Below are 535668 nucleotides of genomic sequence, written 5' to 3'. Positions count from 1 at the left end.
AATTTTAAAATAACCTATTTTTAAAATCCACAACAGCCACCTCCCCAATGACTTCAACAGGGGAAAATTTGTTCTGAATAGGCTTCCTCCAAGTTATAAATTGAAAGGACAGCTATTTTCACAAGAATACCTGATATGCTCTAATGAGAGCTAAAATAAGGTCTTCATTTCAGCAGTATATCTAATCAGACTGGTTTCTTTTCTTAGTGGGGGTTGAAGCTCTGCCCCACCCCCATCCCTGTCCTCAATGCCTCCTTCCCAAGGTCTTTCTTGAGCCCTGCAGTTGTTAATACCCTTCCTGTTCTTAAAGTTACTTTGTATTTGCTTATCTGTATATGTCATACATATCTTCCTCCCTCACCCCATAAAATGTAAGGTTCTTGAGGGCAGGACTTGATTCATTTTTGTCTTTGCAACCCCAGAACCTAGTAGAGCCTTGCACGTGAGGATAGGGAATTGGACCTATGGCTTAATGATATAAGGAATCCCCACTGACCGTACTGACCCAGGCCAGCATCTTCTCTGCAGCCTAAAGTTCTGAACAGTCACGGGTGGGACTCGAATCCATTTTCCTAGCTCTGGTCTACTTTCTAACTCCAGGGCAGTCTGCTTTCCAAAATAATAAGTAACAATAATAAAAAGATATTTTTTGCTGAATTTGGTTGTGTTGATTCCTAAAATGAAACAAAAACAAAATAAACCATGGCGATGCAGTGGATAGAGTGCTGGGTCTGGAGTCAGGAAGAACTGAGTTCAAATCCAGCCTCAGATCCTTCCTAACTTAGACTTGCTCTGCAACCTTAGGCAAGTCACTTAACCCCTGTCTGCCTCAAAAGAGTACATGGCGGAAGGGGGTTTGTCAGACATAAAAGACTGGAAAGGGGAGGGGTAGTTTATGAAGGACTTTGAACACCAAGCAGAGGATTTTTTTTATTTGATCCAGAAGGTGATAGGGAGCCTCTGAAGTTTCTTGAGTAGGAGGGGTAACATGCTCAGACCTGCACTTTAGGTAAATTACTCAGGCAGCTTGTCAAGATGCCCATGCCAAGGCCACCTATCTCTTTTCACTCCTCTCTTTTTACTATTAGGAGGCACTCTGTTTTCCAGAGCTAAGGCCCTGCAAGCAAGCTATGCCCTGAGCTTGGCATAACAACAATCCCTTGCACTCACCCTCTGGATGAACTCTGCTGTAGCTAAATCCCAGAACTGTTTCACACCAGCCCCAGGTAGTCCCTGAGCTCAGATAAGCACCTGCAGGAATCATGTTCTGGTCGTGAAGTCCTGCTACGAATCAAACTTGTCTCGTTGCTGCTGTTGCACCTCATTGTCACAGCTACAACTCCCTGGGTAATCACTGCTATATGTATCAAGGCTTGGCCTCAATAAAGCAGGTCTCCTCATAGAGGAGGCCCCCGCATGCATGTCTAATTTCCCTCCTCCAAAGGAATAAAGCTTTTTGCTTATAACCGTTGTTACCTTTTTGGTTTTATTTTATTTTTCAGAGTTAACAGTTGTCATGATTACTTCTGTGAGCTCTTTGGTATTTTTTTCAGAGTTAACAGTGGTTAGTGTATAACTTCTGTGGCTCTTTGGCCATTTATTTTCATGGTTTGACAAGCCGAATGGAGGAGAGACTGGAGTAGGGAAATATTTGGCCAAGCAAATGGGGGTGAGGGTCTGCACAGGATGATGGCATTATCAGAGGAAACAAGGGAGCATATTCAAGAAATACTGCAAAGGTGAAATCCAAAGGTCTTGGTAATGAGTTGGATGTTGGGGGTGGGGGGAGTGAGGATTCAAAGATGACATCTGGGTTGTGAACCTAGGTGACTGGGAGGATGGCTGTGCCCTTGACAGAAAGAGGAAGGTTTGGAAGGGGGGAGGATTTGGGGCTAAATGCAATGAGTTCTGTCTGGTACATGTTGAGTTGAATATTTCTACTGGAAGTCCAGTTGGAGATATCTGATAGGCAGCTGAAGATGGATGTCAGCAGAGAGGTTAGGACTAACTAAGTAGATTTGTGAACCATTCGCTTAGAGATGATAATTAAATTCAGGGGAGCTGATGAGATCACCTAGTGGAGTAGTGCAGAGGGAGAAGAGAAGAGGGCCCAGGACAGAGCTCCCACACTTAATAGGCATGACCTGGAAGGGACTGAAGGAGACTGAGAAGGAGTGGTCGGATAGATAAAAGAACCAGGAGATGTTGTATCCTGAAAACCTAGAGAGTATTAAGGAGAAAAGGCTGATCAACCATGGCTACAAAGGAGATAAGAAGGGTGGGAACTGAGAAAAAGCTGTTGGATTTGGCAATTAAGAGTTTACTGGTAATCTTCAAGGGAGTCGTTATGGTAGAATGATGAGGCTGGAAGCCAGATTGTCCTCTCTGCACCTTTCTCTCACCCAAGTTATATTTGAAACACGCTGCATCCTCCCTAACAAACTAAAGTCTGTGTCTTTAGGGTCCCCTATGGTTAGGATTCTTCCAAGATCGTGGGACTCTATGATTCATAGGCAGAGCATGACTGGGGAACTTTGGATATTAAAAAGTTCAGCTTTTCTGGCTGGGAACAGCCTGAGATCATTCAAAGTGCTGCACAGTAGGAGAAATAAAGAACAATGTTACAGTTTCTCATTGATGCTCTCTGAACTCCTGGACAGCATGCAGTGTAATGGAAATTCCAGGTCACCTTGGCTGATTACATTTGGAGGAGTGGAAATAATTCTGAAATGGAGTCAGAGGTCCTGAATTCAAATCTCTGCTCATATGCTTCCCAGCTGTGTGACCTTGGCAAGTCACTTAATCTAAGTTTTCCCATCCAACAAAATGGTGTAAAATGTTTGCATTAATGGGGCAGCTAGGTGGCAAGGTAGATATAGTGCTGGGCCTGGGGTAAGAAAGATTCATCTTCCTGAGTTCAAATCTGGCCTCAGACACTTACTAGCTGTGTGACCCTGGGTAAGTCACTTCACTCTATTTGCCTCAGTTTCCTCATCTGTAAAATAAATATCTTTAATATTCAACATCTTTGCCAAAAAAAACCCCAAAAGGGATCATGAAGAGTCCAGGACATGACTGAAAATAACTTAACAACAATTTGCATTAATCACTTCATAGAACTCTTAAATTTTGATTAGTAAGTGAATGGGAAGAGAGGCAGGATACATTTGCTTGAGAGGGTGTGAAGTCAAGGGAAGGAAAAGGGCATGCTTGTATAGAGTGAAGAAGAAGCCAGAAGGTATAGAATGATCCAGGATTAGAGAGCAAGGAAATGATCTTTGTGACCAACACCTGAAAGAGGGAGGAAGGGATGGGACCAAGCCCTTGTCCAAGGAGAGATGTTGATGCTGCGACAAGGATAAGGGTGATTTTATCCTCCGAGACTGGAACAAAGAAATAAAAGATGGATTAAGAGAGATTTTGGAGGGAGAAGCCCTGGAAAGTAATGAAACATATACATGAAATGAGCTTCAAAGGAGAAGGTATTGATATGGGATAGTGGTGGGTCTGGGAGTTCAAGAGGGAAGTATGGAGAATGGTGACTCCTCCCTAAACTTACTGGGCCTCATTTTCCTCAACCATAAAATTTGTGTGTCTGTGTATAAGGGCAAGCAAAGTAGGACTTTTTACTGTTTTTTCTTTTGGAGTGCTTCTCAGCACTAAGGTAATCAAGTGTCTTTGATTGAGTCTTGCCTTTGTTTGTAGGAAGGCCCACACCCTTTTGCTAATTAGGTCAAGAGAGGCATGAAGCCTTCAGGCCCTGATAGAGGGTGTATATATACTCTGAGGGCAGCCCTTAAGCTAGAACTCTCAGAACTGTAGGAGGAGAGGTTTTCCTTTGGGGCTCACTCATTGGAAGACTGTTCCTGTGATTTGACCAGATGAAACTCTGGGTAGCCATTAAGAAGCACCCCCCTCCCTTTGAAAACTAGATTTTGGTGCTTCTCTTTCTAATAGCCATATATGTATAGCTTTGGTCAGAGAGCTAGAAGCCTCTCTGTTGATTTGTGTTATTTGCTCTGTTTATATTTTCTCTGTTTGTAATTTCTGTTTGTATTTGCTCTGAAATTCAGAGTGCTGACTTTTCCCCTTGAAATAAGTGAATGATATATGTGTGTTTGATTGAAGTGAGATTATAAACCCCTTTAAGTTGCTTTCCTTAGAAAAGCAGATCAAAGAACCTGTGCTAGCAGCCCTCCTACGTGCTGGTGTTTTTGGCCTTATGCCCCCACAGCCACTGCTACCAACATTGTTGTTACACTATGTGTGTGTATGTGCACTCACACTAGAGAGGTCTATATATATTTTAGTTCAAGAACCACTTTTGGACAGTAACTATCTCTGAGTTATAGGTTTCTCTGAGTTACAGGTCTATCAGCTTCTCTGCTTGGTTCTGACTCCAGGGAATATCATGCTTCCCCCAGGATAAGCTGATCACCTGAAATCTCATCACCACATGCTGACTGACTCTGTTTTTGGATAGTTAGCACCTTCTCCGCTCCCTCAGCTGCCTCTTCCCTCTGACTGCTAGGCTGGAGGATGGAACAATTAATTCCTCCCAAAGCCTTCCTTTATAGAAAGCTCAGAACTTTTCAGATAACTCTCCAATTTCCATCAGTTACTCTGCTTCCACATTGGGTACCTCTTGGCTTCTTGCCCCCCCAACATGGTTTTGTGTGTTGGGTTCATTCATTAAATTGTAAGCTCCTTGAAGTCAAGGACTGTCTTTCTTTTCTTATTTATATCCCCAGCACTTAGCACAGTGTCTGGCACACAGTAGGCACTTAATGTTTATTGAATTGAACTGGGAATAGTTATGCTCCCCCCCCCCCCCCCCCCCCCCCCCCCCGCCCCCAGCCAGAGAATTATATAGCCAGGTGGTGTGTGTCTATGGAAAAGACTTTTTCTTCCCCTTTTAGGAACTAAACCAGGGATGGGGAACCTGCAACCTCAAGGCCACATGTGGCCTTCTGAGTCCTTGGGTGTGGCTTTTTGACTGAGTCCAAGTTTTACAGAACCAATCCTTTTATTAAAGGGATTTGTTCTGTGAAGTCTGGATTCAGTCAAAGGGCCACACTCAAGGACCTAGAGGGCCACATATGGCCTTGAGGCTGCTGGTTCTCTACCCCTGATACTAAACTATTCCCATCTGAAAGAGGCAATATTTAACACTATAATGCTGGGAAGCAACTTTCTTTGGTATTGTTTGCAGTTGTAACCACCCCTATGAACCCATTAGGGGAGACATTGGGCACCCTGCAGCTTCAGCATTCCATAGCTACCTCCTGATTTGTCAGAAAACCAAACCAAAAATATTTACTCAATTCTTACCCCAATGTTGAGCCAAGAACTGAACTTCCAGGTTTTGACTTCCCTTCTGCTTTGGAAGGTCAGGCAGGGCTGAATAGAGACCACTATTAAGGATACATGGTGGGTTGGGATTTGATATCAATATGTTATCTTGTGGTTACTATCTGTGTAACTTTGGACAAGCCACTAAAGCCCCCGGGATATCAGTTTCAACATCTGTAAAATGAAATTAATTAGCTGGCCTCTGAGGAGCCCTCTAGGCTATCAGTATCGTTGTGTTATAATGGGGGTTGCATCCCATGGAGCTTATGCTAAGATACTGCTGTTCTGGCCACTTCTGGGGCAATGTATGCCCACCTCAGAAGCACTTCCTCATGAGAAGTGTGTCAAAGGACAACTATGTGCCACATGGGAGGGAAGGAACATCAAGACAGAGAGACGATGGGGTTACTCCCTTTATTAAGCCCACTGAGATGACCGCTCCTCAAAGCTCAGTGGCCAATACTATCTAATACATCTTTGCCATAGTTTCCCCAGCACACACATGGGAGTACAGGGTAGGAGACCAAGGAACCACTCAGGTTTACCGAGTATTCCAAAAGTGACAAGTCCTTCAGAGGTCATAAACACATATCGTATTTCTCCATGTACGAGACGCACCTTAATTTTGGGGCCCGAAATTTGAAAAAAAAATGTATTACACAAAGTTATTGAATTCAAGTTTTATTTATCATAGAATTCATACAACTCATCATCACTGTCAAAACTCCCATCCATTAGCTTGTCCTTATCCGTGTTTGATGACAAATCACTGTCTTCATATATTGCCTCATCCTCAGTTCTATCTATGGCATTTGAAATGCCACACTTCTTATATGACTTAACAACGATCTCAATCTTGATATTATCCCAGGATCTTTTCACCCAGGTACAAACTTCTCCTACAGTTGGTTTCTTCACTCTTGCTTCTCATGGCCTTCTTCTGTCACGGAGTTTTCAATAGGGTTTCTTCTTCCCGTAGCCAGTCTCAGATTGTTTTCTCCATTGGAGGAGGACCAAACTTACGTTCAGCAGCACCATTTCCATTCACTTTTGCAAACTGGATCACTTTTAACTTGAATTCAGCACTGTACGAAAATCTTTTCTGAGCCATTTCTGGGCAGAACGTGGCAAAATATAACCTAATATACTGGTAACAAATGTGAAACAATGAGCACAAAGACAAGCATGAAAAAGTGGGAAATTCAAGTAAAGAAATCTACAACTGTATAAGACGTACCCAGGTTTTAGACCTCAAATTTTTTGAAAAAAATGGTGCGTCTTGTACATGGGGAAATATGATATTTCCCTGGAAGGGGCCAAGGCAAGTCAGTACCAACTCTATTAGACACTGCTTCAATTACACTATGATTCTGGATCCTATAGGTTCTTTTTATCCCCTTAATTAAATGGGACATAGTATATTAGATAGGGAGGTGCTCTTGCAGTCAGGAAATCCAGCGTTTCCTTTCTATGACACAAACTAGCTGTGTGACCTTGGGCAAGTCACTTAACCTTTATGTGCCTCAGGCAACACTCTAAGTTGGAGAGATGGTACCAACTTGCACTGGAAGAAGGAGTTGCCTTAGCTAGGAGTTCCCTATATGAGTGAAATCACAGGTCCAGCCTCTGTTACTAATTAAATATTTTATAAACTAATAATAAAATCTAGCTTTTATATATTGCTTTAAGGTGTGCAAAGCACTTTACATATGCTGTCTCGTTTGATCTTCACAACAACGCTTCGAGGTAGGTGCTATTGTTATCCCCATTTTACAGATGGAGAGACTGAGTCTGGGAGCAGTTTTTTACCAAAGGTCACACAGTTAGTAAATGTTTGAGGCAGGATTCAAACTCAAGCCTTCTTGACTTCAAATACAGCACTCCATCTACTAGTCCACCTAGCTGCCTTAAGAACCTCTAGAGAACTGAATCAATGAGATACATAGCCAATGACATAAACAAGTGATGATTTGCCGTTGTGTGAGTACAGTGAGCTGAGCAAGCAAATTGGTGGAGACAAAAATTCACATCCTTAGACTGATGAGAGACCTGGGAAACATGGATGTCAGGGCAGAACTAGCAGCTTATTAGTAACTTGGACTTTGACAGCTCGATGAAGAGGAACTGTAGGGAGAAGGGTCTGGCCCCAGTACTGGGAAAATGAAGATGGTGGACCAAATGATCTCTAAGTTCCAGCTCTATATCCGATTCTCAGATGCTCCCATGAATCTGTGAGCCCATTGGTTTGGGAGCCCCTTCCAACGACACTGATGTACAACCCATCCAAGCTTGACCATCACCTAGAACCCTTGTCTGAGTCCTCTCGGGAGTTCTTCCCACAATACGTCTAACATGCTTGGGGCCTCCTTGACAACAGAGGCTCTTGGGTGAGACTGAATTAGCTGCACGTTCACCAAGCAAGACCTTGAAAACAGGTGTAATATTCCAAAGAAAACCTGGTTTTCTTTTCAGGCAGAGAAGTTCCAGAACTCTCCAACTTCTTTGTCCATCATGCCACAGCCATCTTCCCACCCTGGAAGTTCCCTCCACCCCTGAAGTCCCTCCATCTGATCGTTCAGTTCCTCCCAGATCTCCATTTTAAGGAAAATGCCCAGGCTAGCTATGCTCACTCCTTTATCTCTCTCTGTGCTCCACTTCAGACTCTCTGAATTTTTTCCTTTCACCCTCTTTTCAGCTTCCTTTATTAGAATGTATTCATTAGAATTCCCCCATTGGAATGTAAGCACTTGGAGGACAGGGAATGTATTTCTTGTTGTGCCTAGCACATAGTAAGTACTTTAATGCCTGTTGACTTGACTTGATAAGGAAATAACATAAGAAAAAGAAGACAATTATAGACCAGTTTGTACCCAAAGGGGATAGTTGAAGGGAGGCCATTCAGTGGTGTGAAGCACATAATTAAGTACTCGTCACCTTTCTAGGATGGGGAGGTAGATTTATAGGGCTCATAAAACTCTACTTTATTAATTCTAACATTCACTATAGAGTGAAGATGTCAGACATCTTACACCAGGCAAGAAATCTTTCTACAACTTATTAATAGTTTGTGTATCAAGAGTTTATGGGTAAGCCTACTGCTTGGCACTTGAGATACGTTTTTCCAAAGAAATAGTACTCTAAACGTTGGTCAGGTTCCTAGCCAAGCCTGCTAATTCTTGTTTAAATCCATGATGCATTTTGAATATCTACATTCAAAAATCATACAAAGCAGTGTGGTCCATATGATGGACAAAGCACCTGGTTTGGAGCCAGCAAGATCAGGGTTACAGTCCCAGCTCTGCCATTTACTGTCTGTGTGACCTTGGATAAGTCACTTACTTCCCTAGACCTCTTCTAGAAAATGGAGGAGTTGGACCAGATAATCACTAAGCTCATTTCCAGGCCAAAACACATGTCCTTAGACTGAATTTTAAGTCTATGGATCAGAGGCTTCTGTGGCACAGGAACTGGGAGGAGAAACGGACGAAATTGTGAAAAAGATCATTTGTTTCTGTCATCCTTCTGCTTCCCTTTCTGCATTCCTCTCATGTCTTGGTGACCCTTGCACATAGGTGTCATGGTGCACTGGAAGAACCCAGGCTTTGGAATCCAATGACCTGGCTTAGAATGCTTGTTAGCACTCTAGGCCCTGTATGGCCCTGGGCAGATCCTGCCACCTCTCTGGGTCTCAGTTTCAGCATAAGGAGACAGACAGGGAGGTCTTGGGACAGTAGGGACAGGTTGGGCCAGGGGCATATTGTCCAGTGCCCAGGAATACACTGTGTATCAGGTCAAGAGGTGGCATCACACCCATACTTTTGCACTACCAGACCTACACCCAAGAGTCGAAGATCCACGGTACAATGAGCAGGGACCCTGTGCATGGCAGTGGTAAGGATGCTCTGGGTGGTGTACAGAGAATGGAGGAAATTCAGAAGCCAGAAACAGTGGCGTGGCTCAGACCTCAGACATGAAGTAGAGTCTCACTTCCAACATCCAGTCCAGCTTGCAGAGGAATAATCAGGGCAGGAATTCCTGGCTGAAGGGGAGCCTCTAATTCTACCCCTCTGAGAAAACAGAGCTTTCCAACTGGCCAATAGGAGAGGAGTCTAGCAGCATTCTACTCTTGCTCAGACTCAAATCCAGGTCATGAATTTACAGAGTTGGGGTGGGCGTGGGGGATGATGTTTAGCCACCAGACTTTGCCCTGGATCAGACCACTCTGGAAGCATCGAAAGTTTGCAGATCCCAGCCTGTTTCTGAGATCCTGGAATAACAATATTCAGTATCTCAAGAAATCATCAACAGGACCAGCCCAGACCTTCCTTCTGGAAGTGCTGCAGAGCCTAACCCCAACATCAAGTCCAAAGTCAGCAGCTTGGAACAATAGTTGAACAGAAAAATAACCCCCCTATGTTGAACTATTATCACGGGAAGGATGCTCAAGATGGAACCACAAAAGAGAATGATTCCAAAACATCTACAAACATTGTCTCTGAGAAAAACAGATTAGGCACAAACTCAGCTAGAATTCCTGAAAAAAAAGATGCTTGACATAAGAGGTACAAAACCTTGCCCAAGCAACAAACTCCTTGAAAATGTGAATGAATCAAATAGAAAGCAATGACTTCATTACTCAACAAGATACATTAAAATAAAGTTAAAAGGCTGAAAAGTAAAAGAAAATATAAGGTATATCATAGCAAAAATAATTGATTCTAAAATAGATTGAAGAAGAAAAGTTTAAAAATCACTAAACTATCTGGATGGCATGACCAAAAAAGAGCCTACAGCTCCTATCTCAAGAATTCTTAAAAGAAAAACTTCCAACATCTCCTAGAAACAGGAGGAAATGGAAATAGAAAGAATCTGCTAGTCATCTTAAGAAAGAAACCCTAAAATGAAAACTCCCAGGAACATCATAGCTAAAATCCAGTGCTTCCAGGTCAAAGAATACTATAAGGGGCCAGAAAGAAAGAATTCAAGTACTGAGGAGCCACAGCCAGGGTCACACAGGATTTAGTAGCCACCACTATGAAGGATCAGAGAACTTGGAATATGATATTCCATCAGAAAATGGATAGGGGCTTACAGCCAAAAACAACTTACCCAATAAAACTGAGTACAATGCTACAGGGGGCAATGGACTTTTAATGAAATAGAAAACTTCCAAGCATTACTGATGAAAAGACCAGAACAGTGGACAAATTTTGAAGTACAGACAGAAATGAAGAGAAACAAAAAGGCATACATGAATAAAGGACTAAACAAAGGTAAATGACTTACATTTAAATATGGGAGCTGATATATGTGTTCCCTCTGATCTCTGTCATCATCAGGGTTCATAGAAGAAGTTCAATTAGACTAGGCTTGGGAGGGATTCTGTTATATTTTCATGTTCTTAAGAATGGAGGAGAGAAGAGGAATACACTAGAGAGGAAAGAAGGCTAGGGAAAATTATCCCACATAATGAGAGTGCATAAGCAGACATCTATACAAACAAGGAGGAGGGGGTGGGGGCAGCTGACACTTGAACCTCATTATCCTTTGAAATGGTTGGAAGAAGGAATAATACACCCACACCGAGTTGGGTACAGAAATACATTCCACTCAATAGTAAGATAGGAGGGAAAAGGAAGAAGTTGGGAAGGAGAACTAGGTGGAAGATTGATCAAGGGAAGGATTAGTCATAAACAGAACAAATTCTAAGGATGTACAAAAATGCTATAGCTCTTTTTATGTGGCAAAGAATGGGATCTGAGGGGGTGACCATAAATTGAGTAATGGATGAACAGGTTGGATGTGATGGGACACTATTGTGCTGAACCTATCATTGTAATGACCACCCAGCATTCCAGAGAACTAACGATGAAACATGCTACCCACTTCCTCATTGAAACGGGAAGGACTCAATGCAGAATTAAACTATTTTTTAGGATATGGCCAAAGTGCATATTTATTTTGATTGACCATATATGCATGTGCAATGGTTTTTGTTTTTCTCATGTCTTGATTGAGGGTGGGGAGAGTATGAGAAGGTAGATCTTGACTGATACATGTGTGTGTGTGTGTGTGTGTGTGTGTGTGTGTATACATCTCTCTCTGTATATATACATATGTGTGTGTATTAAAACTGTATACCTATATATTGTATTCTGTATATTCATATATTATGTACATTAAAGCTGTGTGTGTGTGTGTGTGTGTGTGTGTAACTTGGGAACTAACTCTGATAACACAATGACTGATCACAATTACTGAGGACTCCTGGAGAAACTTGCTGCTCACTTCCTGACAGAGAGGTGATAGACACAGAGAGTGTAGATGGAGATCTATTTTTTAGACATCAACAATGAGAAATTTTGTTTTGCTTGACTATACATGCTTGTAGGAGGGGTTTTGCTTTTATTTCTTTCTCAAGGGAGGGGAAGGGAAGTGGGAGGTAGAGAAAACTGATCTTTGTTTGAAAATAAAATAAAATTTATTTAAAAAATAAAATGAATGAGCAGACCTAATCTCTAAGGCTCTTCACAATTTTAAAGCCCATGATTCTTACTGCTTAATGTGGTGGAAATGAGCAGATTTTAGTAATAGCTAAACTAATATTGTACTTTCCATATATTATTTCATTACCTCACGACAACCTCCAGGAGGTACTTTCTATATTTATTACCATTTTGTAGATGAGGAAATGGAAGCACAGAGAGTTTAAGTAACTTTCCCAGGGTCACACAGCTAGTAAGTATCAGAAATAGGATTCGAACTCAGTTCTTCCTGATTCCAAGTACAACAATGTATCCACTACCCTCCCTACTCCCAGGCCCCCAGCTGCCTTTTGGAAGGGGCTATTCAAACAGAAAATGTGTAAGGATCTTATATTCCTAAGACCAGGACATTTCTTAAGCTCCCTTGACCTAACCATCCTCTCCCATCTCTAATATTACTCATGTACCACAGGACACAGAGTTCTGAGTCCTGCCTCAAAGTGCTGGCTTCATCAGTGCCCAAACCCCGGTCTGCTCCCTTTAATATGGTCAACCTTAGAAAACTACTCATCCCAAAAGCCCAAATGGATCTCTTCCCATGTCCCCTCAATTCTGGCTCTATTCACACTCTAATAGGAATCTTGGCTCAGGGCAGCAAAAGAGGAAAGAGAAAAGCCTATGTCATTTAAATCCTAGACTTAGAGCTAGGAGAGGCCTCAGAGGTCAGCTAGTACAACCCACTCCAGACAAGGAAACTGTGGCATAGAAAGGTTAATTGACTGGCCCAGAGTCACACAGCTAAGGTGGAAGCATGAGAAATCACACACACGTTCCCAGTGCTTTCCTCTTTTCCTGCACTCTGCTGCTTCTTTTATCCCAGGAACAAGCCTTCCCCCAAAGTCCTTTCCCTTTAATCCTCGGGTGTATTGTCTCCTCTAAAACCATCAGATGCCAAAAGTGAATAGCCTTCCTACTTCCTAAGTGTGAATGGAGGCAGACCTGGGTTCAAATCTCAGCTCTGCCATTGACTATGTAGCTTTGGGCAAGCTATCACTTCTTCAAGCCTCAGTTTCTTCATCTATACAATGACGAAGGGGCTCCTGGAGGAGATGACCTCTAAGGTTCCTTCCAGTTTGAAGTCTATGATCCTCTGGACTGTGTGGAATTTGCTTTACAAGGGAACCTAAATTGTTTGTTCACGGACTTTATGTGAGGCATGACAGAAAAGACAGAAACAGGTTTTAGCACCAGGGTTGTGAAATTTGACATTTGCTTATTACTCTGTGGTCACACTGCCTATGTATATCACTGTTGAAGAAGTGTGGGCTTGTCTTCATTTTTAGTGGTTTCATTAATTCATTCATACATTCCCACAAGCAGCATTTATTAAACACTTACTGTGCCTGCAATGTACTAAGCACTGTAGTTGCATTCATTCATAAACACATTTATTAAGCACCTACTATGTGCAGACACTTTGCTAAGCACTTTATAAATGTGATCTCATTTAACCCTCCAGCATTGGGCTAAGCAGTTGGGACACAGAGACAAAAATTTGCTCTGGAGAGGCTTACATTCCAGAGAGGGGTGGGGTGGGAAAAGACACAGACTGTACATTGATAAATAAAAATAAAATGTACACAAAAATGAAAAATAATTTGGGAGGGGCACTAGCCACCAGGGGAAGCAGGAAAAGTCACTTGTAGGAGGTGACCCTTGAGCTGAGCCTATGGAGTTTTTAACATGTGACTTTCACATTATTTATCTGCATCTGCATCTGCATCAGCATCATTTTCATCCTCCTCACTATTATCAGCAGTAGCCACCTGCCATTAGTGAGCACAGCACTCACATTTAGATAGTGTTTTAAGGTTCCTGAAGCACTGTACACATATTATCTCATTCAATCCTCACAATAACCTGCCCCTCCCTTTCCCCTGGCAGTGACTGATGGACTTGCAGAATTTTAAGAATATCATTGATGTTAAACACACAGGGAAGGGTAAGTGCTTTCCCTGTCTGATGGCCAGTGACACATCCTGCTGTTTTATTAGCAGACTAAGACACCACCATAATTTCCTGAGCTGAATAAATGATGCAGGAAGACAAATGCCGAGTCTTTAGATGGTATCATCCATGGATGATCTAGTGTTTTAATTTTCAATAATCCTTTCCTTCTATGAATGACAGAATGGCATTATCAAGGCAATTTCATTGAGGAAATGTAGGATTTACAGCTTCCTGTACCACCTAAGACAGTCTCCTTTTCTCCAACACAACCTGGAGTGAAAGAAGTCAGTCATTTCCTCTAAAAACTATTATGTAGTCTGCTTTTCTGTTTACTGGCTAGGGCTGCCATTGTATATATAATTCTAGTCCTTGTTGACCATACTGAACTGAAAAAAACAGATCAAAAGGAAATGAAGTATCTTTCTCAGGCACTTTGAGATCAGCAGTGTAATGGGGTAGAAAGAATGATGGGAATCAGAATCTGAATTCTGGCTCCACTACCATCCTTATAGGATCCTTATAGGACCTTGGACAGGTCATTCATAATATGAGTCATAATTTCCTCATCTGGAAAATGAGGCAGTTGTACTAAATAACTTCTAAGGCTCCTTAGAGCTTGAAATCTATGATTCCAAGGTGATTTAATTTAAATTCTGTCTCAATTAAAACTCATTTTTGCCAAATTTTATTTATGCTAAATATCAGGCCATATATGTTGAATGCCTACTATGAGTTATACAAGGCATGGTCCCTGCCCTTCAGGAGCATACTCTAGGTGGTAGAATTCTTTCCATGTCTCTTTCTTTTTCTCTTTTCTTTCTTTCCTTCTTTCTTTCTTCCCCTCTTCCTTTTTTCTTCCCCTCCATTTATAATTTTATCTTTGTGGGAACTCTTGGTATGGAAACTTCCTCTACCAACTCATATCTACAACTTATCTATAACCTGCAGTACTACAGAATTGCCTAAGGCCCTCAGAGGTAAAGTGATGTCCATGGTCACAAAGCCAGTTTGTGTCAAAAGCCTGAAGCTTTTTTTTCTCCTGAATCCTGGGTTTGACCCTTTATCCAATATGGCACACTGCTTTTCGGGGGTGGGTGGATGGTGGTGATGAGGGGTATAAGACCCATAACATATTTAACAACAGTAAAAGTTTTAAGTCATGGTTGAAACCACCAAGGCCTTTGTATGGAGTTGTAGTACTTGAGAGGAGACAGGAGTCCCTCCTGAAATCTATCAGATTACTATCAGATACTGTGATTCTTCTCCATTAATTATTTGCCTTCTCATTTTAAATCTTCACTGATGCCCTAACTGTCAATTAACTCCGTTACATGGTGTTCCTTGATTACAGGCATGGATGGAAATACAGAATCTCAGAGTTGGGAAGGACCTCAGAGGCCATCTCACTAACCTGTCTCTGGGCACGGCCCACCCTCCCTCCCACAGCATCCAACTTTTGTTTGCAGACTTCCAATGAAAAGAAACCCATTATCACCCCAAGACAGCCTATTAAACTTTGGAACAGCTCTAGTTTTTAGGAAGCTTTTCCTTATATCAGGTATAAAGCTACCTTTCTGAAGCTTCCATCCACTCATTGTTTGTGTGATTGAGCATCCCACCCTGGTTGCCTTCCAAACACCAACATTCTTGCTCAGTTGTGAAACCCACAAATGAGCACAGTACTCCAGAGCTATGGTCTGAGCAGGGATGAGCATGTCATGACACCCTAGTCCTGATACCACACTTATCTTAATACTGCCGAAGATTTCATTAGCCTCTCGGCTACCTCTCTGTACTGTGGGCCGAGGACATAACTCTAGCACCTCGCATCTTGGGTCTGCAAATCACATTATGATTTTACAATAAGACACTTAAGAATCCCATGCCCTGCCCTTATCTTAAGTATTCCTGGTGATCATCAGAAATGTTGGGACTTGACTGCACGATTTTTCTTCTTTCCCTTATCCATGATACATCTCAAGAGTCAGGGATGAAGGATCATATTCATGCACACATTCCTGATATCTCCCTGCCTCCTAGTCTCAAAAGCAGGATAGTCAACAAATACATGCAGGGTGCCCACAAAACTGTACAAGCAGCTAATACTTAGGGTGCTTAGTTACTTAGTAAAATGGTCAAGGAGACAAGGTATTCGAGTGAGGACTGCTTAGACAGATTTCAAATAAAGAGAACAGACATTAAAAAAAAAACCCAACCCAGGTTTAGCCCTGGCTGTCAATTAATTCCAGGAGAAAATTTGGCTATTAATTACCTCCAGGTGATGAAGCTAATTCCATGACAAAACAGTACATTTCTTAGCACCCAGAAGCTTATTCTTCATACCTCATAATCTCAGACGTCATCCACTGGTTGGTGTTTTCGTGGCAGCCCCTGATAAGGAAGTTAGCCCAAAGAATCGTAGAAGCAGAAACTTGTCTTGGAGGAGACAGAGGCTCCCAGAATGATCAGATTCTGTCTGTTCAAAGGGTTCTCCAGCTCCTTACAAATGAATGACTTTTAGAATAGCCTGGGACATACAGGACAGAGCATTTTGCAACACACTGAGAGTCTTAGATTCACTTAAGCCTGCTAATACACAATGATTCCAGAAAGAACGTTTTCCCATGGCTCATATGAAATATGCTTAGCCAATGGAAATGCTGATGTCCTTTGCCTCCTTGCCATTGATGTTCCTCTTCCTTTTCCCCCTCCTTCCCCCAACCTTCCAAGCCCCACCTATTTTTTTTCCTTCAAGAAATTGCATCCAAGCCTTAGAAATTAGTTTTCTGCAGCCTCTGGGGGAAGCCCAAAGCAACTCTCAAAGAGATTAGCAAGTATCTTCTTCCCTTGATTTACAAAAATAAAAATGTTTACATTTCCACCTCCCAGTGGAAAGATCAAGCATGATTTTTCACAGGAAGAAACAACAGGCTCCTTGGAATAAACCTCACATCTTCCTCATGACCTTTCAGATCTAATGAAAATGAGTTTTAAGGAGAAAAAAAGAGACTCTGGGGCAGCCAATTTAAGCCACTAACTGAAAAAACATCTTAGTCACATAATAGATCCTGGGAACTTGAGAAGGATTCACACCAATATTCTTCCATAGCATCTTGGGGCTATCCACCTGGAATAGCATTCTTTTAAAAATTATTTTATTTTATTTTAAATTCAATTTTTCTTTCAGTTCCAGATTCCCTCCCTCTCTTTACCCTTCCCTCTTCCATTAAGAAAGGAAGAAATCAAAACCTATTATAATTATGAAGTCATACAAAACAAATGTCCATAGTGGTCATGTTCTGGGGTGGAGGAGGGGAGAAAAAAAAAGACAAGAGGGAAAAATGCATTTCAGTCTGCACTCTGAGTCCATCAGATCTCTATCTGGAGGTGGATAGCATTTATCATCATGAGTCCTTTGGAATTGTGGTGGTTCTTTGTGTTCTCAGTTGATTATCTTTACAATATTACTGTTGCTGCGTAAATTGTTCTCCTGGCTTTGTTCACTTCACTCTGCATCAGTTTATAAAAGTCTTTCCATGTTTCTCCCTTCATCAGTTCTTACTGGACAACAGTTGCCCACCACAATCATATACTAGTTCAGTCATTCTCCACTTGATGGAAGTCCCCTCAGTTTCCAATTCTTTGCCACCACAAAAAAGCTGCCACAAATCTTTTTTGCTGGAGTAGCATTCTTTACCATAGTTAGTATCAGTTCTTGCCTCTGTCCCCACTTTTACATGACTTCCCTATAGGAAGACCAACCAACCACAGAAAGTTATTTACTAATGCCAGAATAAATGCCATTAGGTTATTTTAAGATTCCCTGCCCTGCCACCCCCCACCCCCAGCACCTTAGAAATTCTAGAACATTCTAGAGCAGCAGCTAAATAGTACCTACTTCGCAGGGTTGTTGAGAATATCAAATAAGATAATATTTGCAAAGTGGCACATAGTAGGTACTTAATACATGCTTGTTTCCTTTCTTCCCTATTCATACAGGGATGAACTTGGAGTTAGGACAACCTGAATTTAAATCTCACCTCTGACACATACTAGCAGTGTGACTCTAAGCAAGTCACCATATTACAGTCTATATTATACATATATATGCATACATATATATATACATATATATATATATACATATATATATATATATACTATACTATATCTCAATACTCAAATGGATGTGTGATCTCACTGAGTTTTGGTTTCCCTTCAGCTATACTGATCACATCCCTTCTAAGTCTGCCTGTCTTGTGCCACACTTGACCATGTTCTCCCAAAAGGTCACCACATGGGATCTCCCCAACATTTGAAGGGCTTTCCTCGTTTTCACATAACATCTTGAGGATATCAGTGGATTACTCTGGCTGCCATACCTTATTCTTGCACATAACTAGCCCATCTCTCTTTCTGTCATATGATTCTTTGATAACATCCTTCATTCTTGTTCTTCTTCAAAGATCCTCCTTGGTTATATATTCTAGCTTGCACACACTCACCACACACATTTCTATTGCTGTCCATGTGATGTTTAACTCCTTCAGAGGGAATAGTGTCCCAAGTTTCACTGCCATGTAACATTGGTAAAAATGTTCGTATTGAATAGATGGAATTTTGCTATTATAAGAAGCCTGAAGTGAGTAAAAGTGTTTTGCACTTTACCATAAGCAATTCATTCTCTCTCCTCTTCTTTTTCTATTCTGACCTCCCAGCTCATTGCCTACCTGTACTGTCTGTTCTAGATAGAAATACTGCTGGACAAATCTTATAGAATGTCTATTCCAACACATGTTGAAATATGGGCAATAGAGATTTTTCATCCATTTGACCTTTCCTGTGTGGATGAGCCAGCCATTTTGAGAAGGAGGCTTTGGAATATCTTATGCAGTAAACATAAAGCCATCCAAAAACAGGAGCATCTCACCATCCATGGGGATCCCTCCTTGACCTGGACCTTGCACAGGACCTCTTCCATCACAGTGGTGATTTCTTTGGGTGAGCGTATGCCTGTTAAGCATAAATAGGAAATGTTTATTTTCAGAGAATCATTGAAAAGGATTATTTTTGTTGTTGCATCTTCCCAAGAAATCCTGAGTAATCTTGGACTGAGATACTTTGTTGTAAAAGAACCTGTAATATAATGTTTGCTTTACCAAGTTGATTTTTTTTGGCGGGGGGGTAATCAATGAGCTCCTATAGTCACCATATCTTTCACGTGGTCCATGGTTGAATTTGCAAAAATGGGCTTCTTCTTAACCGATATTCTCATTGAATATATTCTCAATTCATGTATAGATGAAAGGGCAGCTGGGTAGCACAGTGGATAGAGTGCTGGGCTTGGAATCAGGAAGACTAATCTTCCTGAGTCCAAATCTGGCCTTAGACATTTACTAGCTGTGTGACCCTCAGCAAGTCACTTAGCTCTGTTTGCCTCAGTTTACTCATCTATAAAATGGGCTGGAGAAGGAAATGGCGAACCACTCCCGTATCTGCCAAGAAAACCCCAAAAGGGGTCACAAAGAGTCAGGCCCAACTGAAACAAGACAGCACCACAGAGATTCTCAAAAAGACTGTACGTATATGGGAAAATAAGTACAAGGTAACATATGATGTGTTCTTGGTCACCTTTTCTACAATTGATAAAGCCTGAGATTTTCCCCCTACACTTTTATTCCTCAACCCTCCATCTTCCTCTACTCCCTGGACAACAAAGGCACCCCAACTGATGTCCTACCCCCAAAAGAAAGGCAAAAACATGGCCTCTGCCCTCAGGGAGCTCACCTTCTAATGGGGGAGATGACATACAAATAGCTAAGGTGAGGTTTGAGCCATCTTGAAGGAGATGAGGAAGGAGGGCCCTCCAGTGCAAAAGCGGAGTCAGGAAATGGAGTGTCATGCATGAGGAACAGCAAAAAAGCCAGAGTAGCTGGATTGTAAACTGTGGGAAGGGTCTCAAAGTGAAGAGGACTGGAAATGGAGGAAGGAGCCAGGCTACAGAACCCGTAGGACAGGGCCTGGGTCTTTGGCATTTTCCTTTGTTCTTTCCTGTTTTAAGTGCCAGAAGTGGAATCTCTGCCTTTGTTGGGGGAGGGAGCCACAGGAATCCAAAAGTCAGATTCTAGGCCACTTCGTGCAGCCAGCATAGTACAGTTGCCCTGAGGAGCAAGGGACTTTGGGACTCCACACTAATGGAAGGCTTAATGCAGCAGTCATCCAGTATCTGGACGTGGACATGGTGGGCCATATGCTATGTAGGAAGTGAATTACAGTCCAATCCCCCCAAGAGATCATGTCCTCCAGAGCTATTGGGGAAAGTTTTAAGCATGTTTGTTCTTGCTATATATGAAATAAGTACCTTTTAAAAAGCTATTTGGTGTTAAATTAAACTAAATGAAAATGGGGTTCTAGTCCCTGGCCCCTTAACAAATTGGGAAAAATAACTAGTGAGGGCATAAATTAGGAGGCAAGACAACCCACGAACTCCTTGGGGTGCCCTAGAATCCTGAAAGCATGATGTAGCTTGCCTGACTGAATCAGAGCATACATGTTACACACAGTAGGCACTTAATAAATGTTCATTTAAAGAATGAATTCCACAGACATCCCCTCCCCCAAATGTCCACACACATTCTGTAAGCAGTTACTTATTAGGTAAAATAGATAGTCCTACCCAAGGTAGAGACATGGTTATTCAGAACATAATGAAAGCATGAGTGAGACATTTTATTCTGATTTCTCTATTTTGGGGAGAAAGGCAAGGTTACCTGAAGATTCTGGGTTTTCCCAGGGAGAAGTGTCTATGTGATGTCAGCGGTAGTGACACGAGGAATCTATAAATTGCATGTGTTCTTTAGGCTCTGAATGGTTGAGTGGCCAACTGCCGAGCATATAGATGTTAGGATATCCACAGTTGCTTCCCCTGCCCCTCCCCCCATAAGGATTGCGGTGGCGTGAGTCCATGAAGAATTTAATCACTTCATAACTGGATGTATGAAATCTGAGTCACCTGCCACAGGGGGTGGGAAAGAATGGGCAATTATGAAGGAAGGACTATAGTGATAAAAAGAAAAGAGAAATCTTGCTGAAGCAGGTCTGTAAAGTCATCTGCCATGAATTCTGCGGTCCACATTAGTGGATTTTTATGATATCTATCTATCTATATCTATATCTATACATATCTATCTATCTATCTATCTATCTATCTATCTATCTATCTATCTATCTATATTGTTGTTCAAGCTTGCAGCACGCCCACGGCCTATAACCCTCACCCACCCCTACCCCCCAGATATAAACACTTCTGAGCCCTTGGCACTATGATCAGGAGGCAGAAATGAATTTGGCAAACACTATATACCTCAGGGCTTGATTTATTGTCTTATTAATTGTCTAGAGTAGGCTTAAGTGATGGGAAAAATGTCACACAGATTAGACTTCAAAGTGTGTTGTGTGTACATTTTTTTCTTCTGGAGAGATGGTTGTTAAACATTTACCAGTCTACCATTGAAATGACAGCCTATACAATGTTTCATCTCTGCAGTCCCTCACCTCTGCAGTGGGAGGGGGGACATTTTTTCTCATCCCTTTTCTGAGGTCAAGCTTCTTGCAATTACATAACATTTATTTTGGACAAAGTGGTGGGGATTGTTGCTTCCATTTATTTTGCGGTCACTGTGCATATTGTTTTCCTGGTTCTATTTACTTCATTCTGCATCAATTCACATAAGTCTTTCTTTTTAAAATTTTATTTATTTTTAACATTCGTTTTTAAAATTTTGAGTCCCAAATTCTCTCCCTCCCTTCCTCTCTCCCATTGCTCTTCCATTGAAAAGGCAAACAATGTGCCATCTACATCTTTCCATGCTTCTCTGAATTTTTAGTTGTCTTTTCTTTCAGAGTAGTGCTGTCATTTTATTGCATCCTTCCTCACAGAGATAATCAAGAATTGGAGGTCTAGGAGGTGGTCATATCACAGGTGGATTTTGTTGGGAGGTCTTCTGGTCCTCACTGGATTTGGGGTGAGTGACAAAGTTCTCACCTTGCTGAGGAAGAAGGACTTCAAATTTGAAAGAAGTGGGGAATGGTAGCTATGTGAGGACCAATTGGGGGGGCCAGGAAGAGTCCTTAGATCCTTAGGTCAAACTCTTCCATTTTCTGTGACCACAGGAGGAGGAGGAGCCCTAGCCACCAAAGGCATCACCATACATAGAAAGAAGAGTCTGGAGCCTGCTAATGCCCATGGGATAGGAAAGCAGTGGTTGGTTGCTGGTGAAACTGGCTTGTGATTCCTCCCAGACTGGAGTAGATACCCAATCACCTTTGATCTCCCTTCATCTGCCTCCTGATATCACCCATTCCAAAAGAGAATAAAGCAAGAGGGGGAGAAAGCCCCTTCCTGGCTGCAAACAGGGTGTCCATTTTTCAGAACTATCTCTTTTAGGAGTTTTTAATTTTTTACTTTTCCTGTTCCTGGCATTTGAAACTGTATTAAAACCATATTATATTAAAATGTAGTTATATATTATAAAATAAAATATAATTATATATTAAAACCATATAGCAATCCAATCTGTACCAGTTCTATGTACTTAAATACCAGCAGGAAAATAATTTGTAAAAGAAAGGTGGAAGCCTGGGGGGAACAATTCTGGGTTTTTGAGGGTTTGTAGACCCAATTTGGATTCTCCCAGTGAGTGCACAATGGGCTAGGGGCTGCTACTAGTAGCCAGCATTAGTCAGCATTCATCAAGGCTTGTAAAACACTTTACAAATATCATCTCACCTGATACTGACGACAGCCCTGGAAGGTAGCCGCCATTATTATCCCCATCTTGGAGATGTCTTGCCCAGGGTCACATCACTAGTATCTGAGGCAGAATTTAATCTCGGTCTTCCTGACCCCAAGTCTGACACTATCCATTGTACCATCCTGCTGCCTCAGAGTCACATATTTAATAGAGATGAAAGTTTATGAGAGAGAGAGAGACAGAGACACAGACAGAGACAGAGACAGAGAGATAGATACAGAGAACGCCTAGCTGAAGCAGCAAAGCATCTTTTCGAAAAGATAGGAGGTAGTATGTTCTGGGCAAATTAAATCACCTTGACTACCACCTCCCCTCAGAGTCCTATGGAGACAGGGCAAAATGCTGAACCCAAGATTAGCCATGCACCCCAGACTATCAGTCCTGTCTTCATCCTGACAGCCATCATTCAGAGGAGCCTGTGGAACAATCCCTATGGAGAATGAGTCTGCTATCCTCCCAACACCAACCATTGACCCACTGCCTCCACCGGGCAGGTAAAGCCCAAGGGCACCACGAAGGTTCGTCTCCCAGAGCACTAGGTCCTACTCCCAGCCCAGTCCCCACTGCCGGAGGATGGGAAAAGTGAAAAAAAGTCCAGGCATAGGGAACAGCCAGCCATAAGGTGGAGTTAAGAGATGGAGTCTCTTGTACAAGAAGTAGCAAGAAGACCATTGTCACTGGATTATCGACATGGAGGGGAGCAAGTTGTAAGAAGACTGAGAGGATAGGGAGGGGGCAGGTGGTGAAGGGCTTTAAAAGCCAAACAGGTTTTCCATTTGATCCTGGAGATAAGAGGGAGCCACGGGCTTCTGTAGCTTCTTTGGAGACTCAGATCAAATGTCTCCCTCCTCCCCCCAACTCCTAATACCTTCCTCCTGAGTTAACTTCCAGTTCACCCTGTACGTATCTTATATATACAGAGTTGTTTGCACGCGTCTCCCTCGTTAGACTGGGAACTCCTTGAGGGCAGGAACCAGGTTTTTGCATTTCTTCGTATCCCCAAACCTAACACTCAGTAGGCGCTTCATAAACATTTGTTGACTATTTCCCAGGTTTCACTTGGGTAAGTACAGATTATCCGAAGAGAAATTTATGATAGATCCCTGGAGTAAACCTGGAAGTTTACTGGAAGTAGCAAAAGCCTCTCCACAAAGGGTTAGCTAAGGATAAGCATGCTCACAGAAGATCTCAGTTTTTCCTCACTTGATCATGCCTCTAATTCTGGGGACTCTGTTTCGTACAGTCATTAACTTAGCACTGAAGATTCCATTTGCAAAGGCTCAGTGATGCTTAGGACATAATCCCGTGTATTAAAACCTTTTAATGAGAGCACAGCATTAGCCACTCTGTTCAGTGCCAAAAAGAATTAGTTGTGAGTATGTGATTTGTTTGTGGATTAGAATATCATTTGGCTGCTCATTTTAGCAAATGAAACACTGCAGCGCATCAATCTTTTCAAGACAGATGGTGATGAGAGGTCATAAAATCATCTTAGAGGCAAATTAGTCCTGAAAAAAGAGCACCCGGGAGTTGGAGGGCCTTGGTTTCAGCCAGGATGACAAGGGTTCAAATCCTTCCTCACAAGCTTATTAGATGTGTGACCTAGGGCAAGTCAATTAGCTTCTCTAGGAATGTTTCCTCATCTATAAATTGAGAAAGTTGGACTCTGACTTCTAATATACCTTCCAACCTTAAATCTATTATCCCATGAATCATTGTTAACCTATTATTATTAAAATAAAAATATTACTTTAAAATTAAGTTTAAATTATATATATATAAATTATATATTATATTATTAAATTTTATTAGCTGTGTGACCTTGGGCAAGTCACTTTGTCTCTCTGAGCTTGTTTCTCTCTTGGGAAACAAGGCAGTTGACAATAATTGCTAAGGTCCCTTCCGTCTCTAAAGCTGTCTTTTCTTTTTATTCACTGGATCACCAGAGCTTAGCACAGTACCTGGCGTACAGTGAGCATTTAATAAGTGTTTGTGGGATTGGACTAAATCTGTGATGTTAAAAGCTGCTTTTCCTGCTGTAGGGCACCAACCATGCATACGTAATAGGTTGCAGCACAGTGTGAATGAGTGAGTGAATGAATGCAGCATTTATTAAGCATTCACTGTATACAAAACACTGTGCTAAGTCCTGAGGAGACAACAGAAAACAAGACAGACTCTTATCTCAAGGAACTCACAACCCACACAAATGGAAGTGCCCAGGGACAGGTCAGATGGAAAAATTCCATGGGTCTTAGTGAGCAGAAGCAAAGCAGATTAGGATGCCTCTTCTGATAAAAGCATATCAGTCTGCACTGATAAAATCATATCCGATTCTGATGTCAAACCACTTGACAGTGCCAGGCTTAGGTGCCAAGAACCTTACTTTCTGGGTCCCCAGTAGCTGTGGCCGTAGCACCTGCAGGGGCGTGCTTGGCTTGTTTCCCAGGGATGATGTCTGAGGGCACTGGGTTAGAAGTGTTGCCATTCCCAAGTCTCTTGAGTTCTGGACCTAGGCTATCTCCTTTGGGGTCTTCAAGGAGGTGGCAGCCAAGATGCTGGTGGCAGTTTGACTTGCCTGACACATGCTCCATCTAGTCTCTCTCTCATGGTACCTTGCTGTTGCTTCAGCTAGACTGACTTGCCTGCCCTGTGTGTGGTCATTGGTTGGCAGTTAGTGGGGATACCTGGCCCCTCCTTAACAGGAATTATTCCCTTTGATGATGGCTAGAAGGGTGGGGCTAGAAGAGAGATCAATGAAACCTTATTGATAGCTCTCCTTGGGATTGCAACTGGGATCTAGGAAAATCTTAATAGACCCCATAATCTCAAGTTTGGAAGTCCCTATGGCTGAGCGGAGAGTACAGCAGAATGAGAAGGAAGAGGTGCCAAATGGAAAATTTTTAAGTATTTTCTTGACTCTAGTAAAAGTGAGAGAAAGGGAAGGACAGACAGTGAGTGTGTTGTAGAGGGTATTGAGAAAAGCCCTGGAGCAGGTGTTGGGAAAAACCGGGGTTCTAATCCTGACTCTGATAATATGAGATGTTTGACCACGGACTTAACCTTTTAAAGTCACAATTCCCTCATTGGCAAAATGGAGATAATGTTGATAGTACTTAACTCACAGGGTTGAAAGAAAGATAGGCTGTTATTGAGAACAGGGCATTGAAATATTTGGATTGTAAATAGAGCTTCCTACAGTAGAATGCAAGCTCCCTGAGGGAAAGACTTGTCTAGTATTTGTATGTGTGTCCCTACTGCAGCATCTGGCACATAGTAGGTACTTAAACAATGGTTATTTAATGAGCTTGAAGGCCACACTGACAAAGAAGCAAATGAGCTCAAATTCCCTGTCTTCTCCTCTTCATTACTGTTTCAGATGCAGCAAGGAAGAAGTACTGTGGAAAGGGGAGTAGAGGGAGGGAGGGAGCGAGAGAGGGAGGGGAGAGAGAGGGAGGGAGGGAGGGAGAGGGAGAGACAGACAGAGCCAGAGAGAGAGAGAGAGAGGAGAGAGAGAAAATGAGAATTGGAATGAGAAATATAAGTCATCAAGGAGAAAAGAAATTGGACAGAAACCTTTCCTGTGTGTTGTTTCCCCATTACAATGTGAGCTCTTGGAGAGCAGGGACTGTCTGACTCTTCTATTTGTATCCCCAGGGCTTTGCACATAGTGAGTATTTAATCAATGCTTTTTCCCCTTCCTTCCTTCCTTCCCTCCTTCCTCCCTTTCTTCCTTTCCTCTCTTCTTCCTTCCTTCCTCCCTTCCTTTCTTCCATCCTCCCTCTCTCCCTCCCTCCCTTTATTCCACCCTCCCTCTCTCCCTCCTTCCCTTCCCTCCTCCCTCCCTTCCCTTCTCCCTCCCTTCTCTCCCTTCTTCCTCCCTTCTTTCCCTTCCTCCTTCCTTTCCTCCCTTCTCTCTCCATCCCTCCCGCCTGCCTTCCTTCCTTCCTTCCTTCCTTCCTTCCTTCCTTCCTTCCTTCCTTCTGAGTCAGACTGGTTTTCCCCCCTTTCTTTGTATTCCCAGCTCTTAACACAGAACATGGAACATCCAGGTGCTTAATAAATCACTGTTAATGCTTGACTTGACTTCCTTACCCCAAGCCTTCCATTTTACCCACAGCAGCCACCTAAACATGGTGGTAACACTTCCTAATCCCTTTGTGCTTTGTCACCATCTTTCTCTGCTAGAATTAAGGGGAGTAACACGATTGGCTGAGCAAACGAATTAGCGTCTACATGGAGCTTTAAATAGATAAATTCTGGACAGTGGGGGATGATAAAGGCTCTTGTAGAATGAGACCATGGTAAGGAAAGAAGAAGGGATGTCTGTCTCTTCCTCCCAATGCATTAGGTCATGGTGTCTAGCAGCAGCTTGCCCAAAGGGAGATACTCTGGGTGAAAGAAATTGCATGTTGTTTATGGAGGAGCCCTTTATAAGAGGAAAGACAGAATTTTTTCTGCTCTCCTCTTCCCTTAACCATTCAGCTTTGAAGGGAAATTTGCTACTCCACTGGTGGAGAACACAGCATCCAGCAGGGGGCAGAGACGCACACTCCAGACAGACACAGACAGTGAGAGTCACCTAAAGAAGGGAAGCAGCTTCAAGGGGTGTGACCCCTGGCAGTAGAGAAGAGAGTCAGACCCAAGTGCTAGGTTCAGGCCTTTTGTTGGGTTGCCAAGATACATTCTGGATGACTCTGGCATGGGCTTCCAGGGCCTTGGATGCTAGTGGAAGGCCCCAGGCATGAGCACCGGCCAGCCCTGTCTCCTCGTGCACTAAGCTACAGGGACTAGCATTGCCCACTGTACTTCCAACAGGCCAGTCACAAGATCCTGCTGGCATTAGGTCACAGTAATGGTGTGCCAGCTTCCTCCTTCCCTACAGGCTTCTGACAAGGATCTTGTGTCTTCTTGAGTAGGATGAAGGGACTTTCTGCTCTCTCTCTTTGGTTCCCTTGGTCAGTCTTCCTTTTGGTGCCTTTTTAAAACCCTGCTGCCATGTTTGTAGTAGAGTCAGGCCCCTCCTTGATCTTTCATGAGCCATCTTCCACAGTCTTATTCATCAAAAAAGAAGGAAATTCTCTTCAAGAAGATGAAATGCGATGCTGTGAGGAGGAAATGCTGCATGAAGCTAAATCCTCATTCAAAGGAGTGGTCCCCCTCCCCTCCCTGCTATCCCACTGTTTCTCAGGAGGTAGGTGAAAAGAATTTCGGGTTTGGAGTCAGAAGACTAGGGTAAAAATTCTGGATGGGCTTCTGTGCTACCTGAGTGACTTTTGGCAAGTTACTCTATCTCTGTAAAATGGGGAAAGTCTCTTCCAGGCCTCAATCTGTGATCAAAAATTAAAACAAATAAACAAACAAAAGCAAAGCAAATGGCAAAATTGAAAGCAACTAATGGAGGAGGGAGGAGGGAAGAAAGGGAAGGAGAAATCAAATGAAAAGCAAACCCGGCCTACGGAAATGATTTAGACTTGAAAAGGACCTTAGAGGTCATCTAGTCCTTCCCTCTGATTTTACAGAAGATGTAACTGAGGCAGACAGAGGTTAAATAATTTGCCCAAGGTCACAGAGAGAATAAGAGGCAAAACAAGAATTTGAACACAGGTCTTTAGACTTTAAATCAGAGTCAACTAGTTGGAGGCAGCGGATGGAGTTCTGGGCCTGACTCAGGAAGACCTGAGTTCAAACGTGGCCCGAGATCCTAGCTGTGTGGCCCTGGGCAATTCGTTGAACAATTCTGTCTGTCCTAGCTTTAGAGGGAGATGGGTGGTACAATGAATAGAGCGATGGAGCTGGAATCCAAATTCTGTCTCAGTCACTTACTAGCTGTGTGATCCTAGGCAAGTCACTTAAACTCTGTCCACCTCAGTAAACTCAACTGTAAAATGGATAAAAATACCTACATCCCATTGTCGTCCTGAGGATCAAATGACATAATATTTGTAGAGCACTTAACACAGTGCTTGCCACATAGGGCATTCTTCCTTTCCCTCCTTGCTTCTTCCACTCTCCTTCTCTCCTTCTCTTTTCTCCTTCCCACATTCCCTCCTTCCCAACTTCCTTCCTTTACTGCCTTCCTTTCTTCCCTCTCTTCTCCTTCCTTTCCTCCTCCTTCCCTCCTCCCTTCTCTCCTTCCCACCTTCCCTTCCTTTTTTTCTCCTTTCCTTCTTTTCTGTCCTTCCTCCCTCCCTTTCTCCCTTCTTTCCTCTCTCCCTCTCTTCCTTCCTTCCTTCCTTCTTTCTTTCCTTCCTAAATCCTGTGGGTTTTTCCCCTTTGAAGCCCACTGAGCTTTGTTTTATAAATCAAATACTAAAAGAGAAACAAGTAATTGAAAATTCCCTCTGGAGAAGCAAAAGCAAAAAACCCTTAGAAGTACTTCTGGGCAGGGGTTAACTACACCCCAAATTAGTACATGTCTGTTCAAATTGGATAGAAATTGAGCAGAAATGTGTCTCTCCTGCAGTCTCTGAAAGACACAGCTCCTTAAGCTGGGATCCAGAGACCCTCCAAGATTTTAGGGGATTCATGAACTTGGATGGGCAAAATAGCATCTTTTTTTCACTAATCTCTACTTGAAATTGAGCATTGCCTTCAAGTATGAAGGTAAACAACTAAGTATGATTCTGAAAAGGGGCCAGTAGGCTTCATCATGTTGACAAAGAGGGCCATGGCAGCAAATGCGGTTTTTTAAAATAATTTTTTTCCAATTACATGTAAACAATTTTTAACATTCATTTAAAAAATTTTTGAGTTCCAAATTCTCTCCCTCACTCCTTCCCCTCTCCCTTACTGAGAAGGCAAGCAAGTTGTTATAGGTTATACGTGTCTAGTCATGCAAAACACATTTCCATACTTGTCATGTTGTGAAAGAAAACAAAGACAAAGAAAATAAAGTTTTCAGAAACATATACTTCAATCTGCATTCAGACTCCATGAGTTCTTTCTCTGGAGGTGGAAAGCATTTTTTATCATGAGTCCTTTGGAATAGTCTTGGATAACAGTATTGCTGACAATAGCTAAGTCATTCATAGTTGAATATCATACAATATTGCTGCTACTGTGTACACTGTTCTGGTTCTGCTCACTTCACTTTGTATCAGTTCATGTAATCCTTTCCAAGTTTTCCTGAAAGCATCTTGCTTATCATTTCTTATAGCACAATACTATTCTGTCACAATCATAGAATACAACTTGTTCAGTCATTCCCCAATTGATAGGCATTCCCTCAATTTCCAATTTTTGGCCACCACAAAAAGAGCTACTATAAATATTTTTGTACAAATAGGTCCTTTACCTTTTTTTGGGGGGGGGAGAATCTCTTTGGGATACAGACCTAGTAGTGGTATTACTGGATCAAAGGGTATGCAGTTTTGTAACCCTTTGAATATGGTTCCAAATTGCTCTACAGAATGGTTGCACCAAACATGGTTAAGAATCTCTTGTCTAAATAAACATTATGCTGATTAAGAGATCCCTGGAAAAGCAGATGACACCGAGCAAGAGAAAACATGGAATCTGAGCACACCCACATCTTCAAAGGAAATTCCCTGAGTCTTTGCTAATATTTAAGGGAAGTCATGAATGCTGGAGCAGGTTTTGCGCCAGAAGCTGACAGGTCCAAAGGCTGACATCAATTACTCAATAGAAGAAGATTTCTGAATCCAAGCGTCTTTGCTCTCAACTATCAACAGACTGCGAGTTGGAAACATAATAAAATAAAAACCAGGGACACTGAAAATCCCATCTGGCCTCCTACACTTACTACCTGTGTGACTCTAGGTGAGCCACTTCACCTGTGTTTTTATCTCTGCATTCTCTATGACACCCAAGCACAGTGCATTGGAAGGTGGCATAATGGATAGATTCCCAGAGTCAGGAAGATCTGAGTTAAAATACTGCTTGGTGAGCCTGGGTAATCTCTCTCAACCTCAGTTTCTCCATCTGTACAATAGGAATAATAATAATAGCACCTGCTTCACAGAGTTGTTGTGAAGATCAAGTAATATAACACGTACAAACCTTGAAGTGATATAGAAATGTTAGCTATTATTGTCATCATCATCGTCATCATCATTAATTATTTGGACAAACCAAAGCAATAGCAGATTAGAAAAAAAATAAAACAATACTTTGGAGTCGAGCCAGCCATCACAGGCTCCAGCACCTGTAGGTCTGATAAGGTACCCATATGCAATCGCTTCCATCACTCGACGGGCTTATTCCAACAGATGGCCCTGTTTGACAAAGATGGCCGAGCATTGGGAGGAGAATGGGCTACAGTATTCAGGAGTGAGGGAGGAGGCTCAGAAAATTATGAGATGCTAATGTACTTTACCAATCAATCCTCTGGGATTTGCATTTGCAAGAGAGAGAATACTGGATATGGGAAGTGAGTGGCCAGAAGCCCAGAGGTAGCAAGGCACATCTCCATTTCTTAATAGTGAGAATTCATAGAGTCGCTTCTACACATTGTGATATCAAGACCTATGAATTAAAGATTATGTCCTCTCATCAGCACTAGAGGAAAGTCATTCTTTTCTTCCTCAGCAGTTACCAGATACCATGGAATGCAAAAGCAGATGATTTGGGGAGCTGCACAGCTATTTATAGATGATATCAACTATTAGTGGAAGAGGCCGTGTCATTCTGATTACTAAAAGAAAATCAGCCAGCTATGAGCTGGATTATCTGATGAAAAACTCTGTCCTGTCCTGGCTTTCTTGTGGGTTTTGATCACCACAGGCAAATAAATCTATTTTCAATACTAATATATTTCCTGTTCACTAATACTGACTAGTACAGATGTAAGCACAGGAAACAAGCATTAGACTTCTTTCTTAAATGTAACACCTGGGATCACCACCTCCCCATTCCAATTCACAAGGTGGGTCCCCTATGAATAGTGACCCCAGGTTCAAGGTACCGTGTGGGTCTTCATCCCCAAAAACATAGCTCATGAGCCCCAACCCAGGCAGAGGACAGAATTAGTTCATAGTAAATGGCATAGTAAGATGAGTAGCAACAAAAACCTTTCCTCCTAGGGTGAATGCTCCCACAAAAACATGGCATCAGTGGAAAGAGGGGACACATGTAGAGAACATTTGTGACTGGAGTGCACATGTGAAGGAGCACATATATAATGTTCAACCAGGGTGCACACATGAGGAGCATGTATGACCAAAACACATTTGTGGGTGGAAAAGTCATAGCTTTCACACTGCAGTATTGCTGATGTCTTCTATACATATCCTAGTGTTGCTCCCACTGGGCTCAATTCGCACTGGTCTTGTAGTCTCCCCTGGATGGCTCTTGTGGTCTCTTCTGGACACTGATCCACAATGAAGCTCAGCTGGACAGGCAGCATCCACTGAACATGGAGGCTTAAGCTCCTGTCTCAGCTGAAATCCTTGGTTATCTCTTCAAGGGAAGAGTGGATGCTACCATATTCTTTTAGTCCAGAAGCCTTTTCTCAGCACTTTTAGAGACCTTTGTCTGGGAATCAGTAAGAAATAAAAAGTTTCTTCTTTTCTTGTTCCTTCAGAGTCTTGGCTACTGAGGCCCTTTGTCTCCCCAACAGGAGATTTTCAGGCCCAGGCAGTCTAGCCCTTTAGTACAAAGAACAGGGTCCTCCCCAACAGCTAATGTCCTCAGGCTTAGTCTTTTCTTTGGACTCCTTTTCTTGGTTCAGGGCCTTGTTATTCGGTCATCCAGCAAGTCAGCCAGCCAACAAGTATTTATTAAGAACTTACTATGTTCCAGGTACTGTGCTAAGCAGCAAGTGATACAAAAAGAAAAGCAAAAACATGGTCCCAGTCCCCGCTCTCAAGAAGTTTATGTTCCAATTGGAGAGACAGCATGCAAACAGCTGCTTCCATCCAAATAAAGACAGAGTAGACGTGAGATAATCTTAGAGGGAAGGTGCTTAAGTGTGGGGAGACCAAGTGCGGGGAGTCCAGAAGGTGGGACTTAAGCTAAATCTTGAAGGAAGCCAGGGAAGTCAGAAGATTGAGATAAGGAGGGAGTGAATTCCAGAAATGGGGGGCAACAGGTGAAAATGTAGGGAGTGTCATGTGGGAAGAACAGCAAAAAAGGTCATTGTCACTGGATTGTAGAGTACAACGATGGGAGTAAAGCAGAAGACTGGAAAGGGAGAAAGGGCCCAGGTTATGAAGAACTTTAAGATACAGAGGATTCTATATTTGCTACTAGAGATAACAGGTATCTACTGGAGTTTGTTGGGCATGGGGGTAACATGGTTGGTCTGGTGCTTGAGGAAGATCACTTCGGTGGCTGAATGAAGGATGGATTAGAGTAGGGAAAGACTTGAGGCAGAGAGACCGACCAGTGGGCTCTTGTAATAGTCCAGGTGTGAGGTGATGAGGGCCTGCACAGAGTGGTGGCAGGGTCAGAGGAGAGAAAGGAGCATACAGAAGAGATGTTACAAAGATAGGGTGATAAGAGTTTACAACTGATTGGATGTGGGGGTGTGAGGGAGAATGAGAAGTCAAAGATGATATCTAGGTTGTGAGTCTAGGTGACTGGAAGAAGATGGTGCCCTTGATAATAACAGGAAAGTTAGAAAGAAGTGAGGGCTTGGGGACAAAGATAATGATCAGTTTTGGACATGAATTTGGGATGTTCAATAGGCAGTTGGATACGTGAGACTGAAAGTCAGGGGAGTGGTGAGGGCAGAACAAATAGATCTGAGAATCATATGCATAGTGAGAATAATTAAATCCTTGGGAGCTGATGAGATCGCTGAGTGGGATCATTTCAGAGGGGAAGCTAAGAGGGCTCAGAAGAGACTCTTGGGGGTCACCTATGGTGAATGGGTGTGACCTGAAGGAAGATAAAACAAAAGAAACTGAGAAGCAGTTGTCAGGCAAATAGAAGGTGAGGAGTATCATGAAAGCTAAAGAGGTTATCCAGGAGAAGGGGGTGTTCAAAAGTGCCAAGGTCAAGAAGGATGAAGAATGATAAAATGATATAATGCCATACAATTTGGCCATTAACAGGTAGTTGTTATCTTTGGAGAGAGCATCTTCAATCCAATGATGAGGTCAGAAGTCAGGCTAAAGAGGGTTTATAAGAGAGTGAGAGGAAATGATATGGAAACATCTATTGGGGATGAATTTTCAAGGAGTTTAGCCATGAAAGGGAAGAGACAGATGGGATAGCTAGATTAAATAAGGGTTTTTTAAAAATGGGAGACATGGGCATATTTGTGGGCAGTAGGGAAGCTGCCAGTAGATAAGAACAATGAAGATTAATGAGAGTGGGTATGATAGAGGGTACAATCTACTGGAGAAGATAGGAAGGAATGCATTCAAGAACATAGCTTTAACACCATGTATTGCAGCAAGGGAGTGACTGACTATTCCACATTCAGCTATTCCACATTCAGAAGTGAATTTGGGGGAGCAAAGACTTTGCAGCAACTGACTTAAGTTTGAGCCACTTATCTGTAGTGATTGAGGTGGTAGAGGCAGAGTGCCATTCCCAAGCTGAAAAGGATGTGTTTGGACTTCTGTTCTTGATATATCTTCTCAGTAAATACCCCTTTACAAAAGCTGATTGTTGGTAACTGGTTAAATGATACTGGAAGTACTAGTTATTCTGTACTGAGGTAGAGACTTTAATATGCTTCTCTCAATTTTGGATAATAATAGCTAGACTTTATAAAGTGCTTTAATGTTTGTGAAGTGCTTTCCATATGTTCTCATTTGATCTTTGCAACAACTCTAGGATGTAGGTATGATTACTATTCCCATTTTACTGAAGAGGAAAGTGAGGCAGACTGGCCCTCACCCAAGGGTTCATGATACACAAAAAGGTTAAGAACATTTGCTCCAGGCCATCAGCTCTCTGCCAAGAGGTAGGAAGCATGTTCCATTATCAGTCTTCCGAAGTCATGACTGGTTGATCAGAATTCTTAAATATTTCAGTGATTTTCCTTTACAGAGTTGTACAAATTGTTCTCTTGTTCACTTTGCATGAGTTTGTATTGACCCACAGGGGCCAGCCCAGAGAGTGTTCATCCAGAGTTCCCCTGGGCACTTCTGAGGACTCCAAGGACTTGGTGGCTCATCACTTTGGCCTTTTGAGGAATGATCAGCTTCCTAACTACTTATGGCTAACTGGTAGCCCAGTGTTTAAAAGGCTCAGTGATAAGTTGCTATGTCCTTAGAGCCTTTGAAGGTTTACAGGCTACATCTGAGAAAATGTTTCTTGTAGTCTACTAGTCTAGATGAATTTAGGCTCATTACATAAGTCCTCTCAGGTTTCCTGAATCTTTCCTTTTCATCATTAATTATAGCCCAATAATATTCTATTGTGTAATACAACATAATTTGTCTTGCCATTCCCAAATTGACAAACAACCACTGTTTCCATTTTTGCCACAACAAAAAGTGATGCTATGAATATTTTTATAAATATAGGTCCTGTCCTTCTTTCGTTGAGCTCTTTGGGGTATAAGCCATGCAGTGGTATTACTGGGTCAAAGTGTTCACGTAGTTCAGTGACCTTTGGGATACAGTCCCAAATGCTTTCCAGTTCATAGGTTCATAGGTCCTTATAGTACATCCCACAACTCCTCTGACAATTTTTATTATCCTTCTTTCCCAGTCTTATGGCAGAGTTGTTTTGATTTGCATTTGTCTTAGTATTAGGCCTTCAGAACATTTAAATATGGATGTTAATAGTTTGTCTTTCTGCTTAGATAACTTGCCCTTCTTCTTTTGAGAAATGCTTGTTCATATCCTTGGAACATTTAGCTACTGAGGAGTGGCTCTTGTTCTTACATATTTGTATCAAAATATATTTGTATCTTGCATATCAGACTTTCATTGGAGAAATTTGCTGCAAAGACTTTTTCCCCTCAGCTCACTGCCTCCTTTCTAATTCTAACAGCATTGATTTTTGTTTGTTCAAGAATTTTTCAAATTTGTGTAATCTAAATTGTCCATTTTATTTCTTGTGATCCTCTTGGTCCCTAGTTTGGTCAAGAACTCTTCCCCAGGCATAGTTGTTCCCTTCTTGTTCTTCTAATTTCTTTAGGACACAACCATATCTATCTAGGTTACATATCCATTTGGAACTTATTGTGAAATAGGATGTAAGATGTTAACCTAAGCCTATTTTCTGCCAGGTTGATTTCCAGTTCGACTAGCAGTTTTGGTCAAATAATGAGTTCTCAACCCATGCTATTGTGTTTGATTACATCTGGGTTTAGCTCATCCTTGCATTTGCCCTTCTTGGTGGATAACATAGAGCACATACAACAATCCCTACCTAGTTCCAATCTGACATACAAAAGCTTGTTGAATCTACTTGTGATGATGAGGAGCTAGGGGTCTGGTGCTATATGGTGGCAAGGAATTTTCTAGTTGGCTCATGATCCAGAAGTACTGATGTCTCAGGAGTCACAGGGCTGAGATTAAATACAAAAGAATCAACATATAATATTTTAACTTCTGTACTCCTTACTTGATGTTTCTTTTCCATGGCAGATTTCAAGTGAGGAGGACTGCTGTGAGCCCTAGTTTCAGGAGAGAAGCTGCTCAGATTTTTCTACACACACACACACACACACACACACACACACACACAGAGCTAGCCATCATTTTTCCCCTCTCTTTTCTTTCCTCTCTTCAACCCTAAAAACACAGAGCAAAACCACATTCAGGCCTTGTGCTTTGTCTCATTTAATTCCTTCTGTGACATTTGAAGACTTTAGGATTCCCAAGAGACAGTTGTATCTTTTCTTTGTAAGCCCTTCATCACCCTTCAGTCCCTACAAATCCTTTCTTGGTTTCTCCTCTGATACATTTGCATTTCAAAGCTTCTACTCAACTCTGTTCTTTGCATCAGGATTGACAGAAGGTCTCCTAATGTATTCTATTAAAGGTTGTTTATATATGTGTATATATATATATATATATATATATATATATATATATATATATATATATATGCAAGAATATACTCAACTTTGCAAGGGGTTATTTTTTATTATAAGCCTTATCATTTGTCTTTTGGAATATTATGTTTAGTCTATGATCTTGACTGTGGTCCCTGATGTCCTTCTTTTTGGCTGCTGTGGATTTTGGCCATGATGTTCCTCATGATGTTCCTGAGTTTTGTAATTAAGTATGGGGGCCTTTTTTAGGAGATGATCAGCCATTTCTTTCTGTTTTCACTTCTCCCCCTTGTGCTAGAAGATCTGGGAAGTTTTCTTTTATAATTTCATAAGATATGGTGTTCAAGGATTTTTTTGATCATAGTTTTCAGGGAGTCTGATGTCTGATGATTCTTAAATTACGTCTACTCAATTTTTGTCCAGTTCAGTTATTTTCCATGATAGATACATTATACTTTATTCCTATTTTTTAAATCTTTTGATTCTATTCTAATATTTAGTGTCTCATGGAGTCATTGAGTTTTGTTGGCTCCATGTTTTCAAGGGGTCCACTACTTAAGTGAGGTTTTCTGATTACTTTTCTTAGCTATTTCTTCTCCTTTCATTTTCCCCTCCCAAACTGCCTTTTAAATTATAATATTCATTTAAATCAATTATTTTATTCCTTCTACTCACTATTGTAGTCCTTGTTACCAAGCCATTTATTTTCTCTCAGGATCTGTTTGTAGTTATTGTGGGGCTAATCCCTTCTTCTGAGTTTATCCTTTTGGTTCCTCTTGACCCCTAGTGTTTCTTCATTGTTCTATGTTTTCTTCTGTTTACTCATTTTTTAAAAAAATCTTAGTCCTTGGATTAGAATTTTGTGGTCAAGCATTCTTGGTTAGGTTGGCCCCACCTTGTCTGGTACTGTCCCTTCTCTAGTCTGGAAGCTGATTACACTGCTGAGAGATATGGTATAAGACCCCCACCTTATGTCTCAATCCTTGGCTTCTGTCTTAGTCTCCTGGTTCTACACTACAGTTTCTCACCTAAACTGGTCTCTATCTTCTTCTCCTGGCATTATACCCAGTTAAGAATCAGTTTTCTCCTCTTCCGTGACCTTGACAGGGACAAGTAGGATGTTGAAGATCATGTTGGCTTTAGTCCCTTTGCTTGTCCCCACTTAGACATTGGTGCCTGTATTGGCAATCAAGATGGGCTCTTAGCACTTATTTAACCAAGTGCCCTTGAAGAGTTTGGCCTTTGTTTCCTTGATTAAATTAGGAGTCCTTGATGACCTCCTTGCCTCAAGGGAAAGCTTAGTTTACGTGGGCTTGAGTGACATGTTTGTGACATCAGAGTTTTTTAGACCATGTGGGCTCAAGTCAAATTTTTGTGACGATTTTAGGTCACATGGGTGAGTCACATGTATGACTCACCTTCGGCCCTGAACAACATATATAAACCCAGAGGTTGGCTTTCTCTTTTGGAGCTCTGAGCCACAGCAGGAGTGGCGCATGACTCTGGGCCAGCCGTTGTTATGAGCTCCCCGGCTTTGAAGAAAACTCAGATGTTGATGCTTCTCTGGTAACTGTATATTGTGATTTTGTCAGACAGAAATCTGTCTGTTGATTCCTGTTTATTTGTTTGTATTTGCTCTGAAGCTCAGGGTGCTGGCTTTTCCCCCTGAGCTGAGCAAATGATATTTGTATGTTGGATGGAAATGAGACTGTTAACCCCCTTAAAGCTACTTTCCTGAGTAAGGCAGATCAAAAGAACCCGGGCTTGCAGCATTCTTATTGTTGGGCTTGTGTTGGTTTTTCACCCCCACAGCAGCTGCTAGCTGAATTGTTGCAACAGGGCTCAGGTACTGAGTTGGCCCTATCTCATGCTGTGACTCTGAGGAATATACCACCTGTCCCTATCCCCTTTGGTGGGGGTTATTTCTATCTCCCACCTCTATTTTGAAAGGCCAAGGTGAGGATCTGACTTCAAATCCTCAATTACTAGAGCTCATGATGACTTTTAACTCACCTTTTCAAAGCACTGGCTGGATTCAGGTCTATTTGTGGGAGCTTGAACCAGTTTTCTACCCTGGTTCCTCTTCTTCCTTTACTGGCTTTTGTGTATACATGAAGTCATATTGCCTTTTCTGGCGAGTTTCCTCTCTCTGCCTCCACTGGTCTTTTTATGCAATTTAAATAGGATTAAATGCTTTGTTTCTCCAATCAATTAACAATTTATTAATGTAACATAATAATTACATTATTAATAAAATTTATTTGTTAATCAATTAACATTCATTAAGCACCAATTATATGCTAAGCACTGTATCAAGCACTAGGAATAAAAAGAAAGGCAAAACACCTGCTCTCAAGGAACTCCCAGTTTAATGAGGAGTTTTGGCATTCTTTATTATTGGTCTTTCTGGGGTCCTTTTCAGAGTTTTCTGAGATTCATGTGGGAGCACTAGCTTTCTCTACAGTCTTTCACATTGCTATCTTAAACAGAAATTGCATCTCATCATTGGGGATCCTTACCACTTCCTCCTTCTAGATGAAATTAGGTCAAGAATTACAGTTCCTTCCATTTCTTGTTGGTTCCACTCTTCATAGGATGAAATTACCGTTAAGAAAATCCAATAAATTAATAATTTCTCTGCTTTTGGTACAGAGAGTGCTTGAGCTGATGTCTGGATAAATGTTCTCACCTTCAACTTAACAATTGGTGGGCTCTCTTGAGTTTGTTCAAGCTGGTTCCAACACAATCCTGCTCTCCTCTCAGCCCTGGCCTCTGGATTTCTTCACATAAGTAAATATCTTCAATACACAATGCTACGTGCCTCCCCACTTTTCGCCATTCTGTTTCTTTTGAATGCCCTTTCAGAGTCATGTTTCAGTCCTGAGTCCCATCCTACCAAATTTCAGTGATACTAATGAGGTCACATTCCCTTCCATGCATTAGGATTTTTGCTTCTTGCTTGTTAACAATACTTTGTGCATCTGGATTTTGCAAACGACATCAACACAAACAGCCCAATTGTGAGCTTAGCCAAGCACAAATTTTTGTTCCCATAATGGCCATTATCTACCCGCTATGATAAGCTTATAACACTGACTACAAAACAGTGAAGGAAGAAGAGGAGCTACCTTCTGTAAAGAAAGATTGTCTGAGCTATATTAAGTATCAATAATAAACAAACTGAAAGAAAGGACAAATTAACTTAGGCTGGAAATATTACTTCAATTGTTTTCATTTTAGAGCCCCCTGGAGAAAACTTGAAAATCTCCCTTGCTAACTCACTGTAATCATTAAAAACTCGCAGTGAGAGGAAGTTTTCATCACATATTGAATCTAATTCATTGTAATTGATTAAGAGTAGATGGTCAGCATTCCCTTTGAAAGGGCTATTCATCTGCTAACATTACAATCAAAAGCTAAACTAAGTAAAGACTTTTAAAAATAAGAAATTTAATTTCAAAGAGGTATCCTATGTTCAGATAATTTTAGATACAATTAGCATTTTTAGTTAAGTTGTGTAAACTATGGATTGGCCTTCTCTCCTCCTTCCCTGCCCCCACAACTCACTCTGGTGACCTCCTCAATCCATAAGGTCCTAATACCATCACCATGAGTGTACAAAGAAGTGTAGGACTGGAGATAAGCCAGATAGTAGTCCTACCATCTGAAGCTTTACAATGCCCATTATGGGAAAACGAGGGAATTGAGTTGCCAGGTTTTCACAACCTACTGTCCTTCAACCTAATCATTCTAAAGATACAGAAATGGTTCCTTAAAGATCTTTCAAGACTTCCCAAAATCAACACACCTCCTCATGTTTCCACAACCTCCTTGCGAACTTACAAGGTCCTCAATGAGTCCATCATAATATACCAATCAGGGAGTCTTGTGGAATGAATTGCCCAGGCCCAAGTAAATTGTTGGGAGCAAACTTATCTCTCCCAACCCCCAACCTTGTTTCTGAGATTGTCAAGTAGACCAAGATTTCTCTGGCTCATTCTCCCGTAGTCACACAGGCTACATCCCCCCCTTTGGATTTTAGGGTGCCAAAGAGTTAGGAGTTTCTCTTCTCTACTGCCACTGGTTTGAGCTTTCACTAGTTGTATTTACCATGCCCCCCCCCCCATTTTTAGCTAACAATGACTAGTGGCCAGTTCCATTTAACCAATTACATGGATTAGTCTGTACAAAGGCATTTCTTCAAAGATGTAGCAAAAACAAAGATACAAATACTCCCCACAATTCCCCACAACACCTCAGAGGCACACTCTATCCCATTCCTCCTTAGTCTCTGGGGAGAGTGGACTCCCTCTTAACAACGGTTCTACATAACACTGGTCCCACCAAGTTTATATCAACTGCATCATGACTGCTGGATGAGTTTTCATCTTAGCTACCACTGGGGTGGGTCCCAAAGTCATTCCTTGCTCCTTAAGACATCGATGCTGAGCCAAACCCAGGTTTTGGAAAGCATGAACATCAGTACACCACCATGACCTTACAAATTTGAAATCTCTAAACCAGGGCTGCACTACCTGCGGCATGCCAAAGGATTTCAGGCAGCCTATGAAACATGCAGAGGAAAGCATCCTCTGCGTGTTTCACAGGCTGCCCCTAAAATCCTTTGACATGCCCACCAGCTATAAGGAGCCTGAGGGCCATAGGTTATGCAGGCCTGATCTAAACCCTTCATCTGATATGAAAGAACAAATGCTGAGACAGATAAAGAAGCCAGGTCTGTACTCACAGGGACATGTCAGGTAATGTTTCTCACCACATGTCACCTTCGAAGGAGTCAAACCAAGAGTAAAGCAGTCAAAATGAAGATAGGCAAAGCTGACTCAGGCCTTTTTTAATGTGTCTACAACTAATTAAACAGCCTCCCATCCACCCTGGGTTTAGCCAACAAGAACCAGTTACAAAATGTCTATATCCCAATATCTCTCTAGGGTAATTTTGTTGCAAATCATCACTCCTCTCGGGGAATCATGCTACCCAGCTTCTCCCATGTCCAGGATCTGCATCAGCCAAGTATGTTAATGTGCTCTCTATATGTATTAGTCCCCCATTAATCAGGGATTCCTAACATAGTCAGTAGCTTCACCCCATACTGTATGGGTTGGCCATTAATACTAAACTGTAACAGTGAAAAACTAGAGACCAACTGGGTATCCATAAATAGTGAAATGAATGAGTAAAAGGTGGTATGCAAATTGAATGAAAAAACAGTACATCATATTTTTATATGATGAATGAATATAAGCAATGAATACAAGGAATTCAGAGGAGCAAGGGAAGACTTGAATGAAGTGATACTGAGGGAAGAAACCAGAACCAGGAGAGTATTATTTTTAAGTGACTGTAATAATGTAAATGGGGGAAAAGTCAACTTAAATGCAAGTTTTCAGGAAGCTTATATAGCTTAAATATTCATAGATCAGAGGGAAGAGAAAATTAGAGATCACTTTGTTCAATGTGACTTGTTTTGAAGAGGCAACATGGATAAATTGCTGGAGTTGGGTTCTGGAAGATTCTGGTTCAAATTCTGCCTCCAGCACTGGCTATGTGACCCTGAGAAAGTCACTTGACCTCTCTCGGATTCAGGGTGTTTTTTTAGGGTTAGGGTTAGAGTCAGGAAAAAAGTCATTCCTGTAGTACCTAATAATGATAGCAAGGATTTCTATAGTGCTTTATAAAGCGCTTTCCATATATTATCTCATTTGGTCTTTGCAACAAGCCGGAGAGGTAGGTGCCATTTAACAGATGAGGAAACAGATTAAGAGAGAGGCAAAGTGAATCACCCACAGTCACAAGGGTAATGTTTCAGGCAGGATTCAAACTCAGGACTTGCTGACTCCAAGTTCAGTGTTCTATCTACTACCCCACCTAACTGCTTCTAACCACCAAGTACCTCACATTTGGAGGCTCCAATGAGACCTATGTAAAACACTTTGCAAAAAAAAATACAGAAATAGCAGTTGTCATTACTACCAGTAAGGAATAGCAGAAAAATGAAAGGATTGATTTGAGGTCACACAAATGGTAGAGCTGGGCTTCAGGTCAGCGGCCTCTGACTCTATGTCCAACTCTCTTTCCATGGAGCCATGAGGGGAAAATGGAGCCAGGCTGAGGAATATCACTTTAATGATCAAGGCCTTGAAAGGTGAACAGTATCATTGGGAATCCATACAATGAGTCATGGAGTTAGGAAGCATTTCATGCCACTTTATTCTCCTCCAGTATTTAGATAACAACATTTGTAAAAAAACCACTTAATTGGCAAGTGTGAACTTCCAAAGACAGCTGAAATAAAGTACTCCCCAAACCAGCAAGGTATGAACCCCAAGTGCAAAACAAAGCAAGCTCAGATTAGCCGTCCCAAAATACTTTTTTGTGGTAGTTTAGGTCATAAATGCCAAGTTTTCTATGGGGCTTTTCCCCTGCGATATTATCTTTAAGCAGTTAAAAGGGCCTATGAGGCTTTTATGTACTTCTAAATATATTTAGAATTCATAAATAAAACTTTTCTAAAAATAGCTTCAGTCCCCAAAAAAGGTACCGGAGGAAAGAATTCTCAGTATCTTAATAATAGACCTTGAAACTAGCTAGTACCAGGAATTTCTTTCTTAAGGAGTTCATTCCCTGGATCATAGTCTCCCATGACTTCAACCCCTTGGACTCAAAGCTGGGGACCTCAGTATTTACCCTAATATACCCTCAAATTCTGTCCCATCTGTGATCTCGAGCTCATGCTTAGGTCTCTCCTGATCTCCAAAAAAAAATCCTCTAATTTGATGCTGATATTCCTTCGAGTTATCATTCTATATTTTCCTCTCAATTTCACTGTCAAATTCCTAGGGGAAAAAAGAAGTCTTCTACACTCTCTGTTTCCACTCCACCATGACCCACTGGTTTCTTAACCTTTTGCAATTTGTTTTCTGATTGCACTATTTACCCAAAATTCATATGCTTTCTAGGGCAGCTAGGTGGCACCAGGCCCGAAGTCAGGAAAACTCATCTTCTTGAGTTCAAATCTGACCTCAGACACTTACTAGCTATGTAACACTGGACAAGTCACTTAACCCTGTTTGCCTCAGTTTCCTCATCTGTAAAATGAGCTGGAGAAGGAAGTAGCAAACCACTCCAGTATCTTTGCCAATAAAACCCCAAATGGGGTCATGAAGGGTTGGACATGGCTGAACATTGAACAAATTATCTCTCAGCTGATAAATCCAATGGCCTTCTCTCATTCTCATCCTACTTTCCCTCTCTTCAGGTTTTGACAATGTTGACCGCCCCCCCCCATTCCCTCCCCCATCCCATCCTCTCCCCTGGCCCACTCTCTGGATGCTCTCTTCTTACTAGCCATTCACAACACACTATTATTTCCAGGTTGCATTTCAGCTTGTCTGACTATTCCCCAATGTCTTTTGCTGAATCATTATCCATCATCCACCTCTTATATGTATGTGTCCCTCTCAGCTGGGTCCAGGCTTTTCTGTTTGCTATGTATTGGCTCTCTTTTTAAAATCTTATCAGCACCCGTCCATGCAATGATTATCTCTACATAGTTGACTTCCAATCTATGCGTCCAGCCCTAATTCCTATCCTGAATTACATTCCTACATTGCCAGCTGCCTGCTGCATATCTCTAGTCAGAGAGCCCATTGGGACCTCAAACTCATCACACCCCCAAAAGCTAAAACTGCATCGGCACCAGCTGGCCTCCAAGCCTGCCTCTCCCTTCTCACCTCCACTTCATAGAGTCCTTCTCCTCCTTCCAGGGGTAACTCAAGCACTATGTTTTACATGAAGCCTTTTCTGATACCCCCACCACTCACTGCTAATCATCTTGCACTGAACTATTTTGCATTTACATGTTTTTGTTCTCTTTGTATTTATTCTGCATATACTTACACATAAAATTGCTGTTTCCTCCATTAGAATGAAGGTATATCTGGGAGATATTGCAGTTTCTAGTTCCATGTGAAACAATAAAGCAAAGAGCAATAAAACAAGTCACATGAAGTTTTTTTTTCCCCAGGGCACATGAGAGTTGTGTTTATACTATTCCGTAGTCTATTAAGTGTGGGATAGTTTTATGTCTTAAAAAAATGCACTGACCTTAATTAAAATATACCTTATTATTATAGCCCAGGACAACTCCTGTCTCACTGAGATAATAGGGGAATGCAGTTCAACACACACCAGGACAGAAGAGTCATCAGTGAGGCCCTGCTATCAAGCGGCAGCAGCAGGCCTTGGGGGCAGCTGAATCTATGGAGTGACTTCCTGAGCACACAGATGGTAAGGGGGTTGGACAACTGATCAGCAGGAGTTTACAGGGGACCCTTAGCTGGCACTAGTTCCAGGACTCTATTACATTGCCCATATGAATATCTGAGTTGCAGTCCCAGGGCAAGAAGGAGAACCAGTACACTAGAGCTCCCAGCTGCAGGGGACCAGGGATCCTGGTCACAGTTCCAGGGCAAAAAACAGTGCTTATGGTTGTTCATAGACCAGAGCATGGGCCAGAAGAGCTGTGACTATACCTCTTCATACCACCTCAGAAGAACTGAAAACTTATAGGCCCCCAGAACTAGGTCTAAAAACAATAGGACAAAAAACGTGAAACTTGAGAGGGTGCCCCCTCCAGCCTAGGAGCAGAGCCCAACTTTAACATAAAGCTAAAAGTCAAGAAATGGGCTGGAAAAAAGGACCATAAAAAGTTGCTTTGGTGACAGGAAAGATCAAAACAAACTCAGTAGGGGACAACAAGTTCAAAATGGCTATGAGTATTTCTCTCAAAGAGAAATGTGAATTGGTCTCAGGTCCAAAAAGAATTGATGGAAGTGCTCAAAACAGATTTTTAAAATCAGACGAGAGAGAGAGGAAAAATTGGGAAAAGAAATGAAGTGATGCAAGAAAATCATGAAAAAAGTCAACAGTTTGGTAAACGAAGTACAAAAAATACTGAAGAAAATAACACCTTAAAAAACAGAAAAGACCAAACGGTAAAAGAAAAAAGAGGCACAAAAATCCACTAAAGAGAACTCATTAAAAAGCAGAATTGGCCAAATGGAAAAGGAGGTACAAAAGTTCACTTGAGGAAAAAAAAATCCTTAAAACTTAGAATTGGGCAAGTAGAAGCTAATAACTCCATGAGACATCAAGAAACAATCAAACAAAATCAGAAGAGTAAAAAATAGAAGAAAATGTTAAATAGCTCACTAAAAAAACCCAACTGACTTGGAAAACAGATCGAGGAGAGATAATTTAAGCATTATTGAAAACCATGATTTAAAAAAGAACCTAGGGGCAGCTAGGTGGTGCAGTGAGAAGAGCACTGACCTTGGAGTCAGTAGGACCTGAGTTCAAATGCAGTCTCAGACACCTGACACACTTACTACCTGTGTGACCTTGGGCAAGTCACTTAACCCCAACTGCCCTGCCTTCAAAAAAATAAATAAAAAGAACCTAGATATAATATTTCAAAAGATTAAGGAAAACTGCCCTGATATCCTAAAACAAGAGGGTGAAATACAAGTTGAAAGAATCCACCAATCACCTCCTGAAAGAAATCCCAAAATGAAAACTCTCAGGAATGTTATAGCCAAATTCTAGAACTCCCAGGTCAAGGAGAAAACACTGCAAGTACCGGAAAGAAACAATTCAAATATCATGGGGCCACACAAGAAGGGGTCCCATTGATCACAATGATCAGATACTATCCTTCGTTAAATGTGTTTTTGTCCTCAGCAGATCCACCAGAGTGCTTTTGGCACATCATTCCATATTTACAATTCTGGAATGTTCTCTGCTGCTCTGGGGAGGCTCAAATTCTCTTAAGTGCCTTCCAGTTGTACTTTGCACTAATGAATATCAACAGAGTACACACGGTCCAATTCTTTATAGGCCTACTAAATGCCATTTAAAGAGTGCCTAACAGTCCATTAAATAGAGTTCTTAAATTATCTCCAACTTAATAGTCTTTAGGGAGGGTTCGGGTCTACAACAGCCAGGGTGTGGAGAGTATAATCAACCTTAAATGCAAAGTTAAGCAGATTCAACAAGCACCTGAAACTTTATAAAGCTTATTATATAGTACTGCCTGTTTTGTACTTATAAGGGATTTTCCCAAACCAAACAACTAGCAAAAAAGTTAAACTTGAACTAAAAGTCAAGTCAACATTAATTAAGCATCTACTGTGTGCCAGGCACTGGGCTAAACACTGAAGATATAGGGTGTTCCTAAAGTCTGGACACATAGGCAAAAATTCCTATTTTCAAGAAATGAAATGGTTGAAATTTTTAACAACATTTTATTTAACTGGAATATCAACAAATAACATCTTCAGCTTCAAGTAACATCATATGATTTCATATTCATATTCCAAGAGTGACTAGGCAAAAATTGACGGCAATGTGGAATTACTGAGTTATTGCATCGAGTTCACGTGAATCTTGCTAAGCAAATCAACCTTCGCATCACAAATGAGGGAAATCATATTGAAGATGTTATTTGTTCTTGAAAATAGGCATTTTTGCCTAGGTGTCCAGACTTTAGGAATACCCTGTACAAAGAAAGTTAAAAACAAACAAACAATGGAGTTCCTAGTCTAATGAGAAAGACACGTAAACAGCTATGTGAAAATAAGAAATAGAAAGGATTAATTGGACATAATCTCAAGAAACAACTAATAAAAGGGGAATGTGGAGAAAAGGCAAAAGAAAAAACTAAGCTTTCTCTCTCAGTGAGAATCTCTGGTCCTAAACAAACTTCCAGAACATGTGGCGCTCCCCCAACAAGGATAAGGGACCTGGGGTTGCCTGGAAGTCAGCACCTCACCCTAAGGTGAGAAACCAAATGTTCTGCGTTGGAATTCCTCCATAGGTCCCTGTAGCCCCGAAAGCAATGAATACATTTTCACTAACAGATGTCACACCAATACATAGGGTCTCTCAAATAGAGGTCTCTCAACAAAATCTCTCCAGAGATTTTCCTAAGATAGTCCACTTTCCTCCAGTAGAGCCCTACTGATGCAAACAGTATTCCAATTAGGGTGTCCAAAATCACCCGGAGACAGGACAAAAAGTCTTAGTTCAGAAAGAAAGCAAACAAACTCAGATGAGACCTGAATGGGGCTCTCAAAAGAGATTAAGTGCTTGGAATCCATTGGAATCAACCCTTCAGATCTCAGAGGAGTTTCCCAATTGTAACAACACACAGAACTGCTGTGACAGAGAGCTCCAGGGCGCTCAAATGCTTGGCTGGGTGACCATCGATGGACAAACTCAAATGCAGGGAACTTCATTTAGTTAAACCAAAATGATTTCCCTGGTGCAGATTCTGATTGAGTGTGCATCCCCTGTTATGGCTAAGTAAGTCTCCTTTTGTGAATTACTGCATGACTATTAGTGTCTTAATTCTTTCTAATATCAAGCCAGAACTATCAAGGAACTTGCTTGAGTCAGGTTTGCCTTACAACTATCCCCTAAGAGTGGTCATACAGTCCCTCCAGGGATGGGGAAATCCAATACTTCCTCAGAGATTCAAATGAAATAAATCTCCCCACCACTGCCATACATCTCAAGCATGGTCCTAGGTTCCTGCCTTTCTTTAGATCCTAGGAAAGACTCTACATGATCTCCATTGGGGTCCCTATGTACATATATATATATATAAATATATATATATACATATATATATATATATATGTATATGATATATATGGATCAGTAAAGGAAATCATCTTTCCCACTCCTAGAGATCACTTGTTTCAGAAGATGGGGTAGGGAATTTAGGCAGTTGGAGCTATAGTCCCTGGTGACATTCACTGGCTGCCTTTACTTTCTTCCTCCCCATCAATTGACCAGAGAGCTGACTGGGGCTCACCTTTGCTGGACCAGCAATCACTTCCCAAAAGCCATATGGTTTGGTCATTCATATTAATTAAAGAGGTTTTTGTGTTCATTTATTACTGGTCAAGGTGAAGCCCCATTAAGGTTAGAAGTACAGCCATGAATCATTGTAAGCTCCCAGGCACTATGTGTAATTACAGCTTTTATCTACTCAATTTTGTAATCACATTCCAGCAGTATTGTATTCATCTGGCTTTTTTCCTTGGCCACTGTGCATTGACATTACTGTCAAAAAGAAAATAGAAATAGTAAGGATGCAATATTAGTTGGATGGGTGCTGACTGAATTAGTTCACCTGGACATAGCTCTCAGGCAGGTCCTGCTGATGGGCAATGAACTGGGCATGGCACTGAGGAGCAAGAGATAGGACTGGCTCTTATTTGGAAAATAATAAAGTGCTTCCAGGTTCTCCCTGGCCCAACACCCACTGGAAACAACAACATATGCCTAATGATGTTGGAATCATGGAAGACCACAAACTCATTTGGGAATTAGGTTTGTACCAGACTGTGAAGGGACCCAAAGCACAATAGGTATGTATACGATAAGCTGCAGCCTATTATAGAATTATCACACCTGAGAGTTGGGAAGGAGCTTCAGTAGCTATCTAATCCAACCTGTACCTAGAAAGGAATATGCACTACAATATTTTTGACAAATGGATGAATGAATAGATAGATAGGTGGATGAATGAATAAAAAAAATTTATTAAACACTTTGTGCACAACACTGCACTCAGTGATAGGGATTTGAATAAAAAGGTATGACAATATCTACTCTAATGCATCTTATATCCTACTCTACAACACACCTGATGAATGAATGAAAAAGCTTTTATTTAACACTTATTATGTACAAAGCATTGTGCTAAGTTCTGGGGATACAAAAAACCCAAGACAGTCCTTGGTCTCAAGTAGTCCACATTCTTGTAGAGTGACCTTTGATTAAAGAGCTTTGATTAAAACCCCATTCCATTTTGGGACAGCTTTCATTATTAGTATGTGTCTCCTCAAGATTCTCTTGCTTTGGTCTTCTTTGGAAGGTGTTTCCCATTGGTATAAAATTTGCCTTTTTATAGTTTCTACTCATTGCTCCTACCCATTGCTGTCCTTTGGAGTCATAATCACCCTTTTAAATATATGAAATACATCTTTCATCCCCCCAATTATATTCTTCTTCAGACTAAAAGACCTGGTTCCTTCAACTAATCCTCATTCGGTATGAGGTAAAAAATGCTTACCATTCTTGTTATCATCATTAATTCATTCAACAAGAATTCATTAAGTGCCACTGCCGTACTTGTCTCCTCTCTGGACACTTTTTAGCTTATCAGTCCTTCATAAAATATGGTGCCCAGGACTGAACATTATGCACACTCCAGATGGAATCTGATCATGGGAGCAATTAGTGACACTATCACGTCCTTGTCACCAAACACTATGCCTCTCTCAATTGTAGTCAATGGTGCCATTGGCTTTCTAGGTTGCTATTTCAAACTGTTCATTCATATTGAGTTAGTAGATCACTAAAAACCCCATGTATTATTCAGACAAATTTCTGTCTAGCCACAGAATCCCTCATGGTTGAATTTTTAAACCCAAATACAAATGATTACCTATATTGTCATTAACTTTCAGCTTTTAAATATGTCCCTGTGTTCTAGCTCAGGAGTCAGCAAACTAAGGCCCAAGGGCCAAATCCAAGTTAACCACCTTTTTTTGTACTCCCTGGAGCTAAGGATGTTTTGAAATTTTTAGATACAGTCTGTAGGCTGTAATTTGCCAACACCTATTCTAGCAAGTGAAGATCTTGTTAAATCCTGATTGCCATTAGGCTTATTGACAATTCTTCTCAGTTTGGCGTCATTGAGTATATCTGTGAAATGAGAAGGTTTGCCTAGATGGCCTCTGAGGTCCTTTTTGGCTCTAGGTCTATGATCCTATGATCTACAAATTGGCTAAGTATACCACATACGGTATTCCTTTGTCCAAGTGAATGATCAACAATGTTAACCAGCACAGGACCAAGCACAGATCTTTGGAACACTGTACTGGAGACTTCTTTCCATGTTGACATCAAACCATTAATAACTACTCTTTTAGTCTACCATTAAACTGGTTCCAAATCTAACTATTGTCTAGCTCCTTATTTTCCACAATAATAGTGGAAAGACTTTAGCAAATACTTTGCTAAAATTGAGGCAAATTCTATATACAACATTCCCTTGATCTATTATCAGTGATGACTTCTGTACCAAAAGACCTCATCAAGAGTACACATGGCTATAAAAGAAAATAGGCTGGTCATGCAGCAAAACAAGGGCTAACAGGTAGACATCTCAAGGGGTTCGTTAGGATCCAAGAGCTATGAAGAATTCTAGAGAAGGACCTCCAGGACCTCGGAGAGCTCCTCTGAGGTGCTTCATAGAAGGATCTGGGCAAAAATTGCCCAGGATGAGAAGGTATAGCTGGGTTTACCTCTGCCCCACTGGAGAAAGTGCCCACACTGATGAAGTCATGGAACCACTGAAATATTAATAATAAGCATGTAGATAGAGCACAGGTAGAAAGGGGGCACGGTCATGTCACTCATTTTTCATGTTAGAGGGTTGGTCTCCTTTTTATACAATTTACACAAAGGTTTTACACAGTCTTAATGCTTCTATAGCTTACAAAATAGCTGCGGTCTACAGACTAAATACCGTTGTATCAATCAACCACGCTGGGTAATAAAAAGAGCACCAGATTGAGACTTCAGAGACCTGATTCTTCTGCTAACTGTGGTCTTGAGATTTGTATGGTCTCTTTGATTCTTTGTTTACACAACACAAAAAAGTGACCAGATGTGCTCCAAGATTTGCTTCAATACAATGATAAGATTCTGCATATTTATCATCTTCTAATGCTTTGAGCCTGAGAAATGGTTGTAACAAAGTGGCAAAAGCCATCCTATTTAGAGTCAAAGGTCCTCAGTTTGGAGCCTAGCTCCGCCTCTTTCTACCTGCCCAACATTGGAGAAGTCATTGTATTTTTCTGAGCTTCAATTTCTTTGATTGTAAAGTGTGTTTAATAATTGCTCTATCTTCCTCATAGAGTTGTTGGAGGAAAGAACTTTGTAAACTTTAAAGAATAATAGAAATGAAATAATAACTAATAGCTGCCTGACTTTGGGTAGATTGCTTCATGTCCCCATGCCTAAGTTCTCTCATCTATAAAGTGAGAATATCTGCTCCACCTTTTTAACAAGGTTCTTTATTGGACCAAATGAGATAACTAATATTTGTGCTAAAAAAGCACTTGAAAAGCTGTAAAATTATATACAAATGTAAAGGGTGATCCTTCAAAGTAAGAATGGGAATACTGATAATAGTTCAGCTGTATTCCTACGCTTAGTCCACATCTGAAAGACTGGATTAGGTTCTGGGCACCACGCTAGCAAGCTGGAGTGCATCCAGGGGAGGGCAAATGGGATAACGGCTGGTTTGGAAGCTGTTCTAAGACGAAGCTGAAGGAATTCATGGATTTGCACTATTATTTGGTGGTTGTTGTCCTTCATTCTCTAAGAGGACTAAAATGGCATCCCTATGTTGGGGTCAAGCTTGGAAGGCTCTCCACAGGTTGGGCACAAATAGCCCATATGAACAGTTTGAATGGACATGTCTCTAAATTTGTACATTTCATTTTCTTTTGAGCTACTGCAACTCTGCTTTGCTCTTGGAGCACAACGCCTTCTTTGATTTGGGTATACCATGCTGGGTGGTCCCATGACAGTGTCTCCCATATCTCACAATCAATCCCAAAGTTTCTAGGGAAAAGAAGAGATGGGAATATGGAACAGTGTTTGCAGTTACTCAAAGTGCTATTGCGTGGAGGCTTCTTCTGTGGAATTTTGTAAGGCAGAACTAGAGCCAAATAAGAATAAGATTTTGTTCACTATAAGGAAGAATTTCTTAATCTAATTAAAAAGGATTTATTATGTATTTACTTTAGAAACAAATAGGTTTCATTTCACAAAGAACTACTACAGGCTGACAACAGGTATATGTCATTGAATTTGTTGAATATAACTAAAAGTGGTTTATCTTTGTGCAAAGCCCATGAAACAGTGAAGATCCAAGAATTAAAGGTGCTCTATGGATAATACTCCCACGACTTCCATTCACAATATGTTGGCAAAGAAACAGACTAGAAATGACTAGGGTGTATGGATTTGTTTATAGAAAGAGCTGTTTATGATAGCAATTCAGAATTAGGCCATTGCCCCCAGAAATTTCAGAAAGGTTATCTGTAAGAAGCCTGGACTTAGTGGTCAATGCACACTACGCAAATGGAGTGGAGGAAACTGTGCAACAAAATTGCAGCAGGATGCAAAAATCTTTCGGTGACTCACCAGAAGATGAGCTGACATCCCTATGCTCATTCAGCTACAGAAAGCAGTCATTTTATCTGCCTCAGCAAAATTCTCAGGACATGAAAGATAAAGGAATAATAGTGGGATAGTGATAGCTTCCAACCATTTCTATCTGAATCCTATCAAAAAAGAGGAGCAGAATGAGGTAACCGTTTGGACACCACTAACATATCCAAACCAAAAAAGCAAGAAAAAGATTGAGAGAAGTCTTTGGGATAATCTCATCAGGGATCTTCCTGTAATAGCAAACAAAACAAAACAAAACTGGAGACAGCCTCTACGTCCAACAATTGGGAACTAGATTAAATGAACCTTGTCACTCATTACCCGTGGAATGGAATATTATTTTCCCCTAAGAAATGACAAATAGGAATACTACCAGGTACATAGGAGAATGATCTTTCATAGAGATGTGGGTATGGAACAAAGAAAGTAAAGTCACAATAATACCATACACACTAATTGTATTAAAAATATCACTAGCATCAAACTCTGATAATGTACATGAAGGAAAAATAGAGAGGGGACACTGAAGCAATAAGGATATTATTCTGTTAAAGTTTGAATCTATATATACATATGTGTCTTTTTTCTGTCTCTCAGTCTCTCAACAGACTGTCATAACTTGCCCTTAACAGACTGATGCATTTTTGGAATTTATGGCTTGAGAATTAAATACAATTTAAGAACTAGAAGGAATATTAGAGAACATTTATTCAACCCCACCCACCCCCCTTTACTCACATACTCTATAGATGAGGAAACTGAGTCTCAGAACTACAGGTGACGTGTTTATGGTCACACAGGCATCAAGAACCAGATCTAACATGCTTCCAAGTTACTATGCCTTCACTATGTCTTGTTTTCTTTGAGATTTTGAGGGAATATTTGTTTTGGTGATGGCTACTAAGTTCATAACTTTATTTCTTTACTACTTTAAGAACATGAAAGAATAGGAGCTGGTTATTCAGTTGGTATTTATTAATTTACTATGTGTCAGGCAAAGCGGGAAGCCATGTTCAATAGGGTTCTCTTCTCTAAACTTGGAGCTCACCTGAGTGATGTAAGATGCCCTAGATAACAACCGGACCATACAGAAAAAAGAACCCTGGATTTGAAATAAGAATCTAGGTTCAAATTCCAACGTAACTTCGGCAAGTTACTTAACCTTTCTATCTCAGTTTCGTCACATGTAACATGTAAGATTGGGTTGTATTTCCCAATGTGATGTCTGGTGCAATGGCTCACTCAGAATCTGAATATTCAGATAAATAATTCTTTTTTAAGATTTTATCATTTTTATTTAATATTTTGGTTTTCAACATTGATTTCCACAAGATTTTGAGTTACAAATTTTCTCCCCATTTCTACCCTCCCCCCCATTCCAAGATGGCATATATTCTGATTGCCTCATTCCCCAGTCAACCCTCCCTTCTGTCACCCCACTCCCTCCCTTCCAACCCCTTTCCTCTTACTTTCTTGTAGGGCAACAAAGATTTGTATGCCCAATTCCTTATATATCTTGTTTCCCAGCTGCATGCAAAACCAACTTTTTTTTGAGCATCTACTTTTAAAACTTTGAGTTCCAAATTCTATCCCTTCTTCCCTTCCCATCCACCCTCCCTAGGAAGGCAACCAATTAAACATAGGTCACACATGTATCATTATGTAACACACTTCTACAATACTCATGTTATGAAAGGCTAACTATATTTCCTTCCATCCTATCCTGTCTCCCTTTATTTGATTTTCTCCCTTGACCCTGTCGTTTTACAAAAGTGTTTGCTTTTGATTACCTTCTCCCCAGATCTGCCCTCCCTTCTATCATCCTCACTTTTTTTATCCCCTTCCCCTTACTTTCCTGTGGAGTAAGATATCCAGTTGAGTGTGTATGTTATTCCATCCTCAAGTCAAATCTGATGAGAGCAAGATTCACTCATTCCCCCTCACCTGTCCCCTCTTCCTTTCCAACAGAACTGCTTTTTCTTGCCACTTTTATGTGAGATAATTTACCCCATTCTACCTCTCCCTCTCTCAATAAATTCCACTCTCACCCCTTAATCTAATTTTTTTAAAGATATCATCCCTTCATATTCAACTCATCCTGTGCCCTCTGTCTATATATTCTCTTCAACTACCCTAATACTGAGAAAGGTCTCATGAATTACACACATGATCTTTCCATGTAGGAATGTAAACAAAACAGTTCAACTTTAGTAAGTCCCTTATGAATTCTCTTTCTCGTTTACCTTTTCATGCTTTTCTTGGTTCTTGTATTTGAAAGTCAAATTTTCTATTCAGCTCTGGTTTTTTCACTGAGAAAGCTTGAAAGTCCTCTATTTTATTGAAAATCCATATTTTGCCTTGGAGCATTATACTCAGTTTTGCTGAGTAGGTGATTCTTGGTTTTAATCCTAGCTCCTTTGACCTCCAGGATATCATATTCTAAGCCCTTCAATCCCTTAATGTAGTAGGTGCTAGATCTTGTATTATCCTGATTGTGTTTCCACAATATTCAAATTGTTTCTTTCTGGCTGCTTGCAGTATTTTCTCCTTGACCTGGAAACTCTGGAATTTGGTGACAATATTCCTAGGAGTTTTCTTTTTGGGATCTTTTTCAAGAGGCGATTGGTGGATTCTTTCAACTTCTATTTTACCCTCTGGGTCCAGAATATCAGGGTAGTTTTCCTTGATAATTTCTTGAAAGATGATATCTACGTTCTTTTTTTTTATCATGGCTTTCAGGTAGTCCAATAATTTTTAAATTATCTCTCCTGGATCTATTCTCCAGGTCAGAGGTTTTTCCAATGAGATATTTCACATTGTCTTCCATTTTTTCATTCCTTTGGTTCTGTTTTATAATATCTTGATTTCTCATAGAGTCACTAGCTTCCACTTGCTCCAATCTAATTTTTAAGGTAGTATTTTCTTCAGTGGTGTTTTGGACCTCCTTTTCCATTTGGCTAATTCTGCCTTTCAAGGCTTTCTTCTCCTCATTGGCTTTTTGGAGCTCTTTTGCCATTTGGGTTAGTCCATTCCTTAAGGTGTTATTTTCTTTAGTATTTTTTTGGGTCTCCTTTAGCAAGTCATTGACTTGTTTTTCATGGTTTTCTTGCATCACTTTCATTTCCCTTCCCAATTTTTCCTCTACTTCTCTTACTTGCTTTTCCAAATCCTTTTTGAGTTCTTCCATGTCCTGAGACCAATTCATATTTTTCTTGGAGGCTTTTGATGTAAGCTCTTTGACTTTGTTGACTTCTTCTGGCTGTATGTTTTGGTCTTCTTTGTCACCAAAAAAGGAATCTAGAGGTTCACTTTGAGTCTGAGTTTGAGTCTGAGTTCGTTTTTGCTGCCTCTTCATGTTCCCAGCCAACTGCTTGACCCTTGAGCTTTTTGTCAGGATATGACTGCTTGTAGAGTAGAGAGTACTTTGTCCCAAGCTTTAGGGTCCAAGCACTGCTGTTTTCAGAGCTACTTCTACTCCACCATAACCACAGGCTCTGTCACTGCAGTGCTCCTTCTCCCCCAAGAACCACAATCCAGATCCAGGCAGGGCATAGCAAGAGAAACTGCCTCTGTGCCCACAAAGTGCTCCTTGCACTCTTGCTCTGATCTTCTGCTAGATTTCTCCCACCATGTGAGCCATGGACTCAGGAAGCAGCTGATGCTGGAGCTCTAGAAGCAGCCTCAGGAGCTTCCTGCTGCTGCCACTGCCACCACTACACCACCTCTGCCACCCCCAGGGATGGGGTTGGACTGCTCTTACCTTGATCCACAGTTTTCCACCAACCTGTTCTTTGGCGTTTGTGGGTTAAGAAGTCTTGTAACTGCCACAGCTCAATGATTCATGGCCCTAAGGCCTGTTATAGCTGGCTGACTCCAAGTCTAGTCTGTCCTGGCATGGCCCACACTGGGCTGTGCTCTGCTCCCAGCACTGTGTGATAGACCTTTCCCAGAGACCATCCAGTTTCTCCTGGGATGGAGATCTGTTTTCCTCTGCTATTTTGTGGGTTCTGAAGCTCTAGAGTTTGTTCAGAGCCATTTTTTACAGGTGTTTGGAGGGATTTTGGGGAGAGCTTAAGCAAGTCCCTGCTTTCCAGCTGCCATCTTGGCTCTGCTCCCCTAAATAATTCTTTTAATAAAAACATATTCAATAACTCCCACCCCAGGTTAAAGTGATCTAAAAGGCATTAAAAGCAATCCGCTATCATCATATTAGCTAGATGGAACAGTGGATAAAGTGCTAGACTTCAGTCTTCAGACACTTAGTAGGTTTAGGCAAATCACTTAACTTCTCAGCCTTAGTCTCATTATCTGTAAAATGGGGATAATAATAGCACTTATCTCCCAGGGTTGTTGTGAGGATTAAATGAGCTGCAATTTGCTAAGTAGTTTTGCAAATATAAAGTCTATATAATTGCTAGCTTATTTTTTTATATCCCCCTCCCTCAAAGGGGCCACAATTGGGTCCCAGATCAACACATCTGTGAGCAAAATTAAGTCAAACTATCCCAAGTCTGCCCCATAGACCTTGCTTACAGGAGCATTTGTTGGTGTTGTGGAGGTCGGGAGAGGTGGGGAGGCTAACTCGAGTCACCCCGGTTCCACTAATATCCTGCCCCAAAATAGGCACCAAGATCCCTTTCAGCTCTAAATCTACGACCCATGCTTTCTGGACTACTATTTCACCGTTCCATCAACATTTATTCTCCTGCCCCTCAGAAGTGAGTCTCTCATAGTAGAAGTTGTGCAGGAAAGTTCAGGGCTCTTCACCCCACAGCTTCTGACTTTCTATGGCTCCACAACTGATCCTTCTCAGCTGTCATCATAAGCCAGTGGTATGAATTTGTGTTCAAAGCACAGAAGCAGGCAGAAAGATCTGAAATCCAAATTTACATCCTCTAATTAAATAACCTTGATAATGAACCCTATTAATCACATGGAGTGCAAAGACAGACACAGCCCACACACATCCAGCTGTAAATTGACTGGAAGTGGTAATTGGGAGGAGGAAGGTGTGAAGCTCCCAACAAGCCTCAAAGGCTAGGAGTCCTTAGGAAAGATGGAGATGAATCAGAGGAGTCTCATTCTATGAACCATATCAAATATGGCTTTTGAAAAAGAAATACAATATCTTCCACATCAGATGTTTACTTACCAGATAAAGTCTGCAACCTGTCTCCACATTGGGGTGGTGGTCACACCCTACGTTTTAGGAAACCAAAAGAACTTTTTTTTAATTAAAAAGTGAAAAAGGCATTCTTATATTACTCTGATAAATGACAGGTGTCAGAAAGCTTTGCAGTGGAAACATATGTCACTACCCATAACTAGACAAGGGGAGTCAAAATGGAAAGTCTGTTCTTAGGTAAAGGAGATGAATTTATTGATTCTTGTCCTATCTTTCCAACACCAAAATTATAAAGGAGTCCCCCTCTCATCAATCAGTAAGCATTTATTAAACATTTAGGATGTGTCAAGCACAGTACTAGGCAGAGAGGATATAAACAGAAAAGTGAAACAATTTTTGTCTTCAAGAAGCTTACATTTATAGGGGAGTGTTGGGGTGGTGATATATTATGTTTATCTTAGGCAAGTTCTAGTTAATCTTTTTGTTGTACCTCCCCGCTTTAGGTGAGTTCAAATAGCTTTACAGGGTAGAAAACCAGGGGCATGACCTACTACCTCCAGGGTTCAAAGTGTTTCTGTGAGTCTCTATTTCTAAAACTATATAGCTCGTGAGCCCCAACTAGTAAGCTTTCCTTTAATAGTCAGCCAGCAGACGCAATTAGCTCATAGCATAGTAGTTATAAAATAGTCACCCTATAAATCTGGAATGTAGTATCCCACAAATATACTGTGTTGATGAGAAGGACAGATACAAACTCAGAGTACACTAATAGTAAGACACATGTAGGAAATGCCCTGATGTCCGTTCTCTTCTTATAGTGTTCTCACCCTACCCCACCCCCACCCTAGTGGACAGACTCTTTACTAAGAAGGTGGCTGGGCTAGGCTCATTGGTTTTCTTTCCCTCCATAGCTCAATTCTTGACTGTTTGAATTAGCAACCTCTTGAGTCCACATTTGGCTCAGCTGCCAGACATCATGCTCCTTAATATTGCTTCCCACCCTACAATTCTGCCTTTGTGTTTCTCTCTCTGCTTTCTTATGGATATGGTGCATCTTACTGGGCAAACAGCTCCGTTAAAAGGCAAAGCACTCTTTCTCCCCTACTGCCCTGTGATACATCACCACCACCACCACCACCAATAGGTACCAAAAAGAAGCTAAGCTACCAGAAACTCTCAAAGGGAAAATTTTAAATCACACAGAGAAATGATTAAAGTTAATTAAGATGATAGACTTAGGACTGAAAGCATAGTTTCTTTTTTTTTCATTTTGAGGCAATTGGGACTAACTGATGTGCCCCGTGTCACATAGCTAGTAAGTGTCTGAGGCCAGATTTGAATTCAGGTCCTCCTGACTCCAGAGCCAGGGGTCTATCTACTTCACCACCTAGCTGCCTTTGAAAACGCAGTTTCTACATAAAATTCATCTGATAGGGAAAAGCCAGACTAATAAACAAATAAATAAATAGATGAATAGATAAATAAATATTAATTTAAGAATTATAGCATCTTAGTTTGGAAAATCTTCTGCTTCTTCCTCAGAAGCCCTCTGCAAAACCCCATCCACTCCAATCTCCATCTCCACTAAATCCTGAATTTCTTTAAAATCAGCCTAGGCGGTTAATATCATATATCCAAAATGGGATTGAAGGTTTTGAGATGTTTTTTCCCTTCTTGAGAAATCAGAAACAAACAATAATATCTGCTTTTGATAATTGCTACTGCCTTCAGCGATAGTCATTTATATGTGAAGTGTGATTTTCCAAAGTCTACAGAATATTTTTATCTGCCAGAGAAAATTATAAATGCTGCCTAAGGAACAAACTGATCACCTTATCTTACAAAACAATGCCCAAATGGTTTGAATATGAAAAACAAAGGGGAGGTCAGTCATTTGGTGGCTGCTGAGGCACCAAACATGTCCAATTTCAGCCTTGATCAAAAACAAGACCTTTTTTCCCCTACTAAAAATAAAATTTTGTTGTGTTGTTGTTGTGATGACTATTCTCTCCTTATCTCTTTTAATTAGATCTATTTTTGCTTTTGCTTTGTCGGAGATCAGGATCGCAATCCCTACTTTTTTTTTGTTTTTACTTCAGCTGAAGCAGGATATATTCTGCTCCAGCCTTTCACTTTTACCCTGTGTGTATCCCTCTGCTTCAGTAAACAACATATTGTAGGATCATGGTTTTTAATCCATTCTACTATCCACTTCTGTTTTATGGGAGAGTTCATCCCATTCACATTCACAGTTATAATTACTAGCTGTGTCTTTCTCTCCATTCTATTTCCCCCCGTTTATGCTTTTCTCTCTCCTTTTTCTCTTTCCCTCATCACAAGTGTTTTGCTTCTGACCACAACCTCCTTCAGTCTGCCCTCCCTTCTATCAACCCCCTTTCCCTTTTCTTTCCCCATTCCCTTGCTACTTCTTCCCTCCCTTTTATCTATACCCTCCCTTTTCTTTCCCCTTTCCTCTCCTACTACCTATAGGGTAAGATAGATTTCTATACCCTAGTGGGTATGTTATTCCCCCTTTGAGCCAGATCCAATGAGAGTAAAGTTCAAACAATGCTCACTTCCTTCCCTTCTTTCCCTCCACTGTACTAGGTCTTTGCACCTCTTCATGTGATATAATTTACTCTTTTCTATCTCCTCTTTTACTCTTCTCTCAGTACAATCCTTTTTTCATGCCTTAATTTTTTTCATCACATCAAAGTCAACTTATACCCACATCCTCTATGTATACCCCTTCTAAATGTAATAAAGATACAGTTCTCAAGAATTACAAGTATCATCTTCCCATGTAGGGTTGTAAACAGTTTACCCTTATTGAATAACATGTTTTTTTTCTTTCCTATTTGCCTTTTTAACCTCTCTCTAGAGAATTGTATTTGAAGATCAAATTTTCTGTTGAGTTCTGGTCTTTTCATCAGAAATAATTAGAAGTACCCTATTTCATTGAATATCTATCTCCTCCCCTGAAAGATTATGCTCAGTTTTGCTGAGTAGTTGATCCTTTGTTGTAATATAAGCTCCTTTGCCTTCAAAATATCATATTCCAAGCCCTCCAATCCTTTAATGTGGAAGCTGCTAGGTAGCATAATCCTGACTGTGGTTCCATGATATTTAAATTGTTTCTTTCTGATTCCTTGCAGTATTTTCTCCTTAACCTGATAACTCTGGAATTTGGCTACAATATTCCTTGGCATTTTCATTTTGGGATCTCTTTCAGGAGGATGGTGGATTCTTTCAATGACTATTTTACCCTCTGGTTCTAGACCTCAGGGCAGTTTTCCTTGATAATTTCTTGAAAGATGCTGCCTATTCTCTTTTTTTGATCATGACTTTCAGGTAGGCTAATAATTCTTAAATTATTTCTCCTGAATCTATTCTCCAGGTCAAGTTGTTTTTTCCAATGAGGTATTTTACATTTTCTTCTATTGTTTCATTCTTTTGATTTTGTTGGACTGATTCTTGATGTCTCGTAGAGTCATTAGCTTCCACTTGCCCAATTCTAATTTTTAACAAATTTTTTTCTTCAGTTAGCTTTTGTACTTCCTTTTCCATTTAGCCCATTCTACTTTTTAAGGAATTCTTCTCTTCAGTGGATTTTTGTAATCCTCTTCCACTCAGCCAACTGTATTTTTTATGTGTGTGTGTGTTGACTATTCTCCCAAGGGCCTAGCCACCAGTACTTGCAGTAAGGTTAGTAAATGCCAGGGACTGTTTGAGAGGTCCCAATACCATTGTATACACTATGCAAATCCTATAGGCAATGGATAATTATATTCTGGACCCAAATGCACCTTGTTGGCCATCACTCCTCAATGTGTGTTGTCTCCTCCCATTATAATGTGAGCTCTCTGAGGACAGGGGCTGTCTTTCCTTTGATATTTGTATCCTTAGAGGTTAGCCAGGCTGAATTCTTTTGACCAAGTCTAGATCTCACCTAGGTTCATTTAGACTTCATTTAGGGGGCTCTTTACAGATTCAGTCTGTACAAACCCAAATGCCTTCCCCAATGTGCGATCTCACTTACCTAGCTCTACTCCAACAAACTTCCTCTCCCATCCAAGAAACAGAGGGAAAAAACCCTGAGATTTTAAATATACTTACCTAATATCTTCATCCATTTTCTCTGCCTTCAGCCTATCCCCTCTTCAATCCATCCATCCCGTTCCCTGATATTATCTCAATGCACTGTCACGATCATTATTCAAAAGCTTGCTCATGGTTCCCCACTGACCACTGAATGTAATGTAAACTCCTAATGCTAGAATTAAAGGTTCTCTGCAATCAGTTTCTAAGCTCCTTGTCCAGCCTTGTCCCATACTACTCCCCTTGCTTACATGTTCTGTTCTGTAGTCAAACAGGATGGTTCTTTGTTCCTTTTCCTTATTCTGCCCTCTCTTATCTCTATGATTTTTCTTAACATTACCAACAGTTTTGTTGAAGGCCATTCCTTTCTTCAAGAGCCAAATCAGATGCCACCTCCTCCATGATGGTTTTATTGATTCTATCTCCTCTCCCTTTTCACTACTTTCCCTCTCCACAATGAAAAAGAAAAACAAAATCCTTGTAACAAGTATGCATAGAGAGGAAAACAAATTCTCACATCGGCCATGTCCAAAAACTCATATCTCATTCTGTATCCTGAGTCCATCACCTCTCTCTGTCAGGAGTTAGGAAACATTCCTCTTTATCAGTCTTCTGGAATTGAGGTGGGTCGTTGCATTGATTAGAATTCTTAAGACTTTCACAGTTGTTCATTTTTTACAGGGTTATTGTTATTGTTAGGGAAAAAACCTTGAAGCAAGCATAGACATTCCATAACTGCTTCTAGTTGGCTGACCACAGCTTGACTGGCTGTGGAGGGGTTCAGAAATGCCCATCAGCTTCAACTACTGTCTCTTTGCCCCAGTGCTCTTAGGGGAGCTACTAAGGGAGTGGAGCCCACAACCTTATGAGTTTCTAAGGTCCCCAGGGGATCCTCAACATCCTGCCCTTTCAGAGTTCAGATTTGCATCAAAGTCTTGAGGAACAAGGAATGACCTTCAGGAGTGACCTTTAGGGCCACAGGCCAACAGTGGCTAAGACAAGGAATTATTGATGCTGCTTCTGATACCATGTAGGTATGGACCTAAGTTACACCTAACAAGACCAAGATGGTGTAGGAGACAGTGTGCTCACAAGGTACTGGGGGAGGAATTATTTGTATTTTGTGATTGCTGTATCTTTGAAGTAAATATACCCAACGTTTAGGGGTTAAATGGACCTGGAATGCTACTCCCAGGCCCCCAACAAAAGAGGAGAGAAGGGATATAGTCAGTGGAGGCTTGAACTAATGGCAGTAGAAAAGAGACACCCCACAAACTCCTCAGAATACCCTGGACCCCTGAGGAGTGGAGTAGTTTGCCTGACCCTGAGAGAGTAGGGCCAGAACATATATACATCACATTTCTCTGAAATTTTATATGGCATTTTGTCTCTAATTTTGCTCAACAAATATTAATTAAGCACTTATCACACTTATTAAGCACTTATGCTCAGGCAGCTAGGTAGCATGGTGGATAGGGCATTGGGCTTGGAACCAAAAAGATTTATCGTCATGAGTTCAAATCTGGCCTCAGACACTTACTAGCCTTGTGACCCTGGGCAAGCCATTAACACTGTTTGCCTCACTTTCCTCATCAGTAAAATGAGCTGGAGAATGAAATAGCAAAGCATTCTAGTATCTCTGCCAAGAAAACCTCAGATGGGACCATAAAGAGTCAGACACGACTGAACAACAAAAAAACACCATGACATATGCCTGGTACTATGATATGCCCTCAAGCAGCTGACATCCTACCAGGGCTTTCAACATGAACATAGATAACTAAAGGAGAAGTCATTTGAGAAGGAAGCAGAAAAATTAGAGAAAGTTTCAAAGAGGAGGCGGCTAAACCTGGAAGGCAGAGAATCTGAAAGAGAAGAGGAAGGCAATCTTTACGTTGATCTTACTCTTCCCTGTAACACAGTTATTTGTGGAGTTGTCTTTTCTCCCATCAGACTGCAAGCTCCTCAAGAACAGTGTCTGTGTATGTGTCCTTGTGTACCTTGCACCTATCTTGGGGCTTTAGGGGGTAACACTTTAAGGTTAGCATGGCAGAGTGGAAAGAACACGAGCTGGCAATAAAAACCTGGGGTCCAATTTCACCAGAGACATCTTAACCTTCTGGCCCACTTGACACCGTGCCACTGCTACTGGGACCACGGCCTTTACCTCATCCCCAGCAGGAACCGGGAATCTGGTCCTCCTCCCCAGCTCTGAGAGCTCACCTTTTGCCATATCTTGCTGCAGCCCAGGCCTCTGCCTCTCTAGGCCTCATTCCAGTAATAATAACAGCAGTTTTACAATTTATAGAATTATGGCAGATCTTCTTGCCTTTGAGTTCAGCATTCTGTATGTGATGCTATCTAGCTTTTTAAAGGCAGGGCCTATCCTAGAACTTAGCACAGTCTCTGGCACAATGCTTAATAAATGCTTGATTTATCTAGCTAACTAGCTAGCTAAGTAGTTGTGCCATCACAGGTAAGACATTTAACCTCTCCTAGCCAGTTTCCCCATCTGAGAAATCATCATACTACCGATAAAAGTATTTTGAAAACCTTCGATTGCTATATAAATGTGACTTAGTTATTTTAATTCTCTGCTTGGTTAGGTGCATGTGCAGGCCAGCTGGTCTGGCAGCATTTAATCCATGTATCAATGGGTGGCAGGTTTTCAATCATTAGCTTAGCTGTACTCAAAGCCTAAGCCCATAGAACCATGAAAACTCCTACAGATAAATCCTTGCTAGACTTGGCTCTGTACACAGGTGAGAAACCCACAGAGCATCAGGAGCAGAGTGGGAGCACTTTGTGACAGGTCAAAGATGGGTAGAAACAGGTGCCAGGGGAGATAGTTGGTTTTCAGGTCATGACCAGTTACCGCCAAACCCAGGGCTACTTGGGTAACTTCAGAGCCAGATCATTCCTAAATACAACAGGTTTGGTTTATGGAGTGTGCCCCACAGAGTGGAACTCCCCTCAGAGGCCAGCTCCAGAGACTCACCGAGGACAGACAAAGAATGAGTGTCAGGGCTCCTTTTCTCCTGAATTCCGTCAGCTGGGGAGCAAGCCCACATTCTCGAGTTTTTTGCTCTTATTTTGTTCAAGGAAGACGTAAAGTCCTACCAAGAAAATAATCCTATGCATGAATCTGAGTCTCCTCCAGCCATGAGAAAACCAAGAATGTGGAAAAGCTATGCCCAAGGGAAAACATTCCTGCTGGGCTCCCAAAGGCAGCAAAGGCTTTGAGGTTACTCCTTCTCAACCTGTTGCTAATAGAGAAACATGACCTCTTGCCAAAAGTCCTGACCTAGGAGAAAGAGCACCCTCAGGTGTCAGAGGATTGGGGTCCAGTTCCCGCCTGGGGGTGTTATTATCTCTGTGACCCTCATCAAGTAATTTCATCTCCAGGGCCTCATTGTCCTTGCCTGTCGTTAGGACCAGCCTATGCTGGTACCCTGTTAGGTTAGGCTAAATGTTGGGACAAAATGAGGCCCTCACAAGTCTTTGAGCAGTTAACGAAAGGTTTACTTTGTGCTAACAAAGCAGGACACACAAGGTAGATACAGTGAGACCTAACCTCTCTGGATTTAACTCCTCTTGCTCTCCTCTGGAATCCCATCTAGTCATCAGGGCAGGTAGGATGACTTGAGTGATCTTTAGAAATCCACCAAGTCAGAGGGACCCCAACTCTATGTGAGGGAGGGCTTTTATACCCTTTGGTAAGCGACTAGGAGCCTTCGTCAAGGTCCTAACAAGTCCCAGAGATGGCTCTGTTGCCTTTTATGGAAAACCAATCCCCATTTCTGGGGAATGGGGAGCCCTAATCCTGTCATATCTGTACAATGGGGCCATTATGCTGGATGGCCTCTGAAGCCCCCTCCAGCTGTAACCTATGGCCTATGACTTTTAAGTATTCCATCCTCTATAAGAGAGATTTCTTCTGCCTGCAGAGGGGAAGTGACTCACCTAAGTGGCCTTTTCCACATCTAATAATGATGCCTATGGCTGTCACATTCTGCTCCACCCACTTCTGTCCATCCTCTTGGCAATATAGCATAGTAGGAGATTCACTGGATGTAAGGTCAGAGGACCTGGGTTCAAATCCCAGCTCTGCTTCTGTGACCCTAGACAAAGTACTTCACCTATCTGGTCCTCAGTTTCCCCATCTGTAGAATGATGGAGGTCAGAAAGGATGATTTTAGATTTACAGCTAAAAGGAACCTTAGAAAGTATCTCATTTAACAGATGAGAAAACTGAGAGCTAGAGAGGCAAAGTGATTTTAAGGCACCTTCTGATTCAAAATCCTAACTCCTCATCTGATCATAGAATTTGATATATTAAATCTACCATACCAAATGCACTTCAAACCAAGAAAAACACTGGAAACTCAAATGCCTTCCCTTCTCCTACCCCCCGGGTTGCCTCTGTCTATAGCTGTAGTCTCATTTTGAGTAGATTTAATTCCTTGCTTGACCTGCTGGTTGAGTCCTTTCTTTGGACAGGATCCATGCTGAGAAGGGGGAGCTGACTAAGATGGAGGAAAAGCAACAGCTCTGCACCTAGTCTGTCTCCCAAGAAAAGAGAGGGGGGAAGAGCCCTTCTAGGAGGTCAGAGGAAAAGGGAATCTGACAGGAGAAGACAGCTAAGCCAAAGATTCACCGCAGAAGTCAGGCGGGATCATGGAAGGAATGAGATGGGGGAAAGAAATTGGCAGCCACAAAAAGTCTGGAAGTAGGAATGTTCAAAGCACGGGAGGCAGGAAGTCTTAGTTTGAGTTGACAAAAATAGTTACCATGGAAAAAAAATCAGAAACTTTGCTGGAAAACTTTCTGGGAAGTCAGAACCTATAGGGAAAAATGACAACTCAAAAGAGACCTTTTATATTACCAAACTTGATCAAGGATCTGACCCAAGGCAATCAAACAAAGCCATTATGGACAAAGAATTCTACTAGGCACTGGGGATACAAAGGCAAAAGAAACAGTGCCTGCCTTCAAAGAACTTATATTTTGCTAGGGAGAAAACAACATGCACATGGGGGGAAAGAAACACACACACACATACTACACAGATAGATAGATAGATAAATAGATAGACTGATAGGTAGACAAAATTTTTGATAAGAGAGCATTCAAAATTCAGAGGATCAGGAAGGGCTTCTCATAAGTATTCCATGAACTATGGAATACAAATTAATGGGGGAAAATTAAGGTGTGAAGGAGAGGGTCTTCTTGAGAGTGGGAGGACAATCACTTCCTTTTTGTTGTAATTGTTCCTCAGGAAAGCTGTTTTCCTAAGTCACTTTCTACAGCTCCCTTGCTCCAGAGCTATTCTGCCATCACACTTCCAAAGATCTTATCTAGCTAGGGCTTATCTATGTCCTGAAAATTTTATAGTCCACCTCTAATTTGGACTATTTCAAGAGCCACCCCCCAATTAATCTCTCTGCTTCCAGTCTCTCTCTCCAATTTATTCTTTACACAACTGCCAAATTGATATTCTGAACACGCAGAACTTACCATATCATTCCTCTCCTCAGAAATCATAAATGGCTCCTCTAGGATAAAATATCAAATCCTTGGTCTGGCTTTTAAAGCTTTCTACAACATGGATCCCACCCAGGATGTGCTGGAGCAGGAGTGGAAAGCAAATTGTTAAAATTTCGGTATGAGCTTTTACACCTCAGAAATTGACAACCATTACAAATCAAGGCTTAACTGAGTTTTTGTTAGTTGTCTAGACTTTAAAAAGTGTTAATAATGCAGATTAAACTTAAAAGTGTGTTGTGCCTACATTTCCCACCAGCCCTTTGTTAAACATTTACCAGTAGACTTCTGCTCCTACCTATCATCATTCCATCTTATGTCATATTATTCCCCTTAACAGACTCTGCATTCTAGTCAAACTGTCATTCTCTTTTGATGACATTCCATTCCATTCCACCTCTGTGCCTTTGCATAGGTGATCCCTTGCATCCAGAAAGCTTTTCCTCCTCACCTCCAATTCTTCAAATGTCTCATTTCCTTCAAAGCAGGACAATGTATGCTATGTGGGAGTCTGACTGGGTCTGTGCTATTTGCTACCTTAATTACTGACAACATGAACCTTCACTCTCTTCTATTTGTTTATTTCTTTATTCTGTATCTGGCTTCTAGGGCAATAAAAGGATATGTTCTAATATTTCCTCATAAATTAATAGAAATGAATAATTTCTATCATTAATTAATAAGTTAGCTCTGAGCCCCCATCTCGTTTGTAAATAAATTGGAGAAATGTTTTTCCCAGAAACTTCACTTATTTCTCTCTCAATATCAAACTTAAGTCTGAGTCTTAGTCAAATATCAGTGTTCCTAGCCATACAATTTATTAGCAATCTAAACAAAACAATAAAATACTTTTAAAGAAGAGAGTAGATTTCACAAGTTATCCTCTAAGACCAAGAAGCCAATGCTATAATTCCTTCAGTTAGACAAGTTGATCCCCAAAGAAGTTAAGTAATTTACCCAAGAGCACATAGACAGATAATGACAAAGTTAGGACCAGAATTCAAGTCACTGGCCTCTCAGTCCTGGGTACTTTCTACCATGCCATAACATTTCAGGAGTACCATTGTCAGGAGGAATAAGAAGTCATAACTAAAGCAAACTTTCTGGTTGCCTTAATCAATTCACAACTTATAACAATTCATAATCTAGTCAGAGAATCATTGTCCCACATTGTTTCTGTTAGGACTAATGAAACTTCCAACTTTCCTTGGAAGTTACAATGTTTTAAATCAAATATATAAAATCTCATGAAGATTATATTTTATTTAATAATTAATGCTTTCATTAGATTCTACTTTTGTAAAGATCCTTTCCTAAGTGACATAGGCATAGGTTGAACAAAAATTCAACTTGGATGATTCCCAGGTTTAGGGGCAGTCAGGGACACCTGAATTTTTAGCACTCATTTTTTTTGGAGGGGGGAAGGCAGGGAAATTGGGGTTAAGCGACTTGCCCAAGGTCACACAGCTAGTGTATCAAGTATCTGAGGTCACATTTGAACTCAGGTCCTCCTTGTTCCAGGGCTGGTGCTCTACTCACTGGCCACCTAGCTGCCCTAGGGGACACCTTAATTAAACCATTAATGTGCAAGGAAGGGAGAGTGATCTATTGGAAGAGAGAAACTCTTAATTGTACGAGTAAGATTTCAAAATGCATGCTTAAGACATAAATAACTGAGGCCACAGAAGTTCAGCAGTTTATTGAATTATAATCTGGCCAGACCTCGATGGCATGGTATGATCTTTCAGATGACCATCTAGTCAAGAGAGGTCTGGTTTTGCATTGTGGGTTCCATAATTAAATTTGTTGTTGTTCAGTCGTGTTTGACTCTTCGTGATCCCATTTGAGGTTTTCTTGGCAGAGATACTGGAGTGGTTTGCCATTTCCTTCTCCAGCTCATTTTACAGATGAGGAAACTGCGCCAACAGGGTGAAATGACTTGCCCAGGGTCACACAGCTAGTAAGTGTCTAAGGCCAGATTTGAATTCAGGTCTTCCTGACTTTAGGCCCAGCACTCTATCCACTCTTTCTACTAGCTAGTCCCCACTGACTCCCCTGGATTCCTCTAAGTCCCAACTGAAATTCCACATTCTACAGAGAGCCTTTCCCAAACTTCTCTTCATTCCCATGGCATCCCTCTGTTAATTACTTTCTATTTACCCTCTATATAGTTAGTTTGTACATATTTGCTCGTTGTTTTCCCCATTAGATTGTAATCTCCTTGAGGGTAGGGACTGTCTTTTGCATTTTTTTGTATCCCCGGCGGCACAGCACCTTGCATGCGATAAACACTTAATATTCACGAATTCACCGATGCTGTCATAGGCTTCCAGTGACACTTGGGGCATGACCGTATTGTAAGCAGCCCACATCAGCTAGCATACTGGTCTCCTTAAATCCAGAGGAAGGCCATGTGCCAGTACACAACCAACAAGAGAGTGTATCATATAACACATCCACTAGGGGGCGCGCTACTCCAGCCCCCAGCTAGTTTCAACTGAGCCTCTTTGGCACATGCGCATGAAAGTACTTCCTACCCTCCTGATTCCTAACAGGGCTGGTCACCTGTTACAGTGGTAGGATTCAGAAGTTAGCCAGGGGATAAAAATGAAAAAAAATGCTTTTAAAATATTAAAATATAAGAAAACTGATGGTCTACACCCACTCTGCCTCCATGTTTCACACTCTCATAGAGCACAGGCATCCACTCGTTGTACTGTGCCATAGTTTATCAATGCAAAAATGCCAGACAAGTTAAGTGCCTCTCCATGGAGCTCTCCACCCAACTCTCTCTACTTCTCCTCCTGGCTCTCCCTTTCTGGAGGCCAGAGGTAGACATTCCTGAATCATTCAGCTTTCCTGCCATGAATCATAGAAAAGATTAAGGGAAGATTTAGTGTCTTGCAACATAGCACAGGATCAGCTCTGCAAACAAGTGAAACACAGTGAGAGGAGAGGCAGGCAGCTGCCTGTTCTGTATGCAGTTCAGGCCTTGTGGCCTCCCCAGAGTGGATCTCTGATAGTCCTCCATCTGGGACCGGACAAGGGTCAGCTCCCTTACTTGCCCTCCTCTCGGGTCCCTGCCTTCTGCTCCAGAGTCTAGACGTAGAGACAGATCACAGGGCAGTCCCTGCATAGGAAGCCCTCTCAAAGGCCCGCCTTTTCCATCTCTAGCGGCAGCAGCAGCAGCAACTTGCAGTCTGGTTTCATTGCTGACCGTACAGGCATCCGCACGTCATTGTCTCAAGGGGAAAAAAAACAGGCAAACCCAAGAGCTTCACCGGTTCCCTCCGTCCAGGCACAAGGTTTCTTGTCTCAAAACAAGCGGGCAGCCTTTATCACAAGCCTTCTGAAGTTGTCTTTCAAAGTTGTTTTCTTTTGTATGAATATGAGGAGCAGAATGGGGGTTTGGGAGAGCAGAAAAGAGGCGTGGGAAGGACGGGGTTGACATGCAGAGTGCGAGGGAACAAAAGATGGTTCCAAAGGAGTGGACCTTCAACCTTAGATGCCTATAGACTCAAAATCAGAGATTCTCTAGTGGAGCCACAGGGCAGCTGGTCGTCACAGTGGTAGTGGCAATGTTGATTTGATTACATATCCTGAGCAAGGCATGGAAAGGGAGGGGTGGTATGTGCGTGGTGGCAAGGCATGCATGGTGACAGCCTGGTCCTACTTGAAGGTCAAGGCAGAGATTGGTGGGATCCCAGGCCCTGACTAGGGATAGAGGAATGCAGCATGCTTCAGGTAATTGCCCTCCAATTCTGAGCAAAATTAGCTCTATCTTGGGTCTCCCTCCAGTACTGAGTAGATTATCTTCCACAGTCTGTGTGAATTGGTCCAATCATTCTGAAAAGTGTTTGAAATTACACTCATGTAGCACAGTTTCTTGAGGCATTATTCAGACAATGCCACTTGTCTTATCTAGTCATTGGTATTTTCTAGATTCAGCTCTGGGGAAGCCTGATTTCTCAATAGGGGAAGTAGCTGACCCAGTTCTCACACTCAATCCTCACTGCCCCCAACTGAATGTCCTGACAAATGCTGATTATAGTTAGAGCACAAAGTTCTAAGTGGTTTCCCCAGAAAGGGAGGAGGGAGTTAAAAAAATAACCAATTCATAATATGAATTGTGTATAGGACAGGCCACATAGAAAACAATAAGAACCATGTGTTAACAAAACGATTTACACAGAAATCGGTATCTCGATTTATTTCTACTCATATAATCACCTGGGAAGCTAATATTCAAACTTTGTTGGGACAAAAGTTCTTACAGGACTGCTAATTAACAATGTTAACACTGTAAAAAACAAAATTTTAAAATCCTTAAGAACTTGGATCAATGATTAACCATGATTCCAAAGGACCGATGATGAAGCATGCTACTTACCTCCTTATAGAGAGATGATGGACCCCAGGGTATAGAAGAAGACGTATTATTTGGACATTGCCAACATGGAATTTTTTTTGCTTGACTATACGCATTTGTTATCAGGATTTTGTTTCCCACACTCACCTCCCAGTGTTGGGATGGGGAGAAAGAAAAGAAAATTGATTTTTGTTCATTGGAAAAATCAAATTTAATAAAAAAGAAATTTAAAACTAATAAACCACGTTATAAGACATCTTAGTTGGCACTGTCCAAGCAGTCAATCTTGGTCTCTCCTGCAGCTCTCTCTCTCCATGCTAACTCTCCAGTAGGTGCCAGCTGATTGGAGACATCTTAGCTACTCTCTTCCCTTCAGCTCATGTGCCAAAGGAGGGGAAGATGCCAGGACCTCACATTTCAGTGATCATAAGGTCCATGCTAAAGGAAAGAAACACAGAAGAGAGGTAAAGGTAGCCAGAGGCCCTGGGACAGGCCCAACTAGTGTAGTTCACTTGGCAGGTATGGCTCTGAAAGCCATGATGTTGGAAGAGAGAAGAGCTAGACTCTAACCCTAGCTGAAATCACATCTTGTAACCTGGAAGACTTCATCTAGAAGGCCACCAGCCACAAGCTGCCTCTTCTTTTACCAAGTGTGGAACCTGCATCATTGTGCTTCCTGCTCAGCAACCAGGCAGGAGATTCTCACTGATTATTCATTCACACATGGACATAAGTTGCCCCACCCCTCCTTCCTCTAAATCACATGGTCCACTGGAAGCAGGTGGAGGATATTTGTCCAAGCTCACAGTAAAGGCGTAGGATAAGGGAAGGACCTCATAACACTAAAAATGTGACTATTCCAGGCCTTTTGACCCTAAGATCCTAATACTAGGCATATATACCAAGGAGATCAGAGTTAAAAAGAAAGGCCCTGTATACACCAAAATATTTATTACAGCATTTTTTGTGGTCGCAAAAACCTAGAAACAAAGGGTGATATAATACCTTATCAGAGATTATGAACATGGGGCAGCTAGGTGGCATAGTGAGTAGAGCCCTGGCCCCGGAGTCAGGAGGACCTGAGTTCAAATCTAGCTTCAGACACTTGTCACACTTACTAGCTGTGTGACCTTGGGCAAGTCACTTAACCCCAATTGGCCTGCCTTCCCCCCTCCAAAAAAAAAGAAATTATGAATACGAAGGATACAGAAAACATTTGTACAAACTGATGCAAAGTGAAGTCAGCAGAACCAGGAAAACATCATACACAATGACCACAACAATGTAAATGGAAGGAACAAGAACAAAAAGCAATCCAGATTGAATGCTATTAAGTGATAATGACCAACCTTGGCCCCAAAGAAAAGATACGAGGTTCTATCTCCGGTCTTTGAAGAGGCAGGGGCTGATGATTGTCGGATATGCAGATAATGTCAGATTTGGTTACAGGTTGATTAGTTTTCTTGAACTCATTTTCCTTTTCTTTCTTTCTTTTTTTTGGTAATAAGCAACATTCCTCTGACTGCAGAAGAGGGAAAGAGATGTTGGGAAACTTATGTGGTTCAGTGGATGGAGTGTCGGCCCTCCAGTCAGGAGGATCTGACTTCAAATCCCGCCTCAGACATTAGCTGTGTGACCCTGGGCAAGTCACTTAACTCTATTCATTTTCCTCGTCTATAAAAATGAGCTGGAAAAGGCAAACCATTCTAGTATCCCTGCCAAGAAAACCCCAAATAGGGTCACAGAGAGTTGGACACACTAAAATGACTAAGCAACAACAACAGATGACATCTAAAAAATGGTAGCAAGAAAATAAATTTTAAAAAAATTATATCTCCCAGGTTGAGTTGGGGATCCTTTGGTCCTGGACTACTGCATCTAGTAGAGGAGGAATAAAAGAAGGGAAGATGATTTCCTGGTCTGAAGTCAGTAGAGTTCTGTCCTACTATCTCCACCATCTACCTCACAGATTGTGGCAAGGATTGAATAATAATGTATATAAAGGGCTTTGCCAACCTTAAAACCTTATATAAGGCTCAGCTATCATTTATTCTAATAAGCATTTATATTCAGTCCCTACTATACATAATTTAAGGTGCTGTTCTAGGCACTGTAAATACAAAGAAAAAAAGAAGCAATTCTTGCTTTCAAGGAACTTAAATTCTTTTTTTAAATTTTTTAATTTTTATAATTTTTATTTAATATTTTAGCTTTCAACACTGATTTCCACAATTTCCACATTTTGAGTTACAAATTTTCTCCCCATTTCTACCTTCCCTCCCTCTCCAAGATGGCATATATTCTGATTGCCTTCTTCCCCAGTCAGCCCTCCCATCTGTTACCCCGCTCCCCGCTCCGCATCCCTCTTCCTCTTACTTTCTTGTAGGGCAAGAAAGATTTCTATGCCCAATTCCTTATATATCTTGTTTCCCAGCTGCATGCAAAAACAACTTTTTTTTCCTGAGCATCTGCTTTTAAAAATTTGAGTTCCAAATTCTCTCCCTTCTTCCCTTCCCACCCACCCTCCCTAGGAAGGCAACCAATTCAACACAGGTTACACATGTATCATTATGTAAAACACTTCCACAACACTCATGCTGTGAAAGGCTAACTATTTCCTTCCACCCTATCCTGTCCCCCTTTATTCAATTTTCTCCCTTGACCCTGTCCCTTTTCAAAAGTGTTTGCTTTTGATTACCTCCACCCCCTCTGCCCTCCCTTCTATCATCCCCCCTTTTTATCCCCTTCCCTTTGATTTCCTGTGGAGTAAGATACCCAATTGAGCATGTATGTTATTCCCTCCTCAAGTCAAATCCAATGAGAGCAAGATTCACTTATTCGCCCTCACTTGCCCCCTTTTCCCTTCAACAGAACTGCTTTTTCTTGCCACTTTTATGTGAGATAATTTACCCCATTCTATCTCTCCCTTTCTCCATCTCTCAATATAGTCCTCTCTCACCCTTTAATTTTATTTTATTTTTTAGATATCATCCCTTCATATTCACCTCACCCTGTGCCCTCTGTCTATATATGTATATATTCCCTTCAATTACCCTAATATTGAGAAAGGTCTCATGAATTACACACATCATCTTTCCATGTAGGAATGTAAACAAAACAGTTCAACTTTAGTAAGTCCCTTATGAATTCTCTTTCTTGTTTACCTTCATGCGTCTCTTGATTGTTGTGCTTGAAAGTCAAATTTTCTATTTAGCTCTGGTCTTTTCATTGAGAAAGCTTGAAAGTCCTCCATTTTATTGAAAATCCATATTTGACCTTGGAGCATGATACTCAGTTTTGCTGGGTAGGTGATTCTTGGTTTTAATCCTAGCTCCTTTGACCTTCAGAATATCATATTCCAAGCCCTTTGATCCCTTAATGTAGAAGCTGCTAGATCTTGTATTATCATGATTGTGTTTCCACAATATTCAAATTGTTTCCTTCTGGCTGCTTGAAGTACTTTCTCCTTAACTCTGGAATTCGACAACAATATTTCTAGGAGTTTTCTTTTTGGGATCTTTTTCACGAGGTTATTGGTGGATTCTTTTAATTTCTATTTAACCCTCTGGTTCTAGAATATCAGGGCAGTTTTCCTTGATAATTTCTTAAAAGATGATGTCTGGGATCTTTTTTTGATCATGGCTTTCAGGTAGTCCAATAATTTTTAAATTATCTCTCCTGGATCTATTCTCCATGTCAGAGGTTTTTCCAATGAGATATTTCACATTGTCTTCCATTTTTTCATTCCTTTGGTTCTGTTTTATAATATCTTGATTTCTCATAGAGTCACTAGCTTCCACTTGCTCCAATCTAATTTTTAAGGTGGTATTTTCTTCAGTGGTGTTTTGGACCTCATTTTCCATTTGGTTAATTATGCCTTTCAAGGCTTTCTTCTCCTCATTGGCTTTTTGGAGCTCTTTTGCCATTTGAGTTAGTCTATTTTTAAGGTGTTATTTTCTTTAGTATTTTTTTGGGTCTCCTTTAGCAAGCCATTGACTTGTTTTTCATGGTTTTCTTGCATCACTCTCATTTCCCTTACCAATTTTTCCTCTACTTCTCTTACTTGCTTTTCCAAATCCTTGTTGAGCTCTTCCTTGGCCTCAGACCAATTCGTATTTTTCTTGGAGCCTTTTGATGTAGGCTTTTTGACTTTGTTGACTTCTTCTGGCTGTATGTTTTGGTCTTCTTTGTCACCAAAAAAGGAATCTAGAGTTTGAGTCTGAGTCTGAGTTTGAATCTGAGTTCATTTTTCCTGCCTGTCCATGTTCCCAGCCAACTATTTGACTCTTGAGCTTTTTGTCAGGGTATAACTGCTTGTAGGGTCCAAGCGCTGCTGTTGTCAGAGCTACTTCTACTCCAGCATCACTGCAGGCTCCATCACAGCAGTGCTCCTCCTCCCCCAAGAACCACCAACCAGGACCACAATCCAGATCCAAGCAGGGCACAGCAAGAGAAACTGCCTCTGTGCCCTTGCATTCCTGCTCTGATCTGCTGCTAGATTTCTCCCACCATGTGAGCCATGGACTTGGGAAGCAGCTGACACTGGAGCTCTGGAAGCAGCCTCAGGAGCTTCCTGCTGCTGCCACTGTCACCACTGCACTACCTCCACCACCCCCAGGGCTGGGGCCAGACCACTCTAAACTTGATCCTGAAGTTTCCCACTAACCTTCTCTTTGGCGTTTGTTGGTTGAGAAGTTTTGTAACTGCAACAGCTCAATGACTCATGGCCTTAAGGCATGTTCGGGCTGGCTGACTCCAGGTCTGGTCTGTCCTGGCACAGCCCATGCTGGGTTGCAATCTGCTCCCAGCACCATGCGATAGACCCTTTCCAGCGACCATTCAGGCTCTCCTGGGCTGGAGACCTATTTACCTCTCTGCTATTTCGTGGATTCTGCAGTTCTAGAATTTGTTCAGAGCCATTTTTTACAGGTGTTTGGAGGGATTTGGGGGAGAGCTTAAGCAAGTCCCTGCTTTCCAGCCGCCATCTTGGCTCTGCCCCTGAACTTACATTCTTTTTCTAGCATTACCACCACGAGCATCACCACTACTGTCATCAATTTCTCATCCTTTTCAATGGGTTCATATAGAAATGGTCCTGGGACAAGTTGACATACAACTATTATTCTCTTACATTCAATATACAGGTTATTTATTGTGCAAGTGGGTTAAAATGATTGGATTTTTTTAATTGAATAATTAAACTCCTATTACACAGGCTTACAGAAAGTATCATCAGGATAACTGCAATAGTGAGCAAGATGACAGGGATGACATTATGTACCTCATTCTGTTATCACATAGTTTTGATTTCTTCTTCTAAATCTCTGGAAATTTGTTTTGCTTGACCATGCATATTTGTTTTAAGGGGTTTTTGTTTTTCTTCTTTTTCAGTGGAGGAAATGAGATGGGAGGAGACAAAATAAATACCGGACCATTACAACAATCAAATTCAATTTAAAAAATTTATGCCCTAATAAATTATCTTTACTACTCCATATTTTATTATGTTACATCATTTCTACTGATTCCTTCCTTAAGCTGCATCAAATAATAGGTCCGGGTTCCTTAAAGATAATCTTTCTGCATTTTCTGGTGGGAATGTCCTGAATCTCTATCATAAACCTGTTAGTTTTTTAAACACGTTCATGTGGATATTGCCCATATTGAGCCTTTTGATTTCGTATCTGAAGTACGGCCATTTGGAGGAAAACCAATATTAGCTACATTCAACAAATTCAATAGTATGTCTGGCCTCAAGCACTTACCAGCTATGTGGGCAAGTCGCTTAACCCTGTTTGCCTCAGTTTCCTCATCTGTAAAATGAGCTGGAGAAGGAAATGGCAAACCACTCCACTATCTCTGCCAAGAAAACCCCAAATGGGGTCACAAAGAGTCAGACACGACTGAAACAAATTGCTCTGTTACTTTCAGAAGAATTTCTCTAAGCTGTTTGTCATGTGCTCTGACAACATCTATCAATTCTGTTCCTCCTTCTTGATGAGGAACTATTCATCTTTTTGTAGGTTGGTTTTTGGTTTTCTTATTGTTTTTTGGAGTAATGAATCTTATGTTTCAATTCCTATTGAACGAGTGCTTGGATACTTTCTCAATCCATTTCTGTCCATTTTATTGTTCCAAGAATGTTCATTAAAGCTCATCTTTCATAGGTATCAATGAATGTGTTCTTCCTGTTGATCTTTATCTTTAGGAAGCCAGCCAGTAAGCCTCTTAACATACTCAACCATTCTCCTTGTGTCTTGCTCAGAGAATACAAAGGTATTTGTAAGTAATGCTTTCATCTATTGCTTCAATCTGACCTATGGGTTCAAGCTCAAAACTTTCGGTCTCAACTTTTTCCTTAGTATCCATTAAGGATTTCACACTTGTCAAGTCCAGACAGTGTGTGGCAGTGGATCAACACAACTGTTAGTATTAATCGTCCTGGCTTTGAATCCCAGCTCTGATATATTCGTATATCACTTTGGATAACTCAACCTTCTGGGAACTCAGTTCCCTCATCTATAAAATGAGATTTCTCTCTTTTCCAGAAGGATCTCTAAGGTTCCTTTAAGTTCTAGGTCTATGATCCAAATGAAATTTTGATACCATTGGAGAAAATTTCCAATGATGGTGATTCTCTTTCTTCTCATCTTTTTCAATGAACTTTTTCAAAGAGAAATGGTCTGGGATAATTCTGATTTTTTTAGTAGTTAATGTTCTATAGACTATTGCACATGGTGACAAAATAACTGCTTTTTGTAGTGGAATAAAAAGCATTAGGATATAAACTCATCATTTCTGTAAGATTGCCAAAAGTATCCTTGGTACAACTACAATAGCAAATGAGACAATAAGGACGGCATTCACTACATTCAATTTACACGTAATTTTGATTTCTTCTGCTGAGTTTCTATATTTTATTATTCTATTATAATTATAAAGTTATTTTATAGATGTATAAATATTATTCGATATTTTGAAAGATTTCCACTCCATGCAACTTGGAAATCAGTATTTCCAGATCAGCATGGCACATCTATTAAAAATATTGTAATATTTTCTGTAATTTCTGATAGTGATGGTCTGATCCTGAACTGCCATCATAACTCCTTCAGTTTCCATAAACAAATCCTTATGACTTAGCCAGTTGTTGGAATTTTCTATATTGATACTTTACTGAGTGAGTTCATATGGATGTCAATAAGGAGGGGCTTTTGGGTTCCATTCTTGGATCTTGGTTGTTTCATAGGCTCTATCCAAAAGCCAATTACTTTTGTTTACATTTGACAGATCCAAAGACTACTTTCCAGTTTTACCTAGAAGCTAGAGTTTGTCATCTCCCTAGAGATAACTGTTCTGTTATTCATTTGATCGAACTAGCATTATTTTTGTACTCTTCTCCTCCCAACCCAAGCTAGATGTTCTTCATTCTCCTTTTGTGGGGCTTCTCTCCCTTGACTCCTCTGCTTCTCAAGTATTTGTAATGCAATTTTAAATGATGATGAATTGTTTATTTTGTCCTTTGCACAGCTTTCACTCCTCATAATGCCTTAATCTTTTGACTTTTGCTTCCAATCACCAATTAATGAAATCTAGAATTTCTGAGATGCTTTTGTTTTCCACTTTCTGCATTCTATATCCCTTCTTGTCATTTTTAATTAGGCATAGCGTTCACGTTTTCTATTGCATCTATGAACAAGATGTTGATATGCTTTTTGAAGACTTCCAATAGTTTTCTGCAACTATTTCTGTCATGATGCTATTTGATACCTGTCTTTAGTGTTATTAGCTAAAACTAAGTTTAAAATATTATTAAAATTATATTAATAAAGTATGATTATTAGCAAAAATGCCTTTCTTCTTATGGTTCTTACCATGACAACAACTGCAGCATAGACGACTGTGTGCAGGTACTGAAATGTGTTTACATTTCTTGGCAAATATTATGGGGGCTGGGGAATGAATTCATTCATTTAGCAGATAACAGTTTTTTTTTAAATTCTTTGTTTTAGTATAATGGATCTGCTGGTTAGATTCATGCTGCCAAACTCAAAAAAAGCTTTTCTGAATTCCAGCTTAAGTGTGCCCATCTTTTTCAAAATCCTTTGCTACTTCAGGGCTGGTTTGGTTATCTTTAAACATTAGACATAACTTAGGGAGTTTATATCAAGTGAAGAATTTCAATGACTTCAGGGTGTTTCATTTTTCTCTCTTCAGATTGTGGTGGCACCCCAGCTTTCTCATCTGTAAAATAGGGATGATAATACCTGTAGCAGGTACTACTTCAGGTTTGCATTGAGGCAATCTCTCTGTAAATCTTGAAAAAAGCACTGAAATGTGGACTGCTAACATTATTATTTGGTGAATCACAAAGGGAAGACCCAAAAGAAGAAGGGATGACCGTGAGAACTAGAAGCAAAGCCCCACAGGGAGCTCACAGCATAAAATGTTTTCAACTGTGGGGGGCCAAAGCATCAGTTCCTGTTGTGATATACACAGTGTACCCAGCATGGAGGAAAAAAAATGCACTGGTGGGAAAAACACAGAAAAGAACACAACTCTTGAATGATGCTGGATTTAGCCGCCATGTGTGTAAAGGATGTAACTACACTAGGGTGTGTTCTTCTGTTGAAGGGACCCCTAGAGTCAAACTGTGAGTCACAAAGGACAATTTTTGCCAAAGTTTCTTCAGCTTCCTGTCCCCAGAAATGCCCTCTTATAAACAACAGAAAAAGACTGTTCTTTGATAATCAGACTCCCAAGGACTTCAGGATTTCGTTGGCAATGGCTGCCACAGCTCTGTATTAGAGGGAGACTTCGACGTATCTAGCTGTGAAATCAATCAATCAATGCTGTGAAAGTGTATGAAGGCAGATAGCAGTTAGCAAAACCACTAACAGTACTCAGTTTATCATCCTTGTGTAAAGGGCTGATTAATAAATACTGGATGCTGATGAAGCATCAGAATTCTCAATAGATCATTTTTGATAGCAGCAGTTGGGGTCAGGGTTGGATTCATTTTGTGTATGATTTTTAACAAAATAAAGACCAATAAAAATGATTGTAAATGAAACATTTCTATCATCTATTTTTTGAAAGAAAACAGAAAACTGAATCTATATTGTTAAGAATTTAGCAGAAGTAACACAGCGACCAAATTGTCTTGTTCATTTCCATTTCTCCTTCTGAACTTTTTTCTTCTATTTTTTCAGATTTGTTGAAATTATTAATTATGTGTTTATAAAACTGTGTTCAGTGTGCATATGTTCTTCTGATTCTGCTTTCTTCATATGTCTCCCCACATTTCTTTTTATTCTTCACATCTGTCATTACTAGCAGTGCAATGAGAAGCAGCTTAGCATTGCAAATAGGGAGCTAGTCTCAAGGCTAGGAAGATTTCTCTTCAATTCTTACCTCTGACCCCATACTGCTCTGGCAGTATCTGGCAAAGGCAACTCTCTAATATTCTAATTTGCAGAGAAAGTACCAAACTGCATTGGGAAAGGGAGTCCCTCCCTTGGGAATTCCCAATATCAATGAATTCACAGATTCAGTCCCTAGCCCTACAATGCAATAATAATATTCAATTAATTCAAATGAGATTCTGCTTTATACGTAATGGGGAGAGATGATCAGGGTATTCCTGATTAGGGAGCTTCCCCTACCCCTCAGCTGATGAAGTCACAGAAGATAAAGGGCAGATACCAAAGAAAAAGTGTTAATGGACCAAACAGAGGGCAAAGACAAGAGACTTGTTTATATCTGTTACCTTTTCATGAGCTGTGAAAAAGTCTCCATCAAAAGTGATGGAATTAGAGGACAACTAGACAGTGGATGGACAAAGACTGGCCATACCTCTAGTGACTCTTCATACTCTTTCTAAGGAAGGGACATCTTTGGTCCTCTGGTGAAGCTTTTGGACCCCCTTTCTCAGAATAATTTTTCAAAATGCATATAACAAAACACAAAAGATCACAATGGGGGTCACAAAAGAAAACTATATTGAGATAATTATAAAAAGTATTTTTTTAAAACCTCCACAAGTTCATGGACTCCAATTAAGGATCTCAGCTCTAAGAAATTAATTAATCAAGACAAAGGAAAACTCTGTGGAGTGGGACCTCAGGAAGCAGAGAAGAGAGCCAGTTATAAAGTAATCCATCCTTAGAGAAGGAATGGCTCTTCACCTCTTGGGAGTTTGAATTTCTTTGTCTTCCCCCTCCCTCATTGGCCATGGCCTCTTATAGCAGAGCTGCTCATCTAGCTGGGAGCTAGACCAGTAATGAAAATAGGTGACAGTCTTGAGGAGTATGACATCTATGAGTTGAGAAGAGAGCTAGCCTTGATCACTTGACCCACCCAGCTGAGATGCTGTGCCCAAGGGGAACAGCATGAAGACATCATGAGAAGGAAAAGGAAATTAGGACCCTATGGTCCAGGCGTGTTGCCTTAGCCATGTGTTCCCTAAGTGTGTATTTCTCTACTAGTGGACTCTAAATGTCTGCCAGCTTTTTCCAATAATAATTGTGTGTGTATGTGTATGTGTATGTATGTAAACACACACTCATATATTGCATACATAAATATAGCACTCCAAGGTATACAAAGTGCTTTACAGGTATTATCTCATTTTATCTTCTTAATTACTATGGCAATAGGTGCTAGCATTATATATTAAATTTTACAGATGAGGATGCTAAGTGGCTTTCCAAGGGTCCCACAACTAATTAGTGACTGAGGCAAGATTTTAACTCATGTCTCCTTAACTGTATGTCAAGTCATTTATCCACTGACACTAGGTGAAATAGTGAGAGAATAAGCCCCAAGTTCAAGGGGGGAATATCTTGGAACTAGTGTTCTTATGAAGGCATTTTAGTAAATAACTTTACTTGGAGCTAATTGCATCTGCTGCCTGACAATTAAAGGTCAGCAAGCTGGTAGGAGTTCCTAAGGTATAACATTCAAAGTACACATTAACAGAGTACTTAAACCTAGGGGTAGTAGCTTTCCTTGGGACCCAACTTATGAATGCAGGTGAAAAAACATACACACCACAATTTCTTTAACTATTCCCCAACCTGAATACATGAACTAGTTCCAGTTTCTTGTTACCATAAATAATGCTGCTGTGAATATTTTTGTTAAGATAGGTCTTTTTATTGCCAATTATATGCAATTTTGTAATGTATTCTGGTCATTACGTATAGTGTTCTTCTGCCTCTGCTCTCTCCTCTCCATCTGTTTACACAAGCTTTACCATGCCTCTTCCAGTGCCTCCATTTGGAGCTTATTTTGGCATATGGTGTAACAAGTGGGTCTAAACCTATTTTCTGCCTGTTTTCAATTTTCTCAGCAGTTTTTGTCAAATAGGGAGCCATTCATCTAGAAGTTCATGTTTTTGTGTTTGTTAGATCCTAGACTTTTCTGTTCTATTGCTTCTGGGTCGTGCTTTTCTAGTCTATTCTAATGATCTACTTTTCTATATTGGAATTTCTATATTTTTCTGAGTAGTGATATATATATATATATGTATATATATATGCTGATGATTTTGTGCATTTATCAATTTTGATAAACTAATGGGTTTTGTACATAAACCATTACATAATCTTCAAATAAGATAGCATCACCTCTTCTTTGCCTATTATTTAAATTTCTTTGTCTTGAATTAATGATGTAGACAGCTTATCTAAAATTATATTGAATAGTAATGATGAGCATGGACAACCTTGTTCTTAGTGAGAAAGCTTCTATTTCTCAATTAGGAGAAATAGGCTAGCTTCTGGTTTCAAATAAACGTTTTTATCATTTTAAGAAGAATTTCTTCACATGCTTTTTAGGTTATTTTATAGAAATGTCTTATACTTTGTTAAAATATTTTCTGTATCTGATATAATTTTATGGTCTCTGGTTATGTACATTCTGATTTAGTATACTGGTTATTTTTCTAATGTTGGATTATTCATTCATTCTGGGTATAAATCCTAATTGATAGATTTAAAATGTATTCTATATATTTTATTTACTAATATTTTACTTAATACTTAGAATTTTTGCATAAATGCTAATTGATGATGTTGGCACATAGGGATGCCGACCCATAGGTCTATTTTCTGTTGTGTCCTTCCCTGGCTGAGAATCAGGACCATATCTGGTTATTGAAAGAGTAAGTAATGACTTTCTCTGCTTATGAAAACTATTTAAAGAGTATAAGGAATACTTGGTTTTTGAATGTTTAATATTTTTTAAATCTACCTGAACCTAATATCTTTTTGCTTGTTCATTTTTCTTATATATATATATGCATATTCATCTATTTCTTTTATATTCTCAGTGTTGTTGACATATACAGATATATAATAGTTTCTGATAGCTTCCTTTATTAGCTCATTCATTCTTTAATTCCTTTAGATTTTGATAATTTTATTATCTTCTTTCCTCTTTTTTATTAAATTTACTAATAGTTTTTCAATTTTATTATTCTGCAAAAAACCTAGTTATTTGTTTTCCTTATTAATTCAATTCTTTTCTTAGCTTATTTAGTAATGTCTCCTTTGATTCAAGATTGAATGTTTTATGCTTTTATTGTTATTCTTTTGTTCCCTTTTCAATGTTTAATGGAAAATTTAAACCACAGACTCATCAGAGTATCATAACTATAGAGCTTGAAGGAATCTTGGAGATCATTGGATCCAACCCTCATTTTCCACCTGAGGAAACTGAGGCCCAAAGAAGGTAAGGGACTTCAGGTGGCACTGGTAGCAGTAGGAGAGCCAGGATTCTCTGAAGTTCTCTGAAGACATATCCTTCTTCTTTCCACCGCACCTCAACATTCTCTTTTCCTTTCTTGCTAATATAAGAAAGCATCAAGGCATATAAATTTACAGCTGAATTCTGCTTTCTCATTGATTTTTAATATATTATATTTATCTGTCATTCTTTTTCATATAATTTGACATAATTTCTATAACTGATCCTTCAATAATTATTCAACATGTCCCACTCCATGCTTCAGTGTAGCATGGCAATGACCCTGGGCTTCTGAAGGTTCTCCCTGTGGAACCCAAGCTCTGGAAGATTCTACCATTAGTGAAAGGCTCCAAGGATAACAATGACATAAGACTGAATAGGATTTCTGATGACCAGACCTATTAATTACAAAAAAAACTCATTGCCAACAAGCAGACCACTGCATGAGGAATTCTTTGGCTACGGTGAATATAAAACAAATTAAAATACAAGATGGACTTCCATCTTGTACAATGACATTGGCAAAGTGGGAGAAAAGGGGGTACAGAATGTTTTTTTTAAAAGTCACAGTTTTTCTGGAAGACCAAGGAATACTTTACCTGTCAGATTTATGGAGAACGGAAGAATTTATGATCAAACAAGATATAGGGGACATTATGAAATGCAAAATGGATAATTTTGATTACATGAAATTGAAAAGTTTTTGTATAAACAAAGCCAATGAAACCAAGATTAGGAGGGAAACAGAAAACTGGGAAAGAATTTTTACAACCAGTGTCTCTGATAAAGGCCTCATTTCTAAAATATATAGAGAACTGTGTCAAATTTATAAGAATACAAGTCATTCCCTCATTAATAAATGGTCAAAGGTTTTCAGAGGAAGAAATTAAATATATCTATAGTCATACAAAAAAATGCTTTAAATCACTTTTGATTAGAGAAATGCAAATCAAAACAGTTCTTAGGTATCACATCACACCTGTCAGATTGGCTAACATGACAAAACAGGAAAAATATAAATGCTGGAGATGTGGGAAAATTGGAATACTAATGCATTGTTGGTGGAGTTATGAACTGATCCAACCATTTTGGAGAGTAATTTGGAGCTATGCCCAAAGGGCTATAAAAATGTGCATACCCTTTGACCCAGTATTACCACTTCTAGGGCTGTATCTCAAAGAGATCATACAAATGGGAAAAGGACCCACAACTACAAAAATATTTATAGCAGCTCTTTTTGTGGTGGCAAAAAATTGGAAATTAAGGGGATGTCCATCAATTGGGGAATGGCTGAACAAGTTCTAGTATATGAATGTAATGGAATACTATTGTGCTATAAGAAATGATGAACAATTGCACTTCAGAAAAACCCAGAAAGATTTATATGAACTGATGCTGAGTGAGCGGAGCAGAACCAGAAGAACCCTGTACACAGTTATAGCCACATTGTGTAATGACTAAATTTGATAGACTTGGCTCTTCTCAGCAATGCAAGGTTCTAAGACTATTCCAAAAGGCTCATGATGGAAAATGCTTTCCACATCCAGAGAAAGAATTGAGTCTGAATGCAGATCGAGGCAGTCTATTTGCTCTCTATTTTTTGTTGCTTTGTTTTGTTTCTTCTTTCTCGTGGTTCATTCCATTGGTTATAATTCTTTACAACATGACTAATGTGAAAATATGTTTAATATGAATGTTAATGTAGAGCCCTATATCAGATTGCATGCCCTCGGAGGGGGGAGAAAATTTAAAACTCAAAAGCTTGTGGAACTGAATGTTCTAAACTAAAAATAAACAATTAAATGATTTTTAAAAAGTAACAGTTTTTTACATCATCGATAAATCTGTTTGACAAATGCTATTTTAAATAGGCAGATTTATATAGTGTATAGAGACTCGAAGCCAGAAAGTACTGGGTTCAAGTCCCAAATCTGATACATAATGGTTCAAGTTAATCTGCAAGGCATGTTTCTTCTATCTGCCTAACTGAATTCTTAGTTTTTCCATAAGCTCGCAGCAACTTTGCAGGCATTCCCTTAGACATATAATCCCTCCATTTCTACAGATGAGGAAAGGCTCAGAGAGGCTGAGTAACTCACCCATGGTTATATACACAGTAAGCACACACTCAGAGGTGGGACTAAACCAGGTCTCTCCTTTTTGCACATCCAGAGCTGTTTTCCCCACACCTCTTTTTTTAAAAAACATTTTTATTAAGATTTTTTATTTTTAGTTTACAACACTCAGTTCCGCATGATTCTGAGTTCCAGATTTTCTTTCCCCCTCTTCCCCTCCTTCCCCAAGACGGCATGGAATCTGATATATCTTTTACGTATAACCACATTAAACTTATTTACACAATAGTCAGGTTGTAAAGAAGAATTATGACCAATGGAATGAATCACGAGAAAGAAGAAACCAAAACAAAAAACAAAAGAAAAAAAAAAGGAGAGCAAACAGTGTGCCTCAATCTGCATTCAGACTCCATAGTTCTTTCTCTGGATGTAAATAGCTCTCTCCATCGTGAGTCCTTTGGAGTTGTCTTTGCACCTTGTATTGCTGAGAAGAGCGAAGTCTATCAAGGATAGTCATCACAGAATCCATATATCTGTGGTTGTGTATAATGTTCTCCTGGTTCTGCTCTGCTCACTCAGCATTATATCGTGTAGATTTTTCCAGGTTATTATGAAGTCTGTATCTTCCCCATTTCTTATAGCACAATAGTATTCTATTACATTCATATACCAGAACTTGTTCAGCCATTCCCCAGTTAATGGGCATCCCCTTGATTTCCAATTCTTTGCTACTACAAAAAGAGCCGCTATAAATATTTTTGTAGTTGTGGGTCCTTTTCCCACTTGTGTGATGTCTTTGAGATACAGCCCTAGAAGTGGTAATACTGGGTCGAAGGGTATGAACATTTTTATAGCCCTTTGGGCATAGTTCCAAATTGCTCTCCAGAATGGCTGGATCAGTTCACAACTCCACCAGCAATGTAACAGTGTTCCAATTTTCCCACATCCTCTCCAGCATTTATCATTTTCCTGTTTTGTTATTTTAGCCAATCTGACAGGAGAGATGTGGTACCTAAGAGTTGTTTTGATTTGCATTTCTCTAATCAGTAGTGATTTAGAGCATTTTTCATATGCCTATAGATATCTTTAATTTTTTCCTCTGAAAACTGCCTGTTTTATATCATATCCTTTGAGCATTTCTCAACTGGGGAATGACTTCTCTTAAAGCACATTTATAGGATCACCTATTAGATGGATCACATACTATACGAGGAAGATGCCTCAGAGGCCATCAGTTCCAAAACCCTCATTTTACCAAGGAGGACCTTCCAGTCACACTGGCAGTAAGCAGCCGGCATGGTGGGACCGAGCCAGCCAGGGTTTAGTGTTTAGTTTATTAGTAGAAGGAAGTTAAAGAACAGGAGGCTGCATGGATAGAAATGCTTATATGGAGGAAGCCACTTTCCCACTGACAATCAATATACAAATGCAAGATTTAATTACCATCATCACAGATCTGAGCAGGCTTGTCCGTTCATGGTGACTGTGCTTGGTAAATGGATTTAACATTCACTCTTTCCCCCTTGAGGACAGGGACTATCTTCTTTTTTGTTTATACGGTATTTATATTCCTAGCATTTAGCCCAGCACTTGGCACATAGTAAATGCTTAAGGAATACTTGTTGACTTGTGTTGAAATTGTTATAGATGTATGTCCTCTATTGGATTGTAAGCTACAAGGACTGTGATTTTTTCCATAGCTTCTAACATATATTCCAACATGCCTTGGAATTCATTATCAATGAATAAATGTTTGCTGAACTGAAATGAAATGCATGAATAAGTTCATCTATCAGCCGTGGTCACATTTTTAGTGTGGGCACTAGTAAAAATAAAAGCCAACTTCCCATTCATTGTTGTGACAAAAATATTTACACAGCTTTTTTCCATTTGAATTCAGTGTCACTAATAACCACTGTTGCTGCTCTTTCTGTTTTTAAATGATTCATTGTGACCTTAGCTTTAAATAGCAATAAAATCATTTAAACAAATTTTGCCAGGATTTCATTTGAAAAAATTAATTTTAATACATACAGTGCACACAAATTAATGTAGAATAAAGCATTTATTAAGCACTTACTATGTGCTGAAAGCTGGAGATACAAACAGACAAATAAAACAGTCTCTGCTCTCACATTCTAATGAGGAAGAACACATCTGAAGGGTTCAGCTGCAATTCAGATGGTAAAGTCTCATTGTCCTTAGGGGCAATGGCAGAGCAGAGGATAATGCCTTTTTCTTAAGAGGGCAGCTAGAGGTAGCTAGGTGGCACAGTAGATAGAACACTAGCCCTGGAGTCAGAAAGACCCGAGTTTAAATCCTTCCTCAGACACTTACTAGCTGTGGGACCCTGGGCAAGTCACTTAACCACTGCCAGCCTCAGTTTTGTCATCTGTCAAATGTGGACAGTAACAGCCTCTACCTCCCAGAGTTGTTGTGAGGATTAAATGAGATATTTGTAAAGTGCTTTGTAAACCTTAAAGAGCTATGTAAATGCTAACTATTATTAATATATAGAACATCCAGAGAGGACTATCTGCCAGAGTTAGGAAGACCTGGGTTCCAGTCCTCCCTCTAACATCTATTGGCTGAGTCTTTCATCATCCTGGTGAGCTGTGACTAGTTATAGAGAACTGAAAAAGTTTTGTACTTGCCTTTTGTAGAGCCTTCTGAACAGAACCTCCATATTTGCCGTCTGTCTTTTGTCTGAAATGGTCTTCTAGAGTCTTCTCTGTAGATTTGTTCCCACCTCACACTCCCTCAGTCGGCAAGCAGGACTTCCAGGTTGCTCTGGGTTATATCAAATGGATGATGAGGGAGGAGGGGAGGGGGAGCTAAAGCCCCCTTTTATTTTTGACCCTCTGGTAGTAGTAGTATTCTAAGAGGAGATGGTTTTGTCTGCGTACACATGATTAAGCATTTATCAGAGAGGGATTCAAGTATTCTCCTATCTGCAAGGCAAGGCTTGGACAATGCCATGATTCAGCCTTCCCAGTGTAAGAAAATATGAAGGATAACATGCCTTTCTCTAGTCATATCCACTCCATTAAATGGAGTGTGTATTTAAATCTCACGTGCTGATTATTGGGGAAATTTTTAAGTATTCCTTTCCACTTGTTTTTCTCTGCTCCATCTATTAGCAAGAAGAAAAATACTTATATGGGAATATACTCTCCCCTGCTTATCTTGAATCTCTGAAAGTTATAACTGAAGTGCTTGTGAGAATTAGATCTGCTATTGACTAATTCTATTATTTCCTATACTATGGAATATCTCGATAGTAAAAAGGGGTGAAAAAATTCAAACTTGTAACTATGGATTTTTGCTATAAATATTAGGCATTTTTAACCTGGGGCTCGTGAACTTTAAAAATATATTTTGATAATGCATTTTAATTTCATTGGTGGATAGAGTGCTGGAGTTAGGAAGATCAGAGTTCAAATCCAGCCTCAGATACTAATTATTTGATTCTGGGCAAATCGGTTAATCTCTTTCTGCTTCAGTTTCCTCAATCTGTAAATGTGGATAATAATAGTACCTAATTCCCAGGATTGTTGTGAAGATCAAAATGATATAGTGCATATGGCATTTTGCAGACCTTAAAGCATTTATATAAACTCTGTGTATTGCAATTATTATCTTATTTTATGTATTTAAAAATACAATCTGAAAAGAGGTCCTTGGGCTTCACCAAATAGGTGAGGGTGTCCCTTCCACACCAACAGTGTGTGATAGTGGATCTTGACCCCAGAAGGACTGGGGTTCAATCACATCTCTGCCATATTCTGGTATACCCAAATCAAGCTCCTTGACCTCCGACTAGGAACATAAGAGGAAGTGCTGACCTGCACTGGCACAGAGAGTTTCCTTACCTGGGAGTTTCCTATGCCAATAAAATCATGAGTCTGATTCCTACTCTAATCACAACAGAGCCTAGGTAAGTTCTTCATAGTGATGCCCCTTACTGAGAAGGGCATAAATAAATTAGACTCAAAGCTGATTAGATTACTAGTTTATTGCACATGTGACGAGGCAGATGGAAAATGGTTTGGACCTTCCCATTGCTCACCTTTTCAACAGGTGTGGGAGGGGTTAGAGCAAAGGAGAGAATTTAGAACTAAATTTTTTTTAAAATGAATGTTAAAAAAATGACCAGAACATATTTTTGGGAAGAGATAACCATGTACTGGCCAAATCAGTAACTCAATAGCGCCTGCCTGCCAGGGTTGTTGCGAAGGTCAAATGAGATCAGGTATAAGGCACTTTGCAAACCTCAAAGCACTTTATGAACTCTAGTTATTGTGACTATTATCTTGTTTTACGTATTTATTATCCAACTAAAAAAGTGGTCTGGCCTTGAAGTCAGAGGATCGAGATTAAAATTTGGCCGATATGTAACCTTGGACAAATTACTCCAGCTTCCCAGGCCTCAGTCTCCTCACCTAAGAAATGAGCAGGCTCTACTAGGTGCCTTATAAGGTTGCTTCCAGCTCCAAATCTATGATCTTTCCTGTGAGCAGCACCCATTCAGTTGAAATGGGCATAGACAGCCCCTACACATTTAAAATTAATTTATTTATTTTGAGTTTACAACATTCAATTCCATAAGCTTTGGAGTTTAAATTTTCTCCCACTCCCTTCCTTCCCCCTCCCCAAGACATGATGCAATATGATGTAGGCTCTGCATTTACATTCATATTAAACACATTTTCACATTACTCATGTTGTAAAGAAGAATTATAACCAATGGAATGAACCACAAGAAAGAAGAAACAAAATAAATAAAAAAGAGAGAGCAAATTGTCTGCTTCGATCTGCATTTAGACTCCATAATTCTTTCTCTGGATGTGGATAACATTTTCCATCAGGAGTCTTTTAGAATTGTCTCTTAGATCAGTGTATTGCTGAGAAGAGCCAAGTCTATCCAAGTTAGTCATCAGAGATACTGTGTGTCTGTAATTGTGTACAATGTTTTCCTGGTTCTGCTCCCCTCACTTAGCATCAGTTCACATAAGTCTTTCCAGGTTTTTCTGAAGTCTGCCTGTGCAACATTTGTTATAGCACAAGAGTATTCCATTATATTCATATACCACAACTTGTTTAGCCATTCTCCAATGGATGGGCATCCCCTCAATTTCTGATTCTTTGCCACCACAAAAAGAGCTGCTATAAATATTTTTGTACATGTGTGTCTTTTCCCCATTTGACATACACATTTTTTTTAAGAGGAGAATTACCTATAAATAAATGTAAATTAGTTTTGCAGAGCCAGGACAGCATTTCCTGAGCTCCAAGTGGGCACAGAGGGAATGCTGAGTAGACAGATGGCCAGACTGGAGCAGAGCTGGCTAAGCAGGTGGCTTTCCTCTGAGGGTCGTTCTCAGAGGCAGCAGAGTGGGCAAAGGCAGGACCAAAGACTTGAGTTTGTGTCTCATCTCCATCCCATGGCAGCTGAGTGACCCTCAGGAGGTTACCCAATCTCTGTAAAATGGATGTTGGCTTTAGCTCTTCCACAAGGTGTCGTGAATTCAAATAGGAAAATATATGTGAAAGCACTTCATGATCACAAAGCATGCTATAAGTGTAATGAACATGACCCACATTTTGTCCTTTCCTTGGGCTCCACACACTCTTAAGTTCATGAAGCTGATCCAACTTCCACAGGCTATTCATGGAGTGCTCACCTTCCTTTCAATCATTTATCGCCTCATATATTCATTTAACTGCTTCACATATCGTGTTCCCTAAGTCAAAGGCTTCTCATTGACTTCTTTTGTGTGCTCGATCCCCAGTGCTAAAGCAAGAACTCTGTATGTGTGAAAGTGCTATCAAGGAGGCATGTGTGATGTAGTGGGCGGGATGGAGGGAAGAAAGCACTGACTTTGGACCCAGATAATCAGAGTTCAGAGGGCAGATCTGCCTAGCTTGTTAGCTGTGTGGTCACTTCCTCACTTTGGACCTCAGTTCCCTCATCCGTAAAGCAAGAGTTGGGATGTCAAATCCTATGATTCCAAGGAGAATGGAACATTGACTGTTGGATGCCTGGCCTCTAACATCAGCATTGTCTTAAGTCAGGTTTGGTAATAGGACACAGTGAGGCACTTGTATGTCATTGCACATTTAATAAAGGTTTACTTTGCCTTAATACAGCAAGAATATGCAACAAGAATACAGCGGTATTTAGTTTCCCTGGACACAGTTCCCCTTTGTCTCTATCAGGAAAGGTCTCTGGCCAATAGGTCATCAGGGTATAGTGAAAAATGTGTTCATAGGCATCCAGCAATACTGAGAGGTCCATATTCTATGTCACTTGGGCTTTTTATGACCCCTAGAATAGTGGTGCAGTGGATAGAGCGCTGGGCTTGAAATCAGGAAGACATCTTCATGAGTTCAAATCTGGCCTCAGACACCTACTAGCTGTGGGACCCTGGGCAAGTCACTTTACCCTGTTTGTTTTAGTTTCCTCACCTGTAAAATGAGCTGGAGAAGGAAATGACAAACGATTTCAGTATCTTTGCCAAGAAAACCCCCCCAAATGGAGTCACATATAGTCAGACGCAACTGAACGACAATAGAATTTATTGGTGTCAAATTCAAATAGAAACAGAGCCCAGTGGGCCACATATTGACTTAAAAAACACATACATTATTTGTCGTATTTTTATTTATTTTGCTAAATTTTTCCAAATTACATTTTCATTTGGTTTGGGCTACACTTGGGAGTTTTGTGGGCCGGTTGTGATCCACGAGCCATGAGTTTGACACCTCTGCCCTAGGTGACTGCAGAGCTATGTCAGAGAAGCTGGGACCAATCAGGTCCCAGTAGTAGCTTTGTCCTGTGCTTACTCCATAGTTGTTGGGATGTGGGGAAGCTAAGGCCAATGAGGCGTTGGGGGTTGTTCTGTCTTCTTTTAGGTAAAGCCTTCCCATGTTGTGGGTGAGAGGGGAAAAACTCCTTCCATGAAAATACTAGTCCTATCACTTCCCATCCCTTTGTGGCAAGGTAGTAAGGATCTTCTAGAGAACCTTCCACCATTTAACTGCTTATAGGGCTTTTTAACAGATAATCCTCCTGGCACAGGTAGTAGTAAGGGGAAAGGGCAGACAGAAACAAACAAAACAAAAATGTGGAAGAAAACAAAACCCAGAAATTCTGGGTCTTTCTCCTCACCCTCCAATCTGCACCCCCTTAGGAAGGATAAATCTTAAGTGTTTTTACTGGAAAGCCTTTCGAGCAAGGCAATACTTAGGGACAGACCTCTTTGTGGGTCAGGGAGTGGACTTTCAGTCAGGCAGCAAGAAGTCCTGGGCTGCAAATTCTAAGAGGTGGAAATGAAGAAGGAGTATGTTCCCAGCATGGGGGAGAGCCACTGCAAAGGCAAAGGTGATGAGAAATGTAATGCTATGTGTGATAAACAGTAAGAAAGGCAGTCTGGATTATAGAGGATATGGAGGGTAATAGTGTGTGGAAGGGTTGGTGGGAGCCAGGTTATGAGAAGCTTTAAATGCCAAAATGAGAAGACAGAAGGAGATGCAATCTCATTGATGCAGGTGCTTTCTCTTCCTACCAGTCCTCCAGATCTACCACCATGATAAAAGACTCTTCTCAATCCTCTATCCTTCCATAGGTACCAATAAAGCACCTAAGCTACCACCTATTTTGCCTACTCTTACCTCATGACCAGTCCATTGTCTTTTCCAATTATACACTTCCAGGACAACATATTTAAAAGAAATGTTCAGGTCAGTGTTATCTAGACAATTTTACCAATTTGAGTTAAAATTTCAAACAAATCCTCAGAGGTATTTTCCTGTTCATCACTTTCATTATACCTGGGAGATACACAATTTTCTAATATGCTCCAATAGTTCAATAGATGTGTGTCTTCGTCTACACGGGTTTTCAGGATTGGTGGAGACTGCACATCATACACACGTTCTCACCTGGTACAATTCTAGTTCATATTTTTTCCACAGTTGCTCCCCACCAAGGATGTATCCAATGCATTAGAAGCCTTCCTCTGGGATTTTAAACATTCTGTGGTTACCTTGGTGCTATCTGTTATGGCTCCATTGTTTCTGAGTCCTCTACATTTTAATTCTTTAGAGATTGAGCTATTTTATAATTGACAACAATACAGGATCACTAGAAGCATAGTTCAATACACATGGATATTTCAATGTGATGGTCTTGTTTTGAATACTGTTTCCAGTGGTGCACATTCAATTCAATACAACAAATATTTATGAAACACTTAATATCAAAGCAGTGCACTGAGTACTGAGAACACCAAACTAAAAAAATGAAAGTGTCTGCCCTTAAGGAGTTACATTCTACCATAGATGATATTCTATTACACGTCTCAACCCTTCCATGCTTTCTTCCCCTATGAGATTTTTGTTCATGTTCTCCCATAAATTATCCACAGGGTGTCTGTAATGGGAGTGCATTTTCCAGACCTCTGAATTCACCTGTCAACTCATCTTAGAAGCTACAAAATCCTCAGTATTGGAAATCTCTGTAAAAAGTATTTCCAAACCATCACTCACTGTCTTCTGATTCTACTCGTTTGGGACCCTTCTTCCATTGGTGCATTCTTTCCAGAAACTCCATTTTGGGAAAGGTTTCCAGGCCAGGCATCCTTCCTTCTCCAGACTTAGCCACCACACCTAAGCTGCCTCCTCACCTGTTCCTGTATGTCCCTTCTCCCACTGGTTCACTTCCCAGAACCTCTAGCTCGGGAACAGCCCCAGACCAGCCATTCTTTCTTCTCTGAACTTAGCTACCATACCTCTCTACCCATTATTTTCAGCTCCTCATTTATGTGTTATCTCCCCGTTAGACTGTAATGTCCATGAAGGCAGGGGCTATCTTTCTTTTTGCTTTTATTTATGCTGCTAGCACTTAGTACAATGCCTGGCACATAGTAAGGGCTTAATAAATGGCTGTTGACTAGCTAACCAAACTTTTTTCTCCTTACCCTTGTTATCTCTCCCAAGCCAATCATTTGCAGGTGTGGTTTTGGTTGCCTTTTCTTCCCTCTAAGATAATAACTTGAAGGGGAGATTATACCAATGCCACATAAGGGACTACTGTATCATTTGTAAGTCCAAAGATTGCTTAATCTTACTATGAAACAAATAAAGATATTTGTTAGCTAATAAAAAATGCATACCTATAAAATGTAATATAAACCTTCATTAATCCACAATGCTGTCTATATGTATATTAACATATATATACATGCATGCATATTATATACATGCTTATATTCATGTTAATATACACAGGCATGCATATTATAAATACTTGTATAATATATATACTGATATGTATAGGAATACATAAATATAATATATACCTATACCTATACATATATCTATATATCTATATTTTACTTTGGTTAAGAATTGTTTTTTTCCTTCTTTTCCCATGTCTGTTGATGAATGCAAAAGCAAATATCTCACATTGGGTTAAGTGTTCTCTCTACCCCCAGAATAAAGGAACTAAGAATCCCTGTGTTTGCCTGGTATTTTTAGGAGATCTCTTATTCATTTTTATGTTAAACCACCCTAATCCACAGTGAAAGAAAACCAAGTCTGAAAGAGTCCTTGCCTAAAGTGATGTTTTAGAAGCCTTCCCCAGGGATCAGGTGTGAACTAAAAATGCCCACTGTCACCAACATTAAATAGCAATAAGAAAATAAAAAGAAACAGAAGGAATCAGAATGGGCAACAAGGTAATAAAACTATCTTCTTTTGCAGATAATATGATTATATACTTGGAAAATCCTAAAGATTCAACCAAAAAATCAGTTGAAACAATCAATAATTTTATCAAAGTAGCAGGATATAAAGTAAAGCCACAGAAATCATCAACATTCCTATATATTACCAACAAAACCCTGCAAGAGGTACCCCATTTAAAATAACTCCAGGTAGTATAAAATGCCTGGGAGTACACATGCCAAAATAAACCCAGAAACTATATGAACAAAATGATAGAAAAACTTTTTAAAATCAGATTTAAATAATTGGAGAAATACTCATTGTTCATGTGTAGGTAGAGGCAATAATAATAAAAATGACAATTTTACCTAAATTAATCTATATATTCAATATCATCCCAATCAAATCACCAAAAAATATTTTGCTGAGTTAGAAAATGTAACAAAATTCATTTAGAAGAACTGAAGGTCAAGAATATCAAAGGAACTAATGAAAAAAAAGCAAAGGAGGGTGGTTTAGCAGCACCAGATCTTAAACTACACTATAACGCAGTATCAAAACTATCTGGTACTGGCTAAGAAACAGGTAGATTAGTGGAATGAAATAGACATAGAATGTACAGAAGCAAATGACTCTAGTAATCTTGTGTCTCACAAGAATAAAGATTTACGTTTTGGGGATAAGAATTCATTATGTTGTAAAAGTTGTTGGGAAAGCTGGAAAGCTGTCTAGCAGAAATTGGGCATAGACAAGTTTCTTACACCTTTTACCAAGATAAGGTGACAATGGATACATGACCTAGATATAAAGGGAGATATTACAAGAAAACCTGAAGAACATGGAACATATTACTTTTCAGATTTATGAACTGGTGAACAATTTATAAATAAATAAGAGACAGAGAATTGTGAAATGGATAATTTATATTAAATTTAAAAGGTTTTATACAAATAAAACCAATGTAGCCAAGATCAGAAGGAAAGCAGAAAATTGGGAAAACATTTTTATAGACAGTTTCTCAGATAAAGGTCTCATATTTCAAATATATAAAGAGCTTCATCAAATCTGTAAGAATACAAGTCATTCCCCAATTTATAAATGGTCAAAGTATATGGACAGGTAGTTTTCCAACGAAGAAATCAAAACAATTTATAGTCACGTGAAAAAATGCTCTAAATCATTATTGATTAGAGAAATACAACTTTGGGATACCATTTTACATTTATCAGATTGGCTAAAATGATAGAATGGGAAAGTGACAAATGTTGGAGGGGATATGGAAAAATTGGGACACTAATTCACTGCTAGTGGAACTGTGAACTGGTCCAACCATTTTGGAGAGTAATTTGGAATTATGCCCAGAGTTATAAAATTGCCTATACTCTTTGATCCAGGAATACCACTATTAGGTCTATTTCCTAAGATGATAAAGGAAAAAGGAAAAGGATTTATAATATGTATAAATTATAAATAATAATTTATAAAATATTTATAGCAGCTATCTTTGTGGTGGCAAAGAACTAGAAATTGTGGGAATGCCCATCAATAGGGGAATTGCTGAACAAATTGTGATATACGATTGTAATGGAATACTACTGTGCTATGAGAAATGATGAGCTCGATGATTTTAGAAAAATATGGAAAAACTTGCACAAAATAATGAAGAGCAAAACAAGCAGAACCAGGAGAACATAACAGCATTATTGGGTTTTTTGAATTTTTATTTTTTAGCATTACTGTTTTAAGAACAACTTTCAGTGACTAGGTCATTTTGACTACTATAAATATCATAATTAACCACAAAGGACCTATGAAGGAAGATGCCGTCTGCATCCAGAGAAAGAACTGATAAATAGAAGTATGTATAGTTTGGATCTACATACATATACATATTTGTGTCTAGGGCAGGGCAGGAGGAGAAAAAGTTACATGATTATTATATATTTAAAAGGAAATGCAAGTTGTACATAATGGTTTTGCAGTTTTGTGTGCAATCCTCTTTTTTTTCCGATTCCACTTTGTTGTGGAAATGCTTGTTTTATTTCTTATGTTCAGAATAAACATTTTTTAAAAACCAAAAGAAAGAAAAGTGAAAAAAAGCTGTTTTATTAACAAACAGAAAAAGTAGGCAAATAGATTTCCAGCTGGGTATTATACCAATAAGGTTCTTGTATACTCCGTTATATACAGGTATACTTTATTACTTATATGGTTTTAGTCAGAAAACCATTGTATTTGAATTGGAAAAAAATAAACACATATACAGGTATTTTCCTTGATTTTAGAGAACTTGTTCATCACTAAGCTTGACTTCCTACAGATGAGCATTTTCTGCTTGCTAATAAAATCTATTAGCCCAGAGAAGAGGCTAAGAAATACTGCCCTCTCGCCTCCCACGGCCCCTACACTCTACTATCCTTGGCCTATGGGCACTAATGTTTCTTCATAGACTCAGGCTCAAGGACTATAGAAGAAATTAATAAAGCTAAAATAGTTTAAGTTTGGCCTCTGAACCCTCCTGAGCCATACATGTTATACACCCTGAAAAAGGTAAAAATTGGTCAAAACAAATAAACAACATTTTAACCCATATGAGAGAGCAAGACCTCTCTCTGAATATGAAGAAGGACCAAAAGCTCCATCCTTGGGTTGTTGCTTCCTCCCTTACCTCCTTACCAGACATTGATGTTTATACTGGTGGGATCTGAAGCCGGAGACCTACTAATGTTTAGATGGACACGTCCCAGCTGGAGGCACTTTAGGGGTCCTTAGCAGCCATGCTTCTGCCCACTTGAGGCCAAGGACCAACTACACCTATATACCATACTACATTACTAACCAACTATATTATACCTACTTACATCCCAATAAATTTAGTTTCAGGCATGTAAACATTGTGCAAGGGCAATCTTGTTTTTCTGGTGCAGCTGTTGATACCACATCACTATATCATTAGAGAGTATTTGCTATCAATTGGTAGGGAAAACCATTAAACGAAACTTATCCCAATTCAGTCTAACCATTATACTGGGGGCTTTCCTTTAGATCTCTTGACACTGTATGATATAATGATGCATGTGGACTATTGTAGTAGCACCGGGCTTACCAGGCCAAAGTGTGGTACCTTAGGTTCTATGTTAGAATGAAATGAAACACTCACAGATCTGACAGTTACCAAAAGGAGATTTTCTTGGCTGTCGCAATAGGAGAATATTCGGCAAAGACATATAACAAGGATACCATATTGATTCAGCTAAATTCCGTTGCTGTGTCTCTGTGCCTTTCATGGCAGTCCAGAGTTGGTTTTTGTACTCAGGCAACTGTGAAGTCTCATCAACAGTCTGGGTGTTTGTCCCCTGAGCCAATTAAATCTTGATGTGAGTTACTTTTCTAGGAGAAACTAACCCAACCTGCCCGGACTTTGGCCTTAGGATATTGGTCCACTCTAGCTATCCATTGGTTATCCTTCAGTTTCACTACCTGACCAATGTACCTCCTTTCCCATTCCTACATTATTCTAATAATATTCTGGATTCCACATCTCTTTGCAATTCTCTGTTGATAATTTATTACAGTCTCCTTATGCCCACTGCGAACCTACTGGGGCTAATTATTATTGCCAACTAGGTGCTAAGTACAGCTTTTTCTACCTCCTGGAGGAGCACAAATGCCAACACTGATTGATATTTAGCTATTTTTGACTCTTTGTGACCCCATTTGGGGTTTTCTTGGCAGATCCTGGAGTGGTTTGCCATTTCATTCTCCAGCCCATTTTACAGATGAGGAAATTGAGGTAAACACGGGTGAAGCAACTTGCCCATTGTCATACAGCTAGTAAGTGTCTGAAGCCAGATATGAACACAGGAAGATGACTCCAAGCCCAGCAGCACTCTATCCACCGTACCAATGAATGCCATCAGTAGCCATTAAATATTGGTACTCCAGTTATGATTCTGGAAGAGCTTGGGGGCTGATTTTTTTATTATATAAAAATTAAATAGGAAAAAAGGAATCATTTTGAGTTTGATATAAAACAAACAAGGGGGAAGGACTAAAGTTAAAAAGAGCTAAAATTACTTGAATGCCAAATAGTTAACAGAGTACTTGGTTTTTCCTAGTATATCATAAGACAAATGAAACTTCTTTTTTGAAGTGATTTTTTAGCTCTGCTCAGATTTTGCCAGCTTTGAGTCCTCGAGTTATAGCTTTCCTGAAATTGGCTTGGTTGTTTTGTGCTAAAGTAAATTAAGTAACTCACTGCTGTGGTGACATCACATGCCTCAGCAACCTAAAGCAAATGTGGCTGGACCGGATCTTATCCTGGGAAAGACGAGATAGTGACGGGAGAAGCTAGAAACCAAGACGCTTCCTCTTATGGATGGCAGATTTTATTAAAAATTTGAGAATCTTGGGTTCAGTTTAGTGCCTGTGTGTTTGAACTAATCCAGAAGTCTGCAGACCTAACACTCTACATAGAGATTTGACATTTGCAGCATGACAGAGAGTAGAATCTTATGTATTTGGAATTATGAAAGTATAATACAAAATACAGTCAGGGCCGCTTTCTTAAATTTCTAGCAGAGATCTTTTGATTTTAATAGACATTAAGCGTTCATAAATGGTGTCAATGCCCAAATGAAGGACTCAAAGCCCACTTGCAAAAGGCTCTAACATAAACTCTGGCTTAGACAGTTTTAAATTTCACATGTTGCCTCTGAATCTTGGCTTATCTTATAATCACCCCTCCAATGGTCTTGTTTCCATGTCTTGCCAGTGGGAAGCACTGGAATGATCCGGCATTCTACCTCTGTGTACTTCCATATGTTGCTTCTCACTTTCCTCACCTCCTTCTCCCAAACTCAGATGCCTGCCCTCCACATCCTTCAATCTATAGTAGTTCTCTGTGTATTGTTAATGTCATTTCTTTTCTGGAGATATTTTTGTTCAGTCATTTCAGTCGTGTCTGACTCTTTGTGACCCCACTTGAGGTTTTCATTGCAAAGAAACAGGAGTGTTTTTCCATTTCCTTCTCCTGCTCATTTTGCAGATGAGGAACTGAGGCAAACAGGGTTAAGTGACTTGCCCAGGGTCACAAAGCTAGTAAGTTTCTGAGACCCAATTTGAATTCAGGTCCTCCTGACTCTAGGCTGTAGTTACCCCTTTCTGGAGATAGAAACTTAAAGCTTTATAATTTGGGGCAACCATGAGCAATAAAAGTCAATATAAAGTTTGTATCAATACACATAGAGATGTCAGTTCTGTGGGAAGAACGGTATTTTCTTTGTGCAGTAGGAGAAATATCCTAACCAACGTCCATGTGGGTTAGGCTACTTTTTCCTTACAATGTATTGATACCTTCTCCTTGTGACTTAGTTGGCTCAGAGGACCAAATGCTCATTCTGCTGTTGATGCCATTTCCTCACTGCCTGAGTACAAAGCAGCTATAAGGGGCACCAAGGGTCATTTAACACTTGGCTGGTGGTTGGAGATGGAAGTATCAGTCAGCTGAATCAACTCCAGGCCCATCTTTGTTGTTTATCCATCTCCTGCTACATCTAAGTAAATTTCCTTTTGATAATTATTGAATGTTCTATGCGGGTCTCATTTTGTTCCAATATTGACACTAATTACTAAGGGACTGGGGTGAGTTAGGTCCCTGATATGGCATTTGGAATAGGAAACACATTTGATGTGGAAGGATATACCGCAAAGCCCCTTTCAGGCCTTCACTAGGTGGTTCCTGGGCCTGGCATGCCTCTGTGTCTTTTCTCCACCCACTTATCTACATGGGAGACTACAAGAGGCTGGGGATTTAAAAAAAAACAGGGGTACCTTAGCCCCCAGAAATGTTTGGTAACAACTGGACAAATAATCATTACTTGGTATATAATTTAGGCTGCAGATGTTAAAATTGGTTAAGCATATGGAATGTTCACCACAAACCCCTGGTCCACAGTAAAGATGAAGAAGGGGAATCCAAAGACAAGACCAAGTGTAAGGGCATTGGTTAGCGGGGGCATGTGTGCTGTGTATCTCTTACTGGGAATATGAGAAGCTTCAGTAGTCAAGACGGAGGGAAAGAGACAGACTTTCTTTTTGGTCCCAGATAAGGGTTCCTCTTTTCTCTAAAACAGCCTGAGAGAGCATGGCAGTCCCTAGTTTCCTATCGTGGAACAGATAGGACAGGATTTCACTGACTTGGGAGCTGGTGACACAGCAGTATTCAGAAGGGTCTAGTGTCAAGCACCACCCATCAAAGACTCAGTCAAAGGGCTGCACTCGAGGACCTAGAAGGCCACATGTGGCCTCGAGGCTGCAGGTTGCCCAGCCCTGCCCTAGACACTCTCCCTAAAATGCAGCTATGGTTATGGCGAGGAGTGGGCATGCAGGTATAGGAACGTGGAGGGAAGACAGCGCCTGTGTTTCGGGTAACTCACAGCTCCGGATTGCATCCCCAAAGTCATTGGTCCATTCCGGAGCCCTAAGAGGCTGCTTCTCTGCTCGCTGCCCATTTGCCCATCCTCCCCACCTTTAACTGGGCAAGGGGTCCTCTCTCGACTCGGACATGACTTTCAGGAGCCCTTCCACTAAGGGCGCTGCAACTGCAAAGTCCATCCGGCGGGCTCTCTCTGGGTCAACGGCACAGCCCTGCGCTGACCTGGCTACTTCACTGTCTGGTCAGTCTGAAATTTACAGCCACCTCCGTCAGGGTCACCCAAGGGCTCCTCCGCTGGACAGTAGGGGCCGCTCCGCCCCACCCAAACCCGAGGGGACCTCCGAAGCCCCTGCCCCATTTTATTCATGGCAGATACTCCTGAGGGCAGCACGTGGAGGGCGAAGGGATGCCGGGAACCCGACGGCCCTTCCGCATCCTTCAACACGGGTAGGAGAGCATTGCTAACGGGGAGGTCTGGAGGGAGCCGCCAGGAGATGACGGACACGGGTCCGTGCGTCGACCTGCTACAGGTCGGCCTCCCCGGATCTATCGGGCACGCTTTTTCACCAGGTTCTCAAGCCCCGCTGGGTTGGCTCTGCATGATTTTTCGGCTTCACAGATGCGGGCACTGGACTTGGCACACGGTAAGCGCTTAATAAATGCTGATGACTTGCCGACTGAGAGGCTAAGTATCGGGAGGGGGGCTGGAACTGGGACCTTCCCGCCTCTGAGAGGGTTTAGGGAGGGTCCTACAGGCGCTAGGAGCTGGAGAAGCCCTGAAGGCCCACGCCCTCTTTGCAGCAGAGGATGTTTTCCGCCCAAGCCAGCTGTTCTCTTCTCAAACTGGGCAGCGCGGCTCCGCCCCCTCGCCAGCGTAGGCCCCGCCTCCCTCTCGCCTTGCTCCCGCCCCTAACCCCGCCCCATCGCCAGGCGCAGCCTCGCCTCGGCCCCACGCAGGCTCCGCCCTCAGCGAGCGCGCCGGTGGAGGGGCGGGGCTCGCCTCGCGACGTAGTCGTTGACGCGGCCGCGGCGGAGGCAGGCCCCGCCCCTCCGTCCACCTCTACCGGGCTGCCGTGGTCGCCGTCATCCTGGCCTCCTCCGCCCGCCCCCGCGCTGTCAGCGGCGGCCCCGGGCGGGACCAGGAGGGGGCGACGGGGCTGGGTCCGCGCCGTGCCGGGACCGAGGCGGCGGCGGGCAGACGCACAGCCAGGTGAGGGGGCCGGGCTCGGTCAGCGAGTCCACGGACAGCCCATGCGCGCCAGGCCGAGCCGGGCCGGGGGCTCCCGCCGCTCTTCGTGCCCTAGCGTCGGGGCCGGTGTTGGGAGGTGTCCCCGGGGCCTCGTGGGGGTGGGGAGGGGGAGCGTGCGCGCGGCCGTGCCCGGCACTCGTGCGCGCGCGGGGAGGGGGTGCCTCAGCCGGGGGCCTGGCGCGCGTGCGCGCGGAAAGGGGGTGGTACCCGCCGGGGCCCCGGCACCCCGCTGTGCGGAAGCCGGCCACCCCAGGCCTTAAGAATGAATGGGGGCGGGGCACGACGTGGGGTCCAGTGCTAGGAGAGCCTCTGGCCGCTCGCGGCGCACACCTGGTAAGCAGCTGGTGTCTCTTGGCTGCACCTGCGGCCAAGGCCCCGCGCCTCGGCTTCCCCGTCTTTAAAATGGGTATAAAAGCGCCGAGGCAGACGCCCCTTAAAGCGCCAGTTGTGACTGTGATTAGGATTATTATGATCGTGATTAATGTTGAGTCATCTGATTGAGCCAAGAAGGCGGGGACCAGACCCCTCCTTCCGGGGGGTGGGGTAAGACCCTCTTCTTTACTCATTTGAGAAAACAGTCACACCGGAGGGAAGGAGTGTAAGCTTCTATGTAACGCCTACTGTGTGCCCGGCACTGCTCTAAGTGCTTTATGAATACTATCTCCTTTGCTCCTCACAACAGCCCTTTAAGGTTGAGGCTGTTAGTATCGTTATTTTACAGATGAGGAAGCTGAGGCGCACTGAAGTTAGGTAGCATGCTTAGGGTCACACAGCCATTAAATGTTTGAGGCTGGATTTAAACTCAGCTCTTCCCGACTCCAGGCTCAGACGCAGGATTTGAACCCATGCTATCTGCCTCTAAATTCAGTGTTTTTTCACTGTACCGCATGGAGGCTGTAAGTTACTTCCAAGAAGTAGCCAGTGTTACTGACAATCTCTTAGTTGGGATAAACACAGGATGTGTCCCTTGATGTGATGGAATCAATCCAAAGGATCTTTCAAGAGCCTGTTCTTGAAATTGTACTCCCCCCCCCCCCCATTTTTGATGTGCTTTAGAGGCTGATATTTGGTAATACTTCATGTTGGGGGAGGTGATGTGATTGCCCTAAAAGGTCAACGTTTGGTGTTTCAAGGAACTTGAATGTTTATTTCCTTCTGGAGAATAGTGGAAGTTTTTTGGCGTGTTTTGACAGTGTGACCTGGGAGCATGCATGACTTAAATCTTTAAAGCAGACGCTTTGGGTTGACATTGGCTTCCTATTGCTGCTTCAGCATTACACAAAGCAGTCTAGATACAGGAGTTCACAGATTCCTTTGGGGGACTGAAACCTATAGCTCCCTTCCCAGATTCATGCTTTTAAATGCACAAAATAAAATACATAGAACGACAAAAGAAGCAAGTTATATTGAAGTAGTCATTAAATATGTATACACACACATACATACATACGTACATACATACATATGTATCTTTTTTTAAGTTTGTAAAAGCCAGAAAAACCCTCACTTTAACATGTAATGCCAGAATAAAAATAAAGGAAATTAAGTGAGAATAAAAGCAAGTATTCTTGTTTCTCAGCCCCTTGAGTGGCTGCAGGTGAGAAAGTCTATTTCTATTCTAGCTGTAGCATAGAGGAGAATTTCCAGTTTGGAGACCAATTGGAAAAGAAATCTGACAGTAAAAATTGAGCATATATATATGACTTCCCACCATCCCATCAGTTTTGCTTGATTCAAACTCACTTCATTTGAAAATATATGAAAATTTCAAAGTAATAATGCCTTACATGACTGATTAAAATTCAGTTCTCCTTTTCAGGTCAGTAAGGATGAAACTTGTAAAAATGACCTGAGAAGAAAAGGAGAAGGAAGAGAGAGGTTAGAACACTGCTGACTTTGAAACAACTTGGGTAAATATTTTTTTTTCTAAATGCTCTTTCATTTCATTCTCCGTTAAAGTTCTCATAAAGGAAGTGGGCCAACCTTGTGAACTTACAGTTTCCTCAGGCTTTGCAGTCCATCTTGAGACAGCTCTAGTTGTTAGAGATGAAAGGAAGACCTCAGACATCATTCAGCTCAATCCTTGACCCACTGACATTTGACCCCGCCCCCCCTTGAAAGCTAATTTACTTGTTCAGCCTGTGTAGGGATCAGGATGAAACAGTCAAGAGTTGAAGCGGGCTAGTTCAGGGGTGGGGAGCCCCATGTGGCCATCCAAATCCTCGAGTTCCCTACCACTGGACTAGTCTGATATTCTGTCCTCTTACCACCTGGTGTATATACTTTCCTGCTTCCCCTCACTCTGTACTCTCCTAAATCTCTCATCCAGGATTCTTAAAAAGTCAAATGACAGGCTTTGACCTTTGACCTTTATATAATAATAACTATCAATAATGAGGATATTGTAAATTGTAAAGACAATTTTGAAAGACCTAGAACTCTGCTCAATGCAGTGATCAAGTACAATTCCAGAGGACAGACTGAGGAGACAGCAAGAAAGAATATACATAGGATAGTAAAAGGAAAGGGCATTAACATCGAACATCAGACCAGTTTGATTTATCTTCCAACTGTTTCATTCGTAGCCATATACAGGCTGAACAAGGCAATTAGTGTTCAAAGGTGGGTCGGACGCTATTGAATTTGGGTTTGGGCAAGTATTTGGTAGGGACTCCCCCCCCCCCATATATTTTTTATTTATTTTGGCAAATATTTCCCATTTGCATGTAAAAAAAGTTAATTCATTTAAAGAAATTTTTATTTCCAAACTGTTTCCCTCCTGCCCGCCCCTCCCCCATCTTGAAGAAGGCAAGCGATTTTATGTCTATCATACATGCAAAGTCATGCAAAACATTTCTGTATTACCTGTATTACCCATACAGATAAAAGAAAAAGAAAGTAAAAAAGCATGCTTCAGTCCGTATTCAGCGTTCATCAGTTCTCTCTCCGGAAGTGGATAGCATTTTTCATCACGGGTCCTTTGGTTTGGTATATATTCTTCACAAATAAGGGTAACAGTGTAAAGGATGGTTAAGGAGGAGTTAGGTGCCCACAGCATTGGCAGATGTGTGAGGCTGTTGAAAATTTTTCTCAAAAGTAAACTTTTAGTCATTCGTTTTAAATCTTACATGTATGATGGTTGTAATGTTTTATCAAAAGCTATGCACATTTCTCAAATGCCGTTGAAGAAATATTTGAATTTTTAGTTTATAAGAAGTCATGATTGTGAATACTCACTCTTAAAGTATATTTCAAACTGTTTAAGTTAACCAAGGAAGATATTGTAATAAGATTCTTATATGGCAGAAAATGAAATAAAATTAATATAACGGCATTTGTAGACTTTAATATGTGATATTTAAGGGAAGGTGATAAAATATTTTGCAGGGCAAATGAGCTGAAATATCTCAGTCCTCTTGTACACTAAAGTACAAATGAAAGAGGTTGAGAGAGAATAAGGAGTCTCATTTCATTAAGAGAAAGAAAAATCAGAAACTGGAGCATGGTGAGCATTTTTTAATTGTTTAATGTTAGAAGAACAGCAATTAGAAATGGACTAATCTAAATACTAGGCTTCCTCTAAGAATTAATTCGTCTATGAATGACATTAGAATGTCCTGTACATCAGATACTTGAATGAAAGAGAGAGTGTTTCCTGGAGTGTACTATACACCAAGTGCTTTGCAAGGCATGGGACACAAACATAAAGTCAGTCGGTTCTTGTCCTCAAGAAGCTCTTCCCCTCGCTAGCATGTATCCTCATGAGTCCTCTCATTGTGGTTGCTTATGGCATTGAGCAGAGTTCCTAAGACTTTCAAAATTGTTTGTCTTTACAATTTGCAATATTGTTGTTATTGTTAGCTATTATTATTGTAAAAATTGTTCAAGGAACTTAGATTCTAATGGTAGAAAAAGCACTCATAGAGGAGCATGGCCATGGAGGGGGATTTTGGTCCAGAATGTTGCTGGAGTGGGGGGTGGGCTCCTGGGGCAGTGGAGCAGCACCTTCTGGAGCAGTAGGACCAGGGTTCATGGTTCCAGGATCAAAGAGGGAGGGGGCATACCCAGCTGCATTGTGGGAAGGAGGCTCTGGCCTGGGCCCTCTTCTCTTCTCCCCTGCTTTGTTCTGCTTGGTGATCTCATTAGCTCCCATAGATTCAGTTTTCGTCTTAGCTTTTTTTATCTAGCCCCAACCTCTCTCTGGACCTTAGGTCTTACATTTCCACCTGCCTATTGGATGTCTCTAACTGGGTGCCCTCCATAGGCAGCTTACACTCAGTGTGCTCTAAACTGAGCTCATTTTCTTTCCCCCTGACTCCTCCCTTCTTCCCTAGCTTTCCTCTTACTCTTTAGGGTACTGCCTTCTTTCCAGTCACCCAGGTGAATTCTCACTCTGATCCCTTACTTTCTCACTTTCCCTCTCCAATCAGTTATCAAGTGCCATAATTTCTACCTTTGAAAACATCTCTCAGATATACCCCCTTCTCTCCTCTGACACTACCCCTAGCCTGGAGCAGGCCCTTAACCCCTCCTACCTGGACTGTTGTGAGAGCTGCTGTTGGATCTGCCTGCCTTAGGCCTCTCCCTGCTCCTCCCATCCTCTCCTCATCTGGTGTCTGAGTGATCTTCCTGAAGCTAAGGCCTGAGCACATCACCTCTCTGGTTAGTAAGCTCCAGTGTCTCTCTGATACCTCAGATTCTCTGTCCTTTAAGGCTGTTTGTAATTTGGCCCCTTCCTAGTTTCCCAGGCTTCTTATACCTAACTCGCTTTCCCCGTTCTTCCACGTACTCCACATTCTAGTGATACAGGCCTGCTGGGTATTCCTGGCATGTGAAGTTCCTTCTCCCACCTCTGGGCATTTTCCTGGCTGTTCCCCTTGCCCGAAATGCTCTCCCTCCTCATCTCTGCCTCCTGGCTTCCCTGGATTCCTTCAGTCTCAACTAAAGTCCCACCTTCTGCAAGAGGCCTTTCCCATCCTTAATCTTAATGACTTCCCTCAGAAACCATGCCCAATTTATTGTGTGTGTGTGTGTGTCTTTGTCTTTGTGTGTATGTATATCTTATTTGTACATACTTGCTTGCATTTTGTCTCCGCCATTAAAAACTCTGAGCTCCTTGAGAGGAGGACCTTTTTTTGGTGATGATGATGGTGGTCTTTTCTTTGTATCTTCCCAGTGCTTAGCACAGTACCTGGTAGGTAGTAGGTGTTAATTTGCTGGCTTGACTTGACCAGAAAAGAGGAGTTGAAGTGGTCAGGACTTTAAGGCCTGGAGTGGTGTTCCTCGACATCCCTGCCATAGACTGGAGGAGTGTCTTCTCTGGAGCCTGCTCCTCTGATTGCTGTCTGCCTGTGCCAGAACACTATTTCAGGAAAGCACCTTCACTCTTTTTTAAGACCTTCATTGATGTGTGCTTACTACCTTCAGAAGCAATATGGTCCTGTAATTGTTAGGAAAGTTTCCTTATTTTGAATCAACATCACTTCCTCTGTAAACTCCACCTCTTGGTCCTGGGTCTGCTTTCTTGAGCCAAGCAGACTAAGTCAGATTTCTTTTTGAAGGAGGGGATCGAACAGCTATTAGCTTTGCTATTTTTAACGTGAATTTTCTATTTTCCTTTTATTTGCAAAAATTTTCTCTTTTATTATTGCAAACTTAAAAATTGTCAACAAACATGAACGCTTTCCCATGTAATTAAGGGTAGAAAACGAGGACTAGTTATACAAGTTCTTCTTCACTATTAGCTTTTTTAAGTAGATTTCAGATTTAACCTGCAGTGTTGTTAGTTGCAGCATTACTGTATTTGTATCCCCTTCTGAGCTTCCTTCTGGTCTCTATGATGATTCGCTGGCACTCTTTTTTTTTTCTTCCTCTTTAATAGCATTGTCATTATCCACCCTGTGCTTCCCTTCCCCTCCATTTCTCGCTTGCACGCCCCACACATAGCCAATCTATTGTCATCTCTTCTACGTGGCTCCTTTGCTCCTCTGACACAGGTCCGTGGCCCGTTAGTGGCTGTGTCTCCCGTCATGACTCAGCTCACAGTCAGGACAGGACGCCTTCCCTCGGAGACTACCGTCCATGTACTCTCTAGACTTTGTGTGCACCTAGTCACTTAGGTGAGCTTCTGGAGGGCAAAGACAGTATTGTTTTTACTTTCCTTGTGTCCCTAAAATCCAGCACAGCACCTAGCGTATGGTAAGTGCTTAATAAACGCTTGTCGACCAACTTAGGCTCTTTCTGAAGATGTGTGTCTCCTTCTGCCCCTCTGGTCCGTCGCCTCTGCCGGGAGGTGCTTCCTCATCAGCCTATTGTGGTCATAAAATGTTCTGTCAATGAGATCACATGAGATAACTCACGGAAAGCTTTGCAAGCCTTAATTAAAGCTCTCTCTAATTCATGGCTATTATTAGCTACTGTTATTAAGTCTTTCACAGTTGTTTTCCTTTGCTAAGCTGAAGTCATTCAACAAACCAAGTATTTATTAGGCATTGTATGGATTGTTCGGCTTCTGCTCATTTTAGTCTGCACCCATTCATATAAGCCCTCCGAGGTTTCTCTGTGTCTGCCCCTGTTGCCATTTCTTATGGCGCAATAATATTCCATTATGCTCAGATACCATAATTGGTTTAACCATTTCCCAATTCCCCAGCACTTCTTTTGTTTCCCATTCTTTGCTATCACAGAAAGTGCTACTATATTCTTGTAAACATGAATCCCTTCTTTCTGACTTTGATAAACTCTTTGGAGAGCATAGCCCTAGTCGTGGTATTGCTAGATCGGAGGGTATGCACATTTAGTGACTTTTTTGGGTGTAGTTAGAAATTGTTTTTCACAATGGTTGGACCGTTTCACAGCTCCACCAACAGTGTATTAGTGTCCTCTTTCCCCAGCCCCGCCATTCACTATAATTTTCCTTCTTCTGTCATCTTTGCCAACCTGATGAGTGTGAAGTGGAACCAGAAAGTTCTTTTGCTTTTGTCTTATTTTTGATGTGGAACATTTTCGTATGTGATTTGATTACTTAACTTTCTTCTTTTGATACCCACCTGCTCACATCCTCTGACCATTTGTGTACTAGGGAATGAATCTTGATTTTATATATTTGTACTAATACTCTGTGCATCTACTTGTATCACTTCTTTATCAGAGAAATTTGCTGTAAAGGTGTTTTCCTTTGTTTACTGTTTCCTGCCTAATTCTGACTACATTGGTTTATTTGTGCAAAAACTTTCCAATTTTATTGTAATCTAAGTTGTCTGATTTTTCTCCTGTCATCTTCTCTATTGCTTGTTTAATAAAGAACTCTTCCTGTATCTATGGTTGTGAGATGTATCACTTTCCTTCCTCCCAGTTTGTTGGTGATATCTTGGTCCCGTGTCCATTCGGAGTTTATTATGGTTATGGCGTGAGATACTGGTTTAAAGTGGAGCTTCTCAACTTTGAGTCCCTGGAGTCTAAAAGATCTCTGGTTAGATTTCAGGGGACCTGGGAATAGAAGGGAAAAAATTACATCTTTGTTGTCACTAAAAATTTGCCTTTCTTTTAGTTACTTAAAGACATTCTGAGAAGAGGTCCCTAGGGTTTACCAGATTGCTGAAGAGGTTCTATGTATGTCTAGATCCCTAGATATTTTGTACATTCTGTCATTATTTTGAATACAATTGATTTTTTCTATATTTTTCTGCTGGTTTTTGTTGATAATATAGAGAAATGATAATATTGCAAATGAATAAAATAAATTGTAAAGAAAATAATGATTTTGAGAGAGAACAAGCATTTACATAGTGCTTACTATGTGCTGGGCACTGTGCAAAGTACTTTACAAATATTATCTCATTGGGGGGGTCTCATTTTTGATAAGTTATTTTAATTAAATGATTGTTTCATTTTATTCTTAAGTTGCATCTCTTAATAGTTTAGAATTGTTTGAAGTAAGAAGGGATGAGAGAAGGTTGGAAAGACATGTCATGCTTTGGTGAAACAAATCAGCAAAGCATATGATACCATACAGAGACACAGAAATAGCCTTGCTATGCCAAATCCTTCTTTGTCCTGGTATTTTAAAAATGAGATTGGTGTGATTGCCGATGATTTTCTGAACACTTGCCATAATGAAATTTCTAGATGCCTTGAAGAACTAGAACTCGAGATTTGTTAAGGCAGATCTAGGCAGCTGATTTGTCATCCCCACACCTGGTCTGTTGCTCTTAAAATTGGCCTGTTCCACAGTTTTGCCAAGAATTGTGGTAGCATTGCTCCCACTAGACTTTCCATCTGACTGTGAGTTTTACCTGCCTCTCCCCCTTGTTGGCAGTGTTTTCTCTCACCACCTCCACTCCTTACCTCCCTGGCTTCCCTCAGATCTCAGCTGAACTCCTCCCTTCTGCAAGAGGCCTTTCCATTCTCCTTGATGCTAGAGCTTTCCCTCTTAGCTTGCCTCCACTTTTACCCTTTCTTTGTCTTTTATGTACATAGTTGTTTGCATGTTGAATCCTTGAGAATGTGAGCTATTTGAGGGCAGGGTACTGTTTTTGCTGTGTGTGTGTGTGTGTACACACCCAGTAGGTGTTTAATAAATGTTTGTTGACTTGATTTAATTAAGCCATGTAAGATCCAGATTAGGATCCAGAGAGGCATGGTGATTTGTCTAGAATAGTAGACATTTTGTGGCAGAGCAGGGAATATAATGCAGTCTGGGAGATTTTACTCAATTAAGAACTCTCGAGATATCTTTGTTCAGATTAAAAAACCAACAACTACTGTTTTGTGAATTTACATTCTGAAATTGATGTTAATATATTTATTATTAGGAATATAGATGAAGGTGCAAATTATTAGAGGCTATCCATATTATGCTTTGAAAGTTGAAAATTAATGTTAATGCCATATGTGTGTGTGTATATATATATATATATATATATATATATATATATATATATATATATATATATATATATTTTGAGTTAGTCCCAGATAAAAATTTCGGAGAGATTAATCTACTTTATTAGGTCATCTTTCTGACTCTCGTTTGGCTTTTCTCCTGGGCAGTGGTTGACATCTTTTTATCTTTTTTTAGTAGATGGGTTTTAAAAATCCTTGTTCCATGCCCCAGAGATTTCCCTTCTTTCCCAACCAAGGTGTGCAATAAATTAATTTTCAGGGTGACCAGATTTTCTAGAAAACCTCATTTGGTTATGCTGCTTTAGCCTTTTCTTTTTAAATAAGCCGTGTTAAAATGAGTTTATTTCTCCTTCCTTATGATTTCTAGTTATTTTCATGAATAGCAATCAGATCCTGGTGATTTATCAGAAGATAAACTTTATTTTCTGAATGTATCATTCCATTTAACTACCTCAGTGCTTTGTGAGTAAGTACTAGATGTTCCCTAGGATTTTTATATTAATCACTTCGCACCTACTTGAAATGAAATTTTATTGAAGATAGGCTAATTTTTCTGTTATAAGTTATATAACCCTACCACATTTATCACCATTATAGTTACAGGCTCTACATAATGAAAACATTTCTGTCTTGCAAAATAAGGCCGTAATATTCAGACCTATCTTGTATTGACTAGGTAAGCAGTGATCGTAGTAACCTTTTGTTTGATAAATTCATGTTACTAACAGCTGGAATAAAGTGTACCTATTTGACAAAAACTGCTAGGAAAACCAGTTTGGCAGAAATGCAGCTTAGGCCAGCATCTTCTCTTATATCCTATACCATAAAATATAACATCATAAAAATGCAAGAGGAGATGGAGGAAGAAAGTTGTGAAAGGAGATATCTTACACAGTTGTAGCTAGGAGAAGGATGGAGGTGATCCGTCAATCAGTTGGCATTTATTAAGTGCCTGCTGTGTGCCAGTCATTGGTTTAAATACTGGGGATACAGATATAAAGAATGACTTCAGATAACCCCAGTAATGTTTTTTGAGTCTGGTTTTGACAATTAGTGCTCTGTAACAAATCCTATCGCTGTCTGTGTAATGGGCACCACCCCCTGCGTTCTCAGTTGGTTCTTCTCTGCGGAATGAAATTGTTGCTCAGTCATTGAGCTTATAACGGTGTGCTTACATGGTCTTGCTAGCAAAGCTGAATTATGTTCCAACTCTGCTTACTGTTTCTTGTTGTTTTTAAAATTTTTTTTAAACATTTTTACTTAAAGTTTTGCGTTCCAAATTCTTTCCCTCCCTACCCTTCTCTGTCCCTGAGTTGATAAGCAGTCATATATAGGTTATACATGTGCAGTGATGTAAAACATTTCCAGATTAGTAATTTTGTCTCATTTTTAATTTTTTGAAAATTTGTATCCTCAGAGCCTGGCACATAAACGTTACAAGTTGTAAAGTCTTACTCGAATCTGCAAAACAATGCTAATATATGGAAATCTCATTTTATTTTATTTTCAAAGTTTCGATAACAGTAATAACCAGAAATAATCTTTATCTACAGTTCTGGCCTTTTCTAAGATGCAGACTCACATCTGCCAAGAATACATCTTTATTTGTATGTCTGTTGGTACCTCACACTCATGTCCAAAATTTTTCTTCCTTATGATTTCATCAATTTCTGTTGTTGGCACAAACCTTCCATCCAGTTTCTCATGTTAGAAACTTTAGTGTTTGACCATTCTTTCACCTCTTTTCTCCAGTTGAGCTCAGCAGTCATTTCTTATGGCCCCAGTATGGGCAAAGAAATGTACTTGGGATGGGGAGTGACACGTACAAAACTGACAAAGTTCCTGCCCTGAAGGAGCCTCCATTTTTAGGGGGCTATGCAGTCTGTCTACAGATAAGTAAATAAATGCAAGATTGTTTGTGGAGGAAGACTGCTAATTCAATTTGGCAATAAATGCACGTGCCAAACACTTTGCTAGATAGTCCTACTCCAAAGGAGTTTATATTCTCAATGGAAAGACAAGAAATACATATGAAAATAGACATAGAATAAATACAAAATAAATAGGTGGTAGTTTGGGGGGGAAGATACATGCGTTTGGGCAAATCAGGAAAGCCTTTTATGTAGAAGGCAGTATTTGAGCAGTGTCTTGAAGGAAAAGAGAGCTTCTGTGTCTTAGAGGTGAGGAGAGAATGTTCTCTACTAGCACTTCTTAAACTGTGGGTCAAGAACCCACATAGGAATTTGAAGGGGTCTCGAGTAGAAAAAGTTTGAGAAGCCCTGCTCTAGACATGGTGGACAGTCATCACAGAGACACTGGGTGAAGAACTGAGAGGAGGCCAGTCTGACTGCACACAGAGTGAGGAAGGAGAATGTCATATGACGAGGCAAGAACATTAGGTCCGAGCTGGGCTGTGAGGAACTGGAAATGCCAGTCACAGGAGTCTGTGTTCTATCTTAGAGGCAGCAGTGTCAGAGCTTGCTGGACAGCTCCTTAGCTTCCAATTTGGGCCTACCACAAAAAGGAGCTACTACTCTTTTTGTTGATATTGATCTTTTCTTTTCCACTCTTTCCTTTGATTTCTTTGGGGCATAAGCCCAGTAGTGGTAGTACAGCCAAGTCAAAGGGTCCTAGTTCAGTAACTTTGAGGGCACTGTTCCACATTGTTTTTCTAGAATGGCTGGACCATTTCACGGCTCCAGTGGAGCATTCATGTATCTGCTTTCCACAAACCCTCCAGTATTTATCCTCTTTTGCCAGTTTAATGGCAAAGAAACCTATCATTTTTGGTGGGTTTGAACTTTAAAGTTGCTTTAATTTGTATTTTTCTAATTCTTTATAGCATTTTTCATGATTGTTTTCATCTTAAATTTCTTCCTTTGAAAACTGTCTCTTTATATTCTTTGTCCATTTATCTATTGGGGTACCATTCACAGTGTAATTATTTGGTATGTGTCCTGTACTTGCTCTGTTATATCAGCATACCATTGCATATTGTGTATACCAATATACGCAGAAATCATTCAGAATTCTTTGGAAGCTGTAGAAGCAGAAGTTACCCAGGTAATAAGCAACTCAGCTATAAAAGAGGGAGATGTGTGGTCACCGAAGGTATTTGCCACTGTGATGGAGATCCAGTGCAGAGCCTGTATTGAGGAGGGATCGCCTGTGGGTAGTGGGCTCTTCCAGGATGCTCTTGTTTGGGGATGGCATTGTTCTGGTTGCACCAAGGCCCAACGACATTTCAGAGCCTCCTGGAAGACCTGTACTAACTCAAGGGTGTGGCATGTCTGTCCACACAGGAAAGAATCAAGTGAATCAAGAATGTCATTAGCCCAGATTTCAACATGCATTCGAATGGGCATCCTTTAGTGCTTGTCTGTCAGTCTGTAAATCTGTGAGAGCATACAAATGGAAGTGAGCTGAGCTCAGGAGTTGGAAAGGAGACAGCAGACTGGCTTGCTTTCAGGAAATTGCAGAGCTTCCATTGACCCCAAGCTTCCCATGAAAACTGCATCCCATCTTTTCAGTAGTATCATTTTACTGATCCTACTGCATGGCAGCAAGACGTGGACACCACTGCCTCCTAATAGCTAAAGATTCCTATCACAAAGAGGCTCATAGAGAGCTGCCTGGTGGGTGTGAGGAGTGAGGATCTGTGGAAAAGAATAGGAGTGAGGTCACTGTCCAGGGATTGTAAGACAGGACAAGAAGATGGATTGGTCTTGTGGCAAGGGGGAGGCCAGCTGGACAATCAGAGTCCTTAGAGTACTCCACTGTTGCCCTTGCATTGATGGAAGAAATTGAGGAAGGGCCAGCAGGTTTTATCTCCCGGGTAGAATGGCCGGCCACTTGAGTGCAAAAAATGCATTGCTTTTGTGTGAACCTGGGGTGACTTGAAGGACCGTGTTGCTTTCAGTAGAAATTGGGGAATTAGGAAGAGGAGGAGCTTTGGAGGAGAAAGTTGGGTTCTGTTTTGGACACCTTGATGTTTCTGTAGGACATCTTGTTGGACATATTTGGTGATGTGAGACTGGAGCTCAGGAGAGAGGCTGGGGCTGGAGTCATCTGCATGGGGTGATGATTGAATCCCTGGAGGTAGAGGAGATCACTGAGAGAATGTGTAGAGAGAGAAGACAGGAGGATCAGGGACAGAAACCCTATGGGGGCAGGGCGTAATAAAGGTGGTGACTTGGCAGAGGGGACTGAGAAGTAGGGGCTGGATGAGGAGGAGGAGAATCAAAATGGAGCCTTGGGAAGAGAGGGGGTCAGCAGGATCAGATCCTGAAAAGAGGTTGTGAAGGATGAGCACTTGGAAAAGGCCGTCTTACTGAGTAATCAAAAGTTCATTGTCCATCTTGGAGAGAAGAGTTTCAGGTGAGAGAGAAAGTCAAAAACCAGATTGCAGGCTTTGGGAATTGAATGGATATGGAAAGTGGAGGAAAAGAATGTTGACAGTTGGCACTTTGTTGTTCCTCATACTAATCCGGCTGGATCTCTTCCTCCTGCTGAACCTGTCGGCCTCACTTGTACATTGGTGCTCTCTGTCCCAGATTCATTGACATTTTTCATGTGGGATGTTTCCTGTGTTATGGGTCAAGCCAAACTCTTTTCAGTGGTTCTAGATTTCTTTCAGGAGATAGTGCCATATTCCAAGGCAAGATGCAACCAAGAGGAGCATCTGGAGGATATCACCATTCTGTGCTGGAGCTCTTAGATATCTCTTATAGTGTCGAAACACCCTTGGTAAATATACTTCTTCCTGTTTTATGCCTTACCTAAAGTTTATGATGAGAGTGGTTAAAAGGGCTGTTTGTTTTGTTGTGTCTTTCAAGGAATCTTGACTGGTTTTCCTATTATATAGATATGAGACATCTTATTGGAAGAGAGCCTTAATGTAGGTGTTTTGTTCTACTAAATCAAATGCTTTTTCATAATCAACAGACAAGCACAGTGGGATCTTGTATTCTTTACATTTTTAAGTCATTTGTGGAATAGTAAAGATGTGGTCCATTGTTACCAACTGCTTGCAAAGGCTTCCTTGTTCCCTCTTACATTGTAAAAGCTTCCTTGTTTTCTGTTAATACTCTTAATGAAGACAGCCTTCATTTGTGTAATGAGAACACATAAAGATTCTGTATACGTGGGAAGTATTTATTTAAGTTGGTGGTTGGTGATATTCTTGTTTGCCTTTTTTCAGTCTTATTTTCAAAAAACACATGCTGATTATTAGCTGGTAAAATATTTAGAAATTGATTTGGTTTGACATTTTAAGAATTCAGTTTTTAAATTTCTGTGTAATTCCGTATAGTCCTTTAACAATAGAGTACTAGATTTGGAAGAGAATTGCTTGGCTTGATCAAATTCCTTATGGAAAGTGATGTCCAAAGGCAATGATGTGCCTAGTCATGCCACAGTAGAGGCCAGATTTGCTTGGGTGTTCTTATTCACTGCTCTTTTCAAAAAAATAGATTTTTAGTGGTATCTTCTGTTTATACTTTGCCTGCATTTCCCCCTGCATTTCCTCTCTCTCTCCCAGAGAGCCATCTCTTATAACAAAGAATGTTTGTTTGTTTGTTTTATTTTTTTCCATTTCTAAATTTTTTTATTAATTTATTTTCAGTTTTCAACATTCACTTCCATAAGTTTTAAATTTTCTCCTCCTTCCTTCCCCCTCCCTCCCCAAGACAGCACTCTACACATACATTCCTATTAAACACATTTTCATATTAGTCATGTTGCATAGAAGAATTGTAATGAATGGGTGAAACCATGAGAAAGAAAACAAAACAAAAGAGAAAATAATCTGCTTCACTCTGCATTCTGACTCCATAGTTCTTTCTCTGGATGTGGATGGCATTTTCCATCATTAGTCCTTTGAAAAAGTTTTAGATCCTTGCATTGTCAAGAAGGGCTAAGTCTGTCAAAATCAGCCCTCACACATTATGGCTGTTAGTGTGTACAATGTTCTCCTTCTTTTGCTGCCTTCACTCAGCATCGGTTCATATAAGTCTTTCCAGGTTTTTCTGAAGTCCACCTGCTCATCATTTCTTATAGCACAATAATATTCTATTACATTCATAGACCACAACTTGTTCAGCCATCCCCCAATTGACGGGCATCCCGTCAATTTCCAGTTCTTGGCCACCACAAAAAAGAACTGCTATAAATATTTTTGTACATGTGGGTCCTTTTCCCATTTGTATGATCTCTTTTGGATACAGCCCTAGAAGTGGTGTTGCTGGGTCAAGGGGTATGCACGTTTTTATAGCCCTTTGGGCATAGTTCCAAATTGCTCTCCCAAATGGTAGAGTTCACAACTCCACCAACAATGCATTAGTGTTCCACCTTTCTCACATCTTCTCTAACATTTATCATTTTCCTGTTTTGTCATGTGTTGCAACAATTTGGCTAGCAGCTGCTGTGGGGGTGAAAGACCAACACAAGCCCAACAACAAGAATGCTACCAGCACAGGTTATTTTGATCTGCTTTACTAAGGAAAGCAACGTTAATAGGTTAACAATCTTATTTCAATCTAACATACAAATATCATTCACTTAGTTCAGGGGAAAAATCCAGCACCCTGAACTTCAGAACCAATACAAACTATAAAGATACATTATAAATAGACCAAATACAATTCATAATTACCAAGAAGGCATCAACATCTGGGTTCAGAAGCTGGAGGGCTCTTAATTACAGCTTGCCAGAGTCTGCACATCAACACTTCTCCAAGAGTGAGAGCCCCCAAGGGACAACACCAACCTCTGGGGTTTATATATCTTGTTCAGGGTCAAAGGTGAGTCCCACATGGGACTCACATGACCTAAAAGCATCACAAAAATGTGACTTAAACCCACGTGGTCTAAAAGCCTCCGATATCACAAACATGTCACTCAAACCCATGTAAACTAGGCTTTCCCTTGAGACAAGGGACTCCTAATTTAACCAAGGAAACAAAGACCAAACTCTTCAAGGGCACTTGATTGAATAAGTCCTAAAAGCCCTCCTTAATCACCAATACATCATGTTAGCCAGTTTGATAGATGTGATATGGTACCTCACAGTTGTTTTGATTTGCATCTGTCTAATCCATAGTGATTTAGAGCATTTTTTCATATGACTATTGATAGCTTTAATTTCTTCCTCTGAAAACTCTCTGTTCATATCCTTTGACCATTTATCAATTGGGGGATGACTTGTATTCAAATAATTTTTTTAAAGAGGAGTGAGGGGAAAAAGTCAGCAAAACCAATCAGTATAGTCAGTGGCTTTGTCTGGTACCATATTTAATGTTCCACATCCATGGGCCTCCATCTGTACATGGGAGCTAGGGAAAGCATCTTTTTTGGGGCCAGGCTAATTCTTAATTTCATAACATTCAGTTTCAATTATTTTGTGGTTTTCCCGTTTACATTGTTATAATCATTTTTATGTATTGTTTTCCCAACTCTGCTTACTTCATTTTGCATCAATTCATGTGTCTCCTCACACTTCCCTGTATTCATCATGTTCATTTTTTTTTCTTACAGAACCATAATTTGCCATTACATTCTTGTACCACAATTTGTTAACTTATTCCCTAATTGATGGTTATGGAATCTGCTTTGTTTCCAGTTGGGTTCAACCACAAAAAATGCTGTTCTAAGTATTTTGGTGTATGTTGAGCCTTTATTTTTATCACTGACTTTTCCTGGGGTATATAGCAGTGAAATCTCTGGGTCAAAAGAGTATGGACATTTTAGTCACTTTATTCACACAATCCCAGATTGCTTTCCAGACTAGTTGCACCAATTTGTAGCTTTGTCAGAAATGCATTTAATATGCCTCTCTTTCCACAACCCCTCCAGCACTGACTAGTGTCTTCTTTTGCCTTCTTACCAGTTTGCAGAGCTTGAGGTAAAACTTCAGTGTTTTGATTTGCATTTCTCTTGTTATTAGTGATTTGGAGCATTCTCTCAAGTGGTTCTTAATAATCTGTAATTTTTCTGTTGAGAGCTGTTGGTTCAAATCTTTTGACAGCTCCTTTATTAGGAGTGGCACTTGGTCTTAAATATTTTTGTCAGTTGTCTGTACCTGTTTGGTATCAAACCCTTAATCAGAGACATCTGATACATTTTCTTCACAGTTGATTATTTTCTTCCTCATCCTAGATGCATCAATTTGGTTTACAGAAGTTTTTCCATTTAATATAATCAAAATTATCTATTTATTCTTCTGTAATTGCCTTTTTCCCTTATTTGGTTAAGAATTCTTCCTCTTCCTATAGACGTGAAGGGCATGTGATCTTCAGATATCACAACATATAGCAATTTTGAAATACATTATTAGAGGTTAATCTAAACCTAATTTCTTCCAGTCTGCTTTCTGATTTTCTCAGCAGTTTGTACGTAGGGAGTTCTTTTGTAGATAATTTATGTTTTGGGGTTTATTCAACACTGAGTTACTGAGTTCATTTATTTTTTATTTTTCCTTGTCTTCACTGTTTCATTGATCTTCTTTACTAGTTTTTAACCAGTATACATAGTTTTCATGATTGCTGCTTTATAATGTAGTTTGAGGTCTGGAAGTGCTATTTCCCTTTCCTTCCTATCTTATTTTTTAATTATTTCTCTTAATAATCTAGATCTCTTCTTCCTTGAAATGACTCCTGTTAGTATTTGGTCTAGCTTTGTAAAGTATCCTTTGGATTTTTAATTAGTAGAGCATTAAATCTATAAATTAATTTTAGTAGTATTGACATTTTTTTAATTGTCAGGGCCCACTAATGAACACTGAATATTTCTCCAGCTATTTAAATTAGTCAATCAACAGCAAGTATTTATTAAATGCCTACTGTGTGCCAGGCATCGTGCTAAAAACTGGGAATTCAAAGAAAGGTAAAAACCGGTTTCTGTTCTTGGAGCTCACAGTCTAAATGGGAGGGCCAGTATTCAAACAGCTACATAGAAATAAAATACACACAACACAGGATAAATTGAACACAATTGGCTGAGGTAAGGTGCTAGAATTTAGGGAGGGTTGGGAAAGGCTTCTTGTACAATGTCAGATGTTAGGTGAGACCAGATCACAGATACGTAGTGGGGAGGATGGTATAGGAAAACTGGAAAGGTAAGAGGGGGCTGGATTATGAAGTATTTGAATGTCGAACAGAGGATTTTACATTTCATCCTGAAGGTGATCAGAAAACACTGGAGTTCACTGAATAGAGGGGTAGCCCAGTCAGGCTTGTGCTAGCAGGCTGCTGCTGTTTAGGTGTGAGAGGCAGAGTCAGGATATGAGAGCAGCAGGAAGAAGTACAGCCCAGCTCCTTGAACACAGTCCAACAAAGATCTAGAAAATATGCCCAGCTGACTCTTGATTGCGAAATCCAAGAAAAAAAATCCTAGTGAGTTAATTTTCCAGCCTAGGTCAGTCAGCATGGGGAGAAAGAGAGGTCTGCAGATGCTACCAAGGATGGGGTCTGGTTAGGAATACACTGTGCCAGGCACCAAACACTGCAGTGTATGGGGACTGAAAGAGGGCTATATTATACATTAGGGGAAGCCTCAGAGCCATGGGACATGAAGAAGTCTTGGGGGGACCCTGAACTAAGGCAGCAGCTAGGATGCAGCAGAGGGTGCCATCTGGCAGCCCTGTTATTCACTACAGAGGTCTAGATTCCAGGTTCAGAGCACACCAAGGAGGGGATCTATGTCTCAGTGCAGCAGAGAGCAGTGGCCACAGTTGTAGGACCAGGTACTGAGGAGCAGGTTCAAAAGCAAGGAGCACCTGTGTAGTTCTGATACTATGTCAGAGCAGCAACTCAGCTGTAGCCTCCAGTCCAGGCTGATGCCTGTAGTGGAACCAGGACAGGAATCCCATAACAAAGGAGAGCTTGTGTTTGGTTCTCTGAATCTGCAGAGCTTCCCAGTTGGCTAACAGTGGCTAAGTCCTGCAACAGTTGACTGAAACATCTAACCAAGGACAGAATGACAGATCTTTTTTCAGACACAAACCTAGGTTAGGAACTTGTGGAGCACAGACCAGGAGGGCAGGCTGTCCAGATCATACAACTTTGGGAACCCTGAAAGCTTGTAGGTCCTTCAACTTGAGCTGATCCTGAGTTCCTGGGATAACACAAAACTCAGTACCCCAGGAAAGCAGCAGCGGGACAGAAGTAGAAAGAAGCTTAACCCAGGCATTCCCCCAAGAATTTCACAGAGTCCAGCCTTGACTTAAAGTCCAGATTCAAGAAGTCGACTGGAAGAATGAGCAAACAAACAAAAAGAATCCCACTGTAAGGAGCTGTCATGGCAACTGGGGATACAAAGAAGGGTGAAAAAACAAAACAACACAAAAAAACAGCTTCAGACACCCCGAAGAAGAGAATGATTCCAAAATAACTACAAGCAAGGCCATGAAGGAAAATATGGTTTGGGCCCAAGCCCAACCAGAATTCCCAAAAGAAATAAAGCAAGAGTTTAAAAAAGATACCTTAAAAACCAAATAAGAATAGCAGGGGAAAATAAAAACAGGAAAAGAAATGAGAACCGTGAAAGAAAGCTATGGAAAGAGACCTGATAGCTTGAAACAAAAAATAAGGAAGATAACTCTGAAATAAAATTGAGCAAATAGAAGATGACTCCATGAAACATCAGAATTTCGAAAGTCAATTTAAAAAGTCAAGAGATTGAAAATAGAAGAAAATATAAAATATCTCATAGTAAAAACAACTGACCTGGAAACCATAAAGGAAAGATAATTTAAGAATCATTGAATTATCTGACACCTCGTGACTAATAAAAGAGGCTAGACATTATATTTCAAGAAATTATGAGAGAAAACTGCCCAGATATAGTAGAACCAGAGGGCAAAGTAGAAATGGAAAGAATCTACCAGTAACCTCCTGAAAACTCCTAAATGAAAATTCCCAATAATGTTATAGCCCAAATTCAGAGCTCCTTGATAACATAGCCTGAATTCAGAGCTCAGGCCACAGCAAAAATCCTTCAAGCATCCAGAAAGAGTCCAAATATTGAGGAGCCACAGTCAGGATCACACAAGTTTTAATAGGTACTATTTCAAAGCAGTGGAGAACTTGAAATATGCTCCTACAAAAGGCAAAAAGATCTAGGTTCACAATCAAGAGTGATTTATTCAACAAAACAGTATAATCCTGCAGGGGGAAAATGGAAATATGAAATATATGAAAGAGAAGACTTCTAGGCATTCCTGATGAAAAAACTAGAGCGAAGTAGAAAATTTGACATATAAACACAGGAGCCAAGAGAGGTATAAAATGCATAAAAATATATATGAGGAAATGATAGATGTGGGCCCCTCAGAACTTTGTCATGGTCAGATACCATAGAGGTAATCTAATTAATCGTAAGGGAATCATTCCTTATGTTTTGATAATCTTAAAAGAAGAATGGAAGAGGAATACACTAGGAGGCGTAGGAAAGAGAGAAGAATAGAGAAAATTATCTCACGTAAACATGGCACAAGTAGAAGTCTATACAATAAGGAGGAAGGAGTGGACTGGAGAGATTCCCACTTGAACCTCATTCTTATCTGAACTGGTCAAAAGAGAGAGAAATACACAGGTATACATGTGTACAGTTCAGTACAGAAATACATTTGGCCCAACAGGAACACAGGAAGGAAAGAGGGGGATAAGGAGGAAAAGGTGGATTAAGGAAAGGATTAGTCAGAAACAAAAGAAACTCTTTAAGAAGAGTCAGAAAACAGGGAGGAAAAAAGACAAGAATAGGATAGACGGAAATGCACAGTTAGTAGTCATAATGGTGAATGTGAACAGGACAAACTCACCCATAAAACAAGAAGATAGCAAAATGGATTAGGATCCATACTCCAACCATGTTGTTTACAAGAAACAAACTTTAAACAAAAAGAGTCACACAGAGTCAAAATAAGGAACTGGAACAAAACTTAGTATGCTTCTGCTGAAGTAAAACAGGCAGAGGTAGCAATCATGATCTCAGACAAAACAATATTTTTTGCTGAATAGACAGTGAATTAATGTAAATTCTCTGCGTAAGTGGGACAGCATCTAATTCTTAAAGGAAAAACAAAATGAGTAACAGGGACAAAGTAAAACTGTAATAGTGAGGAACCTTAGTTTGCCCCTTCATACTTAGATCAGTCTAACAGCAACAGAAAAGTAAGCAAAAAAGAAATGAAGGACCTGAATAGAATTTTGAAAAGTTAGATGTGATGGACCTTTAGAGAATATTGAATGGGAATCAAAAGGAGTATCCCTATTTCTCAACCTTGCATGTCACTTTTACAAAAATTGACCATGTATTGGGGCTTTAAAAAAATCTCACAAATGCAGAAAAGTGGAAATATAAATGTACCTTTTACTGATCATGATACAATAAAAATTATTATATTCAATAAAGGGCCTTTGAAGGAAAGATGAAAAGTTAATTGAAAAATAATTAAATCATAAAGAATGGATGTGTCAAAGAACAAATCATAGAAACTATAATTTCACTAAAGATAATGACAACTATAAGACAACATACCAAAATTTTGGGATGCAGCCAATGTAGTACTTAGGGCAAAAACTATGTCTCTAAATGCTGCTGTTAAAAAAAGAGAAAGAGCAGATTAATTGGACATGCATTAAAAACAACAACTAGAAAAGGCTAATGAATACTATTGTGCTGTAAAGAAATGATGAAAGGGATCATTTCAGGAAAATGTAAGATGACTTGTGTGAATTGTGGCAAAGTGAAGTGAGCAGATCCAGGAGAACAGCTTATATAGCGATAGCAATATTGAGACAATGATAATATAAAAACAATTTTGAAAGACTTAGGAATTCTGATGAACAAACTAAGTAACCACAATTCCAGAGGACTCATAATGAAACATGGTCCTCAACTCCAGATAGCTGATGGCCTCAGAGTGCAGATTGAAATGGATACTTTTTTTTGGATGTTAATAATGTGGGAATTTATTTTTGCTTGACTGTACATATTTGCAACATAAATCTTGTTTTCTCAATGAATAGAAGAGGTGGGAAAGAACATTTGTACTGCGAAATAACGACATTTAAAATTTTAAAAATAGCCCAGGCTTGAAGTCGTGAGGCCCTGTTCCAGGGTGGTGGCAATGTCAGAGGAGAGAGGAGTGCTATGGATGTGAAAGTTGTTTTTTAAGGGTGGAATTGACGGGACATGACAACTGATTGGATATGGGAGGTGAAAGAGATGGAGAAGATGAGGGAGAGGAGTAGTGCCCTAGAAAGCAATAGGAAAGTTAGAAAGAAGAGTGTTTTTGGGGAAAGATGATGAGTTCAGTTTTGGATATGTTGAGTTTAAGATATCAGTTGGGTATGTGGAGATACCACAAAACTAGAGATTAAGAGAGAGGTTAAGGCTGGATAAGTAGATCTGAGAATCATCTGCATAGAGATGATAATCAATTCCATAGGTTCTAATGAGATCTGTAAGTAAAATATGATGTCACTTGCTTTGTCATTGCCGTGATACATCAGACTGCAACATCAAAGTTCTGTCCTTTATAAGCATTTGAAAGTGCCACTAGCAACCCACTCACCCAGACTTTGAATCACCCATAGGTACAGATCTGAAACAAAATAAGACAACAAATTTGAATTGAGCAAAAGGCTGCAGGCAAAGGTGGTGCTAAGGGACCCCTGTCTTCAGAGCAGATGTTAACAGTCTCTCCCCGGGGGGTAAAAGAAGAAAGCTCAGTTGGTAGTCATTGCATATCACACAGACCCCAGTGAGTTGGTGGTCTTCCTACCTGCCTTGAGCTGAAAAATGAGGGTTCCTTACTCTGTTGTTGAAGGTAAAGCCAGACCGGTTCACTTAGTTCATGGAAAAACCTGCTTAAGCTACTCTTTATGCAGGTTTACACTGAAGACAAGGGAGCCTGGCCTAGCTATTAGAAGCATCAGAACCAATTATAATGACAGATGGGATGAAATGCATCATCATTGGGAGGACAGCATTGTGGGTCCAAAATCAGTGGCTTATATTGCCAAGCTGGAAAAGGCAAAAACTGAGGAACTTGAAACCAGACTGGGCAGAAGAAGAGGCCCGAGAAGAAAATACCTATGATTATTGGTTGTGACCTAAATGAAGAAGGTTCTGTAAAGGAGACTGAGGAATGGGCTGCTAGGTAGGAGGAGAATGGGCAGAGAGTGGTGTCCTTACGACCTAGAGAAGAGAAAGTATCAAAAAACAGTGTCAGGCTACAGAGAGGTCAAGGATGATGAGGATTGAGAAAAGAATAGGATAGTTGAGGAGTCACTTAAGTTCTTCATTTTAAGGAACACTTTGTAACTGAATCTTTACAAGTATTGAGTGTGCTTTGTAGATTGATTCTGGTACTTTATGAATTTTCAGTTATTTTCAATGAAAATTTTCTTTCTAGTATTGCCTCCTGGATTTTGTGATTATTAGGTAGACATGATGTTGTTTTCTGGGTTTATATTGTAGCCCATTTCTTTACTGAAGCTATTCATTGTTTCAATTATTTTATTTTGTAATTCCTAAGAACTTTCTAATTAAATCATTTTGTCATCAACAAATAGGAGTAATTTTGACTCCTCTTTTGCCTTTTACCTTTAATTTATTTTCCTTATCTTACTGCTATCACTAGCCATTTCTAGAACTGTGTAAAAAAATTATCAGAGGAAAAATTACACACCTAAAGTATAATTAACCGAATAGAGAGGATTAACAAACCAAAAATGGCTTTTAAAAATTAGAAAGCCGGGGGCGGAGCCAGGATGGCGGCTGGAAAGCAGGGACTTGCGTGAGCTCCCTGCCAGGTCCCTCCAAAAACCTATAAAAAATGGCTCTGAACAAATTCTAGAACTGCAGAACCCACAAAATAGCAGAGGGAAGCAGGGCTCCAGCCAAGGACAGCCTGGGTGATCACTGGGTAAGGTCTGTTGTGCACGGAGCTGGGAGCAGGAGGGGAACGGATGGGCCGTGTGGACCAACCAGACCAGGAGCCAGGCGGAGCAGGCCCTAGCGCCCTGAATCAGTGAGCTGTGGCAGTTACCAGACTTCTCAACCCACAAACACCAAAGATAGTAGAGAAGGTTAGTGGGAAAAGCTGCCGGGGACAGAATGAAAGAAGGAGTTCATGGTTCGGCCACCGCCCTGGGGGCAGCGGAGGTGGTGTAGCTACAGAACTACAACTGTAGTTGCTTCCAGCCCCAGGCCCACCTGGTGGGAGGAATTAAGTGGCGGATCAGAGCAGGAGTGCAGAGCCTGCTTAAGATCTGAGTCCAGTCTGGGTTGGGGGTTCTTGGGGAAAGAGGAGTGCTGGTGTGGCAGAGCTGGCTGTATAGAAATAGCTCTGAAGACAATGGCGCATCCCCCCAAGCTTGGAACAAAGTACTATTTATTCTACAAGCAGTCATACCCTGATGAAAAACTCAAGGGTCAAGTAAGTTGGCTGGGAACATGACCAGGCAGCAAAAACAGACTCAGATTCGGTCTCAGACTTTGGAATCTTTCTTTGGTGACAGAGAAGACCAAAATGTACAACCAGAAGAAGTCAACAAAGTGCAAGAGCCTACATCAAAAGCCTCCAAGAAAAACATGAACTGATCTTAGGCCATGGAAGAGCTCAAAAAAGATTTGGAAAAGCAAGTTAGAGAAGTAGAGGAAAAATTGGGAAGAGAAATGAGAAGGATGTGAGAAAACCATGAAAAACAAGTCAATGACTTGCTAAAGGAGAACCAAAAAAATACTGAAAAAAAATACTGAAGAAAACAACACCTTAAAAAATAAAGTAACTCAAATGGCAAAAGAGCTGCAAAAAGCCAACGAGGAGAAGAATGTCTTGAAAGGCAGAATTAGCCAAATGGAAAAGGAGGTCCAAAAGACCACTGAAGAAAATACTACCTTAAAAATTAGATCGGAGCAAGTGGAACCTAGTGACTTTATGAGAAATCAAGATATTAAAAACAGAACCAAAGGAATGAAAAAGTGGAAGACAATGTGAAATATCTCATTGGAAGAACCACTGACCTGGAAAATAGATCCAGGAGAGAGAATTTAAAAATTATTGGACTACCTGAAAGCCATAATCAAAAAAAGAGCCTAGATATCATCTTTCAAGAAATTATCAAGGAGAACTGCCCTGATATTCTAGAGCCAGAGGGTAAAATAGAAATTGAAAGAATCCACAGATCGCCTCCTGAAAAAGACCCCAAAAAGAAAACTCCTAGGAATATTGTTGCCAAATTCCAGAGCTCCCAGATCAAGGAGAAAATACTACAAGCAGCCAGAAAGAAAGAATTTGAGTATTGTGGAAACACAATCAGAGTAACACAAGATCTGACAGCTTCTACATTAAAGGATCGAAGGGCTTGAAATACGATATTCCAGAGGTCAGTGGAGCTAGGATTAAAACCAAGAATCACCTACCCAGTAAAACTGAGTATCATGCTCCAAGGCAAAATATGGATTTTCAATAAAATAGAGGACTTTCAAGCTTTGTCAGTGAAAAGACCAGAGAGCTAAATCTAACCTCAATAAAGGTAATAAAAATAACTGTAAAGGAGCTACTGAAGGATGAGGAGGGAAATACGACCAGATGTATTTAGAGGAGAATTTTAGCATCTTTTAAAAAGCAACTAACACCTGTAGTATGCAGATACTCAGAATTTGAGAAAGTGCTCATATGAGATCTAGTCTTAATAATGAAGGTAGTCATGTGACTACTGTTTGCCTCAAATTACCTCAGAATACCCTTTTGCCCAAAGATCTCAAAGCACCCTTCAAGTTTCACCCCAAATAATCTTTTCTATTTGGTGGCTGTTCTTCTGGACCTAATTTAGTTTTATCACTAATTAACAAAACTTGGTGATTTTATTAGCAATTTTGGTTCACCTAGCGTAGTACTTTACTCATAGTAGCCTTAGTAACTTAATGTTTGTTGAATTGCTTTTAGTAGGATTAAAAACACTTAGCTATATTAAGCATTCTATGACAGTTTCTTAATGCTGTTGGTCACGTTGTCATCTAACTTGTTATCCTGCTTTGTGGCTTTGTAAGAGTAGTCTTAATGACTGAGCAGAAAATGTTTTGTGGAAGTTGACACATCATTTGCCTAAGGCTGTGTTTTTGGGTTTAGCAGTAACATTACTGTCTATATAGACAGTCCACTTTCTTTTCTTTAGAATCTTTCTTTTTAATATTCACTTAATATTTGTCATGAAAAACAAAATATGGTCAAATACAGTCAAGCCTGTTTTACCATGACTTCACTAACAGCTTTAGTCATTGTATGTTAGTGAATTGTAAAACTTTGAAATCCTTTAGCCTTATAGATGCTGATTGTCACAATGGATCAAAGGAAGAATGATAGCTTTGTCCCAAGTATCACTCAGTTGGAAGATTTTCTAACAGAACATAACTCCAATGTAGTATGGCTTCTCGTTGGTAAGTGAAACTTATTCCATTTTATCATGTTTTATAGGTGCATTGTTACATGCAGGAAACACATACTAAGATGTCATTTTTTCTTAGCTAAATCATTGCTTGAAGAAATATATTTTAATTCTTCTTTTGATTGTGCCTCTTCTGAGAAGACTGACTGACTCCAGGAGTGCTTAAGGATTGTTCTGAGAGAGGGAGTGGATGAGACTCTACCAGGTCCTATGTTATTCCTCACACTCAGCCGTGAAAGTACATTGATAGTATCAGAAAGTAACACAAGTTTTTGTTTATAATCTACACTTAAATCCACAAGTACAGTTTATGGAAGACCTTTTAGTGGTTCTTCATGATTGTTTACTTAGAGCAAGAAGTAAAGAATATGACAAATACCTGATTTTGTGATTGCTTTAGTTTGGGAAAAATTTAAATCAGATTTTGATTGAAATAAGATTTTCCAGATTAGTGAATATAATTGCTGACATTTAAATAATATTTTTCCTGACTCAGGACCTGGCTAGGACAAAAATTGATACTGGGTATATGTAGATGAGGTTATGTGCCTACCTGTGGTGATATATAATATACATCCCATTGCATGTCCCCATTTAATGTTAATGGGGAGGTTAAGGCAATTACGTTATGTTTATGTACAACATATAGATGCATGTAGTTAGTATGACACTTGAGGTTATCATAGTTACCAGTATATCTGTCCTAATATCCTCTATTGGTTTTGAAAGAATATAATCTCAGGCAATACAGTGTCATACAAGCCATAAGTGTTATTCATGCAATAGCACTTAGTAGACCGATAATCAAATCAACATCACCATTGCTACTGTGAGGGACATGACAGACTGCCACCCGTGGGCTCTCATCATAATCCCTGTGAATCATTTGCTGACTGTCTAAGCCAAAGCGTGATTTCCTGGCCACTTCCTCTCCCTCATGCTTCAGTCAGTCAATCACTCAATCATCATGAAGCACCTACTATGTATTGGGCACTGTGGATATTAATACAAATAAAAACAAAGACATCCCCTTCCCTCAGGGAGCTTACAGTCTAACGGAGTAGAGACAGTGCGAAAAAGGAAGCTTAAAAGGTGGGGGTGGGGGTAATGAAGGGGCATGAAGGAGAGTTCCAAAGATGTCCAAAATCCATGCCCCCTCTTTAAATAGAAGCCCTTCAGGCAGAGGTACAGAGGGGACTGAGGATGTATGAGGATCAGACAGATTCAATCTTGCAGGATAGTGAGATTTTCCTGGGGAAGGAAGGCCTGATGGAGAAATCAAAAGAAGTGTGAAAGCAGCATGGCTAGTTGGAAAAGGGGAGAAAAATCCTCATCACTCAGTCAGTGAATACTTAAGAAGCACCTACCTATCTGTCAGGCACTGTGCTAACTGCTGGAGATACAAAGAAAGGCAAAAAAAAAAAAATGGTCCCTGCTCTCAAGGAGCTCATAATCTAATAATATAAATAATAATGATAATAAGATAATCATTATCATAATGTGAAATTTTACATTACATTTTATATTAAAATGTAAAAACTATTCTTAGCTTGTGAGCCATACAAAAACAAGAGGCAGGAAAGTTTGGCCCACATGTCATCATTTGCTGACCCCGGCCTACACAGCTGCTGAAGTCCCTCTCCAGTTGTAAAATTCTGTGATTTTGGTTTTCAAGACGTCATAGATGTGCATATTTATGAACTGTATTTTCATTGAAGAAGTAGTCACATTAGAACCTCACTTTCACTACCTTATTCAATGACATTTTGTTAAAAGTAGGTTATTGGCTAATTAGTGACAAAACTTCTAGTACAAGGCAACCTATATTTAATAGAGGTAAGTTTTTAATTAGGCTGAAGTTGCTCTCATTTCTGGCTGTGCCTGTTGATTAAATATCATGAGAAGTTTCTTTTTCTTGTTTAATGGTGACAGCCTAGTTGGGAGAAACTGTTTGGAATTGACGCTGGGGTCTAGGTGGTGGCTGCATGGAGGTGGGCAGAAGCAGCTGGGCAAGAAGGAGGAAAGTGAGACTCGGAGAGAAGACGGTGCCCAGGGCTGCTCAGAAGGATCTGCTCTCAGCCTCTTGTTTTTCCTGACTAATCTTTGAAGGAGAGGGAAAGAAAAATAGACAAGCCAGAATCTCTGTGTGGTTCAAAAGTCCCATTTATTAAGTTACATGCAAAAGATAACTACAGCAAAAATAAATTGAATTGCCATTCTTTTAGATGTTTTAAATATCTTCTTTTTATTAATTCCTTTATTGCCGTGTACAATTGAGGGTAATTTAAGCAAAAATGCGTGGAAATCTTGTGCATTTTTTCTTAACAGCTACAATTTTGTCCTGTGGATGGATTATATATCTCACTTATTACAATTCCCGGAATGTTGGACTTATTTTAACGTTAGTTCTTAACAGATGGTACAAGAATGGCTACATCCATATTGGTAAGTTCTTCTTGAATTGTCGTCTACCTCTGTGACTCTGGGCAGGTCAGTCAGTCTCTCCTGGCACCCCTTTTCTCATCTGTAGAATGAAGGGCTGGACCTTGATGACCCTTTTCATTTTAATTCTATGATTCCTTGATCTATTCCTTCTATAGTATATTTTATAAAACCCAACTTCTTTCAGTTTGTTTTGAAATTTTACTTATATTTCATAACAGCAGACTGCTCTACTGGAGTTATTCCTACACAGCATATTTTTTAGTGGTGGTTGTCCATCCCGCAGCTTCTAGATCAGTCACTGGAGTAGAACCACGTATTGTTCAATGACTGGAATAGAAGCTCTTACTGTTCACCCCTCCTCTCATTATTATGGTTTGTTGTACTTGAGAGGATGATAGAAAAGCAGGTGGTGGAACCACTAGATGGAGGCAGGCCAAGGCGGTGAATAAATACCGTCTAGTAGGAAAGATCAGACTGAATGAATCTCTGGATGCTTGTGGAAATGGGGTCCAAGTAGATCTTCAGGATGTAAGGATTGAAAGCCTGCTCTCTGGGTGCTGATTAACAAAGGAAAAGGTGCTCCCTCTGTGGCTAATACAACTAAAAAACTTCCAAATTGTGTTAAAAAAGAGAAGCCAGGACTGAGTCACAGTTTGGTTAGAGAATAAAGAGCACTTGTAGAGAATCAGCAAAAAGGTAACCTGTCAAGGCTATTTTCTCAAAAATTTACATCTTTCATCCCTTGGAAAAACCTTTTTAAAAAATTGCTCTTCTATATCTAGAAATTAAAATGGTCATGATCGAGTCAATTTTTTATTTTTTGAAAATACTTTTAATTCATACAGTTTATTATAAAGATTTCCCATTTTAATGACAATGAGAAAAATTAAATCTTTACTATGTTCATGGTGTAGTAAAAATTATTTTAATTGGGGAGAAGGAGTGGTTCTTAACATATCTCCTTTTTTTCTAGTTAAAACCTTGGCTCACATTTTCTTTTTGGTGTAACTCAAAAGTCCTAATTAGGTGCCTCATTTTGGTGTCGTGATGCCCCCGCTCAAAGTCCATGCCAATGGAGCTCAGCTTCTCAGCAGCTTCTGTCAAGCTGGAAAGGCTTGTATAGGCCTCTCCATGGTCTGTTTATTTGTCCTTCAAGAATTAGCCCACTTAGGAAAGACTGCTCAGCAGGTTGGTTGCCATTGGATGAAAGCCCCTCTCCCAGACCACCATCTAAACTGTAAAGGGGTCGAGATCTTTGGTGGTCTGAATACTCACAGCAAAGAAATTATGGATTGGTGAGGCATGAAATGTGGTGAAGGTCTCTGTCTTAAGGGAAAAAAAATGAGAATCATATCTTAAGTCCTAAACTGTTGACTCAATAAGCCTCAATAAGGTTTTGCTAATTCTGAATTTGAAATGATTCTAGTCTCAACTGTAGTTTCCTATGCATCATTTGTATGGAAAATAAAGATGATGATGACTGAGCAGCAGATGACAGGATTGGAAGTGAGGGACACGTCCTTATCATCATTTTGGAAATAGACATTTAGTGTATAGCATTATACCATAATTGGGAAGGGCAGTGTTACTTACGTGGTACAACTTGAGAACACAAAGGGACTTTAGGAATTGCCTAGTCCGACCCTGCGCCTACATTACAGATGTAGAAACTGAGGTTCCTGGAGTTCATCCCCCCCGAGTCGAACATCAAGTTAATTGGAGAGCAGGTATGGAGCCTGCTGGGGCTAGTGACTCCCCCTTTGGTGTGCCTTCTTCTTACCTTCCACTTAAGCAAGTTTGGTTTCAAAGGATTTTTATGAAAGGATATTCTTACGCAGTTTAAATTTTAATTTCTCCACATGCTTGAGAAAGTAATAGATTTGAATCTTTTTGAAAATATGAAATTTGTTTTTACAGTAATTTCGGACTTGCATTTCCATTTACTCTGAATTAGTGAAATTTTTACTCCTTCAAAACTTTAGTAAAATAGGAAAGAAGATGAACTAATATAGAAATTGAAGAATTTATTTTGAAAATTTTAAATGCCTTTTGGGGGGGCACTCATAATGAAGTTACATCCAAAAGATGATTCTTTTTGCCCTTTTTCTTCCTACAGGTTCGTTTTCTTTCTCTGTCCTTTCTGGAAAAGTGATGGTCCGAGAAATTTATTACATTACGGAGGATATGTCTGTTAGGTGAGGACCTTTCTTATGAGGCAAAAAAACAGTTTTTAGCTTGTGCAAATGAATGATGACTTAAGTTCCTAGCTGATACATTTGTACCTTGTTTTATTGTTGTATTAATAATGATATCTCATCAGACAAACTGATTTGCATCATCATATTCTTGACTAAATCTCTGAGACTTAAGTATCCTGATCTTTCACTTTTTAGTAAGTGGAACTCCAGCTTGGAGGGTTATTAATGCTTTGTCAGCAGAGGCAATTTTAATATAAAAAGTAAAATGTTATTGATACATCTCAGAAATTAACAATTAATACATATTTGGGGAATCTTCCTTCTTTTTAAGCTTAGACTCACAGTATCCCACTTGGAGAAAGTGTTTGGAGGGACCTCAGAGGTTAGTTAGCCCCAGCCATACCCAGACAATAACACTCCATATCATTCCTAAACCATTCCCCTTCACCTCCTGAAGAAACAGCTCTGAGGGTTACAGAGGATCAGGTCTTCTCTTCGCCACCAAGTATCAAAACATGGACATTGAGTGATCACATTGACCTTCTGCGGAATCCCCATTCTGTTTCCAAAAAACAAACCAATCAGAACTCTTCTTTGTTTTAGACTTCTTATCATCCTCCTTCCATTTTCTCGTAATCACAGAAACCTGGCACTTCCTAGGTGACCCTGCACTCCAGGCCATGCTTTAAAGGCTGTCACCTTCCTCCATCCCTGTGGCTCAATGGGCCCAGAGGAGTGAGGGAGCTTCTGGGGCCTCATGGTTACTCCCAGGGCCTCTCTACCACTGTGCTTCATTAGCCTGTGTCCTTTTGAGGGTCATTAGTCTGTCTCAGCTTGCAGAGACAGGCTACTTAAAAAACAAAGACCAAAGGGAGATAGCGAGACCTGCAGATATTATGGGGAGATGGAGAAGAATCAGGCAGCGAGTGTTTATTCAGCACCTTCTTTGTACCAGACGCTAGAGATTAGAAATACGTTGAATGAAGCCGTCTCTCCTGCCAAGAGCTTACGTTCAAGGAATGATGCGTGATCATTTTTGGAGGAGGGCTCTGAGGGCTCATGGAATTAGGAAAGCTTTTGTCTGATAGCACTTGAGCTGAGCTTTGAAGTAAATTAGAAATTCTGGGCTAGAGGTGAGAAGAATGTGCATTCCAGGCATGGGGTACAGCCAGGGCAAAGGCCCAGAGACTGAAAATAAAATGTCATTTGTGGGAAGACCAGCTTGGCTGGAGCAGAGTGAGCTGAAGGGAAGTAGTAACACTGGCAGGTAGGCCACAGCCAGATGGTAAAGATTTTTAAAGGCCAAACCAAAGAGTTTTTATTTTATCAGGCACTGCATCCCTGCCTGCCCATCCTAGTATTAAATGCAGCTTCCTCTCTTCCCCCCGCCCTCCATTCGCTTGGGGAGCTGATGGGGGGTGTCAGGCACGCTTCCTCTAAGTCCTTGCTGCCTCCTCTGGGGCAGTCAGCAGTTTTCAGGGAAGCCCAAAATCCCTTTGGCCGCTCTGTGCAGGGCTGACTGCAGTATGGAGGGGTATTTTGGGAGCTCTTGTAGGAGTCCAGGGGAGGAGTGCCAAGGGCCCCAGGACCAGAGATATGGAACACCAGACAGAAGCCCAGAGATGAAGGAAGGGTCTTTACTTCTGTGGGCTCGGGGACACCCTTCATTGCTGTTCACAACAACCCAGCCCTAAAGGAATAAGGAAAATCTTGGAACATTTCCTGGTGCCCAGGGAGGTGATACAACTTTGTGAGGGTCACATGGCACTCATGACGCCAGGGTGGGGTCCAACCAGAAGCTCGTTTGGGAGTTGTAAGGCATTTTCTTCAACTATATTTTCATTCTGATTAGGTTCTCAATCAGTGGTGCAACACAGCCTATTGAACCTATAATGTGTTTTAATTACAGTATTAATTAGACTCTAAAATATAACCACCATTTATACCAGTGTTTCTTTGGAAAAATTATTTCAGTCTTGCCACTTGGTATCCTAGGAACATATTATGTCTCTCATCACCCCCTTATGCCAGCTTTAAGGATCAGAGATTCCTCCTTCCCTTCCAGGCATTGGACGTGGGGCCACTTGCACGTGGAAGGGCCTCTAGCAGAGATGAGGTGGTTGATGAGGGTGGAGATGAGGCTTTGGAGGATTAGAAGCTGGGGCTTGGCCTTCTAGTATATGAATTAAGGACAGGGGAGGTAGCAAGGTGAGAAAGGGTCTGGGAGGCTGTAGGGAATGAGTTTGTCATCTCTCCTTTCTCTTCTCACCTCTCTTTTCCCTTGTAGAGGAAGCTCAGAATGTCCCCCCACTCCCTTCCACTTCACCCCTAATTGCCTGCTCTAGATGCTAAGGCTACGGGAGCAACAGTGCATTAGTAAGACAGGAATGTCCCATCCTTCTCCCTGCCTTACAGCCTCCTTCTCCTATAAAACCCCTGTTCCCAAGCTCTAGGACAGGCCTGCCACATGGGGCAGCGAGGCTGGGCGTGATTGGAGGAAGAGTTCAGCTAATTGAACAAGGGATGGCAGAGCCTGCAGGTGGGCGGGCATAGTGACAAGGAGGAGGAGGAACCTCCCAGTGGTAGGTTGTATAGAAGAGCCTTATATTGTTTAGATGTATCTTAGGTCAGTGTTGCCTGTTGGCACAGTTAATTGTGGATTATATTTGGGTGGAAAGCTTCCCAAATGTTTATGTGTATATAAACATCTATTTATATATTTGTAATTTATCTTATTCAGAATTCAAGATGGATTTATCATTTTTCGGTGGTGGAAAATGTATAACCCCAAACAGAAGCAGCATGGTGAGTTTTATCATGGATTTTTGACTATTCAGTCCTATTCCATGACATACTTTGAATTATCAGATTTTTAAAATTTAAGGATTGAAGTGTTCCACATCAGGTTATAGATGGAGGTATTAATTCAAAAAACAGGTGCAGGGCAGTTTGAGTAAATTAATGTACATTTTTTTCTGTTTTTAAGAACTCTCTAGTGAAGCAGATACTTTTTCTCATTTATTTAAGGAGAAATTTAATGTACATTGCTTTTTCTTTCCCTTATAAAAACCACATAGAATAATTTTCTTTTTTTTATGAGAATATATACGTGTGTGTGTATGTATATATGTATACATATATATATATATTTTTTCCTATGTTTACTGACCGGTTGAGGGTTGAGAAAATTGAGAAGGGCCAGGAGAAGTAAAGGAGGCTCGCCAGACAGTCCGAGTGCTTGGCCATTAGCCTGGGAGGGCCAGAGAAAATGGAGAGCCACCAGTGCCTGGAGCAGACCCCTTCCAGGGGACTTCTGAGGGGACATAGGCCAGGACCAACAGCACGGGCAGGCTTACATGGTTTGGGATACACCTCCATGAGGGGAACTCCCAGTGACCCATTTGAATACAATTATTGTAAAATTGCAAAGAATAATTAATAAATAAATTAAGTAAATAAAATAATAAATAAATAAAAGAATAATTAATATGTATTTTTAAGATCACATTTATATTGCATGTTTTTTCAAACTAAGTTTATTTTAGTTAAGGGGAATAAGCATTTATATAGTCCCTACTGTGTGCCAGGCACTGTGCTGAAGCTAATTGCTTTACAAATATTATCTCATTTGATCCTCACAACAACCCTGTGTGGTAGATGCTATTATTATATTCATTTCTGTATTTAAGGAAACTGAGGCAGATGGGCCAAGTGGCTTGACCAGGGTCACACAACTAGGAAGTGTCTGAGCCTGGATCTGAGGATTTAATGACTTCAGTTGTTTGCTTTATGGAAACAGAGTTCCTGAAATAGTAGATTGGGATCTCTCCATAGATGACAATGCAAGTTGCTGCCCTTATACTTCCAGATTCCCAGGCAGGAGGAAAACACAGCTACAAGCAACTGTGATTCTCTAAGATTTGATTAACCATGAGCATGACACCCCTCCCCCCACCTCTTCCTAGCATTCAGAGAAATGAACAGTAGCTGCTTCTCACAAAAAAAAGAAAAATGTTGGCACACCAAGCTGTCACAAAAACATTTTCTTTTAAAAATGTTACATGTTTTGTTTGAAAATATTTTCAAGATTGAAAAACCGTTCAACTTGTTTAAGAATACTTTTAACTAAAATTTGGATGAGGGTGATACTAGAGAGAAAAATCCTTATAGTTATGCCTTCCACACTGTGGGGGCTAGGGGCATGGTGCCCCCGAGATCCAGAAAATTTGTGTAAAATGTTTTGGCCCTCCATACCAGAGAAGAAGTCTGGATTTTTTTCTCTTTGTTTTGTGGGATTATTGTAAAATTTGCGTTAAGTATTTAGTCATAGGCTCTGTGTTGTCTGCTGGCCTTCATGTGTTGTCTGCGGCTTTTGCAAAACTCCCTCTAAATTTCCATTTAATTTCTTAGCCAACCCATGATATATTGAAACCATGATGGGGAAAGTCATGATGTGGAAGGGATAACTGTAATGTATATACAGATACTGTGGAGAAAAGACAGCTATGACATAGACCAAAGAACTGAAGGAGAGTCCCGGGAATTCTTAGACAGTAACAGGGAAGAAAGTCAGAGGTGACGTCAGATGTCAGGGTACCAGCACACATGCTAGCAGTAATAAAGGGAAGCCGCCACGTTGGTACGGGCAGTGAGCTGCTGTTGGGGGCGTAATAAGGAGTCATTGGAGGTGACTCAGAATGCTCATTCAGTGGTGAGGGCCCCTTTCAGACCCTCACAGCCTCGTGCTTGCACTAGCCTCCTGCTCTGGCTTCCTGCTTCCAGCCTCTTTCCTCTTCATCCGACTGCCACAGAGGTTTCTGAGGGGCAGGTCTGACCCTGTCATCTCCTGCTTTTGAAGCTGCATGGACTCCTGTTGCCTCTCAGACCAAATAGAAGGTCCTCTGCTGGGCAGGGGTGCCAAACCCCATGCGATCTGGCTGCCTTCACCTCCCTCAGCTTAATACAAGTCACTCCCCTGCCTGTGCTGTTGCTGATCCTCCCACACAATATTCCATGTCTAGTCAGCTTTTGAATGGCTGCCCCTACGCTTGGAGTGCCCTCCCTCTAGACCTCTGCCTCTTAGATCCCTCGCTTCCTTCGGAGCCCAACTTTGTTCTCTGCTTTGGAGCAGTACCGCCTCCTGCATGGTCTTTGCTGATGCCTGGAGTGGCTGGTGCCGCCTCTTGCAAATCACCATGCATCCCAGACATCTCGCCATCAGCCCTGCCACGGTCCTCCCATCTCCTTACCTGGAGTAGCACCCTCTGGAGCGCACCTAGGCATTATGCTCCTCCTTCTCTCCTTCTCTGCCCTTCCTTCCCAACACCCACATCTTATAAAATATGTTGAGTCAGACACAGTGGATGGAGCCCTGGACCTGGAGCCAAGAAACCCGAGTTCAAATCCAAACTCTGACACTTACTAGCTCTGTGATCTCGGGTAAAGCACTGAGTTGCTATCATCTATAAAATGGGGGTGATAATAGCACTTACCTCCTAGGATTATTATGAAGATCAAATGAGATAATAGAAATAAAACTGCAGATGCCATTAACTTTAAAATAGGTATTGAGTCAATTACTTGTAAGTTTTCTTTCCCTACTTGATTTTTATTAGTTGTAAATTGCAGTATATTGACTGAACAAAATAAAGTTTCTGTTTTTATTTTACTACTTGGCATTTCCTGTAAAAGGGACAGCTAGGTGCTACAGTGCATAGATTGCAGGGCCTGGAGTCAGGAAGACTCCTCTTCCTGAGTTTGAATCTGGCCTTAGACACTTACTAGCTGTGTGACTAGCAAGTCATTTATCCTGTTTGCCTCAGTTTCCTCATCTGTAAAATAAACTGGAGAAGGAAATTGCAAACCACTCTGGTATCTTTGCCAAGAAAACCCTCAAAAGGATTCATGAAGAGTCGTACTGAAAAATGACCGAATAACAAAATGTCCTGTTGTTTTCCACAACAACTTGAGAAGATTTTGAATGATTTCGTCAGAAACTGATAGACTCTTAAAGCGGGTATATCATAATAAATACCCCTTCGGTTTTTATTTAAGTCTGCTATGGTGACAAACAGGGCAGGGCATAATATTTTCCAAATGAACATATCTTTAGTTTTCATTGGATGTCAGTGAATTCTGATGGTTGGATAGAAGTTATAGAGATATGGCACAAGTAAAATAAACCTATTAATGTAAAACAAGGTGAACACATTTCAGAGAGCGCTAACAACTAAGAAAAAGCCAACCATGTCTTTTTATGTATATATGATTTTCCTTTTTTAAAACATGTATAGCTCTTCAACTTACAAAACTATTGTACCTTCCATTGAAAAAAAGAGAATGGCACGACCCTTGCTCTAAATATGCTTAGTTAAGCAAAATTCCCACATAGGTCATCCCTCAAATTTATCTCCTTTCTGTGTCCTAAATCCTTTACCTCTCTGTCAGGAGGCAAGTGGCCTGTGTCGTCAGCATCTTTCCCAATTGTGTTGGTCATTGCATAACTCACAGTTCTTGAGTCTTGCAGAGTGGTTTATCTTTGCAGTGTTGTTCTAAACATATCTTATACAATTGTCCACATTGATGTGTGCTTTTGGATAAAAAACATTTTCTCACAAGAAAGGTATTGGTGTATCCAAACTGAATAATTTTCTGTACACACACACACACACACACACACACACACACACACTTCACACACTTCACACACACACACACACACACACACACTTTGGACCCAACCTATAATTTCATTTCTACCAAGACTTTCTGTTACTACTTCAGGTCAGAAATTGATCTGTAATTTAAGAGTCCTACAGAGTTACCTGGGACACTGAAAGGCGAAGAGACTTATGTACACCGTGGGTATCCAAGGCAAGGCTTGAAGCAAGAACTTGACACTCTTCCTTATTAACATTACTTGGTTATTGTTACCATTAACTTGATTAAATGTAATAGTACCTTTCTTTAAAACATGAGATGGTTCTGGAGTTTACAGAATCAAGTGTGAGGTTTCACCTTTTCTATGCAAGTTAGCAAGTTGAAAAACATAGCAAGAGTCCGTGCTGGAGAGTGTTGGAAAGACAAGCATGCCCTGATGCGCTCTTAATAGATCTGTGATATAGTTTAACCTTTTTGGATATCATTTTCAAATAGTGCAAGGAAGGTGATTGAACTGTCCATACTTTTGTGGTAGCAAAGAACTCCATTGATTGGAGAATGGCTGCAGAACTGGTATATGAATATAATCGAATGTTACTGTGTAGTAATAAGAGGATGTTGGAGAGACTTGGAAGATTTGTGTGAATTGATGCAGAATCAGGAGAACAATGCTCAGTGTACACAGCAGGATAAATGAAAAGATCGTCAAAAGGAAGTTGAATGCTGAATAATGGAAAGCTAGTAAAAGTTCTAGAAAGAGATGATAAAACATCTCTTTCCCCATGGCAATGAGGTGGGGGCTTACTGTGTGAGATGTGCTTAATTGTTCTTTGTCACAAAGGAAGGCATGGACAGTGACAAAAGATATCATCTCTGTGTGTGTGTGTGTGTGTGTGTGTGTATGTGTGTATTTTTTTTTATGAAAATAAGTTAATCCTGATATAATGTAACTGCAGGATTGGGAATGTAGACCATATATGAACCTCTTAGTTAATGTGCATTAATAAGAAATGAGAAGGCTGTCTTTGGTTAATTTTGTTATTTTGCAAATTCAGTAAATGCAGCTTAATTGTTTTTGTTTTGATATGAATCCGTAAACCCATTAGGTCATTACATAACTAGACCAGTGAAAATAAATTGAAGACATTTAATAGTTTTGCCTTGCCAATATTTAATGATGATATCTATTTTCTTTCCTGTTGACTTTTTAGAAACTTATTGCAAATGTGAATAATTCTTTTTTGTCTTAAAGTTAGAAGTACTGGGTTTGAATCCTAGCTCTGGCCCCTACAAACTGGTGATCATGGGCAGGTCATTCAGCTCCTTGTGCATCAATTAGTTTTTCACCTTTAAAACAGGAATAATGCTTGCACAGTCCTCCTTATAGGGTTATGAGAGAAATGCTTTGCAAACCCTAAAACACAAGAGAGATGTGGGTTATTATTATGTGTGGGTGTTTAGTTTTTGTTTATTCATTTCTTGGTCTGGACCTATAATTTCATTGAATTCCTGGTGAGGAAGCTCCTTTTACCAATGCGTATTGGCAACTTTTAGAATTCATAGGTAAGTGGTTAAATTCTGGTTGATGTTCTTACAACCCATATGTCAGCGGTAGGATTTGAACTCAGGGCTTCTGAATCTGAGGCTAGTTTTCCAATCATGCTACCTTTAAACCCAAGTGTTAACTATAAAAAAGGCACTTGACTGAAAAGTTTAATTGGAGTACATTTTTGTGTTCTTCCTTATAGATCCAAAGGCAGAGACTAGATTATATATCACAGTGAATGACTTTGAGTTTCATGTCTACAATCGTTCTGATCTTTATGGACAACTTCAAGAATTGTTTGGTTTGGAGCCAACCATCATTCCATCCAAAAAAGATAGTGAAAGAGTGCTGGAGAATGGAAGAGAGAGAACACGGCCCAACATTGAAAGGTTTGAGGCCACACGTTACATTTTATTAATCTCCAGTGCCTTTATCACGAAATGTCACTGAGTTTCTGTTTCTGTTTAATTAAATTTCATACTTTGTGTTTTAAAGTACCTCTAGACAATGTGGGCTAAAACTAAGTTATATTTAGATTGAATATAACGCCACATTGGCGTAAGTAAAACCACCAATGTTAAGTTAGAGAGTTCCTTTTAAATTTGCCCTGAGCATGGGATTTTTCTTTACATTTTGACCTTTAGTTTTTCCCTTTTCCTTTTTTCTCTTTCCGCCCCTACCCCCAATTCTTTGTGATTCTAGATGAAATTTCAGTGAATTGCTAGGGTTTAAAGCTGTCCTCTAATAGCTGAATCATTGTTCAGAGCACAGTTGAGCTGTTGTGGTCAGTGCAGTGCTTGAATGCCTGTGCATTAAGTAGGTACTTTTGACTGATTGATACAAGAAGACATGAAGACATAAGGTGATTTTAAAGAGAAAGAATTACTGATAGTTACTGCTGAGTTTATTTAGAGCCTCTACTCTGAAGCTTTAGGACCTGTCTCCAGAGCAAAGTCTTGTATTTTGCAGTACCTTGGACAATCATCGACATAAAGGATTTAGAATGGACAGAGTCTTAGTAGTCATCTCATTCAAACCTTTCATTTTACAGATGAGGAAACTGAGGCCCAGTTTCCTCAAATTTAATTGTTAGGATATATAAAAGGGATTAAATTACTAATTATTTTAATATTTATGCTACTCACATAGTTGGTCAGTTTAACAAAATCTCTATAATGGATCTAGCACACAGCAAAGTGCAGATAGCTCAATAAACTGCCATTTAGCATTTTTGGTACCATGCAAAGATAAATAGTCTCTTTTCATTCTTAATTTATAATTTTTCTTATTTTACTTCTTATTTTATTCTTATGTATCTTTTAAAAAAGTGTTCTAATTGATATTTTCTGTTTCCTTCATCACCATTGTTATCCTAAGTATCTCTCCCCATACCTTTTTCAGAGTGCCATTCCTATAACAAACAGGGTTTTTTTTGGAGAGGAAAAAAATCCAATACAACTGATCAGTACATTGAAAAAGTCATGAATGTGATGTATAACGCTGCCAACCTCCCATCTCCACAAACGGTGTCCTCTCATATCTCTTCAATCAAGTCTTTATATAATTTTGTTACATTTACTTTAGATTTTTTTGTTGGGAGTTGTTCTTGATGTTTATGTTGCTATAGTCATCATGTATGTTGTTTTCTTGGCTCTGCTCACTTCACTCTGCATCAGTTCATGTAGATCTTTCCATGCTTCTCTGTCTTCATTGCATTCATCATTTTTTACAGCCTAATAATGTTCTATTGTATCCATGAACCACAATTTGTTTAGCCCTTCTTAAATTGATGGTCATCTACTATGCAGTTCTTAGCTCTCACAAAAAGTGCCACTATAAATATTTTGAAGTATATGGAGATCTTCTTGTCAATCATGGCTTCCTTGGGGTATAAGGTCAGTAACAGAGTCTCTGGTTCAGAAGATATAGATATTTTAGTCACTTTATTTGCATAATTCCAAATTGCTTCCCAGAATGGTTGTACCTTTTCACAGCTCCACCAGCAATGTATTAGTGTGCCCATCTTTCCAAAACCCCTCCAACTATTACTGGATTTTTTTGTCCTTCTTGCCAGTTTGCAGGGTGTGCAGTGAAACCTCAGGGTTGTTTTGATTTAAGCTCTTTGTATTATTGGTTATTTGGAACATTCCTTATTGCAATTGTGTATACTTTGCAATCCTTCTTTTGAAAACTGTTCATATCCTTTGACTATCTATTAGGGAATGGCTACTAGTCACATATATTTATTAATTGTTTGTATAGCTTAGAAACCAAACCTTTATCAGAGAAATTTGATAAAAAGATTTTTCACCCCATTGACCACTTCCTTTCTTATCTTAGATGCATTAATAGTGTCTGTGCAGAAGCATTTAAGTTTCAAGAAATCAAAGTTATATGTTTTGTCTTTGGTAATTGCCTCTGTCTCTTGTTTGATTAAGAATATGTCTCTTACTCATAGTTGTGAGAGGAATATGATCTGTTTTCTTTCTCATTTTTCTGTAGTAGGATCTTTAGTATTAAGGTCTCATGTCCATTTAGAATAGATTGTGAATGATAGATGTTATAATGGTGACTTGGAGTCACCCCTAGATTTTAAAGTCATTATAATCACCAGTATTAACTTTAGGGGTACTGTTTTAGGACTTGACACTGCATAAGCCCTGAGAATGCTGTGGGGTCCATGACATTGCCTCTGCTCAGAACCTTAAATGTGGTTGGGGTTGCTGAATGATTGGTACTGACAAGTAAATACTATAAAAGTTCAGTATAGTAAGAGGAGCTCTTGGAATTGGAGAAGACTTCACAGAAGAGTGAGATGGAAATAGAAAGGAAGAGGTAGATACAATAAATGTTAGGAGAGAAAAAGTTAAAGGCCTAGTCGACCAACTGGATGGATATCTGGGAAAAATGGGAACATTAAGGTATAATTTTCAAAAATAGGTGTGAGTCGATTTTGGTGAAAAAGAGTCCAAGTGCTGTTGGTCTAAGAGTCATTTGTGTAAAAGTGATAGTTGAATGAATGATAAATTTTAGGAAAAGTTATAGAGGTCTTGCACCTCATAGGATGCTCACATTTTGGGGTGAGTAAAAGAAATGAGACCAATGGAGGATTCAAGAAGTGGACAGGGTGGTGAAGCTAAGGGAGAAATTTCAAGAAGGTGGGGGTAGGAGAAGATCTGAAAAGGTCGAGGAGAACCAGAGTTAGGAAAGGCCGTTGACTTTGGCAGGTAGGATGGTTTCTTGGTGACCTTAGGGAGAATGATTTTGGTCATGGTAGGTAGAAGCCATATTACAAAGGTGAGTAGGTACTTGAAGTATTATTTTGGCATTGAAAGGAAAAAGAGACATAAAATGTTAACTCACAGTTGTGATAAGTTTTAGGTAATAATTTTAGCAATTGTAGGAAGCATTTTTCTAAGCAGAGGGGAAAAAACCATTGTGAAGGGAAATAAATATGTAGTAGAGGGGAAGCCCTGGAGGAAGGGAATGAGATCAAAGTACTGCTTGAGAAATTCCCCTTGGAAGTTAGCAGAGAAAAGTTTTCCTCTGGAAAAGAAGAGGGAGGATGGAGGATAAATGTAAGAATATTGGTTAATGAAGGGAATTTTGTATGTACAGAGATGAACCGAGGTAGAAAATGATCAGCGACCAGTGTTTGGTTGTATGGTATGCGGAGCAGTTCAGTTAACCAGTATATTTAATTGATAGAAACTGTTTGGCTCTCAGCCATTCTTGTGTGCATATAAGAGTATATGTAAGTATACACATAAATGTTACAAAAAGAATCAAAAGCAATGCCTACATTTAAATTTATGTGCAAGGGCTTGTTGTAATGAAAATAATAGTAATTATTTACTAACTTCTCCAAAGAATCTGTGGATTGAATTGTAGAAATAAAACAAGGTGGAAAAGGAACCAAATGTACAAAAATATTTGTAACAACTCTTTTTGTGGTGGCCAAGAATTGAAAATCAAGGGGATGCCCATCAATTGGGGGATGGCCGAACAAGTTGTGGTATATGAATGTAATAGAATACTATTGTGCTATAAGAAATGATGAACAGACAGACTTCAGAAAAACCTGGAAAGACTTACATGAACTGATGCTGAGTGAAGTGAGTGGAACCAGGAGAGCATTGTACACAGTAACAGCCACAATGTGTGAGGACTGATTTTTGTTAGATGTAGCCCTTCTCAGCAATGCAAGGACCTAAAATTTTTCCAAAGGACTCATGATGGAAAATACCATCCACATCCAGAGAAAGAACTATGGAGTCAGAATGCAGAATGAAGCAGACTGTTTTCTCTTTTGATTTGTTTTGTTTTCTTTCTCATGGTTTCTCCCATTCGTTATAATTCTTTTTTTTTTTGAGGGGGGAAGGCAGGGCAATTGGGGTTAAGTGACTTGCCAAAGGTCACACAGGTAGTAAGTGTGCCAAGTGTCTGAGGCAGGATTTGAACTCAAGTCCTCCTACTCCAGGGCTGGCGCTCTATTCATTGTGCCACCTAGCTGCCCCATCTATACAACATGACTAATGTGAAAATGTGTGTAATAGGAATGTATGTGTAGAGCCCATATCAGATTGCATGCCATCTTAGGGAGAGAGGGGTGAGGGAGGGGGAGAAAATTTAAAACTTAGGGAAGTGAATGTTGAAAACTAAAAATAAATAAATTAACGAAATAAGACAGGGTGGGCTTACGCTGAAGGCCTAATATTTTGAGTTTTAATATTTAAATTTTTCCTATCTGAAGAGTCAGAGCTCGTTAATTTGAACATCAGTAATATTATTGAGATGATTGAGATTTTACATGTAAGTAAAATCTCTGTCCTCACTTTAATTTGACTTTTTTACCTTCATTGAATTTTAGATTTTTGCTTTTAAAAACATCATGTGTATGCCGTGCACTTTTATTTCTCCTCTCCTATTTTATTTTCATTGTATCAGAGAAAAACTATTTCAGCAGGAGGTGTTTCTGTGGCTTAATGAGCAATAGAACTAATGAGTGAGCTGTGCTTTAGGAGACCAGTTTTTCTTGTCGATCATTTCCATTAGGTGATTTGTGTCTTTATCATTCATTACTTAATAATTTTGGCACTCTTATGATAGACTCTTCTGTAGTAATGAACATAATGGTAGGTTTAATGAGCAGTATCTGTTTCCTTTATGCATACATACATTTGCCTGAATTTTTCTTCTGAAAAATTTAAAAGAATAGATTAAATCACTACATTCTTTCCCCCCCACCCTTTTTTTTTTTTGGCTTTTGGTCAGGGGAGAGGAGCCAACAGAGATTCATAGCTCTTTACTTTAGTCTTATTTTGTTTCCTGTTACTTTCTTATAGCTAGGCTTGTTTGTGAAAACATAACTGGTTTTCAAAAGGTACACAGTTTGTCTGAGTACCTTTGTGACTAAAGTATGAAATGCCTTTATGAAATCTCTCTCCTTTTTCCTCAAAAGATACTTTGACTTAGTCTAGCTCTTTTCCTTTTCAGAGTTAAAGTAAGAACAGAATCTCAAGATCCGTCATCTTCATGGAGGTCTCTTATTCCAGTCATAAAGGTCAATGTGAGCACAGTAAGTAAAATATAATATAAAGCATGTGGTTATTAACACAGGATTGTTATTTGTGATATTTGCAGCCACAGTTTTCACTTAGAAAATTACAGTCATTTCATATAAGTGGTAAAGTGTGAAAGTGAGTTTTAAAAATAACTCTCTATTTTCAGCACAGATTTATCAACTCTTAATGACCAGATATTCACAAGTATTTAAGGGACTATAATTTAATACTCCAATATCACTGTATGACAAATAGGATCATTTGAATACAGTAACATTAAGGTTTGTTTTACATTCCAGAATAATTTCTTTAGATAATAAAACTATTTAGTAGTTTGGGTTTGCAAAGCAGATTGTTTTGGACGAGTATGAGGAAGTAAGATGGGTAGTTCATTGCCAGATCAGACTTTGCACGTTAATAATTAAGCCTTTTTTGGTCCATCTCTTTAGGGTCGTTTGGCATTTGGGAATCATTACCAACCACAGACTCTCTGTATTAACTTTGATGATGCTTTCTTAACGTACACTACAAAGCCACCATCCAGTCACCTTGACCAGTTTATGCACATCGTGAAGGGAAAACTGGAAAACGTTAGAGTCATGCTTGTTCCCAGTCCCCGATACGTTGGTCTTCAAAATGATGAGTAAGAGTCTTTTTAATACTTTGTTGGTATTTTTGCCCTAGTCTGGGCTACCCTCTGTCTGAGGCTAAGAGTTCTTCTTTTCTTGGCCAAGTCATCTTGGCAGATTATGTGACCTTTGTGTTGGCTTAAAAGCTAGGACAGCGCTGCTCTGCCTTGCTGGATTGTTCTGAGTGTCCCCACTGTACTCCTGGGCCCTGCGGTGGGCCTCTGAAGCTGTCTTTGGTCTAAGCAGATTGAGAGATTCCCTTTGTACACTTTTCTTCCGTAGTCCCCCTCCTTGCCATGTCCTCCGCAGCTCCACATTATATCTCATCTGAACTGTGGTGGTAGGGTATGGGTGAGTATCCTTGCCAACCCCACCAAGCCAATCCTCACTAGTTGTTGAAGTAGTCTTCCTAATAGTATCTGTGAGTCAAATACCTTCAGCCATTTACCGTTGCTGATAGCCTGGCTTCTGGTGACTTTTGTTGCTTTATTTTACCAAGAAGAAAAAAATAGAAAAAATGGTGACAGAAGGAGAAAGAGTAGAGGCAGATTTCATTTCACTTTTAGGAAAAACTTTCTAGCTGAGCTATCCCCAAACTGGACAAGCTGCATCAGGAGGCCATAAGTGACCTGCCACCGGAGGATTTCCAGCAGAGCAAAGGATTGAAGCTGAGGTCTGACCAGGTCAGGGTGCAGTAGGCAATCAGCCTCTTATCTCTGGAGGTTGTTCCCCTCTTCAGGCAGCCCAAGATTGCACAAGCCCCCTTGGCTGCTCATTCTGTCACAGCATATTGCTGGCTCATTGAGGTTGTGGTCCACTATTACTCCAGATCCCTTTCAGAGAAATGGCAAACTAACCAGGTCTCTGCTGTCTTGTTATTATAAAGTCAGTTTTTAGAATTCAAGTAGAAAGAATTTATTTACTTTTATAATTATTGAATTTCCCCTTTTTCAGTTCATTCCAGTGTTATAGCTTGTCAAGATCTTGTTGGATCCTAACCCTGTCATTTAGAGTGTTAGCTTTTCTTCTGGCTTTTTCTCATCTGCAGATCTGATAAATGTGCTATCTGCGCATTTATCCAAGTTAGCAATAAAAATAGCTTTTGATTCACTTTTAACCAGTGTAGGGTGAAGCATTGATCCCTGGGATGGAAACCTCTTTTCAAGTTCACGCAGAATGACAGTGATTACTCCTTAAGTCCAGCCATTCCACTAGTTCCAGTTTCAGCTAATGGTGCTATCATCTAGGCCACATCTCTTCAACTTTTTAAAAAAATTTAGGGGGGGCAGCTAGGTGGTGAGTGAGTAGAGCACTGGGCCTGGAGTCAGGAGGATCTGAGTTCAAATCAGGCCTCAGACACTTAACACATTTACTAGCTGTGTGACCTTGGGCCAGTCACTTAACCCCAATTGCCCTGCCTTGCCCCCTGCAAAAAAAAAAAAATTAGGAACATTGCATTTTGCATTTTGTTTATCAACACTTTACATGCTATCTGTAGGTTTGCTTTTAGCATTTTCTATCCAATTCCATTCTGAGATCTCTCTAGCTTTTCCACACAAGTAGCCTGAGATACTTTGTCACATCCTTTGCTAAAATCTAGCATATAAATCCAAGGCAGCTGGGTGGCATTGCAGGGGATAGAACACCGGGCGTGGAGTCAGGAAGTCTCACCTTCCTGAGCTCAGATCTGTCCCCAGACACTTAAAGCTGTGTGACCCTGGGCAAGTCACTTTACCCTGACTGCCTTAGTTTTCTCATCTGTAAAATGAGCTGGAGAAGGAAATGACAAACCACTCCAGTATCTTTGCCAAGAAAACCCCAAATGGGGTCATGGAGAGTCAGACAAGACTGAAATGATTGAATAACAACAAAGCATATAAATATATATACCTATAGGCATTCTTCTGATTTACTAATTTAGGAACTTTTATCAAAAAACAAAATAATCTTGGTCTTAGTATACCCTATTCTTTCAGAAGGCTGCTGGTTCTGTGTGATTGCTTCTTCCTTTTTCAGATGTTCACTATTTATCTCTTAAATAATGTATTCCAGAATTTACCTGGAAACCAAAGTCATCAAATTCAGTGGCCTAGAATTTGCTGAATCTCTTTTCTTCATTTCTTAAAAAAAAACTGGGCCATTTGCTGTCTTTTAGTCCTTAGGTACCTCCTTTGTTCCCCAGTATCTTTTCATCTATCACCAGCAGGGGCTCATTTTTTTCATTACGTAGGAATGTAGTTCCTTCTGGACCAGGTTCCTTGAATTTATCAAGGGTCCCTAGAGATGCTGGCTTACCGTCTGTTTACTTAGCTTGGTTAGATGTTTTGTCCTTTACAGGTCAACGTTTATTTTCCTTGTCAGAGAAGTCAAAAGCAGAATTAAATTGGCGCAGCTCTGCCCATTTCTGTCACTACCTTTGTGGCCTTCAGCAAGTCTGTGGGTCTCCACTGTCTCATCTGTAAAAAGGGAGGGACTCAGTGACCTCTGAGGTCCCTTTCAGCCCTAGATCTCTGGTCCTGTGGCCTTTCTGTATTACCAGGTAGCATTGTTCCATCTGCCTCCAGCAGTGGCTCCATCTTAGATCTCCCATGAGAGCTGAAAAGAAAGCAAACCTTTTTTTTCTCGTCCTTAGCGTTCCTTATTCAGCCTGTTCTAAGCATTTAGCTCTTGATGCCATTCTTGTATAGGATCATGTCACACCTTTATATTCATCCTTTTTACCTTTCCTTGCTCCCGTCTACTGTGTATACCTTTTAAAAATATAAGCTGAGTGGTTGGTTGCTCAGGTCTCTGTGATTCCACAGTGGTCTCTTTAGACAATTTCCCATTCCCCACCCCCACATTGGAACTCACTGTATTCTAAGGTGATCTGTTTTTTCTGAGTGGGATTAATATAATATTCCTACTCCTGCTTGTATCATCGTTAGTCTAAAACCTGGGCTGTGGCAGGGGCAAGGACACTTGTGGAAAATCTGATAATTAGTTCATTTCATCCATGTACTAGGAACTGCCATGTTGGTTCATACATTGATTGACCTGACTTCCCATACCCCCAGGTGGCCAAATAGGACACAGTTTAGATGTTGAAGAAGTTGAGTAGAGGGGTGTACTGATTGACCTCTTTAATTCTCTTTAATGACCTCTTTAAAATTTTCAGTATCATTTTATTGCTAGTACCATTGTGGAATTATTTATTGTAGTGATAGAGAAATATTTTTCCTATAAGTCATTTTTCAAGGAGTACTTGTTGCAGCACTTGACGTATCTTCTTTTTGAACTGTTCTCACTTGGAAGTTAACAGAAAATTAATGCTTTCCTTTCACAGAGGTTTACATGTTTTGCATTTTTCCTTCCCTTTTGTTAGGCCACCAAGATTAATGGGAGAAGGTTTTGTTGTGATGCAATCCAATGATGTTGACATTTACTACTATATGGATGAACCAGGTAGAATGTTAAGTGTGAAAAATGAGAAAGATTGGGAAAGGGGGGTGGTGGGGAGGGACGTCTAATACTGTGATTTCATTGGCTTATTGTTCTAGGGAATTCCTGCCAATAAACTCCAATGCAGGCCACTATAGTGGGCAATACTGCCACCATAGTACAACTGAGATTGGAATCCTAGAGAGTCATGCCTAGTCTTAGAGCTTAAGTGATTTGTGCAGTCCTAGAATCCATGTGTATCAGAGGCACAGCTTGAACGCAGTTCGGCCTGCCGCAGGCCCTGGCTGTCTACAACTGTGTTATCCTCTTAAAGAAGAATTTTACATGCAGCTTAGTAGTTTTACATATATCGTTATTTATCTTCTATAGAAATTTTTTTAAAAGTCTGTTTTTCTTTTAGAATGTTAAAATCTATAACCAACTGAGCAAAACTTATTCGATACCTGTAGACTGGTCCCTTGAGGTTTGATTAAATGTCTTCCCATTGAGAGATTAAAAAAGACAGGACAAAAACTTCTTCTAGATATGCCTCTTTCTGACTAGTACCCCAAATGTCTTAATGCTTTAATTTGATGGAAATGAGTGTTCGTTGAAAGTGAAGCTGTTCAACACAGCCCAGGCATCAGTTTTAGAAAAATCTGCTTTTTGCTGGCCTTGAGCCTTGGAAAGGCTTGCAAGCTTAGTGATCAACTTCCATACAAAAGAGTCATTTTTATTTCTCTGTTCTTAATATTTTGATTCAAGATAAAGGCTGTTAGGCCAAGCATTATATGTTTACAATTTCTAAATACTTATCTATAGGGGGAAAAACTTTGATGACTATTCTAAGTAACTTCTTTTTTATTGTGTTCTGCAACATAGGCCTGGTCCCAGAAGAAACTGAGGAAACTATTGAGGGAGAAATGAGCAGTGAGGATAGTAAATTGCAAGATTTGCCTCCATGTTGGGGATTGGATATAGTTTGTGGTAAAGGAACGGATTTCAATTATGGACCCTGGGCTGACCGACAGAGGTACTTGAACCAAATGTGGCTAGTATGCCATTCTGTTTGTTTGAATTCTGTTTTATTTTTTTCATTCAGCAAAAATCGACCCTTTGCAGGTTTCGGTGGCCCCCTCCACCTTTTTGGACCCCCGCTTTTCATCCCCCTTTTCTCTTTTGTCTTCCTTGGTAGGATGTCAGGTCCTTGAAGACAAAGACTGTCTTGTGTCCCCAGTGCCTGGGACAGTATTGGTGCTTGATGTGGGCTTCTTGACTTGAGCCCCTTAGTACATGTAGAAAGTCAGACCCAGGATGATTCAGACCAAACTGTGACCACCAAGAGTTGTAGGCCCGAAACTCCAGTTTCCCAACCCTAGGTTCAGTGTCATTAAAAACTTTTTCACTTTGTTGAAAGGTATTAAGAGTTCCTTCCTTAGATCTTCTCCATTGACCAGAATTTGGTGTAAGTCCTCTTGTGTGCTTTCCAACAAATAAACAGTTGGCAATTCATTCCATAGAAGCTGGGCATAAAACTGAATTCTAGCTTTCTCTGATCTTCCTCAATGGTTTGTTTCTTTATGCTCTGGACAAGTCTTGCACATTTAGAACATTTAATATTTTTTAGAATGCAACTTGGAAATATAGTACAAGGAAGCATGTTAAAGTGTTCTGAATGAAAAAGAGGCCGTCTTTGCATCTTTGGGTCTTTCCATGCTATGCTTTGGAGTTTTTGACAACAGTCTTTTCCATACTGACTTGTGTCATGTTATATAGCACATGCATTCTTCCCTTTGGGTTCAACATTTTTTGTTTTGTGTAAATGTAACATTTAGAGGAAAGAGTGTTTGGTGCTAATGGGAAGGATTCGTGTGGTACAGTGGGTATAACATGAACATTTCTATTGGAGGCCTGATAGGCTAATGGCTTATGAACCTTTTGAGAAATTAAGGAATCTGGCGGATTTTACTCCATGTGCAATTTCTTTTCTCTTGAATAATAATTTATTATTCCTTTTATTTTATAGAGACTGTTTATGGAAGTTTTTTTTCCCACCTGATTACCAAGTGATGAAGATTTCTGAAATTGCTCAGCCAGGGAAACCAAGGCAAATCCTTGCTTTTGAGCTGCGGATGAATATCATTGCAGATGCTACAATTGATTTGTTGTTCACAAAAAATAGGGTAAATAATGGAATGATATCTAGTAATATTCATGTTGTATGAGAAATTATTTTGTAAAGTATTTCATCATATTTACCAATAGTATTTGACAAAGCCATTTTGATCTGTACATTTTCAGTTGTTTCATAATAGGAGAATGCATATTTCTCTTCTCCATACATTTTGTAAAATGGCAGTTGACTGAAAGAGATGAAACAATTTGGAATAATAACTGGAATTCCTTCAGTTAACATCTTTTGCATACTTATGTATCTGGGGTTTCATCTTCATCTGATTTTTTCCAGAATTTCTTATAGGTCTGTTGTGAATTTGCATGGTTCCGGGTTGCATTTTTGGCATCTTGGAACAGGTGTTTATTTTAACTTACCTTTTAATTCAGATATCTACTTTCTTGTATGTTATTGAACTTTGAAAAACTTAAGACTTTGTTATAAGTGATGTTTTATTCCCCCCACCCCCTTTCTTTTGGTAGGAAACAAATGCTGTACATGTAAATGTGGGAGCTGGGTCGTATTTAGAAATCAACATTCCTATGATAGTTGGAGAAAATGGTAAGCCGAGATTTTTATCTTTAAATTAGTGTACAAATAGTAGAGTACTTTTTGCTATAGAGTGTCATCAGAGAAATGTTCGTTTTAGGCTTTTAAAATATTTTAATATTACTATCAGGGTAGTTATACATGTTTTGACTCTGTTGTTTTGACATAACTATTTTGGCCCTGTTCATCACCTCCTCCTTCTGGATACTTGGTTTTTGTGACCTTACCTTGTTATGTCTGAATGTCCTTTTCTCAGTCTTTTTTAGCCGGATTTTTTCATCCTAACTGTGGGTGTTTCCTAAGGTCCTGGGCCCTTTTCTCTTTCTATAAGTTCCTGATAATCTCATCACCTTCCATAGATTCAACTATTCTCTCTATGCAGATGACCCCCAGATCGCTATATCTTTCTGCAGGCCCAAAGTAGAACTTACTATCTTTATCCCTGAGCCTGACCCTCCTCTAAACTTCCTATTTACATTGAGAATAGTATTGACCTAGGAAGTCATTGAAGTTCACTGACTCTATTCTTTATTCATTCTTTACTCTCCCCACATATAATCAGCTGTCACGCCGGTCCTGTTTTTCTATTTCAGCAGCGGCTCTCCCTACTGACTTTTCCTTTCTTTTCTGTACCATGACTTCCCACCTGAATTATGGCATCAACTTCCTCATTGCATTTACCACTTCTGCACTTGCCTTTCTCCAGTCCAGACTCCATCAGCTGCCAAAATAATATTCTTCAAACATGGGGGTTTTGTTGGTTGTTGTTATTTGTTTGTTCCCTGCTCAAGGATCTTTTGCCTTTGGGATTAATTACAGACTCCTTCTCTAGGAACTTGACCTCTTTCCTCAGTATTTAACTGAGGTATTTAACCTCAGTCATGGATGGACTCTAGGCCTATCTTTCTGGGCTTGTGGTCCATGACTTCTTCTCACAAATTGCAGGTTCCACCCAGACTGGCCTTCTAGCTCTTACTTGATCTTCTTGGCAGGCCATCTTGAGCCTGCACCTGTCCCTCCATGCCCTGAACATGTTTCCTCCTTACTACTTTCTCTTGCAAGGAATCCTTTGAATCTCACTGTTAGAGGTGACAGCTAAGTGTCTTAAGGGTTGTCTTATCTGTGCATGAGTTGTTGTACCCGCACAATAGCACGTAAGCTCCTTAAGGTTAGGCAGGCACTGTTTTTCATTGTTGCCTCTCTCCTCAATGCCTAGCTCATGGCCTTGCTCCTACTAAAGGCTTTCTCAGTGGAACTGAAGACTGTGAGTTCCTGGTAGGATTGTATTAGTTTTTAAACCCTTGGTAATCCCAGGGCCTTAAACTTTGTAACAGGAGGATCTTATGAAGTAAGTCACTGAAGAATTGTGAACAGTATTTGTTAATATATGAACATTATTATATTTTACTAATAATTTATGAATTTACTAATAATATATGAACATTATTATATTTTACTAATAATTCATTTTATGTATGTTAAAATACTAAGCCAGATTTACCCTTGTCAGTAAGGTACACACTTGAGGAAATCCAACTTTCAGGCCATCAGAGAACCTTTTTAACATTGCATTCTGTTTTATACTAAGGAATGTCTAAATTGGCTTTAATTCTGTCTGAGCAATATTATCTCCTGGTTTTTAAATATTTGAAGCCTATTAGTTATATATCTGAAGTTCTATATTAAACATTTTCTCTTATTAAGTTTAGCTGATTTTCAGTCTCTTTGCTTTTCTTTGCCTTTGTTTTTACCTCTTACTTTATTTATATTGAGAAAAATATTAATGAAATTCAACTTTGTTATGATGAAAACAGTGTCCCATGCTCTCACTTTTTGTGTTGCAAGCCAGTTTTTTGAATCCAGCACAATATAGTGGCATTTCATATTTTGAAGTTGGGTTTTCTTTGAAGTGGTGCTGACTTCAGGGCCTTCAGCATTGGCTAAGTCATATACATAGGGTACAGTGATTTAGGACAGCTAAATTTCCATGTAAGGTGATGAGTTTTTTTTTGGTCAGGTTGAGTTTAAGATGCCTCCAGGAGAGTTAGTTTGAGTACCCAAGAGGTAGTTGTTGATGTGTGGCTAGAGCCCAGGGGAGAGATTAGAACTTTATACATATCTGGGAATAAATTTGCAGAGAGATAATGGTTGAATTCATAGAAGATGATGAGATAGATTCCCAAGTAAGATGGCCTAGAGGGAAAAAAGAAGAGGGTCAGGAAGAGAGTCTTAGGGGATACCCAGGTTGAGGTGCATGACTTAGATGAAGATACAGCCAAGATGGGCAGCAGATCATTAACCTGCCTCAGAACAGCCCCAGTTACAGACATTAGTTTTTCTCCAGATTTAATATCCCCGGGTTGGTGCTTTATGGTATGGTAAGCTAAAATAGTACTGCCAAGGGACAACTTGAATTCCTGTTAATTATTTTCTTCCATCTAATAGGTTATACCCCTGCAATTAAAGGACAACTTTTACATGTTGATGCCACCAGCAGTATGCAATACCGGACCCTTTTAGAAGCAGAAATGTTAGCAGTAAGTCCTTAGTACATAATAGTGCGCATGCATGTGTGATATACAGAATTTGCTTTAGGATTGGCGTTCTAACCATGTATCATGGACCCCTTTGACAGTCTGGTGAAGCCTATGGACCCCTCTTCCCTTTCACAGAATAATGTTTTCAAATGCATAAAACAAAATACATAGGATTATAGAGGAAACCATTGTATATTGAAATACAGTTAATAAAATATTTTTTAAAGGCAAGGTTCTGGACCCTAGATTAAGAATCTGGTTGAAATTGTCTTGTAGAAGTCAAAGCAAGAAGGCAGTAATCCTCCATTAAGAGATTACTATTTTCCAGGCTCTGTGCAAAGCACTAAACACTCAACATAGAAATACAAGCCAAAAAGAAAGGTAGTTCCTACCCTCCAGGTGCTTACATTCTAATGGGGAAAGATGGTACATAAAAGGGAGGTGAAAAGTTGGGGGAGGTGAGGTGAAAGGAGAAATATACCAAAGTTTGGAGAGTCAGAAGCACTGCTAGGAGGGGAACAAAACTCAGCCAGACTGGGCCTGGTCCCAAAGTGGAGGCCTTAAACACGCCAATGGAAGCTGGCTTTCTAGAGTCATGTCCCAGAGTCCTCATGGAAGAGTCAGCTTGGATGGGGAGAAAGGGCTTTAAGAATTTCTGTTGTTTCTGGATCTAAGGAGTGTTGCTAGGGGGCTGGTATCTGTCCAGGCACCCCCTTGGCCAGGCTGTTACCCTCCTAGGTAGCAGAAATGGAATCCCTGTGTGCTGGTTCAGTCATGAGCATGCAGCTGTTTCTCATTGGGACAGAACGTGGATAGTTACCTGAAGGCATTAATGTTATTATTATTATTATTTTTGCTTATAAGAATTTAAGTGACCATAAATTCTGATGGGATGATGAAATTATCTTTTTTTTTTTTATTAAATTCTTCTTTATTCTGTTCTTTTCATAGTTTAAAAAAATGAGTAATATTGTGAGGTTTTTTTGTTTGCTTTGTAAAAATCCTTGTGAGGGACTTAATTCAAACAGATTCTGGAAAAAATATCACTACCCTGATAAAATACTACTAACACTGAACAAGATATTGTCACGTAAAAATAGTAAGAATTTTGTGGTGCTCAGTTTTGTCTTGTGATCAGATGATAGCAAGTCTGGGAGCTAAATGTTTAGGGTTGGGCCTATTGTAAATATATCTTGTAACTGCCATTGGCAGCCCATGTGGACAGCTTGTGCCGTTAGAGAGCAGACCCTCACCCCCTGGGGAGGCAGGCAGCCTTTTGTCCTTGTGGGGCTACCATTCTTTGGCAGTGAGTTTAGTGTGCTGTGAGGCCACTGTGACAATGTCAAGTGGGATCCCAGGGAGCCTCAGGGCCAGGCGTCACTTGCTCTGCCTCCTTCCATCCTGGAGGGGAGTGAGGTCTGTGGAGGAAGCTGAGAGCCTTATCTCCCACTCCAGATGGCTTCCCTTTGGGCTTGGTAAATATCATAACTTGGTCTCCCAAGTCTTTGGAGGCACTAGGACTCAGTATTAGAAATGAATAATTAGGCAGCAAGTGTTGACCTTCAGCCACAGAAAGCCTAAAGTCCTAGAGGTGCCTTCTGCTCAGCTCAGCAGGAAAATAAGTTTTAATTACTCACCATTATACATGATTGACTCTTCACTTCGGATGCTGTTAACACATTGTCACAGTTTAAGCTCTTATTTGGTTCACAGTTCCATGTCAATGCCAGCTATCCTCGAATATGGAATATGCCCCAGACGTGGCAGTGTGAGCTAGAAGTTTATAAAGCAACTTATCACTTCATCTTTGCTCAGAAAAACTTCTTTACAGGTAATGTGTTTGTCTCAGAATCAAATATGAATAAATAAACATTATCGTGTTTGGCATGTTTTGTTTGGCTTAATAGATCTTTTGGCACTATTCCTTGTTTGTATTTGCTTTTGCTTTCATCTGTTGCTCTTACCCCAAAGAGAAAATCTTTTAAAGATACTTCTCTTCCCTAACCCAAGACAAAGAAAGAAGAAAGTTTAAAATAAAGGAACAGCTTAACTTTGGTTGGCACTTCGTTTCAACAGGAGAGGTAATTTGTGCATCTCCAGTGTGGAGATGGCAGTAAGAGGGGCTCCCAGTTTCCATTGGTATTCTGTATCATTCAGTAAACATTTTTAAGTGCCTACTGTGTACTGGAAATACAGATGCTGAAAAAGAAAAACAGTCCCTGCCTTCAAGGAGCTAAAATCTAATGGGAGAAGACAACACACAAACAGATGCTGCCAACATGGTGGGGAAGGTGAGCAAGTCAGAAAAGTTCCCAAATAGTGCTGCCAGGTGAGAAATGAGGACTTATCTAACCTGGGCTCCCTCCTTAAATGGAGGTTTTGGAGTCTGTGGCTCCTCACTCCAGTCAGAGGGACAGAGGGTGCTGAAGAGGTAGAGTCCCAAAACTGATGGGATTTTGCAAGATGATGGGGATTTTCCTCAATAATGAGCTCCCTGGGGCCTGGTAGAGAAGAGAGGGTGCTATCAGTCTACAGTGGAATAGAAGTGCTGGCAGCCAGGTACGTAAAGCTGGGACATTCCATTTCATTAGTTTAAGTGTTCACTAGGAGTCTTTAATAATTTAATCCAATGAATTATGGAATGTGAGCTCCAAGGTTAAATGTCAGAAAACAAAACACAATCTAAATCTAAGCAAAAGATTTGGATTTAGATCATCTGTTTTTAGACTTGATTGTCTGAGCCCATTTTTCCATTCCTTTAACTTAAATAATTGAGTTGATTCTTTTTGGGAAAAAACATTTTATTTTTCCAGGCATATTATAAAGGTTTCATAATTCATGAACATAGGACCATAGAGTGTTTAAAAAAAACATAAAATGAGAATATTTCCTTAATTTATTCTATACTGTTAGAGAACTTTTAACTAAAGCAAATAAGTCTTTTTCATTTCAGGTAGTACTTTTTAGAACGCAAAATGTACGAGGTTAGAATTTATAGTGAAACCTAAGAACACTTTGAACTTGGGCAGTAATTCACCTCATTTTTTTATGAATAATGATTTTTTTTAGTCCAAAGGAAACCCAAGTTTTACAAGCTGTTTTGCCAGGTTTGTATGGTTTCTTGGGGCTAGTCTAGATTCACTCATCATCCATTTGTGTGTCAGTGTGGCTTTTTTTTTTTCTATTTTATGTTAAACATTTTCTAAACTAAATTTAGGCCAGGAATCTTAGGAAAATTATCAATCCTAATGGTATTATCCTATGTCATTAAACATTGTGGGATTGTATATAGCTTAAATCCAATCTCAGTGTGGTTGGTGAGGGGTGCCAAATGATTAAGATGTGCCCAAGTGGGAAGAGTCAAAAAGAATGAGGCTTAAGAAGGGGGTGTACAGGGAGAGGTGGGAAGTTAATAGAATGTAGCCATTGTAGCATTAGGGTTTTAGTTGTGATAAAATAAATGGACAGTCATCTGAGATAATATAAAATGTACAAAATGCATTTAATTTTAGATTAAGAAGAAGTAAAATATCAAATCTTTGTAATCTCAGATTTGAAATTTACAGTTTTTCATTTGAGGGAAAAGGTGTTTGTCAAGGAAATAGTAACTGTTATGACTTGTTAATGCTCTCCATATGGTAGGTTGAGTTATCAAGAAAATATTAGAGTTCATCTTTATCTTTTAATTTTAAATCATCCCCCTAGTGTAAAAATATAGCAGAGTTCATGCCTAGACACCTCACTGAATAAAGAGGGTGTATTCCCAGGAGGAAGCTATGTTTTAGAGCTTGAACTTGGGAAGTGGGAGTTGGGGTAGAATTAGGAAAGTGAATGACGATTGAATAACCCATTGTTGTAGTTTTTCATCAAGCAAAGATGTTGGTGTAAATAGGCTGAAAAGAAACTCTCCATTTAGGAGAGAGTTAATTCTTTGTCGTCAAGCAGCCTTCCATTAATCAGCTTGGAAACAATGAGGAAACAGCACTATTGTTATACCTCCTGACAATTGAGCTAAATTCATCCCCCATTGATTAAGTGCTTGGTTTGATTTCATTGATTTCCCTAAAGTGTTATGATCCTGCTAGGGCCAGGAGATTGGGAGAGGAGAGTTATTAGGAGTGGCTGAAGGGGAGGAGGTACAGAAACCTTCCCTTGTGCCACTAGGACTCTGCTTAAGGACAGGGGAGGATGGGCAGCCTAGCTCTGCGAGCCCTGTTACCTTTTACAATTACTTAACCTTCATAAACTTGAAGCTGTTTAGTTGATTTTCATGTTTCTGAATCTTCAGCCCCCTGTACTCATTGCAGGATAACCAAGGCTTTTAGTGTTTTTTCCCCCATAGTTTTCTTGTTTACAAGTACTTAAATGATTTCCAAGAGTCTTTTTTTTTTTTGGAAACTCCGTATTCTTACCATATTTGAAGTTGAGGTTTAGACTGAATTCCATCATTCCAGTGGAAAACCAACTGCTTACTGACATTGGGCGATTGCTTTTAGGTGCTGGTTTTTGTCACTTTGAACAGTGGCCATTTTGATGATGGCATTCTATTGTGAATCCATCTTTTATCTTGAAGACTTTTTTATTCAATTATGTGACTTGTGTTTGTGGGAAGTCTTTCCCATCTCTGATTGTTCTTCTGTACTGCAGTGGATTGTTAAGTGGCAGCCTGTGTGGCGGGTATTGGGCTCAGCACAGGGCATTCAGACAGAAACAAAACAGTCCTTGCCCTGCAAGAGCAACAGTCTAGTTTAGGCACACAAAGATGCCTGTGCAGAGGGATATTAAAAAAGGATAGGAGGTGATTTTGGAGAGATGGCACTAACAGCTAGGGTGAAGGAATGTCAGAAAATACTTCATATGGAAGATGGTACGTGACATGAGTCTTGGAGGAAACAAAGCAGGTAAGGAGAGAGCACATTCTAGGAGAGTGGATGGTCAATGGAAAGACAAGGAGATGGGAGGTAGAGTGCTCTGTATGAGGAACAGTAAGAATATGGCTGAAAAGGGAAAAAGGGGCCACCTTATGAAGCATTTTAAGTGATAGTTTGTAGTTTGTCCTAGAGGTAATTAGCATTTATTAAATAGAGGAATGACATGGGAAGGCATATACTTTAACAATATCACTTTGGCAACTGTCTGAAGGATTGTAGTAATGATCATCGTGATGATGATAACTACCATTTATATATAGCAAAGTCCTTTACAAATATTATCTCATTTGGTCCTTACAACAACGCTGGGAAGTAGGTGTTATGATCCTAATTTTACAGATGAGGAAACTGATACAAACAGGCTAAGTGACTTGCCAAAGTTGCCCAGCCCTTCAGTGTCCGGGACAGGATTGAAATTCAAGTCTCCTTGATTCTGTGTGCAGCCCTCTATCTGCTGTGTCACCTCGCTGACAAAAACAAGATGGGTTTGATGGGAGATTCTTGAGGCAGAGAGACTATTTATGAGGGTTTTGCAACAGTCCAGGCAGGAAATGAGGAGGGTCTTACCTAGAATGGTGGCTGTATGAGTAGAGTGAAGGAGGTGGATGAAAAGAGGTATTTTGGAGGTAGAAATGCCAAGATTTGGCAGTTACGAGTGAGAATGAGGGGCAGAGGATGACACTGAAATTGCAAACTTGGGAGCCTGGAAGGATGGTGGTTTCCTTGACAGAAATAAGGAAGTTTCTGAGAGGGGAAAAATAATATTTTGTTTTGGATGTGTTGAGATGAATAAGTCTACAGGACAGGGGGAGGGTAAAACCAACATGGCAGAGCATTTTTGGCTAGTTCTCACAACATACCCCTTTAAACAACATTAAAAAAGCATGTCAAACTAAATTCTGAGCAGATTAACCAACAAAACATTATAGTTAGGGTAACTTAGGAAGACAGAGTTATATAGACAGTGGGATATGGACTGGTGGGGACCATGGTGACCACAGGGGTGGTAAAGGGATTGAACACCAGATTAGGAAGAGATTCTGGAGACACTCCTGTACTAGTACTAGGCCCATGGCTGGGTGCCATTTGGAAGCCCTATTATTGCCCATTTCCCAGTTCTGGGTCACAGTTCCAGAGCAATGAGTAGCAGTTGGGGTTATGAGGGGGCAAGGACTTTTCCTGACCTAGTTGAGAAAGTTTCAGGACATAAAAGTTGGATCAGGCCAAACACCTCACCCCAGAGGTGAGCAGAGCCCAACTCTTAACATAATGTCCAAAGTGAACAGCAGCAAAAAAAAAAGACCCTGACCATAAAAAGCTACTATGATGACAAGGAAGTTCAAGTCAGACTTAGAAAACAACAATGAAAACATCCACAAGCAAAGCTTCAGAGAAAAAAATACAAACTGGACAAAAGCCGAACAAGAATTCCTAGAAAAGCTAAAAAAAAAATTAAAAAAAAAGAGCAAAAATGATTAAAAAGTCAGATGAATAGTAGACTAAAAATTGGGAAAAGACATGAGAGCAGTGCAAGAAAAATATGAAAAGATAATTACCAGCTTAGAAAAAGAGGCACAAAAATACTGATGAAAATAACTCCGTAAAAATTAGAATTTCCACTTCTTCAAGGGATGCTTATGACTTCACAAGACATCAAGAAACAATAAAACAAAGTTGAAAGGGTGAAGAAAATAAGAAATACCTCATAGGAAAAACAACTAACTTGGAAAATAGGTTGAGGGGAGATCATTTAAGAACCATTGGACTACCTGAAAGCCATGATCATAAAAAGAGCTTAGATATTTTATTTCAAGAAATTATAAAAGAAAACTGCCCAGATATCTTAGAACCAAAGGGCAAAATAGAAATTGAAAGAAACTACCTCTTGAAAGAGATGCAAAAATTCAAACTCCCAGGAATATTATTGCCAAATTCCAGAGCTCCCAGGTTAAGGAGAAAATATCAAAAACAGTCAGAAAGAAAGTATTTCAAATACCTTTGAGCCAAACAGGCTCACACAAGTTTTAGCAGCTATACATTAAAAGAGCAAAGGGCTTGGAATATGATATTTCAGAAGGCAAAGGAGCTAATATTACACTCAAGAATATAATCCTTGAGAGGGAAAAATAGACATTTCATGAAAGAGAGGACTTTGAAGCATTCTAAATTAAAAGATCAAAGCTAAATAGAAAATCTGACATTCAAACACCATACTCAAGCATAAAAAGGTAAACATGAGATATTTGAATGGAATGACCTAAGCCATAAAATGGAAGTGAATAGCAAAATGTATTAGAAACAAGAAAATCCAATAATGTGTTGTTTACAAGCAACACACTTGAAGCAGAAAGACATACACAGTTAAAATAAAAGACAGGAGCAGAATCTTTTATTTTTCCGCTAAAAGAAAGGCAGAGGTAGCAGTTATCTCAAATTAAAAGCAAAAATAGGCCTTATTAAAAGAAATAATCAGAGAAACTACATTTGCTAAAAGGTAAGATGGACAGTGAATTAATATTAATACTGAACATGTATACATACACACACTAGATGCATCACATTCAGATTCTTGAAGGAAAAGTTAAATGAGTTACAAGAGGAAATAGGATAAAACTATTTTTATATATATATATATGTATATATAAAAGTAAAATATATATTATATCCTATATAATATATAGGATAAGACTAAGAGGGTGATCTTAATTTACCCCTCTCAGACCTAGATAACCACAAAAGAAATAAGAAAAGTGTTAAGGAGATGAATAGAGTTTTAAAAAAGTTAAAACAGTTCTCTGGAAAGTGTTAAATGGGAATAGAAAGGAATATACTTATTTTTAGCTCTGTGTGGCACCTTCAAAAAAAATTGATCATGTAAGGCATAAAAATCTTGACAGTGTAGAAAAACAAATATTAAATGCACCATTTTGGTACTTTGTAATGCAGTAAAAATTGCATTCAATAAAGGAAGTATAAATTAAAAGTTAATTGTGAACTAAATAATCTAATTGTAAAGAATGAGTGGGTCAAAGAACAAATCATAGAAACAGTAATTTCATTAAAGATATTGCCAGCAGTAATACAGCATAGCAAAATTTGTGGGATGCAGCCAAAGCAGTACTTAGAGGACAATTTATTTCTAAATGCTCACGTCAGTAAAAGAGATCAATGAACAGACCATGCAACTAAAAAAAAAAAAACTGGAAAAAGAAAAAATTAAAAATTCAAATTAATCTCAAAAATGGAAATTCTGAAAACCATAGGAAAGATGAGTAAAATTGAAAACTTAAAAAAAATGAATTTTTTCAGTAAAACTTGCAGATGATTTTATGAAAAACCAGTAACATAGACGTACCGTTGGTTAATTTGATTCTTAACAGGAAAGAAGAAAACTAAATTACCAGGATCAAAAATCAAAAGGATGAAATCCAACCAATGAAGATGATTTTGAAGTAATTATTAGGAGCTATTTTGTCCAGCTGTATGCTAATAAAATCAGCACTCGAAATGAATGAATAATTACAAAAATATAAACTGCCCAGATTAACAGAAAAGGAAATTTAATACTTAAATAACCTTATCTTCAAAAAAGAAATTGTACAAGCCATAAATGAGCTCCCTAAGAAAAAAAGATCCCCAGGACCAGATGGATTTACAAGCAAATTCTATCAGACATTTAAAGAACAATTCTAATATTATATTTGAAAAAAATAGGTAAAGGAGGAGTCCTATCAAATTCCTTCTATGGCACAAATATGATTTTGATATTTAAACCAGGGAGGACAAAAACAGAAAGAAAACTACAGATCAATTTTCCTAATGAATATTGATGCAAGAATTTTAAAAATAAGCCTACAGGACATCCAGTTTGAAATATCCATCAGGCAGTAACTTTGTGTTACTATCAAGGGTAGTGCTATCCTCCCACCCATTCACCCCCAACACTCAAACTTGCAACATAGCTCCTCACTTCAGCCTCCCATATCCAGACTGTTGCACGTGCCTAACCATAATAGGTGCTTAATAAATGCTTCTGGCTTGACTGGGAAGAAACTAGAATGGGATATATGAATCTGGATTCATCTCTATAGAGATGATAATTGAACCTGGAAAGAGCAGAGCCCAGGGCTGAGCATTTGGGTACAGCCTCAGTTGGGGCAGGAATGGGGGAGGGTGATAGGGATAATGATACAGCAAAGGGTCCTAAGATGGAATAGTTCATTAGAGAGGAGAAGAACCAACTGTGAGCAGTGTCAGGAAAACTCAGGAGAGAGTACACAGGAGAAGAGGGTGGTGCTCAGCAAAGTAAAATGTTGCAGAGAGGTCAAGAAGGATGCAGCCAAAGGAGAGGCCAACAGATTTTCCAATTAGTGGTTGGTAACTTTGGGGAAAGCAATTTTAGTTCATTTGGTGAGGTTGGAAGCCAGATTGCAAAGGGTTTAGAGGAGTAAGAGAAGAAATACAGGAAACAAGTATAAGCATCTTTTTAGTCACTTGGCTGAGAAAGGGAGGAGAGAGAGAGAGAGAGCCATTGCTTTAGGGGATTGTTGAATCTAGTAGAGGTTTATTAAGATTCACAGAAAGCTGGATGAGTTTGTAGGCAACAAGGAAGGAACCAGTTATTAGGGAGAGAGTGATGATTGGGGAAATGGGGATGATTGGGCAGTCTGCTGGGGAAGTGATGAGAAAATAGGAGCAGAAGTACATATCAAGGGGTTGGCATGGATGTAAAGAAGGACCATGTCTTTAGCATCTGGAAGAAAGAATTTATAGAACAGGGGATGAAGTCCAGGGGTTCATCAATGTAGAAAATGGGAGAAGAGGATGGTTACAGAAAATAGTCTCTTTTCTCACTGAAGTGTGAGTGTGAGGGTGCATTAAGGGGCTGGCTTGGGAGGCTGAAGGGCAAGGGAAGTTTGCAGGAGCCACTGCAGGGAGTGGTTAGAGAATCAGGGAGGAGTAAAAGGATTGCCTTATTGAAGGGAGGGATCAGTGTGAGTGCTCCCTCCAGGGGTTCAGATGGTATCCCATCTACTTGGCTTCATCGTGTGAGGCCCCTGGCCTCACCTGGTAAATGCTCTGTATGGGCTTTCATGCTCTCAGCATTACATTGTGCCATTGTGCCATTCTCTATTTATGTCTTCTTATTCATAATTTTATATTTGACACTTTTATTTCTGGTTTATTCATAAAGGACATGGTGACAGAAAGTAATTTCTTTTATAAAGCTTTCTAGTGGCTGTACTTGGCCTATATAATTATGGGTGGCTTTTTTTCCCTCCTGTAAAATGGGTGGGAAATTGTAGATTAGACACTTAGATGCTTAGGTGTGAGGGAATGCCTAGTGTTTCTTAACAGCCATTCTTTCACCAATTATTTCATTATTGAATTACATTAAATGAGTCCAAAGGGACTCCAGATTGACCCAAACGTAGATTAATAAATACCGTAAGAAGTCTCAGGAGTAAAAGATTGAGTCTTTAGGCAGAAGCAGTGAGTTGTCCTGGGAATAAGTAGCTAGTTTAGAATTAACATGATGAAGGAACCAAAGGAAAGAATAATATGAGTAACAGAATGGTCTAGCTATAGCTGATTACTATTTTATAGGTCATTGTGATTTAGTTATAAATTAAATTCTGATTGTGTCATTTAAAATTAAATTTAAATATGTCTACAATATCTTTTTAATTACTTTAAAGACAGTAATCAAGGAAAACACTTATTCTCTTATTTAAGATTTTTTTTTGTTGTTTCTGTGTCCAGAAATAAGGGAAATCACATTTTTTTGTTGTTTTGAGGAAAAGTAAATAACAGGAATGTTCAGAGAAATTGGTTTGCAAAGCACTTTCTTCACAGCATGAATTGTTAGAGTTTTGCCTATATCACGTAGGAGGGAATGGAGACTCCAAGTCAGATGCCTTGCTGATAAGCACATAACCTCTTTGACTCACTGTTCCAGCATTCTTTCTACTAGACTACAAAATAAAGACTACAATATTTTTTGTGATAGACTGTTTTGCCTTTCTTGGATTATTGTAGTTTGGTTATATCATCAAGCTTTTTACCTTTCTTAAGCCAAATTAAGTTATACTATGATTTATTTTTAATGTTCTGAGTAAACTTTGTCATGCTATTGATTCTTTTGCATGTACTTGCATATAGATATAACAGTTACATCTTAGAGAAGAACATTTGGAATGTAATGTGAGGTTATGTAACCTCTGTATTAAAGACATTCTGAAGTTAACATTAAAGACATTCTGAAGCTAACTGACATTCTCTCTTTCCTTGACTAATAACAAAACCTCCTATTTTAAAAAAAATAATTATCTTCCTGGAAAATGTGCTCTGGATATGGGGAGGCTTCTTTCAAAGAGGTAAGGATATGGAAACATATAGACAGTATGTTAATTATCTAAGTATCTAAGACATTTTGAAGCCTTGTCATTTTTGCTAGAAATTTCATTTATTTGTGTGAATCTAAATCTTAAATAACATTTCCTTTTTAAAAATCATTCTAGATTTAATTCAAGACTGGTCGAGTGATAGTGCCCCTGATATTTTTTCATTTGTTCCATATACATGGAATTTTAAAGTTATGTTTCATCAGTTTGAAATGATTTGGGCAGCGAATCAACACAATTGGATTGACTGTTCAACAAAACAGCAAGAAAATGGTGAGAATTTTTAAAAGTAAAATTTAAGTACTTTTCTTATTAGAAACAATATTGCAAGGAAAATTCATTTCGATTTTTATTTCATGGGTACTAGAATTAAATTTTTTTTCATTTTCTAGTAGGACTGATAACGCTGTTTAAACTTGTTTCAATTGTTGTTGGATTAAACTATTTTGTACATTTAATTTATTTGGGGATTTGTATTAGGAAAGTTTTAATTGAACAATATTGAACTAAATCTTAAAAGAAATTCTTTTCTTTTGTAGTTTATCTGGCAGCCTGTGGGGAAACATTAAATCTTGATTTTTCTTTGCCTTTTACTGACTTTGTTCCAACTACATGCAATACAAGATTCACCTTAAGGGTATGTATTATTAATTACATAATTTGCTAAAAAAAAAAAGCTCTACTAAATTGTCTGATTGAAAGAAATGTTAGCCTTCTTTTCCAGTACTTGCCGTCCTGTTATTCAACCTCACCTGGCAGGCTTCAGGAGTGGGTGTTCCCCTTACTCAGCTAAACCAGAGTTTTTAAAGGAAACAGGTGCTTCTAAGAGGTTGAGGTGAGGTGGAAATGCATTCTGGGTGTATGGGGCAGCCAGTTCAAAGGCTCTGAGTTGGGATATGGAGGGTCCTGTATGAAGACCAGAAAGAAGATCAGCTTAAGTCGAGTGTAGAGTTGTTTCAACAATCCGGCTAGCAGCTTCTGTGGGGGTGTAAGATCCACCCACAGCCAGCACCCAGAAAGCTGCCAACAGCACAGGTTCTTTTGATCTGCTTAACTAAGGAAAGCAAGGTGAAGGGGTTGGCAAGCTTACTTTAATTCAGCACACAAATATCATTCACTTAGTTCAGGGGAAAAAGCCAGCACGCTGAACTTCAGAGCAAAATACAAACAAAGTACAAACATCAGCAGACAGACCAAATACAGATTCATGGTTACCAACATCTAGGTTCAGCCTGGGAGCTTGGAACAATGGCTGGTGCACCACCACTGCTGTGGGAATGAGCTCCAAGGAAGAGGAGGCCAACCCCTAGTTTTATATCTTTTTCAGCATCAGGGGTGACCACACATGCGACTCACCCAAGTGACTTAGAATCATCACAAAGAAGCGACTTAAACCCACCTGGTCTGAAAGCCTCTGCTGTCCCAGACATGTAAACTAGGCCCTCCCTGGAGTTAGCCCCACCTTGGGCCCCACCTTAGTTGCCAATCCATACCCACTAAGGTTTTACACCTAATAGGGGTTTGGGCCTGGGGCTTAGTGCTTAGTAAGACTCAATGAAATACACTGAATTACTCAAAGCAAACAAAAGCCAAACTCTTCAAGGGCACTTGTTGAACTAAGTGCTAAGGAGCCCATTTTGCTTACACACACTGTGGGAAGGGGCTTACCATGGGGTGAGGTTGAGGCTGGGATGTGAACTTTGAGGACTTTACGAGCTACACAGAAGAGCTTCTGTTTGATCCTGGAGGCAGTAGAGAGGCAGAGGAGTTTACTGACGAAGTCAGTGTCCTAGTCAGATTTGTCCTTTAGGAAAATCACTCTGGTGGCTTGGAGGTGGTACAGAGTTGAGGCCGGGAGACAATTAGAAGGTTCTCACATTAGTCCAGGAAAAAGGTGGGAAGAGCCAAGAGTATCAACTGTATGAGTAGAGAGAGGAAGACAGAGGTAAGAGAACATGGAGGGAGAAATGCCAAGATATAGCAAAGGATTGGATATGATTGGATAAGAAACAGTGAGGAGGCAAGAACGAGGCCAAGTTTGCAGACCGGGGTGCCGCTTTCAGCAGAAATGAGGAAGCCAGGTTTCTAAAGGTTGAGAAAGGAATGAGAGGAGGAGACGGAAGTGGCATGGGTTGCCAGGGCATCTTTTTTAGAATGGCTATGGAAGCTGGTAGATGTTTCAGACGTTCAGGTGGGGGGTGGGGTTTGGGGAGGAGGAAAGTGAGTTCTGTGTTGGACATAGTGAGTTTCGAGGTATAGTTGCAGGTGTGTAACTAGACTTTGGGATAGACACTTGGGCTGGATCTTACAGATATTAGTTTTACTGACCTGAAGCTATGTGGTATTTAGATCCATAGGAACTGATGAGATCAATAAATGAAAGAGTGTGAAGAGGGAATAGACAAGGGCCCAGGCCAGAGCCCTTGGGGTATACCTGTAGTTAAGAGGTATAGTATGAATGAAGAATCAATAGAATAACTGAAAAGAGTCTGGCAGGGAGGAGGAGAGGCAGATCAGAGCGATGTCATTAAAACTTCAGAGGCTTTGAGATGGATGGAAAGGGAGAAAACGAGTTCTCTTCAAATGAACCTCTTTAATGTCAGCCTTTTTTTGTGAGCTTTAAAATTGAAGTCTTTAAAGATCTTGGAGGTTTATTTTTATGGTTTTTCTTACATGTAGGGGAGTTTTTGAACTATGATGTTTTTGTATTAATTTCATATTTCAATATGGCAGATTGAGTATTTCTGGCGACTAATTTTAAAATATTAATTTAGGGAGAAGATGTCGATCTTCATTTATTTCTACCAGATTGCCACCCTAGTAAATACTCATTATTCTTGCTGGTGAAAAATTGTCACCCAAATAAAATGACTCCTGATTCTTGTATTCCTGCTGAGTGTCAGAGTGGCCAGAAAACAGTGAAACCAAAATGGCGAAACATCACCCAAGAAAAGTGAGTCTGTGAGAATGTTTCAGTTGTGCTTCCCTTGGAGGTGAGGTCAGTGCAGTGGGAATGCTGGTGATGGTGAGAAGCACAGGCTAGTGCTCTCCCAGCGTGCACTTTAATGAAGTAGAAAACCATTTCTGTGCTTTCACCAGGGCTGGCTGGGTTGAATGCTGGACTGTCCCAAGTGTGATGCTTACCATCGACTACACCTGGCATCCAATTTATCCTCAGAAGGCAGATGAACAGTTAAAGCAATCATGTAAGTATTTTCACGTGTGCTGTATCTTGAGCCTTTGCATGCTTTTTGGTTCTTTTCCCCAAAAGTCAAAAGAATAATACAAGACAGTAATCAGTCCCTCATCAAGCATTAAGTTCTTACTCCATCCCTATACTTGATGCTAAAAGAAGTAGTACATGCCCTTTATCAGGAGACAACTTGCATATCAAGTGACTACAAGGTAGATTTGGAGGAAGGAGCGCTCTGATAGTGGGGCATCAGGAAAGGCTTCATGTAGAAGACAGCTTGGGAGCTGGGCTTTGAAGGAAACAAGGTATTCTTGGGGGTGAAAGTGAGACAGCAGTGCGATCCACATGGGACACAGCCAATTCAGAGGTTTGGAATTGGGATAGCGTTTTCTACGTGAGGACCAGCAAGAGGGTCGGTGTGGCTAGATGCTAGTGTGCAGGAAAGGAGTGTGATATTTCGTGATGTTGGAAAGGTAAGTTGAGGCCAGGGAGCGAAGGACTTTAAAAGCTACCCAGAAGAGCTTCTGTTTGATCCTGTAGGCAGTAGGGTACCATAGAGGGTTTTGTTAAAAAGAATAGGAGAGTGATGTGGTCGGATCTGGACTTTGGCAGCTTTGTGGAGGATAGGATTGGAGTGGGGCTAGGGTACGTTTGTATTGTAATATTATTGGCAAGAGTTGATTAAGGCCTGTCTGTGAATAGAGAGAAGGAGAGGCTGGTTCGAATAGAGGTGGAAGTACAGGCTCAGGGACAGGAAGGAGTTGAGGATAATTCCAGGGTTGCACCACTGGAAGGGTTGTGGTACCCCCAACAGAAGAAACAACATGGGAAGTGCAGGTGGGTTTTGGGGGAAGTAGAACGAATTCAGTTTTGGACATAATTGAGTTTTGAGCTGCCTGTAGGCTCAGAATGTCCCTTGAACATATGGAGATGTGGGACTGGAGTCTACATTTGGGAATAATCTGGGGAGAGCTGCTAAGATAGATCACCAGTGAGAGAGTGTGGAGAGAGAATAGGAAAGAACCTTTGGGTACAGCTCTACTTCAGGGGCCCAGTATAAACATGGACCAAGAGAAAATGTTTGTGATCTTTGCAAAGGATTTTGATGCGATTATAAATTGTATTGCGGAATCCTTTATTGCATTAGGAGAATTTGTTCATAATCATGTAGAGGTTTGTAACTTTCTTAGAGATGGCTAAGTCTGAAGATTTTAATGAAATACAGATTAGAGAGTGTTGGGTATTTCTCTTCAATACAATATACATTTATTTAGCAACAGTATTTAGTAGGCAAGGTGCTCCTACTTAGATCCTGGACCTCTCATCCCATCAGATTCTGTAGGTGTCCTTTACATGTAAAATACTTGCCTTAGTGACATAAAGCAGTTCTTTCAAGACATCATACCATTTGTGATTAAGTGTGTTCTGAAATTTATTCACAAAATTGTACCTTGAAATAGTCAAGTTAGGGTAAATTTAAGTTATTATTTTGTTTGTTGTGAGCAGGTCAGAAATCCTTGACTTTAACTTGCAGGGTAACATTAATAATGTATTTGAATAGCCTTTTGTGATAAATTTTGCATGCTAAAGGACTCCTCCTAACATTTATTGTCTATGATTTGTGTACAGGTATTTTTTTCCTCACTTTTTAAAACTGACTAATATCTTTGAGTACTGTATGAATAGTCGATTAAAATATTACAGTGAGCTTCCTTAGTTACTACTTTTTTACTATTTTACTGCCTCTAGAAATGTCAGCTGAATTAGTTGCTACCTTAGTTACAAAATGACTTATTTTTAGCCTTTTCAGTGACTGTTTTGATGATGTCAACAGGTATTTTTTGTTGTCCAAATTCATTTTTTATTTGTTCTAAAGTGTCAGAAATGGAAGAAACCATGTTATCTGTACTAAGACCATCTCAGAAAGCATCAGAGAGAGTTGTTTCTTCCCCCACAACCTCTTCACGCCCTCCTATTGATCCATCAGAACTGCCACCTGATAAGCTTCACGTAGAAATGGAACTCTCTCCAGATTCTCAGATAACCCTGTATGGACCTCTGTTGAATGCCTTTCTGTCTATAAAGGTACGATTAAAAGAAGATGCGCTTCCATAGTAGCAGGTGAAGTATTTAAAATGTGATCAGGAGTTGAAAGCAGTTGCTCTCCATTCCCCCAACCACTTATATATTATTTTCTTAGGTTTTTTTTTTCAATAATTTATAGAATGTTTTGACAAGACTTGTAAGTAGACTTAATGAAAATGTTTTATTGCAGAGGTGTTTTTATGCCTTTTGGTGTACAGACTTTCAAACACCAAGTCAGCAGACCCTTACTAATCTTACTCAGAGTAGTGGGAGGAGGTTTTAATAGGGACCAACTGAACTTGTTGTCAAACCATGAACACCTTTGCTTTAAAAAGTCATTTTAGCACAAGCTTTTTTGATTGCAGAAGAACTGATAGCACTTACATAAGAGCCAGACTTTTAGTTTGACATTTTTAGTGTTAAAACTGGGCAGGGAGTTAAGAATTTTTCATTCTCACTTCTCAGGGACACCAGTTATTGCTGGTTTCTTGTTTTACCTTTTGGTGATGATCTCTTTTCTCTGTGTGGGCATAGTGTGTGTAGATTCCCTCAGCCTCACTGAATACTTTAGACAAGTGTATGATCCTGTCTGGAGCAGTGAATAGGGAGCAATAGAGAGGTGAAAACACATGAACATTAACCCATTAGTAGGCAGTTAGTTGTTGATAATGGGGGAATAATGCACATCTCTTCAGGAGAGGGACATAGACCAGACCTCTGATTTCACCAGTATAGGAAATTGTCTTTAGCTATGCAAACTGACTCCTTTTGAGCCACTTAGAGTCTTAGGGCGCAGCTTGGAGCACAGAGTGGTTAGCCACTTTGTCCCATATGTGTGAGAAACAGAACATGAACACAGGTCTCTCTGGCTTGGAGGCCAGCTTTCAGTCTATTACACAGTGCTGCCTCACCAGCATCTTGAGGACCTCAGCAGTTTAAAGGACTCAGATGAACTAAAGCTTATAGATTGTCTAGACACTGTAAGAATGGCAAGGAGTAAATGAAAACATTTTCAGTCTCTGTAAGGGAATGATTCTTAGGACTAGTTTGGAGATTTATTTTGAAGCAAGACTGTCATGCAAATTAGAACTAGTGTAAGTAACAAGTCAATTTTTATCTTCCTGTTGAATTTGGTAGGTGATGTGTGTGTGTGTGAAGTCTAATTCCTTAGAGCAGGCTCCCCACCCCAGCCTTAGAGCTTCGCTCATAACATTTTATATTCTGTGAATTTGCCATGAAAGAAATTATTCTAGGATGTGGAAGATTGGGTCCTTCAGTACCTGACCTTCCTTGATGATGTGTAGAAAAAGCTTGCCTGATTCTTACCATTTCCTAACCAATGGTTATGTTTTATTTGCAAATTTAAGGAGAAAGAAGTGAAAAAATTACCTATAACACTTGTTGATTTTGAAGTTTTATGGTTTTTTTTTGATGGGGGAAGGCAGGGCAACTGAGGTTAAGTGACTTGCCCAAGGTCACAGAGCTAGTAAGCGTGTCAAATATCTGAGGTCAGAGTTGAACTCAGGTCCTCCTGACTCCAGGGCCGGTGCTCTACTCACTGCACCACCTAGCTGCCCCTGAAGTTATTTTTAAAGATAATTAATTAACATAGAAAAAGACTAAAAATGTCCTTTGTGGTATTCGCCTTTCACAGTTCCCATTGGTGCAAGCAATTTTTCTGTTAGATGATTTAGTAGGAAGTGGTTGAGTTGGAAAAGTGAATATTACTAGGGACTTGTGGTACTCTATAGCTGTAATGGAGGATGTCTTAAAAGTATTTTGGAATAGTTTGTATTTAATTCCGCAATTGAAACCATGTAGCATGTCTAAGAAAAATTCATGAAGGCATGAAATTTAAAGAGTACTTTCTGTCAGATAACTTCAAAGTGTGTATTTCTTTCACATGAGTTTCTGTAAAATAGATTAAAATTAGAAATTATGGAGAATTTGGCCAATTACTTTTTAAAAATAAGCACTTCTTTGGGTAGAAGAAAGCACCAATGGAACAGGGGAAAAAATGATATTACCCCAAAAGGATGATTAAGAGAGCATCATTACATCTGTGTGTATGTGTACACACACACACACACACACACACACACACACGCGCACACGCACGCACGCACGTCCTCATTACTTTCTCATCTTTAGAAAACCGTGAGAATGAGCTTATATATACATTAAAATTATCTGCTGCAAATACAAGAAAATAGGTTGGTTTTCTTAGGTTATTTTTTATAGCATACCATTTCTTTATAGTCACCCAACTGAAGGGAGTAAAGAAAAGATCTTCCAGTATCTACTGCTTATTGGTTACAAATTAAAAAATGGACTCAGAACAAAAACCAGCTGTGTTGTGATCATATCAGTTCCATCATTGAAAATTTTATGGCAGCTAGAGTTCTATTTCTCTTCTTCCATTTCCACAGGAGAATTACTTTGGAGAAGATGACATGTATATGGACTTTGAAGAAGTTATTTCCAGCCCTGTCTTATCGCTCTCCACTTCGTCCAGCTCTGGCTGGACTGCTGTGGGAATGGAACATGACAAAAAAGACAACGAGGCATCAGCCAAGCCAGTCCATCCCCTTACTTTGCGTCCTTGGGACATCACGGTGCTTGTGAACTTGTACAAGGTTCATGGACGCCTTCCTGTTGTAAGTCACGTGACAATGCACTATTTCCAGTGTGTACTCTAAATCAAGGCTTCTTAAACTTTTTCCACTCATGAATCCTTCAGAGCTTCTTAAGCTGTGGGTCACGACCCCCCAAATTCTTCATGTATCTGTTAAAAAGTTTCCTTTCTGTAAACTGAGTGAATGACTTTTCTCTGTAGTGGGTGTATGTTTTATTTTGGTGTATATTCATTGCTTTACTGTATGCTAAGGATTGTGTGGGGTGGGGGGGCACAAAGATAAGATAAATTAGACATGATCCCCATCCTTTAGGACCTTCATAGTCTTATGGGAAAAATTACGCAAATAAAGAGCTACTGTGTAAGATACAGATTGATAAAAATCATAAAAGAATTAGAAATAAAATACTGTGTAGGAGTTAAGAGGAGGAAAGCATTACTTCTGAAACATCGATAGTTTTTGAATTTAGTAGGAATTTTTTATGTACATTCCAGTATTTTTACTTTCTTTGGTTCCTGGGAAGTTGTGGAACATTTTATCTTAATAATTAGTATATTTCAGCCTCTACAATTTTCCTGGCCCTTGTTCATCTGTAAAATGAAGGGGTTAGATTAGATGACCTGTAGCTCCAAATCCTATAATCCTAGATTTAATTTTAAACCCCAGAACCAAGTGAAGTCCAGAACAGCTTATTGCTCTCTGTAGATCCTGTAGGGCCTCTAGAGGCTGACTCAGGAATAGGATTTTCTCAGAATTTCTGTTCTATGACAGCCCACTTGATACTAGGAGTCATCTTAGGATTTGCAAGATTGACTAAAGATTGGTTCAGGTGGTTCAGGGTCTAGGGCTAGGCAGTGAGGCCTCAGGCACTCGGAGGACAGATGACTCAATGCCAGGAAGCAGGGTGAGACTATATATGGAAATTAAATTCTGTGGGGTCAGCATTGCTCAATAAATTTAATTCCCCCTTGATTTGTGGAGTAGTTATTGCTGACCTTGGGGAAACACAAATAAACTCTATTTTTATGGTAATTACATAATAGTACAGTTTTTTCTTTATTTGGCTACAGAAATAGTAATACTGTGTTTTTCAGGCGCACGAGTTGCTTTGCATTCCTGATCATGTGTCTGTTCTGATTATGGCACTTTGTTTATCTTTTAGCATGGAAGCGCTGATGGTCCTGAATGTCCAACAGCTTTCTTGGAAAGATTATGTTTTGAAATGAAAAAAGGATTTAGAGAAACCATGCTGCAACTTGTTTTGTCCCCCTTAAATGTATTTGTGAATGACAACTACCAGGTAACATGAAATGGGGGTGGGGACAGCCAAAAAATCTATTGACTTCTCAGCTGATATTCTTAGAATCCTTGTGATGTGATAGACCCAGTGTATGGCTGTACTAATGAGGTGATTTCTCAATCCAGTGCGTTTAACCTATTGAATGGTAACTATTTAGAAGAGATACATTTCTGTAAGAGAGGGTGAATCTGTAAATGATCCCCTTTCCCAGTAATTTCCCATGTATATGATGTGTTAATATTTAAGAAGTGCTTTCCTTGCAACAGTTTTTTGAGGCAAATAGCGTTTTGCCAGTTTATAAATGACAAAACTGAGTTTGGCAGAGAGAGAGTGACTTGGCTGCAGTTACAAAGCTGAATATGTGAAAGGGGCTTAGAACCTGAGTGTCCCAGACAGGTGTCCAGCTCTCCTTCCACTGGACCTTGTTACTTCTTTATCAGGGCTCATTTTCATTGGTGCTCCTGAATCCATGAAAATGATAGGTCCTTTTTTTTTCTTTTTCTGCATTTTAAAGAGTTAGATGAATAACATCTTTTTTATTGTTAAAAGTCATATATGAGTTAACGGTATGAAATAATGCTTTACCAATTCTAATCCTGGATGAAAGGCAGAACATTAGCATATTAACTACTTTTGAATAGTGCCTGGAATTAACCATCTCCATATAAGCAGTTGTACTCACTTTTGGATGATTATATAGTTTACTTAGAAGATATTTTTGTAGCTTTCTTCAAAGATTTATTTACTGCCTTTTGAGCTAGTTTTTAAATAACAGCCAGCCTCATTAGGTAGTCAATATTGTCCATTCGTTCATTTGCTGTTCAGATTCTACTTGAAGAAATGACCTTACCCTAGGCTGCCTTTTTTTGGTTTGAAGCACTATACTGGGACACTCAGCTACCAACATTAGTTGGTGTGTTTTCTGGAAATCAAATTCGTTTTAAGATAAGATGAAGTAAAACATAAGAAAAATTTAAATTCTAGAAAATTATAACCACACATACATACACATAATATACATATACATAATACACGTACACATAGGTTTTGGATAATTTCTTGGAGATTATTTGTAGCCCTACTCCTCAGTTTATTTCTGATCTGTGAAAAATTGAGAGTTAACTATATGTTGGAAAAAACAATTCTTAAAGAGAGATTAAAGTAATCTTTCTTAAATGATGCATAAATCATAACTAAATAATTAGATGAACCATTATAGTTGTTTTTCAAGGGAAGATGGTGGGTGGGGAAGCCTCCTGTTTCCTTTCTTTGGAATTGAAAATAAAAGAATCATGGGGAAAGATGTGGAAGAGAGACAATTCCTCCTGAAGGAGTGGAGTAGGTAGAGAGGTCCTGTGAATCCTGAAAGCCACACTAAACCCATTGCACTATTAGGGGAAGCTTTTCCTTCCTCTGCCATCACTGAACTTGTGCTGTCTGTCTGCACTCACTGTCTCTGCTTTGTCCATTCCCCACTCAGCCCTTTCCAGTCTGGCTCCTGATCTCACCACGTGGCTCAGACTGTTCTCTGCAAGTTCGATAACCTTTTCTCAGTCTCTTCTTTCTTCACCTGTCTGTAGCATTTGAAGCTATTGATCACCCTTTTCTTCTCTATTCTCTCTCCCCTGGACTTTCCTGACAGTGCCCTGTCCTGGTTCTCCTCTACATGCCTAACTGCTCCTCAGTCTGCAGCGCTGAAGAGCACATATTGTGCCTCCATGACAGAGGTCCTTTGGGTATCCCCCAGATACCTGTCTTGGTCTTACTTCTTGTCTCTCGCTCTTTCTCTTGTGGTGTCCTCCTCCATTTCAGTGTCTCTGCTGATAGCAGCCAGCTTTACACCCCCAGCAGTGATCTCTCTCCAGAACTTTATTTCTGCATATCCAGGGATCTGTTAGACATGTCAGATTGAATGTTCTGGAGACATCTTAAACTCAGCATATCCAGAATTGAACTCATTATCTCTCCACCCAGATTTACCTGTCTTCCAGAAGTCCGCATTCTATAAGAGGTCCCACTATTCTTCTAGTCACTTGACTCTATGCCTCCTACCTCTGTGCCTGGAACACACTACTTCTCACCTCTACTTCAGAGCATCCTTTTCTTTGTTCAGGCTTCCATCACCTCCTTGTTGAATCTTTTCCTGAGCTCCTCAGCTGCTAACACTCTCCCTTTCAAACTACCTTGTATTTAACTATATTGTCCTTACTTGTGTTTATTCTCTTTATACTTTATATGTCATGGTTTATTTGTTCATCCAAATGTACATTTCTCATAAGCAGGGATTATTTCATTTATTGTGTTTCTATCTCAAACACCAACCTAGTTCTTGGCACATAGGCATATCTACCTTAATAAATGTTTCACTGATTGGAAAATGCTTTAATAGATCTAGAGGAAGAAAACCCCACAACCAAACCTCATCAGGCCTGTTTGTGGGTATTTGCTTCTGCCTTGGCTTATTCATTTAGTCATAGCTAGTGAAGCTTCAGTACAGAGGACCATAGGATCATTTATTTGTTTAGATCTGGAAGAGACCATAGAGGCCACCTTAATCTAACAGAAAATTACTATGCCATAAAGAAGGGTCAGAGTGAAGAATTCAGGCCTTACATGAACTAACAGAGTTTGAAGTAAGTAGAACCAAGAAAGTAATACACAGAAAAGTACACATCTACAATCAGGTTAACTGGAAGGAACCACAAAAGAACCATCGAGGGTGATTCCCCACCACCTCTAGAGGGTTAAACTGCCATGTCTCTGAGTAACCTAGACAATAGACACTTCTAATTTTTAAGATTTTCCTGATGTCAGTGAGTCAGTATTTGTTAAGCACATACGATATCTCTGGCCCTGTGCTTGGTGTTGGGAATGTGGTCTTTCCTGCGAGTTTACCACCTAATGGGGGAAGCTGATAAACAGGGATGAAGGAGTTAAGTTGGCCTTTTCAGAGCTAGAGAGAACAAGTATAATCTGTCTTCCTCATCCTACTCATTTGAGTACTTTCATGTTAACTCTGATTTCTTTTCTCCCTACTAGATATCCCTATTCCTTTCAACCAGTATTCATGTAGTTTCAAGGTGTTGACCTCCCTTATATACACTCTAGTGCGAGGTCTTGTGCCTCATAAAATGTTAATTCATTTTCCATTGTTTTGCAATATGTATTCAGAGATGTCTGGACTCATTTAGATGATTTAGAGACCATCTTCCCTTCCCTTATTAGTCTCTTACCTGTTCAGTTTAACTGGTTTTACTCAAGGTTCTTAACTTATTTTTCTTCCTCCTGTGATCTTTGATAATTTCTGCACTTTTTCTTTATGTTCCTCTATTGCTCACTCCCTTACTCCTTCCCTTTTATGTCAGATCCCCTGATGGCTCAACCTCAGAGCTCTCTTAGCCTCTTCACTTTTAACTGGCCATGGTCTTCACCTTCAAGTCACTTCTCAGGGTACAGAAGTGGCCTTAGCTGATTTAAGTCCTTCCTTGTGGCCTGGTGAACCCCAGCTGCCTCAGTTCCTTCTATTCTTTAGATCTCTGGCTGAGCATGCTTTCAGTGCAAGGAAACCATGCCTTCCTAGGCAGAGTGAGCTTCTGCTCTCCTGTACCTCCAACTCCTCCAAATAGTGTGGATGTTGGAGGGGAGGGGGAGAGTTGAGCTCTCTCATTTGTTGCAACAAAACAGTGGGATGAGGGCCGGAGTGGGGATACTGCTGGCAGAAACTTCAGCAGCAGCACAAGCCTTTCTGAGTGGATCTCAGAACACAAGTCCATGAGTCCATTTTTGCAGCATTGTCTAGGGGGTGGGAAGAGCTGTTGAATGAGCAAGTCAGGGATTAGAGATTAGGCTTATCTGCTTTTAATTTAACAAATTGTTACCTCTAGAATTATTGGTGTTTTAGCCAGTGGAAACAATTGCAATCAGTTTACTTCTTGGGCATAATTTTTATTTTGGGGAGCTTTGAGAGGTCATGGAGATCTGAGAAAATGTCTAATCGTCCATCTCATTGGTCATATGATCTATAAGTCTGGATGTGTGTTTAGAAATGAAGGTGATAGAAAAACAAAAGATTAAGTTTTCAGTGGTGTTTTTATTGTTTCTTTTGGTTTGTTGATGGGTACTTAGGGGTTACTAACCATCCTGACTACTTCTTTCAGGGTCAGGGACCATTTCAGAAAGTACAATTTTATTGCATATCTCTTTTGATAGTTTTAAAGTGTAATGACATACAGTCTTTTAGTACTCATTGTAATCTCTCTGTTGTTATCAGCAGCGACCTCCTGTGGATGAAGTGCTTAGAGAAGGTCACATCAGCTTGTCAGGTCTGCAGCTCCGAGCACATGCCATGTTTTCAGCAGAAGGTCTCCCTCTGGGAAGTGATTCCTTAGAATATGCATGGTTAATCGACATCCAGGCTGGGTGTCTAACAGCTAAGGTTACAGCACCACAGGTATGCTCAGTATTCAAGGTGGTCTTAATATTTCCTAATCCAGCCTTTTCTTTTATTGAAGTCAGTACTTAGAATGGCTGGAATAATGGGAAAGAGCCTGCTATTGTTCAATTGTTAAAAAATATTGATTCCCTAGGTACTGACTTTCTGTGGCTGTTGATAAGTGGTGAGGTTACTCCCTAAGTCCCTTTTATCCAGTTATAACCAGTTTAGAACTTGATCAGCAGATGGCAGAAAGGACTTCCCTTTTCGGGCCACGAGGGATGTGTTATATTGTTCTACTTGATGCTGTTGGGAATCGGAAATGTCCTTTGTTAGGAAATTCATGGCATCAACCTGATGTGTGAATCTGAGATGATAGAGACATACACAATTGTACTTCTCCACAATTGTAAAGAAATGGAAGCATAAGTGCCATGATAAGATAGACTTTGTGCGCTTCTTGTGCTTTTCCCGTATGGGTACATAGCATGGATCTCTCTGACAGCTGGACTTCCTGGGTGGATGTGTCTGGGGTGCAGAGCCAGAGAGCAGAGGCTGTGAGCTCTTAAAGCTTTAAGTCACCTCTGCTAAGCCATGATCCACAACACTTCATGGACCGCTCCTTCCTAATATAACTCTTCTTTAAAGAATTCAGTGTAGGATGGGCTGGGCAGCTAGCTGCCTGTCTTAGAGGAAAACACCCAAGAAGAGGGCCGCAGAACACAACACCTGTTTGAGGACAGGTCCTGTCCTTGTTTATTTTTCTCTGTGAGCATTTTAAAGGAGTGAAATACTTAAGAAGTAGTTATAATTTTTGGCACTCTAGCATATAATTATAGTATTAAAGATGAGTGGTGGAGAGATGACAGAGGGTCATGTCTCCAATGCCCCCCATCTTAAAGGTGAGGAAACTGAGGCCCACAGACGTTAGGGGACACAGGTATCATGCAGCAGAGCCAAGAGATGTGTGTGGAACCTCGGACTTCCAATCTGGCATTCTCTTCAGTCCACAGTCACTAGATGACCTGTGCATGCCTTTCTAGCTCTGATATGTTTTGTGATCCTGGGCCTCCAGGACCAGTGCACTTCCAGCTAGGCCACATTGCCTTCAAGTACATATGGGTATCAAGCCAACATTATTCACAACTGCTCATAGATGACTAAGCAAAATAAAGGAATTCGTATTAGTTTAATTAGGCTTCTGTTAAATTATAAAAGCATTTTCTCGTCATTGCCTCTTGTCAGGGCATTGTTTTACTTAAATATGGTAATTAGGTATTGTATGAAAGATAGGAAATGGTAACTTGGCCTGTTATGAGGTACAGACTGCTGGGTACTTTTGAGCTCAAAGAATTCAGTTACCAAGCAGGAGATCTTTACCTTGAAAAGAAATTATTGCTTTAGAAATTGCTGAAGTGGTTTCATTTAAAATTAAGATACTTTTCATTTTTTTTTTACATCACTTTGTCATTCATAAATGAAAGGCTGAAGAAGCAAAACAAATGATTTCAAGACACAAGAATAATTATGTTGTAGGTTGTTTGGTGGCAAGGAACTAACACTTTTTTCTTGTTATTTCAAGCTATGCTCACTTTTTTAGTAACCTCTTGAACTCAGTTACCTTGTTTACAATGCTAACTGTGCTATCAATCTGTCACTGTTTGCCCTATAGCTGGCATGTCTATTGGAATGGGGACAGACATTTGTTTTTCATGTGGTGTGTCGAGAATTTGAGCTGGAAAGACCAAAATCTGTAATATTATGTCAGCATGGAATCGATCGCCGCTTCTGTGAATCTAAGGTATTTCATTAGTTATACTGGTCATGCTGTGAATACATAGGCTTCTTAAATGGGGCTAACTTTAAGTTGAATGTCCTTTTCAGAAAAGATAGAATCTAAAATCTAGCTTTTTTCTCTCTTATTTTATAATCTGGAAAACTTTCCGTTAGCTTAATATTATGATTTTTAAATGCTGAGAATATAAAATTTTAAAAAAAATCCAAAAACCTTAGAGCAAATTTATAAAAGTATGAATAGCATGCTGTACATAGGTATGGTATTTTTTGACCTTTCACCTATGTAGCTCATTAGATCCTTACAATGACCTTGTAGGGCAGGAGATTATTCCTATTTGAAGGATGAAACAGAGGCAAAGATAAGTTAAATATAATTAAAAATTTTTCCCTGCAAAATAGCTATTCTCCTATTAATGAAATAAAAGTAATTTATATTACATGTAACACATATGTAGGTATAAATATATAAACATTAACATCTGTATTATATTATAGCAACAATGTTGCTAGTAGCTGTTGTGGGGGTGAAAGACCAACAAGACCAGCACACAGGAGGGCTGCTAGTACAGGTACTTTGATCTGCTCTTCTAAGGAAAGCAACTTCAAGGGGTTGACAGTCTCACTTTAATTAAACATACATATATCATTCACTTAGTTCAGGGGGAAAAGTCAGCACCCCGAACTTCAGAGCAAATACAGACAGAAACTACAAGCAGATCAACAGACGGGCTTTGTCTAATGAAGACATCACATAGTTACCAAAAAGAGAAGCACCAACATCTGGGTTTTCAAAGCTGGGGGGCTCTTAACAGTAGCTACCCAGAGTCTCATCTGGTCAAATCACATGACACTCTTACTGTGAGTGAGAGCCCCAGAACAAAACACTGACCTCAGATCTTATATACCTTGTTCAGGGTCAGAGGGTGTCACAACCACGTGATTCAAAACCATGTGACGCTTCTTCAGGTGTCATAACCATGCATGTAAGCTAGGCTTTCTTGTTTCTTCTTTTTTTTTTTCAGAGGAGTCCACAAAAAAGGGTTAACAACCCCTGCTTTATTTTTTTTAACATTTAGATTTTTTTATTTTTAGTTTACAACACTTAGTTTTACATGTTCTCGAGTTTCAAATTTTCTTCCCTTCCCTCCCCCGCTGAAAGACGGCATTCAGTCCCATATAGATTCTCCATAGACCTTCAATTAAACTTATTTACAAAATAGTCAAGTTGCAAAGGAGAATTATGACCAATGGAATGAATCATGAGAGAGAAGAAACAAAACCAAAAAAAAGAGAGAGAGCAAATAGTTTGCCCCAATCTGCGTTCAGACTCCACAGTTCTCTCTTTGGATGTAGCTTGCTCTCTCCATCATGAGTCCTTTGGAGCTGCCTTTGAGCCTTGCATTGCTGAGGAGAGCCAAGTCCATTAAAGTTGGTCATCACAGAATCAATGTGTCTGTGGATGTGTACAATGTTCTCCTGGTTCTGCTTCTCTTACTCAGCATCAGTTCATGTAGGCCTTTCCAGGTTATTGTGAAGTCCGCATCCTCCCCATTTCTTGTAGCACAATAGTATTCCATTACATTCATATACCATAACTTGTTCAGCTATTCTCCAATTGATGGGCATCCCCTTGATTTCCAGTTTTTTGCCACCACAAAAAGAGCTGCTATAAATGTTTTTGTACATTAATCAGGTCAAAGACTCTTGATTCAATCAAAGAAACAAAAGACAACAAAAAGTCCACTCTGCTTGCCATTACATTTGAAAGGCAAGACTCATCAAAGGTACTCGATTACCTTAGCATTCTAAAAGAGAAAACAAAAAAATCCCACTCTAATTATCATAACACACACACACACACACACACACACACACACACACACACACACGAATGAATGAATGAAAATTGGAATAAATCATCCCTTTCTCAAAGTGATAATATTCTGATACTCCTCTTATTTCCTTTATTTAGTTGTGTGTGTGTATGTGTGTGTGTGTGTGTGCGCATCTCCTTTGTTAACCTTTTCATCACAAAGCATTTTTTTTTCCCTAAACTTCATTAAAACTCTTCAGTTCCAATCATGAGATAAGATAAACTTTTTTGCGTTTACAGTTGCCAGCTCCTGCTTAGTCACACTAATGGAGTGTTTCCCTCAGATAAAGAAAAGTTTTACTTCATCACCCAAATATGCCTTCCCATACCCAAAGACTATTCATATTCTTATTTCTAGAGCAGAAATGTCAAGCTCATGGCCTCGTAATTGTGAAATGTTTGACAAAATAAATACAATACAACATAGATGATGTTGATTTGTGGTTTTCTAAGTCAGTGTTTGGCTGCAGGAATCCATTTCTATTTGAGTCTGATGCCCCTGCTGTAGAGGATCTAAGTGAAATATGAGGAAGGGCTGGAAGTGAGGGCAGAGCAGAAGGAAGAGTGAGGAGATGAGTAGGTAGGAAGAAACCTTTTTATCCACTCCATAGTATTATTCACGCCTAGCCATAGAAACCAATAGAAAAGCTCCAGGGAGCTGTGTGCTTACTTCAGAGACAAGAAGGAAAGAGAGAAATTGTGAAAGCTTCTGTTTCAGGCCTCCAGGCGAGGAGAGAACCCTTGATTAGAAAGAATGGGTACAGACAGCTGAGAGGCAGACAGGAAGAGTGATTCTGGCTCTGCTATGTAGAATTCACATCCCTTCCTTGGGTTTCATTTTCTTTACTTGTAAAATGAAGGAATTAGAATAGTGCTTAACACAGTTCCTGGCACATAGTAGACACTTAATAAATGTTTATTGAATTGACCAGATAGTCTTTGAGGCCCTTTCTGGTTCTAAGTCCTGTGATCCTGTGCACAAATCCTGAATTGTAACAATGAAACTTAATAATCTTCTGAATATGATTTTACACATTCAGCTACTCAGGTTTTTTCTTAAATAAGGAAAATCCTTTCATATATCAAATATTGACTGTTGGTAATCTTTTGTCACTCTAGATGAGTTGTGTTCCTGGACCTTGCTCAACCTCGGATGACTTGAAGTACACTATGACCCGCTTAGCCGTAGATGGTGCAGACCTTTATGTCGTGGAGCACGGCTGTGCTACCAATATAAGGGTAACCAGTTTTGTCTCATGCCTTATGGATTGATGGGCCTTTTCATTTCTGGAAATGGAGAAATGAACCAATTCCTGTTTGTGTTCAAATGAACTTCCATATTGGTAGTAAATTTTATATATGTCTTATGTTTCTTTAAAATGCCCTTGATTTTTACCAGAGAGCTTTTTTAAAATTATTTTTTCAAACATTCCCTTTGTTCTCAATTAGTTTTCAGTGTTTCTTTTATCACACGATATTGTAAATCACTGCCCATTTCCTCACGCCCCATTTCCTTTTCTCTTTCCATGTTTTACGCTCCTTTTCTTATAGCTAGATTATTTTTTGCTGCCATGTGTCTTTGTTTTTATTTTGGTGTTATTGCTTCTCTTGTCCTTGTTTTCCAGTTAATATTCTTTCCTTTTGTGCTTGTTATCCCCTTAATTCTTCTTAGCTGTTTTTTGCATTACTCTCCCTGCTCTGTCTCCAACTTTATTCTGAGCTCCCTTCCTCTTTTACCTTTCTTTCTTTTTTTCCAAACTTCCTCCCCCCCACCCCCAGTCCCTTATTTTCCTTAGGAATTGCGTGAGCAATATTTTGAGTAACTGCACGAATGGTGAATGATGATCAGGTGGACATCTGTCAGAACGTTACCGTTAGGCTTGTAACAAGTGGTGTCTTCCTAATGTGCAATAGATACTATTACGTATCACTGAATAATACTTTAATGCTTTAAAAATATTTATGTAAGAAAGGTGATTTGAAGAAATGAGAGGGAAAAGAGGCAGGAAGCTCAGAATAAAGTTGGGCAGGGGAGAGCAAATTCCAAAAATAGGTGAAAAGGAGAAGGAGGAAACACTAATCACAAAAAGAAGGAAAATGGCACATAAGGACAAAGGAAGCAGCTGAACCAAAGTGAAGATATGTAAGGTAACAAGATACAAGGAAAAAGAGAATGAGAAAAGGAAATGGTTAAAATAGGTGGTGACAGGCCCACACTGGATCGGCTGTGCGCTGGGGGCGGGGGCTGTGCCTTCCTTACCTTCCTCCTCTCCCAGTCTGTCCAACACAGGACTTTTCCCATGGGAGGTGATTCATAAATGGTGGTTGAGGTTACCACTGAGTCAGTGTGACCTAGTGGCCAGAGGACTGGATGTGGAGTCTGAGGACCTCACCTCAGATCTTGGCTCTTCTCCCACTTCTAGCCTGGGTGACCCTTGGGCACGTCCATTTGCTTATTTGTAAAATATAGGGATGGACTGAGAGCACCCACCTCTCACTTTCCTCCCAGGTTGTAAACTGGCCTACCCTGTTGTGGGTCCTTAGTTAAAGGAGGTGCCACTAGAGGAGGATGGAGAAGAACCACAGACATTGTTAGAGCAGTGGAGAAGGGGCCTCTATTTGGGATTGTTGCCCATTCTATTCCATGTTTGATGAGTAGATATGGATGATACCATTCAAATGGACATACCCTAGCTGAGCCCTCTTGCAGTAGCCACACAACACAGTTCCTAGGTTTCATCCCATGATTCATACAGTTTAATAGTCAAGCTTCTGATCTGTCATGTACACAGGTGGATTGACCAAAAATTATTATCGTGCTTCCTATATCTGTGGCTGTGATCTCCAAATACTTGCTTTGGAGAGCGAGCCTTGATAATCTGGCAATGGACAGAGCAGATTGGAGTCGGAGAGAAAAAATTTCTGTGTCTCTAAGCCAAGAGAGACATTGCTTTGACATTTGATGTGGGAAAATGTCAGTGGTGCTACTGGTTGACTCTGCTAGTCAAAAGGCATGCTTTATAATGAATTTCCTAGAGGGTAGGGAGAGTTTTATTCATTCAGGTGAAGTGAGAAATCTAGATCGTTTTTTAAGCAAACCCACTATTCTCTAATCTGTTGTAACTTATCCAATTTTGGTTATAATGATTTAAGATGTTATTTCATTTTCTTTTCCATTGCATTCTTTAGATGGGTGCCATACGCGTTGCCAACTGTAATCTCCATAATCAGTCAGTTGGGGAAGGGATAAGTGCTGCAATCCAAGATTTTCAAGTGAGACAGTACATCGAGCAATTGAGTAATTGTAGAATAGGGCTTCAGCCGGCACTCCTGCGGAGGGCATATTGGCTCGAGGCGGGATCCATCAATGTCGGGCTCGTCACTGTGGACATCGCGCTAGCTGCCGATCACCATTCCAAACATGAGGTGCAAAGACATTTCTTAGAAACTCATGACAGGAGAACCAAGAGGTGAGGAAAAGTTTTGGGAATGAGGACATTCACATAGTAGACAGCTCCCTTATATGTTTGTTGTTTACAGTTCAAATGGGTAGAATGGTTGGGGTTTTTGTTTTGTTGCTTAAATTATTTCTTTTCTAATCAGTATTGTAGCAAGCATTAGCAGTGCGAATGGAGAATCCTCTCGCCAGTTGTTAATGAAGCTGATATTGATAAGTGTGATCACAGGCAGCCCAGTTTGGTTCTCATTGTTTTCCACTATTGGAAAAAGCAACTGAAAGTGTATACTCTACATAGAATGCTATACTATATAATACTACAATACTATACCTCTCTCTCTCTCTCTCCCCCACCTTTTCATACACACACACACACACACACACACACTATAATTTATTTTTTTTAATTTAATAGCATTTTATTTTTCCAATTACATGTAAAGGCAATTTTTAACATTTGTTTTCTGAAAGATTTTGAGATCCAAATTTTTCTCCCTCCCTCTTCCCACACAGAAAGGTTGACAATGAGTGTTTTATGATTGTAGGTGAATGTTCTTGGGATTTGTCTTTGCTCCCCAGGCTGTGGTTTTTGTGGCCAGATGATGGTGTGAAGAATAAAAGGAGCCGGAACAAGTGTGGCTGTTTAGGAGGCTGCAGGTTCTTTGGGGGCACGGCTACCGGCCTGGACTTCTTCAAGCTGGAAGAGCTCACTCCCTCCAGCAGTTCGGCCTTTTCTAGCACAAGTGCGGAGTCTGACAGGTGTTACGGGCAGTCTCTCCTGCAGCCTGGAGAATGGATCATCACCAAAGAAATACCCAAAATTGTTGACAGTAAGAGCATGGATTATTCTTTCATTTATAGTATTGATGTGATGTGCAGGTATATCTCACAGTAGCTGAGAGTGAAATCTCATTGTCCAAACCTCCCTATTGCTCAAGTTCGGTAAATCGCTTCATTCTGCTGGCAAGAGGACAGAGAAATAATAAAGTCAAAATGAAGCACGACACAGAAGGGCAGAAGTAAGCTTTCTGTGCTTGTTTACTTTGCAGTTTGTAGGGACATGCATGCTGTGCTTTTTTGATACAATCTGAATATTTGATCAAACTGTGACGTGATTTGAGGCACAACTTTAGAGTATTTATGATTTAAGGTAAAACAGCTTTCATGCCTTCTATTTGTGTGTGTGTGTGTGTGTGTGTGTGTGTGTGTGTAAATCCGCCATTGTAGTTTTTCACATCATTTCTTCGAGAATGAATTCAGATACACCTTGCTCCACATTATCACAACCTCTGTGGTTCGGTTTTATGTTGCCAAATGATTTTGCAGCATTGATTCCAGAGATGTTAGATTGGAAGTGTCTGCCATAGAAATTTGGGCCTCTTAGAAGAGAATCCCTCGTTGCCTAACTTCCTTGGCACTTTAGGATGGCACAGTATAAGGACCACCTTTCTCCTCCAGTTCCTCTACTGAGGGAAGTATATTGTAAGGCACGAAACTATACGAATCTTGGCCATAGTGCTTATCGATCATGCTAATAATAACAATGGTGACTGTTCAGGTGTCTCTAAATGCCTTTCCTATGAAGGTCTTCAGAAAGAGTGGAGAATTAGGATCTCATTTACTTTTCTTAGATTTGTGCGACTATACAGAAGAATACAATTAATAAATATTGTCCACTATTTTTGGACATGTTCTCCTCTCTTTCTGCAGAGCTTTCTAATGTCAAGCCTGGCTTAAGAGAAGAAATTGAGAATTTCTAATGGGCTTGTGTGAAAACAAGCTTTTAGCTAACCTTTTTGCCTAGTGTTAAAATTGTTCATTATATACCTTAAGGAGCTTACATTCTATTGAAGGGAAACAGTTTGAACAAAGAGAAGTAAATGTACCATATATACAGAGACCTCTCCTAGGAGAGGGGACATGAGCTGCAGGGGGATTAGGATGGGCCTGGCAGAAGGGAGGAAAGAAGGCATCCCACCATGATTGGCACACAGTTGGCCGAGTGCTGCTGCTGTACAGGAAACAAAAAAGGGCCCATGTGGTGGGGTTTGGAGTGTGGGCACAAGAGCCAAGGGCAGTCAAAGCGACTAGTCATTGTAGTTGGTTGGTTGGCTAGAATGAAGGTAAATCCTCATACAAAAGTAGTTATAGAAACAGACACCAAATTGGCCCACCTAAACCTAAAGAAGGGGGCAGAATTGGTCCCCACTTCCAGTGCCTGTAGATACTATATATCTGGTAGTGGTGGGCATTCTGAAGAGTTAGTAACATCTTAACTGGAAGCCATTTCTTATCCGTGTTGTTCCATTGAGGATCAGAAGAGAGTGCTCTTATCAGTCATGATTGATTCTGCCTGGAAGGCGAGTGTAGAAGAGGCTCCATGTCCTGAGTACTTAGTAAATCCAAGTTACTTGATACAGAAGGCAGTTGGGCTCATTTTCCCTATGACTTTTCTAATTTTTATATTCAGTAAATTAAGGTTTTCGTAAGGGGCCTTTGGTTCTTCTGTGGATTCGTGACACTCCATCCAGACTTTGGCATCCTGTGGGATTCTTGTTCATGTCCTTTAAATTCTCCGTAGATAAATCTCCTTGAACATTCTGGAGGCCTTCCTGTAGGTCATGGACCCTTAGTCTGTTTTGTTTCGTGGAGTATCTGGAGCAATCTGGTGAAGCTTTCTCAAAATAGTGGGTTTAAATGCATTTTAAAAATGCACAGGATTACAAAGGAAGCAGGACATTGAAATAAAGATATAATCTTTTTTCCTTATCTAAGTTCATGGCCCTCTGAAGTCTCTCCATGGGGTCTTTGGAGGTCTTTAAACCCCAGGTTAAGTACCCCTCCCCTGAGGTACAAGCATTGCACTTGGCTGTCCATCTGAAACCCCATCTGAAACCAATCCATCTTTTCCAAGTATACATTTCCTGAATGTTACTTTTTATGCCACTTTTGGTACACAAATCAACACTTAGCAAAATCATGCAGCCCATTTATGCCCACCATCTGTTCTTCTATTGCCCTCTGGTCACCTGTAATTTTGATTCTGTAGGGGTTATCATGTTTTAAGGTTTGTAGCCATATAACATTGCTAGAAGTATATTGATGATAAAAAGAGATTTTTGTTTCATGAAGCCCTTTGGGATCATCAAATGTGAGGTATAATTTTCCAAATTTAATCTTCTCTGCTATTCAGTTCTGGCCTTGGCTGGTTGTACATCTGCAGTTAATGCCCAGGATTCATGTACAGGTGAACTCGACTCAGTGGATTTTCCATTTGCCTGTGTGACATTGTTCGGACAATTGGTTTTTCTGTAGATTGTTAGGCTGGCACTGATTTTTTTTTTTGAGTGATTGTGGATGTCCTTCAGGCGGCTCTGTGATATTCGGCGGCGTAAGATAGGCAGCGTGTTTGCATCCACAGCAGGAGCATCTGGGGATCTTCAGTGTCAGTGAGGAATCTCCTGTGACTCACATGATGAGTATTTGGAAGCACCTACCCCAAAAGAAGGTCTTACGATTTCAGTGTATGCGTGAGGGGTTGAAAAATAACCTTTACGGCTGCTTTCCAGAGTTTCAGTTCTCTCTCTTCACATGATCCTGTGACCTGCTTATTGAGCTCTGGTCTCTCTCATGACCCCCAGTCTCACATCTTCAGCAGCCTGTTAGCCATCTCGAACCATATGGCCCATAGACATCTGAAACTCAGAGTTCCGATCTTTCCTTTCAATCCCTTCCTTCTTCTGAAGTTCCCTAGGGTCACAGCCCAGGCGCTGTCCTCATCTCCTCACTCTCAACCCATCAGGGCATGACTCTGTGGCCCAGTCCCATCATGCCCACCTTCACGCCGTCTCTCAGCTCACCTTCTCTCCTGTGCCACCCTTGTAGTGCAGGGCCTTAGCCCTGCACACCTGGACTGTTGCAAGGGCTCTTTAGGCTTCACGTCTCTCCCCACTCTAGTCCATCTTCCACTCAGCTGCCAAAGATCTGACCATGTCGCTCCCCTCCTCAGTAACTTCCAGTGGCTTCCTTCTTCCTCCAGCATCACTTAGAAAACCCTTTGGTCTTTCAAGCCCCTCTCCCCACCTGGCCTCTTCCTGCCTTCCCAGTTGGCTTACATGTTACTCCCCACTCTACACCCTAGGCTCCAGGTGCACTGGCTGTCTCGTTCCCACAGGACTCTTGGTCCTCCATCTCCTAACTGCCTTTTCCGTGCCTGGGATGCCTTCCCTCCTTGTGTCTGCCTCTTAGCTTCCTTCAAGACTCAGCCCAAATCCTGCCTTGTGCCAGAAGACATTTCCATCCTCTCCCTGATCCCCTCTCTTCCTGCCAGGCTAGTGCCTTTCCCTGAAACCGTCTCCAGTTTATCCTGCATATACCTTGTATTTACTTCCTTGTCAGCATGTTGTCTCCCCCAGTAGAGTGGGCGCACCTGGACCCCAGCACATTAGGGTTTGTACCTTTCTTTGTATGGCTGGGACTTAGCACCTGTCACACAGTCAGATAACATTTAATAAAAGCCTATATATCCCAGACACGCAGTAGGTGCTTAATTAATGCTTGTCGAATTGTCTGTGTGCTTTATAATAAAAAGTCAGCACAGCAGGGGCTTATATTCCCACTTAGTTGTGTAACTGTGAAGATGGGCCCAACTGTAGAACATCTCTCATGAACGCCTTGCTGTTTCCTGCTCAGGTGTTTTTTGGGAAGACTCTTGTATTCTCTAGGTGTCTCCTGAAGGGTTTATGCAAGTGAAGACCAGAGACATGAGAAGGTTGTCACCAGTAGGTCCTCTTAATTGGTAGAGGCGGGGGTGTTAGGTGTTGATCATCCTCCCATGGCTTGGGCCTCTCTTCCCCTCGTTGTCGTTCAAATTGATTTTTCCATTTCCTCATGTGAATGCATAGGGGACTGAAGTGGAAAGCATTCAGAGAGCCTCACTCTGTGGGCCCTGATGGGAATTGTTAGAACAGTGCTGTGCTGAGGCATCCTTTGCATCTGTTACTTTTCTTTCAGTTTCATCTGCAAATGCTCTTAGCAGTCTCAGTCAGCAAGCATTAATTAAGCACCAGCTGTATGTGACGCACCACACTAGAGACTGAGAGTACAAGTATAAAAGGAACACAATGCTGACATGTATAGGCTTCAGTCAGTATGGCCTGGCTTAATCGATCTTCACACCAAGGAAATAAATAAAGCCCAGATCAATAACCAGTTCCTTTCTGTGCGGTAAAATGTAGGCATTTTCACCTTTGCTGCATTGTTTACTGCTTGCCGAACAGCACCATCTGACTTATCTTCAAGGAAATCGTCACGATATGAAGTGGTGGAGCATCTGAATGCCATAATGAGCAGGCCTTGGGTGGCTTTCACTTCTTAATCCCAAATAATATTTTTCCAACACTTTTTTTACTGTTACCCCCTATGTTTATCTTTAAATCGAAGTCTCAGAGTATTAATATATATGCATGTATGTGTTGACTGCTTTCCTGTAAATTGTCATTTCCAGGACAGCTAGATGGCAGAATAGAGAGAGCCTTGGAGTCAGGAAAATCAGAGTTCAAATCCAGTCTCAGAGACTTAACTAGCTGTGTGACCCTGGCCGAGTCACTTAACCACTGCCTGCCTGCATTTCCTCATCTGTAAAATGGAGATAAAGAATAGCACCTTCCTCCAATGAAATAATATTTGTAAAGTGCTTAGCACAGTGCTGGGCACATAATAAGCACTACTTAAATGTTAGCCATCGTCATCATCATTCTTACCAAATAATAAAATATGAATTAGGAAAAAATGGGCTCCCACAGCTATCAACTACACCGTGGATAGTTTGGCTTCCTTTTGTGACAGATTCGGCTCTGTACCCTTCTACCTCTGTTAGCCTCCCTCCAGTTCCCACATGTCACAGTGAGGTAGCTTTGTAGTTGGGAGCTCTCCACATTTGTCCAAAAACCTCCTAGATCCTCATCATTCTTCTAACACTGGTGGGGGGCAGTCAGTCAGCAAGTATTTGTGAAGGGCAGGAACCAGCTTGACTTTTAAGATACTAAAATTATTAACATAATCCTCTTAAAATACAAATCTTTTTCTGTTTAGGTAAAATAAATGGGACAAAAAGGAAAGACTGGGAGAGCAAGTCTGTAGGGATCGAAGTAGAGAGGAAAGCTCCCTCCCTGAGCCTTCAAGTGCCTCTGCGTTCCCACAGCTCATCCTCTTCCTCTGAGGAGAACAGCAGTTCCAGCGCAGCCCAGCCCTTGTTAGCCGGGGACAAAGAGAGTCCTTCCTCTGGCGCGGAGGAGCCCATGGTTCAGAAGGACACTTTGCTTACCTCCAAAAGAGAAGATGGCCCAGGAAGGTGAGGGTTTGCCTGATAACAGGTTCCTTTTGAAGCTTGCTAAAGCACTGATGGGTGGAAGCAGGTCTTTTAAAATATAGCTGTCCTCCAAGTTAGGGCAGGTCTCACCTGAGAAATAGCCTTCTCTCTTGTAAAAGCCCTTTCACATGAGGGCATTTACTTTATTTGTCAAAGCCACATCTGGATTGCATCATGTGAGTATGGTACTAATTACAATTTTGTTTTTTGTTTTAGTGTTCCTACAGAAGTTTCAGGAAATAGTCCTGTTTCTCCAAATACTCAGGATAAGTCTGGAGTTCAGTCTCCCCTCAGGTCCCCCTTAAAGCGACAAGCGTCTGTGTGTTCCACCCGGCTTGGAAGTACCAAGAGCCTGACCGCGGCTTTCTATGGTGACAAGCAGCCTGTGACAGTTGGGGTTCAGTTCAGCAGCGACGTCTCCCGGAGTGATGAGAACGTGCTCGATTCCCCCAAACAGAGGAGGAGCTTTGGCTCCTTCCCATACACACCATCAGCAGACTCAAATTCATTTCATCAGTACCGCTCAATGGATTCCAGCATGTCAATGGCTGATAGTGAAGCCTATTTTTCTGCAGCTGAAGAATTTGAACCAATAAGCAGCGACGAAGGCCCAGGAACTTATCCTGGGCGGAAAAAAAAGAAAAAGCAGGCGCAGCAGATTGACTATAGCAGGGGCTCCATCTACCACAGTGTTGAAGGACCCCTCTCGGGCCATGGAGAAAGCATTCAGGATGCACAGACTCTGCCCATCAAAGCTCATCCTTCCCAGGCCTCTTTTGTTTCCGCCCTGGGAGGTGATGATGAGCTTGGAGAACACCTATATATGATGGAAGGAGAGAAAACTGAGAGGGAGCAGATCACAGCTCAGCAGCCTGTCATGAGCTGTTATCAGACTTACCTTACTCAATTCCAGGTGATTAATTGGTTAGTTAAGCACCCCACAAACAAAAGAACCTCGAAGTCCTCATTGCACCGACCCTTAGATCTGGATACGCCAACCAGTGAAGAAAGCTCCTCCTCTTTTGAAAACCTCTCTGTCCCAACTTTCAAGGTATGCCATGGTGTAGACATTTGTGGGGGTAGAGGTGGGGAGGAGGGTGACAGCAACTTGATTTCTTTATTGAATATCTGAATATCAGAATATCTGTAGACAAAAATACTGTTTAAACATACAGTTGTGGAGAAGTAAAAGATGTTAAGACATGTCTGTTTGATACACAACTTACCAGAATGGGGGCAGTGTCAGAGGAGAGAAAGGGGCAAACCACTGCAGTATCTTTGCCAAGAAAACCTCAAATCAGGTCAAAAAGAATTGGACATGATGGCTAAAATGACCCAACAACACAAGCTGGGGGTCGAGGGTAAAGGGAGACTACAAAATTAAGTGACTTGTCCAGGGTGACCAGGCCCCATGAGTCTGGGTCTTCTTGAATCCTTGGCCAGTTCTCTATCCAATATATTTCACTGTTTCCCTGTGTGTAGATTTTCATAGAAGTGACCTTCTTTATCATTTAATTTGGCTAATGGTAGTAAGGAAATTGAGCAGCATTTAGGTTCATTGACTTGCCCAAATGTCACACAAGAAGCAGCAGGGGCATGCTGGAGCCCCCTCACTGGAGCCAGCTGTAACCTTTTCAGTGGGAGCGTTTACACGTCAGACAGCAGCAATGCTACAGGTCAGAGCTTGATGTACGCTTTGGGATTGTTTAGACCTAGCTTCAAATCCTAGCTCTTCTCGGCTCCAAATCCAGGATGTTCTCTACTACAGCATTCTGTTTTAAGATAATGCAGAGCTTTTAATATTGACCTAAGTATAAAATGTGAAAAAAGATGCATTTGCCAGAGAAAGATAATTTAAAGCATTTATGCCAAATATGTATCATCTTTATATTATCTATTACTAAGACTTTTCCTTGGGATCATTCTTCTGTAGCTGCAGGGGACCTCAGATGCAATAGGGTCTGCTCTTCTCCTTTCACAGCATTTACATGACTTATAAAGAACAAAGAAAGTCATAGAGACTTTAAGGAATATCTCATGATAAACTTTTAAGGATTGTTTTGTACTGTTCTAGGTCATCAAACAAGGCCTCACGGCTAATTCGTTACTAGACAGAGGCATGCAGCTCACAGGCACAACTTCAAAGTGAGTAAAAACGGTCTAGCCTCCTTTTAACTTAGACTCGGTTTTATCCAAAAGTATGTCTTTCTGAATTCAGTTAGATTTACTCCATTAAAGAGCACAGGAAGATGCTGGAAAAACGATGTTGGAATCACCAGCCTCTTTTACTTACAGTATTTATTCAACCAAAGCTAAAAGCATTACTAGCAGAATTTTTATGACACACATTGTGAGACAGTAGTGTTAGCTAACAGTTATATAGCTCTTTACGGTTTGCGTACATCATCTTATTTGATGATTTATGATTTCGTACAAAGTTTTATGTAAGACAATTTAGCATGTGAACTTAGTATTTGATGGTAGTAAGATGAGACGTCCCTAGTATCTTGGACGGATTCCTGTCTCATCTAGTTTTGCTTCTTACTCTTCATGGTCAGTCTGCCAACTGTCTGTGATTGACTTTGTAGCCTTTTAATGATGTGGCCTATTCACGAAAAGCTCCTGGTCATTCTGATATCTACTTAATTGCTTGAGATAAGTGAATTTTAGACTCAGGTTCATGCGCTTCCATAGTGTCTTTCTGTAGTGTTTTAGAATCAGTAAAACATTGCTCTTCTGAAAATATATTACTCTGAATGACTCTAGATCATGTTTCAGAATTTGGAAAGAGTTAAGTGCTTACTTGGTTTGACTTCCACAGTACTCCATACACCCCCTTGGAAAAGAAAGTCATGGATAACACGGATGATGAAACATTAACAGAAGAATGGACCTTGGATCAGCCCGTCTCCCAGACCAGGACAACGGCCATCGTGGAAGTGAAGGGAACTGTAGATGTTGTTTTGACTCCCCTGGTAGCTGAAGCTTTAGACAGGTATTTCATTTAAAGTGCATTGCTTCAGTGATCAAACGATGCTCCTGTAAGTGAACGTTTGTAGTAACCTTTTTGAGCAACCTAAATAACAGAATCACAGTGTGCAAAGGAAATTCAGATTCCACAAATATTTACCCAACAGCTGCCATGTGCAGGGAGCTGAGATTATGTATTAGCAAGGCAATGATAACAATATAGATGATGATTGTCAATATGCCTATGTGGTTTTGTATCACAAAATATGAAAGACTTTCCACATAGAAGGTAGAAGAAGTAAACCATTTATTCAGACACCAGAGAACCAGATCCCAAAACCAGTGAGTCCAGTCTGTCACAACAGCAAAGAATGCACAGTATCACAGCATGGAGCCTCGTCATCCCATAACCTTCCACCCCCCTGCCGAGACCTTCCCACAAACTCACTGACAGCACAGCCTGCGCATCTGCTCTCTCCATCAGTTCTAATTGCTCTCTCTGCATTTCCTGTGACACACTTTCCTTTTCCTCTCAGCAAGTATCTCCCACCACGTGGGACTTAGGCTTCCTCTGACGTAAGCAGGTCACATGGGCCTATTAATGGGTGGGAAAGATCTTCAGATTTAAATTTCCATTACAGGCTGCAATGCAGAAAACAAGCTCAGTGAGTTCTTCCCCTCCAAGACCTTACCATCTACTAGAACAGCTTTCTAACCTAGACACCGATAAGGATGATGCAAAGCAAAATGTGATGAGGGTAAAGGAGAAATCCAGACAAAGATTGTAAAAACTGGAGGAGTGAAGGAAAGGGTGGGCATACGTTCAGATTAGCAACTACAGTTGCCCCTTCCACATCATGACTTTACGCATTGCGGTTTCAGTATGTCACGGGTTGGCATAAGAAATTAAATGGAGGGCAGTTAGGTGGTACAGTGAATAGAGCACCATCCCTGGAGTCAGGAGGACCTGAATTGAAATCTGGCCTCAGACACTTGACACACTTACTAGTTGTGTGACCTTGGGCAAGTCACTTAACCCCAATTGCCCTGCCTTCTCCCTGGCAAAAAAAAAAAAATTAGATGGAAATTTGGGGGGGAGTTTTGCGGAAGCCACAGACAACACACAAAGGCCAGCAGACAACACAGAAAAAGTTTAGAAACTCAGAAATGCATAATATGTATATATTACTATATAATATCAACATATTTTATCTTTTAATGCCATGATAATCCAGACTTCTTTTCTGGTGTGAAGGGAGAGTCAGAGAATTTTATGTGGATTTTCCAGATTGTGGGAGCGCTGTGTCCCTAACCACCTCCGCACGGAAGGGATAACAATTTGTTTAGTTTCTGCTGACTTCCAAAGATGGATTACAAAACGTAGCTCACATAGTCCCAAGCCTTTTTTTCATGGTGTATCTACAGTTATACCTGATCTTCTACTCAGAGTGTGTGCTGCCTTCCTGAGGGAAATAGATAAGAAAGTGATGACAGCATATAATTAAATCACACCATAAAACTGTGACAAATTATTCAAACTAATGGAGATGAGTAAGGGCTGGAGTCAGCTCGGTCTAGCAGAAAGTCACTTTGGGGCCTTCTCTGTATAATAGTATGCGTTAGGAGGGTAAGAGACTAGGGAATCATCTGGATAATGCCAGTGGAAAGGAGACAACTTATCCCAGAGTTCTTGTGGGAATGAGAGCCTCATCTAATTATGTTTCAGAATTGTTGCACATGCTCTCTTAGTGGTTCTCCTTCTCATTGGCTTCACTTACTCAGGTTACAGAGTTACATAAATTCAATGTTGGCCTCTTTTTTGCTACACACATTTGTTTTCCTTCCCGCAGATATATTGAAGCGATGGTTCACTGGGTCAGCACCCGGCACCCAGCTTCAATTGTGGATCATCTTCATGCCAAGGTCCTGAGAGAAGCCGTACAGAACAGCAAGACAACCTTCTCTGAAAATGTAAGATTGTCCCCCTCCCAGTCAACAAGCATTGACTAAGCGTCTGCTGTGTCCCCAGCCCTGGGCTAAGCACTGGGGACACAAAGAAAGGTGAAAGACAGCGCCTGCCCTCAAGCTGCTTACAGCCTAATGGGAAGACACCAGGAAAACACCTGTGCACAGCTAAGATGTAAATAGGAGATGACTTACAGAAGGAAGGCACTGGCTTTAAGGGGGATCAAGAAAGGCTTCCTGAAGACAGTGAGACCATAGGAAACCAGGGCGGCCTGGAGATGAGGATGGAGAGCATTTGAAGCCTGGGGGACAGCCAGGGGAGAGGCACAGAGTCAAGAAGGGGGCCCATCTTGTTTGACCAGGGATTTGGTTTGAAGGAAGGGTATTCCAGAAATGATAATACATTCAAACTGTAATATTGCTGGGATATTACTTAATTTGGTGCTTGTGGAACTTTCCTTGTGCTTCTTTTGAAGGAAGACATGGATGATTAGTACTGAGGATTGGTAGATGCAACCAAATACATTTAAAAACTTGAAGCTTTAGTTTAATTCTGTTCATAAAGTTGGTTTATTATTCCAAGTCTTTCATCAAACTATGGACTTCTGGAAGTGGTCCTCTGCTCTTATGTATCCCCCTTTTATTAAAAAAAACTCACAAGTCCCCACCCATAGAATCAGTTACTATATGCCTTCATTTTCGTGACAAGTCAAGTTTGGTGGGAGCAGGTGGGGTTTGATTACTTGAATCTGACATTAAAGAGTTTGGCTTATTATCTTTTAGAAGGAAATATGTGATTTACTTAGTGGTTCCAGCTGTGTGATCCAGAATATAGAATTGAAGTTAGACACTAGCGTTTCTATAGAGATCATTGTTCTAGATCTCAGCTTCATTTCCAGCATTTCTTAATCTAGTTGGAGGGAGAACCTTGGTTGATAGTGCGGTTATATTGGGAAACAGAGAGGGGGAGCAGAGGTTTCCTTTAACTGGAATGAACTTAAGATGCTTTCTGGAGGGTTCCTGTTTTCTTATCTCCAGATCATGGGATGATAGATTTAGAGTGGCTGCGATCCTGGAAACATTGACTCCTAGGGACGGTCATGGTGTGTGAGCAGCCTAGCTTCCTGTCGTGCTAACGAGGCTAAGTCACTTAACCTAGACCACAGTGTCCCTAACCCAGACAGTAGGAATGATAGAGTGCTGAATAACCTTTTGTGTGTTCTAGAAATGGGTGCTCTAATTAGGGGAGAAGGGATTGGCCAGATGGGTTAGAGTTTTGTGACCTTAAAGAGGGGTGGGACTGTTGGTTAGTAGTGTCTTTGTAGTCCAACACTGTACCTTTCTGGGGCCTTTGTGTTTTTGTACAATAAATATGAAGTGATGGTAGTGTATGAGAGGCCGAACGCAGATGGGGGTTGGGGGGTAGGGAAACACAAGTGAGTGGGAGCACCAGCTAGTTTGGGAGCCCAGAGGACCTGTCTCTGTCCCTTGTACTCTAGGCAAAAGATTAGAGAAGGTGCTGGTCTGCATCGGTAGAAAGAGTTTTCTTAGCACATTGCCTGGTACATAATAGATAACCTAAATGTAAGTAGATTGACTGAAAGTCCCCTACTACAACAGTGAACCACAGATCGAGTTCCTGTCCTTATTCCTAACTAGGGTGCAGAGCTGGCCCCCATACCTAGAATGCCCTCTTTCCTTTTGTCTCAGAACCAACCTCTTGCCCTCTTTCATGGTTCAGCTCAAGTATCATCTCCTTCAAGAGACCTTTCATTCATTGGTGTAACCCAGGGCAAGTCACTTAAGTTCTCTGGGACTCCCACAGCTCTCCAGATCTGTACATTATACACTGGTTCTAGGTCTTGGTCTGGTCTACCTTGGTGGATCTGCTGTTGGTGGAATTCCTGTTCCAGTGAAATCACAGTTTTCTGTAAAAGAGGGATAATAATTATAGCACCTCCCTTACAGGGCTTTTTGAATTAACACATGTAGAGCACTTTACAAATCTTAAAGTACCCTGTAAATGTTAGGCACTGTTGCTCTTAACTATCATCATCATGTTTATTTTGACCTTTGATCATAAAAAAATATGATAGAAAAATGAGTGAGACAGCAGGTGGACCACACAAGCCTCCAGCACTTTGGGTGAATCATCTGGGGAATCTTATGCCTTGTCTTAATCACTCCAAGTGCGCAGGGATGTGCAATAATTTCAGTGAGTTGTTCAATTAAAGAGTGTTAATTAAATGTTGTTTTTGTTGTTCATTCATGTCCAATTCTTCATGACCCCACTTGGAGTTTTCTTGGCAAAGATATTGGAGAAGTTTGCCATTTTTTTTTCCCAGCTCATTTTACAGATGAGAAAATTGAGGCAAACAGGGTTAAGTGACTTGCCGAGAGTCACACAGCTAGTAAGTGTTTGAGAGTGAATTTGAACTTGAGGCTTCCTGACTCCAGGCCTGGCATTCTGTGCACTGCACCACCTAGCTCCCCATTAAATGCAAGAATGTACCAAATACTTTGTTTCATGCGCTTCATAAAGTGAATTATCAGCAGGACTCTTGGCCCTTCTCCAGAGTTAAGTCTGTTTTCCTAGAGGTAGTATAATTGTTATCTGAAAAGTTGTTTGTGTATCCATCCGTCTGTCCATCCATCCGTCCATCCATCTGTCCATCTGCCCTCCACGTACATGGCAGCTACATAGCCATTGAGTTCCTTGCTCTTCAGCTCACTTGATTAGTTTCCCATCCAACAAACTGAACTTGAACGTTAAAGCTCCAGATCTGGGGTACCTGCTAGGCCAGAGATTCTGAGCCTTGGAAGCTGAGTCACTTGGGTTTCCAGCCAAAAGGACCTTGCAGGTGTGCTTAAAAAGAGGAGATGTTGATAATCCTGAAAGTGGTTAACAATGCAAATGTTGGTAAAAGAGTCACCACCATTTCCTTCTCTTCAGCTGTCCTCCAAGCAGGATATCAGAGGAACAAAAACTGAGCCCCCGACCACAGGACATGCCAACCAAGGGCAAGCACCGACAAATCTTGTACCCAAGCAAGATAACGTAACCATCAAAGGTCTTCAGGCCAACGTTAGCATACCCAAGGTAATCATTTCACTGGCATCTGGGGGAGAATATTCTGAAGAATCTCAGCACTTTATCCACTTGGCTTTCTGAACTGTTGCAGTTGAGGGATGATTTGGATTTCTTTTAGTTAATGCTAAATTTTGCACGACTCATTAAAGGCACGATGGGAATGTAAAATCAAACTAAAATGACTCTGGCATTATAATGACAATATCTGGCCAGGTGCTCAAGTGCAGGCTTCCAACATTTTTAATTGGATCATGTGATTAATTTACTTTCGAAATTTTGCATTTTCATGCTTGTCATTTAGCACTGCATCAGAGACGCGAACTTTATTAATCTTACACACTTTTGAAGTTCAAGGACAAATGCTGGGTTTTTGTCAGAAATTTTTAAAAATTATAATAATACTTTAGTTAATTCAGCTGACGTTGCTAACATTTCTTTGGGACGCTTTGTATTTTAGGTAAACTTGTGTTTATTGCAAGCATCAGTAGAAGAATCTCCTACAGCTTCTGGGAGAAGTGTGACTCATGTTTCCCTTGTGGCATTGTGTTTTGATAGAATTGCTACACAAGTTCGTATGAATAGGTATAAAGAATTTTTTTCCTTAAACAAGAGTATTGTATTTTCGTCCTGCAATTTAATTTGATATAGTGAACCTTTAAAAAATTAAAAAGAATAGCTGTTCTCCCTCATATCCCTGGAAAATGAAATTTATGTTTCACAATATCTAACACAGCGGTGGGGAACTTGCCACAGGTTCCCTACCCCTGAGAGCATGTAAGAGTAAATTAGTTGTCAGAGCAAGGAGTCGGAAGTCTATTTTCTTTATGAACAAAACATAAAAATTAGTTATATTCATTGTAAAAGTTACTGTTTTTTTTAAATTTAGAAATTGTTGATCACAGTCAACCTTAGTTTTAATATCACATAGAAGTGATAGTAATAACTGAATGACTCATATATTTACAGTAAAATTGCTTTTAAGATTTTTAATTTAAAATTTTTTAAATTGCTCTTAATAAGAGGTGTGGTTGAAGACACACCAAACAATACAGAACCTGGCAAGACGTCAAACTGGGAAAGATACGTCCAAGCCAGCAAAATGCAGCCTCAGTCTTCTGGTTCCCTGCGATCTAACGCTGGAGCGGAAAAAGGCAAAGAAATTGCTGCCAAGCTCAACATCCATAGAGTACATGGACAGCTTCGGGGCCTCGATACAACAGGTAGAACTATACCCCCGGATCATTCTTCTTTGACTTGAAAAATTGTCTATAGAAAGGTGTTCCCTGACCCCCTCTGGCTCTGCAGGCCTGGACCAATCCCAGAACCTGTTGGGTTGCCAGGCTGCTCTTCAAGACCGTAAGTTACAATCAGGGGCTGATTGGCCACAGTAGAGAGAATGGCCCATTTGGGAGTTCCCATTCTGAATGGCATCACAGGTTTGGTCAGAAGACAGAAGTGATTTTGTTTGCCCCGGACAGTGTGACTGCTTGAATCAGCTCACAGGGGCGAGTCCCATGTTAATATATTTAACTCTATGTTGCTCATATTCAGAAAGAAGGACCAGAAACGAGACTTGGTTCACTTATCTCCTGAATGTCTCTTGATGTTAAGCATTCGCTCTTCCTAGAATGGGCAGGAACATGAAGGTAACCATTTATGTTTTCTGTTCCCTTGTGTTGAACACGTTGGAGGCAGAGACAAAGTATGTAAGTAGCCGTAGGTTTCTGAGGAAGAGCAATGACCGCAGGGGAAGTTAAGTGCATTTGGGGGCTTTGAAGACTTCTGCCCTCCTTCGTGAGGTGGCCTGATACCCAGAAATAGCAGAGGATTTAAGAGTCAGATGCTGACCTGGCTCTGAATCCCAATTTCCTCTCTGTAAAACAGAGAGAGCGATACTTACGGAGCCTGAAAATGAAGTGAGAATATGCATGTACAGCCAATGTTAATGACAGAACTCCAAGCACTGTGTGGACATCGGGTCTTGTTACTATCTTGTCTGTGGAGCAAGGACTGATTGTAGAGTGTGGAGGGGGAGGGGTATCCAGGTAGGCTGGAAAGACAGGTTGGAGCCAGGTGGGGAAGAGCTTTAAAAGCCAGAGGCATTAAGATCTGATTCTACAGGCCATAGGAAAGCACTGGACTCGGGTGAAGAGGGGGGTGACACCGTCAGATCTGCACTTGAGGACAGTGCCTGTGGTGACATACAGCTCTGATGACTGACCTGAATTGGGGAGAACAATGAAGCTGTTACACTGATCCAGGCGAGCGGGGATGAGGGCCTGGACCAAGGTGGGAGTGGAGAGAAGGGGACACGTGGGAAAGATGTTTGTGAAAGCAGAAACCATAGGATTTGGCAACTCATTAGGTGTGTGGCATGAGGGGGAATGAGGAGTTAATGTTGATGCTAAGTTTATAGACCTAAGGTAGTAGGAGTATGATGGTGCCTTTGAGAGACATCAGGAAGTTTGGAAAGAGATAGGCTTTAGGGGGTAAGAAAATGAGTGCAATTTTCGACATGTTAAATTTCATATGTCTCCATGATATCCAGTTGGAAATGTCCAGCAGGTAATTGGTGATCTAGGACTAAAGCTAAGGGGAGAAACGGAGGCTAGGTATATGAAGTTGATAGTTATAGCCCATGGAAGCTGATAGCATTACTAAGAGAGAGTACAAAGCAGAAGTTTTTAGTTTGTTTTTGGATCGTGGATCCTTTGGCAGCCCAGTAAAGCTTTTGGATCCCTTCTCAGAATAATGTTTTTAAATATATAAAACACAAGACTGCAAAGTAAAAACAGAGAGACAGGGCAGTTGATTAAATGATTGGTAGGTTTTAGCAAAGATTTTTTTTTATTGAAGGGGTAAATTTGGGCATGTTTAAAGGCAGTAGAGAAGGAACTAGGTGATAAGGAGAAGCTGGAGATTTGAGGGTGGGGGAATGATTGAGGATGGAGTACATTGGAGAGGATAGGTCAGGATGTGATCAAATGTCCCGATAAAGGGCTAGCCTTGGAAAGAAGAGTTGTCTCTTGGTCAGAGATTTGGGAATAGAGGAGGATGTGGGAGATGGTGTAAAGGGATTTGAGACAAACAATGGCTTGAGTTTTTTTTTCCAAAACTTAAGAGGGAGAAAATCAACTAAGAGAGAGGGAGGAGGGAGTATAGGGGCTTTTAGGAAGGGAGAGAATATTCAAATTAATTTTTGTAGGGAGTGAAATAGCAACGCGCTTGTGGAGGCATGAAAAGGCTTCCTTGTTGCAGTGAGGCCACCGGTGAGGTTAGAGGACATAGATCTGTATTTTCCCCAGAAAACATGAGGCAGATGATGGCAGTCATCCAAGGCTGAGGTTTGGTGACAGAAAAGCAGTGGCAGGACCAGAGGCAAGGGATTCCAGAGCAGAGGACAGTGTAGAATTGAAAAGGACACAGGATCCCACTGTGCTTACTGTCAGTTAACTGTGAAAAGCATTTGATTTAATAGAGCATGCGTTGAGTTCATTCATGAGTCCTTAATGGTTACAGAGAGTTCTTTTTAGTGAACCTCTTACCATGACTATCAAACAAGATGTGAAACATGGAACCAAAGGTGTTTGCCATCCTGTAGAGTCTGTTCATTGAAGAGACCAAATGGTAGGAAACTGTTGTCCTGTTCCGACTCAGCTGCCATTTCTGGAGGGAAGCCAGCTGTTGATTCTTCTGAGACTGATCTTTTGGCCTTGGTCTGAGTGTACCAGCAAAGACTGAACTCATAAAATGTCCAAGCAGTTTTGCTCTGGAATAAAGAAGTATTGGCTCAGGTCTAGGAAGCAGGCCCAGGGTCTCCTGAGCTCACCAGAAGGACAGAGGAGGGAAGTGGAGGCAGAGCTGCCAGGTCCTCTGTTCTGTTCACAGTGCGTGGGCTGGACCCTTTGTAGCTGCCAGTTTAAACTTCCCTTCCTGGTCCTTCCATCACTTTCCATTCTCCTTAGCCACTGATCCCCTCCACACCCTCTGCAGTCCTGTCATATTGGTGGGCTTGCTGCTCCTTACATACAGCAGTCCATCTCTGTACAGTGGCTGACTCTCCCCATTTCTTTCCCTTGGCATCTTTGGCTTCCTTGACTATTTAGCTTAAACTCTGCCTTCTTCAGGAGCCCTTTCCTGAATCTTCAGCTGCAGCTGCCTTGGGAATGTGCATGTCTCCTCCATTATCCTCCATTAACTACAGTTAAGTCTGCTGGCTGTTCTCTTGTGGCTCCTCTTCTTGCCTCTGCTGACTAACAGCCCATTTACCAGAGTTTGCACTGGCTGTGCAGGCAGGACTCCTCTCTGCTTCCACCAGCTTTGGGCCCATCTACCTGCTGGTTCCTTTTCCTCCTGATCAGTTCTGGCCATCTTTTGGGCAGTTCTGACCCAGATGGAAGGGCTTATTCTGTTTCTCTTTTGTATCCTTTATTGCTAGTCTTTATGGGGCCCTTTTTTAGGTGTTTACTGGGATTGATGTGGAGGACCAGGCTTTCTCTATGATCCTTTACATCACCATCTTAACCAGAACTCCTCTCAGAGCATTCTTTTTTAAAAAATAATTTTATTGCTATCTTTTGTTTTAACATCACTTGAATTTCCCCTGTACCAACAACACATCAAAAAAAAATCTGAAAATATATGCAGTATTCACATCTGTGGCCCTCCCACCCAGCTCTGCAAAAGAGCTGGGGGAGAGGGGGTGGAGAGGCTGCTTCTCCTGCTTCTTCTCTGGGACCATGCTGTTTCTTTATAATTTGGCAGCATTCACTTCTGGTTGTGTTGTTGCTGTAGTCATGGTGTATACTGTTTTCTGTCTCTGCTGACTTCCCTGCATCGGTTCATATGAGTGTTTCCATGCTTCTCTCTTCATTATCATTATTTCTTACAGCACAGTAAAATTCCATTACCTTCATGTGCCCTTATTAGTTTAGTCTTTTCCCAGCTGATGGGCATCTACTTCTTATTCTAGATGCATTAGTTTTGTTCATGCACAAGTCACTTCAATTTCATGCAATCCAAATGATGTGTTTTATCTTTGGTAGTGGTCTCTATTCTTTGTGTGGGGTGTGTAGCATGTAATTTTCTCTTCTTGCTTATTTGCTTTTGGGTGCCATGGGAAGTGTTATTGCTGATTTTTTAAAAAAAAATTCTAAATGATCTATGCCTGAATTACCTTAAAAAATCTTTTACATCAGAACCAAGACAGAACCCTAATTATCGATAGGGTACTTAGAGACAGATAACTTTCTCAGAAGGATCTTTATTTATGTGCATCAGTTTACTATATGGAGATTTTCTGGACTAGCCTAAGAATATTTTTTCTCTTTTTTTCACAAGCGGGGAAGCTGAGTGCTAAATGAATTTGTTTTGTCTACATTGTGATGAGTTAATGGAATGTTCATGGTGGACGTCTCCAAAACTAAAATTATAACCATCTTTGGTTTTTTACGCCCATCAGTTTTTATTCTAGATTTTTAGGGTAGTCTTTCTTCCAGAGCTGAATTTAGTCAAATTGCCTTTGAAGAGTTATATCCTATTTCTCAGATTTTCCTCTTTTAAAAAAAGTAAACAAAAGCTCTATATTACCTAAAGAATACTTGGGAATTTAAAAGGTTTCATGCTAATGAAATACATGTTACCTTTTTTATGGCTTCACTCTGTTCGTAGTTAAAATGGTTCATAATAACTTCAAGCACCCATGACAGAGCTGTTGTCATTTACTTTCTTTTGGAAATAGATAATGGGACCTGTGCCATCACTGCTATTCCTTTTGAGAAGTCCAAGGTTTTATTTACTCTTGAAGAATTGGATGAATTTACTTTTGTGGATGAAACTGATCATCAAGCCATTCCAGATGTCACTCGAGTCGGCCCTAGCCAAGAAAAGTGGGGCTGGATCATGTTTGAGTGTGGCCTGGAAAACCTGACGATAAAAGGTGAGTATCACATGGGCAGGTGGTACTGGGGGTTTTACAGTGAAATTCAAGATGTTTGGAGTAGAGGTGTCACTGCTTTCCTGAAAGTGATACTGGAGAACAATCAGCAGCCAAACCCTTAGGAAGTACCCATTGTGTGCTGCTGTACCAGGCATTGGGGAGACAGTCAAAAATGAAGTGGTTGGTATCCCCAGTGTGCTTATATGCTTCTGTTTGTTGGTGGATGGGGAGTGGGGAGTGGGAGCCAGGAGAGGCCTTTCGTGGAGAAAGTAGAGCTTGAGCTGAGATTTTAGGGAAACAAGGAAGGATGAAAAAAGGTAGGGGGTTTGGGGTACCAAAATACAAATTTGTGCCATCCAGGGAGTTTGCATTCTATCAGAGGAAACAACAAAAACCTCTAGCAGGAGTTGGCAAACTGCAGCCCAAGGGCCAGATCAGCTGCCACCTGCTTTTTATAGCTGAGAATGGTTTTTAGATTTCTAAATAAAGTTTTATTTTATTGCAGGCAGGATTTGGCACTTGGGCCATAGTTTTCTGACCCCCTGGTCTGTAGATACACACAGTTTGTATAAAATAAATACAAGGAACTTTTGGGAAGGTGGATGTGAACACCCATGAGCATAGGTTAGGAAAGGCCTCCTGCTGAAGGAGGCCCTGGAGCTGGTTGTTAAAGGGAACCAGGGATTCCAAAGGCAAAGATGAGGAGGGGAGTGCATTTTAGGCTGGGGGATGACCCATGGGAAGGCTTCAAGACTCCAGGACATGGAGGGTGTGTGTGTGTGTGTTTAAAAAGAGCAAAGTTTAATCTTCATTAAGCTTTCAGTTTTAGTTATATAATAATATTGAGAAAAGCTCTGATTTCTTCAAATAGCGGCGACTCCTACAGATTTTTTATGTAAACGTCTTTTTGGTAGAGAGAATGATAAACAATTCCTTTTATTCAGGAATTTATACAAATACCTCATAGAATAGCATTCAGACATTTTTCTGTTTCTGGTTTAATAAATGAACATCTGTTTTTATAGGAGGAAGACAGTCTGGTGCTATTTTATACAATACTATTGGAATTATGGGTAAATCTAATGCCACAGAGAGGGGTGGACTGCTGACATCCAATAATTCTTCTGATTCCCCAACTGGCAGTGGTTATAATACTGATGTATCTGATGATAATCTTCCTTGTGACCGAATAAGCCCCTCCTCAGACATAAACGGAAATTCTATTTCAGATGAACAGGTTGGTGACTCAGCAGGTTTTTTGGAGCGCATTTGCTTGCTTTGCTTTAAAAGTTTATCATTTCTAATTAAATCGTTGATGTCAGTGTTTTTTGAAAAATATTCATTTGTCTACTTTATAGGTAACAGACTTTTTTTTCCATCTTTGAATTTCCCACATCTTAAATATAATAGGCACTCAATTGCTGAACAGAGGAATTAAGATGAGAAACTAAGAATATTTTTAATAGTGGAATAAAAGGCTTTCATGGGATTTAGATTTCATGAAAATCTAGTCTCAAATTATGTCATTTAAATCCTGAATCTGTTTTCAGTCAAATTTTAGGTAATGAGCTTTGAGTGGGGCAGTCTGTTAAAATAAATTTAATCCACAAAAACAAATAAACATATGCAAAATGAAGAATAGAGTTGTATATGCAACTTTAATATGTCATGATAAACATTTTAACAAAGTAAAACCAAATAATCAGATAATCCCTAAGCATTTTTTTAATGTAGGCCTTTTAAAACAATTCTGATTTAAAATTTTTTTTATCGATGTCCTTTGCTTTTACATTATCTATAGTTTCCAACATACTCTTCCTTGCCCCTAGAAAACTATTCCTTATAACAAAGAATGGAAAAGTAGGGAAATAAATAAAATTCTGCAAAAACCAACATGTAGAAAAATTCTGATTGTGTGTGCTGCTCAATGCCAACAGTCTAGTGCTCACAGTCCCAGATTTGTGCAAACAAGGAGGGAGGTAGGAGGGAGGAGGTGTCTAAGCTTGGTCATTTTTATTGACAGCTTTCAGTTTTGATTTTTTTTTGTTACTATCATTTATAGTATTGTGTATTACACAGTTCATTTTGTGAATTGTGTAATTTCTTTTTGTTTCATTTTGCCATCAATTCATATAAATCTTTCTAGGCTCCTCTGTATTCATATTTATTTCTCTTTATAGCCCAATAATATTTACTTACATTTATGTACCACACTTTGTTTAGCCACTCCCTACTTGATAGGCTTCTACTTTTGAAGAAGCATTAGTAAATGAACAAACAAAAAGCACAGTTTCTCCATGTCCCCTTCTAAGTCCACCTAAAGTTCTGTTACCTTTGGCATTCTTTAAGAGTGTGTATACATTGCATGCATACACACACACACACACACACACACATACATACACACACATATACATAAACACACATATGCACACACTAGAATTCACTGTATCCTTCATTGTTGCAGTGATGTCATCTGTTTGATTGATTAAAATAATATTCTAGATGTTTTTCCTTTTGCTTCCAATCTTAGAAATGATTTTAAAAATATTTAGGTGAATGATCCAGTTATTTCACTTTATAATGTTTTTGAGAAATAGGTTTTTCACCTATCTTTTATTCATTGGGTTGTATATCTGGATTCTCTGTTCTGTTCCATAATTATCCACATGACTTCACCTGTCTGGGAACCTCTTTCTTCAGAATCCGAAAGTAGAGACCATGGAGAAGAGCTCTTGCAGGATCATTCATGGAAGGAAAGAGCTCTTCTGCTTCCATGTTTTGGAGAATTTAGATACCCAAATCAACAAAGTATCCCTGGTAGAGGCGACGGAACTTTGAGCCACAAATTAGTACTCTGAGAGGTCGTGGTTATAGATGTTTTATTGTCCCAGCTAAGAAACAATGCTTTGCTGTGCTTTGGTCCTCATGCCACCACTTGCCCCTTGTGTGACTTGGGAGTCCTTGAACTTCCTGGGGCTTCACTTGACTTATGGTAAAATAAGCATCAGAGGAGAGCCTGGGTGATTTCTGAAGGTCTTAGGATATCACAGGCCTACAGAATGTTAACAGTAACGAAGGTCTATTGGTGTGTGTCTTTCTATATGTGTATGTAGGATGAAGGAGTTGAATCAGATGATTTGAAAAAAGATCTCCCTCTCATGCCTCCCCCACCCGATTCCTGCAGTATGAAGTTGACTATCAAAGAAATTTGGTTTAGTTTTGCTGCTCCAACCAACGTGAGATCACCTGCACACACCTTTTCTAGGTGAGGCTATACAAGTTCATGAATTTTAATGTTTGAGTTCTGTTTCATTTTTTGTAAAATACTTCTTCAATTTTACCTATTTCTTGAAATGTATGTTCTTGTGATAATCTGGTTACCTCCTCATGATATAGAGGTGACCTTGGATTTCAGAAGGCAGTGTGTGCCAGCAGAGTTTGGGTCCTGAGGGTCCTACCCAATGTGAAAGGCTTTAGTTCATGGACTGAGGGACAAACTGTCTGTTCAAAGATCAGCTTAGCAAAGGTCAAAAAGGCTGATTGTACAGTTAGCCACAGAGGAATGCTGTTCTCCTACCACCACAAGTCTCAAAGACCATCCACTAAGTGATTCGTCTCCACCAAGGAAACCACTGTACATTAAAGTATAGGAAGAAAGTGTTAGAACTTGAATCTATATTGTTTTTCTGAAAAAATAAGAAAGAAACAGAGCTTTCTTAATATTTATTATGTGGATTGACACTAGTTCCCTTACTTGGTCTGAATTTAAATAATAAGGGTCTACAGGGGGACCAAAGTCTTGTGAAAAACTCCTACAGCCCTAGATTTAGAAAAGACTTCAGGGAACATCTATCCCAACCCCCTCATTTTAGGAAATTTATATAATTATTATTAGTTTTTACTGAGCAAAAATATTTCTGTGCCACTTGTAAAATAAAAATATTTGAAAATACAATTTTATCTTCCATCTCATCGTTATTAATTTCTGGTTTTTTATTTTAATATGCACATTATATAATAGTTCATTAGGAGACACATATAACTTATAAATAAAAAGACATATTTTGGTAGTGCATGTCCCAAAATTGTTACTGATGGGAATGCACGATTGAAACCATTTGGAGACCACTGTATTAAAGCGTGGAGAAGGTTTTAAGTTGCATTGTTTGAATGCCTGCACGGACATCAAGGAGCCTTGACATGTGCTCGACTGAGAGAGAGAATTTTCATGGCAGAAAAGGCACTAGGGTTCCTAGGATCACCGGCAACTAGGTTTCTTAACCATTGGATCTCAGTTTGTCCATCTGTAAATAGACAATCAAACTACCTTCTTTACTGAAGTGTTGAGGGTTAGTGAATTAACGATTCCAATTATATTTATGTGGAACAAAAGAATTTTGGACTTACTGTAAAAAGTACTTTGAGAGCTTCATTAACATCTGTATTGCTATAATTTTTTGTAGACATTTCTGTGCTTTAAAAAGTTGAATTTCTGTTCCATAGATATCACCAACTGAAATACATGCGATTGTCCAAAATTATTTTTTTAAAAGTTCCTTCTGTCTGGTGAGAATGAGGTCATAAAACAAGAGGAGTGTATTCTTTTAAACATCTTGGGAAAATCGCCTTTGCCCATTAACGCCTAGAGATTTGTTTAATTGTGCATATATTTAGCCTTTATAATTTGTTTTTAAATAATGGAGACTGCATTTTTTAAAACATTGTAAATGTGATCTCTTAGCCTGAATGTGTATCAGTCAACTAGCCTTGACTAAGCTCCTCTTTTGTGCCAGGCATGGTGCCAGGGGCTGGGAATATAAAAACAAAATTGAAACAGACACTGTCCTCAGGCAGCTTACAGCATAATAGTGAAGACCAACATGTACACGTAGAGGTAGATGCCAAATAGACTGGACCTCCCATCTGTGCAAAGGTGCAGAACGGGAGAGTCTTCTTAGACCTCTTCTTGGGGGCCATGCTGGTTCTTTATAATTCTGCGGAATTCCCTTTTGATGGTCTTGTCTCCCATTTATATTGTTGTCATCGTTGTGGATATTGTTTTGTTTATTCCACTGCTGGCTTCTCTGCATTCTTCACAGTCATCATTTCTTCCAGCATAATAATACTCTGTTACATTCATGTATCTGAATTTGTTGATTTCCCATTTTTTCCCATCACAAAAAGTGCTCCTGTATATATTTTCCTGTATGTTGGAGCTTTCATCTTGTCAGTGACTTCCTTGGGATATAAGCCTTCTTGTAGAATCTCTGGCTCAAATGGAATCATTTTATTTGCATAGTTCCCGATTGCTTTCCGTAATGGTTGTACTGATGAAGAGCTCCACCAATGCCTGCCTGCCCAGCGCCTCCAGCATTGACAATTCCCATCTTTGGTCATCTTTGCCAATTTGTAGGGTGGGAAGTGAAACTTCAGTGTTGTTTATTCAGTGTGTAATGGCATAAATCTTTTATTTACTCATGTTTTTCTTCTGTCTGTATGAGTCTGTCTGCTCATGGGTTGTGTGGGTTATAGGCCTTTTATCTTTCTTACAATCACTCCCACAGTGATTTTGTCATCTCCCAAGGGTTCAAGTATTATCTCTATACAGATAACTCTCAGACTTGTCTGTAGCTCTGATCTCTCTTTTGATCCCTGTTTCAGCATCTACGAGTCAGCTTCCTCTGAAACGGCTCTACCTGGAGGTCCTCTAGGCACCTCAGATTCACTGTGTTCTAAATGGAGCACCTTATCTTCCCCCCTCTTCCATACTTCTTAATATTGAGGGCACCACTCATTGTCCCAGGTTTCTAACTTCAGAATCATCTATGTATCCATCTACCCTTTGCCTTACCTTCCGATGTCCATTCAGTTGCCAAATCTCTTAATTCTACCTTTAAAACATCTCTTGTATCCATACTTCCTTCCACCCGCAAGGCTGCCATCCAAGGTCAAGCTCTCATTAATCCTCACCTGGACTACTGTAACAGTCCCCTGATTGGCTCTCCTGCTTCTTTTCTTCTATCCACTCTCTCCAACCCACTCCTACCAAACTAATTTTTAGAAGGCACAGACCTGACCACCCACCTTTTCCCAACAGGCATTCCATCTCTACTTTTCCTTTGTTTGCAAAGGATACCCCACATATCTGAAGTGCAGCCCCTCATCTCCACTTTACTCTAAACCCTCTTCTTCAGAACTCAGCCTGCCTGCCACATTCTGCCAGGGATCTGAGAAGTCATCAAGTTCAGCCTTCTCATTTGACACACAAGGAAACTGAGGCCCAGAGAGGTTACGTACTGTGCTCAAGGTCACATAGCTAGTAGATGTTTGAGTGAGACTTGAACCCGTGTCTTCCTCCACGCCCAGCCCCTTATTCACTCTTCCTTGAAGCCTTCCTTTCGTGGGAAGAGAATGAGCCACTCCTTCATTTCTCAGATTTCCTCATATTATACTCTTGGTTTTGTCTTTATGTCCCCAGCATGGTCCTGTTTTCACATTTGCCTTATGAAGAAAACATCCATTAAGAACTTTGTAAGCTGTGTGGTAGCTTCAGCTCAGTAGCATCACTTCTGTCTAGTTTCAGATTGTGTAAATAGAAGACCACCTTTAATCCATGAGGGTATGTCATTGAAATGTAAATGCAGTCTGATAATGATAATGTTTCTTGTAACTAGGCAGCTGAATCTTTTGAGTACTGCTACTCCAGCTGTAGGTGCTTGGCTTGTTCCTATTGATCAACTCAAGTCATCTTTAAACAAATTAGAAACTGAGGGAACCTTAAGAATTTGTGCTGTGATGGGATGTATAATGACTGAAGCCTTGGAGGTAGGTACATGCTATTGGTATTTTTTTTTAACAGTAAAAAATGTAAAGCCCATTTTATTTGAGTAACTACATTTCGCTTGCATTTTACCAGTAATACATTAGCCCGCATGATATTTAATTACCAGTAAATTCTTATGTGTAGGAGGATCTTTGATTGTTTCTGCATGCCATTTTCTGATATTTGCTCTTTGTTTCAGAATAAAAGTATGCACTTTCCTCTAAGAAGCAAATACAACAGACTTACTAAACTTGCTCGTTTTCTCCAAGAAAACCCTTCATGTTTACTTTGCAATATCCTACACCACTACCTCCACCAGGCAAATTATTCCATCATCGATGATGCTACAATGGTGAGTTACTAAAAACAAGAATTAACTTCCAGCCTGGGGGAACCTGAATCCTCTTGAGGGCCTCTGAATAGCAGGGAGCATTCAACTTAGTTTTGGCATCCATACTTTAAATTTCACAGTTATGCACGCAGAATTTTCTTTAATGAATACAACTATTGGTTTAAAAGACTGTGTTTCCACATTCTGTCCAATCCAGGGGAGCTGGAGTAGAAAAGAAAGCAGGGATGACAGAGGAAAAGATGATGAGAGGCATATGTGAATAGAGGTAGAAAAAAAGGGCTGGAAAAGGTTCAGTAGATTTAGGGTATCACCTGGAGGTAAGTTTTGCGTTTCCCAGCTATTCCCTTAGACTGTCTTCAAGCTGTGGTGGACTAGGCCTGCCTCAGGATAGCCCCCTGGTTTAGGTTTGACATGGGAACAGAAAGTGCCATCCTCCCCATTCCATTCAGCAGCTAACAGCCAGCCACAGCAGGGGCCACTGAGAGAAGCAGCCTCAGAGCTCACTCTTGTGCTCTGCCCTCTGAGCCTCGGATGCGAGGCTGGAGCTCCCCCATGATGGTCCTGTACCAGATGGTCAGGAAATGAGGTAGCAGCCGGAGCCTTTAGAGCCCTGAGCCAGTCACATCTCAAGGACAGTTTCACTACCTTCCAACAGAAGCCTGTCTTCACTTCATGGGGCAGAGATCCACCGAGGCTCCTGCACCCACCGACCACCAAGGCATCACAACAGTATCAGTGGCCTTGAGGTTGGTCCACTTTTCACATTTCTTTGCTCTTATTGGTGAAACTCTTGGAAGTTCTGACTGGGATGGTTATGGTGAGGTGGAGCAAGAGTCTGTGATGCAGCGACGTCATCCAGAGTGAACTGTTCTGATTGAAGTAATTATTGATATGGTCCAGTTAGGTCTTGGTTTTGTTCTTTGGACACAGAAGGCCAGGCTGGCCATTTTTTAAAACACATGCTTCTTGTTTGACGGAAGGAGTAGTTAAATGGATAAACACAAATGAAATTGGTCACTATTTCTACAAGGGCATTATTGAAGAAAATATATTCTAACAACACATAAAGTAAAGGATTTTCTAAAATTTAAAATTGGCAATCTGTTCTGTTGACTTCCCAAACCTCAGTATTAAATTTTGTCGCAAATACTTGTAATCCTCCAGATTTGCTCGTTTATTTGCATTCTACTTGTCCACAGAATGTCTGTCACTTTTCTGGAAATGTCACATTTTCCTCACATATTTAAAACAAAACTAGATGGCCTCCAAGACCTCTTCCGTCTCTAAAGTTGTGATGTTGGTAGTTACTTGATTTTTGTATGATGAGATACTTCCTTTGCTACCTCATTTGTTACTTGAATTTGCCAAGTCCTTTTGAAAAGTACTGGGGCAGGAATAGAGGGGCTGCTTCCACTCCAGCTCCATTTGTCATTTCACACACTCATTTACCCCGACCCAGTCCCATCATGTCCACTTCATTTTTGGAAGGCTGTTTTAAACTATCTTATTGTTGCAGAGTGATGGACTACCTGCCTTAGTAACTTTGAAAAAAGGTCTGGTTGCCCTTGCAAGGCAGTGGATGAAATTCATTGTGGTCACACCAGCTTTCAAAGGTGTCAGCTTACACAGGCCAGCTCAGGCCTTGAAACCCCAGGCTGTGGTGAACCATGACCACGAGGATGGACTGGGACTGGACAGTGCTGGTGGTCTTCAGAGCGATACCAGTGCCGACGGTGCCGAATTTGAATTTGATGCAGGTAATTTTGTAATCTGAGTTTTTGCCTTATGAAGACTAATTACTCTTTATGGGATGTTTACGTACCACACTGAGGACACTAATATTGATGGCATTTGAAATTAAAATGTGGATGGAGAACAAAGTATAATGTGTAGACCAGAGGTCCCCAACCTTTTTCAGTGATGGATCTATTTTTCATTTTCCTGAAAATGTTAATATTACAACAGAGGGGGCTGATGATATAATCACTGATGGCATTGAGTTAGAGTCAGTGGCAGCAACCCGCATGCTATTGATACAGTCATTTAGATTAATTTTTACTCATGATTCTGCTGTATTAAGTAATTAGAAATAAATTAGAAAAGAGAAGCTAAATGACTGTCCCAATAAATATGAATAGCAGAGTGAAGATGAATGTCTTAATTAAATACTAGTTGCTTAGTGCACTACTTCATCATTCTCCCTTTGGGGAAGCTTTAAAAGTTATTTAACTACCCTCAAAAACATATCCTGATGCATGTGAAAATACTATGCTTCTTGCATAGTACAAGTTTCTTAGGTTTACATTATTTATATATGGATTCAAAAACTTGAATAAAAGATATTTATTCCTTTCCTGATATTGAGGGAAGACACAGTTATATCAGTGGAGAATGAAGTAGTGATTTTGAAAAGGAAAGTTAGCATTTAACATAGATCATTTGCCATAGGAACATGTAAATCTGCATACAGTTGTCCCAGTCTGTACTGGTTTTGTGGTCAAAGACTAATCAATTTATAGTTAATTCATTGATTTTTGAATGTTTCAGCTACTGTCAGTGAACACACAATGCTTCTAGAGGGAACGGCCAGCCGGCCTCCACAAGGGGGTGTCTCTTCTGGACCTGTAAGTGGAGCTGAGATCATGAGGAAATTGTCAAAGACACACACCCACAGTGACTCTGCTTTAAAAATAAAGGTATGGTCCAGCTGCTTGGGAGTTGTTTGGCCTTATTTTTCTTCACCGTGTGCATTTAAATGAAGAGATGATGATCTTTAAAAATGATTTAGCATTTCCTATAATTTTGTTAGCCAAATCATTTTCAATTTTGAATTTAATGTCAGTAGAGATTATAAGCATATTCTTTTGAATAGATACAAGCATTATCAAATAATAGTACTCAGTGCTCAAGGCTGGGCAGCAAGTACCAAATGATAATACAAAGCTTAATTTGCCCTTTTAAGGCTGTACCAATCACACTACCAAAAGAATAATTTATCAAACTTGATAAAATAACAGTAGTAGCATCCATTTAAATAATCTTTTTGATGGTGGTTGTTTCTATTTCCATTGTTGTAGTGACTCTGCTTGCTTTGCTTTTCATCAGTTCATGTAACTCTTCCTGTGATTCTCTGTATTCATGTTGTTTCCTCCATCCAGTTACATCATCCAGTTACTACAGTTTATTTAGTCATTCCCCAGCTGGTTGGCATCTGCTTGATTTCTAGCTTTTTGTTGCTAAGAAAAGCATTGCTATAAATACTTTGGTATACATAGAACCTCTTTGTTTTTGACCTCACTCAAATATATGTTTTAGTCACTCTCTTCCTTTCCACTAATTCACAACTCCACTAGCAGCCTTAATCTGCTCATCTTCCCATAGACTCTGCAACAATGACCATTCCCATCTTTTGTCATCTTTTACTGAGTGTGAATTAAAAAGCTCAAAGTTTTGTTTTCCATTTCTTTTGGCATGTTCTTTCATGTGGTTAATAGTTTACAATTCTTCTTTAGAGAATTGTTCATTTATTATTTTGATCATTTATCTATTGGGAAGTGAAATCTCTACCTTTCATTAAGTACCCTCAGAGGACTCTGGGAGTGGGGAAGTGTTGTAAACCTGGGTTGCCTCCATGAGTAGGAATCTGCTCCTTCTGCATAGAACTTCACCTGGTTCCCTATGGGCTACTTAAAGTCACTTGGTCAGTGCCCTTTGACGTTACTAGGAGAAGCCTCTTGGAACATCTAAGAATTTGCAACCCTTTATAACAGCAAAAATCTGGAATCTGTCTTTCCACTGAGTATTGTGAACATGGGTCTACTTTGTTCAGTGCTTTTGGTTTTATAAAGGAATGAGTGGTATAATGAATGAAAAAGTAGTTATTAAGCACTCCCTTTGTGATAAGTCCTATAGATAGAAATAGAAAAGCAGGATAGTCCCTGCTGCCAAGATGTTCTCATGGGAGAGCAGCACATAAAGTTTCAGCTCCAAGTCCAGTGGAAAATCACAGTGGAACTTAGGCGTCACTTGTTCTCTGGGACCAGATTAATTCATAAAACCTTGTCAGTTTCTGATATTGAAGGATTTGATGGTGCCTCCAGAACGCTGCCCTTAGTGGCCGGGGCTGTGGAAGAGGTGGGGGCTGTAGTACCTCCAGAGGCAGTTGCCAGGACCTGTCTCTGCAAGCGTCTTTTTTCTGTGAATTGATGACTGTGATGGCCAGGGTGCAGGCAGGACCCGTGGGCTGGTGGGTGCTGCTATTCTTGGGGCTCTTGGGCTTATTTTCCTGTTGGCAGCAGTTGTTGTTGATGGTACAGGAGACAGGCTCCTTTCCAGTGGCATTCGCTGTTGATGGTATTGTGCAGTGTGTTTAAAATCTCCACTTCAGTATGTTTAAGTGGCTTCTTTCTTTAAACGTTTTAGTAGGGACAAAGCCTCGCTTTCCTGGTCTTGCTTCCGTAAGTTAAGGCATATGAGTTACCACGGTACAGTGACAAAGTGACGAGACTCAGAGCCCTGTAGTGTTGACAGCGTGTGTGCCCCTTGGCAAATGGCTTAGCTTCTCTGAACAGCCTGTGTGTGCCCTCGAAGAAGTCAGGATCAGCCGTGCAAGTAGTCAGTTGTTGGTTCTTGTCATTTCTAATCATTATCAGTAGTGTTATTACCAGTGGATAGAGGGCTGGATTCAGAGTCAGGAAGACCTGAGTCTGAGTTTTGGCGCAGACGCCTGCCCATCGTGTGACCCTGTGCACACTACTGATAAATGAATTTGAATGATCAAGCATTTCTTAAGTGCCAGCCTCTGTTCAGCATGGGCGGAGCTGGGCTCTAATCATAGGATTCTTGTAAGGATCGAATGTGAAAACATGTGTAAGAGCACTTTGGATACCTTAAAATGCTCTGTCCCGGTTAGCCGTTAGCTGACAACCTGTCATGACAATCAGCCACTAGTGTCACCAGCCAGAATGACTGGCATTGAGCCAGCTCCTCAGTTACCCAGCAGGGTGTAGCTGGTCTGTGCTACTGAGAGGCCAGGGAGGAGGGGCAGGAGGAGGAAGGGCTCTGGGGGGAGAGAAAGAATCCAGAAATGGAAATGAGAGGCTGAGGACACATTTCTTCTGATTCCTATTTGTGCCACCTAGGGAAGACTGAACTTGGAACGTTAGAGGCAACCATCGATGGCTCTTTGGCGGCTCTTTTATTTATTTCTTTTTCATGTTCTCAAGGGACCTATTCAAGCCTACTTTTTATGCATTTATTGAATTTATGGGCCACACTAAGATGGCTGTTGAGGTCCCTTCTAACCCTAAAATTCCATAGTTCTTTCTTTGTGTTCTTCTTCAGGGTATACATCCGTACCATTCTCTGAGCTACACCAGTGGGGACACGGCCACCGATTCACCAGTGCATGTGGGCCGTTCTGGGATGCCCGTCAAAGAAAGTCCAAGAAAGGAGAGTCTGCTCAGCTATTTGACTGGGAGTTTTCCAAGCTTGCATAATCTCCTGGAAGGGACTCCTCAGAGAAGTGCCGCAACAGTTAAAAGTAGTTCTCTGACAAGAACAGGTATTCCTTCGAGTTAAGCAAGCATTTATTAAGCATCTACTGTATTCAAGGAAGTGTGGTAAGCACTTGAGGTGCAGAGAGAAAAATTGAGAGTCCCTATTCCCAAGGAGTTTATATTATTGGTTTGATAACGAGAAGATTGCCCTTAAAGAAAAGTTGGGGTTTGGGGGTTTTTTCTTAAGTGAAACTAGTGTTTATAGTGCAAATTCTGTTTTTAAGTGGAGGCTTCAACTACATAAGTAACTTGCTGCAACTAAGTTCTGAGTTTTTTGAAGGCAGAGACTATAGCTTGTCTGTGGTGTGTTTCTCCATCAGCACCATACATTACAGGGCGTTCAGTAATTGGTGGTTCATGTTACCCTATCCTAACTCATCTTTGGGAAGCCATTGTGTTGGTGGCAGTCCATTGGTCCTTTTGTCCTCTGTGCTCATTACATCTGTCCTTAGTATCATTGGCATTAATGATCCTTGTCATAAGATGGGCTTCTTTCTGAACCAACTAAAATTTCATTTCATACCTCTTCCTGTAACGATAAAAATAAACGTTTGTGTCATAACATCAGTATCATACAGCGTGATTTTATAAAAGAGACTGCAAAATACTTCTCCACTACTGAGGAATAATTTCATAATAAGCTTTCTGTCACTTTGCAAATAACACAATCAAAAATACTGTACTCAAGGAGATATATTTACAGGAAACACGGTAGCCACAGACATGTTATCCGAACATCCCTTGCTGTCTGAGCCTTCCTCTGTCAGCTTCTACAACTGGATGTCAAATGCCGTGGGCAATCGAGGAAGTGTGGTGCAGGAATCTCCCGCCCCGAAGTCGGGACACAACAGTCTTCCAACAGGTACTGTGGAGTTGAGCTTTTCTTCATGTCCCTGGAGTTTTTTCACTTTTTTCATTTTCTTGGAGTTCTGCTTTTGAAATATCACAGATGTGAAACTTCTGTGAAAAGTTGGTGGGATTTGCAGCACACTAAACTTTGTAGAAATTGATGTCAGCAGTTTGCGAAATATGTATCACTGCTTTAAATAAGAGGATTTATATCAAACTGTGTACATTTGGGAAAGGAAATTGACCCAAATATAGAACCCTGTATAAAGTCATTTAAGACAAGATTGTAGTGTATGTTTGAAGATTAGTCACCACAGAATAGAGAAAAAGAAAAAAATGCAAGATAAAATTGCGATATTTTATACCTAGAGAGTGTGAATCTTTTTTTGTATTACTGAGATTTCTCTGAGGCATAATGTTCAGAACCAGCATTCATTTGTTCATTCAAGAAATATATAATAAGTCCTTGTGGACTCATCAGTCCTTTGCAGAGCTTGTAATTAAGAAGCAAAGGGCATTTCCATCCATAGATAGCGAGGATTTTTTACTTAAAACTCACTCTCTGGTCGTTGGAAAAAAAAGTCAGTTATTAACAGCTTTGAGGTAGCCCATCTGTGAACAACGGTTTGTGCCAGGAGCAAAACTGAATGTTGGGTTCTTTAACTACACTCTCAGTTTGTTTAATGTATGACAGCATCATAAACATTGGTATCTAAGGATTATTAGTAGACTCAAAGAGATTGTGTGATCTGCCTAATGTTATACAGGGAAGAACTAGATGAAGGGGAGTGCAAGCCTCAATTTCCCTTTTCCAAGTCCTGTGTCCATTGTACAGAAAATGTTTTGTTAACCATAAAATGCTTTACACACAAACAGGTGGGTGCGTGTTGCTTCTTTTCTACTCTCTGCCTTCATACAGGCTGTCACCCAGTCCCAGAATGAATTTCCTCCTTAACTCTACTTCCTTCAGGAGACTTCTTCTAATTTCTCCAAATCGTAGGGCCTTCCTCCCACCCCTCAAAACACTGCGTAATCATGTTAATTTATCCTATATGTGCTTACCTGTGACCATGTTGGATCCTCCCTTAGATGATATAAGCTTCAAGCTTTTTTCTTTGTAATACCCAGTACCTAGCATATTGTAGACATGTAATAAATGTTTATTGATTGGATGATAATCACACGTGTGTATGTATATGTGTGTATGTGTAAAGCTGTAAATATATCCGTCTGTATAGCTACATAGATATGGATGTCTGTCTATATCTATAGACATGCACACATAGACCCACACATACATGGATTGTTTTTATTTGTAGGTGTTACCCCCAACCTTCCTACAATACCCTCCGCTTCAGATTTCAATACCGTTTTGTCCAGTGACCAGAACACCTTGGATGGCACCCATTCTCAGCACAGCACAAGTCAGGATGATGTTGGCGGGGTAGAAGAAGCTAACCAGGGGTTTCCTGCTGTCCAGCTTGCAGATGCCCAGGTGAGTGGTGCTAACTCCCAGGAAGCTGTCATCTTCAGGTGTCCAGCACCTTGGGATATGGGGACAAAAGTTGTCCAGGTAAAGCCAACTAAAAGTTCTAAAATGCCTTTTAACATATTTTATTATCATGGCATTTATGATTAAAAACCAACTATACCATACTGCTGTTGGGTTGACTGCCCATTTGTAACTGTACCAGTGTATTTTAGGCTGAATGCCCGTATATGGATCACAGATACTGAAAATCTAAAGCAGAAGTCTCTCTGTACACTCTTTCACTTGATGACCTCATCACTGGTCTTGGGTTCAATGATAATTTCTGCAGATGAATGTCACTTCTGTCTCCATGTTTAATGTCTCTCCTGAGTTCCATTTCCACGTCTCCTGCTGCTTATTGGGTATTTCAAGCTAGATGTCCCATAGGCATTTCAAACACGACTTGTTTAAAGCAGGATTTGCTACATTTTTCCCAAAACTTATTCCTTTTCTGAAATTCTCAATTTCTGTCAAGGGCACCCCCAGCCTTCCAGTCAGTAGGTTCTCAGCCTTGTTACTTTCCTTGGCCCCTCACTCTTCCTTACCCATCATATTCAGTCAGTTGCCAAATCTTGTCTTTTCTACCTCCATAGCATTTCCTGCCCTCATCACCTCCTTTTCTCTCCTCACGTGGCCACTGGATAGGTGGTCAGGTGCTCATCGCTTCCTTTCTGGATGACTGTTAAGGGCCTCCTCATTCTCCCTGCCTCAGGTGTCTGCCCCATCTCCAGCATAGCCACCAAAGCAGTTTTCGTAATGCTCAGGTCTGACCATCTGATTCCCCATGCGTAAATTCAGAACTCCCTGTCGTCTCTAGGATTACATACAAATGCTTGTTTACCTTTTAAAGCACTTCACAACCTGCCTTTCCAACACCGGTGTACATGAATTCCCCATCTTACCCAGCCAAGTTGAAGTGGCAAGCCTCCTTAAGGGAAAGAGAATAGGCCCTCCACCACCCTACCCATGCAAACCACCAACCTGGCTTCCAGCACGATGCCTGCAGCCACCATTGTGGGCATAAAGAAAACTGAAGAAAATCTCAGGTCAGCTCCCCCCACCCCACCCAGGGCAGGACTGAACAAAAAGATGGCCAGAAGTCTGCGGGCACTGGGGAGGGGGCCCATGGAGAATCCAGCATCGCCTCTAGTACATTTGCCTGAAGCATGAGGCCTCTGCTGGTATTGGGGCTTGAAGCTAGCAGGAGCTAACCCCCAGCCCACTGCAGCAGGGCTAGCCGCTCTGCTGAATACACAGGAATGTGCACACTCATTGGAGCATCCACTGGGAGCTGCAGCAGGAGTCAGGGCCATCTCAGCTCATGGGCACACACTGAGAGTCCTTACAGGAGGAGGAGCCCACTCCTGACCGAGGAGTGTGCCAAGAGAGACGGGGCAGGCCAAAGCCAGGCTCCACACTGAGCCACCAGGAAACTGGCATGGAAACCAGTGACTGAGACAGAGGACGGGGCTGAGGACCAGCTGCCCTGCCCAAAGCAGCAGCTTTTGCCCGGCCCACACAAGGACTGGCGGATGCTGTGGGCTAAGAGAGAAGCACTGACTGTGGAGGCTGAGGCCCCGCATTCAGATCCCCTCTCTGTTACTTGTTACTGCTTGTGTGGCCTCAGACTGGTGCCAGGACCTGCTTGAGTCCCAATTTCCTCACCTCTAAAATGAGGGCATTGGTCCTGATTGCCTCTGAGGTCCCTTCTTCCATCTCTGCACCTATGACCCCATCCAACCAAGAGGCAAACTCAGGAGAAATGAATAGCCACAGAAAGTACAGAGAAAACCTCCAAGGCAAAAAATAGGTATCTTGGCTACAAGGACTACGAGTATCACTGGAGAAATTGGAACAAAAATGAAAATGGAATTGAAATAAGAGCCATGAAGGAAAGAACTGTAAGCAAGGTAAGTAACTTAGAACAGAAGGTGGAACCTCATCCAAGTAGGGAGCGTCCTGGAAACTGGAGTGGGGCCAACAGCTCAGTGAGACAATAGCAGAGAGTAGAACAAAGTCTGGAGACTGAGCTTGGTCCTGAAAACTGGAGTGGGGCTGACAGCTCAGGTGAGACAGCGCGGAGAGTAGAACAAAGTCTGGAGACTGAGATTGAGAAGAAAAGGAGGCACATGCTGGCAGAACCAACTGCCCTGGAAACGGGACTGAAGAGGGCCTCTTGGTATCTATGTTGTGGGATAGGAAGCGAACTATAGAGATTGTGAATGTTCCGGAAGAAGCCTTAGGAGACACAACAGAAGCCGCAGGGATCATATGGGTTTGTTGTTTTGTAACAGTTGTAGATCGTCTTCTGACAAATATACTGAATGGAATCCCCAGAAGTTAGAATTTTGATGCTGTTTGTAAATAAGGGGTTGGGCACAAAGTTCATGAGAATATTTGGATATTATAGGTTGTCTTCAAACCACTCCTGAGCCATACGGGGATTCAGTCCCAGGATTCGATGCCCCTCTGCTACCGCATGTACTTTGGAGAACACCTGTCATTCTCTGGGACGCTAGATTGCCTCAGAGCAGATATTGTGGATTCAGACACAGCCAAGGAGAGAAGAAGCAAACGAGCAAGACGGTGAGTTTAACTTTTTTTAAAAAATATTTTTTCTCCAAGCTAATAAGAGGGAAAAAATTAGCTTCCTGTTTTTAGATTTTGCTTCCTTAGGAACCATTACTTATCTATTAGGTGGGGGAGAGGTCTAGCAGTAGCAGTGGTGGTCGTTGAGCATTTATTTATTTATTCTCAGTTCTCATGGGCCTTAAAAGCTTGAGACCACTGGAATGTAGCATATATCCCAGTGTGCATCTCTAGTACACACATGAGTGTGCATGTATAGATTTTACTATCATTTAGTTTAATGAATGTCGAAACATTTGTTAGCTCCTTTTTTAACTTTTAGGGAAAGTCTGTTGGTACCCACTGTTGGATAGACCTGCCTGCCCGAAGTTGTTGGCATAAGCTAAGAGATAATTTGCTCACTGTATTTCATTCTAAATCAGCAACATGGTAAAAATACTTCTTAATATTTTCTTTGAGAAAAAAATCAAGCAAGAGGCTTGTACATTCAACTTACTACACTGCAGGATAGAAAAAAACGAACAAAAAGTTGATTCATATGTTTGGGATGGGGAGACAGTGCAAAAGTGTGCCCAAGCTGTGGCCTGGGCTGCAGAGGCCGTGTGCTCCTAATAGGATTTAGGATTGGGAGGTAAATGTCCAAAAGTTGTGGAGAGGAAGAAAAGGAGTGAAGGCACAATGAGCCCTCTGTTTAAGGTCTGCATATGTTGTCGCCTTTGTGGCTCATCCTCGTCTGGTGCGGTGCAGGGCCTGCAAGTAGAACATCCGTTTGGTGGCAGAGATGGAGAGGGGAGGGGGTTTACCAGAAGTCACACCCACAGTGAGGGGCTCACTAAGGAGAGCTGGGTACATCTATTGTTTCTGACTCCAAGCCTAGTGCTTTATTTGAAAACAAAATGAAACAAAAAACCCCAAAGCCAACCTAGGACTCTTGTCATCTTTCTACCGGTAATTGTCTAGCCACTGATTTCCAGAAGGTCACTCAGCCTCCTCTGTTTCCATTTCCTTATTTACTAGTAATAATAATCTCACCCTTTGGTAGATGTGTATGTCTAGACCCTTGGTTTCATTAATGGAACGAACTCCATATGTGGAAAACTCCCTTCACTGATGCAGATTAGGAGCTTCTCTGTCCCTGACAATCTTCGAGGGTTTCCTGAGGTCCTAAGAATTGAAGTAAAAAGCTTGAGGGACTTGCCTGTGCTCATCACACAGCTCACATGTGTCACAGTCAGGAGCTGGCCCCGCAGCTTCCAGTCTCCAAAGTCAGTTCTTTATCTACTGGGTCAAGTTGGTTCCCAGTAGGAAGAAAAGAATTTTGTATAGCCCTTTAAAGCTTACAAAGCACTTTGCGTACACTAGTGCTACTTACCTCAAGGATGTTGTGAGTTTAAAAGTGGTAGTAAGTGTGAAAGCACTTAGGAAAATGAGAAATTATGGTCTAGCTTCCCAGGATGGATTTTGACCTGCCAAATTCTCTTCCTCTGAATTCCGGAGGGATGAAGAAAACAATTTCCCACCCATTTCAAATCATTTTGAAATTTACGTGACTGAAAGGGGGTGGAGTAGGTCCAAAAATGACAGCTGTTACAGACTAGGGAGACTGATTTTAATTGTCCAAAGGGGAGGAAATATGCCTTCTGCTATATGTGATAGGTTTAACAAGTGATGTCATTGTTTACAGGCTCACACTCAGAACTAGTAATTCTCCTATTCTCTAGCTCGCGTTACCTCTTATGTAGAGAATTTGGTTGTGAATGAATAAAAATTGAGCTACCTTGTATTGCTTGCCTTCTCAAATGGGTAGGAGAGGGACAGGAGAATCTGGAACTCAAATTTTAAAATGAACGGTAGAATAAATAAGCAAATGAATGAATGAGTAGATAGGCAAAGAAACCAACCTTACTTGGAATTTTTAATTCTTTCCCTTAACTTTTAGGCAAGGACATGTCAACCTTCCTCCACTTGAGTTCAAACCAGCATTAATGTTGGAAACCTTCAGCATCAGTGCTGTTGTAATGGAGAAGTCCACATGTACACCTCAGAACTCAACCAATGCCTTTTCATTTCATGACCTCAACAAACGTTATTTCAACACCTTTCACTGTAATTTTACTATTTCCTGTCAGTCAATAAGCCAGCACGTAGACATGGCTTTGGTTCGTCTAATTCACCAGTTCAGTACGATGATAGACGACATTAAGGCCACCCAGACTGACATCAAACTTAATAGGTATACAGCGGGATCAGCTTCCCCCACACCTACCTTCAAAACCCACAGACACCGGGACTTCCGCTCCTCGGACTTCAGCCGGAGCTCAAGAGGGAGCCTGAACGGGGGAGGGAGAGTCAACAACGCAAAGAGTAAAAGAGCCAACAGCGAGAACAACAAGAAGGAATCTCGGAACAAGAATTCTTTAGGACGGTCTGAGAGGAGAACCTCAAAGGTGTCAAGGAAAGGGTCAAAGGAAGTGGTCGATCACATGACTATCCACATGGATGACTCCGATTCCATCACAGTGTCTGAACAGAGCGAACCCTCGGCAGAGTGCTGGCAAAACATGTACAAGCTGCTTAACTTTTATTCTCTCATCTCTGACCCAACAGGGATATTGGAGAAGTCTTCAGAGACTTTTGGTCCAGCAGGTAAGACGCCTTTTTAAATTCGCAAGTTAAATTTGTCATAAATAATCCCAGGGATTTACCTGAATTTTACAAATGAGGTCATTGAGATGCACAAAGATTAAGGATCATACGTGGAAGGAGGCCCCCCTACTGGTAAGGCGTTCCATCTCCTTTTGATGGGCACTCTCTCTAGTAAATCCTGAGGGCTGTACAACTCCGAGGCTGTATTGTTCTCAGCTCCGCTACTGAAATTCATGTTGTTGGTGGCAGGCTCGGTCTTTGCAAAATGCAAGATGCAATGAATTCTTAAGGACTACGGATTTTTCTGATGGCATTAAACAAAAAGCTTTCTATTAATGCGCACATTTTGTAATCTGTGTCTGGATATTTTTGTTTCAGAATCTATATACTTAATAGTGCTAATGATACATTATACATACATTGCAAAGCTAGTGATGAATTTCACTTGTGCGGGTGAGATTTAAGTATTGCAAATTAAAATCATATTCATCTTGCAAACTAGAAAACCTCATTTTTAGGAAGTATCTTGATGTGAGCCAGAGAGGTTACAAAAATGGATATTTCAGATACTCTTGTGTTGTTCTTGTTTTCCGTTGCTTAACTTTGATATGTCAATTTGCCCACATAGGAGTTCGGAGCCCTACAGAACCTCCGTGTAAAGTTGTGTTTGAGAACGAACAGGACAATAACAGCTTGACCAAAACACAAAGGAAACGTAGCTTGGTCACTTCAGAACCTCAGAACGTCACTCTGATAGTTTTTGGCATTGGCATGGTGAACCGTACACATCTTGAGGCAGACATCGGTGGACTCACAATGGAATCAGAATTGAAAAGAATTCATGGCAGTTTTACCCTTAAGGAAAAAATGAAAGGTATGATCTTTTTAATCTTATAGTGCAACTTTACCAATAGAAATATTTTCACTTCGTGTTTCCAAAATTTCTGCTTTATAATTTCTTCTCCCAAAATGAGAATTGCAGAGCATGTCAGGGTTCTTTCAACTCATGTTGGGCTGGCATGTTCTAGGGGTGACTTAGTAAGCATGCTGAAATGACTTCTTAGGACACGTGCAAATATAATGTGCCCTTCTGCTCAGAGGCCCTTGATTAGATTTTCTCCTTCATAGGGTTTCTGTGGAGCTGACACTTTGTTATCCTAAGTGTTTTAGACACATTTAGACACAAACTTCAGCCACTACAAGCAGTGATGTCCCAGGAGGTAGAGCATTTCAAATGGAAATCAATGGAGATCATCATGACTGTGGCATGTGGTAGCGTGGTTTCTTTAATTAAATTGACATTTACCAAATTGACCAGCAGCTTACAGAATTTCAGGAATATGTCAATGAAAAGCTACTTCACAAGGTCTATGTTTTTAAACTTGTATTGATTTTTGTGTGGTGTTTGGCAAAGATGGGATATAGAATGACAAAGAAGCTGCTGGCCTAAGCCCTGAAGCCACAGCACCACCTCCTATCTGGGGATTTAGAGCAGAGGTGTCAAACTCCTTGAACAAGATTTTAATATAATTGGGATTTGTCTAACGAAATAAATAAAAATACCACCCACCATAGGTAATGTGAATTTGTGGTTTTCTAAGGCAGCATGCCCTTAGCCGGGGTTTAATTCTGTTGGAGTTTGACAGCACTGATTTACAAGGTCTGGAATGTCAGAGGAAGGGCATATTGCGTGTCCTGCTTGATATCATCCATGAAGCTCGTGAAGAGAAGACTAGCTCACATTGTTCTGGGTCTTCATCATTATTTCCTCTTTTTACTCAGAAGAAAACTCAGGGTCAGAGAGGTTACATAGCTTGTCCAGGGTAAGCGGTCTATCCAGCAGAGGTGTAGAACTTAACCCAAATCTTCCGACATGAAACCAACAGTTTTTCTCCTGTACCATGATAAATAGCTAAAGTGTAATCCATGAAAGAGCTGCAAAACATCTTTAAAATGCCTGTATCGTCCTCATAGAAACTTTTGTAAATAGAGTCAATATGTCTAAAATGAACTTGGAAACATAGTTAAAACTTTGTTTGCATACTGTGCAAAGTTAATTCCAATGATTGTCCTCCTTATTTTTAAAGATGTTTTGCATCAAAAGATGACTGAGACGTGTGCCACGGCTCACATTGGCGGGGTTAATATTGTGCTGCTTGAGGGGATTACACCAAATATACAGTAAGTAGCTTTTTATTCCTTTATTCTCATTACCATTATGTGGTTTTATAGGAAACAAGTAACATTGAAGAGCTATCTATTCCTGTTCGCATTTGTTAAAATTTCATATGCCATATTAAGTTACTAAATTGCTTTAAAAGTTTTGGAAAATGCGTTTGTTTTAGGCAGGATTTCTTTCTTTGCAAAATGTTCTTCTCTGTCCAGAAACAGCATGAGGATTTGGTACCATTTCTGTTGGATTACAAGAAGTATCATTGCCGTAAGAGGACTTCTCAGCCTCCCTCTCATGACCCCCTAAATTCAGGCTGCTGAGTAGAAGGCAATGCCAGCAGAACACAAGAATGGCAGCACTCTCTTTGAGCAGAATTTGACCTAGATTTATATAGGCTTGTCAATAATTTTAAAATAAAATTTTTAAAAAATTTATCATAGAGGCCAAGATTAATACACTGAGATTAAGAGCTGTAACATTAGGGCGGGTAATAGTGACCTGAATTATACATAAGTAAGGGCTTATGTGTGAATGTATCCTTAGAAAGTCACTTAGAGGGAGACAAGAAATAAAGCATGCAGTTATTGATTAGATGACTTAAGTACCCTAAGTAAGGATTATCACTGTCATAATCATTGTGTCTAGTAGTAGACTAAGTCAGAAACCATGAAGACATCCAGTCATGCTTCATAAAGTAGGATAGAGATCAGAGGTTACAGTTGAATTGTACCCTTCTCCCAAATGCCAGTATTTCAGATCATTATCTGTTTGTTGTAGATTCAACTTATTACCATGTAGTACAGAGAAGGAGAAACAAAAAGCCAATTCCATGTGCTTGGGTGGGGATGCAGTGGGAAGGCCATCTGCATGGCCTCTGGGCTCCAAACACAGCTTTGGCTCCCACAACCACTCGTCTGTTCAGGCAGAGATGATAGGCAAGGAGCTGGGTAATCAGGACTACAGTGGCCGTGCGTCCACACCTCAGTTTGGCTACAGCAAAAGCAGGTACCTTTAAGGAGTTTTACTGGAAAACTCTGAGTGAATATTCTTGAATCCCCAAGACCATCAGTGTCTCTTTTATACTGGGCCTTGCTTCTCTTTGGACCTTGTGCATCTGAGCTCATGTGAAGAGAAGGGAATGATGCAGACCCAACCAGGACTTAATATCAAAACTTTTTGAAAAGCTATCTAAAGGTGTATATGTTAGAAGAGTTTTTCAGATTGCTTGGCATGTTGCGACTAATATTTGCATGAATGTTCTTTATTTGCTTTCTTTTTCTCTTCTTTTTCTTCATCTTCATCTATAGACTGGAAGATTTTCCTACGTCTCCTACAAGCACCGCCAAACAAGAATTTCTGTATGTCACACTCTGCTTCCTTGGCTTTCAGTTGACGTGAGAGTGCGTGATTTAGAAGCAGAATGGATCATGCCTGTTGCTTTGTTTTACTGTTTGATTACTCTAATAGAGCTTTTCACATTGTATGCTTTCATTACTATATCGAAGTGTCACATTGGAGGTAGATAATACATACCTTCCTCATGAGTCAGTACTAATTTATCCTTGGGGAACGATCAGTCTTTAAAAGGCTATGGTCATGTGGAATTGATGGTTCCCTGACTTGTTAATGGTTGATATATGTCTCACCTTAAAGGATGTTATCTCAAGCTTAGAACAGAAGATACAAAGTTCTCCTTTATGGTCGATAGTTTTTATCATAATTGCATAAAGCACTAATACATAAGAGATAATACTCTCTTAAAATTTTTCCTTTTTTATAAAATTAACTAGAGTAGAACTTCTAATGTTGGTGCTAGGACGACAGAACTTTTGATTACTCTGTCCTTCAACCATATTACATTTGACTTCTGTTTTGAGGGATTTGATTTTTTCCCAAATCTGTTTAATAATGAGTTATGCTGTAGTGAGGGATATTTAAATATTTCTTATACAATAATTTTTAAAGATTTTAACTGGCCAGTTTAGCATAAAGAATCAAACATACTTTATATGCATGATATTGAACTTAATTATTAAAAGTCATTTTTAGAATGTAGCCCTGGATATATGTAATTGAAACTAGAAATGCAGAGTAAACAGAAGTCCTTTGGGACACAGGTGGTTTAAATAGGTCACATACATAGCAGGCAGTTTATGAAAGTACATTTTTCTTTGAACTGGTCCAGTATCAGGACAGTGTTAGGGATCAAGAGGGAAAATGAAGTAGAAGTTATTAGGGTCAGGTCGTAAAATGTGAATGTTAGTTGGCCCTGTATTTCTTACTCGTAATTCCTAGGGGCAATGGCCAAGGTGTCTTTTTTCCCTTCATGACTATTCCGATCTTTTCTAAGAGGCAAAGAAGTCATTGAAGGCTTAGTAATTGATAGCCTTGTTCATTGTCTGTTTGACTTTTATAGTTATTTCCTTCCTATTCATTGTAGAAATGATAGAAGCTAAAAAGATTCAGAATTTTTAAAAAATTTCTTTTCTGTCATTTCTTATCTTTTTCCCCAGTGTTCTCTTTCTTGGTTTCTTTAATGCTTTAGTAGAAGTCTTTAACATAGTTTTCTTGTTCCCTAACACCATTGGGGGATCTTTTATTGTTCTTAAATGTTAATTTAGTGCATATGATTTTGTTGTGTGTTTGTCAAATAGAGATGATGAGAGTTACAAAATGAAAGATCCATGTGAGGTTTAATGTCTGCATGCTTTTTGAATATCCATGTTTTCTTGCACATGTCTTTTCATACTAATACCCTCTTAGAAATCCCAGACACATTATTAAAATTTGGAATAATTACATTTTTTTTTTGCTTATCGTGAATTGAGTAGATTACTTTAAAAGCAGACATTGCTTCCATGTTGTATCCCATGTACATGTGCAAAGTCTGAAGGCATGTATAGTTTCTTAAAGTCTAGTTTGCATGCTACACATGTGCTCAGATCATGTATAGAACTTTACTTTTCAGAGGGACTGGAAACTATCTTCAAGCAGTCTATTTCTTCTCTGTTACTAGAACTGTAGTGAAGTGTAGTATTGCCAAGTCCCAAGCCCTCTATAGTGCCCAGAGGGGGTTGAAGACCAACAATGCTGCTGTGTTCAAGGTGGGAGCAATCAGCATCAACATTCCCCAGCACCCAGCCACCTTGCACAGCATGATGGTCCGTAGCTCACACCAGCTTTCCAAGCAGATCTCAGACCTCATCAGACAACCATCGTCAGCGTAAGTCCTTTCTTCATTGGCTGTGGTGTTGTGTGCCTTATTGAGGCCATGTAAGTATAAACTAGGGAAGACAGGTCATGAGGAAACAAATTTTTTTCTGACCAACTTTGGGGGAAGGATGCAAATCAGAATAACGTCTTCCTATTTGAAATTGGTATCTTGGCATCATTGGAATAATATCCCCACCTAAAGTCCCCCCTACTCTTCCAGCATCCCTGTCCTGGAGAGTAGTGGCTTTATGAAAGGTCATTTAGGTATTAATACCAATGGCATGTACCTTTGAGCGTAATTAGAACTGTATGTATCCCAGAGATCTATTAAATGTAAATATAGTAAAAAAAATTAGCTGTCTGGGACTGCTTTGTTCAAAGAAAATTAAATCTACTTTAAGACAGAAATTAGTTATCCCAAGAAATCATGTCAGATTGTCTTCTACCATGACCTTAACTTTCGCCATCCATCTCTCTCCAGGAAGACAACACTGACGGTTTGCCCAAGTCATCAGTCTTAACCTTGAGAATCTTAACACCGATGTCAAGATGATGATAATATATTTTAGAGTTGGAAGAAACGTTAGTCTTAGAAATCCTCTAGTCTAAATACCTCATTGTATAGCTGAGGAAACTGAGGCCCAGAGTGGTTAAGTTATTCATTCATCCACAGTCACATAGGTATTAAGTAGTAGAACTGGGTTTTCAATCTAAGTTGAAACATATAGAAATACAAAACAAAATTTAGATTTTTTTCCATTATGATGGGATAAATTTCATTTGTTTCTTGGATTGTCTGATTTCTTAGGGTTTTAGAACCCTTCTATTAGATTTTTTAAACTCTAGAGCTCAGACTTCTAGGAGTGTTCCTAACCATGTGTTGGGAGGAATAATGGTGAGTGTGCTGCCTTTGGAGTCAGTAGTGCCAGGTTTCCCAGGGTTTCCTCTAGCTCTGAGACAGATACATATTTGGCATTTCCTCTTGTCGTAGTCAGGATTCTTAAGGAATCCTGAATGACTGAGGACAGAACTTGAAAGCACAGCTTTAAAGAAGCTTTGCTGTATTTTAAAGTAAAATGAAATATAAAGGTGTGAAATCAAAAGCCTTGCTTCCCTGACTTTTTTTTAACCCAAGAAATATGGTTGTTGCTGGGGTTCAGGGGCACTCCAAAATGCTGGGGAGCAGAATGAGGAGGAATAGACACATGGGTCATGGTGTCTTAAATGAATTCGCTCAGTCTGTCTCCAAGTTAAATAAAGGCATTTATTGGGGTGATGCACCCAGTGGACTCTGTTCCTTATGGAAGGCCAGAGCACCCAGTGGGCCCTGCTCCTCACGGGAGATAGAGCATTTAGCCAATTTAGGTGTCTGGTCTTTATACAGTTTGATGGGGGATAGAAGGAAGAGGAGCAGTGGGAAAAACATGGCTCTGGAATGTCAGGTAATCCAGAGTGTTTTTGTAGATGCATACAGATAAGCAAGGGGAACAGAAAAGGGGGAAAGGAAGAGCTGTTCTGGTATGTCAGGTAGTCTGAGGTGCTTTGTGAATGCATACAGATAAGCTCACCATTGTTGTTATCTTAACAGAAGGTATATCTTTTTGGGGAGAATCTGATCTGTGGTTTCATTAGTGTAAGAAACTATTGAGTGAGGGAAAATCCTTCCACCAGGCCTAATCAGTGGCTCTTCTGCAACTAAAAGTCTTAGAGGGTGCCAGGCACTCTGAGTGGTCAAGTCATACCCAGAGCCACAAAACCAAGATGTGCGATTTGAACCCAGGCCTTCCTGATTCCTTAGATGCATCTAGATCCACTGACTATTTGTATCTCCATTTATTATATGTTTGCTATTGAGAACTCATTTTTAAAGTAAAAATCAAACTTTTTCCTGTGATTCTTTTTATTAAACCAACAGCCCACAGTCTACAAAAGAAGATATTGCAACTCCCTTACCTTCTGAAAAAACTCCAAGTGTTAACCAAACTCCTATTGAAACCAATGAATTTCCACAGCTGCCTGAAGGCTTGGAAAAGAAGCCTATTGTTCTCAAGTTCAGCGCTATGTTGGATGGAATAGCGATTGGAGCAGCGCTCTTACCGTCTCTCAAAGCAGAGTACAAGATGGGAAGAATGAGGAGTCATGGGATGACAGGTGTGGAGATGCCTCTGCATTTCTAGGCCATCTCAAGGGCCTCTGGGTAGTGGCTGACTGTGTCACCTTAGGGTGGAGATGGTTTTGGTCCTGTTGTTGGCAGATGCACTCAGAGGGTCTTAGGCCAAGTCCCACAGGCTGGCAGTAGCAGTTTTGGGGTGCATGTGGTATACAAACCACTCTTTTCGTATTATAAACTACTACAGAAGCAGGAGATACACTTCCTGGGCCTGAGAAAGTTGAAATTTCATGGGGAAGTTAGAGGCTTTTAAGTCATAAGCAATATATATTATTTCATTGTCAAGTTTTCCTATATTTAATTCACGTAACAGTATTTGGGCTAATAAAAGGTTAAATGATTTTATGGGATTAGCTCCCCCAAGAAAGAATTTGAGCAAATGAACCTAAATTATTGAGGTTTTTTTAAAGGCCACATTTTTTTTCAAACCCTATTCACAGTTCTTAAATTGTTTGGAGCACTAACTTGCTGGTGGCTGAGAGAAAAAATCGTTGGAAGAGATGAGACACGGGACAGAAAGCCTTTTTCTTCACACCCATTTAGCGTCTGGCTTCCTGTCTGGCTCTTTGTTTTAGCTACTTTCAAAAAATTCTGAGTTAACATCTAAAGCCTAGGGTGTGATCATCTTTTTTTCCTCTCCACAGAGGCTTTTTAGTTGGAATAAGGGTTTTTGATTCTATATAATTGGTTGCCCTACTGTTTAAGGAAAAACGTTTTAGACTCCCTTATTGAGTATGGTTACTTTGATTTAACTCAACTCCACACACATTTGTTAGGCCTTGTGGGAACTGCTGGGGGTACAGAGACAAACCAAAACAGCTGTGAGAGAGAACAACCTGCTGGCAGACAAGTGGATAGACGCTATGTGTAGTAAATACAAGGATGATTTGGGGCTGGGGGAAAGTGCTGTAGCGTGGTGGGGTTTGGGGTATGAAAGCAAGCCTCCTGTAGAAGCTGGCACAGGGCCTGCTCTCTGAGAGGTAATGGTTAGTTATCTCCCAGGAGCTGCATGTCCTTGCAAGCTCTCGGACACTGACAGTGACTACAGCACTTCACCAGAATTTTCCTGTCTCTGTGCTGACATTTTAACAACTGTTGGTGTTATTCTTTATGTTGTTTGGTGTTATTCTTTATGTTGTTCCTTTCTTTGCTTCCTTTGCATCGCATCGTTTTTTACAAGTCTTCCCATGGTTCTCTGAATTCTTCATTATTTGTCATTCCTAACATCAAAGTAAGATTCCATTACATTCATAAAGCATAGTTTGTTCAAATACTTCGCAAGCACTGCTAAAATTTTTTGTTTCTATTTTTTCGGTTATCACACATAGTGTTGCTGTGTATATTTTTATTCTTAGGACTTTTGACATACCATCCCAGTAACCGTGTGTGTGTGTGTGTGTGTGTGTGTGTGTAAGATCCTTAGAGTATAGTTCCAGTAATGAGATCTCTGGTTCAAAGAGTGTGATTAATTTAGTTTTTCTTGTATAATTCCAAATTAATTTTCTGGACTTATTGAATCAGTTCACAACTTCACCAGCAGGGCAAGTGTGAAAACCAAAGTTAATAACCAGCTTGGCAGATAAGAACCAGGATACAAATGGCAGAAACTACAACAGGGTGGGACAAATAGGAACCAACAATTCTGCAGAAACTGAAAAGTAGGGCAGAATAAGAATAAATTCACAGTACTCTATGCCCAATAAGCATTTATTTAATAAAGGCTGATTGAATTGAATTGAAGGCCTTAGTGGAGGAGACACCTTTGTACCTGAAGACAGGAGTTGTTTGAACGTAAAACCTTATGTGGGTAATTGGCCAGAGGTGCATAGATGATGTTAACTAAGCACAGCTGCCCCAGATGGGCAAAAAGAGGGCAGTTCATGACAGGTGTCAGCCATGGAGTCCCTCTCGCAGGCCTGGCTCTTTGTCCATGGGTAGGAAGAATGTAGTTCTTAACCTGAAATCCTTGACCTTTTTCTTTTTTAATTCAGTCTTATTTCTAGTTCTGAATTCTCTCCCTTCCCCTTTCCTCTCCCCTACACATTGAGAAGGCTGGAGATGCCAAACGTATTAACAAATATGTTTAGTCATGAAAAACATCCCCACATGAGCCATGTCCAAAAATTATGTTTCAGCCTGTACTCTGAGTCCATGGGTTCTCTCTGCAGGTGGATAGCTTTTTTTTTTCATGAGTCCTTTGGAGTTATGATAGATCATCGTCCTGATCAGTCTTTCATGACTGATTATCTTTACAATATTGCTGTTACTGTGAGTAGTGACAGAAATGGCAGCTGGCTCCTAATCTTGCTCCCTGTGAAAGGGCAGGGCCCCTGCTCCCTGTATAAGGGCAGGTCCTCTGCTCGATGCCTGTTCTGGGAGAAAACTGAAGAGGATTCTCTCTCTTTAAATTAGGCATTACAAGGAAAGTTAATAGGGAACGCAGACAAGCAGGGCAGCTCTGAAAATAACTTGGATTTTTTTGTACCCTTGGAGGGAGAAGCAAGCTGGGTCATTCGTGGCAGCCTGTGCAGTCCTCTCGTTTGGTTTTACTTTGTATGTAGTAATACTCATCTCATGTGGTTAAATTCAGAATTTGTGTAGAAGGGGAAAGGGGAGTTATAGTCTGAAATGAATGTGATATAAAAACAAAGAGCTTCAGTAAAATCAAACATAAAAGTGGTGTATCTGTTTTCCAGTCATTTCTGTTTATCAGTAATTATTGAGTTAATTACAAGCAAGTTCGGTTTTCCATCTAGCAAAATCTCCTGATTATTTTATTATAAATATAAAAATATAAATTATGTTTCACAGTATTGATACTATTTCTTTCTTTTTTTCTTCTTCTTTGTTTTCAGGTGCACAGACAAGATTTACATTTGAACTGCCAAATCACCGATTACGCTTTACTTCGAAAGTTTCAGCCACAGATATGTCAACTATTCCTCCTTCTGCTAGTCTTAACCTTCCTCCTGTGACTATGTCTGGGAAATACATAATGGAAGAACATGACACTTATTCAGATCAAGTGTGGAGTATAGATGAGCTTCCCTCTAAACAAGGTTACTATTTACAGGGAAACTACTTGCGTTGTGTGGCAGAGGTAATGCTTTTACTTTATTTCTAAAATTGAAGTTTAATATAAAATTCTAAAATTTCTAAATTCATTTCCTTAAATTATCGTACAATTAAGTACACATTATAGGGTTGGTATGTGTCTAAATGCATGTGGACACGTGTGTGTGTGTGTATGTATGTATGTTCATTCACTTAAATCATGTTTTTGTAGTTTATACATTCAAAATTCACAAATTTGGACTAACTGGGAAAAGACCTAACTAGTAGAATTCTAATATTAGCAGTTATTTTTAGAAAAGTATAGTTTTACTAGTTTCAGCTAGATGTTATAATATTAATTATAGCTAATAAAATAATTAGGAGATTTTGCTTGATTGAAAAAAGAATTTATTTATAGTGAACTCAGTAATTATTGATAAATAGATGTGTAGTATTTAACTGGCTTTAAAACAGTCTTTTGTCAAATACACTAAGTAAACCCATTCTGGTTTGCCAGAAAGGGCTAGAAATAGGTACACAATTCATATTCAGTGTACACACACACACACACACACACACACACACACACACACACACCTCTGATCCTCTTGATGAATACTAGCAGTGGTTGGTAGCAGATGTTCCCCACCTCAGTGCTGGCATATTTGCATCTGCTCAGTCAGTGGGTATTTTTAAGCATTTACTGTGTGCCACGTAGTGCCAGGTGTATGAAGACAAAAAAGGCCAGAGGATTTCTGCTCCCAAGATCCTATATGTGAGAGGACTGATGGGGATGGAGTGAGATATAGTATGTACTTCTCTGTTCACATGATATGTGCATGAATAAGTAATGCAGGAATTTTTTTTAAGTGATTGGCCCATTGGCCAGGGCAGCAGAAGGCAGGTTATTGAATAGCATTAGCACCCAGGAAAAGCCTCCTAATTAATTTAGTCATACTTGGTAAAGGCTAAAGATTTTATGAAGAGTTTCCTCTTTGATTCATTCTCTTTGCGTTTGATAGTTTATAACTACATGTTTTTTAAAGCAAGTATGTCATGTAGCTATAGTAAAAGTATAAACCTAGTTACTCTCACCAGATTCATCATTTTTAGGAATAAATGCTTGTCACCTTGGGAAAGGCATATGAACATCATATAAGCCACTAAAAATGCTAGCTCCTCTGAAGATTATTTTAAACTTTTTTTTACAGGATTACAGATTACCTTTTCAAGTAACATGTATGCCATTAACTTTACTTTCCATGTAACACTGTATGAGATGTCTGTTATGTAAGAGATGTATTAAAATCTAATGTAATCACGATGGTTTAAAATTAATGTTGTTTAAATCTGCTTTGCAGGTTGGTTCCTTTGAGCATAATCTTACAACTGATCTTCTAAACCATTTGGTATTTGTGCAAAAAGTCTTTATGAAGGAAGTTAATGAAGTAATACAGAAAGTTTCTGGTAAGAAGAGCTCACATTTGAGTGTAAAACCTAATTTTTGTTTTGTTCCAACATCAGAAAGTATCATTACCTTGAAGACTGAATATATAATTTTCTTTTATCCATCCAACAAATATCGATTCAGCCAATTATGTACACAAGATTATGTACGCACGTTCATATTTGAGATGCTGCTGTGATGGATGAGCCCATCAGTAGGATGCTTCCCTCTGTGCTCTAGATTCTGGTTCTGATTTTCCCAGCTTCTTCAGGCATTGTTTTCTGTGTATCTAAAAGGCCACTGAAATGTCAGTAAAGTTCATACAGCTGTGGGCTGTGATGTACATGACCATAAAGGAGTGACACCTCACTCACAAAGCGTATTGAACATTATTGCTTTATTGTCCTGTCTATATTTATTCTTTAGTCAAATAAGAAGGCTTGTCTCTTATTGGCCAGGAGAGCAATATTGAACTGGAACATGGCAGTCAGGAAAATAAATGATGCCTGGAAAATCCCTTTATTGACCTAGATTAGAGACATTCTAGGAACCACATTTTTGGTGATGGCTTCTCTGCCTTTTTGGCTGCATGTTAAACTAGCCCCATTGTTACAGATTTGTGTTCTTTCTGCCTCCCCAGCTAGCTCTTAAGCCTCTTGATTTTTGTCTCTAGCAAAATTAAGTATTAAATATCCTACTTAATGATTTAGTGGGATGTATAAAGTCATGATTAAACTATGATTACTGTATTGCTCATAGAACAGTGCCTTCAAGGGACTTACAGTAGTCCTATAAGATACTGTCTGTGGGCAAATTCTCTAGTAATTAGTATTAAATATATACCCCAAGTCACATAGAGAGTGTACCCTTGCAGGGGGGGTGGAATCATTTTGATGGAAGAGAAGTACATACTGAGAGGATTTCCATGCCATGGAGACAGCTTTGTGGCCATCCAAATTTCCTTAATTCTGTGAGATAGAAGGCTTCCTAGTTTTGTTGAATGTGACTAAGAAACATCAGAGAATTGGGAAGTCATCTCCATGAGGATCTGAAGAATGCTGATTGAGTTGTAGAATTCCCATACTGAGTGAAAAAAAGTGCTTTTGTTGGTAGGCCTGAAGTTTTTGACAGAGAGTTGGCTAAAACTCCTAAATGCTAACCCGAGATTTTACCCTGACCAGCTCGCTGTATCATTAACATCGAAAACAATCTGTTTTATGGAAACCAGTCAAAATATGTCAAGTTTATAAATTTGTATTGTTTCAAATACAAGATGTATCTTGAAGGCTGATTTATGTATGATGTGATATCAGGTGTACTTTTAAAAATGTTAATATAGCAGGCTAGGATCATATGTCACCAGGTAAGAAATTAAAATTTTAGTAAAGAAACTAGTGTTATTAATGTTAGCTTGTCATTATAAACTGAAAAGATGCTATCATCATTTTGAAGCAACACTTTCCTTTGCCTGTAACCATTATGGAGATTAGCAGGAATGTGTTGAGTCTTTGCGGAGTGTGAGTGAGGTGAGACAGATTAGTCTAAAGGCTAATGCTGGTGAGAAGATGCAGAGAGGGGCACCCCGAGCAGCCTGACCCCTGACATGCACGAAAGAGCAGCTGAAATGTGGGTGATGGGGAAGTTGTGAACTGTCTTAAGTGGCCGCCATGGCAGGAGGATTAGGCATCCAGGTAGTTAGGCAAACCTGCAGCCGCAAACTGTGGAGAAGAGATGCTCACTTCTCTGGTTCCCCTGCCCTCCTCATTTTCTTCCCCATTCTTCTGAGACCTTTTTAGGCCCTTTCATCACCCCTTTATTTCATGCCTTCTTCCTCCTGACTTCCTTCATGCCCCAGTCAACCGTGGGCCACTCTCCATTTCTGTGGGCCTGGCATCAGAAAAGCAGAAGAACAGGCATCGGCTTTACTGCAAAGAGGGTTTTTGAAAAGTGGCTTTTGTGAGGTGGGGGGTCGTGTGCTGTGGATGGAAAGCTTGGCAAGCCCTCCTTCAAGCCTGAGTCTCCTGCTGATGTACCGGGGTCCGAAGGCAGAGGCATCTGTGTCCTGTGAATTATAATGGGCTTATGGCCTTAAAGGGAAATGAAAACTCTTGAGAGTCATACTTTTTTTTTTAATTAAAAGTGTACTGGAATGTGTCTTTTAACTGATGTTTTGATTTGAGATGTTAAGATGTTGAAGGGATCAAAGATCCAGAGCTGGACAGGTCCCCTAAGGCCATGTAGTCCAACTCCCTCATTTTACATGAGGAAGCCCAGCATGCCCCAGGGAGCAGCCGAGCTGGGGTCAGAGCTTGGGGCCCTGAGATCATTGAGACGGCTCCAGCTGAAGGAGTTCAGAAGTGAAGGGTGGCTCTCAAAGCAGGAAGGAGGCTTCTTTGGCCCATTGTTTTGTCAAGAGAGTCTGCAAATACGACTCTCGAGAGTGGAAGAAAGTGCGTCATTTTCTATGCAGCATGAAATATAATACATAGCCTCACTAGCCCCTTTTACAGAACGGGTGATTTGGGGTTTTCTTCATTGAAATCACAGAAGAGGAGAGAGTTCAATTCATTCAGCATTGTTTATTGAGTTCTTGTTATATCTGAAACACTGCTCCTTGAGGGAGAGAGAGGAGAAGAATAAGAAGGGTGTCTATGGCCTGGGCCTGGCCTCAGAGAACTTGGAGAGCAGTTGTGGAGTTTAAGATAGCCGATGTGTATAAAGTGCCAACGTCCCCTTGAGTTAGGGGCTGTTCTCATCTCCATTTTACAGATAAGGAAACTGAGACTCAGCGAGGTTAAATGACTTGTCCAGGGTCACAGAGCTCGTGAGCATCTGAGCCTAGATTTGAATTTAGGTCTTTCTGGCTCCAGATCCATCACTGTGCTATCTGACTGCCCCAACACGATAAACACCATCTGCACACTGCAGACAGCACTAGAGAAGTTGACAGAAGGGATGGATATAGGGAAGTCTTCATGGGAGACATGGTACCTGAGTTAGGACTTAGGGATAAGAAAATTCAGCAGACAGCTGGAGAAGCCCCATCAAGTCAGAGGGCTGTGGAGCAGAAATGCCAGAGGGGAGATGGCAGAAGCTGTGGAGGGAATGGAGGTGTGCTGGCTGGCTTGGTTTGCTTTTCTGCTCTGTATAGGAAAGGCAGTGGCAGAGGAGCCTGAAAAGACAGTTCAAGAGCAGCGTGTGAAGGCCCTGGAATGTGCATTTAGGGAGTCACCCCTTAGGTAAAGCAGAGTCCTGGAAGGATTTGGAGATAAAAGCGTAGGATCTATGACCTCATCCACCATCTTACCTAGCTTCTGCTTGACCAAGAGTCTCTCGAATGGTGCACCCCGTGGGACAAAGGGTGGGACTGCTGAGCTTCTGGCAGTAATATTTGAAGGGCCCTCAGTCCACTCTGCCAGTCACCAAACTGTTTTATCCATCCTCACACTTCCCATGGCTCCCCTCCCCTCTTACCTCTGGCTTCACTGGAAAAAAACCAAGGCCATCCCCCAGAGCCCCCTCCCTCCTCCTCGCACATGCCTCAGATGCCATCTGCCGCTGTCTTCTTCACCCCCACCTCTCATTAAGAGGGAGCTCACCTTGCCAAGACTCATTCCTCTGCCTGCGGGTGATCCCATCCCTGCCATCCTCTTCAGAAAATTGCTGCTCCTGCTCTTGTGCATCCCTGTTCTGTCATTCGTCTTCAGTCTCTCCCTGTCTCCTGGCTTCAAACATGCCCAGGACGCCCTCATCCTCATCCTTGATCTCTCCATCTCCACTAGCCCATTTATTGTCCTGTCTCTTCTCCCATTTGTGGCTGACCCGGGGAAGGCTACCCACAACAGGGGCCTCCACTTGCCCTTCTAAGATTCTTCTCATCCTTCTGTTGTCTGCCTTCTGACCTCATCATTTAACTGAAACTTCTCTCTCCAGAGTTGCCAGGGATTTCTTAATTGCCAAATCCAGTAGCCTTTTCTTTTCTCTGCCTTAATGCTTCTTGACCTCACCGCAGCCTTTGACGCTGTCCATCCCCTCTTCTCCTTGAAACACTTTTCTTTGTAGATTTTTGCAACACTGTTCTCTCCTGGCTCTCCTCCTATCTCTCTCAGTGCTCTGTGGTTTCTTTTGCTGGTGGCTGTCCCCCAGGTGTCTGTCTTGAGCCCTTTTCTCTTCCCCCTCCACACTGTTTCACTCGGTGACCTCGTCATGTCATTGTGAAGATGGTTCCTAGATCTTTTGTCCCGTTCCATCCTCCCTGTCTCTGGCCGCCCGCTGGGTATCTCAGGCTGGATGTCCCGCAGGGTATAACGAGTCACCTCATTAATAGAAATATCAAAGTCAGAAAAGGAGCATGACTCGGGGAAGTTGATGAGGTTGGTTTTTAATCTACTTCTTTTGATGTGTCAGCAGAATCTTCAGGTGAAATTCCTAGCAGACAATTAGAAGTGCAGAAGCAGAGCTCAGGATGAAAGTCAAGGCTGGAGATAGAGATGCGGGGACCATTCGCATAGCATTGGTCACTGGGTCATGAGCATCGATGGGTCATCAGAGAGAGTGTAGAAAGTGAAACGCAGGAACCCAAGTCAGGTCTTTGAGGAAAACATTTATTAGAGAATAAATAGCCGCTGTCAATGGGAACTAACACTGGGATGATCAAAGCTGGGAAAGCAGGATGGACTAGAGCGGAAAAGCCGAGAGGAGGCCGAGCCGAGGCAATAGGACTTTTTGTAGCTGTTCACTTGTTTCAGTCATGTCCAACTCTTTATGTTCTCATGTGGGATCTTCTTGGCAAAGATACTGGAGTGGTTTGCCATTTCCTTCTCCAGCCCATTTTACAGATGAGGAAACCAAGATAAACAGGATTAAGTGACTTGCCCAGGGTCACAGAGCTAGAAAGTGTCTGAGGCCAGATTTGAACTAAGAAAAATGAGTCTTCTTGATTCCAAGCTCAGTGATGTATCCATTGCACCATCTACCTGCCCCAAATAGGATTAGTAATGGAAATTCAAGAGATGCCATACTGAAAAAAAAAAAAAAACAACAGTAGAAAGGCAAATAGGAAATCATTTTGGGTGAAAGAGAATCCAGTAAATCTGAGAGGCAGGTGGAGGAGGCAGAGGTGAGGGTCTTCACAGCATTTCAAATTGAAAGTGAGAGAAGAGAGATAAATCAATGGAGCATCAGGCAGACGCCTTCTTTTTTCTTTTTGTATTCATTTGCCCTTTATATTAGCACTGATATATATAAGAAGCATTTCTACACAAATGGTATTTTTATGGAAGAGTGCTTAATCTGAACTGTGTTCTGAACTCAGTTCTTAATTAATATCATCCTTTATTTTTTAAAAAGAAATTAATACATGAAAAATTATTCCTGTTTTACATTCTCCTTGAAGATTTAGGCTGCTCTCTATATTAGAGAAAGCTTCTATATATGACAGTGACAAATAATTTGTCTGAGGAAGGGTAAGAAAATGAACATGTTAAATGGAATTTGGGTTGAATAGTTGAAATGAAAAAAAAATCCCAAGCCCTCAATTGGTTACTTAACATCTTTTAGGTGGAGAGCAGCCTATCCCTCTCTGGAACGAGCATGATGGCACAGCAGATGGAGATAAACCCAAAATTCTCCTCTATTCCTTGAATCTGCAGTTTAAGGTAACATAAGAAATATCTTTAATTTACTATTTCCCACATAGGAAAATATGAATTGAATTTAAAGAAAAAATCTTTAGTTTGAAACATTCAAGTGGAAATTATTTGTGTAGGCTTATTCTCTTTAATTTTATCTCAGATTCATTAAATGAAATACATATTCATGAATTCTACCCTGAAATTTCCTCATGTTTGTTAAGATGCAGAAGGCACGGGGAATTCTTTGGGGCTTCTCAGATAGATCTTAGGCTGGCCTTAGAGTGGGATTCTTTCCTTTGATAAACATTGAAAGATTGCTCTTTGGTGGGTGCTTTATGGGAGAAAAAGCTGACTTCATCATTTTCATCTTCTCTCAGGGCATTCAAGTCACAGCCACAACTCCATCCATGAGAGCTGTGAGGTTTGAAACTGGATTGATTGAACTGGAGCTCTCAAACCGACTTCAAAGTAAAACCTTGCCCGGAGGCAGCAGCTATCTGAAGCTGTTCGGTAAATGCCAAGTTGACTTAAATCTGGCTTTAGGACAAATTGTCAAACATCAGGTAAGTTCAGGTTGGTATTCCTAGATCCTCTGTATGATGCTGGCCTCCTTTTTGTCTTTGCAAAAATACTTTACTGATTTTTTTTAGGTCTTTAGATTTCCCATTATAAATCTCGATGGTGGTGCCAGTGCTTACATGCCTTCTTCCTGGACAGTCCTGCCTTCCTCCTGTTCTGCCAGTGTCTTCTCCATTGGAATTTTCATCAGTCCCTTCTAATGTTCTCAGGCCCTCTGTTCTTTAACAGCAACAACAGCAGCAGCAACCTCTCTTAGCTCCTCCAAACACTCGAGCTCTCGTTCAGACTCAGAAGAGTCTCACTGCTGCTACTTCGTGACCATCCGTTCTCTCCTCAAACTCCTTACCATGGGACTTCTGTCCCCAGAACTATGCTAGTGGCTCTCCAAGGTCACCGCTGTTCATCTCCTCCTCAAAGATGCCTTTGGTTACTGAGCCTTCTTCCCTTTTCTCTTTAAACCCCCTTTCTTGCCACCGTAGTCCATCACTATAGCTTCAGTTATAAGTGACTTCATGATCAGGCCACTGGCTTGGGACTCAGAAGACCTAGATTCCCAGCTCTTCTTCTGTTCCACCTCAGTGACCTTGGGCAGACCACTTCCCTTGTCTTAGCCTTATTTTCTTAACCCATAAAAAGCTGAGGAAGTCCCCTGGCAGGGAGCCTAAGTTCTCAGGGACTTTGGGAGCTGCTGTTAGCTCATATTCAGCTTGTGGACCACAAAAACCACTAGATCTTTTTCAGACACATTTCTGTCCAGCAAAAATCCTCTACCTCACACTGGTAAAGTTCTTTTTTTTTTAATCTAAGTGGAATATGTCATTTTTATACCTATTAAATTTCACCTTATTAAATTTGTCCTTTTGTTCTACACTGTCTGTCTTTTTGGCTTCTAACTAATTCAGCATATTAGCTGTCTGTCCTGTGTATCATCTGCATATTTGTTAAGCCTGCCATCGAGGCCTTTATTGAAGTCAGTGATAAAAATCTCAGCAGCACAGGACCAAATACAGAGCCCTGGGGCACTCCACTAGAGACTTCATGCTATCTATCAACCTTGGAGTCGGCCATTCAGCTGGTACCAAATCCCCCTTCCCTCTGCTGTGCCTGTGTCTTAACCCTGGCAGCAGGGTGATTTTTAAAATGTATTTATTTTTAGTTTTCAACATTTGCTTTTATAAGATTTTGAGTTCTAAATTCCTTCCCTCAGCTTCTCCCCACCGCCCACACCCCAAGATGGTGAGAGAGAGAGAGACACTATATATGGAAAGTAGAATCAGAACAAAAGGGAAAAACCATGAGAAACAAAAAACAACCAAAAAAGAGGAAAGAATATACTTTGATCTGCATTCAGACTCCATAGTTCTTTCTCTGGATGTGGATAGCATTTTCTATCATGAATCTTTTGAAATTGTCTTAGAACATTGCATTGCTCAGAAGAGCTAAGTCTAACTAAGTCAGTCATCATACAGTATTGCTTTTGCTGTGTATGATGTTCTGGTTCTGTTCACTTCACTCAGCATCAGTTCATGCAAGTCTTCCCAGGTTTTTCTGAAGTCTGCTTGCTCACTATTTCTTATGGAACAATAGTATTCCATTACATTCATATACCACAACTCATTCAGCCTTTACCCAATTGATGTGCATTCCCTCAATTTCCAGTTCTTTGCCACCACAAAAAGAGCCAGCAGGGTGATTTCTAACTTCTTTTCCTGCTCTGCATCTTATAAATCTAGTATAATCATTAAAAAATGACTCTGAAATCTTTTGATCTCCCACCATGCCTTATCTTCTGAACTGAAGGCCAGTTTCCAGCTATCTACTAAACACCTCTCTCCACCTGTATGTCCTCAGATACTTTAAATTCAGCATGTCCAAAATTGACGGCTAGATTTACATTTTTACAGATGAGGAAACTGAGGCCCATAGGGGTAAATTGACCTAGCCAGGGTCATATAGCTAGTGTTCGTAATGGCATATGAACCCAGGTCCTCCTAACTCCAAGTGCAGCCCTCTCCTCACTAGACCTTGCTGCCTCTAATCCTTCTCCTCAGATCTACCCCTCCTCCTGACATCTCTGTTTCATGTTCTCTTCAGCTCCCAGGTTCTAAACCTCAGAGTCATCATTTACTTCTTCCTCTCCCTCACGTCCCTCAGTCGTTCCGGTTACAAGTGCTGTCAATTGACCTTCGTGGTATTTTTTATGTCCAAACCATGTTCTTTTCTACAACCTGGAATCTCAGTTGGCCTTGCCTTCTGTCTCTCAAACCCATTTCTTTCATAGTGTCCAGGGTAATGCACAGCTGTAATCACACAGCACTTCCCTGGGCAAAAGCCTTCAGAAACCATCTAGTCCTCCCTGTTTTCTGACCAGACATTTCCTGTATCGAATCCTCCACAAATGGTTGTCATCTGACCTCTGCTAAGACTTCCAAGATCCCATGCAGAAGTAACGTCTCGTTGTTCCAAGTGATGGCTCTTCAGACGCTTGATGAGTGCTTCCTTGTGCCCCTCAAGTGCTCTCACACCCCAGGCCCTTCAGCCAGGCTTTGGATTGCATGGTTTCCTGTCCCCTCACCCTCTTGGGTGCTCTCTGACTCGTCAGTAAGTCTCCTTCTGAAATTGTGGCACCCAGGGCTGGTTTGACTGGTCTTAGTGCCAGCTGAAGGTCAGCTGCATGAACTCTAACCTGGAAGACAGGGCTTGCCCGGACACTGGCTGGTTTGCTTCCTGAGTCCCCAGTTCATCCTTTTCATTGTGTAAACTTCCTGATGCTCACTTCTAATCCTCTCATTTCCCAGTGTCCTCTGTCCGCCCCCAGCACTACTCACACTCTTGCCTTTCAGCTTTATTTATCTCTTCCCCTTCCCAGACTTCAGCCAGACTAGGCTTTCTGGATCATGCTGAGCCCCTGCCCACATCCCTGCCTTTGCCCATGACAGGAGAACACCCTCATGGTTAACCTACATGATTGCTCTTCGTGTGCCTTTTTACCCAGAGTACATCGTCAGCTTGTGTGTGGAGGACACTGGCTTTTCGCCACTTTGCTATCCCTAGACATAGAGCCCCTTGTACATCATTGTTCTTCATCATTGTGCATCTAAGGGAACTAAAAGCTTGCTTTGGAAGGCTTTTTATGTTCTTAAAGTGATTTTATGTAAAAGCATCTTTGTATCCCAGATTTCCCGTGGACTGTTAATGTTCAGCATGATTGCCTGATGATATCCTGAAGGCTAGTGATAGTTTTCTCTGGGCTTTGTGGGCTCACTCAGTTTCAGCAGGGCTTCTGAGAGCCACACACCATCAGTCTTAATCACTTCTTACAATCACTTCCAGTGATCAGTCCTTAAAATCCCCCTGAAGTTCAGGACAGGTCCTGTGTACTTGCAGTAGTAGCCAGCCGACGCACTGAAGAGCTCAGAAATGGCATGTTAAAGCTGTAAAAGGAAAGTAACCAGTAGCTACCCAACACATGGGTGCTCGTTCTTCAGAGGGTTCTACCTTAGTGAGCGTTGCCACGTGTATTTGACCATTTTGTTTGTTTCTTTAATCATGAACCAGCTGTCAGGATATCTTCCAATCAATCAAGAAGCATTGATTAAGTGCCTCTTGTATGTCTAGAACTGAGCCCCTGGGCGCTAGGGAGAGAGGGAGGGACGGCGCCTGTCCCAGGTGAAGAAGCCCTCTCTGCCAAAGCAGGTGGCCTCTTGTCTGCGCCTGATTGTACCGAGGGTTGCCTGGAGCAGCGAGGGAGGAGGAGGCCACTGGGAGCTGAGGTATCGTGTCAGCGTTGGACTTGGCCTCTGAGGACATTATTGAATGATTTTCTCTACGTTGTTCATTGAGGACAGACTAGTGAATCAGTGTGGGGCAGCTAGGTGACTTACAGCCTGGACATAGAGCTTAGGGCTTAGAGTCAAAAAGACCTGAGTCGAACTCCAGCCCCAGACACTTAGTGACAGTGTCACCCTGGGCCAGCTACTTCACCTCTGTTTGCCTCAGTTTCCTTATCTGTAAAGTGGGGGTGATAATTGCACCTCCCTTCCAGGCTTGTTGTTCGGATCAAAGGAGATAATAACTGTAAAGCACATGGAAATGTTTGCTGAGACTATTATCATTGTCATCATTATTATTATTACAGAGATTAATTTCACTTACAGCGGTATTGTGCATATTTTCAAAGGAGTTTTGATAATTATGAATTTTTTTAATTAATTTTTTTTGCAGGGGGGAAGGCAGGGCAGTTGGGGTTAAGTGACTTGCCCAAGGTCACACAGCTAGTAAATGTGTCAAATGTCTGAGCCCAGATTTGAACGCAGGTCCTCCTGACTACAGGGCCAGTGTTCTACTCACTGTGTCACCTAGCTGCCCTAATTATGAATTTTTAAAAGATTTTTAGTTTCATTATTCAGTTTATACTATCTTTTTTTTAATGTAAATTTATTTATTTAATATATTTGGTTTTCAGCATTGATTTTCACAACAGTTTGAATTACAAATTTTCTCCCCATTTCTACCCTCCCCCCCACTCCAAGATGGCATATATTCTGGTTGACCTGTTCCCCAGTCAGCCCTCCCCTCTGTCACCGCACTCCCCTCCCATCCCCTTTTCCCTTCCTTTCTTGTAGGGCAAGATAAATTTCTACGCCCCATTGCCTGTGTATCTTATTTTTTAGTTGCATGCAAAAACTTTTTTTTTTGTTTTTGAACATCTGTTTTTAAAACTTTGAGTTCCAGATTCTCTCCCCTCTTCCCTTCCCACCCACCCTCCCTAAGAAGTCGAGCACTTCAACCTAGGCCACGCATGTATCATTATGTATAACCCTTCCACAATACTCATGTTGTGAAAGGCTAACTACATTTTGCTCCTTCCCAACCCATCCTGCTTTATTGAATTTTCTCCCTTGACCCTGTCCCCTTTCCAAAGTGTTTGTTTTGGTTACTTCCACCCCCATCTGCCCTCCCCTCCATCATCCCCCCCCTTTTATTTTTTTTAATCTTCCTCCCTCTTCTTTCCTGTGGGGTAAGATACCCAACTGAGTATGTATGGTATTCCCTCCTCAGGCCAAATCTGATGAGAGCAAGGTTCACTCATTCCCCCCTCACCTGCCCTCTCCCCTCCTCCCACAGAACTGCTTCCTCTTGCCACCTTTATGCGAGATAATCCACCCCTTTCTATCTCTCCCTATCTCCCTCTCTCAGTATGTTGCTCTCTCATCCCTTAATTTCATTTTATTTCTTTTAGATATCTTCCCTTCATCTTCAACTCACACTGTGTCTGCTCTCTCTCTTTTACATATATATATATATATATATATATGTATATATAAACACATATATACATACATACACATGCATACATATACACATAGATACATACATACATACACATTCACTTATATATATACATAAACATATATATATGCATATTCTCTTCAACTACCCTAATACTGAGGTCTCATGAATCATACACATCATCTTTCCATGTAGGAATGTAAACAAAACAGTTCAACTTTAGTAAGTCCCTTGCAATTTCCGTTTCTTGATTACCTTTTCATGCTTCTCTTGATTCTTGTGTTTGAAAGTCACATTTTCTATTCAGTTCTGGTCTTTTCACTGAGAAAGCTTGAAAGTCCTCTATTTTATTGAAAGTCCATATTTTGCCTTGGAACATGATACTCAGTTTTGCTGGGTAGGTGATTCTAGGTTTTAATCCTAGCTCCATTGACCTCCGGAATATCGCATTCCAAGCCCTTCGATCTCTTAATGTAGAAGCTGCCAGATCTTGAGTTATTCTGATTGGATTTCCACAATACTCAAATTGTTTCTTTCTGGCTGCTTGCAGTATTTTCTCCTTGATCTGGGAGCTCTGGAATTTGGCAACAATATTCCTAGGAGATTTCTTTTTGGGATCTATTTGAGGAGGTGATCGATGGATTCTTTCAATTTCTATTTTGCCCTGTGGCTCTAGAATATCAGGGCAGTTCTCCTTGATAATTTCTTGAAAGATGGTATCTAGGCTCTTTTTTTGATCATGGCTTTCAGGTAGTCCAATAATTTTTAAATTATCTCTCCTGGATCTATTTTCCAGGTCAGTGGTTTTTCCAATGAGATATTTCACATTGTCTTCCATTTTTTCATTCCTTTGGCTCTGTTTTATAATATCCTGATTTCTCATAAAGTCACTAGCTTCCACTTGCTCCAATCTAATTTTTAAAGTAGTATTTTCTTCAGTGGTGTTTTGGACCTCCTTTTCCATTTGGCTAATTCTGCCTTTCAAGGCATTCTTCTCCTCATTGGCTTTTTGGAGCTCTTTTGCCATTTGAGTTAGTCTGTTTTTTAAGGTGTTGTTTTCTTCAGTGTATTTTTCAGTATTTTTTTGGGTCTCCTTTAGCAAGTCATTGACTTGTTTTTCATGGTTTTCTCGCATCCTTCTCATTTCTCTTCCCAATTTTTCCTCCACTTCTCTAATTTGCTTTTCCAACTCCTTTTTGAGCTCTTCCATGGCGTGGGACCAGTTCATGTTTTTCTTGGAGGTTTCTGTTGTAGGCTCTTTGACTTTATTAATTTCTTCTGTCTGTATGTTTTGGTCTTCTTTGTCAGCAAAGAAAGAATGCAAAGTCTGAGAGTGAATCTGGGTGCGTTTTCGCTGCCTGGCCATATTCCCAGCCAACTAACTTGACCCTTGAGTTTTTCAGTGGGGTATGACTGCTTGTAGATTACAGAGTTCTATGTTCCACGTTTGGGGGGGATGTGCCAGCTCTGCCACACCAGCACTGCTCCTTCCCCAAGAACCCCCAACCCGAACTGGGCTTAGATCTTCAGCAGGCTGTGCACTCCTGCTCTGATCTGCCACTTAATTCCTCCCACCAGGTGGGTCTGGAGCCGGAAGTAACAACAGCTGTAGCTGCCCCACCTCCACTGCCCCTGGGGCTGGAAGCTGAACCGCGAACTCCTTCCACTCCCTCAGCTTTTCCCACTAACCTTCTCCGCTGTCTTTGGTGTTTGTGGGTTGAGAAGTCTCGTAACTGCCGCAGCTCACTGAATCAGGGCGCTAGGGCCCCCTCTGCCTGGCTTCTGGTCTGGATGGTCCACGCCGCTCAGGCTGGGCTCTGCTCCACTCCATTCCCAGCTCCCAGCTCCGAGCGGGATAGACCTCACCCAGAGACCATCCAGGCTGTCCTGGGCTGGAGCCCTGCTTCCCTCTGCTGTTTTGTGGGTTCTGCAGTTCTAGAATTGGTTCAGAGCCATTTTTTATAAGTTTTTGGAGGGTCTCGGTACGGAGCTCACACTATTCCCTGCTTACCAGCCGCCATCTTGGCTCCGCCCCCTCAGAGAGGAGTTTATACTATCTTTTAGTGGATTATACCATAATGTTGTTAAAGATGTCAGAACAATTGTCCTCTTACTTGGATTTATTTTGTCTTAAAATGTGTTTTAGGTTTATGAAGAAGCTGGTTCTGATTTCCATCAGGTTGCCTATTTTAAAACCAGAATTGGGCTAAGAAATGCCCTCCGAGAAGAAATCAGTGGTTCTTCTGACAGGGAGGCTGTGCTCATTACTTTGAATAGACCAATCGTTTATGCTCAACCTGTGGCCTTTGACAGAGGTATGTGAATTCCTTATTGAAATTTTTTTATTTTCAAAATGCTATGGGCATGCTAAGTAAGGGTTCCACTCCGCTTTGTCAGCTCTGATGTAGCCAGAGTTGGACATGTAAGTATGATCAGTATTTCTTTTCACATTCCCTGCACTGTTTCTTGCTCCCAATCTTTGTAAAAGAGTTGCATTGCTTTTTATAGTGGTGCCTACGGTGTCCTCTCTCCTCACTGCTCCCCCATCTCTTGTTCTCCCTTGCTCTCTTCAGACACAGCCAGCATGCTGCAGGAGGCATTTCTTATTGCTCCAGGGATGAGCACTCTGTTCTTCTTGTAATTCCTGTGTCTACACTCTGAATTTACTCATTTGTGTGTTTTCTCTATCCATTCAGTACAATGAATCAACAATCAATACGCATTCTTTTTTTTGTCAAGTTAGCGAACATGTTAACAAAACACTAGGGATTCAGAGAAAGGCCAGAAGTGCTCCGAGAGCTCAATGTAATAGGGAAGACATCATGGAGCACCAAAAGAGGATATTACATTTGGTCCTAGAGGTGATAGGGAGCTATGGGAATATTTTGCACATGAGAGTGATATGGTCAGACCTGCCCTATAGGAATGTGAGTTTGGCAGCTGAGTGGAGGCTGGCCTGGAGAGACTGAGGCAGGCAAACACATCCCCATGCTGTTACACTAGTGCCCGTGTGAGGTGGTGAGGGCCTGCACCGGGGCAGGATCAGCGTCTGAAGAGAGGAGGGTGCACATATGAGAGATGTTACCAAGGTGGAATTACCAGGACTTGGCCAGTGATTGGATAGAGAAGTGAGAGAGAGTTAGGACTCTTGAATGATGCCTAAGCTGTCAGCCTGGATAACTGACAGGGAAGATGGTGGCACGTTCCCCTGAAATGGTTAGAAGAGGAAAGGGCTCAGGGGAGAGGGAAGGACATGGGGGGGAGGAGAGATAATAAGTTCTGTTTTGGATACATTGAATTCCAGGTGCCAGTGGGACATCCAGTGTCTAATGGGCAGTTGGAGGTGGGAGGATGAAGGTTAGAAGAGAGGTTAGAGCTGGGTAATAAACTCTAGGTGATAATGGAATCCAAGGGGTGTTGATGAGCTCACCTAGCAAAGAGGGCCTTCCTTCGCCCGAGCTTTGGGACGCACCCATGGTTAATGGGCGTGAACTAGTGCATATTTGCCCTGTGTCAGGCTCTGTGCTATGTGCTGGGGATGCAAAAGAAAATGGAAACTGCCCCTGCTTTCCAAGACCTACTCACTCGCTGAAGAAAATGAACATACTCATGCTCTCCGTTGTTTGTAATGCTTTTTCTTCCTTCCTTTTCCACAGCTGTGCTGTTTTGGCTCAATTACAAGGCGGCCTACGACAACTGGAATGAGCAGCGAATGGCCCTGCACAAGGATATTCACATGGCGACAAAGGAGGTGGTTGACATGTTGCCGGGCATCCAGCAGACATCTGCCCAGGCTTTTGGAACACTTTTCCTCCAGCTTACAGTTAACGATTTAGGAATCTGTCTGCCCATCACAAACACTGCGCAGGTACAAAGTCATGTTAGAGCCCAGAGTTCAGTGCAGGAGCATTAATAGTGACTGTCAGGTCAGTGCTCCATACCAGAATAGAGGCACACAGCTCTAGAACAGATGAAAATCCAGCTTTGAGTAAAACTTGGCCATCGAGCCTTTTGATACTGTGGAATAGCTCCTTGAGGTCTGGTGAAATTATATGTGATAAATGAATTCACTTCAAGTGACTTAACTTTAAAACATAGTGACTTCTTAATTTAAAGCTACTTTGAAGTAATATTCCTGTGCTTAGGTCTTTCTAAAGTTTATTTCTTGCAGTCTCTCGGGAGCAGAAATAAAAATGGGTCTTCCCCTTGCCACGAGGCTGAACTTGTGAGTTACCTTCCTTTTGTCTTTTGCATCTTCTTGTTTTGCAGTCAAATCACACTGGTGACCTTGACACTGGCTCTGCTCTGGTATTGACCATTGAGAGTACTCTCATCACCGCCTGCTCTTCAGAATCCCTCGTTAGTAAAGGTCACTTCAAAAATTTCTGTATCCGCTTTGCCGATGGCTTTGAGACAACTTGGGATGACTGGAAACCAGAAATTCGTGGGGATCTTGTCATGAATGCCTGTAAGTTCCTTACTTTTCATAGGGGGTGTGAACTTAAAAGGAAGATGAGCCTCTCATGTAGAAACCTGGTGGGCATGGAGGTGTAGGCATGGCTTAACGTTCTCTGCTGAAAAGGAACTCGTGGCCATACTGGGTGTGAAGAGGTTTTTAAGATGCATATTAGGCATGTGGAATTGCATGTGAGAACACCATATATTCCCATCTAAGGATAGTATTCATACCTCTTTCTTGATGTTTCTGATTGAAGTTCCAGGACTCAGGAGACAGTCATATTGACACTGAGGCTGTTGCCCTATTTAATTCTACTTTAGATATGAACACAGATCTTCCCAACTAGTGATTTCAGCAGCATAGTTTTAAGTATGCCTTGGAAGGATTCTCACATTTCCACAATATTTCCCAGGATGAGGAATGAATAGGAATTGAATTCTTGAAATCAGGATTTTTTATAAGTGCTGAAAGAAACCATAAAGATCATCTAGTTAAACACCTTCGTTTTTACACTTTAGAAAAATGAAACCCAGAAAGGAGAAGTGATTTGCATGAGGTTGCCCAGCACCCACTTGTCAGGGCTCGTGTAGAGATCAAATGAGGTCATATCCATAAAGCACTGTGCAGACCTTAACACATTGAATGAATGCTAAGTATTATCATCATTATATTTATAGATAGTGGTTTGGTTTGGTTTTAGACAGTCATCTTCCTATTGAGAGTCTAAGCAAAACATCTTACCACAAGGTTAGTCTTGGTGTCAAAAAGGCTTATATAATGTGGTTTCGGTTTTTCAATCTCTAGGTGTGGTGCCTGATGGCACATACGAGGTCTGCTCGAGGACCACTGGGCAGGCAGCGGCCGGTAAGGTGACATGTTTTTTGTTAAGCAGACTTCGTAGAATTTTTTCTTTGTCTCATCTTCGTGCGTCATTGGTTAAACTCACATTACTGATGGTTTTTGAACTTAACTATTCTGTTATAACATTAATATCTTTCCAGATTTTAATTCCTTCCATAAATACTTACTGAGGAGCTAGTCAAGTTCTGGGTCAAGTGCTGGAGATTAAAAAAATGATTAAAACATTCCCTGTTCTCACAAAGTTTACAATCAAATAAGGGAGCTAAGACACAGACAAATACCGGTAATTCAAGGTAGTATGCAATAAATGCTGAATGTAGCTATAATATATATGATATTAATATAATATATAATGCTAAATATAAAATGCTAAAAATAACAATTACAAGAAGACATAGACAGTAATATAATAATAGCAAGAAACTTGAATGTCCATCTCTCAGTTCTGTACAAATCCAAAAAAAATAAGCAAAAGGGAAATTACTGAATTTAACATATTCTAGAGAAACTAGAGCTAAAAGACTTATGGCATCTTCTAAATTGAATTGCTAAAGAATGTACATATATCTCAGCACTACATGAAACTTGGAGGAAAAATAGACCAAATAGTAGGGCACAAAGACATTACAAGTAAATATAAAAAGGCAGAAATATTAAACTTCCTTTTACGGACCATAACACAATAAAAATAGTCATCAGTTCAGAGAGTACTAACAGAAGACACAAACATAAATGGAGACTCACCAATGAAATCCTGTTGAGTAGATCAAAGAATAAATCATAGACACAGTTATGAATTATGTCAAAGAAAATGATAAAACAGAATTCCAAAATTTCTTAGATTCAGTTCAACAATTCTCAGAGCAAAAGTAACATCCCTAAACAATACGTTAGGAAAATAGAAAAAAGAAAGGATTAATGAACTGAATATGCATTTAAAAGAATTAGGAAGCCAACAAAAATAACAAGCCTGAAGTTAGGCACAAAAGAGGAGCTGTTAAAAGTTAGAGAAATACATAAACTGGAAACCAGAAAGACTGGAAATGATTGAGAAAACTCAAAGCTGGTTCTTTGAAAAGACTAATCAGATTAATAAAACTTTTGCCAACCTGATTAAAAAGAAGGCACCAAATCCACCAAAAGCAAATGAAGGGGAAATCATTAGAAAACTGGAACAAATTTTTAAAATTCTTAAAAACTACTATGCATAGTTAATATGCAAAGGAAATGTGAACACACACAAAAGAGAAATACCTTCCAAAATATCACATCTAAACTAACAGAAGGCCATATAAAAGAGCTTAATAAGTAGAACCAGCTCTAAATAAGCTCTAAACCAGCTTACCAAAAGAAAACCCCCCTGAATATTATTTTAAAGGGTATTCAAGCCAGAGGTGGTATAATCTCTTATGACATGCAGGTGTGAGCACACGCCTGAACTTCCTGACAGGAAAATGGGAGGCCGGTCAGTCCAGCTTGACACAGACAGTGTAGGCACTGAAGAAAGGAGTGTTGATCTGAAGTGTGACTTTCCAGCAATTGAGCCAGGTTGTTTATCACTGTGTCTCTGTGTGTGTGTGTGTGTGTGTGTCTGTGCGTCTGTGTGTCTGAGTGTTGTGTTACATGGTCTGAGGAAAGATAAAATGAGATGTTTGTAAAGCTTTTTGCAGACCATAAAGAGCTATGTAAATGATAGCTATTAGTATTTATTCAGTAAGCCATGTGGTATTGAGGTTTCCTAAAGCAGGGCTGTACTTTAAGAAAATTCACTTGTTAAGGATAGCTGGGATGAACAAGAGAGTGGAGTCAGGGGATCCGCTGGGAGTTGTGCAGGTAATGTTTTGAACTAGTGAAATCTGACATAATAATCATAATATAATTGTATGATTCTTGTTATGGTTAAGAGGCACCATATGATGTAGTGTTCAGAGAGGCAGCCTCAGAGTCAGGAAGATCTGAGTAAACACCTGCTTCTGACACATCCTGGTCTCTAACCCCACCTTGCTCTAGGCAGCTCCAAGACTATTTTTTGCAGAAAATGTGCCAACTTGCTGCTGGCAGATGGAGTCAAAAAGATGCAAAAGTACCTAAGTTGGGAACTCTTTGCATTTGAAGCTTTAAGACAGTCTAAATTTGCGTGTTTAATTTTCAAAGACAACATGGAATGCAGTACATAATGCTGACTTTTCCCAATCCATAAACACAGTAAACTTGGTTGTGGTGCACATACCTATTGTGTCTTTTTTCATCCATCCTTTTATTATTTCTGTTTGTGTTGATATAACCTACAAAAGATGCATCTCTCTTCTGTCTTTGAACAGAAAGTAGCAGTGCTGGGACCTGGACACTGAATGTATTGTGGAAAATGTGTGGAATTGACGTCCACATGGATCCTAACATTGGGAAGAGGCTGAACGCTCTAGGGAACACCCTAACCACCTTGACAGGAGAGGAGGACGTGGATGACATCGCCGACCTCAGCTCAGTGAATATCGCAGATCTGTCAGATGAAGATGAAACGGACACGATGTCGCCCACTGTGCATGCTGTAAGTCACACCAGCTAGTTCTGGGATGTCTCAGATGTTGACCTTACCTTGTGCCCAGGATGGTGCTGGCTCCATGTCATTGGCTGTAACACACTCAGCACCATGGAGGCACTGATCTTCAGGGGCATTTGAGCCATCTGCTCATTTTACTTGGTGTTTCTGCTGCCTTTGGGCCTCCTTGTACCTTAACATGCAGGTAAAAAGCCAAAGTCAAAAAAATAAGTTTCTATCTGTAGTGTCAGATTATTAGGATTCACTGGCTAAACTTAAAAAAAATCGTTGTTTTCATTTTGATTTTAACAAAATGGATTTTAGAACAATTACTGTTGTACCATGAAATTGTTTCTGTTCTTAGGAAAGAAGGAAGAAACTAATTGTGCTATTTATCATTTAGAATTCAGATGGAAGTTCAATATATGGAGATGGCAACAAGCTTACCTTTGGGCAGCGACTTGTAAACCACCTGCTGGGACTGAGACCCCAAACTCAGCATTCTTCTGTTCCTGCAGAATATCTGTTTGGATCAGAGATGGGTGCTGCCTTTCAGTCCAGCAAGATACATAGGAAAGCAAGCAGGGCTCACTCATGGGGACATGTAGGTGGTAATTAAAGAGAGTCTGAGTGAACATGATCAGACACAGATCACAAATGAATCAGCTTCCTCCACAGATTCCCCTGATTTTGGCATGCTCTTTTTGATTCTAGGTGTTAATTTTGTGTTAGTCTAGATAAACTTTTTTGTAATGGGCTAGGTATTCACAAACATGTGTTTGATTTTTCAGGAAGTTGTAGATTATCGAAGGCAGGGAGCATCTGGTGCCCAACTGGGAGAACTAAGAGGGAGGAAGATCATGAAGCGCATTGTGGACATCAGGGAACTGAACGAACAGGCCAAAGTAATCGATGATCTCAAGTACGTGTGGCTGGCTGGCATTGTTTTAGTTGATTATCCCTGATTCTGGTAAGAGTAGAATCAGACTGTCTGACATGGAAAGAACTTGAACATGCAATTGCTCAGTCCCTCTCTTTTACAAATGAAGAAACCAGTAAAGGTGCCAAGAGACTTGCCCAAAACAACATGACTAGTAAATTAAGATCCAGGAATTTGAACTCAGGTTTTTTGACTCTTCCACCAAATTACTTAGTTGAAGACATTACATTACCTCTCTCTCTTTTTTTCCCCAATATATTTTTATTTACTTCATTAAATATTTCTCAATTACATGTAAAAAAAGTTAACATTCATCTTTTTAAAATTTTGAGTTCTGAATTCTCTCTACCTCTCCACTCTTCTTGAGAAGGCAAGCAATTTGATATAGATTATTATACATGTGAAGACATGCAAAACATACTTCCATAGTAGCCATGTCTCAAAAGAAAGCACAGACAAAAACAAATAAAGGAAATGAAAAAAGTATGCTTTGATTTGCTTTTAGACTCCATCAGTTCTTTCTCTGGAGGTGGATAACATTTTTCATCATAAGTCCATCAGAATTGTCTTGCATCCTTGTATTGCTGAGAAGAGCTAAATCATTCACAGTTGACTATAGTGTAATAGTGCTGTTACTGCGTACAGTGTTCTCTTAGTCCTGCTTGGTTTACTTTGTATCAATTCATACAAGTCTTTCTAGGGTTTTCTGAAACCATCGTGTTCGTCATTTCTTGTAGCCAAATAGCATTCCATTCCATCCTTATACCACGGTTTGTTAACCATTCCCCAGCTGATGGATGTCCCCTTGATTTCCAATTCTTCCTCACAATAACGATCAGCAATTATGTAGCACTTTAAAGTTTTCAAAGCCTTGTGCTTGTGTCTGTGTATGTGCATATATGTTGTGTAAACAGACACAAGCACACACATGAGAGGTGCTGTTGTTATTCCCTTTTCTAGATGAAGAAACTGAACTACGTGGAGGCTAGCTCACTTAGTGAAGTCTGATCTGAACCCAGGCCTCCCTTCCTCCAGGTCTAGCGCTTTACACAGATGCCTACCTTTGTGATACCTAGCTCTTGTTGCTGTTGGCATTTAAATTTGTTGAATGTAAATTTTGTGTTTCCCAATATCATACAGTTTTCTTGTAAGGTAAAATTCTCAAGCCCTGTGACAACAGCTGCCCAAGAATGGAGTACCAAAAAATGAGCATAATTTCTTATACTTCTAATGCCTATTTAATGGGGTTCTAACTTGGGACTCCCAGTCCTTCGGGAACAGAGAGAAATTATCAGACTCGAGGATGATGTACACTTCGCGCAGATGAATACGCCATTCACCTCTTTGCACTAGAAATGCGTTAACTGCCTGGCAAATTAAAGACTATTCAGAAAACTCCATTTCACTTTAGTTTGCTAAATACTTATCGAAAGGAGAAAGTGGAAAGCATCCTCTCCTTTTGTAAGTGCTCTTCTAATGTTAAAAATATTTATTGCAGTGGTTTTTCTTCCAGAAAACTGGGTGCAAGTGAAGGAACCATAAACCAAGAAATTCAGCGATACCAACAGTTAGAGTCTGTTGCAGTGAATGATATTCGTAGAGATGTCCGCAAAAAGTTGCGACGATCCAGCATGCGGGTGAGTAAATATTGAAAAAAATTTAAAAAAAGAAACATAAAATATCTCTAAACTCTTAAATATGTTGAAGGAACTAGTGATTTTATAAAGTAAATAAGCATATTATAAACTATGTAATTTCTGGTTCTAGAAAAATGGATTTTTTCTGTCCCAGTTAGGAATACAAGTGTTTCTGTGGTACCTTAGTACCATTATCTCATCCAGATGATATCCCCGCCATTGGCGTTCTCATCTGTATTCTCCTATAGGTCCACCATAGGATCCACCCAACATGGTGGAATCCTTTCTCTAGCCTCTTTTCTGGCATCGCGTGGATACCAATGAGATGTGCGGCCTTGTCTTTCTGTTGTCTTTCCTTCCCATTGTGTTAGCTGCCCCCCTGGTCCTCTAAAAATATGCTTCCTCAGTGATGCCCCTCAGGCCGCATCTTCACAAGCCTTCATTGGAAACATTCTACAACCTGTTTGCAGCCACTCTCTATCTCTCCATTGCCCTTTGGGCCAACCACAACTTTGATTCACCAGAGGTTTGGGTGTCTCTAATTTCATATCTAGGAAAACGTTTGTATTAAAGAGATAGTTTGTGCCAGGATGCAGCTCAGGATGATCCCAAGCTCTGGGCAGTCTCAAATGCAATTGGGCCTACTCTCTCCTTCTTAAGTACAGCCTAAAACAGTTGTGTCTCAAATAGATGTACTAATTTTAATTCACAGCCCTTTCAGCTACATGAATTATTCATGTACTTTTTCCTGTGTGCATTCATTAAGCTCCTACTCTGTGCCAGGTGCCATCTTGGGCCCTGGTGATACAAAGACAAAAAACGAAACCATCTGTGCTCTGTAGGAGCTTGCATTCAGTCAAGGGAGACAACATGTACATATATAAATATATGCCAAATAAATGCAAAATAAACACAAAGTGATTATGGGGATCAGGAAAAGCTTTGTGTAGAAAGTTGTGTTTGAGCTACCCCTTGGAGAAAGTGAAGGATTCTAAGGAAGAGGTGAAAAGGATTGCACTTGAGATGTGAGGAGACAGCCAGGACAAAGGCATGAAATCAGGAAATGGAGAGCAGAAAGGAGTAACACACAGATTCCCAGAAGGGAGTAACGCATAGATTCCCAGGAGACCTCGTTTGGGGCCACAGTGTAGAAGGCGTTCAGAGGTAGGCAGGAGTTTATATGTTGTCCTGGAGGTATGGGGGAGGGAGCTCAAGGAAAGTCATTGTGGCAGCTGTGTGGAGGAGGGTTGGGGCATAGAGACCCCTGAGGAGTACATTGCAATAGCCAGGAGGAAGATGATGATGATGGTCAAAGTGAAGAGGAAGGATCAGAAAGGAGAGATATTGTGGAGGTGTCAATGGCAGAATTTAGTAACTGGTTAGATGTGTAAGTGAGGGAGAATGAGGAGTCCAAGGTAACAAAACTGTAAATCTGGGCTACTGGAAGAATGGTGGTGACCTTGACAGAGGGAAGTTCAGTAGAGAGAGATGTGGCGGGGAAAGATCACTTAGTTCAGTTGTGGACATGTTGAGTTGGAGTTGTTTTTGGAACATACAGCTTAAACTTTCCAGTAAGCATCTGCTTCAGTGACACAGCTTCGGGAGCTCAGGAGAGAGATTGAGGACAGACTGATAGGTCTGGGAGCTGTGGCATAAAGAGTAAAATTAAACCCATGTGAGCTAATGAGGTCACCAAGAAAAGATTACAGATTTACTCTGGCTTATCTCAGCTTGGTCTTTACTACATCGAGGCAACAGCAGCTAGTACAGACATTTCCACTTCATCGTTCTGTGCCACTCACTCTCCCCAGCCTCTCAAGTAGAGGTCTGTCTTCACCTCTTACTCCACTGAAAAAAAATGGGGCCATTTGCCAAGAGCTCCCTCTTCTCCCTTCTTCCTCATCCCCACTCTGTCGGATGCTACATGTTCCTTTACATGACCTCCTAGGATGACATCAAGGCCGGCCCCTCTTCACATCCCCTTGATCCTAACCCCTCCCCCCCCACTGTCTTCTTTAGCAGATTGCCCCCACCATTATCCTCATGCTTCACAATCTTCTCTTTACTTCCCTGCTGCCTACAAACAGAGCCAAGTGTCCTGGAGCCTTAAAAGATTTTCACTACATGCTGTCAGCCTGCCTTTCTCTTCTCCTTTCTCAGTTAAACTTCACAAAGCTGCCTGTTCTCTGTGCCTCCATTTCCCCTCCTCTCTCTTCTAACCCTCTGCAGTCTGCCTTCCAATCTCATCATTCAACTGAAACTTCCCTTTCCAAAGTGATCAGTTAAGTGCCAGTCTGATGGCTTCTTAGTCTTCATCCTTGGACGTGGTTGGACACCTCTTTCTGGGCATATTCCCTCATCTGGGCTTTTGTACCCTTTCTTGTTCTTGTGACAATTAAAAAAGTTCAAGATACATAGTTTCTGGGCAATTTAATTATTTTTATTAATCAGGCCAGCAGGTTATTAACGAAAGGATGGTCATTTGTACTGTCTCTCTTAGACCAAAGACCTAATGGCAGTGGGATCACAGTTTATATTCTCTTTGAAGAAGAGGTATTACTGAGGGATGCCTAATCGCATCTGGTTGGCTAATCAAATGGGAGGTGGGCTATCATGGGGTACATGACTTGGGGCTCTCAAATTTTGATCAAAAGGACATCAATTTCCATATCACCTGTCTTGATAATAGGGAGAATCAACATTTTCCCAGGGGCTGTCTGAGCAAACACCTATTAGCCTAAACCTAGAGTTTCTTTTTTTTTTATTTAGTATTTAATTTTTCCCCAGTCACATGTAAAAACATTTTTTTTAACATCTGTTTTTAAAACTTTGAGTTCCAAATTCTCTCCCTTTCTCCCTCCCCAAGTCCCCTCATTGAGAAAGCAAGCAATCCCATATAGGTTATATATGTGTAGTCATGCAAAACATATCCATAGTAGTCATGTTGTGAAAGAAAACATAGGCAAGAAAAATAAAGAAAGTGAAAGACAAAAAATTTGCTTCAGTCTGCATTCGTACACCATCAGTTCTTTCTCTGGGGATGGGCAGCATTTTTGATCCTAAGTCCTTCAGAGTTGTCTTGGATCATTGTATTGATGAGAATAGTTAAGTCATTCACAGCTGATCATCTTACAATATTGCTGTTACTTTGTACACAGTACATTTGACTTTGCATCAACCCATGTAAGTCTTTCTGGGTTTTTCTGAGAGCATCCTGCTCATCATTTCTTGTAGTACAGTAGCATTCCGTCACAATCACATACCACAACTTGTTCAGCCATTCCCCAGTTTATGGGCTTCCCTTCAATTTCCAATTCTTTACCCCCAGAAAAGAGTTGCCATCAATATTTTTGTCCATGTGGGTCTTTTTTGATTTTTATCTCTTTTGTCATACAGACCTAGCAGTGGCATTGCTGTGTCAAAAGGTAGGGCTGGTTCCATGGCCCCTTGTGCATTAGACTTGGAATTCCTTTTGCTGTCTAATTAAATCTTGGCCTGGGTAAACCTTTAACAGAGATTTCCCACACTGGTTGATTTCTGGATGAGGGAGTAGAAAGGGGTGAAAAACATTAGTCTTAATACAATAATAAGTTATTAAATATAAGAGAGAAATATTCATTTCCGACACTGTTCTCGGCTCTCTTACTGTATCTTCATGTCATGCCCACTGACTTCAGTTATCTGCCACTGTTCTATCCTTTGCCTTCATTTCGCTGTCCATGTTTCGCTTGGTGATCTTCACAGCTCCCATAGGGTTAGTTATTATTCCTACACAGATGATGCTGAGATCAATTTTTCCAGCACTTGTTTCTCTCCTGAGCTGTTTATAGTCACACATTGCCAACTGCCTCTTGTGTATCTCAGCCAAGATGTTCTGTAGGCATCTCAAACTCAGTATTTCCAAACAGAACTCAGCTTTTCTCCTCAACTGTCCACTCTTCTGAACTTCACCGTTACAGCTGAGGATACCCCATCCTTTTGTCCTCCCAGATTCCCAGCCTTGTTTTCATCCCCATTATTCCCAAATCTTGTTCTTCTGAGTCCAAAGCATTTCTTATAGACATCTGCTTAGTCCACTCTCACAGCCGCCGCCCTAGTTCTTCCCTAGATCAGTGAATAACTTCTCTCCTCGATTTTGGCAGTCATCCCTCTCCATTCCCAGTCCACCCTCCCCTCAGCTGTCAAAGTGACTTTCATAGATGGTAGGTCTGTGTCACCCTCTTTCTTCTCTCTCCTGCCTTGACTCACTCACCCCTCCTTGCATTCGCACTGGTCCATCAGGGAGGTTCCCAGATGGGAGCAGCCACATTGCTATGACTTGGAGCCCTAGGGGTCACCTTGGTTTGAGGTAACTATACTTTTACCACTCAAAGCTGTAGCTCTTCAGCCCCTACTGTACTGTTTCCAATTTAATTAAGTTGCCCAAAATGACATCATCACCTTATTAAGACACTATTAAATAGACTATTAGACACTATTAAGAGACAAATAGACACTATTCTTTCTTAATCAGAAACCTTTACCGAAGAGAAAGTAAAACAAGAATAATCACAACCTAGCATTCCCCCCTCCCAAAAACAAGAAAAACCAAAACCTGAGAATTCATAGCGCATTAAGGAGATTAAAAATGAGAGGAGGACATTTTTTATTCACTTATCCTGTTACACATTTTTTTTTCCTTCTTCCCTAACCCGTATCCTGGGCCTCCAGGTGGTATATTGTGATACTGTTTGGCTTTGCTGATTATATTTGGGAATTGCCCTGTATTGTACTCTCATCAGCTTTTCACTTGTTCATTTCTTACTCCTAAGCAACTGAACCTTCCCTCTATGAGTACAGAATATGATTCCTGGAGTATTTCTATTATAACAAAATTCTGCTTCTTGGAATACAGTGGAGTCATTGTGTCATAAAACCTATAGTCTTCAGTAACCATCTTTTTTTTTTAATTTTTAAAAATTCGCAATAATGTATTACAATGTCTCTAATTTATCACTGGTTAGTGTTGAAAATACTTAATAAGTAGAATTTCATTTTTTGTGTTAGAAAAAATTTTTAAGTAATCAATAATTTACAGAAATGTCATTTTTTTTCTCCCTTTTATCAGGCTGCTTCCCTGAAGGACAAATGGGGTCTAGGCTATAAACCCAGTTATAGCCGGTCAAAAAGTATCGCTGCTTCTGGACGACCACCTCTTAAAAGAACAGAAAGAGCAAGGTAATGCGTTGAAATACATGAGAAGAATTGATGCTAATAAAATTGTGTCTCTAATAATAGATTATTGAATGTGAACTGTGCCCTCCCTTCCCCTCTTAAAACCTCTTGGTTGTGCTCCAAGTAAGGGAAAGCATAATTTTTTTTTCAGATGAATGATATTAGATAAACAACAGTGCTGGGGTTGGTTACCAGATTTCAAATTGAAATTTATACTGTTACGTATCAAGTGCAACACGACCTGGAAATGGGTGTTTTAAACTGACTGGCACCAGAATATCTAGTTCAAGAATAACCTGTGTTTAGTTTATTGAGAGAGATCTGAGGAAACTCTGATGTATTTTTAGTCTTTATGTCTGTCTACATACATACATGCACATACACAGTTATTGATATATATATTAATCTATCTCAAAGGAAAACTTGTATATTCCTGCAATGAAATGGTAAGATTAGCATCCTTTTTTTAAGTGAAGCAAGTATGGATGGTTTTTAGGCTGGCTCTACAAAATAACAAGGTTTAGCATGATGTAAAGAGCATTTGGGATTTTATGATTTAGTTTCTAATTTTTGATCCATCTCTAATTACTATTATGACCATGGGGAAGACAATATTCCTGGTTCTTTGTATCCTGTCTATAAAAGGAAGTGCTTGGGCCAAGTGATCATAAAGGTCCCTTCTAAACCAAACTTTCTCCAAGTGTCCATTTATCGTTGCTGAAGTAATAGTAGCAAAATGAAATCAGTGAATGATGCCAGTTTTGAGACCTAGAATGGTAATGTAGTTACCTGTACTTAGTAAATTTCAGATATAAAATTATAATATTTAATTTTCTCTCTTTTATATTTGGCTTACAGTTCTCGATTGGGAGAAAATGAGGAGCTCCCAGAAATCCGTGTAGATGCAGCATCTCCTGGACCCAGAGTAACTTTCAATATCCAGGACCCAGTAAGAGAAATCTTACACAGTATCTGTTAGAGTCAGGAACAATTTGACAGCTTTTGATAATTTCATTGACAATTTAAAAACAATTACAGGCCATTTTAAGAGGCACTCAACAGAGTATAGGCCAAAGGTTCTCAGACTTTTTAAAATTCACACAAATCAACTTGGACCAATATCCTGCAGTCTATATACCTTACCTGTTTCCGTTTGTTAACACCAAAAAAATAATTCACTAAAATTATTGAGAAAATTGTATTTGCTTATGGCAAAGTGGGCTTTGGTTGCTATGAAATATCACAATTTCTTGACAGAAACACAAATAAAGTTTGTTATATTATAAACTAATACCATGAGATATTGGCTAGAAGACCATGAATGCTTCTTAGGAACACTTTGAAAACCAATCTGTGTTAACTACTAGTTAGCAAAAGTTTTTTTTCAGTTGATTAACTTTTCTTTTAGGTAAATATCCACTTCAGGCTATGATAGCTTTCTGCACAATTGTATTTGTATTATCTGTGTTGTCATACGTTAATGAGTATGTGACTTTCAGAATATAGATCCAGATGAAGAGGTAAAAGTTAATTCATGGTCAACATGAATGTTGTCCAAGTGACCATCCACTGCATGTAAGAATTGAGGCTAGGATCTTTGTTTCATTCTGATCACCATGCATTTTATGAAGTAACTGCTGTTTTCATTTTATGAGTTTTATTAATTTTTTTCTTTATCATTTTAATTAAGTCGAATAATACAGTTTGGGGAAATGCACAACAATCCCGATGGCCAGGGGAAGTGTATTTTAAGGTACCGGTAAAAGAACACGAATTATGCTCTAAAGCTAATTACCTTTCCACAAAATCTGTTTTCAAATTATCTTCCTCTTATTTCAGACTACACTCGGATTTTTAAAAAAGCTTTACAAAGAATTTTAAAATTCCTCTAATCATTTCATGTAAATGTGACACCATGTATAATCTGTATAATGCATACACATAGCAAAGTACTTAACAGCTTTTTAACAAAATTTAATTTAATATTTTAATACTAAGCATTCCTCCTTTTAATTTTTATAATATACAAGCCAGGAACTTGAACAAATACAAATTTGGAACCAAAAAGTGGGAGCAAACTATTATCAGTTTGCTGGATACCTTACAGTATATAGACCTGCCTATCATCACCATCACCATCAACATCACTAAATCCTTCAACCCAAGGTGGAAAAACATCCATCTGTAACTTAATAGATAAGCCCTTGGGAGTTGCCTGACCCATACAGAGGTTAAGTGACTTGCCTAGTGTGTCATGTAGCCACAATAAGCATATGTGATAATAGCTATAATAATAAATAAACATTTATATAACACTTACTGTGTACCAGGCACTGTGCTAAGAGCTTTACAATTATCACTTCACCTGATCTTCACAGTAGCCCTGGGAGGTAGGTGGTATTATTATCCCAATTTTACAGATGAGGAAACTGAGGCCAGCAGGTGTCACATGACTTGCCCATGTGTGTCCGAGGCTGGAATTGAAATCAGACCTTCCTGACTCCAGGTCCAGTGCTCTATCCACGGTGCCACCTAACTGCCCCTTGTAAATATCAAAGGTCAAATTTGAACCCAGTTCTTCCTGACAGTAAACCCAGAATGTTATCCACTACCATGCTGCCTTCTATACTAATAATAAATGTCACAATACTAAATATAACCTTTAAAACAGACAAACTTTCATCATATAGAGAGACCTAGCAGGAGAATTTAAAACAATGTGGGACCAGAACAGTGTGTCATCACCCTCATCCAATATGTTGAATAAATCTACCGAAGATAAACTTACAGCCTAATAACTCTTTTTTAATTATAAAGGGCAGCTATCTTCCTTACCCACTCAATATATTGTCCACAGAACATTTAAACATAAAAGAATAATAGCCAAATAGCTAGTTGTACTCTGACCATTTTATTAACTCCAGCCATCAGTCAACCATAAGAGATTAATATTATGTTTAAAAGAATAATAACAGGATATAGACTTGTCCAAGAAAAAGTTTTTAATTGAACTCCATCAAAAAAGATGAGAACAAAATGAGTAATGGTTAAGGAAATCCATGGCATCGCTATTGCCTGATCTGCTTCTCCAGTTGTCCTAAGAATGCTCTTAGTGAGGTTGAAACATGACTCTTCCCTTTTGTCTGATAAACTAAGTGAAATCATACAGCTAGCTATTACAGGGTAAAAAAACAAAATGACTATAAAACCCCACGGTTAACAGCAGGAAAAATAAAACAAAGTGTGTTTAAAAATTATATCAATTTAGAACCAGGAGAGACTTTTAGATATTATCTTGTCCAATTCAAATGTTACGCTTGAATCATAATATATATTATCATAGATATATATTTACATACACACATTTGTATATGCTTTATATGTAATATGTATGTATCTGTATGAGATTATGTATTACATATATAGGGTATCCCAAAGATCTCAGTGTAGTTTTAGGATTTAACAGTTATGTAGACATAAAACACATATATACATATACATATATGCATATATACACGTGTGTGTTTGTGTGTATATCCATCTCTCTATATCTGTGCACATGCTTATGTATATAAAAGCCTCACATTTTAAAAAAAAATAAATTCAGACCATAAATAAAAAACTCAAATGAGCTACAAGAATTTGTTGAGTCTGAATAGAAGTACTGGTTCAAGATTTTGCTTTTAAGTAGAAGTATGCCCCATTTGAAGAACATAACATGCAACTAGCTAAACTCAAAAATAGTTAATTTAATGATTTGTATGACAAAAGCTTTCAGAGTTCTTTTAAATAGTGAGCTTTCAAATGAATATAAAACATGATTTTGTAGTACAAAAATGCAAATTTAGACTTCCATTCAAGAGCACATATCTCTTCTAAAGTGAGGCACACCTGCATATGAGAATGGTTTGAAATCACAGTTATGCCCATCTACCATTTAATCATCAAAAACTTTAAATGCCATGGAGCACTTCAGATTTCTAATACAAATGAACATTTTGAAGTTTTATAAATATTAAATTACACAACTACTTGACTACTTTATCGTTTTCAAATACTGATTTTATATATACCCCAAAACACTTAAAATTAGTATCATAAGATTACTACAAATTCCATATAGCACTGCATGCTCTTCTTTCACTGATTCACCCTTCTGTATTTCTGATTTACAAGTGATTATATACTTACACTGTTGCTTCTGCATGTCTTAACTTTTGCTTTGGTTTAAAAATTAGCATTTTCCATTTGTCATTTATGTTGACATAAGGCGGATTTTCAGTCCATTTACTTCAGAATGCAGTGTTTGTGTCTTCCCTTTTTAAAAATACAGTGTCCCAAAAGTTGTAGTGCAGTTTTAAGCTTTAATAAATATTAAAGATAATCCCTGTTAAATTGAGTCACACACGTGCATGTTTGTGCATGTATGTAAACACTCATTTCATGGATTCATAAATCTGCTGGATTTTGTCTGATCAAATTGAGGAACTTTAATTTGCAGAGATTTGTCATTGAGAAATGAGATTCACTTTAATAATTTCTCTTTTTACCATAAGTTTCCTGAGGAAACAGAATTGGACCTTTTGTCTGTAACCATTGATGGACCAACACAATACTCATCAACCAGCGAAGGATCATGCTCAGTTTTCAGTTCACCGAAAACCCCAGTAATCTTCTCCCAAGGCATTCCTTTCCAAAGTGAAGAGGGGAGGCGGGATGACAGTTTGTCTTCTTCCAGTGAAGATTCCGAAAAGGATGAAAAGGAAGATGACCACGATAGGGAAAGGTTTTACATTTACAGGAAACCCTCGTAAGTAATTACATGTCTATTTTTATTTTTCAAAAAATATTTCTAGCATTTAGGGATACAGCCCTAAACCTGTTTGTGAAAATGTGAACGTGCAGATGCATAGTTAACAGCATTTTGTGGATGTATTTTGTTGATTGCCTGTAACTTTGCTGAAGCTATTAATTGTATCAATTTATCTTCTCATTCCTTAGGATTTTTTAAGTAAACCATCATATAATCAGCATATAAAGATGATTTTCTCTCCCTTTTGCCTATATTTATGCCTTCATTTTCTTTGTCTTATTGCTATTACTGTAACTATGACAAATAACTCCTGTTTTTAATGGAAAGCATTTAGTGTTTTCCCATTGCATATAATGCTAGCTTTTGGTTTTAGATACTTTTTACTCTATTTTAAAAAAAAGATCCTTCTTTGCCCATACTTTGTAGGGTTTTTAGCATAAATGAATGTCATTCTCTATCAAAGACTTTCTGTACTTCTCTTGCTATCAGTGTGCTTTTAGATTTTTCTTCTAATATGATTAATCATAATGGTTTTCTTAATGTTCACCTTTTCAGCATCCTTAACACAAATACAACCTGGTCATACCAAATCATTGTTGTTGTTTTTCAAATAAAGTGCTGTTATCTTTCTGCCAGAATTTTATTTAAATTTTGTAATCTATTCAAAATGATAATGGCCTATAGTTCTCTTTATCTGCTTTCTCCTTCCTTTGTTTAGAAATTAAGAATATATTTGCCTTATAAAGTGAGTCTAATAAAACACTCAGTTTTTGAGAATGATTGAGTATAAGCATTAATAATTTTTAAGTAATTAATAATCTAGGTATAGGTATTAATTATTCTTTAAAGAGTCTTCTATAAAAATCCATCTGGACCAGAATTTTTTTGTTTTTTGGTAGGTCCTCTGTAGTTAGTTCATTTGTCTTTTCTGAGATTGGATTATTTAAGTGTTATTTTAGGCACTTTCTATTTTTGTATATAAATGATAGCTCTTGACAGTTTTCAATGTGCCTAGCCAGTTTCAGACTCTCCAACTAGAAGGAATACAAGAAATGTGATTATTTCCGGTAGCATAAGTTATCCCTAAGCAGTATAGATGTAGTTTCCTTTTCCCTCTGTTGTAAATACATAGATTATTAATATACTTTAGTTTTTATGTAAACCATGAGAAAGGCTGATTTTCTTTTCTTCACTCTATACACTTTGACCAATCTTATAGTTTCTCATCTTCCCTTCAGAAAGTGGTCCATACTCATTTGTCACAGAACCTGCTAGAAGTGACCTCAGAGGCCATGTAGTCCAAGAGAAAGCCAAAAGTCAAATGTAATGAGCAAGCATCATCAGACACAAACCATCCAGACATTGGGCTCAGCACTCAGGACATAAGTAGAATGAACAGAACAATCCCTAGTCCAAAGAAGCTCACATTTTAACAGAAGGGATGGTTTGGGAGGGGGGACAGGCACCAGGAAAGGCCTGGTAGAAGAGGATGCTTGGGACGAGAGGGATCCTCTCAGGGAGGGCATTCCAAGCACTGAGGGCAGCCACTGCAGAGCCACAGATGGGAGATGCGGCAGCATCTGTACAGAACAGAGAGAGGGTCAGTTTGGCTGGATTTCAGAATATACATGGGCAGCGGGAGGGGGCATAGGTAATGGACAGTAAGGCTAAAAAGATAGATGGGGACCAGGAAGGGGAGGGCTTTAAATGCTAAAGAGAGGAGGTTACATTTTTCCATAGTGGCAAGGGGGAGCCACTGGAGTTTATAAAGTTGTGTCAGATCTGCCCTTAAAGTAAACCACTTTGGCAGCAGTGGGGACAGGAATGGGGAGAGACTTGAGGCAGGGAAACCAATTAAGAGGCTGTGGCAAAAGTATCAGTGAAAAGCAGTGAACACCTAAACCAACAAGAAGATTTGGCGACTGATCGTCTCTGTGGGGTGAGCAAGAGTAAGGGTGATGCCATGGTGACCAAGCTGAGACATCTGAAGGATGGTGGTGCCTTCAGCAGAAATAGGAGCATTTGGAAGAGGAAAGACAGGATGAGTCTAAGATGTCTCTGGGACATCCCATTTGAAATGTCCAGTAGGTGATCAGTCTGAAGCTCAAAAGAGAGCCTGGGCTTGGATACTGTTGACTGTAAGTCATCTGCTCTGTAGAGATCATTAAACCCAGTGGTGAGGTGAGCAGAAAAGTGACTGTGGGCACGAGAAAAGAGAAAGCAACAGGACAGGTGTTATTGGCCTTTGTAGAAATGTGGCACCAGCACTGAGCACAGGAACTACTGACATCTGATGGGACCAGGGCAGAAAAGAGCAGGGCTTTCACAGCCAGAGTCCTGATGCTTCCTTGCTTATTGCCAGCTTTTTGGCTTCCAGGTCCTATAGTTGAGTCACTGACATTCTCATCCTCTAAAGTCCCCGATCTTTTTCACAAGAACTGCCATCTGGTCATACCTCCTCCTAAATTATATTTGTGAAGGTAACTATTTGGACCTCAAATCAGGATTATTTATTTATTAAATTTCATCTTAATATGCACACTAAAATATTACACTATTTTATCTATTGCTTTCCATGAATAGGAATCTTAGTAGTCTTAGAATGGTGCTATTGTGGTTCAGTGAATTTTAGTTTATATGAATTTGTAAAATATATATGTAGGAAAATATTAACACTGTTCACTGTAATATGTTCAAATATTAGTTTTTAGAAATATGTTATAACATTTAGTTTAATGAGTGAAGTTAATGAGTAAATGGGTAATTTAATGAGTAAATGTTCCTTTGTAGCCACACATCCCGTAAAAAAGCAACAGGCTTTGCCGCTGTGCATCAGCTGTTTACTGAACGTTGGCCGACAGCCCCTGTCAACAGAAATCTGAGTGGCACAACGACAGAGAGAAATATTGACTTTGAACTTGATATCCGAGTTGAAATTGATAGTGGAAAATGTGTCCTTCATCCAACAACCCTTCTGCAAGAACATGATGACATGAGCCTGAGAAGGTAAGAGGCCAGGGGGAGGAGAACACTTGATCCCATTCTGCACTGCCTTCACAATTTCATCAAATGAAGGGGTTTGCCCAAATTTAATGTTTTAAACACAAATTAAATGTAACTGATTCTTATCATTCAAGTTTGTATACAATGGTGTGCAACATTTTATGGCAACTTGAATTCATATAGCAATTTAAATGGGTGCCATGAATAGTCCTCTCATTGGTGATTTTAATAATGTCCATACTTCTGGAAATAATGTGAATGAGTGTAGTCAGCTTGATTTATCTTTACTTGTTGGAATGGCTTGGATGCTGTTGCACATGAGAATGCTATCCTGAGTGTCTTGGAATTTGGTAGTTCGGTTGTGGTCTTGAATCTTCAGGAAGGACTGAGAAAAGACTATCAGATTTGGCAGCTAAGATATTGTTGAAAGAGCAGTGTCCATTGAGTGATGGGGTCGGAAGCCAGATGTTTCAACAATCCAGCTAGCAGCTTCTGTGGGGGTGTAAGATCCAACCACAGCCAGCACCCAGAAAGCTGCCAACAGCACAGGTTCTTTTGATCTGCTTTAATAAAGAAAGCTACGTGAAGGGGTTGACAAGCTTACTTTAATTCAGCGTACAAATATCAGTCACTTAGTTCAGGGGAGAAGGCCAGCACCCTGAACTTCAGAGCAATGTACAAACAAATTATAAACATCAACAGACAGACCCAATACAGATTCATAGTTACCAACATCTAGGTTCAGCCCGGGAGCTCAGAACAAGGGCTGGCCCAGAGTCACACTGGCCACCACTGCTGCGGGAATGAGCTCCAAAGAACAGACAGCCAACCCCTGGTTTTTATATCTTTTCAGCGTCAGGGGTGAGTCACACATGCGACTCACCCATGTGACCTAGAATCATCACAAAGAGGCTGACTTAAACCCACGTGGTCTGAAAGCCTCTGCTCTCCCAGACATGTAAACTAGGCCCTCCCTGGAGTTAGCTCCACTTTGGGCCCCACCTTAGTTGCCAATCCACACCCACTAAGGTTTTACACATAATAGGGGTTTGGGCCTGGGGCTTAGCACCTAGTAAGGCTCAATAAATTACTCAAAGGGAACAAAAGCCAAACTCTTCAAGGGCACTTGTTGAACTAAGTGCTAAGGAGCCCATTTTTGGTTACCAACACACCAGATCCCAGAGGTCCAAGAAACGAGTGAGAGGAAAAGAAGTAAGCCATCAATGGAGGCAGTCCTTTTTCTAGAAATGTCACTGTGAATAATAGCAAACGAGAAAGAGTTGTGATAGTTGGAGTTCTCAATAGGGGAGGTGCTAGAATTTAGGGGGATCAGGAAGACTTCCTAGAGAAAATGGGATTTTAACTGGAGCATGAAGGAAGTGAGGAGAGAGAGCAATCCAGGCATGAGGGACAGCCAGACAAAATGCCCAGAGTCAGGAAATGGAGTGTCCTGTGTGAAGAACAGTGAGGAAGCCATGACATGAAGGGGAGTTTGTTAATGATCAAATGGAGATTCCAGAACACTCCATCTAAAGTGGGGGAAGAGGGGACTGGGGTATGCCCAGGGGAGTGAACAGGCGATGGTGGCCACAAGGAAGAGATGTGGAGTTTGCTTACCTAGTTTGTGATTCTGTGTCACAGGTATGGAAAGAGTGAGAGATTGGAGTTTGCTAGCCATAGGCAGTCTAGTACCTTTGGATGATGGCTCTCACAGAAGGGCAGTCATTCTTTTTCAAGTGTTAGGGTGCAGGGGCTGGGCTGGGCCATAGACTTTGAGAGCCTGATGGCCAAGATAGACGGCCTTTAGTCTCCATAGCTTTCTCACAGTTATTTAAGCCTCCGCCATGGGCCCAGTTCCCATGATGTCATGGCATACCAATCCAAAGACGCTGATGAAATTTTCTTTTTCAAATATCTTAACAGTTGAATAAAAATACAGTTGATTTATTTTCACCTTAGAGGGTAGTTTTAGCCTAAATTTTTCCTATTTATTCATCAAAAATAAATGTTAATGAACTGTTTGCTTCACATAAGATAATATCATAATTTTCTGTCAATAACAAATAGTGTATTTCTGTCTGCAGAAGTTATGACCGGAGTTCCAGAAGCTTAGATCAAGAATCCCCCTCGAAAAAGAAGAAATTTCAAACAAACTATGCTTCTACAACTCATTTAATGACTGGCAAAAAAGTGCCATCGTCTCTTCAGACAAAACCCAGCGACCTGGAGACAACAGTCTTTTATATCCCCGGAGTTGATGTAAAGGTGAAAACATGTCCTCGTGCTGAGAAATGAGATGATAACGATGTTTGTGGTCTCCCCTGCCCCAATGTGTATCCATGGGTTGATAGTAAAAGTGGCGTTCATACCATCTGGTTTTCTCTCATTAAGTGCTCTCCATCCTCCAAGGAGCCTTAGAATCTGTCATTTCTGCCATTTTTACTGTTTACTTTTTCCTAAGGAAGTGACATTTGGCAGGAAGTAGTTGATAACTGGAGGAATTTAACAGGTTTACTGGTGCTGCTTTTCTGGCTATGTGAGTTGAAGTAAGAGAACATTCCAAGAGAAAGGATGCTGGCTTCTGCTCATCATGTGGCTGCCTTCTGTTTCACACTGGTTTTCACACACACACACACACACACACACACACACACACACACACACACACATTTCCTGAGTTTCTGCTGTGGGCGAGTGCTCTACCTGGTGCTGAATATGCAGACATGACAGCTAACTGAGAGTCACGCGTGTCTTAGAGTGGAATGAGATTTATACAAATCCTATTTTTCTGGTTTATATTGTTATTCCAAACTTAATATCAAATTCAAATGCCGGTAGTAGTATAAATAAAGTGAGGAATAAAACCTCTTTTTCTGGGTTTTATTAGGACTGTACGAAGAAGAAAAATAGTCCTACAAGTAAAGAAAATGTGCTTATTCATCAGGGAAAACAGAGTAATAAAATCCTATCTCTTCAGTGTAAATGGAGAAGGGAATCTGATGTGGTTTCAGGCACCTTAGTTTAGAGCGTCACTAATTAACTGTCACACGTGCAGAGGAGGAACAGGCTGGTGGCGGGGGAGGGGAGTGGAAACCAACCAGCTCTCAGCAGGATGAGTGGATAGAACTAGAAATCTTCAGCCTGAAGAAGGAAGATTAAAAAGAATGGTAGTCATTTGGGGGAATTTGGAGGGATGAGGACTTTTCAGGGACAGAAAGATTTCTTTTCAGATCAGATACTGGTTGAACTAGCAGACATCCAAGTTTCCAGACAAGATGCTAACCAAGTGACCTCAAAGGCATCCTTGGTTTTTATTTAGTTTTTGGCAGATCTCCCAGAGAGGAGATGCCTTCTCCCCACATGGATCAGGATTTCTCTGCCCCTTAGTCTGGGTGAGTGCCCAGGGACCTGAGCGTGACTCCTCAGAATAGTATGGAGGTGTTGCCGATGGGACTTGAACCCTTGTCTTCCACAACCTCTGTTCACTGCTCTGATTATTGGAAATAAATGGAATTTGAGTTTCAAAAGGAACTTTTTTAAAAATAGCCTGTTGTCCTGCTCTAATAATCAAAGAAATGAAATCAGTATTTCATACTTAGCATAATATAGTGCTCGCCTTAACCCCGGAAGCATTTATCTATAGAATATTTACGTCCAAAGAAAATGAGAGAAGAAAATGAACTGACGACCAAAAGTGACCCAAAGTATGAGAAAGGAAGCTGTAGGCCATAGCTCAGCACCTTCCTGTGGAACGGCTCACATGTGATTTGCTGTCCAGTCCCACTCTCTAAATCCTGCTTAGTGGTTGTGGTACCTTGCAGCTGACCAGCCACATTCAGCAGGAGGGACATTCTAAAATGCCCCTAGGCTCAGACATGGCCTCCACCCTGGCCACCGGGCTTCACTTTTGGTGTTAGCAAGGAAGGCACTGGGATAAACGTGTCAGATGATGGATCCTAACCCAGCCTTCTAGATGAACAGCCTTCCCGCTAGCTAGGTAAGGCTCATCCTGAGACTGGAACTGTGTGAGCTAGGAAGGACCTTAGCAGCTGTCCCACGCAAGATTCTCCTTCTGCAGATGAAGAGAGCAGGCCAAGACGACGCAGGTCACAGGCATAACTGATGGCAGCATTAAGGCCCAAGGTTTCCCACACTCAGTCAAGGACTTTCTACATCATTATGCCTGAATATTTTGGCTTAAAGAGCACATCATTCTATGCTCATCTCTTTTTGCTTGTATATCTTAAAGTATAAGACTATTAACATTTTGATTAGGGAAATTTTAGTTTTTAAAAAATTATGGTACAAGGAAGATTTCACTGTAGAGAAAATTGTTACATAAATTAGGCCCTAAGTTTTTAATCAGGCCCTCATCTCTGCCTTATTTGACTTTTAAACTTATTTGTTTTGAATGCAGCTACACTACAACTCCAAGACCCTAAAGACTGAGTCACCAAATGCTTCCAGGGGATCCTCTTTGCCAAGAACCCTTTCCAAAGAGTCCAAGCTGTATGGTATGAGAGATAATGCCACGCCTCCTCCTCCTCCTCCTCCTCCTCCTCCTCCTCCTCTTTTACCTAGCACTTTCCAGAGCAAGACTAACACCTTACTTCCTCCCCAACCCCCACCTATTCCCTCAGGTACTGAAGAGGCATGTGCTATTTGTGTTCATGGTTTTTTTTTTTCTTCCCCATCACCTGCTTTGCTCTAGTGTTTTTTCCTCACAAAAGCTGACGATAAATTGTCACCGACTTAAAAGTGCTAATTCTTAAAAATCATATTCAGGATTATAAGCTCAGTATTCCTTTGGCCATTCTTCAGATTGACAAGCTGTTAGCATAACGCCGGTCTGAATAATAGACAAAATGACAAGTGTCATTTATTTCATCCCCTACATGTTTGTGTTTGAATGATTGATGAAGTCAGGGAAAGTTGTCCTTTAAGGAACCTTTGACTTTGTAATGTCTTAAAGAAGGCCCATAGTAAACGCGACTTCACAACAGGTGAGGAATTTGAGAATGGGATGAACGTACCTTTCCCTACTTGGGGCCATTTTTGTTCTCTGGAAATCAGATTCTGATTTCAAAATAGATGATTGGGAAGGGGAATGAGCATCCCTGGGTAGATCATCCTTCAGAAAGAGATGAGGATGAGATAAATTTAAACAGCTTACATTTCTGTAACAGTATGCAATTACAAAACACACTACATACACAAATGATGGCGGCCTATGTAGGGAACAATTAAGAGACCTGCCCAACTAAATTCTGCATGTTAACTTTGTTAAAGTTAAACTTTGAAAGGTTGGACAGGCTAAGTCAGGCAGAGAAATTTCGGTGTTGTGTGACCTAGCCAGTCGGCAAACATCCTTCCTGTGTGAAGATCCCTATGCTAGATGTTGGGAGTGATATAAAGTTTAACTAATGATCCCAGCCTACAGTCTGGTGGATGATGAGACACAGAGATAATGTAATATTTTGTCCAGTAAGTGAATTATAGAGGAACACTTTTCAGCTCTTGAGTGAAGGACTAACTTAAAGAGAGCCATCTTTGAACAGAAAGATGATGACTTGGCTTGTATTCCTGCTGAGCTGGAGGAAGCAGAAGTGGAGGACTCCTCCAGCCATTCAGGAAAAAAAAAAATCCTGGCATACAAGCAAGAACTCAGGCCTGGAGGACTGAGTTAGGATTCATCATCATTGAAGACGCGGTCATAAGAGTGAAGAAGTGCCCTATAGAAAGAGTAGCGTGAGAGGCTAGGAGGAAAATGGCCAGAAAGGGAACCTGAAAATAGATCAGTCTGCTGGTTAGCATTTATTAAGCCCTTGTTAGGGACCAACCACTGGCTAGCCATGGCTAGAAAGGCAGCAAGGAAGTAGCGTCTCACACAGTATGGAGCGAGACAACACGTACGTGGATTCATACAGATGGTTTCATCCTTCCTTGTTTATTTGCTTATTGTCTTTAACACGTACGTGGATTCATACAGATGGTTTCATCCTTCCTTGTTTATTTGCTTATTGTCTTGTATCCGCCAGGAAAATAAATGCTCCTGAGGGAGGGGTTATGTGTGCAGTTGACACAACTTGACAACTGATTGAATGTGAATGCTAAGGAAAAGGGACAAACCCAGGTGACTTGGAGATAATACTTTCCTCTGCCTTTGGGGGAGGGTCTTTTAGTTGTTCCAACACATTTCTTCTAGATTTAGTTCCAGATACCTAAAAAGGCATATTAAGTACACACTCTGCTTATAGTCTTCCTTTGCCATTTATACATTTACTACAATCAGTGATGATTTACTTCACCTTCTGAGGTGGAAAAAGTAATTAAAGTTGGGAATTAAACCAAAGTATGTAACCTAGAGCAAGTAGGAAGAACCATTGTGTTAGGAATTGTTGATAATCCTTACATTCTAACATCATCTTGTCATTTCTTCCAACATACTGTTTTATCTTACCACTTTATTGTGTTACTCATGAGTAAAAGTGGTCCTTAGTTATTAGATGGTTCACTGTATTGATATGTATCTTGTAATTGTGACTTCTCTAGCAATGAAATCTGTGTTTTTACTTTAATGAAATGATTTCTCAAATATGATTAAATATGTGAAACACTTACAAATGTTTCAGCCAAAGGAAAAGGAAGTGGAGGAGTGAAAACAGCGAAATTATATGCCTGGGTCGCCCTCCAGTCACTACCAGAAGAAATGGTAATTAGCCCCTGTCTGTTAGATTTTCTGGAGAAGGCCCTCGAAACCATCCCTATTACACCAATTGAAAGAAATTACACTGGTAAGCCACTTGTTCTCTCTTTTCTATCTCTGTAGAGATGGATTTACCTCTGAGTTTTTCCCCTTAATTACTCTGCTCACATCTACCATCATATAGCTGGAAAAAAGAAGTAGATGTCATCCAGCCCAACCCTTCATTTTACAGATAGGGAAATTGGAGTTCTAAAAAGCACTGGGGTTCCCCACTAGAGGGCTCCTGCCACGTTGACATCGAACAATGAATGACTCCTGGCATCCGGCCAGCCAGCCAGGTCTCAGTCCATCAGCTTCTATTACCATTTCATCTGTATCTCTGCATCTTTGCCACAAGATTAGTACAGCCAAATGCTTGACCAGACACTTAGCTAAAATCTAGGTAAGCCCTATTCATGTTGGTAAATGTCAGAGAAGGAAAGGAAGGGAGTCTGCATGACCTGTGCTTGTTGAAGCTGTCAGGCTGGCTCTGGTAATCACCAAACTGCCTTTTGAGACCTTCTCCAACCACTTCTTTCATTACACGTTCCAGAATTTTTCCAGGCATCACAGATAAGTTCCTTGGCCTACGTAGAGCATCCTATATCGAGCCCTTGTCAGATCCTAGTCATAAACGTCTGCTCTTTTTATTGCTTCTCTTTTTTAATGGTATTTAGTGAGCAAAAGCCTGGGACAAGTTGCTGTCCAGATATTTATTCCTTTGTATTTGACGTTCTTTGGACTTTTGCACAGGTTGATAAAATAGCTGCTCATCATACTTGAAAGTGTTAAGGGAGGAAGAAAGGGAGCAAGCATTTATTAAGTGCCTACTGTGTGCCAGGCACTGCTCTACGTGCTTTACAAATATCTTATTTGATTCTCACAACCACCTTGAGACTGTTATTATCCCCGTTATACAGATGAGGAAACCAAGGCAGACAGGTTATGTGAGTTGCCCAGGGTCACATAGCTAGTAAGTGTTCTGAGGCCTGATTTGAACTTAGGTCTCCCCAACTCCACATCTAGTGCTCTATTTGCTGTCCCACTGAGCTCCCTCTGGGGCATTGTCCCCAAGGAGGTCTGACAATGGCAGAATACAGTGAGACTCCCACCTCCCTACTCCTGACAGCTGTGCCCCTCTTGATGTAGCCCAAGATCAAACGAGGCTTTTTGATTTGCCACCTCAACTTGCTGCTTCATAGTGGGCTTGGAGTCCACTTAAACCTCCCGATCTTTTTCAGAGCAACTACAACCTGACCATGCCTTGTCCACTTTATACTTGCAGGGTTGAGGGTTTTTGTACCCAAGTGCATTTTCCCTATTTAATTTCATCTTATTAGATTCAGCCCCATGATCTAGCGTATTGAGATCCCTCCCAGCCGCAGGTTTGGTAAGCATGCCACCTGTACCTCCATACAGATCACTGATCAAGTCTTGGGAAGCACCCGGCTCAACCCAGAGACCTGGGGCATTTATTCCCTTGGAGTCTGCTTCAGATCACTTTGAAATTGAACCCGTAACAATTGCTTTTAGAGGCCTGCCTTTCAAACGGTTCTGAATCCATTGGATTGCACTCCTGTCAATCTACATCCTATCCATCTTCACAAGAGTAGTGGGAGATACTTGCCCCAAAGCTTTGCTCAAATCTAGGCCTTCTCCTCATCTACTCTTTTGGTAGTTTTGTTTAAAAAGGAAAGGAATTTAGCCTGACGTAATCTGTGCTTGATCAAACCGCCACGCCAGCTCTTAGACATCCCTGCTTCTCTAACTGGATATGTGCAGCTGTCCTTTTAATTAGCTTTGCTAGAATGGCCCCAGGAATTGAAGGCAAATGAATTGGCCTAGAGTTTGCAGACTCTTTTCTTCCCTTTTGAAAATCGGGACTTTGGCCCTTCTCCGTTCTTGATGATCTTTCTAATGTCCTTTAGAATGGTTTAACAGTCACATCTACTAGTTCTTTGAGTACCCAAGGATGGGGGGCTTATGGTCCACATGGCTCAGATTCATCAAGGGTGATGAGGCACTCCTTTACCAGATCCTTACTTATGAGAGGATCAGTCCCCTGAGAATCATTACTGCCCTTTCATTTCCAAGAGAAAGCTTGTTCTCCTTGGCAGAGAAAACAAACCCCGTAAATGCTGCTCTCTCTCAGTTGTCAGGCATCATCATCCCATCCAAGTAACATCTTTGAGTCTCCTCTTTCTCCCTATAAGTATAGCTGAACAAAACCCTTTTTGTTGTCTTTGGTTCATTCTGAGTTTTAGCACTGCACCACTGTTGTTCTAGGAATGCTCTATATCCATTTCGTGTTACTTGACCCTGCTTCCATCTTCCGTCTGTTTCTTTTATTCCTCTAACCTGTTGAGGCCCTCGGCATCCACTTGGATCTCCTTGCGTAAACCCCATTTTATTTTCTCGTTGGAATTGTTTCCCTTTGTGTCTTTAAATTTCCATTCTTGAGCACCTCCCATCCTACCTGGGCTGACTGCCCTGAAGCATTTTGGTTTATGGGATCCTTTCTTCTGAACTCTTAGAATCAGTTCTGCCAAATGCTAAGATGCATGTCAGACTATGCACAATTTTCTTTTTCTCTATTAATAAGCTCTGGGTTGGAGTTGTCAGAGTTCTCCCTAGTAGTGAGAATCAGACCCATAACAGAACTCACCTTTGTTGGTACTACGGAAATGCAGAGAGAGCCCCAGCAGGCGTCTTTCATCATTGGCGTTCCCCGCTATTACTGTATCATGCTGCCAGGCCACTCTCAGGGTCTGTTTCCCAGACTCCCCATTCTTTTGTTCTTTCTCTGCTGACAAAATCACTTCTGTTTCTTCTTCTTTTAAACTTCACCCAGACGGGTTATGAGGCTCAAATGAGCTAACAGGTGGTAAATCCCCTCTGCAGATAAAGTTCTGTGTAAATGCCCGTTGTTACTATTATCAATATCAGCCTCCAGTTGCTAGACCTCCCGTCCGGCGATGACTTCGTTCTCCCAACCTTCTTCCACCCTCTGGTTGAGTTCAGGCAGTGTTTATGGAACAATAATTACAGGCCTGGTACGGGCCTGACAAATGCTTAACTGCTGGGCTGGAGAGCTGGGAGGATGCATACGCATACACTTTAAAGTTTAATATAGATTATTAACACTTTCTCAAGTCTAAACAGTGACCAGAACAGTAAACCAAGCTCTAATCTGTGGTGATTGCCAATTTCTGAGGATTAAATGCTTACACTAAAAGAGCTGCACTTGAGGACCTAGAGGGCCACATGTGGCCTGGAGGACATAGTTTTCCCACCCTGCACTAAAAATTTAACAATGGACTCTCAAAAGCCGGCTCCTGCTTACCCCTGCCTTTGCCCACATGTTCTCTGCCATACTTCCCTGTCTGGTTCCTGGATTTCCTCACCTGAGTATACTTTCTTAATACACAAAGCTACCCCAGATCCTTTCTACCTACTGTGATATTCCCATCCACAGCTGTGGGAGGTCATGCCTTCCATCCCACCAAGTCTTGGTGAGTGGTCCCTATGTGCTGCCTTGTGTTAGGACTCCTCGTTCCTCTTGTGTGCAGCTTAGTCTTTGGATACATGTGTAGATTCACTGGAGGCCGTGGGGCTGGGCCTATTGGCTACTTGCTTGTATCCCCTGTGAATTTCTAGATTATCTCCATTGCTCTTCTCCTTCCTTCTTAATGACTACTAGTGTCCAGCTAGTATGGGGGATATCCATAAGGCAGACTTCTCTCACCCTCATCCTTCTGATTTGATTTGTAAGACACCACAAAATATTTTTTTGAATTTTGCCAGCTTTTGTGAGATGGCATTCTGTATTTGGCCAGGGATCAGTCCACTCTTATGTTGAAATGGCCCAACGGTACATCAGCCTGGCTGGCATTCCCCTCTTTTGCCATTCTAAGCCTGATGGCACAATCCTGGATTGTTTCTTGGAGGGTCCCTAGAGCCCAAACCTGGTGTAACTTCATAGACATGTGTTACTGTTACAGTGTTAAATGGTTGTTTGTATTTTAACAGCTGTTAGCTCACAAGATGAGGATATGGGACACTTTGAAATACCAGACCCCATGGAAGAGTCGACAACATCATTGGTGTCATCTTCAACCTCTTCCTACTCATCCTTCCCTGTCGATGTCGTGGTCTATGTCCGAGTTCAGGTGATTTTATCATTGATCTGGTAGAGTTTTTTTTCTTTACTTTAAAAATAATTCTTACCCAAATCTGAAAAAGTCTTCAGTTATTAATCTCACCTGAAGGCTGTAGTTTCCTTACTTAGTGATGCTTCTCTTTAAAAAAAAAAGTTGGTACACTTCCTACAGTACTTCTCGTAATAGTTCTTAGCTCACATGTGATTCAAAGCATATTAAAATGTAGTAAAAAATTTTATGACTCAAACCATATTAAGAATAGAATTATAATAATGTAAATAATGCTGTTTAGCATTCACTCTCATAGACTCATAGTATCATAGACTTAGAGCTGGAAGGAGCCACAGAGATGATCTAGGCCAAACCTTTTAGTTTTATTGTTGAGAAAACTGAGACCTGTAGATATTAGATGATTCATTGAAGACCCCACAGCTTGGAAAGGGGCAGAGCCAGGATTTTAGCCCAGGCCCTATGATCCCAAATCTAACACTTTCCATTTTGCTTTACAGAGGGAAAGAGGAAAACATGAGAGGGTGGGGGTGAGGGTGAGGCGAGAGGGAGCCTTCAGATCTTTAATCCTTTGTAACAGGGCTCTGTATGCACCCGGGACATAAAAAAGTCAAGTTTTCATCCCAGCCCCAGGAACCTTCTTTACCTACAGGTGAATGACAGGTCCAAGATCAAGCCTAGCAAACCAGCCCCAGACTAGTCTCATCTGCCAGGTCCAACTTGAGTTCTAGCTCTACCCACAATCAAGCAAGGCTTGGGGGTGGGGGAGGCGAGGGATCCATTTAGCATCTGGGTATGCCATTGTTGGGAGTGCCCACATACCCTCTCTCCTTTCCTCCCTCCCTCAGGAGTCCTTTTTTCTCCTTCTGGCTAAGGCCTCCTCCAAGAGTAGGAGGAGGAACTGGGTGCCCATCTACAACTTGAACCCTTAGTCCTTGACTGCACTTCTCTGCCCACAACCTCTGCAACCATTTGGAATGGATTGCCTTTGTTAGTCTCACTTTTAGTGACTTGGACTGTTATACAGAAGTTGAGTGTTTCAATCTTGGATTGGATTAGCCTTATGAATCACACCTTTTTATAGTGAGAACTTAAGGCATAATAGAAGGCCCTTAGTTGGCACCATGAATGGGGGAATGCTTTCCCTGTCTTTACTGCTGCAATGGCTCTTTCTGTGCAGACTGCCATTCCTTATCTACCTGACTAAGTTGCTATTCTCAAAATACATGATATCTCATTGAATACTTAAAGGAACCGTAATGAGCCTGTGAGTTTGCTCCACAGACACAGATAACGTTTTTAGCTTGCAAGAGCCGCTGTAGACTGAGTTCTGAGTTCTTCCCCCTGAGGACCACTTAGTGATGGGCCTTGCCCAACTTAAGCAACCTGGTGCTTGGGCCCCAGCCCCTGTGACCTCACCCTGCACAGGACTAATACTCAACAGCCCAGGAGTGACATCCCTCTACCCCCAACACACACACACACACACACACACACACACACACACACACACACACTCGGTCATGGTGCACACATAGGAGGAGGACTTGGGAGGGCGGGAGGTGCTATCCCACTGAAATTCCAGGGCATGCAAGCCTGATCAAGAACCATATGAACCTTTGTTTTTAAAACACAGATCAAGGCATGGCATTGCTCAGGACTGGGTGGAGGACAAGCTAAAAGTCCTTGAGAGTTGTGACTGCCTTGGTCTTGGGGGATGAGCAGTGTTCTCCCCTCTTATCACTAATCCCCATGTGACCTTCCTTTCTTTCTGACCTCACTGCATATTTTTTGAAATTATTATAATTGACTGCCTTTTTAAAATCACTTTTTGATTGTATGATGCTTAGTCTGAGGGTGTCAAGTTGCCTTTGATATGGAGCATGTTTGTTCCTGGTATCTGAGCTTCACATTTTGCCCTCTGCTAGTCTCTGGCCTTTCTCATTCCAAGATACCCGTTACCTTCTAGGAAAATATATCATCGATGGGGGCCATGGACTTGTGGAAGACATAGTCACTGATACAGGTTGTGTTCTCCTAGAAATTTGATATGGTGGGGAAATGAATTTTTTTCCAAATTTAAATGTTTGATTCTCAATGATCTGTGTATTCATTAAGCAAAAAAGTAGTAATAAACATCTTCAGAGACAGTTTAGTATGTCACATCAGTTTGTCACCTGAATGTTTTAGTAAATATCATTCGTTACCTTTATGGGCAACTGATTTTCTTTTTAAAGGAAATTACATATTTCTTAATCCTTTTTTCTGTGTTAACTTTTTTAGCCTTCTCAGATCAAATTCAGCTGTTTACCTGTATCAAGGGTAGAATGTATGCTAAAGCTGCCTTCCCTGGACTTGGTATTCTCCTCAAACCGAGGAGAACTGGAGACTTTAGGTACCACTTGTCCTACAGATGCTGTGTCCCCTAGTGGTCACCCTACTCTGAGTGGCTCAAAGACCTTCACCAACAAAACAGGGATGCCAGGTAAAGGGGGTGATGCCATCAGACACTTTTTCCCCAAATTAGGGAAGTCAAGGAGTGGTAAAATAAGACTGATGCTTGGACAGAATTAGGATCTAACTTGGCTGTGGAGTACTTGGACCCAGTGCTAAGATTAGTTTCCTGCTCAAACAGAAATAATGCAGAAAAGTATTCCTCATGTTTACTCTTGGCCCAAATGTGGGCCAAGGAAATAAGAAATAGATTTTGTTTTGGTATTCTTCATAGAGGCCTCATAGCATTATGGACAAACTGAGTGGGTAGTGAGGGAGATGGTCCCCCCAGCTCTTAGTGCTTTCCCCTCTGAGGCCACCTTCTGTCTCTTCCATGTCTCTTGTATGTACCCGGCTATTTCCTTGTCTCCGTTCCTTGAGAGCAGGGGCTGTGGTCTGGATGATCATTTTTTATGAGGTGAGGCCTTCTAACGAATGAGAGGAAAGAAAGAGGAAAAGATTAACTACAAAAATGACAAACTAAGAAGAGAAGGATTTTTGACCCTGAGGTTCCTCCACAATCTTGGGCACCAGAAAAAGATCTCTGACTTCACAGCAATTTCAGTTCAGATTTTGTCGCCTCCTTTCTGGAAGTTTGCTTTAAAACTCTGTTTCTATCCACACAGTGAAAAGGAAAACTTGTTTTAAGGTGACTTAAGACTTCGCCATGCTACTTGATCCTAAGGGCCTGGCACAGCTAATGTTCTGCTCCCTTTAACTCACTCTGGTCTTTTTTTTTTTCATTATCCTAACTTATGTACATTTGATTGGTAAATGCTTTTGGGTAGAAGTGGAGTATAAGTCATCCTGAGAGACCTTCCAGACATAGAGGAGCAGATATTTACCTCAACAGGCAGACAGCTCACATCCTCTGGATTCTCTGGGGAGACATCAGGCTAAAGAGGGATGTGGTGTGATGAGCTGACATCGTATGCGTTAGGTCCAGTTCTGGCTGCCACAGTGTAGAAAGGGTGTTGCTGTATATGGTGGGGCATGTGAAGAGAGGAGGGTGGGAAGGGCTGAGTGATCTGCAGGCTGAGGAATAAGCTGGTCAGCCTGGAGGACAGACGTGGGAGGGAGCGGGTGACTGAGCTCTTTGGTTCCATAAAGGAGAAAGGAGATGTGTGATGAGGCACATACTTGAATGCACGTGTAAGTACGTGTTTGGGGGACTAGCAAAGGATCAGAAAGACAGAATTAAAGGATAAAGGCATTTTAAAACGTAGCCAATTCCATGGGATTAAATCACATGAGGTTGGAGTACTTGGTGATTTTTAACTTCTTAGCTGTTTACTCCAAGTGAGGTGATTCTAGATACCATTTATTTTTGTGCAGTTATTTTAATTGTAGCAACAAATTTTAAAAATAATTTTCACCCTAGTTTGTAGTGTCCTCATTTTTTTCTCTTGACTCTAGGTTCCTCTGGCCTAGGCAGCCCTCTTGGCAGAAGCCGCCATAGTAGTAGTCAGTCTGACTTGACCAATGCCAGCAGCAGTTCATCTGGGCTGAGTTTCACTGCCTGCATGTCGGACTTTTCCCTTTATGTATTTCATCCATATGGAGCAGGCAAACAAAAAACTGCTGTTACTGGTCTAACCCCTGGATCTGGGGGCCTGGGTATGTTTCTGTGTGTGTGTGTGTGTGCGCGCGCGCGCATTCTTGTCTTCGGGGATCTCATAACACCTTCTCTGGCTACACCTTTTCAGGAATTATGGGAACTAAGGCCATGAACTGAAATGACCCATGCCCATCCACATGCCAGACAGGTTGTTTTTTTTTTTTTTCCTACACAGGCTTATCTTATTATGGCATTATTACTTGATAAACACAGACAAAAGAAACCTGAACACAGCATTTATGCTTTTTTTTGTAAATACATAAACTCTTACAGCTTTTAATAAGTTTTAGTGCATGTAGTATAATCACCTCTTTGAAAACCAGAGGTGGAATATATGTTAGATTTTTCTAAACAAAACTCCCTTGGGATTAGCTCCTGGCTCCACTGAGGAATCCACTGGCTTCACCTGTCAGGTCACGTGAAAGTTCTTCCAGCCAAAAGAGTTCCCTCTCTGGCCCAGAGACTCCTGTTGTTGTAATTTCTGGGTGTCCCCAAGAATCCTGAAGCTCCTCCTTAATGAAGCCTCTGATAGCATATGTGGCTTTTTATCTATTAATATGATATCACGCACAATGTCATAAAGAAGAGTGAGTGTATTTGTTTACTTCAGACTTGTATAATGGTTATGTAAAAACCCCGCCAAGTGCTGCTATCATGGCACCGAAGTGTTCTGACACGTAAAAATACCCAAACTGAGAGCTTTTCTTAGTGTGTGGTCTTTGTCTCTCTTTTGTGGGACCAGGGAATGTTGATGAAGAGCCTGCTTCAGTCACTGGCCGCAAAGATTCCCTCAGCATAAACCTGGAGTTTGTGAAAGTGAGCTTGTCCCGAATAAGACGTTCTGGAGGCGCCTCATTTTTTGAAAGTCAGGCTGCGAGCAAGTCTGCAAACAAAATGGATACTACGTTAATAAACATATCTGGTATTTTATCCCATTCTTAAATTAAAATATCATTTGTTTTCCAGAGTGAACTAAGTAGGCTGCCAGCGTTCAGTATTGTGGAGGTTTTGATGGTAATTTGATTATTTTAAAGACTGATGAAAATCTCGCCACATACATATTGTATCACTAATTATTGGTGCTAGAGTTTTACTTGGGCATGGTGCTAACATAACGTAGGAAACCCCATGTCAGCTCAAGAGCCAGGCTTTTCCCAATGTCTAATTGGTTGAAGCCCTTCAACCAGTCGAGAGAAAAGCATGTTAGCTCCATGCCCCAAAGCAGAGGCTCTCTGTGTCTGTCCTTGGCTCTGTGCCAGCTGCTTATCTATAAGCAAGTCAGATTTTTAAAGATTAATAAACTAAAGGTCAGCCTTATCCTCTGATTTTGTGATTTGTGGGGATACATGTCAGCAGTTAATCACAGCAGAGACTAACATGTTCCAGGAATCATCCACAGCCACTCACTGGTGCTAGTTCTGCTACAGTTGCCTGTGTCGTGTGAAAATAGAGTGAAGGTGTTCAGAATTAGCTCCAGATTCTAATGTGTGCTTTGTGTGTCTCAGCGGTGTGCGACATTGGCTCAGCTTCCTTCAAATACGATATGCGCAGACTCAGTGAGATTCTGGCTTTCCCCAGAGCCTGGTACAGGAGAAGCATTGCCCGCCGCCTTTTCCTTGGTGACCAAACTATAAATTTGCCAGGTAGGTCACTTAATTAAATTTTTAATTACAGTAGGGTTATTCAGAGAGGCTACAGAGCATAGTGTGCATCAGGCAAGAAAACCTGGGTTTAAATGTGCCTCAGATTACATACAGGGAACCTGAGCTAGAGGTGTCTGACTTCAAGCCCAGGGGCCCCTTGGGTAGCTGAACTGGAGGAGAATGTCATGGGGAAATGTCTAACAGAATAAAATATATCGCAACATAGATGATGTCAATTTGTGTCACAGGTATCCATTCTGTTTGACTTTGATATCACTAGCTCTCTAAGACTGAGCTAAGAGAAGGTGCCAAGCTGCATTGGTAAAGGGAGCTTCCTTAGTGGGGTTCCAGTGCAATCATGAATCTAGGATCTACCCCCCCAAAAAAATTTAATAAAATCAAATTCTGATTTTCTATCAGTGTTCTTGGTGAACCTAGAAATGTACTTCCTCTTAGACCTTAGATAAAACATGAGAATACCCAGAAAGCTTCTCTGCCCCTCTTTACATTCCTTTTGTTCTCATTAATTTAATACTATTTTCTTGTGTTGGAACAGAAATTATGGGAGTTTGTAGATGAGGCTTATTCCATTAGAAATAAGGTGGTGGGAGGAATTTGGAGTATGCGGGGAATTGGGGGTAACTAGGTGTTTGTTGTTGTTCAGTTGTTTCAGCTGTGTCAGACTCTTTGTGACTCCGTTTGGGGTTTTCTTGCATAGCTCTGGTTGGTGATGGTTACCTCAGCAGTCTGTAGCAGGTTTTGTTCTCATGGCATCCCTCCCTTCTCTGCTAGCCTCTGGCCCTGGGACGCCAGATTCCATCGAGGGAGTGAGTCAGCACCTGTCTCCAGAATCCTCCCGCAAAGCTTACTGCAGGACTTGGGAGCAGCCCAGCCAGGCAGCCTCCTTCACTCACGTGGCCCAGTCCCCTACGGTGTTCAATGAGCACATGGTGAATAGCAGCTGCCCAGGAGCAGCTGCCCAGAATCTGAAATCTCCTGTCTCCATGCGATCCAGGAGCGTGTCTGACTCTTCAGTTCCTCAGAGAGGTAAGCGGAAGCCCAGGGTGACCCGTTAGCACATGTGCCCTCAGCTCCCCATCTTCAGGACAAGAGTCTGAGTCTTTAGCCTCACATTCGAGGCCTGTCTTACTCTGTCTCCTTGATCAGAGCAGCCTGCTGCAGCCACACGTAGCTACTCACTGTGCCCTGGAACAGGCCTTATCCCCATGCTGCTGGCGGTGTCGCTGGAGAGGGCCGTGACAATTGTCTGTTTTCATGGTCCAGGGTCTACCAAAGGCTTATTGTTACTGAGCTGTCTTTCTGTTGCCCGAAGCCTCCAGCAGCCATTTATGTGCCTTTGTCTTCTCCCCACTTCTTAGCTCAGATGATCTAATGTCCAGTCCCAGGGAAGAGACTGAAACCATCCAGCAGGACCTCTGTCACTTGCCTCCCCCATTCATGGTCTTCCCCGTCTCCTAGGAATGAGCATCTCTGTGCCCTTCACTACATTTCCCTCCCATCTCCTCCATGACCAGCACCTTCAGTCTCTTCCTTTCCCTGCTCTTATTTCTACTGGGGTGGGGTAGGGGTGGGGAGGGAGCCGTGTGTACACGCATAGATAAGTTAATATAAGTATATGATATATACTGAATATACGTAAGTTAATGTAAGTATAATATATATAATATAATTTATATATTTATAAATCTTAAGTAATTTGAGAATTGAACAGCAAGACAGCTGGGGGGATCCATAAAGCATTCCACCTAGGAAGCCACACTTGAATCAAGCTAAGGTGAGGAGGGGGAATCCTGCCCCGGCCCCTACCCAAATGAGAGCCTAGGCCGAAGCACAGCGAGGCCAGAAATGAGTTGCTCAGTTTGGAAAGCAGCCAGTGAAATGAAGGCCTGTACTCCATTGTCTAAGCAGAGTAAGGTGTAAATCAGTAATGGGCAGCTGTGTGCTGAGCGCTGCCCCAAGAGGGGCCCACATGCTCCCCCCGGGTGGCTGCTCCAGCCACATAACATGGCCACAGCAGCTTCCAGAGCCCATTGAGGGCTGGGCAGAAGCTGCTTAGCAGGGCCTGGAGCAGCATCCTGGGAGGGTGAGCTTACAGATACCATCTTACCAGGGTGGACAGTATCTGGAAGAAGTGTTTGTTTTCTTCATTACCTCTCACTCAGGCAGGAGATTAAGGCATTAACGTCAGTGGACCACTCTTTATTTTTAAAATACTTTATAAGATCACATGGAAAACTGTTTTATGATTTTTTTTCAGTTCTGATTATTATAGCCACAGGATTTTTATTAGATTTTGCTTTGAAATAATCCCAATGTCTTTCACACAAAATTATCTTTAACTTTTTTTGTTTTTAGATTCACTCTCAAGAACTTCTACTCCTTTTAATAAGTCCAATAAAGCAGCCAGCCAGCAAGGCGCCCCCTGGGAGACTCTGGTCGTGTTTGCCATCAACCTCAAACAACTGAACGTTCAGATGAACATGAGCAACGTCATGGGGAATACAACGTAAGTCATTCATGCTTAGGAGCGGTCACTAGGGCGTGCCAGAGTGCACGGAGTGCTGGGCTTGGGACCAGGAAGACTCTTCTTTCCAAGTTCAAATCTGGCCTCAGACTCTTACTAATTGTGTGATCCTGGGCATGTCACTTACTCTGTTTGCCTCAGTTTCCTCATCTGTCAAATGAGCTGGAGAAAGAAATGGCAAACCACTCCAGTATCTCTGCCAAGAAAACCCCAAATGGGGACGTGAAGAGTCAGACATGACTGAAACAACTGAATGACAGCTTTTTCATATTGGGAGTGGCATCAGGTGTTGCTTACTGCATCCCTTTCTATAAAGTTAGATTGTCCACTGAGTTATCCCTATTATATTTTAGGAGTACAACTCAACCAACAGATAAACCATGTAAATTGCTTAATCCAGATCCAGGTGTACATCTACTGATACCATAATTCAAGGCCAAGGGGAGAGGGTGATCAAAAAGAAGGGAGGAAGCATTGGATGGAGCAGCTGGGAATGCTTAGCCCAGGGATAAGAGGATGTGGGGAAGGATTACACTCACCCTTTTTCCCTCAGAAGGCAATTGCAAAAAAGCAAATTTAGACTTGATAGTAGGAAAATTTTCCTAAAAATGAGAGCTCTCCCAGAGTTGAATGGGCTGCCCCAGACGCAGTGGGGCCCATCCTTGGGCTTCTTTGAGCAGAGGCTGGGTGATAGTTGGTCAGTTCTCAGTATTATGGTAGGAAGCCTGTCCAGGTTTCAGTTGGATTAACCAGCTGCCCAAGTCCCTTCCACCTCTCAGATTTGAGTATCAGTTGTACTCAGTGGCTGCTGAATTCTTCTGTTCCGTGAATGTTAAAATAGAAATTAAAAAGAGAGTAGGAGACCCTCTATCTGGGTAGCAGAAGAGCTTTCTTTTATTGCTACAGTATTACAGCCTGTGATTTCTGACAAAGTTAACCAGTTTTAAACCTCCATTTTCCTAACTTGAGACATTGAAATCCAGCCATCTCAATCAGGTCCCATTTCCCTGGTTTTTTTCCTCCAGATGGACCACCAGTGGTTTGAAAAGTCAGGGTCGTCTGTCGGTGGGAAGTAATAGAGACCGAGAGATCAGCATGTCTGTTGGCCTAGGAAGATCCCAGTTAGATTCAAAGGGCGGCGTGGTTGGAGGCACCATAGATGTCAACACTTTGGAGATGGTCGGTATGTTGAAATGTGTCGATCAATAATGAAACTGGCCTTTCTGTTCTTCATCTCCTTGAAGGGTGTTAATGGAAGGCTTCCTTTCCATGCAGCGCCCTCCTCACCCTCCCTTCCACAATCTCTCCTCCTTCCAAATGTAGCTCAGGTGCTACCAGCCACAGAAAACCCCCACCCCACCCCCAGCTTCTACTGCCCTTCCCACCAACTGTTTTGTGGTTATTCTCTGTATATCCTTCAGGATGTAAGTACTTACCTCCCTTGTTAGAATGTAAACTCTTGGGAGTAGGGGTCATTTTGTTTTCTGTATTTATAGCCACGGGGCCTCCTACATTGCCAACACTTCATAAATGTGTCAGTTGACTAAATAGAAACTAAAGATGATTAGTTTGACTTCAAAAATAAAAAATGTTTTATTCTGATTATTTCTTTAAAGCTGACAACTTCTTTAAAAGGTGACTAAATGTGTCTCTTTCAGCTCATATTTCTGAACATCCAAATCAACAACCAAGTCACAAAATTCAAATTACTCTGGGTTCAACTGAAGCTCGTGTGGATTACATGGGGTCAAGCATCCTCATGGGCATCTTTAGTAATGCAGATCTCAAGCTGCAGGATGAATGGAAAGTGAATCTCTATAATACACTGGATTCAAGTATGTCAGATAAAAGGTATTGTGACACAGGCCTTTCTTTGAATACCTTACATTTTTAGTCTGTGTTCTTGTACATTTTCTAAAACTCATTTAAAAAACCCTAAGCCTATTTTTTTCAGCTAGGTATTTTGTATGGCATAGTTAATTTGAAATAGGAAAAAAAAAAAGGATGGGAAAATCTGTTTTGTGATATGACCTAACATCATATTTATTGAAATGTTCTCTTTTATGATTTAGTGAAATTTTTGTCCATGGAGATTTAAAATGGGATATTTTCCAAGTAATGATTTCCAGATCGACCACTCCGGACTTGATAAAAATAGGAATGAAACTCCAAGAATTCTTCACCCAGCAGTTTGACACAAGCAAGCGGGCTCTCTCCACTTGGGGACCAGTTCCTTACCTTCCCCCAAAGGCTACAGCCAGTCACCTGGAGAAGAATTCCCAAGAACTGCGTAAGCATTACGAAGATGCGTTCTCATATACTAGGTTTTCTATTAGACCCCATTAGTCACAACCTGGAGAAAAATCTCCTTTAGGCCATAGTCAGTAGAGTAAGCGTTTCCTCAGAAGTACAGAGTTAGCTACAAATGCCTGCGTAGATGAGATTTGACATTCTACATGAGCAAGAAATTTGAAAAGGAATCGGCTAAATGTATTTATTGTTCCAGAATATTTTCATAATGAATTCCACTAGCTCTGGATCAGTTGTGCGCACCCCACTTTTAACATTCTCAAAATAGCTCTGTCGTTTCTGTCATCATTCTTCCTACAATATCCTTTAATACTTGAGAAGCAACTGGTGGCTCAATGGATTTTGAGCTGGCCTGGGGTCAGGAAGATCTGAGCTCAGACACTTACTGGCTGTGGGACCCTGGGCAAGTCACTTCACCTCTGTTTGTCTCAGTTTCCACATCTGTAAAATCAAGATAATAATGGCCCTTAGCTCCCAGGGTTGTTGTGAAGATCAGGTGAGATCATAATTATAAAGCCCCTGGCAAGCCTTGAAGTACTCCCTAAGTGCTGGCTGCTGCTATTGTTTTCATGATTATCATCGTCATCATCACTCTTACTATCTGATCCTGGTCCCCATCCCACGGCCATCCCTGTTCTTCCACATACGCTCCATCCAGGACGGGCTCAGTGCCCTGGAGGCCTTCCTTTAGGGCGGCACCAGTGCACCCCTCGAGCCTTTGTGACCCTTATGCCTGCCATTTGTCAGCCCACCCACTTCTTGTGTGCATGTCACTGTTGGTGATACGGTTGTATGTCTCTTGAAACTCGTGATTGTCCTTTGGGGCCCCTTTTGGAGGCATGGTGCTTCATGATTCACAGCCATATCTCACCACTGGGAGAATACTGGCCTCAAAAGGAGTTTTTGCAGTGGTGAACAGCTGGGAGCCACTGAAAATACCATGCAGTTTCCCAATGGCAACCCAGCCCCCTGCAGTACTATCAGAACTGGGGGCATCGACACCAGTTCTTCTCCAGAGCCCCCTTCCCTCTTTGCTTGCGTCCATTTCCTAGATCTCATGTCCCAGCATCTTCTTCCCTAAACACCTGCTGGTGATGGAGGGTTGGAGTCAAGCTCTTCGTGTGATTCGTTTTCTCATGCACCACCCCTACATTCAGGTCAGCCCCACACCAGACAGCAGTCTTGCTGCTGCTCCCTCTCTGTTAAATGATGCTCAGAGGAGAGGGCGCTTCTGCACTAATGGCTCGCCATTCTCTTGCAGTGCTGGACGCTGCTCACCACCGCCACTGGCCTGGAGTTTTGAAGGTTGTATCAGGATGCCACATATCCTTATTTCAGATTCCATTACCAGAAGATGGAATGCAGTTTGGAGGCTCTATGAGCCTGCATGGAAATCACATGACACTTGCTTGTTTCCACGGGCCTAATTTCCGCTCAAAATCCTGGGCTCTTTTTCATTTAGAAGAACCAAATATTGCATTTTGGACAGAAGCGCAGAAAATCTGGGAAGATGGTAAGCGTTCAGATCAGTCTGGTGTGTGTCTTCTGATGAAGTTACAAAAGCAAAGTAATTCTCCTTCGTCTTGAACTATTGTTCTTACAATCCTTCAAATCGTGTCTCACTGAAATGATACACTTACTGTTTTGTTCCCTACTGCGGTTAGACCAAATGCTGGAGGCCAGTTTAGAGAGCACGAGTATGTTTAATGAGCCTTTTTCTGAGCTTAGCTGTTCCCTTCCCTCACTGGGTAAGACCAGCAATATTAAAACATCCCTACCCCAAATCTTGGGTAGGTATTTGGAAGCTGAAGTTCCCATTCCTGTGGTTAGCTGTTTCCTGACCTGCAGGGGGAGGGTTGGCCTCTTCCCCTCACCTTTGTGTTTCTTTTGTGAATCAGTTTTTCCCAAGGTTTATCATAACCAAATACTTTGTCCCAGTGTGCTATGGAAGTTGTGATTCCCAGCCGTAGCTGGGGGCCTCCAGCGTGGTGCATTGGGAAGGTGGGAGGCCATGTAGTTTCTGCTGAAGGAGGAAGTTTGGGGAGGTGGAGGAACAGAAGGATGGGAGAGCCTGACTGGGGGAGAGGTTTGGAGCTAGAGGTATGAGGGTTCAGAGTACTAGTTCTGAGGCACCGCTCCTCTTGTGGGCGCCCAAGGAAGAGGTGAGATCGAGATGATGAAAGCTGGGAAAGATGATGACGTGGGGAGCCAGGATGCTGCGGAGAACATCTTGATCAATATTAGAGGCCCCAGGTACGAGGGCAGAGGTGCTGGGAGAGAGAAAAGCTGCTCACCAGGCCCTGAATCCTTAAGAAGAGGAAGACAAACATCCTGGCAGGGTTGTGTAGAATGCACACCCAGTGGCTGCCCATCGCCTGAAAGATCCAGTATGAAGTTCTCTTCCCAGCCCCTTTCATCCTTTGTGGTCTTACATTGCCCTCCCCCTGCCTACTGTGACTCTGTGATCCAGTGACTCCAGCCTCCTTGCTGTTCCTCACACAAGACCCTTCATCTCTCAGCTCCAGGCATTTTCTCTGCCCCAGCCCATGGTCAGAAGGCCCTCTGCTCAGCCCCCTGGTTTCCTCCTAGTCCCACCTTAAATTCCACCTATTTAGGAGCCTCTCCCCACCCTCCTAAGGGCTCCTGCCTCCCTGTTATCTCCTCCTTCTGACTATGAGCGAGGCTAGGGACTGTTTCTGCCTTTCTTCACATCCTCAGCATAGGGCCTGGCACACAATAGGGCCTTAATAAATGCTTGTTGCCTTGACATCAGAGGAAGGGAGAATGCTGAGGGCCAGGGTTGGAGTACAGTGGTAGTGGGGAGCAAAGCCCCTCCAGCCCCATGGCATCGGGGCTTGGTATGTAGCAGCCAGCAGAAGTAGTCACAGCCACAGGGAATGCAGCATCTTGTAGAGGGATTCCATGAGGGCAGGGAATGGCAGGCTTGGGGGAGGACAGGCTCTGTGATAGGAGAGTATGAAGAGCAGGGCAGGGCTCAGTAGCATGAAAAAGGATTTTCACCTCCATAAATGGTGACCTTGCATCCTAGAGACAAGGCAGACCAAGAGGGAGCAGTTTGCAAGCCTTTGAGTAGGAGATGCCAGGTGACCAGGCCACTCAGTTCAGCAGACCAGAGGGTCAGAGAATTGATGACAGTGGTTTGTCAGGAGGTCTTGTGTGAAGGAGCTCCCTCATCCTGGGTTGTGGGTGGCTAGATGCAGCCCCATCATGCTTCTGTCCCTCAGCATTGCTGTCTTTGGGGCAGGAATGGTGGCCACAAGGACCATTTGGGGAAGGGGAGGCCTTTGGCTCCTGGGCAGCAGGTAGCCACTTCCTTCTGTGGTTTAACAGAATGATGAAGGCATTGATGACTGAAGCAATGATGGTAGCAGGGCCTCTCCCTCCTCTGGCTCATGAGCTCCCGCCTTCTCAGGCCCTTGGCAGAATCAGAGATCAGATGGATCCTTTTAGTCTCTATACGTAGGCAGCTAGGAGCACCTTTGGGAAATAGAGGCCTCCAGTACTCATGAGGAGCCAACACCTTGCCCCCCACACACACACTCTTCCCATATTCAGACTGAAAATGGAGCAGGTGTCAGGAATTCAGTGCCTCCTGACTCCTCAGCGTCATGGTTAGTACCCACAAGGACAGAGCGCTTCTTCAGCAGGCATTGCCGTGAGCCAGTGGGAGGGGAGGAGACTTCCAATCCTAGTCCCTGAGCGGGGCCTACCCACCTGTGGCTATTTTAGTAATATCTGAATATGTTTACCTTGTTACAAAAAGAAAAAGATAAAAATCTAAAGAGATACGGAGTTACATAGTAGTAAAAATGGCATCTTTAACACGTTTTTCTTTTCCTTTTGGGTCAGGTTCATGTGATCATTCGACATATGTTGTCCAGACGTTGGATTTCCATCTAGGTCACAATACCATGGTCACCAAACCCTGTGGTGCTCTAGAGAGTCCTATGGCAACAATAACCAAGATCACAAGACGACGCCATGAAAACCCCCCCCACGGAGTGGCCAGTGTGAAAGAATGGTTCAATTATGTCACTGCCACAAGGAATGAAGGTTAGTCACTCGGGGTGGCTTCTAGCTGGGAACCTGTTTATTATGTCTCAGAGCTTAAACAGTGATAACGTTGTTGTTTTTTAATTTTAAAAACTCATTTTACTTTGATACACTTGATGAACCAATTTACGTAGTATTTGAAGATTCATAAAAAAAACTCCATGATGGTCTCATGAGGTGGGTGGGGTGTTGTTTCCTCCTTTCCCAGGAGGAAGCTGAAGCCTAGAGAGGTTATAGGGTTTACTCGTGGTTGGTGGGAGGACAACAGAGGCAGGCATGCTTACTGGCAACAGGAGGGACAATCTGGTCAATCCATTATGGTACATTAACCTCAAAATACACGGGTTGGCCCCCAAGGCTTAGGGTCATTCTAAACTTCACCGAGGTCTAAGGAGGATTTGCTGCCCCAAGACTTTGGAGACACTTCCGTAAACTGCAGCTATCATTTAACAATTTAATAAGCTCTAAAATCTGGCTCTAAAATCCTGTGAAGTTATCTCTTTGAAAGTTAGAGAAATTTATTTGAAAAAATGAATAGAACTAGTATGACTTTGGTACTAATCTAGGCCCGGTCTCACATTATTAGCAATCTAATCTGTTTTTAGAGCTTTTATGAAAGTTACTCATTCATCTAATTTTTCTGATTTGACCAGGCTCATCTGATTTCACTAAGTTACATTCCAGAAGGCTCATTGCTGTTTGGCTCTTTACTTGAACATTGATTAAATATCATTTTTCCTTTTACCCACATAGAGTTAAACCTACTTCGAAATGTTGATGCTAATAACGCAGAGAGCAGTACAACTGTAAAGAGTTCGAGCCTGTTGAGTGGATTCAGAGGAGGTTCTAGTTACAACCATGAGACGGAGACCATCTTCGCCCTCCCACGCATGCAGCTAGACTTCAAATCCATTCACGTCCAGGAGCCACAGGAGCCTTCCTTGCAGGGTGGGTGGTGGGGACTTTGGGTTCCCTGTCTACTGCTGTAGAATAATTCATCTGAAGTAATTAAGTTACCGCTCTTAGGAGAACACACCCAGCCCTGTGTCTAGTTCAGAGACAAGGAAAGCCATCCTCATTCAATCATGTTTATTAACTCTCCTTTTAATAAGATGTATTTTTCTGTTGAGGATGTATTTATCTGGTCAAATATTTAGCATTCACTTAAAAATATTCTCAAGGGTTGAGAGCAAAAACTTTTTAAATGACTATTTCAGATTATACTATGTATATTAAATAATTTTTATCCCTTAAAATCTTGGGTTCTACCAGAATTAACCTGCTGTCTAGAGAATATGACATGTCCTAAGTAAGGTACCTGCTCCCTTCCTGGTGTGCTTTGTGTTCAAGCACAGAGGTTTAGTGATTTTTGCAACGAAGAGTTGGATTCTAAGGAAACTCACACTAGTTGTATTTTCATATACAGTTAGATAAAAAGTAAAGATAGTTTACACATATGTGTGTGTACCCACATATACATACACATATGTATCACTGGTGGAGAGAGAGAGGGAAATGTATATGACTGCTAATGATGAGGATAATAAATGCTGGCACTAATTCCCATAAGCTAAATGTAAAATTAATCACCTCTTTGTGTATGCATATACATAAATAGATGTCTTACTCTGGGAAAGAGGAAGGAACCTTATTAAATTAAAATTGTTTAAAAAACATTTTCTCATTTCCAGACACCAACGTCAAGCCCAAAGTGGAATGTAGTGTGGTAACAGAGTTCACCGACCACATCTGTGTGACTATGGATGCTGAGCTAATTATGTTTCTTCATGACTTAGTGTCAGCTTATCTTAAAGAAAAAGAAAAAGGTAGGCAGAGTATTCTCTTTTGAAAATTCAGTGAAGATGTTTTCAGGATGTATCTGTCATTTTCCAAAGAATCGTGAAAGGTGAGCTCCTGGAAGCTGGGAATTGTTTCATCGTTCATTGTATTTGAATCTTCAGGGGCTGGCACTTAATAGGTGCTTTAAAAATACTTGTTGACTAATTAATTGATTGGTAGAGACAAACATTTTAGTCCCCTCAGTTACACTCAGTCAGGCAGAATTGATTGGCAGTACATTTTGGTCACATAATCCACATTGGGCATCTGCTGGGTCCCATGGTGGGGGATATCAGGAAAGCCAAAAAAAAAAAGTCTCTTACAGTATGGATAAGAATTGAAAGATGAGGCCAGATGTGAGTGTGTACACAGCACGAGAGTCTGCTCTCGTTAGGTCACCTCTGGAGCAGTAGGTTCAGTTCTGAGTGCGAGCTGCAGAAGGGACTGAGATTGGAAGAACTCGAGGTCACACTGCATGGAGACCAGCGGGAGGAACTGGCAGTGTCCGTCCTGGAGAAAAGCAAGACGTAGAGGGGGCATGATGGCCGACTGTAGGACTTGGAGCACGGCCTCGTGAAGAGGCTCAGACTTGTTCTGCTCGGCCCTCGGAGGCAGAACCAGGAACAATAGGGAGAAATTCAGCTCGTTGTAATGACAAACTTCTTCCTGATGAGAGATGTCCAAGGGTAGAAGTGGCATCTCTGGTGGTAGTGAGGTCTCCCTTTGAGAGAGCTTCGAAGGCGAGTCTGGATTTCCACTTGTTGGGGATAAGATGAAGCACAGAGCAGTTGAACTTGGGGACCACTGGTGCTGTCTTCCTGATCTGCGCTGCTGTCGTCAGTGCATTCCAAGCCACATCAAGACTAGAACTGATGAGCTCTGCCAAGCTGAGAGTGAGCATCTGGAAAAGAGAGAAGGACAAGGGATTGAAGAGGAAGCAGAAGAAGAACGTTGGGAGGACTATCAGAGGGGACTGAGAAAGGTTCAGAAGTGGAACCTTGGTTAACACCTGTTACAGCAAAGAAGCAAAATGTTGTAACACAACACAGCAAAAATAAGAGCTGAGACCTAAGGGTAGTCTGAGAGGCCTAACCGGAACATTCCGAAGAGCCCACGTGGTATCAGTGGCTCTGGTCCACTGGAGGGGGCTCCTTGAGCCAATGGACACAACAATTACCAATATAATTAATTCATAAGTAAAGAGTATTTGTATCAGAATCTACCTCCTCCAGCAATTTGGAATTATGCACAAAGGGCCATAAAACTGGACATGCCCTTTGATCTACCAATGCCACTACTAGGTCTGATCCCAAAGAGACCAAAAAAAAAAAAAGACTTATATATACAAAAATGTTTATAGCAGCTCTTTTTGTGGTGGCAGAAAATTGGAAATTGAAGGGATTCCCATTCGTTGGGGAAGGACTGAACAGGTTGTGGTGTGTGATTATGATGGAATCCTGTTTTGGGAACCCAGGAAGACTTCCATGAACTAATGCAAACTGAAGTGACCAGAACCAGGAGAACATTGTGCACAATCACAGCACTATTATACAGTGCTCAAGTGTGAATGACTTAGCTGTTCCCAGCAATCCAACTATCCCGACAGTTGTAAGGACTTAGGATGAGAAAAGCTATCCGCCTCCAGAGAAGGAACTGACAGAAGCTGGATGCAGATCAAATCATATTTTTTTCACTTTATTTCTCTTGGGATTTTTTTCTGTTTTCTTTCACAACCTGACTAATACGGAAATATATTTTGCATGCCTGCATACGTATAACCTTTATCAAATTGCTCACCTTCTCAATGATGAGGGAGGGAATGTGGGAGAAAATTGCAAACTCAAAATTGTGAAAAACGAAGGTTAAAAATTGTTTTTACGTGTAATTGGGAAAAATAAAATAGTAATTTTTGTTTAATTTTTAAAGAAAAAAAAGAAGAATCCACTTCCTCATATTTCTAGAGCTACTGCGTAACAGCATTTATTTTACTATTTGTACAGACCCAACAAAAATGTAGCCAGAAGTTCATCAGTAGAAAGATTTTTTTTTAAAAATTTCAGATGAAAGGATCATGACCTTTTAAAGATTGGCCTGAAATAACTAATATTTCAAGTTTTACTTACTGTGAATCAGAAAAATCGTGCTTTTTACAGCTTTATTTTCCAAGGCATGAAAGAAGATCAACACTGTGGTCCCTGCTGAAGGAGAGATCAGATCTTTATCTTGTCATCTTTTCACAAATACTTTCCTGACAAATCTGACTCAGGGAAGAAATCTGCCAGAAGGCAGCTGCCCTCGGGAATACATTTGAAGGCCAGCCTGTAGCAGCTTGGAGTTGTTCCTTTCATCACAGTGCAAGCTCCTTTGAGACATCTCTGAGACTGAGCTAGAATTTGGAGGAAGTGACTGAACTGCGGAACAGCTCCTGGCAGACAGACGTGTACAAGCCATGATTAGATTTCAACTTTTCAATTTTGTTTTCTCTTTTTAGTTTTGTTTTACAATTTTCTCACCTCGTCTTGAAAAGCTTTCAGAATCTTGTTTGGCTTTTAAAGAGTGGCAGCAGGCTTTACTAAACCTATTTGTAGATACAGATTTAATATTTCTTTGATATCGGCTCTACCAATTCACAGCAACCTGTGCTTAAAATACATTTTGCCCTAGGTGTTTTTAGGAGGATGTTTTATTTTTCATAAAATGACAATAAGTATAAATATTTTAAGAACTGAATGAATAGAATGCTCAAGAATATGTCAATTATAAATTAATACTCCCATTGAGTGTATACAGTGACTCTACCTCCAGGCATTGTTAGGCTGTTAACATGTTATCTTATCAGCATCCTACAGGATTACTTTGGCCCCGACATGTTTGTAAAACCATCGTGTGTAAACGTAAAACTCTTTGTCCAGGGGTCGTTTTAAAAGTTTAGCTTAAACCATAGTAAAACCAATTCTAGCAACATTCTTTACACTGAGTTCTGAGTACATGGTTTTTTTATAGAGTTATTTTATTTGTAAAGATGTTACCCAGGAAGAAATGATGGCACTTTCTTCCTAATTGATGTTGGAGGAAAAGGACCTTCAAGGCCTCTGTCTTCCTCTGGAGTGTAGTATACTTCACGTGGAACTTTAAAAGAGATGGCAGAGTGAGCCTTTGACCAGGTCTTAAAAGAAGTCGAGATTGGAGTGTAGAGAAGATAAAGGGTAAATAAATATTAAGGGCATTAATAGGGGATTGTTACCTTGTCAGTCAAAATAACCCGAGTTTGTAGATCTTGGTCTTTTGATCCCCTTTGACTTGAAAAAATGTATAGAATTTCCTCATTGTGTCTCCTGTTGATTTCAAATGGATTTCTAAGATTCACAAATTAACTTCTCCTTCTTTGCTCCAGCTATTTTTCCACCTCGACTGTTATCCACTCGACCAGGACAGAAAAGTCCAGTCCTCATCCATGATGACAATTGCTCTGAGAAGGACAGAGAAGAAAGCATCACGTACACTACTGTAGACTGGAGAGATTTCATGTGCAACACCTGGCATCTAGAACCCACGCTACGGTGGGTGTTCTTTGTGGTCCAACTGCAGCGCAGTCCTCGGCTCGGCCTTCTTCAGAGTGGCTTGGTGCACAAGGAGTATTTGTGAGAGTGTAGCTTGTTCAGTGTCATTTGTTTACGCAAAGTCCCTGCTTGTTGAGGGTGATTTTTCCCCTGGGGCCTCTTTGTTGCCACAGCAGTCTTGCTCTCTTTGGCCTTTTGTTTCCTGCTGCTTCCTCTCCTATCCTCACCCACCCAGAAGAGCTGGAGGCTTTTGTAAGGGACTGGATACCACCACCTGGGCTTTCTTAGAGGGTTTCAGAAAAGGTAGCGATCACCGAGCCCTTTCCACCTCTGAATACTCCTGGTCATTTCGTTTTGTTTTAGCACCTCCCAGGGAACAGTGCTTTGCGTGTAACCCAAGTTGGCATACAGCAGTTGATTTACATTGACAACGTGGTATTTGTCTCTCAAATTTGATAAGCAGCCTAGTTTTCCTGTTTTTTACTGAGTAATTATATGTCCACAAGCACTTTTCTTGGAACTGCTAGCTGTTGGGGAGTTTTACCAGGCCTGGAGATGGGAATACTTGCCTGCTATTGAACTCCCTTTGCCTTATCTGAACTGTTTAATACACGGAGTCATGGGGTCTCTGGTCTAAGTCCTAAATTGAAAGCTGGTCATCCTGGTCCTGTGAGAACCTGCGCCATGTTAACTAGGCTGTCCTCCTCATGAACCAGCCATCCATCCCCTGCTCCCGAGGGGATTCTCTGGGATGTTTGAAGCACTCAGTCATAATACATAGGCATTGAAGAATGGGTGCACTTTCCCATGTGCAACTCATGTCATTATTGAGCGTGTGACTAGACTAGAGTGGTTGGATGCTGTCACCTTCCATATGCATACGTTTGTCAAATCTACTTTAGCCCGGGTTGGATCCAATGTAATGGACTTTATGTTTTATACTGAAACATAATTCCACAGGTTTTAGGACTCCTGGGTTCTTTAGAGACCAGATAAATCCAACCCCTTCAATTTAAAGATGAGGGAGCTGTGGCCCTGAGCAGTGAAGGGACTTGTCTAACACAGGGGCCAGGCAGCCATCCTGAGATTCATGCTCGGGTCTTCTCCTCCCTCCCCACACTCTGCTGCCTCCATTAAGTGGACCAAAGAGCTGCGTGGTTGCTTGGCCGGTGTTTGTTTCTACCTCCTAACAGAGGGCCCTGCACTTTCCTTCCTGCTTAGTGATGATCTCTCTCCTTTCGATCATGCTTTAAGGTACATAAAGCACTTCCCTCCAAATAGCCCTGGGAGGTCGGCTGTGTCTATCACTTCTCCCCATTTTTCAGATGAAGAAAGTGAGGTTCACACAGATGAGGTGATTTTTTTTCCTGTGGTCACCCGAGTTCAGAGCTGGGGTGTGTACACAGTTCTTCTGCAAGGCAGCATGGTCCAGCACAAAGAGCTCTGAGAAACCTGGGTTCAAATCCTGGCTCTGCTGCTTCCCACATGTGTGACCTTGGACAGGTCTCTACCACTCTGGACCTCAGTTTGTATCTTATAAAATTAGGGAATTGGATCCTAAATCCTGTGATTCTGAGCCCAGAACTGGGTTGTGAACAGCACACAGCCTCTTCTCAGCTCTCCAGAGTCCAGGTCAAGTGTGCTTTATTCCACGTGCCCCACTGCCCCCAGCCAAAAGAAAACATCCCACTTTGTATAAAGGCTCTATCATATTCAAACGTTACCACACCAGAAAATAAGAGGGCAGAGTGTCTTATAAGCAGAGACTGCTGTGTGGACAGGGGCTAGGAACTGCTTTGGTAGGAGGAGGTTTTCATTCAAGAGAACATCCCATAACCAAGTCAGCAAAACACTCGTACTCTGGACAATGAGAAATTGTAGCCCTTTCTCTAGAGTTGTTTGAAAGTTTTAAAATACTAAAGTCATTTGGATGATGCAGAAAACTATTTAGGACAATCTGTTTTGTAAATGCAAGTAGACAGAATGAAAAATGCTATGAATTTTTTTAGATTACACTAAAATAAAGGTAAAAATAATATAATTTTCCATTTAATTGTCATTGGAACCAAAGTCTCGAACCTAGTGTATGAGGACGAGCCGTACTGATAGCAGTTTCTTCTCCCAGCTTTTTGCGTGCTTTATCTCAGGATCCTCACAGCAATTACAAGCTCATGGAGTCAGAGCTAAATGAGACCTGTTAGTTCCCTTTCTTTTGTTTTTTTTAATTTAGTTTATTTTATTGTGAACTTAAGAAATAAAACAAGCATTTCCATAACAGTTGAATAGGGAAAAAAGATAATTGTACATGAAACTGCAAATCTACTATATACAACTCGCTGTTCTATTTAAATATATAATAAGGCTATCATGTACCTTTCTTTTTTTCCCCTTTTTTTCCTTCCTCATCTCCTCAGCCCTAGAGATGGCATTAGACACAAATATGTATAAATGTGTAAAACCATTCTATACATACGTCTGTTTACCGGTTCTTTCTTTTTTTAATTTTTTTTAAAATTTATTTACTTAATATTTTTAGTTTTCAGCATTGATTTTCACAAGAGTTTGAAATACAAATTTTCTCCCTATTTCTACCCTCCCCCCCTACTCCCCCATTCCCTTTTCCCTTACTTTCTTGTAGGGCAAGATAGATTTCTATGCCCTGTTGCCTGTATATCTTATGTCCTAGTTGCATGCAAAACTTTTTTTTGAACATCTGCTTTTAAAACTTTAAGTTCGAAATTCTCTCCCCTCTTCCCTCCCCACTCACCCTCCCTAAGAAGGCAAGCAATTCAACATAGGCCACATGTGTATCATTATGCAAAACCCTTCCACAGTACTCATGATGTGAAAGACTAACTATATTTTGCTCCTTCCTATCCTATCCCCCTTTATTCAGTTTTCTCCCTTGACCCTGTCCCTTTTTGAAAGTGTTTGCTTTTGATTATCTCCTCCCCCTATCTGCCCTCCCTTCTGTCATTCCCTCTTTTTTATCTCCTTCCTCCTTCTTTCCTGTGGGGTAAGATACCCAGTTCAATGTGTATGTTATTCCCTCCTCAGGTCAAATCCGATGAGAGCAAGGTTTACTCAATACCCCTCACCTGCCCCCTCTACCCTTCCAACAAACTGCTTTTTCTTGCCACTTTTATGCGAGATAATTTACGCCATTCTGTCTCCCCCTTTCTCCCTCTCTCAATATATTCCTCTCTTATCCCTTTATTTGATTTTATTTTTTGATATCATCCCTTCATATTCACCTCACCCTGTGCCCTCTGTCTATATATGTAATGTATATTCCCTTTGGCTACCCTAATACTGAGGTCTCATGAATCATACACATCATCTTTCTATGTAGGAATGTAAACAAAACAGTTCAACTTTAGTTAGTCCCTTATGATTTCTCTTTCTTGTTTACCTTTTCATGCTTCTCTTGATTCTTCTATTTGAAAGTCAAATTTTCTATTCAGCTCTGGTCTTTTCACTGAGAAAGCTTGAAAGTCCTATATTTTATTGGAAGTCCATATTTTGCCTTGGAGCATGATACTCAGTTTTGCTGGGTAGGTGATTCTTGGTTTCAATCCTAGCTCCATTGACCTCTGGAATATCATATGCCAAGCCCTTCAATCCCTTAAGGTAGAAGCTGCTAGATCTTGTGTTATCCTGATTATGTTTCCACAATATTCAAATTGTTTCTTTCTGGCTGCTTGCAGTATTTTCTCCTTGATCTGGGAGCTCTGGAATTTGGCAACAATATTCCTAGGAGTTTTCTTTTTGGGATCTTTTTCAGGAGGTGATCATTGGATTCTTTCAGTTTCTGTTTTACCCTCTGGCTCTAGAATATCAGGACAGTTCTCCTTGATAATTTCTTGAAAGATGATATCTAGGCTCTTTTTTTGATCATGGCTTTCAGGTAGTCCAATAATTTTTAAATTATCTCTCCTGGATCTATTTTCCAGGTCAGTGGTTTTTCCAAGGAGATATTTGACATTGTCTTACATTTTTTCATTCCTTTGGTTCTGTTTTATAATATCTTGATTTCTCATAAAGTCACTAGCTTCCACTTGCTCCAGTCTAATTTTTTAGGTAGTATTTTCTTCAGTGGTCTTTTGAACCTCCTTTTGAATTCTGCCTTTCAAGGCATTCTTCTCCTCATTGGCTTTTTGGAGCTCTTTTGCCATTTGAGTTAGTCTATTTTTTAAGGCGTTATTTTCTTCAGTATTTTTGGGGTCTCCTTTAGCAAGTCATTGACTTGTTTTTCATGGTTTTCCCGTATCACTCTCATTTCTCTTCCCAATTTTTCCTCTACTTCTCTTACTTGCTTTTCCAAATCCTTTTTGAGCTCTTCCATGGCCTGAGACCAGTTCATGTTTTTCTTGGATGGTTTTGATGTAGGCTCTTTGACTTTGTTGACTTCTTCTGGCTGTATGTTTTGATCTTCTTTGTCACCAAGGAAAGATTCCAAAGTCAGAGTCTGAAGCTGAGAGCGTTTTCACTGGCTGGCCATGTTCCCAGCCAACTACTTGACCCTTGAGTTTTTCGTCAGGATATGACTGCTTGTAGAGTAGAGAGTACTTTGTCCCAAGCTTGAGGGGCTGTGCTGCTGTTTTCAGAGCTATTTCTACACAGCAAACTTTGCCACACCAGCGCTCCTCCTCCCCCAAGAGCCGCCAACCTGGACCGTGACTCAGATCTAAGCAGGCTCTGCACTCCCACTCTGATCTGCCACTTAATTCTTCCCATCAGATGGGCCTGGGGCCGAAAGCAACTGCAGCTGTAGTCCCTCCAAGTGGCACCACCTCCGCTGCCCCCAGGGCAGTGGCCAAACTGAGAACTCTTTTCACTCTGTCCCCAAAGTTTTTCTCACTAACCTTCTCTGTTGTCTTTGGTGTTTGTGGGTTGAGAAGTCTGGTAACTGCCACAGCTCACTGATTCAGGGCTCTAGGGCCTGTTCGACTGGCTCCCAGTCTGGTTGATCCTGGCATGGCCCATGTGGGGCTCTGCTCTGCTCCGCTCCCAGCTCCGTGCAATAGACCTTACCCAGTGACCATCCAGGCTGTCCTGGGCTGGAGTCCTGCTTCCCTCTGCTATTTCATAGGTTCTCCAGTTCTAGAATTTGTTCAGAGCCATTTTTATAGGTGTTGGGAGGGTCCTGGGGGAGAGCTTTAGGCAGGTCCCTGCTTTCCAGCCGCCATCTTGCCTCCACCCTCCCTTTCTTCTGTTTTTACAGATAGGGAAACTGAGGCACTGAATATTGAAGTGACTTGCCCAAGAGTATTAAGGAGCAAACCAGCACTTCTGTCTCCAAATCCATTGCCCTTTCCTTTATGCCTGCTGATTCTAGAAACTTTTAAGAGATTCTTTAAAACTAAACAGATTCTTTTTATTGCTCTTTGGGACATTCCAGTTAGCATATGCCCCAGGCCTAAAAAAGCTTTTAGCAAGATCAGTCAGTGAATTAGCAAAAAGGAAAAAAGATGCCTTTTGTTTGGGCTTTCTTAAGAACCTATAGGTGCATTTAATCTCATTTGGCTTCCAGCCCATTCACCATTATGTACTCTTAGCCAAGCAGATACAAGACTGTGGCCCAGTTCGCTCTAGACTCGGGGTTTGGGTTACAGTGATGTCATGTTATATGGCTACTAATTTTTTGCATGCCAAAATTTGTATAAGTAGAAAGGTAGTTTTGAACCTGTATCCAAAATTTCAGGTCTATGTGGGGCTTTACTCAAAACTTTTTTTTCTTTTTAAGGTTAATTTCCTGGACTGGAAGAAAAATTGACCCAGTAGGTGTTGATTATATTCTTCAAAAGTTGGGCTTTCATCATGCTAGAACCACTATTCCTAAATGGCTTCAAAGAGGAGTCATGGACCCATTGGATAAGGTTCTCTCGGTCCTCATCAAAAAGCTCGGTACCTCACTGCAAGACGAAAAAGAGAGGAGAGGAAAAGACAAGGAAGAACACTAAAGCGTAACTGTCTATGAACAAGCTATAACTGTGTCCGTTAAGTTTACTACAGCGAAAGGTTTTATTGTATAGTAAAATTATTTTCTGTATAATTTAAAGATGATTTTAATGGGTTTTGGCTAATTTGTTCAAACAGTTTGTGAGTTTATCTGTTTATTATGGTAGTGCCACCATTCTGTATACAGTGAAGTATTGCATGATGATGTAAATTTTGTGAAAAAAAAATAGATTAAATATGTAAATCTTTTGTTAGCATTTATAATTGTATTATGTGCAATATGATTCCTGCATCCTTAAAATATTTGCAGATTAACTGTGAATTTTTGTGACTAATTAGCTGTAACTTTTTTTCAAATCTTGCTGATAATTTGACCTTCTTTTTGGTTGGTAATGGCTTTTATTTCCCTTGGTAATGTGTAGACTTGTATAAATTCCAGTATGTATATAGTTTAAGAAACTGTGATCTGATTGCATAGCATTAAAATGTTGTTTGTTACAGTTGTAATAAAAAGCCATGATAACTTATTTTCAGTGTTCATGTCTGTATGGCTTTTTTTTTCTTTTGTAGCTTGTTATTTCACAATGGGCAGGATTGTCATCTTGACCCTGTAGAACATGTCTAAGTAATACTTCCTAACTCTTTATGCCCCAGATAATTAGTTAAGCTTCTAAACTCAGCCATAAAGTAACTTGTAGGTACTAAATGCAACATGGTCTCCTGTATTTTCTGCCTTTCCCCTTCATTGACTTTCCTTCTCCTCGGTATGCCTTCTCTCATTATGGCTTTACTCCGCCATCCCTCCTGCCTGGAATAGGCTTCTTTCTTCACTCCTTATCAGAGGGGACAGGTGAGGTTAGATAAACAGATGTGCCGATAGATCTCTTCAGCAGGGCTATTGCCTTCATGGTGCTGGAAGCCTTCTTGGCATCCTCTTCATATCATGTAGATACCAGGGGAGGATGCAGGCTGTTTGTTAGGCCGGTGTCCTTGACTCTTGCCCTGCAACAGGCATGTTGTTTTCTCTAGTTATAAATTCCCCAGTGACATCTTTTACATTACTTCTGTATAATCCCTCACTAGTAATGTGTTCCAGCTAGCTCACGTGTACCGTGCACCTACTCCTATACAGCCATAAAATATCAGCAGAAAAATACCAGTATTAAAGAACGTAGCCTTGTTTCAAGGAGAAGTTTGGGCTTTGGCCAGCTTCCCAAAGGCAGTCAACCCACTGTCCTTTTCATCTCTGGCCCCAGAGCATTGTCTATTTGCAGTATCTATCTCTACATACTGATCAATGAGTATGATCCACCCAAACACACACAGACTTAATAGTATAGAACCAAGATCATATAATATGATAATATGACATGCCAGATACTAGGGATCGAAATAAAAAAGCAGCACAATCCCTGCCTCCAAGGAATCTACATTCTCCTGGAGGGACAGAACATGGTCAGAGATAAAACATAAAACAAATACAAAATGGTAGGGGGTAAGGAGAAGAGGAGCCCTCACATCTGGGGAATCAGGAACAGCCTAGACAAGGTGGCCTTTAAGCTGAGCCTTGAAGTGGTTCAAGAGGCAGAGGTGAGGAGAGAGAGCGTTCCAGGTATGGGAGACAGCCTGTGCAAAGACACAGAGATGGGTAATGGAACAGCTAATCAGGTAGTTTGGCTGAACTGCAAGATGGGGAACGATGTGTAATTAACCAGTAAAAAGTAGATTGAAGCCAGACTGTGAAGGGTTTTTGGTACTGAGTCCCAGACAGCAGGATTTTTATCTTATTCTAAAGGTAACAGATTAGTGCTAGTATTTACTGATCAGGGGAATGACATAGCCTCACTTGTGCTTTAGGAACAGCAAGCTGGGAGTCGTGTGAAGGGAGCGTGGATTGAACAAAAGAATGTTTGATAGAAGACCACCAGTTGGGGGACATTACACTAGTTCTGGCCAAAGGTGATGAGAGGCAGAATTAGCCCCTCAATGGTGGCTATATGAATGGAGAGAAGGAGGTAGATGCGAGAAATGTTGCAGGATTAGAATGGCCCAAACTTGGCAAGAGATTTGACTGGGGTGGGGCTGGGGGGGACATGGATATTGGGTAAATTAGTGAAGAGTGAAAGATCATTTCAAGGTTTGTGAACCTGGGTGATGGAAGAAGGGTGGTCCCCTCGACCAAAATAGGAAAGTTAGGAAGAAGGATGAGTGTAGGAGGAAAAATAATGAGTTTTATTTTAGATACGTTGAATGGAAGATTTTTGAACCATCTGAGGCAGTTGGAAATGCAGGACTGGAGCTCAGGAGAAAGGTGAAAGCTGGACATGTACACATATATGCACACATGTTTATGTGTATATGTACACACACGCATACAGACATCTAATGTATATGTATGTATATACACATATGTACATATATCACCTATTTCAAAACCTCTCCCAAAGTGACCGCAAGTACTGTTACTGTATTTTTAAGAGGCAATGAAATCTTGGACAGGTGCTGTCATTCTGTGTGAAAACTGAGAGTTTGTCACCGGAGAGACTGTTCACTGTGGTGGCTAAAGAGAGATCAAAGAAAAAGAATAAGGGAACTTATTTCTTGAGAGAACTAACTGCATTTAACCCTTATCTTGTGCAGAAACATAAAGAGACTCAAGAGGCTTTAACTGATACTGTGAGGGAAGTGAAGATTGAGACTGTGTTGCCCAAATTGAGAAGTCAGCAGGTGTAGCAGTAGTTAGAAGTATTGGGACTATGACCTATCTCACATTTCATACAGAGTAAATAATTACTTCTTTGTTTTACTGTCTGTTATGCTGTTATTAGATAACATAATCAGTATCCATGGCATTTAGGCCTAGTGAATTTAGTGCATTTGATAAAGAGATAAACACTAATATTTAATAAACTGGGGTGGGGGCCCAGAGCTAATTGATTAATCAACAAGAAAGATGTTGCAATTTTATTAATGTGGAAATTTCAAAACATATTCTTTAATTACTTTAGAATCCAAGATGAGAACGAAGAAGGAAGATGAGCTAGTAGAAAGGGTAGTAACATAAGCTGCACATAGAATATGCATCTCTAACCTGGGTTCCCTATAGATTTAGGAGTCACATGCATAGGGAAGAAGGTTACATCCATGGTATCTGATGAGCTCACCAATAGAAAAGAGGGCCAAGGACTGAGTCCTGGGAGACATGTATGCATAGGAGACAACATGTATGATAAGCCTGCAAAAGACACTGAGAAACTTCAAGGACAGTTATACTCCCTGAAATTATGTCATTCAACAGGCATTTATTAAGCACCTGTGTGCTTAGTACATACAAGGCTCTTACTGAGAATGGGACTGCTACAAGATCCCTGAGAATGACTGAGAAAGCTTAATAAGAGAACTAAAGAAAGACATGGAGGGAAATGAGAATTCACCGAAGAATTTGAAAAGACAAACGAGAAATGATGATGTAGAATCTATGTGGACATATTAATACATTTTGGAGGGACTATAGGTAGGCAAGCATGTTGGTTCACTGTTTATGTTATGACTCAATCTCAAAGTGACTGGTACAAAACATCCCCTACCAAACATGTGTATATACACACATGATCCTTGGGAGAGCAGATACTTGAAGCCCACTGGTCCTGAAGCACACGTATAGAAAACACATAGGGCTGGGACACCTCCCAACTTCAGGCCTAAGGAGTCTTTCCCCTCAGAGAATCCACATTAAATTTACTTTTGGGTGTGGTGTCACCAAAGGACGAGTTACTTCCTTACTCAGCTGAGCTAGTTTCCTTCACAAAAATGACAAAATGCTATTGGTCATAATCATGCTATTGGATGGATAGGGGGCTTGCCCTCCACATGCCCAGATTACCTAACATGGAGGCGCCCTGCATCCTGCATTTTCCTACCAGGTAAATGGGTAGAACCTCCTATGATTGGCTGTATAACTGAAAGGGGCTGCATCTTAAAAGCTGGCAGGCTGGGAAGGTGTCTCTTTCCTGCTGCATCCAGAAAGGCAAGAAGGTAATTCACTCATGAACCTCCCTCTTTTATACCAACTCTGGGAAAAGGGCCTGGGGTCTCTCTGTTCTATCTATCTATCTGTCTGTCTGTCTGTCTGTCTAGCTATCTATATATGTAAGAATCTCATGGAAAATAATGGGGAAAAATTGGTTTGGAAGGAGGCCCAGCAGTACCAAATGTCAAACTTCAGTACAAACACTAATTATCCAATCAGCTTGGCACTGGATAGAGAGTCAATCAGTATAACAAATTAGGTATACAAGATGCAAACAAAACAAACACAATAGCATAGTGTTTGCTAAACCCACAGACCCCCTACTACTGGGCCAAAGGCTCACTATTCACCAAACACTTCTGGAAAAAAACAAAAAGCAGTCCACCAGAAGCTAAGTTTAGACCAACACTTTATACCATACACCAATACAAGTTTCAAATGCATACTTGACGTAGATGCAAAAGATAGATAGGTGGCACAGCAGATGGAGTGCTGGACTTAGAATCAGGAAAACCTGAGTTCAAATCCAGCCTCAGACACTTGACTAGCTGTGTAACCCTGGGCAAGTTACTTAAACTATGTCTGCCTCAGTTTTCTCCTCTGTGGAATGGGTGAAGTGATAGCACTATTTGGAAAGGGCTTTGCAAACCTTAAAGCACTATGTAAAAGTTAGCTATTCGCTAGCTATTAGAATACATCATAAATACAACGGACACAACAGAAAAACCTGAGCCAGAAACATCATCCTAACCTCTCGGCTTACCCAGATAGGGCTATGAGTGGTCCATCTTGAGCCTAGCTCCTCCACTTCCTAATAGATGCACTGCTCCTGCCTGGGTCAAAATGAAGGAAAGTGTTTTTATTAAAAAGAGTTCAGCCTGACTTCAATCCAGGAAAAAAAACCCAAGAAGATAAAGAATGTTTATTGTCCAGACAATGACTTGGAGTCAGACAGCCATGGAGTTGGATCATTGACGCATACCCCTTGAATAGATACTATGCATGAACAACGAGCTTGGTCCAGAAAACAGAGGAGGGTAGGGGCTGGATTAATTTGGGGAACAGTCTAGTGTTTTTAACAGTTCCAAATTTCTCCTGGAAGCAAAGGCTCAACTTTTTTTTTCCCAGTGATCCTCTATGATTGCTAAGTCACATAATACCACAGTTTCTGAAAGACATTTTTTTTAATCTGGACTTCATCACCTCCAGAAACTCATCATTCTGCAATTCGAGATCCACTCTGAAACTCACTGTTCCTCAGCACCCCCTGCTCCTGGGGCCCTTCCCTTCTTCTGGGTGGAGAGGGTATGGAGTGGACATCTGGGTGTTAGCTCCTGATCCTTCACCATAAAAGAATACACAAGAAATTCACCATATCATTTATTGTGACTGCTTTCTTGGACTTCATCATCTCCAGAAACTCATCATTCTGCAAGATGTAATTAACTTTGAAACTTTTACCTCCTTAGATCATTTTCCACCCTGATTCCAGAACATCATGCTACTTTCTTATCTCCCCACTGGATTATCAACTCCTTGAAGAGAGAGACTGTCTTACACTTCCCTTTCCATTCCCAGGGCTTTGTGCAATGCCTGGCACATAGTAGTGATGTGGTTTGAGAGGTTCAGGGACCCCTCAAGGACTGAAGTACAGGAGAGGGTCATCTGGAATGAATTCACAGACTCAAGCATTCTTTAATTCAAGTTGACAAAGGCTTATGGTAACCCCAATACTGCAGGCAGAGCTCTGTAGGGAACTTGCAACCTAACAGGAATGATGTTAAAACTTATATAGGAAATGTAGCGGATTATCTGGTAGATACGCTAATTGGGTGATAACACACAACCTTGGTTGCTGGTATCCGTCACTACTGGAGACTGTAGGAAGGGATTTCTAAGGGGTGTGTTTTTGGTCTGTTACATCTGTAGCAAGATAGCTTTGAGAGGTGATGTCTGTAGCTTGACCTCTACATTGTACACAATTACTGTGGGAGTCAATACATGTTAATTCTGCTGGTACAAGATACTTCTGTTTTTACAAGGGAAATCCTACAGAGGTCAGCTTGTTCTTGTAACAAGGAAAGATAGTTTGTCTTACTGGGGCCCACTCATGAGTTATTGTTAGACATACTGTTCTTGGGCTGGGGAGAAAACTGTCAGGGACAGTGTTTTGAGGCTAGGGAGAGATGTGATCTTGGAATTGGGGTCCAAGCACAAGCACCCAAGCGCCCCATTAGCAGGCGATGTTGTTCAGTTGTGTCTGACTCTCTGTGACCCCATTTGGGCCTTTCTTGGCCAAGATGCTGGAGTAGTTTGCCACTTCCTTCTCCAGCTCATTTGACAGATGAGGAAACTGAGCCAAACAGGGTTAAGTGATTTGCCCCAGGGTCACAGAGCTAGTAAGTGTCTGAGGCCAGATTTGAACTCAGGAAGAGGAGTCTTCCTGACTCCAGGCCTGGTGTTCTAACCACTGGGCCACTTAGCTGCCCAAAATGTTTATTTAATCAGACTCTAAAGTTGTGGGTCACCCAAAAACAATGGTGGGGTCTGTAACATATGGAGAGCGCACATGCTGTAGTGGGCAATGCCAAGAGAACTAGAAGAAAACCCTCCGTGTGCTGGGTGGACCGGGGGTTCCAGATTTACAGGAAGAGATGGATGGCATGTACAAGCTGAGAAGGCAAAAATGGGTCCTAATCTGCATTGTGGGATGAGTACCCACATTGATGATATCACAGGTACAGTGAAATATTTAAGTACTCCCATTTTGGATTAAGTTAGAGGTGGCTGTGGCTGTTTCTTAAGAGCCAGAGCTGGACTAATTCATTTATTCTCTACTCATCCCATGACTATTGAGATTCAGCATGTATATTAAGGAAAAAAGTGAATTGTTGAATCTTGTAAATAAATGAGAAGCAAAGTTTCCAAAGATAGAAATGGGGGCTTAGAGCAGAGATTTCTGGTTTTTGCAATCTGACCTTATTCCAGGTCACACGCATAGATTAGCAGAAACAGTGTGTGTTGGACAGAGAGGCAAGCTTGGTGATAGGAAGGACTGCTAGGTTCCGTCAGTCCTGCCTCTGATGCCTATTGGCTGCCAGGCTCTAGGAAGATCTCTTCCCATCTCAGTGCCCCCAGGAAACTTTCTAAGACTAGACTGTAAGCTGCAGAAAAGGTGCCAACTTGCATTGAGAGAGTTTCTTCATTTGTAAGTTTCCTATTCTAATGACATCATAGATTCAGTCCCTAGCCTTACTCCTAGCGCTGATCCTATGATTAGGATACCTGAAATCCTGCTACATCCCCTGTGTCAGACATCAACCCCAACAAAAAGGGACCTCTAATGCCTGATTACTCCCTCCAAGGTGACCTGGGAAGTCAGTATCTGACACTCAGATAGGTACCTTATGAGCTCACATGGATCAAAACTTGTGTTTTATTTATAACGAATGGACACAGGAAAGACTCACATTCCAGTTCCCAGAGTCAAGAACAAGTTCACCCTACCCCACAGTGGGTATTCCTTTCCAGAAAGATAGACAGTTTCCACAACTTACATTCCAGTAATGGAATTCTTGGGCAGGGGTCCGCTAAAAGGCAAAATCTAGGGTTTCTTCCTATCTCCCTTCTGGGGTCCCTTTGTCTGTGGCATGATGCTCTTCCTGGCAGACCTCACTTTGTGTCAGTGGTTGCTGTTTGCCGCTACTCTCCTCTCTCTGCCCCCAGTAGCTTTCTCCAGCTTCTAGGCACAACCTGCAGCCCACCAAAGGATTTCAGGCCACCAGAAAAAAGATGGTCCAGGTTATCCAGTTAGACTGGGGCTGCTTTGAGAAAGAAAGGGAAGAAGGCAGGGCAGTGAAGAACTGGATGTGCTGGGCATGGTACCTGGATTGTGGGAAGGGATTGGAAAGCAGCATTTCCACAAGGGCTGGAAAATTCCAAGAACAACAGGAATTCTGCACTAAAAGCATTGACTATAGAATGAGGAATGGTGATTCTTTGAGCTTCTGCCCCAGAATCCTAGATGCAGCTGTTGATACACCATGGCCATGAAAAGGCCTTTCCCTCAGGAATAACAATAGGAACTGACAGATTGCAGGTAGTATTTAGGAGGGTTAGCAGTCTGGCAGGTGGGGATGCTGGAAAAGGTAGAGAATCAGGATTAGAGGTGAACATCTGTGGGCAACTCCAATATGCAAAGGAGGAGGGGTGCTGTTTGTGTTTGTTGCAGGTTATGTGGGTGCTAGTGATGCACACCGTGGTGTTGCCAGATGCATAGCGGGCCAGCCCGGCTCTCACCCTTGTTATCTGCAATCTATAGTGTCCTGACTGTTCCTTGCGCATGACACTCCATCTCCCACATCCAGGCATTTGCACTGGCCTTTCCCCCTGCCTGGAACACTTTCCCTCCTCATCCTTCTGGCTCTCTTCAAGTCTCAGTTAAAATCCCACTTTCTGCAGGAAGTCTTCCCCATCCCCCCTTAATCTTAGTGCCTTTCCCGTCTCCAGTTTATTGTCTGTCTAGCTTGTTTGCACCTACGCTGTCTTTATGTCCAGGGGACTCTTGCACACTCTTAGCCGCAGAGCAGATCTGGACCCTATGCTCACTTCCAAGTCCTCTCAATCATCATGTGGGCGCTGATGTCTGGCGAGGACTTTGCAGGGAGCCCGGCCGGCTGCATTGCGGGGAAGCCCAGCCCCCTAGGTTGCAGGGGAGCTCAGCCCACTCCGCTGCAGGGGAGCCCGGCCCGCTCCGTTGCAGGGAGCTCAGCCCACTCCGTTGCGGGGGAGCCCGGCCCGCTCCGTTGCAGGGAGCTCAGCCCACTCCGTTGCGGGGGAGCCCAGCCCCCTCGGTTGCAGGGGAGCTCGGCCCGTTCGGTTGCAGCGGCTGCCTTCTGCGGGTAACCTCCAATCTATTCTGGGTGCAGTTTGTCCTGCACATGGCTCGCCTTAGGCCTCTTGTTCGGGCGTGGTTTCTCCCTTCCCTCCACCTCCCCCATTAGACCGTGAGCTCCTGCGGGCAGGGCTGGCTTCCGCCTTATTTTTGCACACCCAGGGACGGGCACAGTGGGCGCTTAGTAAGGATTGAGTAATTGTATTAGACCGTGAGGTCCATGAGGGCGGGCTTTTGCCTTTTTTTGGTTTCGCCAGCGCCTGGCACACAGTAGGCGTTTAATACTTGTTGAGAGAGGTACCTGCAGTTCCACGTGAGGGCTCCCGGCCGGGAAGACCGGCGCAAAGCAGGATGCACGCTCACGGACACGCCGGAGGTAGCGCGCGCCCCGCCGCCGCCCCCGCCGCCGACCTCGTGCGTCCTCGTGCTGCCCTCACGGGGCGGGGCGGACCGAAGCCGCGATCCGGAGCGCTTGAAGCCTGATTGGCTGAGAGGCAGGCGGGGGCGGGCCGAAGCGGGCGTGAGGCGGTTGGTGATTGGGCGAGCCGGCGCGAGCGCGGCCCGGTCCCACAAGGGGGCGCCCGCCTATTTGAAAGACGCGGCCTCGCGCCCCGGGTCTCCTTTCGACCCGCCACTTCCACCCTGGTCCGAGCGGCGGCTGCGACGAGGGAAGCGGCGACGGAGGCTGTGGAGAAAGAAGCGGGGGCGGCGGCTCCGAGGCAAGGCAGAGCCGGCCGGGGGTGGGGTGGGCGAGGGACGGGCTATACGCCCCGGCGTCCGCCTCTGGAGGCCCGGGACCTGGGTTCGAATCCCGACTCTGTCGACCCGCCAGGCCTTTCTGGCCTATCCCCTCGGACAGCGGGGAAACCGAGGCCCGGAGCCCGACCTCGGGCTGCCGGCCGCCCTCCTCGTCCGGCGCTCCTAGAGAAAAGGAAACTGAGGCAGCGCCCATGAGGCGGGGGGGGGGGGGGGGGGGGGGGGGGCTGGGCCGCGGTTGGGGGAGGGGGGGCGTGGCCGGAGTTTGCAGCCAAAGAGGTGCGTTCGGGAGGGAGTGCAAGGGCGGGGCTGCACGACCGGCTACCTTCCAGGTGAGGGAACTCCCTCCACCCATGCAGGTGGTGGCGGCTCCTAGAAGGGAGAGCATTTATGAGGCGCCTACTGTGTGCTCAGAGACCACAGGGAGGGGAGGGCCGGGGCTGGGGTAGCTGGGCTGGGAACATCAGAGGCCGGACTTGAACCCGGGTCTTTGGCGCCGGCTCTGGCCCTTTCAGCTTAAATGCTCCCAAGTGCAGGGTCAAAGATGGGGCTGGACCCAGAAGACCCCTCTCCCACCCCCCCGGGGACCGCCTTCCTGGCAAGTCAGAGTTTTGGGGAGAAAAAGCATTAATTAAGCGCTTTGTGCGTGCCGGGAGCCAGACCTGAACTGGGGTCCAAGGCCCCTCTCCCTTTCTTGTTACAAGTTTCAAATGCAAAAAGGTCCCCTCGTCTGTAAAAGGGTGGTCACCTAGCACAATGGATGGACTGTTACAATGGGGAACACCCACCTTTTGCTCTGACTCCCTGTAGCATGCTGGACAGATGACTTGACTTTTCTAAATGGGCACTTTCCCTCCCCTTTAAAGGGTTAGTTAAGGGGATTTGGGTGATGTGTGGCTATCAGTCCTGGCGGAGGGTCCACTGCCCTAGAAAATGGGAATGATGAGGGTGGCTGTGGGGATATTTATTTATTTGTAAAGCCCATAAACATTCAGGTGTTCTTTAAACGATGTCATCATTGATTTTTAAGTCGATGGTTTTGCAAAGCACAGCACCTGGGGCCTCTTAGAAGCTTAATAAATGTTTAACTTTTTTTCTGTCTTTTTTCTAATCCCAATTTTCTCACAACTTCTAGGCCCAAGAAAATGTCTGGTAACAATGATTGGTTTCAGAGCTCCCAGGTTCCCAGCTTTGCTCAGATGTTGAAAAAGAACTTGCCTGTTCAGCCTTCTTCCACCACAGTGACTCCCCCTCTGGGCTATTCCTCGCCTGAGAATTACAGTGCGTCCAACCTAGCATCCAAGGTCACGCCGGTCACAGGTGCGGGTCTGCAGTGATGCCTGGTGCTTTAGACTTGCCAATGCAGGTTGTTTTCCTTTCAAGGTCTTCTCTGCCTCCGTGTCCTGCTGCCACCCCCGAGCTCCAGGCTTTGCCTCTTCTCTCACCAGGATGATAACTGGTGAAGCACAGATTTCTTGTCATAACATAGTAAGCCCACCTGGCTTCTGCGACCAGACACTGGCCATGTTGTGGCGGCCCTGCTCCCTCCTGAAGTTTTTATCATAAGCTTGGTGCCTTCCGTCTTTTCCCCTGTTTGCTATTTGCCTCTGGGTTTCCGGAAGCCTGAGTTCTTCTGCTAGCTTTGAAGGGCTTTGCCAGTCAGATCAGGCCCTGGGATGGCACGGTCACCTATGTGACTCCTTGGCTCCCCTTAGGCTGGTCCCTGTGCCTCGAGCAGTGATGTGGCACTGTGGAAGGAGCCCTAGCTTCAGAGGACCAGGATTTGTATCCTGCCCCAGATGCTTCCTACTTGTGTGATCTTGAGCTAATCACTTAACCTCCTGGGCCTCAGTTTCCTCATTTGTGAAATGAGCTCAGACTGGGTGATCTTTGAGGTTCTTTCCAGTCCTAGCTCTGATCCTATGACATGAGTGCTCCTAGCACTTAGAGAAAGAAGCCATCATTACTGAAAGCCAGCATTGCTTCATTGAAGATAGGTTTGCCGGGTGAACTTGACCTCCTTTTCTGACAGGGTTCCTGTCATGGTCAATGGACGAATGTGATAGCTGGAGTCTCCTTAGGTTTCATTTGACAAAGGGTCTCATGCTTGCTTTGTGAAGAAGATGGAAAAAGAGACCAGATGATAGTTATTGGGGGGATTCAGACCCGACCAGACCCAGAGTCCTCAGGGGTGGAATGTCGCAGGCTTGGCCTTCCCCTAAGGCTTAGGGATGTGGAGTGACCTCCCCAAGGTCACGTCAGTGCCTGGTTCAGGGCCTCTTGACTCCAGAGCCAGTTCGGCGTGCTGGAATGCAGGCCTCTTGAGATTCTCTGATTCCCTCACACGTATACACAAAAGATGGAATCGGGGCAAAGGAGATAGAGGTGGAAGTCTGTAGAGGGGATAGAAGTGATATTTGTATTGTATTTTAAAGAAGTAGAAGATTTATTTCCATTTGGTGGGTGAAATCACTGAGTTCCAGTTTCCACATCTGTACAATGTGGTAGGTGCACTAGAGCACCAGATCTTCCAGCTGTGACATTCTGTGACTCTGTTAACTCAGTGAGGTAACCTTGATGCTTATCATTACCTTTCTTGTGATTAAATGCTTTCATAGGTTGTGCTCAGAGTGCCAGAATAGTTTATCTAAATTGGCAGAGCACATGTGACTGAATTTTATGTATCTGTATCTAAATCAGCCTTGGTTTGGGGACTGGAGGAACAGCAGTCTGGAGGCGAGGGCACAGGCTTTTTGTTCTGCTGCTTCTTTGTCATGTTAAGCTGACTTGAAGCTGTTTTTTTTTTTCCTTAGGTAACTTTCCAGAACCACTGCTTTCCAAAGTAGTCCTGCCTAATCCAAACACTGTTCTTCCTCCAAAGAAGATTCCCAAGGAATTCATCATGAAGTACAAACGCGGAGAGATCAATCCAGTGTCAGCCCTCCATCAGTTTGCCCAAATGCAGCGTGTGCACCTTGACCTTAAGGAAACTGTAACAACAGGCAAGTGTTAGCCGAGGTTGTCTGTACTTGTCACAGAAAGTAGAATGAATGAATCAAATAGCACTTAGGATGCACTTTTGATGTGCTGAGCACTGTGCCAGGCACAAGGAGAAGAGCAAAGCAAGCTGCTCCTCTCGTGATAGGGAGATGGGGAAACATGAGACAAGGGAGTTTTCAGTTGCAAGTCTTTGGGAAAGGCCCCAAAGTTCTTGGGGATGGAGGTGGGAAAGCTTCCTCTTAGGGTCCTTTCCATTGATTGAACCATTGGCAGGGCCAAGGACTTTGGGGACCAGGCCTCTCTTTTTTGGGTTGTCAGTAACTGTGGTTACTGGCGGTAGGCTAGGGGGTGGCTTACAGTACCTGCCAAGGCAGCTGTCGGGTAGCAGTTTCTTGGGTTCCTTCCCTGGAGTGTGGCTTTAAAGGCAAGACTACCCGTGGTGCTAAATTGAATACAATGGCCCTGTTGCTGTGGTTACCCCATTGCTGAGGTTAGGAGAAGGTTTTGCCAGATAACATTAAGCAGCTTTGACATCCTTTAAAAAAAAGATTAATGTTCTTTTAAAAAATATTTTATTTTTTTCCAATTACATATAAAAACAACTTTTAACATTTCATTTTTAAAAATTGTGAGTTTCCAATTCTGTCCCTCCTTGCTCTCCCCCCTCATTGAGAAGGCAACAGTTTGGTGTAGGATATACATGTGCAGTCATGTAAAACATATTTCCATATTAGTCATGTTGTAAAGGAAAACACAGACCAAAAAACCCCAAGAAAAATAAAGTTCAAAAAAGGATGTTTTGTTCTGCATTCAGACTCCATCGGTTCTTCCTCTGGAGGTGGAAAGCATTTTTATCATGAGTCTTTTGGGACTGGCTTGGATCGTTGTATTGCTGAGAGCAGCTAAGCTTGATATCCTTTGGTTGCAGTTTCGGCTTTGGCTTTCTCAGTCTCTGAAGGGGAATCTGGTGTTAAATTCCACAATTTGTAGTTAGTTAGACAGAAATGCTTGTTTTCTGGGTATAAAATCTTTGCACTTGTACAGGAGATGCCTATGTGTGGATCCTCAGTATCTAGACCATTATTGTAGTGCAGGAAATATCACATGATGCAAGTGTAGGCTTGGCATGGAGCTTAATTATAGTCAGTTGTTTTAGCGGCTTCTGGGAACGCAGTAAAAAAGCAGCATTTGAATTATCGGTATCTTCTAAGGAAGGCACATGGTGTAGTAATGCTTGTCAGCTCTTTAATTTCATTTTCCTTTTGTCATTCATTCAGCAAGTTTTTATTAAGCACCTACTATCTTCCTAAGCACTGGGCATACAAAGACAAAACCTGGAAAGCCCCTTCCCACAAGGTGCTTACATTCAACTGGAGGAAACTATACATTTGCCTGTAAGTCAGTACAAAGTAATTTGGAGTCAGGGAGGACAGAAATATTTGGAGGGGTTGGTAGGTTGAGTTTGTGGGCAGGCCCTGAGGTGTTGGCCTGTGGTTTTGGAGGGATGCTGAGGAAAAGAAAGATCCCTGGAATTGTGGATTCTGTTGGGTAAATCCCATCAACGGGACCAGGAAGTGTGTGCCCCTATTGAGCCTGAAGATGTGGCCAGATCATGCAAGAAAGAAGGAGCTGCTCTTCAGATATCTGGATCTGTGATTGAAGATTATCCCAGAGACTCTCACATTATGAGAAGCGTTTGGAGGGGCCAGTGAAGGTTGGCATCAGCTATGGCCCTGTCTCAGTGCCTCAGGAATGGCGAGGGGGAGAGGCATCTTGTCTGTGTTGGCTTCTACTTTTGTGCCCCAGTTCTATGAGAGGTTCCTTTGCTTTCCCTTCTTAGTGTATTTATTCCTCCCTCTCTTTTTCTTTTGATATCAAAGCATAACAAAACCACTCCCAAATCTCTCTTCAGGATCTAGATATCTGAGGAGTGACTGGTTCTCTCTTGAAGCTGCCCATCTTTCACTGGTCTTTTTTTAACTTTAGCTCTTGTCTTTTCTACCTTCTTTAAGCCCCTCCATGATGTTAGGATTCTGAAGGGACTCTCATACTGAATCCCCCATTAGAATGGAAGCCATTCACCCTTGTTCAGGCCTTGCCTTTAGAGTAATACCTGGCATGTCATGAGTGATCCCGACCGAGGCTCTGTGATACTTGAACTCTCTTCTTTTTTTGAGGAGACCCATGGATTCCATGTTCATTTTGTCCTCTAATAGCTTTGGTCAGTTTTCTTCCATGATTTCTTCAAATATGTCCAGGCTTTTTTCTTTTTTTTTATCATGGTTTTCAGGTGGTCCAATGATTCTTCAATCATCTCTCCTTGATTTTTTTTTTCCAAGTCACCTGTTTTTGATATGAGACATCTTACATTTTCTTTCTTTTTTCAGTTTTAAAATTGTTGGGGTATTTTGTGAGTAAGAGGGCTAGATGGTAGGGGTGATGCAGGCTTTGGCAAAACAAAAGTAGTAATAATACAAGGTGCCTGGATCCTGAAAGTAGAGGAACCTCTACTAGCAGAATGAACTTACCTTCCCCCCACGCCTGATGCCCAAACCACCTCTCTTCCCTGTTTCTGTTGAGAGCACTACCTTGTAGTCTCCCAGCGTGAGGAGTAAAAGATGAAATGACTGAGGAAACAAAGGTTCGATCTTCTGAATATATCAATTTGTTAAGCAATGCGTGGCAATTATCGCCCAACAAATCGGGACCAGATCTCCCTAGCTTAGGCCTGGACCCTGAATATGAGAGGAGATGGATTTTTTATATATTAAAAGCAATAAAGACCAATTAATTAGAAGGAAAACTGCAACATTAGGTAATCTGTTTTCTAATTGGATGAAAGATTAGGCACTCTGCAAGTTGGGAGGAGGAGAGTAAATAGGTGCAATTACCTAAATCAGAAGCAGTGTCCTACTCCCCTCAGGTGTCTATAAATGGTGAAGGGAACATTAACTGATCCTATGGAGCCGGTCTCAGATGAGATGTAGGAGTTGTTTGAGATTTGCAATTGTGGGAAAACTCCTTGTGTAAGTCTTTGGATCTTACTGGTTTTCTGGTCAGCATGACTGAGGTCCTCAGTTAAGGGTTTGTAAGCAGCAGGTGGAGGTGGTCCAGCTTTGGAGCCAGGTAGGGCTAAGTTCAAACAATACAATAAGATTTTTTTCCTAATTTCCACAGGTGAATAGTTTTCTCACAAGATAGAAGCTGAATTAGACCCAAAATTGAATAGAAAGGGGAAACCGAGCTAGCCCCAGAATTGTCACAAGATGGAGTTGGTGTGGGTCACTTAATTCCCACTATTAACTATTTGCTGATTCCATCAATTGCCTCACCAGGCATGTAACCTTGATGTTATCCTTGACTTTTCTCTCCCTGACCCTAATAACAAATTATTTGCTAGACTGATTCATGTATCCAGACATCAAAAGACTTTCTGTGTGATTTTAGTTGGGAAGGGCAGATGGTATTGGTCATTTCCAATGATGCAGCACCCAAGGATCTAAAACCAGGGTCGGAGAGAGGTATAGAAGTATCTTTTGAAATCTGAAAATCCACACTTTGACCTTTTGGCTTACACAGTAACTCACTCGGCACAGAGCCACATAGAGTTAAATTGAGTTGAATGTGGGAGGGACTGCCTTGGGAGTTAAGGGGTTTCCCTTCTCTACGATTATTGAAGTGAAGCCTGTGTCCCCATTTCCTGGAGATGTTGTCAAGGGGATTCTCATTCAGAACAAGTGGGTCTCCATGGCCTCTGAGGTTCCTTTTGACTCTGAGATTACCAGGATTCTGAGTAAAGAAAGGGAATTGGCTAAGGATGATCCCAGGAGTGTTACTGACATGTCTCTTTAAATTTTTAAATAACACTATGGACTTAATGCTGATTTATTTTTAGAAGAATCTTTCTAAACAGGAAAAAATTACTGATTATTTTCACATCAATAATATTTTCTTTCTTTAGACCCATTTGACCAGATTCCGACAGTTGTATTCACAGTTAAATTCATACCCATGTCCCTGGATATTTCTTTCAGGTAATGTTATGGGTCCTTATTTTGCCTTTTGTGCTGTGGTGGATGGTATTCAATATAAAACTGGATTGGGACAAAATAAAAAAGAGTCTCGTTCCAATGCGGCCAAGCTTGCCCTTGATGAGCTTTTGCGGTTGGATGATCCTGAACCAAGGAATGTAGAAACCTCAGGTGAGCGCTCAGATCATCGAGTAGTAGTTCTCCCCCTCCTCACCTCTCTCCCCTCCCACCCCCCCTCCCCGCTCCCTCCTCACCCCTCTCCTCTCCCCTCCCACCTTTTTCTCCCCCTTTCCCCTCCTCTCTCCTCCATCCATTCCTCCTCCCCTCCCACCTTCAATAGATAAATACATAAATAGGAATTGGGCCTGTTATTTTACTGGAGTAGGGAGCCTCTAGTGAGGAACTTCTCAACCAGGCCTATGCCTATTCTGCCATTAATTACTGGTTGATGTTATTTTTTTTAATATTCAGGCTTGGTTAAATCTCTTTTCTTTTTTGCATTAAAAAAAATTTGAGCTCATCATAGAGCTTCCTGTATAGCTCTGTTAGTGTCTTCAGAGGATTCCTGGGGATTGTATAGTATAGTCAGGATCTCTTCCTTCCCTCTCTCCTTTACGAAATTATTTTTCTAGCCAGGTATCCCTTGAGTATAATACATGAGATTATATTGTTGGTCAGAATGAAGATCAGAGTAGCAGGTACTCTATTACCCTAGTTACTGCCCCTCTCTTCTTAAAATCATAGTTCTCTAGGCTTCACTATTTTGACCTCAGATCCCTAATGAAACCTCCTAGCAGAGCTCCCCAAATGGCTTAGGTTTTCTCCTTCTTGAATTATTCCCTGTGATGGCCCATGTTAACCTGATTCTCCAAAGTGGTGATGTCATGAGCTATGAGGAACAACACTGGCAAGCTAGAAATTATGGAGACGTGACCAGAAAGCTTTGGCTGTAAGATGCACTAAAAACCATGAAAAAAGCTTTAGTTAGCTACAAAGTAGGCTCAGCTGTTGTCCCACCAAAGACTTGCTATAATAAATGAACATTCACTTGTATTACTATTTTCATGTGTATGTAGATGTTTTTATGATTAATAAATTGCAAATTATATAAACAATAAATTAATAAACTGCAAATTATAGAAAAAGAAAATAACTTTAGTTTTCTGATCTTGTTCAAATACTATTTTTCTCATTGAAAATGTTTTTTGTTGTGATATTTTATATATTACCGTGTTACAAAAAATAGGAAGCAGCCACTCCAAAATTTTTAAGGGCCTTATGTTTCTTAACTTCTTTCTTTCAACAGGTCCTCCTCTCATCCCTGCAGACCTTGTCATTTCAGCTGAACCGAATTATGTTTCCAAGGTGCATTACGGTAGGAAAGTCCTCATATTCTTGTTGGGTACCAGCTATGCCACCTAAAGGAGTATTACATGTACAAACTTGCTTCAGAGGTCTGTGTTTTAATTGAATCGAAGGTCTGCTGAGAAAGACATGTTTGCTCTGATTTGGTAGATAAAAGCTCAAGATTTGATGTGACCAAAAATTTATTTTCCTTGTAGCCAACCTGGTGTTGAACCATCTTACCCTTAGTGAGGTTGGTCCTTGAATGGCAGCTGAGGTGGTCTGTTAGTGGACCAGGCGCCTTTCCAGCCTGATAGAGAAGCTTCCAAAATTTGGTCTCCACTGGCATTGCCTTCAGTAACCCTTGGGTCATCTTGGCCCCTGGACATGAGGAATTTTGGGGTGTCAGACACTGAAGGCTAATTCACTTCATTGGAGTTAATATATGAGAAGTTGAGTTAATGAGTTAGCTTCCTAAGCCCGAAGGGAGAGAGACTTTGGCTTCATGCTAACATCTTCTTTTGACCCTTCTGAAAATTACAGAGGTTAGAACTCTGATGCCAGAGGCCAAGGATCAAACATGCTAGCTGTTTCCTCCCTTGAAATTGGAGACTCAGGTTTGCAAGCAGCCAGCTCATCAGCCCCTAGGCTACTGCCAGAGCAGGGCTTCTTAGACATTTTTGTGTTCCTTGGGCTGTCCTAGGAACTCCTCAGAATAATGTTTGTAAATGAAATGCATAGGATTACTGTGGAAACTGACTGTGCTGAAATAGCTCTAAAATTGAAAAAACAAAACCCCATATTAAAAACTTTTGTTTTCGAGCTTCCTGAGCCGTTCACAACACGAACTTGGTTTGCTTCCTTCAACTCCCTCCTTTGATTCCTGGAAAACCAGTTCCCTATAGATCAGTTATCCAATGCCAGTTGCATAAGGTTCATTGTGTATTCAGGTTCAGTATTTTGAACCATTATCAGATTTTTAGGAATTAATTTTGAGCAGTCTTTGGTACAACAAAGTAATACAACAGCTAACACAAAGCCAGAAGACAATTCTGAGGCATAGTTTAAGAAGAACTCATTTGATTACGGTAGTCAGTATGCCTACTCCTTATAATTAGGAGAATAGCCAAGAAGACCCAAAAGAGGAGGCCTACCATGGGGTGTCTGCATCTTGCTAGATTTCTGATATAACCTGTTGGATTTTATGGAGATGTTACAATCTCTCCTGATTGGTTAATGTAGGAACAACAAGACTGATCATAGCCCAGGCCCTTCCTCATGAGAATAGCCAAGAAAACCTGGAAGAGGAGTCCCACCATGGGGTGTGTGCATCTTGTTCGATTTTATGGAGACATTACAATCCGTCCTGATTGGTTAATGTAAGAACAAGACTAATTGATCATAGCCTAGGCCCTTCCTCATGAAACTGTAAGACAGTCTAAGACCATATGGTTTTATAAGACCATTTATGCTAAAGAATCTACCTCAGTTTGGAGGGAGGGTATGGACTCACTTGGGGCTTGAGGTAACCTCTCAGTCTCAAGGGAGAGCTTTCTAGCTGCCTGCTCTGAGGTGGCAACCCCAAAGTATGGAATTAGGGACCAGAGGGACTTAAAACCTTAGACTGTGTTCTTTTACAGGGTTTCTGATGTATCTGTCCTTACTTTCTTGCCTTTGGCACTTATGCTACCATGCTTCTAAATTTCTAGTGAAATGTTTCCCCCAGTCCTATAGAATGATTGAAAACTGATACTGGCAGGAATAAATGAGTCTATATGTCCCAAACTAGCTCAGAGGAAGAATGATGGTATAAGCTCTTCCCCCAAAGACATGAAGCAGACCAGGAATTCTGAACTCTCATGTGAAATTTGAAGAGAGAGTAAATCTTCATTTCAAAGATTTTTGTCATAGCCAGTAAAAGTGGAACCATCCTAAGTAAGACTTGCAAAATTGATATGTTTAGGTTTGTTAATCCACCTTATCTATTTTGTTGTCAGTGGTGGTTCTGGCACAGATAAAGGATTCCCTGTCTTCCATATTTGGCAAAGGACATTGTGTGCATGCATGGACAGTCCCACAGTTCAGTTGCTTGGGGTTCTGTTTCTGACAATACAGAAAGTAAAATTTGGAAAAGGAGTATCTAATGGCAATGAGATTGTCCTAGTTTTGTGGAAAACTATAGTTTCATAAGTTTTGTAGTTAAATAATCATGATAAAGCTGGGAAAGAGTGATTGGCCTTGGTTTAGTGTCATCTGTAATTCTCTTTGGATCATATAAATGGCCTAAAGCCAATATCAAAGGTCCAAAGGGTCCAGGGGATCATTTGGAGGAACGGGAAAAGCTGCCCCAGGATTGGGTTCACCTTGATGATCATCCAGGATCCAGGCAGCCTCATTGCTTTAAGATATCCTGCTTCACCATGAACCTTACCAATAGTGTGAAGACTTTTCCAGTCTTCCTATAAGGACTAGAATTAAGTGGAAAAGAAGCAGCTGGTAACAGCCTGAGAATTGAATAACAGCAAGGAAACGTGAGAGGTTGTGATAAGTATGATGGTGAGGCACCAAGCAAATGGCAGAATAAAAAGTATCTGCTTCCCCCCAGTTGGTGATTTTTCATTCCCACGATCACTGTTAGAATTTTTGATCTAGAATTCTTATGTTCAGAGTTAACTGGGGAAGGAGAAACACCAGATGATAGTAAAGGAGACAAACAAAAACGTCCTTGGAGGTGTAGCACTCAGGTGGAACAGTAAGGAGCAGGTTTACATGGGCACAGTGTATCCAAAGGTCTTTTTCTCCAATCTTGATTGCAGTTGGGGTGGTCAGCACTACTTGGAATGGACTTTCCCAGGTGGGTTGAGTTCTACTGGAAGTTCTTGATGTTAATGTTATCTCCGGGATGGAAGTCATGTAGTGGAAAGTTAGAAGATCTGATCTGTACTGCAGTTCTTGCTTCATGAAGTTCCTTCATTGTATTTTGTAATACCTACCTGTAAGAAGCAACAGATGTATCTCCTCCCAACAGTCCTCTGTAGACTGTGGAGAAGGGTCTCGCTTTTATGAGAGGGTGACCAAGCAGCATTTCAAAAGGAGGGATGTGTAATTCCCACTTGGGTCTGCTTTGCAGATAAAGCAAAAGAAAATAATCAGGCCACTTTAAGTAGGTTTCAGAACAATTTACCAGTAAGAGTTCCTATGTTCAGCTTGACCTGAGCTCTGGAGGTGATGTAGAGTATGAAACTTAGGAGTTATCCTAAGATAAGAATAAATTTGAACCAGTGAAATGAGACCTCCCTGTCTGAATCTGGATGCACTGGTGGACCGTGCTTGGGCTCAGTCTCTTTAAGAAGGAACAAAGTTAGCTGTGGCTTTAAGACCAGGAAGTGCATTAGCCCTACAGTGACAAGACAAACTTTATGGTCACCAGTTTGGGCATGTGTATAAAATCAATTTGCCAACGTTCAAATGGAGTATAAAAGCTAAGGCACCAAAGACAGTGGTTTGGAAGACATATTGGTTAAATGCCTGACAAGTGGACAGGCAGCACGGATACGAGCTGTGCCTGTGGTAGTGCCCAGGGCAGCCCACGCCCATTGGATCAACCATTCCTCGAGTGCCAGAATGGCTCCCTTTATGAACAGACGTGTACCTGGTGATAGAATCTCGGGGAAGCAGTGGCTTACCTTCCTCAGTTACCCAGACCCCAGGGATCTCTTTTGTCTCAAACCATGATCTCTGTTTTTCAACCTCAGAGTTGTAGACAAAAGAGTGATCACCATCAATGATAGAAAAGAGAGGTGGAGCACATATGCAGGCCCTTCTACTGCAGCGGGCTTTGCTGCAGCATGAACTTGATTGTTACCCTGTGAAACGGGGTTAGTGCTGCCAGTGTGAGCAGAATGTCAGACGATGGTCAGAACCTTGGGGAGCTGAAGAGCAAAAAGTCAGCATTAGCAATGACCTTATCAGAGTTGGTGAGAGACCCTCACTGTAACCACAGTATTCTGGGGACATGACAGACCCAGAATGTGTAACGGGGGTCTGCGTAGGTGGTCATGCTGTGGTCGGTGGTGAGCTTGAGTGAGAACAACTGGCTTTGCAGCTTGAATGCTGGGATTGGATGGCAGTGAGGCTGCCCCGAGGGTGACATGGTCTGTGACCACTGCTGTGCTAGTGTGTTAGATTTGCCAACTCTAACAAAGGAAGATCTATCAGTATAAAAGATTTGGTCTGAGTTCTGAAGAAGAGTATGGGCAAGGTCATGGGATCATTCAGCCATGTCCATGACAGAAGAGTCATGCAAAAGCTCTCCAGAGGTGGGTAGATTGGGAAGCAGCATTAACAATGGAACAGTGCTAAAGCATGATATTTTCCCTTCCTAAGTGACCTTATATTTAGTGAGTCTTTGATCAGAAAAAGCCCGAGTTTTGTGTCACAACAGAAGAACCTTGACTTCATGGGGACATTGAACCATGAATTGTACGGTTGTATCTGACTCTTCACAGCCCCATGGATCAGCTGTCCATGGGCTTTTCTTGGCAAAGATAAAGGAGTGGATTGCCATTTCCTTCTCCTGTGAATCAAGGTATGTGGTGACATGTGAATGACAAGGTAGTGGTATATGAGGCAATTAGGGTTTGTGACTTGCCCAGGGTCACACAGCTAGGAAGTGTCTGAGGCTGAATTTGAACTCAGGTCTTCCTGATTCTCCTGGCTCCAGGCCCAGTCCTCATCCACTATGTCACCTAGCCGTCTAAACTACTAGAAGGGCCCACAGAGACCAGATCTCTTGCTTTTTCTACCAAAAGGGCAGTGGCAGCAACTGCTTGCTCTTATGGCAACTGAGTCAGGCTGGGCAGAGTAGTATGCCATAGGGTGAGGAGGGTCCAGACGTTTGAGTTAGCACACCAGAAACACCCCCCTTGTGTTTATATGCTAAAAGGAAAGAAAGGTTTACTGTAATCTGGGAGTCCTGGAGCTGATGGCTGCTGATAGGCAAGAAGACATTGTGGTTCAAGGTGCAAGGGCTCTGGAATTTAGTCTTTGGCTAGAGAGACTGAAGGCTTAGCAATCTCACCAAAGGAAGGGATCCACTCTTCACAGTATCTAGCTGCTCCCAAAGTAGCACACAATTGTCTTTTGGTCATGGGAACAGATTGTCGTTGAAGAGCCTGTATGTGCTTCAGGGAAACAGATGGAATGCCATCAGACAAAGTGAAACCAAAACCTTCCCCCTGGGGAAGGCACCACTGAACCTTTGATTTGGAGGTTTTGGGCCCCTCTCATGAAGCTGAAGAGGACAATAGCTGTCGTCTAGGCAATGTGAGGTACAGCTCGTACTGGACCAGAGAGGAGCATTTAAAATAATGGAAGTTAAAATATTTGAGAGGACAGCATGAGGGTTTCTGTGTACTCTTGAAGCGGATGAGTCCATGTCCATTGTAAATTCTTCTAGGTGAACACAGACAGGTACTGAGCTTCTGGATCAGTGGGACTACTAAAGAAAGCTGAAGGGCAGCTAGGTGGTGCAGTGGATGGAGTGCAGGGCCTGGAGTCTGGAAGACCTAAGTTCAAATCTGTCCTTAGACACTAGCTGTGTGACCCTGGGCAAGATACTTCATCCTCTTAGCCTCAGTTTCCTCATTTGTAAAATGAGCTGGAAAGGAAATAGCAAATCACTCCAGTATCTTTGCAAAGAAAACCCCAAATGGGAGGGGCAGAGCCAAGATGGTGGCTGGAAAGCAGGGATTAGTGTGAGCTCCCCGCCGAGTCCCTCTAAAAACCTATAAAAAATGGCTCTGAACCAATTCTAGAACTGTAGAACCCACAAAACAGCAGACATGTGTATATATAACAAAATGTGTGTATATATATATATACATAGAGAGAGGGAGAGAGAGAGAGAGAGAGAGAGGGCACAGGGTGAGTTGAAGATGAAGGGAAGATATCTAAAAGATAAAATCAAATGAAGGGATGAGAGAGGAATATATTGAGAGAGGGAGATAGGGAGAGATAGAATGGGGTGGATTATCTTGCATAAAGGTGGCAAGAGGAAGCAGTTTGGGAATGAGTGAACCTTGCTCTCATCAGATTTGGCCTGAGAAGGGAATACCATACATACTCAATTGGGTATCTTACCCCACAGGAAAGAAGAGGGAAGAAGATAAAAAAGGGGGGGGGTGATGGAGGGGAAGGCAGATGGGGGTGGAGGTAATCAAAAACAAACACTTTCAAAAGGGGACAGGATCAAGGGAGAAAATTCAGTAAAGGGGGATGGGTTGGGAAGGAGCAAAATATAGTTAGTCTTTCACAACATGAGTATTGTGGAAGGGTTATACATAATGATACACATGTGGCCTATGTTGAATTGCTCGACTTCTTAGGGAGGGTGGGTGGGAAGGGAAGAGGGGAGAGAATTTGGAACTCAAAGTTTTAAAAACAGATGTTCAAAAACAAAAAAAAAGTTTTTGCATGCAACTAGAAAATAAGATACACAGGCAATGGGGCGTAGAAATTTATCTTGCCCTACAAGAAAGGAAGGGAAAAGGGGATGGGAGGGGAGTGGGGTGACAGAAGGGAGGGCTGACTGGGGAACAGGGCAACCAGAATATTGCATCTTGCAGTGGGGGGGAGGGTAGAAATGGGGAGAAAATTTCTAATTCAAACTCTTGTGAAAATCAATGCTGAAAACTAAATATATTAAATCAGTAAAAATGAAAAAAAAAAGTGATACAGAAAAAAAAAACCCTGAATGGGGCCATGAAGAGTCAGACATGACTGAAACAACTGAACAGCAAAAAGAAAGCTGAACACAAATCTGTCACTGTAAAACAGGTAGTGTCACAAGGAATGGAAGAGACAACAATGGCTGGGTTTGGAACTGCTGGTTGTCTAGGTGTAGCATAAGCATTAATGGCCTGTAAATCCTGCATAAAGCAACTGACAGGTTAGGCATCAGGACCTGGCTCAGCTTTTTTGACAGGAAGAATAGAAGTGTTACAAGGAATTTACATGGAACAATGAGACCAACATTTAGTTGATCATGGGTGAAATACACTCAGTAGCAGATGGTAGTGGTCTTCCTTGGGTTCTAATGGTGATGGAATAGCAGATTTTAACAATGCTACATCTGAGGATGAGGCAGCCCACAGAGAGTCAGCGACGTCAGAGGGAATACCCAGACCATCCTCAAGGTTTTGAGAGGCATTTGGAACAAAAGGAAAGCAAGTAAGAGGGAGTCCTTAATGAAGCATAATGCAGTGCATCCACTGGGGAGCATGAAATCGTGGCCCTTGGTTTACAGACAAGATCTCAGCCTAACAGATTCTTGGGAGATCCAAGCATGAGTGGAGGACCAGCCGTTACCATACGAGGAGCCAGTTTGGGGGCTTACTGGAGACTCCCAAACCATTTAAAGTCCCTCAGGTTCAGTTAGAGCATGGCTTTCTTATCAAAGTCAAACTAGAAGCTCCAATATCTAATAAGCAATCATATGTTGTATCTCTATCTTTAATAAGAGTAACATGGTGCACCAGTACGAGGAGAAGCAAAGACTGGGATAGCTAGGGAAGGATTTCAGGATTTATGGTCCCTTTCCCACCACCACATCTCCCTCTCCACTGCCTCATGCCTTAGATCTTCCTTGGGCCCTCCCAGGGTTTCCCTTATTCTTTAAGTCTCACTTCTTTCTGCATTCTTTGGCAAAATGTCCCTTTTTGTGACAATAAAAACACTCATGATTTTCTGATGCCTCCTTAGCAAAAGTGACAATTGTGTTTTTGGTTTAGATTTTGCCTTTTATTTGTTTCTTCCTTTGTGTTCATTAGGTAGTGCTTTTAAGCTCACCTGTGCCTTTTTCCATGCCACGTAGGGCAGCTCTTATCATAATACTGCTTTTTCTTTGGCTGGGATTGATTAACAAAGGCAGAATTAATGATACTAATGAGGATGGGGAACCTGTGGCCTCCAGGCTACATGTGTCCCTCCAGGTCCTCAAGTGTGGCCCTTTGACTGAATCCAATTTCACAGAACAAATCCCCTTAATAAAAAAATTTGTTCTGTAAAAGTTGGACTCACTCAAAAGGTTACACCCAAGGACCGAGAAGACCACATGTGGCCTCAAGGCCAAAGGCTCCCCCAACCCCTGTACCTAGCATTTCACGGATTGGGTCTAACTCTTCTTACCTCTTAGCACTTCTACACCGCTCATCATAAAAGTGGTTAGGGATTTCATTTTCCTTTTGAAAAGTTTCTTTGAATTTACTTCAATTTACAGGGCAGCATATGCTTATATTCCCCTTATTAAGGATTCCTAGCTTGTAATAGCCTGGTGTAATCAGCTGGGTTGTTAGAGTTTCATTGTGCCAGTTGGGAAGACCCCCAGAGCTGGCAGGAGTGGTGTGAACTGGGGCATGTCTATTTGCAGCCTCTCTGATGGTAGTTCTTTCCCCAGGGGAGAGCAAGTTTTCCGTTGTCAACCACGTCTCCCCAGGTAGGGTTATGTATCACCTTTAAATATTACCTGAAATTGGGTTATAACAGCCATAGGGTGTTTGTTCATCAAATTTAGGAGTATCTCTTCTCTATGTGGAGAGATCAGTGGGCCTGAAAGGTTGATAGTGTACCATATTTCCCAACTGGGTTGTATCAGTTATAAATATTTCTTGGAGAAGGAAGATGCCCACAACCAGTCCATCTTGTTCAAAAGAAGTTAAATCTCCTACTATGGTAGAAGTTAAAAAGGGAGAGCAGGACAAGCTGGAGTGGGCCCTTTAAGAAACAGAGGGCATGACCCTTTAGACAGCATCCCAGCAAAATGGGGTTGGGGAGGGGTGTCCAATGGCCAATCTCAGTTTCCTTAATATATAATGATAAAAAGTGTTGAGTTAAGGCCAGAATAATTAGCTGAATCCCTTGCAGTTTTAGACCAGCTTTCACACAGTTTAGTAATATACTTTTTGTTATTCCTGGTTGAACTGGGAGTTTCCTCTGGTCCCAAAATATGAGAAATTTCTCTGTTTTCCTTTTTGTTTATAAAATTCTGTTAGACTTATCCGAAACTGAGAGGGGGACGTTGACATTTCCTGCCACTATTGTGTTACCTTGTATGTCTTCTTATAGCTCAGTTAATGGTTCTTTTATGAATTTAGGTGCTAAAGTATTTGGAGCATATAAGGCTAATATTGAATTGGTTTATTGTCTATGGTTCCTTTGAGCATAAAGTAGTTTCTTGTTTGTCTCATTTTCTGTTTTGAATGTTTGTTTTTATTTTGTCTGATAGCATGATTATAGATCTTGTTATTATTAGATTGACTTGATATGTAATACATTTTTTCCCAGCCCCTCATTTTTATTCAGTCTATGTGTTTGTTTTTATTTTTTTGAATTAGAATTGTTTTTATTTATTACTGTTTCAACACCAAAGAGAAATTTCTATACATAAAAACTTGCAAAAATAGAACTGTATATGAAACTAGGAATTCTACATCATACCATTTGCTTTAAATATAATTCTATACTTTCATTTCAAAACAGTTCTGCTTGTCATCTTAGCTGAATTTCCCTTGTGTGAATTTACAAATATTACAATGGCCCTTTAAAACATCATTTTTACTATTATCACGTCAGTAGCTCCCACTGCCTTTCATTAACCTCCCTTTCTTCCTCCCAATTAAAAACGCAAAAAGGCACTGTTACATTGTTGGTGGAGTTGTGAACTGATTGATCCAACCATTCTGGAGAGCAACCTGGAACCATGCCCAAAGGGCTTCTAGGGCACACAAGGGGAAAAGGGACCTGTATGTACAAAAATATTCACAGCATCTCCCTCTGTGGTATTAAAGAATTGGAAATGAAGTGGATGCCCATCAACCGCGGAATGGCTAAACAAGCTGTGGTATATAAATGCAATGGAATACCACTGTGCTACAAGAAATAGGGGAAGACACGGACTTCACAACAACCTGGAAAAACCCACGTAACACAATGCCGAGAGGAGCAGAACCAGGACAACACCGTACACAACCACAGATACGCTGATTCTGTGATGACTAACCTTGATAGACTTGGCTCTTCTCAGCAACACAAGGTACAAAGACAACTCCAAAGGACTCATGATGGAGAGAGCTACCTACATTCAGAAAAAGAACTATGGGGTCTGAATGCAGATTGAGGCAAACTATTTGCTCTCCTTTTTTTTTTTCCTCTTTTGGGTTTTTTGGTTTTGTTTCTTCCCTCTCGTGATTCATTACATTGGTCATAATTCTTCTCTACAACTTGACTATTATGTAAATAAGTTCAATGTGAAGTCATATTTAGAAGATACATCAAATTCCATGCGGTCCTGGAGAGAGGGAGGGGGAGGGGGAGAAGACAATCTGGAACCCAAAGCCACGTGGAGCCGAGTGTTGTAAACCAAAAATAATAAATCTTAATTTAAAAAAAGGACACAGAAAGGAGGGGTGGGGTGGAACAGGGTAGAGAGTTGTAACAAATCCACCAAGTGACCGTGTCTTAAAATGTATGCTTTTTCCATTGTCATCTTTTGTCTGAAGGATTATTTTCAGGTCTTTCTGGAGAGTTGCTTGTCTCAAAAGTTGTTTCTCTTTGCATTGTTGTTGTACCGCTTTAAATTCTTCTGATTCTGCTTATTTCACTTTGCATCAGGCCATACTACCCAGGATTCCATGAAATCACCTCTCATTTCCTTTCTAGATTTCTCTGAACTCATGTGTTTGTGTTCCAAACTTCTTACTCAGCTCAGGTCTTTCCATCAAAAATTCTTCAAAATCTTCTATTGTGTTAAATGTCAATTTTTTCCCATATAGGATTATACTAAGTTTTGCAGGGTAGCTTATTCTTGGTTGCAAGCCCATCTCTTTTGCCTTTCTAAATATTGGATTCCAAGATTTCCTCTCATTTGTGGTTGAAGCTGCTAGGTCTTGTGTGATCCTGACTGTAATTCCTTGGTACTTGAATGGCTTCATTCTGGATTCTTGTAATATTTTCTCTTTGACATGGGAGTTCTGAATTTTGACTATGACATTCCTGGGAGTTTTTATTTGGGGATTTATAAGAGGAGGTGACCTATGGATTCTTTATTTATTCTGCCTCCTGGTTCTAATAAACCTGGGCAATTCTCTTTTATGATTTCTTGAAATACAGTATCCAAGCTTTTTACTATATCAATGTTTTCAGGGAGCCCAATAATTTTTATGTTATCTCTTCTTGACCAGTTTTCCAAGTCAGTTGTTTTTGTTACCAGATATCTTACATTTTCTTCCTCGAGTTTTTCAATCTTTTCACTTTGTTCTAATATTTCTTGCTGTCTTATGGAGTCATTGATTTCTGTTTGATCTATTCTTGTTTTCAAGGACTCCACTTCTTGCATAAGGCCTACCATTTTCTCTTCTAAATTATCTATTCTACTTCCAGTTCTTTCCTCCAGGTCTTTTATTTCATTTTTTATCTCTTCCTTCATTTCTTCTAGGAATTCATGTAGTCCTTGTGAAAAATCCATTTTTTCCTTTGAATCTATGTTTAGAATTGCTTTCTTCTTTTGGAGGATCTCTAGATTTGATACTGGTTGATGTTTTCATCTTTAATGTATTTACCTCTCCAGGTTTAGGTTCTGAATTGAAGCTTTGTACTAGGCCCAGGCTATGATCCCTGGTGGCATAACCAACCAGGCCCAGGCCCCCTCTTATCTTCAGTTCCCTGGGTTCTTGCACAGACTTAAACATCCTGGGTTTAGGCCTCTTTGGATTTTTGAGGTTTACAGCTGAAACCTCAGCACCCTAGCAGTTCCAAACTCTCCACCCCTGGGATTTTGCAAAGGAAAAAGTACTTTTGTGGACTACAGTCTACGTGAACCCCTTGGTTAGACTGGGAGATGTAGACCCTAGTTTTATTTCCAGGCCCCTGTTTTCTGTTGTCTGTGGTTGTTTCTTCTTTTTTTTTTCAGTTGTCAGGTAGAAGAAATCACTTTTAGTTTCTCACTAGATCTCAACTTAGGACTTCATGGATTGGAGTAGATATGCAGCAGGTAGGTGGTCTGCCTTGAGTATCAAAGCCCAGACAGCTGATCCCAGATGCTAACTTGTTGGAAATATTGGAGAGGGAATTCTTGTCCAGAAACGAGCTGGCTTAGATGACCTCTTCAAACTAGGAGACTCTTTAACTACTCAAATTGAGTGACCTCATAAAGTTCCTCTTCTCTCTGATGTCACAGGAAGAATTACTAGTTCCAAATTCAGTTCCCTCAAGGAGTCAGTATGGTGATTTTCTGAGACAAGAAAATGGTCTAACTATAGAAAGACTTGATAAAGCTGGAATTTACCTCATTGCCTCCCTAGACCGGGTAGGTAGGTGTCTCTCTCTGGTATCTCTGCCTCTCCAGAAAGGATTTGCTTCACTCTCTGCCCCCCAACCAACTTCTTTCTCTACCAATGTCCCCTCCTCCAGGCCTGCATTCCCCAATCTCTTTCACCTTTCAGTCCTGGAAAAAGGAACCAGAATCAGATGGGATATGTGTTTGTTTTTAAAGTGTGCTTCTTATAAGCAACAGATTGTGAGGGTTTTTTTTCCTCCTTATCCAATCCATTACTCTTCTTGGATTTTTAATCCATTCACATTGAAAGTTATTAGATTTATGAGGTGGTTTCTATTTTCTATTTGTCTATAATATTTTTTCCCAAACTGAAATTATTCCCTCTTCCCCTGTAAATGTAGCATTCAATCTCTTCGGTTATTTTAGCTTAATCTATCTTAAAGCAACCGTGTTCCTACCTGCTTTCTTCCCCTCATCCTTAAACCGCCCCTCTTGTTTGTTATCACTTTCCCTATTTTGGGAATTTTGTTTTTATTAGTTCCTTTTTCTTGTTTGCTTTTATCTAGTTATTTCTTTTTTTCCCTACTCAGCCAAGTAATCAAGTAGAACTTCCATCATCTCTTCTCCTTCAGCTTGTTTTGATAGTTTAAAACATTTTGCTTTCTGCCCTTTTTTCTGCCAATTCTGGAACAGTGTGTTGTGGTTCTATGTTCTTCTCAAAATCCATGGTGTTCTCTGTATCCTCAGGTATTGATTCATTTTCCTTTGTTTTGCAATATTGTTCATAGATGCCTGAATTATTTTACTTGATCTGGAGGATATTTTCCTTTCTGTTTTTAATGTCTCTCCTGTTGTTTTATCTCCTGATATTTCAGGATCTCTAAATGAGCTTTCTTCCTCCTGAGATCTTTGATAATTTCAGTCTTTTTTCTTTATTTTCCCCCATACTCAGGTTCTTACCTTTGATGGGCTCTTTCCCTCAGACCTAGTGGAAAGCCACAAGACCTCCCCCCGCCCAGCCCCATGCCCCATTTATCCTGCTCCAATTCTCTCTGTTCCTCAGTTCTCCTGCCCAGCTCTATAGAATGCTGTCATACCTTGCTGCCCTAGTCAGCTGAGCATATTTCTGCTGTTTGGGTCTTCAAGTCTATGAGAAGGAGCAGTGAGGGATAGGTTCAGTCTGGTGCAGGAGCCCTGGGTCAGTTTGTGCAGCTCCACTATGGAAGTGTGGAGGGCGGTGAGGAGGCGGGGTGTTCAGTGATGAATGAGGTGAGGCCTTACCCTTCTCTACTGTACCTTGAGTTTTTACCTTATTTAGGTTCTTGGTGTCTTGGACTGTGGAGACCACTGAAATTGCTTAATTTCTGCCTCAGAATTCTTTTTTTAATGGAGATTTGAAAGGTCATGAGGAGTGGAGAAAATAATCTGGTTTTCCATTATGCTGGTCACGTGACCCAGAAGTTACTGCACTGATTCTTTATGGTAGTTGGCATCTTTTCAGTTTATTCACCTTTCTGGCCTTAACTCCTGGATTGGAGCATTTTTTTTTCCAGAGCCAGGTTTTAACCTCCTGGGCGAGGCTTATAAACACCTTTTTAAGTGACTTTCGATAGTTTCTTTTGAGAACTGTTGGAAAACTGTTGCTTAATAATCTGGTGATTTTTGTCACAGAATGACAAATGCATTTTTCAATTTCTTTTTTATTTTTGGATGGCTGTCTTTTATTAGAGATATTTAATCCAAAGATCTCCCCCCCCGCCCCCCAGTTTCTTTTTTATTCTAGATGTATTACTTTTAGTTGTGCAAAAGCTTTTTGTTTCTCTATTCAGACTTCTCTTATAATGTTATCTAAATGATGACTCGTTAGGAATTTTTCCCCATCCATATTTCTGAAAGATATACTCTATTGTTATCCTTTTTTAAATGGAATGACTTTTACATTTATACTGTTGATCTTTTAGGACTTCATGCTATCTGATTTTAGATTCTGGACTTAAAAGACCAGAGATTTTAGTCCTTAATATTCTGGTCTTTAAAAACAAAATTGCTATATTTTCCAGGCAGTTTTGTTGATTAATAAATTTCTTTCTCAGTCACTTATATTTTGGGATTTATTGAATACTAGACTACTAAATATATTTGGTTGTAAATCTTTTCTCCTTAACTGTTTGACTTTTCTGTTTTTTGTCTAATAACATCTGATTTTGATAATTGTTGCTTTATGCCATAACTTGAGATTAAATAATGCCTGCCTTTTCCAACTTAACCTTTTTTCATTATTTCTTTTGATATTATAGATGTTTTGTTCGTTCATATTAATTTTGTTGTTATTTCCTCTATAAGTAACCCATTCAAATTTTGATATAGCATTAAATGTGTAGTTTAACTCTTTACATTTATCTCTCTTGAATTTCATCTTATTAAATTCAGCCCAATGCTCTATCTTGTCACAATCCTTTTTGGATCCTGACTCAGTGGTTCGGTGGGTCAGCTGGCTATTTGAGCTTTGTGTCATCTGCAAAATTGATGAGCATATCTGGGCCTTTATCCAAGTGATTGATAAAACTTTTAAATAGCACAGGGCCAAGCACATGTCCCTGAGCCATTGCACTGTTGCCATGCTGATCCTGAACCATTAACAAATTCTTTCTGAAGGTCTGTCCAACCAGTCCTGGGTCTGTCTAATTGTATTATCATGTATTGCATATTTCTTTTTATCCACAAGAATATTCATGAGTTTGTTTTATCAAAAGCTTTGCTGGAATTCTAAATAAACTACATCCCTGGCATTCCCCTCATTTACTAGTTAAGTAATCCTGTCAGAATAGAAAAGAGGTTACTCTGGCATGTTGTGCTTGCTTTACAATCACCTCTTTCCTCTCTAGGAGTTTGGTAACTGTCTTTAATGATCCACTCTGGACAATATCACTGACCTGTTGTTTTCCACTTTGTTCTTTTTGGAAAATGGGGCGCCTGGCCTTCTCCTCCTTTGCATCTGCTCTTCCAATTCCCGTGATCTTCCTCATACCCCTGCAGGGGCTTCCTGTTCTCTCAGGCCCCAAGGATGTGGCCCATTGGGGCCAGAGAACTAGAACCATCAGGGGCAGCAAGGGACCCTGGCACCATTTCTGCCTCCTCCTTAGCTTGTTCTCTGTCCTTCTCAGAGCGGAGACAGCAGAGGTAGAGTAAGCCCCGCACACCTCAGCTTCTCTCTGTCATCATCATCTGCGCATGCCCCTCTTCTGAGTCTTTGTGATGAAAGCTTTGTAGCTGAAAACGTCGTTGTCATCCTTCTCTCCCCTCCCCAGCCTTGGCTCATTCTGAGCATGAGCATGTCCGATGTTACTTGTGTTTACAGGACTGTCCTCCATCGCTTGGCCTGGCTGCCATCTTCAGCACATTTCTTTTAAACATCTCAGTTGTTTGATGAATTTCCCTGTGCACCTTCATCTCCCCCTTCAGACACATTCCATTTTTCTCCTCACTAGAATGGGCTCCTTTTTTGTCCTTAGAGTTTTCTAATTGAGCATCTCCCATTTGTCCTAGACTGACTTCCTTGAGGCACTGTAGTCCCATGGGATTCAGTGGCATTCCACTTATCTTTGCTCTGCTCCCTTCGAAATCTATTTTTCCAAAGTCTAGGGTTCAGGTCAGACGATACCCATATTTCTTCTCCTCCTTCTTCACAAATGTCTTCCCAGAGTTCCCATGATTTCTACCCTGGCATCCAGTTACAGCTGACAGCTAGTAGCTGACACTTAAATAGCACTTACTGTGCCAGGCACTGTGCTTTACAATTATCCCATTTTTTTTCACAAGAACCCTGGGAAGCAGTGCAGTTATCATCCTAATTTTACAGATGGGGAAACTGAGGCAAACAGAGGTTAAGTGACTTGCCCAGGGTCACACGCTGGTGGAGGCCAGATTTGAACTTAGGTCTTCCTGACTCCAGGCCCAGAGCTCTACCCGCTCTGCACCTAGCTGTCCAGTTACTCCATGTTAGTGAAAATCCTGTCTATAATAGAACTTCCTCTTGTTAGTGCCTCCATCTGTCAAAGGATGTCAAATTATTAGCGGCTCTGTTTCTGGCAAAGAGAAAGCTCCAGCGATGCCTGGATCCTGGAAGTCTCCCTTTACCCTATATCTTGTGTCTTTGCCCCACTTGTGATCTTCCTCCCAAGGTGTTCAGCTCTTTCCTCTTTCTGTCCAGGTAAACTCTAATACACTCTTCGCAAATCACTTCTGTTTGTTCCTCCAGTGACCTTCATCCACACACTGTCCATTATGATTCAGGCCCTCTGGCCCCTGGATTTCATCCCACGGGTATGTTTTCTTAGTGTACAGTGCTTCCCCATGCCTTTCCCCCTTGAGCTTCTCTTGTTTCTTTTCAGTAAAGTATACTCATCAAAGCTACCCTGGATGTGTGACTTGGAAGTAGGTAGTAAGTGGGAGCTGTTAGTTGGCACTGGTTCTTCCCTTGGTGTGGATCTGAGACCTCTTCTTGACCTGGCATACAGCTTTGTTCTTGCGCTGGAAGGCTTTGCATGATACGCTTCTGGCCAGTCTTGGTCCTCAGGATCCATACACTTGTGTGCCTCCCTGGGCTGACCTGGGCTGGAAATAGGACCGACTAATTTTTTTTTTCTTGAATTTCTTGATCAGGACTGAATCTGGTGCACTTTCTGGACAACCTTGTTTATTTTCCCAGCATAGCTGTTGGGTTTGATTCCAGGCTATTCCAGTTTATCAGGAATTTTTTTTCCTTCAAATTGCTACCTGACCAGGAGAATGATGTAAGTGGGGTTCCCTACCCCAGACTTTTGCTTGGGACTCTTTCCTGCAAAGTGGCATCATACAGGGGAGAAGTGTGCCATGAAGTGGGGTTTTCTACACTCAGTGCTTATCTCCAGGGCCTCTCTCCTAAAGGAAGCCTCAGATGTCAGGACTGAACAGGAGAACACAGCCCTGGATGTGCAGGGGTCCCTGGTGAGCCCGTGTGACACCGTTGGACATTACTGAAGACTGGATGAAGGAAAACACTAAGCTCTTTCTACTGTAGCTGTAGACATGGGAGCAGGGAGCCAGGCCTTTTAGGGAGCTATTGAATTTGAGGTCCTTATGTGACGCCTGCCAGGTTGGTATCAGTGATGCCTTCCAGGTTGGTGTTATCGGGTTAATTCCCTTACCTGTTCTATAAGGGATCATTCCAATGTTGGCATCCCTTCATAGTGAGAAAGTTCTGTGTTGGTTCTTCCTAAGGGAGGTATGAAACGTGAGCCTCAAATGTTTTCATCTTTAAACCTCCTTTAATGATATAATTTAATGACAAAAGGTTACAACTTTTAGTGTATTTTTCAAATATTATTGACATGAAGTTTGTTTAATATCATTAGTTAAAACTGGAGCATTAGCGAAGGCTTAGAAATGAAATGCATGATTGCTGTTCCCATCCTAGAGCCCAAATCATGGTTCGTGCTGTGTTCATGATAAGGTGCAAATAAAACTGATGAAGATCCCCAAACTAGGCAAGTTTGAGATGCCAGTTTATATTGTTTTTGATATTTTCTTCCTAGAAGGGAGGCATATCCAGCATGCAAAGATCTCAGAGGCAATTAAGGACACCTTCAATCGTCTAACTGCCAAGCATTTGGAATATTGGAATTGTAGCAGCTCATTGGCTGCTTTTGTAATTGAAAGAGGTAAGTGTGATTGGAAGCTGGAGATTTAAAGGGAAAGACTGAAAGGGTCCTGTCTTATTCTGCCTAATTAAGTCATGGGCTGAACTGTAGCTCAGTGACATGTTGACAGATAAATCCAGGCTTCTGCCCCAGACTGGTGCTTACTGCCCTTTAACTCTGTTCTGCAGATTGAGGCCATGTGGCAGCAGTAGGATTTGTAGTACCACCCCCCAGCATTGCTACCATCACTACCACTGTCATAGTCAGCAACGATGAGGAGGAAAGTGGCATTAAGGCACCAAAAATAGGTCATGAAATAATTTGGCAAATCTTAGACGTTCAGAGGTCTGTAAGACCAAAAGTCTCATACCTTCTAAGAGATCCTGGCCCATAGGTTTTGAGTAGCTGTGGAGCTGATCCAGCTGGGCTCACAGAAAAATGCGAAACTATTTTATAATTCTATTTTCCTCATTTTAAATGAGACAGGAAAAATTTCTGTTTTTAAATGGTTGTAAAGGCCTTGACTTGAATGCTTTCCAGCGTTGTTGGGAAGAGTCTCCATCTTGTGGCCAATTTTGTTCATTTCCTATTTTGGCTTCATTAAAACTCCTAGAAATAGATGAGCCCCAGAAATAATGAAGTATTGGAGTGCAGAATAGGAACGAGGGATTAATTACAGAGATAGACGTATCAGACTTGCTCCCTGTACTCAGAGAGCTTCATGGAGACAAGATACCATGTGAAACACTACCAGGAAGTTAATTGCTAAATTATGTGGCACCGACTTGAATAGTGGTAGAAATTCAGAGGAGGAGGCCTGGAGTACTTAGGGAAGGCTTAACAGAGAAGGTACGTCCAGTTTGGCCTTGAGAGACACCTAAGGCCAGGTGTAGTGTTAAACACCTGTAATCCCAGCTGCTGGAGGGGCTGAGGCTGGAGAATTTCTTGAGAGCAGGGGAGTTCTTAGCTGTAGTGGGTTAATAAGCTGAGGGGATACTTCCATGAAATCTGGCATCAGTATGAGGAGCCCCCAGGCTGCCTGAGGAGGAGTCTGTCAGCCCAGACCAGAAGCTCCTGTGCCAATCAGTAGGTATGGATAGTCAGGGGAGGAAAAGACATTGTTTGAAAAGGGAGAGTAGGGTCAAGGGAAAGCCCTGTTGTGAGGACACGAGGCCTCACTCTAGAGCTGATTGTGCAGCTGGAAGTGGTTAAAAATCAATTAGGGTGAGAGGAACCAGGTGCTGGAAGCTGTCTAGTAGAACGTGAGCTCCTGGACAGTGAGACCCCGTCATTGTAGCCTTTGTGGCCCCAGCTCTTGTGCTATCAAAGGGCCACTGTGCTGGAATTTTGTTTTGGCTTAACAAACAAAACAATTTCATACCTAGCACAGTGACTTGTGTAGGGTTGCACAGATTGTACACATTGGCTCTGCAGAGGCAGGCTTGTGTGCATGTGATGTGTTAGCACTAGGAGCTGGTTTTGGATGGATTACAAGTCTGGTGCTGAAACGGAGAAGCATTGTAAATAGTAAAGGATAAAGAAGATGAAGGTGAAGAGGAGATGGAAGCAGTGTGGAAGGAAGGGTGACCTACTAAGGCCAAGAAAAGGCTTTTCAAGATGTGTCTGGCTTTTTAAAAGAAATTCTGTATTTACCTTTATTTTTTTGGTGTTTTTAAAATTTATTTATTTTTAGTTTTCAACATGCACTTCCGTAAGATTTTGAGTTTCGGATTTTCTCCTTCCTGCCCTCCCCTCTCCCCAGGATGGTGTGCAGTCTGATATAGCCTCCACTTACGTATTCATAGTAAACATATTTTCACATTAGTCACGTTGTAAAGAAGACTTAGATCTAATGGGAGGAACCACGAGAAAGAAGAAGCAGAACAAAACAACAAAAGAAAAGAAGAGCAAACAGTCTGCTTCCATCTGCATTCAGACTCCAGAGTTCTCTTTCTGGGTGTGGATGGCGTTTCCCATCGAGAGTCTCTTGGAGTTGTCTTAGACCCTTGCATTGCTGAGAAGAGCCAAGTTCATTGCAGTCAGTCATCCCACGGTGTGGCTGTTACTGTGTACAGTGTTCTCCTGGTTCTGCTGCCTTCACTCAGCATCAGTTCATTCAAGTCTTTCCAGGTTTTCCCAAAGTCTGTCTGCTCATCATTTTGTACAGCACAGTAGTATTCTGTTACATTCACATGCTGCAGCTTGTTCAGCCATTCCCCAATTGATGGATGGAGGCCTGTGTACGTTTTAAGGGAGAGAAGCTGTTGCCTAACTCTGCCACTTTCAGCAGCATGCTGGATCTGGCAACGGGAAGACCTGGATTCAAATCTTGCCTCAGACACTTCTCATGGGTGACCCTGGGCAAGTCACTTCTGCTGTAATTTCCCTCACCTGTTAAATGGGAAAACTAATCCCTACCTCTTAGAGTAGTTGTGAGGCTCACATGAAATAATGTATATAAATAAAACTCTTAGCAAACCCTGAAGCCCTCCAGAATGTGGGCTTTTCGCTATGACTATTATTAGTAGTAATGATGATACTCATCGTCTGTTGTCACCTCAGTGCTGCCTTTTAGTTATATTGGTGAGGACACAAAAGCCAGGCTCACACAGCTCACTATTCATCTTTTTTGAACAGTTTATTTGACGCATTGTAAATGCGCAGTAGGAAATCTGAAATAATGCATTCAAAATCATGGATCCTTAAAGTGTTTGATGTAAATGTAAGGGAAGAGAGAGTTAAAAATGAGCTTCTCTTGTTGATGTGTCCCTTTTCAGCTGGACAGCATGAAGTCGTAGCCGTGGGCACAGGTGAATACAATTACAGCCAGTGCATCAAGCGGGATGGGCGTGTGCTGCATGACACCCACGCTGTGGTTACTGCCAGGCGCTCTCTGCTCAGGTGAGGCCACGAGTGAGCAAGCTTTGGTGTCCGGGTTGTCGGTGGGTGCTCATTGTCTTTAATGTAACCTGTCGGGCTCCTGCAGGGACTGGGGTGTGGCAGGATGAGTTAGGCTGCCTTTCCTTTTACTTGGGGGCCACCTCAAGACAGAGGTGGCAGAGGGGGCTCATCCCGGCTCCTGCAGTTCAGGGGCTCCTTAGGAACCTGTGAAGGTTTGTAGCTGCCCAAGGACCATCTTTGCAGCTTCTTGGCATAGTCATTTAAAACAACTAATCAGGCGAAGAGGAGCCTTTTGGCTTGTTTTTCGTTTCGATGCTCTTTGAATTGCCTATTTTTGGTTGCTGTTTTTCTTTTTTTTAAATGTCTTGACACTTCATTTTACACTTGTCCTTTTTGGGTTTAAGACCAGATGTGACACATTCATTAAAATCAGCTTATTCTGCCATATTATTTTCTGTTCTAAGCACATATTAGTTTGCCTTCTTGTTATTGCCTTTCAGAAGATTTTCCCAGTAAAAGTGGTTTTTGGAGGGGATATATTTCAGCTATAGATCTGTCTCCTCGTGATGATGTTTTAGTGTCTGAGCCTGACAGGTTGAGCATGGTGGGAGCTGCTCTGTCTAGAGCAGTCTGCCTGTCTGTACCCTCATGGGCATCTGCCTCTGCTGTAAAAGAAAGATCCCTGTGACCTCTGGTGGCAGAGGAGAGAGGCAGACCCTCGGCTCTCCCAGGCAGCTAGTAGGTAGAGGGGCCAGGGGAAGAGGAGCCTGCCCTAAGGAAGGCCATTTTTACAAGAAGGCTTTGGTAGGACAGAGGAGAAAACTGGAACAAGCAGGGGAGGGGGATTTTATGTGGAGAAGAGGCAGGTTGGGAGACAAATGAGCCAGTGGGACTGTGCTGGTTCTGGGGCAGATACAGAGATAAGTGAGCCATGGCACCTGCCTTGTGGACCTTCAAGGGTTAGTGTTATGGGCAATGGGATGCCACGTGTGGACAGAATGAGATAATTACACAGTACTTTGGAAGATCTGAGAAGGGAAAGTCCAAGCCTGCCTGGGGTGGGCTTCATGCAAGGAGCCTTCAGCTGGGCCTTGGAAAGTGTGGATGGGATTTCACCCTAGAGCTACTGAAGGTGAGAGGGGGTGGTAGATATGTGACCTGTCAGGTGAGAGGGTGCCGGATTGTGGATGACTTTGAATGCCAGCTCAAGAGGCTGGGCCTCACTTACATGTCCTGCACACACTGTGTCCCTGGAGAGGTTCTTCCTCCTGAGGGTTTCCCTGCTTTATTTTAGGTACTTCTATAGACAACTTCTGCTCTTCTATAGCAAAAACCCTGCTATGATGGAAAAATCAATATTTTGTACTGAACCAGCTTCTAATCTCCTCACTTTAAAGCAGAATATTAACATTTATCTGTATTTGAACCAGTTGCCAAAAGGATCTGCTCAAATTAAGTCACAACTGTAAGTATTTTTCAGGCGTTTGTAAAAAAAAGTGACCATATATTTTAGAAACAATTGTTTTAGTAGCTGAGCGCTTCTCCTCTTGGACTTCCCAGAGGAATCTCTATCTGTCCTCTCAGACACAATTATGACTTGTGAGCTGTAGCAGCCCTAAGTCCTTGCCCTGCCTGCTCCCCAGAGACTGGTCCCTCATTCCTACCTCTATGATCACTACTGCTCTTGATACTGTGATTTCTACTACTATGATAATAACTGAAATGCCCCGTTCCCCTTCTCACTGCACCAAAGACCTGATGTTGTAGGTTGCAAACCCCTCCCTGCCCAAGGGGCTGTGGGCCCTGTGCTTCCTGTTGTGGTCACAGCCAAGCCTAGGGGAGGGCAGCAGGTTCCTGTAGCCTTTGTGATAGTAAAGGCTCAGGAAGATAACTGGGGTGGCTAAATCTGTCTAATGAGGGAGGGGAGAGGTTCACAGTTGCATCCTGTGTGTTGTATTATCAAGACATACCCTAAGAATAATGTGGCTAACTATCCTTATTTCGTCTAATACTTTAAATATTATTCCTATTAAGTGATCCATGGGAATTAGATAAGTTAGGAATGACTTGTTATGAAATCAGACCATATACAAATACCAGTTTTAATAAAAAATACGTTTCCAGTGCACTTTCTGGCTCCAGAACCATGCTAACTACTACATAGCATCAAAGGCACATTTAAGTCTCTGTCTGAGGCATCATAGATAATGAGGATGGTAGAGGCTGGGCCTGGGTTTGAATCCTGTCTCAGACACAGCATAGTTGTGGGACACATGGGCAAGTCATGTAACTCCCTGGAGATCCAGTTTCTTCTTTTGCCAAATGAAGATTATATCTCTTAACTACTTGCCTCATTAGGTTTGTGGGAGGTTCAAGTCCCTTGTATACTTCCAAAGTGCTATGTGCCCAGCAGCTGTTATTATAACCAGAGACTGTGATGGGTTCTCTGTATGTTCCTTGAGGTGGAAGTGAATTGTATTTCATAGATTACATAGGATGGTGACAGAGCAGAGAGAGTTCTGAGCTTTTTCTCTAGTTGGGGCAGGTAGAACTACATCTCTGGACCAGATTCCAATTTTTCTTTTCTCTTTTTCCACTTTTTTCCCTTGTTTTTTGCTTTCCCTCCTCCCCACTCCCCCAGAGAATGATGTGGTGTGGTCAAGACAGTGATTGTGCCTTTAGCTTGATGGTTTTCAATATTGGTATTAATGGAAATTTCCTCTTTGGAGCACTCTGACTGGATGAAGTCTGACTCCTCCTTTTGGGTGCTGCATGGGCCCGAGACCTCCATCTTTCTAGGCCTTTGTGTTTTTCTTCTGTTGTTATCACTGGTTTCAAAGACATACAAACAACTGTGACATGCACTATCTCAGCTCGAATAATAATAATAGGTGACATTTATCATAGGTGACTCTAAGGAGATTTCATTTGCTCCTTACCCAACTCGTTTTGCTTAGGATGAGAGTGAGGCTCAGAGACAGGGCCTCTAGTGATGGAGTCAAGGTTCAGACCCAGGGCTTCTGCATTCCAGGTTGAGCACTTTCTGTTTGCGACAAGTTGTTCCCTCTTCACCCATGAGGAGGAGAGCCTCTGAACGTCAGCGATCCTCCCCCATATCAGGTCCCCTTTTGGTCCCTCTCCCCCGCCTCCCTCCCCTCTCCCTCAGTCCCTCCTCTCTCCCCCAGTCCCTCCATCCCTTATCCAGTGGCCCTGAGGACAGTCTTAGAAATCTTGAGGCCACTCATCCATGTGGGGAGGTCATGGTGGTGAAGGTCATGGTTAAGAAGTCAGAGTAGAGGGAGTGTGGCTTTGTCCTCAAGAGTGGGATCATTTCCCAGAAGGGTCAATTCTGAATCCTGGCCATTTTCTTTTTCTCTCCTCATTACAATGTTAAACATGAATCTCTTGTTTAGGGGCATGTGCTTTAAAAGTAACTCCCATGCTATTCTCTTTTTAGACGTCTCAATCCTTGCTCCTTATCTGCATTTGAAGCTAATGAGGAACTGAGTCTCCACGTGGCGGTGGAAGGCAAGATTTACCTCACAGTTTACTGCCCTGCAGAAGTGGTTAATCGAGTGAGCAGCATGTCCTCCAGTGACAAACTGACCCGCTGGGAGGTGCTTGGAGTGCAGGGAGCCCTGCTCAGCCACTTCATCCAGCCCATTTACGTTAACAGTATACTTGTGGGTAAGCACGGGGCTCAAGGCCTTCTGATGAGCCTCAGAGCAATCCAGTCCAGACTGTGACCGATTAAGAGTTCAGCAAACCCTGATTAGGTATTTATTGTGGGCAAGAACAGCGTAGTTAATTTAGTGTTGTAAGTCCTTGGGTGTTTGCTACCTATGAGAAACAATAATGTAGCCTCTGATTCCTTGCTGCCTGAGTTATGTGGCCCATGCCTGAAAACCTGAGCCCAGTGAAGAATGTCATTTCTAGCAGCTGGCCATTTAGATTCTGTTTTGAGTCTCTGCTTTGTTCAAACTGTTTGGCATTTTTGTTTCTTTTAAAAAGTTCTGTAGATGCCTTTTGGTTTCACAGCACAATCTTTTCTGAATATTCTTCCCCCTGCCTTCTTTTGTGACTGAAGAAAAAGTTAAGCATAGATACATGATGTGATCCAGGGACTGGCTTTGGCAATGGTAGGTAGTGTTCCGTCTCTCTGCCATGAGGAAGTGCCATATTTCATTACCTTTTCTCAGTCTCCCTTTCTTTTGGAAGGGAGAAGAATGAATGCTTCCTTGAAACTGGTCACATTTGAAGCTGGAGTGGGCTTTAGCACTCTGAGAAGATAGGAGGCGGCAAGCCACAGATTCCCAGCTCTGTGGAGGGCAGAGCAAGAGAAAAGAAAGTGTTTGATCTTAGAGAGAAGACACTTAGGCTGCACCCTAGAAGGACTTTATGAGTGTAATAGTCATTAGACGTCAGAGCAGATTACTGAAGAAATGAATTCCTGAGGAGTGTTCTTAACAAAGAATGTAGTTGTCAGAGTTCCTTGGATCACTTGAGGTCTTCTAATTGGATTCTTCCGTATTTAGTTCTGGGATTGGCCTTTGTGATTTAATTCATAGAAAGCACTTCGAACATAAAACCACTCGTGCAGCAGCACAAGTCAGGACTTTATTTCTTGTTTCTTTGGATCCTGGAGAATATTGGGTTGAAAGTTTTTCCCCCACAGATGCCATTGTTCCCTCTTCCTCAGAAAGGATCCAGCAGAGGCTGGCTTCCCAGGGAATATGGGAATAACATTCACTGTCTATTCCTTCTTTTCTCTCTCTCACTTTCCCCTTCTCTTCTCTCTGCCCCTCCTCCTCCCCTCTCTGTTTTCTTCTTGTTGGAAGGAGAGCTACAGCCATTCTGTTGCAGGGTTTGATCTTGATGGGGCCAGTTCTTTTCATTTGTATAGACAGTCGCATCATCATTAGACTCCCTTCTTCATGTCTGTAAGTTTTATTTGTTTTACACAAAGTTTTTTTTTGGGGAGGGGATTTCTTCTGTAAGAAGTTTTTGTTTTTTTCCTCTGGTATTAAGATATTGGTTTTATTGTCATTTTATTGCCATTCTTTTTTTTTAATAAAGAGTAGTTATTTATAGTGATAGCTTTGCAAAAGCATGTTCTTGTGGCTGGCTATTTGACCTCTCTCAAATTTTATTTGTTAAAATTCTTATTATTTTTCCTTGGTTTTTAATATGTTTTGAAGTAAAGTCAATTAAGGGGTGTGACTTTTTGTGCATGGAGGGAGCTATTTGCTCTTTGGTGATAGCTATCTCTCTCCATACTGATGCTTATCTGTATTGCATTTATGTTAATGAAGTCTAGATCTGCTAATGAGCCTTTAATAGTGACTCAGCCTTTTGCAATTGGTAAGAATGGGACTGGTCATGGTTACTTTGGGTTGTCATCTTACCGCTGTTGGTAGCAGGAACAGAAGAAATGGAAAAACGTTTGATGAAAACCTGTGCTTACCCTTCCTTTCCTTACATTTCTACTTTTTTCTCCCCTCTGGAAAGAATTGCTTTGTCAGAAATTCTAGGTTATTTGAACCAAGGCATGAGGTGACCCTGCTACTAAGACAGGATAGATGTGGATTGGTTCTACTGATGCAGAGTTGAAAGGAACATGTTGCTATCTTGGGGAGACTTCCCAGTTTAATTTTAAAAATTGTATGAAGTGTCAGACATTGTGCTGTGCCTAGGTGCTGGGGGTACGGAGACAAAAACAGACAGTTCCTGTTCTCAGGGCACCGACATGCTGCCATATTCCTTGGATTGAGCCAGGAATCTGGTTTTGAGAGTATTACTGCCCTCTATAATAACAAAGAACAAATCTGTTCCCACGTAACTATGTTTTAGGTATTTGAAACAAGTTACCACATTCTCCTTTGTCCAGATTTCCTTTGCCAGGCCTCTCATTTCCTGTGGTTTTTCTTCATGGTCACGTGGGAGTTTGTCAGGGGCCTCCACAGAAAATAAGCCACTCAGAACTGACCGTGAGGCTCCCCATGACCAGAGAGGGGCACGAGATTGTCTCCTCTTTTCGGTTCTCGCTCTCCTTTGGGAATACAGCCTGACACGTTGGCCAATGCAGTACCCACATTATACACTTGGGGGCTCCCCTTCTATACTTCTGGAAAAGGTTTTTGTTGTTTTGTTGTGTTGTTTTTTTAAAGCATCATACATGTGTCTTGACCTGATTTGGGGTAGGAAGGTGTTAGATGTGAAATCCAGGTGAAGGATCATAGAGCCTCAGGGTTTCTGCTGCATTTGTCCTTAGGCATTTGGAAATTGTGCAGCCTTCTAGAAATTGTTGTGTTTGTAGTGACTGCAGACCCATCTCTCTAATCCCCAATATTCTTCTGGTAATGTTATGGTATGGCTGGGCATCATGGAGTAGCATAGCCCACAAAGGAGTAAAGGTGAGCATGGCCCAGGGAGCAAGAGAGGTATGTCATAAGCATGAGCAAACTTCCACATGTCACCAATGGGGAATTATGTGGACTTCATCAGAGACATGTATGCCTGGAAAACAACGAGAGCTTGGCCAAGGAGGGAGAGCAAAAGGTGACTGGTGCGCCTTTGGGGCCTGTTTGTTGTGAAGGCAACCTGCCCAAGGCTCCTAGCACATTTCGGGACCTCCTGTGCTGAATTCATGGACAGAAGTCCAGAGGGTGGAGGGGCTTTGCTCTGCATCTTCAGGAAGGATGCCCATCAAATACAGTCATGGCTGCGTTGGGAATCAGCATGTGGCAGCGATGGGAGCCCGAGCAAAGGGTGTTCGGTGCAGTGCTCCCTCTCACCCTCTGCCATCTCTGTGCAGTGCCCCTCCCTCGCCCTCCACCCTGCCTGTGCAGCTCCCCTTCTGCCCTCTGCCATCCTTGTGCAGCTCCGCCTGTGCCCTCCCTCTAGGCCTTTCCTTGGATTCTCTCCTTTCCCTGTTTGCCATTCATCTCTTTTCATCGTAGCCTCAAGTTCCAGATGCAGTGCTTAGCCCCACACATCTGAGGAGCTCTCTGACTTGGGCCAGAACCCACCCCCATCTGGCTTCCCCCAGATAGTGGCTGCGTAATCTTTCATGGGCACCTGGGACAGGGATCATGATGGGACCTCCTGCAACGTGATCTCTCAGAGTTGGTTTTCTTGTCTGCATTAGGCCCTTACCCACCAGAGCTCATAGATGAGTCTGTGTGCTGAGTCAGCAGTTCTTGATCTTTTTTGGGTCATGGAACTATTTGGCAATCAGGTGGAGTCTACAGACTCCATTTTGGTGTGGTGGGGCAACAAACATGGGATTGCAAAGGAGGCCAGTTCTACTGGAGTACAGTTACCGAGACTGAACAAAACAAAACAACAAAACCAGTTCACGTACCCAGATTAAGAGTTCCTACCCTAAACCCTCTGTCTGCCAGGTTAGAGCTTGAGGCTTGGAGAAGTCCGAGGAAGCTCTCAGGCAGGTGCCCAAATTAGACTAGGATCTCCTTGGGAGCAGAAAGGGTGTTTTGCCTTTCGTGGCACAGTGCCTGGTACATAGTAGGTTCCTAATCAACACATGGCTGACTGACCCAACTACCAGACCACTTTCTCAGCCTTAATTTTCCTCTTTTTCATACATTCTGCATTGGACTTAACACCCACCATCCTGGTTCAGGCCATCATCCCCTCTTGCTTAGACAGTTACAGTGGCCACCTAATTAGTCATCTTGCTGGGAGCCTCTCTCCATTCCAGTCTGTGCTCCACCAGCTACCAGTTGCTGTTCCCAAAGTGCCCATTTGACCATTTCAGGCCCCTGTATGAAAAGCCTCAGTGGTTCCCTGGATCCTTTCCAATAAGATACAAACTTGTCTGTTGGCATTTTAGGGCCCCAGCCTGTCTTCTAGTCTCCTTCACACCCACTGTTTGGACAAACTGGCCTGCTCCCTGTTCTCTTTTCACAGCCTTGTGAGTCTCTGCCCTCTGTACCATCTGCCTGCGGTGCTCGCTCCCCCACCCCGGCCTTGGGGCTGCTATCTCCCTTCAGGGCTCAGTTCAAGTGGCCACCTCCTCCACAAGGCCCAGCTTGATATCCCCCGCCTCCTAAACCACCTTTCTTTCGTGTAACTTTTTAATTCACTTCGTTGTGTAGTTGAGTTCTCCTCCCTTTCATGTCCCCGAAAGAATGAATGCTTCCTGTGGGTAAGGCCTAGCACATTTCAGGCACATAAGAAATGTTCATTGAATCAAATTAACTTCTAGGGTCGCTGGAGCCCTTGCTTTGTCTGAGCTCAGCATTGCATCTCCTCCCTCCCTGCACTTGCATGAGCTGTCCTCCATGCCTGGAATGCATCGCCTTGTCTACTCTGCTTCCTGAATCCTGTTCTTCCTTTAAGATGCTGCTGCAATACTGTCATGTCTCTGTATCCTTCCTGGACCCCCCACCTGCCTGCATGCACATATACTTTACCGTTCTCCCTTCCCAGCATGTGCTGGTTTCACTTTTTTCAGTGGCCATGGTATATTCTCAAGAGAATGGAAGTGTCTGGAAGGTAAGCACTGTTTCCTTTCTTTCTCTGTATTTCTAGCATCCAGCATTGTGCCCAATACACAGTAAGTGCTCAATTTATGGTTGAATTTAATTGAATCTTTGATTTCAGTGGTATGGGCTGTTACCCATGATTGTAATGAATTCACTAAATGATAATTGGTGAAAGATGGTCAGTTTCTTCCTTTTTTGTTTTTTAATATCGCTTTTGGAACTCCAGAGAGTACCTGGGCTTTTTATCTTTATTTTGTGGAACATCTAAGGCATCTAGCCCACTCCTGGATTCCTTTGGAGTTTTGATCAAGAAATTTGTCACATTCTCTTCCAGTTCTGGTCAAGAGGATGTGGATGGCTGCTAGAAAGCTGGGGAGGTGGGGGTTGTCTTATTTCTGACCATATTACCCAGTACTCAATAAATCTGGATGGTTCCTGGCTACCTCTGTCTGGCATCTAAAGCCCTTCACAGTCTGGCCCCAACTTAACCTTCAGTCTCTTTACCCTCTCTTCCCCTCCACACCCCCGGGATCCAGCTGACCCAGCCCTGCTCGCTATTCCTCATACACCTCTCTGTGCCTTTGTGCTGGCTGCGTCCCATGCTTTGAATGCTCCTTCCCTCCTCATTTCCACTTCTTAGAATCCCTGAATTAGCTAGAGTACCACCTCGTGCCTGGACCCTTCCCTGGTGCCCTCCCCTCCAAGATGCCCTCATCTTCATTTGGTACAGGCTGTGTATGTGCTTATGTGGATTCCATGTTGTTTCTTCCGTTAGAATGGACGCTCCTGGAGGGCAGGGCCTATTTCACTTATGTCTTTGTGCCTGCAGTGCCTAGCACAGTGCCTGGCTTATAGTAGTTGCCTAAATGCTTGTTGATTTTTTGTTGCCTTCCCTATTCCTGTTTGTACAATTTGTTTTCCCTTTCTAGGGGATGGAAACTGCAGTGATACTAGAGGATTAGAAATAGCTATAAAGCAACGTGTTGATGATGCACTTACCTCCAAGCTTCCTATGTTTTATTTGGTCAATAGACCGAACGTTACCTTAGTGCCATCTGTGTATCCACTTCTGACGGACTTGGAATATAAATCACTGAGTCTGAATTGGGCACAAGGGGACATTTCTTTGGAAATTGTAGATGGAATAAATGGAAAAATCACTGAGAGGTGAGGATCTTTAATTTCTTCCAGAAATTACATATTAAGCCAAGAAAGTTGACTTTGAATTCCTAGATCAAGTTTTGTGTGATGAATATCATAGATTATAAATTATGAAATATCTACCTGCTTTTTCTTAGTAATCTCCTACCACTCCCAACTCTCCAAAGTTAAAAAGTTAGTGTCTCTTGGGGCATTTTATTTCTGGAATGTGGCTATTCTGTGTCATTAACACTAGATATATAGTATCATCTTATATATCTTTTCTTCATTTTCTACCTACATTATTAGAAAGTGGTGCATAATGTAAAAAAAAGGTACCATTTTCTCTTCCAAAACAACAACCAATAGTTTTAAAACTGTATGCGAGTGAAAATATTCTATAGCATGTACTGAGTTAAGTATACAACTTTATTTCCTGTTAGATGATGCTGTGTACTCTGGAGAACAATGTGCCTTTGGCATGTAAGATTTCTCTTAGAATGAAATATTACATGCAGGTTACCTCCTATCAGACCACCCAGGCAGAAAGCAGAAGGCTTTAGAAGTCCATGAGAAATATCAGTTGTTTCTGAAAATAGAATGTGAACTCCTTGAAGGCAGGCCCTGATTTTTGCCTTTCTTCGTATCCTCAGCACTCAGCCCAGGCCCCAGCCCATAGTAAGCACTTTAATAAAGATTTCAAGCTGGTTTAGAAATGTGTGAAGGGAGAGATGGTTCTGAGGCAGTGGCCAGCTAGTCTTTGATAGAAATATAAATGTCTTTGCCAAAGTACCCTGAGTTGAAATCAGTGTTTTTTTCCTGAGATCAAACTTGCTGCTTCTCTGGGCTGGATGTGCCTTTGTAGAAAGTAGCAAGTTTCACAGGTTCTTGGGAAAGGGATTAGAAGCCTACTTTCCCCAGTCATTTTCCTCTGTTATCTATTCCTCATCCAGTCAGGGACCCTCCCATACTCTGCCCTGCTTAAATCATCCAAGGAAGCTTCAGATTTTCCTGTCCCAGACTCTGTAAGCCTGATTGATGAGCTTTCCCCTCAAATTTTCTATTGTAATTATGAAGCTTGTATAGCATTCCGTTGATGAGTATACTTCTTAGTTATCCTAAAACTTTGATCCACTGGCATCCTTTCTAATTGTGATAGTTGACATTTCTGTAGCACTTCAAGGCCTGCAAAGCATTTTACATCTTCTGTGTCATGTGCCCCCTCCCCCACCAGCATCCCTGTGGGGCAGGTCCAGCAGCACACAGAGAAGAGGGACTTGCCTTTGATCACACAGCTAATGAAGGTAGAGGCAGGATTTGCATCCCAGTCTCCTGGTTCTGAGGCCATGCTACCCCTGTCCTCCTCCAGGGTGATGAGTGAGAATGTTGGCGCTGTCATCTTTTAGCCACTTCTTTTCTGGTATTTCTTTTCAGAAGGTTTGTGCTTAGCTCAGAAGCCCCCTGGAATGAGTCTGGGGCCTTTTGAACTTCACACAGTGAAACAGTGGCCAGTCAGGGTCTTGAGTACATAACCTGGCCTGACCTTGACAGCAGGATGGAGGGAGGGCCAGCAGCTGGGCTACTCATAGTCTGCAAGTTCCTCCTCACAGCATGTCTTCTGGTGGACTCTAGGATTCCAAGGACACCAAATTGCTCTTTTCTTTGAAGGAGGCTGCTAGAGGCCACCCTTTCCAGTGCCCCTTGTAACTTTGGGGGAGGCCACTGTTTTCCTGAATGCCCAGCTGGCTCCCATTGCCTTCTGTAGAGGCTGCAAGATGTAATGGAAAGAGTCCCCAGACTGGGAATGAGGACCATCTGCCTTGCTATTTTTTCCCATGATGGCCCTGGGCAAGTTGCTTCTCCTCTAACCCTTGGCTTTCTTGCTTGTTACTGGTTACTTCACAGAATTGTTGGTAGGAAATTATTTCTGCTAAAGATTGGAAGCCCCATGGGCCCGTGAGCTCCCATAGTACTCTGTCCTTGACCCTCTGGGAACATTGCAAAGTTCAATAACGTGAACCCCAGCCCTGCCTGGACACCAGGCTTTCCTACCCTAGTCTCTTACGGCTTAGTGACACTGGGTCTATTTTTGCTTTGAGTTTCTCCCTCTTTTAAAGTTTTGTTTCTCTAAGTAACCCTAACAGATGAGACAGGGAGTTCCACCTAGCTCAGGAGCTCTGTGACCTTTGGACCAAGCCATTTCACCTCTTGGGGGCAACATTTCTTCACCAAGGAAAAGAGGAGTTGGCTTAATAATCATAGTTAGCATTTCTGTGGCATCTTAAGGTTTGCAAAGCTCCTTGCATATCTTACCTCGTCTAATCACACAACGCCCAAAGGAGGCTTAGTGTCAGAGAACTTGTCCAGTCCAGTGTTTGAGCTCAGTCTTACCCCAGCCTCTAGCTGGATTAGATTATAAAGTCTCTTTCACCTCTAACTCTTTACTATCCTCATCCTCTTATCTCATTTTGAAATTGTACATGCTATTTGAGAAAACAGTGTGGTGTGGCAGGTAGAGGTGACCTTAGAGTCTGGAAGACCAAGGTCCATGTCCCACCTACCTGTGTGGCCCTGGGCAAGTGACTTCACTTTTCAGTGTCCCAGGCTGCTTCCTAAGATCGTGGCTTTTCAGTGTCCCTAGTATGTGTTGATGGAGGAAGTTCCCTCCTCCCCAGGGAATCTACAGTTGGAACCCTTTCTTCAGCCCTCCCAAACCACCCCCGTTATGTCATGAGATCATAGCCATCCAAGTAGGTGTCCCGCTCTTGTGCGTTTTCCCTCCGGCTTCATGTGTGTATGTTAGAAGGAGCCCTCCACCTTGCTGGAACCCTTTTCTGGCACCCAAGGCCGCCATGTTGAGGCCATGTCTGCAACCAGAGAGGGCAGTGGCGGAGGATGCTGCTGCACTCCCGTCCCTAGGGCTGACTCCTTAGGGATGTTGGTGGAGGATTTGGCCCCAAGATACTCTGTGGGCATGTGGGATTGCAGGAAAAATGAACCAAGAGTTCTGCACTTCTAGAACCTGGGTTGTCTGTTCATGGACCTTCCTCCTTCCTCACTGGGCACAGATAAGCTGGATGGGGTGAACCCCTGGGGCTCTAGAAAGGGTTTCTTCCTGGCTTAGCCACACTCCCTTCTGCTAATGAAGGAAGCTGGCTGAAGTGGGATTCAAACATTATTATAATGGTTTTACTTGGGTTTCCCAGATCTGTTTGATAAATTATTAGCTAAAAAGAAACTGCTCAGGAAAGGACTTGGAATAGTGGCAGAAATTTTCCTTTAAGAGTCCTTGCCTCAGCAATGCTAGAGCAACCATGAAATGTCTTCACGTGTCTCATGGATGTTTTCTTTGCCTCAGCCACAGACAGTTATTGAATGTGTGTTGAAATACATCAATAGATATTAGCAGAGTTAATTTAATAATTTGATCGGTCATGGAGTGGATGTTTATTTCTCTTCCACTTTAGTTCGCCCTTCAAAAGTGGCATATCAATGGCGAGTCGTCTTTGTAAGGCTGCAATGTTAAGTCGCTTTAATCTGCTTGCCAAGGAAGCAAAAAGAGAAGACTTGCTTGAAGCTAGTACTTATCATGCTGCCAAGGTGAGAGTGGTTGAAGGGACTGGCCATTTTATGTATTTTTTTTGTTACGTTTTAAGTTCTGAATGGTCTCCCACCCTCCCTCCCTATCCCGCACTAGAGAAGGCCTCCATTTGACACAGATATATCTGTCTGCCTGTAGATGGAAACGTGTATATATATATATATATATGCACATACACATAAAACCATACTATGCGTACTTGTATTTATCAGTCCTTTCTTTCTCTGGAGGTAGATAGCATCTTTCTTCACTGATCCTTTGTAGTTGATGTGAATACTTGTCTCAGGATAGCTTAGTGGTTCTCAGTCATTCTTCCAATACTGCTGTTACTGTACGCAGTGTTCTCTTGGTTCTGCTCATTGTACTCTCCATTATTTCATGCAAGGCTGTCCATGTTTTCCTAAAATCAGCCTGCTCAGCATTTCTTATAGTGAGTAGCATTCCATCACAACCATATAACACAATGTACCATTCCCCAGTTCATGGGCATCCCCTTGATTTCCAGTTTTTTGACACCACAAAGAGAGCTGCTATATTTGAGAACATACAGGCTCTGAACACCTTGGGAAACAGATCTTATAGTGGTATTGTTGGGACAAATGTCACACACAGTTTTAGAACTCTTTGGGCATAATTCCAGATTGCTCTGCAAAATGGTTGGATCAGTTCACAGTTCCACCAGCAGTGTATTGGTGTCCCAATTTTTCCATATCCCCTCCAACATTTGTCATTTTCCCTTACTATCATTTTAACGAGACTGATGTGAGATGAAATCTCAAGGTTGTTTTAATTTGCATTTCTCTAATCAATAGTGATTTAGAGCATTTTTCATACGACTATATATAACTTTGAGTTCTTTATCCAAAAACTGCCTGTTCATATCCTTTGATCATTTATCAATTGAGAAATGATTCATGTATTTGAGATATGAGACCTTTATCCAAGAAACTGCCTATGGAAATTTTTTCCCCAATTTTCTGCTTTCCTTCTAATCTTGGCTATATTAGTGTTTATTTGTACAAGCCCTTTTTATTTTAATGTAGGCCATTTTATTTCTGAAGCTCATACAGAAATAAAAACACAAGCACAAATTTAGTGGAATATTCACCACGCTTATTAGCAAATATCTTCTGAATGACATACATTGAGGTGTGACTGTATAAAGTAATGAAATGATTCTTTTAACCTAGCATTTCAGATTCAGCAAACACTTAGGAGTCTGCTTGACTTGAGGCACAGTGTTGGGCACTGGAGGTAAACCACAGGTCCTTGCCCTGGCAGCCCTGCTGCTTAGAGCCATCAGAGCTGGAAGAGACTCTAGAGATGATTGAGACCGAGCCTTTCATTATGTAGATGAGGAAGGTTAACCTCCAGAAGGTCGGTGACCTCCAGGCCACATGAGCTGTAAGGAAGCCAGGTTTTGAACCCAGGTCTCCTGGATCCAAATCCAGCTTCATTCTCCTGTATCAGACAGGGTCTTATGATAGTGATAGATCAGAAAGTGTAGAGATAATTGCTAATAAAAAAATAATAATAAGACATAAATAATAAGAAATAAATTGCTAATAGAATAATTTACATCAACTATCTCCTTTAATCCTCACAAAAGGCTCTGAGAGGAAATTGTTACAAGTTCTGTTCTCATTTTAAAGACGAGGGAACTCTAACAGAATTGAGTGCTTATGTAACATGCATGTGGTCACACAGATCAGAATCCAAACTTACAGTCCAGCTCCTTTTCTTCTACATCTGAGGTATTAAACTCATAGCTTGCTAGCCTCAAGAGGTGCGTCATACTCAAATGCAGCCCAAACCAGATTAAAATGTAATTGGGAAACGCTTAACAAAATAAATTAAAATATAAAACAACTGAGATAATGTTAATTTGTGGCTTTCTAAGTCAATATGTGGCCTTCTAGTATCTGTTTCTATTTGAGTTTGACCATATACATGATTATAATGCAGAGTATTTCACGAGTACACTAGAGTGCTTCATGGAAGCCCTTCCTTGATGCCTTCTTGTGGGCATGAAGGTGACCCTGGGTTTTTGAAGGTTATGCCAGTTGAGTTTAAGCTCTGGCAGGTTCTCCAGAGTTGGAAAAATTTCCATTCTGGTTCTAGTGACAAATTGAGTTGCTATGTGAGGCTCACCGTGTCTGGGTTTGGAGGGGCTCATTGCTACGAAGTTGGCCATACTGTGAGTGCTGGTGCACTTTTCTATTGTAGTAGTGGCAGAATGGTGAAAAAGAATAGAGGGAATCACACAACTCTTAGAATGTGTGGAAGCAGACATTTAGTATTAGACACTCTTGTGGAGTACCCAGTGACTAACAAGTTTATATATTATTGGAAAACTGAATTACATCAACATATACATTTTTGCTAAAAAAAAAAAAACCAAGCCTGGAAGACAAAGAAGTTGCATCTAAATGGAAGAATGGTGTCCAGGTTTTCCTTGGAGAGTCCTGTAGAAGAATTGGTTTGATCGTGTGCCCCAGAGGCAACAAGAATGTCTGGGATTCTTGGTCATCCAGCCTTGAGTCTTCATGTTTAGCATAAACAAAAAGACCATCATGAAAATAATTATGCCTGTGTGCAAACACCTGCTGTGAAGAAGGAAGAGAAAATAAAGGGAAAATAAAATGAAGAACTTAATAGGATGCTTCAAACCAAGTCAGCATAGACTTTGGTGCTCTTGGCTTAAGTGGGCAGAAGGAGAGAGAAGGAAAAGTATATTGGCAAACATGGTTTGGTTTGAAGAATGAAAGAGGCCAAGGTTTATAGGTCATTGCTGTACCCCTGGGCACCTTCAGTACTTTCTCTAGAAGAGAGTTTGCCATGCTGGACATGGTGAACAGAACAACATCATCTGCTGGTATTCTTTTTATGTATTTTAACAGACAGACAACTAGTAGGTTCCTGATGCTGGAGACATTTCTGTACCAGCTGTTTGTATGTGATTAGATGACATGATTAGAAGAAAAAGTTAAATTCAGTAACAATAGCTAGCTTTTATATAATGCTTTAAGGTTTACAAAGCACCTTCCAAATATTATCTCGTTTTATCTTCACAACAGCCCTGGGAGTTTAGGTGCTTTTATTATCCCCATTTTACAGATGAGAAAATGGAGATAGAGGTTAAGTGACTTGCCCAAGGTCACACTGCTAATAAGAGTCTGAGATCATACTTGAACTCGGGTCTTTCTGACTCCAGGTCCAGCTGGTCCACTCTGCCACTAATCTTCCTTTAATATGCCAGTGTCAGACTAAACGAAGAGACGTAGATAAAAAGACGCCGTTGCAAGAGCTTCAAAATATCTACTCAACAATGCTATTGATGTCAGAAAATGGGAAAAGGTAAAGCTTTGAACGCAGGTTAAGACCACTTCCTGCAGAAACTTAATTCTTGCTCTAAAGCAGTCATCACAGTGATGAAGCCAAAAGAGCCCAGAAAAACCCTTAGCCAGCAAGTGCGTGATCTTGCCAAGAGTAGAGATGGTAACCCAGGGCAACCCTGGCATAGAATGCAAAATTGTTGTGTAAATGAGTATGGAGGAGGATAGTAGAAGATGAATAGTCTGTCCTTCTAAAACACAAGCAGCAAAGAAAATAAGTCCACCCAATTAAGACACATTTTCCCAAGAACATTCACATTTGAAACTGGAAGGATGGCAGCCAACAGGTGAAAAATCTACTGTGAGAGTGGAACCTCTTGTACTTGGGATTCATAATGCCTCAGTGACCCCAAAGACCACGAAAAGCAAGTAGAGAGGTAAAGTCAGGAGAACAGCTCCAACAAACCAAGCCAACCTATGCTTTCCATTCAAGATTGTTTTACAAGATCTAGCTTAGGGAGGGACCACGAGAATGGAAGAAATCACAGCGGCCGTTTGCCATCAAAAGGCTGAGTCATTTAAAGTCTTTGAGAATGATCTACACTTAGAACGAGGATATCTTTGAATATGAGAAGGGAATATGAGAAGCTGATCTGGTGATCAATACATTTAGCAAGTACTGTGTGCTAAGCATGGGATGAATTCGGAGGAGAGAGCACACACGTAACTATATACGAGACACATAACAGGGCGAAAGCCTAGGAGAGGCCTTCTGCAGTAAGCAGACTTGGAGCTGGGCTGTGAAGGAAGCCTGACAATCCAGGAGGCAGAGGCGAGGAGGGGGAGTATCTCAGCTAGAGGGCATAATGTGCAAAGGCCTGGTGTAGAGAGCCAGTGTCACATGCAAGCAGTGGGCAGAAGACCAGAGCTGCTAGGTGGGAGAGTGTGCTGAGGGAAAGCAAGTGCAAGAAGATTGGAAAGTGTAATAGCAATTTAGATTCGAAGACCTTTCCCACTTATCATTTACATTGCTATTATTGCCTTACTGATACAGAAAGCCAGGAAAAAGCCATAGAATTTTATATTTACTCACCTTATGAAAATCCCTTGGGCAGCTGTGGGGAGAGACCAGAGTCAGAGAGACAAAGCTGCCTATTGCAACAGGCCAGGCATGAGGTGCTGAGGTGTCTGTACTGGGGGATGGTTATGTGAGTGGACAGAAAGGGAGGTGATGTAAATGAATGACAGGACTTAGCAACTGATTGGATGTGTGGGGTGAGTGCAAGTAGGAGTTGAGAATGACACTGAGATTGCGAGCCTTGGTGCCTGGGAGCATAGTGGTATCCTCAGCAGTAGTAGGGAACACTGAAAGAGGGGAGGAGTTTGTGGAAAGAAGTTTTGTTTTGAACATTTGGAGTTTCAGGTGTCAATAAGTCTGACATTTGTAGAACGTGCAACTAGAGATCAGGAAAGAGTTTAGTGCTGGATATGTCGAATCTGGGAATCATCTGCATTGTGGTCATTGAACCTTGTGGAAATGGATGAAATCACCACGAGAGATAGTGTGGTGGAAGAGGAGAAAAGGACTTACGGCAGAGAATAGGACATGGATGGAGATCCAGTAAAGTTGACTGGGGAGGAATGGTTGGTTAGGTAGGAGAACAATTGTCAGGCCAAGATTAGCACAAATGGCAGAGAGTCAATCCATGTTTTGTTGCATCTCAACTTCAGCGGCTGCATTGAGTGTGCAATCATCTGTGAACAACAAGTTGTGCATCAACTCTCCCTTTACTTTAGCCTTGGCTTGTAGACTTTTCCAATTAAATAATTTACTGTCAATGTGGTAGCTGACCTTCATGCTATTTTCATCCTTGTTGAAGGCACCTGACAACATTGCTGAAAATATCTTGCTAAAATCATTATTTTTGAACATACGTGTATGTTTACACACACACACACACACACACACATAAATACTATACTATTGTTATAGTATTTATTATAGTTTGGGTTCTACTTATTTCCCTCTGCATGTGTTCATAATATGTTCCCATATTCTTTGAATAGAGACATGTATTTTCTACAGCCATATGTTTGCTCCCTTTCAAAAGGCATTTGGCTCATTAAAATACAGTGTGATCTTGCAGAGTCTTTTCCAATGAAGCATCTCTCATGAATGCATTTAGATGAGGTCACTTTCCTTTGTAAGGCTAACTGCAAGGCTGTGCACCCATTGGATTGTCAGGTTCAGGGCAGGCATACACTAGGGCGGTGGAGGCTGGTTCTCATCATGGAAGGTGCTGGCTGGGGTCAGAGATCAGGTGGAGGAAGGGTTACTTAGCGGTGGAAATATGTTTCAGAGGCTCCTGCTTGTGAGTGATGTGATGCTGATGGTGAAAATCCCCAAATTATGGTTGTGGAGACCTGAGACTACTTCAAAGAGAGAAGCTTCCAATACACCAAGTGGCTAAAAAGTGCCTGTCGTCCAGACTGACTTGCCAAGATAATAGCCAGTTCATTGAGTCCATGCCTGAGTACATTTATATTGAGCAAGAACTAGAGGAGGGAAAAGAACCGGGCCCAGGATTTAATAGGAGGAGAGGTCAGATCTGGCACATCTGGGAATCTGGCAGTCCTTTAGTGGTCTCAAGGTGATCCTTATACGTAGCTCATCTTTTTTTTTTAATTTTTGTTTTCAGTTCCACATTTTCTCCTTCCTCCATCTTCTCCCTCATCCATTGAGAAGGCAAGAAATATGATGCCCATCATGCACATATGAAGCCATGCAGAACATATTTCTGCCTTAGCCATGTTCATCAGTTCTCTCTCTGGAGGTGGATAACATTTTACATCATGAGTCCCTTGGAATTGTCATAAGGTCCACCTTTTTAATGCAAGTATTTTTCTGGTGATGCCATGTGGTTGCAAATCCTGGATACCACTGTTCCCCAAACAGATAATTTATTAGATGCTTACTGTGTGTGCCAGGAACATTGCAGATCCATGTTCTACGTAGATGACTATTTGGTTTTCCTAAAGTAAGGTCTGACCAAGGCCCTCCTCTGCTCAGAAAAAAATGTCTGTGATTCTCTGTTATCTCTAGAATAAAATACAAGTTTCTTTGGTATTTAAAGCCCTTCACAGTCAGGCTCCTGTCTGATAAATTTCACACCTCTTGACCTCGCTTCTTACTCCAGGCTGCATTCCTGACTCCCTGGACTTTGCTGCAGAAATCTCTTCACCATGGAAGTTCACCTCCCCCTGGACTTGTCATGCCATGCCAGAAGTACCCTTTGCTCTTGCTGCTGCTGCCTCTTCTGTTCGGCTGATTCCTCCCAGAACCTCCATTTTCTCTCTTTTCAGCTCCCTTTCATGTGTCGTCTTTCCCCATTAGATTGTAAGCTCCTTTAGGCAGGGACATTCTGTCTGTCTTTGCATTCCCAGTTCTGAGCACCACATTGGCTCATGGTCAGTACTTCAAAAATGCCCATTGACTTGACTCACATACAAATGGACCTCTGGAGTTTGCTGTTATCTATATTCCATCTCTTGTGTCTGCCTTGGTGTGACCTCTCCACCTCTGCCACGCCTGGAATGGTTTACCTCCTTTCCAGTGTCTTGAGTCCATGGCTTCCAGGCCCAGACCGAGGCCATTCTCTACAGGCCTGCCCTGATTCCTCCGGTTGGTGATGTTCCCCCATGAATTTACTTCATATGTATTTTGCATTTCCTCATGTGTGACCATGCATTTTCATGTAAATTCGTTGAGAGCAGGATCTTTTGGGGGGTGCTTTTGTGCAGCGCGGTGCCTGGCACTTGTAGATGTTTACCGGGATGCTTGTTGGAGTGAGTTTACTTGTGGAGGACTGAAAGGGCAATGGATGTGTGGAACATAGCCAAAAGTGGGCTGCTCCCAGCTATGGCAGGAAGAAGTGTAAAAGACACCCAGGGAGCCTTTGATTGCAAACGAAAGTGGGCCAGACTTGTGAGAACAAGAGCTAGTAGCTCGACAGCCCGAGGGGCTTCACTGTTCCATATGAAATGTGCAGAGGAGGACAGCTCCAGAGGAATTATGGGAGAGGTGCTCAGGAAGAGAGCATGGATGAGGGAGCACGTATCCTGCCAAACAGCGCTGCTCTGAGAGATCCAGGGGTAGGTTTTGGCAGCCACAGGTGGGAGCTGGGGCAGAGAAGACTTTGGGAGGGGGCAGCATGGGAGTTGGGCATGAACCTTAAGGTAGGAATTTAGCAAACAAGAGGAAGAAAGGGAATGGCATCAGCCAAGGCATGGAGGCAGGAAAACACAGGATGTCTTCTGGGTTTTGGGGATGTTGAAAGGCGAGGCGGGAGAACAAGATGAGAGAAGTAGTTGGGGTATCATCAGATTATGCGGGGATCTTATGATCATAGATTTAGAATTGGAATCCAGTGTAAGTCCCCATTTTGTAGATGGAACCTAAGGCCCAATTAGTGATTTTGCCCAAAATCACTTAGATCCTGAGGGATGGAACCAAGATTTGGGCCCAGGTCTTCTGACTTTAAATAGAGTCTTCATCCACCAACCCCCAAAACCTTTAAACTTCCTGTGATATGTATCAGGGAGAAGAGTGAGCTAATCAGATCTGTGTGGAAGAAGGGTTTTCTGCCGTCACATATAGTCTCAGTTGGAGAAAGGGGAGGTAGAGACAGAAAAACCTCTGATTTTAGGGAGGCTGTTGTAGTTGTTAATGTGGATCACCAAGAAGTGCTGTACAAGCTGGGCTGGTGGCCATGAGGATGGAGAAGAAGGCAAGGAAGAAAAGTAGACAATCACACATGCTGTGGATTGGATAAGAAGGGACTGCGGAGGTAGACTTGAAAGGAAAGACCAGATGTAAGGGGCATGGCGGTGCCCCAGACAGAAAGGAGAAGGAGCAGGCTTTGGAGGAAAGATGGGGAGTGATGGTGTCATAGATTTACGGCTGGAAGGGCTCTTAGAGGATGTCAAGTTCAGCCCTCTCATTTTGAAGTGACTTGTCCAGGGGTCGCTCAGCTAGTAAATGTCTGAGGCAGGATTTGAACTCAGGACTTCTTGACTCCAAGCTTAGTGCTGTATCTACTACTCCATGTTGCTTCATGCTGTCCTGTGGGAGTGCTGGAGATGGAGGTTCAGGAATCGTCCTCATCGAGGGAGTAGTGGAAGCCTGGGAGATGAATGGGTGAGATTTTCAAGGAGAGAGTGTGGTGTGAGAGAAGTGGAATGTGAGCAGAGAAGGGGCAGGTTCATTTTTAAATGTCCTTGTATCCTGGTGCCAGGCACATAGTAGGGGCTTAATAAATGCCTGAATTGATTCAAAGAAGGCCGAGAGTGGAACGCTGGGGGAATACCTACATTAAGGGGTAGGGGAGATTATGAGGAGGCAGAGGACACAGAGAGGAAGAAGAACCAGGAGAATATGGAAAAAGAGAGGATCTGGTGGAGGGGCAGGTTGTTCTGCAATGTCACATGGTGCCAAGAAGCACCAGAACTTAGATGTCTTTAAAAGTAGTCTCACTGGGGGATCGTACCCTTATTTCCAGAGTGCTCCACTGCTAATAAGTGCGTGTGCGTGTGTACGTGTTTCTGTGAGTGTATATCCGCAGTGAGATTCATCTCGCAGTTTGGCCTTGTCATGAATACCTTTTCAAGGAGTTAGGTGTGGTTTTTAATGTAAGAAAATATATTTAAGGTATTAAGATGGTAATTGTGCTGCCTTAAGTCTTTCAGTCTATTTAACACTCCAGCATCAAACCTGGACTTCGTCCATTAGCTCTCACATGGATAGTGTAAACACAGTCACTCAGTTTTTCTAACTTGTTTATTTCACTTACTGGAAACCCTTTGGGAGATGACGACTTGACTCCAATGTCCAGCTGGTTCAACTAAAAGGCAACTCAGAAATGCACCAACCATCCACAATACAATTCTTTCCATCTCACTTTCTCTCTTGATTCTGAACTACCTGAAGCATTTCTTCATATATAGGAAGAGATCTTTAAAAACTTTTCGTGATTATCCTTTAGATGAGCAGAATCACCAAAGCTTATATGGTTCCTGTGCATTAAAATCATTGAAGGTTAAAGTTGGAAGAAGCTGTAAAGATTATCACATCTGTAAGATGAAAAGGCCTCACTAGAGTCAGCTCTAGTGAATTTGTTGGAACTCCTCTGGTTTTGTGGGGATAATGAACTTTTCTGGGTTTAATGCTGCAGTGGGTATGTTAATGCATTGTTAATAGTACTGTAAGGTTCCACTTGCCCAAGCATTATCTCTAGGAGTGAGTAGTGTGAATTGGTAATCTTGATACTTTTTGTAGCTATACTAAGATTGCTTTTCTAAATTCTACAAGAAATAATTGCGGGAAATTCCCCTAAGGCACCAAAAAGTAGTTTTTACCTTCAGTTCTTTATTAGGTTAGTGGCTCGTTGTGGAGAATTATCATAATTGACCATTTCCTTATTTTTTTTTTGTGAGGGTCATCTGTCGTTACATGTCCAGAATATTTTCTATTTAATTAGATTCTAAAAAGATTGATGGGATAGGTTGGCATCTGAAGGGTATCAGTCATTGATCCCTGGGGAATTTGAGCTCTGATCTTTTTTCTTTTTTTTCCTTTTTTTTTTTTTTTTTTTGAGTTCAGGATTCAGCTCAGCAGTCCTGTGGTCCTTTAGGACAAAAAGGGGATAGAGGGTGGGGCTTAGTGGAAATTCTCACAGGGTATGCCTGTTCACTTTGTAACTTGAAGGAGGAGATGAATCTGCTGGTGGTGGCCCTAGGGGAAGCCAGAGGCAGTGAGCTGTGGCTGGTGACCAGCAGTCACATGGGCCTTACGAGGAATTTGGCCAAATGCCCCAAAGAGGAATGACTCATTTTCTCAAGGTTAGTCTTTACCAGATTAAAAACCCGCTAAGATTAATTTTAGGATATGTGTTTATGTTGGGAATTAGAGAAATTTCTGAGCAGCAGTGTATTTAAAAAAAATCTTTTTGAATGGAAATAGAATTTTCCGCGAACATTCTCATATTCCCTTTAAGTTAAAGAAGTAGGTAGGCTTACCTTGTTTATTTAAAAACCTTAATGTTCTCAGAATATCCCTGAAGTTTCCAGTCACCAGCTTCTCCTGCTTTTTGGTTTGATCACCCTCTAATGTGATGCATTTTTTTTTTCTTAGTGCATGTCTGGACCCTACCAAGAAGCTAAAACCTTGTTAAAGTCGTACTTGCAGCAGCATGGCTATGGGGCCTGGATTATGAAGTCTTCCTGCATTGAACAGTTCAGCATGTGACCATTTGTGTTGTGTACAAATGCTTGTAGTTTTTGGTGTGTTTTGACGAGTAAAAATGTTTTAAAAAAAAGAAAGAAAGAAAAGATATCAATAGTGTTTAGCTTTCAAATCAGTGTCTTATAACAGCAATGTCCAGCAAATGCTGAAAATTTGTAAAAATTCATGTCAATTTTATTAAACCATTAGTTATTTTTTTTTAGTAAAGCAATTACTTTACTCAATATTTGTAGACTTTCTGCATTTATTTTTTGCAATCATTTTTAAATTATTACCCTCTTGTAGCCTAAGAGAGAATTCTCATTCTTGACAAGTTTTTAAACTTCTAACCATTTACATTTTCTTCTGATGACCATAGTTGTGCATTGCTGCAATATACTAGTTTTCCAATAAACTTTTATTTGAAGAAAAAAGCACAAAATAGGGATTAAAAAACGTATATAACTTGTGCAACTGACTGATTTGTGGTATGTGCCAGGCCCTGAGGGTACAGTTACAAAAATCATATGATAAATGGAAGGAAATTTGGAGTGGGAAGGCATAGTAGTTGGGGCAGTCTGGAAAGGGCTCATGCAGAAGACATCCTCTGACCTGAGGTTTGAAGGTATATGGGGGTTCTGAGGTCAGGTAAGCAAGGAAGGGGCTCCAAGTGAGTTACAGAAAGAAGTGTGAAGGAGTGATGGTTGTGTGCTCGGACAGGTAGGTTGGGGCCCACTTGTGTCCATAAACAAGTTGGGGTCCACAGTCCATAAACAAGTGCCTTCTGTGTGCCAGGCACCATGCCAAGCACTAGCATTACCAAGACCAAAAGGAAAGATAGTTCCTGCCCTTAAGGAGCTGACACCCTCAAGGGGAGGAGAAGACCCAAAAGGAAGCTAGATTCAGGGTGGGGAGGAGGGGGGACAGCTGGCCTGGAAGCCTTTGTTAAATGGAGTCTTTGGGAGGAATTCTTCACTGTCTGCACATCTCTAAATGTCCAGCTCAGGAGTTCCTGTATTATGGTCATGTCCTTGACAGAAATAAGGAAATTTAGCAGGGAGGTGGGTTTAGGTTCTCTTTCAGGCAGGTTGAGATGCCTGTAGAAACTCCCAATGCATAGACTTGGCATATACACCCGCACGTGTCTAGGAATCATGTGCCTTGAGTAATTGAGCTCAAAGCTGTTGAGATCACATATACCATGTACTGTAATATACCTGTCATTTCATTAGTATAAAGGGCTTCAGATGGCTGATTGATGGAGATCTTTGCTGTAATTTCCAGGCTGGGTGCTTCCTGGGGCAGCTAGAGGTTAAGGGGTTTGCCCTGGGTTCCCCCAGCCAGTGTGTGTCAGAGGCCAAACTTGAAGCCAGCTCTTCCTGATGACTTCTAGGGCAGCCCAAGGCATACCCTCCCTGCAAAGCTTTCCCTCTTGGTGCCCTCCCCACACACAAGCTACAGATCCCGATTTTAGAGCAGCAAAGCCTTTAAATTTGGTTGATCTAACTTAGTGTATGTGCGCATATGAGATAAGCCAATTTTGGAAGTTCCCCTACCCTGAAGTCGGCGTGTTTAGACCTTGTGAAGATTGTCACTCTTACACCATACTTGACTTTTATCAGCCTACTCCTTAGCGCCACAGCGTCCGTCTGTCTGTCATCCTCAGTCTGTTCTCTTCTTACGAACTTGCTTTATTGAGGGTCTGCTTCACTGTTCCCCTCTATCATCTCACACTTAGACTCCTTGGTAAAAATGCATGTGGTAAAGGGTTTTTTTGGTTGATGAAGTTTAGGTAAACATAGTAGAGTAGACAAAAAGATATTCTTTTGAAATGATAGGTACCTCATTCTTCCAAATCCCTGGCCTCTTTCCAGTGGATGATAATGCTTTGGGATTATTATTATAGTTTTCTGGTCCTTGCCAGGTTTCTATCAAATGATCCTTGTCCTTTATTCCTCTGGCCTGATGTCTTCTTCCTCCCTGAAACAAAATCCCTAATTGCTTGTATCTCTCTCTTCTCTTCAACTCCCAACTTCCTGTTATGGTACATTTCCCTTGCATCAGAGAAATTCTCATCCTCTCTTCTTCATTTACTTGGTTTATCCTTTGAAAGGCCGAGTGAGAGCATTGCTCATGGACTATGCCTCCTTTCTTACTGTTTATGGTTTTTTGCTGTGGATCCTAGACTATGGAGTGGGAAGGGGGGCGATGTTGCATCACTTGACCCTTCCATTCTGTCCTGGATTCTCTTGAACTGTGTATTTGTGAAGGATTCACAAGTCCTCCCTCTATTTGACATCATGATGTTCTCCTGACATCATGCCTTCCCTGGCCCCCTGAAACAAGGTGTGAGAATTAGAACAGTGGTCAGGCAAAGCAGATTCAGCCGGGAAACTGCAACTGTGTGGCTTAGATGTGGGTTTACTCAAATGAAACTGAGGTTTTTTTGTAACAAGTATAGCAAGTAATAAGTGCTGCAAGAAATAAGAGTATTTTGTTTTGGATATGGTCAATTTTTTTTTAAAGTAAATGGAGTTGTAGAACTCTTAGACATTTTTTCCATGTCTCTTTAATGTAGTGTGTGTGCATGTGTACGTTTGCTTCTATATGCCTACAAATGAATCCAAAAATGTTCAGAAGTGCTGAAAATACACACATTAGTCAGCTCCAATTTTCACTGTATAGGAAGGGAAAATATTGCTAGACTTTCAATAACAAGTTTGATTCTTTGAGAACGAACTGAAATAGATGAATCTAGATAAAAGTAATTATGGTTTGATTTAAGATATGACAGCCTATTGTTGGGTAAACAGGAAATATGTGAATTTCCTCTTTAGACCTTTTGATCCAAATGGCATCCTGTGAAGTATCAACTTTAATCTTACTCTGCTCAGCTCAATGGTTGTAGCAGACACCATAGGGATAGCCTGATCACTTAGATACATTCTTGCCTGAAAAAATGTATTTTCATTAATTATGCTACAACCAAATCATCTTTTGAGGTTTACCTAGCTTGTTTTTCAAGGCTGGATTTCTCTTTCCATGGACAGAGACTATAAAAAGGCAGAAAATGTTTCCTGTTCCCAAGGTTGGTGCCACCATTTAAAACTTAGATATTCTAAGGAATACTTTCCCCAGAGCAATAATTTCAACTTGTCTAAACATAAAGAGAATTCTAATTTTATTATATCACTCTTATTTGCTAGCATTTTTCCTAGTCTTAAATTTTGGCTGAAATACAGTTAAATTGCTGTATTATAGAGGCATGTTAAATGTGAATTTGTGTGGATGAATGCATTGAAAACTCTTAAGTAGCATTCATGAGCCTTTCTGTAATATTTTAATAATGATTTTTAAAATTGACTATCCATAGCCACATTTTTTTCAGTCTTACGTGATTGGAGGTGTTCATGGGTACAGTTTGAAGTCTCTCTTAAAGTAGGATTTGAACATTTCTTAATGTTTTTAACCCTGACCTAAGATTTCAGTTGGAAGATGAGACTGTGCATGAGACTGTGCACAGTGTCTTCTATCCTTTGAGATTATAGTTGTATCATCCTTGTCTCCTAACTCGGCATAATCGACCTCCCTACTCCCAAAGGCATCGACAAAACAAATGATAGAAATCAACTTGGATTTTAAGAATGAAGTTTTTTTAGTTTAAAAATGTAAAATTTCAGGTGTTTATTGAAAAAAATAAAGTCTGTAGATCACCCGCAACAGAAGCATTATTTGGGGGAAAATGCCAAGGTTTATAGCTATTCTGTCAAGTCACAACCCAGGTGGCTCATAGCCACAGTAATGTGGCAGTGTAAGGCTACCAGCATGCATACTTTTGAAGTGAATCTACCATTCTAAAACATGAAAACCATTTTTGATTTATAGTCATAATCGACTGATTATTTGGTGGTTTTGGAAAAATGTTATTTCATATAGCTTTCACAGTAAGCAGGTATGGAAATGGATCCATTACCTAGCATCTCCGTGGCGTGCTTTTGAAGGCAGCTCAGCAGTGCAGTGAGTAGAATCGGCTTGGAGTCAGGAAGACCTGATTTCAAATTCTGCCTCTGACACTCCCACCTGTGTGACCCTGGGAAAGTCAGTTAGCCTCTGGCTGCCTCACTTTCCTCATCTATCACATGAGGAGTTTGGACTTGGAGGCCTCTGAAGGGGCTCTTCCAGTTCTAAATTCATGTCATCTAAATTAAATTAAATCTGAAAGGTTTTATTTAGGGTTATTTGCTATGTTTTAGGTAATGATTTATAGTGGCACTGTTGTCAGATTCAAAAAGTGCACAACCTTGTTTGTGTCCTAAATCTCACCCACTTGAAACCCAAATATATACCTAATCCTGAGATACAGGTGTTAAATTTATTACTTCAGTACTTATCAGACTACCTAAGTGATTGCATGTACATTTCCTGAAGACCTCTCTTGTAAGTTTTGAATTATCTTTTCAAGTGAATATGTTCCTTTCTTTGCTACTGAATTTTAAATGGTTGCCTTGACTATGTTTCTCCCCTCCTTTCCTTTTTCCTCCCACCCCCCCGCTACATATCCAAGCACAAATATATCTATAAATGAATGTTCTTGATTTTTACATCACTCATTTTTGGTTTTACACACCCCCAGCCTTCCCTTGTAATGAAAAAACCCCAAACTAACACCACGATGAGAGACATTATGCACCACGTCCTGTGCCCTCAGTCCATATCTATCAAGTGAATGAAAGGAGGTGCATTTCCTCCTATCTTCTTTGGGGCCAAGACCTATCAGAAGCATAAGCATAAAGCTTTATTTTAGTGTTCTCATTTACATAATGGTATTTGTTGTATGTATTAATTTCCTCTGCTTACTTCTCTATATAATAACCATTGCTAAGTCCAAGGGCTTGGAGACACTATGCCTACGCCCCTTCCACTTTGAACTTCCTTTCTTCTCTGGACCCATGCACATTGGTTAGACCAAATTCAGTCCTGGGTGTGACTTCACAGTGTTGCCATCACAGTGCCCAGGAGGAAAATTGCTTAAGGTTTCTGCTATCACTTATTCTAAATCCTCCCAAAAGGATGGAGTAGAAAGGTACCCAGTGTACAATATGGTGAACACGAAAGACAAGCATGCTTTGACTGTCTTAAAAAAATAACAAGGAAAAAGGGACAGCAATAATTTGCAGAGAAGTTAAGACCAAAGCCTCGTCAGAAGTTAAAGCAGTTTGTGGGGCTGCTGAGTGGGCATTTTACCTATCACCTCATCTCTGTATTATCCGCTTCCTGCTAGATATCTTCTGGTCGTTTGCTCCAAGATGCTGAAATAGTTGCAGAAGAGACTTCCCTTTGTCACCAATTAGCTCTGACCAGGGGACCTAGGACTGTCAAACCTTGTGAGCACACAAGATGGCCTCTAAGCTTGGACATGCCCTCAGGAATAATACTCATTCAGTCAAGGTAAGGAAAGAAAAACAGAGGAGGCAGCTCCCAAACCAGAATCCACCACACCTAGGCAGGGCATGGGTTTACTGGGTTGCCATTTTTTCCTCTCCTTTGGAGAGAGCTTCTTGCCACAAAGAAATTCCAGGGAATTAAGAGGAGTTAGGAATTGGTATCACTTCCTCTTTTTTCTTTTTTTTTTTTTTAGTATTTTATTTTCCCCCAGTTACATGTAAAAACAACTCTTAACATTCGCTTTTAAAACTGAGTTCCAAATTCTCTCCTTCGTCCCTCCTCACCCCACCTCGCTGAGAGGGCAAGCAATTTGATGTAGGTTATTCATGTGTAGTCATGCAAAACATGTCCACGATGGTTATGTTGTAAAAGAAAACGTAGACCAAAAAAAAAAACCCACCTCAAGAAACATAAAGTAAAAAAAAAGTATGCTTCAATCTGTATTCAAACACCAATAGTTCTTTCTCTGGGGATGGACAGCATTTTTCATCGTAAGTCCTTTGACGTTGTCTTGAATTGTTGTATTTCTGAGAATAGTTAAGTCGTTCACAGCTGATCATCTTACACTATTGCCGTTACTTTGTACACAGTACATTTCACTTTGCATCAGCCCAAGCGAGTCTTCCCAAGTTTTTCTGAGAGTATCCTGCTCATCATTTCCTATGGTACAATACTATTCCATCATAATCACATACCACAATGTCTCCAGCCATTCCCCAATTGATGGGCATCTCCTCAATTTCTATTTCTTTGGTCCCAGAAAAGAGCGACTATAAATATTTTGTATATATAGGTTCATTTCCTTTTTTTTTATGTCTTTTGGGGTACAGACCTAGTAGTAGTACTGCTAGGCCAAAGGGTATGCGGGCTTTTATAGCTCTTTGGTCAAAGTTTCAAATTGCTCAGCAGAATGGTTGAATCAGTTCACAACTCCCACTCACTGGGCATTAATGTTTCATTTTTCCCACATCCCCTCCAACATTTGTCATTTACCTTTTCTGTCCTATTAGCCAATCTAATAGGTATGAGACAGCACCTCAGAATTGTTTTAATTGGCATTTCTCCAATCAATAATGAGTTAGAATATTTTTTCATATGACTAAAGATAGCTTTGATTACTACATCTGAAAACTGATCATATCTTTTAACTGCTTATCAGTTGGGGGATGGCTTCCGTTTTAGTAAATTTGACTCAGTTCTCTATATGTTTGAGAAATGAGGCCTTTCTCAGAGAAATTTGCTTCAAAATTTTTTGCACAGTTATTATTGTCAACTGTATTTCTCTCCATCCCATTGCCCCACCCCCGGCCCTGTTTATTCTCTCTCTCTCTTTTCACTCTGTCCCTCCTGAAGTGTTTTACTTCTGATGACTCCCTACCCCAATCTGCCCTGCCTTATATGACCCTCCCCCTTCTCTCATCCCCTTCCCCTTCTACTTTCCTGTAGGGTAAGATAGATTTCTATACCCAATTGAGTGTGTATGTTATTCACTCTTTGAGCCAATTCTGATGAAAGTAAGTTTGCCCTCTCCTCCCCCCTCTTCCCCTCCACTTCTTGCCTCTTTTATGTGAGATAATTTATTCCATTCTACATCTCCCTTTCTTTCTCCCAGTACATTCCTCTCTGACCTCATAATTTTAGTTTTTAGATATCATCCCTTCGTATTCAACTCACACCTGTGCCCTCTGTCTATATATATTCCTTCTAACCACCCTAATAATGAGAAAGGTCTTATGAGTTACAAATATCATCTTCCCATGTAGGAATGTAAACAGTTTAATCTTATTAAGTCCCTTATGATTTCTCTTTCCTCTTTACATTTTCATGCTTCTCTTGATTCTTTTTATTTCAAAGCCAAATTTTCTATGTAGCTCTGGTTTTTTCCCAAGAATGCATTAAATTCCTCTATGTCATTGAAGGCACCCCCCCCCAAAGGATTGCATTAAGTTTTGCTGGGTAGGTGATTCTTGGTTTTAATGCCAGCTCCTTTGCCCTCCATAATGTCAAATTCCAAGCCCTCTGATTCTTTAATGTAGAAGCTGTTAAATCTTGTGTTATCCTGACTGTGGCTCCATAATACTTGAATTGTTTCTTTTTGGCTGCTTGCAATATTTTCTCCTTGACCTGGGAACTCTGGAATTTGGCTATAATATTCCTTGGAGTTTTCATTTTGGGATCCCTTTCAGGAGGTGATTGGTGGATTATTTCAATTTCTTTTTTACTCTCTGATTCTATAATATCAGGGCAGTTTTCCTTCATGACTTCTTGAAAGGTGATTCTAGGCTCTTTTTCTGATCATGGCTTTCAGGTAGTCCAATAATTTAAAAATTGTCTCTCCTGGATCTATTTTCCAGGTCATTTGTTTTTCCAATGAGATATTTCATATTGTCTTCTATTTTTTCATTCTTTTATGATTTCTTATAAGGTCATTAGCTTCCATTTGCTTCGTTCTAATTTTTAAGGAATTATTTTCTTCAATGAGCTTTTGGACCTCCTTTTCCATTTGGTCAGTTCTGCTTTTTAAGATTTTCTTCTCCTCATTGGCTTTTTGGACCTCTTTTACCATTTGGCCTAGTCTATTTTTTAAGTGTTATTTTCTTTAGTATTTTTGTGTGTCGGCTTTACCAAGCTGTGGACTCTTTTTTTCATGATTTTCCTGCATAACCCTCATTTCTCTTCCCAATTTCTCCTCTACCTCTCTTACTTGATTTTTAAAATCCTTTTTGAACTCTACCATGGCCTTACACAAATTCATATTTTTTAAATTTTATTTTTAAACTTTTTTCTTTTTTTAATTGTTTTATTATTTAATATTTTTTAGTTTTCAACATTGATTTCCACAAGATTTTGAGTTACAAATTTTCTCCCCATTTCTACCTTCCCCTCCACCCCAAGATGGCATATATTCTGATTGCCTCATTCCCCAGTCTGCCCTCCATTCTGTCACCCCACTCCCCCCCCCATCCCATTTCCCCTTATTTTCTTGTAGGGCAAGATAGATTTCTATACCCTATTGCTTCTGTATCTGATTTCCCAGTTGCATGTAAAAACAACTTTTTTTGAGCATTTGTTATTAGAACTTTGAGTTCCAAATTCTCTCCCTTCCCTCCCTACCCATCCTCCTTGAGCAGGCAAGCAATTCAACATAGGCCACACATGTATTACTATGCAAAACACTTCCATAACAGTTATGTTGTAAAAGACTAATTTTATTTCCCTCCAACCTATTCTGTCCCCTTTTATCCAATTTTCTCCCTTGACCCTGTCCCTTTTCAAAAGTATTTGCTTGTGATTACCTCCTCCCCGATCTGTCCTCCCTTCTATCATCCCCCCTCTCTTATCTCCTTCCCCCATACTTTCCTGTAGGGTAAGATACCCAATTGAGTGTATATGTTCACTCAATGCCTTTTACCTGCCCCCCTTCCCTTCCAACAGAACTGCTTTTTCTTGCCACTTTTATGTAAGATAATTTACCCCATTCTATCTCTCCTTTCTCTCTCTCCCCCTTTAATTGTATTTATTTATTTATTTATCTGTCTGTTTATTTATTTATTTTTAGATGTCATCCCTTCATATTCAACTCACCCTATGCCGTTTGTTTATATATATGTATATGCTCTTCAACTCCCCTAATACTGAGAAAGGTTTCATGATTTACAAATATCATCTTTCCATGTAGGAATGTAAATAAAACAGTTCAACATTACTAAGTTCCTTATGATTTCTCTTTCCTGTTTACCTCTTCATGCTTCTCTTGATTCTTGTGTTTGAAAGTCAAATTTTCTATTCAGCTCTGGTCTTTTCATCAAGAAATCTTGAAAGTCCTCTGTTTTATTGAAAGTCCATATTTTGCCCTGGAGTATTATACTCAGTTTTGCTGGGTAGGTGATTCTTGGTTTTAATCCTAGTTCCTTTGACCTCCAGAATATCATATTCCAAGCCCTTCGATCCTTAAGGTAGAAGCTGCTAGATCTTGTATTACTCTGATTATGTTTCCACAATACTCGAATTGTTTCTTTCTGGCTGCTTGCAATATTTTCTCCTTGACCTGGGAACTCTGGAATTTGGCTATAATATTCCATTTCTATTTTACTCTCTGGTTCTAGAATATCAAGGCTGTTTTCCTTGATAATTTCTTGAAAGATGATGTCTAGGCTCTTTTTTGTTTATGGCTTTCAAGTAGTCCAGTAATTTTTAAATTATCTCTCCTGGATCTATTTTCCAGGTTAGTGGTTTTTCCAGTGAGGTATTTCACATTGTCTTCCATTTTTTCATTCTTTTGGTTCTGTTTTATAATATCTTGATTTCTCATAAAGTCACTAGCTTCCACTTGCTCCAATCTAATTTTTAAAGTAGTATTTTCTTCAGTGGTCTTTTGGACCTCCTTTTCCATTTGGCTAATTCTGCCTTTTAAGGCATTCTTCCCCTCATTGACTTTTTGGAACTCTTCTGCCATTTGGGTTGGTCTATTTTTTTAAATCAAATTTTATTTTACCAGAACACAAATACAAAATAGAGAAAAGAAACAAAAACATATCATAAACTTAAATATTGAAACTGAAATATAAAGAAAGAAAAAGGATGTCACATGCATAGCAGAACATATGAGAGGATTCAAAATATGTAACAATAAATTTTCATTTCAAGAAAGCCTGTATGATAAATAATACGCCTTATGTTGAGAATTGTCCATCTTTTCTTTGCATCTTTGTGTTTTCTTTTGTTCTCTCCTGTGCACTTTTTAACTTTGTTCTTTTTTCCCTCCCCTCATGCCCCCCAGAAGGCTACAATATAATTTAGGTATTTCTTGATATATACATGCACATACAGATATATACATATAAACTTGTGTGTGTGTGTAGACATATACTTTCCCAAACATACTCTACTCCTGATCTTGGTTTTTTATGTTTGTACATATCTTTGGTTTCCTATCCTTCCTGCCTCCTCTACTTTATTTCTACCCACTACATTGCCTTCCTATTACTTGCCTACCCCCCTCTAAGGATCCCTCCACTATCTCCCCATTCCCATTAATCTAAACTCCCTTTACCTATTCCCTCATTCTCCCCTCTAAAAATCCCTCCCTTGTCCTCTCCCCCCTCACTAAACCCCTACCATTTTATTTCTTCTAAATTTAGAAGACTTTTATACTCTTCTAAATATATATGTGTTGTTCCCTCTTAAACCCATTCCTGATGAAAGTAGGTTACCAGAAATACCAGCCTTCCTCCCCGTCTAAATCTTTTGTATCCTTTTTTCTTGCACCTCTCTTGTATAAAATAGTTACTCTTTTTAGCTTCTTCTAAATGGTTTTACTTTTTAAATTTATATCATAGTCAAGTTTATCCCCCTCTTTCTTATAAGCTTGACAATTATTAATAAGAATGTTAGACATACATTTTACATTTTATATTATATAAAAGGTAAGCAGTCTGTACTTGTAAATCCCTTATAGTCAGTCTTTGGTATGTACCTTATGTGTCTCTTAGTTCTTGTATGTCGAATCTTCTATTAAGTTGAGGATTTTTTTTTAAACAAAGTCTTAAAAATCTGGGGCTTTGTCAAATGTCCATTTTTTCGTTCAAGATAATACTGAAATTTGAAGGGTATGATATTTTTGGCCAGAGCCCCAAGTGCTCTTTGATATATTGTGTTCCAAGACCTGGGGTCCTTTAATATCCCTGCTGCTAGGTCTTGTGTAATTCTAACTGTGGCGCCATCATATTTAAATTGTTTGGATCTTGATGCTTTTAACACTTCATCCTTGATCTGGGGGTTTTAGGATTTGACTATGATATTCCTATGAGTTCTCCTCACAGGATCTCTTGTAAGTGGTGTGCGATGGATTTTCTCTATTTCTACTTCCCTGCCTTGTTCTGATGCTTCAGGACAATGTTCTTTAATTATTTCTTGTATTATTATTTCTTGTATTATTGTATCAATTCTTTGTTATCCTAACTTTCAGTTAACTATGATTATTTTTGTATTTTCTCTTCCTAATCTATTTTCCAAAACTGTTGTTTTTTATAAGATGTTTTACTTTCTCTTCTATTTTTTCATTATTCATGTTTTGTTTAATTATTTCTTGATCTCTTATAATTTCACTGGCTTCACTTTGCCCAATTCTAATTTTCAAGGTGTCATTTTCCTCCCTGAGATTCTGGATCTTCTTTTCTGATTGGTTCACTTTCCTTTCATAACCTTCTTGTTTTTCTTGTATCATTTTTATTTATTTATTTTTAGTTTTTCCTCTATCTCTGTCATTTGATATTTTTTTTTTGGGCAGGGCAATTGGTGTTAAGTGACTTGCCCAAGGTCACATCGCTAGTATATGTGTCAAGTGTCTGAGATTAGATTTGAACTCAGGTCCTCCTGACTCCAGGGCCGATGCTCTACTCACTGTGCCACCTAGTTGCCCCCTGTCATTTGATTTTCAAAGTCTTTTTTAAGATCTTCTATAAATTCTTCTTGGGCAAGTTACCATTTAACGTTGCTCTTTGGGGATTTCTTTACTTCAGTGTCCTCCTCTGAAGACAAACCCCTGTCATCTCTATTCCCATAATAGGTTTCTATGGTTGGATTCTTTCTCCTTTGCCTATGCATTTTTTTGTGTGGTAATAACTTGATTTTTATAATCTCTTCTTGCCCTGGGGTATGGGAAATTGTGCCTCTTGCCCCAGATCTTCAGTTCCCTCTAGCCTGGAAACAAAGCCAACCTTCAACCTCCTGTAAGTGCCCACAGCCAGGGGCTTTCTACCCCACTGCTTCTGCACTCATTGGGCATGTGTTGGTTCCTTCTTGCCCCCCACTGCTCTTCACAGCACAGCTGGGTCTGGCATTTCTCATCAGGAGAGGTTCCCGCAATCTTCCTGGGCTCAAACGCTTGACTCCCCTTACTATCCTTGGGTAAAAAGTTCCAGTGACTGGGGCTGAGGAAGCCTCTCAAACTAACTAACCCCAGGGCTTGCCACTTGTTAAAACGGAACCTAGCCCGGAGGTGTTTACTCCTTGCTGGGACCAAATCCAGTCCTGGGGTTTTTCTTCAGATCTCAGACTGTCTCTGGAAGATCCTGGTTGTGCCCCTATTCTTTGTCTCCACCCCACTTTGTTCACCCTAAGGTGCTATTTTAACTCTTTTGTGGGGGAAAATCTTCGGAGCTTGGAATTTTCTGACCTACCCCGCCATCTTCCCAGAATCCTCTCCAGTGTATTTTTTAAGGTGTTATTTTCTTCAGTATTTTTGGGGGTCTCAAATCCTTTTTGAGCTCTTCCATGGCCTGCAACCAATTCATATTTTTCTTTGAGGCTTTTGATGTGGGCTCTTTGACTTTGTTGACTTCTTCTGGCTGTATGTTTTGATCTTGTCACCAAAAAGATTCTATAGTCTGAGTCCTTTTTTTGTTGCTTGTTCATGTTCCCAGCCAGCTACTTGACCCTTGAGCTTTTTTGTCAGAGTATGACTGCCTTCAGAATGGCGAGTGCTTTGTCTCAAGCTTCGGGGGTCTTGCACTGACGTTTTCAGAGCTACTTCTGCACGGCATTCTCTGCCACACCAATGCTTCTTTTCCCCCAAGAACCACAAGGCAGGACTGCGACCTGGATCCAAGCAGAACCCTGCCTCTGTGCCAGCAAAGTGCTCGCTGCACTCCTGTTCTGATCTGCCACTTGATTCCTCCCACTGGGTAGGTGTGGGGCTGGAAGCAGCCACTGGAGTTTTCTGCTGCTGCCACTGTACCACCTCCACCACCCCTGAGGCTGGGGCCAGACCATGCACTTCTCTCACTCAGATCCAGCAGTTTTCCCACTGACCTGCTAAGTTGTCTTTGGCATTTGTGGGTTGAGAAGTCTGGTAACTGCTACAGCTCAGTGATTTATAGCCCTAAGGCCTGCTCTGCCCTAATCTATTCCTGGCCTGTTGTTCATGCTGGGCTGCGCTCCACTTCCAGTACGGTGTGATAGACCTTTCCCAGCAACCATCCAGGCACTCCAGGGCTGGAGACCTGCTTCCCTTCTGTTATTTTGTGGGTTCTGTAGCTCTAGAATTTGTTCAGAGCCATTTTTATAGGTGTTTGGAGGGATTTGGGGGAGAGCTTAACTGAGTTCCTGTTTTCCAGCTGCCATCTTGGCTCTGCCCCCCTACCAATTCATATTTTTCTTAGAGGCTTTGGATGTAGGAGCTTTGACTTCGTTGTCTTCTTCTGAGTGTGTTTGGATGTTCCTTGTCACTATAGTAACTTTCTGTGGTCAGAGTTTTTTTCTGTTGTTGCTCATTTTCCCAGCCTGTTACTTGACTTCTAACTCTTTGTTAAAGTAAGGCTCTGCTTCCAGAGTAGAGGGTGCACTGTCCCAAGTTTCAAGAGTTTTGTGTAGCTGTTTTCAGAGATACTTCTAGGGACCTGTAAGTTTTCAGTTCCTCCAAAGCAGAAGGAGAAGTGTTTACTCTCTCCTGGCCTTTGCTCTGTTCTGTGAGCAACCACAAGCATGTTTTTTGTTTTTTTTTTTTCTTTGCCCTGGAGCTGTGAGGGGCATCCCTTCTCTACTGTGGCCACAAACTCTGCTATGCTAGTGCTCCTCCTCACCATGGGACTGCCACCCAGGACTGTGACCTGGATCTGAGTATGGGCAAAGCAACCGATTCCTGCCTCAATATTAGCAAAGAGACCCCTGTAATCTCCTTTTGACCAATTATTCTAACCCCTTACTGTGTGTAGGCTGGGACCTCCAGAAGCAGCCACTACCACTGCCATTGCTTCCGAAGCCTGCTCCTGGTTTTCTGGGTCTGTGTTGGCATGGCCTATGCTGGACTCTCACCCAGGTGTGACAGACCTTTCCTGCCAACCTTCCAAGTTGTCTTGGGTTGGAAATTTGTTTCACTCTCTTTTGTGTGTTCTGCTGCTCTAGAATTTGTTGTTTAGAGTCTTTTTTTAAAGGTATTTGGAGGGATTTGGGAGAGAGCTTAGGTGAGTCCCTGTCTTTATTCTTCCATCTTGGCCTTACCTTCCTGCCGGTTCCATTTTCTCTTTTAAAGGTTCATTGAGTCATCATATCTTTCTGCTCAGGAGCCAGTAAAGAAATCCCATCACTTTGAAGGTTGAGAGTACTTTAATGCTTTACCAGAATCAGCAGTCTTCACCATGCCCAAAGTGCCTGACCATTGAGCTCACACATGTGTTTAGCTGGGATCAGGGAAGGTGGTTTGTGAATGCCTTATTTAACCTGTAGATGCATTTCACTCTGCATCAATTCATGAGTTTTCCTGGGTTTCTCTATATTTCCCATATTTAATAATATCCTATTTTAATATATAGTATTTTGACATAGTGTATCACTAAAACATTAGTATGTAATATTATAATATCCTATTTTATTTGTGCCTATCTATGTATTTGAATCTATTCAGCCATCCTTCATTCTATGGGCATCCCATTTTAAAAAAAAATTTGCTATTGCAAAAAATGTGCTGTGAATATTTGATATGGGAGGCTTTTTTCTTTAACCTGCTCGTGTATCCTTTGACCCAGAGATATCACTTCTCAGCATATACTTCAAGGAGGTCAGAGGCTATTTTCACATTCCCCCTAGTTTATTAGAATAAACAATATGTTCATATATAAATATGTACAAAATAATGACAAGTAATCAGGGAGCGGGCTGGGCACTAGTAACTGAATGAGGTTCAGGAAAAGTTTCATGTAGAAGGTGATACTTGATAAACATTTAGGGATACCAAAAAGTGGGGGTGAGGAAGGAGTGCATCTCAGACACAGGGGAGGCCAGGACTGCAGCAGGGATGGCAGATGGAGGGTAGTGTGTGGGGAGCGGCAAGGAGGTCACTTTGGCTGATCAGAGCAAGCATACATGAAAGTGTAATGTAGAATAAGGCTGGAAAGTTAGGTTACAGCTAGGTTGTGAAGGACTTTAACGTCAAGCAGAGCAGTTTATATTTGATAGTGCAATTTATCGCCTAGAGGTAATAGGCAGGAAAATGGTCTGTTGTGGCTTATGTATAATGACACATCTATTCTGTAAAGCAGGAATGTGTCTCCTAGAATAATCATTTTTATCTTTAGACTTTATTCTATTTTTTAATTTTTAGACTTTTTATGGTTGGTTTTTTTTAAAGCACAGCCAGTTCATTCCATTTCTCTCCTCCCAACCAGCTCCAGGTCCCTTGATATGGGATATGCTTATATGGCTCATTTCCAATTCCAAAATGTGCCCCCCTTGGTTCTCAAGCACAGCCCTTGAACTGAATCCAAACTTTTTCCTGTGCTAGGATCATATACTCATCAGATAGGAATAGAAGGTAAATTGAGGAGAGGACTGGCAGCTGTGGGGGGAGGGATGCTTGGAGGGGGCAGGACCTCAGTCAAGCCTGGAAGGAAGACAAGGATTCTGAGTGACTGAGATGAGAAGGGGAACATGCTTGTTCCAAGCACAGGGAAAGATTTGTGTGAATTCAAGGAACTAGGAGCTTAGTTTGGTTGGAGTGGAGAGTAAGAGAAGGTATGAAATAACGGTCCAAAGATAAATGGGACCTAGACCATAGAAAGCCTCAAATGCCAGACCAAGGCTTGATTTGTTTTATCCTTTAGGCAATATGGAGTTACTTAATGTTTTTTGAGTAGGGGAGTGGTATGGTTAGACCTATGTTTTCAGAGGACCATTGCAGCTATGTGAGGGAGGACTGGAGAGGGATAAAGACTAGAAGCAGGGGTAAAAAGGGCAAAACTAGGAGACTCAACAGGGAAAAGAATAGGCATGAGGAAGGGATGGGAGACTGGTTTAGAAACTGCGTCTCTGCATCCAGATTGGAAACGAATCTGTAATCTAGAGTCTTAAGAGTTGCCTAGGGTCATTAAGAAGTTAAATGACTGCCCATGCCCACACAGATGGCATGTGTCAGGGACAGGACTTGAACAAGGCTGTACCTCTCTCTAGTATTCCATTAGTACCTTTCACCATACTTAAATGGGGCGGGGGGGGGCGCCGAGGAAAATATATTTTAGGTTTACAACAAGGGTTGAAACAAAAGTATATTAAACTTATTTTTTCGTTTAAGATGGAAATACGGTTACAATTAGAACACTATCTTCCTCACATTTTTCTCACACTTTACTATAGTTTGTAAGTGACCAAATTTACTAGATGCTATGTATATACTGTCTGAGCTTCCCAGGCAGTTTTGCAAATGATTTTATAGAACTATCCAACACATGTCTATTTATAAGCTCTTAATTGATGCACAAGACTCTTAAAAATGTAGAGAGATTGAGGTAGTCAATAAACTTACAAGGGAATCTTCTAAAGGGTTCACACTAAATCAACACTAAGCTTAGATTTGGGGTGAGATGATGGTAGAGATTTATTTTAACTAAAATCCTCAGCATTATAAGGGATCTTTGGTGTCATCGATTCTAATCCTTACCTGAAGTTTGTTTCCCTTCAACCATCTGTCATCAACCCAAATCACCATCTGTCATCTGTTTAAAAACTTCTAGTGATTGGGTGTTAATTTCAGAGTAGACATTCCAGTTTTTCCATATTTTTAATTGTTAGAAAAGTCTTCCTATTATATGAAATATTCAGTATTTTAAATGAATATTCAGTATTTTTTCCTTGTTATAATTTTTCTGTACCTAAAATATGTACTATTTTTGTAAAGATGCTATGGGATGCTGAGATATATGTATATTCTTTAATATTTCCATTAAAAAGATACTATTTTTTTCAAATAAAACTTCTCCAACTGCAATATATGTGTGTACATATACATACATGTCTATATATACATATGTATAAAATATATACATATGTGTAATACACACACATATGGAATATGCCTCCATGTATCTTCCAGGAATTGGCTCTAGTTTTATTATTTTGGACAAAACACAATCTAATGCCTCTTCTTGATGAAGATCTTTAAAATGGAGACGAATATTAAAAGGGAAATCTTTAAAATAGGGAAGAACATTCCCATCAACTAAGTCTTTTCTTCTCCATACTAAATGTCTCCAGTTTCTTCAATTGATGTTCATATGGATTGGTTATAAGAACCTTTACCATCCTGGTCACTATTTTGGACACACCCTAACTTTTTAGTATCCATTTTAAAAAATAATAGCCCAAACTGAATCCCATGTTTCAAATATAACATAACCAGGGTAGAGTAGAGAGTACACTTACATTATTCAGGTATCTACATTGCTTAAGATTTTTGGCATGCATTGAATTTGTAGTTCACTATTTCTCTTTAGTCCCAGACTTTAACAGATGATGGATGGTGATTTGTAGTCCCAGATTTCTCTTTAAAAACAAAGATTTTATTGATGTCTCCTATTTCTTAAGTCATCATAGTTATCCCCAGTATCAATCCCTTCCCCATCCCAGAGTTAATTCGTTCTGATATTCTGTTCCTCATGTGATTTGTTTGTATTGCAAAGCAAATTTTCCCATAGGAAATAATGTAAAGTCAGATAATCGGTACCACATCCCCAAAAATATTCATATAAAAATAATTATTTATAATTTTAAGTAAGTTTTTTTGTCCCTAATGCACCTGAAATACAATAGCAATGATTAGTACACAATGTAAACTGAAAATAAAACAATTTTTTTTTTACTCGAGGCTGCTACTGACGTGTAGATTTGTTTGGAATCTTTGTACAGTTAAACTAGAGAGAGTCTCCTGGCTCCAAGCACACATCTTCGATCTTTAAAGTGACAAAAGGAAGAAAAAACCCCAAACCCCACACCCCACACCTGTTCTGTTTACTTGGCCCCCCTGGGAAACCTCACCCAGCACTTCCATCCGCCTGTTTTCCTTGCTCCTGAGGCTCCACAGAACCATAGCCACCTCAAGTACAAAGAGCAGTCCAAAAACAGGGAAACATTCAACCAACCCAGCACCCCAAAACGCCATGCTGTCTTGTTGAAGGCAGAATCCCATTCTCATCGCCAAATGTTTTAATAACCCAGCTAGTAGCTCCTGTGGGGGCATAAAATCCTCCCACAGCCAGCACCCAGGAGGCTGCCGGGACCCAGGAGGCTGCTGGGATGCCTGGGAAAGCACAGGTTCTTTTTATCTGCTTAAACAAGGAAAGCACGGTGAAGGGGTTGACGAGCTTACTTTAATCCAGCATTCAGTTAGCATACAGACAACATTCATTTAGTTAAGGGGAAAAAACGTCAGCATTCAGTTAGTTCAGGGGAGCATACAGGCAAGCATCAACAGACAGGCCAAATACAGATTACAGTCAGCTAGTTCAGGGGAACAAACAGCCAGCACCCTGAAGTTCAGAACATTCATTTAGTTCGGGGGAAAACAAACAAACACCCTGAACCTCAAAAGCAAAATACAAATAAATTACAAATATCAACAGACAGACCCAATACAATTCATAGTTACCAACATCTGGGCTCTGCCCGAGAGCAAGGGCTGGCCCAGAGTCACGCTCCCCACTGCTCCCACACCAACCGGAAAAGGAAAGAGAGCTCTTCAAGCTGTCCTCTCCCCTCTTATAGAGTTTTTGACATCATCAAGCGCCGCCTGAATGATCGGGGCTGATTGGTTCTTGAGTTGGCCCCTCCCCCTAGCATAGACCAGGTTAACACCCAATAGGGCGTGGCTCTGGAGTTAACACCTCCCCTCAGCCAGTCCCACGACTCATCACACAGGAAGTTCTCTGCTCCCAGGTATGGCCCAGCGAGGCTCAATGAGGTAAGCTGAGTCACTCAAAGAAAACAAAGGCCACTCTGGCTACACTGTGACACCACGGAGCTCCAAGCTGATCTGGGCACCGTCATGGAGGAGGCTCTGATGGGCAGGGGCTGGAGTGAAAGACCAGGTCATGCAGATGGGTGGGGCAGCAACTGGGTAGGGGGCTCTGGCCTCAACTCAGATGGCAGGAGGTGGGGCAGCCAGGAGGGCCCAGGCCACCGCATATGAGCAAGGGGGAGGGGCCCTCAAACGGGGGAGGGCACGTCCTCTTCAAAGCAGCAGCAGTGAGTTCAAGCAGGTCTCCTTCTGGTAAGCTAACTTGGTATTTTGAATCAGGAATAAATACATTCAGAGTGGGTGAGTGCAGCCCTCCCCACTGGGCATCGAGCTCTCTACACCATTTCCCCTTGTCCAGGCCAGGGTTATTGCTTGGAAGGAGAGTCATCTTCCATGAGAACATCAGGGATTTCAACATCAGAAGTGTACTCTCTTATGCTACTTTCACTAAAAGTAAGACTAACACTACTGCCTTCACTTATTTTTCATTTTTTTAGAATCACTTTCATGTGGCGACTCTCTTTTTTTTTCCAAGTCCAAACATGATGTTTGTACTGCGAATTTTTGTTCGGCCTTCAAGACAAATTTTGTGAAGAATTTTTCCTTGTCCAGTGAAGCGTATGTAAACCAGGTTACTTGTAAATCAAGGTTCTATGTAATATTTTTCAATGAGAAAAAAAACCCCCACAACTTAATAATACATTGAAAAAGTCCAAAAACATGTACAATACTCAACATCTCTGGACCTGCCACTTCTACAAAGGGATGGGTTGGCGTGTCATCTCATATTTCTTCATTTGAGTCATTCTTGATCTTTATAATTTTGTTATGTTCATTTTTGGGTTTTTGTGTGTGATTGGTCCTTCCATTTACATTGCTGTCATTTTATGTATATTACTTTCTTGGTTCTGCTTACTTCATTCTGTATCAGTTCATGTAGATCTTTCTTTGTTTCTCTGTATTTGTCACATAGCTCACAGACATTTCTTATAGCACAGTAGTATTACATTGCATTCATGTGCCACAATTTGTTTGGCCATTCCCCAATCAATAGGCGTACATTTTGTTAACCATTCTTTGCTATCATAAAAAGTGATACTATAAATATTTTGGTGTACATATGGACTTTCTTTTTATCTATGGCTTTCTTAAGTAAAAGGCCAGTAATGGAATTTCTAGTTCATTTTAGTAATTTTATTTACAGAATTCCAAATTGCTTTCCAAAATAATTATACCATTTCACAGCTCCATCAACAATGTATTAGTATGTCTATCCTTCCACCAGCCTTCCAAAATTGACTATTGGTATAATTTCTTATTTTTGCTCATTTTCAGGGTGTGAGGTGAAATCTCATAATTGTTTCAGTTATAGAATATATCTCCTATCCATATCTGTGAGAAGTAGATCTTCTCTTCCAATTTTTTTAAAAAAAATTTGATCATGTATCCATTTAGAATGTATTGTGGAATATGGTGTAAGGTGCTGGTCTAAACCTAATTTTTGCCAGAATGTTTTCCAGTTTTCCCAGCAGTTTGTGTCAAATGAGGAGTTTTTCCTAGGCAGTTTATGTTTTTTTTTCATCATTTCCTCTGTAATTGTAGATTTTTTGTTTTTCCAAATGAATTTTGTTATTATTTTATCAAATTCTATAAAATATCCCCTTGGTAATTTGTTTGGTATTGCATTAAAAGTATAAATTAATTTTGATAGTATTGTCATTTTTATCAATTGATACAGCCTAGCCATCAGCACTGCATATTCTTCTAGCATGTGAAATTAAACCTATACAAGTCTTTTATGTTCTTTGAAGGATCAGTCTTCATATCTTTTATGCATTTTGTAGTTATTTTGAATGGGATTTCCCTTTCTATTATTTATTCCTGTGCTTTGTTATTATATAGAAAAGCTGTTGATTATTGTTTAGGGTTTATTTTGTAGCCTACAACTTTGCTGATGCTATTGATTGTCTCAATCAGTGTCTTTGCTGATTTCCTAGGATTTTCCAAGTATATCATCATATCATCAGCAAAAGGGAAGAATTTATCTCTTATTTACCTATCTTTATGCTTTTCATTTCTTTCTCTTATCTTATTGTTGTTGTTAGCATTTCCAGAACTATATTAAAAAATGATGGGGAGAGTGGGCATCCTTATTTCACTCACATATTTATTGGGAAAAGTTCTACTGTATCCCCATTACATATGATGCTTGCTTTCGGTCTTAGGTAGGTGCTTTTTATGTTATTTAAAAAGTCCCTTTGTGCTTATTCATTGCATAGTTTTTAGCACAAATGAGTGTTATACTGTGTCAAAGGGTTTTTCTACATCTATTGAAATAACCACATGGTTTTGAATGTTTTAGTTTTTAATGTGATTAATTATGTTGATTATTTTCCTTATGTTTAACCAGGCTTGCATCCCTGGTTAAAAAAAAATCCCGTTTGGTAATAATGCATAATTTCTTAGATAAATCACTACATTGTTTGACAGAATTTTGTTTAAACATTTTAAATCATCCATTAATGATATTGGTTTATGATTTTCCTTCTATAGTTTCTCTTTCCCTGGTTTAGGTATTATGACTGTATTTGTCTTTTAAAAGGATTCTGGTAGGGTGCTTTCTCAATTTTCAGAATGACTGGTGAAGTGAGGGTACTACTTGTTCCCTAGAAGTCTGATAGACTTCTGTGAATCCATTCTGTGAATCCTGTGAGACAAGGAGTTTTTTCTTTGATGTTTCTTTACAGCAAAATCTATTTCCTTTTCTGAGACTGGATTATTTAAGATCTCTGTCTAGTCTTTGATTAGGCTAGGTATTTTATATTTTTGATGGTATTCCTGTATTTCTTTTATGTTCTCAGTTTTGTTAGCGGGTAACTATGCATAGTATATTCTGATTATTCTTTCATTTCTTCTGATTTTGTTGTGATTTCACATTGCTCATTTTCTATTTTATTGTTTTAATTCTCTGCCATCTTTTTAATTGGAGTAATTAAAGTTTTGTCAACTTTATTAGTCTTTGCAAAGAGCTGCCTTTTAGTTTTATTTATCATTTCCATTTTTGTTTCAATTTACCTATTTATTTTCTAATTTTTAATATCTCTTTTTTTTGCGCTTATTTTAGGTTTGCTCATTTGTTGGCTTTCTGTTTTTTAAAGTATATATTCAATTCACTAGTCTTCCCTTTTTGTATTTTTAATATGTGTTTGTAGGAATGTTATTTTTCCCCTGAGGACTGCTTTAGTTGCATCCCACAAATTTTGATATATTGTTTGATCATTATCCTTTTTTTCATAAAATTATTCATTGTTTCTATGACTTGTTCATTGAACCACTCATTATTTAAGATTTCATTGTTAAGCCTCCATTCAGGTCTGTATTTTTTATTTGTGGTCCCTGAACCAGTGACTTTTAATTGTGTTATTTTCTATAAAATATATATTAACTATTTCTTCCTTTTTACATTTGTTTGCAATATCTCTGCTCTTGTACATAGTCAGTTTTTATAAAAAAAAATTCCATAGGGTGCTGAGAAATATGTATATTCTTTTGCAGTCCATTTAGAAGATGTCATAGGTCTTTTAACTCTAGTTTCTCCAGCAATTTGTTCAGTTTCATATTTTCCATTTTGTTTATTTTTCTGTTAGACTTATCCAAAACAAAGACTCGATTTTGAAGTTTCTTGTTGCTGTTATTTGTCTTCTTGTTAGTCCAGTTAATGTTTCTTTTATGAATTTGGTTGCTAAGGCATTTGTAGCATGTAAGTTTATTACTGATATCGGTTTGTTGTGTATGATTCCTTTTAGCATGATCCAGTTTCCTTGTTTATGCTTTTTTTGTTGTTTTTTGAATGTTTTTGCTTTGTCAGATAGCATGATTGTAACTCCTACTTTTTGGGGATCACTTAATGCATAGTAATTTTTTTTTCCAGCCCTTCACTTTTGTATTCATCTTTGCTTTTAAAATGTTTCTGGTAAGCAAGAGATTTTAGGGTTTTGTTTTCTTGTGCAGTCTGTAACTTTTTCATTTTATTGGATTGTTTAATCCATTTGTGAGGATTAGGTTTATATTTTCCTCCATCTATTTCTAATGTTGGGATTTTTTCCAAGTTACAATTTTTCTGCCTCTTCTGTTATAAACAGAGTACTATATTCCTTCAGTTACTTTGACTTAGTCTTTTTTTAAGGTGGCTCTATTTCCACTTCTCTTCTGCAGTCCAAAACAATAACAATCATGAATTCTGATACAGTGATCTTCCTCTTACCCCCAGGTCCCCCCTCAAATTTGTTACCCCTTTCTCTTTGGGGTTTTGCTTATTAATTACTTTTTCTTTCTTGCTTTTATCTGGTTATTTAATTCTCAACCCTACCCCCCTTTTTCTTCTCAGTCAAGTAAATTCCTCTTTCCTTTCCTCTTCAACTATTTCTGTTCAATAGTTTTAAAAATTTCATTTATTGCACCCCTTTAAAGAGAAGTTTTCTCTCCATGTTCTCTTCGTGTCTACTGTAGACCCTTATTTTCGAGTTCATATCCCCTATAATTATCTACTCTCTCTATTATCTGTGTTCCTCATGGAGCCAAAATTTCCAAAGTATCCCTTCTGAACTCTCCTCTCTGGGAAGTTTCTGCTATTGCCTTGTAGAGATTGACCAATGGATTTCATTTTTTGATCACACCTCCCAGAATGATGCCAGTTCCTGCAGAATACTGCTTTGTGGTAGGACCTCCCCCACCCCACCCCAATCTCTGATTATACAGCCCACCACTAATCTATATCCACTCCCATGGTTACCCTCTTTTCCCCATATTCCTCAAAATCTCCTCCCGGGGCCCATGCCTTTCCACTCCCCAAGGTGCCAGTTGCCCCCAGGAGTCATAACTCTCCTACTTCCTGAGGTAGGAAGAGTGGTCTTTTCAAGCACCAAGTTCAAGTATAAGTTCCCCATCTCCCTTCACAGACCATCTGTCTTCACCCATAGGAGCCATCCTATTAGAACCTCCTCCCTCCATGAAAGCAAGGCCTCCTTCCTTTCTCCTTCCCCTTTTCAATCCTTCCCCCCTCTTCCTCACCCATTCTCTTGCAGGTTCTTTTCTTCTTGAGACCACAGGGCTCACTAGAAAGTGCTATCGAGTGCTAGGCCTTAATTTGATGTGGGTATAACACATACTCACCTTATCTCCTCTATACACCCTACCCTCTTCATGCACCCTCCCATTTTGTGATGTAATCCCACAAAAAACACATTCACCTCTAGGCAGGGTGTTGGTTCTGTCTATAATACCCCAGATCTTCCTCTTTACTGTTACCTGGCTCCCCTCCCGACTTCTGCCATCACGCCTGCCTCTTTGTGTATATTTACAAAGAAAACTTTGATCCTACTGGTCTCTCTACCCTTGTTGCTGTCCCTGGCTGTTGTATTTGTCCACCTCCCCTGCCCCCTCCCGCTCCTGGCATTTCTGTGGTCAAGGGTATTGAAGAAACAATCTTGTCAGGTCTGGTTTTCTTTTCAAGATTGTTTCAAATGCTTGCATACATGCATACCTGCACACAAGTGCAGTTTATAGTGATGAATTTGCATTTCATAATAGTTTTGGAGGGAAATGGAGAGAAAGTGATATAAACATTCTTTTGAACGGAAAAGAAATATTTTTTAGAAAAGAAAGAAGGGACTCTGAATTGGCCCAAAGATTCCAGAGAGTAATTTGGCATTATGCCAAAATAAAGTGACCAAAATATTCAGACCTTTTGACTCAGTATCTCACTGCTAAGCACATACCCCAAGGAGGTCAAAGATAGGAAGGGTTCCACATCTGCCAAAATAGTCATGAAAGAGCTTTGTGTTGGTAACAAAGAACTAGAAATCAAGTAGAGGTGCATTAGTTTAGAAATGGCCAAACAAATTGGGGTCTATGAATATAATGAAATATAACTAAATATAAGAGTGTATGTGTGTGTGTGTGAATAACCGAAAGAAACATGGGAACTGATGCAGAGAAGTAGAACTGGGCAAAAACCATAAAATGATTACAATAATGCAATGAAATAAATAATAAAATAGAAAGAATGCCGTACAAAACAAAGAGAATGTTTCAAATGCCTCTTTATTATTGAACATCAGTCCTTTTTTGTTTATAGTTAAGCTCAGATTTACAGTGTAGGTCACCCTGGGCTGCATCCTGAGCTCAATTGCCCTTTAGAACATATTATTTCATTTTATCCTACAAATAGTAGGTACAAAAACTGGGTACAAAATAGTTTTATGTCATCTACAAATGTATGCCTTTATCTAAGACCATGGATAAAAATACTCAGCCAAATGTGTTTTGTTTCAAATATGGGGACAGAAGTGTGAAATGAGATAATGGAGATGAGAGTGCTTTATAGATTTGTTTGTGAATGTGCAGGAGAAACTGTTTCATCAAATTCAGCTGTCAATTCTGGGTGGTGCCATGTTAAACTTAGGGACATGGTTCGGAGCCCAGTTGGGCAGCAAATGATATTTTTTGATTATCAGTTACTCTCAAAACAAACAAACAAAAACCAATCTGATTGTTGACTTTTGTTTTTTTAATTAGATTTTTTATTTTTAGTTTACAACACTTAGTTTTCCGTGTTCTTGAGTTTCAAATTTTCTTTCTTTCCCTCCCCTCCCCCCTCCTCCCCAAGACAACATGCAGTCCAATATAGATTCTACATAAACCTTCACATTAAACTTATTTACACAATAGTTGCGTTGCAAAGAAGATTTATGACCAATGGAATGAATCATGAGAGAGAAGAAACAAAACCAAAAAAGAGAGAGAGAGAGAGAGAGCGCAAATATTTTGCCTCAATCTGCATTCAGGTTCCACAGTTCTTTCTCTGGATGTAGCTAGCTTTTTCCATCATGAGTCCTTTGGAGCTGTCTGTGAGCCTTGTATTGCTGAGGAGAGGCAAGTCTATCAAAGTTAGTCATCACAGAATCAGTATGTCTGTGGTAGTGTACAATTACAGTTACAGCTTACTGCCACTTTTACAAAGAGAGAATATGTTCTGATTTATAGGAAGAGTATGCCCTCATGGTCGAACACAGTCATGGTGTCAAGGATTTGGAGTGATTGGTGCTTAAGTGGAATGCAGGACCCAGGTGTAATAGCCAGAAGGGGGAGTGGGCCCCATGGGGTCTGGGCTTGGCCCTGGGACAACTCTAAAACCAATTAGGGCAGCAGCAGTGCCCAAGGGGCTGACCAGCTATATAGTAACACCAAAGCTTGGATTCCTCAGCCTTAGCCCAGGGGGCTTTGGCTGGACTGTTTTGACCTTATTCTATGTCTCAGTAATACTCAAGATTCCTATGTTCTCTCCTTTTCCATTGGCATCTTCTCCTACTCCACCTTCCACGGAGGGAAAAAAATCTCCTGTCCCCTCAATTCTCAGGGAGTTTCTTCATTTCTTCCTCTACATCTTGCCAGTTGCCGTCATTGACTGCACTCATTTGGATAGGTGGCCACTGCATTTTATAGGAATACATTTGTAAGCAAAGAAATGGCAGAGTTAAATCAAAGGACTGTTCATTTGGAATGCCAGATGTCTAGGGCGGCCAGTAATAGTGAACAGAATAAGTAGGCCCCTCTCTTCTTTATTCATCATGTTTCATTGAAAACAGCACAAACTCCAGAGTCAGAGCACCTGGGTTGAAATCCTATGAACTTGGGCGTGTCACATAACATCTCCTGGGCTTCAGTTTCATCATCTGTAAAATGAGGTAGTTGGATTGGGTGGCCTTTAAGGGCTCTTCCAGTTCAAGATCTATGACTGTCACCCCTTGGGAGGGTGGGGAACCAAGAGTCGAATGTTGGGCAGGTGACAGCTGCTTGTCAAGCTGGAATAGACAAGAGGGAAAGGAAGGTGTCGGACTGAGTGTGGGCAGATTACCAGCTTGCTTGATGATCGATCTCTTGTTTCCACTGGTGCCTGATCTCTTCTGCTACTGTGACTCTGCTCCTCACCATGCTTTGGCTCTGCGACCCCCACCTTGGCATGGCAATGGTGCAGGTCGTTGGTCAGTTCCCTGTTTAAATAACCCAAGGTGCAGTCTCAGCCCATCCAGACTACCAGCATGGTTGCCATGCTTTCTTTGTGTCTCATGGCTTAGCACAGCTTTTATGAAACCCCACTCAAGGACAGCAGCATGGGCATTTGTGATCTCTGGGCAACCATTATGCAAGATGGTCACTTCTTCTAGGCTGGGCCTCCATGGTAATGCTGAGGGTTACACATGCTGCTGCAAATTAAAAGTACTTTATGTTAATGATAGTGGCTCCTTCAGTGAATACCTGGCCAGAGCAGAAGGGTGGTAATGGAGTTTGACAAGGAGGAAGTACAGGAGAGAAGACCAAAACCAAGAAGAATTAATTTTTTTTTCTAATAACATAGTCGTCTAAGGTTAGTGATTTAAAATAAATTATGACCCTCAGCTATAAGCTGATTTATGATCTTAAACCCATTGCTTTTTAAAATTAAATTTTCTTTTTTTCAATTTAAAAAAAATTAATTTTCTTTCCCTCCCACCTCCTTTTTCTCTACTGGAAAAGAAAAAAGAACAAAGCCCTTGCAACAAATATGCCAGGGGAAGCAAAACAACTTTATGCATTAGCCATTTCCAAAAGCTATGTCTCAAGTGGCACCTCTCTATCAGGATTAGGGGAGTACGTTTCAGCCTAAGTCCTCTGGAACTATGGTGGGTCATTGGGGGATCAGAGTTCTTAAGGGTTTCCAAGTTGTTTTCCTGTCCATTACTCTCCCTGTGCTATGGAACTTCTGTTGTTTGATGGCCTGAAGGTGAGCCAGAGTCAATCTGTGGGGTCCTATTTTTTTTTAATTTTATCATTTTTATTTAATATTTTAGTTTTCAACATTGATTTCCATAAGATTTTGAGTTACAAATTTTCTCACTATTTCTACCCTCACCCCATTCCATGATGGCATGTATTTTGATTGCCTTGTTCCCCAGTCAGCCCTCCCTTCTGTCACCCCACTCCCTGCCCTCATCTCCTTTCCCATTACTTTCTTGTAGGGCAACAAAGATTTCTATGCCCAATTCCCTATGTATCTTGTTTCCCAGCTGCATGCAAAAACAACTTATTTTTTGAGCATCTGCTTTTAAAACTTTGAGTTCCAAATTCTCTCCCCTCTTTCCTTCCCACCCACCCTCCCTAGGAAGGCAAGCAATTCAACATAGGTCACACATGTATCATTATGTAAAACACTTCCACAATACTCATGTTGTGAAAGGCTAACTATATTTCCTTCCATCTTATCCTGTCTCCCTTTATTTACTTTTCTCCCTTAACCCTGTCCCTTTTCAAAAGTGTTTGCTTTTGATTACCTCCTCCCCCCATCTGCCCTCCCTTCTATCATTCCCCCTTTTTTATTCCCTTCCCCTTACTTTCCTGTGGAATAAGATACCCAAATGAGTGTGTATATTGTTCCCTCCTCAAGTCCCACGAGTTTAAGCTATGGTTAGTTTCAAATAAGCTCTGAAAAGCTCACAGTGCACTGAGACTTGGACACTGTGTAAACTGTTCTCCTGGCTCTGCTCACTTGACTCCGCATCAGTTCGTACAAATCTTACCAGACTTCTCTGCACCTGTCCCCTTGAGCAGTTCCTTACAGTACTGTAGCATTGTATTACACTGATAGACTATAATTCAGCCGTCCCCCTTAGGTTCTAATTCTTTGCCACCACAAAAGAGCTCCTCTCTTAAAGACATGGGGAATCCTCTCTTTTGCTGAAGCCAGGAAGCATCATGTGTCTGTTTTTTTATTTTTTTTAGAACATCTAGAAAAGAAGAAATGGAGATCGGGAAGGGACCTTTTGTTTTAGGGGGAAAATGCCTGGGAAATGTTGGCAGTTAATTTTCATCTGAATATGCAACTTCTGGCCAAGTTATCCAATATAGCTAAGATCCTGAGTCTATTGTTACAGGTTTAGTTTTCTTGCTTCCCAGCTCATAGCAGATTAGCATGTGGTAGGGAGGTCCCAGAGACAAGAACACTGACAGCAGCCAAAGATTGGCATGACAGTGAAGGGGAAATCAGTCAGTATTTATTAAGGGACTACTATGACCCAGGCACTGTGCTAAGCAATGGGAATACAAAAAGAGCAAAAAACAGTCCCTGCCCTCACAGAGCTTGTAATCTAATGAGGGAGACAACACATAGACAAATATATACAAGCAGCTTTTTATAGGATATAATTAAGGGAGTTAGGAAAGGCTGCCTGTAGAAGATGGGATTTTATTGGCACTTAAAGGAAGGCAGAGAGGTCAGTAGTCAGAGTGGAGGAGGGAGTGTTTCAGGCACAGGAGACAACCAGAGAAAGTGCCCTGAGCTGAAAGATGGAAAACATCTCCCCAGTTTTCAGTCTACTGTGTTCTTGTGTATTTAGTTAGAAAAGATGAAAACAAGCACATTTCATAGTTGAATCATAGAGATTCAATATTTGGTTGAATGCCCTAAAATGGTAGAGAGAGAATTACAAAGTAAGCCCTTTTCATTAGTTTATAATGTCTTATAGTTGTTGGCCCCTTTTCAGAACGTTTTCATGTCCATCTTGTTTGGTCCTCACGACAGATCTGTGGGCTGCAATTCCAGCCCGTGCTTAGGCTGAGCTGTGTGGATTGCGGATGAGAGAGGGCAGACTTCCCTCACCCACTCTCTCCAGCCCGTCCTTCTTACCACATCCTGCCATTTTCCTTGGATATCTTGCCATCTAGGCATTCTGTGTTGGGCCAGGGACCTAGGCAATGGCTCTTACCTTGGGGTTGCATGAACTTGTTTTTAAAGCATTTTGATAACTGTCTTTTCATATTACTGGTTTCTTTTGTAATCCTATGTATATTATTATGGATTTTAAAATATGATTCTGAGAAGAAGCCCATTGGTTTCACCAAACTGCCAAAGAAAGGGGTCCATGACACAGGAAGGTTAAGAACCCCTCGTGTGTAAAATAACTGAGATTTGGGTTGCAGAATGACGAATGGCAGAGGAGGATGAGGAATCTCCAAACGGCACCCCACAGGCATCCCCCATTCTTTCCAGCTGATATGTATTGATGCACAGCTTTTAGTCTTCCCTGACTTGCTAACACCCTCCTGTAGCATCTCAATGGCCTTACCTCTTCTCAGGTCCCCAGCACTATCCCAGCCCACCCCTAGAATAACAGATGACCTTGCCTCCTCCCTAAGTCATGAGCTCTCCTCTCCCCTACTGTAATTCCTTCCTCTCTGCATCTTTTTAGGATTAGGGACTCTCACAGCCATCTAGTGTAACCCCCTTATTTGGGAGATGAATAGACTTAACTGGGGTCATACAGGCATTAAGTGGGTGGGGTTTGGTCTTCCTGATTTCAAGTCCAGCACTTTTATCTGCTCAACCATATTGCTTCTGTTGACCAGTTTCTCCTCTTCCACCTCAGAGGCTGAGGAGTCCCTTCTTTCTCAAGGCTACCCTTTTTATTTCTGGCTTAAATTCCATGCCATCTTGTTCCTTCTGTCAGGGATTATTAACCATTTTTTTGTGCTGTGGACCCTTTAAGCAATCAGGTGAAGCCCATGAGCTCCTCAGAATCATGTTTTTAAATGGATAAAATGAATACATAGAGTTAGAAATGAAACTGCTTCTATTGAAATATAGATATCAAAAATCTTAGGTTAAGAACTCCTGCTTTAGATATATGTCTCTCAGTCATTCCATTCCCCTCCTCTACTCCTTATCTCAAGCTTTAGACTTTCCATCTGTACAGGTTCCTTCCCTGATGCCTGCAAACATGCCTAGGTCTCTGCTGTCTGTAACCTTCATTTATCATTGCCATTCCCTCAAGTTATTGTCCAATATCTTTACTGTCTTTCACTGGGAAGATCCTAAGAAGAAAACCCACTTCCTTATTCCTTACATATCCCAGCTGGTGGGAAGTGAAACAGATCCATGTTTTATTTAAAAAATTAGTTAAAAAAAATCAGGGAATATTTGAGCGCCTTCTATGTATACACGACAAATATGCAGAGTAACCGGGCTTGTTGTTATCCATCATCAAATTTATTAAATAACTTTACCGACCTACACAGACATCACATTTAACAACTTATAATTTAATAAATAATTTTTGAGATGATAACTTAAAGATAAAGTAGTTTTTGAGCCCCTAGGGCTTACAGTTAGGATCATAAGATCTATTGTGTTCATTATCCGACAACTAAGACCAACAGCAGTAAAAGATCGTAAACCACACATTCAGAAATAAATTATAAAATTTAAATATTTCAATAAATAACTTCATCCAGAGAATCGGGTAAGTAATCATCGAGTTAAACCCATGAGTTTTTGGCAGAATGAAATAAATTCTGTGAAAAACCCTTCAATCTTCTTCTTGGAGGCGTAGTGACACTGTGTTGTTTCTGGTCCCTAAAGCAAAAACAAACAAACAAAAAAGGCAATGCCACGTGACTCCTCACAAATGACTTTTAAATGAGCTTCTTGTTAGGGAGAGCAGACCCTACCCAATCCACCCAATCCAGAACTGTGTCTTTTCAAACCCCAAGCAGTCTTACTTCAGGACCATAAGCCTTTGCTGTAGCTTTTGAGGTGTGGGCATGCTTTCTCTGAAGTGTATTATAACCCCCTTACAACATAGTATGCAGTCTTTGAGAGTAAAAACTACCACCCCCACCCCCAGTTCATTGCCCTGCAGCTGACCTGGTGATGAGTCTGTCTAAACTACAGTGGATGATAGACACATAGACAGACCAACACCAGGTCTGCAACATGTCAGTTTAGCTAGAGGTTGGTCACTAATACCAAACATTTTGAATATTAGAATAATTTATTCATATTTATCGGTACTTTAGAAGTCTTTGATAATGGTATAAAACTAAGATATTTCTTTGGTTTGTTGTGTCAGAAGCTCAATGCCATCTCCCCCCACCCCATATTACATTAAGTATGAAAATAGTCTTTTAACATTTATGAAAAAAACTAACTTTAAAATCATGGTACTAGATAAATCTTGATTCATTTTGCACTGTTCTCAAACCTGTGTTTTACCTCTCTCCTTCTGTATGTGTGAATTTTCTATGGATGCCCACACACACACACACACACACACACACACACACACACACACACCCCTGGTTATAGCTGTTCACTTTTTTGTTGATGGTCCATGTTCATTCTTACTCTACTGGTTTCCCTGAAGTTGCAGTGATAGACCACTGAGCAAAACCCTAACCTGATTTAGAGTGGATTTGGGGGTCAGGAAGGACAGTGCCTAACTGCTTCTGTGCTACTGGTCCCTCACCCAGTGGCCTAACACAATACTTAGAATTCTTGACCTGTGGAAGACATGCTACCTAATGACCTTGTACTGCTTGCTCTGCTGAAAGAAAGACTTTATTCTTTTGCAATAAATAAAATTAGCTGCCAAGATGAGAAGGAAGATACTTTGGTCTACAATGGAGTGTAAGGGAAAAGTTTTTAACCCCTGCAGGTATACCCAGTTACTAAGCTAGGAACACTACTTTAGAGGACCCAAAAGTAATATAATAAAGGATCCCCTTGGTTGTACAGTGGAAAGAACTCAATAGAACTTAGTGGATAGAATTTAAGATTGCAGTCCAATAAGCCCACTGATCTTTTTTCCCCCAGATTAATTGCTATTTAATTATATACCATACTCGTCTTGTACTTGTGTATTCTCATCCATACCGAATTTAATTTTATTAGGTTTGGCCCAATGTGTTGGCTTGTTGAAATCTTTTTAGATCATAATTCTAACATCTAATGGTTAACTGTTCTTCCTGCCTTTGTATCATTTGATAAGCATAGCATCTATACTTTTACCCAAGTCAGTGATAAAAATAATAGCCCAGGGCTAAGCATAGATCCCTGGGGTTCTCTGCTAAATCATGTTTGTTGTTTACGTAAAAGGACCTTAGGATCCTGAAAGTATTACTGGGAAAAGAACTTATGTTGAAACCGTATTTATATTGTCTGTAGGTGACTTGGATTCTTTGGGCCTCCTTTTGGGCAACTTCAGTGCCTTTTTGCAGAGGGGGAAGAAAACTCATAACTGTAAGACAGTTGATGTCAGTCTCTGGCATATAGTTTGGGGTGGAAAAGGTTTAAACTGAATTGAGTAATTTGAGTTACTCAAGTTGAGTAAGAATAAATTTGTCTATTTTCCCTAAATTCTCATTTTTGAGCTGGTATTATCCCTAACTAGAGACAGCTAGGTGGTGTTGTAGATAGAGTGCTGGGCCTGGAGGCAGGAAGATTCATTTTCCTGAGTTCAAATCCAGCCTCCAACACTTACTAGCTATGTGACCTGGGGCAAGTCACTTAACCTTGTTTGCCTCAGTTTTCTCATCTGTAAAAGGAGCTGGAGAAGGAAATGGCAAGCCATTCTAGTATCTTCGCCAGGAAAACCCCAAATGGGATTGCAAAGAGTCATACACAACTGAAACGACTGAACAACAAAGAAAAATTATCCTTGATCTTCCTTATGGTAGATATTGAAAATGGGCTGTATTCTTTGTAATTCTCAGGATGGTGTTACTATTGGTGTAGGAGTTAAAGCTGGTTAGAAGTCAACAAATTATTGAGAGTTCCCCAATATAATGTGTAGGAGGGAACACTGTATTTTATACTTTACTTCAAGCTTATCAACCAGAACAAAAATGCCCCCAAAATAATGTCACTTCCAAGATTTCTCAGTAAAAAAGTGACATTAAGTGATTAATTTTAAACACGGGTATGATAGTCAAATATATAGGTGTTATGTCCCAAAACACCAGCAGTATGAATACCTCTTAATCCTATATCACAGTCACTAGTCTAGACTGTTGTTCAATCTTGTGGGTCTTTGGGATATAGTATCTTTTCTCTTGTATTAAGTTTCCAAGAAATAAAAAATAATAATAATGTCCTTACCGTTAATCTATTAACATTCACATTAATGTTGTTGATGTCTTCCTGAATTTTCTGAGCATCTTCTGATTCATATTTCAACGCACCGGCCACAGGTTTCAGTTCTTTAGTGAAACACTGCAGAGCTTCAATGCTGCTGGTCTGGAGTCAAGAGAGTAAGAGTCATTTTTACATGAACCTTTTTTTAAAAACTTGTATGTCACAAGTTGAAATTCTGTAATCCCAGGGAGGGGAAAGCTGCTGAATGGAGAACTATCCTCATCCCCTCTCCAGAGGATAAGGGTAGGTCAGGTTTTCTCCCTTCCATACTCTGAAGATTGATTATAGTATAGGAATTAGACCAGGCTTTGTTTATGCGGTTTTACATATAACTGTGGTCATGTTACATATAACCAAGTGTTAAATATTTGTTTCTTTGTTTTTATTGCTACATTTTTCTCCAGCTACAACCTCAAAATACATCACATGTGAAAGATTCTGAAATAACTTACTTGCTTTAAACCTTACATTCAATTTTCCATTAACACTAATAATCTCAGATTTACATAGTGCCTTGTAGTTTACAAACCACTTTCACACATAAGAGGCTTTTAGGTGGCACAGTGGATAGAGTGTGGGAGTCAGGAAGACCTGAATTAAAATCCAACCTCAGACACTTATTAGTTGTGTGACCTTGGGCAAGTCACTTAACCTTATTTGCCTCAGTTTCCTCATGTATCTGTATCTGCCTCTGTAGAATGAGGATAATACTAGCAACTGCCTGTCATGGCTGTTGGGAGGATAAGAACTGTGATGATATTTGTAAAGTGTCTTACAAAGCATAAAGCATTATACAAATGCTAGTATATACACATGTACATATGTTTATGCTAACATTTCATTTGTCTACATATCTATGTATCTAAATCTAGATCTAGTTCCAGACAACAACCGTGAACTGGACAAAGGTTGTTTTCTTCCTTCCTTCCTTCCTTCCTTTCTTTCTTTCTTCAAATGAGGAAATTAATTTAGAGAGTTTAAGTGACTGTTTCAATAAAGGTCATAAATGTAGTTAGCATCAGAGATGAGACTAGAACACCAATCTTTTGGTTCTCTCTTTTATGAGAGAGTAATAATTAATAATAATAGCCAATATCTATAAAGCGGGCTACCTACATCATTGCATATGGTCCTCACAACCTTTGAGGTAAGTGAAATTATTATTTCCTTTTTAAAGATGGGAAAACAAACTGAAAGAGGTTGACTGACACACTGGGCTGCTTAGAGTAAGAGGCAGGATTTGAATCTAGGTCTTTCTGACAGTCCAGTGTTCTCTGTGTTTCAGGCCATTAATGAAATACTGGAAGCCTTTCTAAAAGCTTTTGCTCAGAGGAGCTTTTTGTGCTGTCTCTAGTTTGATTTCAGTGCACCTTTTCAGACTGAGGCCACATTATGCCCCTTTATGCAGCCTGTGTTCAAGTCAAACTGGACCCTGGCAGTTAGTTCCCTGAACATGGCTTTTCCCTCTTTTCCCATCTCTGTGCTTTAGCAGAGACAGCCTTCATGCCTAGAGCACATTCCTCCTTCATCTCAGCCTCTCCTATTTAGCTTCATTCCAGGTTAGACTCAGGTACCATCAGAGATAGCTAGGTTGCCTACTGGTTCTGGGCTTTGGAGATGGAAGGACCCTGCCATGTTCAAACCTCATCTCTGATTCTTTCTAGTTGTGTGGCTCTGGGCAGGTCCCTTAATCTCTCCCAGCCTCATTAATATCACCTGTAAAATGAGAATGAGAATAACACCTACCTCACAGACCTGGGAGAATCAAATGAGATTTTCATGTGTGTGTGTGTGACATATTCATACATATATGCACATCTCTGTATATATAAATACATGTATAGATGGAGACAGAGATGGGGTAGGGGGTGAAGGAAGCCAGCACAGGATTTCTTAAGTTTGTTTAAATCTTGGATTCCTTTGGCAATCTGGTAAACTTAGAGAAAGTGCCCATCTGAATCACCAAGAGAGTGTCCTCACCTGGGAGTTCCTTATCTTAATGACATCACAGGCCCAGTCTCTACCCTATTCTCAAGAACATTTGCTGTCCCCACACAGAATGAGAATCTGCCTGGTTTCTTGTGAAACTTTGCCATTCGTGTGATATAATGATTATCTATGAACATGTGTGTATACAGATAGATCGGTAAAGATCTGAGAGTCTGTCATTTCATTGGTGTGGGTTAATACCACACTGAAGGAAACCCCTTCCGCTAATACACATCAGCAGTCTTCTCTAACTTGTGATTGGCCCAGGGTTACACAAGCGTTGTGTGTTGGGGGCTGATTTGACTCTATGTTCCTGACTCCTGTTGGGAGGGTGGGGTTGGTGGGGGTGTTGAATACACCTGGCTACCCCTGAGTAATCATGATAACAGCTGATACTTATTCAGGACTTCAAACTTTGTTACACATTTAATACATCGGATCTCATTTGACCCTTGGGTCCAATACAGTGCTATAAGCAATATTGATTTCCAGTTTTGAAAACACATTTTAAGCATTTATATAATCTAAAACAACCAAGTCATCTATTAGAAAATAAAACACTGCTCCGAAAGAAAACTAGATGTTCTACCTCATTTTCTTTTTCAATTTCTGTGGGGTGAGAAGATATAGATAAGTGTTATCTATCTACCCAACTACATATAACCCTAAGTTGATTGTTTTGCACTTAGAAAGCGCAGAATAATTTTTTGACACATTCCCCTAGAGCAGACCTAAATCTTGGGTACTAAAGTCATCAGATAAATAGCTTTGCAAAAAATTCTATTTCCTAATGATTGTAACTTGAAAAGCTCCAAAATTCAGTATGGAAAATGTTACTTACATTACTTGGGATGTGGAGTTCATATCCCTTCATCCTCTCCGATACATTCTAAGGAAGTAAAAATGCCATTAACAAAATGAACATCCCATGAGAACAAATTCAGTACAGTATTTTTAGGTTTTAAAAACCAGCAAGATACTTACCTTGAGTTTCTCTGTGAGCAACGTTAAGTCATCTAGTACGAACTGCAGCACAGTGGTGGGAGGACGCGATGTTGGTGCCCCATTGGCAGCCAGAACAAGAGTTAGTGCAATACAGGACAGGAGCGGAACCGTGTTCATCATGTCAGGAGCTGAGTAACCAGCTTACTCTGAGTAGTGATTAGAGAGTGGAATGGAAGTCCCTGAACCAGAGGGACAATTTATATTGTTAATTCTGGAAAAAGTATCCTGGGGGTGTTAAAGAATTTTACATATTACACATTTTCAAAGGCCTTTCTTTACCTGTGTGGCAAGAATCATTACCTTTCATTTTCCTGTTCTGATGACTCTTTGGAATTTCTTTTAACCCTCGTAAGCACTGACTGAATGGATGCGGTGAAATCCCTCTTGGTTACCGTAGCCCACACTAAGTGGGCTACTTAGCTGCATTTGAAGTTTAGCATGAACCAGTTTTTCCTCCCCTTCTGCCAAAGGAGTTACAGAGGTTGCTCATGAAAATTTTCTCTTTGTCATAAAACCATGTCGAGCAGCATCTTTCAGTGGACATGTGCCAGGGGAGAAATATAAACAGATAAACAAAATAGAATTTTAGATTTGTTGATCAAACAGGAAGAATATTGGTTTCCTGTTTCAGGGTGGTTTTGCCTTTCTTCTCCTGCAAAGACCGAGCTAATGCCTACAAGGTGATATGATCAGAAATTACTTGTTTTACACAGTCAGCTGGGGAACTAGTGACAGTTCAGTCTATAAGCTGAGCATCATGTAAATATGATTCAGTTAAGCCAGTTAATAGAAAAGCATGCTTTCTTGAATTCTACTCACTGTAAATATATAGAAACTCCGTTTAGGTAAGATAGACTCATAGCCGAAAGGTGCCTCAGAAGTCATCTGGTCCAGCTCCCATCTAGACAGATGATCTGATGCATGCTAGCTGCGTGTCCTTGGGCTCCAGGCACAAAGAGTCAAACTCAAATAGAAATGGAAATCAACTAGGTGGTGCAGTGGACAGAGCATTGGGCCTGGAGTCAGGAAAACCTGAGTTCAAATCCAGCCTCAGAAACCTGCTAGCTGTGTGATCCTGGGCAAGCCCCTTCACTTTGTTGGTCTCAGTTTCCTCATCTGTAAAAGGAACTGGAGAAGCAAATGGCAAACCACTCCAGTGTCTCTGCCGAGAAAATCTCAAAAGGGGGCATGAAGAGTCGGACACGACTGAAAAATGACTCAACAACAGCGCACATAAGGAGAGCTTCAGGCCCCATATTGACTTAGTTTAAAAATGTAATGTTATCTAGGTTTTATTGTATTTTCCTTTATTTTCTTAACTATTTCTCAATTACATTTTAAATTTGTTTGAACTACACAGGAGTGTTCTGTTTGACCCCGCTGTTCTAGGCTCAGACTGAGCAGCATTGATCGAGGGGGCTCTTTCCTGGGGAGTCCTCCCTAATGGCTGTCCCTCTGGAGGAGTCAGGGTCATTTCCATACAGTGTGATCTGACCAAGTCCTTTCTTCTTTTCCTGCCAGAATTCACTACTCCCCATTCACATTCATGTTATCTATAAGTACTATACGTTCTACAAAGCTCTTTCTCACCAAAGCTCCGTGAGGTAGGTATTGCCAACGAGAGTATTCTCCCGAGGTGCTCATGGAAGGGTATTTTAGCTACAGCAACAGCTTACATAGCTCAAAAGAAAGAAAATGCCTCTAGGAGCCTGAACCACATGACCAGAGAGTAACTGAGGTTGAGGAGAGAGGTAAGAATAGCTGACTCTTTGAGATTTGATGAACGCCTTACCTACGACATCTCATTTGATCTTCCTGACAACCCTCTGAGATACAGATAAGGAAACGGAGGCTGATCTAGGTTAAATGGATCACGTAGCTAGAGAATGTCTGAGGTAGGATTAGAATTCAGGTCCTGATTCCAGGTCTAGTTCTCTTACTCATTGTGCCGGCTGCCTAATAGATAACGCTGCTGAGCTCATTTGTTTCATTTACCTCTATCCATCTATTTGCCTGTCTGCCTCTATCATCTCTCTGTCTATCTATTTTCTGTACAGTTTGGTGGGAAGAACATGGAACTCAGAGTCAGAAAAACTCTCTCCAAGTCTTGGTGGCCAGGTGGCTTTGAGCCAGGGCCTTCTCTGAGCTTCAGTCTCCTTGCTTATAAGAGGAGCTTGGCAAAGGGACTCCCAATCCATGCACTTCCTCTCTTGGGAAAACACTTTGGAAAATCCCACACAAAGTGAGCTAGTATTTTTATAATTAATACAGAATCACCATTATAAACCTTGGTCAAGAGTCATAGCTCCTCAAATGGAGATATGGATAACAAGGGACTTATGGACAATGACAGCCTCAAAGGGCACATTCCATGACTACTCTTCTGGCTAGCAGAAAATACAAGCTCATCTTGGACCTTCCAAGTCTAAACCACAACGTTCGTCTTTCGTGGTGGGGAAGGGCTGCTTAATCCTCCTAGCATCAACTTTGTGATAGCTGGGTGAGGTGCTCATGGGCTCATCCTGCCATTTTTAGCTCAGTCACCCTTCCAGAGTGGAAAAAGGAAGGCCCACACAATTTTCTGTGTGGGAGCCTTTCCAATGAGACCTTTGATGTTCTCACAGAGTCTTAGTCTTCAAAATTCCATAACTCTTTCCATTTGAGTTGGGGAAGGCCCCAAAGAGTCCAGCCTCGCTTCGCAGTTGGGCAGCTGGCACTACCTACCTGTGCAGGAGGCAGCTGAACTCTTTAGTTTTTGAAACGATGAAGGAGATGCTCGTCCTTCTGACATACTTTCGCTTTTTACCTTGACTCTGACACATAGGCTGACTTCTGGCTGCAGTGGTTATGTTGTCAGTGTACTCTATTAACCACGACTAGAGTGACATACCTCTGACTTTCTCTTTGAAGATGGAATGAATGTTGCCCAGCGAAAACTGACCTGGGGTAGAATGTTGAATAGCCTTTCCCAACCATGTGGTAGCTTTACTGATCAGTCATCCGAAGCCTTCTCTTTAGCACAGTGCTCAGTAAGCACTTGGTGGGAGGGGACATTGGTTGGGCTGTTCTCTCTAGCCCTCTGCTTGGTTGATATTGTCATATCCTAGAAACAACTCTTTAATACGTTTCTTATTTTGATTTATAACAATCCTATCGTTCTCTGAGGAAAGGAGAAACATTTCATTTAACTCAATACATCAAGTATTTCTTAAGAGTCATAAGTATTTCTTACTATGTCATTCCCCTGGGATAGGGAGATGAGAATGAATGAGATAGTTACTTCAGGGGTGGAGTGGGGAGGAAGGATATGTCATGTACACGTCAACTATCTGGGATTTCTGGGAGGGAGGGTGCAACCAGTCTGTGACTTATTAGATAAGTCTTGGAGATTGGCCCGAGACTCAGACAAGTGAAGTCATTCGCTCATGATCACCCATCTTGTGTTAGAAGTGGCATTTGACCCCAAGTCTTCCTGGATCCAGGGCCAGCATTCTCTATCCACTAATCCATGCTGCTGACCTGACAAGATAACTAAAGTCTGGACTGTGGCATCTTCAAGGGATATGCCTTCATACTTTGGGTAACAGTAATAATAAATATTTATATCTTACCTTCTATGTGCCAGGCGCTCTGCTAAGCTCTTTATAAATATTGTCTCACTTGATTCTCACAAGAACCCTACAAGGTAGGGGCTATTGTTATCCCCGTTTTACAGATGGGGAAACCAAGGTTAAGTGATTTGCCCAGCTGGGTGATATAGTCTAGGTGCATCAGTACTGTATGTGGAATGAGCACTGCAGATTGTCAGTGAGTTGGATCCAGTCAATCCTTGGCACAAAAATATGTATGAATGCATGCGTGTCTGAGAATAACCAGAATCCCGTTTTGTTCATTGAGAAGAGAAGTTCTGATTGGCAAAAGAACTGGTACCCTAGTCTTCATTACTGATTCTGCTTTATCATTCCTATTAGGAGAACAAGCAAAAAGTACAAATAATCAGAAAAAAACCCAGGTTTTTAACATGGATATTCTGCCCAGTGATGCCATGTGGTTGGAAACTCTGTCACACCACAGTTGCCGAAGAAGAAAGTTATAGTTGTCCCAAAGGTCAGCGGTGGGGTGCTTGGGGCCAGAAGTTTACTGGCACTCATTTTCAACAGTGGCATCAGGTAGGTATGTATGTATGTATCAGAGGAAAAATGAGTTTCACAAAGGAGATGGATTGGTCTTCCAGTGACAGCGAGAGATAGTAGATGCACAGTGTGAAGAAAACATAATAGATGTACAGCGTGAGCACCATCCCTTCTATGATCCTCTTTTCCCCAGTATAGTTGCAAAATCCATTCTTAGAGTTTCTTGCCAAGCACAGCTCCTTTTGCATGTTAGTTCCCCTGCTCTTACACACTTCTGTATTCATCCATCATTAATCTGCTCAGCAAACACTTCTTCAGCGCTTACTATGTGCCATGCACTATGTTGGACACTGGAGTTACAAAGACAAAAACAGACCCTGCTCTGAAGGGGCTTACATTCGAAAGGGAGGCACCATGCAAATAACTAGCAGCTATGAAATAGAGAGAGAGAAGGCAGTGTCAGAGAGAAGACATTGCAGCTGTGGGGTGTGGTTGGGAGGGAGCCAGAAAAGACCACCTGCAGAAGCTGGGGTCTGAACTGAGTCAGGAAGGAAGTTATGAGGTGGCGGTGAGAGGGCAGAGCATTCCAGGCAGGGGGGCCAGCCAGTGCGTGGCTGCTGAGAGGGGAGAACGGCCCATCTGAGGAGCTGCCAGGAGGCCGGCAGTGCTAACCCCCAAGTATAAGAAGACTGGAAAAGCGGAGCCTGGAGGCTGTGAAGAGATTTCAGTTCCAAACAGAGGAGCCGACATTTGCTCCTGTAGGTCATGGGAAGCCCCAGGAGCTCATCGAGTTGGGGGGCAAGGACGGAGGTAACATTTATAAAAAGTCCCACTTTATGAAAAGGCACTCTGGCTGCCGAAGGGAGGATGGAGTGGAGTAGGGGGAGACTGGAGGCAGGAAGGCTATGACAATAGTCCGGATAAGAGGTGATGAGGCTCTGAACTACAGCCGGAGCTGGATGGGTGCAGACGAGGGGCCGTAGACAGGAGGTGTGAGGGTGAGAGAGAAGTATTTTGTGATGGATTGGATTTGGAGGGTTGAGTGTGAGAGGGAGGAGATGACCCCTGGCTTGTAAGGCTCAGTGACTGGAAGGATGGCGGTACCCTTGACAGTAAGAGGTTGGCTGGAAAGAAGAGTGGGTCTGGGGGAAAATGTTATATACATGTTGATTTGGAGATGCCTATGGCACATCCAGTTTGAGGTGTCTAAAAGGCAAGTTAGTTGATCACAAGAGACTGGAGCTCAGGACAGATGTTAGGGATGTATATGTGTGTATAGATATATATGTATAAACACGCGTACTATATGTTGCAGTATATATCTACATGCACATGTATGTACACACAATGAATATACATATATGTTGTATTGCATATATGGGTGTGTGTATGTGTGTGTGTGTGTGTGCCTGTCTTGATATAGATGTATACACACACCCCTGTGTGTGTGTACCTACCAGGAAGCCACATCAATATGGCCAAAGGCCATTGGGAAACTGTCTTGAGCCAAAGCTTTCTGATCCAATCAAGCCTTAGCTCCCTGACTTTTTAGGGAGTGAACTTGCCCAACCTCCAAGGCAGAAAGGAGGCAGCAGCACCAGTGGATACTGACCCAATATCACATCCTTCCTAATCCTTGGAAATGAAACGTTCCTAGAATCTTTTTTTCTGGCCCAAATCTAGGGTCTATGTCAGACTCATTCTGGGATAGAGAGGTCACTTCCCTAAGGAAATCCTCTCTTCCTTTTCATCACCGCTGCCACGATGCTAATTCAGGACCATTTCACTTGTCATCTGAACTCATGTAAACCTCCCATCTGGCCTCCCTGGCTCCAGGTGCTCCACTTTCCAGCCCATTCTCCATGTCCCTGCCCTTATGACCTTCTTCATTTCCAGGTCACTCTCCTCCCCCCAAACCGCCATTTCCCAACAAAGTACATATTCCTTGGTACAGTGGACATTTTAGGTCTTCCATAATCTGACTTCCTTTTACCTTTCCAGCAATATTTCATATGACTCTCTTCCACATCTTTTCCATCACTGACCAAATTGTCCTACTCACCCTGTCTTGCTGTCATCCTTCCCTCTCCTCTGTTTCTGTGCTTTTGCTGACCCATTCTCTTTACCTGGAATGAACCCCTCCTTTCCTTCTTCTGCCTTCATTCCCTTCAAGTTCCAGTTCAGGAGTACTCCTTCCTTGATCCTTTCCCCAATATCTCTTCCTCCTTCTAAGTGGAGAGTGACTTTATTTCCCATCCCTGAGCTTCTCCAAGCACTTGGCATAGGTCTGTCCTTCGTCCTTATTTTCAAATTTGTATTCTAGATATTTGTGTTTTATTTACTAGGTTATAAATTCCTTGTAGACAGGGCTCGCCTGGGTCTAATTCTATCTTTGTGTTCCCAGTATTTTGCGCAATACCTTGCACATAAATTTGAATCTTTGGAATCTTACATGTCATTTGTATGACCTAGGGTTGGTTTGGTTGTTGTCCTTGCTTCTCGAAGAAGACCGAAATGACGTTACTATGTTAGAATCAAGTTACAATGTGTCTGACTGTGGCCGATCAGACCAGTATGAGCTGAGAAGGCTCTACCACAGGTCAGGCACAAATAGTCCATGTGACCATTTGGGGGTGATTCTCCAAACTTGTGCATCTCACGTTTCTTTTGAGCCACTTCAGTTCTGCTTTGCTCACGGAGCGCAGCACCTTCTCTAATGAGGGCATCCCATGCCAGGTGGTCCCGGTGCCAGTGTCTCCCATGCCATGCAGTCAGTTCAGTCTATCATTTCATTGATATAGGACATTCTTCAATGAGGAAATGCTCCCTCCCAATGTAGATTGAAGGCGTCCATGCAATTCATAGTCTTATGTGCCTAGAATGTTGTGCAGTTGCCCAGAGTAGTAGGTGTCAGAGGGATGCTTAAGCCAGGCCTTCCTGCCTTCAAGACCTAGTATACAATGTTGTCTCTCCTCAAAATGGATGCAAGTAAAGTGGATAACCACTGTGACTTCTGAGCACATTCCAAATCTTTGATGAGAGTGTCCCTCTTTAATGGATTTGCTTGCATAGCAAAACGCCATTCTACCTCACATAATCTCAAGAATTTCAACTAGGATCATCATAAATTAAAGGTGGGTAGGGAGTGACCATTTACCAATTACACGATATATTTTTAAAAGTTAAATTTTCCTGATTCTGAGTGTTTCACGGAGATAATAGAGTTACCAGAACACCTGCCTTATGGAAAAAAATCTCATCTTTCCTTTGTTTACTTGGCTGCTTCCCAAGTCTGGGGGAAAGCGCTTTCTCTTAAGAGATTTCCTTTTCCTTTCTAGCTACATTCAAAATTTGATCTTTGTTGTGGTAATCTACAGGAAAAAAATAAAACAGAGTTTTCTCTTGGTAAGACAAATGTCTGTACAGTCTTGTAGTAATGAAGGCTTTTTCCCCTTTTTTAAAAACTCTTATGCATTTCATTGTGTTTTGGCCAAAGGCTCTGCTTCCTCTTCTTCTTTATCTCTTTTGGTTCTGAATGCTCTGTGCTCCATCTGGGCTTCCCCCAGACCTCACAGTGGCTTCAGGTGAACTCTCTTCATTGTTCCACCCCTTCCCACACAGGTTTGAGAAATTCTTTTTCCCTCTCACACCCCGACCCTGACTGCTGTTGGCTCGAGAGACCCTTCTTTTCCCGTACTTATCAGGAATATCTAGATTGAGGTCTATATGTTCTTAGTATATTATGTACAGATGTAGATGTATATATGGTGCTCAATCCTTCCCCTCACCCCAAGGGCTTTCACTGTGTGGTCTCAACCTACCTTCCCAGGAGACAGTAGCCAAACCAAGCAAGGCACAGATGTAGAGATTGCATGTGACCAAGGGGCTCCTCCTGACCATGATGCATTCTCTCCTCCCTTCTGCCTCTTAGAATCCTTTCCAAGTTTCCTTCAAAGCTCAGCCCAAGTGCCCCATGAGGCCTTTTTGATTCCTCTGGCCACTGGTGCCCTCTCCCCTAAAACTGTCATATATTTATTTTGATTATTTCTTGTATATATTTACATGTGCATATGTTGACCTTCTCTCCTCCACTCCCTGAGGGCAAGGGTTGTCTCATTTTTGCCTTTCTGTCCCCAGCACCTGGCAGAGTCCAGGAACATGGCAGTCACTTAATAAATACTCCTTGATTGAAGTCGATTTTCTTTGAACTCAGTCTGACTTCTTAAAGGGAAGAGTTCCCTTTGGAGGAGATTGATCAGATAATACATAAAGCCCCAGTGCCTGGGAATGCAGCCAGGGTAAGGATAAAGCTCCCTCTGGAGAAATAAATCATGCCCCAAAAGATTTAGGAGAACAGTAGTGTCTCCTCATATCAAGGATATGACTTAAAGGGATGATGTCTAAATGACCCTCTTCACAGTCTGACTTTCATCCCCACTGCCCTACATAAGCCAGCTGCTCCCAGCTCACCTTTCCTAAGCACTGGAGCACATTCCTTCTTCCTAGGACTTCCTTCTTAGGCAGTCTTCTCCATTGGTTTCCGTGATATAAGTCTCTTCTCACCATCTCCCTCCCTCCCTGACCACTCCTTCCAGATCTCCTCTTCCACCCTGGGTATGGATATTCCCAAAGACTCTTCAGCTCCCTCTATCCCCTTTCCCCTTGGTCCTTTCTTCCATTTCCATGGCATCATCTCTGTGGAGATGATGTAAGCAATGGGCACATAACAAGCATTTAATAAATGTTTGTGGAAGGAAAGAGTAACAGCAAGGCAGTTCACCCTGGTCCTACCTGTTATAGATAACCTTATGCAGACAACTTCCCAGGGTGGGGATAAAAAGGATCCATCCTACAATAAGAGAAACTGAGGCAGAGCTCTGAGCCAATGGCACTTGATTAAAGGGTCCTCGGTCTTCTCAGATCTCCCTCATGATTCAAGGCCCCCCCTCCTTCCAGGGCCCTATTTTTATAGGGTTGGATATCTAGACATTTAAGAATGGCTAGACCAAGCACAGAATAATCCCATTGGTCAACAAATGATGCATAAGCTAAAATAAGCAAAATAATCTATCAGCAGGGTTATAGGTTGGGCAAAGCATGGGGCATCTCCACTGACTGGATGGTCATAAGTGAGTTGCCTGCTCGAAGCAAGGAATATCTCCACTGACTAAGTGGCCATGAGATGGTTACCTGCTCATGTTGGACAAGAGAGAGTAAATTGGGGGACTTTCCATGTAGTTGAGTCACCTCCACTGCACTAGGCTTGGTCATTGTGACAAAGAAAAACAAGGGTGGAGGGCCTATAGCTAGCTTCCTATGATTAAGCAAATGAACTTACAACTTGCAGCTTACAGCTCTGGGGCCAAATACACAGAACTTATAATCACTACCCCTGTAGAACCTTAGTAGATTGATTGATACTGATTGAATTGAGTAGGGGTCCTCAGTGAATCAACTTTTTCACCAGTCTATGTTTCCATCCGTACCTCCATCTCCTCTGAGTTCCAGGTCTACATCTCTAATCAGATACTTGCAGATACTCAGATAGGGACTAAAGCTTGATGGTTTCCCAGGTAGATTGGCTTTTAGACTAGGTGGCCCTCTTGACTTTAAAAGGCTTTCTCTTGGGAGATGAAAAATGGCACTCAAAATCAAATTCTGCTTTGGTTTGAAGGGTAGCTTTGCCATATGACCATGGCCAAGTAATTTCGGGTCCCTGAAATTACTTATTTTATTTTCACATCTGGAAAGCAGAGATGATATTATGTAACTTAACTCATCAAATGAGGCAAGATTTATAAAAAGCACCTAGCACAGTGACTAGCACACAGGAGTGCTTAATAAATGCTTATCCTTGTTCCCTCCCTTGTGGGTAGGTGTACACCTGCTACTTTGTAAAACTTAAGGCTGATTTAGGATCTCTCCCAGGATAACCTGTTAACAGATGCAGCATGTCCAAACCAGAATTAATTTCCTTTACTCAAAAACCTGCATCCCTTCTTCACTGCCCCATTTTTGTTAGCTAAAGACACGTTACACTCAGGCTTGGAATTTCCAAGTATCTTCGACTCTTCTCTTTCCTCCCTCACATCCAGTCCATCGCCAAATATGGTCAATTCTACCTCTGAAATATTCCTTGCATCTGTCTCTTTTTTTCTCCCACTGTAGCCACCTTAGTTTGGGATCTCTTTGCCTCTTACCTACACTATTGTGATGATCCTGGGTTCAAATCCTGTCTTGGCTACTTACTGCCTCTGTGACTCTGGACATGTCCTTTACCCTTTCTAAGTCTCAGTTTCCCCACCTGTAAAAAGAGGATGACAATAATATCTATCCCACAGAGATGCGAATGAAACAAGAGTGATAGGCTAGGTTAAACCATTGGCAATGGTTTAAAATGCCAGATGGAAGAATTTGTATTTAATCTTGGAGATAACAGGAGTTTGAGTAAGGGAGTGGTGAAGTCAGACAGGTGCTTCAGGAATATCATTTGGCAATTGTGTGGAAGATGGAGTGAGGAGGGGAGAGACTGGAGGCAGTGAGACCAATGAAATTATTGTCATTGTCCGGGTGCGAGGTGACAAGGTGCTGAACTAGGGGGGTGGCCACATGAATGTGGAGGAGATAGACAGGAAAGAGATTGTGGAGGGAGAATCAAAATATGCAGCAATGGATTAGACTGGTGAGGTTAGTTAGAGTAGAGTGAAGCATAATCCCAAAGTGCCAAATGTGGGCAAATGGAGGGCTGGTGGTGCCCTCAACAGAAATGAGGAAGTTTGAAAGATGGCTGGGTTGGGGAGGAAAGAGAGAGCTTTGTGGTGGACGTACTGAACTTGAGATGCCTATAGGATAGCTAGTGGGAAATATCCAATAGGCATTTAGTGATTTGGGACTAGAGCTCCAGAGAGATTCTAGGGCTAATGGGGAACACCCACAGTTAGGAGTTAAGATGTAGATCTTTGGAAAGAATTGTTTCATCTGAAGGATGAAACTGGGAGCCAGACTGTAGGGTGCTGAGAAGCGTATGGCAGAGGAGGACGTAGAGGCAATCATAGTGGAAAGAGTTGTCCTGACTTCATGCCCGGCATGCTATCTACTGCGCCTACTTAACTGCCAAACATCACGGGGTTTAGGGTTTCCCCAATTTTTGAACTTTAAACTTCTTCTGTTCTCTCATGTAGATGAGTAAGTAGGTAAAACACATAGAAACCATCTAAACCCAGGAGGCAAATTCATTACCTCATCTACCTGCTTAATCTGTAACTCTTTCCCATACAGCTAGTCCAAAGACTCAGGGCCTTTTGATGAAATATCTGAGAGATAAAATAAGTGTGTATATGTCTATGTATATGTGTATCTCTCTCTGTCTCTCTGTCTGTCTCTCTCTGTCTCTGTCTCTCTTTTTCTTCCCTCCTCTCTCTCTTCCTCTCTCCTCTCTCTCTTTTCTTCCCTTCTGTCTCTCTCTGTCTCTGTCTGTGTCTGTCTCTCAGTCTCTGTCTCTGTCTCTCTCTGTCTCTCTCTCTCTCTGTCTCTCTCTCTCTCTCTCTCTCTCTCTCTCTCTCTCTCTCCATATCTATAGACATAGATATTCCTCACATATCAAAGCATTAGCGTGGAGCTTTGCACATGGAGCTTTGCCTTTAATAAATGTTGACTGACTGACTGACTGAATAAATGAGGACCCAGTTTCCCACCCATTAAGGAAGAGTGATGAGAGCATGGAATCTAATCTGACTATGCCAGGTCTGAGGGCAGCTTTCACTGGGCCATCAGTGATCCCTTTCCTTGTCCTTTCACGGTAGCTCGAAGGCCATTGTCCTGAGGACTGGGGACACCTACTCTTGTGGCTGAAGCCCGGTTGTACCCTCTTCCAGCGGCAAAGCTTTTTCCTCGAGTCCCCTTTCCCTTGACTTTGTTGCATGGGCCACTGAGTGCTTTGTTTTGCCTTATTCTTTCCCTTGTTTGAAGTAAAATACACCGGTAATAAAGGCCTGTTGCTTTTGGCATTACTGGCCTGTCTGCTTGTGTGAGTCTCTGAGCCTCAAAGTAGCTGCAACAAACTGGAACAGTTTTAAAATGCCAATGAACCCGTCTTGGCAAGGAAAGATGTGATTTACTTCAAACTTTTTTATTATTAGGATGGAAAAAAAGAACGAATGAAAGAAAAATCATTTGTTAAGATTTACTATGTACAAAGCATAGTGCCAAGTGCTAATGATACAAACACACAGGCAAAAAAGGAAAGACAGCCCCTGCCCTCAGGGCGCGTGTGAGGACTATCAGTTTTGTTAGATGGGATTGAGAGAGAAAGAAATGGGTCAGAGCAGAGTTCTGTTGTTTCTCTATGTTGGAGCAGCTTTAGTATAGGCTTAATAAGGGGGACAAAGAAGAATGTTGTGTCAAGGAAATGACAGGGAACTTTGACACAGAATGTAACAGTGGTGCAAAAGTGATCAAGGACATTGCCCCCTTCCTCCTGACTCAGGAGTTCTTAGTCAGGGATCCGCATTCTGTGGATAGAATTCAGGGGAGTCTATGGACTTGATTTGTTTTGTATTTTGATAACTATTTCAATATAATTGGTTTTCTTTCTCACCCATGTATTTTATTTTATACAATTAAAAGCATAGGCTTCTCCTGACTTTCCAAGGCATCCATGACACTGAAAAAAAGGTTGAGAACCTCTGTTTTAACTTTTTCAGAACACTAAAATGTGGCTGTGTAAATGACCTTTTACGATGGAAATGAAAACAGTCACCAGGACCCAGAGGCTGCTGGTGAGCACTGCGGGTCAGAGCAGCGGAACAAGAAACAGAAAACATAGCCAGGACAGGGTGGTGCAGACTGCTGCACAAATGGGGAAAAGAAGGGAGGGGGTCAAGATGTAGACCAAAGCTGGTACAGAGGCATAGCTTAGTGATGGGGAACTTCAGTAATCCAGAACTGTGCCACCCAAAGCAAAGGAGCTAATAACTTCTTGGTTTGTCTTAAGACATTTTATCTTTCTAAAGCTAGGAGAAACAATAAAAGAAACTTCTATTATAGATCTGATTTTCACCCACAAGGATGCATTGGTTTCCAATGTGGAAATGATGGGATCTTTGAGGGAAAGTGAATATTCTTCCCTAGAGTCTGTGACCTACAAAGAAGGAGAAACCAGGTATTGTCTGACCTGCCACTTAAATTTGGTCAGTGAGCTAAACCTCAGCAAGGGAAGTCAAACCAGAAAGGATGGGAAGCTCTCAAGATTGAAATTCAGAAGACACAGAGAAACATGTGCCAGTGAAGAGGAAAAGGTAGAGTTTTCTAAGAGGCTGATGAAATGACATGGGGAACTCATCAGCCAACTTATATTTTAAAAAGGCAGAAGATGGAAACAAGGACAGCTAATAGAGAAGGACTATGAAAGCTTGACCATGGACCTGTGAGAAGATTGTGAGAAGGACCAAATCAAAAATGAGATGAGGCTAGTGGGTTATCTGGAAACATCAAAAAAGGTTGGACTTAATGGGTGGGGCAATATTAGGAAAATAAAGGATCCAAAGCAGAATGAGACCATTGTTTGGGGTGCCTAGGGTGGTGATAACTATGAATAAAAGGAAGACAGAACTAGTAAGTCAGTCAGTCAACAAGTACCTACTGTGTGACAGACATTGTGCTGTAGTCATGTGATTCAAAGAAAGGAAAAAAGATATTCCTTGCTTTCAAGGAATCCATGGAAACCAGGAGGTAGAGATAAGGAGGATGAGCATTCCAGGCATGGGGGACAGCCAGCAAGAATGCCTGAAGTCAGGAGATGTTCAAGGAAAATCAAGACTAGTGTCTTGAATGGAATACTACTTGGGGAGAAGATGTAAAAAAACTGGAAAGGGGGAGCCAGTTATGAAGGACATTAAATGTCAAACAGGATTTCATAGTTGATCCTAGAGGTGACAGGGAACCAGTGGAGTTTATTGAGGGGTGGTGGTGGTGGGGTGACTTGTTCAGGCTTGCTTTAAGATCACTTTGGCAGCTGGATGAGGGGTGGGCTGGAGGGACGAGAGATTTGAGGCAGGGAGATGAATCAGTAAGCTGTTGCAATAATCCATGTGTGGGGTGATGAAGGTTTGTACCAGGTTGGTGGCAGTGTCAGAGGAGAGAAGGAGGACCTATATTTTGAAGGTAACATCAACAAGACTTGGCAACAGATTGGGTATGGGTGGAGAGAGAGAGAGAGAGAGAGAGAGAGAGAGAGAGAGAGAGAGAGAGGAGTTGAGGAAAACTTAGGTTTTTGATTTGAGAGTCATCAGCACAGAGATGATAACTGAAGCCATGGAAGCTGATGAGATTCCCCAAGTGAAAGGTTTTAGAGGGAGAAAGGAAGGGGCTCAGGGCAGAGCAAGCGTGACCTGGATGAAGAGCCACTAGGTCGCCATCTTCCATTCTTCAAATACTTAGAAACAGCCATCCATGTTGTCTCAATTATTCTTAGAATGTTAGAGCTAGAAGAGAATTTAGAAATGTTGAATATCAAAGTTGAAAGGAAATTTAGAAGTCTTCTAAAGTCATTCCCCTAAATTTTACACATGAGAAGCTGAGGCATAGAGCATTAAAGGAACTTATTCAAGCTCCTGTAGTCAGTTAGTGGCAAAGTGGGCATAGGCTATCTCAAATGTCTGGCATTTCAGTTCACTGAGGTTTCACTGCAACACAATCAGTCAATAAGCAGGCACTGTACGAAGTGTTGAGGATACAAAGAAAGGAAAAAATGCAGTTCTTGCTCTCAAGGAGTTTACATTCTGATGGTACAACATGCAGAAACTGTGCATATGAGACACATACAATATAAATGGAGGGTGATCTCTGAGATCAGTGTTAGGGGTGGGTCAGGGAACCAGGAAAGATCTGAAGAAGATGTGAGCTGAGTCTCTGGGAGGATAGTGGTACCTGCAACAGTATTAGGAAAGTCCAGAAGATGGGAGGATTTTTGTGGGGAAAGTTAATGAGTTCAGTTTTGAACATGTTAAATTTAAGATGTGTATGGGATCTCCAGTTTGAGATGTCCAAGAGGTGGTTGGTGTACTGGATCTCAAGAACGGGGCTGGGGCTGGATATGGAGATCTGGGAATTGTTTGCATAGAGATGATAACTGAACCCATAGAAGTTGGTGAGATCACAAGTAAAATAAATAGGACAGATGGGCTAAACATGTGACCCATGCGGGCCATGACACTCTAGGATGTGATCCAGACCAGATTAAAATGCAATTGGGAAATATTTAATAAAATAGATAAAATACATGAAAACATAGATAATTTTACATTTTAAAGCTAAGTCAATACACGGCTCACAGGAATCCTTATTTATGGGCTAGTTTCTATTTGAGTTTGACCCACTGGTATAGAGGAAATCAGTCAATTAGTAAACATTTATTAAGCTCCTGCTCTGTGCCAGACATTGCCTAAGTGCTATGATGTATCAGTAAGGCAATAATAACAATGTAGATGATAATTGTCAAAATGCCTATATGGTTCTGTATTGCAAAGCATACGAGACTCTCCACGTAGAAGGTAGAAGAAGTAAACCATTTATTCAGACACCAGAGAACCATATCCCATAAGCCATTTCCCCAATTCATCACAGCAGCAAAGCATTCGATACATAATATCACAACATGGAGCCTCCCCATCCCCAAACCTCTCAGACCCCCGCTAGGGTCTTCCCAAAAACAGACTCACAGTACAGGTGTCACAGTCTGTTCAGCTATCAGAGGTCGACTGGCACTACCTCAGCTCTAACAGTCACAATGGCCATTAACAGCCATAATAGCTCTTTCTCTCAGCATTTTCTGTGACATAACTTTCTTTTCCTCTCAGGAAGCTCATCCTACCACATGTGACTTAGGCTTCCTGTGATGTAAGCAGGTCACATGGCCAATTAATGGGTGGGAAAGATTTTCAAATCTAAATTGCTATTACATGTGGATACAAAGAAAGGCCAAAAAAAACCCAACTCAAAACCAGTCCATGTCCTCAAAGAGCTTACAATCTAATGGAGGAGAAAATATGCAAACAAACATGTACAAACAAACTCTAAATGGGATGAATAGGAGATACTCCATTGGGGGAAGGTTCTAGAATAAGAGGAATTGGGAAAGGCTTCCTGTAGAAGGTGGGATTTTATCTGGGATTTGAAGGAATCCAGGAAAACCAGGAGGCAGAGAAGAGGGACCTGTAAAGAGACTTAGGGGACAAGCATAGTTTAGTGGGCTTGACCTGGATGAAGAATAAGCAAAGAAACTGAGGAGGATCCATGAGATAGGAGGAGAGCCAGGAGGGAGCAGTTTCATAATAACCTAGAGAAAAGAGAGCATCAAGGAGAAGAGGGTGATCAACAGCATTAAAGGTTGCAGAGAGGTCAAGTAGAATGAAGATTGAGAAAAGGTCATTACATTCAACAATTAAGAGATCATCAATAGGTGATCCATCAGCTTTGGAGAGAGTAGTTTCTTGTTGAATGATGATAAGCCAAATTGCAAGTGAGAGGCCCAGAAGTGGAGGCACTCATTGTAGATGGCTTCCCCAAGGGGTTTAACTAATAAGAGGAAGAGGGCTAAGGGATGAAAGCTAGTGGAGATGACTGCTTCAAGTGATTTTTTTAAGGGTTGGGGAGACATGGGTGTGTCCATAGTCATCCTATAGATGGGGAAAGATTGATAATAAGAGACCAAATGATAGAAGGAACAATCTACAAAGATGCTATGGGATCAAGGGCTCACATAGAGGGCCTTGCTTTGGCAAACAGAAGGGTCAGCTCCCAAGTAAAATAAGATTGAAAGGATAAATAGTGGGGAAAGACATCCGAGTGATGTGAGATGAGGAGGAGTGTAGCAGAGGGACCTCTCAGGGAATGATCTCAGTTTTTGAGTGTAGTATGAATCAAGGTCTTCAGCTGGGGGAGGGTTGTCAAGAGAGGCTCAAGGAAGGATGACAAAGTTTGGAATAGATACTACGACCTGGAGAACAAAGGGGTTGTCTTGCTGCGGTAAAGACCTACTTGAAATTATGTCACATACACTTGTGGTGTGCTCCAGTCATCATGGTTTCATGATTATTGCCCAGCTCTTTTCAGTAGCTGTGAATAAGAGTGAAGGCTGCAGATGGTGGGAATAATCCAAGGCGGGGCTTTGGTTGTTGTTGTTCTCATGTTCGTCCTTCATTTTCAAAGAGCACCATGGCATCAGAACAATGGTAACACTCTGTTGTAGAGGATATTGTAGGATTGAACTGTCTCACAAAGGAGTTTGGGGTGATTGAGGGTGGAGAGCGCAGGAGTAATGATCTGGGAAAGAAATATGGAGGATCTGGAGGTCATGGGGAGGACAAGGAATAGGGTTGGGGTAATAAGGAAAAGGAAAGACAAAAAGGATAAAGATTGGGCAATGTTCATGAACATAGAAGGGTGACACTTGTAGATAATGACAAGATCAAGTTTATGACCATTTCTATGTGTGAGTGAGGTGAGGAAGAGAAATCTGTCATGGGAATTGAATAGAATGAGGAACTGGGAAGTTTAGATATCTAAGGGGATATCAAGAAAGAGCTCCCCAAAAGTCTGAGTGCAGGTTAAAGCACTAACAACTCAAAACTACTGTCAGACTTTTGTAACACTCTGTACAAATGTTGAAGTCCTTCTGTGTGAGGGCAGGAGGTGGAGTGGACAGAGAGACTCTGAAGCAGGCACTGAACTCATTGAGGAAGGAAGGAAGGGAGGAAGAAAGGAAAGAAGGACGGGAGGGAGGGAGGAAGGAAGGGAGGGAGGGAGGAAGGAAGGAAGGAGAATGTCTTGGAGGTCATTATATGACAGCCACCAGGATCTAGGTTGGGTGACTCAATCACCTTGAGGCCTTCTAATCCAGTGATGTCAAACTCATATAGAAACAGGAGCCACTAAACTGTATGTAAAGATCCCTAAGGGTGCATATTAACTTAGAAAACCAGATATTTACATTATCTATGTTGTATTTCTTTTGTTAAATATTTCCCAATCACGTTTTAATAACTAGTGTTATGGGCCATGTGCCCGAAAGGCCATATGTTTGACCCCTCTCCTATTGACCACACCCTATATGTTGGTCAACAGACGGCTGACCAAAGTCTACTGGTCATCTACTGGCAATGAACTTATATCTTAATTGGCCATCTAGTCCAACTCCTCATTTACAGATAAGGAAATTGAGTCCTAGAGAGATTATGTGACTTGGCTAAGGTCATACAGGTAGAAAGAAAGATAAGATTTGAACCCAGGACCTCTGACTACAAATTTAATTTTTCTTTCCAGTATAGCATGTTGCCTCTTTGACCTGAAGGTCCAGGGTAGCCTGGAACCAATCTAGGCTTCTCTGACTCCTTGGAATCAGGTCTTAACCAAGAGATGGTTGAGACACAGGGAAACCACATTAGAGAAGAGAAAGTGAACAAACAGGAGATATCTCTGTCCCATTCTGTTCATCTTTCGCTTCTTCAAGGTAGGAAAGAGTGATGAGCGAAATCTCACTTTCCTTCACTCACACCCATGCTGCCCTGCTTTGTGAATTGAAGTCACTATACCTCTAAAATGTAGCCTAGAAAAGAAGGCTCCTACAGTCTCAGCCTGCCTCAGAACCCTGAGGTTCCAAGCTCTAAGAGAAGGGACTGGATGTAGAAAGTCAAGGGAGGAGAGCAGGAAGAGAGGGAGCACCATTTTGATCTTATTCATCTCTTGAAGGAAATGGCTTATCCATGAAGAATGCAGAAAGCAACTTAATGATCAGCATTTGAAATGTAAATTTGGGAGTTGCATACCTGAAAATTAGCACTAAAAATAAACAGTCTTCAAGGCAGTGAATAAAGGCAAGCAGTAAGTTTATCCATTTGTGTGAGCAGGACTCAAGGAGACAGCATGAGAGCACCTGTCCGTTACCTTAGAGGCAAGCAATGTTTTTATATCCTCAGGACTCAATATCCCTATTCCTGGGAGCAAATTTCTAGGTCTGAATAATAGAAATGATGTTAGGGAGTGTTTAGTGAGTATTTAGATTTTCCACTTTCCTCCTACTCCAGACTTGGATCCGCATTCTCAGGACAGGACCTCAAGAGTCCACCACCCCCACCTTGGGAGAGTTACTTCATTGCTCTTGAGAACACTGCCCAAGGGCTGAGGGACCTGTTGGTGAGTGAGTGAGTACAACTCATCTCACCCACTGTAGCTCTGTGGTTCTAGACCATGTCCCACAACCCATTAGCCACCTACCCCCAGAATCTTGCCATCTTCACTACTGCCGCATGTAATACCTCCTCCCTCCACTGATGTTCCCCATCTGGATCTGGGAACAGTAATCAAATTAATACTACTATTATGTTTGGAAGGGACAAGACAATTGACCATCCCCTGGCTCTACTTGCCATTCCTTCAATGGAGCCAATGCAACATGTACTCACTCTGGAGGCAGAGGGCCTCTGACACTTCACCTGTGTCCCTTTAGGAAAGTTACTTAACCTCTTGTCTTATCTGTAAAACGAGGAGGTTGTTCTAGATCAGAGCTTCCTAAACTTTTTGCACTCATGACCCCTTCGGGGATTCTTAAACTGTGGGTTGCCACCCCATATGGGTCTTAGTTTCCTTACCTGTAAAATGAGCAGATTGAGGTCCTGCTCAGCTCAAAGATCTGTGATTCTATTAATAATTAAGTGAGAACTGATTGTCGGGAGGGATAAAACTCTAATAAGAGGGTCTGACTTATCATCACTATTGTGACCTTTCTCAATTTACTGATTGGGCACCAACCCTGTGATTGATTTCTGCTCTCTTTTGGCCACCCCTCTTGGCCATATTGAGACCTGATGCTCTCTGTTGCTGTCCCTGATTCTAAAGCATAGCCTTTAATATCTTTAATGTGTTCCTGTCCACCAAGGTGTGGCTGCCATAAAATTGAATGATGTGGTTGGGAAGGGAAGAAGCCATCCCCAGCAGCCAGCTGGTCAACCTGTAGCTTGATAGCTCTCTGTAGGAACCATTCAGTTCAACCAGTGGGGACCATCAGAGACCTAGAACTGGAAGGAATGAGAAGGGCCAGGTTATCATTTAGCAAATAAGTAAACTGAAGCCCTGAGTGACTGAATGAGTTGCAAAGTTCATATATTTCTGAGCAACTTATCTATTGAATAAATAATATTTATAGTTTTTCTTCTGGTAACAACAAAATGGAAATTTAATTACTTCCTGAGCTCCTACTTATTTTGATTGGCCTCAGAGGGCAGAACTAGGAACAATAGATGGAAGTTGGAGTCAGATTTAGAAAGGGATGTGCTAGTAAATGTTTAACAACCAGCTCTCTAAAAAAATACCCCTTATACACTTTTAATTTTAATCTGCATCATTAACATTCTCTCCATCACTTTCTTAAGTCTAGACAATCAGCCAAAAAGTAAATCCAGTGCTAATTTGCAGCCTTCACCAATTTCTGAGGTGTAAATGCTTATACTAAAAATTTAACAATGGGCTCTCATTTACTCCAAGATACCCCTTAATTTAGATTTGATATAAGGAAACTCTAGCCCTGGAAGCCTGAAGTCAGAGATTGGATGAACCCTTGGCAGGTGTGTGTAGGGGCAGTCCTGTTCAGTAATTTTTAAAAGGTATTTGAAGGGGTTTGGGGGAGAGCTCAAGTGAGTCCCTGCCTGTACTCCACCATCTTGGCTCAGCCCCCAGCAGTCCTATTCAGATGGAAGACCACCAGAATCCCCTCTGAGAACCCTTCTACCTTTGAGATGCCCTGATTCTGTGATGGGGTAGAAGTACAGGGCCAGAATAGCTACTGCCTTCAAGATACAATTAAATCATGGTGTGAATGGAAAATTCATTAATTTAAATAATTCTTCCCATTTTTGCATGGGGAAAATTATAGTCAGTAGAATTAGACTGGAGTGAATAAAAATGAAGTTTTCAGAGTACTCTACCCCTCTTTTCTGGTCTTTTACTGACATTTTGGAACAAAGAACTGGGGTAAGCTTAAATTCTGGGGTCATGAGCACAGTGAGCTGGACCCTCTTCCTTTGAATTGCAAAATAAACTGGTTTCTTGGGGTGGGGGCAAGAGCTTGGATTTTCCTGCCTATTTCTCCCATCCATTCTCGTCATACCCAGGAGTCTGCTACAGCCTGCTCTAATCAGCCTACTGAGAGGCAACTTAAGCTTTTAATGTGAGCAGTTATACCTCAGAAATAGGTAATCTCACTAATTATTGCTTGGTTTATTGTTCTTTTAATTGTCTAGGTTTTGAAGTTTTAGTAATACAGATTAAAATTAAAAGGATGTGCATTCATCCCCCTCCCATGCCCTGAGAGCCCAGTTGTTAAGCAGTCACTGGCACACCTCCGTATTGCTCCATAAACACACTGCTTGAGTTCAGCAGGAGGAGAGAAGAAGGCCCAAGGAATGGGATCATTGCCAGACTGTAGGCCAATAGTTATAATGGTTACAGTAACTGGCCTTTAGAGGGTGATTTGATGTTTACAAAGTGCTTTATAGCCAGCATCTCATTTGAGTCTCACTACACGCCCTGCCCATATCTCTTTGCTAAGTAGAGGCTGGGTGGGATTTATACTGTTGTCCTCATTCATTCCTAAATATCAAGGATGTTGGTATTTTAAAAGTTAACCAAGAACTACATACGAGTCATTTTTGTAGTTGGAGTTAATTGGACAAGGATGTTCTTTGGACTCTGCCCTAGGCAGATCCTGTCTACAGAATATTTGGTCCTAGGTGCTGCAGTTAATCAACAAGCATTTATTAAGCACTTACTATGTACTAGAAACTATTCAAGCACTGGGGACACACGTACAATAAACCAAACACTTCCTGACCTTGAAGTGCTTATATTCCAGTGGAGGAAGATGATACATAAAAGGGTCATTGAAAAGTAGGGAGAGGGGAGAAGGGAGGAGGCATCCATGCTGGGGCAAGGTGGCTAAGTCAGGAGACTGAGGATGGGTGGTCTGAACCCTTTCCCAAAATGGAGGTTCTGGGAGAAATTCACCAATGGGAGAAGGACTGGGAAGGGGCAGAGTGAGGAGGGCAATGAGATGGTGAAGGAGCTAGAATCCATATTTCATGAGGAAAAAGAATTGGGAATGTTCAATCTAGGGAAGACTTAGTGGCAGTGTGTGTGTGTGCGCGCGTGCACACACACACACACACACACACACACACACACACACACACACAAGCTCTGTGGCTATCATGTGGAAGAGGGATCAGTTTGTTTTATTTGCCTCCAGAAGGAAGAACTGGAAGCTGCAGACAGGATGATTCAGGCTTCTTCTAAAGAAAAAAAAAATTCTAGCAATTAGATTTATGTGAAGGGAGATTGGGCTGCCTTGAGAGGCAGTGGGTTCTCTTTTGCTGGAGATCTCCAAGTCAAGGCTGAACCATTTGTCAGGTATATTATAGGAGGAAATCCCTCTTGGTGACAGGTTAGTCTACACAACCTAACTCTTAGGTTCCAAGATTCCTTCCACTGAAAGAATTCTGGCTTGTCCATTCCTGGTTACTGATAGGACTTCCTGTGGTCTTTAACTTGAAAACTCAGAAAAATGGAAAGCTTTTGCTGAACTGCAAAAAAAACTAGCATTGACCTAAAGCTTTGCCATGGACTTCCCCCTCTGAAAAAGGAGAGATGAATGCTGATTAGAAGGCCTAGATAATGGAAAAAAGATGCTGGAGTCAGGGCGCTGTTTGCCCAAAAAGCCTGGAGTTTTTATCAACATCAATTTGAGAGTGTGGGCTAAAGCAATGGAGAAACATGCCTGAGACTTGGTCTTCCCACCTTGATTCAAATGACTGTATTTATTACTTTCCATATCTTAGTGAGGGAAAAACTGAAAGGCATTGTATGTACATCACAGCCTCCTCAGTCATACCTTCCATAAGCAAAACTGAAAATGAACAAGCAATTTGTTTTTCCACGATCAGAATTTTAAAAAAAGAACTAAAGAAACCAAGGTTTTTGGCATTAAGACTGAAATCGATTGGCGAAGGCAAGGGCATTCAAAGCAAAGAAAATAACATTCTTCCTTAAATCACTAACTGCTGAAAACAGAGAAAGGTGTTTTGGACAGACCAGGAATCCCCTGACGCCCACTCCACAGCAACCTGTTTTCCCTGGTAAGCTCTTTTATTAGTCATACTCTAAGATTATAGTTATTATGTGTTCACACACACACACACACACACACGCAAATGTGAAGAGATTTGGATTATGTTTTCCAGAGGGTCCTTCATCTAGATTTTCTCATATCATTTTTAGAACCTCTCTTGGCAAAGAGTTCTGATGATCCAGGAAAACTTTCCAAAGTTCAGATCTGAAAGGGCTCGAACTCATCTACTGCTCATGTCTTGACCTTTTGAGTAAGTCATTCAAAGCTGTTATCTCCTGAGGAAATCGGGGGTCAGGTCCAAAAAGAGGCACGGTATTCTTACAAACATCCGCTCCCATTGTGCCCCCACCAACAGAGAGACACATTGATTGGCAATGTTCATTTATATACTACATTCATCATTCATTTGCTCCGAGGGCTGTTATAATGGAAACCACATTTTTAAAGGTATCTAACCATATATAGTCTTGTACTCAGGATGCTCGTGAAGGTGTTCAAATTAATCAGAGTGAGTGGAGCCAGCCAACATCCCTCAGAGTCCAACTTTGAGATAGCTATGTGCTGCAGGGATGGTTTTGTTTTTCTTTCATCCCTATCACCTAGCACAGTACCTGTGCCATATAATACGTGATTAATAAATGCTCATTGACTGATTCCAGGGGAGTGCCTGGAGGATCACTTCTAAAGTATTCACTTCAAAAGGTGAAGTGATATACAAATTAATGATTTGAGACTAAAGCATTTTTGCATTTTTTGTAGTTGGATGAATTGTCAGGGGTCCATATAGTTGATACCATCAAGAAATATTTATTTTAAAACTATTTGCATATGGAAATGGAAAGATCACCATCCTTTCTCTGCCTGTGTGACCTCTTGGGCAGTCACTTAATTTCTCTGGATCTCACTTTCCCCATCTATGAAATGGGGGAGTTGGGATAGATGGCTTCTGAGTCAAGCCCCTCCTCTGTGCCAGGCACTGTGCTAAGCATGAGGGATACAAAGAAAGGTGAAAGATAGTCTCTGCCCTCATGATCTAATGGGGGAGAAAACATGTAAGTAACTGTGTATGAACAAGCTATATACAGGATAAATTGGGAAAAAAAACCAATGGAAGGAAGGCAATAGAATTAAGAGGGGTTGAAAAAGACTTTTTGTAGAAAGTGGAAGGGGTGGAGCCAAGATAGTGGAGTAGAGGCAGCAACCCAACTGACCTCTCCCAACATTTCCCTCCAGAAAACTTGAAAATAACACATCAAATTGAATTCTAGAGTGGCAGAGCCAACAAAAGGTTTGAGTAAGACATTTTTCCAGCATAAGGTAACTTAGGAGATTTACAAGCGAGGTCTATGATATTGGGGTGGGCACTGGACCAGAGCTCAGGTAGTAACATCACCAACAGTGGGCCTTAGAGGATGTGATAGCAGCAGCAGCAGCTTCAGGACCTCTCAGCATAGAGGCAGGAAGGGGGTCAGCTAACGGGTCAGCTAGCACTGGATGCTAGATCTGGTGTAGATTGGCAACTCTGTTGTCCACATGCGACTCTGGATCACAGTTCTAGGACCAAGAAGAGCACTAATGCTTATGGCCTCATGGGAGTAGGGGTTCTTCCTGGGTAAAGACCAGAGCCCAGACTAGGAGAGCAGTGACTACACGTCTCATCAGATCACACCACCTTGGAAGCACTGAAAACTTCCAGACCCCTAGAACTAGCTCTGGAAAGAGTCACACAAAAAAGCCTGAAGTTTGGGACAATTCTCCCTCCCCCTAGGGTGAACAGAGCCCAACTTTAGCATAAAGTTCAAATTTAAGAAATAGGCTAAAAAAATGAGCAAATGAAAAAAGAAAGATTTTGACCAAAAAAATTTACTTCGGTGGCAAGGAAGATTAAGACACAAAATCAGAAGACAACAGTGTTAAAAACAGTTACAAGCAAAGCCTCAAAGAAAAATGCAAATTGGTCACAAGCCCCCCAAAATTCCTAGAATAGCCAAAGAGATGAGTGATAGAGGAAAAATTAAGAAAAGAAATGAGAGTGATATAAGAAATTTATGAAAAGTAATTTAACATCTTGGTAAAAGAGGAATTTTACCTGGGACTTGGATGCCAAGAAGTAGAGTTGAGGAGGGAGAGTATTCCAGGCATGGGGAACAACCAATGAAAATGGCCAGAGCCAAGAGATAGAGTGTCTTATGTGAGGAATAGTGAGGAGACCAGTGTCACTGAATCAAAGAGTATATGGAAGGGTATAAAATATAAGAAGGCTGGAAGGATGGGGGAGGCTATGAAGAGTTTTGAATGCCAGAATTTTATATTTGATCTGAGAGGTGATAGGGAACCATTGGAAGGGATGTATGGATCAAGGGAAGGTTTTTTTAAAGATGGTGGAGACACAGGCATTTAAAGGGAGTAGTGAAGCAGTTAGTAGGAAAGGAGAGATTGAAGATAAGTAAGAAGTAAGGGTTTATAGTGGGGGTAATCTGCAGGAGGAGGCAGGACAGAGTGGGATTGCTTATGCAGATAGTTTTATTATTAATGAAGGGATACAGAAAGGACTTATATTTAGTCACCTAGAGAATCAAGGCCTGTCCCCTCTTCTCCTACCAAGTTGGCCACTTAGTTTCTATGACTTAGAGTACAGCCCTGGATGAGCCTTCAGCAGGGGCTTGAGGGCATAGGCCAAAGTTTGCTTCTCCCTACCATTCTGCACTCTCAACTTCCTGTAGCGCATCTCTTCATCTGTGTGATGGTGATAACTCTTCATGGGCCCTGCTCGTTGACTTCCATAGCTATACTTCCCAGAATTCCACTCCTGACACCTCTGCCCTTCCCAGCTCACGCCCCATGACTGCTGCCATGACTGCTTACTGTAGCTCAATTCCTTTGCTGATTCCTTCAGTCTGGCTGCTCTTTGGTAGATGATGCTTGTTACCTTGTCTGGGGGACTAGCTATTAGCAGAGGGGCTGTATGGAAGAACCACTTGGGTGTCTCATTCAAAGATGTGAAGCTTCCAAAATACAACTGCAGGCTAGGATGGATGTGTTTTGGGAAATACTCTTTATACACCAAGGTTTTATTTTAAGCCTGATTTTGTTAGATTGAGGGCAGGGGAGAATTTTAGAGGTGGTGTAGTTTTGAGCGGACAGTCAGAAAATCATAAATTTAGATCTGGAAAAGAGCTTAGACTCCTTCATTTAGGAGATTGAGATCTATAGAGGAGAGATAGCATGCCCAAGATCACAAAGGTAGGAAGTTGATAGATTTAGTTTTATATTTTAAATGTTTTCTTTTCTTTTTTATTTAATTTATTTAATATATTTAGTTTTCAGCATTGATTTTCACAAGAGTTTGAATTACGAATTTTCTCTCCATTTCTACCCACCTGCCCACTCCAAGATGCCATACATTCTGGTTGCCCCATTCCCCAGTCAGCCCTCCCTTCTGTCACCCCACTCCCCTCCCATCCCCCTTTCCCTTCTTCTCTTGTAGGACAAGATAAATTTCTACTATTGCCTGTGTATCTTATTTCCTAGTTGCATGCAAAAACGTTTTATTTGTTTGTTTTTGAACGTCTGTTTTTAAAACTTTGAGTTCCAAATTCTCTCCCCTCTTCCCTCCCTACCCACTCTCCCTAAGAAGGCAAGCAATTCAACATAGGCCACATGCGTATCATTATATAAAACCCTTCCACAATATTCATGTTGGGAAAGACTAACTATGTTTTGCTCCTTCCTAACCTATCCCCCTTTACTGAATTTTCTCCCTTGACCCTGTCCCTTTTTGAAAGTGTTTGGTTTTGATTACCTGCTCCCTATCTGCCCTCCCTTCTATCCTTCTCCCTTTTTTATTTTCTTCCTCCTTCTTTCCTGTGGGGTAAGATATCCAATTGAGTGTGTATGGTATTCCCTCCTCAGGTCAAATCCGATGAGAGCAAGATTTACTCATTCCTCCTCACCTGCCCCCTCTTCCCTTCCTACAGAACCCCTTTTTCTTGCCACTTTGATGCAAGATAATTTACCCCATTCTCCCTCTCTCAATATATTCCTCTCTTATCCCTTAATTTGATTTTATTTTTTTAGATATGATCCCTTCATATTCAACTCACCCTGTGCCCTCTGTCTATATATATATATATATATATATATATATATATATATATATATATATTTATACACCTACATACATACATACATACACACATATGTGTGTATGTATATATACATATATATACATACACACACATATATATATGCATATTCCTTTCAGCTACTCTAATACTGAGGTCTCATGAATCATACACATCATCTTTCCATGTAGAAATGTAAACAAAACAGTTCAACTTACAAAGCCCCTTGTGATTCCTCTTTCTTGTTTACCTTTTCATGCTTCTCTTGATTGTTGTGTTTGAAAGTCAAATTTTCTATTCAGCTCTGGTCTTTTCACTGAGAAAGCTTGAAAGTCCTCTATTTTATTGAAAATCCATATTTTGCCTTGGAGCATGATACTCAGTTTTGCTGGGTAGGTGATTCTTGGTTTTAATCCTAGCTCCATTGACCTCTGGAATATCATATTCCAAGCCCTTCAATCCCTTAATGTAGAAGCTGCTAGATCTTGTATTATCCTGATTATGTTTCCACAGTACTCCAATTGTTTCTTTCTGGCTGCTTGCAGTATTTTCTCCTTGACCTGGGAACTCTGGAATTTGGCGACAGTATTCCTAGGAGTTTTCTTTTTGGGATCTTTTTGAGGAGGCCATCTGTGGATTCTTTCAATTTCTATTTCACCCTCTGGCACTAGAATATCAGGGCAGTTCTCCTTGATAATTTCTTGAAAGATGATATCTAGGCTCTTTTTTTGATCGTGGCTTTCAGGTAGTCCAATAATTTTTAAATTATCTCTCCTGGATCTGTTTTCCAGGTCAGTGGTTTTTCCAATGAGATATTCCACATTGTCTTCCACTTTTTCATTCCTTTGGTTCTTGATTTCTCATAAAGTCACTGGCTTCCACTTGCTGCAATCTAATTTTTAAGGTAGTATTTTCTTCAGTGGTCTTTTGGACCTCCTTTTCCATTTGGCTAATTCTGCCTTTCAAGGTATTCTTCTCCTCATTGGCTTTTTGGAGCTCTTTTGCCATTTGAGTTAGTCTATTTTTTAAAGTGTTGTTTTCTTCAATATTTTTTTCAGTATTTTTTGGGTCTCCTTTAGCAAGTCGTTGATTCGTTTTTCATGGTTTTCTCACATCCTTCTCATTTCTCGTCCCAATTTTTCCTCTACTTCTCTAACTTGCTTTTCCAAATCCTGTTTGAGCTCTTCCATGGCCTGAGACCAGTTCATGTTTTTCTTAGAGGCTTTTGATGTAAGCTCTTTGACTTTGTTGACTTCTTCAGGCTGTATATTTTGGTCTTCTTTGTCACCAAAGAAAGATTCCAAAGTCAGAGTGTGAATCTGAGAGCATTTTCACTGCCTGGCCATGTTCCCAGCCAACTTACTTGACCCTTGAGTTTTTTGTCAGGGTATGACTGCTTGTAGAGTAGCGAGTACTTTGTTCCAAGCTTGAGAGGATGTGCTGTTATTTTCAGAACTATTTCTATACATCCAGCTCTGCCACACCAGCGCTCCTCCTTCCCCAAGAACCGCCAGCCAGGACCTGACTGGGATCTTAAGCAGGCTGTATATTCCTGCTCTGATCTGCCACTTAATTCCTCCAACCAGGTGAACCTGGGGCCAGAAACAACTGCAGCTGTAGTTCTGTAGCTGCACCACCCCCGCAGCCCCCCCCCCCCTGGGGTGGTGGCCAAACTGCAAACTCCTTCCACTCTGTCCCCCGCAGCTTTTCCCACTAACCTTCTCTGTTGTCTTTGGTGTTTGTGGGTTGAGAAGTCTGGGTAACTGCCACAGCTCGCTGAGTCAGGGTGCTAGGTCCTGTTCTGCCGGGCTCCTGGTCTGGTTGGTCCTGCTGCCGCCCACGCTGGGCTCTGCTCTCCTCTGCCCCCAGCTCCGTGCTCGATAGACCTCATCCAGCGACCATCCAGGCTGTCTTGGGCTGGATCCCTGCTTCCCTGTGCTATTTTGTGGGTTGTGCAGTTCTAGAATTTGTTCAGAGCCATTTTCTGTAGGTTTCTGGAGGGACCTGGCAGGGAGCTTACGCAAGTCCCTGCTTTCCAGCCACCATCTTGGCTAGAAGACTAAAAATGTTTTCTTCTTTAACATCCTAGTTTATTTGGTGCAAATCATTGCAATCCTAAGAAGGAAGCATGTCATAGTAAATAGAAAGCCATCCCTGGAATCAAGAAGACCTGGTCTAGGGCTCACCTCTGACCCTTACTGACGTTCCAATACCGATGACGTTACAGGCCTAGTTTTAAAAAATCAAAACACAGGCAAGGTTCTTTTTCATACTATATGACCCACAGATAACCTGTCACCCTCTAGCTAGCAATGGTTTTAAATTTAAATTTTTAAATAAAGTCTTATTTTGTTTAAAAATGTAAAAAACATTCTTAGATTGTAGGTTGTACAAAAATAAGGGGGCTGGCCCGAATTGGCCTGTAGGCCAGAGTTTGTTGACCCTCTGCTATAATGGAGGGAGAAATCTTACAGCAGGTGAGAAGCTAAGTTTGTGTCTCACAAAGACCATGGGGCCATGTTGCTGAGGAGAATTTGTGTACTTGACAGAGTTCCTGCTGGGATATTGAGGAAAAAATCTGAGCCCATTCTGTATCGTGAGACCTGTGCAGGTTCCTTTCCACCATCATGTCTTGTGAATGCTCTTGGTTTCATAGCTCAGGCAGATGCAGTTGTCATGGAGTCACCTTGGTTCCTGCTGAGACTCTTGGAGGTGAGACCAGCGTTGGTGTGGACTGGCCGATGGCGCAACACTTTCTGTTCCTCGAGACCTTTGTTTTCATTTTTCCTGTACTTGTAGCAGCTCACAATTATGTGACTCTTAACAGTAACCAAAGCGCTTACCTCCCAACTTGGGTCAGTAGCCAGGATAGACACATTTTCCCATTTTGCCAATGAGGGAGTCAAGGTTCAGAAATAATGGCTTAACCAAAGCCACCCTAATAAAGAGCTGAGCTGAGCCTTGAATTGAGGTCTTCTGATTTCAATCTCAGTATTTATTAAATTACATTGCCTGCTTTCAGAAAAGAAGTGATTTCACCTTTGCCACTGACAAGGAATGATGCGGCCGTCGTGATTGTTGCTGTTAGCTTTAGACTGTTTTAGAGGCTTTGTTTCTTCTTCTTTGAGATCTGGTATCTTCTACAGCTCAATTATTACTGTTTTGTTGAAGGCTTTCCTTCCTTCCTTCCCTCCTTCCTTCCTTCCTTCCTTCCTTCCTTCCTTCCTTCCTTCCAGCCTTCATTCCTTCCTTCCTTCTTTCCTTCCTTCCTCCTTCCCTCCTTCCTCCTTCCTTCCTTCCTCCTCCCCTCCTTCCTCCTTCCTTTCTTTCCTTCCTTCCTTCCTTCCCCCCTTCCTCCCTCCTTTCCTTCCTTCCTTCCTCCTTCCCTCCTTCCTCCTTCCCTCCTTTCTTTCTTTCTCTCTTTCTTTCTCTTTCTTTCTCTCTTTCTTTTGCTTTCTTTCTTTCTTCCTTTCTTTCCCTAGCTTCCTTTAAGTTCTAGCTAAAATCCCATCTTCCACAAGAAGCCTTTTTCTGGTCCCCCTTAATGTTAATGCCTCCCCTTTCAGATTACCTCCAAGTTATCATACATGTATCTTGTTTGTACATAGTTGTTTGTGTCATGTGTCCCCAAATTATGTTGTGAGTTCCTTGAAGGCAAAGAATGGTTTTGCTTTTCTTTGTATATCTAGGAATTAGCACAGAGACTGGCATACAGTATACATTTAATAGATGATGTTGGCTTAACTGTGATATGTACAAAGCTGAGTAAGATTCTGCTTTGAATGAATAAATGAAGGTTGACTTAAATAATCCACTTTGGTTCATTGAAATATGCCGCCTTCTGCATAGTGGATGGTCAGTAGACTTATTGAATGAATAAATTAATCTGTATTGACACATTGAAGTTTAACTGAATGATAATATGGAATGAATTAATGTGTCCTGATGTGTTGAAGTTGAATGATTCTGTGTTGATTGAAGTATTGAAGTTACAGGAATGGCTGAGTGACTTAATCTATAGTGATATATTGAAATACAATATCTGGTCCATAGTAGGTACTCAATAGATTGTTTGCTTGAATGAAGTATTTTTGATATATTGAAGGTAAATGAAAAAATGGCATTGAATGAATGAATGAATCAGTGCTATCATATCGATGTTGAATGAATGAATATTGAATGGACACGTGTACTGAAGTATTAAAGAAATGAGTGAATTTTGAATGGGTAGATACATTTTGAAATATTAAAGGCGAATAAATAAAAGCATGTTGGATAGCTACATCTCTACTGAAGTAGAGGAAATGAATGTTGAATGAATCTTTTTTAATACATATTGAATGAATCCATCTCTATTGCAATTGAATGAATGAGTCTGTGTATGAATACGGACCCCTCTTATAGGATCACAAGCTAAGTTTGTTTTGTTTTTGGAAGCAATCGGGGTTAAGTGACTTGCTTAGGGTCACACAGCTAGTGAGGGTCTGAGGCTGGATTTGAACTCAGGTCTTCTGGACTCCAGGGCCAGTGCTCTATCCACTGTACCACCTAGCTGCACCACAAGCTAGCATTTTTTTTTTTGAAAGACCCCTGTACACATAGCCTGATTCCATATCTGAACTGTAACTTCCTGTTTCTTAGTGAACATTTTGGAAGGAAGGCTAGTAAATATTTCTTCAAGAGGCTACACTCTTCTCTCTGTGATACTTTTTAGCTAATCCTTTAGGCCAAGTGAGTCCAGACCTACTCAGGTACCCTGGTACGGTGACCCTCAAAACTTCCACCTCGCTTTGGTCTCTAAACCATTAGGAAGTAGTGACAGGCAATATAAGTTGCCCCTTTTTTGTGGTTTGAATATATTTTCATGATTCATGAGTATGATTCAAGAGTATAACTTTGGGGCTTCCCCTGACGAGTGGTACATCCCTATTTGTGGTAACTCGGGGGGGTTTTCACTTACCTCAGAGGAGGCTGATGTTTTACATGGAGTGTGTCTCTAAAGGCTTTTAAAATGTTAAATTATTGGTGTGAAAGCTATCTATTTCTTTTTCAGGGGTTTGCAACATAGCTAACTTTTCTAGGATTTTAAAAACTTTATGTTTTCTTTTTTTTTTAAATGAACCTCACAGACATCAGCAAACATGAACATTTTGTTATGAAAAGAACAGAAAAGGATTGTTTATAATACTGTAAACTTTTATCATATGTAGTTTATTTTTAAGTATGTATTGAATTGAACGCAATAGTAATAAAACCACCCTGCTTGTTGTGTCTCCTTTTCTTCTCTGCGTATTTGTAATGTTTCATTGACCTTTCTTTCTTTCTTTTCTCTCTCATCCTTGCCCAAATACTTCACTCCCCATCCCAATTCTATTCCCTTCTCCCAAACAGAAGCCTTCTTTTCTGTAATGAGTATAATCAAGCAAAACAAATTCCTAATTGGCCCTGTCTGAAAACATAGGTTTTATTCAGCATCTTGAATGTCTCTGTCATTTCTCTATCAGAAGGTAGGTAGCATGTTTCATCAAACTGATTTCCAAAATGATTAGACCATTTTGTAACTTGAACAAAGGTACATTAGTATGCCTGTCTTTCCAACAGTTACTATTTTTAAGAAGTAATTAACGTGTTGAACACTCTGAAATCTACCCTTGGTCCATGGAATCTTTAAAACATATACAATCTGTATTGTACATACGATATACAACACATCCTCTTTTTTTTTCAATTACTTGTTTTGCACAATTTGGTGTTGAATTCATCAGACAGCTAGCATTTATAAAGTACTTACCATATATCAGGCTCTGTGCTAAGATTTTGATACATGGCCTTAATTCTTCATCATGAAACCATACTTTTATCACGTTGGACATTAAGCATATCTTTGACCACTTTTTCTAAGTCTAGCCTGTAGGTTTTCAATATGGTTTAAATCGGGTGAGTTACCAGGGTGCTGAATAGATGAAACCATACCAAAATTATTGTTTGTCCCAAGTAATTTGCAGAACAATTCAATTATCAATATAAAAGATATATATATATATGTAAATAACTATGATTTTTTTTAAAAAGTAAGGTAATCTTGAGGAGACAGGAGTAAGTCAAAGCTGGAAATACATTTGAATTTTTTTTGACCTTTTAAAATAATTAAGGTTGGTCTGAATAGGAACAAGAGTGCTACCCTGAGAAACTGAACTTTCCCTGCAGGTGCTGCTGTCAGTGACAATTCACTTTCTGTGGCTAAAAGATTTCATTTGAACTTAGCCTTTGGGGCTGTTGGGCATTTTTCCGTCTCCCTTTGGGGGGTTCCTCTGGTTTCAGGAAAAGCTCAGTCAGAAACTGCTGAAGTCTGGGAACAGTAATAGTCGTAACAGCTTTGGGTTTTTTTCACTGTATAACTGCAGTGGAAATGGTGGATAGGCCCCAAAAATGTATGTATATGTATATATGTACATATATATGTATGTATATACACATATGCATGAGTATAACTGGTCTCCAAAAAGCGTAAGGCTGGAAGGCACTTTGGAGAGGTTACTAGAAATGACATCAAAATGATCCTGGACCAGGCATTCTTAACTTCTTGTGTCTTGGACCCCTTTGGCCGTCTGGGGAAGCCTATGGACCCTTCTCTAAATGATACTTTTATAAAATACATAGGAATGCAAAAGAAACAAACTACATTGAAATAAAGATGCAATTAATTTCCCATCCAGATTCACGGACCCCCTGAAATCTAACCTAAGGTTAAGAACCCCTCGTATAGCACTTACTATATGCCAGACACTGAACTAAGAGCTTTATGATCATGATCTTATTTGATCCTCCTGTCAACCCGGGGAGGTAGGTGCTATTATTTTACAGATAAAGAAACTGAGGCAGACAGATTAAATGACTTTCTTGGGGTCACACAGCTGGTGTTTGAGGCTAAATTTGAACTCAAGTCTTCCTGACTCCAGGCCCAGCACTCTATCTGCTGTGCTACATAGCCGCTTCTAATAAGAATTGGTCTTAATGCAAAAAGAAAAAAGAAAAAGACGGCACTGTGAAACTCCTCACTCTCTTCTAGTCACGAATAAAGTGTTTCCCATGCCACTGTTGCAAGGCAGGATTGCTATCGGGGCTTTACATCCAAAGAATCTGCAGCCTAAATCCTCTTTAAAAAGCCATTTGATATCACGTAATTACTCATAAATTCTAAATTCATCCCCTAGAGTTTTAACTTGCCTCAGTATTGACCAATCAATACATCAACAAGCACTTACTAGGCCCTACGTTGTTCCAGCTGTAGCGCTAAGTGCTGGGAATATGAAGCCAAAGGCAAAATAATGCCCATTCCTGAGGAACTTACGGGTGGAAAATAGCAATATGTATGTGTGTGTGTATGTGTGTGTGTGTGTGTGTGTGTGTGTGTGTGTGTGTATGAATACACACACACATATATAACAGTATATATATGTGTGTGTGTGTGCACACATATATGCATAGACATATGTACATTATTTCTCCACCTATAATTTCTTTCTCTACATAGATATGAAAATATATCTAGGGATAGAGAAAAATATAAACGATAATACAAAATAGATACAAGATAATTTTAGGTATATGCGTATAGATACACACATAAATGTATATGTACATATTGTCTTTCTCCCTCTGTAATTTCTTTCTCCATATATATGGGCAGGGGAGAGAGACAGAGATAGAGAAAGACAGAGAGAGAACATGTAAATGATATACAAAATAGATACAAGATAGTTTTAGAGGGAAGGCAGCAGAGAGGTGAGGACAGAGGGTGCTCCAGGCATAGGAGACAGCAAACGCAGAGGTGTGGAGATGGGTGGTAGAGAGTCACACCTGAGGAACAGTAAGGAAGACAGTTTTTGCTGGATTGGAGTTTACATTAAGGGAAATAACATGTAACAGGGCTGGAAAAGTAGGCTGGGGCCAGTTTATGAACAGCTTTAAATGCCAAGCAAAAGACTTCCTATTTAGTCCAAGATGTAATTTGGAGTTCATTATGTCAAGGAGTAACATGCTTATTCCTAGGATTTAGGAGAGGATGTATTGGAATGAGGAGAGGCTTGAGGCAGGGAGGCTAATTAAGAGGTTCTTAGCACAGTCCAGGTGAGAGGTGATGAGGATCTGAACTTGGATGGTGGCCAAGTGGATGAAAAGAAGAAAGAGCTAACAGATGTTCGTGGAGGCAGAAACAACCTGATGTGGCTGGCTGGGGTGATGCAGGCTTAGAATCTCCATAGATGGAATCACTGGAGCTCAGAGTTCTAAGCTGCAGTGGGCTGAAGTAGTCTGCACTAGGCCTGACACCAATATGGCAGCACTCTTGGGAAAAGAGAGAGCCTATGGCAAATGGCCTCTATTTTTCTGGTAAAGTATGAGCTGAGATCTTCATCTCTGAGGGTGGAGATGGTATGGGAGGCTTGGCAAGGGAAGAGAGGGTCTGGAACAGATAGAGCATAACTTTAGGAGGATTAAGAAGACACTGCCTTGTGGCAGTGAGGGCCCAGTGACATTTGACAACTTAAATTTCTAGTGGACCGGTCGGCATGGTGTGTAGTTCAGTAGCAGAGGAAGCTGACAGTCTGAGTGATCCAGGGTTGGGATTTGGCAAGGTATGAATGGCAACAGGACAAGAGAGCACAGAATTCCTAAGGTGAAGACTTTGGCATATAGAGTGATATCTCCTCAAATGTCTTAAAGTCTTCGTTCCTCAGTCTACTCCCAAGCTAACTGGGTAACTAAAAGATTAAGATTGGTAAGGGAGGACCAGTAAGGGTAGACCAGTAGCAGTGATCACATTGTCTCTGGTGTTGGGGTTCCTGGGTTCAAATCCTATCTTTGTGACCTTGGGGAGGTCACCCAACTTCCTGGATCTCAGTTACCTCATCTGTAAAATGAGAGATTTGCACTAGATGTGCTTGATGGCTCTTCTAACACTAGCTCTATGATACTTTGAAAGTCCTGGGGGGTGGAGGAATTGGAGATCACAATGAGGATAAAAAAAACTGGGCTTAGGCAGAGTGAGGCATAGAGAGAGATGGAATGGGAGGAGGTTAGGGTTGGACAAATGAATTTCTGAATTCCTAATCGTGTCAGTGGAACACTTGTGGATGATGGCTAGACCAAATGTGTGATCCTCTCTGTGTATAGCTAAGGGATGGAGAGTAGGTCATGGAAACTGAGTGGATTGAGGAACTGAGAAGGTGGGGTATTTGTTATGCTGAAGTCCCCTCATCTGAGGACAGGAGTCATGGTACAGAGGAAAACTACCAACCAGCTAGTGAACTCCCTGAGAAAAGAGGGCCTGGCATTGGGTAGCGTGACCCTCAGAGGAGAACTCGCTAAGCAATGAAGGCAATTTGGAACTGGAGAGCTAGGGGTATTCCAGTCTTTCCTGAGGACCATTGAGTTGGGGCATGGGAGAGTAGGTGCAGCTGGTAATGGGAAAGATCTCCAGGGATGCATCACCTAGGGGAAGCCCTGTGAGTGCCAAAAGATGGAAGGACCATGAGAGGAAGAGGCCCAAGATGAAAGGCAATTTGTGAACTTTGAGAGAGCCTCAACCAAGTAACTTACTTCCCTCCTGACTCAACTCACTCTTGGGACTGATCCACTTTCCCACCAGCTGTGGATCCCCCCCAACTGCCCCGTCCCACCCCCCATTCTCTTGCTAGATCTCTCTATGCTTTGTCTTTCCTCATTGGAGTATAAGCTCCTTGAGAGGAACAGCCAGCTTTTTGCTTGTATTTGTATTCCTAGCACTTAGCACAGAGTCTGGTGCATTTTAAGTGCTTAATAAATGCTCTCTCCTACTGTTCTCTCTCTTTCTCTGTCTGTCTCTGTCTCTCTGTCTCTCTCTCTCTGTCTCTGTCTCTGTCTCTCTCTCTCTCCTCTCTGTGTCTCCTCTTTGTCTCTCTTCTCTCTCTCTCTCTCTCTCACCCCCAATATATTTATAATATATGGAATATATATACAATATGGAATTTTACATATCATATATGTATATATACTTGTCTATACATACACACATATGTATATACTGTGACACGACTTGACATGACATGATCTATGATATTGCTTGGGAATTCCAGAAGACATGATGGAAGGGACACAGACTGGGAGTGAGATATCAAAGGGGAAAACTCGAGGTAGGTGGGGTGACAGAGTGAACAATATGATGATAATACTTCATATTATGTTGCTTTTTTCATATATAGGTTGTCCCCAAAGTCTTAGGACAGAGGAGAGGACATACAGTCTTATATCATTTGAATCTCCTAACAGCCCCATTTGACAGATGGAAAAACTCACATTCCTAGACTCTAAGAATGCCCCTCATCACACACTGCTCAGTGTCAGAGGGGGATCTCAAACCCATCTCTTCCCAAAGCCAAGTCCAAAACCCTTACATCACATGGCCCCACTTTGACATTGAGCTGTTCTATGGTGCTTCTTGAGCAAGATTCATTGAAGATTCTAATCTGATAGAAAATGTATCTTAATAGCACTACATGGGAATTATGAAGATAACATGCAGATTCAGTATAATGAGTGAGACTGATTCTACCAGCCATAGACAAAAGCCTGCCTTGTTGTTTTGTAGTCTCATCTTGGATGTGAGTCACAGCCCAGAAAAGTACCCCAATGTGTGGTTTCCTGTCATTGGATAACAGTGGATGGAAACATTCTCTATTGGTAAGCATTGTCAGATAAAATGGAAGTCAAGTAGTGGAGAGAGTGGAAAGGACCTGGATTTAGAGTTGGAGTGTTCGATGAAGGCATGGCTGGTTCCAAATCGTGACTGGGTTGTGACTGGAACGTGCTACTTACTAGTCAATTACTGGGGCCTTTGGTGAGTCATGTACCCTCTCTGGGGGGCTCACTTTTTCAGTTATAAAAAGAGGGGATCCCTTCCAGCCCCCTATTATCTGGAGCAGTCACCTCTTAGAGGGAATCACTTCTATTTTTCCCTTTGCACAAGATGAAAATTGATATCCCAGAATCCCAGAATGTTAGAGCTGGAATGTGGACTTATGGTCTTACGCGTAGCTGAAAAAGAATCCCCTCTACAACTCCCACCAAATGGTCCTCCAGCCTTTGATTATGGGCCTCCAATGATGTCGGACCCATTAACTCCCAAGGAAGCCCATCTCACTTTGGATAGTGTTGATTGTAAGGAAGTATTTTATTGTAAAGAAGTCTTTTGTTACATCATATCTAATCCTCTTGTTCAACAGTTCTCAGAGTGTGGTTGTGGGCATCCTGATGGTTCCCAACACCTTTTTGAAGGGTTCAAGAGGTCAGAGATGTTTTTGTAATAATACTAAGGTGTATTAATTTCTAATATGGCAAATTTTGATAGATATAATCCACATAAACACAAGCTATTTGGGGGTCCTCAATAATTTTTAAGAGTATAAAGGGATCCTAAGACAAAAAAGTTCACCAACTTCTGCCTTCGTTGTAACAGAAAAGAAAGCTAAAGTTAGAGGAAGTTCTGTGACTTACAATCATCACACTGGGTGGGAAGTAATGGACCTAGAGTTCAAGGCCAGGGCTGGAGGCCCCCAAGAATGGGCAAAACCATAGCCTGGTATAGCCTCTGATCAGGGACCAGGGCAGTGATGCCATATTACACAGTAACTAAAGTCTGAGGAAAGGATTTCTCACTTGTTTGTCTTCTTTCATCCTTCTATGGGCTTCGCTCCTCACTCTCTGTCTTGTTGGCTTGACCCCGTCAAATGGTTCAACATCAGAAACAAATATATTATTAATGGAAATTTCATTAGAGAGGAGGAAGTGGCATCTATTTGGCTGCTGCCCCTCAACGGCCATGGAACCCTTCTGTCTGCCCTATAGCTGAAACCTTGGAGATGTGTCATCTTCCTCTTTTAAAAACAAGATCACATGTAATATGCTTTGCAAATCTGTAAGCTCTGTGTAGATGCTAGCTCTCCAAAAGGGAGATCCTTGAGAGCAGGCACTGTTTCACTTTTCTTCTGTCCATCTTGGACTTAGCATACTGCTTGGTCCCTAGTAAGCACTTAAATGCTTTTAAAATCTTTCCCCTTCCCTTGCCTTCCTTTCATTGTTTCCTTCTTTTTCTTTTATTCTTCCTTCCTTCTTTTCTTCCTTTCTCCCCTCCCTTCCCCTTCCTCTCCTCCCCTCCCCTCTTCTCCCCTCTTCTCCACTCAAAGGTGGGATCCTGGGTCATTATCAGCTAGTGATGGTGAAGGAAAGCCTCACTTTGTTCCACAGCCCAGTTACCATTGCTCTGAGATGGAGGAAAAAGTTTCCACTGAATGGATCAGAGGTGCTCTTTGAAATAATCACTGTTTAGATAACCCATATAGGCAAAGGGAAGTTTGTCAAATTGATGGCACAGATGGACTGGATTTTATCTGCAGAAAATCCCTTATCAGCTGTACTACTAAGAATAGATAACATTGAATTGCATTTTAATGCTTTTAATTATGATCCTCCCAAACAACCCAAATGCTTTTATTAGTCCCATTTCATGGATAAGCAAATTAAGTCTCTGAGCAGTATCATGTCTTGCTCAGGGGTCACACAGCAAGATTTGACTTCAGCTCTTCCTGACTTGAGGTCTACAGTCATGTTAACTGTGACACCTAGTGCTTAGAGACCTCCAGTGGTTCCTGGCCTCATGCCATGAAATATTTTCCTATAGAGTGGGAGTAAAGTCTGAATTTGGTAGCTCCTCTGGCTCCCAGGAAGGACCCAGCTTTTGTCAGGGTCACCAATGTAGACTTGCTAGCTAGAAGATGGAACAAAACCACCTCACCCTGGGGTTTGCCTTTGACTCTGGTGCCTGAAGGGGTGGAGGTGCTCTGTGGTTTTCCTCTCTTCACCGGTGTTAGCAGCCAGGGGCATTTCAAGGAGCCTTCACCTCCACTGTGGCTGAGATAACCAGTGGGGATTTGCATTGATGAGGGGCTGGGCCACACTTTTGTGCTAACTGTTGGAGCAGACATACACTCATTGTCTGATTTTTTAGGCAATGATATTATTAAAGTCGATATTTATAGTACTTTAATAGCTATGATCTCATGGGGTATATGTAACTGCAACCATTATCCCCACTTTAAGTATTAGGTAACTGAAGTTCAGAAAGGTTATTTAAAAGGTTCAGAAAGCTGCCCACAATCACACAGCTAGCTGCTGTCAGAAGCAGGGTTAAAACCCAGGCTGCTCCTGACACCAAGCCCAGGTGTCCCTTCCCATGCAGTACACTGTCTCTTCAACATGGAATAAACCTGGTCATCTTCCTCAGTTTGGTCCAGGCAGGTTTTTGGTTTTCTTAGATACCTAGGGCACTTGATCCAACATCAACAAATTCACCAAAAAGCATGTATTAGATACCTATGCCAGGTACTATGTGAGATGCTGGTGCATGAAGACAAAACGGTCCTTGTCTTCAAGAGCTTACAGTTTACCAAAGATGACAACATGCATATGTATGATTTTGGACCAAATTATTATATATAAAATGAAATAATTAGGGGCATGAAGGCCCTAGTAGTTGGGGGGGGGGGATCAGAAAAGGCCTTGTGTGTTTGATCTGAACTTTGAAGGAGACCAGGTATTCTCAGAGTCAGAGGTGAGGAGCGAGGGCATTCTGGGTATGGGGATAGGGACAGCTTGTGGAAAGGCCCAGGGATGAAGATGGAACCTTGAGTGTAAAGAGCATGAGGAAGGCCCTTCTGGTCAGATCCAAGCATGTTTGAGGGGGAGTAAAATATTTAACCCTGCAAAGCACACAAGTACAGAACACACAGCCTCCCAAATTGCACAGAACCAGATATTTTGGAAAGAAACAGGGAGGCAGGGTTACATGTTTAATGAGGAGAGTAGTATCTTAGAGCCAGTTTGTGAAGGCTTTTAAATGACAAAACAAAAGAGTCTTTATTCGAGGTAATAGAAGCCATTGGAGTTTCTTGAGTAGGGAAGTGACATGGTCAGACATGTGATTCAAGATATTGGCTTAGGGCTTAGGCCATCTGTAGGCACCTAGGTGGCGCTGTAGTAGATTGAGGACTGAGTTTGGAATCAGGAGGACTTGAGTTCAAGTCCTGCCATAGACACTTATTAACTATATGACACTGGGCAAATCAACCTATGTCTGCCTCAGTTTCCTGAACTGTATAATGGGAATTCTAAGAGCACCTACCTCCCAGGATTACTATGAGGATCAAATAAGATAATATTTATAAAAATGCTTAGTACATAGTAGGTACTTAATTAATACTGGTTCCCTTTGCTTCCCTTCCCTCTCTTTTCCCCTGTAGCATTGTTTGGAAGGTTGTCTTCTTTTTTTTTTATCATTTTTATTTAATATTTTAGTTTTTGGAGAGTAGGGGGGCGGAGCCAAGATGGCCACATGAAAACAGCATCTTACCAGAGCTCTCTCACAAGTTCTGTCAGATTCCTATAAAAAAGTGAATTTGAGCAGATTTGAGAGAGTTAGAAACCGCAAGCAGTCTGAGTGGGGCAAATTTCCAAGCCAGGAGAGTCTGAAAGGCCGAAGGCACGAATCTGTAGGCTTGGAGAGTGCTCAGCGTGTGGAGCTGCTCCAGACCAAAGCAGAAGCGGTTGGCTGGGAAACCCATGTGGGAGACAGGCTGGAAGAAAGTTGGGTGCCTGAAACCGGTGGAGATCCCCAAGCCTCCCAACACAGGAGAGCAGTCTGTGGAAGCCACGAGAGGCAGCGCAACGCCACTGGCCGGGAAACATCAACTCCTGAGGCTTGCGGCCCAAAGGTATGAAACTCGGAATCTTAAACTTCCGGGAGACATAATGGCCAGGTAAATGGCTCTAATCCCTACCCCCTCACCCAGAGAATTCCCTGGGGGGGGAAAGAAAAGAACGCGGGAACAGAGGAGATAGAAGTGGGGCTTCAGTGGCCAAGTAGTAGGAGTTCCTGAGTCCCAGAGGGGTAGAGCCAGCAGGGGTCAACACCAGGAGCCCAGACTTACTCTTTCTCCCTCAGGGGGAGTGCCAGACTCCAGCTCAGATAACAAAGAGCTGAGACCATTGCTGAAGAGCAACAGTGCTGGAGAGCACCCCTAGGGAAAGAGACATCAGGGAGTCAGACCCCTCCCCCACACCTCAGGAAACTGAAGGCTATAATTCACAAAGACAACAACTAGACACACAATCCCCAGAATAAGAAAGCTGGGACAGAGAGCCCTGTGCCCCAAAGGCAGAAATTTGTTGTAAAGCCAGGAAAAGGCTAACCAACATGAAGAACACAAAAAAAACCGAGGACCATTGAGTCTTTTTATGGAGACAGGCATGATCAAAATACCAATTTGGAAGAGGACAGCAATGACACTATAGATACATCTGATACCTCAAAAGGTAACGTGAACTGGTCTCCAGCCCAAAAAGCATTGCTGGAAGAGCTAAAGGAGGATTTTAAAAACCAAATTAGGGAGCTAAAATAAAATATGGAAAAAAAATCCACTGATGAAATCAAGTCCCTAAAGAATAAGATTGGTGAAATGGCTACAGAGATTCAGAATCTAAAGAGAGAAAATGACACCCTGAGAGGCAAAATCAACCAATTGGAAAAGGAGACTCAAAAGCAAGATGAAAATACTAACTCATTAAAAATTAGAGTTGAGCAAGTGGAAGCTAATGAATCTAGGAGGCACCAAGAAGAAGTAAAACAAAATGTAAAGAATGAAAAAATAGAAAAAAATGTGAAATATCTGATTGGGAAAACAACTGACCTGGAAAATAGATCCAGGAGAGACAATTTAAGAATTATTGGTCTACCGGAAATCCATGATGAAAAAAAAGAGCTTTGACAGTATCTTTGAAGAAATTATCAAAAATAACTGCCCTGAAGTCCTAGAACCAGAGGGCAAAATAGTCATTGAAAGAATTCAGTGATCACCCCCTGAAAGAGATCCCAAGCTGAAAACACTAAGAAATATTATAGCCAAATTTCAGAACTACAAAGTCAAGGAGAAAATACTGCAAGCAGGCAAAAAGAAACAATTCAAATATCGTGGAACTACAGTCAGGATCACGCAGGATCTCACATTAAAAGACAGGAGAAATTGGAATATGCTATTCCGAAGGGCAAAGGAGCTGGGACTACAACCAAGGATCAACTACCCAGCAAAACTAAGCATAATTTTTCAGGCAAGGAGATGGACATTCAACGAAATAAGGGAAGTCCAGACCTTCCTGATGAAAAGGCCAGAACTCAATGGAAAATTGGATCTCCAAATATAAAACTCAAGAGAGACATAAAAAGGTAAACAGGGGGAAAAGTCCCCACAAGCCTTATTAATCAATAAGGGCAAATTATTTGCATCTTTATATAGGATTATATCATCTTATGTATGTTTTATATATATACATGTATATGTCAGTCTTGAGAATAGTACAGCTATTATGACAATTGAAAGGGATACACATAGATTGTGAATGCCTGTATAAAATAACTGATATAAGGATAAAAAACATAAGTAAGAGATGTAAAGGGAGGGCTATGAGAGAAGAGGTAAGAAGGTAGTAGAAAAGGGTAAATTACACCAAATGAAGAGGCACAAAAACATATTATAGTAGAGGGAAAGAAGGGAGGGAGAAGAGCAGTATTTGAGCTTTACTGTCATCTGATCTGGTTCAAGAAGGGAATAACATACCCTGATAAATATAGAAATCTAACTTGTCCTACAGGGAGTAGAAGGGGAAGGGGAAAAGAAAGGGGGGGGGTGGTCAGAAGGAAGGGAAGAAGTAACAAGTGGGAAACAGTAAGATAAGGGAGGGGAATAAAGAGGGAGGGTAAATTGAGGAAGGCGGCAGTCAAAAGCAAAACTTTGTTGAGGAGGGGAAGGGGAAATGGAGAAATAAAAGCATAAACGGGGAAATAGGATGGAGGAAAAGACAGATAGAAATCATAACTGTGAACGTGAATGGGCTGAACTCTCCCATAAAACGGAAGCAGATAGCAGAATGGATTAAAAACCATAATCCTACAATATGCTGTTTACAAGAAACACATTTGAAACAGGGGGATACACACAGGGTAAAGGTAAAAGGCTGGAGAAAATATATTGCGCCTCAGCTAAAGTAAAAAAAGCAGGTGTAGCAATCCTAATCTCAGACAAAGCAAAAGTAAAGATAGATTTAATTAAAAGAGATAAGGAAGGACACTACATCCTGCTAAAAGGCACCATAAACAGTGAAGCAATATTATTGTTTAACATTTATGCACCAAGTGGTATGGCATGCAGATTCTTAGAGGAGAGGTTAAGGGAGTTACAGGAAGAAATAGACAGCAAAACTATAATACTGGGAGACCTCAACCTCCCCCTTTCTGAACTTGATAAATCTAACCTCAAAATAAATAATAAAGAAGTTAAGGAGGTAAACAGAATTTTAGAAAAGGCAGATATGATAGACCTCTGGAGAAAACTGAATGGGGATAAAAAGGAATATACTTTCTTCTCAGCGGTACATGGCACATACTCAAAAATTGACCATGTACTAGGACATAAAAACCTCACAATCCAATGCAGAAAGGCAGAAGTAGTCAAAGCATACTTTTCAGATCATGATGCAATAAGAATCATTTTTAATAAAGTACCATGGAAAAATAAGCTAAAAATTAATTGGAAACTAAATAATCTAATTCTAAAGAATGAGTGGGCCAAAGAACAAATCAGAGAAACAATTAATAACTTCATTCAAGAGACTGACAATAATGAAACAACATACCAAAACTTATGGGATACAGCAAAAGCAGTTCTTAGGGGAGGTTTTATATCCCTAAATGCTTACATGAATAAAACAGGGAAAAAGGAGATCAATGATCTGGGCATACAGCTGAAAAAGCTAGAAAAAGAGCAAATTGAAAATCCCCAATTAAATACCAAATTAGAAATACTGAAAATCAAAGGAGAGATTAATAAAATTGAAACCAAGAAAACTATTGAATTAATAAATAAAACAAAGAGCTGGTTTTATGAAAAAAAAACAGTAAAATTGATAAACCATTGGTCAATTTGATTAAAAAAAAGAAAGAAGAAAATGAAATTACCAGTATCAAAAATGAAAAGAGTGAGTTCACCTCTAATGAAGAGGAAATCAAAACAATAATAAGGAATTATTTTGCCCAATTGTATGCCCATAAATTTGACAACCTTAGAGATATGGATGAATATCTACAAAAACATAAATTGCCCAGGTTAACAGAAAAGGAAGTAAAATTTCTAAATAACCCCATCTCAGAAAAAGAAATTGAGCAAGCCATCAATGAACTCCCCAGGAAAAAATCTCCAGGGCCAGATGGTTTTACATGTGAATTCTATCAAACATTTAAAGAACAACTAATTCCTATACTTTATAGACTATTTGGGAAAATAGGTGAAGAAGGAGTCCTACCAAATTCTTTTTATGACACAAATATGGTACTAATACCCAAACCAGGTAGAGTCAAAACAGAGTAAGAAAATTGTAGACCAATTTCCCTAATGAATATTGATGCAAAAATTTTAAATAAAATATTAGCAAAAAGATTGCAGCAACTTATCATGAGAATAATACACCATGACCAGGTAGGATTTATTCCAGGAATGCAAGGCTGGTTCAATATTAGGAAAGCTATTAGCATAATTGACCACATCAACAACAAACCCAGCAGAAACCATACGATCATCTCAATAGATGCAGAAAAAGCCTTTGACAAAATACAATACCCATTCCTATTAAAAACGCTAGAAAGCATAGGAATAAATGGAGCCTTCCTTAAAATTATAAATAGCATCTACCTAAAACCATCAACAAGCATTATTTGTAATGGGGATAAGTTAGATGCATTCCCAGTAAGATCAGGGGTGAAACAAGGATGTCCATTATCACCCCTCCTATTCAATTTGGTACTAGAGACGTTAGCTGTAGCAATAAGAGAAGAAAAAAAATTGAAGGAATTAGAATAGGAAAAGAAGAAGCTAAGTTATCACTCTTTGCAGGTGATATGATGATTTACTTAGAGAATCCTAAAGAATCAAGTGAAAAACTACTTGAAATAATAAACAACTTTAGCAAATTTGCAGGATATAAAATAAACCCACATAAATCCTCAGCATTCCTATGCATTACTGACAAAGCCCAACAGCAAGAGATAGAAAGAGAAATTCCATTCAGAGTTACTGTAGACACTATAAAATATTTGGGAGTCTATTTGCCAAGAAAAACCCAGGGCCTATATGAACATAACTATGACACACTTTTCACGCGAATAAGGGCAGATCTAAATAAATGGAAAAATATCAGTTGCTCATGGTTAGGCCGAGGTAATATAATAAAAATGACAATTTTACCTAAATTAATCTATCTATTCAGTGCCATACCAATTGAACTACCAAAAAATTATTTTACAGAGCTGGACAAAATAATAACAAAATTCATCTGGAAGAACAAGAGGTCTGGAATATCTAAGGTATTGATGAAAAGAAATGCTAGAGAAGGGGGCCTAGCCATACCAGATATTAAACTGTACTATAGAGTAGCAGTCATCAAAACTACCTGGTACTGACTAAGAAACAAAGTTGTGGATCAGTGGAATAGGATAGGAACACAAGATGGAGAAGTCAACAACTATAGCAATCTACTCTTTGATAAACCCAAAGAGGCCAGCTTCTGGGCTAATAATTCACTATTTCACAAAAACTGCTGGGGAAATTGGAAAATGGTGGGGCAGAAACTGGGCATAGACCAATATCTTACACCATATACCAAAATAAAGTCAAAATGGGTTCATGATTTAGGAGTAAAGGCTGATACTATAAGTAATTTGGGAGAGCAAGGAATAGTTTACTTATCAGATTTATGGAAAAGCAAGAATTCATGACGCAACAAGAGATAGAGAGCATTACAAAATGCAAAATGGATAATTTTGATTACATTAAATTGAAATGTTTTTGTACAAAAAAAGCCAATGCAACAAAAATTAGGAGGAAAGCAGAAAATTGGGAGAAAATGTTTACAACTAGCGTCTCTGATAAAGGCCTCATTTCTAAAATATACGGGGAACTGAGCTAAATTTATATGAATACAAGTCATTCCCCAATTGAGAAATGGTCAAAGGATATGAACAGGCAGTTTTCAGAGGAAGAAATTAAAGATATCTATAAGCATATGAAAAAATGCTCTAAATCACTACTGATTAGAGAAATGCAAATCAAAACAACTCTTAGATGCCACATCTCTCCTGTCAGATTGGCTAAAATAATAAAACAGGAAAATAATAAATGCTGGAGAGGATGTGGGAAAATTGGAACATTGTTACATTGCTGGTGGAGTTGTGAGATGATCCAGCCATTTTGGAGAGCAATTTGGAACTATGCCCAAAGGGCTATAAAAATGTTCATACTCTTTGACCCAGCAATACCACTTCTAGGGTTGTGTGCCAAAGAGATCACACAAGTGGGAAAAGGACCCATATGTACAAAAATATTTATAGCGGTTCTTTTTGTGGTAGCTAAGAATTGGAAATCAAAGGGATGCCCATCAATTGGGGAATGGCTGAACAAGCTGTGGTATATGAAGGTAATGGAATACTATTGTGCTATAAGAAATGGGGATGATACGGACTTCATAACAACCTGGAAAAACCTACACGATATAATGCTGAGTGAGTGGAGCAGATGCAGGAGAACATTATACACAACCACAGATATATGGATTCTATGAGGACCAACCCTGACAGACTTTGCTTTTCTCAGCAACACAAGGTACAAAGACAACTCCAAAGGACTCACGATGGAGAATGCTATCTACATCCAGAGAAAGAACTATGAATTATGAATGCAGATTGAGGCACACTTCATGCTAGCCTTTTTTTTCTCCCTTTTTTTTTCTTTTTCTCTCTTTTGTTTTTGTTTTTGGGTTGGTTTTTTTTTTTTTTGGTCCTGTTTCTTCTTTTGCATGATTCATTTCATTGATCACAGTTCTTCTCCATAACTTGACTAATGTGTAAATTAATTCAATGCAAAGTTATACGTGGAAGCTATATGGGATTCCATGCCATCTTGGGGGGGGGGGAGAGGGAGGAAAATCTGGAACTCAGAATTATGTGGAACCGAATGTTGTAAACTAAAACTAAAACTAAATAAATAAATAAATTAAAAAAAACATGCAGAGTAAAAAAATTGCATTCAAAGCACAAAAAAAAAATTTTTTTAGTTTTCAAAATTGATTTCCACAAGATTTTGAGTTACAATTTTTCTCCCCATTTCTACCCTCCCCCCACTCCAAGGTGGCATATATTCTGAATGCCTCGTTTCCCAGTCAACCCTCCCTTCTGTCACCCCTCTCCCCGCCAATCCGTTTTCCCCTTACTTTCTTGTAGGGCGGGATAGATTTCTATGCCCCATTCCCTATATATCTTATTTCCCAGTTGCATGCAAAGAAACCTTTTTTTTTTGAGCATCTGCTTTTAAAACTTTGAGTTCCAAATTCTCTCCCCCTTCCCTTCCCACCCACCCTCCCTAAGAAGGTAAGCAATTCAACATAGGCTACATATGTGTCATTATGTAAAACACTTGTGCAATACTCATGTTGTGAAAGACTAACTATATTTCCTTCCATCTTATCCTGTCTCCCTTTATTCACTTTTCTCTCTTGACCCTGTCCCTTTTCAAAAGTATTTGCTTTTGATTACCTCCTCCTCCATCTGCCCTCCCTTCTATCATTACCTCCTCTTTTATCCCCTTCCCCCTACTTTCCTGTGGGGTAAGATACCCAAATGAGTATGTGTATTGTTTCCTCCTCAAGTCAAATCCAATGAGAACAAGATTCACTCATTCCCTCTTCCCTTCCAACAGAACTGCTTTTTCTTGCCACTTTTATGTGAGATAATTTACCCCATTCTATATTTTCCTTTCTCCCTCTCTCAATATATTCCTCTCTCACTCCTTAATTTAATTTTTTTTAGATATCATCCCTTAATATTCAACTTACTCTATGCCCTCTGTCTATATATACATATATTCCCTTCAACTACCCTAATACTGAGAAAGGTCTCATGAATTACACACATCATCTTTCCATTTAGGAATGTAAACAAAACAGTTCAACTTTAGTAAATCCTTTGTGATTTCCCTTTCTTGTTTACCTTTTCAGGCTTCCCTTGATTCTTGTATTTGAAAGTCAAGTTTTCTATTCAGCTCTGGTCTTTTCATTGAGAAAGCTTCAAAGTCTTCTATTTTATTGAAAGTCCATATTTTGCCTTGGAGCATTAGACTCAGTTTTGCTGGGTAGGTGATTCTTGGTTTTAATCCTAGCTCCTTTGACCTCCACAATATCATATTCCAAGTCCTTCAATCCCTTAATGTAGAAGCTGCCAGATCTTGTGTTATCCTGATTATGTTTCCATAATACTCAAATTGTTTCATCCTGGCTGCTTGCAGTATTTTCTCCTTGACCTGGAAACTCTGGAATTTAGTGACAATATTCCTAGGAGTTTTCTTTTGGAGATCTTTTTCAAGAGGTGATTGGTGGATTCTTTCAATTTCTATTTTACCCTCTGGCTCCAGAATATCAGGGCAGTTTTTCTTGATAATTTCTTGAAAGATGATATCTAGGCTCTTTTCTTTTGATCATGGCTTTCAGGTAGACCAATAATTTTTAAATTATCTCTCCTGGATCTATTCTCCAGGTCAGTGGTTTTTCCAATGAAGTATTTCATATTGTGTCCCATTTTTTCATTCCTTTGGTTCTGTTTTATAATATCTTGATTTCTCATAGAGTCACTAGCTTCCACTTGCTCCAGTCTAACTTTTAAGGTAGTATTTTCTTCGGTGGTGTTTTGGACCTCCTTTTCCATTTGGCTAATTCTGCCTTTCAAGGCATTCTTCTCCTCATTGGCTTTTTGGAGCTCTTTTGCCATTTGAGTTAGTCTATTTTTAAGGTGTTATTTTCTTCAGTATTTTTTGGGTCTCCTTTAGCAAGTCATTGACTTGTTTTTCATGGTTTTCTCGCATCCTTCTCATTTCTCTTCCCAATTTTTCCTCTGCTTCTCTTACTTGCTTTTCCAACTCCTTTTTGAGCTCTTCCATGGCCTGAGATCAGTTCATGTTTTTCTTGGATGCTTTTGATGTAGGCTCTTTGACTTTGTTGACTTCTTCTGGCTGTATGTTTTGATCTTCTTTGTCACCAAAAAAAGATTCTAGAGTCTGAGTCTGAGACTGCATCTGTTTTTGCTGCCTGGCCATGGTCCCAGCCAGCTACCTGACTTTTGAGCTTTTTGTTAGGGTATGACTGCTTGTAGAGTAGAGAGTGCTTTGTCCCAAGCTTTAGGGGCTACGCTGCTGTTTTCAGAGCTACTTTTACTCCACTGTCACTGCAAGCTTTGCCACACCAGCACTCCTCCTCCCCCAAGAACTGTCAACAAGGATTGTGACACAGATCCAAGCAGGGCACAGCAAGAGAACCTGCCTCTGTGCCAACGAAGCACTCCTTGCACTCCTGCTCTGTTCTGCTGCTTGATTCCTCCCACTGTGTGAGCCTGGGACTTTGGAAGCAGCTGACACTAGAGCTCTGGAAGCAGCTGCAGGAGCTTCCAGCTGCTGCTGTGGCCACCACCACGCCACCTCTGCCACCCCCAAGGCTGGGGCTGGACCACTTTCTAACCCAATTCAGCAGTATTCCCACTGACCTGCTGCATGGTCTTTGGCATTTGTGGGTTGAGAAGTCTGGTAACTGCCACAGCTCAATGATTCATGGCCCCAAGGCCTGTTCTGGCTGGCTGACTCTGGTCTGGTCTGTCCTGGTGCAGCCCCATGCTGGACTGGGCTTCACTCCCAGCACGGTGTGATAGACCCTTCCTAACGATCATCCAGGCTCTCCTGGGCTCAAGACCTGCTTGCCTTTGCTATTTTGTGGGTTCTGCAGCTCTAGGATTTGTTCAAAGCCATTTTTTACAGGTGTTTGGAGGGATTTCGGGGAGAGCTTAAGCAAGTCCCTGCTTTCCAGTCACCATCTGGTCTCTGCCCAGTGAAATAGCAAGCTGCTTCCTCTCTCTCCTTCTGCTATAACTGCTCTGACCAACTTCCTCCATTCTGCTCTACCCTCTGGAAGGATTTCTTCTATTTATAAGTGTTGCTACACGTTGAAAATAGGGGGAAAGAAGCCCATTTCCTGTTCCCACCTCCCTCTGCTCTGGCAGAAGTTATACTATAAAGAAGCCAGGAGACCGGCATCTCTTCCTTAACTCCAAGCATAGTAGTAGGGCAATGAGGTGTAATGTGGAGAGGGGTCTGTGGGAAAGCCACTGGATTAATGTTTTTAAAAGTAATTTTGATTAATGCTTTCTGTTTTCTTTTACACTTTATACTCAGATAATCACCTCTTTGAATTGAACCTTTCATTATAGCAAAGAACAACAGTTAAGAAAAGCAATAGTTCCTATCTGACAATGCCCCATCCTGTCCCTGTGGGTGCCCCCCCCATGCAAAAGGACAAAGTGGTTTCATGGTCTGTTCTCTGTGTGATTACAGTTACTCAGAGCTCAGCTTCCTCTTAGTGATCTTTGAATTTGTAATATTGTAGTCATTGCATGAATTCTTCTTCTGGTTGTGCTTACTTCAGACTGTATCAGTTCAGACAAATTTGTCCATGCTTCTCAGAATTCATATATCACGCGCATCACTTCTGACAAAACAATAAGAATCCAGCACATTTGTATGTTACAATTTGTAGGCATCTAGGTGGTGCAGTAGTAGTCAGGAAGGCTCCTCTTTGTGAGCTCAAATCCAGCTTCAGACGCTTACTAGCTCTATGGTCCCTGGCAAGTCACGCAACTCTGTTTGCCTCACTTTCCTCATGTGTAAAATGAGAAGAAAATGGCAAATCATTCCAGTGTCTCTGCCAAGAAGATCCCAAACGGGGGCATGAAGAGTCAGACATGATTGTAAAACAATTAAACGACAGCAACAAAAGGAGCTGTGATGCGAAATACATACATCGATAGAAAGGTGGATAGAGAAGGCATTTGTTAAATATTTACTATGTGCCAGACACTGAATACAAATGTAAGCAAAAAGAAAGTCCCTGCTCTTAAGCTGTTCACATTCTAGTGTCTATCACACATAAAAGAGCTGAAAATTAGGGGTCAACATGGGGGTGGAAGGTAACCAAGGGAGAGGTAGTATGGGGAGTCATGGGGCTGGTCTAGTTTGGAAATGAGCATGGCCGGCATGGTTGCTTCCTCTGTGGAGGGTCTGGAGAGGAACTCACCAATTAGAGGTAGAGGCCATAGGAATGGGGGCATTGCCAATATGAGGAGGCTGTTGAGATGGAGGTAGAGAAGTAGTCCATTGATCTTGGACTGTTGTGAGCATGGGAGAGAAGGAAGGAAGGAAGGAAAGAAGGAAGGAAAGGAGAAGGGAAAGAAGGAAGAAAGGAGAGAGGGAGGAAGGAAGGAAAAAAGGAAGGGAGGGGAAGGAAGGAAGCATTTATTAAACACTACTATGTGCCAGGCACTGTTTTAAGCAGTTTACAAATATTATCTTATTGATCCTCATAACAACCCTGGGAGGCAGGTGTGTGGGAACTACCTGGTCTGGGAACTCCCTTCACCTATGTAGATAACAATTCATTTGTGACCTCATAGATTAGTGTTGGAGATCAGTTGGTCCAGCTCTCATTTTGCAGATAGGGAGCTGAGGTTCAGAGAGGTTTGGTGACTTGTGGGTAGAGTGCCAGATCTGAAGTCAAGAAGATTCTTCTTTACAAGTTAAAGTCTGGCCTCAGATACTTACTAGCTGGGTGACCCTGAACAAGTCACTTACCCTTGTTTGCCTCAGTTCCTCACCTGCAAAATGAGCTAGAGAAGGAAATGGCAAACCTCTCTAGTATCTCTGCCAAGAAAACTCCAAATGGGGCCACCAAGAGTGGTACATGACTGAATAACAAGCAAAATCATGTAGCTAGAAAGTGTCAGAGGCAGCATTTGAACCCATCTTCTTGACCCGAAGCCCCACACTCCAATCACTATAGCACTCTGCGTTTATACAAATGTCATAGATCACAAAACATGTTGGTTTTTAAACCTGAGTTAGTTCTTACATTTTCCTCTTTAAATTAAAAAAAAATTATTAGTATCTTTAATTTTATATCATTTTTATTTCCAAATATATACCCTCTCTTCCCCTACCTAGCCCTTCGTTCCTTGTAACCAAAATAGGGAAGAACACCCTGCCCCAGCAGTATAACAGCAGTCTGAGGGTGTATACAGTGATCCACACCCGGAGTCCCCCACCTCTCAGAAGAAAGCAGGGGACTGCACTTTCTCATGTTCTCTTTGGGGTCATGGTTATTATCATTACAGTGGCTTTTATTCTTAACCAGCCTTCATAGTTCACTTCAGAGCAGGAAAGGACTCTTCAGTCACGTCTTACTTATTAATCCAAATGCCCCTTGAACATGATGGAGTTTTGAAATCCCTATCCAATGAGCCTAACACAGAGAGATGAAGGCAGGATGGTTCACAGTTCTGCCTCCTGCCCTGCCTAGAACCATCTAAGAGTCAACTATTCACCCCCGTGTGTCTGACGGCGGGAAAGGAAATGATACCGTGTAGTAACTATTAATAACATTCTGATTCATCCTCTTCCTCGGTGGTGTGTGGGTGTTTACTACAACTAAGCAACTTTCTTTCACGAAGGAGTGTCTGGTGAGTCTCTCATGGGCTCCAGCCAGGTCCTGGTGACGTTCGGGCTATCCTGTTGTGCCTGTGCTATCAGGCGTTCATCGGGGGTGAAGACAGTGAAGGTGCCCTCGTCCTCGAGGGAAGGAGCTTCTCCCGAAAGGGTGTGTGCTCTTCACTCGACGCTATCTCAAATTGGGGGTTCTGTTAGGAAACTGCTTCACAGGGTTCGCCTTAAGGGAGGAATCTAGGAACGTGATAGAATCGAGAGTGCTTCTGGGTAGTTTACCTGCTTCCAGGAAAAAGAGACTGAAAAGTCCCACTGTGCATGAGCTGTGGGAAACCTGTGGGGTGGGGGCGGGGGGAAGAGGGGAGAGCGTCCCTTCCCCAATGTTCCCTTGTTTTGAATAGGGCAGAACACCTTCACTTGTCACTCTGCACTTGAATCAGCTTTTCAGGTAGATCTTACTCTCCATGACTAACAGGAGATGCTCTTTTTGATAGGATCTTCTCACTTTCACTTTCTTTTCTCAGGTGTCTGCCGGGGGCACCCCTCTGATTTTTCTGACTCTTCTTTCTCTCCCTCTGCTCTTTTCCTTTGCCCTGGAGTCACTGGAGTGAACTGAGGAAAGGGGAATACTGCTAGGACCACATCAGGTGGTCACTGGTTATGAAGTCTCACCAATCCAGGCAGAGTGAGGGGGTCGGACTCAATGACCTCTGTGGTCCTTTCTTGCTTGAACTCTGATTTCTTGTGATGCCCAGACTTAATACTTCTCATTGTCTACAAGACTTCTCAACATGGCCAAACAAAACATTTTGTTTTTCTCCTAAAATTTGTTCCTTCTTCTGACTTTACTGTTTTGATGTACAACTTCACCTCATTTCCCATGTTCATAACCTTGGGGTTATCTTTGACGCTTCCCTCTCCTTCACCTCTTAAATAGAGTTACTGCCTGATTCTACCTGTGCAACATATTTCCTCCTTTCTCCTGGAAACAGAGGACTTGGATGCAAATCTAACCTTTGACTTTTTTCTATCTGTTTGACCCAACCCTTCCAGATCTGTTTCTTTACCTGTAAAATGAAGGGGTTGGACTACATAGCTTCTGAGAACCCTTCCAATTCTAGGCTCAAGCTCGTAGGCTCCTCTGTGATCGCACTGCTACAATCCAAGTACAGGCCCTCGTCACTCCCTGCCTAGGGGTAGCCTCCTGGGCTGTCTTCCCACTACCCTGAGAATTCAACTCGTGTGTGATGATCTGGGGGCACACAGCTGTCTGTATCTGCTCATTATGCTGAAGGACTTTCAAAAATACATCCAGACACATTCTTGAAGCAGCGGTTATAAAGATCCTCAGGGAAATTAGCCCTTGGGGAGCACGAGCAGAGTGTGTGACTAGTGAACCTAGTGACTAGAGAGAGGGGAGGAGCATCCCGGGGGTCATCAGCCACAGAGAAGGTGCAGGACCTCAGTGTTAGAGTGAGTACATGTGCTGGGGCGTCTGGCCATGTTCTGTGTCTCAGGTTGCCATCCATATACTGACTGGGGGTCAAGATGAATCAACAAGGCTTTATTAAAAGGGCTTACTAGGTGCCAGGCGAGTGTATGTGTGTGTAGGGGTAAAGGACGAAGGCGGCTAAGTCTGGGTGGCAAAGAGAGTCTGGACAATGAAGGCTGTTTGGTCTTGGCTCTTCCTCCAAATGGTGGTTCTTGGATGAAATCACCAGTGGGAGAAGGGAATCACATAGAGGTGAAGGCAAGGGTCCCTGAGTTATGGTGGCAAAGATACTGTGTCTGATTCTATAGCTAAGGGGCAACTTAGTGAGCACTCTGTTGTCTATGCAAGAGAGGAAAGTATTTTTAATGGAGTGGGCAGGACAGGCAGGTGACAGTGGTGACTGGAAAAGAAAGGTTCCCAGCCTCTTCGGTCCATTTGGTCTTATGCTTAGATCTGTCCACACCACTGTCCAACACTCTTCAGTGTTGGATAGTAGTGCTTACTGAATTACTGTAACATAGTGATGCCACTTTGGTTCTCTTTGAGAACAAGGACAACAACCAACCAACCAACCAACCAACCAAGGATAAAGTTCAAACTCCTCTGCTTGGCATTCAAGGCCTTTCATAGTGTGGTTCTTACTTTTTCAGTCTCATCTTGTATGACTTTCCTCCCCCACCCCCATTGCAAAGCTGCTCTCTAAATTTATGCCAAATTGGACAACTCAGATCTCTAAATATGCACTGTACTTTCCTGCTTCCATGCCTTTGCTAAGGCTATTACCCCTGCCTGGAATGCCTTCTCTAATCTTTCTAACCCACTGAATCTTGAAAGCCTACCCATCCTTTAAGGCTCAGCTTCAATGCCTCCTGTTCCAAGAAGACTTCCCTGACTCCTCAGATGAGAAAGGAACTCCCCTGTCATACCTCATTTATTTTGTATCCCTTGAGTCATTCTGGCTATTTAAAATTCTCTGGAGCTGGGGGCGGAGCCAAGATGGCGGCTGGAAAGCAGGGACCAGCCTGAGCTCCCTGCCGAGCCCCTCCAAAAACCTATAAAAAATGGCTCTGAACCAATTCTAGAACGGCAGAACCCACAGAACAGCAGAGGGAAGCAGGGCTCCAGCCCAGAACAGCCTGGATGGTCTCTGGGTGAGGTCTATCCCGCACGGAGCTGGGAGCTGGGAACGGAGTGGAGCAGAGCCCAGCCTGAGCGACTTGGACCATCCAGACCAGAAGCCGGGCGGAGGGGGCCCTAGCGCCCTGATTCAGTGAGCTGCGGCAGTTACGAGACCTCTCAACCCACAAACACCAAAGACTGCTGAGAAGGTTAGTGGGAAAAGCTGCGGGAGTGGAAGGAGTTCGCGGTTCGGCTTCCAGCCCCGGGGGCAGCGGAGGTGGGGCAGCTACAGCTGCTGCTGCTTCCAGCTCCAGGCCCACCTGGTGGGAGGAATTAAGTGGCGGATCAGAGCAGGGGTGCACAGCCTGCCGAAGATCTGAGCCCAGTTCGGGTTGGGGGTCCTTGGGGAAGGAGCAGTGCTGGTGCCGCAGAGCTGGCACCTCCCCCCCCAAACGTGGAACATAGAACTCTGTAGTCTACAAGCAGTCATACCCCACTGAAAATTCAAAGGTCAAGTTAGTTGGCTGGGATTATGGCCAGGCAGCGAAAACGCACCGAGATTCAGTCTCAGACTCTGCATTCTTTCTTTGCTGACAAAGAAGACCAAAACATATAGACAGAAGAAATTAATAAAGTCAAAGAGCCTACAACAGAAACCTCCAAGAAAAACATGAACTGGTCCCAGGCCTTGGAAGAGCTCAAAAAGGATTTGGAAAAGCAAGTTAGAGAAGTAGAGGAAAAATTGGGAAGAGAAATGAGAAGGATGCGAGAAAACCATGAAAAACAAGTCAATGACTTGCTAAAGGAGACCCAAAAAAATACTGAAAAATACACTGAAGAAAACAACACCTTAAAAAACAGATTAACTCAAATGGCAAAAGAGCTCCAAAAAGCCAATGAGGAGAAGAATGCCTTGAAAGGCAGAATTAGCCAAATGGAAAAGGAGGTCCAAAAGACCACTGAAGAAAATACTACTTTAAAAATTAGATTGGAGCAAGTGGAAGCTAGTGACTTTATAAGAAACCAGGATATTATAAAACAGAACCAAAGGAATGAAAAAATGGAAGACAATGTGAAATATCTCCTTGGAAAAACCACTGACCTGGAAAATAGATCCAGGAGAGATAATTTAAAAATAATTGGACTACCTGAAAGCCATGATCAAAAAAAGAGCCTAGATATCATCTTTCAAGAAATTATGAAGGAGAACTGCCCTGATATTCTAGAGCTACGGGGCAAAATAGAAATTGAAAGAATCCATCGATCGCCTCCTCAAATAGATCCCAAAAAGAAATCTCCTAGGAATATTGTCGCCAAATTCCAGAGCTCCCAGATCAAGGAGAAAATACTGCAAGCAGCCAGAAAGAAACAATTTGAGTATTGTGGAAACCCAATCAGAATAACCCAGGATCTGGCAGCTTCTACATTAAGAGATCGAAGGGCTTGGAATGCGATATTCCGGAGGTCAATGGAGATAGGATTAAAACCTCGAATCACCTACCCAGCAAAACTGAGTATCATGCTCCAAGGCAAAATATGGATTTTCAATAAAATAGAGGACTTTCAAGCTTTCTCAGTGAAAAGACCAGAACTGAATAGAAAATTTGACTTTCAAACATAAGAATCAAGAGAAGCATGAAAAGGTAATCAAGAAACAGAAATTGCAAGGGACTTACTAAAGTTGAACTGTTATGTTTACATTCCTACATGGAAAGAGGACATGGATAATTCATGAGACCTCAGTATTAGGGTAGCTGAAGGGAATATGCATATATATATGTGTATATATATATATGTTTATGTATATATATAAGTGAATGTGTATGTATGTATATATCTATGTGTATATATATGTGTGACACAGGGTGAGTTGAAGATGAAGGGAAGATATCTAAAAGAAATAAAATGAAATTAAGGGATGAGAGAGCATCATACTGAGAGAGGGAGATAGGGAGAGATAGAATGGGGTGGATTATCTCACATAAAGGTGGCAAGAGGAAGCAGTTCTGCGGGAGGAGGGGCGGGGGCAGGTGAGGGGGGAATGAGTGAACCTTGGGCTCATCAGATTTGGCCTGAGGAGGGAATACCATACATACTCAGTTGTGTATCTTACCCCACAGGAAAGAAGAGGGAGGAAGAAAAAAAAATAAAAGGGGGGGATGATGGAGGGGAGGGCAGATGGGGGTGAAGGTAATCAAAAACAAACACTTTGGAAAGGGGACAGGGTCAAGGGAGAAAATTCAATAAAGCGGGATGGGTTGGGAAGGAGCAAAATGTAGTTAGTCTTTCACAACATGAGTATTGTGGAAGGGTTATACATAATGATACACATGTGGCCTAGGTTAAATTGCTTGACTTCTTAGGGAGGGTGGGTGGGAAGGGAAGAGGGGAGAGAATTTGGAACTCAAAGTTTTAAAATCAGATGTTCAAAAACAAAAAAAAAAGTTTTTGCATGCAATTAAAAAATAAGATACACAGGCAATGGGGCGTAGAAATTTATCTTGCCCTACAAGAAAGGAAGGGAAAAGGAGATGAGAGGGGAGGGGCGTGATAGAGGGGAGGGCTGACTGGGGAACAGGGCAACCAGAATATACGCCATCTTGGAGTGGGGGGGGAGGGTAGAAATGGGGAGAAAATTTGTAATTCAAACTATTGTGAAAATCAATGCTGAAAACTAAATATGTCAAATAAATAAATTTAAATTAAAATTCTCTGGAGCTTAGTTTGCTCATCTGGAACCTGGACTCCACCACTGGGTCCCTCAGCTCAAATGGGCCAGCATGTGCCTTATAGGGCAGGGGCCAAAGCCTCTACAATACTTCCTAGTTAGCTTTTATCCTCTCTTCCTCGTCTTCTGGCTTCCTTCATTGGAATGCTAACTCCTTGAGGGCAGGGACTATCCAGCAAGCTTGTATTTGCACCATACTTAGTGTTGTGCCTGGCATTTACAAAGTGCTTAATACTACTCTGTTCATCTGACAAATGACAGATGGGTTTGGCTAGATCAGTGCTTCTCAAACTTTTTGCTCTGAGGACCCCTTTACACACTGATAAAATATAGAGGATTCTCTACTCCAAGAGCTATTGTCTGTGCACATGACATTTATCAATATTTAGGGCTTATTTAGAAATGTATGATTATGAAATAATGTGGGATTATGGAATGATGATTATAATCATTATTTAGAAATGGATGATTATGAAATAATAAATATAATCATTTGTTAGAAATGTATGATTATGGAAATAGTTAGACCTTGTGGACCCCATGAATGGGTCTCAGGGATCCCCACAGGTCACCAGAACACATTTTGAGAACCTCTAGACCAGATCACCTAAGAACCCATTCAGCTTCCCATGGTTTTCAGACTTCCTGAAAGCAAAAGCTCATCCAGACTCTGTCCTGTGGATGTTTACTGCCTGCCTGCCTGCCTTTCCTTTCTCTTACCTGATCTCTTAGTACTACTCTTTTTTTTTTTGGAGGGGGTAAGACAGAGCAATTGGGGTTAAGTGACTTGCCTGAGGTCACACAGCCAGTAAGTGTGTCAAGTGTCTGAAGCTGGATTTGAACTCAGATCCTCCTGACTCCAGGGCCAGTGCTCTACTCAATGTGCCACCTAGCTGCCTCACTTAGTACTACTTCTAACCCTGCTCCATTGCTCTTGTCTCATCTTGCTTTGACTTCTTTCCTAGTCTGCCGCTGTCCACCTTGGTGACCTCTGGCTGCCTGTCTGATTTTGCCATGATTCCATCTGTTATTATTTCCCATTTCTATATTCCTGACCACTTTTTCCTAAGTCCTTTCCTCACAATAAACCCTCTGCTGTACATAGTATCAGTAGTAAAACTCATCTTACAGGGAAAGAAACTGAGACACGGGGGGTGGTGAGGTCAGCCAGGGTCACACAGACCCTGGACTCAGATTCAATTTCGTCTTGTCTATCTGCCAGGATTCCATTTCCTGTTTTGTTCTAGAGTGGACTGATTTATTTTCAACCATTAATTAGTTCATAAACTACACTGATTGTTCATTAGGTATTTCTGAAGAGGATTAACAGTACTTTGCCTGAGACATTCATATGGTTATCATTCACATGCCCACTCTAGGCTTTTGAGAAATATATTTTGGCTAGCTACAGGAAGCAGGCTACTGTATCTGGGTTGATACAGATTAAAATATGACTAAACTATTTGTGGTTCAGGGCCCTCCAAGACTCAGGGTTTGAACAAACTGTATTTAATCCTGGGGGCCAATCCCAAAAGTCTATTTTCTCTCTTTTGTTCATTGCCTCCTTATGGTGTTGCTCCATGGAAAATTCCCACTATACTCAGGATTTTGTTTGTGTCTAGGCTTCCATAAAAGTGGGTAGAAGGGGTCCTCAAATCCTGCACAAGCACCTAATTATCTCAGCTTAAAGAAGTCTTTATTTCACCCCACAGAAATATAGGAGATGCAAAGGATTTTTAGGAGCCCAGAACACATAGAAAATGCCCAAAACCCATAGGCTGTCTCCCACAAAGGAGCATAACTTAGAGCCCATTGGGTCATATATCTCTAACTGTGAGAAACCACTCTGGGGCCCAGAAGAACTGAGATATTGCCAGTGTTTGGCTATTTTTGGTCATATCTGATTTTTCAGGACTCCTTTGGGGTTTTCTTGGCAAAGATACTAGAGTGATTTGCTATTTCCTTTTCCAGCTCATTATATAGATGAGGAAACTGAGGCAAACAGGGTTAAGTGAGTTGCTCAGGGTCACATAGCTAGTAAGTGTCTGATACTGGATTTGAACTTAGGTCTTCCTGTCTCCACACCCAGCAATCTACCTATTGTGCCACCTAGCTGTCCTGTAAGAGATAGTGTACCATTCCCTGTTCTTCACCCAGAAATGTTGTTTGGACTAGGTTCATTCCTGGGGAGCCCAGCCTCTAATGAGAGGGGTACAAGGCTCCCCTCTTAAGCTTATTAAGCCTCCACTTTAGAGTCCTGAAGACTTTTAGATTAGGTTACCCATTCAGGGATCCCCCAAAAAGGGAAAGTGAAAAAAATTGCTCAAGGTGAAACATGAATTTAAAAAAAAGAAATGTGCCATTTCTTCCTAAACACAAAAGGAATGCTAAAAGTAAAAGACATAGCATGTATTAACAGAACTACTTGAAAATGGGATTCAGTAACAACTCATGATACTGTTCTAATCTGTTGGGAGGCTGATACTCAAACCTTATCAGAGCATAAAGCAGTTTTCAGGACTGCTGCTTAGACATTTGACATTTCACTTCAGCTTGACTCTGTCTACTGGTAAAATGGCTAGGTTTGGGCCAGTCCTATCATTGGTGGTCATCTCTTCCAAGAGAATTGTAGGAGTTGTTGGGAGCTACTTGGAAGAATAAAAAGGACATGATGAAAAAGATGGAAATGAAGGTGGGAATAGTATTATCAGATCTCAGCCTTTAGAAGGCAATGATCATCATTTGGTATTGGATAAGAAATAGAGTAGAAAAGTAGATTAGAAAGAGAAAAAGCTAGAAGCAATAGAAAACAGTATTCCAGTATTTCATAAATCCCCAAACCATAAATCATTGGGGGAAGGATTTTCTAGTTGACGAGATTCACTGGAAAACCTGGAAAGCAGTTTTGTACCATGTACAACAATAAGCTCCAACTAGATATTCAGTCTAAGGATAAAATATTATATCATAAAACAGAATAGGAGGAAAAGTCTTTCACCGCTATGCTGAGGGGAGAATTCTTAACCAAATCAAATATAGAGATCACAAAAGACAAGGTATGCAATTTCAATTACATAGAATTAGTAAATATGTATAATACCTGTAAAACATCTGTAGTAACACCTACCTTATCGTCACAAGGACCAAATAAAATCACAAGACTGTAGATCTAGAGCTGGAAGGGGCCTCAGAGGCTAAGCTAGTCCACCTTCCTCATTTTACAGAGGTTAGGTCACTCGCTCAAGATCACAGAGGCAGCAAGAATCAGAGGTAGGATTTGAACCCAGGTCTGAGTTCACAACCAGTGTTCTGTACCTAAAGGATCTTTCAAATTTTAGAGTGCTATGCTAATGTGTGTTATTAGATGCCCGGTAATATTTGTTAAATGATAAAAGGCAGGGCATTGACATATGAGTGTGGTGATACGAAATGATGGCTGTAGGAATGGGGCAGAATGGGGTGCTAGCCTGGGAGTCAGAAAACCTGACTTTTAACCTTGGGTCTACCATTAATTAAGGGAATTTGAGCCAATCGCTTTATGTTGCAAGGGCCTTCTCCTATTTGCAAAATGAAGAAGTTAGACAGGACTCCTCCTAGCTCTATCTTGTGATCTGATGAGTTTGCTTGGCATCTAAATAGGCAGAAAATTGCTGTCCGAGGTAGCTGATTTTTGTTGGGCAAGGGTGTCCTCTGCTGGTTTTATCTATGAGTGCATCACATCAGAGTATTAGTGTATTTGCCTGAACCATTAGTGGAGACTCGGGGATCCTTTACCAAAGTCACTTCTTTCTCCCCTAGCTGCCATCCCTCCTCTTCTCCTACTCTCCATGTCTGGATCAGGGCATGTTAACACTGTCATCCTATACCCTATGTGGATAGACATCATAACTTGAATAAGGAGGACCCAGGCTCACAGACTGCCTCGGATACATGCTACTTGTGTGAGCCTGGGCAAATCACTCAACACCTTGTTCCTCAGTTTCTTCATTTATAAAAAAGGGGAGGGGTGGAACTCAGCCTCTAAGGGTGCCTTCCGACTCCAGATCTATGAGCCTTTGATCCTGCTCCCAGCACCCTATACACATACAGAAACACTAATGAGAAGACAGAGACAGAGACAGAGACAATAGAGAGCATTTAGGCTTGCTGCCACAGTCGAAGTAGCTTCTACATTAAAAGGAGAAAGGGAAGACTGGTGAGGTGAATCAACAAATCTAGGGTTAAATTCTATCTCTGTTATAATATTCCTTCCATTAATAATAATAATTAATGATAATAATAAAATAGCAGCCAGAATTTATATAGGTGTTTAAGGTTTGCTAAGTACTTTACATGTTAACTTATTTGAACCCCACATTTATCCAGCTCTTTTCCAATTGTTGGCTAAAAGGTTCTTTCAGTTTTTTGACATTCCAAGTAAAACATCTACAGCTATATTTTAATACAACTATTTTATTTAACTTTTCATAATATCTTCAAGATAAATTCCCAACAATGGAATTACTAGGTCAAAGGCATGTAAGTTTTGTTACTCTTACTACCAGAACATTATCAGAATGTTCTCCAAAAAATTTGTTCCAGTCTGCAACCATACCAAGTGTGCACAGCCCCACTAATATGAACTTTTATATTTTGAGATGACATGATAAAATTTTTGAAAAGTTACATAACCTTGAGGTCTCCATGGTGAACATCTATTTTGTTTGTAGAGACCTGTAGGTATCAGACATAATGGAGGCTGGGGTTGATGCTCTCTGAGCCCACTATTATTATTTACTATGATGGTTCCTAAAATTTTTAAATGTTAGAGCTGATAGGCACCTTATAGATCATTGAATCCTACTCCTCATTTTAGAGAGGAAGAAATAGAGGGGAAATGGTTTGTCTGTGTTGGTGATATGGAGTAGCGGAATAGTTTGTCTATGGTGACATCTAGGCGGTGCAGTGCATAGAGCACTGGGTCATTATGATGCTCAAATGAGACAATATGTAAAAAGGGTTTTGCAGATATGAAAGCACTATGGAAATATCATTTGTTTGTTTTTTTGTTTCTTAAGTCTGAACTTAGTACTCTATTGTAGCCTCCCGATGCCCTCCCTTACCTGCCTTTGGGATTCTCCTGCAATTATAGAATTTTGTAGTATCACCCAAAGAATGTTAATTACAAGGTTTCAAAGATGGGACTATGGAGCACACTAGGTAGTTTCTCAAATATCGTTTTGCCTGATCTCTGGCCATTCAATGCTCAGCCGTATTCATTTTTCTCCTTTAGAGGAAAATGTCCAATATGTGTATAGACATTTGTATGTGTGTGCACATGGTGAGCAGAAGTAGGCTGTAGTCCAATGACCTAAACCTAAGCAGGATATGTATGACTGGAGATGAAACTGGGTGGGTCCTGGCATCTACAGTATTTTATAAGAATACCAGAGGAAGGCCTCTGAGAAGTCAGGTAGATATTCTTTGGAGGACTTTTGGGAAAACCTGTACAAAAATTGCCCAGAGTGAGGAGATACGGCCGGACTGAGATTTTCGCCATTGTAGAGCATGCCCAAAGATCCAAGGAGATTGGGAAAGGTATTAAAGCTTGTCTGAATTTGCTGTTTGTTGTCTGTGTTTTGTTCTCTAGGTTTTTCTGGTGTAAGACTGCTAACAAAGCATTTTCTCCATCATGCCATATGCTTTGCTGTAGAAAATAATCCTTTCTGACATTCATTGCTCGTGGTTGGGCCACAACAAAAATAACGGACATGATAATACTTCCTATATTGATTTACAAATTGTAATGTTAATACAATTTGAAGATCTTCCTTGCCCCTTAATAGGCCTATGTGACCTGCTTTGAACCTGAATCACATAGAAGCCTGAGTCACATGAGCGTGGGTCACGAGGGTTGTGATGCCCTCTGGCCCCGAAGAAAGGTATATATACTCTGAGGTTAGCATTTTGCTTTGGGGCTCACTCATGGAAAGAAAGTTCATGTGATGTAGCAGCTTTGAAAATCCCAGATGCTGGTGCTTCTCTCTCTGGTAACTATGTATGTATTGCTTTTGGTCAGACAGTTGGAAGCCCTGTGTGTTGGTCTTTGCTATTTGTATTTGCTCAGTTTATATAATTTCTGTTTGTATTTTTTTGGAGGGGGGAAGACAGGGCAATTGGGATTAAGTGACTTGCCCAAAGTCACACAACTAGTAAGTGTGTCAAGTGTCTGAGGCTGGATTTGTGCTCAGGTCCTCTTGACTCCAGGGCTGGTGTTCTACTCACTGCACCACCTCGCTGCCCCTCTGTTTGTATTTTCTTTGAAGTTCAGGGTGCTGACTTTTCCACTGAACTAAGTGAATTTTATATGTGTATATATATATATATATATATATATATATATATATATATATATATATATATATATGAATATATACATACACATACACACATACATATATATTGTATATATAAAGATATTTGATTCAAATAAGATTGTTGATCCCTTTAAAGTTGCTTTCCTTTAGAAAAGCAGATCAGAGAACCTGTGCTAGCAGCCCTCCTGTGTATTAGTATTGTTGGTCTTGTACCCCCACAGTAGCTGCAAGCAGCATTGTTGTTACACAGATTCAGTATTATTCCAATCAAGCTACCAAAGGGAATTAATGGAGCTGGACAAAATAATAACAAAATCCATTTGAAGGAAGAAAAGGTTTAGAATTTCAAGAGAAATACAGAAATAAAGTAAGAATGAAGAGGGAATAGCGCTTTCAGATATTAAATTATACTATAAAACAAACATCAAAATTATTGGGTACCAGGCAAAAAATAGAACAGGATCAGCAAAACAGACTAGGAAAGGATGAGTCACACACCATCTAATTCAAAAGCCCAGCCTTTGAAAAAATCCTGGACATAAATTACTTGTGGAAAAACTCCCTATTTGACAAGAACCACTAGGAAAATGGGATAAATAAAAGGATGTGAACAAACATTCTCAAAAGAATTGCAAACTACGAAAAAACTATATGAACGATAGATCCAAGAAGCTTGGCCTGGGAGAAGAGTGGAGAAAATGTACCTTATTTCTTTTAGAGAAGTAGGGGACTCTGGATGTGGACTCTTGAAAGCACTGTCTGACTTGGTTGATGTGTTTGTTAGTTTTGCTCAAGTGCTTTCTTTTTTCTCTTTTAAAAATTCTTTGTTGCAAGGGATAGGAAAAGTATTTATCTTTTAAAATATATTTTATTTTGTTAAATATTTCTCAGTTACATGTAAAATAATTTTAACAATCATTTTTTAAAAATTGAGTTCCAAATTCTCTCCCTCCCTCCTGTCCCTTCTCCACACCTAGAGAAGGCAAGCAATGTGATATCGATTATACATGTGACGTCATTCAAAACATATTTCCGTATTAGCCATGTTACAAAAGAAAACACACACACACACACACACACACACAAAACCAAGAAAATTAAAGAAAAAATTTTGCTTCAATTTGCACTCGAAGTTCATCAGTTCCCTTTCTCTAGAAATAGATAACATTTTTTATCATGTGTCCTTTAGAATTATCTTGGGTTATTGTCTTTATCAGAATAGCTAAGTCTTTCACAGTTGATCGTCCTTACAATATTACTGATACTGTGTGCAATATTCTCCTAGTTCTGCTCACTTCACTCAGCTCATATGAATCTGTCTTGGTTTTTCTGAAACCATCTCCTTGGTTATTTCTTATAGCACATAGTGTTCCATCACAATCATATACCAAACTTGTTTTGCCATTCCCCCATTGATAGGCATCCTCTCAATTTCCAAGTCTTTGCCACCAGAAAGAAGCTGCTATATATTTTTTTTATAAATAGGTCATTTTCCCTTTTCTTTGCTCTCTTTGGGATACAGCCTAGTAGTAGTATTGCTGGGTCAAAGAATATGAACAGTTTTATAGTTCTTTAGGAATTGCTCCAAATTGTTCTCCAAAATGGTTGGACCAGTTTGCAACTTAACCAACAGAGCATTAGTGTCCTAATTTCTCCAAAAAACCTCCAGCATTTGTTATTTTCCCTCTTTTGTCATGTTAGCCAATCTGATAAGTGGGAGGTAGTATTCCAGAGTTGTTTTAATTTGCATTTCTCTAATCAACAGTCATTTAGAGCATTTTATGTGACTATTAATAGTTTTTATTTCTTCTTCTGAAAAGTGCCTCTTCATATCTTTTGGCTTTTTATCAATTGGGGAATAGGTCATGTTTGTTTAAATTTGGCTTAGTTCCCCACATAGTTGAGAAATAAGGCCTTTATTGGACGTACTTGCTGCAAGATTTACTCCCTCAGTTCCCAGCTTTCTCCTAATTTTGGCTGCATTCATTTTGTTTGTACAAAACCTTTTTAATTTCATATGATCAAAATCATCTATTTTACTTCCCCTTGATCTTTTCTATCTCTTGGGAACAAGCACTTATTAAGCACCTAATGTGTGCCAGGCACTGAACTAGGAATTTTTTACAAACGTCTCATTTATAGATATATAATCCTATCTATCTGTCTGTCTGTCTATCTATCTAATATACATCCTCACAAGAGCCCTGGGAGGTAGGTGCTATTATTACCCCCACTTCACAGGAAACTGAGGCAAACAGTGGCTAAGTGATTTGTTAGGGTGACACAGCTTGTAAGTGTTTGAGGCCAAATTTGAACCTGACTTTTCCTGACTGCAGGCAGAGTGCTTTCTCCACTATACCACCTAGGGAATATGTTCAGAAGTGAAGGTGATATAAAAATGAGAGTTACTAACAAAACATTTTAAATCCCCCATTTCAATCTGGAAATAATTTGCTATTATAAAATGGATACATTCTAGCCTGTTCATAATACATTATTATAAATAATAGTTTGTAGTCAAGTTGGATAGTCAAAGACCCACATGAAAAGATGCCCCAGACAGTGCTAACATTGTATACATATGCCATATGTATACATAACAGTGTATACATATGGCACATTCTAACTGCATGGGGGACAGTGGGCATAAGCATTCTGAAAGTCATGGCACTTTGAGGTGAGCAGAGAAGGCAGGCTTCACAGAGGACATTAGGATGTCATCTGAACCTTGAAGCATGAGTAGGATTCTGCTAAGCCAAGACAGGGAGGAAGGGAATTTTAGGCAGAGGAAATGATGAGCAAAGGCTTAGATGTGTTCTGGAGCCATTGAGCATGGTAGCCAGATTAGAGCACATGTTCTGGGAAGGGGAATAGTGGGAAATGAAGTTAAAAAGGTAGGCTTATTGGGGCCAGATTGGTGAGAACCTGGGAAGTGAGGTAAAGGCATTTCATTGTATAGTGGCCAGGTGACTGGGTTTAGGGTCAGAGGACCTAGGCTTGAATTCCTGCTCTGTTCCCAGAATTGCCTGGGGGGTCTTGTTTCAGCTGTCTGGGTTTCAGTTCCTGTGTCTGTAAAATGAAGGAATTGGCTAAGAAAGACTCTTCCTATGTCAGAATTGGCAACAAATGCATTTTTTTGCATGTACATAAAGGAAGCTTCCATCCAATGTATGGAGATTCATATCACTATATTGAGTGATGCCCTTAAGACTGTGTTAAACATGAGCTCTAAACCCTTTTGTCTAGCACATGTGGCAGATCTAGGAGACTTGGATTCCAATCCTGCCTCAGACACTTACTAGCTGTATGTGAACGCGGTCAAGCTACTTAATTTCTCTTGGCCTCAGTTTTATCATCTGTAAAAAAGGGTACAAACAATGTTTGTTTGTGATACAAATAAGCCTTCCAAAGTATAATGTGATAAAATCCCATAAGCAATAAATTGGGGTCAGATATAAGCTGTATAAACGAAGTAGAGAACTGAACTTTACACACACCTGTGACAGTGTTAGGAGGACCTTCAACTGGTGACCAGTTTTGGTAAATTGTAGCCAAACTGTTTCAAGGCTAAAATCACAGCAGAGAGACATGGGGCCTGGGGCAAAGCTGAATGTGGCACCCAGCCTCAGAAGCCCCGCTCCTCCTGCATCCCTTGGTGCTGACCCTGAATGAGGCTTACTCACTCAGGAGCATGCATTGGTCTAAGGGCAGGAGTATGGCACCTTCTTTTGGCTACAGGAATCCTAATAGGCTTCTTGCTGACCTATCCATCACTCAGTGTGCCTTGAAAAAGGAATGGTGTCTCTTGTCTCTTTAAAGGGGTCAAATCTCTTCTCAAACTTCTATCCAAAGGCAGTACTAATCATAAGAATGAGTGTGACATGGGTGGTACAGGGCATGTGCCAGGATCTCTGTCTGCTGCTGGGACCACCTGTGTGACTAAGCACCTGTCAGATCCCCTGGCTGCTTCTTGGCTTGTAGTGACTCAGTGTTAAGAACAGGAGTGTTTTGGTACAGTGCAGGCAACCTTTGGGGCTCTTGGCCCATCCCACCCCATGACAGTGGTGGGGTTGAGGGGTGAGGAGGAAGAGGAAGAACAGGCTGCTGTGTCAGTTAAAATGAGAGACAACTTCCAGCCCTGGCTTCCTTCAACCCTCCAGGCAGCGTCATGTAACTGAGGTTTCCTGTGAGCAGTCGGAGGTGGGCTGGACTTTTTCCTATCCTGGGATTCGGAGGCTGCTCCCCTGTGTTCAGATAGATTTCAGCAGGTGAGCTCAAGATCATGCCCCTGGCTACCTTTTCTGCTTTATGTTTTCTTGACTGAGCATCAGCTTGGAAGAGACCTTGTGGGTGGGAAAGGGCAAGAGGTCCATCAGGCCCAGCTGACTGGCAGTGGGGTGGTTTGTACAGTTCAGAGCCAAGGTGAAATGAGGCCATAGTGATCTCACAAACCGCTTATGTCCTGAATACTGCTTTAAGTTGTTTGTTAATGTGAATTGTGAGTCTTTTGTGTTATATTTAGTATTTCAGAAATAAATACCTGTCCCACAACTGATTCATATTGTTCCTCTTGCCTTCCGTCTCTGGGGAAACCCTAGACATGAGCCACAATCTAAGCTTTAAATAACTTGTCCATGGGGTACTAGGTTGGGGTTTAATGAGCCAAAGGCTATGAGAAAAGGAAACTTATATCCCTTATTAGATGCCAAGCTCCCCCAGGAACAAACCTGGCCTGGACCATGTGTGGGTCCAAAGCAGAGGGGCTGACCTTGGGAGAGAAGAGAGTAGATGCAGGGCAGGGCCCCAGTCCCCCTCTTACCATTACCCTTAGGCCCAAAAGCAATTTTTAAAGTTGGACAAAGGTTTAGACAGCTCACAAGTTTTTAACAAAGAACAAATGATAGAGCATAGACATTGACAAGGGGTCCAAACAAGGTAACAAAAATATGAGCTTCAGCCCCTTCTTACATTTGGGCCAGGAGGCAGAGGTCATCTGTTTCCCTAGCATCCTCTCTCTGACCTTTGCTAAATAGCTCAGGAATCAGGGTGGAGTTGGCTCTGGGGCTACAGATGCACCCAGAGTGTTCCCTTATGTCTTGGTAAGAAGGCTGCTTCTCTGCTCCCAATCATTGCCGTTCACAGGGGGAACTCCTCAGCGTCCCTAGGCTTGGAAAGATTGCATTTAGGACCAAATTGTACCTTCTTTCCTTGAGCTTAGCCCAGGGCATGGTACACAGAATGAATCCTCTTTTTGCGTCTCCTAGGTAGCTGGCTTTGGAGTCAGAGGACCTGGGTTCATATCTTACCTCCGATACTTACTGTCTGTGTGAACTTGGACAAGTCACATCACTTCCTTGGGTTTCTGTTTCCTCATCTCTAAAAGGAAGGGTCTGGAGTCAATGGTCTCTGTGGTCCCCTCTAGCTCAAGACCTGTGATACTATGATCCTACCTAGATCCCTCAATGCCAAGTTCAAAATGTTTCCAGACTAGTGAATTCTGGGAAGGAGCTTGTTTGTCTCATCTGGTCCATCCCCAGAGTCTGACTTCTCTCTGGCAACGATTACAGTGGGTGCTAAGTGTTTACATATCTTGCACATCAAAAAAAAACCAAGATAGGAAATAAAAATAAAAACTGTGCCACAGCTTTTATGGGCCTGTTTCTTCATATGTAAAAAGAAAAAAATGGTGGTTGCCCTAGATCAGGAGTCCATGAGCCTAAAAAAAAAAAAATCCATAAGGGCATCCCAATATAATTGGTTTCCTTTGTAATTGTGTGAAGTGTGTGTGTGTGTGTGTGTGTGTGTGTGTGTGTGTATGCGCGCTCTCGCGTTTAGAAACATCATTCTGAGGAGTCCGTAGGCTTCCTTAGACTGTCCTCAAGGGGTCCACAACACAAAATAAGGTTGACAAACCCTTTGCTGGTTGGTTTCTAAGATCTGTGGCACAATCTCTTTTATTATTATTATTTTTAGTTTTAGTTTATGACACTCAGTTTCACAAGTTTTTGGGTTCCAAAATTTTTCTCCCTCCCTTTCCTCCCCCCTCCCCCCCAAGACAGCATGGAATCCAATGTAGGTTCTATATTTACCTTCACATTGAACTTATTTACATAATAGTCCAGTTGTAAAGAAGAATTATAGCCAGTGGAATGAATCATGAGAACGGAGAGACGAAACCAAAAAAGAAGGAAAAAGAAAAAAAAAGAGGGAGCAAATAGTTTGCTTCAATCTGCATTCAGACTCTGTAATTCTTTCTCTGGATGTGCATAGCTTTTTCCATCATGAGCCTTTTGGAGCTGTCTTTGAACCTTGCATTGATGAGAGGAGTCAAGTCTATCAAAGTTAGTCCTTACAGATACCGTGTGTCTGTAATTGTGTGTAACGATCTCCTGGTTCTGCTCCCTTCACTCAGCATCAGTTCATATAAATCTTTCCAGGTTATATTGAAGTCTGTCTGCCCTTCATTCCTTATGGCACAATAGTATTCCATTACGTTCATATACCACAATTTGTTTAGCCATTCCCCTATAGATGGGCATCCCCTTGATTTCTAATTCTTTGCCACCACAAAAAGAGCTGCTATAAATATTTTTGTACATACAAGTCCCTTCACGATCTCTTTAAAAATATTATATTAGGCTGGGGAGGGGGGAGGTGAGGTGTTTCTGCCTCTGATTTCGTGAGTCCACACTGCCACCTGGTGGTAAAATGACCTTGAACCTTGGTACATGTTGAGAGGAAGGCTTAGGAGCTGAGGAGGTTCTGGGTCAGGGTTCTAGCTCAAAAGATAGAACTCAAATATAAAAAGCCACCTGGAAACATGAGCACTTGATAATAATCCAAAGTCTGAGGAGGACAAAGAAATGCACCCATTGGGACTGTTAGGAGAAGAAAAGACTCAAGGATTAGAAATAATAGAATCTGGGTAGCTAGGGGGCACTGCAGTGGATAGAACACCAGCCATGGAGTCAGGAGGACTTGAGTTCAAATGTGGCCTCAGAGACTTACTAGCTGTGGGACCCTGAGCAAGTCACTTAACCTCTGTCTGCCTCAGTTTCTTCATCTGTAAAATGGGGATCATAATAGCACCTGCCTTACAGGATTGTTGTAAGGATCAAATGAGATAATGCTTGTAAAGATCTTTGCAAAACTTACAGTGCTGTGCAGATGCTTGCTACCTTCCTAAACCCTCTGCCTCTAGCCCATATAAGGGGAACCAAATAAGAAATCCATGACTCCTACATAGAAGCATTTTCCTCCTGGAACACTGGGTGGCCAGTCCCAGAGTCTGAGGTCTCCTTAGTTTTCCATTTCTCAACCTCCCACTGTGACTAACAGCCCAGATCTCAGGCAGTCTTAGAGAGGGAGACCTGGATTCCAATCCTGGCCATGTGGCCCTAGGAGAATCCATTAACCTCTCTCAGCCTTAGTGGCCTCATTTGTAAAATGGATGTTGTGAAGATCAGATGAGATAAGTACTTTGGAAACTTTGAAACTATGTATAAACCCTAGCCCTCATTCCTACCTCTCAACATCCCAAGACAAAAATACCACAAGGATTCATGTTTGCCTTCAGCCTCCCTTTCCAGATTGGCTTTACATTCTTCCCTTTTACACATTCTGTATTCCAACTAATCTGTGCTAATGGCAGATTCTGAACTTGTACTCCATTTCCCACCTCCATGCCTTTGCCCTTGCTGTTCCCACTGCCTTCTTGCCTAGACCTTTTAGAGTCATCAGCTGTCTTCAAGGCTTAGCTTAGGCATCACTTCCTATGGGAAGCCTTTCCAAAGTTGCCTGGTTGTTAACACTCTGTCCTCCCTCCTCAATTTTTTGTGTAACAGTTTGCAAAGTAAACTCCCAAGGAAGGGACTTCTTTTTACCTCTCTGTATACTCAGCACTTAGAACAGATCTGTGCATTATTAGGCAGCCAATAAATGTTGGTGGAAAGGAACAGAATTCTATTTAGTTGACAAGCTTTTGCCTGATAGAAGTGACATTGGAAAGGGGCTCAGACATGGGAAAAGCATCTAGAAGGCGTGCAAGAGCTCTCCAACAACAAAGGGAGGTGTCCTGTGAAAAAGAGGCATTTATAAATGTTTGCTTTCAGAAGGATCCCAGAAATTAAGCTTTTGTGTCCCAGGTCGGGTGCAGCCCATAACTGCCCATTCTTATGATTCTCAGCCATTAGGTAGGGTTGCCAATCAACAGGTCTTTCACCCATCTCCCCAAGTTGCTTCCTCAATAATGATATCGTTTGTATTTGAGGACAAAGGAAAAGTGATGTGGCTAGGGGAGAGAGACACAGGCAGAGAGTCTGAGAGACAGAGAAACAGACAGAGACAGAGAGAGAAACAGAGACAGAGAGAGACACAGAGACAGAGAGAGAGGCAGACAGAGAGAACGAGAGAGAGACAGAGAGAGAGAGACAGAAAGAGATAGAAACAGAGAGACAGAGAAACAAAGATACAGAAAGAAACACACAGAGACACAGAAAGAAACAGACAGAGACAGAGAGGGAGGGTAGGGAGAGACAGAGATAGAGAGACAGACAGGGAGACAGAAATGGAGGGAGGGACAGAGAGAGACAGAGAGAGGAGGGAGGGAGAGAGAGAGACAGAAACAGAGGGAGAGAAAAAGAGGGAGGGATGGAGGAAAGGGGAAAGAGGAGAAATCAAGGGGGAGGGAGAGGGAGAGAGAGAAACACACAGAGGGGGAGGGAGAGAGGAGAGAGACAGGAGGTAAGGAAGAGGGAGGGAGACAGAGACAGACATCATGATTTGGAGGCTTTGCAGTATAACCAGCTTTGCGGTTCCCTGAGGCACACAGAGCTTCAAGGGTTTCCGTTCTGAACGTCTGGTCCCGGAAACTGAAGAGACTTGTGGTTTCAGAAATGACACACTTTGGGCTCTGGAGTTTGGCCCCAATCCCCGGCTTCTGCAGGGCCATGGCCCGCTCCCATCAATAGGATGGCAGGCCGCAGCCCTGGCATGTGCCCCCGTTAGAGATGCCCGGCTTCTGCAGCCGAGGCACATCAATCCCTTTCATCTGGTCAAGGGAAGAATGTTAGCAGACAGAAAGTCTATAGTCTTTTGGAGTGAGCCAGTCAGAGTGAGGGGCTAGGGAGGTGAGAGACCACTAGAAGAATGGCTCCAGAGTGGGAATAGACCTTAGAGGTCAATGAGCCCAACTCCCTCATTTAGAAATGGTGAAAGTGACTTGTGACAAGTGACTTGTCCAGGCACACAGTTGGTCAGTGACTGTCCCAGGGCCACACAGCCGATCAGTGACTTGCCCAGGCACACAGTTGGTCAGTGACTTGCCCAGGGCCACACAGCCGGTCAGGGTTGGAGGCAGGTGCAGGCAGGGAGTAATGGGCAGGAGTGTTGATAGCAATAGCAAAAGACACTCACTACTTCATGAGTCTAATTTTCCCCAGCTTGACCACAAACAAGGGACCTCAATTTACTAGGGATGTTGAATTGAGTTTGTGGGCATCCTCAGTGGCAAAACAGCCTTGTTTAATTACTAAACTGCCCAATAAAGCCAGCATGAAGAGGAGTCTGAGGCCTGATGAATAATAATGTAGGTTCTGAAGCCAGGATCTGGGAGGCCCAATTTTGCTCAAGCTTTCAGTAGCGCCTGAAGGCCCCTCCTCCTCACCCTGTCCCCCCCAGCTCCACATGAGTGGCAGAGTGGATAGAATTCCAGCTTTGGAGTCAGGAAGACCTGAGTTCAAATCCTGCCCCAGACACTTACTAGTTATGTGAGCCTGGGAAAGTCGATGAACCCTGTTTACCTCAGTTTCCTCATCTGTAAAATGAGTTGAGGAAGGAAATGTCGAACTACTCCAAGAAAACCCCAGATGGGGTAAAGGGGAGTCAGATATGACTGAACAACAACAAATGAAGATGCTAGCAGCGCCCACCTCCTAGGGTTGTCATGAGAGCAAACAGGGCTTTGCCAACCTTAAGGTGCTTTATAAATGTTAGTGATAATAATAGGTGGCATTGATACAGTGCTTTAAAACTTGCCAAGGATTTTACTGCCCGCTCACTTGCTTTTCCCAACAACCTTTGGACCTAGGTGCCGCTATTACCTCTGTTTTACAGATGGAGAAACTGAGGCAGACATGTGACTTATGAAGGGTCACACAGATAATAAGTGTCTGAGGCTACATTTGAACTCAGGTCTTCTTGGCTCCAGGCCCAGGCCGCTATCCTTTGAGTCTTAGCTATGACGTGAACACTCTTCCCCTCCTTGCCCAGGACAGTCTACGTTCAACATGCCCTCCTCAAAGCCATAGTTCATGAACTTCACTACTGCTCTCTGCACCCCCGCCAACATGCGTAGCATCAGTGGTAAGAACGGATACACCACCTACATGTGTGGTCAGAGCTGTGCATGGAGGGCTGTGCATGGAAGGGCAGGGGCCGCTAGCTCTGCTCTCTGATGTGGGGCCGCTGATGTCTCTGGTGATGTCACCATGCTTTGCTCGCTGGGCCTGCTCATGTGGACACTTCTGGGGGGGTGGTGCTCCACCGGCCTTGTGGTTGCAGAACTTTTCTGGGCTACCAGTTTCTGGCTTCAACTGGAGTCAAGTTCAGCCTTTGCTCCTTTAGTGAAGGAGGCAGGGCCTTCCCACACCTGGGCATCAGGAGACGGAAAACCTTTAGCTGTTTTCTCTTCCTAAGTAGAATAATCTGGCTGTTCCCAATGTGTTAGTAGCATGAATTTTTTCTCTAACTGGGGACTATTAATCTGTTTTCTCTAAACTATTTTGATAACTTTTTTTCCCAAGATAATTGGCTTTCTCTGTATTTCATTTTATGCATTTAAGAGGAAGGGTCCCTTGACTGACAGCAAGGGTCCAGGGCCTATTAAAAGAGCAAAGAAGCCTTGTCCCAGGGGTGGGGAATCTGCAGACTGTGGATTCAGTCAAAAGACCACACTTAAGGATCTAGGAGGCCACATGTGGCCTGAAGGCCTCAGGTTCCTCACCCCTGGCCTATCCTGAAAGGAATCTTGGCAGAGTGCCGAGTTGTTTTGGGGCTCAAACCAGGCCAGTCACGGGATTTGAACCTACCTCAGAACCTACTTCCTCTTCCAGGAGCAACCTCTCTTGACCAAGCCCCTGTCAGGCTTAGGGTTAGCATATTCCTTTAACTGCATTCTGTTGTTGTCGTTCAGTCATTTCAGTCATGTCTGACTCTCCATGACCCTGTTTGACGTTTTCTTAGCATGCTAGAGTAGTTTGCTGTTTCCTTCTCTGGCTTATTTTACAGATGAGGAAACTGAGGCAAACAGGGTAAAGTGACTTGCCCTGGGTCACACAGTTTTCTTGCGAGTGCTTTGCCTTTGCCTTCTTCACTCATTTTACAGATGAAGAAAGTGAGGCAAACAAGGTTAAGTGACTTACCCAGGGTCAACCGGCTAGTAAGTGTCTGAGGCCAAATTTGAACTCAGGAACATGAGTCTTCCTGCCTCCAAGCCTGGCACCCTAGGCACCTAGCTGCCCTTCTCTGACTGCATAGAATGGCCTTAGACACCACTGAGTCCAATTTCCCTAATTTAGCAGGTAGAGAAACTGGGCCACAGAGAGACTGAATGACTTGCCTAGGAAGACATAGCCAGTAAGTGTCTTAAACAGCATTTGAACTCAGGTTTCATGACTCCAAGTCCAGTGCACTATCCACTACCCTACCCTGTTCTAAATTCTCTAAATTCCATCTATTCTTGATTGTCCAGCCTGTTCCTTTCGAAATTATTTTTAGGAGGTGTCCTCTAACCAGCCACTGAGCTGTCTGGGGCCCAATGGTTTTATCTCATCTCTCAAGATTTTTTGGTTTCCTGTATAAGTGAAGGGGTGAAGGAAAGGCAAAGAAAAGCATCTCAGGTGGACCCAAATCAATCCTTTGTTCCAAGATTCCTGACTTGCCTTGTTATATGTGGTCGCCAGCAAGTCTTTTAGGCTTGCTTCACCAGGGCTGTAGCAGGAGAGGAACACGCTGATAAACTAAGGTGGGAGAGCATTCCACGTTTGGGGGGCAGCTAGTGAAAACGCACACTCAGGAAATGGGGTGTCCTGTACAAGGAAGAGCAAGGAAGCCAGGGTCACTGGATCCCACAGGACGTAGCGGGCACTAAAGTTTATGCCTTAGATGGGCCAGGTCTGAAGCCTTTAAATCCCACATGAAATGCCAGATGCTTCGGGAGCCTGCCTGATATCCCAGGTGTCAGCCGTCCCTCCCAGCTGGGAGCCTTCTGCATACCTGCTGAGTGTGCCTTCCTCATTTGTGAAATTAAGGGCAGGTTTAGATCAACTCCAAGGTCCCACCTCTCCTGCCTGAGAAGCGAGGCAAGCGGCTTCAGTGGTGCTAGCCTGGCTCACAGTGGTGAGGAAGAATCCCAGAACTTCAGTGTTGGAAGATACTTCAGGGACCCCAAGTCCAAACTGCAACTGAACCAAAACTCCTCTACTGCATCCTCAGCAAGCAGTGAGCTGGCCTTTGTGTAGAGGCCATGAGTCAGGGAGGTTCCCCTACCAGGAGGTGAGTGGCTTTACCTTCTACTGGAGATAGCACAGCCAGGGTCTCAAGTGCGAGTGTTAAATTTTCAGTGAGGGTTTATGCCTCAGAAATGGGCAAATGAGATGAGTCGGGGTTTGATTGATTGTTTTGTTGATTGTCTAGACTTAAGAAAGGGATGGAGAAAATGTATGCAAAAAGTGTGCTTTTCCAGATAGGTGGCTGTTAAAACTTTGCCAACACACCCCTTCACCAGAACCAAACAGTGCTACTATCCTTCTGTGATCTATCTTTCCAGCCTTACTACCCCCTTGTTGTGACTCGTATTCTTGACCCCGGGACAGCTTGGGGTGGGGGGGGGCAGTGGATAGAGTGCTGGGCCTGGAGTCAGGAAGACCCATCAACTAGAGTTCAAATGCAGCCTCAGACACTTACTAGCTGTGTGACCCTGGGCAAGTCACTTAATCCTGCTTCAGTTTCCTCATCTGTAAAATGAGCTGGAGAAGGAAATGATGAACCACTCCAGTATCTTTGCCAAGAAAACCCCAAATGGGTTCAACAAAGAATCGGACATGATTGAAATGACTCAACAGCCACAGTCCTGACACTGTTCTTCCAGAACCTAACCACTCTTCCTACTCAGGATAGTTGGGACAATGCTAACTAATAAGAGAAGGCAGCAGTGCTCAATGCTTGTTTGTCATCTGCTTTCTTTGACTTTTGCACTGGAAGTGACCAGACAATAAAGGCTAATAGGGAATTAATTTCCTTGCATTTTGGGTGCTCTGTCCAAAGGAATATAAATTTTGATCACTTATGCTTCCCAAGGTATCTTGGGGCATGGCGGATAGATTTTTCTTCTTTATTTATTCTATCTTTTTTTTTAAATGGGACAATTAACTCTTTTGTCTCATGTAGTTTCCATTTATGGTTTCTTGAAATATAGTTCTGAAAACACAGGCTTTGATAATAAAGCCCATTGGGATTCAAATGGAGCCACTTGACTATGCCTTTAAATCCAAATCACTCTGGCTTTCACTGATTGGTCAATGATAGGTCCCAGCCCAAAACTTCACTTGCTCATTGTTTGGGATTTGATGGCTCAGAATGAATGGCCAGAAACTTTGAGGGTCTTCCCTCCAGATTGATTCTCTTGGGAAAGCAAACTAGGCCACCTTTTGCCTCAATTCTTACCTACCCTTTAATCGCCGAATGGGTGTTGCCTCAGACAAACTGAGACCTAGGAGAGACCTCATCTTAAAAAGGCCAAGATTTCCCACTGTTTCCAGGACCATCTCCAGTTGTCCTGATTTATACCTTGCTACTGGATGCCACTGGCTCTGAGGGGAGAGTGAGGCTGATGACTTTGCCCAGCTCTCCCTCACTTAAATCCAATTCATTTGCAAGTCAAGACTTCACCCACCTGATGTCATTGGTCCTCTTTGAGAATGAAGGACAAACAAGAAATAGAAGAAGTAAGGAGCTGGTAAGAGAGCCCTGATCACTTTTGGTGAATTTGAGTAACCTGGCCCTGACGATGTACATAGAACTGTAAGATCTGAAGGAAAGGACAAATGTGGTTGTTGAGCCTCTGTTAGGAACATTTGAAAGATGGTGGGAAACAGGGGCGGGGGGAGGGGTCCTAGGAGAGGGGCAAATGTGCGTCTTTCCCAAAAATTCAAGAGAACAAGTTCTCCAAAGAATAAGCCATTGAGCTTGACTTTAATCCTTGGGAGGATCTTAGAAGGGATCAGTAAAGAGAGGGTTGGTGAATACCTGGAAAGGGAAGCAACAGTTAGAAAGAGAGCCAGCATGGCTTTATCAGCGCAGGTCCCACTGGACTAACACTTTTTCTTTCTTAAAAAAAATCTAAACAGAGTTACTAAACCTCTGGATCAGGGGGTTTGGTAGATATTATTCACCTAAGTTTTAGCAAAGCATTTGATAAAGTGTCTCATTCTTTTGGAAAAGCCGGAGAGATTTAGACCTGATGAAAATACAATTAGATAAACTGGGAACTGGTTGAATGATTAGATTCAAAAAGTAGTTGGTGATTCAATGTCAGCTTGGTGGGAATTCTCTAGTGGAGTACCTCAGGGATCTGTGCTGGGCTTTGTGCTATGAAACATTTTTATTAGTGACTTGAATAAAAGTGTAGAACACATGCTCATCACATATGCAAAAGGCACTAAACTGTGAGGGACAGCTAATCCCTTGGATAACGGTCAGGACCCACAAGGATATTGCATTCCATTTGGGGTTTAAAGTCCTTCATACCTTTCCAGTTTAAGGTATGAACTTTAGTGACCACTATGTACTGTGTGATCCAGTGACATTGGTCTCCTTGCTTTTCCTTGAATAATACATAGTCTCCTGACTGCATTTTCACTAGCTACTCCCCCAAATGTGGAATGCTCTCCCTCCTTATTTCCATCTCCTGGCTTCCTTCATGCCAGAGATCAAATCTCACTTTCTGCTAGAAACCTTTTCCCATTCCTCTTTCTAGTGCTTCCTTTCTGTTGATTATCTCCAGTCTATCCTGTATATATCTTGTTTTTACGGCATTGTTTGTATTTTGAGCTCCTTGAGAACAGGGATGCTTTTTGCATTTCTTTGTATCTCCAGTGCTTAGCACAGTGCCTGGAACTTAGTAGGTAAATTTGCTTGATAATTTGTTAACTTGTAGCTATAAAATGTTGCATGATCCTGACTGTGGCTTCTTGGCACTTGAACTTTTTCTTTTTGTGACTGGTTATAGTGTTTTTCTTTGACCTGAGAGCTTTAGGTTTTGACTATGACATTCTTGGGAATTTTCATTTTTTGGAGTTTCTTTTAGAAGATAAATGGTGGATTATTTCTATTTCATCTTGCCTTCAGGTTCTAAGAGATCTGGGCAGTTTTTGATTATGATTTCTTGAAATATGGTATCTCATCTTAGCAGAGGATGCATTGGAATGGGGAGAGACTTGAGGCAGGCAAACCATTGCTATTGCAATGGTCCAGGCATGATGCAATGGGGACCTGTACCAAGCTAGTGGCAATGTCAGAGGAGAGAAAGGTGGTGGTGATGGGGAAAGGTACATGAGGAATATTACAAAGGTAAAATCAACAGAACTTGACAACAGATTGGGTGTCGGGAAGTGAGAGTGAGGTTTTGAAAATAGCAGCTTGGCCCAGAGCCTAGATGACTGAGAGGTAATAGGATAATTAGGAAGAGGGGAAGGTTTGGGAGTCCATAGGCAAAATGTATTCAGTTTTTGTCATGTTGAATTTAAGATGTTCATGGGATATCAAATTCCCAATGTCCAATTGGCAGTTGGAGATGTGAGACTGGGAATTGAGAGAGAGAGAGAGAGAGGATAGAATCAGATTAATAGTGGTCATAACCCACCTAGAGCAGTGTATTCATTTCTTACTATCATATTTTAGGGAGTATATTGACAAGCTAAAGAGTATCCAGATTAGGGCAACAGTGCTGCTGAGGTCCTTGAGACCATGCTAAATGAATACTTGTTGAAGGCCCCAGGGATGTTCAGTCTGGACAAGTGAGATGACAGCCTTTCAAATACTTGTCATGTAAAAGGGCTTCCTCCCATTGGGTGCTAGAAGACAGAACCAGGAACAATGGGCAGAAGTTGCAGAAAGATGTTGATTTGATGGCAGGATATAAATCCCTATTACTGAGAGCCATTTAACATCTGAATGGGTTCAAGTGATGCCCATCACCTCTCATCTTCCTCTCCACTGTAATAGGTCTTTCTCACCTCTTTATGTGAGATAATTTATACCCTGTTCTACCTCTCCCTTCCTTCTGCACCCAATGTACTCTTCTTTCTCATCCCTTAATTTTGTATCTCATTCCCTCAAAATCGCCTCATACCCATACCCTCTGTCTATGTATATTCCTTCTATCTGTTGGTGATACAGTTTTTAAGAGTTAACATGTATCATCTTCCTATGTAGGGATGTAAACAGTTTAGCTCCATTGAATCTGTTATGTTTTCTTTTCCCTTTTTGCCTATTTATGCTTCTCTTGAGTCTTAATTTTTGGTTTCATTCTGGTCTTCTATTTATGAAGGTTTGAAATCCTTCTGTTTCATTGAATGCCCATTTTTCCCCCTTGATGTATTATGCTTAATTTTGCCAGGTGATTCTTGCTTTTAGTCCTAGCTCCTTTGCTCATGTTCCATGATTTCTGATCCTGTAATGTTGCAGCCAAGTCCTGTGTGATCCTGATTGTGACTCCCTGATAATTAAGGGGAGTTTCTTTCTGGCCACTTGTACTTTTTCCTTGACCTGATAGTTCTGAAATTTGGCTAGGAATTTTCCTTGGTGTTTTTATTTTGGTGTCTCTTTCCTCAAGTGATTGGTGGATTTTTTCAATGCCTAATCTTGCCCCTGTTGCTACATATAAGCAAGTTGCCAGCCTGCCCCTCTTCACCTTCGAAGACCAACTCAGGTGTCCCCTTTGCTGTTAAGCTATTCTGAATGTGGAAATTAAAGTCAATAGCAAACTTAGCAAGAGCGGATTCTGTGGTAGGAGGAATCAAGACTAGAACCAAGGGAGTTTGGGGAAAACCTCTTACCAGTGCTGGCACCATCCTCTCTATGGGGTGAATTAATGAGGATTGATCGACATTTAGGAGACTTATTTTCTTTTATGTTATCACTAGGTGGCAGCATTGCACCATATCTAATTGAAAAGACAGCCAGTGAAACTGGAAATCCTTTGTCATTCAGCAAATGAATTGTTTACTTTTTAATGGGTTAATGCCAATGCAAGGGTGATCCAGCAACAGAAAACTCCCAAAAGGCAGTCCTGAATGCCCACAGGGACCCCGTGTCATGTCCCATCTCTAGTGGCTCATTGATATCTTGACAGGAACCAAATCAGCAGAATATAGCTGGGATATGTTTGTGTTTGACCATAATTATTTAACTGTCCTCATTATGGGCTTTTAGCATATCTACAGGATAATTTAAAAAAATGAAACACAGATCAGTAATTTTTCTTGACATAGGTTAGGGACCAAACTCAATTTGCAGGGCGGCGGGGGGTGATATAGTGAACTCACAGGTAAGGAAATCCCCTCCACCAATGCAGGTCAGCACCTGCTCTGAAATTTGTAGTCTTAGATTGAGGTCTAAGTCAAAAGAGAGATCGCAGAGCCTACTTTTCCTCTTGGATGGAAGTCTGGATGTCCTGAAGTCCGAGTTGTAGCCTAAGAGGGAGAGAGGGCAGGGAGCACCGGTGGATGAGACCCCAGGTAGAGAGCAGTTGATTAGATGCATTTTATAAAGCCTCTGAGGGGAGGCCTAGGGAAGGAGCAGCAGGGGCATGGCACTTCACCCAAGTGTGGGCAGAGCAGGGGGCAGTCCTAGAAAGAGCAGCGGTTTAACCACAAGAAGGCATTGGTAACCCTGTTGCACTAGGAGGCTAGTTCATATATGCACTCTGGGCATATGTGTTCCCTACACATACAACCCCATATGGGATCTCTCTGCATGTCCACTGATCCACCTGAGGGTGTATTTGTGTAAGAGTGTGTTCCATGGGGGCAACTAGGTGGCTCAGTGAGTAGAGCACCAGTCCTGGAGTCAGGAGGACCTGAGTTCAAATTTGGCCTCAGACACTTAGCACTTACTAGTGTGACCTTGGGCAAGTCACTTAACCCCAATTGCCCTGCCTTCCCCAGCCAAGAAAAATTAAAAAAAAAATAAAAGGAAGAGTGTGTTCCACATTTCTTGGAGGAGGGGAGGGGAATAGTGTTACTTTTCTTATGATGCTATTTTATTAAATGCCTTTAATTTGAGGGGGAAAATTGCCATCTTAGAGAGTTTCCTGGGGACACTTATAGCTGAAGTGACTTGCGCAGGGTCATCCAGTCAGTTCATGTCAGAGGTAAGGCTTGAACCCAGGTCTTCCTGGCTCTATAGTTGGTTCCCTATCCACCCCTCCCACACGGCTTCTTATTAGCCTTGTAATCAAAAGAATAAAGACAAATATCATTTGTCAGTTGCTAGGGTCCACATATGCAGCTTTGCATTGGAAACCCTCCCTGAAACAGCACATGTTAGTGAAATAAGCTATGCACTTGAGAACAGAGTCAATAGAGGTAGTGTAGTGTTAACAGTCATCAGGTGCAGATGAGCTTAAGTGAAAACGGGATGTCAAGGCCCAGCTCAGACGTCTCCTCGTCCCTGAAGCCTTCTCCGTTTCCTCCAGCTGAAGGGAGCCTCTTTGCCTTTATCTCGGTTGACTTGGCATCAAACCTGAAGTGGATTTAATTCAGTTCTTGGGTCTAGAGATGAAAGGGACTTTAGCAGTCTTCTAGTCCAAGCCTCCTCATTTTTCAGAGGAGAAAGCCCAGGGCCCTGCTGTGACTTGCCTCAGGCCACGTAATTATCCAAGTCGGGCTTTAAAAGTGGCTCCTCTGAATGAGCCTGTGCTCTGTCCATTGTACCACTCCGCTTTCTGCAAATCAATCTGGCGTCTTTGTGCTGAAGCTATCCGCAGCTAGGCACTGGGGATGCAAAGACCCGCTACCCTCAGGGAGTTTGCGTTCTACAAGAGGGAATGGATGAATAAAGCATCTATTAAGTACTTCCTGTGTGCCACGCACAGCGCTAGAGAGGCTAGAGATACAAATAGGAAAGTAAGCCAATCCTGTTTTCAGGGAACTCCCATTCAAATGGGGGAAGGTTTTGGCTGCGTCAGATGAAAAGGTCCAGTGCTCTTTAGGGGGCAGTGGCAAAGCAGATGGGGATGCCAACAACAATTGCAGTGTTAAGTATACAATGTAATTCGGAGGAGGGGAAGAGAGAAAGTGCTAACAGCTATCAGGAAATCTGGCAAGGATTCATGTTGGAGGCAGCCTTCAAATAGAAATTCAGAGGGGAAGAAAGGATTCTAAGAGTCGAGATGAGTAGGGAAAGCATTCCAGATGTGGGGGAACAGTTTGGGTAAAGGCAGAGATTCCCATGATTTGCTATCACAACAAGAGTTGAGTTGTTTTTTTTTTACATTGGGTCCTTTTTTTTTTTCTTGGATCTCCTTGGGGTCTAGGAGTACTGCAGGCTCTATGTAAGTGTTTGAAGTTGAATTTACTAGATTTGAATCTCAGAAAGGCTTGTGATCCTTTTCAAATCATGTGGCCAATATGAGTCAATTTTTGTACCTTATTTTTATTAGAGGAGAACACGCATTTCAATGGGAATGAAGGCCAGTTATTTCAAAGATAGTGTCTGAGGGTGGGAGAGGGAATTGTTTTTAGAAATCTCTGTAGTCCGGTGAAGGATAGTGTGGTTTGGTGTGATGGACAGAGTTCCAACCCAAGAGCCTGGAAGACCTGTGTTGAGGTTCCAACTCTGACAAATATGGGCTGGGTGCTACATGAGCGGGTCACTTAACATCTTAATGTTTTGGACTGTTCATTAAGACTACAAGGTGCAGAGAAGGAGCCTACCTGCATTGGTAGAGGGACTTTCCCTGACCTGGGTGTTCCCTGAGATAGTAAAACCATAGATCTAATCCCTCTTCCTGCCTCTTTGTTGTTGTTGTTAAATCATTTCAGTCTTTTTGCGACCCCACTTGGGGTTTTCTTGGCAAAGAAACTGGAGTGGTTTGCTATTTCCCTCTTCAGCTCATTTTACAAATGAGATAACTGAGGCAAACGGGGTTAATTGATTTCTCCATGGTCACCCATCTAGAAAGTGTCTGAGGCCAGATTTGAACTCAGGAAGGTAATTCTTCCTGACTCCAGGCCCAGTGCTCTGTGTACCGTGGTGCCACGTAGCTGCACCTTCCTGCTTCTAGACACTGATAACAACAATTTGAGTAGGGAATCAGCATAGTATTAGGTAGGAACGATTCCAGTGAGGCTATTCAGACCTAAAGGGTGGGGGACACAAGACACCTGATGCAGTGGGAAAAATGAGTCAGGGGACAGGGGTTTGAATTTTACTGTCTGTGTATCCTTTTGCAAATCACTTAAACTACCAGAATCTCAGTTTGTACCTCTTTACTAATAATAGCTGTATTTATATAGTGGTGAAGGTTTGCAAGGCACTTTACAAATATTATCTCATTTAAGCCTCACAATAACGCTGAGAGGTTACTATCCCCTTTTTACAGATGGGGAAACTGAGGCAGTGCTTTTTTTTTTTTTAAGCGACTTGCCCAGGGTCGCCCAATTAGTATCTGAGGTGGATTTGGGCTCAGGGCTTCCTGACTCCAGGCCCCACTCTCTCTGTCCGCTGTGCTACTAAGCCACCTGCCCCTTTAAAATAAGGAGGTTGAATCAGATAACCTCCAAGAACTCTTCAGTTCTACATCCGTTGTCTATATTATACAAAGAGATTAGTGGTGTGGCTAAAGTACCGGATGCCACTGATGTAGACAAGGCTGGTTTCCCATTCCACCTCTGTCACTTACTGACTTTGTGACCCAAGGAAAGGGACTTCAGCTCTTTTACCCTCAGTTTCTTCATCCAGAGAACTGAGATCATAATGCCTCCCTGCAGGCAGTGCAGCTACCAGGCTCTGATGAGATAATGATTGGCAGGTGTTTTGCCCTACATAACTGTTAATTACCCCCAATGAGATCAGAGCAGTAAAAATGACCATTTTGTGCTTCGGGGTGGGGAACAAAATGAGAACATAGAGGCATTAAGCATGGAAGGCAGATGCACTAAAATCCTCTGTCTTTATGTGTGTACACACACATGCACACACACACACACTTAAGCTATTAAAGCTTAAAATGTCACTAAGACTCCTGAGATGACCTGTAACTGGCAGGAATGATATCAAACAAAATTAGAGAAGCTGGAGGGAAAGCAGAAAGGAATGAAAACCATGAGGTATTGGGAAAGAGAGGCTTAATGGAAACGAGCAGTTTTATTCTGAACACAAGTAGAAAAGATGCAAACGGATACTGTCAAGTAGATCAGTGGGATCTGAGCTGGTTTTTTATTGCCTTGTGGAAGAAAACAAGAGTGAAGGCAAGAGGGAACCGCTGCAGTTTCTTGAGAAGGAATCAAAGCTTGTGCTTTAGGAATATTAATTCCACAGTCCCGAGGAGGACAGACTAGAGTGGGGGAGACTTGGGACTGTGATACCAATTAAGAGACTATTGTCATAGTCCAGGTGATGGGAGTCTGGGGGGGCTCGGTAAAGGGAGAGAAGGAAACACACGAGATACATTATAGGGGTAGAACAGACAAGGGATGGCAATTGATAAAGATGGATAACATGAGTGAAATTTAACTAAAGTGGGCGATAGAACAGTGGGAAAAGTAGTAGATGGAAGCAGGAGATTCCCTGGATTCAGGTCTTGGCTCAGATATTTCCTAGCTGTGAGATTTTGAGCAATTGAAAACATCTCTGAACTTCAGCTTACTCATCTACAAAATCGGGACTATAGTACTGGCATGATCTATGTTACTGTATTGTGAAGAAAATCCTTTTGGAAACCTCAGAACTATGGATGTGTGGGATAAATTCAATCAAATTTAACAAGCATATTTATTCAGCATCTATGATGTGCCAGGCACTGACTTAGGTTCTAAAGACACAAAGACAAAAATGAAAAAGGCCTGCCTTCAAGGAACATAATAGTCTACTGAAGGAAACAAGTGTGCAGATAAGTAAAGGGCAGCTAGGTGGTGCTGCAGGGATAGATTTCCTGAGTTCAAATCTGGCGTCAGACACTTCCTAGATGGGTGACCCTGGGCAAATCACTTAACCCTATTTGCCTCAGTTTCCTCATCTGTAAAATGATCTGGAGAAGGAAATGGCAAACTACTTCAGTATGAATGAAACAACTGGAAAACAAGCAAATAAGTAAATAAAATATTTACAAAGTAAAGTCCCTTTGGCAAGAGAGGAATAGGAGCTGGGGTGAGAGGAGAGTTCAAGAAAAGCCTTGTGCAGAATGTAGCTCTGGAATGAAGCTTTGAAGGAAACGAGTAAAATTCCAGGATGAGATCTTCATATCCAGTCAATTCCTAGGTCTTGTCAGTCCTACCTCCACCATATATCTCACATGGGTTCTTTTCTCTTCTCCCCTCTCAGTTCAGGCTTCATCACCTCTTCCCCAGAGTATTAAAATAGCTTCTTAATTTGTGTCCCAGTCCCAAGTCTCTCCCTTCTCTGGTCCATCCTCCTCAGGGCTGCAAAAGCACAGGACTGATTCCAGCTTAAGAAACTCCAGCAGCTCCCTCTTACATCAAGGATAAAATACAACTTTGAAAGCCTTGTACCACCTGGCTCTAGCTGGCTACTTTAGGCTTTTCTCACATTAGTCACTTTCATATATTCTATGGTCCGGCCATATTGGCCTCCTTGCAGCTCCCTGTACACAAAATTTCACCTCTCATCTCCAAGCAAGCAAGAAATGAGTATTCATCAAGCACTCCTACTATGTGCCAGGCACTGTGCTAAGTCCTGGGGATACAAAGAAAGGCAAAGATAGTCCCTGCCCTTGAGGATCTCAGTCTGATGGCAGAGACAATATGAAAACTACTACATATAGGTAAAATATATATGGGATAAATTGGATATAGTCAAATAAGAGAAGGCTCTAGAATTACAAGGAATGAGGAAAGGCTTCTGGTAGAGACTGAGATTTTAGCTGGGACTTGAAGAAAGCCAGAGAAGATAATAGGCAAAGATGAGGAGAGAGCGTGTTCCAGGCAAGGGGAAGAGCAGCCAGAAAAAATGCCTGGAGTCAGGAAATGGTGTCTTGTTCAAAGAACAGCAAGGAAGCTAGTGTCACTTGATCACAGAAAGTGTGTGTGTGTGTGTGTGTGTGTAAAAGAAGACTGGAAAGTACTAGGGGGGCAGGTTATGAAGGGCTTTGTAGGTCAAACAGAAGATTTTATATTTGATATTGGAAGTGATAGGGAACCACTGGAATTTATTGTCACATGGTCAGATCTCACTTTAGGGAAATTAATTTAACAGTTGAATGGAGGATGGATTGGAGTAAGAGAGACACTCAAAGCAGGGAGACTGAGCAGTAGGCTTTTGTAAGAGTCCAAAATGATGGAAGCATCAGAGGAGAGAAGGGAACATATATGAAAGATGTTTGAGGGTGAAACTGATAGGCCTTGACAATAGATTGGATGTGGGGTGTATAAGAGAGGAATAACACCTATGTTGTGAGCTTGGGAAACTAGGAGGGTCGTGGCATACTTGACAGTAATGAGGAAGTTAGCAAGTAGAGAGGTTTGAAGCGAAAGATAATGGATTCAGTTTTGGACTTGTTTGAATTTAAGATGTCTAGGGAACATCCAGTCTGAGATGTTTAATAGGCAGTTTGGGATATAAGTCAAGGACATGCCAATTGATGGCCCGTTGACTCCAATGACCATTCCATTTGACTTCTCTGTTCAAAACACTCCTCAATGGCCACTGCCCTTTTATGTGTATTGTCTTTCCTGTTTAGCATGTAAGCTCCTTGAGGGGAGAAACTGTCTTACTTGCTTGAATGTGTATCCTCAGAGCTTACTTACCACAATGCTTAACATTGTGAATACTTAATTAATTTTTTTTTCCATTGATTCATCCTTGCCTTTGAACTCCTCATGAGTAGAATACACTCCCTCCTTATCTCTACCTCATAAAATCTCTAGATTCCTTCAAAGCTTCCCTCAAATGCCATTTCCTATGGTTGGCCTGTCCTGAGCCCCATATTGTTTGTACCTATCCGAAGGAATTTAAATACACACACACACACACATACACATATAGTATTTAATTTTCTATTTACATGTTTCTTCTTGAGGGCAAGGAATTTTTCATTGTTGCCTCTGTGTCTCCAGGGCCTAGTACTGTGCCTGCTACATGGTAAGTATTTGATAACCATGTTATGGACTTAAATGGAATTAGTGGAGAGATTGAATTCCTATACCCAAATCATAGAATCTTGACATCATCATCACCATCATCACTCATATTTGTAGGAAACTTTCAGGTTCACCAAACATTTTCATCACAACAGCCCAAGAGAGGGCACAAATATTATTATCCCTACTTTAGAGATTGAGAGGGTGTATGGCATAGTGGTTAGTCAGTCTCAGAGCCCAGAAGTCCTAGCTTCAAGTCCTATCTCTGATATGTATTGGCTCTGTGACCCTGGACAAGTCACTTAACCTAACTCCAGGTGACCTTGTAACTGTAGGTGCCTGATTCCAGTGTTCTAAGTAACTCCGTAAGACAAGTTGCAGAGAAGGTACCAACTAGCATCAGTATAGGGAGTCTGCTTACATGGGAGCTCCCTGTACCAGTGAAATTGTGTCTCTAATCCCCAATCCCTACTCTGAGGATAAGAATCTCTGAAGTAGAAGGAACCTCAGCAGACATCTAGTCCATCCAACTTCCCAAGAGGAATCCTTTCTACAACATCCTCAACAAGTTGTTCGCCAGCCCTTTTTTGAAGACCTTCAATGACAGGGAACCTATTAACCCCCAGGACTTCCCATTCCACTCTCAGAAAACTCTACTTATTATGTTGAGTTAAACTTAGCCTCTTTGCAACTTCTACTCACTACTCTGGAGCCTGAATGTCAGAGATGTCACTTGTGGTCATAGAGGTAATAGGTATCATCCAGTCTACACCCACCACATTCATCACTGCTGATTCAGAAACAGAGACAGGTGGAGGCCGACGTAGTGCCCAAGTCCTCTTGGCAGCTTTGATTGGCACCCATGTGCAAACAGGATTATTCACATTAGTGGTGCAGTTCACAATGATTCATTGAATTTTTCCTGATCTAACCCTAAACAACCCTGAGGATGAACCCATTTTTGACTTATTTGCCTTAAGTTCTACTCAACTAAGAATTGAAAAGAATCATCAGAAAGGATGAACTTTGGAAACAAGTATGTTATGGAAGGAGGGGAGATAGTTCTCACTGATAAGAGGAGAGAATGATATGATTCAGGAAACTAAAGAAGGTGAGCCATTTCTTTCAAGATTCCTTTATTATAGGACTAGAGATATGTATATCACCCAAATGATTAAAAAGAGTCACTCCTTCAATAAACATTTATTAAGCACTACTATGTGCCAGGTACTATGGTAGGTGCTAGGGATACAATGAAAGGCAAAAGATAGTCTCGACCCTCAAGGTGCTCACAGATCTAATGGGAGAGACAACAAGCAAACAAATATGTACAAACAAGCTATATTGAGGATAAATGGGAAGAAATTGAAAGAAGGAATTTACAATTAAAAAATTAAAAGGGGTCAGGAAAAGCTTCCTGAAGCAGGTGGGATTTTAGATGCAACTTGAATGAAGTTAGGGAAGGCAGGAGGCAGAGATGAGGAGGACAAGCATTGCAGACAAGGAGAATAATCAGTGAAAATTCCTGGAGTCCAGTGATGGAGTGTCTTGTTCAAGGAACAATAAGGATGCTGTTATCATTGGATTGAAGAGCATGTGGTAGGGTATAAGGTATAAGGATACTGGAAATGTGTGGGTGTATATGGGGCAGGGATAAGGTGTGTGTAAGGGAGTGGAGATAGGTTATGAAGGGCTTTGAATGCCAAACAGAATTTTATACCTGAACCTGGAGATGATAGAACTACTGGAATTTATTGAGTAGGGGTAGGGGGATGGTGACATAGACTCATGCTTTAGGAAGATCACTTTGCCTGAAAGAAGGATGAAATGGAGTGGGGAGAGACTTGTGGCAAGTGTATCAACACACAGGTTATTCCAATAGTCCAAGTGAAAGGTGATGAAGGCCTACATCAGGGTGGTGGCAGTATAGAGGAGAGGGGTTATATTTGAGAGAGCAAATGTGAAATCTATAGGCCTTGGCAACATATGTGATATGGGAAGTAAGAAAGAGGAGAAGTTGAGGATAACACCTAAATTGTGAGCAGGGTATCTGAGAGAGTGGTATTACTCTGGATAGTAATTGAGAAGTCTGGAACAGGGAAGGATTTGGAGCAAAGATAATTCAGTTTGCACATGTTGAGTTTAAGATATTTACTGACCATCCAGTTTGAGATGTCTAATAGGAAGTTGTTAAGGAGGAGGTCAGAAGAGAAGTCAAGGCTTGAGAAGTAGATTTGAAAATCAGTAGATAGTTTAATACATGGAAGCTGATGAAGTCGCCAAGTGAAATAGTATAAAGGGAAAAGAAAAGAGGACTTGGGACAGAGCTCTGGAGGACACTCACCCATGGTTAGCAGGTATGACCCAAATGAAGATTGGGCAAAGGAAATTGAGGAGTGGTCAGGTAGATAGTAGGAGAACCAGGAGAGAGTATTGTCCCAAAAACCTAGAGACAAAGTGAAGGAGATGAGGGTGATCAACAGTGTTAAAGGCTACAGAGAGATGAAGAAGTCTGAGGATTGAGAAAAGGCCAGTGGATTTAGCAATCAAGAGATTATTGGTAACTTTGGAGGAAGCAGCTTCAGTGGAATGGTGAGGTTGGAAGCCAGACTGTAAACAGTTAAGAAGAGGAAAGGAGTTGGAGGCACCTGTTGCAGATGGTTTTCTCAAGGAGTTTGGCCACAAAAGGTAGGAGAGATAGAGAAAGATTAGCATGGATGGAAGGATCAAGTGGGTGTTGTTGTTGTTTTGAGGATTGGGAAGATATGGGCATGTAGGCAGTAGGGAGTGATTGAAGCTAAGTGATAGTGAGGATGACAGGGGACAATCTGCAGGAGACAAGATGGAATGAGATCACTTCTGAAAAGGAGTAAGGGCACCTTCATGTGAGATGAGTGATGGGAGTGATGGCAGAAGGTATCTGAGTGATATTGAGGAAGAGGGAGCTCACAGTGAATGGCTTAAATTTTTTCTGTAAAATACGAGGCAAGGTTCTCAGCTGAGAGGGTAGAGGTAGGAGGAGTCATGGGAGACTTGAGGAGGAATAAAATGATTCAGAAGAGCTGCTGTGGAAAGCAAGATAGTTCATAAGGGAGGTGTAGGAGGATTGTTGAGCAGCAGTGAAGACCCATTAGAGGTTGTGTGACAAATCTGTAGTGAATCCAGTCAAAAGGATTGAGTAACTTTCATTCAGTAGCCCATGAGTAGGAGCAAAGGCTTCGGATGGTGGAAGTGATCCAAGGCTAAAGCTTGGCTGTGAATAATTGCTGATACGACAAGGGGGTCTGGGATTCAAGAAAAGGGAAGGAACCATGTAGAGTTGAGCTGGTCAATCAAGGGGACAATATGGGGAAGGTAAGAGAGTATGGCTAGTGTAAGGGAGATGGCCCATTAAAGAACTGAGAGTTTAAGGTGTTGAGGTGAGGATGAAAAGTGGGGTTTTATATTGGAAGGTGGAGAGTGAAATGGAGTGCTAATCAGCTGTGATCGGATAAGAAGATTTCAGAGTTCATGGACATGGAAGTGGCTTATTTGTAGGTGGTGGCAAGATCAAAAGTGTGACCATATGTGTTTGAGGTTTAGTGGAGGAATAGGTCATGGGAAATGCGTAAGTTGGGGAATTGAGACATTAAGGTATTTTTAAGGAGTATCATTATGTATATTGAAGTCCCTTAGTATGTGGGAAGGAGCTGAGGAGAGAGAGGTTGTGAGCCAGGCATAGAAATCATGAAGGAGAGAAGGGGAATATTCTGGAGGTCTGTAGACAACAGCAACCAGGATTTTGATTAGGTGGTGGATGTGGATTGTACAGACCTCAAAGGAGGAGAAGTTATTGAGTGGTGGTGGTGGTAGAGGGAGAGTATGCACAAGTAATGATGGGGAGCAAGGAATATTCCAACTCTCTCACTTCAAGTGAGCCAAGGAGAATGACTGAAGGTACAGCCAGTACTGGAAAAGGAGGCTAAATAATCCTAAGACAAAGGGAAGATCTATAATGAATAGAAAAGGGTCAAATCTTATGACTTATGTGAAATCAGTGACATATAAAGCATGACACTGGACAAGCATGAACAGAGAGATGGGACACACATCCAGCAAGGAAGGGTGACAACATATCAACATCCTTAGTGCTCCTACTTGGTACCGTAAGATACCTTGTAGATAATTCTCTGCATTTTTTTTAGTATCTGGTTGGTCCCTTTTGGGCAGCTTATGGCAAGATGTGGACAAGAGTGGCTCAGGATAAGTACACATAGAAGAATGATGATACACATTGCTGGAAGCAAGCCCCACCCTAAAGAATGAACGGCAAGAATTTAGACTTAAGACAAGATAATGGTCCTGGCTGGGCAGTATTTAATGTATTCCAGTCTTAAATAAGAAGCCATTCACACAAAGGTTCCAAACCAAATGTGTAATAAATAAATCATTAAGTTAAAAAGAACATAGTTTATATTAAAATTTGACTCTTAGTGGCAATTGTAAATACAACAGAGTAATATAACACAGAATAATAATGCTACAGTTCTATACATGTGTCTTCAAAGGACACCATCAGGTAAAATCATAAAAACATGATTAATCCTCTGTAAAAGATCTAGCATTCCCTTGCCTTACAGAGCAGGTGGGTGGGGGTACTCTGTCCATATTGCCTGCTGCAATCGTTTCTTATAGAAACATTTCTCTTGTGCAGTAGGGGGTGCTAGAGTGCTTTCGAAATGAAAATAGGTCAATGCAACTCTAGATTCCAAGGTAGGGCCAGTTCTTTTCCCGGTAAGAATTCTCCAAAGGAAAAATATCAACCCAATTATAGCTGGAAGAGAGCTTAGAGATTAACTAGCTGGTTCATCCTCATTTAAGAGATGAAGAAAACGAAGCCCAGAGCAGGCAGGAGATTTTACATCTGTAAGTGGAGTCATTCATCTTTTGCCTTTGCTTGGTCTTGAGTGAAATAAGATAGAGGCAGAGCTTTCCACTGGCCCTGCTTTCCTCTCTGGTTTCTGGACAGCCATTGTCCTCCCCTTGTGCTTTAGAAAAGATCTCTTAGGCTTCAAGTTTACTTGTACTTTTAAGAATTCTTTCCCACCCTCCCCAACTTCCATGAAAGGATTTTTATTTCAGGTAAACAACTTGGTCAAACAGCTTCTGAACAGGTATTTCAGAGGTCAAACAGTTATGGTTCTGAGAGAAATCCATTATTTTGAAACTCAAACCATGATATCAAAGAGACAACCAACCATCAAACTGGGTAGAGATAAGAATACAAAGAATTAAGTGTTTCAGATACTGCAGAACTGGTTTCGATAGCATCGGCCAAATCAGATACAAGTGGACAGTTTTTAAGTTTGAGCTAGGACGCATGTAAATGTTTGTGGTTGTCATCATGTGTGCCAAAATAGTTAAGCATTTCAGAATGCAGTGTGGTAATAGAGCTGAGGTCCCAAGAAAGAATTATGGTCTTGAAAATATTTCTGTTTGGAACCAGTTATTTAAGTGAAACCATCCCCCACCTGAGTTAGTAGGTGGATGCTGTACACTTCTCTTTCAAAACAGACAATAGATTTCTTTTTCTCTCACTTCCTACTAGACCCAGAGCATTGATCGTCCCACACATTCTCTGTTCTTTGGCATGTTCCAAAGATCAATCTGACAGAGACAGGGGCTTCTTGAATTAGCTTATGACTTTGTGATAACAATTTTATTCCTTTGGAGGAAGGGATCCTAACATTTTTGGGTCATAGGCCCCTTTAAGCAGTCTAGTGAAGCCACGGACCCATTCTCATAGTAATGTTTTTTTGATACATACAATCAAATACATAGAATTACAAAGAAAACCAAGTATAATGAAGCGCAGCTTTCAAAAAAAATTTTAGAAAAGTTCACTCACCCCAGATTAAGAACTCATCCTAAAAATATATTTAGCTTCATGTGAAGGGTTATTGAAGAGGCTGCTTGTTTTCATTACACTTGTTTGCATACTTGGTATATTTAAGACATTTAAGACAAAGGGAAATTTCTTTCCCCCTAACCATTTAGACACAAATTGTGCAAGAAATTTGGCAATATTTGCTCCATAGGAGTGCAGTTTTCAGACTTCGAAGTTCAGCCTGGCCAGCGGTGTTATTGCTGCCTGCCATCTCCTGTGTCCATTATGGACCCTTTGTTGGAGAAAGGGAGGGAGACAGAAAATGAAGTATGGCAGCCCCAACTGGCTCAGAATACTTTCTATGAACTTAGTGGATAGGACACTGGAGTTGGAGTCAGGAAGACCTGAGTTCGAATCCTTCCTCAGGGTTACAAACTGTGTGACCCTGGGCAAATATTACTTAGATTTTTTTTTCTGGGACTCATCTACAAAATGGGGTTAGGCTGTATGGCCTCTAAGGTCTGTTCTGGCTCTAAGTTTATGAATGGTAAGGAGATTTTGGTGGGGGCCATTTTATACCCTCTGCTGGCATAATACCTTAATCCTATGAAAAAACAATGAATAATATAAATACATTTCTTCATTCCCATAGAATATAAATATTTCATTGGATCCTTATGAACAAAATGACATTCTTAGTAGCCAGCTAGAAAAATAATTCCCCTCAAAGCATAAATAAGTTACATTTTTGACACATAAAATATACTAAGATGGGGGAGGGGGAAGGCTGTTCAGATAAGATTTTAAAAATTAGATCTTTTTCTCTTTTAAAAAAGTTTTGTTTTTTAAAATAATTTTTATTAGTTCCTGTGTTTCTATGTTCTCACTTATGTTTGAATAAAGGCATCTTTCTATCATGGATATAAACTAGCCACTATTTAATTAGGCATGGTAAAGAGACCAGGGTTGCCAGAAGAGAAAGCAAATAAAACAAGAAGGAGGCAGATCCAAAGTGGTCCCATCTAAATCCCCCTTCCCCATCTCCTGGTGACAGTACCCTAGTTGGGTAACATAGTGAAGGATGAATATTAGAGGACATGGCCTCTCCATCTGTCCCCTTATAATGAGGCTATGAACTGAGCTGGCCATGTCCTCAAGTCACCAAATCCAGGAGAGAAGAATGGATAGAAGATTTGTATCTAATAGTAATTTTAGAAAACTCTTCTAGACTTTAAACTCTTATCTGAACTAATTTTCCCCCATCATGGTTATGCTGCATTTCCTCTGTTAGAATATTAAAATCTTAGAGTATGTCACATAGTGTCCAACTTTGTCTTAGGGCTTCGGGCATCTTCACCTCCCTCATGTATTAGGTGCAGTGGCCACGGCAATGGTGATGATGCGGAGGCTGATCGTAAGCAATCATCTGTGAAGACAACACAGCATCAGTGATCCCTGCATGGAGAACCCAGTCCCTATGTGTAGATGGAAATGATAGAAGAAACAAAGATACCTTTTGAAGAAGTGATCTCAGGCTGTCGAGGAATTCTTGGGGTGGCTTCTCCTTAAAGGAATCACATGAAGGGCATTTCTGGAAAGCCAAGAAGCAGAAGCATTCATTTGTACCCGTAATGCCATGGTTTCTTGGAAAGAAGAATGGAAAGACAAGAAAGGAGGAGAGGAGGGAGGGAGGAAGCAAGAAAGGAAGGATGAGAGGGAGAGGGGAGGAGGGAGAGAGAAAGGAAGGAAAAGAAGGAGAGAGGAGGAGGGAGGGAGGAAGTAAGGAAGGAAAAGAGGGAGAGAGGAGAAGGGAGGAAGTAAGGAAGGAGGGAGAGAAGAAGCAAGAAAGGAGGAAAAAGAGGGAGAGGGGAGGAGGGAGGGAGAGAGCAAGAAAGGAAGGAAAAGAGGGAGAGAGGAAGCAAAGAAAGAGAAGGAAGAGGGGGGAGGGAAGGCAAGATAAAAGAAAGGAAAGAAAAAAAGGGAGGAAACAAGCATTTATTAAGTACCCACTATATTCCAGGCATTATACTAAGCTCTTTGCAAATACCTCATTTGGGTGGACATGCACATCACCTGCCTATTATCCATCAAACTGAAAGACAAAATCCTGTACTGTCACTTTACTGGGGGCAGAGTGGGGAGAGGGGTGAGAGAAGGTGGCTGGAAAGAGCGTGGAGCCAAGAGCCTGGAGTCCTGGATTCCATTCCCACATTTGTCCTAATATGGTGAATAATTTTTGTTAAGTCATTTAACGCCTTTACTTGTAAAATGAGAACATTGAATGAAGTGATCTTTAGGTATTAAAAAATCCCATGACTTCCCTTCTCAAGGAAGGGAGAATAAAGGTAGTCAGGGATGATGGGTGGTCTTTATTCCATTAATCACCCAACAAGCCTTTATGAGACATCTGCTATGGGTTAGGAACTGTCCTGGGTGCTGTGGATAGACATGCAAAGACAATCCTTCCTCTTGAGATATCTGTATGCTACTGGGGAAGACAACCCACAAATATGTAAGTATACACAAAAAAACCACAAAGTGTGTGGGAGGGAGGGGGAGGGCATGAGCAGATGGGGGTATCGGGGAAGGCTTCATGTAGAAGGTAGTGTGGAAGGGGGAGAGACATGAGGGTATCATTTCATTCTCACCCCGGGCCTGCCTGAACCACCTGACTGGCCTGAGTCAAGCCTGGCCCGGGGTATTGGCTCTGGAACTTTGTTTCGAAGGAAGAGAGGGATTTTAGGAAGCAGAGTTGAGATCGGACCTCATTCTGGATGTGGAGGGTGGTCTGAGTCAGGGTACAGAGGTGGAATGTCATATATGAGAAGCAGAGAGCAGGGGAATTTGGCTGGACTGTAGTGTGTAAGGAAGAGCAGTAATTGATGTACAGTGAAGCTGGAAAGAGCCAGGTCGTAAAGGGTGTTGAAGCCTCACAGAAGACTTTTCTGTTTGATCCTAGAAGCAGTAGGGAGCTACTGGAGTTTACTGAGCAGCGGAATGAATGGTGTGATCAGATCTGCTTTTAAGTACAGACACCTGGACATCAGTGTGGAGTAACAGATTGGAGTGGGGACACACCCTGAGGCAGGGAGGCCCAATAGGTAGCCACTGAAATAAATGCAGCAAGAAGTGATCCGGACCCGAATCTGGTGGCATCTGAGTGCAGAGAAGGGGTTGATGTGGGAGAAGTTGTGGAGGTAGAAATGGCAAAATTTGGCAACTGATTAGATAATTGGGGTGAGGGAATTAGGAGTCAAGGCTCATGCAACGTTGTGAGCCCCAGACACCTGAAGAATGCTGGTGCCTTCAGCAGGGGGAGGGGAGGGAATAAGCAGTTATGCAGTGCCTGGTATGTGCCAAGCACTTTGCAAATGTTATCTCACTTGATTCTCACAATAACCTTGGGGGGTAGGTACTATTATTATCCCCATTTTACAGATGAGGAACTGAGGCAAACAGAAGTTAAACGACTCGCCCAGGATCACGTAGCTAGTAAGTGTCTGAGGTCAGATTTGAGCTGGGCACCAAGGTGCCAGAAATAAGAAAGTTGGGTAGGGGTGGGGCGGAGAGTATTGAGGACATGCCAAGTTTGAGATACTTATGGGACATCCAGTTAGAAATACCCAGTAGGTAATCAGTGATGAGGGACACGCTTAGGAGAGAGAATGTGTTTAGTTATGTGGACCTGTGCATCATCTGTAGAGAGAGAGAAGATAATTAAACCCTTGGGAGCTGATGAGGTCATCAAGAGAGAAGAGAAGGCCAAGGACAGAATCTTGGGAAATACTCACTATTGGGAATGGGACATGGATGAAGAGGAGCTAAGGGCACTGAAAAGGAGTAATCAGAAGGGAAGCAGGGTAGAATTGGGTCATGAAAACCCAGGAGAGAATGTTCAGGAAAAGAGCGTGAGTGAGTGGTCAATAGAGCCGCATATTGCAGAGAGTTCAAGAATTGATTAGGAATGAGAAAAGAATGTCCGATTTGGCAACTAGGAGAACTGGTAACTTTGGAGAGAATTATTTGGGCTGAGTGAGGAGGTCAGAAGTCAGATTTCAAAAGGTGAAATAGAGGCCACACAAGTATAGACGGTTTGGCTGAGAAGGAGAAGAGAACGTGATCATTTGAGGTGAAGGTTGAGTCTTAGGGAGGACTTTCCTCCACCCCCAGGATGGGGAGACTTGGGCATGTTTGTAGACATCAGGGAAGGAACTGGTAGGCAGGAAACAGTTGAAGATGGTGGGGCATGATTGAATGGCAGTCTTCTGGAGAAGATCCAAGAGAATGGGGTCAAGGGCCCATGCACCAGAATTATTCCACTTGGAATAATTGGAGTTACCCAGCCACTATGTGTCAGAAATGGGTCTTAAACTCAGGTCTTCCTGGCTCTGAGGCCATCTCTCTATCGGCTATGACACACTGCCTCTCTAGTTAATGAAAATAGCTTAAATCAAAAGCTACCAGAAAGAGGGCAGAGATACCATTCCCCTCTGCCCCGCTCAACTCTCTTCCCTCCCCAATCATGCCTCCAGTTAATGGCATCTACCCCAGCACCCAAAATTTCTAATTATGGTCCTGCTTCTAGACCACTCATATTGAGAGGAAAGAGGGTTAATAACATAACTGTCTAAATTAGGAGAAAATATTTCAGAGATTACAAATAGACAGCAAGTCTCCTTGTACCCATGTTACTCCTTGGTAGGTTGGGTACCTGGGTATATTGCTCACACAGGTCACCTGAGCCCCAAGGCAGCTTAGAGTTTCTAACACCTTGGAGTCTTGGGGCTGTTCCTTCCCTCCAAAGTGAGACCTAACCAGGGAGACCCAAGAAGCCTTGGAGCATCTTGCTAGAGCACCCAACTTTGTGGTTCACAAGGAGAAACATGGTAGATGGCGGATGACAGTAAGCTTACTGGCTTGGTCTTTTTGGCTTCTCTCCAAGGCAATTTCCTTCTGAGTTGTTTAATTAAAATACCAAATCTCATTTTCTTTTCTTCATTATTGGAAGGTGTTAATGGGGCCTCTTGGAAACATTTGATAGCTGATTCCTCACAGTGTTTCTGAAAGAAAAAAATGTTTACACTTGTATGAGAAAACCATGGAGAAAAAGTGACCTTCCCTGGTCATTCCATCTTTCTCAGTTGTTGGGATTAATATTAATAAATATAATAATATATTTTATTATATTATTTTATACTATATTATATGTTATTATATTACATAATATAGTAATATAATATAAATAAAAGATATTAATAACTGGCATCTAAATTTAACAGCAGATAGAGCCCTGGACCTGGAGTTAGGAAGACCTGATGTCAAATCCTGCCTTTTTAGCTGTGTTGCCCTGGGCAAGTCACTTAACCTTTCTCATGCTCAGTTTCCCCATCTGTAAAATGAGATTAATTCAATGGCCTCTGAGGTCCCTTCCAGCCTGAAATCTATTTATGAAGATTTAAAACTTGCCTCTTTCCCATAAGGCTGTGTGACCCTGGGCTTGACATCTATGTGTCCTAGGCAATTCTCTAACAATCAGGAAGGTGCCCACCTGCACTGGTTGAGGGTATTTCCTCATCCAGGAGTTCCTGATCACAATGGGATCATAGGTCTGGGCCCCCTCCCCTTCCTTCCCTCCTTTAGAGTTCAAAAAGGGCTTTGTAGGGCAATGACATTGGGTTCTTTTGACAACACCTGGAAGCTACAGGTAGCTTCTTAGCCATTTTACAGATGAACGAGAAGGTTCATAAAGGTTCACTGACTTGCCTAAGGTCACAGAGCTAGTAGGGATCAGAGGCAGGATCTGAACCCAGATCTTCTGGAATCCAAATCCAGCATTCCATTCATTTTCTATTTGGCCTCTTATAAGATCATGGAGGGACTTTTAAAGGAAGGAAGGAAGCATTTACAGTGTGCAAATATCTCATTTGATCCTCACAATAACCCTCAGAGGGAGGTACTTTTATTATTCCCATTTCACAGATGGGAAAACTGAAACAGGCAAAGGTTAAGCAATGTACTCAAGGTCACACAGCTAGTGTCTGAGTCCAGATTTGAACTCTGGGCTTCCTGACTCCTGGCCCAAGGCTCTATCCATTTACCACCTGGTTGCCTCTTAGGTACCTTCTGACCATTAACCACCTACCTAATGTCCTGCCCTCGATAATTCTGGAATATGCATTCAACACTTCATGAGCCATCAGCATATCTTTTTTAAAAAACATGTTCTGTTGAAAGCTTAGAAAGGTTGTGTTTTGTGTGACCCTGAATAAATTGCTTTACTTATGTACTCCAGGCAATTCTCTAGGATTGTAAGGTACACAAAGGGTGCAACCTGCATGGATAGAGGGAGTTTTCTCATCTGGGAGTGCATTATGCTAATGAAACCACAGGTCCAGGCCCTTTCCCTGTTATAAAATCAATACAACCAAACAATCTGATTTTCAAGATATGGAAGGAAAGAACAGTGACCCTTAGAATGGAAAAATCCTTGGGATAGCATGTTTGGAAGAGGCATTCATTAGCTGGCCATGCTTTTGCAAAAAAAAAAAAAATGCCAAATACTATGATAATTTAGAAGTCGAAGGGATCACAGAGGTTAGTTCCTCCAAAGTCTTTATTTTACAGATGAAGAAACTGAGGCTCAGAGAGGTGGTCACATGGATAATAAATAGCAGAGCTAAGATTTGAACTCAGGTCCTTTGACTCCAAATCAAAACTGGGGTCCATGGACTCCAAGTGGGGCAGTCTATACATAGATTTCAGGGGGCCCACAAACTTGGATGCAAAAGAAAAACCACATGTTTATTTTCTGTAATTTCTAACTGAAATTTAGCATTTCCTTCAATTAGAATTAAAAAAAAATATTCTGAGAAGGATCTAGACACTTTACAAAGGGATTCACAACAGAAAAAAAAGTAGGAAAAAAATTCATCCTGGCATCAGAACTGAGAAAAAAATGGAGAGCCCCTCACCTTGAAGAATAAAGCTTACAACTATTTGGTTATTTAAATGAATCAAGTTAATGCTGGTTCTAAGAAAATGTAGGATTCTAAGTCTAGGTGGAGCCTGAGAAAACCTCCAAGGTCATTTGGCCCAGCCTATCCAGTATACACGTGAGGAAACCGAGTTTCAGAGGGTAGGATCTTACTGGGGTTACCCAACTGCCAAGAGACGGTATCTGGCTTTTATAGCATCTTAGAGGTGGGAGGGATTGTCGAGGCCATCGAGTCAAGTCAACCCATTTTACAGGTGAGGAAAGTGAGGTTCTTTGAGGTTGACTTCCATAGTCACACACTAAGTTATCAGACATGGGATCCGAACCCAGGTTTTCTAGACTCTAAGTCTCGAGCTTCATTTGCTATGCCATGAATTTGTTACTTATTTGTTAATTTTTAAACAAAATTTAAAAAGCTTTGCCCTCGGGGTTTCTTTTAAACAAAAGTCAAATGATTGGGGGTGGTGCCCAGATCCCGCAGCTTGCCATCCGGCACCTCGCGTCTTCCCTTAGTATTGGTTAGGGGAACCCACACTGAGGTGACTGAGCCGACCAACCCAAGCGCAGGCTTCTCTTCTCTGCTTTGTCTCCCTCCCAGCCTGGCAGCCCCTTCCGCAGCTCTGTCAAAATGCTTATTTAAGAGAAACGATTTCTAAATGTGAACTCGGCGCTGCATTTTTCCTTGAAAACCACATACTCGCATTTGTTTCAGTTTCTCTCGTTTTCGTTTCTTTTTAACCACTACCGGCCTAACTTACTGGAAAAAAAATAATATTCATAATTAAAGAGGCAAATTTTCCAGCTGAAACTGAAAAACCTTAACTGTTTCATCCGTGATGATCTGAACCACCAGCGTTTCTCACCGAGGCCCAGGATTGCTGAGTTAACACTTCCAGGTGTGTGTGTTGACAGAAACTTAGAGTCCAGAGAAGAATGGGTCGTGCAGACCTTGTATCCTTACCCTGCTGATCTGCTGGGTCAAGGGTGTTGATTACAGGTTGATGTTTTAAGGGCAGATTTAATGCATGTCCGGTGTTTGCTTTGAATTAGTTTGTGGGGAGTGCTTTTTCCAGATCACAAGCCCTAGAAGCTGCACTAAGTGCAGGTGGTTTTAGCTCTATGTCACCACATTCAGAAACAGCTCAGAAAAGCTGCTTGTGACGCGGGCAGGGTCACACAACTGGCAAGTAGCAGGACCAAAATTCAAAGCTAGGTCCTTCCTGCCCCCAATTTATAGAATGGTAAGATCATAGATTAAGAGTGAGAGAGAGTTGTAGAGGAAGGAAATAAGCGTGTATATAGTGCCTACTGTATGTGCCAGGCACTGTGCTCAGCCCTTGATAAGGATCCTCACAACAACCCTTAGAGGTAGGTGCTATTATTATCTGCATTTTAAAGTTGAGAAAACTGAGGCAGGCAGAGGTGATGTAGCTGCATCTGAGGCTAAATTTGAAGTCAGGGCCAGTCCTCTGTCCGCTGTGATGGATGGACTTCTAATAGCTCTAGAGGCTGCTGAATCCAGCCCTCTCATTTTACAGATGAAGGAACTGAGGCATGGAGAAGCTAAGTGACTTGCCCAGGGTCACTCGACTAGAAAGTTTCTAGAGCCTGAGATTTTACCGTAGGTCTTTTCTGATTCCAAATCCAGCTTTCTATCCACTATGCCACAGTGTCTTGCTGAAAGGTATCTGATCTGAGCCTCCTTAAACTTGCAATGAAAAGTCCTTTGTTGTGGTGGAAGGAAGACTGAACAGAGTCAAGAGAAATACATTTATATTCCAGTTCCAACTGTATTACCTTGGACAAGTCCCTCTTTGCCTCAGTTTCCTCACCCGTAAAGTAGGGATTATAATTCTAACTCTTCACAGGTTGGTTATGTCCGTAGTTGAACCATGGACAACGTTTAAATGAGCATCTCAGGTCTTCACCCCTCCCCCCCCCCCACACACACACATCGCCTGACACCTTTGCCTCACCCATTGTCTCTCTGAAGCACTTTATGCTATGGCCCTCTTGTTCTTCCAGCAATGTGGGACCCTAGGCTAGTAGTGTCCCAGGACCTATTGGGAAGGCTAGCTTTGGATATCTTTTCCTTGACCTTTTGTCATTATGAATTAGCCAGTGGAAATCTATGGAGCTCTCTGCTGTTGTTTGAAGGTCATAGATTTGGGAAACTCGAGGAAGCCAAAAGCCACAGTGACAAACCATCGAGAAACACTCCTTCCTCTTTCTCCAGCAGGAGACTGAGACAAGGGCTGTGCCTGCAGCCAGGTTCACTGTCTCAGATTTCACATGGGAAAATTTTTGCCTTCATTAAAATAGTATCTCAAGGCCCATGGTGGCTCCAGCTGTAAATCTGACATTTGTTGGACTGGATGAACGCTAAGGGGTCCCTTCCAGCTCTGAATCTTGTATCTCTGACGATGCTCTGTTACATTTTTCAGAACGGGAGCATCTAAATGCTTTGCTCCCTTAGACACATCCCTTTTGTTCTATGTGAAAACTAGGATTTGAGTCATTTTAAAATAGGGAGCTGTTTGGACACGCAGATAATTTGTAATAACTGACGTTATAAGAAGGTCATTGACTGACAGCTGGAATGGATTGTACGGGACACCCGATCCCATCAATTACTTTTATAGATGAGGAAACTGCGCCTTAGGTGAAGTAACTGGCCTCAGGTCACATGGAAAGCAAATGGTAGAGTCTGGATTTGAACCTAGGTCCTCTGACTTAACACTGTGCCCAAACAGGCTTACTATAAATGCTTAGCTCTGTTCTCCTTCTTTCCATGGCACCACAACTGCTTCGTAGTCCCTTGAAAACTTTACAAAGCATTTGATATATAGAATTTCATTTGTCCTTGTGACAGTCCTGTGAGGCCAGTACCATGGGAATTCTAATCTCCATTTTACCAATGAGGAAATTGAAGCTCTAAGGATGTAAGTGACTAAAGTGTAAGAAGTGGGATCTTACCAGTTCTTGATGGCCAAGTCCAACATTCTATCTAGTACTCCACTATGAACTAGACACAGACTGTGGACTTGTCTACTACTGTATACTTCACAGTTCTTGATGACCAAGTCCAACATTCTGTCTAATACCCTGCTACGGACCATACACAGACTGTAGAATTCACAGTTCTTGTGCCATGGGATGGATTCTCATCTACACTCTGTGTCACTCCCAACCCTAGTGAAGTGCTCTGCACACATCAGTTAGGTAAGTACTTAGTAAATGTTGGGTGTATTGTATCATATCTATGTGCCAGGCTATACCAACCTGTCACATAGATGCCTTCATTTCCATCCACTTCTGCATCCTTCTAGGGGCCAGTCAAATGGTTTCGGCTGGAATGCAGGTTAGACAAAAGGGAGACCAAGGGAGGTATCTATGAGCTGAAGCACTTTCTCCTTTTCTGAGTTGGCCTGCTGGGAAGATGCCTTAAATCTTCCAGCTTTGCCCTTTGTCACCACTATCAGACACCATTTGATAAGTATAATCTTATCTCTGAGACAATACCCTTTCATTTCGCCTCATTGTTTACATATTCAAAGCATGATGAGCAGATGCATTTATCAGGAAGCATCCTCCCTTGGACTCTGTTGGGACAATCTCCTCCTAATTGGTTGGAGGGAGCTTTTGGTTTGATTCTCTTTGCAAAGTACATATGGTAAAAAGCAGGGCAGAGTACAGTTTAGGACAAATGAGTTACTATGACTCATTCACTTTCTCAACTATTTACTCATTTACAGTAACTCCTTTCTTGTTACTCTTCTGTGTAGCATCTAGATCCCTCCCTGTGCTGGTCCCCAGCTCTCTTTATATCTCTCTAAGGTTATTTTTGTTTTTGAGAACACAAGTGCACGGCAGTGACAACATTCCACCACCACTTTGTGTGTGCTGTGCATGCAGGAGTCAGCCTGAAGCTGGTGCTACCGAACTGCTCCTTCCTGGGATTCTGATGGATTGCTTTTTAAGTAGCTTAAGATGCATAATTCATGCTGCAAGTAGTACCTGTGACCCCAAGAAGTATAATCATCCCCATGCCCCTACACTTGGCCATTGTACTAAGATTTTTCTTTACCTTAATGAACAAGCTTCTCGTGGTATGCATCCATATTTTACATACTTCTTCCTATCCATTAAAAATTAGATGAGTTTCCTACTCAGGTTCTTTCTCAAGGCAGAGTGATAGATTGTGTGGCCTGTGGATATTCATTTCAGCCTAGTAGGTTTGCAGAATCGTGGCTGGGGAATCTGGTAACTGAATTTGGAGTCAGAGGACCTGAACTCAAATCCCATCTCGATCATTTATTAACTGTGTGACCTCAGGCAAGACACTTGACATCTCTGGGCCTCAGTTTTCTCATCTGAAAAATGAGAAAGCTGGACTTTATGGCCTCTAAGGTCCCTTCCAGTTCCAAAGCCATGATCCTAAGATGCTATCTATGGTGCAATCTATATATGATAAATACTATCCATCTATGACTATGATAGATGCTATGGATCTATGACCTGGAAGTGGTAGAAGGTCAAATTCAAAGGATGGACATTGGTAAAAAAAAAAAAAAGCCACTCTTAGATTATACTTGAATGTCCTTGATCTACCCAAGCACTCATCATAGAAGAAAGCTTAATATTGGAGCAAAAGACAGATCAAAATTTTATAACTTGTGTACAGCCTTTAGTCCCAAATCAATGGACTGCTTCTGGATGAATGATCTAACTCTGCTGCTACTCCACATTCCTATTTGCCCTGCCAACATAGGACATTTCCTTCTCATCCACCTTATACCATACTCAAACATTTAGAGCAATGTAGAACTGGTCTTACCTCAACATTTTCGGGGGTAGGCAGAAGTGCAGGATCCTAGAGCAAAAGAAAATGGCATTCATGTGATTTTTAGGTGGAAAAGGGCTCCTTTCAGACTGAGAACAAGCAGCATCAAAGCCTTGGGTCATTCGCCCCTTGGTGACGGCTCACTAGGCTTACTCACCGTGTCATTCACACACGTTTTCAGCTGTTCGACAATTTGTAGAAGTTGGACCATCCTGGTCTGGCGGCGGAGTGGGGAGCTGTGTTTAGGGGCCACTGTCCCAGAGAAGATGATGACCAGGCAGTAGATGACTATCCTCTCCATGGGGCCAGGTTTGAGGCTTCCAATTGCCAGGAGTCAATCCCTAGCTTTGCTAAGGATCTGCTAGAGGGGTACAATGGACAGGCTGCCAGACACTCACCTATTTATTCATCCTTACAGGAGAGCGAAAGCCCTCCCATTTCAGCCTGGAAATCTTTGTGAGATGGATGAATGTGAGTAACTTTTTTCTTTTCCACTGGCTAGGTATACGTGTGCATGTGTGAGGGTGTGGGGGCAGGGATTGATGGAGACAGCAAAATGTGCCCCATCTGCATGTTAGACAGGAAAAGAAGAGAATGGGTGGATTCCAGTTTTCACCATGAATCAAAAGGGGCCCAGGAGTAAACAGTAGGTATTACAAGACTGCAAAGCAATAAACAAAAACACCTTGATCTCCTTTTTTCAGGCCACCCACAGCATCTTACCTGTACCATCTGACACCCTGGGGGCACACTCATAGTGACACTCCAGTGATGAGTCAACTGGCCTCATTTGTTGCTCTATAGGTCTTACCCCAGTGACTTTGTCATTCTGTTTGGAATTAGCTGGTATGCCACCAGCTATGTAGGAGGAGAGGAAGCCTTTAGGAAGTTTTGAATAGAGAGGGCATTTCCCAAAGAAAAATTCTAGGTTCTAACTTAGCCAATCAACCAGCATGTATTAAGTTCCTGCTGTATGCAAATAGCACATTTGCAATAGCAAATCTTGGTTTGCTGTTATTAATATTGACACCTACCAGCAGTGTGAACCTGGGCAAATTACTTATCTTTGAGAATCAGTTTCTTCATCTGTAAAATGTGGATAACAATATTTCTAGTACTAACCTCACAAAACTGGGGTGGCATGATGCTCATATAAGATAAAGTACCTAAAGTGCTTCAAGCACTGTATACAGAACTCTGTATAAATGGCATTATTATTATGGTGGTGGTGGTTTCTGACACTGCATTTGAAAATCTTGATTTGCTAATATCCAAAGTGCTGCACCTCCCTGACCCAATGCTGCAACCTTGTTGGGCATCCCTTCCGTGATAGTTAGTTAAGTAAGTCTCCTTTTGTTAAATGTTGGGTGTTCTATGAAAGTCTCGTTCACCTAGGTGCCTAATAGAGAGAGAGAGAGAGAGAGAGAGAGAGAGAGAGAGAGAGAGAGAGAGAGGGAGGGAGGGAGAGGGAGAGAGAAGAGTGTAGACAGTAGGGAATAGAGAGAAAATAGAAGTGGGCCCAGGACAGAGCCTTGGAGGACAGCCACAGTTAGGGGATGTGACATAGATGAGGAACCAGCCAAGGAAGCCAGAGTGGTCTGATACGTAGGAGGAAAATTAGGAGAAAGCATGGAGAAAAGTGTATCCAGGAAGAGAGAGTAGTCAACAGAGTCAAATGAAGCAGCAGAGAAGTCAATGACCATGAAAACTGAGAAAAGCCTATCAGATCAGATAATTCAGAGATACCTGACTTTGGATGGAGCTCCTTTGGTTAAGTGATGAGATGGGATGCATTACAAAAGGTTGGAGGAACATGTGTGAGGAAAGGAAAGGAAAGCAAGGGCAGGCAACTTTTTCTAAGAGTTTGGCTGAGAAATGTCTGTAAAGAAATATAGGATGATAGCTTGAGGAGGGGGAGGGTCTAGTGGAGACTTTTTCAGGTTGGGGGAGACTTGGAAATAGGAAGAAATTGGAGGTTGGAGAGGGAGCATGATAATGAAGGCAATCTGCTAAGCGAAAACTGGAAGGAATGGAATCAAGGCCACGTGGAGAAGACCTTGGCTTTGGAAAGGAGAAGGACCACCTCCTCCAGAGGTTGGGACGGAGGAGAGGCTGGGACATGTTATCGAGAGATTTGTAGGTGAAGAGAACAGGTACAGTAGCAATTCAACAGCCTCATTCTTTCTCAGTAAATCAGTAAGGTCCTCTAGTGAGAGGATGGAGTAAAGGGAGGTGTAGGAGGCTTGAAGAGAGAAGAGGGTACTTGTTATAGCTTCTGTGGAGAGTGAGACAGGAAATCAATTGGGGAGGCATAAAAGGTCCCACTTGAAGCTGGAGAACTTACGTCCATAACAAACCTGGTCCCCACAGATCTGTGATTTCCTCCAGTTTAATTAAGCTGCACGAGTAGGAGCAAAGGAGGTGGATGATGAGAGTAAGCAAGGGTTTGAGCCTGGCAAGGGATGAGCAGTGATGGGACAAGAATGCGAGGCATTCCAGTGGAGAGCTCAGTGTGCAGATATGAATTGGTTAATTGTAGGGACAGAATTGAGAAGGTAGGAAAGCAGAGCAGGAAGAGGGCTGATGGTCTGGGACTGCACTGAGGGCTGGAGTAGGGTGATGAGAGTGAGGTGGAATGATTATGGCACCAAGAGGAAATTCAGAGTTTAACACCAAGGAAATAGAATGTGAATAACGGTGACATGTAATGTGACTGTCCCTTTGAGTTGCTGAATTGGGGTGGAGGAGCAGGCTGTGGGACTTGAGGAGATGGAGGAACTGGGAGCTTAGGGTGTTTGAAGGAGCATCCACCTGAGCAAGGAGGAGGAAAGGAAGGCAGTGAGCAAGGTAACGAACTTTGAGGCAGTAGGCATACATTTAAATTCTGGGTTTGGCCCACAGTTTGACCATGAGTGGGCTTCAGTTTCTCCACCTATAGAATGGAGATATTGATAACCTGTACTACCTGCTTTGCAATGTAAAGAATGCTAGTTTTGAAATCAATGGGATTGGGTTCAAATCCTGGGTCTGTCCATCCTTTCTGTGAACATGATCTTTGGCAAGCCTCTTCCCCTAATCTAGTTCAGTCTCTTCTTCTGTAAATGAACAAGTAAGTTCTAGCTCCCGCATGAGACTTGTTTGTTCCGAGGACGAGGTGCTATGTCTATTGATTTATAAATTAAACCTATGAAAAGTTGTGGGTAGAGTAGGAAGCTGAGATTGGCCTTGTATCACCTGCTGCCTTGTTTGACTGGTTACCTTTTCAGGTAACTAATTTGGCCCTTCACCTTGCTGTACCTCAGTTTCTGTTAAGGGAGGGGGATGGCCTCTAAGGTTCCTCAAGCTCTAACCCAATGATCCACTTACCTGGTTCCTCCCTCTGGAGCAGAGCAGACATTCAAACACTGAAGACAGCCTTCACGTCCCCTTCTGGCTCACAGATAATCTTGTAGCAGACTCCTTGGGATATCCTCACTCATCTCCACTCCTCATCTTCTCTCCTCCAGGCTAAATGTCCTCAGTTCCTTCCTTAGACCAGTCTTCAGATGGCTGGAATTTGAATCCCATTGCCCACCTGGTTGTCTCTGCACAAGACTAGAATACTACAGAGGCACTTTGGCATAGAGATGATAGCACTGAGCTTGGAGTCAGGAGAGATAATAATTCAAATACTACTGACCCCCTGGGCTTGCATGGGGAAATCATGTTGTAAGCCTTCAAAAATAGGAATGCACATAATAGTTACTGCCACTCTCTGTGTCCAAGAAAACCCCTGTACTTTCTGGCCTCTATAATTTTTACTCTTGTTCTCCTTTACGTCTGAAATATACTTCTGCTTTCCTCTTCTTGTTCAGTTATTTTCAGTCATGTCTGACTTTTCGTGGCTCCATTTGGGGTTTTCTTGGCAAAGATACTGGAGTCGTTTGCTATTTTCTTCTCCAGCTCTTTTTACAGATGGGGAAACTGAGGCAAACAGAGTTAAGTGACTTACCCAGGGTCACGCAGCTAGCACGTGTCTGACGTTGGATTTGAACTCAGGAAGATGAGTCTTCCTGATTCCAAGCCCAGTGCTCTATGCACTGTGGTGCCAACCACCTGTCCTTGTTCAATTCCTGTTGGTTTTGTCCTTCATTCTTGAAGAGGACCGATGAAATAAGGGAGGTGATGTCACAGCTTGCAGTGGATTTCAGTGAGGGTGGGCTGTGCAAAGTCACCAGCCTCTCTCTTCCAGAGTCATCTGGGTCCAGTGACAAGATATAGATCAGGACAACAGAAGATGGCCCCTATGGAATGGAGACCTCGGCCTTTTTAAGGAAGGTCTTTCCCAGGTCTCAGTTTTTCTGAGGCAACACTCATTCAGTGATTAAGGCTAGGTAAGAAATGAGGCAAAGAGTTGCATCTTTTACACTAAAAAAAAATCAATCTGGGAGGGGAAGACCTTTGGGGTTTCTGGCCAGAACAGAAACAATTGCTATTTACACTCACTCTGAGCCATCAAAACACAATGACCAACAGAGGCTTGGCCTGGGACTTATTATTGGCCAATCAGTGAGAGCTAGAGGGATTTGGGTTTAAGGCATATTCAGGTAGCTCCATTTGAATCCCAGTGGGCCTTACCAAAGCCAGGTTTTTCCAGAGCTCTATTGCAAGAAATCCACCTTCCTTTGAGCAGAGCACCCACATGTAAGTACATGGTTCCCCATGTGGATCAAGGAAGGAAGGAAGGATTGTCCAACAGGAACTGGCCAGTTGGATCCCCAGTGGGGCAGCTACTCCTCCTCACAGATTATTGTTTGTCCTTCTTTCTCAGAGACCATTTACATCAGGAAGGTGGGCTTATTTATATAGAGAAGAACAAAGATTTAGAGATGAAAAGTACCTTAGAGACCACAGAGTTCTACCCTTTCCTTTTACAAATGAGTAAACAAGCTATAAGAGATTAAGTGATTTTTGGAGAATCCTAATAGATAGTAAGTGTCTGAGGCAGAATTTGAACTTGGGTCTTCCTGCCTAGCCCAACATGCCACCTAGCTGCCTTGATGTGTTTTCTCCTTCATACTCTCCCTCTAAAGCCCAAATCTTTCAAGAAATCTTCCCTGATCTACCTGGTGAAAATGACCACCTCCCCACCAGGAATTCACTCAGCATTTTCCGTCTCTAATAATAATAATAGCTAGCATTTAGATAAGTGCTTGAAACATTCACGAAACAATTGAAAATTAATATTACCAAGTTACAAAGAACAAACTTAACCATGAAGAAGAGATAAGAAGATACCTCACTCCATTCCTTTGGAAAGGTGGGGATCCATGGATGTGAATCACTGAATATAATGTCAGGGACTTTTTTCATGTATGATTCTTTTTGTTGAATTTTTTTCCTTATTCTCTTTTTCTTAAAAAAGTCTTTGTTATAAAAATGGCTCTGTAGGGAAAGGGAGGAAGAAGGATATGGGGGGAAATTTAGGTGCTAAAAAACTAAGATGCATCAATAAAATCTATTTTTAAAAAACTTATAACAGTCTAGATGAGAAGTGATAAGGGTCTATACTATACAAAGGTGGTTATTGTGTGTTTATGGAGACAAGGGGCCACATGCAAGAGGTAAAGGTAAAACTGGCAAGAGTTGTCAACAGTTTGTATACAGTGGGGTTGGGGGTTGAGTGTGAATGAGGAGTCAAAGATGACACCAGTGTTGCTGGACTGACGAGGGTGTTGGTGCCCTTGACAATAACAAGAAAGTTATGAAGAACGGAGGGTTTAGGGAGAAATAGGGTGAGTTTTGTTTCAGACATGTTGTGTTCAAGATCCTGTAAGAGATGTCCAAGAGGTGTTGGTGATGCGATGAGGGAGAAGGAGAGATTTTAGGGTGTGCTTGCTTGATATAGGAGTTATTTTTATCCTTATTATATGATGAGGAAACTCAAGCTGAGAGTGATGAAGTGACTTAATTCACTTTGCCATTAAGTGTCTGAGTCAGGATTTGAACTCAGTTTTTTTTTCCTCCAAGACCAGCAAAGGGGAAGGACTGTCTTTTAACTTTCTTTGTATCTATCCCTAGCATTTAGCACAGTGCTTGGCATATAGTAGGTACTGACTAGATATTTATTGATTAACTTAGTTGCCTCTCTAAGACACGTATCTTGCACAGTTTGGTTGTCTGTATATGTAGCATATCAAGCTTTTAGTTTGGTAAGCTCCATGAGGGCCACCTACATTTTATATTTCCTGCTGCCCCCACCACACACTTCTACAAATTACAGGCACTTAATACATATTTATGGGGTGGAATTGTGAACCTAAATCTGGGAATACCTAGGGGCCCCTAGTTTCAAAGAATGTGGCCAAGTGGTCTGCATACATTTTGCATGTAGTTTGGTGACATAATTATGACATTCCAAGTCAGAGGACTCTCTGTTTAGTAATCCTCAGCAACAGCAGTAAAAACATTCATATTCTAGAGGCGCAATAGTACCATGGGAAAAACCTGGGGTTTGAAGTCTAAAGAGCTGAATTTGAGTGCTGGTTCCAAAGCTTATGCAGTCTATGGTCCTGAGCAAGTCTCTGAGCCTCAGTTTCCTCCAGGGTCCCTTCCAGTATTGAAGATGATGGGCTCTTGGGAAGGTGGCTTTGGCTTTGTGGCCTTTGGCTATATGGAGCTGATGTCCAGGATTGAAGCTTCTCCCTGTTACTAAAAGGGGGGCTGAGACAGTACGGTAGAAAGAAAAGAACAAAGAAAGACTAGGAGTCAGGAGACCCAAGTTCAAATCCACTTACTTGCTATATGATCTTGGACAAGTCACTTGATCTAGTTGGTCCAATTTCTTCATCTGTAAGTCAGTGACAAGTTCAAGTCCTAACACTTCCACTTGCTGGTTATGTTATATTGGCAAATTTCATCACCTCTGTGAGCATCAAGGTCTTCATCTGTAGAAGAAGGATAATAGTCCTCAAGATACCTACTGGTCTAAGGGTTGTTTCAAGGACCAAATGAGATATCAGAAGCTGTGTGAAAGTGTTTTGTAAAGCACTATGCCCCTTTTCAGCTGCTAGGACTATGGTGGTGGTGGTGGTGATGACAGTGATGATGATTTTAGAGGTAAATAAACTCTTGCCTGTGAATTATAGAATAATCTCTATAATGTTCAAGAGATGGATAGGTTAGATTATATGATCTAAAATTTTACAAGGGAAGCCATTCCAGGAAAGATGGGAATTTTGAAGACAAAAATGACAAGACAATGACAAAAAATGAAAAGATAAAAATGACAAGAACAAAAATTTGAAGATAAAAAGTAACAATGCCAATGAAAAGGGAAGAGGGGAGTTGGTGAGAGATGGATGTAAATGGAATTCATTGACTAACTTAGAATTTGGAGATATACAGAAGAAGAAAACAAAGGTAAGCACTGGAGAAAGAATATAAAGCAGCACCAGAAATACTGAATTTCAGTGGGAGATTGGGCTGGCAAGGAAAGCTATACACAATTGTAATAAAGACTTTTTAGCTTTGTTAGGGGGGAAGAGTTGGATCAAAGAAACTTGAGGTGGATGGAATGATGATAAGAGATGTTGGAGATAAAGCAGAAATAGTCAACTCTCATTTTGCTTTTGTTTTCTCTGTCAAAAAGAATGCTATTTGACCTAAGGAGGACAGAACAATGATACCTGATAGTGAGTTGAAATCCAAGATGAGAGTAAGAGAGAGCTCTCAATGAATTTAAGTCACCTTAATCAAATAAACTGCATCCCTGACTACTGACATAGCTGGCAAACATAGTTACTGACCCAGGGTCAGTGATCTTTGAAATGTCAAAGAGAATTGTAAAAGGACCAGAAGACAGAAGTGAAAATATTGCGTTAAATCTCAAAACTGGGAAGAGAGTAAAATTTGCAAACTAGAAACAGTGAGCTTTTTGTATGATTTCTGGAAAAATTCTAGAATGAATTATTAAAGGGCTGGTTAGTGATCCTCTAGGAGAGGAAGTACTGATTACAAAGAAACACATGGGCTTTATCAAGAATGTACCAGCAACCAGAACATTATATATGACTATAATAATGTAAATTTAAAAAAAAACAATGAAAAGCAACTAAACTCTGAGTAGTTTTAACAGCCAATCTTAGTCCAAAAAACAGGTAATGAAACATGCCTCCCCTTTAAGGAGGGAGGTGGGGGAATTCAAGGGCAAAATGTCACATACGATGCCATCGGATTGACTGTTTTTGTTTAATCATTTTTCTGGGTTACACAAAATGGCTCAATTTTGGGGGTGGGGAGAGGTAATATATCCAGAGATATTTCTGTTATAAAAAATGAAAGGCATTTTTAAAAAAAGCTTATTTTTATTAAAAAAAGTAGGTCATAAAAGCTAATCTTTTTTCCTTTGGTTGGTTGGTTGTTATCCTTCATGCCTGCAGAAGACCAAAATGACCTCACTATGTTGGGGTCAGACTGTGGCTGATCAGACCAATATGAGCTTGGAAGGCTCTACCACAGTCAGGGACAAATAGTCCATATGAACATTTGGGGAGGAGATGTCTCTAAATTTGCACATCTTGCATTTCTTTTGAGCTACCGTAATTCTGCTTTGCTCATAGAGCACAGTGCCTTTTTGGTTGTGGGCACGCCATGCTGGGCAGTCTTGACAGAGTTGTAAAACTGGTGGTACAAGAGGGTACCATAGATAGAGTTCACTAGGTTTTAGCAAAGGATTTGGCAAAGTCTGTCTCACTCGTGAGGATGAGATGATGAGCCACAGGGTGGGACAATAAATGAATGAATGAAAAAGCATGAATAAAAAGGTATTATATGCCAAGTACTGTGCCAAACTGTGGGGATACAAAAGCAAGACAATCCCTTGTGTGGAGATTGTGAGTGAGGAGAACCAAGGGGATACTTAAGTGCTTGGAGGATCTTTTCCACAGATGTAAGTGTGCTCCTCCTCAGCATTATGGTCCCATGGGCATATCGCTGAATGGTGACTTGGACACGCAGTGGAATGTGTCCCCCTACAATGTTGGAGATTTCTGAATCTCTACCCTTTTATCTGATTGTAGTTGCTGAGCAGATTCACAGGCACTGAATGGAAGAGGGACCTTTGGAACAGGCAGTCAGTGAGTAGTGCAGACTGACCAGCATGGACCACAAGGGCATTGTGATTAGGAAAGTTTGTAGACCTTGCATAATGAACTAGATGGATTTTGCTAAACTGATTATAATTGCATTACTTGCTTAAATGTAGCTGACAACTCAATATTGAATACATAGGAATTTGCAGGTACGTAGGTAGCTCAGTTAGTGGTCAGACATGTGAGTCACTCCTGTCAGTTAGTGCTTAGCTAGCCTAGCAATTGCCAATCCTCACATTCCTTTCGTCAAGGAGGATCCATGCTGGTAGGAAGAGACAATACACAGAGAGGAGTGGTAGCCAGGGAGGGTTATTTTGATTGGAAAGTCACAGGGATAGAGAGTGAGATCGATGCACCTTTTCCTGGAGTGAAGGTAATATTGATTATGGCTCTTGCTAGAAAGGGTGGATGGAGGTGGTATGTACCTGGCAGCGTGGCAGATAACACAGTCCATTGGTGTGAAGGCTATCATTGCAAGCAGAGTATATGGTGGAGGAAGGGGTATGAAGCTTGGCTGGGACCGTTGAATGAATAGACCTAGGGTCATCACCAATGACAATGTCAACTTCAAAGGAGGTCTCTCAAATGGTTCAAGAATCTGTCCTTGGCTCTGTGATGGTTAACACTTTAAAAATCAATGATATAGAACATTAGACTAAATTTGGTAAATTTCAATTTAATAGAGATGTATGTACAATGTGTCACAGTCTTGTGGTGGGGGAGAGAGCTGGCCTTGGAGCCACAAGAACCTGGGTTCAAGTCCTGCTTCTGACTGTCTGTGTGACCCTGAGCAAGTCACTTAACTGCTTTGGTGTCCTAGGCAACTCTCCAAGATTATCAATGGCAGGAAGCATTGACTTGTCTTAGAAGAGGTTCTTCCATTCTCTGTGCCAATAGAACCATAGCTCTACCCCTCCCTGCCAAAGTGTGAAGTGTAAAGATAAACTTCACAAGTTCAAGGGAAGTGTGATTAGGTGACAGTTCACCTGAAAAAAGGATCTGGGGGCTTGAGTGGGCTGGCAGTTCATGATGAGTCAGCCATGACTGGTAGCCAGGGAAGGTAATTGAAATGTAAAGGAGGATCTTCTCACCGTCCCCTGCTCCAGCCATAGTTCTTTTGGAATGTCAGGCTCGGATCTAGCTGCCCTGTTGTAGTGAGTACATTCATGGGCTGGAGAGAGCCTTTATTCCAGCAGCCAAGAACATGTCATGTGAAGAGCAGGAAAGACTTGGGGATATTTAGCCTGGAGAAGAAAAAATTAGAGGGCTGGATAGCTCTCCTTATGTAGGTTATGAGGGAAAGACTGATGAATTTAGAGTTAGAGAGCCCTGGTTTAAGAACTTCTCTCTGCTTGTTACCTGGAGCTCTTAGGCAAGAAGTAGTAGTAGTACTAGGTGTTGTAGTAGTAGTAAAAGTAGTAGTAGTTGTAGGAATAGTAATAGTAGTAGTAGTTGTTATTGTTGTAGAAGTTGTTGCTGTTGCAGGAATAGTAGTAGTTGGAGGAGTAGTAATAGTAGTAGTAGTAGTTGTAGGTAGTTGTAGTAATAGTAGTAGTTGTAGTAATAGTAGCAGTAGTTGTTACAGTTGTAGGAGTAGTAGTAGTTATAGGAGTAGTAATAGTAGCAGTAGGTGTAGTAGCAGTAGTTGTAGGTGTAGTAGCAATAGTTGTAGGTGTAGTAGCAGTAGTAGTAGCAGTAGTTGTAGGAGTAGTAACAGTAGTAGTAGCAGTAGTTGTAGGAGTAGTAACTGATGTTTATGTAGCATTTTAAAGTTTGCCGAATACTTTATATATTATCTCATCTGAGCTTGGCAATCCTGTGAGGTAATTGCTATCATCATCATCATCATCATCCCCATCATCATCCCATTATGCCCATTTTTCAGATGAGTATATTGAAGCTGAGAGCAGTTAAGTGAATTCCTGAAGATTATACAGCCAGGAACTGTCTAAGGTGGGATTTGGGCCTCAGGTCTGCCTGACTCCAAGTCCAGCGCTCTACATACTGAGCCAGCTAGCTATCTCCTAAGTACTGGAGGCTCTCTGGGCCTCGGAAGCTGGACTAGATTGTCTCTAGCTCTAAATCTGCAATCCTGTGATCTTAATATCTGAATGGCTATCGTGTGGCAGGTGGATTAAAGTTTATCCCCATCCCATTCTTCATCTGGTACAATGGATTACTCAGAACCTGTGGGTTCAAAGAAATAATTCCACCACCAACAAAAATGTATTCAAATACCTCCAAGTATAAGCAGTTGCCTCCTCAGTTGAAAAACTAATTTCAGAAAGATAAAAACCAATGGTGAAGAGGTTATAATCAGTCATCCAGGAAGTTCCCTGGGGTCTCAGGAACTCCCCACAAATTCCTAAAAGCTATTTTTGTCATCTTCTTGCCCCAGAAGGCCCCACGGCTGAGTCCTAGATCAATACCCTCGTTAAAGTGAATCTCGGGGGCCCCAGGTCTGCACCATTGCTTCTTTGTTCACGTCAGTCCTGGCTGTTGGGGTGGGGGGAAGGGGGATAACACACACCTCCCCAGTTGTATTGGTATCCCTGCCCACAGAAGTTTTATGCCACTTGGCCCCTGAGGTTAGAACTAGAAAGAAGTAGGTGGCTGTAGCAGAGAGGCAGATGTAGGTTTAAGGTAAGAAAAAACTACAGGGTGAATAGAGGTATTTAAGCATTGCTACAAACCACTTACTGGGGGTGAAAATAGAGAGGATTCCTGTCCAGATAGGGACTGGACTCTGACTTCTGAAGTCCCTTCCATCCTGGAGATGCTTTCAGTTTAGAAACAGAATTTAAGAACAGATTGATCTGGAGGTGAGGGAGAGTGACGCTTTGAGGATTGGGGCCTGGGTGACTTGAAGGATGGCCAGTTAAGTGGTACAGTGGATAGAGTCCAAGGCTGGAGTCAGGAAGACCTGAGTTCAAATCTAACCTCAGATATTTCCTACCTGTGTGACCCGGGGCAAGTCACTGAACCCTGTTTGCCTCAGTTTCCTCATCTGTAAAATGAGCTGGAGAAAGAAATGGCAAACCACTCCATTATTTTTGCCAAGGAAACCACAAATGGGGTCACGAAGAGTCAGACATGATTGAGATGACCGAACAATAACAACTGACTTGAAGGACAGCAAGGCCACTCGCAGAAGTAGGGATATTAGAAGGAAGGTGTAGGTTTTGTAGGAAACATGATGACTTAGGTTTGGGATCTAATGTGTTTGAAACGTTGGTGTGATCTTCATTGAGGTAACATCCAGCAGGCAGTTGGAAATGTGAAAATGAAGCTCAAGAAGACGCTGGGGTTTGAGATAGAGACATAAAGCATAGGGTCTGGAGTTCAAATCCAGCCTCAGACACTCACTATCTGGGTGACCCTGGCAAGTCATATCCTCCTCCTCATT

At 41.3% G+C, this 535668-nt stretch overlaps 4 protein-coding genes across 4 annotated transcripts; 2 read left to right on the top strand and 2 right to left on the bottom strand.

Moving 5' to 3' along the window:
- The first annotated feature begins 104188 nt into the window (after nucleotides 1–104188).
- Nucleotides 104189–315679, top strand: KIAA1109 (KIAA1109 ortholog). The gene is made up of 86 exons (XM_036763063.1): nucleotides 104189–104258; nucleotides 106117–106207; nucleotides 130527–130646; nucleotides 132983–133099; nucleotides 135216–135294; nucleotides 138038–138102; nucleotides 143706–143892; nucleotides 149000–149081; nucleotides 149517–149710; nucleotides 153061–153140; nucleotides 153999–154149; nucleotides 155143–155299; nucleotides 155772–155850; nucleotides 158284–158375; nucleotides 160089–160206; nucleotides 169828–169983; nucleotides 170250–170347; nucleotides 172485–172663; nucleotides 172810–172916; nucleotides 174780–174988; nucleotides 177418–177645; nucleotides 178787–178924; nucleotides 183195–183374; nucleotides 185029–185157; nucleotides 188146–188265; nucleotides 190216–190496; nucleotides 191063–191313; nucleotides 196577–196835; nucleotides 197070–197904; nucleotides 198928–198998; nucleotides 199675–199848; nucleotides 201674–201794; nucleotides 204742–204888; nucleotides 205337–205461; nucleotides 205900–206099; nucleotides 210620–210817; nucleotides 211843–212054; nucleotides 213934–214085; nucleotides 217495–217645; nucleotides 217843–217995; nucleotides 219512–219752; nucleotides 220543–220691; nucleotides 223339–223558; nucleotides 224257–224415; nucleotides 225722–225897; nucleotides 228344–228519; nucleotides 230462–231168; nucleotides 231797–232042; nucleotides 233256–233349; nucleotides 234649–234699; nucleotides 236358–236564; nucleotides 238470–238705; nucleotides 241580–241824; nucleotides 243140–243245; nucleotides 248785–248882; nucleotides 249236–249421; nucleotides 256876–257044; nucleotides 258386–258597; nucleotides 258999–259197; nucleotides 259993–260052; nucleotides 262371–262597; nucleotides 263380–263510; nucleotides 265042–265165; nucleotides 270273–270382; nucleotides 271238–271328; nucleotides 274936–275189; nucleotides 277983–278198; nucleotides 280280–280460; nucleotides 282613–282709; nucleotides 284828–284989; nucleotides 288970–289109; nucleotides 291393–291594; nucleotides 293019–293219; nucleotides 293963–294142; nucleotides 294726–294863; nucleotides 295656–295910; nucleotides 297240–297390; nucleotides 298434–298591; nucleotides 299067–299259; nucleotides 299481–299698; nucleotides 300980–301231; nucleotides 303589–303792; nucleotides 304546–304740; nucleotides 305484–305618; nucleotides 309026–309191; nucleotides 314938–315679. Exons 3-86 carry the CDS (start codon nucleotides 130535–130537, stop codon nucleotides 315152–315154), a joined length of 14922 nt encoding a protein of 4973 aa, XP_036618958.1. The 5' UTR covers nucleotides 104189–104258; nucleotides 106117–106207; nucleotides 130527–130534; the 3' UTR covers nucleotides 315155–315679.
- An 8914-nt stretch (nucleotides 315680–324593) lies between these two features.
- On the top strand, nucleotides 324594–378223 carry ADAD1 (adenosine deaminase domain containing 1). The gene is made up of 12 exons (XM_036764565.1): nucleotides 324594–324795; nucleotides 325968–326152; nucleotides 327646–327834; nucleotides 331867–332034; nucleotides 333170–333238; nucleotides 351112–351237; nucleotides 353994–354117; nucleotides 355412–355582; nucleotides 357575–357804; nucleotides 363554–363791; nucleotides 367232–367364; nucleotides 377890–378223. Exons 2-12 carry the CDS (start codon nucleotides 325978–325980, stop codon nucleotides 378001–378003), a joined length of 1737 nt encoding a protein of 578 aa, XP_036620460.1. The 5' UTR covers nucleotides 324594–324795; nucleotides 325968–325977; the 3' UTR covers nucleotides 378004–378223.
- A 31041-nt stretch (nucleotides 378224–409264) lies between these two features.
- On the bottom strand, nucleotides 409265–415376 carry IL2 (interleukin 2). The gene is made up of 4 exons (XM_036762518.1): nucleotides 415185–415376; nucleotides 415042–415089; nucleotides 412176–412313; nucleotides 409265–409652 (listed from the first exon to the last, which is right to left on the bottom strand). The coding sequence occupies exons 1-4, from the start codon at nucleotides 415323–415325 to the stop codon at nucleotides 409548–409550; spliced, it is 432 nt and encodes a 143-aa protein (XP_036618413.1). The 5' UTR covers nucleotides 415326–415376; the 3' UTR covers nucleotides 409265–409547.
- Nucleotides 415377–512543: 97167 nt separating this feature from the next.
- IL21 (interleukin 21) lies at nucleotides 512544–523486 on the bottom strand. Its single transcript, XM_036764757.1, has 5 exons — nucleotides 523289–523486; nucleotides 523126–523161; nucleotides 516208–516354; nucleotides 512808–512885; nucleotides 512544–512720 (listed from the first exon to the last, which is right to left on the bottom strand). Exons 1-5 carry the CDS (start codon nucleotides 523430–523432, stop codon nucleotides 512664–512666), a joined length of 462 nt encoding a protein of 153 aa, XP_036620652.1. The 5' UTR covers nucleotides 523433–523486; the 3' UTR covers nucleotides 512544–512663.
- Between the last annotated feature and the right edge of the window lie 12182 nt (nucleotides 523487–535668).

The sequence above is a fragment of the Trichosurus vulpecula genome, chromosome 6, assembly GCF_011100635.1.
Source record: "Trichosurus vulpecula isolate mTriVul1 chromosome 6, mTriVul1.pri, whole genome shotgun sequence".
Lineage (NCBI taxonomy): Eukaryota > Metazoa > Chordata > Mammalia > Diprotodontia > Phalangeridae > Trichosurus > Trichosurus vulpecula.
Note: the sequence above shows the minus strand (reverse complement) of the source record. Positions and strands in the feature narration are given on the sequence as shown.

Bases quoted from the DNA above. Each gene is read 5' to 3' on its own strand.
- IL21 (XM_036764757.1), bottom strand. From the start codon at position 523,432: ATGGAGAGGATAGTCATCTACTGCCTGGTCATCATCTTCTCTGGGACA. The intron at 523,162-523,288 runs GTGAGTAAGCCT...CTTTTGCTCTAG, and splicing joins AAACGTGTGTGAATGACACG to GATCCTGCACTTCTGCCTAC. The intron at 512,886-516,207 runs GTAAGCTTACTG...TTGGCTTTCCAG, and splicing joins AAGCCAAAAAGACCAAGCCA to AAATGCCCTTCATGTGATTC.
- IL2 (XM_036762518.1), bottom strand. From the start codon at position 415,325: ATGATGAACACGGTTCCGCTCCTGTCCTGTATTGCACTAACTCTTGTT. The intron at 412,314-415,041 runs GTAAGTAACATT...TCTTGACTCCAG, and splicing joins AACTCCACATCCCAAGTAAT to ACCAGCAGCATTGAAGCTCT. The intron at 409,653-412,175 runs GTAAGGACATTA...TTTTTGCTTTAG, and splicing joins TGAATGTTAATAGATTAACG to GGACCAGAAACAACACAGTG.
- KIAA1109 (XM_036763063.1), top strand. From the start codon at position 130,535: ATGCTGATTGTCACAATGGATCAAAGGAAGAATGATAGCTTTGTCCCA. The intron at 153,141-153,998 runs GTAGAATGTTAA...TCTGCAACATAG, and splicing joins CTACTATATGGATGAACCAG to GCCTGGTCCCAGAAGAAACT. The intron at 238,706-241,579 runs GTGTGGAGATGC...CTTTGTTTTCAG, and splicing joins GAGGAGTCATGGGATGACAG to GTGCACAGACAAGATTTACA.
- ADAD1 (XM_036764565.1), top strand. From the start codon at position 325,978: ATGTCTGGTAACAATGATTGGTTTCAGAGCTCCCAGGTTCCCAGCTTT. The intron at 327,835-331,866 runs GCAAGTGTTAGC...TATTTCTTTCAG, and splicing joins TAAGGAAACTGTAACAACAG to GTAATGTTATGGGTCCTTAT. The intron at 363,792-367,231 runs GTGAGGATCTTT...CTTCCACTTTAG, and splicing joins AATGGAAAAATCACTGAGAG to TTCGCCCTTCAAAAGTGGCA.